The following is a 493,547-nucleotide window of genomic DNA, read 5'->3' on the forward strand; positions in this document are numbered from 1 at the left end:
AGAATGTTTCTCCCCTTGGAACACAGACTGTGTTTCATGCTCGTTGTTCTTTTAATATTGTAGTATCCTCTCTCCCCTGGTGTTGGACTGTACCACTTCCCTCTCAACCTTGATATTTACAGTATCTGTTTCCTCCTGTGTTACCCTATATAACAGGGTACCCCCATCTTCCCTTTCTGTTTTGCCATATGTCCTGCTACATGAGACTGTTGTCATCCTCTCTCTCTGCCTCCCCCCCCCCCCCCCCCTTCTCTCTCTCCCCTAGTGACTAGCACGCCCACAGTCAAGTATAAGGGGGCAATAAATCCCCTTTTGTTGGAAGTAAGCTCCTGTCTCCAGCCTGCTCTGTGCCACCATCCAGCTGTTGAAACCAGGGTGTAGGACCATTCACTGCAATATTTTGAAAAGGCTGTCAAAGAGATGAGGTCCTGCTTCCATTTGAGGTCGGGAGCTGTGTGTCTTGTCTGCTGTGCTTGTCATTTCTGTTGTGCCTGGAGAGCGTTTCAATAGGGAAGAGAAAGATGTTTAAAATATTACCCAATGCTCACACTTGGATTAGTGTAATTTCCAGCTTCTGCAACACCACAGCTGATGATCAATCACTGAATCAAGTGCCTAGTATGCCCGTTTCATTGGCAACACACCCGGGCATATAGTCAATACTACCGGCCCATAATTAAAATATCACTTACCTCATTACCAGCAGGGTATTTATTCCCAACATTACAGTGCTCAGTCTTAGGCTTTGGTCTGTGACCCAGTGTTTCATTCTCCCCTGCTTGTGTACTCTGTTCCAGATTGACTCTTTGGTTCATTCCCTAAATTCCTGGAACTCCCTCTGGCTTTGTCTAGTCTTACATTATTTGGACCTCTTGCCTGCCCAACCATTCTCTTTGGATTTTTCTTAGTGTACAGTGCAACTACCTTTCATCTCCTCCGCTCGTCTGCAGCTCTGCTACTGCTGCGTGGCTGCTCGACTGCACAGTGTCATGAAGCATTTTTCAGGACCCTATGCAGACAGCAGAATCTGGAAGGGAGAGAAACAAACACGGGGAAAGAAGACTAGGATCAGGGCTGGAAGAAGAACAGGGGGGTGTGTCCACGGTGCGCTGGTGCTCGGGGGGGCGTGGCCAAGGCAAACAAGTCCAAAGGGAGTCCACAGGAAAATCCATGGGTGATCAAAGGTCCAGAGCCGGGTAATCCATCCATGGCAGACAAGACAGGAGTTAAAAGCCGGAGTGGGATTCAGCGTAGGGTCGGGGGAATAAAAAGGGGTCACAAGGCCAGGCGCTCCAAGTCCCAGACCCAGATGGTCAGGACGCCGTTGTGAAGCCTATGCCGTCGAGCCTCCCCTGGACTCGCTGGTTGGCGGGCTTCCTGGTGTTCATCTTCCAAAGCTGAGCCTGGAATGGTGGGAGCATCTGGCTTTTTAAGAGAGGGGCTGGAACAGGAGGCAGGCGCAAAAAATTGAGAGAAACAAGAAAGAGCTGGAGCGCCCTTAATAGGAGGGGTTTACGATTGTGACACACAGTTGTGTCCTGCCTGCATCTTAGCCTGCCTGCTTGCTCCTGCAGCACCTCTGTCTGACATCCCCTCCCCTAAGATCTGCACCTGTCTTCTCCCTCTTCCAGCACAAGCCATGTCCCCTTCATGTGCATTCAGAGGTTCTTTACACTGAGATCTTGAAATGGTTTCCTTACAATAAAACCGATCCTAGCATATGTTATCATCTTGTAAATCATTCCAGTACCTTTTGAAAAGGTAGGTTTAGGTTAACAGAGTTGTGCTATGTAAACACAATCTTTACACTATACATTACCAGAGTTTCCCAAGGTGTGAATTAGCATACATCCCTGTCCTTTACCATTTACTTCTAGAGTGGTATACTACTGTATAGTAAAGTTTTACCAGTGAATATATAATTGTATGTTCTTCAGTATACTATAAACAACTGTGTGAGGTAATGAGAAGTGGATTTTTAAAAAAAACATCTATTAAGGAGATAGCCAAAGTACAAATGAGGCATACCTGATGTGCCCGTATAATTGGCACCCTGCGAGAGTGAGATACCACAGGAGAGAGAGGAGCAATTATGATAGGCTCTGATTGGAATTGGCCACTCCCTTGATTTTATAGGAATGTGTATAAAATGAGTCTGGAGGAATTTGACAGTCTGTATCTAGACTCCAACAAAGAAAGCAGAAGAGTCCTGATGAGAGCTCGGGTTGGACTCTTGTGCTTCCTTTGCTATAACATCAGCTGAGAGGTACAGTATGAGGTTTTAGAGTGAGAGGTTTGAGGTATTATCAAACCGGCTGCTGCTGTGTCAAGGACAGAAGTGTTTTTTGTTCTTAAGAAGTAAGAGAGATGTGTCCCTGGCTAAACAGGATCAGCTTGTATAACTAGAAAAGATGATTTTGAAGGGAAAGTAGTAGAGTTGGCAGCACAGTGTTTATCAGATTGAATGGTAAATGTCTCACTATGCAAAAAGATTTGTGCTTCTTAAAATGATTGAAAACTGGTCTTTAAAAGTTAAGAAAATTGAATGTACCTGGGCCTCTTTTTGAAAAAACGTGACAATTAAATGAACATTGTAGTGGGGGATATGGAGTAATAGGAATTCTCACATGCCTTTCAACTTAAGAATAACTGAGCTAGAGATTTGAGACTGAAAATCCTGAATGAAGAATTTCTGAACAAAGGACTTTGCAGACTGAATGAAGGAGGACCACAAAAAAAAACATGCATGCTTGTTTCTAAAGGTAAGTCTTTTTTCCCCAAATAGTAACTGACATTAAAAATAAATTTCCCTTATTAAATGAATGTTTTTGTAATAGTGCAGCCAGTACTGGATAACATTATTACGGATTCGGCCGTGAAACCGAAACCAAGTAGTGAACCTACTTGCGGGAGCCGATAGAGACAAGTTGTGATCCAAATACCGTAGCCGAAGGAGAGAGCCGAGAGTCCAGGGGAAGCCAGAGAACCAAACTAGGAGAAAGCAACCGAAGCCAAGCCGTAATCCAAAAGACGTAGTAAAAGGGGATAAACCAAAGTCGGAACCAGAACAGTACGAGGAGGTAGAAGGCGTAGCGCAACTAAGTAGCTCGAAATGGAAACCAATACTGAGTGAGGGGGTAGGGAAAGACTAATGCTTAAATACCAGATGAGACGGAGGTGTGGTGGTGAAAGCATACACTGATAGGTGGACTAATGAACTAAGGCTACGTCTTCTTCTGCCTCTTTCGTTGCCGAGAGGCAGGGATCGTAACAAACGTTATGGATCACTGGGACACAAGGGCTGGCCGGGCTGTTTGGATGCTGTTGGGCACAAGATTGCATGGTGAGAGGGTTAGAGGAAGCAAAGGCTTTCTCTCAGGTAGCACGAGTTTTGTTATCTAGCGTCCACCACCCCCTTGGGTTGCCTTTCGTTGCTCCTCTAGGAAGCTTGTTTGTGAAGGACACCCCTACACAAAACTGTTGTATTAGCAGTCTTGACAGGGTGACCTTCATCAATGTTCATCTCAGTTCAAGCACCTGTTGTACTGATTTACACACAGTATCTAGATCTAAGGATCTTACAATCTTAGCTTTAACTTGCTGCCCATGAGCTAATTGAAACTACTAGTTTCTTCGTGATATTGCAAGTAAATACGGAGAAATGTCGAGAAGAGCATTTCTAAAGCTGCTCGGTATACCTTAGAGCAGATCACCTAAGATGGAAAATGTCTCCTTGCTTGATCTAAAAGATCAATAAATAAAGAGAAGCAACATAAATGATTGAAAGATAATCACAGATGTATAATATATGCTTGGCTCAATGGTGCTTCAGCCCAATGACAAGTGTTTCAATGTTATTAAACCATTAGCTGGCAGAAGTGATTTGAGCTGGAGTGTGCAACATGTGAGCACACTCCAGGCTCATTACTGTACAACACAGCCTCTGGGACTAGAGGAGATTTGGTATGAAATAATGAAGTGCACTTTTTAATGAGGCCCAGTTTAAATTCCTTTTGAACTAATCCTGGCTCAGTCCAGGAACAGGAATTAGCTGTTAAAAAGCAAGCTTTTAGTGACTTTAATATGAGGAAGGTGGAGAAAGCAGAATACTAATTAAGCAGAATTAGAACATTAGAATGCAGGGGCAGCTGATTGAAGTAACACAAATGACTGAGAAAATGCATTTGAAGTACTTCACTCCCCAAACATTAAGGATTCTTATATGATTTGATACAACATATACTGTTAGTTTAAAAAAAAAACTTTTCAATTATTGATTCTAAACATAAGTACCAAAAAAGGGTATAGGATAAGCGTATCGGGCGGTCCCGTGGCTCTGTGGCTAAGGATCTGCGCCTGTGGCTGGGAGGTTGCCAGTTTGAGCAAGGCCCTTAACCCCAACTGCTCCAGGGGCGCTGTATAAATAGCTGACCCTGAGCTCTGACCACAAGCTTCTCTCCCTGTGTGTGTGCTTCATGGAGAGCAAGTTGGGGTAAGCAAAAAAAGACAAATTCCTAATACAAGAAATTGTAAATGGCCAATAAAGTGATCTTGTCTTAAGAAGTTTTTTTTTTTAATTCTCAGATCACGCACATCAAAACAATTTATTGATCAGAACATCATAAATCTCCACCTCAAACATAAGAATCAATAAGAAGTAAAATGATTATTGTAAGTGGTTTCTGATGAACATACGACATCCTACATGTTAAAAGTACAGTGCCTTGTACTGTAAAATTATTCACCCCCTTCCAATGATGTTCCGTTTTGCCAAGTTAAAAATTATGTATCCAGGTTTTCTGAAAGTCATGTTAATTCTATAAACCAAATCCCGAAAGTTCAAACTGAACATTTTTTGGCATGAAAGCAGTAAAATCTCAGAAAAACACTGCAATGAAAATCAAATATTAAAATATGTTGATTGCATGAATATTCACCCACATGCTCAAGTGGATATTCTGTGACTTTTGAAGTTTTTTTATACTCTTCTCTCTATCTTTGCCTTTCTGTAGCTTTATATCAGACATGGTTTGAAATTAGGTTTGATCAGGTTCCTTGATTATTGGTTGGACAGAGCTAAACATTTACTACCTGACTGAAAGACCTTACAGATACAGGTCTGAAATCATGTGAATATCACTATTATTGCACACACAGGTCACTCAACGTCTTTGACTTGTCAAAGCAATTTTGCACTCTTAAACTAAATGAGGTTTATCAGCATGTTTTAGTTTTTGATGTTTCTTTGCAGTTTTGGAAAACTTTCACCCTTATACTGTAAGTGATCAGTTTGAACATTCATGTTTTGATAAACAATATTCGCTGTTTTATATATATATTGCAGTTAGTGATTTGACAAACTGGGTATCATGGGAAAGGGATGGATACTTTGGCAAGGAGCTGTATACACCTCATAATTTTCAAAGCCATTTGATACTTCAAAGATGCACAGAAAATGGAAACCATGGGCAGAAGAGGGTAGGGTATAAAGACAGTTTTTAAGTTTTAGTATGATTAAACCATCACTGGATACGTTCTGGTTCTGGGCAGTAATTTATCCATACCACTGATGATTTAAACTGAAACATAAATGTTGCTTATTCTAAATTTTGGAGGTAATGAGAAGCATTGCTGGGGCTAAATGACTTTCTGGTACCACAATACCACAAGGGGAACGTGGCCAACGTTAGTGTGGAATCAACGTTACAGGGATCTCTCAACTTGCAGCAAATCCCACAACCTGTTGGCCACTTGCAGACAGGAAGTGCTGTGGACATCTCTCTCCACCAACTGGCACTGAGCTTCCAGTATGGGGCAGTGCTGCCTGTACTGTATTGAAACATGAGTGGTCTGCTGGTGGATAGGCGGGTCAGAAGAGTCTGCCTCCACTAATCCTAACCCTCAATCTCCACACTGCTTTATGTTTCTGGTGGGTTTAACATTTCAAAGTTTCTAAAATGGCTTTCTAATACTGTTTATCAAGCATCCTTACACAATAGCTTCCACTCTCAACCAGTCAACTGACTTCTGAAGGGCAAACTAGGCCACAAGCACTCATGCTCAACCTTGACCCATAGAATGGTTTAACTCTTGCTTCTCTCCAGGGGTGCCAGACACTAGACATGAAAGGGCAAATATACAGACAAGGAAAAACACACAACACAGTGAAAAAACAGCAGTGTTTGCATTTTCAGGACTTGTAGTCCTTCATAGTCTCAGGATCATGATACCCAGCCAGAATCCTGACTAATGTAATCTTCCCTCAGGAACAAAGGCTTCTGTTCCAGAGTACTACACCACACATCCAACGGAAGATGAAGCCAGAATTTTTAATCGTTAAGTGATATAAACCCTGGCAAAGATGTCCATTGACATTTATTTAGTTAATACAGCATGATAAGCCACTAAGAAGAAGGGAGCTCAGAGAGATATTTCACACATACAGTATATACACATAGTAATTAACTTTCACACTTTTTACATGACATGACATTAACTGTGAGGCTAGGCAGGTTTCTAGATTTGAAAAGCCCTGAGAAAGATTTTTTTTCCCAGCTGATTTTTTTTTGCTATGCTCTTGAGGATGTGTGCAGTGGAGCTATAGGATTTGGTCAGGGAACAATCTCATATCTCATATGTACTGTAGCTCATATCTGTCCTTCAGTGCAGACAGTAAAAGGAAATACAGACAACAAATATAGTATTTCAGCAGTGACTGGAGCCAACCTCATATGTACCACACAAAGAATGGGTTAGTTTTAGTACATGTGGCCAACTGTCCCACCAATTTCACTTTTTCTTTCTAGGCCTGGATAAAAACTGACCAGTTACTGAACTGAGTGAAGAGTAGCCTTTTTAGTGGCTATACACAATCCCTATAGGTATCCTTAAGAACTCTGTGGTTTGTCATGATACAGTACATGCATTGATCTTAGGCACACGATTACAGAGCTCAAAGTGTATTACAACACAAAGCCCAAATCTCCCTTACTGTAAAAAGCATAAAAACAAAAAAAAAACCAATAAAAAATTCCAGATATATTTTTTTATGAGCCTGTTTAGGTTCATGGCCTACAGGAATCATAATAATTAATATCTGGATATTTTGGGGGAACTCCAAGGCTAGTTTTATATTTCGAAGTTAGAATCGGCATTGATGAGTGCATTTCAAACCATAATGAAAGTAAAATGTACACAGTATCGTGTAAAACCTCCAATTTACATCGCAAAATAGACTAACATTCCAGGTATGCACAGTGTCATATTGCCATTATTGTTTGTGACATGAAGTGGTCTTATATTGTAAATAAGCAGGCTTGTGAATACATCCCTTTTAATCCAATAGAAATATTGCTCTCGACTTGTTTGCAGAAAAAGACCACTTATTTGTTAACTCTGCATGCAGATCACATTGGAACATTTCTGCAGTGAAATATCTGTTGCACAAACTGAATTTATTTGCTCATACAATCACATTACATTAGTCAATACAGTGACTAGTGAGCAGGAAGGGCAGCTTCACATCACAATGCTCGTAAACCCTCACTGTCACTCGTGTTGAGACAAGCAGTTTGCAACAACATGGCAGCCATACAGTACTTTTCAACTTTTCAAGTTCACAATTTTGTGCTTAATTTGGAATTCGTAAAATTTTGCAATACCATAAATTAATTTATTTTGTTACCAAGATTTAATAACTGGTCTGAGAGATTGGGACTGTAGTTCCCCTTTAAATCACAAAGCAACCCCCTGTATGCATTCACTCAAAGCCCCCGTTTGTCTTGAATTTTACGTCAACATATCTTTTATTTTCCTGTTCTATCTTTACGTCTTTTTCTCTCTTCCAGATGATCTTGCCTTCAGAGTGGGTAAATAAACACTGTCCTCAATAAGTATAGGGGCAGTGAAGTCAAAATAGCTATTTTTACTGTATACTCAAGCAATTCATATTTGAGATGAGAAGATGAATATCAGGCAAAATTATAAAATGTCACCTTTCTTCTGGGTATTTCTGTGCTTATATGTTGCAGTATTTTAGAATAATTGCATTTTTTGTGTGTTCAATTCCCATATTTCAGGTGAGCATTCGTGTTGAGGAAAATGAACTTAAAGTAGTATAACACTTAGTATTTAGTTGCAAATCCTTTGCAATAACTGCATCAAACCTGAGACCCACTGATATGACCAAACTCTTGGTTAATTTGGCTGTTAGTTTTTTTTATGGGGGTGGTCTGACTCTTTTCAGCAAGTGAAACGCCTGTTCGATTGGTCTTAATTCAGGAGATTGACTTGGCCAGTCTAAGACTTTTCACCCTCTAAAACATTAAAGCATATAAGCACAGAAATATTCAGCTATAAAATGTGACATTCTATACTTTTGCCTCATATTCATCTTTTCATTCAAATCTGAATCTGAATTAAGTATACAGCAAAAATAGCAATATTGACTTCATTGTCCCTGTACTTATGGAGGGCACTGTATTTCTCTATTAATACTGTTTAGTTTATAATTCAGAGATCACCACCTTACAATCAATAATAAAACTACAGGAAAGGCCTAGACGAATTGTGCTAGCTAATCACTTTATGCATCATTGATGGTTGAACTGTCACATCACATACCCTTGAATCAGTAATCCTGTCTACTCATACAGCAACATGGTACAAATTCAGTACTGGAAACAATTATTCTTCTGTTAATGCAATAAGCAACACTAAACTAAAGGCAACACATCAAGGTTGGTACAGACCTTTTCCATATTTAAGTGATTATAGCAGCCTGTAGTGACAGCAGGAAAGTGCCTATAAGTGACAGCATTTTTAAATTTTTTAACAGTGTGCAAATTCCAGGCAGCTTAGACTTGTTTGACCTTAAAACATAATCGCTTTGGACTGTACCAGAGCAAAATACCGTGCTACTTCGAATGAGTGTCCCGCAAATCAATTATGTAGCTGTTTTGTCAAATATCACCAAGCAGGAAAGTTAATTGCTTTAACTAGAGGAGTGAAAAACATGCAAAACCTCCAAAGTCATAAAAAGTTAAATGAATGTTCAGTCAATTTACTGAACGGTCTTGAGCAGTAGTGAGACAAAATAATGTGCACAAAATGCACTCATGAAGATCACAAAATGAACACAGTGTTAGCTATTTAAAATGAGCAACTTACAATATTTTCTTTTCTGTTCTACATTAGCTTGAATTGAATAATCTTCATTAGCTTCATTAACCCAGAGAACAAATATGGAAGGCAGCTCCTAGATGAGAGGTAAAGCTATTTATTTAAAGCTATTTATTGTGACTTTGTTTAAACGTTTGGTAAATTATTTTATTTACAAGTACTACTTACAGACTATTATTAAGGAAATAATTGAAGAATACTAAGACTTAAATGTTAAAGAAGATACTGTAGAAACCACCAAAGAAATAAAGGTAGGCAAGGGAAAAAATCTTATTAATAAATACAAATAAAACATTATTATCCATTCAACAAGTCAATACGGAAAGTATGGATACAAAGTGAAAAATAACATTCCAAGGCAGTTAAAATAGAAAAATTAATAAAGACAGGCAAGAAGAACAGTTGTTAATTAGTGACAAGAGACAGCTGAGAGTTGGGATGTTATACAGTATGTAAAAGAAATGTGCTTAAACTTGGTTACTAGAATTTTTATTTTTTGGTGGGAGTCAAGTGATCAGTGGATTAAGTCATTTAGACAGTATTTATCACACTGTAGCTAAATAATAGCAAATGTTGAACTGAACATGTTATTATAGTATAAATAGTACTACAACATTTTATTTTACTAAAAAAAAGTTTTGTAAAATAAAACAAAATACTTTCCACAGCCCATAGTGAACAGGCTACAGGTACAGTATGAGGTATCTATTGAAAAGTGAATGAATGTGGAGCCAGAGTGTATTCTGCAGAAATCTGCTTAAGTTCCTATATTCTTTACTTACATGCCTTTGCATCAGAAAATCAGAATAAGCACAGGGCAACCTGCAAATGTTCCTTTTTTTGGAATGCTGTACTCCCCTCAATCAACCTCACAGCCTTTCCTAATTTCTGATGACCCATTCTCCAAGTTATTTTTACAAAAAGGATTACAGTGGGATTTCACTTTGGGATTTCAAAGAAAAGCCAATGAGTTCTACTTCACAGTTGAGGAGAACACATTTATGTAACACTTACTGTGGAAATGAACCATGACTTTATGTTACAGAAGCTCTGGGCTCCAGCCTGGCAGAGACTACGGTAAATCTGGCATAGCTCTACAATAATGATAAGGTCAAGTGTAATGAGGTGGTGCAAGTTATATTCACAAGTACGGTTAAGCCAATTTTTCCCTTTAAAAAAAACTGATATGTTGGCAAGCCACAAGTCAAAAGGCAGACTTTCCTTAACAAAAATTAAATGATCAAAGGCACAGAAGGAGTCATGTGAATGTGACACTTTCATCTCCTTGATGCACCCATTAGGTGCTACTGTACGTGACCAATACTGACATTTGTTGAAAAAATGAACTCAAACAATCTCAGAATTTATTGCTCTTATTATTACCTAGGGGGCATTTGTTTTGTGTCCAACATAAAAATATAAGATAACAACCCTCACCAACCAATATTTCAGGAACTTCCATCCCTCCAACTGCCAATACAGGCTCAGATCCAAAGCCTATTTCAGCAAGCAACAGGGGCAAGACAGGATACACCTTGGATGGGATTCCAGTCCATAACAGATTCCAAGAACATTTTCCATGAAATCTACAGTATGATATCATTATTCAACCTTCCGTTTTCTAGCAGTAGTAACATAAATATTTTACCTTATTCAAAAGTGAAATTGCAGACAGGATAAACAATTTCTCATTACCACTAGAAGCAGAAAGGTGTCTACCAGAATGAGGATTCTTGATACCCTTTACGTCTGTGGAAATTTGACCAATGTGTGATAAGAACAGTTTAAGACAATTATTTTGACAAATTCTATCATTTTAGTCACATTTCTGTAAAACATTGAGGGTTACCAGGCTACTCGTGTTTTTGTTGTTGTTGTGATCGTGAAAATGGAGATATACTGATCCCTTTTGTCATGGGTAAAAAGGCAAATCCACTTTTTGGACTGTAGTGTAGAAAACATTACTACACCTTATACAGTATACTGCCATCTTGCAAAACTGTACACTTCAATCCAACGATTAGCTGAATTATCTTAGGTTCACAAAATTACTTTGCCAAGTCATAAAATTAGTGATGTTCATATAAATGTATGTCTTTGCAAAGATCGCTGAGGCATTTTCAAGCAAAGATTTCTATTTGATGATGATCAAGGAAAATTTCAAAACAACTCGGGATTAAAGGTAGGCCCAGATCAGGAGAAAAGTATAAAACAAGTCACAAACAATTTAAAACCCTTTGAGTGCAGTGAAATTGATCATTGAGAAGGGGAAGGTGTATCATGCACATTAAGCTGTTTTTTCATACCTAACAGTAAGAAGGAAACCAGACCAACAAGAACTTTGAAAGAATTACAGAGTCCCTTGGCTGAGATGAGAGACAATGTCCATATATAGAAAATATCCCAGTCACCCCTCAAAGGGGCTTGTATGAAACTGGAAAAAATATTTTAAATCCCACAAGGGATTGGCAAAAACAGCCCAAACTCCAAATAGTATGCATGGTAGTAGCAGCATCATGCAATTGTTCTGCTTCGCATCAACAGGGACTGGGGAGCTTCTCAAGACTGATGGGGTCATAGATGGAGAAAGTACTGACACATCTTAGGCGTACCTGCTGCAGATGTTAAATTGTGCCAAAACTTCATCTTTCATCTCGACAATGATCCAAAGCACAAGGTAGTGGTGTAGCTAGTTTAAGAATAAGAAAGAGAATGTCTTTAAATGGCCTAGTCAATGTTATTACAGTACTTGAATACTATTGAGAAACTCTGGAAAGACTTTACCTTCTGTCTATAAGCAATCCCCAAGCAATTTAAGGGAGTTTGAGCAAATTTGCCAAGAAGAATGGGCAAAAATGCTTATACAATCAGCATACAGTATTTAAAGCTTTCTCTTGAGGTTTTGATATTTGCTGTGACTTACTGTATCTCACTCTTAGAAAATCTATAAATTGAGCACAAGTGTTGAATAAAATCTGAAGATGAAAAAAAATGTGTATGTATCATTTGTAACTTCACAAAATAATATGCCATAGGAAGAGTCTGAATTCTTTTTCACTGTAAGAATTGTATGTCTCTTCGTTGTCAGTACCTCATTTCACCTTCCTGGCTCAATAAATTAAATAAAAAAAGTAGTTTGCTTTCAGTATATCAGAGAGATGATTCAAGCCCACATTGTGTTCCAGTTGCTAAGGAAACAATATGTGAATGCTTAGTCTTCACAGGGCTGTAGAAATAACTATGCAATACAAACATATTGATGAAGTTATCAATTGAAGATGTTCACTCTGGTATCTCAAGCAACCCCCAAAAAAAGCCAGTGTTGATTGCGGTTTTTTGTTGTCATTGCTTTACTTTATTGTTTTATTTTTAAGATGTTATGTAACATAAATAGTTATAATGGACTGCCTTTGCCTTCTGTATACTTAGTTTCTGCCAGACACATCTGATGGAAGACATGATGATTAACATTGACATGGTGATGAGCCTCCTGTTCTTTACAGCACCTCTCCTTCAGTGTATAACTGCCTGATCAGTATTATAAGTGGAGGATCCTTGTCTTCACATTCTAACTAATGTGAAGTTTATGTCAGCAAGAAAGAACTAAATGTATGAGACTCGTTGAGATGTTTTGTGGTGTTTTTTAGCTTTTATTATTTATTTAAAAGTCAGAATGTATGTATTAAAGAGATTTCTCATCTGCCATCTGGCTGGTTGGAAACTGTGCTGATGTGACGTAAAGCTGAAGTGAATCCCTCCGAACTCAAGTGCACAAAAACTGTTTTCTTCCCAGAGTTAAGCTGTGGTTTACTTTAGTACTGTTATTAAAACAAAATCATACCTTTATTCTTCTGTCAATTTGAGATGAGCAGAGATGTGATTTTCACATCATTAACTTTTGAAAAGGAGGTTATAGTATTGTTTTTTTATTTTCTTTTTAACAGACAACAGATAAACACAAAACTCAATCAAGCCAAACAAGTAAATCCTAAGAAAAAATAACTAAAAAACAAACCAAAAACAAGATCCAACAAACAATATAAAAGTCAAGAAGAAGATAAAATAAAATTGTGCATTCGTAATTTTTTTCAATCCTAAACAATTCCTAAAAATGACCAAAAATGACTCATTATGTCCCCCATCGCTAATGACATTTCAGTTTATTAGCAAACTCTCTTATATGATTATCACCTGTAATAGTCTTTTCTAACATACAACAATATTTTACTGTATGCTTTAAACCATTTAAACTTAACATATTTGAATTTTGTGAATTGTACAGTAAATGAAAGCTATAGCAAGTAGTATCAGTGTATTACACACAATATTACAATCAATCCTAAAATCCCCAAGCATTATGGTTGTGGTTTAACTGTAATCTACATTATTATGGGAAGTAGCCAGTCCTGTATTGATACCCAAAGTGAGACCAGTACTGGGCAATACAAAAATAGATGTAACAAAACCTCATCATCTTTACCACTAAAGTGACAAACATGAGATTCTGCAAGACCCCAAATGTTTAATATTTTTTTGTAGAAAGAAATGTATAGGTTATCTTAAACTGAAGTAGAGTCTACAGGAGGGTCTATAATATTATAAATCAAATTAAACACCTTTGTCCAGAGGAGGGGAACAAATCCTAAAGGATGTATATGGAAAAGAACAAAGATTCTTATTATGAAAAAAAACAAGTACATATATACTGTAGATCTCTCTTAATATTAATTTTACCTCACCATTTAAACATTTTAATTTGGTCTTCTTTTTATAGACCTAATCTTTTGTTTCCAGGCAAGAGAAATAGACTTCAAAACTATAAAAGTTGCCATTTATATCCAAAAAGTCATTTATAAAAATATTCTCATTAGAATGAAATTAAGCCAGAATAAAGGTTTTCCATTGACCAAAACATTTAAATTCAAACATATAATTCAACTATGAATCTCCGAAGCTTTGTTGGAAGAGTAATACTGAAAGTACAACCTTGTCATTAATGCTTCTTTAACAAAAGTTCAAGCGTTTTTCAAAAATACCTTTGAAAACCAAGATAAATGTATTATTTTCAGTTGAATCAAAGGAAAGTAATTTGTTTTAAAGAAGGGATGGATACCTCCTAAAGTATCCTTGGGTAGGCCAAGGGTTTACTTACTGTATATGAAATTCCTGAATCCTTGAAGGTTTAACTCAGTTTAAGGTTTAATTCAGTGGTTTGATGTTAACCAAGTTCTGCTCACCATTTTGAAAAGAACTGAAAATATATTGCCACTAACCTTTTATGGTTTTCTACTCCAAAGAAATTTAAATATTTTGGCCTAATATTGCCTAAAGAAAATATTATCTGGAGATGGAAGGCATTAAAAAAATATATTGTGATACAGTTAGAGAGATAGCTTTACCATAAAGGGACAGTGTTTTCCCCTGACATGACAAAAAATAATATCAATTTAAGCTAATTTTTAATAGAAATTAACTTTCATCAACTATGACATCTTATCAGGGATAATAATCATTAACATATTCAGAGGAATGTAGAAAGCAATAGTAAATAAATAAGGAGATCTAAAGCCATGTGTCAATTCAAAGCTTTCTGATAAATATCCATTATTTGCAGAGTTACTGAGGTACTGTTTTTGATACAGTACCTCAAGCCAAAGAACAAAATATCTACAAATATTAAAAGAAACAGACCTATCAAGATTTATCAAAAGCCTTTTAAAAATTTGCCATAAATAGTAACCCTGCTTTTCATTATTTTTTATAATTATCTGTAGTCTCAAGCACATGCAGAATATTATCACCAATATATCATCCCGATAGGCCTTTATGTATAATTTTATCAATCACATTTGTTCAATCTAGGAGCCAAACATTTAGATAATATATGATTTTCACAGCATAATAAAGTCAAAGGTCTCCAATTTTTAAGTGCTCAGGGTTCTTGTCTTTTCCATCTAAATCATGCTTTAATAATAATGAAATTAACCCCTCCCTCTGTGTTCATCTTTTTTTCGAAAGAATGGTTAAAACAGCCGAGAGTGCCTTTTGAAAGACTCTATTGCTTGAAGCAATTGTTCCTCATATATCAAGCCATCAGAAATAAACTTTTGTTCTTCAGATTCTTTTACTATATTGTTATCAGGTAGAAATCTTCATTCAATTCTGTCAAATTGGGAGCTTGTTAGGCAGAAAGAAAATATTTATTGAAATACTTAAATAACTTACAGTTGTCTTACAGGGATCACTGCTGGACAGGGATCAGTGCTGGGACCAATATTGTTCTCTCTCTACGTGCTGCCACTAGGTAGGATACGAAATACGAAAACATCATATTAACTTTCATTCATATGCCGATGACACGCAAATATACATTTTGTTCACACCAAATGACAACTCTTCTATTATCACTTTAGTTAATTGCATTAATGAAGTAAAGACTTGGATGTGTGAAAACATTTTGTTACTCAACTCTGAGGTTCTGTTGTTTGGAGGCAACAATACTGATAGGACTACTATAACTACAGCACTTAACTCAGAGGATTTAAAAATTTGTCTCAAAGACATGCATGTAACCTAGGCGTCATATTAGACACAAGGCTCTCATTTAACTCTCATGTTCAAACAGTATTTACAGTTAAGAAATATTGCAAAACTACGGCAGCTTCTCTCCACTCAAGACACAGAGAAATGAATACATGCTCTTGTATACAGCAGGTTAGACTACTGCAATGCCCTATTATCAGGGAGCACCCACCACTCTTTCAACACCTTACATTCAGAATACAGCAGCTAGAATTGTTACTAGGAGCAGAAAGTACGATCATATAACCACCATACTAAGCTCTCTTCATTGGCTTCCTGTCAGGTACAGGGCAGACTTCAAAATCCTTCTACTTACTTACAAAGCTCTCAGCGGTCAGGCACCGGTCTATCTGATGGAACTTATCAATGTTTACCATCCAAGTCTCCTGCTTAGATCACAGAATGCAGGTCTTCTTCATATTCCACGAATTAATAAAAAAACAGTTGGCGGTAAAGCCTTTAGTTACAGGGCCCCTAGCTTATGGAAGTCTCCCACCCCATATTCGGGATGCCGAGTCTCAGTACCCATGGCTGCCGGTGCTGCTGTACATGCCATTGTGTGTCTCCATGTTGGCCCACCAGGTAGATACATCTGTTCTGACCAAACTATCCTATTCTCCTCCCCACATGTCCAGATGGTGCCCTGGCTGGGCACCATCTGAGTTGGATGCTGCATCATTGCTATGGATCCAAGAGGGACATCATGGATATAGCTATCATTTCGGAGGACTTTACTGGTCTACAGAGATCTGCATGGAGTACTAACACACAGCAGACATGATGGATGGATTAATACCCTCATCGTTTCCTTTTTTAAATTATATAATGTTAGCATGCCCTAAGGGGTTGGGCAACCAGTTGACCTTGGTCCACTAGAGGTTTTTTCTCTCCTCACTAAGGAGTTTTTGGTTCCTCTCCTCCATTGTCTTCTGGTTTTCTGTTCTGTATTGACAAAATGTATCGTCAATTGTACTGTTTAGCGCCTTGGGGCAACCTTGTTGTGAAAGGCGCTATATATCTATGGAAAACCAAGGTTGCTGCTGGAAGAGGTGTTAGTGGGGGCAGCAGTGGGCGCTCACCCTGTGGTTTGTCTGGGTCCTAATGCCCCAGTATAGTGACGGGGACACTACACTGTAAACAGGCGCCGTCCTTCGGATGAGACGTAAAACCGAGGTCCTGACTCTCTGTGGTCATTAAAAATCACAGGGCGTTTCTCGAAAAGAGTAGGGGTGTAACCCCAGCATCCTGGCCACATTTCCCATTGGCCCTTACCAATCATGGCCTCCTAATAATCCCCCTCTATGAATTGGCTACATTACTCTGCTCTCCTCTCCACTGATAGCTGATGTGTGGTGAGCGTTATGGGGCACTATGGCTGCCGTCACATCATCCAGGTGGATGCTGCACATTGGTGGTGGTGGAGGGGGGTTCCCATTACCTGTAAAGTGCTTTGAGTGGAGTGTCCAGAAAAGCGTTATATAAGTGTAAGCAATTATTGTTATTATTATTATTATTATATAAAAATAAATTGAATTGAATTGAATTGTCTCTATCTTAGTTCACAATACTATCACTGATTTTAAAGAACATTAGACAAGCTACAAAAGAGATCATGAAGAAGTCAAGATGACCCATAGATATGATCATATTTCATGCTTTTTTAATTGTACTAAAAAGCACAGAATGACTGAAAATCGTACATTGCAGCTTGAAGTCTCACATAGCTTGTGGGAACCGACAGAAGCAGTTTCTGCATACACAAGAGTGGATTTTTGCAATATTGAGATCACCCCATGGCCAAGATGACCCAAGATGGCCACGCACAGACATGTACGGCTATGAAGACATTTTTCTTTTTAAGCCTCTGCAGTGTAGCTGTGCCCTTGTTCTTTGTTTTATTGCCCTGCTGAATGGTGAATATTCATCCGAGTTTAGCAGACTGAAGCAGGTTGTCTAAGATCTGTCTGCACTTTTCTTAATCTATTTTCCCTTCAATCTTGACAATTTTCCCAGTGACTGCTGATGGGAAGAAGTCCTATAACATAATGCTGTCACCATCATGCTGGACATTAGGGATGATGCTGACTGCGTGATGTGCTGTCCTGGGTTTGTGCCAGCTGCATCATTTTGCATTTAGATCACAATTGTTCCAATTTGGTCTCATCTGACCACAACATGTTTTGTCACGTTTGCAGTATCACTTAAATTTGTTGCAAAACTCTATGATGAGATGGATGTTTGAGATGGTCTGAGATTGTGATTTTTCAATGCATACAGACCACTTTGTAAAGTGATCAGAATATTATTGACACATGGACATTTTTTCAGCCATTGAACCCTGTAGTTATTTTAAAGTCACTGTTGGTCTCACAGTGGCATCCATGATTAATTTCCTCCTTAGCCGTCTGTTCAGCTTGGACAAGCAGCCTGATCTAGACAGTATCTGGATAGCACGATATACCTTCTGCCTCTTAATGATCAATTTTACCATGCTCAAACAGATATTCAGTGGCTCTAATATACTTTTAGACCCTTCTCTTGATCTTGTGTCTTTCTACTTTATCCCTGAGTTCTTTTGAAATCTCCTTAGTTGATTTTCCTCTTCATGAAATTCACAACCTGAATGAAAGACCTTCCAGACAGATTGACAGATAGACAGATTGTATTATTTCTGAAATCATGTGAATCACTAATATTGCATGCGGACCACTATTGCATAGAGGCCGTTCATCTAATTGCATTGTCAAAATTATCTGTCAAAGTAATTTTGTGTGCCTGAGCTTTGTCAAAGCAAAGGGAAGTGAGTACCTATGATATCAACATATTTTAATCTTCCCCTGTCAAATCCTGTTGACATTTATCATTTTACCTATACAAATGTTCAGTTTGAGCACTCAGGATTTGATTGGAAATATTATGAAACTGTGGATATATCTAGAAATTTCATTGGAAGGGAATGAATGTTTTGGCATTGGCACTGTTATGTTATATACGGCAGTGTGTGTACTGAAGGCAAATCTTCATTTGTTATATACATCATAGAAACTGCCTTACCCTGTTGAATTCCGCAATACCGTATCCTGTAGGAAACTGTTTAATTTATTAATGTTGTATGGGAAAAATAAGCCAGAGGTATCTGCAAGTGTGAACAATACAACCTGTTTTCTTCTGTTGCAAGGACTGAAGCGTCTCTGTAATCTGTCCTACTGTCACAGTCCCCTCCTTTCTGAGTGGTTATCTGGGGCTCTGTAACTGGCAGAAGTCATGCTCAGCCACTTCACAACAAAAAGGATAAAAATATGCCAATTTAGATACAATGCAACCTGTAGGATCACTAAAAGAACTATAAAAATGCAGTCATCTTCCTCTTTTAATGAAAGTCTTGACAGAGAACTTCTCAGCAGAGCTTAGTGTATGTCTTTTATTTTGATTCTATGCTTTTGTTACCACCTACCAGTCCCTTAAAAATAGTGTATGCTGCTCCTTTACGTACATAAAACCAAGTAACAATAACAGTAAACAAAAATGATCCTTCTCCACACAAATGTCTCTATACCTATATTTTGTATCTTAGATTTTTCTTAAAAATAATTATCTTGCACAAGGATATGGATAGTTTCTGTGAAAATTGTATTTTTAAATGGGTGGGGAGATCACCTCCCCTCCAATTCACAAGGTGGCGCTGTGGGAAAAGGTCAGTGGCTGTTCCTTTACTCTTTCCTAGGCTTTATCTTTGGCCATTACTCTGGATATGGTTTGGCCTTTGAACATACATGAATGAGATTAGCTATAGCTAACAAATACAAATGTATTTTCAACTATTTACAAGTCCCTTTTCTTTGTTTTTCTTTTCTGGCCTGATGCTATCATGGACAGTAGATATCTTTGAACAGGGAGGTTTTCAGTTTAATTTATCTTTATAGACCTGTAACAAACTCTGTAGGTCATGTGGCTGCCCTATCAGTGCAATGATGAATGATTTTACATCATTTAGATCAATGTTACCATTCATCCTTTTGCTGATCGTTTCTTTCAGTTCAGGGTCTGAAACCAGAGTCTGTCCCAGTTAGCTATGAGCTCACGGCAGGATACATGTACACTCTGAATAGGATACCAGTCCATCACAGGGCACAAACGCAGATACACACGCTCACACATAGGGTCAAGTTTTCCAGAAGGCAATGAATTTACCTGTATGTTTTTGGATTGTGGGAGAAAACATACATGCATACATACAAAATACAGTACATAAAAAGTACACATATCCACATGACTCAGTTATGCTCCCATGTGTTTTTGGCAGTTCTCTTCATTTTCCACACTGTCCATAAAACCATGTTCCAAAATTCTCTTTGTACATCCAAGCAAATCCTGCAGCCTATCAGAAGTAATGGGAAGTCATGGGTGTCCCTGAAAATACATTAATGATATACTGTAACTAATGTTGGCAGCAGCAGAAAGAATTCTGCAGTTTACAGAAACTTTTTGTCAGCTTTCATAGAGGAAAACACTTCCATATTTACTGGGTAGCACTTGACCATGCAGTATGACACTGACCCAAAAAAATTACCAAGGCAACCAAAGAGTTTATCAAAAGAAAATAACAGAAAATTGTTGACTGGCCAAGCCAGGCTCCCGGTATATATTTAACTGAGCATATATTTTTCGTTTTGTAGAAAAAAAATGAAGTCAGGACATTCCAAAAATAGGCAAGGACTCAGTGACCAAAGCACATTTTTGACAAAGCTTCTGTAATGATTACACAAAGGGCAATTTCAATGGGTTACAGACTTTATGCAGTTATTGGCTCAAACTGATTTGCACCAAAATTATGCTCTTAAAGTAAATGTGTCATTAATGATTTAATCACAAAATTTTTGTTTAATATGCCAAATATATAGATGGAATTATCCACAAGTAAAATAGTATATTATATTATACAGTACATAGCTATTGTACTTACCATTTATTCTCATGATCACAAATGCTTATTGCTTGGCTGCAAAGCCAAGAAATAGACGTTTTGACTTTGGTATCCCAATACTATTGGAGGATGACTGTACTGTATATACTCATAAGTATATGAGATTACAATTTTTACATGAAAATAATAGTAATGAAAAAAATCTACACATTTATAAGAGCGTGTTCATTTATGTTTGCATCTGTCTACCCTGCAAGGAACTGGCATCCCATCCAGGATGTATCCTGCCTTGTGCCCGTTGCTTGCTAGGACATTCCCTGGCTTCCCCATGACTGTGAATTAGAAGGAGCACTTAGAAAAACGATAGATGGTATTACCTATAGGCAGTATAGTATTGTGTTTGGGCCCTTTGTTCAATTCGTTGGGGTGCTATCCGCAAGGAGTTTGTATGTTTTCCCGTTTTCACATGGGTTTCCTCTGGGTGCTCTATTTTCTTTCCACAATCCAAATACATACTTGTACTGTAGGTTAATTGGCATTTGGGAAAATTGGCCCTGTGTTTGAGTGTGTGTGTTTGTTTCTGAGCGTGCCCTGTGACCAACAGCTTGCCTGGATTAATTTCTGGCTCCCTGTGAACCTGTATTGGATAAAGCAGTTATAAAATGGATGGATGTTACTTACAGTACTATTTTCTACAATGTGTATTATATTGAATATACCATAATGCTCTAAACAGTATTTTTAAAAGTTATGCACTTGTCCACAAGAATAGTAGGTGTAAAGTTCCAGCACTCTTTCAGTTCTCATTTTGAAAACAAATTTACCTGAGCCTCATAATCAAAGAAATTAGGTAATGTATTATGTTACAATGGACACAAAAAACAGCGGAAAACTGCATAACTTTGTTGTATTGAATAATTATTCTATACAGTTGTAATCAATGAGTGTTTGAGCCAAAAGTGGCAAAGATTATGACTTCATTTTTAAAATATATAAAAAGTAAAGTACATTTTCTTGTCTGAGACTTTTCTAATTATGTTTAGGGTGTCACTGATTCACAATTAACATTTAAGAAATTATCTTTCCTCGAATAAAATAGATAACTATCAAATAAACGGTTGTTGTAGTCTTTTTATCCTGTTTGGATCTATCACTAAACTGAACACTGAGCTCAGATTTTCAGCTACTGCACTTGCAAGAATACACTTGGCCAGGCAGACACTGCCAGAGGATGCTGGGCTGACAATGTAAGCTGACACCCTCTCCAAGTGTCTCTTCAATGGCATATTATTGGAGCAAATAGCATTTGTCATTGAAAACTATATGTGAGCATATCTTGGAAAGAATGCCGCTTTCATTGGACTATCGTTAAAAATCCCTTTGGGTGCCAATAATGGCATGCCTACCATACTGTAGGTAGCTTGCCCTTGTACTACTCCATCAACAAGATCCATCAACAAGATGATTAACACTGCTTTTAATATGAACAATATATGATGATAATATTGTTATGAGGATTTAAGGAAGCAGCTGTCTCTCTGAGCTGCTGGAGGACAGCTTAATGACAACTTAGAGAGAAAATAAATCAGGACATTTGCACAAGTGGAACAGGATCTGATGCAACTGGTTACATTTAAGTTTTTCTTGAAATAGGTAGAGAGCACAGGTGAAGGTGTCGATTGGTGAGAACAGTTTTAAGCAATGAGAGTCAGCACCAAAATGAGGACTGGAGATTCAGTGCTTAGCTGTCGACCTAGAATTTACTAAAAACAATGATAAATAGTGACAGTATTTCCTGGTAGACAGAAGGACTGGGTTATTTATACAATCCAGTTTGGGCTTTAAATGTGTGATGGGAAAAATATGGTTTGCTCTCTGCAGTAATTTGTTAAGCTACCACCACTGAGCTCTCTCCCTGAGGAGCCACTTTGCTTCATTAGGAAAGGCGGTGGTAATTCTCAGTAGAAAGAGTGATGTCAGAGCTACTGTAGTTCAGGCTGAGGTAAGCCTTTTACAGTTTTGACAAAAAAGAAAACTGGGTAGGCAAAGTAGCAAGGGACCAAATTCTGCTGGAAAGTTGATTACATTACATCAGGGCTGGTCCAGCCTCAGTCCAGATACTCCCAGTACAGTTAAGCTCCGCCAAGGAATATACTGCAAACAGAGCAAAGACTTGACTATCAGGTAGCTTATGTGCATCCTTCTACACCATGGTATTGGTTACAGAGGATCTGCCAAAGAGGGCAAATTTAAAATGGTCTTTTTCTCAAATTAATTAAGCATCAATATTGATTGCAGCAAAGGTATAGTATTTCTTTCAGTTCTAAAGTTCAAATTTCATATCATAATCTGTCTAAAAGTTTCCTGGGTATTATGGAAAGGTAGTAGTTTCACAATGTCTGCATGGAATATTCAGACAATCGTATCTGTAATTGATTCTACAACTATCATCTCAATACACATTTCATTTCAGTAAAAGTTTTAAGAATTTAACAATTCGCTCAAGTGTTTTAGAGGAGAGGCAGGGCAAGGATCAAGTGTGGGCTTAGCTAAGAGTGATATAACACAGGGCTGTTTAAGAACAGAGGAAAAGTAGCCCAGGAGGAGTACAGAGATGTCAAGGAGATAGGAAATATAGGAAAGAGGATCTGAATAACTCTTGCCCTATTTAATTTTACTATCCCTTTTTGTGTTCCACCTTGAGAAACAAAGCATCTATTGGTGAGGTCACCACAGATCCCAATCTGTGTTTTCCAACGCTGGTTTCAGTGTGTCCTTTTGTTCCAGTTGAGTTTCAGTTTTCTCTTTGGGATGTGTTGTTTAAATTTGTTTTGAGCTCTTCAAAGGTGGGATGGGATTTGTAATTAGAGTTAACCCTGCACCAATTTTTGAGATTCTGAACTAAACGATACTGTGATTAACCTGAAATGTAACCAGCTGGACATCTGTAGAAGGAGTAAAAGTGAATTGCTGGTGTATCTGATACACTGTCATTCCATCCTTTGTCTGTTCACTATAATTTGAACATCTATTAAGATCCATTAACATTTGTTAAAGTTCAAATTCTGTGTGCTAAAGTTGTGTGTAACAGACCCCTAAAAAAGGGTATTTTTGAACCTCAGCACTAAGTGCAGAAACTAAAAAGCAGATCAATTAAAGTCATGAATTAGTACTGGAGATTTAGAGCTCCACTGCAAAAAAAAAATCCTCAGACAGTGATCTCCTAGAAGTAGGTTTGGGAACAACTGCTTTATGCAGTCTATTAGAGACATGTGTTACAGAGGCAGCGGGCAGTGTGCTTTTCATTAAATACATAGTTAAAGCAATGTCACAAACAGTCTGGAATGTCAAATCCCTTACAGACTGGAGCTTCTTTCATATTAAATCATTAATCAGCCCACACATGCCTGTCCCTGAGGGTATCTAATAGAACATTTTGCGAATTCACAGAGTGGCAAGCGTCCTTAAAGTGACAATAAAATTTCGTCTCTTTCTGATTCTGTAGAAAACAGAAAATCTCTGCAATCTTTAGAGATTTCATCTTCTAATGCTGTAGTATGACTTTGGTGAGTGGGATGTACACTTGATTATCCAGAATTATTTAATTCTTCATTAAACCTTAAATTTTAATACAACAAAAGTAAAAATGAAGCACACTTGCTTTTTCTCTGAAATGTTGTTAGGAAGCGTGCAGAGCTGCAATCTCTCTATGTACAGACTGGTTCCTTATCCCACGTATTGGAACTGGTGTTGGGTAACATAGATGCATGCAGTTGTTTCACCAATTCAAGCACTTTGGTCTTTGTGCTGTGCTCTAACATGCTTTTGGATAGAAGATAGAAATGGTTGTATCACCAAGCCACTTTATTTTTGTGAGCTCACCACAACCATGGAATGATCACACCTCCTTCAGCAGCCTGAATAAAGGACACTAGTGATCACTGCATTATAACTTCAATGCAGAACATTCCATTGCCCCATGTTTTCCAAAAAGTGCACTTCATTCTTTAAGGTGGTCTTTCCATGTGGTCCTCTAAATGATCCAATATTTGAAACATCATTGGTTGAAAGGTGTCCAGTGTTCCATCACAGTGACCAAATGCATGACACATGAAACAAGCCAAAAGGATGCAAAAACGCTGTCAGCATCTTGGCTTCCTGTTTCAAAGGCATTTGCCAACAGCCATTACTGCATTTCATGGTTTGTGATTTAATGAACACGCCAAAGGTTTTCTATCAAGTTGTTGATGCAGAGTGTTGGTCAAGGTTAAGAGGTGGTACTTAGACTGAGGCCAGCTTTCATTGACATTAGGACCACTAGATTGGGTAAGGCACTGACATACAGTTCAGTGATGTGTAAGCAAAGCATGGCATTCATTTATTCTCTCATAGTCTCCAGCTTACTCTTTGGTGTGTGATGCATTACGTGTTTTGTAGCAGGTTGTTCAATCAATTCAGTACTATGATGGATCATGTACGTCTAGCCTGGATTTTCAGTAATACGTTAGGGCAGAGAGTCTAATAACCCTTTTGCAATTGGTGCTGTTTGTATTGGCTGAGATGATAAATGTCTGCTAGTGGGTTGGTTGCCCCAGCTGTAAAGAACTGCTTCTCACTCTGTTCTTCCACTGCTCACCAGTTCCAGGCTTGCAGCAGACTAGCAGAGTTTGTTGTAGCCATGGGATTAAGAACTTTTTGCTGTACTATTTTGTGAAGTGTATTTGTATTGATGTCATACAATAGAAGACTGTATGCTTGATAGGACTTATGAATTAAAATTTTAAATATTTGTTAAAAAACGGACTCAGCAAACCTTTTACAGTCAGTTTGTACTTTGAGTTGTGTTATTATTTTTTGGGAGTCTCTCGGTTTATTTGAAATTGACTCTGGGTTTTGTCTGTTAAAGGCAGGTTTGATATGATTATTTTTTAAAGCCCCAAAACTATTGGACAGCAGTCTTCCCTTCACAAGACCAAATGGAGTTCTCAACAAAATCCATTAGTTTGTAAACAAAACACTGATATACATTGCAAAAAAATAAAGTCAACTGGTGCTAACATGTTAAATTTGCACAGTTTCATTTTACTGGACAACCCTTTGTTACTCCAATCCATGTGCTCGAACCACTGACAGTATTCAATGTTTTAACTAGGTAACATCAAAACAGCATTTTTAGTCTAAATAAAACAACAGAATGAAAATTTATCCAGCAGGATTTATTTAAAAGCACATTTAAATGAGGGGATAAGAACATTACGAGCAAACTTTACTAAGACTCAGAGAGATAACTCAAGGGTCTTCCCTTCACGACAAATGGAATTCTGACCACACTGAGACAGAACCACCGGTTGTGAAAGATTGTGATTACCATGACTAATACACAGCGACACCTTGTGATACTCGAGAATTAGTCCTCCACCCTACATTTGCATGAGTTTTTGCATAAATAACATGGTTTCATTCTAACTTTGAGTGATATGCTTGTCAATTTGTGTAAGTGTCCTGCAATGGACAGGTGTCCTTGGGCCAACCAGCAAATGCAGTCTGCTAGCAGTCCCATGCAAGCCAGTTTGCATTAAAAGAAAAAAAAGTTGCAGCAGATCCATGTTTTGGCAAGATTCATGGCAGTAGCAGACCATGAAACAGGAAGGAAGGAAAATGGGTTTATAAATATTTCTAAATAGGTGTATTTGTTTTATTGAATTTGCAGCTTTTAGTTACCAATACGGTAGGCCACAACCGAACTACATAATGGTTATTGAATGGCCACAAGCCTGCTTCCACAGGCCTCTCTTGTGGTCTGAAGAGGAGATTGTCTCCCCCTCCAGTTATTCACACCATTGTTTATTTGTGTGCCATAGCATCATAGTATTTCAGGATTTTTAACAAAATAAAAAATAAAAAAATGCTCTCTTGTTTTATTGGGAGGGTTACTGTGCTGTATTCTGTGTTGGAGGTTTTTCAAAAATGAGCTGTACACCTTTAAGAAGCACCAGGTGGGGTCATGAGGGACCGAAGCTTTCGATATAAAAGGAAGACACCCAGGCTGCTCTCCTGTAAAACACTAAGACGTCATGCATTCCTGCCTTGTATGTTGTCTGCTCACATAATTCAGAGTTGCTTTACTAGTCTTGCTCTTCTAAAAACTCCCTCTATAAGATATAGCTGAGTAATAAAACCGAATCTGATTTTTAAGGACAAACCTGTGTTCTTTGATTTTATCTGTGCACCGGCCTCAAAGGGGCCCAGTGACATCTTATATGCCTCCAGGATAGGCTAAGCTCCAGGGAAAAGGAGGTTTCTGTTAGCAGAAGGCTATCTCTATACTTCTCATCTACTGCCTCTCAATCATCCTTTAAGTCTCTGCAGGTCCTCAAGCACAACTGTGTTAAAGTGATGATCGTTTACTCTGTTAGAGTATTCAATATTGTAATCCATCCATCCATTTTCTAACTGGTTCATCTAATTCAAGGTCGCAGGGGAGCCAGAACCTCAAGCTACTGGTGCACAGCAGGATACCCCCTGGACAAGATGCCAGTCCATCGCAAGGCTCACACCAGGGCCAATTTTCCAGAAGCCAATGAATTTACCAGTAAATCTTTAGATTATTAGAGCAAATCAGAGCACCCAGCAATAACCCTCACGAACACGGAGGAAACATGCTGTACACACTCCAAACAGACAGCGCTGATCCCAGGGTTCTAGAACTGTGAGGCAACAACACTAAACCCTGCACTCCCGTACTGCCCCTCAACATTGTAACCCAACAAGCAATTAAAATGTGATTCTTTTCAGGTACATAATAAATGAGGACATTATCCTTCACACAATCTTAAAAAAAAATTCTTAATCACTACTTAAGTGAAAAAGATTCAAGGCTCTGCATGAAACTGAAGTGAAATAAGGTTTTTATGTACAGTAGGTTGGATTTGACTTTCGAGCACTTTCTTTTAATTAGAGCCGCTTGAGTGAATTTTATAATTTCAGGGAAGTTTAACTCAGATGCTGTTAAGAAAGCACATGCTGCAAATAATTGTCTCTGTTGCCTTCTGAATTTTAGTTCACAGGGATTTACTTAATGCAAGTCACCAAGCTGTGAAAACTAGACCCACTGAGCTGTTGCAAATTTCTTGTTCAAACAAGATCATTTTTGTTTTCGTATTATCTCCCACATGTCCTGGGTCATTCATCAGCCAAGGGATTACCATGAAATAAATAGCACCGTTCACAGTTTTGTCTATTTTAGGACTTTCACTGAAACATTCAGGCAATTTAAAACTATAATCTATAGCCTATATGTAAAGTATTTTAAGGGATACATTTCATTATTCATTAAAATTTTTTCAAAGTCTGATATTTGTCTTACCTTAATTATTCATTGTGAAGATATTTTCCAGTTTAAGACAGTTTAATTAGCTTCAGATGTATGGATGCATTAAAGCACACAAATGATGCTTTCAATTCTTTTAAAACTGACAGTTCTGTGAAACAGGTGGATCCTCAATTTTTTAGGTCCACTGAGACGGATTTAAAATTGCCCAGACATTGTATACTGGAAATACAAGCTGTAAACTCCTGAAATGTTAGAAAGTCTATTCAGATGGACGACTGTACAATCCCAGATAATTAATGTTCCCTTGGCTTTACCTCATTCTGAGAAGTGGATCTTCTTTTTCACCAATTTCAACCAACTAAGCAGCTTAGCTAATGTCTACACAAAACACTTGTTCAGTGATCACTGTATCTGATGAAAAGAAACATCTGCAAACAAGCATTCCCAACAGATACCCTGAATTGAAAAAGCATCATCATTGCAGTCCCTGTGAGTTACTAGGCAATATCAGGGAACAAGAGGTGTGAAAAACTCATCGACACCCTGTCGTACTATAAAGCTGAACTATATCAGTTACAAAAGGAAAGCTGGAAGCAGCCTTATCTATTAGTTGCAGAGATTTTATCATAGCCCAGATAAGTCTATGAAGAACATCTTCTCATTAACAGTGAAGGCCTGATGAGTACTGATTTATATAATATGACATTTACCAGTGTAATCTGAATGAAGTACTGCTCCTTGTCAAACAGCACTATCCCACACAGATTTTAAACCCACCACCTTCCATTTTGGAGCTGAGTGACCTAAATATTACCACATCTACACAAATCAACACTGCTGCCACTATCATAACCACCTTCACTTTCTGCTAACCCAAGCATCCCATACAATGTTTTCTGTTGATAATATACCTTTGCTCTTACATCAGTTTTTAAAGTGATATCATTAGTCTTTGCTGATTTGACATCAAGAAAATACTCCTTGGTTTCTAATATAGATATTATAATATTCTTCATTTTATCAGCAGACAGATGAATCCAAAAAAGAAGGCTTATTTTCCATGTTAACTCACAAAGAGTGTGTTTGTACCTGTCTTTGTTCAAGTCTATTTGACTGGCAAGTACATATGAAAAATAAAAATCTATTTTCATGAATAATCTAAAAATAGAATGTTTAACATACTGTATTGTTATATTACATTTGTTTCATTTACTAAAAATATATGATGTGTGCATATTAACTGGGTAATATTTAATCTACAATATGTCTGTATCTACAGTATTTGATACGTATTGTACAATAATTATTACATTAAACATGAATTTTAATATACAGTATAGTTTTTATATTTATTGCTAGACTGATTTTGAATTTGGTTGTAAATCTGAAAATCAAAATTTAAAATTTGAATGCCAACTGCTACACATCTTCAATCATCCTTATTTTAGAAAAATCAGTCATGATAAAAATAGCCATATAACAAATGAAACAAATTCTATTTTTTTACAAAAACAATATGTAATGTACAGTTCCTTCTTTACAACATGTTAAAGAAAACATGAAAAATACGTTTTGAAACAGTATGGTAGCCTGTCCAATAAAAAGTTTTGTTAAGAGTGCAAGGGATGTACAATATTTAGAGGTATCGAGATGGAGGGTCACACAAGATGTATTTGAAAAGTATTCTCACCCAGAGTGCTTCAGAAGTACTCATCCTTGCACAGTTTCCATGTTTTTGCTTTAAAGCTTGCAGTCGTTAAACTTTGAAATAGCAATTACTATTGTTATATACACAGCTAAATTGATGTATTGAAAGCAAAAACAAAAAAGAAAATAAAGAAGAAAACTGAAAGAAATGAAAATTAAATAAAAATTGGGAAGTCATGCATAAGTATTCAAACTCTTTTATTATGAACTTAATGTGAGTGCACAAAATGGGCTGAATGAGATACAAAATTAGTTAAGTGGCTTCTGTGTGCAATAATATTGGTTCTCAAGATTTCAGCATGAAAATGCCTGTCTCTGTGAGGTTCCTTGTTTGGGTAATGAATTTCAAGCAAAGTCCACGAAGACCAAAAAGCTTTCAAAACAACTCAGGGACAATGTAGTATAGAGACACAGATCAGGAAAAGAAAATTAAGAGTCACTGAATTCCCTTTGAATATGGTGAAGTCAATATTAAGAAGTGGAAGTCACACAAACATATCCTAGATTAGTCCATCCCTCCAAACTGAGCAGCCAGGCAAGGAGGAAACTTGTTAGGTATTCCAACTTGATGCCAATGGCAATTCAGAGGTTGAGACAGGCACCAGTGACATGAGCAACAGTATCCGTGTCACTCCACAAAGGGGGCTTATATGAAACAAAAGAAAATTCAAATCTAAATTTGCCAAGACTGATGGGAACATACTGTAGGTGGAGCAAATAACTGGTGAATCTTAGAAGAAAGTTTGCTTCAGACCCAAAACTGATAGAAAATTCAACTTTCTACGGTGAGTGGCCCAGTGAAAGTCCTGACTTTAATATTATTGAGAATCTGTGGAAAAACTTGAATACTACTGCCCAAACAAATTGAGACAACTTGAGCAAATCTACCAAGCAGAAAATTGCATCACACCAGAGTATAACGTTGGTAGAGGTTTACCCAAAATGATGTGTGGTTGTGCCAAAGATGCTTCCACCAAATATTGTTTCCACGGGTATGAACACTAGGCAATCACTAGTAGGCAATCAACATACAGTATTTCAGTTTTTCCTTTGTGTCATGATCCCTCATAATCAGTCATTTAACAGTCCTAAACGCCGGCACATTCGCACAACCTCAGATAATGAGACACCTGCCTGATTTAATTCTCGGAAAAGAAAGCAAACTTAATAATCATCCTATCAGGCTTCTTGCATTTCACCAGACCTGTTATTTATGCCTTCCTCAACCCGTACTTCATCGCTTGGAATTAAACAGCCTGCTGTTCTCCTAGCTCTCCACTGTTTCTAGATCTTTCGGATCTCGACTCGGCGTGCCTCACCAACGCCGACCTTGCCTAGTCCAATTGTTTTCTTTTGTACCTGCATACGGTTCTTTGGTTCGCATCTGTAACACTTTGTAGCTTTTGCTAACATTTACTAGAACTTATCCTTACAAGCCTTCAGTCTGAGTTTTCAGGTTCTGGGTAAAGCAGTTTACAAAATTATTAATTTTGCAATTTAACAAATGTGATAAGATAGGAAGAATCTAAATACTTTTGCAAGTCACTGTAAATAATTTATGTAGCTCCCATGCATTCTAGAAATCTGTAAGTATACTGTACTTAAAATTCATGCTTAATTTCATGTTCATATCGCCATCTGTAGATGACTAATGCCGTTCTGTTCTTCATGATGACATACAATCATGACATTTCTGAACAAGGGAGGATGCACTGCAAACAAATGTAAAGTATGTGTGCATAGATTCTGTTTTTAAGGAAGCTGTCTGTCATTATTCCGCAGTGACATACAGTAATGGGTGAAGGAGCTTAAGATTTGCAGACATGAGCCAGGTCTAGACAAATCTCAGATGCTACCAGCAAAAAACAACTTCTGCTGTCGAAAGCACATGTAATTGACTAATCAAAACTTCAGAAAGTGCAACGGTCATTGCTGTGTCTGTTGAAGGCTTTGAAATTTTTAGCTATGAACATCTATACATACCAAAAGATACTACCAAAAATGCCCTAAAATCTCAGCTTGCAAAATCATCATCATCAAATTAAGTCCAGTTATGAGTTGTGTGAGCTCTTGAACTCTCACTCAGAGAAATTTGTGCCTTGGTGTCACTTATACTCTTAGGCAAAAATCCAACTAGTGTGGCTGGAATACCAATTTCTAGCCCTGATGAAATTCTGCACCATACCTTCAGCTTTTGAATTTATCATCTGAAAACAAAGGGGTGCTACTAATTAATTACATGTGACACAGAACTTAAAATATCACTAATGTTTTGCTGACTTAGTGGTGCAGCTGTGAAGTACCATCTACTAAAAACAGAGGAGGATATGTACACAGGGTTCTGTTCTACTGCATGATAATTCACAAAGACAGGGTTGCACTGGTTACCATTCATCAGTGAGGGCTTTAAACAGCTGAATCATTTTCTCCACAGCCCAGACTCCAGTTGATTTATTTGTTCTGACATCTGAACATTGTGCTGTGTCATACAGAGCTTCGAGACAATGATGACAATGATAAAGATTATGATTCCTCGAGGTCTGCAATTGAGGCACACTTAAAAGTGCAATGAGAAGAGTTCTCTTATTCTGGGTTTACTAGTATGAAGAGTACATGGGCTAAATTAATTGAGATGAAATGTGATTACCTGAAAAAAAATTGAAAACATTATCTCATTTATATACAGCTGCACAATGTAAACATAGGAAGTCCTGGTTTTACATCAATACAATGTTTGATGTTTAAGTTAAATTAAATTTTCCAATATAAATTAAAATCTACATATACAGTAAATAGCAAATGTTTCTAATTGACACAAGAACAGCAAAAAAAATATGACCATATCCAGGTTGAGTATTGACGATTGTGTTGCTGCTATCGAAAGGCTGGAAGACGACCTGTGAGTCAGAGAAGCTGCCAAGAGAATTAAGTGCTCTGCTTAGAAAATTAGTCAAAAGAATCCAGGAAGCTGGCCGCGTGAAGGACAGGCGATGTCTTGGAAGGCAGAGGGTTATCACATTGGTCCAGAACTGTAACATTCATCAAAATCTTCTGCGTCATCATTTTTAAACAACAGTGGTTACAGCACAGTTCATTCCAGGAAGGAATAATCCATGCATCAGCAGAATTACTGTAGCTTGCCATATGCATGAAAATTTTCTGCATGCTCAGAGTCTATTCAGGGGTAACGTTGACAAGTGAGAGATAAAATCATTAGTTTATAAGGGCCAGAGAATATCTGAGTAATAGAGTGTTCATTCCACCAATGAATGTCATGCTGTCACTGACCTGCAGACCTGACTGGAGACAATGATGGCAGAGACAATGATGGTGATGATTTTACTGTTACATTGTTCAGAGCAACCAGTGGGTAAAGGGATGAGAGGAAGGATGTCTCTTTTAACACAAATATACTTTTAGTGTTGATTGAAAGCCAACTTATTACTCGGCAACCCATGGACAGTTTTTGAGCCAACAATTTTCTGCTGCTACAGAACAGAAAGTATTGTTTTTTCACTGAAAAAATCATCTAGTCTATTGGGAGGCTGATCAGCTGTATGTACAAAGACTTTCATGAGTGTGTTAATGCTCATTAAAATTTTACCTGACCTTATCTTTGTAAAGTTTTCATTTTAATAATGCCTCGTAATTCATCATGGGTCTTGAAACTTGAGGTTTAAAACTTGTTTGGTGGCTATATTTAAAATATTTAGTGAAAGCTAGTAGAGCAGAGTGTTGCAATTCTTTTGTACAGCAGTGACTATACTCCTCAGTTACAAAATGTTCTGGCCACTTCATCTATGTATCAATCTGGGATTAGTCAGATGTTTCCTCAATCACTAGAAAAAATGCTGCTGTCATGATTTTTAGAGCAGATAGCTTGTGTTTTGTTTCTTTGTTCCCACTAGTCCTTAATGATTCTTTAGTAAATGAACTTTAATTTCACTACAGATCTAAACCAGAGGATCATTTGTTAGGAAATAGGATCACAGGGAATAGGTGACAAAGTCTTACAAATAGTACTATAGGTCTTGTTTAACTAAGTTGCTGGAGTTCTTTGAACAAGCAACAACACCAATGGACACACATTTAATGAATATATTCATTTTTTCTAAACCTTTTGGTACACATACTCAGAGATTATTAACAGATGGAATGTATTCAGGAAAATGTATTATTGTTTGGATTGAGAACTAGTTAAAGGATATAAACCCAGAGAGTACAGATAAGAGGTGAAAGCTCCAGTTGGCTGATGGACTGTAATTTGTGGAGTACCATGGTGACACTGTACTTAGGCCACAGGTCTTCCTAATTTGTAGTAATTTAAACTACTGGTAAAAATGTAAACCACTGAACCTGAATCATTTATAAAAAAGATTGCAGTATTTATGTTTACGTCTTCTAGACTGCTTCACTTCTTTCAACAGAAGGCACTTCTTGTAGGTTGTAGTGTCCTGGAGCCAGCTACCAAGCTATGTTCTTGAAGCCTATGATCATAGGTTCATTTAAAAAGCACCTGGATGAGACCTTTGGCTCATTTGGCAACCAGCATCCAAATGGGCTAGATATGTTGAATGGGCCATCTGTAACCTCTTTTATTTTCTTATTGTCCAGCACCGGGATCAAGTTAAGCAATAAAGGTCCAGTTTAGAAATCACAACACTGTGTGGAGAAGAACTGCAGTAACATGGACTTGAGGATCCATGGTTGTTTATTTGTGTGTAAGAAAACACCAGTGTACTTCTCAGATTTCGACCTACCTTACTCCTTTCGACCACGACCTCGCCTCTTGTTTCGGATTGTTTGGTTCAATCGGACTTACTGGATACTGAGTCACCTTTTCCTTTGGACCACGAACTCGCCTTTCGCATTGGATTGTACGCCTACCGTGTCTTCTGCCTACTCCTGCTTCTGCACAGGATCCGTATCTCTTCATTAGGGAATCCTAACAGAATACCAAGCCAGAAAGATGGATCCCGCGGACGCTCAAACTTTTCGCTCCCTTCTCCAGCAGCATTCCCAAGCCCTCTCCCAGCATCTCGTACAGCATCTCACTAATCACGTCGCCTGGCTTTCATCCCCTCCTGTGTTCCCGGTTTCCACACAGTCTCCTGCGACATCTTTCTCCCAAGCCTCTGCCAAGCCTCTGCCCCTCCCACCACTCCCCTAACCTTACCATCTGTTCTCCCAGAGAAATATAACGGTAATCCTATGGGTTGCAGAGGCTTTATTGCTCAGTGCTATCTTGCATTTCAATTGCACCCTGAGCGTTTTCCTGCTTTGCGGGAGCAGATTGGATTTGCATTCTCCTTGCTCACAGGCAAGGCTTTGGATTGGGCAGCTGTCTTGCTGGCCAGGGGAGACTCAGAATTCTCGGATTTTCATATTCTTGCAGATCGCCTTCAGGCATGCTTTTCGCAAAACAACCTGGACTTGATTCACCTCTGGCTATCAGCGCTTCAACAGGGCAACAGACCACTACAGGATTAAGTGGCCGAATTTCAATCCCTCGCCACGGAATCTGCCTGGAACCCGGAGGCTCTCGTCTGCCTCTTCTGTAAGGGTCTTTCGGAGGAGTTGAAGGATCACCTGGTGCTCATGCCAATTCACTCCCAGTCCCTTGACGCGGCGATCTCTCAGGTGGTCGAATTGGACACCTGCATTAGGATTCAGAGAGCAGAGAGACACCCTGGAAGTAGACATGGGCGTCCGGAGGGGTCACTCCCTTCACTGCCAGCTCTGCCTCATGCCCCTCTTTCCTCTCAAGAAAAGGAAAGGCGCCGTCGAGAGGGACGATGCCTGTACTGCGCTTCTTCGGATCATCTGCTTGTTACTTGTCCTTCAAGACCACCATTTTCACCTCGTGCCCTCCCGCAGCATACAGCTAAGGTCAGTAACACTGTTTTTTCTCAAGTCTCTTTTGGCTCTCTTTTTCCGGTGGAGCTTTCCGGTGGTCTGAGACTCACCTTCCCCTGTTGGTCTTTGTTGACTCAGGCACAGAGGGGAACTTTGTAGACGCCTCTATCTTCCATCCCACCACAATATGTGCACTTGAGACAGGCCTTTGATAAACAGCAGGCTCTGTCGTTCCCCCCTCACCGGATCTGTGACTGCACAATAGAATTGCTGCCTGGAACCCTCCCACCCAAGGGTCGCATTTACCCTCTAACCCAGACTGAGAATCAGGCCCTGCAGGACTATATTAAGGAAGCTCTGGACTCAGGCATTATTCGCCCCTCCTCTTCCCCGGCCTGTGCCGTTTTTTTTGGGGAAGAAGGATGGCTCCTTGTGGCCGTGTATTGATAACAGGGGATTGAATTCCATTACGGTCAAACATCGCTACCCCCTGCCTCTAATTCCAGCGGCTTTAGAATCCTTACGGGGAGCATCCATCTTTTTGAAACTGGATCTGCGGGGAGCTTACAATGTAATCAGGATACGGGAAGGGGATGAGTGGAAGACGGCCTTTATGACCACGCACAGCAATTATGAATATCAAGTCATGCCCTTTGGCCTCATTAATGACCCAGCGGTCTTCCAGTCCTTTATGAATGACTTCTTTAGGGGACATTATTGGTAACTTTGTTTTGGTGTATCTGGACAACATTCTTATTTTTTTTCCACCGACCCTCAGGATCATGTCCGTCACGTCCAGGAGGTGTTGTCCAGATTGATCGACAATAAACTCTACGCTAAGCTGGAGAAGTGTGTGTTTCATGTCTCTAAGATACACTTCCTGGGCTACATCATTTCTCCCCTGGGGGTGGAAATGGACTCGACTAAGGTAGCGGCTATTAAAGACTGGCCAGTCCCGCACAATCTGAAACAGATCCAGCGTTTTCTTGGCTTTGCCAATTTTTACAGGCATTTCATTAGGAACTTTAGCTCCGTCATTGCGCCCATCACTGCCTTGACACGTAACAGACCTGGTCAGGGTAAGTGGAACCCAGAGGCTGATAAGGCATTCCTACGCCTGAAGCACCTCTTCGGCTCGGCTCCACTCCTCCGTCACCCGGATCCCTCCCAGCCTTTCGTGGTGGAGGTTGATGCCTCGGCCTATGGGGTTGGTGCGGTCCTATCCCAGCACCATGGTGAAGGACACATTCTACATCCATGTGCTTTCTTCTCTAAGAAGCTCTCTCCTGCTGAGGTTAATTACGACATGGGTAATCGTGAACTCCTCGCTATCAAGCTGGCCCTCGAGGAATGGAGACATTGGCTGGAGGGGGCTCAACAACCCTTTGTTATAATCACGGACCACAAGAACCTGGCCTACATCCAATCGGCCAAACGCCTCAACTGGCATCAGGCTCGCTGGTCTCTGTTTTTCTCCCGCTTCAATTTTGTAATTACCTATACGCCCGGATCTAAGAATGGGAGGGCTAACGCACTTTCCTGACTCCATGACCCCCTGGACCTGGACTACGCACCAGAACCTATAATCTCGACAAACCATGTTGTGGCAGCAGTTCGCTGCTCCATTAAAGATTAAGTCAGACGGGCCCTGGACAGAACTTCCGTCCCTCTCCGTTGTCCAGCAGATAAACGTTTTGTTGTGGATAACTTGCGTTCAGCAGTGTTGCAGTGGGGTCATGACTCCCGGTTCGCGGGCCACCCTGGTATCAGACATACTCCTTAACATCTACCTATTTTGGCCAAAAAGTTGCAGAATAAATTTCTCAAAGAATAAAATACTTCTCAAAGTGTTTTTCCAATCAAAAGCTGCCCCGTGAAACATCTTTATCACATTCCCACTACCTAAAGTCTGGTTAACCTTTCGTAAAGGAAAAATCAAGTATAATACTCATCCTGTTTTATAAAATCAGAAAAAAATAGAAATGCAATATAAAACACAAAGATGTGAAAGAACAGTTAAATGCAGACAAGGAAAATATATTTTGTACCCATGAGAGCATTTTGGTGTTTCAGTCTGATTGTTTGGTTCCTATAGCTCTAACTCTGTTAGGTCTATTTTCAAAAATAACTCAGCTGCAGTACAGTTTCTTTGTTTTAGATCTTTTCAAGCTTGTCCGACTTACCCCGTAAGCTAGCACAGTGTGGGAGAGAGAATGAATGTGTGGGGTAAGTTTTATGTGAAACAAAGGAGATGGGCATGCTGTTAGCATTAATGTCAGTACCTCACAGAAAACCTACAGAATAAGTGTTCTGTGTTCCACTAGATCCTAACTCCCCTGCCAGCAACACATCTGTAAACCTCTGGACAATGTCTATCAGTCTTCACTATTGCAGAGGGTTCACCACTATGTAATGTATTTGTTCTGACTGTGGCAGCTATTCCCATAATCAGCAATGGCCAAAACCATTATTAACACACTTTAGTTAGGATAAGCTCAGCAAACCTTCTTAAGCAAAGCTAAGCACAGAAAATACCTGCAGATGTTGAGTGCTCTTGGCTTAAATTTGTTCTATAAATTCAGAAGGAAGAAAACTCTGCCCCCACCTTATAGAACATTGGTTATGTATTGTACCACTTGTAATAAAAGGTATGTGCACATCCATAAGTTTTAGGTGTTTCTTTTCTCTTTGTATTTTAAGTCAACTGTATCTGTAATATTTTAAATTAAAATTATATGATTAACGATTTCCCTGTTTTGACAACTTTTCAAGACGTCCGGATTGCAGAGATTTCATTTGTATGACACATCAACAATAGAAGGGCAGCACAGAGGTGCAGTGGTTAGCCCATGCAGCACTGGGGACCTGGGATGGAATTTGCATGTTCTCCCCGTGTTCGCATGGGTTTTCACCAGGTGCTTGTTTCCACCAACCATCCAAAAACACACTGGCAGGGGCTTCTGAGAAAATTGGCCTTGAGTGTCAGTGTGTGTGTGCCCATGTCTGTATGTGCCCTGCGATAGAGTTGCGTCCTGTCCGCGGTTATGATGGATAAACAGTAGTAATTAGCGAACGGACATGTTTACTAAGTAAGCATTTGAGAATCAACTACAGAAGCATGCTGCTTCCCTCTGGAAAGGTCTCTGCTATAAGACAGTTACACCATCTTGATTGCCAGGTGATGCAAAGAGACTGCTGTGTACAGTACAGTGATTTTATAAAACTTTAAAAAACAAAAAAAAGTGTCCCTGTGGCCACTAGTGGATGCCTAATATGTCCTTGAAGTCATGCAACTAGTTCACCTGGGTTAAGCTCCCCAATTGTATTATTGAATAATTGACCAGTATGCATTCTCACTTAATTTGGGGGTATGCACATTTTTACATAGGTGGAATCAATGGACTTTTGCAGCTGTAGCAACTGAATGGCTCTTTTTGAGAAGTCTTTTGTGTTTTGAAGGTCCCTCTGAACCACACTACCGGGTGAAAAGGATCTTCCACAGGTCCTCTCTACATTTGGAGACCTGGCAATAGTATTCTGTTATTTGCCTCATCTTATCCCATCTCATTACCCAACATGTAATGAACCACTAATGACTGAGTAAAGGAAGAGCACATTCAGATTGCATGGTAGGTCAGAAAAATACTTTAAATTAAATTGCCATAACCTTCATTTGTCACAGTTCACACCTCCTACTCGGCACACAATTGCCACATTAAAAAAATAGCAGTGAAGCACTGCATGTACTGTAGCAACCACTTGAAAATGAAAAGAAGAGTAATCTCCCACAGACTGTCTGTGTCAATACAACTGACATTTGGATGTATTTTGGGAGGGTGCTTGACTACATTCTTTCACTCCATTCACAATACGTTCAGTATATAATGATCATGCCTTATGTAGGTGGAATGACCACAGTTTTCAAAGCCTTAGTCAATGGCTTCAGCTACAGGTTTTGAAGCCTTCCTTACTGCTGCACTTCATAAACAAATCAATGAACCTGTGACTCATTCAATGAATCTACTTTATTAAAATGTATTAAATTTACCAGAGATTAGATTGAGAAATGCAAATCCAAGAGAAGCTAGAGGTGAAATGATAAGAAAAGATAAATGTTCACAAGGATTTCATTTAAGAGAACCTGGAGCCCCAGGAGTCATGATAACCTAATCTTAACGGATATCTGAGGACTTAATTCCCCTCAGTTGGGAAAATCAGAAATTTTGCAATCTCCCTCACTCTGTTTTTCTGTTTAATCATTCAGATGTGTAGTCTTAAATCAGTTATGGAGTCATTTGTTGTTTCCAGGTTGGAATGATAAAAAAAATGTGAAATGAGATTAAAAAATGTAAATTATTCCGTTTTTTAATAATATGAAAATGTCTCTTTCCTGCAAAGAGGAAAAATATATGTAGCCAATATTGTTGTAAGTAGAGTAGCAGGCTCCTGTACTGTATATATTTCACAAGATAGAATCTTCTGCAAATGTCTCTGTGTTGATTTGTTTCCTGGATGCATCTTACCAGAGGGAGACAAGCTCAGTGATGCACAGATTGAAAAACAAAGATCGCTTACGAGCAATTATCCCTCACATGCTCAAGAAGAGCCAGCTTGTTTTTTAAAGCCTTGTTTTCCAATTTCTCTGTCTGACTGCCCCTGACGCATAGGGGCTTCTTTCCTGTCTGTGCTTGTGTTATGCAATGATAACAAACAGCAGCTTAGTAAAAAGAAACAAGAGTTGGTCTTAGATTTTGTTATTTTACTGTGAAGGCAGTAGTGTAGGGATTTCTTGAATCAGTCCTTGTAATGTATTGGTAGATGATTAATGTTATCAGAATTAAAAATGGCACTGTTTTTTAAAAGGACCCGACATCCATCAAATTTAATAAAGAAGCATATTTACTAGATAACACTCATGTGCTCAATATAAAAGTGAAGCAGATTTGAACATATGTTTTTATTTTCCACACATTTCCCATAGATTTTTAATACACTCAGCCCTGCATTCTGGCTACTATATTATTTCAACATGCCTTTGAGAGAAATGCACAAAAGATTATGTTATAAGCTATTCATCAGGTATAATATAATTTACAGGCTTAATGGTCCTTCAGCTACAGTATTCCAGCTTAGTGTGTGGAATATAATTAAATTCAGCATTATCAATTGCTTCGTATACACACAGTACAGGGTTAAGGAATAGGCAGCCTACAGGACTGGAAGAGCATAATGGACAGAGCATGACTTTAACAGACACCCTTTGAAAATCTTACTTCCTTAAACCTCAGCACCTGTGTTATGAAAGATCTGTTGAAACGCTCAATGAACAGTGCACGTCAACCTCATTGTCCTCAGAAACATGGCACCAGTTCAAAACAGTAATACAGCATTTATTACATTAATTTATGTTCATTCCAGAGCTCTTTACATATAAGAGAGCTCACTTATATGCATGTGTTATTATGTTTTGTAAAAATTAGTTTACCTTTCCCTGGTTCTTGTAGGCTATCTGCAATTGTCATTGTGCTTACATCTAAGGATTTTATTCCATTCTGTTGAGTGTAGACATTTTATCGCACTGACAATGCTGATGTACTTTTGGTGTACTTAATTGATTGAAAAGGTTCGTTTTCAGCGACAGCTTCACAGATAAAAATGTCAAAACTAGCAATCAATCACATTTGAAGTTCAAGTTCTGAATTCTTCAATGTCTAAAGGGAAGACAGGCTCTAACTAACTAAGTGCGCAGTTAATGAATTCAGTAAGGTAGGTAGTTCATAATAAAATGGAGATGCAAAAAGCTTTCTATATAAATTTGAGCAGAATTGTTCGCATGGCTTCTGTCACCCTAGTAATGAGACTGCAATGGGTTTGTTACTATTGGTACTTGCAGAAGATGTCTTTTTCTTTTTGCAAACAAGGCATTAACATGTAATTGTGCAATTGTCCTGCAAATGCTTCCCAAGGCAGATCTGAGGTAAAAATAGAGGTAAAAATAGAGCAGAGTTGATATGGACCTGTTTGCAGAAAGACATCACTACACAGAGCACATACTGTAGTGTTGATAATGAAATAAATCTGCTCCTGAACATCTCTAGATTGAATGTGGTCCCAACTATAGATAAATCCTGTGATGATGCACTTTTTTCTGTGAAGAAAGGAGGAACGCAAAGACTGAGAAGAATCAAAGGATGTGTGATGCCTGTTTTAAGTGAAGATACACACACGACAGAACACCTGGCATAAACCACTAACAATTTTTCTTCCTGTTGAGCAGCAGTGTATTGGTTGTTTGAAAAGTAAAATCGAGAAAAATAGAAATTTCAAAATGTCATTTCATCATAAAAATGGGAACAGATTAACTGTCCCGACCTCCTTTAAGACCGATGAATGTTACAAGGCTCATCTGCTGTTTGTCCTTGTCACACCCTTGAACTAAAGTAGTGTGTACTCTTCTGGCTATTAGACTCCTAACTAACTGAATAATATTTGATTTTTTGGATTTTTTGCTCATGTCCTGTAGGCAGAAGATGTTGAGACCCTTAGGTGTCACTTTTCCCAGCACATTCAAGTAAAAAGCCAGCAGCGGAAATTTAATATCTCACCTTGATTGCTTTAAAAACAATCCATACTTTTCTGTTCTTTTAATCTTGTGCCTTGTTTGAACAGTATCGTTATTTTTAGAAATCCATCCTTACAACCAAAAATGCTGCCAAGCTCTGCCTTCAAACCTAAGGATGTTATGTTGCACTGATGAAAGTTTAAATTTCACTTAATGCCATTAAACACTAAGGTTTATATTGACAACAGGCAGATCCATTTTATCTATTATATGTTACATCAGATGTTAGTAAATTAAGTGTATACTGCATGGACTTTGACCCAGTTACAACCTTGATGATGCGTACTGTATATCATGTAAAGATTAGCATTAACTAGACCCTAGAATGGGCTGTTTCTCACCCAGAGAAAAGAGAGGTTTAATACAATTGTATTCTCTATTTCTGACACTTCTGTTGCATGTTTGATAATACATTTGCTAAGCTTCACATCACACACAAAATTTTATATTTTCTTCTGTTGGGAATATAAATATTTAAAGGCCTGCTGGGCATGGTTTCAGAAAGCTAGAAAGAAAAATCTCAATAGTTTTTGTATTTGTATTAATAAACCGTGCCTATTGTTTAGTATATTATGGTATGGACATTAATTCTTAATGATAAAGAAAGATGTTGAATGCCTGAAGAGGGAGCATTCAAGTAATTCACGTTTCTTTCAACTGAATCTACTCTCTGGAGGTTGTGCATTTTACCTTACCCCAACTTCTAAAGAAATCCCTCTCTTACTTGCTGTACTCGGTATGCAAGAAGTGTGCTATCTAGAAGACACAATAAAAATAATAGCAATAACATTTAAGTATAATATTTATATTCTATGATTCAGGTATACAGTACTATTCAGTGCATTCAGTTTCTTGAAATGTTATCAGAAATCTATAAATGTATCTTAATTCAATTGGTGAAGCAATTTCTCACTTTTCTACCTGAGCTGCTGTGGTATTGCAGGGGTATAATGACTACTGTGCGTCACCAGGGTAAGTGCTGCACTTCAGTGGTGGGTGAAGTGGGTCCCCTCTTGTATGTGAAGCACTTAGATATCTTTTGGGATGAAAAGTGCTGTATGAATACATGGAATTATAATAACAATGCTAATCATCGTTGCAAAGCACAACCTTCATAGAGGCCCCAGCTTAAACTTTTTTTTGGACACAGGAAATAGATCACAAACTTGTTGCATATTGTCCTGAGAGCAGTGTGTGGAGCAAAGATTAAGGTTCTGGACCCAGGCGAGACACTTGAGTTGTAATGTAAAGGCACGCCATCCAAATTGCACTAGTTAAATATCCAACTGTATTCATGGGTACAACTGTAAGGGTTTGGGTAAATTTGTAACTACAGAGAAATGCTTGGATTGGGGGGTAGAACTGGACATTTCCTGTTAGTGAAAATCACCTGCCTTAAACAACTTGGCTTTCTCTACTCCAGACGCTGGCCATTTTCTGTACTGTAGATCCCAAAATCTTAAAGACTGAGTGCAGAATACAACAAATATAAAGAAGGCAATATTTGATGTTTTGTGTGATAGCAGCCTTTCAATTGATCATAATCCACTACAGTGTTTAAGTTGCAAGTTACTGGTGCTGAACATTTAGTAGAATTTAATTTCCTACAGGAAAAAAATGGTGCAAACTTTGGTCTGTTTGTAAAAGAGAATTGGGCTCTGTGAAACACCAGGAAGCTGGAGACACTGGGGATCTGTCTAACATCCCCTTACATCCCACTCCTCTCATGTGTAATGAAAAATCTTAATGGAACATAATGTTATTGGATAGAATGATTATTAGTAGTAAACAGCAATTAATTTCTCTTGCTATCATAGGTGTAGTACTTACATGCATGGAGTTTTAGCATTGACTAGTTCTCAAAGCACTGCAGCACTCGTACTCTGCTGATGCTTTTCAAAGGCGCATATGTTAAAGTCAAAAAGTTAGTATTATACTGTAGATGATTACTGAAAATAATTGGTTAGGAAATACAAATGATATGGCAGAAAGATGTAAGTATGAAAAGAAATACAGCATGTTTGAACTTCTGCAGCTTAAAGGTGTTTTTTTTCCAAAAAGCAGAAATATCTCTTTATTCTCTCTTGTTATACAACATTTTTCCCACATAAATAGTTCCTTGATTCTCTCCTTTGTTCTGTAATTAACATTCCTGATAGGAAATTCAAAATCAATTTGCTAAGTAATGATTTTGTTAGACTGATTACTTTAATCACTCGACTTCAAGGGGCATTCAAAACGTTTTGTAAGTCAAATACTCAGGTTGTCACTGCTGCCCATTTCCTTTTCATTATTGAAAGCTGAAATCATGCCTTGATTTCTGTTTGTTTTTCCATTTGTTGATGACTAAAGACATTCTGCTCTTTCTAGGGTCATTAAATGATGGCCTGTTCGAACCTTGAGCAATGGTCAACACGTTTTTATAAATGGAGAAATGTATTTTTTCTCACACAATTACTGGATTAAGGCAAGCTGTCCTTCATTTTTCTACAGTGATGTAAAGGGCAAAGAAGTTTAAAAGTGGCACAGAGCCAATCGAAAATGAAGCCAGGTCTGGATGACACCCAGACAAAGCCTTACTGTAGAAAGCATGATAATGTCTGATTGTTAAATGACTAGCACAATATGCAAGAAGTTTTTGCTTTTCTGTCATTGGCATTGACATACAGTACAGTACCCTGTCATGTTCAAACATTCTGCTAAATGTGTGTTGTGAAACTTCAGCTCACAAGACTGAAATACCTGAGTTTTATTTTTGTCTTGTACGGTTATTGGTGATGAGATTTGGATTCACCACTGGAACCCAGAGGACAAGGCTGAGTCAGTCCTATAGCTACTACATGACAGTGTATAGATTTACAAGACTAGGTCTGAACAATTTAAGAATTTACAGAAACGCCCAAATTCAGCTTTAAAAAGCGTTAAGACGGTGTTCAGTATTACTCTGACATTTGAAAACTTTGTCTTACACAAGATGATTCCTTGAAGTCTGCTGTGGATATGGCAGTCATTACGGTTTTAAGAGAATTTCTAGTGCGAATTACAAATATGCTATGTGGTTTGTAATTAACTGTGGTTACATTCAGAATTGAGGTCGAGAACTTGTATTCTTGCTTCGGTATACCCGAGTTGCAAAACATTTTAACCACCGTTCATCACTTCAATTCAATGTTTTGTAACTAGCCGAGTCCCTTGAAAACACATGTAAGTGTAAATATTAATAGAGTGCTACTTCGGCATTCTTTTCCTGCGTTCATCATTAATCATAGGAAGAAAGTATTCATTTTATTCTCCAGCAGATGCCGCTAGCTCAGAGACCTCTTTCCAATGAACGCTTTTTATATTGGTTTAACGCAGGCGCAAAGCAAGCTGTTTGTCCAGTTCCTCTGGTCGAGTTACCTGTGAGAGTCACAATCGGTTTCGGTGGAGAGAGAGAGGGGAAAAAAGAGGAAGGGAGAGAGAGCGAGGTTAAGTGACTGAGGCTGCGGAGTTCCCAGTGGCTTGGGCTTTCTCACTGTGAGGAGAGGCGGTCGGGGTAACTAGGTCCGCCACTCTGGAACTATCAATCACTGCAGCAGCAGCAGCAGCAGGTGACGAGAACTTGCGACAAGTAGCTGCTAAGGAAAATATAAACGGGTTACACATTTTTGGGGCATTGTTTTCCAGGTCAAGCAGAAGGAATATAAATTAACAGGAGACTGATTTGTGGGGGGGGAATTTTCGTTGTACGTATGGATTGCATTATTATTTACATCTGCATGGGAGTATCGCAACTATTGCATTCGGCTTAGGAAGTATCCGGATTTAAAAGAAGTAGTACTACAGTCTTTTTTTTCTTACTGTCGGTGGTGTACTTACAGTACGTTGTATTTGGAATTAAGGCATTGTACGTGTTTAAAATATACTAGTCTGGGGTTGGTTTGGTTGTCACAGTAACGCGGACCTTGGTCCTTGGAGAAGGAAAGGAAAGAAACGAAGATGATGGGTTTTCTGCGTCGGACCTTCGGCAGACGGTCATTGAGAAGGTACCAAACGCCGGATGAGCGAGACGGAAGGAGCAGAGTGGCCGGTGGAGGAGGAGGTGGGGGTATCGCCGCACTTCAAGCTCATCAACAGCAATTCATTCACACCCCGGTTGTGGTGAGCGGGGGAGCAGTCGTTCATATCCCCGCTGCGGGAAACAGCAAGTCGGTGATAACGTGCAGAGTACTGCTTCTGGATGGGACAGATGTGAACGTGGATCTGCCGGTGAGTTCCCTGTGGCTAACTATGAGTAGTACCATGCTGCATTCAGGAAGGTTGATGCAGAGTTTGAGTATTGATACGGTCTCCTGCCCCACCCCCAAAAACTTTGTAATATGTATTTCATTAACTGCATAATCTCACACTTTATGATTAGCCCATACAGTACTTACGCATGCATGGTTTTATAGACCTTATCTCTACGGGCAAATCCAAGCTTAATAACGAATTTCTGAACACATCTCGTACTTTTAAAGTAAAAATGGTTTGAATCTGTTTTTGTGTACCAAGAAGCCATGAGCTTATTTGAGACACTTAAGATAAATGCACACATGTGGCAATAAGATTAAGTAAATGTTCATTTTGTTTTCTTTCGGATTATATTTTAACTTTAAAATGTTCATTTTTCGGCGGCTGAGGAGAAGCGGCCACGATCGAGTGTTGCTTTGAGCGACGTAGTCAACCGTGTGATAATTCTTTAAAAGCAGGTTTAGTAATGACGTGTTATTGAGGAAGACGTGAGAGACAAATAAAAGCTATTGTATTGCTGTCATTTATCTATTCGTACACATTGCATTATGCTGCAACAGTGTAACTTCTCGAAAACACGTTGCTTGTTACGTCGTGCTTAGACTCGCGTCCAGCGTAGATCGTTCTCATAGAAAGGCTTTTCTGGTTGCAATTGAATCATTGCTACAAAGGACTGTGGGGGCAGCATAAGGTGTTTGATCTATGTAACTTCTGGTTCGATTATTGGACTTTCAGTATTATGAACAAATATGTGTATTACTTCTGTCTTAAATAATAAGGATTCTTATTTTGTATAGAGTGCGTATGTCAATCATTACCCCAAGAGTGAAAAGAATGCGACTGAACCGTGTGGTGTATGCTGTACTGTATATGTATTGTACGCCCTGTGAGTTTACCGTCTCTATACGCCTTGCAAAGAATCTGCACTTGTTCGCGTTGTTGCTCACGTATGGGTTTCCCAAATGTATAGCAGTTAATATACAAATAGCTGTATGATGGTATTCTGCAGGGCCACAGCTGTTGGGAACAACTTCATTTCTGTATGTATTCTAAATGATCGTAATTATTAAATGACCCAAGATTTTAAAGCAACTGCGGAGCCCAGTAATGGAAGGATCGTGTAAAAAAACTATCAACACTAGCTGGCATTATACAGACGTTTCAGTTTTATTAATGTATTAACTGAATCACTAATTGAAAATGGTAAATGACAGTATAGACTGCGTTGTTCATGTAAATACATTTCGCAACTTTCTGGGGGTAAGTCTGGACAGTAAATTGCTTTCTGCAGGTTGTCAGTGCCTCATATTGTGTTAGAATAACATTGACAAGTAGAGGTTTTTAATTTTGAGTTACATATATTCATAAGGGTCAAGAATTCCACCCTGACTGGCATTACTTCATTTCTGGTGCTGTTTGAACGCAACTGAAACTGTCAGCAGTAATTCAAGAGGATACGAAAGTTCGAGTTTAATTTCTTCTTACGCTGAAGGCCAGTGCCGTTTTGCCGTTTACTGTTTACAAATGTCAGTGTGACACAAATACTTCTATCGCGGAGTCCTTGAACAGCTATTGGGTCATTCCTTACCAGTAAGTTACTGTTTAAAGGCATACGTAACGCATAGAAACTATAAAGATTCATTCCTTAGGCAATTTACAATCAGAAATTCCAACTTTTTAAAGAAATCAGCCTTTTTTAAAAAGAAATTTGCTTCTCAAGCCAGTGGTAGTCAATTCCTAGATGTTAGAGTTTGAACGTAAGAGATTAAATGTAAAAGTTGTTTAGTCAAGAAGACAAATTAGTCAAAATGTACGTGTTAATCAGTCACTAATATAAAGTACTTCTAAAATCTATGAGACTCCAGACCTTCAGGACTACAATTGGTTGCCCCTGATCCTGATACAGTTTAAAGATCTGTGCATCCTTGTTAGCAAGAAACTGGAGGAAAATTCCCTCAGCTTTAACCTTCAATATAGCTCTTTATTGTGTTTGGAAAAGCAGTTTTGAAATTCTGAAGCTTTCTGAAGGTAGCGCAACTGGCAAAATCCTTTATAGCTACCATCAGACATCCCAAAGGGTTTTCATTTTCTGAACTCGCAAAAGATTATGTTTCAATTAGTAGTTTCTAACATTCTCAGTAGTCTCCATGCATAATGCTTCAACCGTGTTGTCTGTAGCTTTGTTTTGAAGGCTTGATGTCGTTGGTGTGTGTTGCCGACATGGCAGATGAAGACTCTCAGTACAATGTACAGAACCATCGCAACCAATGGCAAGCGCTGCCATCAGTTAGCATGAGCTGTCTGATACAGTCACATCGCATTATCTATCAAGTTGCTTTTCACTGCGAAACCAGCTGCACTCTTCTCTTGGTGTATTTTGACGAAAGTGGGAAATGAACGATGAGTCCACAGTGACGTGTGCTTCAGCAGGGCCTTCTGTAGGGTGCACTATGAGCTTTTTCCATCTTCTCACTGGGTGTAGCTGTGGCGGTACTTATGCATAGGATGAGGCAAGAGAATAGCACGGAAGCTATTGGTGTGGAATTATCTCATATGAACCCCTAATGCATTGCAATTAAACCCACAAGAGAAAACAGTAGTGTCTCACAACTAACTTAAAGCGTAAAAGATGCTGATTTGAATGTTTCTTGTTTACAGCGTGTCCTTACTGTAAACAGAAATGAAGGAGTACATGGCTTGCTTTTGAAAACAAAATGCTGTACCATAAGGAATGAGGGTGGAATTATAAAAATCAGCAGTAAGCTATCCAAGTCTCATGTTTCATGTGTCTCTGTCATTTTGTTCCTTATGTATTTTAAGGACATGCACCGATAAACTTGGAATCTCTCTCTCAATCCAGTGCGTGTGGGTGTAAATGCTATAAGGAGCCATGGCCATTGTTAAATACAACGTTTTCCTTGAAAAATGCAGTATTACTCAGAAAATACTCCATCCTTCATTTGTATCTAGATGTTTAAAAAAACAAATGGAGCTTGTGTGTGTTGTGTGCTTTGTAATCATGAGAAACCGATATTGAAGACCTGGAGGAAAAATATTGTGGCTTCCGAAAAATGTTTTACTTTTTTAAATGTTTTAATGTTTTTATGTTTTAATGTTTTAAATTTAAGAATACACTGGCTTTGAGATGCTACAGACATGAAGCACAGACGTGCAGGCAGTTGTTATAAGGCAGATTGTTATTCAAGTTGCATTTAGGAAATTGACTGTGTCTTGGAATATAAAATCTTTGGTTGACCCTGTCTCTGTGTGCTGAACTGTATGTATAAACATGTCACAAAGTGGATTAGAGTCAGATCATAATGCTGAATACAGCGTGACTGAGGTTGGGGAGAGCATTGATTCTTCAGATCATTTACATTCTGGCAAGCGCTCTTCTCTCACTGTTGGACTTGATTCAGCAGTCTGGGATTGTGCTGTGGGTAGGTTTGGATTGTAGATCAGGAATAGAAATGAGAGTTGCAAGCATAAGCATTTAAGACACTGCAGGTTCCATTACAGAGCTTCAAAAAACATCAGAATATCAGAAAATGATTATGGCGTACTAGATTTTCTACACAATAAAAAACCCTGAGAATGTAAGGGAGCTGTTTCTCACCAGCCTTATCACATGGCCTTACTTGGTTTGTTCTACATGTGTATTGTTTAGGGTATCACGTTATATTTAAGGGGAGTTTAAATGATGCATGTTTATTGAATTGTTCAGCTAGGTGTTTTAGTGATTGCAGATGGCATACGGTTTTATTAAGGACTAAATTAAAGCAAATCTTCAGTCTTCTTGCCAATCTGTTGAAAATAGAAAGAGTACTGGTAGTTGTAGTTTTATTGGTAAAAAGTGTTGACATTAATGCATAAACAGATTCTGATGTGGTCATTAAAATCCAGGAACAAGTAATAGGCCGAAATTTTTTTTTTCAGCATGGAATAAACCTATTATTTGTTCCTTTGCAGCCTAGGCATGCTGACGCAGCTACCCACCTGTACTATTAAAATCCAGGTACTATTAATTGTTGTACTGTCTTTGTGCAATGTGTTTTTAAGGTTTTCATGTACATTTTCCAATGATGTTCATCAAATAATTGCAAATTCTGCATGTGTAAGTGACATTTAAAAAAAAAGAAAAAACAACTAGTTTGACAATTAAGTGGATAGCTCAGAAGAATCCGAGAAGAAGGATGGATTTTGATAGCTTGAACAGATACCATCAACCAAGAGTTGGTTTTGAAAGGAATCTTATATAAAGAGGCTGTGTAATGTTTATCTTTGAAAAGAAAGTATAGTATATACATTTGTCATTTGTACAATGTCAGACTATGAGATTGCTGTAATAACTGCTTCTGCTTCCGCTCTGTACTGGAATACTCATAAAAAAAGAAGTTTTGCATTTTTTAATATTATAAGAGTCAATTTTAAAACCCCCCAGTCAATAAATCATCTCTCCAGTTTTTAGTTTTATGTTAGGCCCAGTGTACCAAAAGAGAACAATAATGAAAAAAAGACTAATAGAATTGCACTAGACTGTTTACATGCACAGAATGAACCTCTTTAATGATCGAATCCAGCCCCAATTCTTGTTCTGCTGTACACTGTGTACAATTCATTGCCCTACTCCCCTTGCAGCTTGTAATTTCTGTTAGAAAAATCTTAATGGTGAAAATTGGTTAGTAGCAATTGTTGAAAGCAGCAATTACATATGGAAGTTGTCTCCTCACATGGCCTAGGACTGGAGGAGAGAAGGAGGCATAGTGGTAGGGGGGACCTGTTCGCTGTTAGAAAATGGACTGCTTGCGTCATGCAGTATGAATACAATTGCTTTTTACGGCAACAGCTTTCGTCCTTTGAGGCTTTAAAGGGCAACCACACTGTTATTATTTCACCTGTATTTGAAGAGGCACTGATTGTTGCCAGCATTGTTCAGTAATTTGTTTATATCTTTCAAATCGACCTCCAAGATGGAACATGTGTTTTAATGAAAACCGCTGTGCGTTTTCAAAACTTCAGCTGTATTTAGTAGGTGACACATGCACATTTCACATGCGAACAGTCTTATCAGGCTCCTTTAAAGGAAGTGACTCATAATAAGTATATGAAGTAATATAAACATGTGGCCATTTAATGTTCTTTTGACAAGGGTTTTTGGTACAATAGTTCTACCTTATTTGTTCTTCTGCTGCAATCTGCTGCATTTGTACAATGAATTAATCCACAGCAGCATGATGGAGTGTACTGTGTTATGTCTCCTACATTCTGAACCAGGTCAGGTCTCAAGTGACTTGTATCTCGGGCACAATTATGACATGTTCTTGAGAGAACAATGCTCTGTGTCATCTTGAAAATCATGTGGTCTTTTAACACATTGGTCAGTTGTAAAAGGATTTATTTTCAATGCTTGCCTGGTTCTTATTCAGGCATATAAGAGCAAAGTAGTTTTAGACAACTTCCTGGTTTTTAAACTGTCACCTCACCAGTTGTCTCCTACTAACAAGTCAAGTGACCAAGGATGGCAGGTCAATCCCTACAGCTTTCTGGGAAGTGTAGTTCAGACAAGAACATTCATCGTCTCTGAACCTACTGCCTTCTTACAAGGCCAGTGAGCTAAATGTTATTAATTACTGTATTGTGTGCCCTCAAACACACAGAATGTAGGAAGAACAGGAGCACCAGGCATTCAGAATCACCTTTAAACTAAACCTTATATCCAAGTAAATTCTGAAATGTTTCTAGTGCATTTAGCTTTGAATTGTTTAAAATGAAATACTAAATATAGTACTAAAATACTACAATTATTTTGTCTGAAATGCAGTCAAAGCATTAGCAGGAATAATCTAAAATGTGTTTGCAATGGGATAGAACTGCTACAGGTCAGAAGTAGTGGCCAGGGTGTCAGTAGCTGGGAAGGGTGAAATGACAAGGAACTGCATTCTGTACACAGACTATGGGGTCATGGCTTTAATAGTTCTTTGGAGCACCTTCCCCAGTCTTTCATTTCCTGAAGTCTGAACTTCAATCCAAAACAGGTCAGGAGTAAAATAGATTCTCCAATCTAGACTGAAACCTTTTTTTCCTGGCAGGTACTACTAGAAACTCATTGAAGATTTCTGCATGCTGAAGTTTAGCCTAGTTCTACAGCCTGCCCCGATTACTCTTTTGGAAGAAGGTTCAGCAGTCAGGGCTGTGGTAATAATTTGTGAGTTAGAGCTAAAAAATGTGGTCTTATTGTGCTAGCTTGTGCTGTGGTTTGTATTGCTGTCCTTCCCTTTTTCCAACAACGTAGTTCATACACGGGTTCTAAAAGGAAGGGGAAACAAGCAGGGTCATTTTAAGGCCTCTCTGATGCTGGCGATTAAGAAGGCTTTTCGTTCGTGGTATGTTGGTGTCTGTATTGATTATTACATAAAGGCAAAAACGTTTCTTTTTTTTTTTAGGCTACGAGTTTGACCGTTGCCTGAGTTAGTAATGAAGACTGACTGTACCGATGAATTTCGTTGAGATCATGGTGTTAGGCTCATTAAGGCATTGAGCCTGTTACTAGCTGTTCCTGTGTTAAAATGAAGTTCCAGACACATGAAGTCTTCATATACAGCAGGAGTCTCAAACTCAATTTCGGGAGGACCTGGTGGCTTCTGGTTTTTATCTACCCTACAGTCTCAGTTATAATTTGTCTAATTGTTTAATTATCTGCATAATTGTCATACATCTGACCAGGCACTGTGGTGATTTATAGGTTACTGAACCTTTAATGAAGTAAATATATTAGATAATCAACTGTAAAAGACCTTAAGAAAATGTATATATATATATTTAATTAAGAAACTAATTAGATTCATTGTTTAAATGCCTAATTAGCTTGGAACAATATACATGAGAACCTAAAGGAACAGAGTTTGAGCTCACTGATATACAGTATACTTTGCGCTTCTAAAATCTTAGCAGCATATAGATTTAAAGGCATGGTGTACAGTGTAGCATTTTTATCTAGGCTTTGTATCTTGACAGCATTATTTCACATCCTTACATAAATTTATGATATATATATATTTACTCACATCAGTATATATCATGCTGTTTACTTTCTGTTTCATGGGAGAGATGCAAATTGTTTATATTTGTGCTTATTAACTTTGTCAAAATTACATTTATGAATAACTTGAGCCCTGATTTCCCAAAATCACTAAGGACTAAACTAAATGACTAACTAATGAGTCATTGATCATCAATCTTTAAAATTTATCAGATCTTTGAGGTATAAAAAAAGACGTATACTTAAATATAGATTAAAATATTGAATAATGTAAAAGTAAACTACAGTCAAATACGGTTTTATCTTGTTTTGGAATATAGTAAGGGGAATATAATATAGGGGAATTTGCTCAAAACTGATTTTAATTTTTCAAACAAATTTGTAGCTTACTGGCCTGTGTACAGTATATTGTACTGTCTTACTATTGTATGTTTTATAAAGTTTATTTTTTAAGTTATAAAGGAATTAGATTCACTTTTTACCATGGTTAGTTTTAGCTTGAACCTGAAAGCTTTATATTTTTGTAACATTGTGTAAGCAACATTTGATCATTTCAAGTTTTTGACTCAAAAATGTGATTTTCAAAAAAAAGATTTTTTCCTAGCCTGCTTTGTACTTTGTAACCCCTTCCTAAACTACAGCTTCTACATAGCACAGTTTTGAAATCTGTTTTTGTGCTTTTTGAAGCCATCCCTTAGAAAGTAGGAAAGTACAAAAAAAGCATACACGAAAAAGCAAAAACAGAGAAAAGCAAACATTTCAATGTATTGAATATACATGTGCATATTGATTTATATTCCAGCCTTTGTATTTGAAAGTAAGTTTATATTGATTAAATATGTACTAAGTGTTTATGATTTTATTATGCAATAGTAACTCTCAAAGCTTGGTCACTTCTCAGCTATTTAACATTACATTCCAGTTTCCTTTGGGGATGTGATTTAATTGTTATGCACTTGCTAATAAAACGCTCTACAGGCTTATTGAACTTAGTTTCCCAGAGGAGCCAGGATGCACCTCACAAGAAAATGTGCAGTGGATTTCCAACACCATCCGAGATTTTATTATTCTAGAGAGGAGGAATCGGCAGAATACCGCTGAATATGATTATGGCTCCCTTTAATCTCCCTGTCAGCAGGGGTGAAGGAAAGAAGTTGCAGGACTTCTTGTGTCAAAGACCTGGAGTGAAGACTGGCAGCAACATGGTAATATCCCACTGTTCTTTGACACTCAGTCTTTCTGCGAGAATATTGAATGAGGCAGTTGCTGGCTTTGCCCAGGCTTTATCCACTTACAGTTCATCAGTTACAATGATAAAACTCCTACCAATTATATTAAAAGATCTGATTCTACTTATAAGCTGTACTCCTCGCCACAACTCTTAAACATGTGCCCAGGTTCTAAATTGACCCAGTGACCAAAGATGTGGTCAGACAGCTCTGGATTTCTCTCTCACATTGTCGCGGCATTCCCCCTGACAGGCTGCTTTCAGACTGGGAGACTGTGGAAGCACACACACACATCTGTGAAAGAAAGTGCAACGCTTCTTTAAGCAATGTACTCTGATAAAAAGTGGCTTCCTCCAGATTGTCTTTGTTCCCCACTTTGGGTGCTCTGTGGAGGGATGTCTGTAGTGAAACCCTTCCTTTGAAGACCACAAGGTGTGGCAAACGAGGCTCCTGGTTTTCGTCCTGAGACTTTAGCGAGTGAGCTGACTATTATGCGCGGCTGTGTAACGAATCCTTCCTCTTGGAGGAGGAAGTCATTCAGCTTTGAAGTAACGAGATCAAGTAAAAAGCACAGACTCTGTACCAACACTGCAACCCAAACCTTCTGTATAACTTCATTCCAAGCTACATTGTGAATAGAGTTTGACAGTCTGTCTTCCAGTCAATTAACCAGTTGTTTATAATTTTCTGTACATTTCCTGTGTTGTGCAGTCACCCTGATTAGACTGCTGCTGTGTGTGTGGACTTGCTGTGTGTGTGTGTGTGAACTTGCTGAAAACTTCGCTCCCAAAACAGGTGTATAAGGAAAGAACTCCTGAAAGCTTACTGTGACAGTTTACACAGCCAATGGCACTAAAAAAGACAGTATCCAAATCTCTATCCACATGTTATAATAAGAAATGAGCTCTGTGGAGAACTGCAGAACCTAAGAGTGATTATAATGCTGCATTCTGGGAACTGCCATTGTTACAATTGTGATCCAGTCTGTCAGCACCTACTGTACATTTCAGGTGTTACGTAATTGATCCTGCTAATGAAAGTAACGTATGTAGTTAGCATTTAAAGTAAATTTAAAAAACAGATTTTGACATTTGCAATAATCACCCATTTTATTCACTTCTGCTCTTAATGGCCTATAGAGCAGATCAGTTATTTAACTGGGTTAATTTAATGGTTTGCAAAGTTGTTCAGCTGTTAGTTGATCTAGAAAATCTGCCTGTTCCTGACCTTTGAGGATTGGAGTTGCACCCATGGTTTAATATTACACTCAGCGGCACTACTGCATAGGGAATCCTGGTCACAGTCCACCAGTCAGGAATGGCCAGCTGTGACTCTTGAGAGTGACAGGGATGGTATTCTAATATATAAATTGTAATGTAGAGGGATCTCTCACCTACGTAAGTGATAAACACTTGCATCAATCTAGTTTTTTTTTAAAAGTGATGATTTAAGGATGACCCATAAAAGACTTTTGGATTGTAGGTTTTCAGGACCAGGGTTGGCCATGCCTGGACTAAAGATATGAGCCAGTCCTTAAACTGAAATATCTGCATCAAGGAGTTCAACCTGTGACCTTAACCCTTAGGACACTTGAGAGCTCATTCATTATTCATGAATGATTGTAACCCAACTACAGGAGGTCTGCAAACTGCAACAAAAATCTTTGAAATCTGTTTTTACTCTCGCAATCCATCAAGTTATTAATTGATGGCTATAGTGTATTTTGTTTTTAAAAAATCAAAGCATACTTAATTACTTAAATACTTAAAGTCTGTCAGGTTCAGATGATGTTACTATGGCTTATATAATATCTGATAATTCCTAACTGTTCTAAATAATAAACGAGTCCTTTAAATTCTCCAGTAAGATGCTCATCGTTTTAAAGAGGCTAATCATTTCCTCATAGAATAAATCAGACATACTCAACAAATATAGTTATTGGCCATGTGGAGTCTTTTATAAATACTACAAGAAAAGTATCAAGCCCTTTCTATCATTGAGCCCTTAAGGTGGTAAAATCGTTTTTAAAAATCCATAATGATTCTCTATGGATAAGCTTCAGTTGCTGTTTAAGACACCACTTATTTCCTCTTATTGCCATTTTATTGATATTGCCACATTTTATTATAACATTGTGACTCTAAGTTGAAACCTAGTGATATCCATCTGGAAAATGCCTTACAGCTGGTGAAGTTAATAAACCTGACTAGAGCTTCTGTGTTTACTTATTCTAGCCTTTACTTGGTGGATGGTTTTACCCACAACGCTCTACATGGAGAAATAAATTACATGACTAGTGTCGCATGATGTACAGGAAAGGAATTTATATTTGTTTCTGGGGGATAGAACAAGCAAAGCAGTTTGATTTGGCAAGATGTTTATAAGAAGCAAGCTGTTTTATTATCTTAGCAAATTCTTATTATGTGTTGATCTTTTACATATAACAGCATTGTAGTCATTTTGAGGTTAATGAGTTTGGTGGAGTGTATAAAAATGTTTCAGTTGTCTTCTCCTTATAATCAGGACTTTCACCTTTTTGCAGCTGTTAGAATCATTTATGCATAAAAAAGTTATTTAAATAAACTTCATTTATCACACTGCTAATTTAACAAACTCCTGCAATTGAAATGCCCTGGATGTTGATTGATTAGTGTAATTTCAGGAATCTTAATGTCATTTAAGGCAGAACATTTTTGTATTTAAGTTGAAGATGTGACCTGAGCTAAACTGCTCTGACAAAGGCATGAAATACGTCTGTTACTGCTAAAAAAGTTCAATCATCAAAGAAAGCAAATAACAAACAGCAGTTATTAGAAAAGGTTCTTGTGTAGACTAATCTAATTGTGTGTGTTGGGGAGGGAAGGGCAGGTTATTGGACCAGGATGCTTGAAGGGACTGAAACTGAGCATGATTGTAAACACTAAGTCTTGACATTGAAGAAACGTCAGACAGTTTATCATTCTCTGACTTCTTTTAGTTTAGTGTGCATGACTTTACAGCATAGTAAACATACAGTGCTATCCAAAAGTATTGGGACAGAAAAGTTTAAATTTATTTTTTATTTACAGTCAAGCAATTTGTATAAGTGAATATTATTGTACTAGAAATGATAAGTGCAGTATACAGTATATGTAACTAGGCGTGCATGGCTGTCTGTGAACTGGCTCACTTGTCTTTATTAATGGTGTAATGAATGATGGCAGCATTTGAATGAATTCTGACGTTAATGGAAAAATCCATTCATCCATTTCCTAACGGTTTCTTCCAATTTAGGGTTGCAGTGGAGCAGGAACCTATTTCGGTAAGCACCAGGTGCAAAGCAGGGTACACCCTGGATGGGACCCCAGTTCATTATAGGTCAAACAAAGAGACGCAAACACAGAGACGCACACACTCACACTAAGACGAATTTTCCCAGAGGCCAATTAACCTACCAGTATGTTGCTGGACTATGGGAGGGAACCAGAGCTGGAGGAAACCCATGCAAACATACAAACTCCACACAGGTAGCACCCAGGACCCCAGCACTGCGAGGCAGCAAGGCTAACCACTTCGCCTCCATGCTGTCCTTACAGCAATATGTCTGAATACATAGAAGACGAAAAGGTTTCCAGGCACTTATCAGGCAGTGCCTCACCATGCGACATTCCAGTGACCTAAAAACATACATCCAAAGAAAGCAAGGAGTTCATTAACAGGAGAAAAAAGTTGGAGTTCTTATGCTTGTCAAATCAGTGTCCAGATTTGAATGCAGGTGATCATGCATTTTGAATACTGAAGAAAAAATTAAGCTGGAACGCCCCACGAAGGCAAGAAGGCGGAGTGGCTTCATGATTTCCAAGCAGTTTATGATTTCAAGTGGTTGCAGATCAAAGGGAGTTGCAAGCAAATACTTACTCTGACCATAAATAATGAGACACGTTCACTTTCCATTAATGTCTTTTGAAATAAATTAATTCTAAAATGATCAAAGATACGCATGGAATTAACCAAAATACAGCATATGTTAGGTGCTTATTCATATTCATCTCATGATCACAAAGAGAATTACTTTTTGTTTAGAAGTTTTGTGTAGATTCTTTGCAGTCCCAGTACTTTTAGAGGGTATTGTAACATGTAGCCCCGAGTAAACATAGCTTATGTTTTTTTTTTCCTTTTACTTTTCGGTCTGTTTTGTATTAGCCATTTGGTGCAATTGTAAAGTGTTTTCATTTTTTGGGGAAAGTGTTGATAAGATTCTAAAATTTTAATAATAATCTAATTTTGGGAATTTGCAGGTTCCAGTCAATAGCCAACAATCACTTGTACTCAGAGCTGGGCTGTCCTGGGTATCCAATACTTCAATACAGATGAAATCCCTGTGGCTTTCCAGGCACCCCTGATCTTAAGATGGTGTCACTTACTCCTGTATCACTCTATGCTGAGGAGTTTAGTAGATGACTTTGATGATATGTTTTGGAGGAAAGGGTTAATGGTCCTCTTATCTCCTGTGCTGGTGAAGGGTTAGGATTCCTTTAGTGGTAAGGCTGCGATTGTAAGCGATTCCAGTTTGAACAGGGAGGGTCTGGGGCAGTACTTTTAAAAATAAGAACAGGAGGCATGATTTCACACAAAAGAGCCACAGGAGCTTGGAACAAGCTGCCTGGCCATGTTGTAGTAGCCGATACCCTGGCTTTTTTGAAGAAACAGCTTTATGAGATTCTCCAAACTATCAGTAGCTAGCAATCAAAGAAGCTTTACAGGTCGAATTACCTCCTCGGGTTTGTAACCTTTCTTATACAGGGTATGTTGTCCAAAAGTAATTGGTGATTAAAAGTGTCTAAAAGGCCGAGCAAAAAAAGAACATTTACTTGGACTCGAAAGCTTTTCAAAAGCTTACAGCCCTCTTTGTTGTACTGAATCAAATACTTCTAAAGGTTCTGATCAAACAATATTGAACTTGCATATTAGATAAGTCTATTTGGACTTATGGTGCTTGTCTGATGTCTGGTAGCTAAATGAACTCTTCAGGCAGACTTGTAATAGCAGCTGCTTTGCTGTGAATCAAGCCGATGGGAGTCATTTGTTGTAAGAGTAAGCTGTAAGCATTATTTCAGAATTTGTTTTGCACCTGTATTATTCAGAAACGATGCCAAGGCAGCGCTGTACGCTTAATGTCTTCGGCACTTTTCTGTCATAGACATAGTCACATAGACTTCTTTATTATTTTGGTTGTTCATTTAATCTGGCCTGTAAAAGCTGGTTTCAGGATCATTTGAGCAAGTATTTAATAGCTTTACACAAAAGCTTTCAAATAAAGATGGGGGTCCTGATTTCTTCAGTCCAAATCAAGGGCTCTTGTATATTACTGTATTAAGTAGCAGGGAGAGTTAATAAATGTTAAAGATGAAGAGAACTGAGAGGGGGAAAAGCAGTGAGGCCCAGGTGGAGTTTGTGTAATGTGGTCCAAAGAAGCTCCCTGTGCACAGCTGGACTGCACATTGAAGCCACAGTGGGATGAGAGGAAGCTGTAAGGCCTCACATGAATAGTCTCTCCCTGGATACCTCCAGTTAAATAAACAGCTGTCATCCAGGGACAGTCTTTGTCGCCATGCTTTCCTGGAGGAAAGGTTTATATTATTATACAATTAATATTTTAAAATCTTGTATGAGAAGTCGGCATCTGGAAGAGGGAAATTCCAGCCTTTATTTCTGAGAGTAAAGCTCTGCATTATTGCATTGCTCCTTATGCTTTGAGTTCTGCAGTGTTTATGTACAATTCTTTAAGACTGGTTTTATTGTGGTTTTACTGGGATTGCAGAAAGTGGCACAAAATCTGTGCAGAGATTGAGTGTTTGTTAACTGGTTTCTCTCGGCACTGCAGAAATTGCATGTGGTTTTGGTTTTCTAACAGCCTTGCTTTCAAAGTGACCTCTTGTTCCATATAATTCAGAATTATGTCCAAATTGTGCTATTCTTGGGACTAAACTCAAAAGGCAAACACCAGAGTTTTTTTTAAATGTGAAGTACTTAGTAAAATTGTACAGAAAGTAATCAGGATTGTTAGCTATTTACTCTCTTAATCAATGGAAACAATAGAGTCTTCCAGAGTGTGTGACCCACAGTTGTACTGAGATGTCATTGCCAGTGGACAGCATCATTATTAAGCAGGGAGGGTACATTCAGTCTTCCTGAGTTCACTAGATTACTTTTCCCATCATGCTTTCACTGTTGAGCTTACACTATGTCTAATTTGTTGTGGCTTGTAGTCTGTAGGGCATAAAGATTGGCCTACTGGCTAGCATGATCATTGGTTTTGAGTTTTATTGCTGAATTTGTGTGAATACAAATATATTCACTGCAAATGTGTATTCTATAACAAGCGTATATATGAGCAGTGAAAAGAGAAGATGTTTGTATTTTCTACAGTGATCGCTCCTCTGTGCCAGTGGAGTCCAAGAGCCATAAACGTATTATTTCATTATTATCCGTAATAACTAAATTATTATCCGTCTTTACTCATGACTGAGCTGAACAAATTGCTTTCACCTTTGCAGGCTGTTGTAGTCTGTCACTGCCATCTGCAGATTGTGGTTTCATGTGCTTTTTAGATTGGTGAAAATAGAGCATCTACAACTAATAACGTAGAATGTGTTTGACAACACCTCATATTGAAAATACTATCCTCCGTCCTGCCCCAGACCTATTTTGAGGTCAGAACATTTTCTTTTTAAGTTCTTACCCATTCAAGTTGTACTGCTATCTTTCAGGTTTAACAGAACAGAGGCGGATGAATGCATGTGACTTTCACAATGTGTGCAACAAACTCCAGCTTTTGCTGTCTAATGGTTGAATTCTTATTCTTAATGGGTCCTTTGGGTTGACTTTGTCATTTTCTTTAAAAATTTTGAATGCTTTGAATCAGGTTCCCTTGTAATCTTGTAAAAGTTCGCAATATTCTAAAGTCATTAAAGTTGTCTTTATTAAAACTGCATTATGCATTATTAACACATAATATCCCTAGATATTATCCCTACACTTTTAAATAAATATTTTAACACTCTCAGATCTTTTTTTATTTTTTCCACAATGCGTTGTCAACATAATCACTTAAGCCTTTTACATAACCAGTTTCTTCAAGCTCAGTGTTTCCCATTTTTTAATCTTTGCATTTGTTTTTTATTACCTGCACGTACTATTCTGCACTCATCTACATTTAAGTCATTTGTCAGGTGTTTTCCCAGTCTTGAATTTTATCTGAATTGTTTTGAATTTAAGTATCGTCTACAAGTGAATAAGTGGAAAACTTAACTAATTACTAATTATACCAGTTTTAAATTATACTATAATTTTAACCATGTTCTTGTGTATGAACGTCTTTGTTAGCTTCATGTAACAAGGTCACAGCTGGCCATCCACCCTGAATGGAGGATCCACTGAGATAAAGTGTCTGTGTTCATAGACGTAGTACTTGGCACAGTTAAGTATCTTTGTCAACCAGCTGACCTTGAAAGATAGGGAAGCTCTAAAACCTTTGGGACTGGGTCTTCAAAGACCCCACTTCACCTTTAGCAAAGCTGAGTATTATATTAGGGGAAGAGAACGAGAGAGATAAGGACTGTTGTGTAATTATGAGATATTGAAAATGTCCTCTTGATTTATGAGTTTGTCTTTTGCACATGCCATTGCATTTTCATGAAATATTAATTTAAAAGACCTTAAAAGCTCTTCAGCAAATTCAAAAGTTGTATTATTATAAAGGAAAAAACAACATTGAGCTTAAGACAAATTAGCCCAAATATCTTTTTAATGACTTTCATTGAGTTTTGCACATTCAGCTCTTTCTCTTTCCACTTGGACCAGTCTGACTGTTATTATCCTGCCAGAACAAGAACAAAAGTGAGGCATTGAAATTCTGCATCTACGTTCCTGCGACTTTTCCATTTAAGAGGGTTGAAAGGATGGTGTTTTTCAGAGCTACTCTGATTAAATAATCTTCAAGCACAGTTTAAAAATTGCAGTACTCTGTTGTTCCAATCCATGCTGCAGTGAAACCTGCAGGGAGCATTATTAACTAGTGAATTGTTTTCCCTATGCAAATAAGAACCAAATGTCTAGGTGGTGGTGTGGTCTATAAAGTCATAAAGTCAGTGGTTGAGATGTTTTGGGAATTCAGATTACAAAAGATCATGTGTTCAGAAATCTGTCCCTTCACTTCTTGAACCTGCTAGCAATTTGAGAGGGTGGGCCTGTATCAAATTATAGTATGTGTCTTTACTTGACAAACTTTGCTTGAGACATAGGTATTGGAACCTAGTGGCTGAGACAAGGTTGCTCACTAGTTTATGAAGAAAAATAATTATTCAGGGTGAGCTGAGCCTGTTCGTCAGTAATCCTTTGAATATTTTTTCATCTGTGTAAGTAGCAGTCAAGATATTTTAGAGAAGTGAGGTGATTAATTACTTACCTCCGAATTATCAGCAGTAATCAACAAAACGAAAACATCGGAAAGGCTTTGCATTGTGTTTCCTGAAAGTGAAGAATGATTATGAAGTGTTCAGCTTTTTCATGCTTTTGAAGAAATTCGTTCCCTGCCTGTTTTGAGTTTTATGTGTCGACTTCCTGTTGAAGGAAATATAAAACTGTTTCTCTCTCGCAGTGCTCTGTGCACATCTACCCTGTGCATGGGTTACAGGACAATGTAACCTAGCCTTATGTTAGTTAAGCTGCTGCACATACTGATTTCTGACAGTTCTCTGGAGCAAAATCAGCTATAACTTTAGTACTATATGAATGTATAGTTCATTTGTGTAAATGTCCTGCTTTTTATCATTTTTATTTTCTGAATGAAGAGCATAGTAAAAGACAGATCATAGGTCTTGCTTAGTATAACATTAAAGGACATGAGGATAATCATCAAGATGTTCCTATAGAACAGCATTAACACTGACTTCACTAGGTAAGGTCTTTGCTTTTACTATTGTTCCAGAGTCCCCTGCAAACAGCCTCATGGGTCCTAATGCATGTTCTTTTAAAATTAGCCAAGTAACACATGTTTCATGAAAGCTTCTGTTTCTTTTTATGATGGGAATCTGATTTCAGAAAGCAAACTGAAAGTTATTCGGACAATATATTAATGCTGTCTTTTTGCTCTTTGTGATGTTCATTTGCGGGTTTTACCTGCTTCTAGCCAGCTCGCTCATGTTTTTTCATTAACACTCTTCTGCCCTGTCCCTGCCTTGGGATTCAACTGTGAGAGATGTTTCATTTCAGAATGTCACAGTGCGCTCCAGGTGAATGTATTTGATAAACCTGCAGTTTAAGCACAAGATAGTCTGTATTGACACTTTTAAAGAAACACACCCTTGTGGGCTGTTGTTTATTAAAGATTACATTTTGTTAGCATTTTTACTGAATTTATTCCCAAACTTATCGTTAGGTGTTTTAGCAAGAAACATTTTGCATTTTTGCAGTCTGGTAGACTGTTTTGTTTGAGATGTTGTGTGGGTTTCTGTTCCAAGTTATGGCATTTTGCAATAACTGAGATTTCCTGGGCAAAAGCATCTTGAGAGTGCGTTTTACTGAACAGCTTGCTGAAAGAGAGGTTAAACTGGTTTTGTAAGTTTTGGTTCTGTATTAGTGTTAAAGCTGCACACACTGACAAGATTATTTATAAAGACTTAAGCATTAATGTATACATATAATGATAATTATATTTTGCAAGTATTGCTTTACCGAATTATCTACTGAAATATATTTAATAAATCTAAACATATGAAATGTAATTAGCTACTGATAGTGTTTGCTCTACATAATGACAATTCTGTATTGGTTGGCCAAGGCCTTGGTCACTTCACCAGAATGGTCATTGTCTGTAATTAGGGCCTTTTGTGACCATTTCTCATAATACCATGTTGCCCTTGAGTGTATTATGCTGAACCGTTTAAGAGAGCTGTGACAATACAGACTTGCTCTGTCACCACCATGTTGAATAACAATCTGGGTTGTGGACTCTGGTGTCACATTTTTACCGACATTATTAATGAACAGCTTTAACTTCATCATCCCGCATTAGCCGGGCATTTGCTTTCCATTATTCACTTTGTGCTGCAGAACACTCTCTTCGCATTATGAAAACAATCTGACTTCAGGAATAAAAAAAGTATTTCCACGATACACCAGGGTAGGAAGTGAGTTCAGAACAATTTAAACCAGGTCAGGTTCTCATTACATTCCACTGATTAAATGCTGAAATAGTACAAATTGGATATTTTAATTTAAATTTTAATTTGTACTGTAATTTGTATTTGTAAGAAATACAAAATTAGAAAGATAAAACAACATCTTGCTAAGCTTTCTTGAAAGAAGCCAAGGTATTGGCTTCAGCAGCACAGCTGAGTAGCTTGTTCTACTGCTAAAAACATAGAAGGGAATATACTGAGATACATAAGATAAGATGACTTTATTGGCCATATACAATTTCTTGTATTAGGAAATTGTCTTTTCACATACTCCAGCTTACTCTCCATGAGACACACAGACAGGGAGAGAAGCTTGGGGTCAGAGCGCAGGGTCAGCCATTTATACGGCGCCCGTGGAGCGGTTGGGGTTAAGGGCCTTGCTCAGGGGCCCAACAGAGTAGGATTCCTCTGCCGGCCGCGGGATTCGAACTGGCAACCTTCCAGCCACAGGCGCAAAATCCTTAGGCACAGACCCACCGCACCGAGCATGTTTATGGTATTGTGAAATCAGGCTTGTCTAAGTAAAATAGGGGCTTTATGTTTGTGATTATAATTTTGTGATTCCATAATTTTAGCAGGGGGTTTGGGAACTTGGGTATGCCTGACCAGAATGCCCTGGAAATAAATAATGTAATAAAAAATGGTCACAGGTTGTACTACATTGTTGAAGGATGATAGATTGATGTTATAGAGCTGCTATCTCACAGCTCTTGGGTCCTGAGTTGAGTTCTAGATGGGGACATGGTCACTCTGCGTTCATGTGGGCTTTCTGTGGGTCCCCCGATTTCCTCCCATTTCCAAAGACGTGCTAACTCAGCTAATAGATCTCTGGATTGTCCGGCCTTGTCCTGGCCTGTTCCAAAACCAGGCATAAGCATCTTTCTGATAATCAATGGGCAGATTGCTGAGGAGCAGTGTCCTGTTCCACAGTATCAAGGACTACTGTGTGTTTCCTTAGATTTCATTACAGGGTTCACTGTGAATTATTTGACACCAAAATATCACACTTAAATTCCTGTTATAAGTGAGTGTTATCTACAAAACTATTTTTTAAATACACTTAAGTATCCAAGTTAGTACCCAGGCAGAATGCAGCCTTGTGTTCTTAAACAATGTGTCCTTTATACCTGGCTCCTGTGAGCCCACATGTAACAGTTAACACACTTTGCAACGCAGGTGCTGAACAGCATTTAACCTTTGAACTACAATGTATAGGACCACAGAGAGAGAGCCAGCTCTTGATCTGGGCTTCCTCTACTGGGATAATCAAACAAATATAAAAATAATTCAGAAATATTTAAGTGTTTCGTTAATCATTCTAAGATGTTTAGTCACTTGAACTGATGTGTTGGAAGAGTGTAATAAATGACAAAGAGGCAGGAGATATCAAACACAAGACAGACCCGATACAATTGTGTACATTATACCATGATCATGCATTTCTTGCCGTTGGAGATTCGGAGGTCAAATAAAAAGCTGTATCTCTGCGGTCTGAAAACTGTGTTCATGATCTGAGTTTGTAAACATGTACTTTGACTTTATTTGCACTCTGAAGATAATGCCACATACAGTATACAAAGAAATCTAAATGACACTCCAGTTTACAGCGCATAAAAAAGACATTTGATATCAGTAAAGCATATAAGGAAATCTATAATTTAATTCATGCAACACCAAGAAAGACCTTGAAAATAAAAAATGCTTTGGAAGGTAAAATCAGAGATGTAACAAGAATGATCAAGTGAAGTCAATCATTTACTGTACTAAATTCTGTGTGTTTAACAGCAGCCGTGCAAAGTACTGAAAACTGGTATACTAAGGTTATCTTGATAGTAGATTAGAAAAAGTGAAAGTAATGCTTATAGGCATGGGGAATGAACACGAAAGCTAAACCTAAAAAACTTAATTCAAATAAAAAGAATTTCCTAGCTCTGGTTTTCAAAAGCTCTGTTCTTGTAATTCCCAGAGTGGTGCAGTTCTCTGTATGGTGCACAATATTCATGGCAATTAACATTGCCAATAATATTAAGTCTTTTATAATAACTAATGAACAGTGTATGATGTTTATAAGAAAAAACCTCAGATTTGTTGCTCCAAGAATAAGAGTTATTGTGGTTTCAGCTCTAGAGAATTAGGATCTGAGCTAGTAGGTATTCAAAATCTGTCCTATTCCTGTACTGAAAAAATGTGGCACCTTGAATTATGTAAGATATTTGTCCGATTGTAATTTCATCTTGTAACCCCCCCCTGTGTGAGTCAAAAGGACAGAACATAGATAGGATCCTGATTTCCACCATCTGAACACTTCGTTCACTGTATTGTCAGATGTTGCTGTGCTAAAGAGCCCAGGAGGATGGAGCCCAGCCCAGGCGATCTCCACCTGATCTCACTGGGTATCTGCATAGGTATGTGTCGCTTTAGCTTAATGAGGCAATTCTCAGTAAAGCAGTCAATATTAGTTCCCCTGAGCCCTTGGCATAAGGAGAAACCCCCTAATTTATTTCGATTCAGATATTGCCTGGCACATCACGCAATTTGTGACATGCCATATGGAACTCGCGTTACAAATGCACGTGCTGTAGGAATTGTAGAATATGAAATAATGAGCAGGAACACATTTCCTCTTTTTTCCTTTCATTGTACTTTGATACTCTCTGGAAATAGTGCTGTTACAGGTATAATCAAATATGACGATCTTCTTGGTTTGAAATGCTTAACCACAGGCTCATAAGTGTGTGCCGGGAGTAATTTTCAAATGTTTAGTGACTTGGCACCTTTGCTGTGTTTGTGTGACTTTTCCTGTGAATCAGCATACTTACTTGAAATGTTTTATTATGTACAGCAGCTCTTAATCCATCTGTTTTCTAGCCACTTCTTTCAATTTAGGGTTGTGGGATAGCCAGAGCTTATCCTGGCAAACAATGGGCGCAAAGCAGGGGACACCCTGGACAGGACGCCGTCCATCACAGGGCAGATGCACAGACATGCTCACACTCTCACCTAAGGCCAGACTTCACATAAGCCAGCTAACCTACCAGTATGTTTTTGGACTGTGGGAAGAAACTAGAGCACCCGGAGGAAACCCGTGAAAACGCATAGAGAGCATACTGCACGAGCTCCAAGCAGTTAGCACCCCAGGCCTCGAACTGAACTCTGTGCCCCAGCACTGCAAGGCAACAATGCAAACCACTGTGCCACCATGCTGGGCAAGTACAGAAATCATTTCAGATTAAACGCATAATACAGGCTACAAAAGAAAGAAGGCCATTTGATCCATTTGAGCTCGTTTTCCTTGAAAGAGTCCAGAGCATCTTTGATATCATGGCTGGGCCCCTTTCATTCTCAGTTCAAGCTTCTTTATAACCTGAAACTGTAATCATTAGTGTCACTTAGCACTTTATAATACCTAGCTTGAGCAATGACTAAAAACTATGAAATTTCTCATAAATGTGCATAAAGGCTTGTGCAGTGTTCTCGTAAAGAAGCATCCTGCTACAAGATTAAGGTATTTAGTTATGCTTTCATTATGCATTAGGTTTAAATGCCTTGCTTCAGATCTCTACTTTTATTTTTTAAAAAATCTGGAATTGCAAGATGCCATGACTCATTTGGAAAGCTCCAGTATTCTGGTTAAATCCAACTCTGGGCTAGTATAGTCCTCCCAACTTTTACCTTCATTAAGTTTTTGAAGCGATTTTTCACTTTATCTGATCTGCTGTCTAGTGGGGCTGCAGGCACACAGTGGCCACCATATGTGACCAATGTGGGTGCTGCACTTTACTAAGGGATGAAATGGGTCATCTCATCTATGAAAAGTGCTTTGAGATTTTTTGGAATCCTGTTTCATGCACTCACCTCAGATCTCTGATGAGAAACGAGTTGACAGTCCCTGGCCTCAGCCAAGGCGCACTGCTGACTGATTTTTGCCTTGTGGCCCAATGCACTTGGGGCCTCCAGATTAGGCCACTCAGCCTAAATCATTTAGAAGTAGTGTCTTGGTAAACTGAACCCTTTGTTACCTTGAAAGTGATGGATACTTAGTTTTTAAAACAAAGATTGCATAGTCTGTAATAATAATTAACAACAAATGACAAGACTTATAGCGTACTCCATTTAATTTTCTCTCTAGGTTGTCTTTTGTCATTGAGTGGATCCTTATTGATTAGGAATCACAAAAAGGAATCTTTTGTCTTGGAAGAGAATCTCTTTTTAAGAATATTGGTTTTTTTTTTCCACTGACGAAATGATTATTACTGTTAACTAGAATTGTCACCCAGCTTTTAAATATAGGACTGCCTTTTTGAAATGTGTCAGTGTGAAGGAAGTGTCTGGAAATTTAATTGTTGTTCTATAAACATTAATGCCACTCTTATTCTTTCTTTTCTTTGTTGTTTTTTTCCCTGTTGAGTTCCACTGGTCTTTAGTGCAACACTAATTCAATTCCTCTGTCTGCTGCACGGCATCTGGCTTTAATATGTGTTTTCTAACAGAAGAGTTAGTATAATAAAGAACCCTGACCACACTGGAAAGGCCCCATATGTCAAAACCAGAATGACAGGACTCTTTTAACTGTAGGGCATGAAGAAAGAGTTAGAGCAGGTGTGTCAAACATATGGTCCGTGGGTCAGTTATCAGTTGCAGGTCAGAGCCACTGAATTATATTTTGCTCTGTTTGTATATCTTATACATGATTAAGACACACGTAGGTAATGTCACTGTATCAGTCATGCAAACGCACTCCCTGTGGTTCTCTACCTTTGTCCAATCACAGTGCTGATCAAGTCTAGAGGGGTGTGCCTTTGCCGAAAAAGGGCAAGACCTGTGCACTCACTTGCTCCACATTCTGGAGCCAGTCCAGCAATGGATCCGTCATTGGTCTCAGTGTTTTAATTAAGATCTCAAACGGAGATTATTGACCACTGCAATAAGAGCTTTGTAATTATCGAAGAACAAGAAGAATAAACAATGAGATGTGGCTCATGAGAAGTGGAGACATTTATTTTTTGTTTGTAAAAGTGAATGCAAAGCTGATATTCTTGATTTGTACACATCACCTACTTTCCATAGCATAATAGCAATAAGGAGTGATGTTTTTTCTGTTTTATATCGCTAAAGATGTATATCTCTAATCCCATGTGAGCCTGTATAACTCACATTTCTTGCAGTTGTCAACTGATAAAAACGTGCCTTGGTTTATGAAGGTAATTCATTCTTCAAAAACTGACCTTAATGCTTAGGTTTGCATAAGAAAAATGTAATTCTCGTTACACACATAAAAGCTTAAAACTTGATCCAAAGGTCTAAAAATCCTCAGTTACTTGAGAGCACTGAAATGTCTAAATGAGAACGCTATCACGTTTATTATAACGATCACATTTTACTTTCTACTGTGGTTAAACAGACACACAATAAATAAAAAAATGGTAAACTCTAAAACATACGGGTAGCCAAAAACTGAAAACACCCAGGTAAATAAGGGACTCCCCGTGTATTAAAAGCAAGTTTTTCAATCCAGGTCCAAAGGCGGCCTCAGTGATGGTAGAACAGGGAGATTGTTGGGGCTCATGTGGCAGGAGCTTCAGTGACTCAAGACCGCTCAAGCTGCTGATGTTTCATGAACAACAGTGTTCAAGGTGATGTCTGCGTGGAGCACCAAGGGAAACACATTATCAGCAAAGGGCAACAGTGGGCAGAAGAGAGTCCTCCAGGGTCATGATATCCATGCATTAAATTGAAATGGGAGGCAAAATAAGTGAGCAACTGCAGAGATAATTTAATAAAAGATTACACACTTTGTTGTAGCAGACATTTGTAAATAGACCGGTTACAGTAAGGAATAGGTGTACTGTACTGTATATAATTTCACATTTTATTTCACCTGTTGTGGAGTGAGATGTCCCAATGATATTTTTGTTCAACGGAACTGAGGTTTACTTGGTGTACAGTAATGACAGCTATAATATTTTATATAATGATGGCTAATAATACAAAAACAAATCTTCCATATCCAGAGAGTAATCAATGCATTTGGCTAAATTGGTATCCAGTGAAGAAGCGATGACTGATTATTGCAGTTGTCAAAAAATGCGGAGCACTAGAAAGTATACAGTATGTAATGAATTTCTCTAGTATGTTGCTAATTTATTGTATGACAGGCCCAACTGAAGTACGTTTAAATCAAATCTGGCTCACCCTATCAAGTCAGTCTGATAGCCCTGGGTTAGAGAATGTCATGGGTTACAGAAAAATAAACTTTGCAGCAGCTTGATTAGAATTTAGTGGTGAGAACAGGTATCTCAACTTATGCAACACCACAATCCCCACTCCCTCCTACAGCCTCACTCTCCAACATCCTTCTGAAAATACACCTGACATGGAAGCTAGTGTAATACACCTGTGTATTGTAGTTGTCTAACAGCACAACAGTATTATCACTCATTCAATTTTTTCCTTTTGGTTTGTAGTCTTGGCTCCATTTCAGTTTCATTCTCATAACTTCTGGTACCCCAACAATATGTATCCATTTGATTTATATACATTGTATATTGATACCATTATCTTCTCACAGGTTTTAAGTTAACATGAAATCTGGAGTTTGAGTCTAGAAAGGGAATACAGTTCCTTCAATTGACGTTTCCAAGACTAATTAGTATGGGACTGGGGTAATACTGTGCAGTGTGGAGAATAATACAGCCTTTCTAGGCAGTCATGCATTTCACCAGCTTACTAGTCCTTATTAGTGTTCTCAGTGCAGCAGTGTAGCTTTAGAAATGAAATGGGCAGGTGGAGTTAACAAAAGAGTGAGAGCGCTTTACAGCAGAGGATACTGAATGAGTTTTTATTGAATTATGGCAATGTTAACTTGTCTCATCAAGTCCTAAAAGAATTTGCGTATTGCAAGCTGACCTAGTTGGAATAATGATATCGTTCAGAAGGCAAGCTCGTGACAACCCCAGCTCATTTCAGTCAGTGTTTCTCAAAGGAATACCTGTGGTAGAAATCAATAGCTGAGGTCTTGTCTTGGTAATTGTGAGCACAGCTTAAACTGCAGATCCTGTTTGTTGTGCAGTTCTCCCTAGTCTACATCTGTAGCCTGTGAAAGACAAATTGTGAGAAATATATTTTGATTTTTAATTTATATAGAATCAATTTGTTCATTATCATTGTCAGCATCCATATCACCCTGCAACTCACAACTGAAGCTCAGCAGGCGTGAGCCTGGCCTTTACCTGGATGGGAGACCTCCTGGGAAAGCTAAGGTTGCTGCTGGAAGAGGTGTTAGTGGGGTCTGTAGGGGGCGCTCCCCTTGTGGTCTATGTGGGTCCTAATGCCCCAGTATAGTGACAGAGACACTATACTGTAAAAAGGTGCTGTCCTTTGGATGAGACAGAGGTCCTGACTCTCTGTGGTCATTAAAAATCCCAGGGTGTTTCTCGAAAAGAGTAGGGGTGTTACTCCAGCATCCTGGCCAATTTTCCCAGTTGTTTTTATCAATCATGGCCTCCTAATAATCCCCTTCTATGAACTGGCTTCATTACTCTCCTCTCCTCCCTACTGATAGCTGGTGTGTGGTGAGTGTACTAGTGCACTATGGCTGCCGCCGCATCATCCAGGTGGGGGCTGTACATTGGTGTGGTGGGGGAGAGTCGCCATAAGGCAGCAGCACTATCTTCCATGTCACCATGCTCAGCTGGCTATATATGATTCACAGGAGTTCATCTGCCTGTAAATGAGCATTTTAAACTGAATTTATTTATATGGAGTGATTTTGATATTTAACCACTCTTGATTTTTTATTTTATATGCAAACATTGTAAAGACCTTGAAAACTCGCCCTTTGCGTTGAATAAGCGCAATCAAAACACTTTCAGTATTCACATGTTCCACCCCCTTCAGGATAAAGGTATGATTGGCAAAAATCCAAAAAATGAAACCTCAGTCTTCTACCCAAATATATTTCCATTTATTTTAGAATTTAAGTTTGCATTCCTCATGCTGTGCACTGTATACAAATAGTGTCAATGTGCAGAAAATCAGTCCCTTGCCGGGTCTCCATGCTGGACACCATTTGAACCAGTGCAGTCCTAGGTGTAGCTTGCTCTTTGACCTCTCAATTTCTTAAGAGATCAAAGCCATTGTAGTTGTAAGTAGAGTGTCAGGCGCACTGTCGACAAGTGCACTCATTTTCCACACTAGATCTGAAGTGATAACTGATATAAAAAAAGCTTAATCAAACACATTGTCAGTTCAGTGGCTGAAACTATAACCCTTGCAAGTTTTGAAAAGTAGAGTACTGCCTGTGCTGTAGTCTTAGTCTGAACCTGTTTCCCTGCTTTTACAACTTCAGTATTTTCCCTGGGTGCTCTATATATGTTCTATTATCTATTCTATTATCTATTTTCAGAAGACTACTCCTAGTCACATATTGCAAGTTTTTTTTGTGGTGCTTCAGTAAATATTAAAATTAGTATTATTCTAATGGACTGACAATCTAGTTTTTATTAAAAAACTAATTGGAAAATAGGGACCTATTTGAAAAGGCTCATATATTGTTTTTGTATATTGCTTTAAGACTGCATTGGATGCCCAATTTTCTTTATACTGTAGATATACAGCAGTTGTGAGAGAAAAGCTTGTGTTACTTGAGCTGAAATGCCAATTCTGTTCCACAAACCATGCATTTGATGATTAAAAGCTGTATAATTTGAGTTTTGTATCGCAAATGTTGGGTGATAAAGACAATTCAGCAGCCTTTTGGTCATTCAAGATTGATATGCTTATGAAAATACCTAGCCAACAGCAAAAGTGTAATTTAATTTTTTATCAAATTCCATTTTGAAGACTCCAGTCTTCATGCATTATCTTCAACACATTTACAGTAACAAAAGAGATGAGCTCCTTAAGACACTAATGCATTAGCTCCTACAGTACATACCATAATGTGACAATTAGCCTTCCTTCACAGAAGTAACATTATGTTACTTTTTAGTGTCACTTTAACAGCTTCCCTCAGGGTAGAACATGCAATGTGTCCTAATGTGATTTTGCTTCAGTCTTGGAAGGGTGTCTTGATTACCCCCTTCAGTCTTTCTGGATTGGAGAATATTGTAAGCTAGAACAAGTATGGTTAACGTGTCTGATAAGATGTTTCATCACGATTTAATTTTAAAAAAGCAAATTCCTGCTGGGATTGCATTGTTTCAGGTGTGTAGACAGCCAAAAAGCAGTGAGAATGTCATAACAATTGGGCACAAAGTAAAATCCGTTTTGCAGTACCCAGGCTTTTAAGAATTCATTTTGACCTCATCATGTTTTTATTGCTTTAGCCTTAACAAGGCCATCAGATAAAGTTATTAATTTTGGAGAATAAAGATATCGTTTCTTTCATTGTTTCAAGACAAATTTCAAACCTTACTGTTGCTGTTTCTCTAATCAGTAATCCTGAGCAATAGACAAGACTTCACCATGGAAACTATAGATTTTTTTTTGTTCTTCGGTTTCCTTATAATTCTTACAGCTTAAAAATAGAAATAATGCATCTGTTTTGGAATTATTCGTGCTAGTGTCTTTCCAAACATTCAGTTCTGTTTAATAAACCTAATCATTTTTTGAGCTATGTAATTAATATAGCAATTAGTTGTTTTAGTGATTTTAACTATTACTGAAGAATTCTACCTTCGTTACATGGCAGTACTAATATCCTTGAAGGTACTTAAAACTCCCTCTTTACAGTATCACTGCTGGCTCAAGTAAGAAAAGTTGAGTCATTATTAATTTTTAAGAGTAATTTAAAAGTTTTGTAATAACACTACAGTAGTTTTGTAACTAGTGGGGGAACTAGTGGAGAACAGGGAATTAATTAATTTGTCTAAGGTGAGGAATTCAAGGTTTCAGGTTATTTGAATTTGGTTCTCTGTGGTTAATACTAATTTCTAAAGAAAAACTATGGTGATATACAGTAGTTAAGAAAATAGGTAAAAACTTGTGGCCTTTTATCTCTCCATGTTTAATCTGTTTCCCTATTCTTTTTTTAACAATGTTAAAGCTATAATCATTAAGAAAAAAACATTGTTTTTATTTGAGTACACTTTGAGCTGTGATGGTGGTTTGTTATGTTCAACTGACTTATTTTTTTGACCTGATGGTTACAGAATGTAACATGAGTTATTGTGCTGCAACACAAGTCAGTGTTTTTAGGTGCAGCACACCTAGAAAGAGCTGTATACAACTTGGTGAGTTGGTGGCTCAATGGGGAAATGAAATTGGGTGAAAATTAGTACTGTGGAGTATAAAAGGTCCTAAATCCCTCTGTGAGCCTGATGCTGAATGTGTTCATTATAAGATCACTTTATTGGTTAAGGATCTGTGCCTGTGGCTGGAAGGTTGCCAGTTCAAATCCCGTGGCTGGCAGAGGAATCCTACTTCGTTAGGCTCCTGAGCAAGGCCCTTAACCCCAACTGCTCCAGGGGCACTGTACAATAGCTGACCCTGCGCTCTGACCCCAAGCTTCTCTCCCTGTTTGTGTGTCTCATGGAGAGCAAGCTGGGGTATGCAATAAAGATGAATTCCTAATGCAAGAAATTGTATATGGCTAATAAAGTGATCTTATCTTATATACAATTTATTGTATTAGGAATTTGTCTTTTTTCACATACCCCAGCTTGCAGCGCAGGGTCAGCCATTTATACAGCACTCCTGGAGCTATTGGAGTTAAGGGCCTTGCTCAGGGGCCCAACGGAGTAGGATTCCTCTGTCGGCCGCGGGATACGAGCTGTCAACTTTTCAGCCACAGGTGCAGAGCCTTAGCCACAAAGCCACTGCACCACCCCAAGGACTCTATAACTTCAGATAATGTTTGATGTTTAAAGGGTTACAACCTTTTGAGCTTTTATCTACTTTACGTAAAGTATCAGGAAGCCCTGTAAGGTGTGGTAGTACAAAGAGAACATTCTGGACTGAGGGATGACGCCTCAACAGCTCCTGCTGTTGCACCATTTCAACAGCTGAAACTGAAACAATCTGAATTCTACTTCACAAACATTTCTCAGTGCACTGGAACTCCAGGGTGTTATCTGCAGGAGCTGGCCCTGTCTGTGGAATAAGTTCTTGAATTCCTATTATACGGTGTGTGAGCTTCTAGTCTTTGATCAGATTTCTATTATTGAAAATGAATTGCGCTACACTGAACGATGGATTTGATCCCTATAAAAAATGCTTGGAGGCAGTTTTGTCTCAGTGCATTTCATCTGCTTGTTTTAAATATATATGCTATCTTATTCAGTGTCAGAGATTTCACCTTGATATTTCTGACACAAGTCAGTGTTTCATCACAGACCCATCTAGTTTACTGCAGATAATTTTATCAGTAAACCGCTTTTATTGTCATACGCTCTTGTCCTGTTTTTTTTTTATTAATTCCCTTTTTCCCCATCAAGCGAAAACTTTGATAAAACAGCTGGAGGGGTCTGCTTTTGTATGCCCTCTGATCTAGTTCCAGCTCGGTAGCAATGGTAAAGCTAGAAGATGCCTTGTGATCAAGGGTCTCAGAAGCCCTTTGCAGGCATGGAGAATGAAAGCACAGTTATACTAACTCTCCTGCCTGTGCTCCAGGATCACTAACCTCAATAACAGTAAAGAGATCAGCTCAGGGATGGGAAGTGTGTTTCTTTTCCTATGGGAATATGACCGTGCCAAATAGTTTTATTATAGTGAATTTGAAGCACAGCAGCTACTCTTTTTAGTTCGCATTTAGGAGGATGTTTGAATGTAGAATTTAAATGTTGATATGAGGGCTGTGGTTTGCTGTACTCCTAATGTTGAGTTATAAAAGAAACAGTAGGATTTGTTCTCTGTTAAATTGTCTAGAATAATGTTCAGGAAGATCTTTGGGGGTAAGACAGTTAAATTTATTTTGTACTGACCAAATTTAATAACATGCTGCCCGCCTCTGAAGGTAGTGCAAATTCAGAACTATATCATGCATAAACAGAACAGCTTATAATTAACTCAAGCCTCTTTGGAAAATAAAATATGCCCCTGATGGAGAAGGGACTTGATTTCACTAGTTCTCACAAGAATGAGAGGTAACTGTAATGAATTTTGTGCTTATGAAAACACACACAAACAATGTGTGTGATAATAGTGCAGAATTGCCTTGCAAGTGAATTAAGTGCCTGATAATACTGATAACAAGCAAACATGATATAGCAAAAAGTTGTTTTAAGCCTTCAATTTGTTGATTTGGAATACAGCCAAATAATTCTTAGGCTAACACACTGGAAAGAACAACAGGAACACTGGCTAGTGAACAGCAAGTTTGTAATCAGATTATCCTGCCACCACACCACTGTAACAAGAGCATTAACACCAAAAGCAAAACTAATGACCTACACATCGTTGATGGACAGGACTGAAGCAGTGTGCTAGTGCAGGGTGCTTTATCCAAACAGTATCAGGCCTATGCACATGTGTTTATATGAAGTGCTACTCTAGTGGACAGCCTGACCTCGCTGGTATTTTGGCCAGATGCAACCACATTCTACACAGCTGGGCATCACCCGCTATGTTCTGCAATATTACGGACTCTTCAGATACTAGAAGCTCTTCTTACCCAAGAGTGAAACATGATATTTCTCTTATTAGTTGCTACATCATGTTTGTCACCCAGATTACTGTATGTATCTATAACTAATGTCATATGCCATTGCACTGAAATGTTACCTTTGGTATTGCAAAAAATGGTCAAGCATAATTAAGGCTGGTCAGTATAAATTTATTTGGCATATTTGGCAGTTTAAGAGTATTTATTTGTGCTTACAGGTGATCAGCTGTGAGCTGTTCTTGGCAAACACTGCTGAAAATCAGAAGCATTTCAGTACCACAGCAACAGGGGCAGCATGACTTCATGAGCCCACAAGCCACTTTCACTCAGTCACTCTGCAGCAGTGCATGTGAAATGGTTACAAGAGGGAAGTCATCAAGTGACTACATTTCCCCCCCCCCCCATTATCTAATAGCAAAATCTGTGCTTTCTGGTCCAAAACTGAAATACACGAACGATATGTCAAAAGTTTTAAATGATTAGAGAAAAAAACGTGCATCTAGATTCTCTGGCAAGTGTATTACAAAGATAAGGAAACTCTCTCACTAGGGAGGAATTACTGATGTGCTTGTATGCAGGACTGTCATATCTGTGGTGTATGTACAGGAAGAAATAAGTTGTCCACAGGGGTCCTTCTGACTTCCATATGTTCTTTATCAGGGAGCTGATATTAATCCTTCTCTATGAGGCCTCTTCTCTGTCACTTATTGTAAGCACAGCAAAGCCAGACGACAGAGGAGAAATCAGGAGGAGTGTTCTTATTAAATCGTACAGCATTCACTGTGACCGCTTCCTGATAAAACACAAAAACCTCATGCTGTAGATCTTCCTCATGCACTCGACTTCATTTTCTGAGGAGTAGTTAGATGACTTCGCTATGGCAACCAGACGTGTTTGTCCTTTGTCGTTTTCTATCAATGTTGTGTGGTTTTGAAACCACGGTCACTTCAGCGTCTCTGTGTTCTTCTCTCCTGTGGACTCTGAATCATACAACATTGTATATATAATATTGTATATAATATGAAATATTGAATAATTTAATTATATATAATAATATTATAATTATGTATGCAATATGTGTATGTATATTACTGTGCAGTTTCATTAATTTACTTAAGACCTTTAGTATTTTTCTTTGTTAACTGTAATAATACAAAACTGACAGTAGTGTAATCCTTTCTGCAGGACATGTTCCTGGATCTTTGAATTGCCAAGATTTCAAAATCTACCCTCTCTTTCACCTTTACCAAGCATTGGTTGCAGTTTCAGTGTTATGGTTTCTATAAACATTGTCCTTTCCTTGTAGTCTGCTTGCAAGAGTGAGGTTTTGCCTCCTCTGTTCTTTTAGCTGCTATCAGATCTCCAAGCAGCTTTCACATTGCCATTTTGAGCTTCAGTCTGCATCACATGAGCACTACAGAACAGGGTACAAAGCACCTACCAGTGGATTAATCCTAGAATGAAACCATGTTTCATATCCTAGGATATTGATGCATGCCTGAAAGAATGTTTCAAGTTGTTTTTTACTTTAAATCCTTTTGGGATTAAATGAAGAGGCTCTTTGCAATAAGATGTTGGACTGGATTTCATATTGAAAGTCAAAATATATGAATTGTACTCCTGTAATGACAAAGTAACAACAGCTTTCACTGTTCTGTAAGAATACTCCTATTTAGAAAGCTTGTAATTTCATGCAAATTACATTTTCCATCTGGTCGTCATAATTTGTACTGTAAATATTCATCTGTAATTTTGCTTCTTAAGTAAATTGAATTTAATGATAACTTATAAACTCCTTTTTTTTCCTGATTATAACCAAGCCAATCCTGATTTCACTTAAACCAAGAAAGCTTCTGAGGAACAATCTGTTAGTAATTAAAGTACTGCTATGTTTTATATACAGTTTCAGCCCATTGTTTAACTGTAGTTCTGAACAATTTGTGACTAACCTAAGGTACAGTATATTCATAGTAGGATGCAAAAGAAAACACCTGAGAAAAACAGGTATTTGTATTTTGTGTTGACGTTGAAAAAGCCGAAACTGAAACATTTATCTTCTGCCTGTAGACGTATTTTAAAAATATGTATAGTATGTTTCCAGAAGTATGTACTGAGAGAGGCCCAGACCTGTTGCTGGCTGTTTGATCTAGTCTATACTCAATAAATCACTCCTAGCCACGTTTCTGCCCCAACTCTGAGATGCTTTCCGTGTCTGTCTTTCCTAAATGGGCTGTCAGGATGCAGTTGACAAAAGACATTCCAAAGTGATGCTTTCGCCATAACACAAGCAAACTTTACAAGAACAAAAACGCACCAAAAACAAAACTGGTGTTTGAGTTTAGCCATTTGAATTTTGTCTGAGCTGCTTTACCAGCTCAACGTTCAGGTTTGTGCAATTGAAATCAAATGGGTAAGGAAGTTATTTGAGATTGCCGTTTTTCATGTTGATCATACTGGTTCGGCACAGCAGAAGAGCAGAGTTGAATGCAAAGTCAGGTGTCCAGTTCCTTCCTTACGGACCTTTCTCAGAACTTCTTTCACCCAGTATTGTTACTACTCGTGATTCCATTTTTTTTACCATTCAAACTTAAAAAAAACAATTTTTAATAAGATTTTTAAATAAGCATTACCTCTTTTTAAATGCCTTTTCTTGGAGTATCTTGGATGATTACACGCTTCATTTGTGTGCAATCCAGTTTGGTGTTTGTTGGCTATAATCAATTTTGTCATGAAGGCCTTTTAAAAATGTTTTATTTATTCAACTGTTGAGTGAGTTGAACCTCAAACCAGTTATTATTTCCAGTAACTTGCTGGAATGCTCAGACAGTATGATTGGATTACTAATGACTTTTACTCCCTGACTTGAAGACTGTAAACTTGCTGATGATAAAAAAAATGCTGGAGTATATACCGATAGAGCTGTCTCAAAAGGCCTCAAATCCACTTTTTAAACTCCCATGCATTTTCTAAATATAGTCTTAAAGCTGGATTCCCCATATCTTAGCTGATTTTGCTGACTGGTTTGGCAACACATTTCTGTAGAGAGGGCTGATCTTTCCTGCCAGAACTAGACTGAGTGTGCATAGTACTTGTTTTTGTGTGGACGTGTCTTTTATTTGTGATTCAGAAACCCTTAGGGGTGTGCATGTTTGAAGGGTTTTGTTTGACAGGGCCATAACCTGTCACTTCAGTAAAAAAGCAATTGCTTGTTCACACTCCTTATGCTTTCATAATTGTGTGGTTAATATCAACACATGCACATAAAACATGAAAGGGGTTATAAAGGAGAGGAGGCCTTTCATGTCATCTTGCTTGTTTTTGCTTAGTTGCTTAGCTACTAGATTACCAATGTTTCTTGAAAGATCCCAGATCTTTCCAGTTTCACCTCAGCCACCTGGCTGAGAATTCTGTTCCAAATATCCATATATATATACTGTATGAGTTTAGAAAGCTAATTTCCTATTCTCCATCCTAAATAAATACCCTTTTAGTTTCCCACTCTGCCCTTTTGTCCTAGTTTCACTGTTGAGTATGACATAGTTTCCTGGGTTAACCGTGTATATATAGTCTTGTATACTTGAATCAAATCTACTTTCAATCTCCTTTGCTCTGTACCTGGGAGCTTAACTCCTGTAACCTGAACATTGGCCTCGAAAACAATCGCCTGAGACCAGGAATCGTTCCCGTTCCTGTTCCTCCTCTTTAACTTTTTTTAAGGCTGTCATATACTTCCTGTGGGATGGTGACACCGAACACAATATTGAACACAACACAAGTGAGAACTTACTGCTGTGTGGTTACGCTTAAGCATAACTTCCCTAGATTTAAATTTCGTTTTTTGCTGTACCCCCAGGTATTCAGTATGTTTCCTTCCTCACATTATCTAGCCGAGGACACTGAAGGATTTGCATAAATCCAGATCCCTTTTGTGTGTATCTTCCTGCAGCTCAGAATCACCCATGCAACATGTACGGTATACTGTATCACGTTTTATTTGCTGTGTGGCTGCACAGCCTGTGATTTTGTGTGTCTTTTTGCCTGCTACCCCCACCCCCATTTCTGTATCCTCTTCAGATGTATAGTAACTAGTCTTTTGACTATATCATTTGTTCTGTTTATTAGTTATAAATCAAGTGCATGTATCACCTTGGATTTAATCAACCTTTTATAACTAACCTTATCAAATATTTTCCAGAAACTCAATATATGATGCCACAAATTCTTGTGTTATCCATTATGGCCGTCTTTTAAAATGCCACTGTTTGGTTGTAAGCATTCCTCCAATTGAGCTCTAACTTTCATTTACCACAGACAGACCCAGTGGGGCTATACTTTTCCAATCATTTATTTATAAATCTCAAATCAAAAAGTTGAAATATCTTGTGGCTCTCAGAGTAAGAGTCATTGTTTCTTTGAATGTGAAATAGCTATGAATGGGAAAATCCCATCAACCCTTGGGAATCTGTTAGTTTTTAGGTGTAGTAGTAGTTTTGTAGAATCTCACTGTCAGTTATGTAAAATTACCTAATTTTCCTGGAGCTCATTCTGCACCAAGGTGCATTGTTGACATATTCTGTTGTAAAACCTTGCCTGAAATATTAATTTATCACATTTACTATTTATTTTGGTGTTAACACCCTGTTATCACAGGCCACTTTCAGTTGTAGTATGGAAGGGAAGAAAAAGCTTTGTATTTGTATTGCAAGGAGATATTTGTGGTGATTCAGCTTTATGCAGAAAGCCACATATTTCTACAGCCTTCAGGCAGCTGGCATACTGTTCCCCTCTCCACAGTAGCAGTAGCTTCTTGCATTTTTTACTTGAAACCTGCTTGACCAGTGTGTGCAATTTTTCAGAGTCTTGTATGTGCCACCGGGACTGGTAAATAGTTGTTTTATTTTCTTACCTGTGGAGCAAAGGCAGCTTTATGACAGATGGTTTGTTTGTTTTTTTGCTAACAGTTCAAATCTAGCTGGATGGTCATTTGTTTGGCAATGCTAATTACTAGATGTTGGAGAAAAAATACAAAACTGTTTCTAGCAACAGTGCAATTTTGAAATGTGCTAGTTTGGATAGGTCACAAACCAAGAAAAAATTACAGAGCCTTTAGTCATTGAAAGTGCCTCATATTAAGTGTGAGGTACATACTGTAAAACTAATTTGCTAAGATGAAGTGATTAGAATTTGTACTCCAAACTACTACAGTCAGGATCGTTAATATAACATGAGTTCTAATATGGTTGCTAAAGGTGAGAAGCCAATCTAACATTTTCCTGCTGAGTCTGGCCTCCAGAGACAAAATTGTTCCTGACAATGGGAAATACAAGTTGTTATAACAACATTATTTAGACAAAATGGATTTTACCATTCTTTGCTGTCGGCAGTGGAATTGGCTTCCCGTGTGCAGAATCCACTTGATCTTTTCAAGTTCGGTTTGCTTCAGTGCGATGGATTGGAAATTTCGACTTTTTTTGCCAAAGTTTTCAGAGAAATGGAAAAGCTCCCTTTACATAATAGCATCCAGGCTTTTTTTATATTTGGCCGCTGTCTAACAGTCAGCGAGACTTACCTGAGCTTGGTGGGTTAGATCTGAGTGTAGCTGGAGTATGCAAATGTACAGAGGTGTGATGATTACCTCCAAGGGAGCTGCTCTTTATTTCTTGACTGTATTTGTTACCATCACACACTCATTAACGAAAAACTTGTCCTGGTGAGGGTCGCTGCAAACCCGAGCACATGCTGGAAGCCTGATGCACTAGGTAGCGACTGAGAAAACATGACCCCGCTTGATCCCATCTAATCGGAGCGGTGGCTCCGATAAGTGGCGGAGCGATGGCTCAGTGGCTAAGGATCTGCGCCTGTGGCTGGAAGGTTGCCAGTTCAAATCCCGCAGCCAGCAGAGAAATCCTACTTCGTTGGGCCCCTGAGCAAGGCCCTTAACCCCAACTGCTCCAGGGGCGCTGTACAATGGCTGACCCTGCGCTCTGACCCCAAGCTTCTCTCCCTGTCTGTGTCTCATGGAGAGCAGGCTGAGGTATGCAAAAAGACAAATTCCTAATGCAAGAAATTGTATAGGGCTAATAAAGTGATGTTATGATGTTATGTTATCGCAGGGTCCCAGTCCATGATCAGTCTCTGATCCCAGTCACTTGTGATGGTGATGGATCCATCACACATCCCAGTGCATTGCATGGCCATGGTGAAATTTAGAATAGCCAATAAAAGGTGTCTGAATGAATATGAGTTCTCTGCACAGGAAAGAATTTGCTCTTCAAGCAGGAAACAGACCCAGGACCCAAAAGTGCTGTGAGGGCGCCAACGCTTACCACACCCCCATCCTGCCCCTTGGTGCAGTCAGTTTGCAGAAACATACACGTTCGCAATAGATGAGCCAGGGAGCTGTTAAATATCACTAGCTGTCAATCTGGCAGAGCGCCTGTGAAATGTAAGTGAAGTTCTGTAGTGTCCTCTTCGATCAAAGAACCTTTAATTCCCTGTGACAATATACTATATAGCAGTAAAAGAAAGTCTGAAGAGTGAAGCATCTGGATGCCTTTTGGGGGTCATTTCATCTTCTGCCAGAAGGGATTCAGGAGCAGGCTGAAATGTTTCTCTCTCCCTTGGCTTGATTTAAAGACAAAAAGTCAGATCTGTCTTAAGGGTTCTTATAACAGTAGAAAAAAGACTACAGGGAACCAGAGTCATAGTTAAGAAGTGCAATCCTTGGGATTGCATGATGTTTGTATGAGTGACTGTACTGTTAACTGATGCTTATTAACTGTGCAAAGGAACAAGGAACAAGAAAAAGGTTTATTCCATGCTGATAAGAGAAGAGAGGAAACAACGTTTCAGCTCCCTTTTGGGTGTGGGAAAAAAACAAAGTGAAGTGTGGGTCACACCAGAAGAAGGCTCCCCAGCCGAAATGTTGTTTCCTCTTTTCTCTTTTCAGCATGGAGTAAACCTTCTCTTGTTCCTTTGCAGCCTACGCATGCTGACACAGCTCCCTACTTCAACTTATTAGATGTGGGCTTGTAATAATGATTTCTTTTTTTTTGCTCATGCTGGATAATAAACCCGAACATTTTGGAAGCCTGTTCTGTTCCTCTTGCATGTTTCTTCTTGTTGGTTTGTAGAAATAGTTTTGAAAATAGCAAATTTGTGGGCAACATCGTGTTCCAATCAGCAGCAATGCCACTTCACAGCTCTGACTCCCTGGATTCGAATCTGTCTCCGTCTGTGCAGAGATTGCATGTACTCATTGTTTGCATAGGTTTTCATCAGGTATTCTGGTTTCCTCACACAATTCAAAGACAAACTGGCACCCTGCAGGTGTGTTTAACACGTGTGTAGATGGCTGGAAAGCCTGTGAATCCGGGGAGTACTGCCTGCTGGGTTACTCTCCAACTTACTGTCATCGTCTAAGGATAAAGCAGTTGCTTAAAATACATGGAAGTACTGTAGTCAGTTCCTGCAAAGTGAAGGGGTGTTTTTGCTGCAAGAGTACAGGCATATTTATTTTTGTGTTTGAGTGTTAGAGGATTAGTGATTAGAGCTAAATCTCAAGATTTGACCATAATACTATCTTGGAAATAATACAAGCCTTGTGTCAAAAAATATTTTCAGTCTGAAGTGAAAACCAAAGTTTTCCTCTCATTTTGGATGCAAAACCAATGCCAAGCACAGACAAAAAATGGAAGCTTACACTACAACTGTTTTATGGTAATGTTTTATTATACATTAGCTATGCTATTTTGGCTCTTGAAATTCGTGTTGCAGTGTGGACTTCTGTCTTTTCTGTCAGATCTTTGTTTGTCAAGCTAAAGTAAATGTTTATTTTATCCTACCTTTCAGTGTTCTTTAATGTAGAATCAGTTGGTAAACAGAACCCAATTCATTTTTCCCCCAGCTGCTTGTGGACAAAAAAATGTTAGAATTTGTGAATCAATATCCCTGTGTTTATAACACCGGCAAGCACAGCTTCCTAACAGTCTGTACAAATCCAGAGGAAAACAAAAGAAGAGCAAACGAGATAATATGGGCATTGTTTTTGGTGACAGATGCATTGCTTTTCTATTACTGAACTTTACTCCCTTACCAGCTCCCACGCAGTAGGTGTGGTTATGTTGTTACAGAATGATTCTTAATTGAACAGTCTAAGAAGTAAATGGGTTGTCAAACAGGCAAGAACAGATTCTTTTTACCGAGTTGCTTGTAGATGACATTTTTACATTGGCAGAATGAAAAAGAAACTATTAATGTTTTAATTTTATTTTTATTATGGCTCTAATTTGTGCTTTACAGGGAAAACCAGTTCTTAAATGTTAGATGCCTGAATTAAATTGCATTAGGAAATAACAATCATTTGCTCAATTGAAAAAATGAGGTCCTCTACTCAGATTCCTGCAGAGTCACTTGTCCTGCTCTTTGCCAGTTAATTTTTTCTGAGAGTTTTTCACATGAATGGTATCTTCCTTTTACGGTCAGAAAGAATGGTTTATAACTATGGGAGTGAATATGAGAGTTGAGAGTAAACTTAAGAGTTGTTTTGATCCGTTGAATACATTTTACAGTTGCATATCAATTTTTCTTCATATCTGTACTATATAGAGGCAGAACACTTGACACAGATAAATTACGATTGTGCATGCTATAGAAAACTAATGTTTGCATTAGTTTAGTTCAGTGAATCCAAGGTCTAATTGATTTCATTTTCGGAGGGGTTGGCGCAATCAACAAGACCATCTGCTGTAAGTGTTTAGTGTATGCTTTGTTGAAAAGTAAAATGACCTCTTTACTCTTCCTAGTCAATCTTTACTGTTGTTCAGCTGGTTCATTGGCTGAGGTGAGTCGTACTGGAGTGCTTGCAGGCTGCACCTCTGAAAACTAGGGCACAGGTCCTTCTTGAGCAGATAGAACGTTGCACATGAGAAAGCCCCCATTTTAATCACGGTGATAGTACAGCTGTAGACATAATACTATCCATCTGCAATGGCTTTAATATTTTGAATATGTTATTTCAGTTCTTCTTCATATCTTGAACATCCTTTAGGCAAATGACTTACTATAGAGTAGGTACTACAGGACTCACATTTTGCTGCTCCTAAGACTTTCCTGTGTCTTACACTGCACAAATTCCTCTAGAAATGAACATTTTGAAATTCACTTGCTAGTGTTCAGGAAAACTGGATGTCGTGCAACATAAGCTGTCACACAGCTGAAGAAGGCTCCACAGCCGAAACGTTGTTTTCTTTCTTCTCTTTTCAGCATGGAATAAACCTATTACTTGTTCCATTGCAGCCTATGCATGCTGACACAGCTGAACTACATAAGTTGTCAAAGTATAGTTTGACAAATTTATACGTAGTTATGCCAACATACAGTACTTATTTTTAGTTTAAGGAAGTTTCATTTAGTATCGTTGAAGAAATATTGTTAAACCTAAAAAATTAGATTGATGTTGTTGGAGATGGACAATAGCAATACATGTCTGTGACTGTAGGGGATAAGAGTGTGACAGCAATAACTCAGAAGTACATGTAAAGAAAATTGCATCATCCTTAACTAGGCGTCATCTTAGTTCCTCTTAAATGAGTCCTTTTTTGTTTCAATGTAAGAAATTTGTCACAGCACTTTCAATTTATTGGCCACCAACCCAACAATAGTTTCCTACAGTATGTATTGCCTAATACAAAACCGCTGCAGCTGGCCCCAGTCTGTCATTACAGATATGGGTAGAATGCAGATACTCTCTCCACATCTTCTAGGCCAATTCTGAATAGTCATACTGCTATACACAAAAGCCTCAAGAAACTTACCACGTCTTTCAGGGACCTTTTTGGTAGCTTACTTTCTAGCTGACTGACTGGGATTGCCTTCTGGGGCTGGTCAGTTTATGGGCCTGTGAGATTATTCATTAGCAGGGACAGAAATGTTCAACAAGTGCTTATAGTGTGCAAAGTCACCTGACAAGTGCAGTACAGCGCTGAATTTTTCAGAGGGATTTTTTCACTGCAGCTTTTTATTTCTTTTAGGTCAGAGGAAGCCTGTGAAAGAGATGTAGCGCAGTGAAAATTGATTCCTTTCTACCAGAAACAATGAAGAATAAAATTTGGTTAAGAGCAATAAATAATTATTGGACTCGGAGAATGACTAACGCATCCCCAGACACCTACTCTGAAATTCTACTCCTTTCTGAAACCCAAGCAACACGTCTGTGTATTTATATCAGATAGATCCCTGGGTCTCACTGTAGCTCATTGAAGTATTCCCTGTGGTGCTGAATGGAGGATTACAGAGAGAGATGCATGTATGAACTTGAGCGAGAGCTGCTGAAATTAGCACGAAGACGGCGTGTGGAGACGCATGTGATGCAGAAGCCAATGGCTGTGGGGCGCAAGCGAAGCACAGTGCCAGCCAGCAGGGCAGCACTCGGGGAGGAGCAGATGGGCTCAGTGTACCGAGTGAACAACCACACCACACCTCCCACCACGGGGAGAGAGAGCAGGAGCCCATTAAGAATGAAAAGGGGGGAAATTAGAAAAAAAAAACTGGCAGGAGAGAGAAAGAACCTTTCACCACAATCTCTCTGAACACCACTCTGTTGCTGCTCACATTTATATTCTTTTCACACCTCGCTATATGTTTAATGCATAACAAACTCTAAGGGCTGGCTATTGCAATATTGGAGGCTCAGCTTGCCATCATAATTTGGTGGTGCTTTGTGTGCACTCACTGTCTCTGGAATCATGTGGCGCAGTAGGAAGTGTCACAGAGTCTCGTTGAGCCCCTGAGCTGGACATCGCTGGAAGGGAGAGATTCTGTGTTACCTGTTCAGAATGTGGACGACTCCGGACCTGCAGTTTCAGGATGGGAAGATTGTGTTTTCAAATGAGGCAGACATGAACGAGTTGTGTGCTGTATCTGCGTGAAGGTGGGAGGCTTGGGGCACAGTCATAAAAACTGTAAGAAGGGGAAAAAAGAATCGATCTTTGGATCTTTTTGTCAAGAAATAAAAGGCAAGGATAGAAATGAATGAAAGTGACGAAAAGCGGAGTAGACAGTTGAAAAGAAAGCAGATAAAAGACAGAGAGCAGCTACTGTGGAAAGATGAAAGCCAAAGAACAAAGAGAAAGTAACTTAGCAACATGGCCCTGGGACCCACCCAGCTACGAGTCTTTGACTGGAGAATGATTGTACTTCCCTAAGATTCTGACCAAATTAGTTTGGTTGATTAGTCAGGCAAATAGACAGGAGAGTCCGTTTAGTGCCAGCAGCAGCAGTATAATGTAGTCTCTCGACTCCTGATTGGAAGGTTGTGGGTTCAGATCCTGTGATTGACATTTCTGTTGTACCCTAAAGCAAGGTACGTCACTCTGGATGGTCTGGTAAAAAGCCCAGCTATGTAAACGAGTACAGATACAAACTGTTTTCGTTAAAAGCACAAGCCAAATAAATCAATGTAAAACTTAGCTTGGACTGACGCTGATGTAGGGTACCTGCCTCATCCCTGTGTTCTTTTGTTTTATGTTCTAAATGTTAGTGTTAGCCAGGAGCCAGAGCAAAAATGAATGTTTGTAATACCTAGCAGAAAAGTGTGAACTCCCGCATTTATGAAAAGTGAAGTTTCCAATGCTTTTATATAATGCTTTTTACACAGTAGTTATGATTTTCAGTGCATCATTTAGATTATGATAATTCCAGTTGCCTTTAATATATTGATTAATGATCATCTAATTATGCTTGCTATTTAGTTTTTCTGATTTACCTTACAACTCTTGTTTGTCTTTATTGGTGCACAGTCAAATGAGTCCCTGGAAAACATACTTGATCTTTTTCAACTTGGGCCTCAGACAGCAACCCCTGTTGTTCTTAAGGAATGAGAATAGACATGCTTGTCACACACGCCACATGCAGAGCTGATTAGGAGAGTTGGTGCATCTCTACACTGTATTGCTGCAGACCGGCAGGCACCTGGCAAGTGGTAAGAGTTGGCAGTCTCTGAAAGAGCTAAGAAACCCAGTGCTCGATCCCATCTTTACCTCAACAGAGTTTAGATGATGATATGCCATCACTACTTGGGAGTCACAGTCGATTAGTGAAAAGAGCTGGGTTCAAACTTTCAGTGTCAGGATCACGGAGTTCCACCTGTTCTTCACCTTGCCCGAGCACCCCAAAATCCAGAGGTGTGAATAAAATCTGAAAAGGGCTCTGTGCTTTCCTGTGACTGCGTCTAGCTGTGGTCTCAAACTGGATGTGGTAGACCAGTAGTGTGAGCCCATGTTAATGCTCTTTAATGCTCTAGATGCAGTCAGACAGTGTAGGTTCTGGCAGCCCTCTCTGCTTTCAGACAAGATGCTGCTCCACCGCCTGTTCAGGCACAGAGCAGCCAGGCACTGTCCCTGCAGCGATCAGCGACGCACTGCTCATACTGAGCAGATAATTAAAAAAGACTCTGGCCAGCTCAGGGCTGGCCTACCACACTTAAGCCCACCCTGTGTTTCACTGTTACAAATATGTGTAACTAAGATGGAGTCCCAATCACCAGAGCGAGATCTGAGCTTCAGTAGTTTTCATGTTTTATGGATGGGTATGATGGAACAGATTACTGACTGTATTTGTAGTAAAGCACATTTTTGTGTTATACTACTGCAATCTCAATGTCTGATCTTGACCAACCCATTAATAACAACTTTGTTTGCTCAGAAGGTTTATTCCTCCTTGTATAGTTCTATCCCCTGGTCATGCCCTACTTATTGGTTATCTCATTTTGTCTCTATTTTTATTTCATTCTATATATTTAGGTCATGGGATCTGTATGCATTTTTTTTCCAGCTGAAAATATGTCATTTAAAATGTGCCAGAAGACAGATGGAGTAAGACACTATCTGTGAATGGTGATTCTGTTTCACCTTGGCCTTTTAATTCTACATCTGAAGACTGTTAAGATGTGACTGTACGTACATCTGCTTTAGTTCAATTCATCGAATGATCCTCGACTAATATGAGAAGCTGGTATTTATTCTGCATATACTCAGCTTCTTGCTATTAGGTATTTTCTTTCTTAAATGTTGATTTTCTATGTGGAAGCAGATTTAAAACTGAGAACAGGAGGCATGTCTTTACACATAGAGCTGTGAGAGCGTGGAACAAAGCACCCATGTTGTTAAAGCTGAAACCCCGGCTTCTCTCAAGAACCAATTGGATGAAATCCTCAAATCAATTAATTGTTAACTACCATGTGGGCTAGATGGGCCAAACGGTTCCCTCTTGTTTATAACTTTCCGTATGGCCTTATTTTATTCAGAATGTCCAATGAAGAATTCCATGAGGATCACCAAAGAGGGTTTTTCAATTAAGTACACCCAGACATACTTTAAGTCGGGAGACAGAACTGTCAGTTGGATTCTTCAAGATTTTACTGCTTACCTTTTTATTATGAGCACCGTCTCAAAGTGTATTCCAATGAGTCACCATTCAATCCAGTTTAATTTATTAGAGTGCTTTTCCTGACAAGTTACTTTGTGGAAAAGGGAATGCTTTACGTGGAATGTTCAATCTAGCGATCCGCAAGTTGGGAACGTGTGAACAGAAGTATGAAGGTCTTTAAAGTTCAAACATTTAGAGGAAGCTTAAAAATCATAAGGGAGCTATACATATTTATAAAATAAAATATAAAAACACAGTTCTGCAAAGTTAACAGTATTTAATTATTGTATTTTTTAAAGTTAAAAGTATTCTATTAAAACCTGGAATGCATCACCAGATTCAGCGAAAATGTTGGTTGGTTGGAGAGAACCAGATAGAAGTGCTGGAAAGCCCATGTGGGGTGTGGAGGATTCAGTGGTGCTTTCTCAGGGCTTTTCCTACAGTAAGTGTCTTCAGAATCCCATCCAGGTTTCTTCTTACGCCGCCTGCTGAGAAAGGATCACTCCCTGCCAAACTGTGGGGCTGGTTCTTAAGCTGCAGCATGAGATCTGATATCGGGAGCAGGGCAAAGGCACAGGAATGCCTGAATGCCTCCAGGAAGCATGCTGTTCAGCTGGTTCTCCTGTCGCGTCCGCAGTTCTGCTGCATTTTTCGGCTTTGATTGTCAAAAAGCCCTTCAGTGCATCCTACTGAATGGTACTTAGAGCAAAAAAGCAGGGTGGCGAGACCTGTCTTGAGAGGAAATTAAAAATACAGTAATGCCCTTAAGCAACAGAAGTGCAATGTGGTACAGTAGTTGCAAGTGTTATTTCATTGCATCTAACATGGTTAAACAAATGGTGGGGCAGATTCTAAAGTTGGTTTACGCTTGTAAGACTTTATAGAGACTCACGACTGGTATTGATGAGAGTTATTTTTCACTCACAGCTATCGCATGCTTCCGGAAGTGCATTTTACTGCGTACATCTGGATTCAGGTGTTTTTTATAAGAAAGCTGCTGTGGAGACCTTGTTGGAACTTAAATAAATTTAGAGTCACTGGTCATTTACAATTCAGACGTATCTAGGACATTTTCAGTTTGTATGTGTTATTTTCAGGCTTTCATTTTGACCAAGTAAGATAAGATCACTTTATTAGCCCTATACAACTTCTTGCATTAGGAATTCGTCTTTTCGCATACCCCAGCTTGCTCTCCATGACACACACAGACAGGGAAAGAAGCTTGGGGTTAGAGTGCAGGGTCAGCCATTGTACAGCGCCCCTGGAGCAGCTGGGGTTAAGGGCCTTGCTCAGGAGCCCAATAGAGTAGGATTTCTCTGCTGGCCGTGGGATTGGAACTGGCAACCTTCCAGCCACAGATCCTTAGCCACAGTGCCACCGCTCCACCCCAAGTACTGGCAGTAGGTCAAGAAGAAGTTCTCATGTGTTCTTGACTTTGAGTGAGGATGCTGGCGGATCTAGGCTAAGTATTGATAGGATAAGCCTCCATTCATACATCCCACACAAATTTCATTTAAACATTTCGGAGGATGAAAATGAGAGACAACAGAATTTTCCTGTCAATTTCATTCAAAATGACGTTTATCAAAGAACCTACTCTTGTTACATATCTGCCTATTGCAAAATTCTCATTTCTTTTTCTTTTCTTAATCTCATACAGTATATTAACCTGGGGTCTCTTCCATCAGTGAACTCCTAGTATCTGTTTTTAATAGCATGTTAATGAGTAGTTGTAGTGGTTTTTATATAGATATTACCATGAATACAGCATTTACTGTACTTTTACTGTTAACCGGATTTGTATACTTTCAATCAGTTATATTTTGCCTTTTTCAAAACTGGTTTTGAACATATTTTATATCTTATGTTGTGCTTTTGGCTTTTACCAGGACATAAACTGAGAACCTTGTAGAACAGAGGTTAAAAGATAACCTTTAAGAATCCAGGGAAAACCTGCTGTTTGGTTTTTAGTCAGATCCTTTATTGAGTCACTATTCTCTAATAAATCCCTCCATTTTTCTCCTGTTTGATTCTCTGGATTTCCACGGATTAGGCTTCTATATGCTAGGAAGGAACACCTCCCGCAATGTGAGAAAAGTCTGTCAGGAGTCCCCATGAAAACTGAGTAACTAAGAGCTTAAAGAAAATGACGCAATGGAGACACGTGACAGCATAATCATTTTAGAACAGTTATAAACGAGAGGAGGCCATTCAGCTCAACTCGTCCATTTGGTAGATTGTAACTAATTGATCCAAGGATCTCATCCAGCCATTTTTTGAAAGAAGCCAGAGTATCAGCTTTAACAATATGCCAGGGAACATTGTTCCAAACTTCTACAGCCCTTTGGGGCTGCCATCTGTCCTCATCCTGCTGTTTCTTCACAATACCCACTTGAATATGTTACGAGCTGTAGCCACTTGGGTCTTAACAGAGATTATGAAAATTTTGTGGAACAACATGCACAAAGCTCACCGACGCTAACGAGGCCAATCAGCTATTATTTAATATCAAAGATGGGGAATGAAGAATGAAGAGAAAAATGTTTCTCAGCACAGTACTCTAAGTCCCAGACACCACACTCTTATTACATGTGTTCTAGCTGTCCTGTGATTTTGTTTTAAAACAGACGCTTGTCCACATTCCAGTAGGTATCAACATCAATGTCTAGTTAAGACTGCTCAAGCAACAGTACTTTTGCAGCATTATGCTCCTAATGTTTAATTAAAGCAGCCACACTGTTAATTGGCAGGGAGGCAAGCAGCAGTACGAGGGGAAATGAAAGTGATGGAGCAGGTCACATTCTAGCCAAGCCGACGGACGGGCTGGCTGCATCTGTGTGCGAATCGCATGCTGTCCTTACTGCTCTGGGTGTGTATTACGTCCCACAGATATCAATACAGGGTGTTTTTTTTTTTTTGGCAGGAGTATTTTGTGTGAACTGCCTGTCTTTATATAATCATATGCGCCTGCTAAGTGGAGGCAATTAAGAATCTAACAGTTATTTGAGATAAACAGCAGAGGGGATTGCAGGCATTTGCAGAACAAAAAAAAATAGAGACAAATCCCTGGGCGCTTGTTTTCTCAAAGATGTATGCTGTTATGTATTTATTGGTTTTTAATTCCCACGCTCCTCGAGCAGATGTTATTTAGACCTCCAAAAGAGAAAGGCACCTTTTTTATTGCTGGTCCTGGACCAATGAGATAATATATGCATCTTTAATCTCTGTCTTTGCATGCTGTATTGTAATTTGTTGTTGTTTGTAGTTAGTGTCTCTGGTGTGTGTGATGAAACCATTTTCTACATGGTAACTGCGCTATTTCCCCAAACTGAGGAGACCAACGTTTGGACCTACTGGAAACCGATGTGAGTCGTACCGGAAAAGTGACTAGCACAGAAAGAAAATGTATTTTATTTATTTATTGTAGTTTTGTTAAGACATTATGACATTGTTATCTCCCTTTTCCATACTTATCCAAAAAGATGCACAAAAATAAAACAATGAGAATCTGCATTAAACTCTGCAGTAACAAACAAAAGCAGTGCAAATTGATGCACAGAAATTGTACACGCAATTCAGAACACAGAAACAGAAGCGCAAAATACAAAAAAGAAATTAGGTCATATAGAAAATCAAAATAACAGTTTTTACTTGTTATGCAAGTTCTAACTCTCGACTGCATCCCATTACCCAGAGAGAAATTCTGTATTGCTTGTTTGTATGAGGTGTTACACAGTGGCACAGTGGTTTGGATTGCTGCCACGCAGTGCTGGGGCCTTGGTTTCAAATTTGGACCTGGGTTGTATCTGTGTGGAATTTGTACTTTCTCCCCCCAGTTTGTATTAGTTGCTGCTAGGTGTTCTGGTTTCATCCTACTGTCCAGAGACATCCTGGTAGGTTAATAGGCTTCTGGGAAAATTAGCCCTGGTGTGAGTCTGTGTGTAACTGTCTGTGTGTGCCTTGCAATGGACTGGTGTGGTCCAGGGTGTACCCTGACTTGTGCCCGTTGCCTGCGGAGACAGGCTCCTGCTTCCCCTGCGACCATAAAATTGGATGCAGCATTCGAAAGTGGGTGCATAAGGGGTGTTCATACATGTGCAATACTAAAATTCAAACAAGTTGTTTTGTTCGTTGGATCAGAAAATGCTGAATGTACACCTGGATTTTAGGTAGATTACATAAATCATCTAATAAATCACCTTTTCATTTCAGTCTGTCCAGTTCTGCAGTGGCACAGGATGTGTTCGGATATAGAGGGATGCTGGGTTACTGCTTTGCTTTCACAGGAGTGATTTGGGGGGAGGGGGGTTGGTTGCCTACACATGCTCGATGTGGCTTTTTTTTCTCGTGACTGACAGGCCGTGGCAGAGATGTAATTTATGCATTACAGGAAGATATCTGATGGTAATCCCAAGTGTAGAATTCCAACGGCAAAAAGCTCATATTTGCAGTTTGTTTCCTGATTATTAGGTGCATTCCCTTTTACAGGTGAAGTCGGATACTGTTGCTGGTTTTATGGTACAGACATTTTGAAGTGTCAAAGAAAAAAGTTCACATTCATGCTATGGTGGTATGTGCAAGAGTCCGATCATAAGGATCTGCATTAGTCTGATCCTATGCTTTAGAACTGCAATGCAAACCAGACGGTTCATTTCTGTGGATGCAATACAATTGTGTGCCATGTTGTCTTGACACCATCTCGGGATAAGAATATTGTTGGCATGCTAGACAGAGCAATATTTTATCTGAAGATGGCACAAATGTCACCACATGTTGTGACAGTGAATTTTTCAAAACTAGCAAGTCTGTTTCTTTTAGGCCTTCAGTGTGTCTGTGTACACAGTACTGACAGTACATGGACAGTCAGGGGAGTTTCTTTCCTTTTTGCCCAAAATTTATGGGTGATTAAACTTCCAGAGTGCATTATGGGATGTGATTAAGATTCTAGTGTATTTGTGAAGACTACATGGACATGCCAGTGATCTCTTTATTGTAGTCAGAAAGCTGTGGGTTCCGAATACTGTAGAGTAGTTATTCTATATGTTTAAAACTGTAGTAATAAGTAAGAAAAGGAACTATGTCAGTGTAAGAGATGACTTTCAGAAGAGTAAAAAATACTTTTAGAAGAGTAAAAAACACATATAACAATGTTTCAATGGTGGAAGACTTGTCGATTCAGGAATTCATGTAACATCAGTGAGGGTCATAAGTTCTCCAGTCCCATACTGTAGCTCTCCATTTTACCTGGCCATTTTGTATCTGTTCATAGGGGTTATTCAGACACAACTTCTTCAGAAGACAAAATTGTTCTTAAACTAGGTTCACACTTTTTCAAAGCTCTCAAGTAATTGCTTTCTGAATCTCTCAATTCATTCCTACCTCCCAGACTTTACCAGGAAAATGTCTGCCAGATTTCAGTTGCTCATTTTCATTAATTCTCTTTTGTTCTCTCTTGTTCTCACCCTCATATTACCACCTTTTCCCAGGTTGACTCAATTAAAATCTATTATACACTTTTCCATCATGATTTTTTTCAAAAAGGTCTTTTTTTAAAAAAAATCTAATAATTAACCTACTGTATATTGTATAGGACAGAGCTGCTAAGGTGATAGTGTGTTTTTTTTTTACAATTGTTTGATAACTCAAAGGGAAGTTAAACCAGTGTTATGTGTCCTAAACTGCTTTCTGAAGTATCCAAATGTACATTTCTTGTTCTTCCAGTGGCTGTATTACTGATGTTTCTTCTCATTTTTGAGTTGACACTTTCTTTCTTTTATATGCAGACAATTCCTGCTGAAGGTGATTTCAATGTTTCTTTCTTTCAGAAAACTGCTAAAGGCCAAGATCTCTTTGACCAGATTCTTTATCACCTGGACCTTATAGAATCAGATTATTTTGGTTTACAATTCATGGACCCAGATCAAGTTTCAGTAAGTATATTTCCATTAATCATTGATTTGTTCTTATTTATGTGTGATAATCTTCAGATTCTATTAAGAGTCATGGTTGTGGTTTGTTAAGTTGATTGTGGCTGAAATTAAAAATAAAGATACAAAATTACTGTTTCCTGTGAAACTTTCAAAATGGTTCCAAACATTTTTTTAATTTATATGTCCTCTAAGAATCAAGCAGTCTGCACAGAGTTCCTTCAATAGGCTGTACACCATTACAAGATGCCAGTCACCTGCACTGCAATCACTTGTGTGTAATTACAGACATTTTCAATTAGCACATTTCAGCACTAATCTTGTGCGTTGTATAGAATGAGAAAAACCCCTCTAGCCTGTCCCATTTTCAATTTATAAAAACATCAGGTTGGAAATTGAGGACACAAATTAGTTTTCTCTAGTCTTTTGTTCTGTTTTTTTTAACTCAAAGGATTTCAGCACAATGTTTTTACTTTGTTCGTAGCTTCACACACCCAAAGAATCTGAATTAAAATCGTTTTTTTTCCCATTGACATTATAGAATGACAATGTAATTTAAAGGTAGACTGGTTTGTTTTAATCTGTTTGTGGCTAGATTCTCTTGTGAACGTGAGCTGTGCTTCCAGCCTGGGAAATGCACTGTTAAATTCCAACTAAGATCAAGATCAGCCAGGCATTGATGTGTTTGGGATGTCTTTGAAAAATCAAAACCCTTTGCCTTATAGGTTGTACTGCATAAACCATGTTCCGTTGATATTTGTTGTTAATCCTATTAAAGACACTTCACTTTAAACAAAGGGGCTATTTCTATTAAAGGGGAACTGCAACACTGTTTTTATTTTATGCTTAGAAACAGTCGACGTTGACAAATGCATTTTGAACCAGAAATAAAATGTACACAGTTACATGTAAAACTTCCCACTTACAAAATAGACTAAATTTAGTGCAGCCTCATATTCTGTGATTCAGAAAGAGACAACAAAACTTCTGGTAATGTGAAAAGGCCCTGTTAAATTCAGTAGAAATATTGCTCTCAGTCTCAAGACTTTGTTGTTGTTTTACCAACAAATACTACTTTCTTGATAGCACTGCATGCAGATCACGTTGGAACGTTTCTGGAGTGAAATGTCTGCTGCTCAACTTGTGTTTATTCGCTCGTTCATCACATTACATTAGTCATTACAGTGACTTGTGAGCAGGAAGGGATTCTTCACATCGTAATTCATACAGACTCTCGCTCTTACCTGTAGCGAGACTAGTGGTTTGTGACTTTAATGAAGTTCAGGATTGTGCGCTTAATTCGGAATTAGACAAATTTGACATAACTGTCAATTTGTTTTGTTACCAAGATCGTTAGATTTGTTACCAAGATTGACGAGAATTAATAAACTATCTGAGACGTTGGGACTGCAGTTCCCATTTAAGTGGGAATATTAATGACAATTATTGATTCTAACGTTTACTTGAAAAAATGGCTGTTCTGTGTCATTCAAGCAAAAACAATTGTGCATGATTTTCAATTTTTAATGTGAATGATGTGACCTCAATTAATTATTTACACTGCCTTGCAAAAGTATGCAGACCATCCCTAAGGTGTCCCATTCAGTGAAATGACAAAATAATGCATACAGTTTATTAAGCTTCATATTTTAAGCAAAACCCGAATGCTCAAACTGAAGATTTCCAAGGGTCTCGGAAAAAAACTAAAAAACGAAAATTGAAGAATGTTGATTGCAAAAGTATTCAGACGCAGTCAGTCAATACTTGGTGGTAGCAGTCTTTTTAGGCAAGTTTCTGTCAGCTTTGGATACAGTACCAGCTTGGTGTAGTTTTTGCCCTTGAGTTATTGGCAGATTTGCTCAAGATTTCTCAGGTTGCTAGGGGATCACATATGGGCAGCAGCTGTCAACTTCCACATGTTCTCAATACGATTCAAATCATAAATTTGACTGCACCACTTTCACTTTCTCATTCTTAAATATAGCTTTGAACTGGCATCCCTCAGTAATTTCCTTCTTGCTCAGTTGAGACAGCGTCGGGGTGGTACACTAAAACCTTTCATTTCTTGATGATTGAGTAGACTGTGCTCACAGGGATATTCAGATACTTCGTTATTTTATCCTTTCTCCTGTTCTGTGCTTTTCAATGACTCTATCCCCAACTTGCTTAGAAAGCTCCTTAGTCTTTGTGGTTGCATCTTTGCTTGAAATTCACTACCTGAACATGGAACCTCACAGAGATGGGCGTTTCTGTTCTGAAATCATTAAAATCACTATTACACACAGAAGCCACTCTACTTATTGTTTGACTGACAAAGGTAATTTTATGCACCTAAATTATAGTAATTTAAGATTACCATAGCATTATGTTTTGAATAGTTATGCATTTGTGACTTTTCCATTTTACTTTTATCATAATTATCGCTTTACTTTTTTATTTTGAATGTGTGGAGAAGGTGTATCCATAACTTTTACTTACTACTTTAGAGTCATGACTGCAAGGTTTAAAATCAACAAAATGAGAAAACTGGAGAAGTCTGAAAATGTTTTCAAAGCACTAGACATTGGTACAGAGTAAAGTTTATACATTACATATTATACTTTTCACTTTCCAGCAAAAAATTGTCTTTCATAACCTTGTCCTATTTTGGTTTTATAGCTATTGAAATTGCATCTGTCTTCCAATGTGTTGGTGGTAATTGAAAACAAGAACAACATACTGTAGAACTGCCTGTACCTTCACTTACAGAGCAGACATAATACACATTCTACACATAGAGCTTGAATTGGTTATACGCCTCACTGTATATAATTTGTATCTTTATTTTCATGTTGTTTTTAAAGCTAAACCCTATCATGGTCATTAGTGACGTATTGTTGTTTGGTTTCTGGTCTTGCTTGGCCTTGATTTTGACTTTACTCTTTCCAAGAGTGTGAAATAAAAGTGTGGGTGTTTTGCTAATAAGTTATCTTATAATTAGTATTACCTAAGTACTTCTTATGTACAGTATGTACCTTGCCTGTTGAAACCAAGCTATTTTCATGAAACGGCAGGATGTAATCTTCAGTCTAATTGCCTAGTAGCAAATAAACGTCAAGAAGGGACGAAAGGCCTCATCTTGTTTGCAACCTTTTCTATGTTAAAACGTTTGAACAAAAGTGACGCATTAATTTTCCAGGCTGCGTGTTCAGTTCAGTCTGCTCCCTTCAGAAATTCTTACACCTTGCTGTAGCTCATTACTGATTTATGGGTGCGAAAGGTATTGTTCCACAACGTGATACTCAGGATTTGAAAAAAAGATTACAAAGATGTCTGTGTAATTCAGCAGCCTTTGTTTAGAAATCACCCCCAGTCTTTTTTTTTTTACACCAAATAGGTGTTTTGAAGTTTTATGAAACAAAGCGGAGAGTGAATAATGCAAGGTGTTTTAAGTCTTTGAAAACAAAAGGATCACAGTTGTTCATTTTGTTGTCTCTAGTTCCCTTTGCAGCCACTGTGACTAATGCAGTGCTGCTTGTTTTCTCTCTGAAGCCCTGTGATGACACAAGATAGTGGAGATTGTGCTGTTAAAGGGGGGAATAAAAGAAATACTCTTGTTCTTGTTTAAGTGTGTGGACTGACTTTTTTTAAAAGTGTGTATGTACGAATAAGCGTGCAGTCCACCATGTTTTGATTTGTTTTTCCGGTATTGTAATATCTATACGCTGGGAAGTAAACACAGCTGATTGTTTAAACAGAAATTGCAGCGTAACACAGCCGTGAGCACTTTCAAATATTTATTAAATGTGAAGAATCTCATATTCACGGCCCATTAACGTTGGCGGTCCCTGCTGGAAGACCTCAAATGACTTTCTGTCATGCTGGGAGTTCCTTGGCAATGCATGGTAATCTGCGATAGTTGGTACATTTATCGCTCTTCATCTCGCCACATCAGTTCTGACACAGTCTCTTTTTTTAAATGATTGGTTCTGTTGTTTTCTTTTTACACTTTACTATGAGACACTTGGATTTCCCTTTACCCAAGACTGCAACCTGTGTCAATGTCTGTGAGGCTTAAAAGTAAGCACAAAATGACTGTGTTTGAGTAGAAGGAGTGTTTCTATTGCTCTTGTCAGTCTGAAAATGGATGACTGTTAATGTGGGTATAAAATGAGGGGGCAAAGTTTTCCTTGGCTTCTCTATAATCTGGGAATTCCATAATTATTCTTTTTCTGTAATCAGTTGGATAAGAAATCTTGCCTCTCACAAGGTCATAAAAATGTGTTAAGTTATTGTTCATTCAATCAAATGTAACTTTAAAGCCAGCAGCTACAAACATATGCAATTAGTAAAAAGTCTGAAATAAAGACCAGAAGATTTTGAAGCTCTTAAAGGCTGGAATCTAAAACCCCTGTGAATAGGAGACACGTGTTTACACAAAGGCTTGTAGGAGTCTGGAGCAAGTTACCCAACCACGTTATTGAAGGTGATACTTTGGGACCCATTAAGAAATAGCAGGATGAGTTCATTTAGCCCCTAGCATCTAAACAAGCTAAGTGGACCAAGCGATCTTCCCTCATTTGTACCTTTCCTGAGGTTTTTGCTTCTATTTTGTAGTGCAGGTCTAATTCATGTGTGATGACCCCTTTCTTTGTCTGTCCCTCAGTCACACCCAGAAGTAAGGCACAGGTAGGACAGGGGGAGAAAGAATAGAAACTCTTCTGGTCAAAGCAATGTGTTTCTACTCTGGGGCTATTATCATTTGGCTAAAAAAAGACAGCAGTTTTATAATACCATTCCTTCTTCTAAGGCTATAGCAGGGTACTGTGTTGTGGCCGGGAGTGCCCTGTGAAAAGCCCCAGGCTAAACGTCTTCCCCAGTACAGAACGTGCTTGACTTGTAAAACACTCAAGCAGCCCCATCTAACAGCTTATCACCTTAATTGTGGGTGGTTACATTCTTAGACTGTTCCTGAATTCTGCTCAAGCAGAAAAAAAACAGCCTTTCCACTACTTGCCTTATCTTGCACTACTACAGCCAGAAACCTGTTAGATCTCAAGTTGGGAACCTGTACATGTTTTTGATTTTGTTCCCAAGGTGAGAGCAAGAGCTGGAAATAAAACTGCAGTTATTCCTGCACAGTGGTCTCTGGTCAGTAGGTGATTGAGTGTTTTAATCCCTTTTCAAAAAGCCCTTAGTTTATGCTGAGAAATACAATGCGATTCAATTTTCTCTAATGCTGTACACTGTAGCATTCCACATGCCTAGGCATCATAGTGTACTGTTCTGTTAAATTCCCACTCAATTCTCATGGCAATAGTCCAAATGAAGCTATAAATAGGCTGTTTTCGATGTTTTAGTGCAATAGTGTAGGCATTTTTCTTACTAAGCAGAGGTGAATACAGTGGTCAGGTATAAAAGCTCAGTTGTGTGTGTTGTTTTGTGTAGTAGAGTTCCTTCCGTTTTAAATATTATCCTTTGAAATGTAATTAGTTAATTGCCCTAAGTTTTTTTTTTTAAAAATGCTATTTTATCTGTCTCTTTGATCGGACTGCCATCAAACTACGTCTATGAATTTCAATGGGAGCTGTCTGTTAGATGAAGACTGAACAAAAGCAAAAGCAAAAACCTGTATTCAAAGGCTACACACACCACATTATGAGCATCTGCTGTAGAATCTGTGCAATAAGGACTCCACAGCTGATTCGTTCAGACACAGGGACTCTGCACCAATATGGTTGCAAAGGAGCAAGTAATAGGTTTATTCCATGCTGTAAAAAAGAAGAAAGAAAACACAACGTTTCGGCCGTGGAGCCTTCTTCAGGTTTGACCGTCACTAGTCTGGGCCATTAGGACCCACACAGACCGTGGGGTGAGTGCTCCATACTGGCCCCTTTTCCAGCAGCAACCTTAGCTTTTCTCAGGAGGTCTCCCATCCAGGTACTGGCCTGGCTCACACCTGCTGAGCTTTAGAGGGCTGCCGGCTAAATTATACAATCAATATCAAGACGTTTCTGATCAGTTGAAGAAATTAGTGCTAACACTTCAGTATATCGTACCAATTCTTTCTCACAATTGGAGCTTTCTCACACCTGAAGAAGGCTCCACGGCCGAAACGTGTTTTCTTTCTTCCTTTTTTCAGCATGGAATAAACCTATTACTTGTTCCTTTGCAGCCTACACATGCTGACGCAGCTCCCCACCTGAACCAATATGGTTTCGCAGGTGTACAGAAGGTCCGAACTGCCCTGAGGGCATCCATTGACAGTCAACTCTTGTTTGTGCTTGGGTTTATAATGTGAAGGTGGAAAGTGAACTTCATCTCTTTAATTGTGGATAGAAAAAAGAGGATGGAAGCTACAAAAATCTAAACTGAAAAATGTCACTTCAAAAACAGGTCAGGAAAATGGCTTCCCCTCAGGAAAACAATTGGTACTATATATTGAAGTGCTAGCACTAATTTCTTCAACTGTTCAGAAACTTCTTTTGATATTGATTGTATGATTTAGCCAGCAGCCATATCACCCTGCAACTCACAACTGGCAGCCAACTGAAGCTCAGCAGGTGTGAGCTGGGCCAGTACCTGGATGGGAGACCTCCTGGGAAAAGCTAAGGTTGCTGCTGGAAAAGGGGCCAGTATGGAGCACTCACCCCACGGTCTGTGTGGGTCCTAATGGCCCAGTATAGTGACGGGGACACTGTACTATAAAAAGGCGCCGTCCTTCAAATGAGATGTAAAACCAAGGTCCTGATTCTCTGTGATCATTAAAAATCCCAGGGTGTTTCTCGAAAAGAGTAGAGGTGTAATGATTTTCTATGAACTGGCTTCATCACTCTGTTCTCCTCCCCACTGATAGCTGGTGTGTGGTGAGCATACTGATCCACTATGGCTGCTGTCGGATCATCCAGGTGGGGCTGCACATTGGTGGTGGTGGAGGGGAGTCCCCATTACCTGTAAATCACATTTGGTGGGGTGTCCAGAAAAGCACTATATAAGTGTAAGACATTATTATTATTTTTAAGTTCAGAAAAAGGAGTCCTTTGCAAAATGTTTCTTTTCCTTCTGTGGTAGCCATTTTGGTGAGGTCATGAGAGGGTCAGATTGGATAGGCTGCTTGGACAGCCCTGGGCTGACTTCCTCCTCTTCAGCTGTGAACTCTGTCATGAGAACAGCTGCATTTCCACGACCTCCAGTCTGTAAAAAGTAGTCAAACTAAGGACAGAGAATTATGTATTTTTCCACATTATAACTAATGACCTACAACAGTAAAACCTTCTGGTGACATCCTTAAGTATCAAAGTGATGGTGGAAACACAACTGAGCATGATAATGAGAACATTACCATGAAAGACATGATAAAAACTTGACAGCTTGAGAAAAAAATGCAAAACGTTCACACAGTTATTTGGTCATTTTTTTATCCACTTAATAATCTCTCGTATGTATCTAATCTCTTTCTTTAAAAAAATCAAGCAGCAACTCACAGCCTTAAATTCTGTTTGCTTAGATAAATATATGGATTAATTCGGATTTTTAAAAAAATTGGCATTTTTAATGAATACTTTTCTGCATCCGCATAGGACTATTTCTACTTCATATGAAAATGTTTGTGTTTTACTTTGCTTATTTGAAACATGGCTTGAGTCTTCAAAGCAGTGAAAGTTGTACGTGAGGTGGCTAGAAGCTGTGTATCAGCACACAATGATTATATTATTTTTATGTCCATTGGGTTCTTCAGTAGCATAATCATTTTACTACAAAATGAAATGTCTTTATTGGCTTGACTGAGTGTTTAGATTACACAGATTTAATTTACACTAAATTTATGGCAAAACAATCATAATTCAGATTGCCCTCAGACCTAAAGACAAAACTTTCCAGGCAGATGTCTGTTTCAAGGAGTAGTACTTTGATATGCTTACAGTTAAGAATATGTGCCTGTATACCTGCTACCTGAAACCTGTTACCCTGTTTATCATTTTGCCATCAGAGGTTGAACTGTATCATGCAATTCTGAGTTTTCATAGAGGACCAGTTCCTTCTTCGCCACTGTATCCTAGAGCTGACCCCCATGAAAGATATCACTCCTTCAGGTCACAGCTTTTAGTGGCTGTCTTGATGAGGTCCTTTCGCAACATGGTGCAATCAGACTATTCTGCTCAGGGTCATTGACCACTTCTGTCTGCTATTCCTATCCAGTCATTTAATTCTTTGTGTGAAATCTGTGTCCATTATCTTGGCATTGTTGAGTTCATCCAAGATGGGTGTTGTTCTCTGGCGAAGGTGTGTCTTGCCTCCACTTCTAATAGTGATTTTCCTGGATGGGATCTTAGTCTGCAGTACAAGGTGAAAACCTCAGCTGTGCGGGTGGGCCTCTGGAGTGGAGTCAGTATTCTATCTGGGATGCTCACCTATATTCTTCTGTTGGAGCTGTTCAGGGTACATCCTACTGAGCAACAGTCTTGAGTTTGACCCAGAGTACCCTGGAAGGATTCTTTCTCTTAGCTGGCCTGTGAGCACTTGAAATCCAAGTAGTACTTTATGGTAAAAAACTTTCAGTCACTTGCACTAAAATCTCTATAAACCATCTGGGATGCAAACTCCGCGGTAGGAATTCATAACACGTTCATGTCTTGAAACAGACCTACAGTATTCTCCTTTACTGTTCCTTTACAGTTCCTTTTCTGTTTTGACTTTATCTGATCTTTTCCTGTGGTATGCAGATCCATTTTATGGGATTAATGATTTAATGAATAAGTATTCCTTGCTCAACCTAGAGAGAAAGACACTGATATGTAAAGAGGAACTGGAGCTCTTTACATCATTAAAAATACAGCACGGTTCTATTTTTTTTTTCAATTATCGCGCAGCCGAAAGTCACCATGGAACTAATGGCATAAAGTTTCATTATGTTGCGCATAGCTCTAGGATGAAATGTGCAGTAACATTCAGAATTGCTATGAAATAGAGCCCTAATTCCTGCAATTGCAAGTCAAATCCTGAATTGTATTTCCTGGCCATGCTGTTGCAATACTAACTAATCATACAAAATCCTCCCTGGCATTCAGTGTTAAATGTCAGACAGGGGTATTTGAAAAAAGGAAAATTACCATTGAAGAAAAATCTCTGTTTCCATTAGCATTGATCGTATTGAGAGAGGAAGGTTTCGTAGGGGCATTCACATTACTGGATATGCATGAATTACATATGGAGTACAGTGGTCTTATTGCTGTAATAAGAGGTGCATTTCTCTGAGTGCCTGCTGTTTTCCAAGAAATCAATTTTTGTAATCAGGCTGTGCTCACACTCAAATTTTGGATCAACAAGTGAGGATTTGACATCAGCAGGTTGTACAGAGCCTTTATTTTTTGCTTCCAAATATAAGTTAATTACCCTGTCTTGATTTTGCTTTCTTTCCTTTTCTTTTCAGCACTGGTTAGACGTCACCAAGCTGATTAAGAAGCAAGTAAAGAGTAAGTTGAATCACTGTTCTTTATGTGGAGTGCTGGATGATGTTTCCTTTTCAAAGTATCCGTGAAATGTTATACAGAACTTTATTGTCTTTTGCAATAACATCTGAAATGTACTTGTTTTGGGGTTTTTTGTTAACCTTGTTCATTTTAATTTGATTTTTCTGCTGTGTTGGGTCGTGCCAGTGTGATCCCACTATTTGTCCAGTGAACAAAACTATATTGACCTGGGTTTAGTCAGTACTGCTACAGGATCCCAATATCATCTGTGTATAAATGTTTTTTTCAGCAGCTGAGTTCTGAAAATGTTGAGCACATGAAATACAAATGGAGATGTATGGAGATATAAGGGTGTATATCACTGAAGCACCTAAAGCAAGTGAAATATAGGTCTTATTCCTTTTATAACATTGCTTGAGTCATCAGGAAGATCTATTTTCTCATACTTCAAGAGGTCAAAATAAAATTACAGCAAAAGTTATTTTATTGCATTAAGAATAATTCACACTGTATTGTATTGAGTGTTTTCGTGTGTAGGTTTCCTAAACTTGTTTATTACTGACAATTCAAATGTGGCAAGGTAAAAGACTTTGCCTTGAATGGCTGAATTTTGCATTCATGTCCAAAAGCTGTATTCCGTGCAAAAAAAAATGAAAAACAGTTTTCCATTGAAACCAGATCTCCTCAGTTCCTCAAATTGAGAATGTGCTTTATTTTCTGCCACTCCTGAAAGGACAGAAAGTCAAAACATAGTTACAGTTGAATGGTTAACTGTTGTATATGGTGGTAAAAGCAGCAAAAATTATAATAAAGCAAATTAAATCTGAGAGATACAGTAAACCATGACACTATGTGAAATCAGAATTGTTAGTGTTAGTCCAGTAAGAATCCAGGGAAACCTGCATAGTGGATACAGATTTTCTGTAACAATTATGTGGTATAAGGTGATCTTATATAATAATATTTAAACTTGCTGTCTCCATTTGGCATGTTTACAGTTTAGCACTTGTGAAGATGTTTGGGTAAGGGAATAACAAAATACAATTAAGCACACCATTCTGAAAGCAGTAAAATGCAGGTAGTCGGCATGTTATATTCCTGATCTGCACTCATTAAATGTTCACACTTCAAAACGCAAACAATGGTATTTTCTCTTGATAATTCTTGGTATAGCCTTGGTCTAGGTTTCTGTTGTGTAATCCAGTTCCACAATACTGGGTGCGTGTTGAGGAGGGTTGAGGTGCACTGTCTGTGACTTGACTTTGGGAGAGTTGTATGAGACATTTGCGTGCATTCTTTGAGTTGAACTGCTGGAATCATCTACATTCCAGACTTTTCTTCTCATGTTGCAAAGATTAAAAAAATGTTTGGTCCATTAATGCTGTGTGAAGGTTTGAAAGATTTTAACAATTTAAAGAGGGGCTTGTTGGGATAGGCTCTGGCTCTCCCATGACCCTGTATTGGATAAAGCGGTAAGAAAATGGATGGATGGAATTTTAAGAGGCACCATGACTGCATTAAAATAATTTCTTCTTTCTTTATGACCTTTTACGTCTTCTGTAGTGAAAACAGCTCTCTGTCACTGCAGCTTTACTGACCTTTCATGTCGCCCCAGTGATGAAGGGCTGTTGTCTACCTTTGTCATATGACATTTTCTGAGATCTTTCCTGTTTGTTATTCACTGACCTGTTCACCTTTATCCCAGATCACATTTAATAGAAAGGACATGTGTCTAACATACTCATTTTTATTTATTATTATTAGTATTGTTATTCTCTTTTTGTGTGTTAGATGTTGTTTTTTTAATATATATATTTTTGTATTACCTGTTTCTGTAGCCCTACGTTTCGATCGTCCTTTGTCTGTCCTGCATTTTTGCTGTGTTGGGTAACAGACCCTGACTCACCTCTGGTTTAAATGGATCGTTATCAAGAGGAGCCGAGAGCAGAGCAGAGGGCAGATCTTAGGGTATTTTTCCTGTAGCAGCCTTTGTCTAGTCTGTGTAATTTTATCTGTTTGTTAACACAGCTGGGTTTGTTTAACACAGTTAAATGTAAAAACCTTAGATTCCCTGGAAAAATATAGTTGGATTTATTTTTCCATTTGTCAGTGTTGCCTTTGTCATTGTAAACAAATCTGTTGCATTAAATACACTTCAGTAAATGGGCACTGGTCTTGCACTTTTTGTTTCATGCTTATTTTTGGTGACTTCTTTAACTGCCCATGGATTTACTGATGTGATGGATGGAATTTAAAGAGGGACCATGACTGCATGAAATCGTGTTTCTTTCTTCCTATCGTATGAATTTCTGACTTCTGTAGTAGTTAGTCACTATTCCCATGAACCCCTGGATGCTGCGGTATACTGATGATAGAGGTAATGTGGGAGCAGAACTGAGGTTGACTGACTCGGTATGATATTAGGGGATGAAATTACAGACTCATATTTTTTAGTTTAACATTTAAGAAGATATTAATAGTTCAGTATTAAAGTTGTGTATGGCATTTACAAAAAAACATTTCAAATGGACACAACACTGATTTTAAGAATTTATCAAGGGGACTGTGACTACAGACTGTTAAATGAAATAAAAACTGATTAACTAATATTTATTAATATATAATATTAATATTAATGTTCATATTAACATTTAGAGTGAGTGTGACTTGTACAGATCACCAGTTGTCAGTGGTATCTCTGTCATCAGGACTAGTCTCAGCCAAAAGCCACACGGCTTTCTTCAGCAGCAGGGAATTCTGCTGCTCCCAAAGATCAGCCTCCTGCTGTAGGAGAATTTGGTGCTGTTGGGATTTTTAAGGGGTTATGTTGCTGTAACACATTTATCTCCCAATGCTAAGTTGAGCCAAGTTACATGAGAGATTTTACATAAGAGTCTCATAAGCCACAAGATTCTAGGCCAAAGAGACATTTTTTAATTGTAAAATGTAAATTTCTGCTTCTTATAAGGGTCCAAAAGCTGTTTTGCATCAATATTGCAGAATTAACAGTTAAATGTCCCAATTTTTTTTTCCTTTTGCATCTACAGTTTAAAAGGTGACAGAATTCAGATTAGCTCAATTTATTTTATTTTTTTCTTTCAGTTGGTCCTCCATACACGTTGCACTTCAGGATAAAGTTCTACTCCTCAGAGCCCAACAACCTGCATGAGGAGTTCACAAGGTCAGCAGCAATGCCCAGGTTCTTAGATGAGTAGATGAGTGCTTCAGGTTTTCTAATGCATTTTGAATGCTGTTTAAAATACAAAATATTTCAAAATTATTTTTTTTTAATTTAGTCTTGAATAACTAGCTGTTAATAAAAATGGTATATTAACATCAAATGTAACCAAACAATTTGGATTGGGATAACCCCAAGTTTGGTGTTTGTTAAAAAGTATCCTGAAATCAGCAATTTTGTTGACAACAAAAACATAAAGGAGCATTTGACTGTTATGTTGTTAATACAGACAAATTATCATTTCTGTATTAATTTATCTTCAAATGTTTTGAATTCTTCAACATAGAATGCCTTTTCATATTTTTGTTCACAAATACCTAGACTGCATTGTCTGACATTTTAGCAGTGGTCATGTGTTAAAGAATGAGTATGCCACATTTCTAGAACTCACATCCTGTAACGCCTGTGTACAATCATTAACTTTTATTACAGGGTATACTGTTCTAATGGGCATTTTCCCTTTTAAACTAGCTCTTACATTTGACGTTAAGTTAAAACAGGTGTACACAGGAGAAGCCGGTGGTATTTTAAGGTAGAGTAACTCGCTTTATAAGCCTTTCACCTTATGGGGAATGGATTCAGTTCTATCTCCATTTACAGCTATTTTGTTTAGGCGTTAGAAGAAACACTCTTCCAGGATGGGGTGGGAGATAAGAGTCGCACTGACAATTTTCTCTCCTGTAGGTCTGTGAATGGGATAATATGTATACCCATTCATTGCATACATCTCAATGTTTCAGTCCCCCTGCCTACCAGCTTTGTGTCGTAGAAGTCCCCCAAAAGCATTGATGGAAGGATTCTCTCATGTTTTCACACCGGGGGTGTCATTCTGAGAACAGAGCTTCCCACAGAGTCACATGGTTTATATACTGCAGTGAAGGCGAGAATATTAAACGGACAGTAAATTTAGCCCTGGTTGGCTGCTGGCAGTAATGCTGTCAAATCCTTAAATAAAAGCAATATGACACAGGTACTGTATCTGAGGCACATTTTGGCCGGAGGGTGAAAGCTTTTTTTTTTCATGTGAATGCTGATGCATACAGTGACATGGTCAGTGAGCTGATAATACCTCAGGTTCTGTTGACTTTAGGTACAATGTGTGTGTTTGTGGCTAATACTTAAATAAGCTTGACGTGATTTCAGTTTGACTTTATGAAAAGTCTTTCATTACTATATGGAATGAGAAATTGAATGCAAAGCTGCAGGCAAACAATATAGTACATAGCAGCTTTAGTAAAGTAAATATGCAATAAGGATATAATCTGTTTAAAACTGCTGCACTGATACTCTAATTGCTGGCACTGTCATTATAAGATTGTTGGCTTATGTAGGAGGTGCACCTCCCTTGTTAAATCAATGCTGTTGTCTTTTTCATTTTTCCACATTATCAGGTGCTCTTATCCACACTGTTTAATGGCCTGTGATATTCCTTTTTAGGTACCTCTTTGTACTGCAACTCAGACAAGACATTCTTTCTGGCAGGTAAGTATTTTACATGAACTGCTGCACAAAAGTTAAAAGGGAAACTAAAAAGAGAAAGGATTGTGGCAGTTTTGCAGAGACTCCATTCCTGAGCAAGAAATTGTGTGTGTGCTCGTTTGATTTTCAACAAGACAATTTAAGTTCCATTTAAGAAACCTTTCCTTCTACAACTATGTCTCGTTATGTGTCGTTGTCACACATAACATCAGTGAATGAATAATTAAGATATGGATTATTCCCTGCTGTAACCGGCCAAGATCATTCACTATGTTAGAAAAGTAGACTACAGTGTGCTCAAAAATTATCGGTCACTAATTTACCAATTTGTGGCGAAGACTCTAGAAAAGCGGTAGTTACAAGCTCGCTTAGTAGCGGAAAAGCTGTATGAATAATTTTAATATGGGGTCAGATCAATGCATAGTACAAACATAGCTCTTGTTAGGGTTACTAGTAATTTATACCCAGTTGTGTGCTGCTACTTGGGGAATCCCAATCGCAGGTGGATAGTGACATGATCTGTGCTCGAACTTATGACCATAAAGGACTAAGCTCTCCTCCAGGGCCCTCCTGAGTGGCTCATCCAGTAAAGAAGTATGGACGAGTGTCAGGAGGCCTGCTTGGCATTAAGGACCTGAACAGTTTAGTTCCTGACTAAACTTGTGAACTATTAGCTCCCTGTACGCTTACATGGGAATTTCAGTTCCAAGGAGAAGGTTTTGAACACTGGGTGACTGGGATTTTCCAACCCTTGTTAGATCTTGGAAATAAGTTTCATATCCTGCCTTAAATCTCACTTTTCTGCATTAGGGCATACATTATTGTATTCATATGTATGCAGGTCTGTTTCTGCTTTGTTTTATTGTTTAACACCCAATGAGTCATGAAAGAAGCTATATAACATTATCATTCAGGTGCTGTACTCTAATAAATAGTCATCTGAGTCATATAATTTGAAATACAGTATGTCTCCATTGCCATAATCAAATAATGTGGGCAAGGAAAATTTAAAAATCCCTCCAAAGGAATAAGTATTTGGCTCCAAAAGTTATACTTTATTAAAATGAGTTATAGCCTCTAGTTTTCTTGTATTCCTGTTTAATATATTATGCATACTATGCGTGTATTTAATGTCTGTTGCTCTTACTGGTTAGACTGCTATTTGGTATTCCAATAATTATTGCAGGGAAATATACTTCTGAAACAATGTCAAGGCCGAATAGCTTCTGTGTGAAAGTGTGATTTGTTTTCCTGTCATGGTTCCTTGCAGTAAGCTTTAGGAAATTTTATGTTCTATTGGCTGAAGTAATTAGCATGGAAAGGGATTTTAGCAGGAGCTTTTACAGAAAATGGCTTAACACAAATGCAGAACATTCGTTTAGAACCGTGTGGACTGACAGTAATCTAAGAGTATGTACTAATCATACCGTTTTTCCGATGTTATGCTGGAGACAGGAATGTTTGCTCAGTCATTTTCACCTGTTACACGTGGAAAATAAAATTCCCATGTTAACAAAATTATTTTGTAATGGTGTTGAATAAGGATGGTTGAAATGATGGGAAAAAAGTTATTTTTTCTGACTCTACTGCAGGTTTTGCCCAGAATGTTTTTTGTGCTCATGACGTACCTTGAGGTAAAATCTAGAATTTTTGATAAATCCAGATTAAGGTAAAGAAAACAAAATATTTTAAGGTTTAAGAATGGACTCCACAAGCACATTTTGAAGAACATTTAAGTCGTGTCAGATATAAATAACCCAGACATTTTAATTTCATCACTTTTTCTTTCCATACGTTTAATAGATTAAAGTGTCCTTATGATGTTGCTGTAGAGCTGGCGGCCTTCTGTCTACAATGTAAGTTAATCTGCATTTCATGTAATCTTGTTGGAACTGGCTGTATGTTTTTGTACTGTAGCTGTGCTAGTTCTGTAGTATGTTGCTTTTTCAAAATGCTGGGAAGACCTACTGCACATGTGAAAAACTAAAATATTTAGATCAATAAAAAGTCAATGCTTATAAAATGCCTGATTGCTTGAATGCTGCTGGTGAATATCAGAATATACCTCAGGATTCTGTGGAATAATAATGGGAAATGTGTACACCATGTGTCGAAAGCAGTATAGCATTTGTTTTCCTGTGCCATGAGCTAGTGTGCCTGACTAAAATAATCAATTAAATGTGATGGAAGTTTCGTGTACATGCTTGTGTCTTTGCAATTTAGGACATTCTTGGTAATATTTGTGTCATCCTATTCTAACATTTTTTAAATCTGAACTCTGAACAATCTGATAACCTTCCCAAAGCACTGTTGAACACAAAGTTTTTTTTAGTTCAGTGTCCTTTCTTTATTTTCTGTCAGCGTTTCTCATAACTCTTTGAACCTTTAATTTCTAATTGAATCAACTGTAGTTGATCTGTAATAGAAGGGTGCTGAAGGCAGATGGCTGATCTCTGATGTCATTGACTAATTGCAACCACTCCTCTTCCAGCGGAGAGTTCAATCTGAGTGACTCCTGCCTGGTTTTGCTGGGCACCAGCTCAGGAAGTGTTGCCATGGTGAATGTTCTCAGTAATGTTTTTTTTTCTTAGGGTGCCTGGGTGGCAGTTTGGCACTTTGGTCCCTTGCCAGACTGGCACCTCTTCTCAGATGGGTTTCAGTCCAGTGATTTCATGACAGGGGTCTCCCAAAATACACGTTTTTTTGCCTCAGGGAATTCCTTTCTGGACTGTGTTTTTGTATTTTTTTCTCCTTTTAGAAACACTTAAACCCCCAAAAACTTTTCTCCCTCTCCCTTATTCCTTGACTTTTTAATACCAGTTGCTAATGAAGACTGAAGATGTAAGGCTGTCTACAGAACTGAAGATCTAATGTGGAAGGTCAATAAAGATTGTGTTCAGACATCCATGTCAGCTGGTTTTATTCTCATTGAATCTTATACTGGTTGTCCTAACAAATGTGAAACATTCATTTCTCCCTTTCTTTATTACTCTTATTTCTATATAAAATAGAAATAAACTTGAATTTCTGTACCTTTCTCTGTTGAGACTGGTATAAATTTTAACACAGACCCAAATTAAGTGGTTGCACATAAGTAGTTCTTTTTCAGTCTCTTTAAAGCCTTCATGTTTTTGAAACCATGTGTGTCAGCCAATAGACCAATGGATAGCAACCTGCTTTCACTGTTTTCATTTTCTTGTCTCTCTGCTCTAATCACACAAGCAGCTCCCTCCCAACAGGAATTATCTTTCCTCTGGATTTGACTAAGAAGAATGTTATAGATACCTCAGTTCTTTTCCTGCTTTATTGCCCTACCTTTCTGGAAAGACTGAATGTTCAACTAGCCAACCTGCTTGCTGTTTCCTGGCAAAGACATAATACATTAACCAATGATAGATGTGATTATATATTTTCATTTCTTCTTCGTTTCAATGTAGAGGCCATTCACAGAGGTCATGTCTTAATGCTTAATGTATTCTTTATGATCTCCCATATGTCTGCTACAACACTGTGTCTGTTTCTATGAGGCTGGCACATTCTGTTAAAGTAAAGACTACCATTGTCAGCATTGATGATTATGACCTTGTGATTAACATTGCAGCAAGACTCTCTTGCTGACATTTCTTCTTCAATTCCAAGTGTTAATCTTAAGGATTCTTAAAAATTCTTGCAGTACATCTTTTTTCCCCTACAGCCCAGACGCACTCAAAGAGGAATGCCAGAAAGTATTCAGCTATTAAATAATACAATGCAGAATAAAATTATCCAACAATATTGGAATGCTAACATAAACACTGGGCTCAGGCACAAACATACAAGGACAAAGTGGTTAGACAGATCTTTTTCCTCAGAAAGCACTTTCTTTCCCCAGAAAGAAAGCAGATCCTGAAACATTCTTGATACATTTTCTTCTTTCAACTGCTGTGAAGCTGTGATAATGTCATTCCTTATGTGGTTCTGAAAAGGGAGCAAAAGGAATGAAGAATGAAATGATAGGACATCAATTTTCTCCCTCTCCCTCTCTCTCCCTTGTTGCTTCTTTTCCCGCCAGCGGAGCTAGGTGATTGTGACCCCTCAGAGCACTCCCCTGAGCTGGTGTCAGAGTTCAGGTTCACACCCAAACAGACCGAGGCAATGGAGGTGGACATCTTCCAGAAGTGGGCAGAGTGCAGGTACAGTGTGGACTGTTCTCTGGTCTACTACAGCTGCATGAGCTATAAAGGAGTTTTCAACTCTTGTATCATCTGGCTAAATCTGTGACTACTTCTTTCCTTTTCTCTTCACTTTACTGCATTTGCTGTAATGGAGCAGTTCCAGGAAGACTACAAAAAAAAGGTCCCATGAATTACAATGTATTACAATACGATACGATAGTACTTTGATGTCGCAGACATTTGTTTTGCATCCAGGCAGATATTTTACACATGCAGGGACTTAGGAAAAAAGTTACAAACAGTACATGCAGTTGTGAGAAAAATTTTGTGAACCCTTTGGAATCATCTGTCTTCTAGCATTAATTCTTCCAAAAGCTTGATCTGATCTTCATCTAAGTCATAATAATAGATAAACACAATGTGATTAAACTATTTAGTCTTGTTTTTTTAATGAGCTGTTTGTGTAATATTTTTTTCTAATTCTCCTCCCAAACTGATTAATTTCATACTGTGCTTTGCAGTGAAATAGTAAATTCATCCCAAAAGTTACTTGGTGTGGATTTCTTTAAGGATTTTTAATGATCGAGAACTGTCAGCAGAACCAACAGGTCTAGACTGCACACTCCATTCCCAAAGATTCTGTACAGGGATAGAAATGAGTCCCCTCTCTTGATTATTTAGTCCAGATCATGATCAAAGATCCTTGACTGTTTTGTACATTGACAATATGTAGCTTTACTACTTGAAAACTTCAATTTCTTTTGTGCTGAGAGAAGTGGTGTAGTTCTGTATTTTCTGAATCATTATGCCTCCCACCTTAGATTCGCTCGTGCAAACACATCTAACAGAAGCAAATTTTTGCTGTTGACCCCTCTGACACACTACATAAAGTTACTGAAGGCTGCTGACTGCAAACTGACATCTGCTATATTCGGTCTCTGCCTTGGTCTTTTTGTATGTGTATTTATGGCTATGAGTGCACTTTTAGTTCTTCTGCCAGAATGTAGGCAGTGTTGTACAGTATTTATTTGCACCTAGAAGTGTAGCTGGAAATGCTAGCTTCCCACAAGAATAGTGTTGGGTTTTCATCTGCTGAGGGTAGAAAGACAGATCTCATTGAGAATGATAGGCGACAGATTGTAATAAAATTGAATATTTTCCACCACACAAGCTCACGAGGAACACGGTCAGTAGGGAAACAAATAAGGGCTCTCGGTCTGTCACTTCTTGCTGGTCACTGCTTTTTTGGCAAAAGGAATGATATTGATAAGCTCCACGGCAGATCTCAGGAGCATCAGATGTTTTTCTGCACTAACAGTGTGGTACAGTTCCACTTAGGGGTGTGGAGTTCTAGTGCAATTTGCTGAAATAAGATGTAATTTGCTTTATTCAATTAAGTATACCGTATTATCTTAAAGATATTAATGAAAGCACTGAATATGAATAACACTGTAGGTGCATGTTAATTGGTACAATGCTTAGAGTCTTAAAAGAAAAAAAACCTTTCAACCAACAACTTTCTTTTTCTAGGCAGCTTTTGAAAGATACAGTTCTGCACATGTACTGTAAGTAGAGCTCAGAGGATACTGGTAGGAGGGAGAGGTCTGGGAGATTATCAGAAGCTTGGCGAGAATTGCCAGTTTCATGAAACCCAGACATTTCTTCAAGCTGAAAGAGTTTTCTTGATCCCGGCATCTCAGTGAATCAGAATCTGTTTATTTTTTAATATGGTGATGTATCATTAATCATCTTCTTTTAGGGTGTAGCTGACACTTTAAATTTCTGAATGAGGCTAGTTTTCATGCATGGGCACTGTTAGTGTACTTTATTCCATATATGATATCTCCCAAACAGTTGTGAATATTAATTCTTTAGTATTGCTTTGATTTTACACTGAAACATTACCCTACACTACAACTGAACCAAACTGAATTACACCAAAATTGGGCAAAATAAGCAGTGTTGTCCTATTTTCAGTGAGTTTCTAAAAAAGTGCTTGGATTCCTATCTGAATTTTTTTATTTTCACTTTATTGACACAGGTTGCCTCAACCTAGGTTCAATCATGACTACTGTGACATTCTACTGTATTTTTTTTGCTGCATACAATAATTAGCTGACTGTCACAAAATACTTTATCTCCGGATGAAATGGCAAAGAGCTGGAACTAATGTTTCTAAAAGTTTTAGGCTTCCCTACGTTTTCTGCCCAATATGAAGATGAGACAAGCAGCAAGAAAGCATTAAAAGGGAAACTCTTGTGTACTCAGAAAATTCATACAATGTCTTCAAACTGTATTCCAGTCCTATTCTAATTCCAGCAATAAGTTGCCCTAAATTTCTTTTAAAATATCTATAACTTTTCCATATTCAATGTTCAAAACTATTTTTTCCATTTATACTATTAGTACAGTTAATTAGGGTTTTTTTTTGCTGCTGTGGTACAAAAGCACACTGAACAGAGGGTAAAAACACTGTGGCCTCTGGCACTCATAATGTTTATCTTAGAGATCTAAGATATTTTTCCCAGTGAGAGAGAGGAATACATAGAAAATAAGATATACATCGTCATATCAAGGGGAGTGAACACTCTCCCCTGAATCTTTTTTTATTAAATGTCTCTTGGAAATAAAAAATGGTTACCCTTTTTTAAAAAAAACACTGTTGACATCGATAAAAGCAAGGTGTTGAAATAAACAATGTAACAATTTCTTAAATGTGCATGGTAGATAAAGTCCTGAATGAACTTCTTCAAAAACAGGTACTGTACATTAGGGGAATCTTTTAGTTGGTTAGTATGTTTAACAGCTGTTACCAGTGTACGTTACACTGATTAACAAAGGTTAGAAAGATGGTATAACATTCAGAAATACTTAATATCTCCAGTATGTTGGCCATATTTTCATACAATGCCTCATGAAAAATCAGTACGATGTATCATTATTGCATTGACTCATACAACGGATTGTCATACTGTGACACATGTAGTGTGGTACTGTTTTTATAACAAAGTTTAAAAGACCCCTCTGGACACACATCTCATTTCACTCACTCAGATTATCTCTAAGGATTATCCCAGGATAAACCCAGATGGATGGTTGGCGCAATCAAAGGGGATTCCCTTGTACTGTAATAAATTCCACTAGTGGTTCATTGCGATATATTCTGGTAAGTGTGTGTCTGATCAAGCAGGCCAGCCTCAGACACAAAAATGAGCACAATAGATCTACTACAGGTCATACCCACCTTGTCAGATCAAAAGGAAAATATAAAACAGACTAGGCACCAGAGATGTTTTTAAATGTAATATTATTTGTATTGTATTATAATTAAGATGATAAAAAGTGTATTGCACTGAAAATATGAATTTGTGGTATGCAGAATATCCATATTTGACAGACATTTCACTGAATTGAATTTGATCCAAATACTTATGTATTTGATGTCCCAACAATTGTTCGCCCATGTATTTGAACTAAGGAGACCTTTTTTTCATTAAACAGGACCTTTAAGTATTGTATTTAGTGCAGGACATGACTTAAACCTACCTATAATCTGCACTTTGTGTGGAAACATACTGCTGTGTTGAACTTAATGTGTGACAGTGCTGGGCCACAATACTCATCATATTATGCCATTTGCCATTTTAAGTATAAAATACGATAATAAACATATAACAGGCAATTAGGATTAGGATACGTCAGGATCAGAAACCAGAAAGTTGCTACATATAGCAAAACAACTTATGTACTGTAGGGTAATATATAAGAATAATGTAAACATGTAAAGTTTGGGACCATAAGAGTGTAAACTTTACTCTTTTGACTTGTATCTGTTTCACTTGTAGCTACCAGTAAATTGAGGATTCCCTTATAAGTACAAGTTATGTTACTAAATAATATCTTTTATAGTGAAATGACTAAAAAAGGGGAGTTAATATCCTTAAGGAATAATGTAATTAGATTTAGATACTTATCAACGTACAGTTCAGGAAGGGTATATACATGTAATGTACCTATTACCGATGAAAACGAATAAGTATAAATAGCATCACCAGCACCTTTCAAATTGGGGTCATTCGCTTCTTCAGGGCAGATTTTTTTTCTACGCACTTTTCATGTATTTAAAGTTAGCATTCAAACCTTAATTCACTGGTTGTATCAGTGACGTAGTTTGTATTGGCAAGACTTCAACTTTAATGCTGGGGTATAACAATTCATAATCTAAGTCAAATGTAACAGCATTGCTTACCAGAAGAACAGTTTTTGAGGTTTGATTTTGCTCTTCACAATATTTTTTATTTTCCGGAACATAGCAGTCCATGAGCCACTTACTGTATATTGCTATCTTGTAGTGCCTTGAAAAATGATGTAAGTGTGGAAAATGTTTACTTTTAGTTCCTCCTTTCATTAACGACACAAGTGCGAAACGATGTATGGTATAGGATGAGACTTTTCACAGTGATCACCTGTGTCATATTTTTTCAGTTGTGTTTTATATATATATACACTACATACAGTATATACTGTACATATAGATATATTTCCAAGTTTCAACTGACTAAAACCTAAGAGGGTGATATCATGTTTTGTAATTTCTGAACTGAATTTAGCAGCCTGTGCCTGTAACGTGTACTCCAGTCCTCTGTAACTTGCACTGGCCCCAAGTAAACTTTAGAATAGACTTGAAGGTATTTCTGTATGTGTGAGGCACTGAATGGATAGACTTCAGATTATCCAGATTACGGTCTTAAAGTCCTGTCTTTTTTTGCTTAGCCATGCATAATGGATCATTTATTCTTGCTCTTGATTTGCTGTACTTTTTTCTTTCGCTTTGTTTTTGGTTCTGTTGTGTATTGAATTGTGAGTGCTATGGGATTCTTCAACAGTGTTCATAGAACACAATCATATTATTATGAACTTTGTGTTTTCATTTGAAACCTACCTCAAGCTCCCTGCAATATTGTGTCTGAATTTGTCAAGTGTGGAGGACAGCAACAGGTTTTGGCAAAGTATGTGCCCCAGCTGTCACAGGCCTGTGAACAGACATTCCTGAGGAAATTTCCCCTCTTTTTTGATTGTCATTGTTTTCATTTACAGGGGGAAGAGTCCAGCTCAAGCAGAACTGTCTTTTCTTAATAAATGTAAATGGTTGGAAATGTATGGAGTAGATATGCACTTTGTAAAGGTATGTATGATAAAATAATTTTCCCCTTTTCAATTAGAGCGTGTTCATGCAGTCTGCTTCCCATGAATGTAATGTAGAATCTGGGGTGAACTTTTAGTTTTAGTACTATTTAAAAGTCAATTGTTTGTTTAGTGGACAGTAATTTTTTTTAAGAGAGTTTGCAGTTAGAACATTTAACCAATTTACGATAGCGGGAAAGAAGAAAAACATCAGAATTGGCCTGCTATGGTTTCATACACTAAAGTACTCTAGTTGTTATTCTTAGTTTCTGTTTTGTTGTGCATTTGCTGGAACTGTCCTGATCCCAGCTTGGACATGACATGTAATGGAGATCCTCAGTGAAATTGATTTTTTTCCGGACAAATTGCTTAAATAAACCGAATAGTAGGCTGTATAATTCACGTCTCCCTGTAAATTTGGATCATTGGATGGTGCGCATACAGTAAGTCAGATCTTTTAAAGCTCTGATCTTACTGTATTTACACTAACAACAAAAAACGTTCCGCATATCTTTCAGGTTGGTGAACTACAGTATGAGGAATTTTTTTCCTTTTGCTTCCCTCTGAATTGTTTTTTGACACCTGCAAAATCCTCGTACTAACCAGACACCACAAATATGATAACAGATAGATGCTTTGCAGTTCCTGATTCTGATCATACTGCTGTTTTATTGTTTGCAGTGTCAAAATTCATAACTTCAATAAACCGGTTTGCTCATTCATTCCTGTTGATCATGTATTTGTGATTCTGTAACCTTTTATTGAGTATGAATTGCTTGATTGTTTCATCTTTAAACACAAAAATTGTTTTGACACTTGAACAACGATATGATTGTGTTATATATACATAGATTACACAAGGTGACATCCTCCTTTGAAATGTTGTCATTCACAAATATGTTAACTTCAATAAATATTATTCAGCTGTTTTTTATCAGTCACTTTTGTTTTTAAAGTTTGATACTGGCTAACAAATGGCTAGGTGAAATAACTGAGGTAAGCTAGAGAACACAATTTTTGAATCCTCATACAGTGCACTTAAAATATGTAAGGTTGAACATTGGTAGGAGGTACATTACAATCTTGATTCTTTTTTCCTGTTTGGTAAATTTACAGGGGTTGCTGTGTTTGTGTTGTAAGAGCTGCATCACCTCTAGCATAATTAGCTTCATCATATCTATTCAGACTTTTCTAGACTGAGTACCATTCAGAGCTGGAGTATTTATTTTTTCAGAATTGTTAACATATGAGCTTTGGCCGGTGATGAGCAGATGTCTGCTCTGTGGATCTTAAAGCACAACTTTAATTAGCTTATTCGTTCAAACCAGCGATCTGAATTAAAAAATTGAATTAACTTACAGTGCAGCTCGGCTAAATTAGATATGTCAAGGTTTTTTTTTTTAAATATCAACTCTGACAGGCCAGAGAAAAGTGGAGTGGACTGGTGAATGGTTTTGAAAATGTCTCCTTTGATCAGTGTTTTGCATTGTCTTTTTCCATCAAATTACAAGTGAAGTCAGGGTATGTTGTTGATGTTTTCTCTTCATATTGCCATGGTGATAACAGCATGTCCCTGTTTTTTGTGGTCCACGTGTTAGATGCTTTGCACTGGTGGACAAAATTCCATTTGTCTGTGCCTGTGTGTTTGTATAAAAGTGATGAGCAGACTGCTATCACCTACTTCTACAAGATAGATATTCAGAACATTATAGCTATCATTAAACATTAAATCATCTAAATGTTCACAAAGGTCTGTAATTTGATAGAGTTCTCTAATGTATTATCTGTGGTCTTGTAGAAATTTTAGGTATTATATAGAGAAATCACAGCAAGATGTTTCTGTCTGGTGCTTCAAAGGCTAATTGAAACAATTCCATTTCCAGCTCCACAGTACACTGCCTAGCACTAATGTTGACCTTTCTCAAATTGAGATGATGTACAGTTAAAGGTGCTACAGTATATACAGTAATGGTTGTGATTATCATTATCATTAGAAACTCTTTGCACTTCTGATTTCAGCAGAAAATCTTACAGGCAGCAGTCCTCTCCTCTCTGGAAGTCCTGCCCAGATGATTACTAACATACCTCCTTAGATCAGCATTCTCCGATGCTATACAGCTTAGGAAAGCTTAGCGAGACTATCTTTAATGGATATATAGTATAATGACTTCATAAAATGGGTGTCTTCTTCATTTATTGTAACTTCACATTAATAGAAATATTGCGCACATGTAAAGTGTTTTTGTGTTAGTTTTACTGATAGATATCCATGTTAGGTCAGATTTCATGTATTATCCATTAGACTTTTCAGAGTTGCAGGACTTAACGGCAACAGCTTCTGATTTCCACATGGACACAACTAAACCGTTAGACAAAGCTTGAAGTGAACCTAAAAGTTCTTAGCAAATGTATCTGACTGAAGACTACTCAATAGCCTGTGCCGTATATTAAGCTTCATGGAGGGTGTCTTGATACTTTAAATTGCTCTCAGTTGTATACAGTACATACTTATTTACCCATTTATTTATTGACATTGTGTATTTAATATGTTGAAAACATATATATGTGTACATTTTGCTGGGAAGCATATTTACAATGGCTCCACTTGGTATTTGTACACCTGATTTAGGCAAATGTACAGCAGGGAGGGTCACAGCACTATAAACAGACTTGATGCACAGCCCTGAATGATGACTGTTGAATATTGCACAGTGCTTGCCAAAGCAGCTGCTACCATGACCTCCAGATGTCTGTGACTTTTCCCAGGGCAGAGACGGCTGTGAATATGCACTGGGACTGACTCCAACTGGAATCCTTGTTTTCGAAGGGTCCAACAAGATAGGCCTGTTCTTCTGGTAACTGTTATTTTTGTCCATTGTTATACAGCAGTAGTGGGAGTGGCGATAAAAAATAAAATAATCTAATTTTAGATGTTGCAACTGGTAGGAGTCTTGCAGTGAACAAAGGCACATTGCTCTGAATTACTAGAGCCCTGTGTGTAACGCACACCATCGTACTTGTGCAAAGATCCTGAAAACCTTTGCGTTGCTCCCTATGCATATGTATGACGCATGTTTCTGTTTGTTTTGGTTTTTACTTGCCATTGGCCAGGTCTGGAGGCAAAGAAAATAATGCTGTTTGATCTCAATAGGAGAGAGATAAGCAGTCACAGATCACTGAATGCTTGTTGACAGTAGGTTTTGCAGGGCTGTCTTTACAGTCATTAGGCTGGGTTCTGCATTTGTAGACACTTAGCACATCACCCCAGGAAGTGTACGTTGTTAATTAATCTTTCGGGGGTGCTTAGGTCCAACATTTCTGCTGCACCAGTCTGTTGCTTCCCTTAATTTAACTATTGTTGTGTACAATATGTTTCCATATTTATTTTCTTCTGATAAATAGTCTGGAGCTGCCTAGTTACTACTTGTCATTTTTCATCTAGAAAAAAAAACTATACACACCTTTGACCTATGTAATTATGTACACTTAGGTCTGACCTTAACCGTATACTCACAATGAAAGGAGCGATTCCAGTCAGGGGTGTCGGTATGGAGTTTGCATGTTCTTCCTGTGTTTGTGTGTATTTCCTCCCATCTCCCAAAGTCATACTAATGGCTTTTCTAAATTATCCTTTTCTAAGAGGGTGGATATGAAAGGGATTAATACTTGGATGGGTTATTTATTAATATTCCCTGGGTTATTCTTAGTCTGCACTGTCTGTGTGCTTATAGAGAAACAGAACCACATGAACTGAATGTCCTTCTCTAATTTCTGAGGTTCTGAAAGTTTTTATGATGATTAAGGTCAGGGCAATTTCATATAGATGATATAAAATACAAAAGCATGATGTATGCACCTAGAAGATAGTATCACTTTTTATATTTTGAATTGTAAATATCTTCATAAAAAATATATTTTAGGGTTTACCCAAAAACAGATAGTATAATGAACTTACGTCCATCCATTATAAAACTGCAGGGGAGCCAGAACCCATCCTGGCAAGCAATGGGCACAAGGCAGGGTACACCCTGGATGGGACGCCAGTCAATCACAGAGTACACTCAGACACAAACCACTCACACCAGGGCCAGTTGTCCCAGAAACCAGTTAACCTACCAGTATGTCTCTGGATTGTGGGAGGAAACTGGATCACTGGGAGGAAACCCATAGGGAGAACATACAAACTTCTCACAGATAGCACTCCAATAATTCAACCCAGGGCCCCAGAGATGTGGCAGCAATGCTAACCACCGCCCAACTGTGCCACCTTCAGTATAATGAACTTTTAGAGCAAAACGTATCTCAACTTGAAGGGTGCTTCTTTCCACTTAGACACAGTTCAGATCCATAAACGGAGTTCATATTTAATTCATCTTTTAAAAATATCAATCGATCTAGAGAAGGAATCACATAATTATTGAAATGTGATGGTGTCTGGTAACTTCAGACAATAACTACTTTTTATTCCATGTTTTATGGTTTTAGGCCGAAAATCACCAGGATGGATTTCAAGAAAAGCAAACTAACTCTAGTTGTTGTAGAAGATGATGATAAGGTGAGAGATGTTTCATGATTAGAAGTAATTGTAAGTTGTCTGGTGTCCATTTTTCAGAAATGTGGTATGCAAAAGGTTGAAACATGATGATGTCTTAGAACAATGCAAAGTGGTTTCTATGAGTAGAGGTGTGTATTGCCATTGGTACATGTACATTGGAATTCTTATTCCCGCTGATCTCTCGGGACATACACAGTACAGCAGACAACACCACACATTGTAGACAGTACATTACAAACATAATAATAACAACAGGAACAATAAATATGCAGTAGTGAGGAAATAAATATGGTGGACCATACAAAAAGTGTATAGTGCAGATGTGTATTGAATCTGAGGAATTGCAGTTAGCTGTTGAGGATGCATACTACTGTAGGGTAGACGCAGTATGTTGAAAGCAAACCTGCATTTAAGATTTCTCCCTTAAACCATTTGCTTGTAGGAAATCAGAGTAAAGTCAAATTGTCTGTGGTTATCACAGTAGATGATAAATGTAAAGTAACAATGAGCAAGATAGATTTACCTAGTGGCACACTGAGATTCACACTAGTGTGTACTGTAAGTGTATTTGATGGGGTTGGTTTCACTCTCTGAGCTAAACATTTAGCTGGTTTCAGTATTGTCTCTTTGTATCAGGGTCGGGAACAGGAGCACACTTTTGTGTTTCGGCTGGACAGCGCCAAGGCCTGCAAGCACTTGTGGAAGTGTGCAGTGGAGCATCACGCCTTCTTCAGGCTGCGGCAGCCAACACATGACAAGAGTGGCAGAAATGACTTTGTCCGTCTGGGCTCCCGGTTCAGGTTCAGGTGAGGGGCATGCAGTTGGGTAGTTTTTTCTGTGCCATATTGGAATCTCCCATTAGTTTTCATTCTTTTGTCCAGATTTGGAAATGACTAATTCTTGATCAGCTGAATAATACCATGACCCTTGTACCAAGGAGGGAGTGTGAGGACCACATGTACTTTTTTGTTCGAGCTTCCTGCCAGTTTGTAAAGGGAAGAGTTTGCTTTGATTGGAAGAGCGATACGTCTCAGAAATAATAAAAATGGACTATAGGCTAACAACAGGATAGCAGAAAAAGGGTTTGTTTACCAGACTGCTTTTGTGAAATATAGAAAATGTTATACAAAAATAATCAACTTTAACGTCTCCTAGGAACCCAAGAAAACCGTACTAGAAGTTGTCAAAAATAGGCTGCCACTTACTCTAGCTAAGAACACACAGAGGGTTACAGTACAAAGATCAAGATTGCTTGCTACACCATAAGAGCCAGGTTAAATACGCTAAGCTCCACCCCTGGCTCCTATTGATAGAGAGTTAAGTCTCCATGTAAACTAGAGGTGAATCAGGCTCTGTAACGAAAATGGTGGAACAAATGTACAAGGACAACACTGTGGATCCATAAAAGGGTTTGACAAATACATACAGCCAGTACATTAATTGAATTAACTATATTTAAACTTGTATCCACAAACCCAAATTATTAAACTATAATGGCCTTTGTTCCAAGATGACAAAGTTGACTGATGAATAAATAAAAAGAGTCTGAGAGTCTCTTGATAGAGATCAGTGGACAAGGGTGTGAAATAGCCCTTGTGCTGCTCAACAAATCGTGTGCCACAACTTGGGGAAATTAAGTCAAGGGCAGAACATGGCATAGTCCATGATGCCAGCGATGGCTTGACTGCACAGTTCTGGCTGCATGCCACGTGTTTGCCTTTACTGGCTCTGCCATTCAGGAGCTTCCTGTTTGTCTTTTTGATGTGTGGCGTTTATTAACAGAAAGAACCAGGTCATGCTCAAATGTTAGGACATTTTGGAAATTGTATGAAAATTGTATCCTCAAATTAAAATCAACAAAAGCACTTGCATATGATGCTGAAATCATGATAGACAACTTTGCTTTGCAAAAAGTTTGTTTTGCCCACTGCAAAACATTACAATAAATACCAATATCGTATGGTGTGATTTGTTAAAAAGGCAAGCTATCAGTTCAAGTATAATAAAATAATTTATTCACTGTTAAAACCGTAGACTTTTTGCAGATAATGGTCATTGTCCTCTAGTTTTTTTTAAGAATCTGTTCTCTTCCACAAAAGCATGTCATTTGGTCCAACTTTTTGTTATCCAAAAACATCATGCATCAGCTCACACAGCATGGCTTATTTTTCGTATGCTTTTAGGTGTGTGTGTGGCGAAGTGCTTTTCTTTTATTCAGCCCTGATAGCAACAGCTTAATTCACCCTGTCATGTGGGTTTGCTCTCTGTGCTGAGTGTGAAGTGGAAGGTTGGTTTAACCTGACTGGTCCTGTTAGACTGTAACAGTAATATTTACTGGGTACATGTGTTGCATGTTACAGTGGAAGAACAGAGTACCAGGCAACTCACGGCGGCAGACTGAGACGCAGAAGTACCTTCGAGAGAAGGCCTAGCAAACGTTATCCCTCAAGAAGGCAGTCCATGGTGAAAGGTACTTTGAATGTAAACGCCTCCCTTTTTTGTATTAATGACCACTGTCAGATATAAGGTGTTGACCTGGTGCTGCCCTGGGTGCTGTTGAAGGGTATTATAGACAGTGATGGCGTTTGTAGAATCATAATGGAGTGTAAGGCCATTCTCTTCTTCTGATGTACGAAGCTAAGACACTGAGCAGCACAGTGATTAGCTGGAATATGATCATTGCAGTTCAAGGCTGCAAACCCTTATAACTTAAAATTGACATAAATGTTAAAGGAGTACAAAAATTGAGTTACACTTACTGGAATCTCAGAAGATATGAAGTCATATTTCTTTCACCTCACAGATGTCAAATCTCTAATACTTTTATTTCGTTAACAGGACTTTTTGCTTTTTTTAACATATTCCCTCCTTTGTGTCAGAAAGTGTGATTTTGAATCAGATTGGTTAAAAACCCATCCTTCTTTTTCAGGACTCAACCCTGTGAAAACTGTACACCTAAGGTAAGATGTACACAGAAATGCTTTGCTGCAGAAAACATAATTTGTTTTAGACCATTAAAATGGGGAAAACAAATGGAAAAGGTTACATTTTGCCCAGAGTGTCTTTATGTTAAACATGTAATTACATAAAACACTACTAAATCAAACAAGGAAGCAAGGAAATGTACTGAATGTTAAAATAATAGAGCTGTGATGAAAGCATATATGTGCATTTGTTGTTCATTTCTGGTAATTTAGGATGTCCAGTGCAACTGTCAGATTTATTCCTTTTGTTCAGATTGTTTTAGATAAGCACAGTGCATTGCTAAAGTAAACCTAAAATGAATATTATCAGAGATTTACTGTGTAAACACATCTTGACCACTACATAGTGCAGTTTCTGTAATCCCTATTATTAAGGTTTCACAGTCTTTTCTTAATCATACTTCTGTATCTCATCCTTATTAAAACGATTGCACCTAACCAGTTATTAATTTATTATAGGTCATTGTGATGAGTACAATTACATAAGTTCCAGAGCCATAGCCTTTAGCTAGTTCCTTTCCCCTTACATATGCTATTTGTTCTGCATATTTGCAAGTTGTTCTTTAAGAATCCACATTGAATTTCTAGAGCATTCCACATTTTTTATTTTTTTTCCCTATTCATCGCTTGCTTTTCTTTAGGCCCCAGTCCTTCCAAATTACAGCATCTCCAAATCAATGCAACATTAAGGAGATTAATAGTTGTGGAAAGTTACACTCGTGTCGGGCGTTACGATTATTGATGAGCTGGATTAATGGGCACTTTTAACACGTTGTTCTGCCACTGATAAGTCATTTACTCAGTGAGACATATTCTTTTCTAATGCAGGGTAGTCAGTGTTTCCAGGCGTGATGATACACTGCATTCAGAGTAGTATTCTTATCTAAATTAGTGGGTGCTACATTCTGCTAAACAGATATAAAAAGCTGGGCTCCTAATGGTAAAGACAAGGGCTTTTTAAATATATGCATAATTTTAACCCTTCAAGGAAGAAACAGTAATTTACTAATAAAACCTTTAATAACCTTATAAGAAACGCACACAAAACATTATTGTTGCAGTGGAAACATATCAGCTGGATTATATTAGAAAGTACTGTAATTGCTTAGAAACTTCAAATGTAATAGAAATGAGTGTATTTCTGTTCTAGTGTCCATCTGTGTAGAAGGGTAATAAAATTAATATCAGTCTGACGTCTATTGCATGTAAGGTTATGGAACTTTAATTACAACTACACTAGAGAATCACTTATATCAGATTAGGATCCTAGAGGAAGCATGGATTTTGAAAAGATACAGTAGTTCTTGCATAACCATAACTGTAGTGGATATATATCGAGCATATGATATGGTTTATTTAAATTTTCAGACAGCTTTTGATAAAGTTCTCCATAAAAGACCACTATATTTGGTAGTCATTTTGGGAAATATGCGTCCTTAGATTGAGAATTGATTAATGGATTGAAAATGCTGAGAATAGATGAGGGGTGAATGCTCAGATGGAGCAATGTAATTATTAAATTACCAATGGGATCTGTATGAACATCACTGCTACTCTTAATTTGTATCAGTAATCTAGATTCTTGTATAGTTACTAAATTAATTAGTCAAGTTTGGCACATAATACCAAATTAGGAGAATTATTAAACTGACAACGCACATAAAGTACAGCAAGATTTAGATAAAAATTCAAAACTGGACAGACACCTGTCAGATGCAGGTAGCAAAAGAGCATAAACTATGTATACAAGATAAAAAAAGTTGAGCTAGAAGAAGCAACTTAAGGAAAAGACTTTCTTGTTTATGTTGACACATCATTTACAAATTTCTAGATTTTTTTTTTTGTCTATGCAAAAGAATTAAGCACTTTTAATGGTTACTGGAATTGTGTAATAAAAGTTAAATTTAAGGTTATACTCAGATATAACAAGAAAAATTAGGTTTGCATGTACCATGAGACTAGTGCTTCTTCCTACCAGAACATGTCTTCACACACATTACAACTCAATTTCCAATACAGTTTTAACTTCATCAGTTTTAGGGGTATATATGTTCAATAAGACAAATCTGTTTGTCTGTTTTGTTTTTGTGATGAAGAGGGATTGTGTATGCCACACTGGGGCACAAGTGCACAATCAGTAGGGCCATACACTCACAGATCCAGGGTGCCAAGTTTGAATCTGGCCTTGGGCATCTGTGAAATTTGCATGTTCTCTCCCAGAGACATACTGGCTGGGTTTGATTAGTCGTTGATAATTGGAATTTCCTCCATGATCCTGCCAGGGCCTGGTGTTTTTTCTAGGGGAAGAGCGGTCCTGCTTTGTGCCTTCTGCCTCGTGGATAAGTGGTATGGGGACGCAGTTCACTGTGAACTTTTACTGCAGCACCATAGAAAGTTTCCTCACTAGTGGCATCACTGTGTGGTACAGCAATACTACAATGCATGACAGAGATGCATTACGAAGGGTTGTGGCAACGGCACAGGGGATTATAAGATGTGATTTACCATCAATTGGCGAGATTTATACCATCCACTGTCGCAATAAAGCCCAATCCATTATTCAGGATCCCTACCATCATAGCCACAAACTGTTCTCCTCCCTGTACTCTGGCAAGCCGTACCACACTATTAAAGCAAGGACCACTAGACTCAAGAACAGTTTCTGTCCCACTGCAGTACACATCCTCAACAGCTAACTGCAGGGCCTCAGACTCAATACACATCTGCACTAGGCACTTTTTGCATGGTCTACCATGATTTTTTCTCACTTCTACATATTCAGTATCCTACACAATATTTATTGTTCCTTTTGTTACTATTACATTTGTAAGGTAAGGTAAGGTATCAACATTGTGTGGTATTGTCTGTTGTGCTGTGTATGTCCCTAGAGATCAACATGATTAAGAATTCCAATGAACTGTACATATGGCAATAAACTACTCTACTACTCTCTTTACTCTGCTCTACCTTGGCATAACCATAAGATAAGCAGCTTTCTGATAATGGAAAGATGGATGATTAAATTGAAGTTTTTTAAGTTAGAAATTCTATTTTCAATCTGCATTGTTTCTTTAAAAAATACTTAAAAACGTATCCAGTGAACAGAAGCTCGGTTTATCTGGATGCTGTACAAGGCATTTTTCAATGACCTAGAATCAGCATCCCGAGTGTAATCTGAATTATATAGCTCTGAAGAGTATTTAAAAATATAATGGGTCCGACTTCAAATGTGTAAATTGTCAAAAGGTGGAACTGTTGAAATACGTATTTGAATGGTCATTCTTCTAAACACTATGCTTTTATGTTAATTATAGAAGAATAGTACTATATAAATATTGTTTTATATAAGTGGGCAAAATAATGGGAACACCAGGCAATATAAGAATTTTTATTAACTAATAAGGAGTTGGGCTACCCTTTGCCAACAATTTAAGTCTTTCTTGGAATACTGTTATAGATGTTTTGATCTGTTTCTGGTGGGATATTGGACCACACTTTTTGAGTTGTTTGAGATGTGAAGGCATGGAAACGTACTCTGCACTCCTAAATTCCAAAATTTCCAGTTAAGATCTGGTGATTAGGGAGGTCACGAAGGTGTTTTACTTCATGCAGATGTTCATGAAACTTTCTTGAATAGTTTAGCAGTGTGTTTAGGGATGCTATCTTGGAATTTGGGAATATCTTGAGGAAACAATGTTTGCACCATAGAGTGCACCTGGTCACCTAAAATGGCTTCCTTCTAGGTACGTCTTCCATGCAGAGTAAAAATTGGACCCGCTGACTCCCACAAGATGGCTGCCCACAGCATAACAGATCCAACACCGTGTTTAAAAGTAGGGTACATTGTGGGTTGAAGGAATCTTTAGCTTTCACCAAACATGAACCCATCCAGATGTGGGAAAATGAGTGAAAGACAGCCCATTAAACCATATTAATTTCTTCCTCTGTTCAAAAGTCAAGCTTTTGTGCTCATTACACCAGATTATGCATTGCTGTACATTTTTTCCAAATGGCAGCCCTACCATTAATATCAGCTTTGTTAAGTTCAAGATATAAAGTTTTTGTTGTGTGTAAGTTCAGTTCTGTGGTTATTTTTGAGGCTTTTGTTTTGTTGTCTTTAGCAACTATCCTGTCTGTCTATCCCTGTCTGTGAACTTCAACTTACAACCACTGTTTATTTTTCTTGATGCTGTTTTCCCTTGTTTGGCATATGCCATCATGATTTTTGACACTGTTCCCCCTAACACATTAAATCATTTTGCTATTTCTGTGACTGATGCACCGGCAATTTGGGCACGGACTATTTGACCTCTTTCTAAGTCTGTTATTATCTCTCATGTTGCCTTAGAAACTCGCATATTAAAGTGTTGATATTAAGTTGACTTTTTTAGCAGAAACATATTGGTAATTAGTATTGAAATGAATATGAAACGTGTAGAATCCTTTTTAAGTGCGATTTAGTTACTTCAAACTATGTGTCCCATTCCGTTAGGAGTTTCCATTGTTTTGTCTACCCACTGTATGTATCTTCAGGTACAAGCTGGAGGAGCATTTTCTTCACTTTAGTTTTTTGTTATCTTCTGTTTAAATTTTCCTCTGAAGTTATTTCCTTTCACTCGGTTTAATTCTGTGTACTGTCCCCTTTTTTGAGCCGAATTCAGTGTTTCGTTACTTCTGTTGAGGCGATTTGCTACTCTCTCTGAAAGAAACAGCTTGAGCCCTCCTCTCCATTCACTTCCATGTGGTGTTTTTCTTTTCTCCTTCTGTTCGTTTACAGACAGGCCCACAGTGCTCAGTGTAAACTCATCCCCGCGGGAACTTAGCATAATTATTCTAGAATGAGTACTGGTAGACATTAGATATCAGTCTCGTTATTGTTTAGGAAGGACACGCCCAACAGCCCACATTCTCTCCACTTTTGAGATTTGTAGGCTAAAAAAGTCATTTGCTTTTTGCTTTCTGCAGTTTACTGAAATAATCTTAAAAATGACAATTAAAACCTTTTTTTTCTTTTTTTTTTCCAGTGCTCAGACAAGTCCCGACCCCACCCTTTATCCGGTGAGAACTTCGACCCAGATTTTATTGTTGGTGGCAAATGATTTACCTCTTGTGCTTGTTGTCGTGTTTTCTTTTCTAATTTTAATTTTCTGAGTCATGAAAGCTAAATAGAGGTGTCATAACAAATTCACATTGTTCTGAGGAATCTGAGCATCAGAATTAGAGTTTGATTAAATTATTATATTACACAATCCTGAATGTGTTCTTCATTGTTTAGATGAAAACCCTAAATATGAGGTTTGTTCAGTCTTTTAAGGGAGGAAGAACCCTTTGCTTTCTTTTCTGTGTGAGGCTCAGGCAAACACTGTGCATAACCATCTGTAGTTCTCAACGTGTTCTTCTTTTTCCTTCAGTACAAACAGAACATCCCCACAAGCCATGAGCAGTGGCACCCAACCCACACCCCTTTACCAACACACCTGCAGCATCCTGGGCACACAGGCAGCATGAGGTAAGGCCCCTGAAACTGGGCGACAGGGCAGATATCCCAGTCCAGCCCCCAGGTACCTCTTTTTCTTCATTTAAAGGTCTTGGTCTCTTCTGAGACCTTTTGCTATAAGACATACTTTAGCTCAGGGTTCTCCAGCCCTTTTCCTGGAGAGCCCCATCCAGCAAGTGTTGTAGGTCATCATAAAACCTCCAACTTTCCAAGACATTGTGCAGTTTAATTCTGACCAGTTCAGTAGATAATTTAAGTAATTTTGAGATCATTAGCCCTAACGACCATAAGCCCTAAAGGACCAGTTCTTTTAATGTAAACATATTTCATGTTTGATTGATAATTTACAAGTCTTCCTAAATGTTAGGAAAAGGTGGCCTATAAGACTAACTGTGCTGGAGCTTTCTAGGATCAGGGTTGGTGGTCCCTGCTTTATATTGACTCCACGCTTTCTGGTGCCAGACCTACTCAGTACATGTGCTTCTAATCAGTAGAGGGTGGTGGGTGCTTTAAAGGGCTGCTGTTTAAACAGTTTTTGTACTGTGCAATCAAGCTCACTGTTTTCCTTGAGCGGGGTAGTATTTTGGTTATTCAATCACCATGATTGCAGGTCTGCCAGGCTAAAGGGAAACCATAAAGGCGGCTCACTGGTTTTTCGATGAATCCCATTGTCATCATGACTTAGCAAGACGAAGATGTGCAAAATATAAACAGAAATGTTTTAAAATTCTGAAAAAGCAAATGAGCCAGCGGCTATATTGCATGTGTGGAATTTACACCTTGTAAAGATAATGTATAATGTGAAAATAGTGCAAAGTGGAACTATGGGACTTTAGGTATTGTGAATACATACCTTATTATAAAGGGCACAGATGAAGTCACTGGGGGTGTTTAGTCACACTGTGCTACAAATGAAAGCAGATATGTAGAGAGCAGGGGACTCAGTAATTTTACCTCAGACAACACAGGAAATATAAACAATTTCTTTGCTTTCTATTTTTCTAGAACAATCCATCCAGCTAACAGTCCATTTGGCGAAACACTTCTTATCACAAAGGCAGTCTCTTATAGAGTTACATACAGAATGAGTGAATTCAGTCATTCTCATAGATAAAAACCACATGGTGCACACATGTGGGTGCCATGAGGCATGAGGCATTTTCTGTCCTATATTTTCTGGAGGAATACCTATTATATTAATGACAGGTCTGTACATGGGAATTTCATCGACTGAGACTGCTGGTTGTGCTGAACCTAAGGACTTTGGTGATATGGCTTTTACCCACATAGGAATCCAGCCTGCTAATATCTTACCAGCAGAAAACCGTAAAACCACCAAAGTCTTGTCTCGTCTCAAAGGATTGAGAGCTCGTTACTGAATAGAACGATGTGTTTACAGTAATCCGGTCTATAAATGAGGATCCCTGAAATGTCTGCTTATGGACTGAGGTGAATAGTGCAGACTGATAGTGCTAAGCTGTGAGGACTGATGTACAGTTGAAAAATAAAACGGGTGTTCTGGGAAGCTGGTCTTTTATTTGGTGAAGCATAGTAGTTGCCTTTCTCTGTTCAATAAAATCCCAGTGATGGTGCTTGTTTAGGTGTTGGTGTTGTTGGTGGTTGGGTACCTCTTCAAGTAAAATGGTCTAAATTTGTTGGCTTCAGACACTGGGCATTGGAGTGGGTAAAGGTAGTTGTTCAGGTTTGTGTATCAGTGATGGTTTGGTTTGAATGTGCTCTTCTTGGTGATGTCTTTCCTAATGTCTTGCCAACACCCTGGAGTTCCACAAAAAATACCTCTCACATTAAGATCAGCTGAGACCTACTGTATTTGCCCTGACATCTTACCTCTGCCATACAGTGACCTGTTGACATGGAAAACTGCACTGTAACTGCCAAGGAGTAAAATGTAACAATATGTAGTATATAGGTGTTTTTATATTCTGGTCATATAAAGATAGTCAGAATTCACAGACATATGGTGCTGAAAATAGATGAGCTTACTGCTCATAAACATTAGATATTGGGCCTTTGGGGAGAAATCTCCTTTGTTTCATCTCATTGCACAATTTCATTCCTCCAACACCTCTTCTTTCACTGGGGCTCAGCAGGTGCAGCTTTTTGTTCTTCTTAAAATATGATTTCTGCATGATCTTTGCCTATGTGCCTTTTGGTTCTTGGTGCATAAATGCATCCTCAGCAAATTTCAACAGCATAACAGAAGGAATCTGCTTGCCTTGGTCCTCACCTCCTCTGCTTCTTTTTGCTCTTTCATTGCATTCTTTTCACTGCATGGCCAACGTGATCACAGCCCTCCTCGGACCCCGCTTGCCTTAGACTTCCGCAGCCTTTGTTAATCTAATACTAACTGCTGACTGTGCGTACGGTACAGGCAGCCCCAACCGGATGAGCAGAGAGCATGCATGTCCCCCAGCAAAAGTGAGCAGGACCACAGATACATCCTGGAGCAGAACCGCAAGAACTCTGGAGGGGCGACCAGCGTGATTTTCCACGACAACGTCATGACAACACTGTGATCGCCTGCGTGCTTGAAGGGTTGCAAGCACAATCGGCCACTCCAAACTATAAAGCTGCTCTGCGCATGCGTCTCATCACACACCATGCCATGCCACACCAAGTCCTGTTACAGCCACTCATACCTGCTAGAAAATAGAAGAAATAACAGGACGGGGACATTACAAGAACAGGAAACGCCTCTGAGTGCTCAGTGTTTGCAGATATGTTTTTATAGTTCTTATCAGTATTTTTATGAAAACTACAAACATGAATGTTTTAATAAGAGATTTTACTGTTTTCTAATGCTATGTGGGTTCTAGAGGAGGTTATTTGGAAATGTCTAGGTGTTTTACTGATTGTATGCTTGAACTTCAATGTGATGGTCTGGTGTTTCCCACTGAATACATTTTAAATTAAAATAAGGTGTGTTGTGTTCCTAAATAAGGCTTGTTGTTTTACAGTACTGACTTGTTTTTGATTTTTGATCAAAATGTTGCATTTTCTGGAAAATGTTACCCCTTTTTAGCGCAAGATGCCTTACAAATAGAAACTTCGTATATATTTCCTGAAAAAAAGGCTTCATGATCAAACTGATTTTAACATTTATATATGGTTTTATAAAAACAAACACTAGTTTACAAACTGCTGTATGAAGCAGGTACACGATGTATTGTCCTGCTTGACGGGTTCAGATTGTCATTCTCATTGAACTTCTCTTACATTAAATGAAAAGGAAGATTTTTAGAAACAAATTGCAGTGTTGTAAGAAAAAATCACTTCACAGGAAACATGGTGAAAGCAGAAATGTATTTTGTTTGCAGAATCTAATAATTGTTTAGGTACTATTTAAGCTCAGTACAGTTTTGACAGGTTTGATGGTTATGGGCACATAGGTGGTTTTCCTCTGGTGGCTGTTTTCTGTTCTGTTAGGTGAATTTTATTATTTTTGTTTTTTTTCAATGTACTGTAGCTCTTACTTGTGCATTGATTTATATAATACAAAAAATCATGTCATGTTCAAAATTAATGTTATTTGGTCGCATATAAATTAGAATCTTTAACTGCACTAATAATAATTCATATTACTATAAAGTCATATAGTGCTGTTTGTCAGAATGCACCCACCAATGTTTTTTTTGTAGGAGTGGCCCCAATTCATCCACCACTGAAAGCCCATCTATCTGGGAGACACTTGGTACAGTAGTTACTTATGCGCCAGCTGTTCCACTACACAGCAGATCAGGTAGGGAAGTGTGAAAGAGGGAAGTTTAGGTATGCCTAGGTTTGTCTTTGAAGACCAAGTAGTAAGGACTCTGGTTTAACATCTCATCTAGTAGGTGGTATCATCCTACATAGTATCCCCAATCACCAGTCACTGGGCCACTGGTTTCTGGATATTCTGAGGTCTAGAGGAAGAGTGCCATCTGCTGGGTAACTTGGCCACAATGTAGTTCTCCTTGGAAGTCTCCCAGCCTAGCACTGGCCAGACTCAGCCTTGCTTAACTTAATCGGCCAGATCAGGCTACAAGATGGCAACCCTGCTGTTGTAAGAAACTAAGCTCTGATAAGTATAGAGCACCTTTTTCTTATCCAGCAAATTTAGTCTGAATTTTAATTAATGCCTTCATCCTCGATTGAGGGGCACAACAGAATGTTTATTGCTGCTCAGAAGTCTACGTGGTGTTCAGAACTAGCTATTGAAAGACACAGGCTTTGTTGATTGTATAGCCAGGTACATCTTCAATGTTTTGCTTTTATAGTACAAATAAGTCTGTGTGAAACAGAAATATCAATTGTATAAAGTCTTTGTATCTTAAATTGTTTAAGTCTCTTTAGAATTTTAAATATTTTTCAATAAAGTGAATAGCTGCTACAGTCCATAATTGCCTATATAATAAATGTTTAAAATGATTTCTTGCATGTGAACAGAATATACAAAGATCATTGGCTTCACTGTTGAGCAGCTCAAGCTGTTTTTTATTTTTTTGATAAAACAGTTTACAAGTTAAATATACATAAAATGTTCAGCCTATTTTCTTTCATCTTTTAAGTTTACTATTGCATTTTTTAATTATTAACATCATGTCAGCAAAGATGTGAAGTTAAATTCAGAAATATATCTGCATTTGTTTGGTTATTACAAAAAATGAAGTAACAGTGCTTAAGCTCGATATTTTTATCAAGACTTGGGGGTGTGTACAGCTGACTTCATTCAGTCCCTTCCATACAGTGTGGTGCATTGAGATTTTATGGTTTAATGTATTCACACATATTTGACCTTCATCTAGTCCTCACCGTGAGCTTCATACAATCAGGTCTTGAAGAGAGTTTCTTACGACAGCCACTCTTGGGAAGATTGACATTGGTCTTGAATTTTGGAGATTATCTGTTTTACCAAGGAATGATGGAATGCGTATTTTTGAAAATGGCTTTGTAACACTTCCCAGACTGATAAATCAGCAGCAATGATTTCTCTAAGATTTCCTTTGATCTGGACTTAATGTGTTACTACCAGACTGACAAACTTTCTGATTTGACAGATGAAATCACTTCCTGATTGCTGATTTGCACATGTTTAAGTGCACCTGATTCTACACTACTCTCTTAACTGAGATGGTGAAACTAAGGATGCACTTACCTTTTCACAAAAGATATTGAATGCTACCTGATTTTTTAAAATAATGACAAAATAGAATTTTTGTGTATTATTTGTCAAATGATGTTACTTTTTATCTGCTATTAGGTCTTGGTGAGGATAGGGTGAAGTAAAACACTGTCAAGCTGCAACTTAGCAAGGGTTAGGGATTTTGAATAATGCGTAAAGCCAAATTTACGTGGTTCACTTTTACCCTATAACCCTTACAAAAACATCCTACTAACCTCTTACAGTAATTCAGGATATTAAATATAACTATAAAATCATTAATAAAACTAAATAAAAAACAGCTTCACAAATTTGACTCATGCGCTTTTTGTCGCACAAATTTAGGATTGATTTTGGACATATTTCTGAGTGAAGCTGGCCACTGATATGCCACCTCTGACCTTTTCTGATATTTCAATTTTTTCATTCATTGAAGGCGCTAATCATTGTTTCTTCTTTTCACCACTTGATTCACTACTTGACTTTCCCTATAGTTTAGGTTTCACATTTAGGAGCCATAGTTTAGGGTTCACATCAGAGTTTTCTCACAAAAAGAAGAAAAATGTAGACACTGATCACCACAATTCTATTCTACGACAGAACACAAAAGTACTGGTGCTGGGTCACTGAGTGGGAGAGATGAGGAGAGAAGACTCACTTCATGGGAGACAACTGTATAGGCTCTCTAACCAGCTCTCTGGTAAATGTTTCAGAGAATAAAGCATTTTTTCAATCATTTTTATTTTCCGGAGCAGACTGCATAAAGCTGCGAGCATGTAAGTTGTGAGTTGACTGTATGCATCATACTGTATGTATAATCATAAAATATTATTTACTTTTCCACTGCTAAATTTACACGGTGCCTTGCAAAAGTGTTCAAAACCTGAATGCTCAACCAGAAGACTTCTAAAATAAGTTACAGTAAAAGTCAGCAAAAAGTAATGAGAAAAAACTGAAATATGCTGATTGCATAGGTATTCAGTCCCATGAACAATGGTGGAAGCACTTTTGGCAGCATTAAATGCCACAGATCTCTTTGGGTAAGTCTTCCAACTTTGCACACTGGCTTGGTGCAATTTTCTGCCAGTTATTCTTTGCAGGCTCTCTCATGTTTCTTGGGGGTCACTTTAGTCTTTCCACAGCATCTCAATATGATTCAACCCAAAACTTTGACTGGCAACTCAAGGACATTCAGCTTTGTGTCATTGTCCTGCTGAAAGGTGATTTTTTTCCTCAGTTTTTGGTCTGAACAGGTACATGTTCCCATTAGTGTTGACAAGTTTCTCAGTCCCTGCTGATGAGAAGCAGAACTATAACACAGTGCTGTAACCACCATGCTTGACAGTAGGGATGCTTTTCACTGAGTAATGCACTCTGTTGGTTTTGTGTCAGATGTTGACCTTCGGCTTTCAATTTTGTTTTGTCTGAGCACAAAACCATGCGTGCATCATCACTTGACTACAATGTGGGATTTAAGAAACTGTTTGTCAGTGCCATACAAGCCCTCTTTATGGATTGACCGGGATATCGATGACCCTTATACATTTTCTCCCATCTCATCCACTGATCTCTGTAGCTCTTTCAAAGTTGCTACTGGCCTCACAGTGGGATCCTTAAACATCCTTCTTGCCCAACTGCTCAGTTTGGAGTGACAGCCTAATTGAAACAGTGTCTGGGTGCTGACAGCTTCTTAATTATCAGCAGCACCATGCACAAAGATATAATAAGCATCTTTGAAATGTTTTTATAGCCTTCTACTGATCTGTGCCGTTATACAGCTTTATGCTCAAGTTGTTCTTGGGGCTTTTCCAGGTTGTCTCCATGGTTAAATCTTTTTTAAATCTGAAATTCGCTATCTGTCTGAGGGACCCTACAGCTTATTCTGAAACCATGTGATCAACTATTATTGCACGACGAAAGGGGCCATTCGACTAATTTTGTGGCACATTTAAGGAAATGCACCTTAATTAATTTAGGTTTTCCACAGCAAAGGGTTTGAATATTTATGCTATCGTGGCTTTTCACTTTTTCTTTCATATTAATTTCTCCTAATATCCTTTTTTTGCTCTGAATGTGTAGAATAGGTTGTTACATTAATATTGGTACTTTAGAGTGTTATGGCTGAAAAACGTAAAGCAACAAAATATAAGAATAGTGCAAATGTCTGAATACAAATATAGTTTGCAAGGCAGTATATAAGTATATAAGCAGTATACATAATTTTTTGCAAGTTACTATTAAAGGAAACCAACAGAAGCACATCTTTGCCTTTGGTGGTACACTAGAAGTTGTCACGTTAGTTTGGTTTCTGACGTGACGCCTTCAGTGTAAATGGAACAGGTAAAGGTTTATTAGATGGCTGTGGAGACTTAACCTATTCCTTTGTAGCCTATGATTGTTGACACAGCTACCTACTTGAACTTCAGTGTAAATGACTCTTCAAATTTAGTTTAGATATAGGGTTTCTTCAGTTTGTAAGTGTATTTCACTCAGACCTTTGGAGGATTTCAGTTCAGATTGTGACTGGAAAAATGCTAGTTTCAGCAGATATTTCTAAAGTTGTCTAAAGTTGTTGACCACTGGAATCAGACAGTCGAGGAAATTGGTGATCTCATGGAAAAACATCCCCTAGAAAGACGAGGAACATCTGACATCCCCTTCTTCAGCACTAAATATTTTACTTATTTTTGAAGACATTTTAGAAAATGTCTTCTGTTGCCCAGAATAATGTTAAACCTAGACACACTAGACACACCCTTGTACTGAAAGCTTTTATAATGATATTTGAAAAAAAAAACTCAGGTAATCTTTTTTGTACATTTTCAGAAGAGAATATTTTTCTTTGCTTGAGAAAGTAAGGAACAAATAAGATACATTCAGATTTCTTTAGGAATTAATTAGCAATGAATATCTGGGAGTTTTTTAGTGTAATAATTTTAAAATGTCATTGTGTGACTCCATCAATATATTAGTATGATTTACAAATTGGGGAAAAAAAGAACATATGTCACTAACTCCACACTGACAAAGACTCTGATAATGTATCTTAATGATGTTAAAGAACACACAGCCTGAAGCTCCCGAAGAATTCACTCCCTCTCTGTTTCAAGAACTTGCTGAATTTCATTGCTTCACATTAGTTTGTGTGAAAGTGACATTGCTTTTTCATCTGTCCTTCGGATGAGACGTAAAACCGAGGTCCTGACTCTCTGTGGTCATTAAAAAATCCCAGGGCGTTTCTCGAAAAGAGTAGGGGTGTAACCCCGGCGTCCTGGCCAAATTTCCCATTGGCCCTTACCAATCATGGCCTCCTAATAATCCCCGTCTATGAGTTGGCTTCATTACTCTGCTCTCCTCCCCACTGATAGCTGGTGTGTGGTGAGCGTTCTGGCGCACTATGGCTGCCGTTGCATCATCCAGGTGGATGCTGCACATTGGTGGTGGTGGAGGGGAGTCCCCATTACCTGTAAAGCGCTTTGAGTGGAGTGTCCAGAAAAACGCTATATAAGTGTAAGCAATTATTATTATTATAACATCTAAGTAAGGTTTCCTAATCATTCCTAAATGCATCAAAGGATATTCACAGCACATTGACAATAGAACCATAAACTCACAATCACAGTAAACAGGCTTGGAGGAGCAGGCTGGCTGGATACAACCTCTTGTCATTCCATCTAGGCTCCAGTAAACTATTCATGCTGCTTGACTGAACTGAATTGTAGTAAAGAGTGTACATTCTGTGGTTTGCAATTTCCTTTCAAATGAACATTTGTATTAAAATAAATTATATTTAAGCTAAAGAAATATATAACCTAAAACCAATACATAGGATAAAATATGACAGAGAAAATTGTCACTCTGAACATGAGGTCTGTGTTGATCTCCATCACCACTTGAGAATTATCTGAAGGCTTCCAGACTTCCTGACAAGATTTTGTCTTGTGCTTTGTCAGAAAATTCTAAATCAGTAGCTGCTGTCATCTGCCCATCCCCAAGGTTAATTAGTGTGCTTGTTATTTCTTGATTATCTTGACAGATAACACTGGCATTCTGTCTTCTTTTTTTTTTGTGTGTGAATTTAGTCACACGCCTGAAATATCGCACTCGACAACTGTTCAAGGATTAAACCCAGAATGGCAAACAAATCACACCGATGTTTAAAAAGGCTGAATTCTAGCAATGAGATGCTTTGATCTGGTAAGATATGGAGTGAAAAAGTAAGGTTATCTGAAGTAAATCATTCCTTAAAATCATTTGAGGGGGAAAATACATTTTCTAAATCTTCTACGGTTGTGGCAGTGTGTTTAGATTTTTCTCTCACATCATGAAATCATTTCAGCTGTCTGTCTCTTCCCTCCATGCCTTCTTCCTGGCATGGTTGTAAGCTGGTGTAGAACAAACTCAGCCTCCGCCTGTTACCTTGTGAACATGCCAATATTCCCTCAGAGACAGACCTCCGCCCCCTCAAAAACCCACATGCCCGAAATGTTTTCTGCAGTAAGGAGGATTTGCACCTGTTATGTGTTTTGCGGCAAAATTAGTTTCCGTAAGAGGTTAAGAGATACTATACTTACAATCAAATGGTCTTAAATATGTGAAAGTGTTTTAAAATCTTAAAATGGTAGTTTTTTTGATAATTACAGATGCCTCAATTGCTGTGAAGGCTTTCAAATGTGAATTCTGCCACTCAAAAATAAAATCAAGTGTTCTTGGGCTTCATCTATATAATATACAGTATATAGGGTAGTAATTAATGGTATAATGACTGTGATAAAAGAAATTTGTTTACATCTGATGCAGTTGAGTGCAGTGCCATTTAGTCCCTGTAATTCTAACTCTTCTTTCTTTTCTGGAAACCATTTTTATGTAAAACTTTAAGATACTTAAGTAAAAGGCCAAGGGTCAAAGGTTAGCCTTTAAGGAATCAAATTGGACACTGATGATTCATCTCAAGGTTATGAGTTTTACTCTGATTGCTAAGAGCAGAAGCAGTAGTAGTAACAGCACAGCAATTATGCATAAAAGAACTAATTTTTTTTACTGTATGTTGTGTTATCAGAAACAGTCATACACCTTTTATTTAAACAGTACTTCAGATAAGTAGTATATGCGGTTTATACATTTTTAAAGGGAGTGTTTTTTAGTATCGTTGTTAAAGTGTGCATTTAAAAAGGTGGCCCTGTAGGAAGATTTCTTGTCCTTGGGCTGTGTTGTTATCATTGTATTTCCTGAAATAAACTGTCAGTGCAAAAGGTGCACAGGTGCACCTCCGGAAAGCAGAATGAAAGAACTTTAAATGCCTAAAGGCCTTTTTATTTGTTTATATATTTTTCATTCACTGTGAAGACACCCACAGTGCTCTATGTTCTCCTTCAGTAAATTTATACTTTAAACTTTAAATGCTACTAAAAGATGTTTAAAAATACAGTGTTTAGGCTGGTATCCTGCAAGCACTGGTTGTATTAAAGTAGTTAAAAAATTATTGAGGGACACAGATTACAAACAAATTGTGTTTAATCTTAGACTTATTAAGGTAAGAATATATATTTTTAAATAGTAGTAAAACATATAGAATTTTAAAAAACGTTAACAAACGAGAGGAGGTAGTTTAGCCCATCTAGCCCATTTGGTAGTTAGTAACTAATTAATCCAAAGATTAATTTCTTGTTTCTTGAAGGAAGCCACAGTAATGGCTTCAACATCGCCGGGTAGCCTGTTCCACACTCCCACAACCCTATAGCTAAAAAGTGCTCCCTGTTCTCAGTTTTAAATGCACTTCCACATCGTTTCCACTTATGTACTTTGGTTCATGTCTTCTTACTCATTCTGAAGAACTCTATTGGGTTGACTTTGAGGAATTTTAATATTTGGTGCAGTTCCCATGTTATTAATTATTAAATATATTGTTTTTTTTTATTTACCCCATTTTTCCCCATTTTAAATCAGAGCCTTTTGTGTTGTGTTCTTGTATATGCTTTGAATGTTATGTTTCCCAGAGGAGACCACAACTTGTTAATATTTCTGAATATAGAGGTAACAATTCGAAGCCTCCTTTGCTAGCATTTTCATTCAGATCAGCCAGGCAATAATACGGCTTATTTAGGAGCTGCCTTAAATGTTTGCCCATAATGTGGGTTCTTAAGGAAAGGTCTACACATGCCCTAATAATCACTACTCCCAGACAACTTAATTTAATTAAAGAAAGTCAAGGGCTGTTATTAGTTAGGGTACTTACTATCCCGTCGGTATCACAGTATTTAAGTGTCTGATGTTGGTGAACTCTCTCAGAAAAGTGCCAGTGCGAAGACCTGTCATGTGTAGTTAATGCTTTCCTAGATTAATTTTGATTTCGTAGACAGTACAGTATTATTTAGTGACGTCAAAATGCAAAACATCCCTAATTCAAAGGGCATATGTCATTAGCTTATGGAGCACAATGAGATCTACATCTTTGGTGTATGGAAAATTTACAAGGTATAGATGACTGGTGAATAGGGCTCCGTTTGAAAATAATTTGTAGCCTCGGCAGAATGTGAATGCTGTCCTGTAAAAACTACCGTAAGGTAATAAAAAAAAAGTTATTTCCCTAAAGAGAAAAGGCCGTGGACTACGCAAAAGGTATTGTTGGACATGGATCCTGAGAAGGCTGTCAATGGTGCAATAAGCGAATGGAAGCAGTACATGCCGGTCTGATATAATATTGATTGAGCTCTGTTATAGAGAGGGTAACGAGGGGGGTTCTTTATTGCATTGTCAGAGATGAATAAATTAATTGGGACATCCCATTATGTGGTGATAAACAAAGGGCAGGAGATGGCAGCACAGAAGCAGCTTCAGTGACAGCTCACTAATGCCACATGCCAACGCGTGAAGACATCCTTAGTGTCTGAACATAATGTGTTCTAATAGCCTTGAAGGGGGCAGAGATTACAGTGGCTGACAGGCAATTTTACTACTCATAGACCTTAGAGAGTTTCATCCATGGAAGGAGTGGGGGGAGAGTATTCAACAGGAGAATGTGCTTAACGGGTGTTAGGTAAATTGTGTTCTCAAGGTTAAATAGAATGTTAATTAAATAGTTAATGAAGCTTCTTTATGTAAAATATATAAAATAAGCAGTCTATTCTGTTGATTGATTGCAATGCGATTTACACAGAATTTAAAAAGATGAACTGGAAACTGGCTGTTGAAGGAAGCTCACAGAGAAAGTGTAAGGCCGTAGACTTGAACAGTGATTGTCCTACTGCCATTCTCATATTGTCTTACTTATATTCCTTTCCTGTTGGATTAATAAGGACGCTTGTTTGTTATACTGCAGAACCTTAGAGCATAAGAGCAGACCCTTTTAGGACTGATGAGACATTTAACACTGAAGGGGAAAAGAGAAAAATGTGAAACTATTCATTCAACATCTTACAGTAGCTTAGCCTGTTTTGCTTTAGAATTACGGACATCAGTTGCTACAGACAGTGTTGGTTTTTAAAAGTGAAAAAGGAAGAAATATTTTCTGTTACCTGTAGGCTTTCTTTTTTTTCCCAATTTGCTTTCCTCCTACAATTTGTCTCTTTCCACCTTTAATTTCTGTGAGGACTCTTGCAAGCACTTGTGTGACTGGCAGTGTAACTGCTTCGTTTGCAGCTACCCTTTGACAGCAGTGTCCCCGCTGAACAACACAGAGCTGCAGCAGTACAGCATAGAGGAGAACGGTGGGACGCCCTACAGTGGGAAGGTGAGCGGGCGATGTCACCACCACCACCATCACCACCATCACCATGGATACGGGATGGTCACCACGGACAGCAAAGAGGCACTGGCAGCTGTACAGTGTGGAAGCAGTGAGTCTCTCCTGGTTTTTATCACCCTTTCTTATAACTCCAAAACAAACTTCACCCCATCCCAATAACCTTCAGAGCAGTGATGCGTACCACAGGTAGCTAAATGTGCTACCTCCTACTGTATCTTTGCATCCGGTCAAGTCCTTTCCTCCTCATAATTTTATTGGTGGGTGGTGCCAAGCTAGAGGATCCTAGAGACGTCTCCTGGTCTATTTCTGCTGTGCAATGACCTTTTACTCTCTTAGCAAATGTTGTCTCTCTGGGTCTCTAGCCATGTTATGGAATGCATGCTCTTGTACATATACAGGGTCCTATTAATGTGCAGCATACTCACTTCTTACCATTTGTTGATTATTGAAACTCCCAGTATGAATTAAAATCATCCATTCTTAGGACCATACTTGTTCCTGGTAAGGGTTGTAGCAACCTATAGTTTATCAGGAAGCACAGGGTACAAGAAAGGTCTATGCCCTGGACAGAACACACACAGCCGTAAACATAGGTGTGACTTAGAGATGCCAGTTAACTCAGCTTTAATGTCTTTGAAAGGTGGTAAGAAAACAGAGCGTCCGGCAAAAGGTCATGCAATCGTATGTAGAACATGCAGACTCCTGACAGAAGGGTATTCAGGCTGGAATCAAACCCAGGACCCTAGAGTTGTGAGGCAGCAATGCTAACCTTGCTATAGAAACCTTGGGTTAATGCAAACCAGTGAAATTCAGAAATAGTAGTCAGAACCTAAAAATTGCCTTGGGTTCACATTTGTAAAGAGCATTTCTTTGGTATTTTAAGCCACTTTCTTTATTTATGTGCTTCAGTATGAAAATTACAGTGCTTTGCTCTTGTAAGAGCATTTGAATTGCTTGTGTCTGATGCTTCGTGGTTATGTGGATTTTAACCAGGAACTCTTCATTCAATTCCTGTAGCCTTTGACTGTGCAACATCGATTAGACGATTAATTAATTTTCTTTGCGCCCGTAATGCCCTGAGAAAAGAGCAGAAAGGCTTCTTTTTGGCAAATTGAGACACAACAGAGCTAGCAGTCACAACCTGAAAGAAAAATGTCTCTACACCTCTACAGAGAAATTACTCTTTAATATTAGGAGAACTTGTACTGAGTGAGTTGGTGTAGCATAACATTCCCAACTACAGACACTGCTGTTGTACCTTGAATGAGGTACTTTACCCCAGTTGCTACAGTCCACCCAGAAAATGAGAAAAATATATATATATTTGTTTATATTGGCACATTGTCCAAATTTTCTAGATAATATGGGAAAGCAAGACAAAGGGCAACAGTAAGTTAGGGCCCATATTGTAGTTTAAATTGTGTAATTTAAGCCAAGAGAGGTTGTGTTACAAATTGTACAATGCAATAATGTGAATGTTGCATTGTACAATGTTTAACCTCTCTTGATTTAAATTCTCTTTATATTAATCTATCTCTTGATCAGCTGGATGAGATCAATTAGCAACTAACTATTAAAGAACTTAGATGATTTGAGGTTTGTAACCTTTCTTAAGTTCTAAAACAAACTGTACATTGTCATTGTGTTAGTGTTTTTTTTCTTTGTGTGCACAAATGAAGTCTTAAATACATTTTTATTTCAAGGAAAAATGGTGATTATATTTCCTTGTAAAAAAGCATTATTTGTACCACACAACAAGAAGAAATGGGAATCTGCAATACTGTAGCGTTGTATAAACATTTTCAGACCTGTGTTAAAAAGAGATGTGGATTGCACAGAAAAGCGTGAAAGCAAAATACATTGTACAGCATGTGATACAGCTTGTGATTAAATCCAAATTAATGGCAAATACAGAGTGTGGTTGCGAATATTGGTGTTGAGTTGAAATTTGGCTATTGGATCCAAACAGTAGTGTTTGTACAGTACATTGCTCATTTAACTTTCTGTCAGATTCACCAGCTTTTTTCCATATGAATTTCTAAAGAAGCTAAAGAACTATGTACTGAATAACTGAGTGGGAGTAAGGACAGGTCAATATAGGTTCATCACACAGTATTTTAAAACATCAGATATGTTGTCTTTCACATAAGGCATAATCCCACTATTCATGTGTCTTTTCTTTTAGATATTGTAACTGCTAAAAACCTTTTAATTTTTCAATTTAAATGAAACATCATATCAGTAAAATGTAAAATTAGGATTTCAAATTAAACATACCTCAATACTGTAACAGGGAATGATCTTTTAAAATCTTATTGAAGGATAAGTCATATTGTTTCTGAAATTTACATCAGTGTGTTTCAGGGATGGCACAGAAGTTGAAATTAACCAATGCTAATGTGTCATTTAAGCTTCTTAGCTCAAATTCCAAATTAAATGAGATCGTCTTGCTGTTGTGCTCGAGGTTTGTCTTCTGACATAAATTGTTTAACTAACTTTGGGTAAACTGGAGTGGGGTCAGAATACAAACAACAACATGCCAATTGAACAGCATAATTCTGGTTCCATGAAAAGAAATAAAGTCATTATTTCTAAGGAAGGGGCTTCTGTCAGTGTCTCTCTGCTGAGTAAAGAATTACAAAGGTAGCCATTCAGTCCCTCTCACATTACCCAGTACCCTTTTTTTTTTCGAGGGAGGATGAGCTCCCGAAAAGTATCCAAGCTGTCATACTATAAATCAGGAGAGCAAGATGCCAGGGGTCAAAGTGATGTAGGGTAACAAAGGGACTCAGAGGCAGACCTCAGGACCCTAGATCCAACAGAAGATAGTAGCATTAATATTGCCGGACAAACCTGGAGGAAATTAAATGAATTATATGGAAGGAGATTCCCATGTTGCCACCAGACAGTGGTCCGCAATGAAAGCCCTATCTTAGAAGACCCTGCTGGCCATTGGAAGATGAAGGCAGGGGCTCTTGTGGGCCACACAGACAGTCTCTGTGAACCACCCAAAGAACTGCTGCTTAGAGAGGTTGATCTCACATGGTCACATGGATGAAACGGAGCTGGGCAGATTTCAGACAAAAGAAAGAGAGAAAGAAAGAACGTTGCCTGGTGTTGCCTAAAAGCTTGCGTTGGCCTCAGGCAGCTCTGCCAAGTCCTCTTGTTGACTTTGGTCTATGCACCGTGTGTCAACTTGAGGTCCAGCCATTAAGCAGGCAAGGGAACTCAGTTTGTTCTGGCAATAGCTTTTCAGAATATACTGGGATTTTCTGGATGTCGACAAAAAAAAAAAGAATCCAACTGTCTAATTTCTTTAATCAAATGAAAATAACAGCGGATTTGCAAACACAACATTTCTTCTGTTTCAGAGTAAATATCTTGAGTAGAATTCTATACTTTACTGACTCTCTCTCTTGGTCTGGCTTCTTAGAGAGGTTTAAGGCCTAACCTGGTCTGCTTGCTGACCTTTACAACAACCAGTTGTTGTAAAAGTCAGTTTGTCAGCTTAGATGGAAAGAGATTTCAAGTCAGTGGGTTTACGGGCAAAAGTGTGTTTGTTAGGTTACAGGTTATATGGGGCAACATCACCAGTTGATGATTGGTTGAAAGGCCATCAGGTATAGTTCTGGTACCCACCCTACAGATCACTCATTGATGGATCTTATTTTGGGTGATTGACCATACCCTGTGACTTTTAAGATCATATCTAGATGTGCCTATGGCTCTCTGCTACACATCCAGGCACCAGCTGTACATCATCATGGGAGTTTAGACCATTACTGTACCAGGGAAGACCATTATCCCAAAGTCAGACTCATCTCCCTTAATTTCCCACCTGCAAAGACTACTAGGTCATTCCGTGGCTGAGATCACACAGAGGGGATATCTTTAGCTAAATTCCTGTGCTTTCACACAGACAGGCACCAGGCTGCTTTGTCTTAGAAATACTTAATAAACCTTCATTCTAAGTTAAATAATAGGCCTTGTGCTACAGTTCAGTATACATACCCTACTACATACCCTACATACCCTAATGGAGCACGTTTGATGGAAAAGCTGCTGGAACTCGGAATTTGAAAGTACTTCAAGGCCTACAGTATCACCAATAGGCAGATGTGAAAGATAGCTGGGATCTGAAACGCAAAGTTTCCGAAGAGCTATCAGGGTTTATGAAGACTAAGTACTGACTCTCAGGGCCTTGAGTTTTCCCACTATTAGACCTATGAAAAGGCCAGGAAGAAGGCCTGTATTCATTGGGAAGGAACACAAACGATAGGCTCAAAGCAGACCATAAGAATACTGGGAGATCCCACCCGAGGTGAATGTGGTTTCAGGACTTATGATCCTGCAGTAGGATTGTGAAGCCAAGTTGTGTAAAATTACATTTTGTCAGGGCAACCTGATTTGGTTTCTATGTATAATGAGCTGGCAGGAAAAAGGGTCCCAGCTATGTCAGCTATGGCTCCCACCTTTTAGTTCTATATGGCATAGAAATATGTTTCACCAGTCCTTGAGGGCTGGACTGCATTGCAAAATCTAGGAACCTTAGCAAACCCTCAGAGTACAGGTGCCACATCTAATGATCCTCTACCACAACAGACATGATAATATCTACACCTCAAGGAGTAGATAACTAATGTTGTGTTCAAACCCTTACCATACCTTCAGTATTTACTGTAGTCTTATCTTTTTCTCTAAACCAGTATTTGACATGAAGTAGATATGTATCAACACTAAGGTTCAAGTTCGAGACCCAGAGTCTCAGTAATTTATGAAGAAATTCAAGGTGTTATTAACACCTCATTAGGTGAGGTCTTACCATTTTAGGGCACTGTGGAGATCCTGAAGAAAACCTACTTTCCAAGTGGGTGCCCCCCCCCACTTGGGATTCAAGAATTCTAACGTCTGCACCTGAAACATTCAGACATTCAGCTAGAGTGAAAGAAAAGGGGAAACAGAGGACAGGAATAAAAAAGGAGATCAAGCTGGTTCTCCATAGAAACATTCTTCATTGGGACTAACAAAATTATTAATTATTTTGACACAAGCTGAATAATTTGAATGTTTTGTACATTACCTGTTACCTGTTGTTGTTTTGCACATTGCCTGTTGTCTCTGTCTTTCTTTTCTTATACAATCGTATTGTTGTTGTTTTTTGTACTGCTTACTGTCTGAGAGCTAGCTAAATAGCATTTTGTCATACCATATACTGTACCTGTATATGAGTATAATGACAATAAACTTGAACTTGAATAAAGCTAGAGAGGTTGTGTCTGGCCATCAGTGAGGCAAATAAATAGTGATGAGCTATCATGTTGGCCCAGTCTCATAAAAGGGCAGGGATGGGTAACATGGTAGGGGTTGGTCACTTGAGTGTGATACATACTGTACCTACTCAGCAGCATGACAATGATGAAGACACTTCCCCAGAAGGAACTACATTTTTTCTTAAAAAGGAACAATAATTATAGAACAAGAAGTTGATCATTGCATGCCTCCCTGTACTAACCAACTGTATATTGCATCACATTGAAGGTTTTGATCGTAATAATCAGAAGTTGAAGATTGCACCTGGAGTGTTCAGAAAGAACAAATGGTCTATGACAGATTCTCATCAAGTCGCACCAATTTCTGCCGGTAGCAATATCTACTAGAGGAGGGACACTGAAATTTCCTTTGCTCATGTGGGTTTGAACAGGGATCCGCCACTTGAGAGAACGAACATATAGAAAAAATAAAAATAAATAAAAATGTGTCTTTCCAAAATAGCCATTGCTGTCTATCACTTCAATTTGCACCCTTTTGCTTATTCTTGTTAGACTTTTATCTTGCTCTAAATTAACTTTGAGAAGGAGAATTGTCTTGTCTGACCTTTTTTTTCAGCAAACCCCTGTCAGCTCTGTAGTAAGTACTGCATTCTGCGCTAAGTGTTATTAAGTGATTTGTTGAGAATCCGGTTAATTGCATAATCAGGTTTAATTTTACTGCCTCTCACTGATGGAGAAAGCCAGGTGCTCTAAAGGAGAAAAATTCTGATCACTTCTCTTCCATCTCTCATTTTTATGGCTTCAGCATTTGGATGAAAACACACCTCCTTCAATCTTGGCAAAAAGAACTGCATTTTGGAAATCCTGACACTGCACACTTATTGTCTGGCTTTGAGCAGTTGCAGCACAATCAGTGAAGGTTCTGAAAAGTGAGCAAAAGCCGTGAGAAGTTATTAAAGTTTTATGAGGATGCTCTTCAATTTCAAAATGCAGACTGCTGATGTGTTCACTTCAGACCTCTTCAGAATCGCCTATGACTCCCTCAATCACCCTCAGATTTCTAAAAGTCTTTTTCTTTTTTAAAAACCCTTCAGCATGTTGTTACCCAAAGACATAAGTAAGCTAAAGTCAGTATGCTCATGCAGATGTTCGCTTCAGATCCTTAAAGGGCTTCCGGTTATAAATATAAAACACCACCTGCTCTCAAAAGTATTGCAATTAGAACAGATCTGAAAGACATTGACACTGCAGGAAAATGTTAGAACCCGAGGCTGTTGGATTGGAGAGTAGTTACAATGTCGAAATGAAGGATCAGCATTTTGCTTGCTGTTGGATGTATGAGACAAAGTGAAGTAATCTTGCCTTTAAATTTCTTTGTTCCCTTTAAGGAACCAGGTGGAAACAGGCAGTCATAGTGAAATCGGACCCCGGGATCTCAGGGATGCTTTTATCCACAATTAGAATTCTATATGTAGTAGTTCAGGTGGGTAGCTGCGTCAGCATGCGTAGGCTGCAAAGGAACAAGTAATAGGTTTATTCCATGCTGAAAAAAAGAAGAAAGAGAACACAACGTTTCGGCCGTGGAGCCTTCTTCAGGTGTCACACCTGAAAAAGGCTCCACGGCCAAAACGTTGTGTTCTCTTTCTTCTTTTTTTCAGCATGGAATAAACCTATTACTTGTTCTTCTATATATAGTGATTGAAATCTACAAATCTGATACTTTTAAAACCCACGTGGTTGGCTTGGTGGAACCCGACAGGCAGGTAGAGACTTCATGACAGCCGGTCAGGCCTTGTCGTTTGGGATATCCCAGTGGCATCAGATGTTTTAACATAGGTAGCAATGCTTGGGGCAGAGATGAACTTACAGGGAGCACTCTGTTTATTAAATCACAAATAAGCTCTTTATTTTTTCAGTATTATTTTTGTATTTTTTCCCTGTTAATGATGAACATCACGTAATCATAAAGGGAACCAAGTCAGAAAATAGGCATCTGTTTTCGTAGACACGCCTTGAAGTACCAACCCTGCTCCCTTATCAGTATTACAGTTGAACTACAGAACAAAGTGACAGAAGAAGGCTCCACGGCCGAAACGTTGTGTTTTCTTTCTTCTCTTTTAAGCTTGGAATAAACCTATTACTTGCTCCAAAGTGACAGCATGTTGCTTGGGCATTACAGAAATGATTAAGACCTTCACTAACCATCTATGAATTACAGTAGTTTGTAGCATAAACTATAAATTATCTAACTTTGATTGTAAGCTTTGGCTAGGGTGCTACCTGCATGGAGTTTGTATGTTCTCCCCATGTTTGTGTGGATTTCCTCTGGGTGCTCCTATTTCCTCCCACAGTCCAAAGATACTAATTACTAATTGTACTAACTGTACTAATTAACTGTAGGTACTGTAAATTGGCTGCTGGGTTAATCGGACCTGGTGTGAGTGTGTGTGTGTTTGTACTGTATATGCGCTGCGATGGACTAGTGTTTGGTTGAGAGTGTACCTTGTGCCCATTGCTTGCTGTTATAGGCTTTGGCTCCCAGGTGACCCTGATTTGGATGAAGGGTTAGAATATGAATAGTTGGATTGGTGACTAAGTTTATAATTTTTTTAGTCTTGCATGGAAAAGTTCTTGCTCTCTTCATATTCCATTGTAAACCAGTGATGTAACATTAAGATTCTAATTAAGGTAAAATTTTGAAGATATTTGTTTTTACTTATTTTGTGTTGTCCTTCCTGTGATTTTTTTAAACAGAAAATTTCAAGACCATTACCATTTAGAGTTTTCTTTTTATATTAGTCACAGATATACCCGTAATGCACTTTTGTAAAGGTTAATTGATACTAAAGGACCCATTAAAAGCTGCTTTCAGAGTGCTGCAAATGTGGTTTTTAATGAAGAAATACTGAATGCTCTCTAGGTGCTTGGAAGGAACATTTGTATTCTGTATTATTGGATGTCAGTTTAGCGTTGAATGTAGGCCTGAACTAAAAGATGTAGATGTATATAAGGCTGATTCTTTGTACTAATTGACTTTTTCCTCTTGAGTATCTTGAAGTTCATTTGCAAGCAATCAGATCATATGCAAGCTAATTGTATTTTAATACCTTCTCCCAATTATGAGCTCTCATCCTATGCCTCTGTGCTATCAGGAGTTTAAAGATCATGGGAATTATTTATAAAATCTGCTCTGTTGTAACATGGTGATAAAGGCTGTTACTGTCTCATTGGTATATTTTTACAATTCCTAAATAGGATTTTCAGGTATGGTAGTTGCATTACCTTGTCTGAAGGCAATAATGTCAAAACACCCCTTCTTCCTCATTCTCATATAATGAAAGTGATTCAGCATGGCTTTTGATGGTCATCAACGCCTTTAACTGACACAAAAAATGTCACAGTCAGTTGCAGACAGTAACAATGTAGGCTTGCCTGTTGGAATAGTTTATTGTTATTTTATTCCATTTCAAAACATGTCACATGATACTGATATGTGGGTGTTTCACACAATCAATGTTAATTTATTGTACATATGTGTTGTTGCATCAGCCAAGCACTGTGGTGAAATCTGCTAGCAGTTTTCATTTCTGATCTGAAAAGGGACTTCCAACTAGGTTTTGCCAGCCTTTGAGCTACAAAATAATTATTTCTTCTTCAGAACTTGCCACAAGACAAAGCCGTTGAACAGAAGAAAACAAAGAATTTAAAGCAACAAAGAATGCATCATAGCATAACTGTGTGGTTCCTGCGCTTACAAAACGACCATGTACAGTATTTTCTTGCTACTAGATCATAATGGTAGATTATGATTACAGATTATATTCTGCTGGTAAATCATTGGTGTTTATACAAGTTTTCAATTGCTATGGTCTATCCATTTGTTATTGATTTTACAGTCCGTTTAATCCATTTTCCATATTATTAACAAATTTTTATAGCACTGTCTATAACTGAAACTACTGTATGAATGGTGCTATTCATTACATTTTAGCACAAGAGGCAAGTGTTGCTTTTCAAAAGCATTTAAGTAAATATTTTTAATGGATTGCCCGTTGTATTGGTTAGTTTCCACCACAGCGTCCCTTTTAGTTCCACAGGCAGTGCCTGACGATTATGAATCTGCTCCCTGTCCCCCTTCAGCATCATCAGATATTGCCCTTATGTGGTGTTGGAAAGATTCCTGATACAGGGCAGCTGTATGTCTGTGTTGCTCTATAAGTTCATTTTTTTCTTATCTACTCAGCCAGCTGGATGAGACCCTTGGGTCAATTGCTGTAGCTACTAGCACCTGAAGTAAGCTAGATGGCCTCTGCTCACTTGTGACCTTTTTATGTTTTTACTTTCTAATTGAAATATGCAATTGTTGGAAAAAAAATGCACTTGGCTTCTTATTGACCAAACTAAAATTTGAATGTATGGTTCAAAAATACTCCCAATGCCATTTTTTAACACAATGAGAGTATAGTGGAACAAGAAAAGCACCTCTCCTTCTGTTTTAGAATGGACAATACTACTGCATTACTATAATGTGCTGTTAAATAATGGGATTTCTTTCATACTAACAATTTTGACATAATCAATTTGTGATGGTATTGCCCCATATGCCACTAGAGTGATCCCTGGTATAAACACCAAGTTCACTCAGATTTTTCAGGTCAAGTGAAGATGGGTAGCCATGACCATCTCAATACTTATCATGCCAAATGTATTCTCTCTTGTATTAATGTTCCAGATAATTTATCTGTCTTTTCCTTCTCCCTTAGTATAATGAGAGCATAGCAAGTAATTGAGTGGAGAATTGAGGTTTTCTTAACCTTTCTGCCATTACTGTCATATTAATTTGAATTCCACAAGGTGTTACCACATTCAAGTGCACTTTACCTTCAGATCAGCAGTCTGACTTGGATGCTTCCTTGATCACTGACCTCTGGTGGTTCCTAATACTTTGCTAGGTGGATTTCTAACACTTTTAGCTTGCCAGTAAGCTGGCCGTCATTTATCTTCAGGGTTTTAAGAATGAGATATAAAAGATGTCAGTGTATAAAAAACGTTCCTCGTCTACTTGGCCAAGACGGTGCGTATTGCCCTTCAGCGATCAAAGGTCTTTCAATAGGCAGGTCTCCATAGAACAGGTGCCTGATAAAGCAGACAGAAATGCAGCGAGAAGGTAAAATATAGTGGTCTTTATTTTACATTGTAAGAACACCTTACAGGCTTTAACTGCACTTCTGTTACACTCTCTGTAAGTATCCATGCAGCCCCGTTGCTTCCCAGCATAAAATTATATTCCTTGTGAAGCTCCTTAAAACAACTCACAATGATATCCACAGGTCCATCCCAAGAAAAAAGCACATCTGAGCACTCATCGGTCAGTTGCTTCTCAGTCCCATCTCCCTTTGGTGCAGTACAGAGCACAGGCCCTGCTAGTTAATTAGCTAGCAGCTTCAGCCTCCGGGTTTTAATAGTTACTCAACCAATTGTCTTCCTTCAACTGGTCAGATGACAATGGACAACTCAGCATTTCCCATTGCTTCCTGGGGTATGTGGTTCAGGCTTATATTGTCTTCAACTGTCGCCCTCTTACACATTGCACTATTGTAAACGTATCAACATTTTAATAAAGGAAACAAAACTTCTTTCTGTCATTTGTAACACCACTTGTTATGATTACAAAAAATTTTTTTTGTAATTTTTGATCACAAAATAGGAGCAGACTGTAGTCTCATACCAACAACATTTCCCTTGAAGAGAAAACAGGTTGACAGTCTTGTTCATCTCTATCTGCCTCTAATTCATATTTCTGTCTCTGTGATAAATCTGGCAAAAGACAATTCCTATGAGAAACACTGACCTTTAAGATTTCCACATCACTATGCTTCTTGTCGTTAAAAAATAATTTGTGTTTCCTTCATCCCCTCGCAGTGCTTAACATTGGCCTTATCTGTTAATCACTTTAATGGATGGTACAAAAAGTGAATTGATCTGTGGGACTAAAAGTATTGTGTTTTCTCAATTACTCCAAACAAATTGCTGTGTATGTCTTGAATGATTTATGATAAAAGGATATACTTCCCTTTATAGTAGACCACATTTATTAATTTTAACTCGCAGGGGCCTAATTTTTCTTTTGAATCAATTCCAACTACAGAACTACTTTATACGCACATCTCACATCTGCTTTTAAGACCTGTTCTTGTTTGTTGATTAATTATATGTTAAGTCCCACATCCTGTGATAATACCAATTATCTGGTTTCCTCTTGGAGTGTAATACTTGCCATGGACAACTGTAGGTTTTTTTAAATAATAAATTTCTTAAAGGCATTTCCCCTTTCTCGCTTTCACATTGGAGTGACAATTCACACTGCAACAAATTTTTAATTAGGATGTTCTTTTCTTGTTCCATAATTCATATTTTTTTATATCTGTGTCCATTCTGATATGCATGCCTCTGTCACCTCCAGGGACAGGGGACAAGGGGGTGAATTCTTCTGGGCAATATTGTCTATACACCCAATGAATGATCCATTTGACCTCTTAGGAAAAACAAAGGGGTTGTCTTCCTCTGTGTTTGTCTTTTTACTGCATAAAATCCTTTAGCAGTGGTTTCTATCTGGTGGAGACCCTGATTACTTTTCTACATGAGGCCATTTTCTTGGACAGTATTTGGGAAAATAAAAATTCAGCCATTAAGTGCTGCACCTTTGGCAATTTTTTGCAGGTTTATGGACCCTCTAGAGGTGCTTCAGTTCTAGAAACAAGTCTATTCCCATTTGTCCATTATTCTAAATAGGGATATTCCCAGTTCACACTAAAAACCCTTCCTAGATGGCTGCAATTTGGGCCTTTCACAGCAGCAGAACTGCTGACACATTAAAAGTGTGGTTGCAGTGGGGATCTTCTGTAGCTGTTTGTCCACATTTATGGGGTCTCTAGTTAGAAACATGGAAAGGAGTGTCACAGAGGGGGATGGATGAGGGGAGTTTGTATGGAGTAGATCTTTGTGGTTCTTGTTTTTAATGTTATTTGTTGGGTTATGTTTGAAAAAAACAAAATTAAAAAATAAAAAGCAAGTTACTTCAATGTTGAAAAGTGTAAAGGAAGTAAAATATACATTTCTTTTACAGTGCCATTGCACAATATAACAAAATTATCGGCACATTTGGTGGCAGACTTTGTGATATAATTTGCATCTGTGTCCTGTGTAAGTTGTAGGGACAGAATAATTCCAATGGAGAAATAATTGGAGAGTAAAGGAAGGTAAGTAGTTGGGTGAACAGGTGGCAATGAAGTGTGGGTTTTTAGAAACATAACATAAATATAGTTTGTTTTCACCATATTGTGAGGCTTTTCATGATATTTTGACTTCCTGTTCTATTTCCTTTTTACTGTTTCACTATCATCATGACACTGTTGGACTAGCTTAATTAGTATTTAGCTATTAATTGTGGACGAGCTGCTCATGGCAGCTTATGGAAATGTAAGGAAAATGCACTGTGATTTCAGGTACTTAATTTAAAACTGTAAAGCCATGAAGAAAGCTGTCATGAGAAGTTGAGACAAAATATTTTGTTCTTCCCAAAGGTAAAGAGGATTAGTGATAATTTCTGGAAGAAACTGCCTATGCGTGATTGTAATTGAATTTCAAGACCACACTCCCAAAAAAAGACACTTTCGTATTAAAACACAGAGGCCTAAGAGAAGACATACTGTATACTGTGGGTTTCGTGTCAGAGCTCTGCATTGTCTTTGGATCATCAGTCCATAAGGTACAGTCCTTGTGTACAGCCAGTGTTGGATGCTGAAAAAACAACAAGAAATCGGGACTACTGCCCACTCCTACTTTGAAAGGAAAAACAATGTGCAGTAACTAGAAGACTAAAGCAAAAAAAAAAAGACTTGAGGAAAAAAGTGCCAAACTCAAAACTTTTCCAGATGGGCTACCCACAGAAAAATTAATTCTTAAGCCCTTGCCTTTGATTTTGCTTAAGAGAAGCTGTTCGCACTTGAACCCCTGCCACGGACACACAGCTCACATGTGCTTGTCTGTTGTCCGCAGAGCTGAGCGCTGGTATTCCCTGCCAGTACGAGGAGACGACTGCACATCTGAAACAGGTGGAAGGGAGCAAAGTTTCTGGGCCCTGGCCAGCACTGCACATCAATATCAACAACAAGGTAATTCATTACAGCAGTACACACTATTGTTTGTGCAACTTTTATTACGTTATTGCTGTTGCCTGATGTATAACACTGCTGTAATGCAGTGATGTGAAAAAGAAGGTATGCCCTCTTAAGATTCAATGGTTTATACATATTACGACATATCTGACCTTCATCTGAAGTCCTAACAGTAGATAAATCTAACCTTGTGTGACAGATAACATACACAAATTGTACTTTGTCATTATTTATTAAACAAAATACTTAGCCAACATTCAATAGCCTTATGTGACGTCTCAGTATCTAAAACCATAGAAACATAAGGGGGTGTGCTTTCTTTTTCACATCACTGTATATGGCAGTTATTGCTTCAAATGACGTTAAAGCAACAGCTCTAAACAATAGATTCCAGGCCCTCTGACTACACTCTGCTGTAGTTTGTTCAAGCAACTCATTCTGTTTCCTGTTTCTTTTGCTAGGCTTGTCTTACAGGGAGGGTTTTTATGTCAAGCACATTTCATTGTGTTTTAATTGCTAACTGATTGCTGTTCCCATTGTGATTGTCACTCAGTGTTCCAACCAAAACACATTTTTAAAAGATGTCCAAAAAGTCAATTTGTGGTACATCTGTAGGGAGAAGTATAAGCGTGACAGAGTTCAAGTAGCAAGACTACAGGAGTGGGCTTCACTAACCCTCTTCCACAGAAAACAACCTATTACAGTCTGACTTGTCAACTCTTCAGAAGCAGCGCCAGCTTTCTATAGTCACGTGTTCTGTGATTTTGAATCAGTGGTGAAGACCTGCTCTTCAGCAGATTTTATTTCATAATCTGTCAGGACTTGTGAGCCATTGGTGTTAAAACATTAAATTAGTCCAATTAAGCAAATCATTAATTCAATTAAGTAATCTATAGCAAAGAAGAGCTTAAAATCCTTGGCAGTACTGCAGCACTTAGAAGTAAATTAGGCCTGTTTTTTGTGAGCACAGATTCTCAGTGCTTGCTGAATGCTAATGAGCGCTTTGGTTTTTTAAAACCAGGTATTTGTCAGGGATTATTAATTGGACTTTAGGGGGTTGTTATTTAATTTTTTTCTTCCTTGTGTTGTATACAGATATTTTGTTGCTACTTCTTCTTCTGTAATTGCCAAGTGTGCATGCTGCCTGGTGTGATTGCTGTGGGAATATGACAGTGAAATTTCAGGGATTTCATTTTACTGACTGTGAAAGCCTTTGCTGTAGGGCTGGCTCAAAACTGATTCATTTTCCCATGTGCTTTTGAGAAGATTTTTGACAGTGTTTTGGATTTTCTGAAATGTTTGAGCAGCAAATTGTTAATGTGATAAAAAAAAACTAACAAAAAACTAGTCATTTAAAACTGGCAATAAGATAACCAAAACTTAAAAATGCATGTGGCAAACAGGGTACTGGGTCAGTGATGTCAGGAAGTCGGTTTGGGTGGACAAAGTTGTCCTTTGTTCATGTGAGATGTGCGGTTCATTGTTAACTAACCACATATTAGTTGGGCTCCCATGACTGACCTGTTTTCACTGAAAGGAATAATTATGCCAGTGTTTTGTTATCTGTGTTAACTGTTTCCTTTCGTGCCTGTTGAAGTTGAGATGTGTCTGCTATTGTCTTTAAGAACAAACAGTTTTATTGAGCAAATTAAAGGAAAAAGATTAGATTTCAATAAAAATGAAATTCATATACAGTTTATCCAAACATCTGAAGAGATGGTCTGTCTCCGTTATCCACCCACCCATCCATTTTCAAACCACTTTATTATTTAAGGGTCACAGGGGTGCCAGAGCCTATCCTGGAAAGCAACTAGTGCAAGGCTGGATACACGCTGGATAGGGTCCCAGTCTATTGCAGGGAATACAAAGACACAAACATGCTCACACTCACATCAGGCCCTTTTTTTTTCAAAAGCCAATTGTATGTACCAGTATGTCTTAGGAAACCGGAGCACCCAGAGGAAACCCACATGAACATGGGAAGAACATTCAAACTCCACACAGATAGTACCACAGCAATTAAGCTCATGGCTCCAGGGTTGTGAGGTTATGCCTTCCTAACTCCATAATTTCATGTCAAAATGTGTTTGACTGATATTTATAAGTTATATTTGTTATATAGACTGTGGTGTTGAGTTATTGTTAGGCCAATGAAAAATGTGGTCCATTGAAACAATCCTGTACATGTTAACTGAGAGAATGTCACAGTGAGCTGGGGTGGAGAAGTTGCACAGGATGAGGATCTCTGTGTGACAATATGAACTGTCCTCAGCAGTCAGGGGAGCGGACCTCTTCAATACAAGATTCAAGACACAGGATTTTCCATATCGTTGCTAAAAAACAGAGCATTACTACAATATTGTTCTGTTATTATTTCTTATTTAATTCTGATTAAGTCTAGGATAAATCAACCAAATGAGATAGATAATAATTATACTGTATTTTATTTAAAATGCATTTGCCATCAATCAATCTTAAAGTGCGGTGTGATACAATTAAATATGTACAACACATTTAATAAACCAAATAAAATACAGAATAAAATAAGGCAACATCATCTCCAAAACAATACAGCAGCTAATATCAAATACCACCAAAAGCTTTCTGATTAAGATAAAACCTGCCAGTGGCTGCCCTGATATACTGGGCTAGGTCATTCCATAGATGGGGAGCAATGAAACAAAGAGTACTGCTTAGTCCTTGGGACACAAAGTTTAAGCTGTGAAGTAGACCTTGAGCTCTAGGAGGAAGTCTTGGAAAGAAGCAGTCCTTTAAAATAAGACAGTTCCATGTACACATTTAAAGGTCAACAGCAAAATCTTAAACTCACAGGCAGCCAATGCAATGATGCCAACACAGGTGTAATTTGTTGTTGCTTTGTTGAATGTACTTAGCTGGAACTCCTACAAAGAGTGCATTACAATAGCCCAGCCTCGAGGAAACAAAAGCATGGACAAAACAAAAGTATCAGGTTGAGAGATCTTGGCAATATTTCAGAGATAAAAATCCATTCTAACACCAAGATTAGTGGCAGAAGCTGTTACTGGAATATTATGACAATAGTGAGACAGGAAATATTGGTGTGCTGGACCTGATGAGGGTGCCTTCCAACAATACTTCCATTTTGCTACTATTTAATTTTAATTACACATTATCTGTGCCCCAACACCCTCAAGACAGATACTAAAATACTGTGCCTGTATAAACCTGGGTGTCATCAGTATGGCAATGAAAAACTAATACCATGCTTTCTGATAACTTGACCTAATGATAAATGCGGAATTGCAAAGAGGAAACTAAGCAGGCCATAAATAACTCTGAATTATTTGCAAGACTTATATGCAAGATGGTGTTGGAGCTGAATAACAACCATCCTTTCTAGGACTTTAGAATGCAAAGTGAGATTAAATATAGTGAGGTCTATAGTTAGCCAACACATCATTGATTAAGTTCCTTAAGAAGAGGCTTGATAAATACTATATTTAACACTGAAGGAACAAATCAGACAAATGGGAAGCATTTGCTACCTGTGTGATGAGGGAACACAGAGCAAAGAAGCATGCTACAGAAAATTTGCAAAACGACTGAGTGGGTAAAGGCAGTACATCAATAATGGATGGTTCCTAAGAAAATTGTAGATTTTGAGTAATCTCAGCTCTTATGTTATCAAACTTTGCTCTGAAAGTCCTGGCAAAATTATGACTCTGTTCCATAGTAGCCTTGATAGTTAACTGAGCTTGGGGCTGAAGGAGATGATTAATAGTGAACAGATACCTTGAATTACCAATGTCATTATTGATGAGATTGGGATAAAAAATAGACTTTGCTTCTTTCAATGCTTAAGAATATGAATCATGTTTTTTTCTGCCACTCCCAGATCTTCAATTCCTACATTACTTACCAAGGGCTGATTAGTTAGTACAGTACACGATCAAGTGTATGTCCATGTGAAGGGGTAGGAGGCATTGCTTTAGATCATAGCAGTAAATAGCATTAAGAAACTCAGCAACACACGGTGAAGCAGGGGAATCAACATGTATATTAAAATCTCCCAAAATAACAGTATTATCAGAAACAGAGGACAGAAATGTGACCAGCTATAAAAACTGAGACAAAACGTGAATTGATCTTGGGATATTGCCAAGTTTCAGTAATATACAAAATATCATGTTTTGTATGAATAATACAATCATACAGGAGCATGGATTTAGAACTCAGGGACTGAGCATTAAAAAGTTCCAGCTTGATACCAGAAGACAATTGACATGTATTCCTGATAGGCTCATATTTCTCCAGCGCTTGCAAAGCATTGAAGTCCACTCTGTGTTACTTTCAATCTTATGCCATAGAATCTCGCATTATTGGCAACAATAACAGGAAGAGTCGATTTGATGCTGCAATGCAGTTTAAAACAGAATTACGATCCCTTCCAAAGAATCGGCAGCTCACAACAAAGTTCAGTAACTTCTTTATGCACCCAGAATGGATGATTTTGAATCTTCAAGAGTTTGGTAATTGTATATAAAACCGTAATAACACCAAATAAAACCACAGCTGAGAACGTAGTAAGAACAACTACATCGTCTTTCAGTTCACCAAAACCCAGCAGGGGTTCACTTCAGCTACACTGCAAGCGATTGTACTCTTTCACAGAGCACACTGCCAGCAACCAGGCCTTCCTGACAGAGACTGCTGAAGTACCAATGCCAAAAGACAGGTACAGAAACAAGGTCAAAGAGGCAGCATCAACCACAGTGGCCAGTAAGCGTGGTTGGATCCAATAGCCCAGTTGTTCAAAATAATCCACAATCACAAAATAATAAGATGAGGCTCATTACATCCTCTTTTGCTTAAAATAAGGAGAATAATTGTATTTGTGTAGTGTTTTTCAACATTAAGGATCCTGAAATAGCTTTATGTATGAGGAAGAACCCACTTCCTTCACTCTGAAGTGCACTCACCTCAGTGAGGTATGGTAGCCATAAGGCAGCCAGCCGATCAGGTGGGGAAGTAAGAAATTGCTTCACCTGTGCAATGAGTAATGTACAGTATTGGAACATGAGAAATCGTGCTAACAGGAAATTGAGATGAACCTAGAAGAGGGTAAATCTTAAACCCCAAGCATCAATTAATAATAATTTCCACTGGACATGGCTGAATTTAAGGCACTGATTGGGCCTGCAAGTACCTTTTGTACAAGTCCACGAAGTGGAGGGAAGAGGGGTGGGGAGCGTTCACTGGGGGCTTGAGGAGTTGTCAAGAGCCTGAGGAAGAGATGAACACTGATTACACCCCTGCGCTTGTGCGCATATGGACGACTTCATTTGCATCAAATACAACACTGAAGCTTCAGCACAGTGTCATCAACACTGCACTCAGAATCATTATCTGTAGCAAATAATAAGACAAAAAAGTCATCAAAATGGAAAAGCAGAACAATCACAGTGTGCAGCTTGCACAAGAACTCTCTCTAATATTTAAGCATCATGAAATGTCGGCATGGGAGCATCTAGCATGTGGACTTTAATGCAGTACATTAACTGAAGTGCTCTACAAGAGGGGGTAGGAACAATGAAACACAGATGAATGTTTCACTGAAGAAATCTGGAATTTGAATAGGACTGCAGTACCCACAGGGGCAAGCTCAACTGCATCGCTCCAGCTTTTATGTGGAGTATAAATAACTTAAGTTTGAATACAATCTTGTCCTTCATTCATCCTCTATTTTGTTATGTAAATCATAATTGAAAAAAAAACTAATTACAGGGTAGTATGTTAAAAAATCAGATACTTCTTTTCATGTATAGAATCTCTTAATAGTAAATAGAACCATGTTGTTCTGATTTCTAGATACAAAAAGATAGAAGGATGGATCACTGACAGAGACATCTACTGTGAAGTGCTATATTTATTATTGCAATATCTGATTTTTTTCAGCATTTTTTTAAAGTTTCATGTTTTTAGACTTTGCTAAACCACCAACCACTCTATTATTCACAAACCATTCTATCCCAAGCTGGTTGATTCCAATAAAATTATAATCGCCTGCTAATTATGTAGTTTATATCTGATTTAATTTGCTTATGATACTCTAATCATTTACCGCATCTAATTACCTGATCATTCTTGTTTTCATTTTGGTTGTCAGTTGTTCTTTGTTCTCCATGTAACTTTCTTTTTGAAGGAAATCTTTGCTTCTTTCACCTTCTATTCTAGTTTAAATGATTGTGGGTTTTTTGTGGATTCTTATGCTACATATTCTGAAACTTTCTACACCTCGCACTCAAACTGCATGAAGTGACAACAAGAGACTCCCTTCACATATTGCATTATCTTACATAATCCTGTTTCATAGTGGCCTAAAAACAGGAGACTGACAGCACTGGTAACTCTACAGTAGCGCAAAGCCAATAGAAAATAAGCTGTATGTTTTTTTCATTGAATCTTAAATTGTGTTTAGGAATTCTGGCAACATATATTTTTTTAATTTGATTTGAAAATATATTCAAAGGTTATACTTACTGTAGTATGTAATTCATTTGCAGTTTATTTTGGCCTCCATCTCAGCTATATGGGCAGTATATTACAGTGTAATTAAGAATGGTTGATGAGTGAAAATGTTTTATGCAGGTTTTCATTTGAAGATTTTTAGCTACAGCCCTACCAGTGTATTTTAGAATTTGCATTACTTATCATTCTCATAAAAGATGTTTAAACAGTTTTTAAAAAAAATAAGGTTCTCGTCCATCTGAAATAGAGCTCCATCCCTAGAGATGAGGTAATGTGGTAATGTGAGATGAGAAAGTGAAGAAAAGACATTGTGTGAGGAAAGTGAAGAAAGATATGAGATGTGAAAAAAGGGTCTTTCTGCACAAAGACTTCTTTTGGTACAACACACTCCATGCTTCAGCACTTTGGAGTTATAGCAAGGACGGGTGTTAACTGATAAGAGATTCCAAGTGTGAGCTACAGACTCCCTCACTATGGGAAGATGAGACCAGCCATTCAAAGTGTTCAAGGTCTTGAGAATGTCCAAACACAGGTGGCCTCCCCCCATTACCATGGTAACAGTTAGCGGCAGAAACGGCTGAAGTTTGTTATATAAACTGGACATCTGCACCAATAATCTTTGAACAATTTCCGATTGTATTGTTCCTTGCATCCAAATAAACTCACTTGTTCAGCTTCATCTCGGGGTCCAGAACTTATTTGTTTGTTACAACAAACGGCATGGACTGGGAGTGTAAAATGTGTTCACTCCTAAGTGAAAGCAATTCCCTGTTCATTACCCTACAGGCTGAGGAGAAACATCTGTCAGAGAAGAGCCTCCACTCTCCCTCCTCTCCATCTGTCATTCCAGACCATCTCAAGTGCAACATCCTCAAGGCTCAGATGGACGCTGCCTTCAGAGTGGGGACTCAGGTAGAAATCCGCAAACACGAGATGGTAGACGATTGAGGTTACTCAAGTATTTTTACAATTAACCAGGAGATTCCTCAATGTGTTAACTGCCCAATTTTGCATTTTGTGCAGGTTGTGGCATTAACCTTATGCTGATCTTTTCTAACAGTTTTACCTTCATCATCAGAGTTTTAAACAGAAAAAACAGTCCAATACCAATATAAGACTAATTTTTGGAATGCAATGTTTACAAGTTAGTAGACATTGCCCATAAGGAATTGAAATGAAACGGAATAATGCTTGTGTTTTATTTTTGTGCCTTAGAAGACGACTTTATAGTTTCATCTGTCAGATTATGCATAAAAACCCTTATATGCAGCTATTCAACACATTCAACAGGATTTTCTGCCCAAAGTGTATAATCACACTAGGCAAAGTCTAATTTTCATCATCTCTGTGTCACTAGGAGATCTCAGCAGTAAACACTTAGAATGCACTTGAGTCAAGACATTGCTTCTGTTCATTTTATAAGCCTCTTGTACCATACCTCCTTTTTGTGTCTTAATTACAAAATTATTTTTCTGTTTCTCTCAGCACAATCTGAAAGTAAAGAGCTGTATTTCTTGATCAAACACATTGTGTCATTCTGGCACACAATCTGCAGTAGTATTATTTAAATGGGCTAGATACACAACGAAGGGATTTTGTTAATCAAGGCAAAAGTTAGTCTTTCTCAGTGAGTGAATTTATTGAATCATTTACGCAACATACAGCATGATACACCATGGCTGACACCTAACACACAAAATTGGTGTATGCCTCATAAGTAGTGCTCCTTACAAGTACAGACCAGGATTCTAAGCCAATAAGTGGAGCAAGAATTGGGCTCGGTTCTTTTTATTAAGTGCATAATGTGTTAAGTAGTAGTTTTCAGGCAGCCTGCCAGGAAAAATCAGCCTTAGGTATTCCCATATACTGTACCTCTCACTACACTCGAGCTGCTTTTACAGTGCACCCCGCTGATAAAAAACAGACTGGTGCTATGCTAGGCTCAAATGCGATTTTTCCACATCCTAGGAGGAGAATGATCCTTGAAACAGTATTGATTCTGAATTACTACCACCTGGCTCTAATTTGTTAACTCCATTGCACAAACCCTAAAAGCCAAAATAATGAATGAAATGCACTGCACTGCTGCAGAGGATAATCTCTTTGATTTGTATTGTCAAGGCATTGATGTAGAGAGCTCTTTTGTGCATTTTAAATAATTGAATTGTCATGTAAGTCTCCAGGTTTTGTTTATTTTTTTGCCACACAGTAGATGCTACATTACATTGTGACCTGTCCAGCTGATAACATTCCTATACTCAGCACATCTCTCACATCCAGAACTCATACCTGAGACACCTGTCGGGGAGAAACTGACATACACCTCCTGGTGCTCAGAACTTGCTTTTCTGTTAATTTACTTCAAATGTCTATCTTGAGCCTTTGTCTTCATCATTTTTAATGTTATAAAACTGCAGTTACATACCACACTCACCATTTAACTCAGTAGTCGTCACTTATTGTCGCAATCCTTGCCCGTGTTATGTGTTATGGCCTTTGAGCCTTTGAGAGCTTAATTAAATTAACAGTTTGCATTTTCAACCCAAGTCTTGAGCTAGAATAGAAACAATAAGAAACAAAAAGCCACTTTACCCCTTCATAATTATCCCTTAGTCTCTGTAGGTTTCTACAATTCTCTGCAACTTTGCATTCAGACACCTAAAGAGCAAAGTAGTGAAGATCAGTTTATTTCTTTTCTTTTTCTGAATGCATTTGGAGTGGAGAGGAAGAATTGATAGGATTGCATAATAGTTTCTTCTCCATTTATTGAGTGTCTGCTTATTGTAGTGGCAAGGGGCACAATGAGCCTTTATCTTTTTTTTCCCCAGAGATGAATCTCTCCACACTCTGTCCAAAGTAAGATAAAAGCTCACTGGCCTTCTTTTTCCTTTTTAGGCTCTGAAAGAAGAGGGAAGCCCAGACCCCTGGAGAAACTCTGCAGGACAGGAGCACAACGGCAGGTCAGTATAGGAGTTCACCACACTTACACTCCATTGACATTTTTGAGAAAGCAGCTAACATTTTCTCACATTGTCCTTACATTTCTAGAAGTAATGCACTACACCACAAGGTTTCTATTTATCTGGTGAAAACAGTTCCAGGGATACACTCCCCTAAATAAAACATGCATTACGTTTTCTATCACTAAGCTATACTTTGAAATTTTCTAAGAACATGAATGATAGTCCTTGTTTGGGTGACAATCAAATTCATCCTGCCCTCACCACTTAAGTTCCAAATAGCTTTTATTAAGTGTGATAATAGCTGGTTTAATTTTGAAAATGCTACTTTGAAAACCTAGTGGTATAGTTATAATTTTAAATTGGTCTAATTGTTTGGATGAATGAGGGTGAAAATAATCTTGTTAAAAATTATTATATATAATGTTATACTGTATATACACTAAATATCCATGTATTGATCAGTTTCACCAAATTGATCAAGCATTCATGAAGATCTAAAGACATTTGCAGACCAATCCCTTTGCATTCTTCCAGCAGGGTGAACTCCAGTTATGATTTTGACAGAATGTGCGATTGAACCATTCCATGAATTCCTGTAGGTTTGTTACAATTGAGTGTTTAGTAGATTTGTGTAGATTAAATAAGATACATTTTAAATGGGTATATACTGTATACAAAAATTCACCAGCTCTAATATTGTTTTCTTTTGTTATGATTTTGTATTGACTGATAAGTACAATTCCTATGTATTTTGCTTTTAAGTTCATACCTATTTTTTCAGTCATTTAAACAAGTGTTAAGTGGTAGTGTTTAATCTCTTTATTTCAAAAGAGAAGAAGTACTGAGGCAATTGTATGACAGATGTCTCTTGCAGGTACAGTATTTGTTCTTGGTAAATAGGTTAATAAAAGAGCTGTCCCACTTTGACTTTAGTTTTTGGAGTCAAAATAAAAAAAAACTTTCTGTTAAAAAAGCAGGCAAAATTAAAACTAAAAGAAAAGCTCAGTATCAGAATCAACTATTTAGAATATACTGAAGAAGAAAGAAACCACAGATATAATTGCCAATTAGCCAAGATGAAGTTGACCACGAAAAACTCCTGCAGTTGATGACACAAATATCAGAGCTGTCAAGGAATATCCTAAAATAACAGTCCGTGAAATCACCAGCAACCTCCAGAGTGCAGGGGTGAAGGTATCAAAATGCACAGGTCACAGGAGATTGGGTATTAAAATCCACAGTTCACAGAAGATTGAGACGGCAGAATTAGATGGCTGCATTGCAAGATGTAAAACTCTCATCAGCACCTAGAACAAAAAAGCGAAGGTTTTTGCTACAAAACATGCACCACGAGGAAGGTGGAAGAAAGTTTTATGGAGAGATAAACCTTTTTTTAAATGATGAAAAAGGTAAGGTATAGGAAAAAAAATACCTAAGATGCTTCAAAGAAAGTCACCTCTTCTGTGAAGCCAGGTAGAGGTCATGTCACAGGCTGTCACTGACTCACATGTCAAAAGGGGAATTGTAGTCCCAATTTCTCAGACCAGTTATTAAATCTTGGTAACAAAATTAATTTATGGTATCACAAAATTTTACAAATTCAGAATTATGCACAAAATCGCGAGCTTTATGAAAATGCTGTACAGTCCTCATTTTGTCACAAATCCCTGGTCTCACCACAGGTGAGAGCAAAATTTTGAACAAATTGTAGCATGAAATGGCCCTTCCTGCTCACTAATCACCGTAATGCCTAATGTAATGTGATGTACGAGCAAATTAAGTTCAGGTTGTACAGCAGACATTTCACCACAGAAATTTAATTGTGGTTTTCAATGCACTCATCATTATGCATTGTAAATCTGAAATACTGTATAAAAATAGCATTGCAGTTCCATTTTAATTCGCGATGTAAATGATTATAACATCAACTGAACAAATTTGGACATTTACAGAAACATTTTGTTTACTAAAAATACATGAAAATGCTTCTATAGTTATTGGGCAACACTTCACCAAGCAACGTGACAGTTAAGTAAAATATACAGCCAATGCAGCCCAGGATTTTATCGGAAAAAAACGTGGAAAATCTTAGACTGGCCATGTCAGTATCTAGATTTAAATCCAATTGGCAAAAAAGTCTCAGATGATTACGGGTTTTTTTTTAGGTCATTGAGTCATAGACAACAGTTTTATTACTGTACTTCAAAGGCATACAACCAAATGCTGTCTTTTGCACTTCTGACATTACTTAGAATAATTGTTCCCCAATATTTAAGATCACTTCAAATTGAACATAAAATATTTTTGGTTCAAGTGTGATCAAATATACATTTGATAATATTAGAACAAAAACATGCTTTGTGTTCAATTTAAATGGAATGGAATTACCCAAAAATCAAATGTACTTAACATTCATATTGCTCTCATGATCATAAATGTACAGTAACTTGTATGACTGGAAAGCAGTAACAGGCAGCTTTGCCGTCTCAACACTTTTGGAGGGCACTGTACAGCTCAAAAACAGCCCAGGTGTTATTGGGTTTTTTAACCTTCATATACACAAAAAGCATAAATAGACTTGTTTAGATGCTTCTACTTCTCAGCATTATGAAATAGAGTTCATTTATATTGTCATTGTCATAAATATTTGCAAACCCTTGACCGCCCTCCCATTGCTAAAAGGAATATTACTACAGCACTCTGCATGGGGCACATACTTTAGATTGCAGAGTGTCTCTTGGCAGAGTCCCAGGCCTGTACAACCGAGGCTGTTCAGGTCAGAGCTGAGGATCTGTATGTTTAAAGGACTCTGAGAGAAAGCTGAGCACAGCACTAAACTGACAGTGGAATCTAAAACACTTTCTTTTGATGATTAAAAGCATGTCATCCCAAGACTTTCCTGGTTAGTTTCTAGTAACAATCATATTGTTTTGGATCTAATAAAGATGTTACATCTTTTGCTGGATAAACTATAATGATTTGTGTCATTTCTTGCTAGCAATACCTCTGAAGAACAGAGCTGTTAAACCTTTATTGGCATTTCACTATGGAGGAATATTTTTGAAGCACCAGCCTTGTTTTAAATAAGGTCATTCACATTATTCACTTATTTCATGGTTTGTAGACTGTTTGTAGCCTACATGAGACAGCAGAAGGTCTGAGTGAGTTCTAACACTTGCCATGTCAAGCTGAAAATCAAACTTAAAGCCTTAAGCTCCTTGTAGCATAATTTATTGTAGGGATGACTTGAGCAGTGAAGGTTTTTAGTATATTTTGTCTTGTATCTACCTACTGCAAATACCAGTCTGAATTAATTCTCTCTAGTCCTGCTTACAAACACTAAGACAGAATATTTTTAGTTCAGTTTACAGGTGGTAATTTGCTGGAGAAATTCAATGGAGGATGGCATGAAAACAAGAGATTTCATTTTTTTTAGTTAAAAAGCAGAAACAAACACACTGAAATGACTGCTGCTGTCTGTGGCTCTGTACAGTATGTAGAGGGAGGGTTTTCTTTTTTCACTTTTTTTTTTATTTTGAGTTCTGGCAACAGCCGAGACTGCTGTGTATTGTGTATTTTAAAAAATAGTGATCCCCTCTGGTTTAAATGATTTGGAACATGGTGAAAACAGCCTTCTTTAAAATATTGATCACACAACCTTTTGTTAGTCCCTGTCTCAGTGTCTTAGAGTGTCGAGGTGGTGATTAAAAATTTACTTTTAACTATGTGTGAAGGAGCTGTGTTATTTGTTGTCATGGAAACTGTAAGAAAGAATTCTGTTGAAGTTGGATTAGGCCTTTTTAAAGGCTTCAGCTGCCTCTGACACCCATGCACTCAAAAGATGGAGCATGTTCATGTACAGTATGTATAAAAAATATTAATTGAAAATATGATTACATTTAATGTTATGAAATTAAGGAGCATGAACAGAAATGTGGTGATGTACTTTTTTCTCATCCAGTCCTATTTCAGTCATTAATATAACAAACCCAGCTTATTAATTTATGCTTTACAATATATTAAGAATAAATAAGTCATTTCTTAACAACTTGATATTCAAATACTGTGTTTACATCCAGAAAGCTATTATTAAAGAGGAATCAGGAGATACATATTTGCACAAAGGGCTGTAGGAGTATGGAACAGCCTATCCAGGCATGTTGTTGATGCAGGTTTCCTGGAATCCTAAATTTATGCATGAGATCCTTCGATCAAAAAGTACTAGAAACCCAAAAATAGAATACTGCTCAAATAGTTTTCTATCCCTTTTTAACTTTATGTTCTTCTGTTGTCAGTTACAGTGGTGTGAAAAAGTGTTTGCCCCCTTCCTGATTTCTTATTTTTTTGCACGTTTGTCACACTGAAATGTTTCAGATCATCAAACAAATTGAAATATTAGACAAAGATAACACAAGTAAACACAAAATGCAGTTTTTAAATGAAGGTTTTTATTATTAAGGGAAAAAAAAATCCAAACCTACATGGCCCTGTGTGAAAAGTGATTGCCCCCCCTGTTAAAACATAAATCAACTGTGGTTTATCACATCTTTGGAAAGCTGAGTTCAATTTCTCTAGCCACACCCAGGCCTGATTACTGCCACACCTGTTCTCAATCAAGAAATCACTTAAACAGGACCTGCCTGACAAAGTGAAGTAGACCAAAAGATCCTCAAAAGCTAGACATCATGCTGCGATCCAAAGAAATTCAGGAACAAATGAGAAACAGAGTAATTGAGATTTATCAGTCTGGAAAAGGTTATAAAGCCATTTCTAAAGCTTTGGGACTCCAGCGAACCACAGTGAGAGCCATTATCCACAAATGGCGAAAACATAGAACAGTGGTGAACCTTCCCAGGAGTGGCCGGCCGACCAAAATTACCCCAAGAGCTCAGCGACGACTCATCCAAGAGGTCACAAAAAACCCCACAACAACATCCAAAGAACTGCAGGCTTCAATTGCCTCAGTTAAGGTCAGTGTTCATGACTCCACCATAAGAAAGAGACTGGGCAAAAATGGCCTGCATGGCAGAGTTCCAAGACGAAAACCACTGCTGAGCAAAAAAAACATAAAGGCTCGTCTCAGTTTTGCCAGAAAACATCTTGATGATCCCCAAGACTTTTGGGAAAATACTCTGTGGACTGACGAGACAAAAGTTGAACTTTTTGGAAGGTGTGTGTCCCATTACATCTGGCGTAAAAGTAACACAGCATTTCAGAAAAGGAACATCATACCAACAGTAAAATATGGTGGTGGTAGTGTGATGGTCTGGGGCTGTTTTGCTGCTTCAGGACCTGGAAGACTTGCTGTGGTAAATGGAACCATGAATTCTGCTGTCTACCAAATAATCCTGAAGGAGAATGTCCGGCCATCTGTTCGTGACCTCAAGCTGAAGCGCACTTGGGTTCTGCAGCAGGACAATGATCCAAAACACACTAGCAAGTCCACCTCTGAATGGCTAAAGAAAAACAAAATGAAGACTTTGGAGTGGCCTAGTCAAAGTCCTGACCTGAATCCGATTGAGATGTTGTGGGACGACCTTAAAAAAGCGGTTAAGGCTCGAAAACCCTCCAATGTGACTGAATTACAACAATTCTGCAAAGATGAGTGGGCCAAAATTCCTCCACAGCGCTGTAAAAGACTCATTGCCAGTTATCACAAACGCTTGATTGCAGTTGTTGCTGCTAAGGGTGGCCCAACCAGTTATTAGGTTTAGGGGGCAATCACTTTTTCACACAGGGCCATGTAGGTTTGGATTTTTTTTTCCCTTAATAATAAAAATCTTCATTTAAAAACTGCATTTTGTGTTTACTTGTGTTATCTTTGTCTAATATTTCAATTTGTTTGATGATCTGAAACATTTCAGTGTGACAAACATGCAAAAAATAAGAAATCAGGAAGGGGGCAAACACTTTTTCACACCACTGTATGTCACGTTTGCATTGAGTAACATTTTCTGTTTTATGTTTTGATCCCATCAGTCTGTGTTCTAAATTTCACATTTTAATAAAAAAAAATGTTAAATATCATAATCAGAGCAAAGAAATTTAATGAAATTTAAATACAATGTCTGAAGGACTTAAATTGTAAAAAGATGTATTATCTTGGAAAAGCTTGGAAAATGTACATAAATCTGGGAGATTAGGATAAGAACAGCAGGTCAGGAGAGTCTTGTCTTACACTGTTGTGTATAATGAGTACATTTAGAGACAAGAGGAGAGGAAAGATGTGGGGGGAATTGGTAGGATAGTCTGGGGATTCAGATATGGAAAAAATTAATCATTAAAACACTTTACAATTAAAAAGAGAAACCCTTCTTTGAAAAAAGTTAAGAAATTTATGTGCATGTATCAATGCTTTCAGTGGTGTGTCTGATTAATTATGTCAAAGATCACACAATCAGATGGAATAAAATTGTCATGCTTATTAATTAACTTGCCTTTGAATCAGCCCCCTAGATGTGCAATTGGTAACTTCTTGTTACCTGCAGAGTTTGTGCCAGATCCCTTAATTACAGCAGATTCCTGGACATGTCACTGCTCAGCCTGAGCCTGTGCTAAATTGATTGTTATCAGCTTCTAAAGAGGGCTGTAAGGACTTTGCTAAATTAACTTAATTATTTAATTGCCATGGAAATGCAGTTGTACGACCGTTCTGACATAATTAATTAAGACGGCGATGATGGTATGCCTCCTTGTTTCTGTGTGCATACAGTATCTGTGTGCTTGTGCATCTGTCTGTATGTAATGTTCCATTTAGAAACAATGCAGTTATTGATACAGTATTGACTTAAGGCAGCCATTCCAGTCTTAGTAGTCTGTTCTTATTTTATCAAAACATAATCTTTCATTCTCCATTTCCTTATTTTTTTATGTATAATGTTATCCTTATGAGTGTCTTGTGTGAAGTTCCTGACTCTCTGAGGTCATTAAGAATCCCAGGATGGTTTTCAAAAAGAGTAGGGGTGTCCTGTCCAAATTTCCCCCTGGCCTTTACCAATCATGGCCTCCTAATAATCCCCATCTCTGAACTGGCTTCATCACTCTGTTCTCCTCTCCACTGATAGCAGGTGTGTGTTGTGCGTTGTGGTGCACTAAGGCTGCTGTTGGATCATCCAGGTGGGGCTGCACACTGGTGGTGGTTGAGGGAAGTCCCCATTACCTGTAAAGTGCTTTAGGTGACTAGAAAAGCGCTATAATAAAATAATACAATTATTATTGTATTTGTGTTAGAGTGCGCTCCAAGAAGGTCAAGAACCCTTCCACAATTGGGAAGGACTCTGAGCTAGTCTTGGGTGAAAAACAATGGAATAGGTACTGAATATTTCCACAGTGAAGCTGGAGAGTTGCTACAATGCTCACATAATGTGTTTGCCAGAGGGAACAGATCAGCATGATCCAGCCCACTTCTTAAAAAAAAACCCTGTGTGATGTGTATTAATGTATTTATGACAGCGGAATCACTGAGTGAAGCTGTAATCTAGTACTGCAGTGCTCCAAGTTCTAGTGTTAACTTCTGTGGAGGAAGCAGAAGTTTGTGAGATTTAAAGAGCTTGCTTTGTTAGGTAGAATAATTGTAAACTTACTTTCAAGGATACTGATATTCTCTGTGGCATTCCTTGTACAGCTCTGAATTAGGCTCAGATAAGACCTACATAACCACCTTATTTTGCTCTGCATTCCCTTGTTTAGGTTGCCTTTTAACTGTAAAAAAGTTTGGTGGTGTCAAATTAGATTTTTTTCAATAATTCTCATTTGGTACTGAGATCTCACTCACCTTTTACCAAATCTATTGTTTACCTCATAAATTGTGGGGTTTTGGGACCATTCGACCCCTCTAGTTCATTTGTTTGCCCAAAGCTAGGTTTTCTGAGGATTTCAGTCAGCCATTTCTTCAAAGAAGTCAGGAAATGTAGCTTTGACAACAGACAAGCTCCCACAATCGTTTTTGTAAAGAAAGGCCTTGATTTCCTTTTGTGTCCTCTGGTTCATGTTTTACTGTTAATTCTGAAGAGGTCCATTGAGTTGACTGACTGTCAGTGCCTTTGAAGATTTTGAATATTTGAATCAGGTTTCCTTGTAGTATTCTCTATCCAGAACTAATAAGGTTTAGTTTTATAACATGATGGAGTACATATAGCCTTTGAGTACAGGAGTGTGCCTGGTTGATCTGTGAACTGATAATACAGCAGTAATATCTTTTTTATAGCACTGATGCCCTAAATTAATACATTGTACAATACAATAACATCCCTTGTTTGCCTTTTTATTGCTTCCTCACATTGTCTTGAAGATGTAAATGATGACTGACATTGTGGTGACAAGGTTTTTTGACATAAGCACCTAAGTCTTCCTCATTTTGTATTCATAGTTTTTTTTTTGCTACCTGCAGATAGTATTTTGCACTTGCCTACATTAAATGCCATCTGCCAAATGTTTGCCCAGTATTGAATTCTAGCTAAATATTTTTGAATTTCCTTTGGAGCTTCTGCATTTTTGCTAACTCTTCTATTTTGGCATGATCTGCGTACTTTACTGGTGTGTTTACCCGCTAGACTGGAATTTAGATCCTTGATAGAAATGAGAAAGAGCAATAGTCCTAATACATATCTCTGTGGTACTCCGCCAATTACATTACCAAATTTGAACATTCTTTATCTATACTCTCTGTTCTGTGTTTCCTATCTGCATTTTGAGAATTAAGCTTTTATGAGGGACTTCATCATCTAAATATTCTATATTATATTGTTCAGTTTTTATCTTACATGGTTGTTGTTTATTAAATAAAACTCTCAAGTTAAGCAAGACATACCATTTGAAAATCCGTGTTGACTATATCCAAGAATCCAATTGCCATAGAGTTATCCTCTAGTTTGGTTTCTGATTAGTTTGCCTATACAGTACTTTTACATTGATAGAATTAGTTACCATGTTCAGTTTTGTCATCATTTTCTGGATAGGTGGTGTTTGGTGAGTGTACTGGTGTACCTCAGGGGTTCTGTGGTTCTATATACAGTATGTGACTTTTTTCTTTTTCCAGAGAAAAATTATCAAGGGGTCGAGGGCCTTGGTGCTTTGACTTAATGTCATGGTAGTTTAAGTGTCCCAGATTTGGTACAGGGAACTTATTAGGAAGATAGAGGCACTGCCTTGGGCATCCCCTCCTCCTCTGGGGTCTTTTCTTGCTGTTGTCAGAAATGGTGGCGTACCCAGTTCAATACTTACAGTACTTAAGTGGGTGCGTTCTTCATATGTCTGAACTTTCCAAATTCTTGTATTTTACTGTGGAACATGGTGTTGAATTATTACCTACTGCATGTCAGTATTTAATCACCGTGCACTATTTCTGCATATTTGAACTCACTACTAAATTGCATGCATCCCCTCCTGGCATAGTATTACCATTCTTTAACAAACTGAGACATTTCAAATGACATTTAAAGCTAAATTTGATCCTGGATTCTGACCGTGGTTTGGTTGAAAACTCCTAACGTGTTCTACTGAACAGGAGTAGCAAATCCTGATCCAGCAGACCTGCTCATTTTTGTTCCAGCCAGGATCTGTTACACCGTTGAACCCTTGACTTAATAGTGGGATTAATGTAAAACTTTTGACTGTTCTTAAACATGTTGGAGGTTGCCTTTTAACTATTACTTGAGTAACATAAAATACCTTCAGTTAGGTAATTAATCTCAGCTGGAAATAAAGCCTGCTGGTGTTTGCCCTCCAGGATCAGGATTTGGAACACCTGCTGTCAAGGTCTCCATCAAAAATAATTCTACAATATTTGCCTCATTACTTTTCGCAAATCTCATCTTTGTAAAAGAACGCAGTCTGAAATCATGTCTTTTCTAAAGTATGCGCAACAGCTCACTCTTTCTGATGATACCACACTGGAATTTAAGCTTTATTTAAAAAGAATTAAAGCTGCTGTTTTTATATTGTAATATTTTCGGGTTCGGCAAGGACTGACACAGTGATTCAGGCTCTCGTTTGAATGAGAAACTGCGCTTTTATTTTTCGGATGAGAGTCCAGCACAGCAAGCACAACCACCACTCCCGTGCACGCACAGAGGAAGAGAACACGAGAGCCATAGAGAGAGAGAGAGCACAACACACTGGGGTCTATTCGGGTACAGTTACACAGGGGTAGGGTGGCTATTGGGTACAAGTATTAAAAAAGGGGTGTGAAACCAGGGAACTATTTACATGAATCTGGGCGATCTCATCACTCTGTACACCCGTTGTGCAGTGGGTCAGCTGCACTAGTCAGCCGCTTTCCTAGTCCCCACCCTGGCCACTACTACTCCCGCCCTTTTATATATAAATATAAAATAAATATTTTATATTTATTGCCAAGTATGTTGTATGTAGATCAGGACAGAATCATTACTTAAATGACATTTAACCTAGCCATTTACCAGCTTTTAATGCTTTGAGATAGTAAATATTCCTGCTTTTAGATATTCACATTTTAGCTGATACTGTCTCCCATGAAGACTAACTTAATATTTTGCCTTATTTGTTCTAACGTATATAATTAGGGAACCTTTTTCCAGTATTCTCATTTATCTAGTCTTTCTTCTACAGAGGCAGCTGCACGTGAGGCATCTTTATCCCTGTCTGAGCTAAAAGAGACAATTCAGAACATGACAACCTAAATGTCCTGGCATTGATGGCATCCTCCATGAAATTGTTCTGACTTTCTTTGACCCTTGTTATGCCCCCTTCTGATTGAAGATATAGATACTGTCATTTAAAAGGATTAGTTTTTGAGGAGTGTTTTGTTTTTTGTTTTTCATTTAACTGCTGTTATACCTTCTGTATGAGCCCCCGCTCTGTTGGTAGAGCATGAGACTCATAATCTCAGAGCAGTGGGTTTGTGTCCCACGTCGTGCACCAGGTTCTCCATATTGGAGGTTGGGCACAAGGCTAACAACCCTGTCCCGTAAAACTTATGTTACAGAAACAGCAACAGCATGTTGCTGCCCCTAAGTGCTGGAAGTCATAACAGGCAAACATCCATCCATACCTTCTGCATATGACTGAAAAAACAAAGATTCTGTGGTACTATCCTGGATGTTGTTGCACTGTCTCTCTGACGAATGTTGTAGTTTTTGACAATTCAAATTTATTGTGGGAAATGAGTTGCTGTACTGTCACCTGACCAGTTACTGGAAGATGGAATATATGCAGCTTGCACTAGAGGGTAGCCCTTAATGCACATCCTACTGTATGTAGTGTTTGGCCACAATGTACAAGCTTACATTTATGAGGAAGAGCAAAGGTCAAAGAGGTGATGCATTTGGGAACAGGAGAGCTTCACTTTGTGAATGAGGTTCTGATGAAGGTAATGCCTGAGTTCCAGGAAGTTGCTGAAAAAGGTAAGAAACACAAGAAAAAGCAAAAGTAAACATAATCTGTGCTTAACAAAGAGAAGAATTTGGGTTCCAGTTTAGAGAATAAGAACAAGGAGGAAAATAAGAGAATGGGGGAAGGAGCCATTTTTGTGAGAGCTACAGGAGGGAAAGACAATTGGAATAGAGCTGCTGTGTTCACGAGTACTGAGAGGAGAAGAGAGACAGTGTGATTCCCACACTGTTGATTGGGCCATCAGCCAGTTTGAGAGCAAGCAGAAGGCTAATTTGAAGAAACTGCTCTGAGAATACAGTACATGGAGTACTGAAGGAGAAGGAGAAGGAGTTGAAGGAGAAGAGGGAGGCCCTGAAGTCGGAACTGCAGCAGATGGAAAGCCGGTAAGGCACAGCAGTATGAGGATGAAGGCAAACTAAAAAGGCATCTGAACAAAGGGAGTGAAGAGCTGAGGAAACCCAAGAGCAACACCAGCAACCTCCAGAGGGATCAGGAGAAGGCCAGGCAGGAGATGAGACTGCCCCCACTGCATAGAATGTTAAGGAGCAGCCGCTGAAATGGTGGCAGATGGAAACGAGGGAGGCATCTCACATATGTATATGATATAAACTCATAGATATGTTATTATTGTATAACATATTAGTAAGACCTCATTTTGAATGTTTTGTACAGTTTTACTCACCATGTTCCAAAAAAGATATTGCTGCTCTGGAATCTAGAGAAGACTACGAAGGAGATGTCCTACATTGACCGGATAAGGAACTGAACCTTTTTAATCTTGAAAAGAGGAGACTATGAGGCGACCTGATAGAAGTTTGCAAAGTCTGAGCCATTAACAAGGTCAGCCCAGTGGACGTCTTCTGAATGAACAGTGAAAACACAAACCAGAAAACACTAGATGAAACTCTGTGGAAGTACATTTAGAACTGAGAACAGCAATTTACCTAGCCATGTTATACGCTGGCTTCTCTCAGGAAACAGCTAGAAGTATCAATTCACTGCTGAAATGAGCTAGATGGTCTAAATGGTCTTTTCTCATTTTAAACTTTCTTATGTTTGCATGCTTCATTCAGTGGCTCCAGTAAGTGTTGATGTATATTTTCCAATATACAGAAACCAGAAGTAAGTACATTAATTCTTATGGCTGAAAACTAGGTTATCTAAAACCAAAAGTAAGGTATATGGCGAGACACCTGCACATAGTATTGAAATTGTGTGAAGGCATTTGGATTCATTATGTCATTATGTTCATTGTGATGGGAGTTACTGATCTCTGCAATACTTTGTGGGGGTATTATGCTCTGCACTGTGTGAGAGGGTCTGCGCTTACCTGTTTCCAAAACTCAAAATAATAAAAATCTCTTTAAATGGGCCAGGATTCTGAACTCAGTTATATTATCTTCTGTAATTTGCATATTTTTAAATGTTAAGTATGTAATTAGCAGTTTCCCTGACTGTCGAGGCACATTTTGATACAACTGAGGGAAGGAACTGAATTAGTGTACATTAAATGTTTTGCATTATTAGTCTTTTTATAATACGAGGAACAAACTAATGGTAAACCTGATGAGAAACTAGAAATAGAATAGTAAATAAAAAATAGAAGTGTACATTGCCCTTCAGATGTGTTAATACCCCAAATTCACTAAGAATAAAAAACACTATAAAAGAATGAGTTACAGTATGATTAGGTCATGTGTCTTGTTTTAAACATTTCTATGTTATACTGTAATCGCTTTACGCCGCACAAAGTCAAATCTGCCAAAATTAAAGAAAAATAAGAAGAATGAAGAATTTCTGTAAGATATATTTATATTGGAAAATAGAATTGTTTCATAATGAAAAAATTGGATGTACTTTTGCCTTTCATTTGAACTGTCCCTTGTAAGCCATCTAGTTTGCTGCTTAAACTTTTTCTTTTCTCAATGTGGTTTTACCTTGAAGCTGCAAGGATGGCTTTCAGGAGAAACACACTTGAAGTGTCTGGAATGCTTCATTACACAGTCTCAGCATCATTAATCAGGCTGGTAGATGGTTTCACTTGGCTGAGCTCTGATCCCACAAGAACACCAGCAGCAATCAGCTTCCTCAGTTCCTGCCAGTCTACACAGAAATTGCACTCTCTAGAAGGATCAGATGTGAACTAAAGGTTACAGTCCAGTTGTTGAGATGCTTTTTCAAAGTTTTGTGTCAGAGCAGATGGATATTTTGGAGCACCAAAGGCTCTGTCGGACTCACATTTTCTTGTACAAGAGCGCTTGTCTCTTCCTCTTGAAGATCAAACAGGTTACAAAATTTGACCAAAATTTGTAACAAAAACAGCAAAACTGCTTTTTCTTCCACATCTTCCAATGTGTGCTATTTTATTATAGTGTAATTACAACTTGTGATGTAAAGTTCCTGTTTTCACATTAATATTCGGCCACCTGATCCTGGTCCCCTGACACGTCTTCTAACTAAAGCCATAAGCACGGCTACTGTACCCTTGATTGGATTTCTGAGAAAAACTTGTAAAACTAACTTCAGAAAGCAACTTTGAGACAGTTGCCTACCTCAGCTTTTGCAGTGGTTGACTCTACCCTGGTTGTTTGTTTACTAAATCCCTCTTCATTTTTGTGGTTGATTTTCAAAACAGGTGTCCAGTGTCGCCACAGGAGACAGCCCCATCGAGTACAGCAACAGAGAAGCAGGGCGTTCGTCCAGCTCGCACAAAGAAACTGATAAGGCAGTACAGCTTGTGAGTGATTCTGTTCAACCAGGACTTCACTCACTGCTCACAATAATAATAATAAACTTTATTTGATATAGTGCCTTTAAAGGTGGCTTCTCAAAGCGCTTTACAGAATGACAACAACGATAAATAAAAAGAATACACAAGATTAAACACAATTACAATACACAGAGGAGACCGTGGATGGTGATACTACAGTAAGTATAGTAGGACTAGAGGGATAAAGAATGGAACCAGTTAAGTAAAGGCTCTTCTAAAGAAGAAGGTTTTGAGTCTGGATTTGAAGGAGTTTAGAGAAGGTGACTCTCTGATATCCTTGGGCAGAGAGTTCCAGAGCTTGGGGGCATAACAGGAGAAGGCCCTGTCACCCATAGAATGAAGACGGGCTTTTGGGGACAGATAGGAGACCAGAATTAGAAGAGCGAAGGAAACAGACATTACAGTAGAAACACAAAGGGGGGCTAGAGAACCACATTCATTTTCCCACCTTCACTGAGCTTGGTGAAATTAGTACAGTGCTAGCCAGTTACCTTATATGCCATCTGACACTTGCAAAAGTCAGCATATAAAGAGGTCATTATTAAATGGGGAGAAAACTGAAGAGAAAGGTGAAAAGTAATATGTTGAGGAATTTGCCTGGAAGTAATCACTTTTAATGCGGCTTAATTATTTGTGCTTCTGCAGACTTGTGGCATGCCTGCTCCTGGAAGCTATGCCACTCACATTAAGAAAAGACCACAGTGCCCCCTAGTGTGTGGTGATGGAAATGACACCCAAGTTTTTACCATTTTGAAGGATTGGAAATGGTTTAGAAATCATCTGTTTATCAGTATATATTCTGACTCCTTGCTATTTTTCTTACTTTTTTCACATTTCAATATTTTCTGATTACTGAATATGTAAAGATCTGTCTCCAGAAGCACGTTTGTGACTTTTTGGTCAAGTATGGATAGTCATTGTGGTCATGTTTAGTCACTTCCATAACACACTTCAGAAAATTACAGGGGAAAAACTCTTTGACAGTGATTGTTGGAAAGCATTATGTGAGCCATGCGCTTACCATACATATTTAGCTATGTCCATCTTTTTACAACTTAATGGATTTCCCTATGTGAACATTTTTTCAGTGTCTTAATTTTACTAAAATAAGTGTTGGGATGAAAGTCACAAATGTTTTTTAACAGAAATCTATAGAAAACTAAAACATTAGAGTCTCAAACACATTTCAGATCCTCATAAAAATGGACAACATCATATCGTCTTCGCAAATCTGGGAGCCCTGTTCGGTGCTTTCCGTTTTATGACCTGTACAGTAGATTGTGCGGCTCCAATGATAGCACTGTGTTTTCTGTCCCCTAGCAACCATGAGGATGAGGATGATCTACCGGCTGCCCTAGCAGCGATTTCCTCCCAGAGCAGCACAGGCAAAACAGCCTCTGAGAGCTCCTTCGAGGTGCAGGTCCAGCCACCCATCTGTGTCAAGGTATCCATTTCCTCCCCAGTGTTTGCTCCACTATTGTTTTACCTACCAAGGTTTGCTGTGAAGACTTTCAGAGTTATTTCCAAGAACAAAATAAGTTTGTAAAGAAGCAGTCACAGAAGAGAGTGAGCACCAAACACACTGCTTCTTGTGTTGACACTGCTGCTTACCCATATCCTACTCTCGGCTCTTGGCTCCAGTGTCATGGAGTCTGCCTTTTGGCTCAGATGAGTCCATATGGTGTCCTCCTGGGGAAGCCTGTCAGGGTCAATCAGAATGAGCTTTGTATTTAGGGAATGTAGAGTCCATCACATCCTGTATTGGAAAGCTGAATTGACAGGTTTTTAATTATTGTTGCGTTGCCCTGCTCTATCAGACAAAAATAAGTCTATAAAATTCAGGTACATAAAATGAGTCAATGAATAAAAAAACCCTATTTTTGCCACATAAGCCTTATCAAGATAATAAAATGTTGACCTTATATTGTTGCCATTTATAAGTGTATGACAAATGTTGTCTTGCAACAAGTGAGGTATTGTTTTATTCAGTACGGGACAGTGTGGTGGCTCTGTGGCTAAGGATCTGCGCCTGTGGCTGGAAGGTTGCCGGTTCGTATCCCGCGGCCGGCAGAGGAATCCTACTCCGTTGGGCCCCTGATCAAGGCCCTTAACCCCAACTGCTCCAGGGGTGCTGTATAAATGGCTGACCCTGCGCTCTGACCCCAAGGTTCTCTCCCTGTCTGTGTGTCTCTTGAAGAGCAAGTTGGGGTATGCAAAAAGACAAATCCCTAATACAAGAAATTGTGTATGGCCAATAAAGTGATCTTATCTTATCTTCAATGCCCAAGCCCTCTGTTCCAGCTATTCAATCCTTTAGTAATCCGTAATAATTTAAATCACCCAGAAGTATGTGACCACATTTTATTTCCTATGAAATGGTCTCATCTTGGGTGGCACAGTGATGCAGTAGTTAGTATTGCTGCCGCACAAGGCTGGGGCTTAGGGTTCAATCCTGGACCTGAGGTGCTATCTGCATGAAGCTTGTATGTTCTCCTCATGTTTGCATGGGTTTTCTCCCACAGTCCAAAGACAACGGCTAGGTTCATTGTCTTCTGGGATAGCTGGTCCAATATTTGAGTCTGTGAGTGCCCTGCAATGCAATGGACTGGCTTCCCATCCAGGGTGTATACTGCCTTGTGCCCATTGCTTGCTGGGATAGGGGCTCTGGCTCCCTTACGATCCTACATTGGAGGGTGGTTAGAAAATGGTTGGATGGGTTCACATCTCTCCTTTTTTCGAAATGTGGGCCTGCGTATTGTGAAATAACAGATTCTAGAGAAAAAACTAGTGGAAGGGCAAACTGAAGAGGTTAATTAGCTGTAGGTTATACATGAAAGATTAAATAATTCATACAGTATATTTTGCTGGCAACATTTTACACGACTAACAGCTTAACATGTTATAGACCTCACTGTGCTCTCTGAGAAGTGTGTGAAAATGCATTCTTGTAGTGTAAGAAAATCCTAAAACAAGTTAAAAACCATAATCTTGATTAAAGTGCTGTCTGGAGACTATTTTCTAATTTTATCTTCATCTTATTCCATATGAATCATTTCAAAATAAAAAATAATTTTTAGATGCTCTTAAACATTATACAGTAAGTCTATGGAGTAACATTCCTAAAAAGAGTTGCATTACCGAATACTTAATTTGTTCAGTAAATAAGAATTTTAATCAAACTAGCAGACATCAAACTAATTTTTTTGTTCTTAATGCAAATCGTGGATGCAAGCGTCTATGGTCTAAGAAAAACGTGACTTAAAAGGAGCATCTCATTTAATCATTTTACATCACCAAAACCACAAAACCTTTACAGAAAACCTTTTATCAATCGAAAAAGGTTCAACTAGAGCTTCACAAAACCATTTTCAGACCCGAAAAAAAAACCATTCATTTAATCAAACCAAGCCCGTGCGTGGCGTAGTCGCAAGCAACCGTGGTGTAAATAAATATTTACTTTTGATTCCTGCGTCATATTTAATCGTTTTTTACCAACAAAACCACAAAACCTTTACAAAACCTGTTATGAAAAAGGACAACCGGAGCTTTAAAAAAATGTTTGTTTGTTTTTAAAAACCAAGACAATCAATCACAAAGACACTTTTTATCTGATGCACTTCCAAACTTCCAAAGTGCATTGCAAGGTAATCAATAAGCCAGCAAAACAAGACCACAAAAGCATAAACCAGCAAAATATATATATATCCCATGTTTTTACCTTATTCTGAAGCACGATATATATCCACAAAAGGCTGGACTAACCCACCTCCAGACCTGGAGGAAACTTAACATTATTGGCTTTGGAATATATATTTGAAGCAGGACCGCCAGAAATAAGGCGATCTGATTGGTAAAAAATGCTGTCATTGTATTTTCAGCCATTCAGAACCCTAAGGGGGTGAGACTTCCTCTAGAAGCCTCAGGCTACATACCGCCTGTCTTCTAGCTGTCAATCATTGACTCAGAAGGGATAATCAATCAGTTTCTTATCAGTGCTCCTTTTTTTCACACCAGAAGGCAACTCTGAGGTTTTTTTTCAATGCCTAACAGCAGAAAAAGGCTCTCTAGCAGTGTCTAAAAGTTTTTATAGCAATTGCAGTGTTTTTTATTATTGCTTTCAATATATTTTATAATTTATTCATTCATTTATTCATTATATGCCAGAAATTTCATTCCAGGTCCAGTCTTCACAAAATATTATGTCAATTTTTTTTCAAATTGATAAATTTTTCCCAGATTTTTATCCAAGCTAGTAGACACCTATGACAAGGCCTAAAAAGCATTTCCTGACAGGCCTAGAATTGAAAATTCTTACCTCTGAAGACCAAAACTAAATTTCCGCCTGCTGTTTTTTGAGGTTTTTTTCATATGTTTGTCTGCTTAGTGGACACATTAAGAAATAAAATAAATTTGACTGTTCACACTCAAAGCCAAGGGGGTTAGCTTCAATTAAAGACCTGAACCAAGCTCCTGCTACTGTATGTTCTGCTGCAGAGATATAACAAAATGTTTAAGGGGAGGAAATTCCAGGCGGACATTGGCTAAAAGGGTCTTTGACAGTAATAGTTAAAGAAGAGGATGTTTGTTCGTTCAATTCATGCATGTAGAGATATGGATTTTAAAAATACTGTTCCTACAAATATTCATAATGTCATTTTTTTTTACTGTAGTTATTCTTCTTACCCAGCAGTTGGTGCACCTCGCCTTTCATTCAAGTTAAGGTGCTGTTCTTGTCTGTAGAAAATGCAATTCATCTGAATTTAGACTGGCTCCAGCCTGGCACAACCAGTAAAGTTCTCAGTCAGAGCACTGGCTGAGATGTATGATACCTGCGTTATGAGTTTGAGCCTTGGTCGTGAGACCAGTCGATTAAGACTATGGTTCCCCTAGCAGTGGCGCTCTAGATTAGTCAGCCAGAGCTTTCCCAGCTTTCTGGCTAACAGAGATTGCTGTGAATTGCCATTTGGCTGTTGTTCTCCTGTAATGTCAGCGAGACACATGCCACTCTGCTGTTTGGCACTACATCTTGCCAGCAGCCGTATCACCCTGTAACTCACAACTGGCAGCCCACTGAAGCTCAGCAGGTGTGAGCCTGGTCAGTACCTGGATGGGAGACCTCCTGGGAGTTGTTGCTGTTGGAAGAGGTGTTAGTGGGGCCAGCGACCTGTGTGGGTCCTAATGCCCCAGTATAGTGATGGGGACAGTATACTGTAAAAAGGTGCCGTCCTTCGGATGAGACGTAAAACTGAGGTTCTGACTCTCTGTGGTCATTAAAAATCCCAGGGTGTTTCTCGAAAAGAATAGGGATGTTACCCTGGAGTCCTGGCCAATTTTCCCATTGGCCAATTTTCCCATTGGCCTTTACCAGTCATGGCCAAATCCCCATGGGGAAATAATCCCCATCTATGAATTGGCTTCATTACTCTGTTCTCCTCCTCACTGATAGCTGGTACTGATAGTGTACTGGTACACTATGGCAGCCGTCACATCATCCAGGTGGAGGCTGTACATTGGTGGTGGTGGAGGGGAGTCCCCATCACCTGTAAAGCGCGTTGAGTGGAGTGTCCAGAAAAGCGCTATATAAGTGTAAACAATTATTATTAATTATTAATCTTCTGTCACCCATGTCAAATTAAAAATGGTCCAACAGGTTCCAGGGTCGAATCCCGGCAGGGCTGGGAAATCTGCACTTGTGCTGTAACTCGTGTTTCTCAGGCTGAAGTCTGTCAGTGGCGGAGGTTGCTGCTGAGGAGAGAAGGAGGAATTTTGAAGGGAAAAATGTAACAGGACTCATGCATGAGCCAGTTACAGAAGGAATATCCCTCTGAAAGTTAAAAAGCTCTGTCAGGTCAGAGGACCGGGCTTCAGCTTAGCGGAGATATCCGCTGTCAGGAAGTGGTGCTGTGTGTGTTCGGAGCCCACGCTCAGCTGGGATCAAATTCCTGAAGGGGCAGTGCAAGCCCACAGATCACTGAGTCTTTCCCAAATGGAGAGTCAAGCCTTGAAACAGCTGGTGATCTGCAATTAGTCTGGCGTACCTTAGTCAGTCTGACTGGCATCCCGTCCAGGGCGTTCCTGTCTTGCTCCCCTCGTTTGCCGGGTTAGTCCCCCAGGACCCTGTATCGTGGTTAGAAAAAAGATGGATGATTCTTAATCCCTGTCAGAAATCGCGTTGGTATGGTAGATCTTATTTTTTTTTTACTTTTTTATTTAGCGATGAAAAGATTTACAAACAGAACATGTCCAAAACAGCAAAATAAACATTTGCCTTCATCTGTCATTTTTGTTACAATATGTTCATACATACTTACCAGGAGGTATGGGGGGTTATACAAGAAAATACAACTGTCTGATGAGAAACACAACAAACAACAAAATAGTCCACACAGAAACATTACTGTATATTCTCTCATAAACTGAAATCAGGTCTCAGTGGGGAGATTAATTAATTAATCCATGTTTCCCAGTATTTCCTAAACCTCTCTGCCTGTAACCTGAGAGAAAAAATCTTTTCCATTATATAGATTTCATTCACAACAGTAACCCATTGTTCACGTGTTGGAGATTCTTTTATAAGCCATTTTCTTGTGATTGCTTTTTTACTGGCTGCTAGAAGAATTCCTACTATGTACTGTATCTATCCTTTACTTCAATTTGATCAAAGTCAAAATTGCCCAGATACATAACAGAAAATTCAAATGGTTTGTTCACATTTACTAATTTTGTTAAGGGTTATATAGAGAGATTTCCAGTATTGTTGTATTTCTGGGCATGACCAGAATATGTGTGAGTGAGTCGCAACTTGCTCTCCACATAACCTCCAACACTGTCAACTGCTGCCTTTTTGTTTAGCTTGAATTTTAGGGCTGATAAAAAAAAACTGGTCAGATTCTTCCAACAGAAGTTTCTCCCAAGTCCGTGAACTTGTAGAGCCTTGTTGAACTCTACATATGTAATTCCACTGATCTACAGAAATTGTTGTATTGATTTCTTTTTCCCATTTTATTTTAATATATTCTGTTGAGTCTTTTTTCATATATTCGACTGTTGTACAGCTTTGATATTATTTTTCTCAGGTTACCCTGCTGATAAACAGCTATAAAATTATCAGGCAGTTTATTGCCTTCCTTTATATGTGGTTGCTTTCTCCAGCTGTTTAGATAATGTCTGATTTGAAGATATCTGTAAAAATCTTTTTTTTCCAGATTGTATTGTTGTGATAGATCTTCAGAGTTTTTCAAATGATCCTGTTTCACTAAAGTACATATTGCTGTAATCCCTTTCGTTGCCCAATTCCTAAATCGTGTGTCAGATTTCCCAGAAGGGAAATCTGAATCGAAAACTATCCACCTTAATATCTTAACCTCTCTCACTAAGTCATAGGCTTTTATTATCTTAAACCAAATTTTAATTGGTAAAGTTATCCTGGGTATAGCTGTTTTACATATAGTTTCTGCCAATGATCGATCTCCCAGGACCGTCTGTATTGGAAATTCACCTACAGTATAATCAAAGACTCCATCTCCTTCCATTTTGCACTATAATATCTATCACACCAGCAAATTAGTGTTCTAAGCTGAGCTGCTTGGTAGTATGACTTTAGGCAAGGCAGGGATAAACCACCTTTCTCTTTGGTCAGTGTTTTTAATTTAATTCTAGGCTTCCTTCCATTCCAAATGAATCTTGAAATCATTTTATCCCATTCATTAAATTGTTCTGATGAGATTTCCACTGGAAGAGACTAAAAAAGATATAGTAATTATGGCAGAATATTCATTTTAATAACTTCCACTCTAGATCCCAGTGAGAGAGGCAATAAACTCCAGCCAGCCAGGTCATCTTTTATTTTACATATTAAAGGGCTGAAATTTAAATTAAATAATTTTAATAAATCTTTTGCTAAACATACTCCCAAATATGTAATAGATGGTGATAGTCAATTTAACTTAATTTTTTCTTTTACTTGATCTGTGGGATTATAATTAAAACATAAAACATCTGTTTTTTCTATATTTAATTTGTACCCTGATACCTGACCATATTTTTCCAAAAGATCCATAATTCTGATAAACAATTCATTGGGGTCATCCAAATATAGCAGGACATCGTCTGCATACAATGCGATCTTATGTTCTTGTCCTTTAATTTCTATCCCTTTAATTTTTGAGTCTTGTCTGATCCATTCTGCTAAAGGTTCTATATACAGAGAAAACAGAAGAGGTTACAGGGGACAACCCTGTCTTGTACCTCTTTTCAAACACAATCTCTTGGAGAGATGTCCATTGATCTAAATTTGTGCTGTAGGATTTAAATTGTTTTTATTATATAGATAAATTCATCAGCAAATCCAAATCTCTCTAATGTCCGATATAAAAATTCCCAATTGACCCGGTCAAAGGCTTTTTCTGCATCTAGACTAACTAAAATCACCTCCTTCCCTTGATCATCCATATGCTTCATAATATGAAGGGTGCTTCTAATATTGTCTTGTGTTTGTTCTGAATAAAACCGGTTTGATCTAAATTTATTATCTGAGGTAATATTTTTCTCTCATGTTTTGACCATTATTGAAGCATAAATCTTGTAATCTACATTAAGTATGGAGATTGGGCGAAAAGACCCACATCTAGTTTGATCTTTTCCTTCTTTTGGGATACGCCTCGGTTTGCTCAATTCGTTCCTCCTCTTCGTTTACCCTTTTATTCGTTCTGTTTATTTCTTCAGTAAAGTCCATTACTTTTTTGTTAATATCCCTTCTGAAATCCTTCAGTTCGTTAAAGATTTTCTCGAGGCTCACAGGGGATTCGGGGTCTCCAGATTCTACGGGCTGGCTCCTTACGCCCTGCTGGGCAGGGGGTGGACTATTTCGATCTCCCTGTCGGATCGGGACAATCCTTTGTCGGGTAGTTTTGAGTGTTTTTACGTCCTCTTCCTCGTTTTTCCATTGTCACCCAACACTTAGTGTTAGTTTTAAATTATTTAAATTACGATTTTGAAGAGGTTGTTGGGGTTTTTTTTAAACAACCAAGAGAGCGAAAGAACTAAGCAGCCATTGCTAACATGGCGTCACTGGAGGCCCCCCAGTAGTTCAATTTTTATAAACTAAATAAATGTACATTTCAGTGTTTATTCTCTATGTGTGTATAGTGTCCTGAGCACTAATTCAGAAAATGAGTTCTAAGAAGAATGCAGAGACACAAAAATCAAATGCAAAACTATTGTTGTGTAGTAAATAGAGTAAAATAAAGATATCTTTTCAGCCAAAGCAAAGATATACTACCATCAAGAGTTATCTTTCGTGATATCTTCAGTCTCTTTCCTGTAAATAACATGTAAGGAACAGCAACATGTGGAAAGGTTGTGGTAGTACAGTACATCTCCAGAACTAGTACTTCAGCTTTGTTTCCTCTGCAAAATAATTTTGCTCACACCTGGCCTGCTTTCACCTTCTTTTTCTTCTTTTACATCTACTGTATTTTATTCTCCTAGAGTCCCACCGAGGGGTCTGGTAAGATGCCTTTGGAGCCAGGGGATCTGTTAATGGACTTCACTGAAGCCACGCCTCTGGTAAAAGCAGCTTTAATGGCAACAGAGACATTTTTTACACTGCCGTTTAGCTGCCTGGCATCAGGAAAATGCCATGGATGCTTGAGTTGTTATGGTGGGGTTTATTGAAGGCACTTTCAGCAGTTGAAGCACTTCCCCTGAATTCCCGACCCCTTCTGATGCGAGCGATCCAGGTTCACATCAAGATGTGATTACCCCTCGTCAGAGCAGAATGCACTATGCACAATACATCACTCACACTGCGTGGCCGTTGTCTGTGAGGTGCTGTGCTGTGTTTTGTGTCTGCTGGGGTTTTTTGTGCACTCTTGATCCTTGTCCTTTACAGGTTGATGTAAGAAAAAACCTATACATTACCAACAATTACCACAACAGAGATTTACTGGCTAAAACTCATGATAAAGTCACAGCAGTGGTAAAAGATTGGTTATCCCTTCATGTCTACTGTATATACTGTTGTATGTACATACGTGATATGTTTATACATACAGTCAGAGTAACACACACATTAATGTTCTTTCTACACATAAATGTTTCTTTTTGTTGTGTTTGTCTGTGTTGATTTTATGTGCACATTATTTTACTCTTGCATGTATGTTCTGCACATTTGTGCATAAAAAGTAGTGTTGAAGGTTGAAAATGCCGTCGATGTGTTTTAACAACTGCGGATGTAATGAAATAACAATCATCCATTTAAAATATAGCTGCCTCTTCTGTGCTAGCCAGTACTGTCAGGTAGATCTTTAATAGGCCAGGAAAATAACTAGATGCTTTTAACAATGACGCAGCACTGCTGTACTTTTCAAGACGTTATGAAATTAAGTTTCACACTAAAACAACTACTCCACAGGCCTGCAAAATCCTCTAGGTCAGTTCAGTGTTAGGGCTTAACTATTACAAATAATTGAGCATAGTTTTTCACTTGTAACTTGTTCTTGGACAGAGTTTAGCCATAAGTGTGTCAATTCTACTAAATAATAATGAAGTGTTGTATAGTAAAATACTACTTATACTATTGTTTATTATATATAAGTATCATAATATGTTATTATTTAATATAGCTAATGATATTATTGCTAGAAAAGTTGTAATTGTATTTTAGAAACTCAAAGCACTGTATAATAGAACACAATCACACAATGAACTACAGAACAGAAGTTAAACAAAACTGAAAGACTATTGAAACTAAGAGTAAGACTAAATCGCCTTTTCAAAGCTTTACTAAAAACAGGTTTTTAAGTGAATATTGGAATTGTCTAATACAAATGCCTAAAAACATTATTTCAGTCTGCATTAATAAAAGCTGTAACAAAAGTTGCTGCACCTAAACATTTTCTGCTCTGTTCCCTGTGTTTTTTTTTTAAATAAGCTCAGCAGACAGCAGAAGTCTCAAGTTTGTTGACATCAACGGTATTTTCAAGTATTTCAACACTTACTGATCTGTTTGGAATTCTAGAAGCTTTGTAAGCTTGAGAGAAGAAAAAGGAAAAGAATAATTTCAAACACTGTTGGCCTTGAGTTCTGCACTGATTTGTCTCAGGTGCATTAATTCAGTGTAATCTCTGAAGCAAAGTCTTATGTTAAACTGTGTACCAGTCAAGAGACTGTGGTGTTTACTGCTTTTTAAAACAAGAAAAGAAAAAAAAACTCCCAATGTGATTTAATCAAGAAGATGCATTTAAACAGCCTATAGTCAGCAATTAAATTGGGTCTAGGGAAACATTAAATGACAGCTTTCAAGTTTATTGCTTTATGTTCTTGTGAGAACAAACGGGCAAACATAACATACAGTACAAGCGTTTTTCTTAATATGGCCCTGTTGGTCTTTCAATGTAGTTTTTTTATTTTGAAAATGTTATTTATAAATGTTCTTGTGCTACATTTGTGGGAGGGTTTCTCTATAATTTAGAGCACAGTTTCAAGAGAAATTTGTTCCCCAATGCCACATGTGCACAGGGAACAGAGGAGTAATGGGTGTCTTTGGTCCCTGCCCATTCTTTTGTCCAGGTAATGTGTGAGACTGAGGGCCAGGACTCTGCTCGGCTGCTTGCTTGTTGGCCTTCTGTCAGCCTGCCTGCCACAGTGGGCTGTGAGCGGTTCAGTTTGAAGTACTGAACCAAACGGTGTGGTAGCTTATTGAGAATCTCTCTATGTAGAACATACAATAACTTCATTACAGCAGGCACTGAGGTAGCACAGACTGGAATATGTTTTTGGAACAGTGGCCACATCAGAATGAATAGCCATGATAATTATAATTCTGATCACCAGTCAGTGCCGAGAGAATTCCCTTGGATGGGATAGAAAAATAATGTGATTCTTAAGGTGTAACATTTCCGTAATTTCAAATCTCAATAAGGCAGGCAGAGATCTGCTCAGAGACCCAGAGAATTAATACGTTCTTTGCTGGGAGCTAAATACACACTGAAATCTCAAGGCAAACTGTTTGGGGATTTAGGTTTTTTTTCTCTTTTCTTCTTCAAACTTACAAGTGATGTTTTCTGTTTGCCGTTGTCAAATGCAATATAGAGGCATTTGCACTGCGGAGAAGCCAGAAGGTTACTGAGTTACTATTCTCTTCTTCAATCCCTTTAGATAAAAACAGTACCTTCTGACCCAGCAGACACCTTTTATGATCCATTTTCACCTGTGCCACAATTCTCATTCAGCCAGGTAATGAGTCCACACACCTGCACTTCTCTGCTGAGGTATCAGTACCAACAAACAAACTTCTCCTTGTGTCCCCAATTACTCCCTCAACTTCCCCAGTTGACAATATTCACAACACTTTACTTCCGCCTGCTAGGTAATTAGCATTATGGAGCATAATGTTTTAATAGTTGTATAGTATAATGTATATTGTTATTAAAAATATAACAAGAAAAGTTATACATAGTTCTAAATGCAAAACTATTGCACATCTGTCTGTGAGTGGAAGAATAGATCTCTCCTCCTGATTATTAAACATCTTAACTCTATATAATCTTGGTTTCTTCCATATTAAGCCCCATTTCATTGGTCAAGGTGCAGCTACATCATGCCCTAATAAGGAAGATACAGATATCCATGGCTGCTGATCTTGACTTCTTGGAGTCTGTCTGGATTGTTCTTCTTTCTATCATTATGAGCAGGTCATGGATAATGATTATACACGTATCCAGTAGACAGATGAAGTGTGTACAGGTCATATAGACATGATCAACAGGTGGTATTTGCCTATGGAAATCAAGCCCTGGGTCATTGAACATTATGTAATGAGGGTGGAGTCTTTCTGCTGCAATATCTAAAAACATAAAAGAACAGGAAATGCTGAGCAGGGTGTGATGTGGCTGTGTACAGTTTTCATTAGATTTCAAGATGAAAAAGTAAGCAATAAAGAGAGAGAACATCTATTCATCTAACTTGATTTAAGTTAATCTAAATTGAACTAATTTAGCTTGCTGTGTTTTGCAGTGCCATGTAATCGCTCTGTGGAACACGTCAGTGGGATATGTAGTATATCCAGAAGTAAGGAGTTCAGAGTGACTTGTAACAATGACCAATTTGCTGCTACTTCAGATGAAGAAAAACAAGATGAGAAAAAGAAAATAAAAGTACCGACGGGGGGAATGCAGATATAATTACAAAACAATAATGAGAGCTGTGTTTGTGGCATTTGTTTGCAGGCAGAGCTGCCAGTTCTAGATGTGCGGCCGCAGTGCTGTGACCACCCTTTGTCACCAGCCAAGCCTCTGCAGGGGCCTCATGGTCACGCTGGTCGCTCTGTGATGGAGCTGGGCCCAGGCCTGCGGCCTCTCCACCGAAACACAGTCCTGATGGGCAGGTAACCACCAGCGTGCATCCTCTCCACCGGCAGATCTTCCCGATGCGGAGTCGCCTCAGTCCTTCTTCAAGCGCCTGGACAAATGCCCTCGAGGCTCTCCCTCCAGTGCGGGGGTGTCTGATAATCCGAATGTTGCTGATGCTCTGTTTCGCGCTAGCTGCACAGCTTAGTCTGAGAATTGGCTGGGATTCTCGAGTACCGGCGCTTGGGTGGCTAGATTCAGCACAAACCAGCAGGGTGATTTCCAAAGAGCTCTGCTCCAGCAAATTCTGCCACAGGACCAAAAACCGTTGAGAGATATCCTATTAAACAAATGTCTTGAAGCATTTCCTGGCTGACTGAAAAAAGTAAACATTTTTGTGATGCACACAGTGGGGGATGCATCATGCTTCACTTTACTGAGATGGGGAACTGAAACAACTCCAGACTTCACAGTCCTCGTGCAGTGTGGATTTGTTTCTCCTGTAAAATTCCTGGATATCTGACCGGAGAAGAAAATTTGGAATAGTGGGAGAAGGATCAAAACAGAAAAGGGGAATCAAATAAACATAGTGTGATTCAAAATGGGAAAAATCGTATCACAGTAAAATACAGGTATAAAGTAATCAGGATTCTCAGATTGATACTAACAAGATCAGGTCTAATAAGTTCAAATAGGTAGCTGCGTCAGCAAGTGCAGGCTGCAAAGGAATAAGTAACGGTTTATTCCAAAAGAATAGAAAAGAAGCACAATGTTTTGACTGTGGAGCGTTCTTCGGGTGTCACTCGGAGAAGGCTCCACAGCCAAAACGTTGTGGTTCTTTTCTTCTATATATATGGACTACATATGGAATAAACCTTATTTTTTCATTTACAGATAAGGTTTACTTTAACTTAAATAACATAAAAAAGAATATTTTTCATTTCAAAATTATGCTTCTAACATATTACACATCAGCCTGGAATGCAAAAATAAAGGATCTGTGACTTTATAAAGCATCTTCCATGTAACATAAAATAATTTTATCATAATTTAGAGTGGCTTAATAAGCATAGTAAAGAAACTAGTTAGTATCAATCTATCATCTTCAGCAAAGAAATGCTTTTATTATGTGGTTATGTGTTTACTATACTCTTTAACACTGAGCATAATATTCACATAATGAATTCATATTGAATTAAGGAGTTAAAATTGCCCATTAGTATACATTTACAGGATTATTCTTTCTTGTTGTAACTGAGGCCTTACCAATTCAACAAGAAGAAATCTATGTTGTGCTAGATAGTGTGCCTTTTAATTCCTTGTTATGTCAACAGGAAACCATGCTATTATGGTTTCCAAAAGTGAATTCCCTTTTTGTGTTTTGTGTACATTTTATATTTTTCTCGACAGAGGCACAGTAATTTAGCATTATGCCAAGATGCTGTGTCCAGCACTGAAATTACTCATTGCAATACATTGCAGTAACAACATTATGTCCCTGAGATGTGAACTATTCTCTAGCAGCATCATACAGATGTGTTAGTGGCTACCTACAGTATGTTGCAAGCCTTTTAAACAGTCTGTATTTGTTGCTGTTGTGAGCATTTATAGCATTTTCTCCTTTTATAACCATCTTTCATTTAAAGATGTTCTGCAATTTGATATTATATTAACACTTCTATTAATATAACAGAGACTACAGTACAGTAGAACTATACCTCTTTTAATGACTATAAACATGTTACTACCCACATTGTGAATGTTATAGTCTGTGGTTCATCAGATCACACCACTAGGTAAACCTTTTAAAAGTAAAACAAAAAACTAACTATATATAAAGTAAATAGATAGTATACTATTATACTATTAGATAAATAGTACAAAACTGGCACTATTTATGGTGTTCTTCAGCTAAAGTGACACTCAACCATTTGTTTTTAACACATAAGAGAGTAGCTGCCATTCCTAATGAAGGACACAGTACCAACAATATCCCTGTCAAAATGTGTTTATGTTTTATACCTTTCAGTGTTTTCAGTACTTTGTACTGATGAGCCCCTGTCAGGAAAAGACTAGAGTGCAGTCACTAAATTATTTGAATTCTTGTTAATTGTGATGCTACTGAAAAAGACAGTGGAGTTCCATTTTGTGATTTGATTTAGTATAATGTATACAGTGGCTCTCATCACTATTCAGAGCTTTGCTATGGTGACCCATTTCTGCTTATGCATTCTTCATAAGTATTCAGACCTGTAAAATCAATGTTCAATTGAAGCACCTTTGGCAGCAATTACAGGTGTAAGTCTCCACCAGCTTTATACAAAGTTGTGGTGAATATTTTGTCTATTCTTCTGCTTGGGGATCACTTTTGGACAGCAGTTTTCAAGCCTTTCTACTGATTCTCAATAGGATTTAAGTCAGGACTCAATGACATTTACTTTGTTATTCTAAGCCCCTCCTTGTAGCTCTGACCTTGTGCTTTGGATTTTTGTGCTGATGAAACCTGAAACTTTGTCCTTTTTTATGTCTGAAGAATGTTTCGCCAGGCCTTTTTTCCATCTATGTTCCCACATACAACACAATGCTGCCCTAACCATACTTGACAGTAGTAAAGGTCTGAATAATGCATTATGCTGGGTTTGTGTCAGATGTAATAATTTGCATTTAGACTAAAAAGTTCCCATTTTGTCTTGTCTGACCACAAAACCTTTTGCCCTGTTTTTGCAGTGTCACTTACGTGCTTTGTCGCAAACCCCATACAGGATTTGTGTCTTTCTTTCAGTCCCATACAAATGCTTTTAAGTGGAGTAACAACGATATTCTTGAATGACTTTTCTTTTCCCTTCTCAGTCAGTGAACTCTTTGAAAGTTGCCATTGACTTGCCTGGCTACTCAATTTGGGGGAACAGCCTTTTTTTCATCTTTATCCCCGAGTTGTTTTGAAGGCTCATTGTTCGTGATGGTTGAGTCTTTGCTTGAAATTCACTTCCTGACTGAGTGACCTTACAGAGACAGGTGTATTTAACGTGAAGTGATGTGAACCACTACCGTTGTGCACAGACAGAAGCCACTCAACTGTGTGGCTTGATAAGGTATTTTTGGTTTACTAGAGCAAAGTAAACTTACAGTTCTCAATCATCTTTTCCATTTTTCTTTCAAATTAATTATCTGTTTACTTCTTTCTTTTTGCTTTGAATGTGTGGAGTAGGTTAAATACACAACCAATATTCATTGCTGCTTCCACTTGTCATGCCTGCCAGCTTTTAAAGGAAACGGAAAGTATGCAGGGGTCTGAATACTTTTGCAGAGTGCTGTGCCTATCTGCATGTCAGGAGGAAGGTGAGGGGGGGCTCTTGCTTCCTGTACTGAGTGTCATTTTCTGGCCCCCCTTGCAGTTCCGAAGCTCTGAGGCGGGAGCTGGACCGAGAGAAGCTGCTGAAGAGGCTCCTGATGACTGAACTGTGACCCCGAATCAGAGAGGAGAGTGCCCTCCTGTGTGCCTTCAGAGCGTTTACATTCCTAAGCCCCCTTCTCAAAGAGCTGCGCCCGTAATGGAGCTCCTGTTTACATCCTCCGTGCGTTACATCTGTTTTTCCTAAGCCCACATATGCTCATGCATATACATACACACACGTAACATGTAGTGTCACACAGGGATGTGCACATGCAAATATACTGTACAGTATACAGTATAACACATGCACATACACATTGCAAATGGTTAACGTTTGCTGGGCATTTGTGCCAATGCTGAAGGTGTATTCACCCAGCACTGGCACCAAAAACAGAAGTGACAAGAGCCTATATAAGAAGCTGTACTTCATTCCTAGAAACTCCCGGGAGCCTCTCCTGTACATAGTGTAACACCACAGCACCCTACTTTAATGGTAGAGATGGTTGCTAAGCAGGAGATTTACGGGGCAAACAACAGTTGGATACACAAAGTGACTTTTGATGAATAATTCGATTTGTTCATGTTTTTATGCAGAATTCCACATATGTATATAATTCCAGCACAATCTTGATTTTCTTATCTTTACAGTGTTTGCAGAAAGCTTTAATATAAAGAAAAGCAGTGCAATGATGTTAAATTAAAAGGCTTGTTCCTGTGAATCAGACAGTTTAAAATGTCAGAAAACTGGCTTTAACTTTTGTGGGGTCCCTTTTTTTCATTTTGCTTTTTCTTGTCTGTGCTTTCTATTTGAAATTGTAAAAGTAATAGTAACAGTAAGCCTTACGATTTCATTACTATAGCTGCATTTTGACTTCTGCCTTCTATGCAAGGTTTAGGATAATGCTTTTTTGCAGATTAATTAATGTTCTAAATGAAAGCATCTCTGTCTGTTGCCTTGTGTAGCTTGGATTTCACTTTATGACTTCTCTCTCAGTTCCTAAGGTTAACTAAGGACCCGCTGATGAATTCACAGTGAAAGGGCTGATCAGACCCACTACTGTAGTGACTCTTTCACACTGACTGCCCTTGTTTGCCAGTGTTGCCATCTTTTGGTTGTGCCAGTTAAAGCTAGGATTTTCTGGACTTTCCATTCATGATTAGTCTGATAGTTTTGCTTATCAAAACCTAGTAAGAAGGGATACAGTCTCAGAGTAATTTATAAATTTAGAGAATGAGTTCAATTTGTTTAGGGGCCATAACATCAAAGATGTTTTTAGCTTCATGCCAAATTATTTAAAACTTCTTAAAACTGTATTTAGTGGTTGTGTGTTGTGCTTAATTTTCCCTGTACAACAAGTCATACTTGCAGATGAAGACCCAGACTTCAGCTGAAAGGTTACTATATTCTTAAAAACTGAAGAACAGTTATAAATGAGAAGAGGCCATTTAGCCCATGCAGCTTGTTGGGTAATTGACTCAAGAATCTCATCCAGCCGTCTCTCGAAACAAACCAGGGTATCGCTTTCAACAACATGGATAAGAAGCTTGTTCCACTCTCCCACAACTCTGTGAGTAAGGAAATGCCACCTGTTTCCAGTCTTAAATGCTCTTCCACATTGTTTGCACGTGTGTGTGTCTTAACACACAGCAGGCTACATTCGTAGATGTGCAAAAATACTGGGGCCTCTGGACAGAGGATTTGAAGAGGGTGAACCCTAAGATAGTGATGCAGGGAATAAACCAAAGTCCTCTGAATAAACACAGGGAAAACACAATAGAGAAGTGGAAATGACATAGTGATTCTTCAGTGGAGAGCACAGAATTCACACAAGGCCTCTGTCATAATTACAGGTGGAGCATAAAGTGTTTATTATACCAACTGCATTTCTTCAGACACTAAGTTTCTAGACACGTTTCTCTTCATTTCTGCAAGCACTCGTCTGGTTGTACTTACGTTCTCAACATTAGACCGATATTACTCAAACTTTTCACAGTGCTTGTGAAACTTTCTGACGGTCTTGATCTTTCCTAATGTTGATTATACAGTTACCTGAAGATTTGGACAGCACTTTTGGTTCAAAAATAAAAACGCACAATTCATGTGTAGAAATGAAATAAATGGGAATCAAAAACTTTTTTGGGTTTAGTGCCGGTATAATTGTCAAAATGATCATCTCCTTCATCAGGAAAAAAATGATTCAGTTTAAAGTTGGAGAATAAAAATGGTGAATTGTTCTGGAGCCTTGGAGAACACCTGAATGGCACACATCCCCACAGCTCAAAAACTGCTGGTTTAGACTATGTAGGGGAAGAAGCTGGAATAAGGGAAAAGGCCTCAGTCTAAGGAATGGGGCCTCAGAAAAGGGTTCATAGCATAATCAACGAGAATCTCGGCGAGCCTTTTTATAGCCCTGAACATAGGAATTGAAATATATGTATTTATCATCATTTTAAATTTACAAAACACAGTATTGGTTACCATGTGCATTTGTACCACAGAGTCTGATAAACTAAAAGTATTTATAATATATAATATTTAAAACTACTGTATTTACTTTTACAAAATGTAGTGTTGGATACTATTGTGAGCTCATACCAGGCTGCGACGCTGAATTGGATGAAGTGATTAGAAAATAGAAGGTTGAATAGATAAAGTGTAGCATCATGAGAGGGTAATTCCCTCTTTCTCATTGTTTTACTTGGGTTTTTTTTTAAAGCATAAAGCTGTATTTCTAAATGGCATTAGAACAGGGTTGCTTTCAGACAGAAGTTCAAATTTGCTGGTCCATGTATTTTTTTAGAAGAAAAAGAAAATCTTTAATATTGTATTTTCCCTGTATAAAGAAACATGAGGTGCAAAAGCATGCTTTTTATATGACACTGTTGTTTAATCTTTTTAGGCATTTTTTCCAAAAATCCTATCATCAATTACTTAATCTGATTTTTAAAGTTCTTAAATATCTACATTTGATATCAACATAGTGTCCATTTCGCCTATTTACTATACACTGTTCTAAAATGAATGTAAATAGTTTGTAAATATTTAAAGTAGTACCACTCAAATACAGCTTTCTTTCACACAACACATTTTCCTAATTGAATTGTATATGTAATGGGGAGGCGATTTTAATACGCAAAATGTATTCTGTGCATTTTCATGACAGAGTGCATGGTACACTGAACAAAGTATTTTCTATTGCTGCCGTTTATGAATTTCTACTAAAGAAACGTCAACTTTTATGAATAAAGTGGCGTTTATGTGTCTACTTGTGTTAATTATTTGGAATGTTAATTTCTGCATGAGCAGATTGTCCTGTAAATGATGAATCTGTCTTGTCCTAAGTTGGAGCTTCTCTGTTTCTTTTAACAACTTAAAAAAAAGATGAGAAAAAGACGTGTGTCTGGATTATATCAAAACTTTAGCCCCATCTGCTGAATGGAAATGATGAACCTGGTACCTGCTACAAGTAGGTTCTACCTTGAAACCTGGATTCTTTAAGGGGTGTGTTTTTTGTGACAGGTAGAACCTTAAGCTTAAGCCAAATAAAAGGTAAATATGCTTTTAGTTTTCCAAGTAATTTTTATTACTAAAATAGGCTTAGTTTTACCCAAAATAAATGCAACAAAATTCCTTTTTGCTTTAATGGACAACATGCTGCATTTAAACAGCAGTGTTAAGGGCTCTGAACCAGAAGGGTGTTGGTTCAGGTCCTAGGCCGAACACTACTATTGTACAGTAAGTGGCCTATATAAGTGGATCTCTGCATCATAATTAGAAATGAGAACTTTTTCCCGGTTGACTAACCTGATAACTGGAACCTGGAATTATTCAAACATGATGTCTTTGTATTAAATGCCAAAATGAAAATGCTGCAAACAAAAACAAAACAGAGAAACTGAAGCATGCAGTTGTACAAAGTCTGCATACAGTATTGTGATAGAAAAACTGAAAAAAATGCTTTGAAGCCAAGGTTAGTTTTGCCGTTCTGCTTGTCCAGCAATGTTGTGGCCTATATTCTTTATGCATTGTCTCTTCTTATTGTAAAACCTGTGGCAAAGTAAAATCATGTTACGGTAAAGTAAAAAAGCACCCTGTGATAAAGAAGAGCTTTTAAAGTGGGATTCAGGAGATATTGATCTTTCCCAATCACGCTCGGCCTGTTAGCTTTTGTGCTACAATTTGGAATAAACATTTTTTTCCTGTGTTCAAAACACAATTTCTCAGGAAATGTGCAAAGAAATTGGCATTGGATCTCTGCCATAAAACCCCCCCCAGAAGCTGACCTTCAATATAACAAAAGGTCTGAATTTCGTAAACTGTGAGTATCAATAAATGAATATTTAGAAACATCTAATGTCTCTTTTAAAGTGTTTCATATATACAGGTATGTGTGTATGCATTCACACATAAACTCTGTATTCATGGACTATATATGTAAACATGCAAACTGCCTTATTAGTACAGTATTTTGTTACTCATCAAGAGTGTAAATATACAGTATGATGCACATTTAACCAAACATACACATGTATGTTTCATGCGATTTAAAGGAAAAAGTACATGATGGTAATTGTAAATAATTTTGTGTTCCTTTTTTGCATTTTTTTCAGTTTTCCTCATTTTAACACATTTCATGTTGTTTTTGTTTTTTTTTTGCTTTTAAAGATGTATATACTGGGGAAGATGTATAGAATTCATATTTATATATTTTAGCTGGGTGGAAAATTGTCATCCACTGTATCAGTATTATTCAAAAATACAGCATGAGTTTTGTTGAGTCCTGAAAAATAATAAAACAGTTTTGAAGATTAAATTTTGATTGTCTTTTTTCATTTTGTTTCACATTCTTCACATTATAAAGCATGCCCAAAAGCAATTTAAATCAGAAATGTGAAGATTATTAATACGAGTATTGATATCTGTTGTATACTTAATATTTTCAAAGACAGTAACACTAAAATGTTATAACATGGTTTTAAATGGTATTTGGATGGAAATTTTAATAGACTAAATCTAAAATGATTATTAATTCATGTACTGTTCTCAACGTGAAAACTAGGATGTGCATCATATGCAACATAATACAAAATGTGTTACAGAACTATGATGTATCACTTTCCAGCCAAATTTCATTGCAAATACTAATCATCTTAAACAAAATACTACAATGTTTTACACTGCAGTGCTGTAGTATCAGAGCAATCCCAGATAAGTGCAGGAGCAATCCTGACTTTTAATACTCCCAGCAAATCTGTCTACAACAAGTATAAGGCTTGGTGACATAGCAAAAGTGATTAAAACATTGAATTATCAGTTAATGTAGGGGAAAATATTTGTGTTGGTAAAAAGTTTCTTTCAGATATATTTCCACACATTTGATTAATTAGAAGAAATACAATTCCTACGTGAGTGGCATTGTGGTGCTGCTGTCTCACAATTCTTGGGTTCCGGTCCAGGGTGGGACACCTTTGTGTGAGTCTTGCATGCTCTCCCAAGATTCACATGGGTTGTACTCCAAAGTGGATGGATTCTCATTTTTAATGTCAATGCTGTGTAATACAGCCTTGTCTTATTAATTATTGCAAGATTAGCCACACATAGTAGAAAATCACACAGGAGAGTCCGTACATTGAAAGTGGCTGTAAGATGCTGAAATTATGGTTCACTGTAGGCTACTGCAATTTAAAAAAACATATCATTATCTGTTTAATACAAAAACCCTGATGAGAGGAATGAAGTGCTTAGATTATGGGTTTCCTTAGCACAGTTATACGATCTGGGGGGTGAAAAAGAACAGAGCTACTATAATCTTGTATTTGTCATTGACACTCTGTGGCTCCCAACCAAATTTACCAGCTGAGAGTTTCTTCATCAATGATCAAAATATAGGGTGTCCACTATGCATTATTCAGGAATCTCTTCACTCATCAGCTTACCTACAATGCCAGGAAGTATTCTAACTAAATGTTCTGCAAAACGTTATATACTGTACATATTATAGTATAAACCAAAAGTAAAAACAAGCAATCTGTAAATTTGAACAAATGCATTACTAAGATGCACTTTTGTTACAGTTACAGTACTGTAAACACCAGAGCATCTATTCCAGTATCATGACTGGACTATCCCCTTGTGGCAGAATGGCGCAATGCAGCTGTGCTTTCATAATTATCCGTTTTCTTACCCCTTTTCCCAGTAAAGGTTTGTTGGGGAGCCAAAGCCTATCCCAGCAAGCAACGGATGAAAGGTGGGATACTCCCTAGATGGGACACCAGTCCATTGCAGGGTACACAGAAACACAAACTCCCACATTCGCCCAAGGACCAGTTTTCCAAGGAACAATTAACCTAACAATGTTTTAGAACTGTGGAAGGAACCTGGAGCACCCAGGGGAAACCCACCCAAACATGGGAGGACTATACAGACCACACATATATAGCAGCTCTGTGAGGTAGCAATGCTATCCATTATACCACTGTGCTGCCCTTGCATTAAGATATTCATCCTAATTCTCTAGTTTTCCACTACACCCTGCTAAGATCAAGGTTTTAATAGTTATATACCGCCATGAAATGTCATGTCATTTGCCAAACCGCTTTATACCTTACGGTGTCACGGGAAGCTGGGGCCTTCCAAGCAAGCAACGAGCGCAAGGCAGAGTACACCCTGAACCAGGCACCAGTCCATCGCAGGGCAAGTGCAAGACAATCATACATGGGGACAATTTGGAGGCCACGGTAAAAGCCAAGGGGGGAAATTTGGCCCAGACACCAAGCTAACTCCCTACTCTTATTGAGAAATGCCCGGGGATCTTTAATGACCACTTAGAGTCAAGACCTCAGTTTAACGTCTCATCCGAAAGACAGCGCCCACTACGGTATAGTGTCCCCACCCCTATACCAGGGCATTAAGACCCACACGCAGCCACAGCCACTGGTCCCACTAACACCACTTCCAGCAGGAACCATAGCTTCCCAGAAGGTCTCCCATCCAGGCTCACACCTGCTTAGCTTTAGTGGGCTGCCAGTTAAGAGCTGCAGGGTGATATGGCTGAACATGAAATATGTTACTGCATTATCTAAAAGATGCAAAAGCTTAAAGACAAACTACTTGTAACATTTGCTTCTAAGCTGGAATTTAATATCCATCTGGTTAGTTCACAATAGTCAAATTAAAAAAAATTTAAAAAAAAATAGTCAAAAAAAATTCAAAACATCAGTAGCAGTTTTTAAATCAGGTGTTATACTTTGCCCTGAAACTTAGCTACATAAAAATGTCAATATTCACATACTTGAACAAATATGAAAAAGCAAAAACCTTTAAGGAGATAACATTTTGAATGTTTCATAAAGTACATTTTTGTTATTTGTAATTATCTGTTGTATCTGTAACAGCTGTTTATCTTCTTAAAAGAAAAACCTTAGCAGAAACAGAAAGGTGGAAAATGTGTTTATTTTGAAGCGTTCAGTAATTTTTTAAAGCAACAGGAAAACAATAAATGATGATGCACTACTTAAGAATAATATTGGTAGAGATAACTGTAATGTTGTGCAAATCTAATTTAATTATATTGGCTATAATACCCATTGTATTTCCTATTAAAATGATCATTTTCCATGGTTAATACTGATTGGCAATAAAACACCAGTAGGATAAAAAATATTATGATGAAGAAAAACAGCATGCCTCCTAGACATTTTTTCTTTATATTCTTTTTGTTTTCATCCCTTTCATTCAGATTCTTTCCACAGAGTGACTGCTGGACAATGTTGAGTTCAGTCTCACCGACACTGTTTGAATACTGGATGCTCTGGCTAGGCTCTCCACTGTGAATTCTAATGGGGGTGCTCCAACATTCTTCATGGTAATGGGCATTCTCTCCAGTTAAATATTCACAATCTTTACAGAAATGCTGAAATTCAGAGTTTGCAGGCGCAACAGAATTACTACTCTCTAATTGTGCAGAGCTTGTGCAATCAGGAAACTGGGGTCTATATTTTAATGGAGTTGGTGCCTGCTTTCTCCATTTCTCTGGGATCTCTTCCGGATATGTCCTTTGAGAATTGGGGTAGAATTCATTGTTTTGCACCAGATTGTCTAGAAGGAAGATGGAAAGAGTTGACATGGAATGAGTGGAAGAAACTTTGAATCTCTTTACATACAGATAATGAATTATAATGGGTGTTAACTGATGCATGTATCTTTTAATACTGAACTTAAGCATGCACCTCTTATACTTACAGCTATATCAATTGATCTACTTTATTTGTCTGAATGCCTGAACTATATACTGTATGTTAAATTAATAACTACTGTATAATATAATTACATGACTAATTAGTAAGTAATGACTGTTTAAAGGTCACAAATGATGATTACACTGGGATTGACCAAACCTTAATGTGAGTTTTTATAGCTACAAGAGCTAAGTAACTGTGAGACAGATGATAAATCTTGCTTGCAGTAAGGTTTACAAACCCTAACTCCTGTGTAAGGAGATAATCAGATAATCATCTTTAAATAGACATTGTAATTTGTAAAAATGTAAGCTTATTCATGAAGTTAATTAATAGGATGAAGTGATTTAGATCATTGTGTTTACCATGTAGGTAGTAATTGATACAAATATCAAAGGTGCTTTTAGATTGGTGATTAAGTAATGAACCTAAAATAATAGGACTGTCTAAATAATAGTCAAACATTTAGAAGATAACAATATTCAATATCTTGCACTTCTCTGTTAATGGTGCATCTTAGTTCTGGGATTTTTCTTCATTGGCTTTTATAAAGAGAAGTTATTAACTGAAGGGGAGGAGGGATAACACTTCAATCTCACACAGCTGTACTTAATCACCATCATTACAAAATGAGCTATATACAGTATATCAAACACAAACAACTCCCTTCACATTTGTGGCTTGCAGCCACTCTGTTTCACCCCTTCCTCATTCTGTGGCCAGGAGGTTACCCGTTAACCAAGCAGGTTAAGCCAAACCTATCCCAAGAAATATTCCAAACATTCACAAAGCAGTTCTTTCATGTTGTTGTCCCTAGTGAATCTTTCCTCATAATGTACTTTTAATGTAGTGACCTTAGGTTGACACAATGTTTTAAAGGAGCAATTAAAACAGGATTTTGTAACTCTGTATTGTCTTCCTTGATTTCAACATATCCAAATTATATTCTATTAAAATATTTGAGAGTTTATTGCCATCTCAGATTCCAATCATGGCACCTTCAAACAGGACATTAATGTAACAATCGACTCAATCTGTTCCAAAATGATAAAACCAAAAACTAATGATCCTAATAGGACAGCAGTTATTGCAGTTAAAGGTGTTGAGGGTTGTTTGGATGAGAATTGCCTTGATGGGCCAATGACATCTTAGCTATGATTGCATTTGAGGCTCCAAAGATCATTGAAGCCTCCCTCCCTTCCATTTCTGTCACCTATCACAAACGCTGCTTACATAGGGCCTCCAGTATAGTAGATGACCCCTCCCACCCCTCCCATAAACTCTTTGCCCTCCTACCATCTGGGAAAAGATATCGCAGTGTACGGGCTAGCTCCACCAGACTCTGTAACAGCTTCTTCCCACAGGCTGTCAGGCTCCTCAACACCCTGGAATCTACTCGCACCCACTCCAATTCCAGAAACAGGGTTTAAATCCCCCCAGTGTGTTGTGTAAATTGTATTATGTATTTTCCTTGTAATTTGCACTTTGCACTATGTATATCCTGTCTACAATGTCTATGTCAGTGTCCTGTCTGTCCTGTCTGTACTTGCACCGTGGACCAGGAGGAACAATATTTCGTTCCACTGTATACTTGTACTGTATATGGCTGGAATGACAAATAAACATGACCTTGAATTTCCTGCCCTGATCAATGTCACTCTTAACATACAGTAAGCACCATTCATTGCCACACCATTCAGGGATAATGTGTGGGGCTGCAAGCAGGTTTGACTGGAGCCGTGATTGAAAGGGGGCCTGAGAGCCCGGGATAGTTGACTCTGCCCCTGCACAAAGCTTCCGTCCGGGGGGGGAGAGTCAAGAGCCTTTGTCAAGAAGACTTAAAAGACCCCAGTGAAGACTGAACTGGGACATTTGGAAAAAGGAGCTTTTGCGGGACAGACTGCAGCAGTTGGGACCCAGGAGAGGATGCTTCTTGGCTTTTTGGCAAAGATCAGATGTAGTTGTACCCAGGAGAGGACACACACAGCAGAGTCTCCCAGAGTCTGGGAGCAGTGGAGGAAGACCCCACTATCATGTTTCTCCCCCCTCTATCCCAAACTGGACTCTGGGACAAACAGGGTAGAGGGAGGGAACACTGGAGACACATTGTTTGGGACAGCCAGGACCAGAGAAGATACCTAAGGAAATTCATAGAGGACAGAACTGGAGGACTAAATAATTTTGGGACATTTGTTGAGGGTCCAATGGGATGCTTGCAGCCAGTCTGAAATGGATGTCTTTTAGAGTTGGTTTTGTATTATAATGAACTACAATGAATGTGTGTTGAGTGGACACATCGTCAAATGCTGTTACCCACTAGAAAATAAAAAGGGCACTTTAGGCTGCCAGTGTCTGTTGCTGGTGCATGCACTGGTAATTCTGGGAGATGAACAGATCACCCTTTATAATTGCTATGAATAATTCTTGTTTGAAGGGACAAGTACTGACTTAGGGGAGCTGAATACTTATGAGAAGTACATTTTATATATCTTTTCAGAAGTTTCTGCCACTCAACCTCCTTTTCTATATTATTAGTATATATATTTTTGTAAGTGCTGAGTTTGATCATTACAGTTATAATTAAAGCCACTTAATTTGAATACGTACACCTTACTTCTAATTAATCAAATATTGGCATGAGGTGAATACTTTCAAAAAGAACTACATATACTGTACATACTGTAATTTCTGATAAATGGTTATTGTTCCATTGCATGGCCTTAATTGCAGAGTTAATATAAATACCTTGGCTATTTTCATTGCATGTCTGCTTCACTTTAGCAATAATTATATTCCTGTGATATGGAGTTTTGTTTCCCATATGGAGTATTTTGCACTTACACTCACCTAGGTAGTCATTATTTAACCACTTTTTCTCCATGTTGTCCGAAACCTTTCTTCTCAAATTGTAACTCGTTCTTCTGCGTGGTCTCAAGATACGATCGGGCAGTGTATCTTTTTTTAAAAAAAAATTAAAGTCAAGTGTTATATTGCCTGGGTAAAGCTCTTACAGTTCTTATGGTCATGTAATAAACTGAAAGACTAAAGGGAATAAAAGGAGAACATCACAAGGTTCATTCTGTTAAACTTTTGTTCTTTCCAACTATATTGTACCTTGTTTAAAGTCAGCAAGATTATTTTTGACAGTCTTCAGGATTTTGGATCCTCTGCGTTCCTGACATTGGCTTTCTCCCTCATGCTTAAGAACTTTCAAAACCTGTTGTTGAAAATCTTCAAAAGTTTCAACTGTATCATCACAGATGTGACTGGAAGCACAAGAGCCCTCTTTGCGCTGAGCAGCATGAGAAACACTGCATTCTGGAACTTCACTGAGTTTCTTGCAAGCCTAAGCGTGTAAAAATATTTTATTCAAATAAATATTGTGCACACTATTGCATGTGTTAATACAGTAAAGTATCTTACATATTCCTTATGAGAAGCTGTTGAACGTTTTCTTCTTTGCTTTGTGTTAATGGCAGGAAATCAGAGCAAACTGCAACTGTCGAACTCTGACCAACAAGCATTTCCCAAGCTTTTGCTCAACTAATATATAATTAACTAATGATATAATATCCTCATCAATGCATTTAACTTTAAGTGTTTAATGCATTTAACTTAAATCTCTACAATTATATTCCTGTGTATTTATTCAGTGTATTTAACTCTAAGAAAACCGTACAACTGAGAAGGCCATATTAGAGATAAAGAAACAAGTAATAGGTTTATTCCATGCTGAAAAAAAGAAGAAAGAAAACAACGTTCTGGCCGAAACATTGTGTTTTCTTTCTTCTTTTTTTCAGCATGGAATAAACCTATTACTTGTTCCTTTGCAGCGTACGCATACTGACGCAGCTACCCACCTGAACTACTACATATTAGGGGTAGGTGAATATTGGAAAAATTAGTTGTTTTTTCTCTCCATGCGAGGATATCATCGATCTCTGCATAAAACATAAGAAGTCTAAAAACTAATTTAACATATACTGTTACACAAAATACAATGGAAGCTAAAACAAATAAAAAATTGTTAGTACACAAACCACACAACATTTGTGATATTATGCGTATAAACTATTACCTGAATGGCAGTCCCTGTTCTAGAGGAAGCTATCCTGGTAACTGGCCTTTTAACAGGTGCCTTACAGATTTTCTTTGCTATACAAGAAGAAGAAAAAAAATAACTGCAAAGCAATTCTGCTTTTTTCTAAGGATTGACTTATTTGAATCAGTATTCATTGCTTTCTACAGGAGCATTACCCAGTACCCATTTTTTTTCCCACTTAAAATAGAGAAAGCAAAAGGATGCATTTTCCCAATACATCCTCGATAAAGCCCTCTGCTGGCTCAATGAGATTACAGTTTTTCAGAACAGGTCTGTTTTTTAGATCCCACCAATAAACAACTTCAAGTAGGCATGGAGAAATTATAAATGAATTCTGATGCAATTTGAATATTTTCAAAAACTGTCACCCTTTTTGGGGACAGACAAAACTGTACGTAAAAATAAACTAATCTTAATCATGAGTTTTTATGGTTTGAGGAAGAAATGATAAAATATGAATTTGTAAATGTTCGAATTGTTCATTGTTTCTCTATAATTCGGTATTCCTGGTTTATCATTCCATTGGAAAGAACCGACATTCTTTGGCCTTACACTTTTATTTTGTAAAATAGGATATTTACTAGAAACAGAATGTTTGGTTTTAAGATTTGAGTGAGGGATCATAATCTTTGAGCTGCTTTTCTTTCTGTTCAATTATACTCTACAGGCATCCATTTTGTCATTGGTTTTAGTCTGTCCCCATTTTGTGTTCTTTCTTACCAGGTTTGCTGTCATGTGTGTCCCGAGTCCAGCCGGACAAGCTGACAGTGGAATGCCTTCTCTGAGTGCGACAATGAGCGATAGACGGTCTTGGGGAACTCAGCCCTGTCATGTTGTGGCAATTCAAAAACATGGATTATTGCAAACTATTCTTGTGACCACTGTAAAAAACAAAAGCTAAAATAAAACAAGCATTAACCTCAAGTTAATCGAGTTTTCAGACTGCTATAATACACACTGATATAGTTAATGCACTGAAAGCAAGCCGTGGCTTTAAATTAAAAAAATAAAATTTAAAAAATAATTAACCATACCATTGATAATGAATTACAGGTATAGAACAGTCTAAATCTTTTAGCAAGAGCAGGCTGATGTACATTACTATATTTCTGTGTATTGTTACTGTGGGAATTGGAAAATCAAGAATAATAAAAATTCCGAATAACTCAACACAAGATAAATGACAACATTTGTACTGAAAATACTGTACAATAGCACTTTACAACTGTAAAGACATTTCTGAATTATAATCAAACAGATTTCAGCAATGTTAAGATAAAAAAAATTACCTGTTGTAGTCGAGTCAAAACGCTGTTTCGCCTTGGGACGCACTTTCTCGGTTTTTGACAGCGTTTCCCCTACTTTATTGGGAATTTGAACTTTAAGGTTGCCGTAGTTTTCCTAAAACCACACGATTAATAAGTACCTTGCATATTTAAAAATTAAAAATCCCCTTTAAAAACAGAGAGGTTTCAGACACAATAGAGAATACAATACAACTGTATTTAAAAATGCGAATTATGATAAAATCCACGACCACTAATACAGTACCTTTGTGGATTTCATGTCTTGGAACTTCAGAGTCACCTTCGGGGTTATCTTCCGAGCGCAGCAGCCCCTACACTGAATTCAACAGACAAGAACGTCGTTTTTGTATAATGCGCTCAATAAGAAATCGCGTTTTTTAAGACAACAACTGCTAGATTAGCTAAAACCAAACATATACCCGGTCGTATATAATAAGCTTATATTTATTGCTTTAATTTAATTTTATTTCAAATTCAAATGTAAATTACTACCAGTAATTAGAATTCCGTTCTTTAGAGGCCTATATTTTTCCTCGGTTCAGTTCGCATCCACGGTATTGCATTCCGCTTTTTAAAAAAAAAAAAGTTATTTAAACAACTTGTTTTTTTGTAAAGTCGAAAATTACAAACAGCCATTAAATCAATCGCCTATTCTCGAGCACACCGCTTGCGTTTGAAAATAAACAGCCTGTGAGTGCCGCGAGGTGCGGGTAAAATGACATCACTGGGACTGTTCGTAAAGTGGAGAAAGAAATCTAAACTGATTTCAACACTGCGTTGAAATCCCTATAGTTAAACAATCATCAGACCTCCACTGGTTATAGCCTACCCGTTATAGCACCGCAGACAATTTGATAATGTCACCCAATATAGCAAAGAATTACAGAATTATAAAGCACCCCATTCCTTGATAATTATATAAATCTGAATGCTAAAAGATATTTTAAGACATGTTTTATAATATTCAGGTACCATGGGTGAAAGAATCTCTCAAATCATTTCTCTTGTATTGTTCTTGCATCTTGTTTGTGACCACGTACTGTATGTCACGGGAGCCGGTCCTGACTCCTGTGTAGTATTTAGGACCCTGTGCAGCCGGTATAATCCGGAACTCACTGGAAAAACACGGTGAGGAATGGAAGGGATGGCAAACAGGGGGCGGTGCGACAGGGATCCAGGTGCAAGGGGGGAGCGCAGGCAAACAAGTCCAAAGCAGTCCAAGGGGGAAATCCGGACACAGTCCAAAATCCAAAGCGGGGTGATCCATCCAAGATGAGACAAGAGTAAAATCCGGAACAGGAACAGGAAGTTAAAAACAGAATGCCGAGGCCAGGCACTCCGAGCCCCGGACTCAGCTTGGTCAAGACGCCAATCGGAAGCCTATGCCTGTCAGGGAGAGTTCTTTCCGGACCCTATGCAGACGACGTGTCCATGGAGTGCTGGTGGTCGGGGGAAGTGAGGCCGAGGCAAACGATCCAGGGATGAGACAAACGGGAAATCCAAAAACAGGGCAGAAGTCCAAGGCCAGGCGATCTATCCGAGACAGACGATTAAAATCAATCTGGTCGGGACCGGCAGGGGGCACTGGAACGGGAACAAGAAACAGAAACTAAAACCATAACGGAGCCAGGTGCATCCAGGTCCCAGGCTCGCATGATGAGGGAACCAATGCAGAGCTGGGATTAGCGTCAGCGTCTGGCTTTTAAGGGGGAACTGAAAAGGGGCTGGAACAGGGAACAGGTGCGGGAGATGAAACTAACAAGGTAGGGCTGGAGCGCCCTTAAGAGGAGGATCGTGACAATGCCTTTAAGGTCTATCACTTCAGGGTCCCAGAAAAGCTTCATAGTATCCAAGGTGATACCAAAGGATGAACTTTGGGCGGCGTAACTTTGGGGTGAAGATTGTTTGGCTGGTGGAGAGATTTAACAGAATGGGCTCCACACAGCTGACCATACCCTCCACAAACACTAGGAAAAGTGTTGGGAGCATCAATGGAACAGCAGCACAACTTCACAAATGATCAGCCTGAAGTCTTCAATATCCTTGCCTAAGTATCTACAGCAGACCTACTGTAGAGTGCCAACTGGAGTACCTTGACTTACTTGCGGCACATTGTGGGATTGACAATTTCAGTCCTAGCTAAGGCCAGTGAACCAAGGCAATAATTCAAAACTAACTAGAATTTAAATAATCATATATAAAAAAATAAGTTAAATTAAATATACATTATTAAATAAGTCAGACATGCCACCAGAGGGTGTTAAAGGTGGCTGTGCAAGTGTGTTGAGGATGTAAATAGACTGGATACTGTAGGCCAAGTGGACACTGGCACTGTGATTTACAGTACTGTGCTTAGCTGTTTGTTGCCTCACATGTTTTGTTCATATTCAAGCTCTATGTTTGTGTTCTGCTCTGTAGGTCCTCTGTACTGCCTGCGTGTTCTGCTTTTCCAGTTCTGCAGACCAGTACCCCTGTCTGGCATGTCTTGAGTTTAGTATTAGTTGCCAGTTACCTTTCTGTATTCAGCGAGTCTACTGCCAGTATGCCAGGTTGTATTATAGAGCATGTTGGGGTTTCCAAAAAGCAGAACCATAAAGTAAGGGAAGGAGGTTTATGTTCAGGGATAAAAATGTGGATCAAAAATGTAAAAAAACAACATATGACATAAATATTCTTAGCAAATGAGCTAGATAATCTGAATAGCCTTTTCTGAGTTGTAACCATTTTTATACTCTCAGGTATATTTTACCTAAGATTACAGGTAGATCCTAATCTCACACACTTCCTCTACCTACTGTATGTACTGTATGTAAGTTTCACACCCGGGACTTCCCATAGTGCATCTCTCTTGTACTTTTTCCTCCCTATCTACACCCCTGCAGCAACTCCCTACCTCAGTATATTTATCAACTAGTCATTTGTAATATCATTTAATCTGTGTTTTTTAACTACTAAAGAAACAACCTGTGAAACAACTATCTTAAGGACAATGCTTAACAGAAAATACAGTTTCTCTCATTAAAATAACCTGAAAACATTTTCTTAAAGGCCTTATCACAAGGAATTTCCAGACATTTCCGTGAAGCTCTGACCATCATACTATATGAATAATTTGATCTCCTTTTTCCTGTAAATAAAGTTGCAAAGTTTCATATACTTTTGTCAGAATTCTATTTTCTGCATCCTTTGATATTATTTTAACATTCCTCTCTCATTCCGCACCATTGAAATTGCTTTTTTTTTAAGTCAGGTTTGGTGCAAAATATGGAAAAATGAATGCAGCTCAGTCATTATTTTTTATTTTATTTTGTATGTATTGATGCTTCTGGTGGGTGGTACAGTGAACCATTGTTGCCTCACTGCCTCTGTTCATGTGGGTTTCCTCCTACAGTCCTACAGTCCACAAACTGTTACGGGAGCCAGTCCTGACTCCATAGAATCCATAGTTTAAGACCCTGTGCAGACAGTATAATCTGGAAGTGACTGGAAAAGGGCTATGGGAAAAACACGGTTAGGAATGAAAGGGATGGCGAACAGGGGGAGGTGCCAATGGTGATCAGGTGCAAGGGGGGGAGCGCAGGCAAACAAGTCCAAAAACAGTCCAATGTAGGAAATCCGGGGCGCAGTCCAAAATCCAAAACCAGGTGATCCATTCAAGACAAGACAATTAAAAAACAGGAGCAGGGACAAGGAACTAGGAAATTAAAAACGGAGTGACGAGGCCAGGCGCTCCAAGCCCTGGACTCAGCTGGTCAGGACGCTGTTCGGAAGCCTATACCTTCAAGCTGCAGACATGGGGCGACTTGAAGCTAGGCGGGCCTCCAGGCGTCCGTCTTCCAATGCAGAGCCCCGAGCTTTCGGAGCACCGGGTTTAAATAATACTGGTGAATCCAGGGACAGGTGTACATGATGATGAAACAAAAACACAAAAGGGTCGGAGCGCCCTCTAGAGGAGGGATGACAATAGTGACAAAAAGATGTGGGTACTGTAGGTTAATTGACTTCTGGGAAAACTGGCCCTGGTTTGAGTGAGTGTGTTTGTATCTGTGTGTGCCCTGCGATTGACTGGCATCCTATCTAGGGGTGTATCACACTTTGTGCCCATTGCTGGCCATGTTAGGCTCTTACCCTGCATTGAATAAAGCGGTTAGAAAATGGAAGGACAGAATCTCATGCTAATCTGTGAAGTCAATCATTAGAGTAGCTGTTATGTTATGACCATGACTGCTTATTTTAAATACATTCCCAAAAATCAAGTCACAATGATTTAATTACAGTACCATTACAAGGCTTAACATCATCACTGATTAGGGGATCAGATTGAAATTGTTTGTATCATGTTATCTGGGCACAAAGATGAATGTTGGAGTATATCTCCATATGTATATATGTTCATAAACTAAACTAATGTGTAGACTTACTGTACCAAGAGAGACTAATTTAGTACTTTAGTAATACTGTAATAGTACATTTTTTATTTTTGAGGATAATTTAAACCTTTTGACTTCCATAAAAGCTTTGTGACAAATATTTGTGTTAAATATCAGCAACAACCTAATGGTACACATATTCTTACATATGGAAGGCAATGAATACCATAAAATAAATAAAATATTGCATAAATAAAGCCTTATAAAAAGTAGACCTTATATTTGGGATCGAGTGGAGAAACTGGTACTGTATATAAGCAAAATTCAAAGAAAAACACATCAGAAATATGTCGTGTCGTTTGGAAAAATGGGTTCGTACCTCTGTGATATCAGAGTCTGGTCTTTATAGAGAACAATTTTATAAATGTGATGTACTACATTGTACTTAGCCCAATTATTGTTGATTCTGAACTTATAAAAACGGTCAAATAACCCATACCTGAAAATGTCTGATATGGTTTTACGGTAACATTGCTACAACATTTCGTTTCAGTGCTCAGTGCCACTGCATACTGTAGCTATTATTTATCACACTAGCCTCCAATAACACTGCACTATTGCTATGTAATATTAAGATTTTACTTAATCAATTACAAAGAATAGTTTATTATAAATATCACCTTGGGTTTCTAAAGGTTTTGGCGGAATTTATACTGTAGTTACTTTTTTATAGATCATATAATCATAGCACTGGCATTTTTTCCAACTACGGCTTTATTTCAAATACACTGCGTACAGTAGGTTGTAATGTACAGTATACAGTACCTTTCTGACAAACTTAAAGCCAGATGTACAAAATCTACCCAACATACACGATATAATTACTGTTTTCATCACTTTGGGGTACAAAGAAGCGACATGTTCTTTGTACAGTATGTTAATTTTTAAAAAAATATCCAGCGTTTAATGTTAGCACTTATTACGTAGATTACCTGTGAGGGAAGAATCATAATTTGTCATATTTTTCCAATTTTGTTATTTCAGTACCACATCGTTGCTTTCTCTGATGTGTTTAATTTTGGATATTGTCCAGAAATCTGGGAGCTGTATCTCAGTCTGTAGTCGTTCTAAATCCAATATTGCTGAAATGCAGAATAAATCGGTTAAATAAAGACAATCTGTAGGTTACTGTTTTCTGGACACACTAGACTACCGAAGTACCACAGAAATTTCAGCAGACATGATTCACTTGCCGGCTGAACCCCTTTTAGTTAATAAAGGTACAAATCTGTATTTTTGAGAGGGGGGTGGGATGATGAAACGGATGAAAAAATACCCCTTTGCTTTCTAATGATACCTTACACATTTCAAAATGTACCGAAGGCTGTATTCAACTGAACCAATAAATGGTCTTTTTTTCTCACGGCTCTTAAGCGCTCTATTAAACCAGGCTGTTTCTATAACTAATCCCCCTAATTCTGCATTGGTTTTGACTCATTTATTCCTGCGTACACTGTGCCCCCTACCCTTACGCAGAATCGGAGTGGCTTATTGTACAGGCAATTACTGGTTGACTAAATCACTCAAAATGAAATTCGTTGTCTTGTGGGGTTGCCATGTAAGAAAGACCTGATGCACTTTTTTTTTTTAAACAAAACATCTCTTAGATGAATTCTTGAGCTTTCGTGCCACCTAGTATTTTTATATTAGAATCGGTTCCATCTGTGTCATGTTTGCCCTGTGGATGCTGCTGCAACTGCTTCTCCTCCTGTACCCGAGCTGCCGGCGGGGCGTGATTTCTAGCCCCACCGATGACAGTGCAGCTCGGAGCGGCCGCGGAGACCACGGGGAGCCGGGCCACGAAGAAACGCACCAGGATTCCTACAGCACCTTTGCGTCCGAGTTTTTCGAGTCCAGATACTTGACGGATGAAGGTATTCGTTTTCTGTTGCTCCGCGAAGTACTCCTTTCATTCAAGAAATATTTGTCGAGTGCATTCATCGGTTTATCATTAGCAGAACAGTTCTGATGAATATCTTAAGTGTCATTAAGATGTTTTAATTAAGAGCCGGTGGGGTTCAATAAGGTCTACTTGTTTATCATTAATTATCTCTGTGCAAAAACGTCGCTTATTTGTTTTTTTGCAGTTGAGGCAGTCTTAATGTTAAATCAGAACCGCGGTTGGATAAGCTTCATCTTGTTCAGTTCACGGCCTGCTCGGTAATTGTAGATTTATTGACAGTTATCAAATTTACTTGAAGGAATACATATACAGAACATAAGGACTAGCATGAGACATTTACACTTTAACTGCCCTCTGCTGATTTACAGTATCAGCACCCTGGTCAGCAACTCGCATAGCTTTCTACTCTCCATAGCCCATTGGGAGCTCTGCGAAGTTGGCCTCCCTACGAACAGCATTATTAGTCTAGTATCTCCTTCCTATTGCTCTTCAGCAGATATATTAATGTATTAATGCAGGTGTACTTAATTTACAAATTGCGTTTCGTTTCGGTCTAACTGTACAAAACCAAGGTACAGTAACACAACCCGTGCCTCTTTGATTTGCTATTGCGTTTACGCTTTTTACGTTACGTTATACGTTTACGTTATAAAAATATGAAGGTGTTCATAGGACTTATTATCCACATCCTGCGTGTTATATACTATACATATACACTACGTAAAGAAAAAAATATCTTGGGGTATAAATAGTATGGGATGTTTGTTTCTATCAAATAGAATAAGTAAAAAAAACATAACACCTTCTGTACTTGTATGATTTCATAAATAAAACTACAGGAATAATTTTATCTTTTCAGTTGTGTTCTGTATAATAAACGTTAGTTTATATGCATAATATCATGTTACTACAGTCCTGAAATAAGCAGGGAAACACAGCAATAGTAAATAGACACTTTGCCGTCATATTGAATATGTAGTACTGTACTCCATTCTTATTAGATTTAAACAGATTTGTTTTCATGCCAGATTAAACACTTTAAATATTTAATAATTACACTGTGATATGCTGATCAAGTACCCATACGTGTCTGCCATGTGAATCCTAGGTGTACAATAAAATAATTTTTAAAGATCAGTTTCTTCTTCTGTATCCCAGGGATAAGCCATGCTAAATCTTTCCAGTGTTTCTGTGAAACTCCTCTTCTGTTTTTTCTCTATGTACTTTCTTTCGGTCTCTCTGTTTTAATGGTGGCTGGTGACCCTGTAAGAAGAGCCTGTTTTTAAATTCAGTGCTCTAAACTCATTTGGACAGAGAATTCTCTCCAGATTGCATGGATGCAGGGGGTCATGTTCCCAGAGGACTGCTGATCTGGCGGTCCAAGAGAGTCTGTTAAAAATTGTGGCACAGTGTAATGTATTTTTCTTTCCGGCTTTGTGGGTTTAACTGTTTTTGGGGGGATGAGAGAGATGAATGGTGTTACCAAAGGGTGTTTTTGTAAAAAACAAATCTGCATTACAGATTTCTGCAGGTGGCTGATGTAGGGGTATCGCTGACAAAATCAGTTTATTTTTTGCTCTGTTTTGCAGTTGGACTCGATATTTTGTTAGTATATATGCTAATAGAAAATAAAAGTATACAGTAGATATTACCATAAATGGAAAAATATTCCACTTTTCAGCTCCCTGTGTCTGAGAGGAGCTTATTGATCCAAGAATCTCATCCAGTCTTTTTTCTGAAGGATCCTTCGGGAGTCATCTTCAAATCACACACGCTTTAGTGGTAATGAGAAGCTTTATTCATTGTGAAAATAAGGCCTTGTCAGCATTGGTGTACACTTCCCACCAACACTCATCCATCCAATTCATTTTCTAACCACTTCATCCAATTCAGGGCTAGGGGGGGAGCTGGAGCCTATCCCAGCACACAATGAGCACAGGATAAGGTACACCCTGAATGGGATCCCAGTCCATCACAGGGTGCACACTCACACCAGGTTCAGTTTTCCCAGAAGCCAGTTAATGTACCAGTATGTCTTTGGGCTGTGGGAAGAAACTGGTGCACCCAGAGGAAACCCACACAAACCTACAAACTCCACATAGATAGATCCCAGGTGTGGAACTGAACCCAGGGAGTTATGCTAACCACTGCGCCACCATGCCTCCTATAAATAATATTGATCATATTTGAATTAATTACTGTTAACTAGAATAAATGCCACTGTGGTGCTTGAAATGTTACGAGAGACTAAAACCATCTATCCACTTCAGAGTTCTGTTGTTTTCCTCTGCAGTTGCTGAGGAAATTACTATTCGTCTGCTATAACAGATCTGCCTTTTTGTCAGTTTTCACTGAATCGGTTTCCATTTCCTCTCAAAGAACGTCTGTCTTGTTAACGTGTTAATGTTCAAACATTTGGGGACACAGCGGTTGTTACAGAATAACGATATCCTACAAGTTGGTGCTTTTTGTTTTTGTAGGTTACCCCTTTCCTACTGCCCCACCAGTAGATCCATTTGCCAAAATCAAAGTGAGTGACTGTGGGATAACTAAAGGATGCTTCAGGTAGGACTTTTAAGCTTTTAAATGACCTTTTCCATTTGATAACGTTTGTGCAAGTGAAATATATTTGTATGCATTCTGTTGGAATTACACATGCTAGTTTTCAAATGCAATCTTTATATAATCTTGTACAAAAAAACTCATAAAGTAATATAATGCAAAATCTCTCTGTCTCTGTAGACCTAAAACCGTTTACTGTATATACTGTATATAAGTTAGTCAGACAAGCAGGATCGTAGTAGAAGTATTGCATATTGTTACAAACAGGGGTTTTACTAAAGTAGTGAATAGCAGAAAATAACCAAGCAGATTAATTGAAAATTAAATTAAATATTTTTAATCCCCAATTTGTAAAGATTTTGTCAAAAATTTACCCAAGCAGGTGCTATTATTTATTGTTCTCTAGCATAGCTTTGCTGACAGGAGTAATAATTCAGGCACACTGGGTTAAACAACTACTTATTAATACTGACAAAACAAACATTGATTAATACTGACAATACACACACTAAACAACACACAACATAAACATGACAATACACAGGTTATACTACGGCATGTACAAATTTGTTAACAAGGAGTTTCAAAGGCCTATGTCCTTACCGCCCAGAAGAAACAGAAAACCTGTTACAAAGTATTCAACTCTTATAAAACGCCTACAAAGGATCAAGATCAAGCTACCTCTAAGCTAAACAGAACACGACCTACAGTTAACCTACAGTTAAATCTCTCTCTCCGTATACCCGGATGCTACAAAACGAATAGGAACCTATCCCCTTATTCTAAAAATCAACTAATCAGCGGACGCTGTTTTTAACTGAGAAATAAATTAAAGTTTAGTAAAAAAACAACAGAATGCAAAGCTTTATTAAGAAGGTTCAAATACTGAACTCAATCTATTTTTCTGGATGATTGGGACAGGGAGCTCTTGTATTACGTCTTTCTGTCCCATATCATTCCACCTGTCTCTTACTGTTGGCCCTCTCCCTGCTTCTCTGTGCCTGCTTGTTTTATGCGGTGTTCCTTGACTGTTGATGACACTGTTACTCATTTACCAAGAACTTAATTAAGGTAATCCAAGGACAGCTTTATAATTGCTTAGATCATGGAACTGGAAATGTTGACACTCGCTAGGTGTTACCTGTTGTATTTAGATTCTGAAAGACATTTTAACAGTCACAAGAGTTGTAACAGTATGTTCATGGAATGTTTTCTAATATATACTTATGTCATATGAAGGAATAATGTGCACAAAATAAGCACTCCAAGAATGATTGAAACTTGTGATGCCTGTAATAATTTGTGAGACTCTTAAATTGTGACATGATAATTGTGACCATTATTTTTTTACATGATTTTACACAACTTGGTTACTTTTTCAGAAGAAAACCATGACTTTTAACACTTTTCTGATAGGAACTGCTGTTTTTTTTTTCATGCAGCCTTTCTATATTGCTAAAATAAGAAAAGCTTGCAGGAGAAATAGCTAAATGTTACATGGTTGTTTTGCAGTGATAAAATGGAGAAGTATTTATCTCCATTCACATTCACTAGCAGCAGCACAGGAATTCCCTTTACTCAATAAAACTGAAAAAAAAAAGAGAAAATTACTGGTGTTTTCCCCTCTTCAAAGTGTTACTACTTTTGAAAAACCCAAGTGCATTGCCCTGTGTGGCATTATTGTGAATCCTGGGACCATGTTGGGACAAAATAGTAAAACTCTGGGACCTTACGCTATGAAAACAGAATCATAAATCAAAATCGCTCTTGTTGTTTCACTCTAAAGGTATGGCAAACCAGGTTGCGACGCGGAGACGTGTGATTACTTCCTCAGCTACCGCAGAATTGGCGCAGACGTGGAATTTGAGCTGAGTGCCGACACTGATGGGTGGGTAGCGGTGGGGTTTTCGTCAGACAAGAAGATGGTAAGCATCAAAAACTCTGTGATGGGTGTCTTCATTAAAAAGCTATTGGCGCACCCTAGCTAAAAAAACAAGCCGAGCTACAGCAGTTTCGAGGCTTGCATAGCAAGGAGTGACGTGCTGTTTCTCCTGCAGGGTGGGGATGATGTCATGGCCTGCGTCCATGACGACAACGGACGGGTTCGCATCCACCACTTCTACAACGTGGGCCAGTGGGCTAAGGAGATCAAGAGGAACCCAGCGCGGGATGAAGAGGGCATCTTCGAGAACAACAGGGTGACGTGCCGCTTCAAGAGGCCAGTTTACGTCCCTCGTGAGGAGACTCTCGTTGACCTGCACCTGAGCTGGTACTATCTGTTTGCCTGGGGCCCAGCGATTCAAGGTGAGCTGGGGGCTTTCCTCCATCTGTTCCCCCACTGCACAGTACAGGCTCAGCATTCACTCAGCACACAGAGACTTCACAGAGACTCGGCGTAGAGTCATGGCCTCAGATCCTCCACACACATCCACAACAGCCTCCCTAATAACCCTTCCAAATTTCATTTTCAAGAAACCGTCTCATTTGGGAATTTGGATTTGCGTTCCAGTGATTTCGCATTTGCTCTATGTCACCGCCCTTCCTTTCGCCCCCTCTCTCCTGATGCAGGGTCCATCACGCGGCACGACATTGACTCTCCGCCCGTGTCGGATCACATGATCAGCATTTACAACTACGAGGACGTCTTCATGCCCTCGGCTGCGTACCAGACGTTCTCCTCCCCCTTCTGTCTGCTGCTCATCGTTGCGCTCACGTTCTATCTGCTGATGGGGACGCCATAGCCTGGCCGCTACGAAAGGGGAGGGGCCGAGCAATAATACGCAGGACTGGGAACAACTGTGCGCCACAGCCCAGGGGTGGTTCTGGGAAGGCGCCATGTAATAATAAGCTGGAGAAGAGGAAGGGCACTGATTAGGAAGCAAATGATTGTAGTTTCACCATCATCTAACCAAACCATTAACTGATAATGCACAATGAACTCTTCGTTCTCTGGGCCATTCTCTGAGGCAGGCGATACGTTTACATTGGTGTTGGATTTAGTGACCTTGGCCTTACTTCATGGTACGCTGCAGCACTGGCTTTTGTATTTATTATTTATATTGATGCTGTGATTGCCAGTTCCATCCTTTCCACGTTTCTCCTCTGTTCTACGATGGGTCCAAACAGGGTGCGACCACAGCTGAGAAAATCTGATCAACGACAGCAGTGAATCTGGGTGGTTTCAGCAGGTACAGGAACATGGTGTGAAACAGTTTTCAGCCTTGCTCATATTTGTAATCTGTTTTGTTTTTTTCTGTGCACGCTCTTTGCACTATTCCTGACGATAAAGTAGTCTGTAAACCTGTGCAGAGTCAACTGGTTGGTTTCTAATACATTTGTGATATCTGTGCCCACATTCACAGGCACACATGGTCCTTGGTTTCATGTTGTGAAGAAAAATCTACTCTAGCATTATATATTACCACAACGTAAACTGCCAAAGGCGTGGGATGAAGGACAGCCAGAATAACATTCCATTTCAAGATTTAGGAATCCAACATTTAAAATTAAATATATATATATATTATATATTACCATGGCTTCACTGTTCAGTTCATTGTTGACCTTTATTGATGGGCTGGATCCTGAGAAGAGTCTCAGTTCTGATGTTGGAAGATATAAGGAGCATGCAAAGCGTTTGATATTATTATGACAGCTGCTGCTCTCTATCCAGGCCTAAACAATGCCGAGGGCTGCCTTAAGTCCCCGACCTGCAGGGACACTGAACACCCTAAACAAGCAGCTGACAAGATGAATTGTTAACGTTCTTAAAAACGTTTGATGGCTAAAATTTTTGAGAACCTTATTAGAGAAATATTTTTATTTTTTGGCATTTCAGGTTACCCCGTCATTGACCCCATGCCTGCTTTGCAAATTACTTTCCTTTAAAAAAATAACAGAAAATGCAGAATGTATCGCGAATACTTAAATATTGAAAATAAAGTCAAATAACTTTACTTTTTACTTTAATAAATAACTTATTACACTGTACCTTTATCATACTTCACATGAATAGTAGCTTCCTTGCGGCTACTGTATATACAGTAAAGCTGATGAACGACTCCTTACATGTGTTATTTTAAAGGGAAAATAGAAGTTATTTACAATGTTTATTTTGCCCATCATGGTTCTCTTGAATATGCCTCTCTAGTCAGTGAACTAAGGTGTATTGTCAGACCATTGGTCTTCAGGAATATTGCACTTTTGTCATAACTGTTCAATCTAGGATCCATAAAGAAAATAACATGGTAATGTTGAGATAGCAGTGAGCATGTCGTTAGTGTTAATAACGCCCATCATTGAGATTTTTACTGAGTGACAAGACAGGGTTGTGTTTTCTTCCTGACAAAATATTCATTTTATCTGGGTTACTGCTTTATTTACTGCATTTATATGCCAGTTAATTTGCTGAAAATCAAGTCAAATGAAAAGATTAGTTTTGCATAATAAAATCTGTTGTATGTTGCTGGTAATGGTACCAAGCATGGGTACAGCTGTTGCAGAACTGAAGAATTCTGTCTTAAAAAGATAATCAGTTCACTGTCTCCCCTTTATATTCGGTGACATAGAAAGTGAATTTTCGTGATTTTTTTTTATCAGTTCAGGAATACGGATCAGAACATTCTGTCCGTTGAAACAATCTATAGTAGAGTTGGATTCAGAAAAGTAATTGCTTGACAGGAAGAAGCTTACTTGGCTCTTACAGTGTGTGTAGACTGTTAATCTGATAATTAAGATTTGTACTGTATGACTGAATCACGCGTGCCCTCTATTTTTCCTTTTGGGTGAAACTTAAATAGGTTTTGCTGTCCCATTATTGAGATGTATGTACAGTTACAGTACGTCTTGAGTCCGAATGTGCTTGGAGAGGATGGGAGAGATTATATGTGTGCGTATTAGTTTCTCTGTGAATTCAGTATGAAAAATAAAAGGTTATGCAATAATGCTTTCAGACAGAGCTCGAATACGTAAAACCTTGAAGTGTAAAAGTACATTGAGGAGAGTCAGAAAATAATAGGATATCAAATAATTCTAGGAAATTGCAGTACAGATGAAGAGGATTTACTTTTTTGTGCCCGTGTCTGTGGGAGTTCTGGTCATTTAATGTACATCAACATGAAATTGTTTAATCCATTCAATAATAGGGAGTAAAAGTGCTTCACTGTAGCTCTAGAACTGACAGGTACATTATGGCTACAGCTCTCAACAGACGGAGAGTGGGCGGCCAGTGACACTGAGGTTTTGTCAAGAGTAAGCCTGCCAGTTTGGTTGTGCTGTAAGGCTTGACTGATACTGCATCCATGTATTAATGTTTTTATTTTCACTTGCAGCATTTCTTCCTAATAAACCCCATGTTAAAAAAAAGTTACAACATTTTTGCTTTTGTTGTTTATTTTTTTGTCCATGCTCGCTATTTTGCTCCTTTAATTTCTTGTCTTGTTTTTTAATTATATGTCATTTCCAACGCTTTCAAGATGATTTCAGACTGTATTGTGGGTCTTCATCAATAAAAGTCTTCATTATTGTCCAGTAATTTGGTAAAACCCTATTAAAAATGGAGTACAGCCAGGATTGAATTTACTTGGCATTACTGGCTTACAGTAGCTACCCTGGCTGAGAGATCGACAAGTTGTGTCGGAAACTCCCATTTTTATGAGAAATGAGCTAGGAAGCTGCCGCAAAAGCGAAGATGGGACGGAGGGAGCAATAACAAAGGAAATGCGCATGTCTGAAACATGATATTTACAGGTATGTGCTCAACCTTCACCTAAACCTTTGTTTAAAGATGCACTTTATGGAGTTCTTATGTAAAATTCCACCTGAACAGATTTTTTTTTCTTTTCTTAAGCTTTGGCTCATTGTGTACTTTTCACAGGAGGCCTTCTCACAGCTGCTACTATGCTCTAGTCCTGGGGTTCTTAACCGGGGGGTCGCAACGTAGCCCGAGGGCAGTCGCGCAATAAGTAACAGAGACAGAATCAACCAAAGATTAACATGCACTCTAGGGCGGTAAACGGGACACTTACGCAGCTTCAGGGTGGTTACACATTAAAGAACAATAACAGAGGTAAACAATTAACTATTGTATACACCTGCACAGTTGAGACTACATTAGCAGGGTGACTTAGTGGTCACTCTGCGAGTCCACAGACTGCTCTGCATTAATTTCTATTGGGTGGGCCACGATTGCATTTATATTTGTAGCATTTTTTTTCTTTTCCGCAAGGTAGTCGTGATTAGCCTAGCAATGGAGCATTTTTTCATAGGTGGCACTGAAAGAGTGAGAGCTAAAGAAAATGTGGAGTAACACACAGCGGAAAACTCCGAACAGAAAAAAAAAACAAAGCAAATGAGAAAATACGACGAAAAGTACCTAAAGTACGGATTTACATAGACAATTGATGGAGAGAATGTACGACCGCTATGTGTGGTTTGTGGCGAAGTGTTGGCTAAGGAAACCCTCAAGCCCCCTAAACTGCTACGCCTGAGTTTCTTGAACGAAAAAACTACAGGGCTACAGTAAGAGGCCAACAATCTACCCTTCAAAAAGCCACCACTGTGAACCAGAAGGCACTTACAGTAAGTCGTCTTTCGTCATAGCTAACTGGATTGCCAAAACATGGAATCCACACACGTTAGGTGAGACTTTTTTCTTACCTTGCGCTAAGGAAACGGTTTCAATCATGTGTGGGAAAAGCGCCGCAGAGGAGCTAGCATTGATACCAGTGGCAAGAGACGTGGAAGAGGAAGTGATGCTTAGATAAAATCTAGTGTGCAGTTTTCTTTACAACTTGACCAGACCACTGATGTCTGCGGAGATGCACAAATGCTTGTTTACGCCAGATTTGGTGAAGAGGGAGAAATTAATGAGGTTTTTGTGTTCCGTCGTCCACTTCCCGAGCGTGCCACTGGCGATCAACATTTTGTTTTGCTGGACACAGATGTACGTGAGCATGACATTGACTGGAAGAAGCGTGTGGGAATCTGCTCGGACGGTGCATGAGCTATGACTGGCAAACACAGTGGGCTAGTCACGAAAGTACAGGCCGTTGCTCCGTTCGCTTTGTGGACGCGTCGTATGATTCGTAGACAAGGCCTCGCGGCTAAGAAAATGCCCCCCCCCCCCGAACTCAAACAAGTAATCGATGAAGCTGTTCGTACTCTAAATTCCATCAAGGCCAGTGCAACAAGCGCACGACTTTTAAAGGTAATTCCAAACATTAAGCATAAGATGACTGGAGAGGCAGCCTTTTGCTACTACGCACCCAAAACTGTGGAATAGTACTCCTAAAATATCAGAGGCTGCCCCTGTGGCTATTTTTAAACGGCAGCTTAAAATATTTTTTACTCTGGATTTTTTTCAATATAATTTAAGTGCTATTTGTATTGTTTGTGCATGGTTCTTTTAAATTAAAATAAGCAAAAATAAGTTAAAACACTTTAAGTAACTTGTTTCTAACAAGCACTTTGAGTTACAAAACATTGTATGAAAGGTGCTTTATAAATAAAAATTATTAAGTGAGTAGGCTTACAATTTATACAAGGTGACGATTTTTAAATCTGTGTGAAGGGGGCGGGTCGCGAAATATTTTTAACCCCAAAAAAGGGTCATACTCTCAAAAAGGTTAAGAACCTCTGTCTTGTCTCACGAAAGGACAGCGAGATATGCAGAAATCTACCAGCTTTAAGTAGTAAAGACTGTTTTCCCATGACATCTCTCCTCACTGAGGTCAACGGAAAATTAGCTATAAAAAAAAGCAGGAAAAAATAAACTCTTGTTTACAATTAAGCACCAAAGAGACACTGGTGTTAAGAGATTACACTGCTTTTATTAAGAGCATATGGAAGTGCCGCCTTTCATCGACCAGGGGGTTTTCACGTGAACCGTAGACTTATCTTCCCATGGCCTCTAACCATCTCAACCCCGATAGCAGTGGCAAATAACCTCTCGGTCGAGTCCGGTTGGCCAGGGGCGCTTATTAACCGCCTTCTTCCCGGCGTGCCAACCCGGAAAACGACCGAGACTGCTATCAATGTTTTCCCGCTATGTTCGATGTTTCCTAAAACCTCGAGAGTTTATGGAAAGACCGTCTTGCCTCCCTCAGGAACTGCTTATATAGGGAGCTAAAGTCACCAGGTGCAGCCAATTCGGTGATTTCCCTGTGAGAATCCGAAGAATGTGGCTCTCCTGATGAAAATGTCTCCGTCCCTTAATAACTCACCATGCTCCCAACCGCAGCTTCGCTACGCGGCAGTATCAATTAGTCATGGAGATCATTATGGACTGATTTTATCCATGGATCGTCTGTGTTCTACTGATAAATAACTGGATCTAACTATTGTTTTTTCAGCTGGTTTTGCTATTACATGACTATCCAGTACACGTTACATGGCAGTAACTTTACTTATAGCTTGGCTTCTGTTACAAAATAAGAAGCTTCTTATAGATAACTATATATTAATTTTTGTGCAAACCAGTAAAATAGTGTAATGTGGCATATATATCTTCTCGTTATGACTATCACATAATTTAATGGGTGGGAATAGCGCCTGAGGGGCGGGACTTGGGGGAGCCCGACTGTATATAACGGGGCGGGGGGCCGTGAGATGGCTTTTTGCCTTCCAGGTCAGTGTAGCGCTGTAACCCCTGTCCCTGTACGCCTTTCCCGGGTTCTGGTTAATAAATGTGTTGTTTTAACCCCTTTTCCTGAGAGCTACGCCTGCTCCATTCCGTGCCGAAACCCGCGGTCGTTACAGTATTATTTCTGCTTGTAGAATTTTAGTTCAGACTACATGCCAACAGAACTTAAGTGTATGGTTGCAAAGAAGATGAGTAATAGGGTTTCTTCTGACAATAACATTCTAGTTTTGAAGAGCTGCACTGGTACTTGGCCACTAGGTGGGACTATAGACTTGAGGTACTCCAACAATGTATTTCTGAAGTTACTCTGTCGAGATGTTCCAGAATCCTTTTGTGCAACCATTTTAAAAGAGAATTACAAAATGTTACACATTTTGAATGGTACTAGCATGGTGCCTTGCTAGGGCCAGGACCAATTCCTGTGGTGCTAACGGTGTGGATTTTAAATGCTCTCCCTCTGTTTGTGTGCATTTCCTCCAAACGTTCAAAGACAAACTGGTAGGTAAATTGGCTTCTGGGGAAATTGGCCCTGGTGTGAGAGTGTGCACGTCTGTGTGAGCTCTGCAATGGGCTGGAGTGGTCACCAAATTAATGAATGATACAAATTTCATCTTGCATATGTCTTCCAACAGATGCTTGAAACTACAGTTTTTTGGGGGGGGGCACTGATGTAGTTCAATAATTTTATTAGTGTCACTGTAAGTGCAATATACTGAACTACTTATCACTTCAAAAAAAATCTTAAAGTGTACGTAAAATCAGTCATTTTGGTAGCAGGTGCACAGACGGGGAAATTCATTATGCTGATGAATATTTGTTGGCAGTGCAGGTGATAAATTGGCTAGTCACAAGCTAGCATGTGGTGTTATGATTGTTGGAAGCATTACAAGTGGTACATTTGACGTGCATGACTTGCACCAGGTTGAAGATTCTGTCTTGAGTGCAAAAAAATCAATAATAAAGATTTGGTCTAAAGTATCGCGCTTTAATCCTTTTAATTATGTTCCAGTACTTTTTTTCCCCAATGCATTTTGGCCAAGAAAAAAAAAACACTACACTTCCCATCCTGCTTTGTGCCAACTACATCCTGTTACAACCGCCTGAAAGTGGTGGTATCCACGGATACCACAGCAGTTGGGAAAATGGCAGAAAAGGAAGAGCCGGGGCCGGGCTGTGAGCCGCCCGCAGCCCAGGAGCCAGAGCCCGCGAGCCCGCACGGCTTTCTCTCCCCTTCCGTGACCTTCAGCGAGCCGGTGCAGCCGGCGGTGACAGGAATGGTGTCACAGCTGTTCATGCAGCCGCCGCAGCTGAAATTTGACAAAAATATCAAGCAGGCCTTCTATAACACCGGGGCAATGATCTTCGTAGCGATCTGCTGTGGGGCTGCCGTGTTGGTGTACTTTATACTGGAGGCCTTCCTGCGACCACTGCTGTGGGCTGTCCTCTGCGGCACTTTCCTGCACCCTTTTAAGTACTCGCTCGCCCGAATCGGTCGGTCGTGGCTGTCCAGTTTGCAGGACACCGGCACGCCGATCGTGCTGGGCACTCTGCTCCTGCCGGTGTGGTTCTTTAACTACGTGGTGGAGATGCTGGGGGCTTTGGTGCTGGAGAAGCTCAAGATCCTGCTGGTGATCGGGGCTGGTCTCCCCCTCGTTTGCTTCTTTTACTACTTTGGGAGCGTGATTGGGATACAGGTTATAATCGGACACACCTGCGAGATCATCTGCGGCGCTCTGGATTACTTCAAGGCGACCTGGGTAGGTACAGCGAGCGCCACACCCCCGTCCGTAGTGAACACGCAATTCCTTTCAGGCAGGCGAAGGGGCCGTCCTGATTTTCCAAAACACTTCCAGCCACGTGGAGAGAATTGGCCGTCTTCGTTAAAGCAACAATTCCATATTTAGTGTGGTTCGCATCTTTTACTCAAAATCGTTCTTTGAGTCTATTAAAAGTATTTATTTGTGCGTTCTCTGGGCTGGCCTCTTCTTTTATTCCTTTGCATGAGGTTCGTGTGACTGTGCCGCTCTAGCATTTCACAATCTGTTGGTTTTTATATATGGTTTTTAAGATAGGATGTATATCTTGCTGATTCTACTTAGTGCGATTGTGGTCTGAAATTCTCGTTTTCCAAGTGCCGTTTGGCATGTTGAAAATTAAACTTTTGCAGTGTTAATGGAGCTACCGAGAGCAGCATAGAATATGTATTGAAAAAGCTCTTCTTTTTCTAATTATATCATACCATTATTTTTTCTGCAAGTCTCGGAAACGCTTAAATACGGAAAAAAAACCTTCTATACGCTAAGGGTCTGTTTGACTCTTGCAGACTTCAAGTATAAATAGATCAGACCGTCAGTGGGTTTGCTATACTTGTATTGTATCCTCAAGGATGACTTTACATTGTGAGGAATTTGTCTGCTACTGTCACTCCAAAGGGATTAGCCCAAGGGCAGTCGATCCTGCTCTCTAAAAGCCACGATCCTCCTGGTTTTGCAGATCACCCTTAAATCGCCAGTTTGTAAAGCCTTGGAATACTGGACTTTTGATTAACTAAGTCTGTTAATTAGTTCAGTTAATTAAGAATCTTCCATGCTCTGGATAAACTGAAAGCGTTGGTATTTTATCATTTCAAATGATGGCAAACGTACGTATTTAAATAAGTTGTCCACATACAGTAAGTCAAAACTAAGTTGTTCCCAGGGTTTACAAATAAACGCTTTAAGGGTGAGAGAGTTACCTACACTTGCATATAAAGTGTCCCTCTCTCCCCTGCAAGCATTTCTTCTGAGGTGGCACTGAGGTTGACTTTAGTCCTTTTGCCTGAATAATGGTTTGCAAATGCAATTAATAATTATTATATTACCATAGTTCTGCCAGTTCAGCTGCATGTGTACCATCATGCCTAAATGGCTTCAGACATGTTAACTAGCCATAGAAGTTCAGGTAGGTAGCTGCATGCGTAGACTGCAAGGAACAGGTAAAAAGAAAAGAGAAATAAAAAGAAAAGAGACAACGTTTTGGCTGAAGACCCTTTTTCAGGTGCTGCCTCATAGATGATGTCGCCTCACCTCAAAGAAGGCTCTATAGCTGATAGGTTGTGTCTCTTTTCTTTTCCTTTCAGCATGGATTAAACCTTTATCTGTTCCTTTACTAGACGTGTACTTTTTCCGGTGACATCTGTGTAAAGACACTAATAACATTCGTAACCTTTTTTTTTTCATTTAACACACAGTATTGAAAAGACCAGTTGCCTAGCATTTCCCTCTTTTGCAGCTTGAAATCATGAATGGCTACTTTCAGAAAATGACTGGAACACTTTGTTCTGAGTTTTAAAAAAAACCAAACAACTCCTTACTTGAACGAGCAGTTTTCAGGTTGCTTGACTTCGGTTCCCCCCATAATTAGGGTCGGACGTCATTGACAAAACTTCACATTATAGCGTTTCTCTCGGTCCCCGGAGAGCACGTTTCCAGCCCTGCACAGCGGCAGGTGGAAATGTGAGCGGTCTGGGCAATTCACAATGTGTGACCCACTTGGAGATGTCGGGGTTTCTCCTGATTCAGTTCGTCGTGGTGAAATGTGAATGTTTCCATCCTGCTGAGGAGTCCCTGGACAGTGGGCTCATGTCTGTGCTCCCCCAGGTGTGCACGTTGGTGGCCGGGTATGTGCTGGCTGTGATTTTTAAATGGAGCCCCAGCACAGAGCGGTATCTGAGGGCCATCTCGGTGCCTGTGTGGACCGTGCTGCTCTTCTACCTGGGTGAGTTCACATCATCTCCTATCGCAGCTTCTCCAAGTTAGGTTTTTAAAAAATGTCTTTTGGCCGAACCTTGTATGTTCCTCTTCCAACTCCCGGCAGCGTTTTCTGTGTTTTTACTGTCCACCGTCGTGCATTCACAGCATTTTTGTAGTAGTTTTACAGCACTTTCATTGTGCATTTGATTTGCCATGGTTTTCCATGGTATGCATGATGCTTTATAATAACTCGTAGTGTGCTACCTGTTATGCTTTTACAGATTATCTCATGGTGCTAAATATGGTGTAGTAGAGCAAAATGACATAAGCGAAATCAATTTTATTATATGAGTGATGTACACTGCTACTTTAAATTTTTCCAGATAAATAGGCAAGCACCATATTTATTATTTTCTTATCTATGATATTTTGAATATTGGGTTTTTGGCACTAGTTTGATTCTTCTTGGCAGACTTCATATTAGTAGTTGTGGTCTAGTAGTGTATATGTCTGAATGGCCCCTTCTTTTTTGCTGACTGTTCTTAGGTTTCAGCGGTGGATATGGCAGAGTGGTGGTCCCTCTTAGTAAGGGTGTAAAAGCTGTTATGTAGTGGTGGAGCTGTCATCGAGACCCTCAGGGTGGTAGTTGCGATAGTTGTGTCTCACGAGGCTCCTCTCTGTCTCTCCAGCTTCTGTAACTGGCTCCTGGAGAATCCCTGTGTTTGTCATCGTCTTGTCTCTCCTCCTTGTGGGCAGCCTGCATGAGAAACAGCAGGTCCAGGGCAAGTGTAAGTGCATCCCTTTTCCACCGAATAGGTCTTTCTGTATTTATTGTGTACCAGCTAAAAGTCTCATTGAGAAGATTGAATGTTTAAATATTCAGTTGCCATGTTTCAGAGCGGGCTGGAATGTGAGCTTTGGCATTGAAATTCCTTTGTTTTTTTTGCAATCTCTGAGCCAGCACCATCACAGTTTGTATAAAAGTGAGCATGCAACTGAAGTTTCAAGATTTAAAATGAGTGTAGTTTTACATTACTAGTGGTAGTGGAGAATTAATGAAACAATACACTCAACACAACTTGTTTTCCAGCTCTATTATTTTAATTACACAGACTACATCACAAGGTTAATGATGTTTTAATGATCACCTCTCATGAATCATGAATGCTGCAAGTTGTTTGTCTTGAAATCTTTGAGAAGCCACAGGGTGCATATAAAAGTGGAAATGATTGAATGCATTCTGGAGAGCAATGTGTGTGTTGGGCAAACAATTGGAGATTTTACAGGGACACCTTAACCCTCTTGTTTGTGTTTATCCAGCTGGGGAGCTGTCGGGCAAAGTCCTGTCCATTGCTGCTAACACCATCTTCATGGCCATCTCCTGTACTGGCTTCACAGAGCAGGAGCCGGAGGAGGAGGCCTCCAGTTCACAGCCTGAGGGTGAGTGGGGGGCCTTGTTGATGCAGTGCAGCCACCAAACTGGGAAAATAGCAACAGGCGTAATAAGTTTTAATAAACCATTCAGAACCAAGAGTTGGTATGTGAGTAGGACCTTGTAGATCAGGTGTTTTCACAAGCAATTTGTTTCTCTTCCTTTTAAAAAAACGAGTAGTAGAAACCAAGAAATGGTATTGTTGTCTTCACACTCTAGAGAATATTGTTAAGTACATTATACAATGTTTAAAAATCAGTTTTCTTATTTTAGTGTTTTAAGTGGTCTGTCCTGGTCTTCGTAATTCTCCTTTCTTGTAGACCTCTTCTCACTTGGTTTTACTCACACACATGTCCTCTAAACTCATTAGACCTTCTCAGCAGCTCGTCACTTTGTCTGAGTTAATCACCAGGCACTGGGGTATTCCGCTTGATTAACTCTGTGTTGCCCAATTCTCAGTCTTCACTTTCACTCATGAATTGGATCTTTAGTAATCTTTACTAACCACCACCAACTTTTTCTGTCTGATCCCGTTTGGCCAGGGGCACTTCTGTATAACCAACACTTTTGCCCCTACCAAAGCAGCAGTTGGTTTGCTCTCATTTCACCCTCTATAAGACTGCCCCACAAGACTGCCTATCTGTCTGTGAATGTTAAGGCACAGGGAGAATTTGTGGCTCGAGCTGTGCCGTCTTGACTCCTCCCTCTGCACCGATATGCTGCTGTCTTGATAAACGATGCTCTACTCCTCCAGTTAACAACGTGACCAGTCAGCCCCAGTTTAGCTGGCCAGCCCTGTTCCTTGGCAGCACTCTTCAATACCATTGAGACTGGCAAACATACTACTGCGTGTGCTGCCTGGCCAGCACCTGTGACACCCTTCAGTACAGCCTAAGCTGTATTTACTACTGTTACAAGCCTATTGATTGATTCAGAGGACTGGATCATACCACACAAACCCTATGCTAACAGCTTCTTTTCCCCTATGTGGAATTTCACTCCCTCTGAGTGCAAGTTACTCATTCAGACCAACTGTGTCTCATTCTGCAGCTCACCCATTTAACAGGTGGGCATTTGATTTCTGGTATATTTTCATTAGTATAGTTCTTAAATCATTTATTCTGGACTCAATGCTGAATTTACAGCAGACTTTAAAGTACATTTTAAATGTGCCTCCTAGTGACACCATATGGAGAAAAAATACTGCAGTGGATTCACCCCCTTAAATTGCTGTCTTATTTAGTTTTTTAAAGTGAATATATTTTAATGGGTCAAAGAAATATCAGCAAAAAGTGCCCATAAAGATCAAAAGTTAGATTTCACAGATTTATCCACTATGACCCAATGAGATCACAAGCTTCATTTTGTTATTTCTTATTCGTATAATCTGTCTACTGAGGGGTTGCTCATTGATTCCTACAGCTTCATTGCTAAGCAGACTTTACTATGTATTCATAGGACAGTGAAAGCAGCGGCATTGCAGAATTGGAGGTTGTACTTAGAAACAGGTGGAATCTAAGCTTTCTGTCTTTTGCTGTACATTTATTCATTTTTTTTTCTGACTAGATAATGGGGTCGGACTTCTGGCTTGTCTCCTGCAGATTCCTCCAGTAGTGGGAGCCCCGGCTCGGGCTCTGCTTCCCCCAGCCGGGCGGCTAGACGACCACGCCCAGAGCTGCGCTCGCTGCTGAAGCGGAAGAAGGCCAGCGACATCTACTTCGTGCTGCTGGTGTGGGCAATCATCATGGTGCAGATCTGGCTCAACCTCTGGATCCTGCAGCTGCTGCCCGTCCCCGTGGCTGGTAAACCTGTCCAGTCCCTCACGCTGTTTCCTGCTGATCCACCATTTCATTTGGCTTTATATTTAAACTATGCACTGCTGATGGGGAAAAAGTCACTCATTGTACTGTAGCTTTGGGTTCGTTCATTGTACTGTAGCTTTGTTTGGTTTTTTTTGTGAGTGATTGTCTCAAGATCCTCAAATTTTTTAATTGTGTTACTGAAAATGACAGCTGTGAAGAATGTGGTTGACTGCAACTACAACTTGCCAGGTCAGCAGTGTTAATGATTTCATTGCCTGCAGGTCCAGTTAAGATACAGAGGTTTAAGTCAGGTTAGGTTTTTGTTAGTCTACTAGTAGGAAATCAGCTTCACTCTTGGAATTTTTTATTAACTATTAAGAATTTTCATCAAGTAACCTATTTCTTACAGTTCTGTACACGGTATTGAAATGTGAATGCATGCATGGACTCAGGGTGGGTGCTTATGACATTAATCCCAATTTGTATGCTCTTCACAGTGTGGGTGCTGAAGAAGTTGGTGGTGCACTTTGGCCTGATGGACTTTGCAGAGAGGAGCTTGGCGTCTTGGTGGGCAGTGATAGCAAAGTTTATGCAGGAGCGCCAGGACGCCTTGGCTCCAGGACCCATTAAGGGCCTGGCACACTTCCTCCTAAAGGTGGACACAAAGGTAATGTCACACACCCTCTGTACTGTCTGTGCTGAGAGTTCAGGACTGTACAACAGTGTACCTGCTGAGAACACCGAATAGTGCAGAGCAACACAGCCAGGAACCACAACAGCCATGGCAGCACTGTTCAGCTGCCTTTCATTGTGCAAGTTCAAAATCAAAATAATAAGCCTGTATATCACAAATTTCACTGAAAATATTTCACCAATTTTCAGAAATACTTGACATCTTGTATTGCTTATTAATTCCAAACGCAGCATGAGTCTGTGTGCAAGTCGGAGTCTGACTCTCCAAGAGAATTCTTCACATGTGCCACCCAGTGTTCCACCAAGGCTGTCTGAGCATGTGAGTCTGACAGGCTTGTAAGCACTGTGGTGGACTCATCTGTGACTTATGTTGAAAGCAGAATAGAAAATATTTCGTCCATCAAACATTATAACTATGATAAACACCAGCGCCAATCAAGTGTTCGACTCAATTGTTTACAAAAAATGCAATTTTAACAAAAAAAGTCAGTATTACCCTTAACATGGATTCATAAAAAAGATCGATAATCAGGCATTTCTTCATGCTTGTTTCCTATGGTCAGTTTCTCAGGTTTCTATAAACTGGAGAAGTCTTTTGTTATGCGCATAAATGAAGTACACCGGAGATGGCTGGCGCTGACTTGTTAGGAAACCAGAACGTGCTGGGGTAAACGTAAAGCTGTATAACAAAATATCATAGTGAGCGTTCACTTCTAAATTCCAGTAATCTAAATGCTTTCAGATCTCGGATTCTTTTCCTTGAATCTATCTGCCCCAGAGGACTTTTTCTTGGCTCCTCGTTTTCACTCCTCCTGCGGTCAGAGCCCCCTCTCCCGAGCTGCGCAGCGCTCTTATGACGCGTTGAAATTATGTGATGCATGCCTGTCACCTGTGCCCATGTCTGATCTCTCCAATAATCCCCCCCATGTCTTCTTGTCTTCTTCCTGAAAGCTGTGGCATTGGCTTAACAAGCAGGTAATAATCTGATGGTTGTAATCTGCAGTACGAGAGAGAGAGAAAGTGAGTGAGAGTGTGATTTTGCACACCCATTAGAAGCCTGGACTTAAGCTTTGTTCCATTCACTCTGTTAGCCTTTGCATTCCTCCTGATTTGCTGCTTAAGTCATGGGCTTTCAGTTTTTTTAGTCCTGTTGCTATCTAATGCAGCAAGCTATGGAAGGTTGATATTTTTTTCTCTGAAGTATACCCTAGAGTTCCAGCTGTGTAGCTGACATTTATGAATGCAAATTAGGTTTTTGAATAAGGTACAGGAAGGATCAATTCTAAATTAAGCTCTTCTGGTTATTAAGAGAATGCTGTTTTTTAATCAAGATGATGCAACAACTGTTTTTTTTGCCTAAATGTGGCCTAATTCACTTTCATCCTCACAGATATGACATGACAACTTAAGAAAACAAACTAATGCTCAAAATGTAGACTTGCTGGTATCATGAGGAGTTTTAGGTTATGATTTTTGTCCCTCACGTCAAAATCATTTTGAAAAAGGCATGCCTGTGATATGTAAGAGAAGTACAACATCATCTTTTTTGATAATTCAAATTTATCTTTGATTAGTGTCATTTTTGTATCTTGTCTGGAGGACATGACTGCTTATTAGTAGAGACATCAATAAAATGTGTGCTCCTGTGTTGCCTAAAATAAAACTACAAAATAAATTCTTTTTAAGAAAATAGATTCTCATCAGATAATTGTTATGGTTACACAAGCAATCTGAAGACCTGTAGAATGGTTACAAATGAGAGGAGGCCTTTCATATATTTTATTTTTTCGGAAGCTAATTGATCTAAGGAACATTTCTTTAATCTTTAGAACAAGCAGCAAACATGAATTAAATTAGTACATGGTTTATATACATAATAACAAGTACTTGTTCCCTGGAGTATCCTCTCATACCTCCCTTGAGCTGCTTAAATAAGCAATGAGTTTTGTAGCTTTATTTGCTAAGATGTGTATTTCAGTTTTAGCTGTGTTTGAAAATATAATTTCCTGAGGTGGACCAGAAGTGAGCTTTCTTGTTATTTAGGCTCCAGCCTACAGAAAATAAAACCTTCCATAGCTTATGCTTCTGTTAAACTGGTTGGCTTGAGTGGTTCTGATGCATGAAGAGCAAACACACCCTTTTAGACTGTTGTGGGCTTAATCTCAGGTCTCTGGCCATAACTAGAGTTGGTTCTTGGTGTCATTTCATAATGCTGAAAGTGTGCTGTTTTCCTGTATAAAACCATTTCAAGCTGTGGTCCTGACATCTGGAAGGTCCTGTTCTGGGCTCCTGTGGCTCAAGAGTCAGTGTGTCAGAATGTCAGATTAAAGGGAGGCTGTTCTTCCGAGGAATCCATCTAAGAAAGGTCTGCTGAGAGCCGCCTTCTCAGGTATTTGATCTTATCTGACACAGGCTGGAAGATCTCTGGCTCTTTGTTAGTAATGCAGCACACATGAAAATGCTCTTTCTTTGCTGGGTCTCTTTGTAAGCACTGCCCCAGGAGGACTTCAGTTCAGAGCTTGATTTTGGCATTTATTTTACTTGGAGGTCAGTTAACATTCTATTACATTTTCCGATGCTAGGAGGCCCATGGAGAGTTGTCCTACAAATTCAAGGTATTAGCTATTTGCATATTTTTATCGCTGCGCCTATGATCAATGAACTCTATAACAATGAACAAAAGCTTGAAAATAATGAGGACATCTCACACAAATGCAAAATAGTAATCTCGTTCATAAAAATGAACACTTGTGAGACTTCAATGAAATATCAACTTAAAATAAAAGGATTTTTAAACAAATAGGGAGTCAAATGAAGAGCAGGTGCTGTTGTTGAGGGCAAGATGTCGTACTTGTGTTTATTTGCACTTGGAACAGGAAGTGGAGCTTGCATAAAATATTCCTGTGCTCTGTTGCTTTGGCTGCAGTATTCTGTTTGCATACTTAGGGCCTCTTAAACAGAAGATCATGCTCACCAAACTGTACTATCATTCTGGGGGTAATTACTATGACAGTGAGTCACACAGATGTTTTGTTGATCTCAAGCAGTGAATATATTAGTTCTTTAATACCAGTTATTTAATTCCTCATTTATTGCCAACATCCTTGCATGTTTTCATTTTTGATCTCTTTGACTATTTGCGGCTTCAACAAACTATTCCAACAAATACTCATCTGAAACATGATTCATTGGAAAGAATTATGCTTGGCAGGATTGGGAGGCAACAACATTCTGAACTCTCTCTGTTCAGCATGGAGGCACTCAGTTAACAGTACCTCCTCATTGTCTACTGTTGCTGGAATAGTTAATATGGCATAAAGATGCTAAACTGGTAATAATAAAGAATCACGTGTGACAAAATATTAAAGGACAAGTCAAAACATATAATAGGATACCAAGGATCCTATCCCAGTCATTAAGTCAGATTATCAAGAGACTGGGTGTTTCTTTTTAGTGAAACTGACCTATAATGCTTTGTTTTTCAAGGTAAATGTGCGCTTGTTCCGAGTTTAATCTGTGTACTCTAAATTAACTCCACATAAAATTTTAATTCCCAAGGCGTGCTGTTCCGTTTAATAGATCAGTGTAGCATGAGAAAGCGACATTCATGTCTTTAATCATCACAGGACAGCAGGGTATGTGTGACCTAAGGAGGGGTGGAGTACAGAACTCTCCTCTCAGTCTCCATTAACTTCACAGTAGGGGGTTAGGTTATTGTGCACATTAACATAGAGAATCGATGGAATAGACACTTGGAAAGTCATGCGATATAAACAACAAAAAACATTTAATAAAGTGTGTTAGAGACAATGATTCAGAATGCAGTAAGTATTAAAACAGGCAGGGGGGTCTTTCTGATGCCCCTGTCAGTGGGCATCAGATATATGGCAGTTCCATAGCACGTGTTTTTGCAAATGTTTCTGAAAGGGATACATACAGGAAAACAACATGAATTTAAAACTATGACTAACACCTGTGGCATTCTTACAAAAAATAAGACAGTAATCCACTTACACAGTCCAAAATGGTCTTTTGGTGACTTCTCCTGATTTAATGTGTAAGTGTGACAGGATAATATAGCTGGAGAAACCTGGGACTCATAGCTTTCAAGTTTTGACTAGTGTCTGTGTATTTATTTTCCAGAGCACCTTTTACTGGCTCAACTGCTGAAATGTTTTAGAGCCAAACGAAGAAAGACCGCTCACTGCTCACTGGATGCCATTTTGGAATAGCCCAGAGGGCAGAGTGGGAGTGTGAAAAAGAGATGAGAATCGGCGGCACTCGTTCCCATTTTAAATCATCTTATGTCATTTATTGTTCATTGCGAATACTATCACTAGTTGAGAGTTAATCAGACTTTATTAACTCGTCTGTTTAGACTTCTGATTTCTGTGGGTGGTGGGGTCTATGTGTTAGAGCTATGTTGATCTTCAGAAAACATGGATGCTGGTCACACTTTTTGAGCAGACAGAATTGGTCCATGCCACTAGCATTAGAGAACTATAGACACAGGTTTCTCCCGGTATCCAGTCACTCTTGCCTGTCAGAGCCCTATTCCCCTGAGAGACAGCCCCTGACAACCCCTTTTTCTCTTTCTTTATCTCTCTCTTCAGATGATTGTGTGGCTTGAACGCTCCCTGGACAAGCTCATCAGCATTTTCATCATCTTCCTCCTGGTCATGGGCACCTTGTTACTGGCTCTGCTGCTTACTGCCAAGGTATTGAGTGGGCAGCGGTGGGGGTCCATGAGGGTAGAGGTGCATTCAGGCACAGGCTAAAATTTGAACTCTGAAATAGAGGAGAATGCTATAGAAATCAAGCTGTAGGGGCAGTGTCAGATCAATCCCGAAGATTGATCAAAATCAAAATTTGTCCAAAATTCATTATGATTTTTCAAGTTGGAAAGAAACTCTTTATAGGTTGATGTGAGCGAATGGAGCAGCACTTGTGGCTGCATTTTCAATATTATTTGAATCTGCCTGAAAAATTTTGCATAGTCAAATGCCACCTCTCCATCTATCCATTTTCTAACCCCTTTATCCAATACAGAGCAGAAACATATCCTATCACGCAACAGGTGCAAGGCAGGAGCATAGTTAATGGACTAACTGAATTAAGGTTTAAAAGATGGTACCTTTTAATTTCATTGAGACATATTTGGGTATCAAAAGTTTCCATTTCCATTATGTACACTAAAGTTTATATTACAGTAATATATAGTATAGTAAATATGATAGTCATAATGGTAGTTTAGTTTATGGTGGTGGTAGACCCTGACTCTAGCCCAGGGTGTAAACAGGAGTAGGGATTGGCAGGGAGGCGTGGCGATTAGAGCCATGTGTTTCAGTGCAGCGTTCCAGGAAGGTATCAGGATACCTGTAATCTTCTCCCTTTCTGCAGGTTCATCATGAGAGCGTGCACATCATTGAAGTCACCAGCAACCTCATCAACGAGACCGTGTCCAATCATCCAGAGTGGGCCAAGTAAGAAACACACTCTCCAGCTGTCTCGCTGCCAAGAGAACAGCTGGTATCCAGTATACAGGCACTCTGTCGGGTACCACACCTGACACAACTGATGTCTCTAGATTGAAAATATGAAGTGATATTAATTGGGTACAAATTTCTACTGCAAATGGCAGAATGCAGTGGCAGCTTGTATCTCATGACTTCCTATGATAAATGAACACATGACAGCGTGGTGGCTGGCTGTGTTTGTTGATTGCAATGCTGACATGAGGTGAATTATGGAGCAGGCTGAAATCACTTTGTGTTTAGGCTGCCTGGCTCATGTAAACCAGGTCTCGGTGGGTTTCACAAGCTTATGCATGAACCATAAGTCACTGAATACCAACCCTTTAAATCCGAGGAGAAGCCCTGAATCTGTAATGCTGTATAAAACTTTCCCTATACTGAGTTATAGCCCACACAAAGAGAAAATATGTAGTGGTCAGTGTTTTCACTTTCTTTGTAGATTAGGTGCTGTCAAACACTGGACCTTTCAATGCGTATTACTTGGATTTTGGCACAATCAGAGCAATGATTCTCATGATGAGTTTGATTTGATTATCTCTTACAAAATGAAGGAGATTATTGTAACAAGACAGGCAGTTGTGTAGTTAGTGTGATGTTGTATTTAGACTCCCATTGATCTTGATTATATTCACGCTAGATTAAAGCAGGGTTTGTCCAGAGAACAAATGAGCTGGCTGAGGTTGGTGTGGCCCAGTTGGGAGGATTACCCTAGTGGGTTCTTCTGTGGGAAAGACAAATCAGTACTTTTTCCTGTTTCCTGTCTAAGAATTGAATTCACAACACCGCAGAAAGTAACTTGTGTTTTAATTGTTTTAGGTGCTCCTGAAAAATATAGAACAGCCTCCTTTGTCAGACATTATTCTCACATTCATTTCCCAGAGAGCCTAGTGTCTTCTGGTTTTAGTTCTAACATGAGTGACTATTGTCTCAATTATGAAGCTCTTTTACACTTGCTATCTCAAAACATTTCTGTCATTAAAGGAACATTCATGGATGAAGCACCTTGAAAGTAAAGTGATCTGTAAAACTAACCAGATTAACCCTCTCCAGGACTAGGAGCTGTAAAATGATAAACGGGAGCATTGATGTGTCCACATGTGAGGCTGGCTCTCGAACTTTTTTAACACAGTCATTCAACGCCGTCCTTCGGATGAGACGTAAAACCGAGGTCCTGACTCTCTGTGGTCATTAAAAATCCCAGGGTGTTTCTTGAAAAGAGTAGGGGTGTAACCCCGGCGTCCTGGCCAAATTTCCCATGCCTCCTAATAATCCCCCTCTATGAATTGACTACATTACTTTGTTCTCCTCCCCACCTCACCCCCCCACTCCAACGGCATGCGGAGCGACGCGCCGCTTGGAGTATTTCTCGGTCGCAGTTAATGGCAACGTCAGCTCAAAGATTTGGTTCAAACTACCAAATGGAGACTGGTGTTCCGACAAGCGGACCCTTAGGTTAACGCTAAGAAAGAGAGAGATTCAACAGTAATTCTGCATCTATGGTGGCAGTCTTCACATTAACTGCCACTGGAGCCTGTAAGCTGGGATGGTTCAGCTAAAGGGTTAACAAGTTCTCTTAAGTGCATTAGATCCGTCCTTGATTTCCATTCTAACCTCATAAAATTAAGTGATTATGTGCTGTAGTTCTGTCACAAGATTCTCTGAACCCTGCTTTGTAGATCTTGCTCGCTTTACAAAAAGAAATGCTGTTTCATCTTGTTTATACTCAAAATAATTCCCACTGGTACATGATGATCTGTCCTGAAATACCTCCGGTGCTGGGACATAAGAGTATAATTTAGCAAATGATTTTTCATATAAATTCCAGTATGTGCTTAGAGGCTACCATAGGCATACCCTATACCATAGGTCCTTAATAGGCACTTATGGATTGTAAGTTATGAGCAGAATTGTTATAAATCAGCATTAATGGAAACCTTGTAAGAACTAACCCCTGGTTAGGACTGGTTTGTGTCTGGTATCTCGATGTCCTGACTGATTGTACTATTATTTTTTTGAACTGGGTTTCTTGAATCAGAAAATATTTTGTCTCTTTGATCCACAGTTGGCTCCCAGAGGCTCAGGTGGTGCAGAAGGCTCTGAATTCTGCTGCTACTAATGTGTACCAGTATGGCAGAGAGTGGATAACCCAGAAGGTATGAAGATGATACTATTCCAGTCCAGTATTCCTCTAGGCCACACTAGGTCTGTTCCAATTCTGATCAGGTTAAACAACAAGAACAATCAGAGAAAAAGTAATACAGTATTAAACAAGTTACAGCTGAGATGTGGGTGACCTGTGAGAAACGGAGAACACCAAAGAGAAAATGGGGTTTTGATTTGGAGCTGAAACCCTTGACCTTTTCTTTTGTGTGTCATCTAGCTTCACAAGATGCTGGGTGAGAAGGTGAACAACACAGCTGTGATTGAGAAGCAGGTGCTGGAGCTGTGGGACAGACTGTATCACTCCTGGTTTGTGAAGGTATAATCAGCAGAAGCAATGATCCCCTGCTATCAAAAGAATAATTTTTAAACAAAGGGGCTTAAAACATGGTGCCTGAAAGTAGAAAACATTTACAATACCATTTCTACCCTCCCCACACACAATAATAAAGTGAAGTTTGAAGGTGTAACTTTCAGGTGCAATTGTGTATTTTTTTCTCTTTTTACGATACTTAATGAGCAGGTCCCTGACATTTCATATTTTGTGCTTTCTGCATAGCAAGTCTCTCTCACTTGGCAGCCACTGGTTTCTAAACAGTCACAGCTGCAGCTGAACAAAACAAGAATGGGATGTGGCATTATGCTTGTGGCAGTATGTTTATGGATGTTAGACTACTTTGTGTTTAGCTGTAATGGTACACCAGAGAAGTTTTATCACAAGCCATGATCATTAACCTTACTATCGTTTCCTCACTGAAAGTGTAATTGCAACAGAATTGATAGAAAAGGCAGATTCTCTGATTTACCAAGTAGTAAGTTTATTAGTGATACATTTTGAGATCTGTTTGGAGACAAGTGTCCTCCTTAAGCTCAACATTTCAGTTTCCGTTTGTTTTGACATGGTTCTTTGACGAAAAAAGGAGAGTTCCATTGGACGCTGTCCTTGTCTTATGCTTTTTTTGTCTTTTAGAATGTTACCCTCTCAGGACGACACCGAGGCACCAAGATGCACATTCACCGTCAGCACAGCTGGTTGGGTGATATCTTGGACTGGCAGGACATTGCGTCCTTTGTGCAGGAGAACATCGAGACCTTGCTCTCTGTGAGTGTTTGAGGGATGCAGAACACGGCACAGGCACTTTTCATTGTTCAGAAACCAGTAGGTCTGTAGCCTGTTGAGCCCTGGTTTGGTTAGGGTACATTTTTAGAATATGCCAGTTCACTTCATGTCAGAATTGAATAAAAAAAAAGATGCATCTAAAGGTTCCAAGTGGGTACATTTCCGATAAAATCTAGGGTATATATTAGACAAAATCAAATACCTTTTATACTGCAGGATTTTGGCCCTGACCTCTTGTAAATCATTTACTTAGTTGGGAAATCAGTTTCATGATTTTACAGTTATTATTTTGTCATTGTATTGTTCAAATACTTTGTTTAATGTGCATTTTTATGTTTTTATAAATAATTTTAAATATGCAGCTTTCAGCTAGTATTACACGAGGTTCACAGTATGCTCATGGTTTTATGAAGATGCTGATGAAATCAACCAGCAGTTCTATGCCTGCTGATTTGCTGTCTGATTACATGTTACATATTCTGTATGGGTTATACAAAGACTGTGAGCTATGACAGACATCTATCCATCCATTTTCCAACTGCCCCATCTAGTACAGGGTCATGGGAGAGTCGGAGCCCATCCTGGCAAGCAGTGGGCACAAGGCAGGATACTCTAGCCCATCACAGGGCACACGCACACACATGCTCACACCAGGGCCAGTTTTCCTAGAAGCCAATCAACCTACCAGTTCTGTCAATTGTGGGAGGAAACTGGAACACCTGGAGGTAACCCATGCAAACCCAGGGAGAACATAAAAACTCCACACAGATAGCTCCCCAGATCTGGAATTGAACCCAGTGACCCTAACCACTGCACCACTGTGCTTCCCACTGACATTTAATAAAATTACTCAGTCACACATGCCGTGGAATGCGTTTGCATAAAACACAGGATGCCCATTAAAATCTGAAATTTGGGGTTATAATGGAATAGTTTGGCCTATTAGATAACCATGGCTTGAAGCACCGATGCTAGAGATAAGTGATTTCCTACTCTAATCCCAGAGAGCCCTTATTCTTGATCTTTTATAGGTGTCTTTAAACAGTGGCTAAGGGTAGCTACTGCTGTATTGTCAGTAATGGAGAGCTTGGCAGGCAAGAACACTGGAAAGACCCGTAGTTCTCCAGGTCAGGTGAAGGCCTCTGTATTAGATCACTGGGTTCCATTGGCTATATCTGTAAGCTGTGAGAAAGAGCGGAGTTTGTGCTTTTCAGTAAATGATGGTGCTGCTTGCATTTGCATCTTCTGCTCAGATGTTTGCAAAGTGGTGACTTTGCCATCTGATGACAAGAAATGAATAGACCCACAGAATCACTGTACATGCTGTTGAGAATGGTATGTGTGATGACCGGATCCCTCTGTGACTGCAGATCCTGGAGTCCCTGTGGATTGTGATGAGCCGCAACGTCAGCCTGCTCTTCTCCACTGCCACCACCCTCCTCACCATCCTGTTCCACAGCGGCACAGCCCTGCTCAACTTCGTACTGTCCCTGGTAGGACCCATTTGTGCCACCTCTCTTCCGCTTGCTATCCTGAAAAAAATCTCACATGAAGAGTGTTTTTTTCTTCTTCGTTTTCCAATCTTGTCCTTACTTTCCTCCCTGCCGAAAAATGACCGACCCTGTTCACGCCAAGTGTGTCACACCACTTGTTCTATCAGGGAGACCCCTTGTCATTGAGATGGACAGTGAACTTTATCCTCAGAGCTGCACTGTGCCCCTTTGAGTGATTATTTTTTTTAACTCCTCTGTCCTTCAAATCTCTGTGAAGTGCCATGTTAAAATATAGCAAACATAATAACTTTAACATGTTAGCTGTTAAATAGGATTTAGGTTTTTATTGTGTCTATATTACTAATGCTATACTACTACTAATGCTATAAAGTCTTTGCATTTATACAACACTTTTCCTTCAAAAGAATGTCACTGGGCTTTACATACAGGCAGGGCCCCACTTAATCTGTCACTGACGTGCAACCCCTGCCTGGTTTTCTGCTGTCGCGTGGCATGGTGCTGTAACCAGCAGCTCTGGCTGTGTGTTGCGCTCCCTGTCCTGCTCCAGGTGATCTTCCTGACCACACTGTTCTACCTGCTGAGCTCCAGTGGAGAGTACTACAAGCCTGTCAAGTGGGTGATCAGTCTGACTCCCCTCTCTCAACCTGGACCCTCCTCCAACATCGTGGGCCAGTCTGTGGAGGAAGCCATCCGGTCAGTGTCCATTCTGGAACTCACGCATGCATAAGCCAATTTCAGGGCCTCCCTTGTTTGACGTTCTTTTTTAGAAGTTCAAGTAGGGAGCTGCGTCAGCATGCGTAGGCTGCAAAGGAACAAGTAAAGGTTTATTCCATGCTGAAAAGAGAAGAAAGGAAACACAATGTTTCGGCTGTGGAGCCTTCTCCAAACACCCAGCTAAGGCTCCACAGCATTGTTTCTCCTTTCTTCTCTTTTCAACAATTTTATTTTTTGTTCAGCTTACCTTGTTTCTCCTAAAAAAAATTGAAAACATTTGTTAGCCACCCACGCAGCTTGTGCAATGTGAGATTTTATAAAGATGTATACTGGGGTGTTATACTGGCTGAGACCCTCCTGGGGGTGTTCTTTGATTTTTGGTTAGAGCGCCTTTCCTATGCAGGCTCGCCACAGGAGAGATATTTCTTGTGCTGTTTCCAGTTCACTGGGAGCATCCCCTGGGCTTCGTTCCTCAGTGTGTCTCATCAGCACTGATTACAATCAACAGGATCAAGTCGGGAATCATTAGCTTAAAGTTCACCTTTAATAGGAGAAGCTTTTAATCAAGGCTAGAGCAACCGAGCACAAGTTTAATTAAAATGTTCTCCACATGATCAGCTTGCGATGTGCTTAGAGGGGAACTGCAACAGTCTTGTTGAATAATATTTTGTGTGCATGCTTCTAACGCCTATTCAGCTTTTTTCCAAGTTAATTAAATTTTTACGTATTTATTCTGAAGGATCAGCATACAATAAAAGTATGAGGCACTTGACTGCACCCTTGAGAAATTTATTGAAGAGAGTTTATTAAATGTTGTCAAGGAGCAGGGCTGAGTTGGTAGAAGAATAGGATGGTTCTTTCAGCTAGCCGCCTGACAGTCCTGATTAAGGCTGTGCTACAGGTCAGAGTGGGCTGTGATTTCTCTGTGCTGGCCAAGTTTCTCATGGGGCTGGGCTTGTGTAAGATTGAGCTGTATTTATAAGAGAGGAGGCCATTTCTCTTCATAACAAAGTCCTCTTCCTTGGAATCTTGGCTACCAGTGTGGAAAGAAATCCTGTTTATTTGTAATACTTAAAACGTTTAGGACATTTGAGTTGTCAAATGGGGGATGGGTTGAATTGATAGTTTCTTTCTCCAGAAGAAGGTATGTAAATAATAGAGAATATATTTAGTAATTGCAGGTTTACAAACTGGATATTGCTAAGCTGTTTCCTTACTTGTGGAAGTGCACAGTAGATCTGACTTCCCACAGATCTGGCTGAGGTGCTTTTGTGAGGAAAACAGTTTTATATGTCTTCTGAGGATATCAACAATGGAGAGATCACGTTGATTCTAGTTCATGTACTGAGGCTTTAGTCCACTCCTTGCTTGAAATGCAAATGGACTTATTATTACTGACTGTACGAAGAGGGAGAGCTCGAGACTTCTTCAGAAGAATTATTCCCAGGGCGTTGCAGTGCCGTTTCCATTACCCTGCTGTTCGTCTTGGCCAGGCTCGATCTAATTGTTGTTCAGAGAAACATGTTTAATGTATAACGTATTCAGCTGGGATCCACATTTCATGCTGGATATGAGAACCACAGAGGAGCTGTGAGGCAGCGATAAAGTCTAAGCAGATTAGGATGAGCAGCTAAGAAACAGACTGCTCTTAAAGCATGCAGATCTTTTGCAGAAACACAAATGGCAATTTGTTCTGACTTGTGATTGACATTCCACAGTTATGCACTGCAGTGAAAGAAGAGAAGGGCCTCTTACAACCATTAATAATAAGAATTAACATGCTTGAGCATTTTTCGTTGTCTTTGAATTGCTCTGAAATGAACATTTCACATGTTTTTTTTAGTAGAAATAGGTACAATTATGCAATTATTAATTGCTTTTTACAGCAGTGTAGAGCAGAGGTCAATTTCACTTTCTGTTGGCACAGTGTGGAGCAGTGGATAGAGTTCCGGACTCGTTCCAGTAGGTTGTGGGCTCAAATCCTAGCTGTGGTTGTCTTGACAAGGTTCAGGGTGTTCACCTGGGTTGGTCCAGTAAAATATGCGGCTTAATAAATGGGTGCAAATATTAGAATTTATCAGCCAAATAAATTCACTAATATGGACTATAGAGCTTAAGAGGCGAGTGATAACAATCACGAACTTTTACATAAAATAACATCTGAGAAATTAATTCACAAATGTGGAATTCTGATTCACAGGGACATACAGGGGGTGGACAAAGTAATGCAAACACCAAGCAGTATAAGAATATTCATTAATAAGTAGGTGGGCCACCCTTTGCCTTCAGAACAGCTTCAGTCCTTCTTGGAGTACTGTTGTTAAAATTCTGAACTGTTTCTAGTGGGATATTAGACCATTCGTCTTTGAGTTCTTTGAGAGATGAAGGAGGTGGAAATCCAATATTTCCCATTAAGTCACAGAAAACATTGTGAGTTGAGGGCTTCTTTTGGCTTTCTCCAGCCATTAACCTGTCCAGATGTTTAGGAAAAAGAGTGAAAGACGACTCATCAGGCGTTATTACTTTCTTTCACTGCTCCGGAGCCCAAGTTTTGTGCTCATAACACCAGGTTATGCATTCCTGGGCATTGACCTTAGTTACAGGTGGTTTCAGAATGGCTGCCCCACCTTAAATACAGTAACAGCTTTGTGACGCTCACAATGTACAGTTATTGTTGCGACTATGTCAGTTGTCTGGTCATTTTTGAGGCCGGTGTTTTGTGGGTATTGGCAACTTCCCTATTAAATGTTCATCTATCCCTGTCAATGAACTTCCACATGTGATCACAGTTCCTCTTTCCTGATGCTCTTTTTCCTTGTTTGCCTTATTTCTTCATTATTTTTGACACTGTTCTCCTTGACATGAAATAATTTTGCTGTTTCTGTGACTGACTCACCTGCCACTCGGGCACCACCTATATGACCTTTTTCAAAATCTTGCAATCTTGTCTTGCTTTAGAAACTCCCATATCAATGTGATTATTTAAATTTGTCTTTTTGTAACAGAAACATATTGGTAATTAGTATTGAAATGAATGTGAAATACGTGTATATTCCTTTTTTAATTGTGATTTAGTTACTTCTAAAGCCTTTTTTGTTAGGTTTTTCTATTATTTTGTCCACCCCCTGTAAATGTACACTAGGTATCCTTTATCCCTCTGAAACAAGAATTATACTCTAGTCTGATGTGATGCCATGTTGCCTGTGACATTAAAATAAACTCTTTGTGAGCTGCGTGGAATGACCTGTGCTATCAGAAGGGATTTGCCTTGTGGCCTGATAAGTGACCAAAGAAATGAGAAACAACTGTGTGTGACATTCCCAAGTGCCAGGAATGTGGAATGGGACACAGTAGATAACAAAAGGAGTCTGTGCTGACAGCTTATTTTTCGGAAAATTCATTTTGAATAATTAGGACTCGCAGAAAATGTGCCACACAATATACACTGGAGTGTATAAAGAGTCAGTCTGTTCTAGTTGTTTAATTTAGGAACACAAACATGCTCTGAAGCACAATAATAAAATACAGTTCACACATTGCTCCAGATGGAGTCACGTTCAGGTTGACAGCCAGTTTTGCGCAGTGATCACATTATGTGTGCACTTCAGGCAGGGTCCCTTGGTAGCGGACCGTGTAATAAAAATGGCGAAGAAGACAGGGGCCAGTGGGTTAACAGACAGGAGTGTAATTAAGCAGGTTTGATTTGCAGCATCTTGTTAATGAGATGGTCCCAGTGGGAGCTGGCATCAGTCATGCTCAGGCCGAATCAAGTCAGCTACAGTATTTGTTTCAAAGAAAATTGGGTGATTGTGAGGTACAAGTCATTTGCAATTGAAAAGTCAAAGTTAATGACACACATTTAAAAAATTAAAGCAGCAACCTTAAACTCCTAGTCTCTTTGCTTGTTTTTTAATCAACCCCTGCATAATCGCAGATATAACAAGAAACAAGGATAGCCTTAAAGAAGCCAATTTAGAAGTGCTCAACATTTCTATTATCATCTCCTTTTTTTAATTGCACCTAGGACTTCTCTCAAACTGTTTCAGCTACTTCGCATTATCCGGTTTTGTGTGACTGTATTCAATTCTAAAAATGCCTCGCCATCCCTGAGAAGATAGTTTCCCAGTCTCTTCACACCATCGACCAACGTACTGGAAATACAGGAAACACTGATGATGTCATTGCTCACTGCCTCCATGTTTTTCTCCACTCAGAGGTGTGTTTGATGCTTCCCTGAAGATGGCAGGATTCTATGGACTCTACACGTGGCTCACACACACCATCTTTGGAATCAACATAGTCTTCATTCCCGCAGGTGAGCAACTATCAACCCAAGGTTTGAGACTTACTGTACATTTCAAGTTTGGCCATCTTTCTTGATCAGTTTGTAGGGCATGGTCCATGTCTAGAGTCACTCCTTTTCCTTCCACTCTTTGAACTTCACGCAGAAGCTACATTACCAGATTAAGACGATAGCTACCTGCAATCCATGCAATTCATTGTCATGGGAGAACTGGAGCCTATCCCGGCGAGCAATGAGCGAAAGGCCGGATACAGACAGAGACAGGCACACATTCAGGGCCAGTTTTCTCAGAATCCAGTCAACTTCCACTATGTCTTTGGACAGTGGGAGGAAACCAGAGCATCAATTGGAACATGGAGAGGACATACAACGCCACACAGATAACACCACAGCTCCGGAACTGAACCAAGCGACTCAGCGCTGTGAGAGAGCAATTCTAATCACTGCCTGCCCCCCTTAAAAGTACCCAATCATTAGAAATACAGTATAACATTTTTTTAAACTCATTACATAATGGACTAAAAAGAAACTTGGGAAGCTTGTTCAAGCTTGTATTTTATCAAGAATTGATTACTGTTATTCTATACTTGCTGGTGCATCACCTAATACCTTTGACTGCAAAACTTTGATCCCAGGGTATTATTATATCTGCCTCTGGCAAGCATGTAACACCTGTCTTGGCATCTTTGCATTGGCTGCCAATCAAACACGGAATTTATGACAGGGCTCTACTGCTGACGTAAAAGGTGCTGAATGCTTTAGTTCCTAGTTTTTTGAGAAAATTTCTGATCTTCTACATTTCTCCACTCAACTTGAGGTTCACACAGATTCTCATTTGTCTTGCTCTCCAAGGATTGAATTGAAATCAGTGGGTAATCGGGTCTCTGGCATCATGTCTCCATAGTCAAAGACTGATACAATAAATGAGTTTTTAGTCTTCTTGAAAAAGTTTCTTTGATCTTGGGATTTTTATGTTTGTTCACATTCATTTTATCTTTGTTCCTCTTGCATTATGAAGAGTGTTTTATAAACAAAATGTATTATTGAGAGACGTTTGAGACATTTATTTTAGCAACAGAGGATGCAGTCTAGTTTGCCCTTAAAATGATTAAGGAAAACATTGACTGATTTTAGGTGTTTTTTTTGCCCTGAGTTGTTGTTTTTTTATTTTCTTCTGTATATTTGCTGAAGACTGCATATGCTGATGGGGTTTTGTGTTGATTTATTCTCTTTTGCTTTCTGATTCTGTCTAGTGTTTTATATTACCTTACCTCCTGTTACATTGTTTCTGTACTAGATTTTCTCTTCCAGTTTCTGCTCAGAGCTGTTTATTCAGTTGCAACATGTTCTTTCTCAGAAGCCACATTCTGCTAATGAGACATTTTTTGCCGACAGAGGCAGTGACAGATAACGGGGGAGATAAACACTTATAAAGCACGGGACAGGATGAGTGCTACTGAGCACCAGTGGAGATGAGAAAGAGAACTGAAAGGAAGGTTATCTGATGAGGAGTGTGTGAATTATTCAGCCAGCTCTCTCAGTTTGTGAAAAATGTCTGCTTATTCGTGTGACCCTCTACAGTACAGAATACATCATATTCAAACCAGAAGAGAAGGATAGTAAATGTTCTGTAGAGCCATTTCATTACAAAAAAGAAAAGGTGGTATATGAATATTTTTTGCTGAGTAGAACTGCAGAAAGAAGAACTCTAGCAAGATAAAATCTGTTTTTTTTAAAGAAGGCAAGATTGGCAATGTGATGAATTATAGGGATTTAAACTGAAATGATTGGAATTTCAACTGGAAGTAAGTGATTCCAGACTGGTTCCAGGTTTTCGGGGGGTTCTTGTGGATTGACTTTAAACTCCCCAGTTCTGAGGAAATGCATACAATGGTTAATAGTTTCTCCTCTGGGATTGAAAAGACATATATTAGGAAGGGTGTTAAAATTTGTCCACATCTATCAAACCTGGTCTAAGTATTTAAAATACAGTGGCATACACCATTCTATCATGATCGCTTTCTTTCAGAAAATCTGAGTAAAAGTAACAAGAAAGATCTTTATCATACAAATTATGTGGCCTCTCTTTCTCATAAGAGGCCCACTAACGTCCTGTTTTCATGTCTCAGGATATCTTTTAAGTACTCCTATGTATGCCTCTCAGGCTATAGTAGAGTTTTACTCATGTAAGATGTAAAATAAAAGATTTCCAAGGTACAAAATCTGGTAATAACATTAATCCAGTAAATTAGCTAGTTATACCACTTGCACTTTATATCCCTGCAATGTGGAAGCATAGACTTTTAATGTAACTGAATAACTCTGTATTCCTGAGGTTTAAAGCTCTATTGAGCAGTTTGCACTTGCCTGGAGCTACAAATTAATTTCATATTCCTGCAGGGGATTTGGAAGCCTGCTAACACCTGAGTCCATCTGATTTTGACTACAATCCCATTATAAACTGATGACCATGAAACAAATAGAAACTTATTTTATGGTGAAACATATTTCAACATTCCTTTGAAATAAAGCAACCCATGAAATGAAAGAAAAAATATAACACTTATTAATGCCTCTCTGTGCTCACTTGTAATTAGGCATAGTCTTTTTTTTTAAAAAAAAAGCATTTTCCCTGCATAAACAGTAAACTTTGATTTACAGTGCAAATTTCTGCTTGACCAAAACTAAGGAATAAAACAAAAAATATCAATCAGTAGAGAAGATTCAGCATAACCATTGCCATCTTATTCTTGATAACAGAAAATCAAATGTTCAAATTTAGCAAAAATCAATTACCTTGCAGCTACAGGATGACCTAGCAATGCCTTCTTTACCACAGCCGGCTTTTTTCTGTGCTAATTCTTTTTTCAGGTGGTTTCCAAAATGCACATTCTGTATCTTGGCTTATACTCAATTTGGAAACATTTCCATGATGAGTATAACGAAGGACATGTAAGGTCTGAAAGACCCCGCTTTTTACAGTGGTATTCTGATTTAGATATAGGTGACACAGATGGATGCGCAAGCACTTTACCTGAGTTTGCCGGATTTCGGTGCTGTCCTGCCCCTGGCCTTGGAAGTGTGTGATTTGTATTGTAGCCCTCTTGGCAGAGACATTTATGCTCAGATGGTGGCGCATTAGGTGGCATATGAATCTTTTAGCTGCAAGGACATCAGCTTTGTATGTTTGAGGGCTTTCCTGGGGCATCTCCCTCTGTTGGCCATTATTTCCTCCCATTTATTTCTTCTACTTTAAAGCACAGACAGTGGTTTGAGGCTTAACAGGGCAGATTTTCGTTCAAAATATGGTAGTCTTCAGATGTATCCTCAAATCCACAGTCTGTGCTTTGGATTGGGGAAATCTGGATCTTTACACTTTGTCCTGCTGAAGATACAACCATCTGGCATCCCCAGGAGGAGTTGTGTTGCGGAGTAACAGTCTTTTTGGTTAGGCCTGTGGCCATGAGGTGCCAGCTGCTCCGGGGACTGTGTATACCCATAGGGGCTGCAGAAGAAGAGACGATGTCCAGACCGAAGTGCCAGTCCCTGCTGGATACTAGGTATCCTGTCCGCAAGTCACAGGGAAAAGCCTCTGTAAGTGAAAGGCCCAGTAATGACAGCTTGCATTCTGTGTGCCCTGACTGCCTCCCACCGTTTGTCTTGACATGTGTTCATGGTCTTCAGGAGGCTGACACTTTGATGTAATGGAAGCTTAAAAGTTCTTGAATCCGAGAAAATTGTTTAGTGGAATTTTTTCCATTTTCACTAGAGGACCGGCAGCTTTTTTCTACATGGAAAGTATTCATTTGATGTCAATACACTCCCTAAGTAAGCCACTGTTATGTATGGAATTAACAGTAGCTAAATAGGCAGCCGTCTGACCTGTGTCCTCTGTGAACACTGATGAATATTATTTACCAAGCTTTAGCAAGGAGTGTCTAGTCCTAGCAGGATATACTGATGCCCGCTCCCTGTGGTGTATGTCCTGCAGCTCTTGCTGCCATCCTGGGGGCTGTTCCCTTCCTGGGCACGTACTGGGCGGCTCTGCCTGCAGTCCTGGACCTGTGGCTGGCACAGGGTGAGAGTGTCAAAGCTCTGCTGCTGCTCATCTGCCACCTCCTGCCAACCTACTTTGTGGACACGGCCATCTACTCTGACATCTCTGGGTAAGAGGCTCAGACTGGCGATCGGCTGACACTGGCCACTCTTGTCTTACTGTGTGCATCTCTGTGTGTCCTTGTGTGCCGCTTTCTACTGTATATACAGTATATGAGGCTATCTGAGAGTGTGTTGGGCTTTTTTGGAGGGCATGTCTGAGCACGGGTGAGTCCCTGTTCTCTACCAAAGTGACAATTGGGTTTAGGGATTAGCTGCGTGTTTTGGAGGTGTATGTGAAGAAGAAGGATGTTCTGCCTGTCTATTTAAATACATTTTTTTAATAGACCTAATGCATATTAAAAGGCACGAAAGAAGGGAACGGAAAGACCGCGTGAATTCTTATTAAGTGCACTAAGGTAAACAGCCAAAGGATATTATAAATTAAATATCATCTATGAAGATCCTTCTAATGCAAAGTCGCTTTCCTGCATTATGAATCAGTACTGCACCTCTTAAGTCACTTAAAATCAAAGCTCTACTTGGGGAATCCATGTCATAGTCCGCTAGTGACATCACTCAGGCTTGAATTCAGGATCTCTGCACCCTAGAGCTCAACCTGTTGTAGGCATGCAGGAAGTCACAGTGCAGCTCAGTGAAGATTTGAAATGAATTGAATTAGGAAGGGTCCTTTTCAGAGAGCAAAAAACCAGCGATGCAAAAAATGTCTTTTACTGCTGAGCCCTGAACACCAGCATTTCCAAGCAGTTTTTATTCCTCAGAAGTCAGAACATCCTCAGGCTCACCCTAATGATTACCATCAGTGGTGCATAATAAATGAGTATTTTTGACACATTTCACATAACAGGTGTTTGCCTCTCTTGTTAAGCATGCACATAACATAACCAAACATCAGATGGATCCCTTCACACATGCAGATCAAACCCTGCACTGTGCTTAGAGTGAGCATCATTAACAGGAGCCCCCGGTTAAATAAGCTTTGAAGGCCTGCGAGTTGGTTTGATTGTGTGTTTCCTGACAGAGGTGGACACCCCTACCTGACGGGCCTGGCGGTCGCAGGAGGCGCATACTACCTGGGCCTAGAGGGGGCGATCATCGGGCCGATTCTGCTGTGCATCCTGGTGGTGGCCTCTAACATCTACAGTGCCATGCTAATGAGCCCCAGCAGTGCCCAGCCCACTCCTCTGCAGCCCCACTGGCCCTCACACGTGACCAGGTGAGCGAAACACGCGGACCCTCCCCGATTTCGGCACTCTCACCAGCACTGCGAGGCTTTTAAATTAGCACTCTGCGCCATGAGAGTCCTTTCAAGTGAACGATGAAGATAAAAATGTCCCACCTGCAGGGTTTAACAATTTTCACTTGCCATGTGCCTGTTTATAATAACAGTAATAATAATAATTCCCTAGACTTATATAGCGCTTTTCTGGACACTCCACTCCAAGCGGTTTACAGGTAATGGGGACTCCCCTCCACCACCACCAATGTGCAGCATCCACCTGCGACGGCAGCCATAGTGCACCAGTACACTCCCCAGCTATCAGTGAAGAGGAGGCCAAAGGCCAATAAAGGCCAATGGGAAATTTGGCCAGGACACTGGGGTAACACCTCTACTCTTTTCAAGAGACACCCTGGGATTTTTAATGACCACAGAGAGTCAGGACCTCGGTTTTACGTCTCATCCGAAGGACAGTGCCTGTTTACAGTATAGTGTCCCCGTCGCTATACTGGGGCATTAGGACCCAAACAGACCATGGGGTGAGCGCCCCCTGCTGGCTCCACTAACGCCTCTTCTAGCAGCAACCTTAGTTTATCCCAGGAGGTCTCCCATCCAGGTACTGACCAGGCTCACACCTGCTGAGCTTCAGTGGGCTGCCAGTTGTTAGCTGCTGGGTGATATGGCTGCTGGCTTTGTTTGACACTGGATCTCTCTTATTTACCACATTTATATTCTCTGGTAATGTGTTCCTGCTTGACTGCTAGTTATTTAGCTTAGAAAGATTGTGCAAGTGTAACAATAGAAAATTAAGATCAGCTATAAAAGCATACACCCGCAGCAGGTAAAAGCCTCCAGGGTAGCCTTGCATCTTGGTGACTGGCAGTTTGAAATCCACGACCGTGGCATGTGGTCCGCAGACAGTACTGCTGGATTCCACGGGATGCTAGAATTTTGTGTTGTGTTGAACAGCAGGTCCCTTATCTGTGACTGGCGAGGTGCTTATCAGACTGGACAGTGCAGGTGTGAGCAGTGCCTGTCTTCCAGTTGATAGTTTTTTTTTCTTAGCTGCCTGATCTTGTTTACAGGATGAAATAAGGCAAATCAGCCTTATAATGGCCTCTCCATACAGTTTTTTTTTAATCCTTTGGTGAATTTAGAGGACAGGCTAAAAAACAATTGGTTTTACTGAATTGTAGCATAAATGCAGACAAACGTTCAACTAATAATCATTTGGTTAATCTACTTGGGCAATTTAAAGAGAGTGGGCAATACCCAGTGTATTGTGTAGGTTTTTAAAGGGCACTTGAGCGAATGATTATCTTCTTTTGAGAACATGAGCTTCCTGTTTGCAACACCACTACACACCATCAAGTCCCACACTGCATCTTACCCCACCTGTTTCATTTCTGTTTCACAGCAGACATGGTTTTGTTGGAGCCCTAGCGTAAGTGTTAGGGATATTATAATCATCCATAACCTTATATAACATGAGTCCAAGGGATAATTAAAACCTTGGAAATCATTTTATAACCATCTCCTTTCCACAGCTTTATCCTGGAGGTCTTTTGATAGCTCTTTGTTGCCATAGTTGACTCTTTAATTTAACATGCACCTGGCAGTGGAGGCCTCCAGGAACATGTGACTCTATTCTGAAATTATCAGAATCGCTACAGTTGATCACAGGAGGAGGCTAATTAGCTTTTTGTGTGATGTGGAAGGCAATTGGTTATCCAGAGCTAATTTACAATTGCTGTTATTAAAGGGGAACTCTAATGCTCTTGTCATATTTTGGGATCAGAAAGAACCAGCATTGATCAGTGCATTTCAAACCACAATAAAAGTAAAATGCACACAGTAACGTGTAAAACCTCCAATTTATACCACAAGGTAGACAAAATTTCCATGTATGCACCGTGCCAAGTTCTGCAATTCAGAACGAGGCAACAAAACGTCCAGTGAATACTACTTGTTAACTCTGCATGCAGATCACATTGGGACATTTCTGCGGTGCAATGCCTGCTGTGCAACCTGTTTGTATTCGCTCATACATCACATGACATTAGTCATGATGGAGACTAGTGAAGTGGAAGGGCTGAATCATGTCGTAATTCGTGGGAACATGAATGCGTTTTTGCGACAACATGGCGACTTACAGTACTCTCACAAAGTTCACAATTTTGTGCTTAATTCGAAATTTGTTAATTTTTTCTGTAACATCAGTGAATTTATTTTGTTACTGAGGTCTGAGAAATTGGGCCTGCAGTGCCCCTTTAAGGGGGTGTGTACACATATCTCATCCTTTTTTCTAGGTTTTCATTTGTAATTTCCTTTGAATGTTTGAGCATTTGTTTCTCACTTGGAGGTAATGTGTTACAGTGTATAAATGAAGGTAAAATCAGTTATGGTTAATTGTGTCTTGATTTTAGGCTGTTACACCACAAAATGTGTACTTTGGAAAGAGTGTATAGACTTTTTGTAGGCACTGTGTGTGTATATTTTATCTTATGTGAGACCTTAAAAAGTTTATCTGAAATTCCTGAAACCATTTAACCATTTCCTTATCTAGGAAATAAAAGAAAATGTTTTGAACATTTTCGACAACCTTCAGCAACTTATTCAACATGTATTGGTGGCTCTGGATATGGTATTTATAAAATCTGAGTTCTGTTTATGTATTTGTTAATGAAACTGTTGAATGTGTTTAATGTTATGAATCTGTGTCAAATGTGCCTGAGAGATTAATAAAAACAAAACCCTCGCTCAAATGCAGAAGCCCTTCTAGGTGTTAAATGCTGAGTCTACTTTGAAGTGCACTGAAGAGACAATTAATTAATAAGAATGCAGTGACGAACTTGTCTTGGGTGGGCTCTCAGTTGGACATAAGAGGCAGGAATAAGAGAGTGCGATGCCCACCGACAATTACTTGATAAAGGCAGAAGAGGAGATTGTGCCTAGAAACACAGTTGGAAGGCTTCCACTTGTCTTCTTTTATTGTTTTGGGTTTCAGAGCATCAGTGAAAAATGACTTAAGTCCGTTAATAAACACTGCCCAATGCACATATTTTCAGACTCTCTAAGCTGACAGGTCATGCAGTAGTAGTGCGTACAGGGAGCTCCTATGACCTGGCTTTTTATCACACTTACTGTAGGACTCACAACAGTGTAAATGTTGTGACATTTACACTTTTTACATTGTACCGAATACTCTACTACCTCTGAAAGGCTAATACCACACTCGAAACACTTTTTCACTTTTGCAATTCTTTTTCTTCCTGTTTCAGATCTTTCATGGACAGTCCCAGCCTGCTGAAGAGGGAGACAGAGTGAGGGCAGAGTCAGTGTGACACTGGGCAAGAAATGGCTGCTCCTGATGTACTGGTTATTGTGAGCTGCCTGCTAAGGCCTCATGTGACCTGCGTGCCAAAGGGAGGCTAGCAGCCAAACACTGTTCTCTTCATTTCCTTACAGCTGCTGGCCTTTCACCGGTGTCCTGTGTGACTTGGGTGGATGACTGCTGCCCACCCTGCACAAAAACCCTTGTCCCTTCTCCCAGTGTGTGAAGGCTAGGGGAACACGCTGGTTTTTAGCACTTTAACTGCCATCTCAGCTGCAGGCAGTCATACTGTAGGTCTCAAAAAGAAACTTATTTTACTTGTTTTGCTATGAAACGCCATACGTTGGACGGTTTGTAAGACCGAATGAAACTAACCTTCTAATGCCTTTTATCTATTATTTGCAGAGCTTAGGAAGTATGTAAATATGTGCTTTTGGCATCCATGACTGGGGATGTGATTGCTGGGAAATGTTGTGATTCCTGTCTTCTTTCAAGAAGACAGGGCTGGAAACATCTGCCATCAGACCAAGTTTGTTTTCAAACTTCTGTGCAATGTCATGATCGAGTGAGGAGTGAATAATGCCATAGAATCCCCTGGTACTACATCATTAAATACTCACACACTCTCTCTCAAGCACACACAGTGCTTGTGTTTTATAACTTAATTAAGAGCAGACCTGTGAAGAGAAGCTGTGTTGTGTGATAGCGGGTGTGTGCTCTCTGTACATTCCATATAGAGTGCACTTCAGATTCTGAAAGTTTAAACCTCTACTTTTCTTCTTTCTGAATGGCTAAAATTATTTTATTGGAAAGTGACGATCTGTTACTCCCTACTCAGTGAGTGGTCATGATGTGGTCATATTTAGTGTACCTTCTGTTCAGGTTTTGGGGCATAGTTCCTCTTTGGTTTGTATGGATGTGTAAAGTGTGCATTGCTGCTTGGGTTGTACATTATTGTACCCCTGAAAGAATGTTTGAGTTAATTCTTAGTGTGTACTGTCCCAAGGATCTTCATTTTTTACACATTTAGCAGGTCTGGTTCTGTTCCTTTCTGAAAATCTTTATTTTGACACTCCAAAGCTCTCTTTTTATTAATTAAAATTGTGTTCTGTGTTTTTCTAATTCCAGTTCATGGGGAAGAACTTGCCTTGTAATAAGCAGTGCTGTCAAAGGCATTTTTCCTTTTGAAAGTATTTATTGGCACTACAGATCTGTGTTATGGGATTTAGTTTCACATGTTTGAAACATTTCACATTTTTTCACCAGTTTAAGAAGTACAAATTCACTGGTAAGAGTTTCTGATGTGCACTGTTGAAGTAAGAAATACTAAGTTTTCTTAAGGGTGTGTGACTTTGGTAGAGAATATTATTGTGAAAGGGGAGACTTTTGTTTTCACATCTGTGTTGCACGCTGTTCAGTATTATTAACCATTGTTTGTAAATTCTAGTTAATTTTGGGCTGCACATTGATAGTGCATGTATCAAAGCCTTGAACAGAGAGCGTTTAAGAGGCATTCAGATAAAAACATGTTTATTCTACTAGCTAAATCCCTGCAGCCCTTGCATGTTTCACAGACTAAGATAAGTGGTATTCCCAGACTTGTTCATGTGAAATAAGATTGTGTAGCCTAAGATTAGTGCTAATCGGGTTCTGTGAAACACCCCTTTCCTTCTGTTCTGTATAAAATCTAAATGCACTTGCCATACACTGAAGATGACACAGACATGTTCACAGGATGCTAGATTACTTCAGGCTTTCTAAAAGACATTCTGAAATCCATGAGATTGCAATAACATTACACTGAATTCTTATGTAGCATACAGCCCAGTTATGCTTTTAGGATTTTCACACAGAACATATACAATTAATAGGAGGAACCACTTTAAATTTATCGTGATGACAAGCACTATGGCTGACCCTTTTCAATGTAATAGCCATCTGCTTCTTGTGATCTTAAAAGAGATTCACTGTCTCTGATGGTAGGATCCATGTCCAAATGCTGTAATTCAGTAATATTACCTGAAAAATATTCTTTGGACTTCTTTTTAAAAAAAAACACTATAAGACGTGAAAAAAGAATTCTTCAAAAGCAATAAACCTTTCATTGCACATATTTTTTTTCCCTGAATTACAGAAACCTGTGGCACTCATAAGTAATAGCTGATGTTCAACCATACTGTTGTGTTCACTTTAACAGATAGCAGTATGATCAATGATCTTTGGATTTCCATGTACTGATTTGTGTGTTAAAAGAAGCTTTTGTCTTACTTCTATACTTTGTAATATAGAGCACCTGCATTGTAAACTCTGAAATGCAGGAGAAGACCATTGTTTTTGGGATTTCCCACTGCTCAGTTTTCTCATGCAGTCACAGCTATGTCAGGTTAGACATGTAGCTGCATTCCTGCCAGCGTGACTGTGAGCAGACTGAACTCAACCAAGTTGCCAGAAAGGGCAAAATGGTGGAATTTGAAACTGAAACCCTAGCTCAATATATTCTGCATTGGCAGACATTGGATTCCCCTTTGAATACTGTGTGAAAAGAAAGACCAGCTGTGATCAGTCAAGGGAAAATGTCAAAGCCTTCCTAGGCAGTGCATCACAGTACAGCACTGTAGAGCTGTGTTATGTGTATGTGTGCAGCCTGGAGTACAGTAAATCATTAGAGGCTCACAAATTAACAACAGCATCTGGCTGTGAACGTTTAAGGTGTAAGCTAGCAGTACAGATAGGCACTAGTGTAAATGAATGATTTTCTTCAGGCATAATAAATTCTTATTGCACCTTAAGGTGTAATGATGGTACTCATGCATGCCATTTTGTAGTTTTTTTGTCATGTGGAGATAGATTTTGTTTTCATCTGGCTTGTGCAAAGATTAAGGGTTGCTTCATGTTGGGAGATACATTAGATGGATCTACTTCCTGAGCAGTCTTCTGTGGCCATTATGGTACCCTATAATGATAGGCACTGCTGAAGTATGCTGACAGCATTTAGTGATGTAGTACCATTTTTGTAGATGGATCACTTAAAACATTTTGGAATTCCCCTGTGCTGGAGGGAATTTGTGCCTTTCCTTTGTTTCTAGAGTAGCTGCCACAAAAATACAACTAAGATAAATACCGCAAAGTGCAAAGTACAGCCCACTTTTGGTGACAGTCCTAATGAATATCATGACTTTATTTGATATGTGGTATGTATGTTGCATATACTGTAGGGAACAAGTCGAGACTCCTTCGGGCATGTGTGCAGGAGAGAGGAGAGGCATGAGAGACAGAGGTGGGGGTGGAGAAAACACATGAAAGAGTGGCAGTAAAAAGAGGAAAAGTGGGAAAGAAGAGTCAAAGTCATGAGGGAGATATGAAAGGCAGCAGTTTGTACATCAAAAGATTTCTGTTAAAAGAGATTAGTCATTTATGATGTATTTCATTTTTTTGATTAAGGAATTAATCTCTTATTTGCTCCTTTTTCAGCCTGCACTCTGACACAACTCCACGCTGTAATGTTTAAATATGTAATTTCTGTTTCCTGGTTGAAGGAAATGTCCTGGGAATGTGATAGTGAAAAAATAAGGGTACATCGATGGCAGAGCTCGATGACTGTTAGCATATACCATACAAAATGGTTACCAGAGTGCAGCAAGATTCGTTGGAGGGGCTGAGGGCAGTTTCAACCTCTAACAACATGAATATACAAGTATTTAATTGTTCCCTGCCATGTTCATTGTGTCATATCTGTAGCCTAGATGTTAGACTTCTGGGTATCTGCAACAGTAGGAGAGAGTTGGGTAGATTAATTCCATCATTCAATTTGTTCCATTATTCAACTGGAGAATGCTACACGGTCTTTTAAGAGCTAGTTTAATTTGTTTTCTTCCAGTTCTAATTTTGCACAATTTCATTTTACGGCTGAGGCTGTGGAATAGCTGGGGGATCAGGATCTTGTGTTTGCTGCACTAATTCACAATGACCAGCGGGTCTATTCTGATCATCTGAACTCGGTTGCTTCCATGGAATTATTAATTCCTGTATGGTAGATTAGACCAGTGAAAATATCATTGAGTGGTTCAAGGAAGTACTTGAGGATAACATTCTCCTGCTCAGCCAGGCAAACTTTGCCCCAGGGTACCATATGGAATTTCTGAGCGGCATAAATAGGCTGCTTTTGTTTTGCAAACTATAATTTCGTGAAAATCTGAAAGTGCAAGAATTTATACCACAGTTTAGATCATTGAAGTGGCATAATGTGATGACACTGAATTGTGTCAGGCATTGCAAACGCACAAACACAAACACACAACCAGAAATAGATTCAACAGGTGACCTGGAAGCCTCTATTCCTATTCTTTCTGGCTTTGAAAATGCACTCCAAGCATAGCCATGCTATCAGCACTTTTTACAGTAGTCATTCTTAAAAGAAACATGCATGTCGGTGGCAGAGCAGGCCATTTGAGAAATGAAGTGAAGATGAGTTGTTGCTTCTGGTACAGTTGGCCTCCTTGGTTTTCTGTACTCATTGCAAAGCTCAGATATTAAATGGAAAGACAGTTTATTGCCAAGAGAATGGTTTGGCTACACTGTAGCATAAATTAAAAAGTACATCTAGGCAGGTGATTCTGTATCGTATTTATTGCTGTTTTACTACACGTAAGAACTGAAAGGTGGCTGCGTTATACTTTCCAGTTAAAATATATATGCTTTGAAGTCCACCTTCTAAAATGTAAAAAGTGTTAAAGTATGTGAAAGTGAGACAGAACTTATATCCATAAAATACATAGTTTTTGTTGCTTATGTTTTATGTACTCTATATTAACACAAACTTCTGGTGCATTGGTAGTGTTGTCTAAATCTTGTTTAATTTCGTGCAAAGGTACCAGCTGAGATGGTGGTATATCCATGCTGAAATGGTAAAGCATTAGAATGGGGCTGTGATCACCAAAAAAGTGTTATGTCTTTTTTACTGACAACGTGCTGAACAAATAAAACTTTGCAATTAAAATGTGGTCTCCTGTTTTCATGACGGTCTTTATGTGAATTGTGTAAAGTGCATGCCTGGGGATTTTAGAATGTGCTGTAGGATCTAAACTGGGTGTTGGAAACCTGGTGGGGCTGCAAGTTTGCAGTTCCAGTTCATTTCTTCCATTTACATTTATCCATTTGGCAGACACTTTTATCTAAAGCGATTTGCAGTCTCAAGCAGTCAAACTGCAAAGAGTGCAGATAACAGCAACTTTAAACAACAATAAAACCACGGAGAACAATGAAGGGCAGTGTTACTTAAGTGCGAGGATGCTGCACAGTGTTGAGGAGTTTCAGTGCTGCTTGGCAGGCATAGAGTTACATCCCAAAAAGATGATGTTTCAGTTTCTTATGGAAGATGGAACACAAGACAGAGGTTCCAACTATGAGCCCTCACTTAAATCAAGTTCAAGTTCAAGTTTATTGTCATTACACTCATATACATGGTACTGTATATGGTATAACGAAATGCTATTTAGCTAGCTCTCGGACATAAGTAGTACAAATCAGCTCATTATTTGCATAGTTGGACTATAATTTACCATATTCTCCCAGTGCCTCTTGTGCTGCTGTTTTAAAGAGACCTAGAAGCCTTGGGTATCCCTGTACGGCAGTGCAGAATGGATCTGCCCATGGAGATTAATATGACTGTGCAGCAACACTGAGATTCTGTATGTTCTAGCTCAGTGTGACGCAAAGTATGGACCTGCTAGCTTGTGGTCATTTTGAACAGCTCTATCTGGTTCCCTGTGTTCAGGGTTGGCTGTTCTTACTTGAGGCTTTGATTGCTCAATGGTCGTGTGCTTTTCATTACATTTTAATGATGAATTTAACTGGTTCTGCTCTCGGTAGTGAAAGAAGTGGGCCATCTACTATATATATATATGCAAACTCTTGTACATAAAACTCTTTGATGATGTACTTATTTGGAGCAGTTTATAATTTCTCTTTTCCATATAGTTCCCCTGTTGTTTTAAAGATAACACTGAAATAAGCTTGTCCAGCAATGCTATGCATTGTGCCCAAAGCCATGTTTATATAGATAAGCACATGTCTTCATTGCTACACTGAATCACAAGCTTAATAGTGTTCACAGGAATTGGATGAAACAGTGTGGGCAGCATATGGCCCAGGATTTCTGCAAGTCATCTCATCAGCAGAGTTTTTTTTAAGCTGGTTTTGGCCATGTCCTGTGGAAAATAGGCAAGTTTAATTGAAATCAATAAGTATTCACTTTCTCAATTATCATCTGCTATGAGGTATTGACATCTCTTTTTATATATGCCAGATTATCTCCATTAGCCAAAGAGCAGGCAGTTAGTGATGAGAACACACAAGCCAGTCTCTTTCACTTTCACTCCAACAGACAGAGAATGCACAGATGAATTGCTTGCCTTTGGGAATTGATTGAAATGTATTATTTCTTTAATGCCTGAGATTGTTTTTAAGCTATAAGGTGTCAAGAAGGCCACCTCTGCAGTAGTGCGTAACCAGTAGGTGGCGTGAATTTCACACTGAAACAGCCTCGGCTACACCTCTGAGCCGCACTCTGGCATTCCCGGATTTTTAATCTCACGAGTGCTACATTGCAAAATGTATGATAAACCTTTAATTATCACTAGTCACCGTCGTCAGCAGGTCTTATTAACAGTAGACACTGCAAATCAAACTTGTGCGAAGGGGCAGGGTGTAAAACTAAATTAAGAAAAATAACACACCCCTGACTAATATAGTCCATAAAGGTAAATTGATCATGCCCCCCCCCAGGTACAGCGGTGCAGTGAGATTAGAGTTCAGGGATGAGTGTGGCCTGCAGAGCTGTCTGAAATAAAACACCTTCAAGCCAAGTTCTCCCTTGTTACTTATGCAAAGCTAAAGCATTGATTATATTATGCACAGTGCAATCAGAAAGTGATCTGAGTTGCGGCAGAGTGACGAATCGATCCAGGGATTTCAGTAAATGTTAAATAAATCAAGGAGTGGAGACTCCTAACAACTGCCTGTGTCTGTCCATCTTTCACTCAGTGTGTGTGTCTCAAGAATGCAAACTACTGTACACAGCTCTCCCCTTTGTGTCTATGTTTCAGTTTGTTGTGGTCCCTGGACTTTCGCTTCATTGGCACTTATTGCACGGCACTTGTACTGTTTACAACCCCCTTCATGAATCGGTGTGTTTGTGCTGATTCGTTTTGTCCTTAAAGCTGCAGTTTATAGCACTGCTGCTCTGCCTGTGCCTTTGACTACCTCATTTACTTATTAAATCAGTGTCTGTGATTCTCCAGTGAAGTGCTTTCGGGTGGATGCTTCTTCCGCATCTGTTCACTTCAGTAGAAAGCTCTTGTGGACAGAGCTGACCACAAACAGCTAGTTTATTCTCATTTTCACCACTAGGGGGCATATTAAGAAAAGGCTGGAAGTATGAGGAAGGGAATTAAAAGTGAGCCAAATACAGTCATCATACTGGTGGGTCTGCTTCTGCAGCTGGTTTTCTCTAATCCATGCCACTCGATGGTAATTGATTTCTATAGACAATAATTTGAAAGATTTGGGTCTCTGAAATCGCCGCATAGAAGATCTCTGCTTTAACTCCATAGGCCTCTAAAATTCTAAATTCCAAACAGCTAGCAACAACTGGAAAAAAATGATTTTCACATCTCTTGAGCACACTTCTTCACTGCTTTATTGTACACACTCCCTGCTCTCTCCCACCACCCACAGCCTACGCAGGCACCTTCAACTATGTTGTCCCTTGAGCGTTTCTCAGCTGGAGAGATGAAGGAGTGGTGTGCTGTCAGGCAGTCACCTCGCCAGCTGCTTTCCACAGATAGAGCCTGCTGCAGGCAGGCGATCTCTCATCCCCATCCCACAAAGCTGACATACAGATTCCAGGCAGGAGTCGGCCAGCTTTCTTTCCATAAGAATACACACAGAAACGGCTGCTGCGCCCTACTCATACTATTGCTGAACGGGACCATGTGGAGACTAGTGCAAGACAATGGATGCAAAGATTTTTTTTTGCACCAAGAAAATTACTTCTGACTTCAGTTGTTAGCGTTTATCCCTACAGTATATTATCAGGAATTCTTCTGAAATCAGGAATGCTTATTCATGGGAAGGGTGTCTCAGTGCTTACTATCTCGAAGCTTATCGTGTAGACACAGAGCTGAATGCACACACTCAAACCAGCACACAGGGACATTAGGGACACTAACGCAGCTGGCATTGTCTTTGGAAGGTGGAGGGGAATCCAGAAAACCCTGAGAAACCTTATTGGGAACACACTGAAACTCCAGGCTTCTTTGTCTGAAATCAAACCCGGGACCTGTGAGCTGTGACGCAGGAGTGCTGCCTGCCTCTGAAACGAGAAAGAAACAGAAATGTACTCGAACCGCTCCCCCTGCTCCTCCTCGGTAAACTCTCACTGCCAAAAGGTAAAAGGACAGAGGAAAAAACACACCAACAGGTATATAAACACTTTATATTATCGCCATTTTCCTGTTATGTCAGTCTTTTCCTGTGTCATATCCTGCTGTCTGTGTTTGTTTGCCATTATCAGTTGCCGTTTCTGGCAGCTCGGCTTTGTGTTACTGTTCCATCAGGGCAAACACGTGTTTTTAATACATTCTTCCAGGCTAAAGAGGAAGTGAAGTGAATGTGGCATGTAGGGTTGGATTTCCCCCATGCTGTCCAATAGTCATCACATGTCCTCACAAGCACACTGTCCTGTCATTGGGCTGTATGTGTAAGCATCCTGAACAGTAATGACCAATCTATCACTTAAAATAGACCCATCCATCCATTTTCTAAACACTTAATCCACTACAGGGTTGGAGGCGAGTCCCAAACAACAGGCAATCAGGTGGGTACACCTTGGACAGGACACCAGCCCATTGCAGGACAGACAAACACACACACTCACACCAGGGCCCCATTCTTCCCAGATGCCAATTAACCTATTATCTTTGGACTGTAGGAGGAAACCTATGCAAACACAGGGAGGACGCACAGTACAAACTCCACACAGATGGCACCCCAGGTCCAGAAAAGAACTCGGGGCAGCAATGCTAACCACTGTGCCACCACTTACGATACAGTACAACAAATTACACCGGTGGAAAAAAAGGAGGCATTCCTTTAAGACATGGAACTCCAAAGCATTTCCTCCAGGGCACAAGCCCATTAAAGTCACTTAAGTCGGAAATCTGAAAAACAACCCTCATCGTGACCTTTTGGCCAAAAGCTACAGAGAGGTCAAGAGAGAAGGAATTTTTTAAATTAAGATTTTATTAGAAAAAAAAGCAATTTGATCAACATTACATTACAGAGCATTTGACAGGGTTCTGATCGCTTACATCCTCAGGAGGTCACGTCTTAGATGGGGAGTAGGGACCGAGCGAGGCGAGGCTGACTTGGGAGACTCATACAACAGAGGGGCCACAATCGTACTGAGCACCAGTGTTGGCAACAGAGGGCTTCAGAGGAAAGTAAACCCATTATTTTGAAAACATCAGAAGAGAATTATAAACCCAGCTGAAGTTTCCACAGAAAATGCTGGAGATGTGGGTGAACCTGGATCGTGTCAGTCAAGTTACCATGCTCTTTTTTTTTTTTATAAGTGGCCTTCTTGAAGTATACATTCTTGCAGGTTTACAGTACCTGTATTCTGATTCCGAGCTCCTACTCTTTGCCTAGCAACATGATAATCACTATAACAACACCTTCCAAAAAGTGCCATACAATTAAGCAATCTGTACTTGTGATCATGAGAATAATATGAATGATAAGTACGATAAATATTTTTGGGTAATTAGATTCACAAATTTAATCACATAAAACAAAAACATAATGTGTTTAATCTAGAGATTTCAAGTTACCGTAAGCATTGACATATTCACTGAAAGTCAGTATTTGATCTTGTTTAAGACAACAAGTGAAGGCAATAAACTGTGTAATCATTTGAGGTATTTTTGCCTGCTCTTGGGGTGTTGGTTTCTTTTTGTTTTCTCAGCATGTAAAACGCATGCTCAATTGAATTGAAATCTGGAAACTGATTTGCCAGTCTAAGATTTTCTACTTATTTCTCCTGAAAATCTCATTGATTGCATGGAGATGGCTGTATGTTTTTGGTCACTGTCGTGCTATGGAAGCATTTTATTACTACACAAGCTAAAGCCAAAAGGGATATGGATCTCATTTCTTTCAAAAAATCTCATTATCACAAATATGGATTTCTTGACTGTAAAACAAAAATAAAAGATTGGGCTGTTGTACCAATACTTTTGGAGGGCACTGTTAAACATAATACAGGGAGAAGCAAACTTTGTAAAAAAAAAAAACCCTTCTGTACAAGTACGACTGCAACTTGTTAATGAAGGATTTCAAGCATTTCATTTTTGGTTAGCATGATTCCAACTGTACTGTAAAGTATCCACAGCTTGAGTTTTTGTTATACGGCATAGAACTAGTATTGTACCAACTAATCTGCTGTGAGAGCTAACTTTCTTTCAAATCAGCACATTTTATTGGCATGATATACAGTTAAAACGCTTTTCTTAAAAGCAAAGTAAAACACCTTCAATGTGTATTCCCAAAACACCTCTGCAAATGAGACAATTAACATTGTGATAATTGTAAGACTTATTATTGCTGCTCATGTCATGATCTTAAACTGCACTCTGCATGGATGTTCTTGTGCATGTAGTATCTATCATTTACCAAAATTCTTCTTCTCAAAATATGTTTGACAAATGAACAGACCTCAGGAGAGCCCATTCAATAAAGTGTTCTAACACTGGCATACCGTGGCTGTCAAAATCAATTACACAGATATCAAGTGCTCTAGTGACCTACCTGGGGGTATGAGCATCTGGTCAGGATGCTATGATCAACACCAGCACTTCAAGTGTGACAATGACTGGCTGGCCGTATTCAGGCCAACTTGATGAAAGAAACACAACAAAGGCTCTTTTGTGGAGGGTGGGTGGTGACTTTAGGATTTAGAAGGAAGACAAATGAATCTCTAGTGGCTTGTCTTTCATTTTGCAGCATCAACCTCAGAATAAAAAGAAATAGGAAATGAAACTGAAAGCTACACATATTAGATCGTTTTCATTCAGTTTTAATACGGAGGCAGCCAGATATGGAACTACATCATTAGGATGATCGACATCAACTTTAGGAAAACAAAAGGAAAGTGAGGTGGCAAACCTCAATTTCTCTTCCTTGTGGGTGCACATCAAAACTCAATATTCTGGTATAAAACTGAATAATTCTGAAATGAATAGTACCTGGAATAAGGCTTTGTGGTTGGTGATATGATACAAGGACAAACTGCCTGCATTAAAAAGAAAAAAATGTGTGGTGTCAACTGCTTAATTATGAGCTGGTCATGGATAACATATTTGGTCAGATATGCGTCTTGGTACTGTACTTCTAACTCTGGATATGACTTTTTACATAGCAGATACTCTTTTGAAAATCAGCAGAGTAAATCAAAAATCAAATTGCACTGTCAGTGCTACAGCAAAATCATTCATTACAAATTAATATCCTTTTTTGGCCAGTGACCAAACCATGATATGACAAAGTACGCATTTATAGTAAACAGAGATACTAAGCTACAGACTTTTCTACTTTGCATTCATAATGTCACAGAGGACTTCTTCATATCCACTACAAGTGCTTATACAGCAGGTATTTCCAGAGTCAGGTCAGGTACAGTAGTGACCAAACTCACACATAAATCTGTACACTTAAGACACCCAGTGAAACAAGTGACTGACCAAGCAGATTGACACAAGACAGCCTGTCAGCACCTGATGGCCGCTGGGATACTAAGAAAGGCTGCTTTAGAGTATGTGATGTCTTGGTGTGACCAGCAGGATACTCCGTAAGAACTGCAGAAGCACGTACTGTACACACACACACAGAGGAAAGAGCCCTTGGAGTTTTACACGGTGACCAGCTGAGGGTGATATGACAGCAGTTAGTTCAACAGGACATCTCGCAGTAGTGGTACTGAAAAAATGTAGATAGATATCAATGACATCACAGAACCATAATGAAACAATGAAATAGAAATTCAAGAAGGCAACAAGCCTGGGATATACAGACACCTAGGTGTATACTGGTTAGCTCTATATGGACATAATTGTAAAACTGAAAGATGGAAAAACAGACAAAAAAAAACAACTAAATCATTTGTGGCACTCACCAAAATGTTAAAAAAAAATGAATTGATACTTTTACAATTGATGTATAAAATCTACATAAAAAGTGAAGATATCACAAACTTGTATTTCTTTAATATTCTAGGAAGTCGTTTCAACCCTGTTTAATCACCTTTGTTGAGTTCAACAAACACACCTCTATGTGTCTCATGGTATACCGTCTTGTTAACAAACATGAAACCATCTGCCAGTCAGCCTCAGGTTCCACCATGATCTCCCCTTCAAGAAATGTGAGCCTTCAAGGCAAGCGTGAGAGTGATGAAATATTCCGGAAAGTGCCTGGTGGAAGAAGGCCGGGCCTGCCCAGACGAGAGAGGAAGGACGTGCCTGCGCACGGCCATGATAGAGGGCTCTCGCTCAACAAAACCGCAGCGCTGAACACGTCCTCGAGATCTGACCCTTCAAGATGAATCACTGCAGCGGCCCGCTTGAGGACTCCTTTCTCCTTCCCAAAAAACCAAAACCAAAACGGGGGAAAAAACACCCAAAACAAATCAAAAACGAAGAAATCTTGAAAAAATAAAAGAGGCAGTCACGTAAACATAACGGATGTGCAGCTGCACTAGGACAACGGCCTCGTCACAAGGAAGGCAAATGCACACTGAACAAGTTTCGTTCCTTCATGCCCGAGTGTCTCTCACTTCGTGCTCTCTCGTGGAGTTGGGAGATCCGTCTGGCCATCATTTTTCCTTCCCGCTGCCGAAACAGGGGTAGCAGAAAGGTCTGCGCCGAGGTAGCCCAAAAACATTTCCCTCTGTATTTCTCTGGCTCCTTTTTTTCTCATCATTTAGTGAATGGCGTGTCCACTGTCGTTGGCGGTCTGTCCTAGAATATCTCGGGAAGTGTGACGTTCCTCAGCAGCCACTGCTGGGAGCGGCTTCCGTTACAGTCCTTCACGCTGGGCACTTGGCTGTCCTCCTCGGTGGCCTTGTCTAGACACTGGTTACTGTTCACATGCACCAGCGTCAGTTTCTAGGAGAGAACACGCGAGAATATTCAGAGTTTAGACAAAGAGTTTGCTGGCACCCTATTCCGTGCTGGCAAACTGTCTGCATATTTCACAACGGGTCAGTAAAGGCAAGCCATTGGCTCGCATAAACAAATCCACAAAGTGTATTTAATCCAACAAATTAATTCCTTGTTGCAATGAAGACAATTTCAACACAACCTTAATTTGCCAAGCCCTGTGGGACACTATTCAACATATTATTAAACTTCAGTGGCTAACGATGGATTCTGCCAGGGGTGGTCAAGCATGGGTTCTGGAGAGTCAGGATCCAATCTTGCAGGTCCACGGCCCTTATACATCAACACAAGCACCAGCTTGAGAGTGGACAGAAGACACCATTTTGACAAAGCAACAGTTAGAGGTTCCAAAACTGTTTTCTTCTTCTTGCTTTTTACTGTTCAATCTCAAATTAACTTCTACTGGTTCCTTTTCAACTCAATTTTGTTTTTCTTTTCTCGCACTGCTTGTCTGACTTGTTCTTTAAGTTGTCTGCCATTTAACTTGTTATTGTTCCTGCTGCTGTTCTGTGTTTATGTTTCGGTGTCTCCTTAATGTCCTTTGTATTGGGGGCATATATGCAAATAAGTATTTCATTGCACTTGTACATATGACAAATAAACTCAACTGAACTGAACTGCTGACATACAGTAGTTCCCTGATCAAACCTCTTCAGACGAGTTGCTCAAAAACCGGTCAAGAAGCAATTCATTTACAATGTGTCTGTCATGCTGCAATTTGGAGTAACGTCAGCAACTATAAAAGGCTTAACAATAACAGATGCATTTAAAGCACAGAGAAAAATGAAAGCTGTTAAAAAAAGTAAACGAGCTAAAAACGATTCTCTGTGTACCAAGAGCGACAAAAAAATTAAAAATAAAAAAAACTCAAAAAAGGAAAAAATGTGACTTGAGTCTTCATTTAAAAATGGAAAGAGTGTAACACTAATAAAACATGGCAAGAATTCCACAGGCACAGTTCACAAAATTATAACAAAAAGTTTCCCTTTTCTTCAGCGTATGTCTCTTGATATATACAGTACAAAGTAAACAACTGTCCTCAAGGAGTGTGCATTGCTGGCATGGAGTTAAGAGCCTGGTTAAATAAATGTACTGTAGGTATATAAAACTAGATGAGATCCTTGGATCAATGAGCTACTAGGTACCATAAGAGGAAATTGGGTTGAATGACTTTCTCCATCTTAATACTTTTCTTCATGCTCTTCTGCTTTTGTTATTTCTGTAATGCTTAGTGCAATACTAGAGCGAATTTCGACACACATCATCCTTGTCTGTAAATGCTCTAACTGCATTACCAGAGACATTTTTTTTATCCCCGCTGGCACTGACTTTTCACACCCTAATCCCCTCAGCCCAAGAGAAGATGACTAGTTAAGGCCTTCAGCAGCCTGCAAGTCCATGCGGATTCGATAGAGCTGGTTTCAGGTATCAATCTTTCTTAATTTAATGAACCTTCTTAGCTTGACCTCTACAAAACCCTGGCTCTGCAATCAGATCTCCTTCCTTGCCCATTTAGCTCTACCTTCTCCATTAGCACAGCGTGCTTCATTGAAATCCCTGGGCAGAGAATTACCGCTGCTGCCTGTCAGAACTAACAACATCGGCCTGTTGGTTGAGAACTGGGGGAGTTACAGATACACAAAGATAGAAAGACAGAAAAAATAGATGACATGCTTATAAATGAGTGAATGAACAAAAAACTGAAAGAAAGATTAAAGACAAAACAAGAACTGTCTGTCTTTTGTAAGCCAGGTGGGACTGGAGATGGGTAGATGACAACGTCACAGTTGTTTTGGACTGAATTTTGAGGTGAAAGTCTGGGGTAGAAGGCAGCATAAATTGAAAGCACTCTACTTGTAAAATAAAACTCTTCCATTTGGAAAAAGAACAAGCACACTCAAGGTTTTACATGTAAAATAATACAGCTATATTAGGGTCGAGATGGAGGTTGAAAGTGACTGTAAGATACAATTACAGCCTGAGAGATAAATGGTAATTAGGAGTACACTACCAGTACTCTTTGTGACTTACAGTATACGGTTAAATAATCATTCTAGATTCTTACAAACCTGTTAAATATACAGTACAAATTATACAAACATAAGATTTGTCTCTTGTGACACGTTAGTGGTAGCTCAGGAAACACAAAACCACTATGACTCTATCCAAGACTTCATTGTGTATCATGATTTGTGAAATTAGTTTTTTTGGGAAACTGCTCAAAAGGTCAACAGATTACAGCTCAATCTGTCAAACTGACATCAAGAGAATGATTCGAGAACTTTAAATGCAATAGTAAGACAAATGCAAATGGTGTTCTTAGTTTTGGTGAACAAGGCCCAAAGGCGATACTACTATGGTTGGAATAGTTAATCTCATTTATCATACATAAACAGGCCAAAGGAACCAGATAACCTTAGCCCTGATCAGAGGAGATCTGATTCAATTCCAGTTCAAATTTCTCAAAGGTACTGAAGAAGTCAACTTAAGGATTTACTTCAATAACGAACATCAGACACAAGGTTATTAGCAGAAATTATATATATATGGATTTTGGATATTGATCATTGTTTTTGGAGTCATTTTGATTAGTTGATCATTCATAGCTGACCATGATTTATTCAAGTGACTTTGGTGCTTAAGCACTAAACCACTACATTAGTGTGAGAGGAAGGTGACAGGGAAAGAGATTGAACTTTGAGAAAGTCAAGAAAGAAAAACACACAGAGGAACCAGCATGCCTTGTTTATCAAGGCCACCACCTTTGTGCCACTGTTATGTGGAGGCTGGACTAAACCAATGCACTGTTGCTTGCCATCTAGGGCATTTACAATCAGCAATTTCTACACTGCCAAGACATTATGACCAACCCAGTTCATCAATGACAGGATCGTGACACCACGCCAAGATGGATGTCATCACCTTCATGGTCTAGACAGGAGTGTCTAGCTGCAACAGAGCTCCTCTTGTATTGATGCTGTGACCTGATTGCAAGGTGCTACATTGCTCTCATTTTGACCTCAATTGCTGTCCCTCCTGTGGGCTCATCCTAATGTGACAACATTCCAGCAAGACAGCAAAGTCCTCCTGGTGCTTGCGGAACAATGGCTTCCTTGTGAGATGAGAACATGACAGTTATGATGACTTACTCGCCACTTCAGCCCCACCGAGCGTCTGTGGGATGAGCTGGGACAACACATGGTTCCTAGTGTCACGATTGTCATCCCTCCTCTAGAGGGCGCTCCGACCCTTTTGTGTTTTTCATTATCACGTTCACCTTTCCCCTGTTCCGTCCTTTATTTAAATCCGGTGCTCTGGAAGCTAGGGGCTCTGCATTGGAATACGGACGCCCGGAGGCCCGCCTAGCTTCAAGTCGCCCTACGTCTGCGGCTTAAAGGCATAGGCTTCCAATCGGCATCCTGACCAAGCTCTGTATAGGGCTTGGAGCGCCTGGCCTCGTCACTCCATTTTAACTCCTGTGTCCCTGTTCGAGATTTTAATCGTCCTCGTCTTGGATGGACCTCCCGGCTTTGGATTATGGACTGCGCCCCAGTTTCCCTTTTGGACTTCCTTGGACTTGTTTGCCACTGTTCCCCTCCTTGCTCCTGGATTCCCTGTTGATACCTCCCCCTGTTCGCCATCCTTTCCATTCCTCTCCTAACCATGTTTTCCCCATAGCCCCCTTTCCAGTCACTTCCAGATTATACCGTCTGCACAGGGTCCTAAATGACGCATCGTAACACCTAGGGCATGTGCAAACCATGCAGCACAGAGGTACAGCTTGTATACCTTATAATAGTGGCCTCATATGCTACTTAGCTAAGACTTTCAAGTAGACCTTGCATGATCAACCCTCTTGATCACATTTGTCTAATGAATTGATCTTCGTTATCTCTGTTCAAACAAAGTTTGTGCACTTGCACAACTCTGTGTGGTTGCAGTTATAAGTGGTAAGATTATTTTGATGCTAAAATATACATATTTTGTAATTATACAACATACCTACTGTAGTAAGTCAATTTGGGCTCAGGAATATCTTTTAAGAATATAATGTAGATTAATGTTTGTAGGATGGTGATGCAGTTTCTGTTTTTAGAAGTAATCATTATTTATGACTACAACTATAGTAAATTTACAAACGCAGAAATCAGCCAATTCAAGCAGATAACAGTTAAAAGAAGCTTTAAAAAAGCAAAAAAAAATCTGTATGTGTTGTTTATGAATATTCAGAAGGCAAATGGGTAAAAGAAAGCTGCTGGACGTTCTGGCTCAAAATGAACAAAGTATGTGAAAGAATGAAAGGATGCAGTGCCATTTCAACAAAACTGGAAAGCAAAGCCATGAACCACAGTGGCACTCGACACCTCACAGCAGATGGATGACAGCTGGGAATGCTGACAGTGGATGGCAAAAATTAAAACCATTTGTGACCTGAGCATAATCCAGTTATTACCTTACTGGGCTAATTTCGGGACACATTGCAAACATGGCTTCTGTGTTCTGTTTTTACATGTAACGTGGGTAGGGCACAGCATCCACTACACTGGATTGATGAAGCTTTCTGTGTGAAAACACATTTGGAAATGAACTTCGAGCAATATAGCACTGCTGCCGTTATAACCAGAACACATTCACCAACTCTTGGCACCAATGTGTAACATAGCACCATCTGTGTAGGTTAGTGGTCACTTGAAATAATAATTTTATCATTCTCAACAGATCTCAAAGCACGTTAGATATGAGGGAGACCTACATCATCCACCATTGAAGTTCAGCACCCAGAATGGAGACACGCAGCTGTCATTTTGCACCAGCAACTCGACTGCACATCAGTTCAGGCAGAGAGGGGTAACTTTAAGAAGGCCAGTGGGAACGACAAAAAGCTCTCTGAAGTATACTGTATATTTACAGAAATCAGGAAGTTGCTACAATGTGCTCTTCCATGAAGCTCCAAAGCTTTAAATGTTGCATTGATTTAAATGTATTTAAATTATTATTTGCAGATTTTTTGTCAAAAAGACTTGAAAGCAGTCTTTCCTCGTTGACATGATGTGGTTATGTTTTAACAGCAGTAAGTTATAAAATACACTGCACATAATACACTTGAGCCAGTGCTGTACACCACCAGCATGGCCAAGTCAGAATAACATTCTTCTTGAACCGCTGTTTAAGGAAATTCATTCTAAAAGGGTCACTGACTGCATGAACCGCTGAGAGCACTTTGTGCTGGATCTGAAGGAAGAATAACAGTATGCTTTCAATTTAGCAGGGCCATAAGTTTTGCTGAGAGAATCAAGGGCCCAAAATGCACCTCTTTGGAAATTGAAACAAGCTTCCATAATTTATCCCCAATGTAGTACTTTTAAACTCTGATTTTGTGCCTTTTTTGACTTTATGAGACACTACTTGATTTCTCTAGCAGTTTCTGGTAACTTTGCCCAGCACGTTTGGTTTGCCAATTTCAAGTGCTAATAGAAGTGCTAATTTCAGAAAGCAGCTGTGTGATTGACTGTCCCTGGAAATTATCTGCTGAAATTGACAAAAAAAATGGGCTAGAAATACATTGCACATAGCCCAGTTACCATTGCTGTCTTAAAAGGGAATCTGTCGTGTGGGAAATGTGTTCATTATCCTGCCCCTGCCTTTATTTAACTTTTCTTTCAGTCTATAGTGAAAATTCACTTCCCAGAATGCGACACCCAGCACCTTCAATCACACTTCCTCCTTGAAATAGCTTGTGGCTTCATGAAGAATGGCACAAGTTAAATAGAGATTCTTTTAATTGAAGTTTTCTACAAGATATGGGCTATCTTTAGTCTTTAAAATACCATTGATGGCCTTCAAATTCTAGGGAACAGAACCATCAAACATCTTTAGCAGGAAATATCAGGAAGTAGTGAAAATTGTAAAATATCTAGTAAAACAGAATTCATTGTAATCTGAGATTGAGCTTCCCATTTATACTATTCCACCAAGAACTGTTTCTGAAAATATTACTGACAATAAAGAGCAAAATAGCCAAAAGGATTCCTCTTGCTTGAAAATCTCAAATTCTGATTCTTAGGAGACAGAAAATGCTGACCTTTTTAATACATGTGGCAACTCAAAGCCACTTTAACATGCAGAAAATTCTTGCTAAATATTAATATTTTCTGTGAGGTAGGATTTAACAACAGTTCTCACATGTAAATGTGTTTCACAATATTTGCTCATGAGTGAGCTGCCAATAAGAGCCTAGAGAATGAATCGGATTACCGGCTGGGTGGAGACCAGGCACTTGGTTATGATTTGAAGAAATTAGTCTTCTGGAGAGAAGTGGCTGGATTACATTTTGTCAGCGCAAGAACACAGCCTGGACAGATGCTTTCTGCTATCTTCAAAATCTGTTTAATTAGCACCTTTTTTTTTTAGTTGGCAAGCCAGCATTTTCCGTATGTTTTTTTCCCCCGACTGAAACTTACTGAAGAGGCAAGTTCTTCTTCACTGCATAACACAACAAGTTTAAAAAATAATCAGAAGATGTACTCATAAACAATAAAGAGCGTGATAAATGAACTGCTGTGGTTAGCATCCACACACTGCAAGAACACCTGGGGAGAACTTGCTTCACCCCAATTTTAAAAACAATGAGCACATTGTCTTGCTTCAGGCTGAATCTGGATTAGTGTGCAACAGACATACGGTATTTGACTGGCACAACAGTTATGAGCTTCCTCACATTGTATTCAAGGGCACTCTCGTGTAGTCTACAAAACACCCTGACGTATCACCTTCACAGTGGCTACAACAACATTCATACTTGCTCAGGACTGTCGTCACACAAAACATAACAGTACTTTTACAATACATAATACTGGGCGCGGCTTAGTTCACAGTTTTAACATGTCTTATGGTTAGAGCTGGAGTAAGGAGTAAGGTTAGGACTTTGAAAGCCAAACGAACCTAAAAAAATCACTCCTTCAGACTACCTGCCTAATAAAACAGTTATGAAAGGAAAAAGAAAACTCATTCAAGAGAGCAATATGGAGAGCACTCACTGCAATCTGTAACCTGTCCCAGAGTGGTATCCTTTAATATTACAGATGGGAATGAAAAGTATTAGAGCTATAGTAGTTTTTTTAAACTACTGCCAGATCAGCAGAAAAGGCCATTCAGACAAAATCCTATTTTCTTCCATTTTCTTCATTGCTTCACTTGACAGTGGCTCAGTAAAGTAAGCGCTTTCTTTGAGGTGTGCCTTTGCAAAGTTTCTGCTGAGCTGTCACTGTCCCTGCGCCTCACTCACGGAGACAATGTCTGGCACAGCAGACAATTGGGCTGCAGCTCAGCAATTACCAGGGGAAGACTGAGGACTCCGAACCAGCTCTCACACTCTTGTAAAAACAAAATGGTGATATTAAGAATGAGAAAGGGGAGAGAAAGAGAGGGGTAGGTGTTTTAGTGCTCTGTTACAAGAAAACACATCAACAAGGACACAATCTTTCTCAGAAAACAACCCTTCTGTTAGCAGTTTTAGAGGTAACAGCAATCAGTTTTTGTGTTTGAGCACAGTAACAGCGGGCAATTCACAGCCTCATAGCCAGCAGACTGTGTAACTGCCTTAATAGTTAAAAAAGTTGCTGTTGAGAGCACATTGTTATCGAACAGAAACATGATGAAAACTCCATAAAGCAGCGCCTGTAAAGAATAAATCTAGAGAGAGCGATACCGCCGGTTTATAGCCTGGCTTGTATAGAGTCATTGGATGCAGTTCAGTCTCCTCAATGTGAGTGTCTGTGAAAGGAGGGGAGAAATGAGTCACTGACCACTGTGCGCTTCACGAACTGCACCCAGACAAAACTCTGCCAGGGGACAGATCAGGGCGAATGAAATTCTCCATGACATCTGGACCAAATCTCTTCCCATGTGCCCTGGGAAGTCATTGCCTTTGGTAGCTATGTTACTAGCATGTCGTTTTTTTGTTCTTCTTCATTTTGGTTGCTGCGGTTCAGATGGTGGTGATGTGGCTGAACAGAGCAGAATGCACTGTATTGGAGAGATGCTTAAGGATTCTTCCCTCACTTCCAGTCGTCCCATACAGGCCAGCTGTCCTGCTAGTATTTCAACCTCTCTGCTTTTCAGTACAAAACACTGTTCACCTTTACCTGTGAGTTTCTACTTTTATTTATTTTGTGTACTCTTCCTTTATTCCTAAAAAGGAATGGTGGCTGGTCTTGTCTTGAAGATATTTTGCCATTGGTGGAGGTGTTGAGCTGGTAGACTACTGTACCACTCCTAATATCTTCAAGACACCCTGTTAACCTGGTGCGTCCCAAACTCATCACACATTGCATGTAAAATAAATATGTATACATAGATATTAGGTTTCAAGAAGACAACAAATGAAACTCTCACCACATCGTCAAGTCTCTCTAGTGTGTCCCAGCTCCTCCGGAGCTCACAGCACCAGTGGAAAGCCCAGCCCTGCCCTTTGCCCTGCAGGACAGCTCAGTCCCTACAGTATGTTGTTGCTGAAGCAGCCCTCTGTGGTTTGACTCTTTTGGTTAAATTAAAACACTAACCAGAAACAAAATCCACCAAACCTGCAACAGCCTTTCTTTCCAGACATACCAAGATCTTCTAGCTTCTCACAGTGTTGTGAACGTAGTACCCAAGGCAATTCTTTTCTTAATAAAAAATAATTTGGGAAAATGAACAGGAGATTCTTTAGATGCAGAAAAGGTGAGTATTTTTGCAGGGGATCAAAACAATTTTGAAAGCTGCCTTGTTAATGGTATTGGGGAAAGATATTTTCATAAAGGAATGCACTAGAGTTTCAGGTTGCTTCTTCTTGCAGCTAAAAATATATTTTTTAACCTAAGAAGAAGATGGGAGGAAGTATTTTTAATAACCTGTTTCCTCTTGGTTGTGTGATTAAGATTTTACTGCTCTCCCAATCTCTTTTTAATTCTCAAAAGCTTTCTTTTGCACAAGTAACTTGTAACTGTAATGGATTACTTCTTCACGGTAACTTTCCCCAGCCCTGCTGGCGGATCAGCACACACCCCTGTTGGCTTGCAGTGGAGCACTAGGGCCGAACTTACCACAGGGTCGTAGTCCCACAACTGGTTGCCCTTCAAGTGATGGCACTTGAGCATCATGACAGGGCCATTCAGCTTTGACACATCCAGACAGAGGTCGTCGGTCCGGATCTCTTTGTTGGCAGTGTACGAGAACACCTGCATAGGAAAGGATGAATGAAAAAAAAACAAGTGGCACTGAACTCTGTTCTTCCCAGTAGCGACGATATCACACACAAAACCCCCCCACTAATTTACTAGAAACATTTAGTTTCACTGTTTCATGGCACGTACTGCAAAACATTTAATTCCCCTGTGTAGTACACCATGACTCTCACGCAAATTCTTGCAAGATTTATTGATCTCTTTAAATCACCAATAGTTTAATAATTGGTTAAACAATCTCATGAAGCCAGTCATTACAGTAATCAGGTTATTTACACTTAGCAGGTCGATTGAAAATCAAAGTACTCAGCTGTTCTCGAGTACCACAGTAGAATGCTGTCATGGATTCTGTGCAAATATGCAAACCTCTGGTTGTCCTATCTGGTTTCATTAAAACCATTCCATCTGTCTCACAGAAAAAAGGCAAATTGCTAGTTGTTGTTTCTCAGGCAAGGAATGTCAAGGACACTCTGCACATTGATGTAGCACAGCACTGCTTTGCTCTAATCGTTGAAGATACATTTTCACCTTTGCCAATTTCAGGGACACACAAAACAAAATACACATCTCCTGCAGAGGTTACCCCATCCAATTACTGGTCTGCCTCAATCCTGCTGAACTCTAGAGACCTGAAAGAGGCTCAAAATGGGGTAGCACTGCTTTCACAAAATAAAACACTGCTGAGAACAACTCGATTACAGTGTGGCAGGAAGACAGGAATTCAAAAACACAAAAATGTAGAACATTAGATTTTTTTGATGACGCTTTACTTAAATGAGGCTACATAACACTATCATACCTCCTTCATAAACACTACACAAAGAGATTTAACAACATGCCTGACCTTTAACAAGCATTTTTACATGACATGTACAGGGACATTACAATGACTGTGATTATGATTATTATTCGGTATGGTTCATAACATAACATGGGACAGCTTCAGTTAAGAGCAGACCTCCAGGTAGAGAGAAGTCCAGTGAAAGTGAATGAAGACACCATGAAGGACTAGAGAATTAATAAGGACTTTCTGCAAACGCATCTCAGTAACAATGTATTACAGAAAACGTTGCTTTATGGTTTTGGGGCATGTTGTTATCTCATGTGATGTTTGTTTTTCAATTACGGCACTGTTATGTAGTCCCAATTAAGTAAACAATAACTTTTTTTAAAAAATTCCCTATTAGAAAAGCACGGGGCACTTTTTTCCCTAAACTTCAATGCCTGATTTTTACACACTTTTTTTGGCTTAAACTACAAAGCTTTGTGCCCTGGGAGAGCAAAGAGCTCTGTTCCATTCAAATTTCAGCTGGAAAGTCAAACACAAAAGTGAATAAATGGAAGATAATTCGAACATGGCTGTGTATGAGAAGTCCTATGCAGTGTAGCTGAATGTAAAACAGAAACAGGACGATTATCAAAGCTTTCTGCTCCACAGCAAAATTTGCTGCCAATTTTCTGACTTCAACAATAAATGCTGAAAGGTACAAATCTAGCAGCAGACAATGTGGGTCAGGAAAGATGAAAAAGATCCTTATCTTGTCTCTTATTTTATGGTTTTTGAACAGTCATCAGATTTTGTGTGGAGACTGTTACAACAGAATAAATTTCCACACTGGAGTGAAAAGTTTTGAGTGCTGTCCAGGAAGTCTCTTAAAATGTTTAGATAATTCATTTAAAACAAAACCATGCCGAACACAATATGGATCAGGCTGACTCCAGAAGTCAGGGTGAAAGAGAAGAGGACCATGGGACTCACCTGGTTACCCCCCATGCCATGGCAGTTAAAGATCCCCACTTTCTCATTCTCCTTCCTGGCCATGTTATCCAGACACTGATTTGTTTCCACATTGCGGATCTGAAAAGGGGAAAAGGCTTCTTTTACTGTAGTCCCAAATAAACCTTATTATTATTAGCTCATCCTTTTCTCAAAATATAGGACCTATTCACCTATACTGGGGACAAAACATGTAGAAATTTGCTGCGGTAAGGTTTTTATTACTCTTCTATCAATTGAGCAATAATTTGATGGCCTGGTCACCTGTTAATACGTCTTATCAAAGGAGGCTGCAGAGTTCATAAACACAATGAGAAGGGCCTTGGCTCTGGTGAGCACAACACCCATCCCAATCCCACCAGGAAACCAACTGTAGACAGAGCACACCGACTGTGACTTGTTAAAGGCAAACACAAACACAGACACAGACACGCACACACGCACAACTACTGCCAATTTTCTCAGAAGCCCATTGACCTAACTTTATGTTTTTGTAGATTGTAAACATTCACCTGCCAACAGAGATGGTGGTAGCAAAACTACAAAGTCTTACATAAGTCCATAAGAAGAAGGCCACCTTAAAGTTGCTTTCTGACTCACCCCAATCTTTTTTTAATTCCAGAGTTCTTAGACATGTTTTATCTTTTTGTTATAGGGAGTATGGCAAACACTAATTTTATTATCATCCTAAAAAAGGTAGTCTGCATTGCAAATTCAGATCCGTGGTTACAATAATCATGATTTGACTTTTATCTTTACAGTCTAACAGTGATAAATAGCAAGAGCTTTTACAAGGCTCTTTGTAACTTCATGTCTAAGTAGGCCAGCCAGACTCACAACTTCTCTGTTGAAGAGTTTGTCAGGACACACATCTTTCACCAATACTATTCTCTTGACTAAACCCACCTGATGAGGCGCCATAAAATGAAGCACCCCAGCATGGCATGTACCCAAACTGGGGCTCCCCCAGACACGGGGCTCAATTCATCCTGCAAAGTAACTTCTACCGACAAATCTCCACAGCAACATCATGGTATTAAAGATGGCATGGACTGCTGCTTGATGTGGAAATCCACACATTAACAGATGTATTCTTATTCAGCAGACTAAAAAGCAGGTCTCAACACTCTGCAAATGATGCCCCCTGAGACTATCTCTGACACAGACCTTTTTCAGGTCTTCATCACACTTAACATCTTTCTTTTTTTCCCTAATCAAAAGCAAACTGGGACCTGGGCCTAGGTCTTGTTTGGTTAATGGTGTTTCGTGGTTCATATAAATACCCGTGGCATTTTGGTCCCTGTGGAGGGCAATGGCAGACTATTATTTGAATGTAAATGTGCCTACAAGCCGTTAAATCACACTGTTCGACTTCGCTTACATCTCGGCTCTCTGACATTTCTGAGCTGGGAGTTTGGCGATAGCCTCTGAAGCAGTACCTGTCATTCTGCAGAATAAATTATGCCTGTGAATTTACTTTCTTCCTCTTTTTCGATTAAGCTGTTACTGAGGCCTAGCTGTTGTGTGGGGTGGCATTCTGATACAGATGATTGTTGATAGAACTGTTGATAGCAGAAATTCATACATATACATGCAAACACATAAAAACTGTATATATATATAGACAACATTCGATTTACAGTACGTAATAGTTCATTTCGAGGCACTGTTGTGCAATTCACATTTTATGCCAGTCAGATTTGACTTTTGAGCAACTCTGACATACACGTTTTGTAATATAATGAATACATTGTATTCTACAATAAAATGGGGAAAAAAACATTTATGGATTAAATAGACTCTGAAGAAATAAAAATGTAAATGGATAGATTAAATAGTTAATGGAAGCTACTTAAGGAAGCACTATACAGTCATACTGTGCAAGGGGACTACTTGAAAATTAGGAAACAATACACTACATATTTTGTGGTGCTTTTATGAAAAGTTAAATTTCATTAAGTCAATTGTTACATAACCTGGGTAGTGCCTGTCTATGTAAATGTACAATGTGTCTGTTTGTACATACCCCACTGGAATTACTGTTAATGGTGACATAACTTACTTTTCTTTTTAGAATTATGTTTTAAGTTAGTGTACATTTCACAGTTTTTTTCAGGCAAAAGATCTACATTGCATACATCTCGGCATGAAACACCAAGAAACTAAGCAGCCATATCACTCTGCAACTCACAACTGGCAACCCACTGAAGCTCAGCAGGTGTGAGCCTGGTCAGTACCTGAATAGGAGAGCTCCTGGTAAAAACTAAGGTTGCTGCTGGAAGAGGTGTTAGTGGGGTCAGCAGGGGACGCTCACCCTGCAGTCCATGTGGGTCCTAATGCCCCAGTATAGTGACGGGGACACTATACTGTAAGCAGGGGCCGTCCTTCGGATGAGATGTAAAACCGAGGTCCTGACTCTCTGTGGTCATTAAAAATCCCAGGGCGTTTCTCGAAAAGAGTAGGGGTGTAACCCCGGCATCCTGGCCAAATTTCCCATTGGCCCTTACCAATCATGCCCTCCTAATACTCCCATCTATGAACTGGCTTCATTACTCTGCTCTCCTCCCCACTGATAGCTGATGTGTGGTGAGCGTTCTGGAGCATTGTGGCTGCTGTCGCATCATCTAGGTGGAGCTGCACATTGGTGGTGGTGGAGGGGAGTCCCCATTACCTGTAAAGCACTTTGAGTGGAGTGTCCAGAAAAGCACTATATAAGTGTAAGCAATTATTAATTATTATTATTAACTCAAAGCTGTCCCTTTGATCCCAAAAAGAGTCTTCTCAGGGACAGGTCAGCAATAAAATACATGTGCCCTGGTGCACGTTATTTTACTACTGTTTCTACTTGTATCATACTTGATCACGATTACTCCCTGAATCATTCAAAACTTCGAGACTTCAGTGACATCAGTGCTGCATTCCCACCCTGCCTCTATGGGAGTAGACAATTACATCAAAGCTCAGGATGATTCAAAGACAGTACGTGCAATCATCGGAGAAAACGCCTCAATATATTTTAGGACAAACACTTGATGAACACAGTATGAACACTGTGCTGTGGTACGGGCAGCTCTGCAAGCAACAATAATCATTACAGCCCTGAAGTCTTTCAATAAAACATCTCAACTAAATACCCACCAAGTTGCTGCTGCACTGTAATATTTCTGCCAGAATACATATCGACTGCTGTGGAAAGGAGCCAGTTGGAGTCTGAGTTTATTTGAATGATATACAGGTCCTTTGTGGGTTAATTAATTGTGAGTAACACTGCAGGTTCCCTCTCACTGCATTAAAATGCTCTTTTCATCTACTATTCAGACTCTGCCTCAGGCAGAACGGGTAATTAAATTGTACTACACTAGATTTAAAAGTTTTCACTGTAGGCTATCTGCCTACTTGACTAAACTTGCTGACATTTGCTTCACGTGTTTTTTTTGCCTATCATAATATGTTCTTATATTGAAAAAACATCAAGTATTGTGGGACCCATCAGTGAGGCTATTTTACTACATTTACCAAAGAGCCAAAATCACCTGTGAACATATTTTGTGAAAAGTAAAATTCTCACATAATAATAAAAGAGAAAACCATGCGTGTCTGTAATCCTTATTACACAGAGAACAATATTCCTCTACTGCATTTTAAATGGCTTCATGTAATGACTAGGGCAATTAAAGAGAGAAATATCAAGATATTTCAATCTGAAAGCAGCATCACTTTGAATATGCTTTATGTTGCCATTAAAGCAACACTGAGAATATATTTCATGTATGGTATCCTCAGGAACTGCTGGAATGTAATTACAATGTGTACAAGGCTGATAGAGAAACCGAGGAGAGGGTAATTAATGAGATTTACCGATTTCTACACTGAATAAAAATGAAAGCCCTGTTCAATTGCTGTCTTCTAAAAAATCTATTAAAATTAAAAAAAAAAGATTTCCTAATGCTTTTACAGCAGTCACTGAATGCTCGGTCTGACTTAAATTAGGCATTGAAGAGTGCTGCCCCTCTGAATACCAATGGGCACACTCTGCAGGGACTGACGTACACTTTCAGACTATGGCAGGTTTACTACAGTTATGTAGGATGAGAGTAAATCAGCATAAAAGTAGGAGTAGAAAAAAAACTACATTTAAACCCAAAGCTGTAATGACACCAGGGTCTGCCATTTAACAGCTGGAGTAGTCCAGACTCCACAAGGCAAAGATTATCAATCTAAGATGCCACATGTACTTCAAAGATAATTAACAAGGCTGATTAACACGGACATCAACATGCCAACTATTCTGAATAAACTAGTTTTCCTATAATTTACCCAGCACTGTCTTGAATCCGCACTGTCAGATGATGGTGAAGAACTGTTGAAGTGTAGAAAGGATCAGACGGGCCCGAGTTACAGTGGGCGTCTTCGTCTTGCCTGGCATCTATGAACCTAATCTGCCATTATTGAGGAGACCTGTATCTGTCCTTCTGCTGTTACCCAAGGTCTCATCAGTGCCTTGGGCTCACGATGTGAATAAGAGGCAGTGACAAGTGAATGTCCAGGTGGACACACATTGAGTCTTCTGCCATCCAGCACAATACAAGTGCTGTTCCAGAAGGTCCTTCTATTGTCTCAACTCTGCCAGACTGAGGCCAATAGCTTTGTAATCAGCAGGGGACCAAACCAGTTATTCATGCTGCCACAGCTTCAATTTCCCCTGAGAACGTCAAGGCCCTTTTACCCTGCCTCTGATCTCATGACATGTGATCAAACACCCAGCTGTGGGCCACGAGGTGTTTCATTATACTGTAAGGAACCGGACTCAAACTAGAAACCAAAACCACTGACCACAACATTTCAACTGTCATTCAGGTGAGTCTTACACCATGCAGAATTATTGCATGAGCGATCAATAATACCATCAACCAATCATCAATAATACCAATCAATCATATCATTATATACTGCACAAATAACATGGACATTTTTGATTATTGATTAATATTCAAAATGAAATCTATGTCTTTTCCTCTATCACCTGTCTCTTACTCTACACTTGTATCACTGTTTGTCGACAGCGTCATCTCTTCACCATCAGCTTTACTTCAGTGCTGGACAGAAGGCGTGCCCATGTGTCTGTGTGTGGGGGGACTGTCTGGGGGCCTCACCTCTCCCAGGGAATAGTAGTGCCGGGGGATCTGCGAATCAGGGTAGACATTTTCCAGGTACCAGGAGAAGGGCTTGCACTGCAGCTTCTGCCTCAGGATGACTCTGTTGGAGATGTCTCCATAGTCTACTTTGGTGACACCTGTCAGAGACAAGCAGGAGAACATGAGAAATCATAAATTTAGGAACTTAACACTCCAGAACCCCACCCAGAAAAAGAAGAATAAACTAGTACAACAGCCATATAAACACCTCAGTTGTTGCAGGATGATTCTGAACATCTGTTTGATTATGTTAACTGTACCAAGTACTGTACTTCCTTGCTCCTCTTTACAAAAAATGAAATTGCAATTTCAATGCTTACCATGTTGATATGCATTTGAAATTTTACTAGGATAACAATCAACTCACATGAAATCACCATACAAAATCAATACCATCTGGAAAGGATGCTCCATGCTCTTTATTTATTTGAAAAACTAGGTATTTCCTAAAAAAATCAAACAATATAAGCTTTGCTTTTTTAAACTAAGGAGTACAGGCTCAAGTACATTTCAAAAACAATACACAGGAGACTGGCTGCATTGCGTTCTGGTGACTTACTTCAAGGACTTCAAACACATCTCCCATACACACACACACAAAAAATGGAATCCAGATGTCAATTCATTGGCACACAAAAACTATACACACATCCATTTTTATCCTACTGTCCTCATGAAGGATTGAAATTTGAAGATCTGAATTACTCCAAAGACAAATTCTTAAAGATTACAAATCACAAAAAGCCCACCACAGGGAACTGAAACATCCTATTCAGTAGAAGTACAGTCCTTGTACACAACAGGGCAACTCTTCCATTTCCATGTTCTAGTAGATATTTTACGCAACACTACAGCCCCAGCAATGTTAAGTGATGACAAACTTAAACAAGCCTGGCAGTCTCTTATAGCTGCTGCATTCAAACACTCCTGTGGGAGGGTTTATATCCTCCTGAATAGCTTCATTCTTACTTAAATAGGGTGTACTGAGTGAGGTCTGAGCTTCTCCCACAGCTCTTCATCCACTTCCATACCCACTTAACAGATTCCCTCACCCCTCTCTCCCTCTCGCACAAGGCAGAGCACAAAGTTTCAGGGAAGTCTGCAGTACCCCCCCACCAGCCTGCCCTGCTGAGAAAAAAGTCATTATCTGCACAACAGGACACTGGAGATCAATACACCAAATACACAGCGTGGTCAGGCAGGCCCTAGGACTGTCAGGCTTCACCTATTTGAAGACAATTTTAGTAGTCAGGAATTCACAGAGGTGCAAATAACCCTACACCCTCACAACCGTGTTTTAAAGAGGAAGGCACAACATTAAAACAAAACAAATTCAAACTTTGCAATAAAGTCATCACAAAGAGTTTTAAATAAATAAGAATATAGGTTAAAAATACGCTCTTACAGCACCCTGGGGGACGGGTCAGTAAAACCATCTGATGAAATAATAACAGTATCTTTTGTATTGGTGGGGTTGCTGTATTATTATACATCCAACATATAATGTATAGACAACTGTGTCAAAACAGTTCAAGGTCTGATCGGAATTCTACACGTGACAATAATTCTAACTCAAGCTAACTCGATTAACAAATTAAATATGTAAACAAGCATGAAGAATTGTGCCTAGAGAAGGCAACTGATGTTGCCAATCAAGCCATATAAATCTAAAAAAAGCTGTTTTGAGACAAATGCAGTATATCAACATTGCTTTTTAGCTTATCAATCACAACTTATGAACCATCCATTCTGCAAATCTTTCATGTGAGACAAGCTTTAGAACCTGTCTTTTCATCACCGGGAATATATGATATTTAATAGATCGATAATGCCAGTGGAGTCAAAACAACAGTCCAACAGTCCAGTCCAACAGCAGTCCTACGAGTCCAAACCATATCTTGAGGTGCTTGCATGGCTAAGATCCGTCTGTAACAATGAAGTTGTCAAATTTGAAAGAGGTCAGATGCACTGGCTATCTATTAGATCCGTGACATTTTTAGGAATACTGATATAACTAAATCTGAAGCAGTGAATTTATATACTGAACAACATCCCTAGAGAGACCCAAGATAAAAGCTTTTCAAGCCAGGCCTCCCGATATTTTTGAAAAGAAAAGCCATGCTGTTGGTCATACAAGAACTCGACAGCCTGTGAATGATCAAACACTTCCTTGAAATAATGAGAGGGTAGAGACTGAACTACTGAGGATCAGATAGTGCAACTCAAAAGCCATGGTCTTAATGTCAAACATCCTGTATAAAAAGTGTAATTGTTTTTATTTACAGGGCTCTTTTCAACCTAAAAGATGCCCAAGTGCTACACAGCACATCAGGTGGAGATCTGAGAATTCATTTTACTAATTGGATTTAGGGGGACAGTTAGGGAGGATTGATTGTGCAAGCCTAGAGTGCAATTTATACCCCTGCTTTTCTGAACAAAGTCACGAGAGCTTTAACATTTTATGGACCGCCAGCAGTCCCACTTGTAAAAAATGTCTATGAACTCTGAATCGGAAGAAAGAAGAGTTACAAATGAGAAGAGGCCATTCAGCTCATCTATCCTGTTTTGTTGTCAGCAGTTAATTAATTCAAGGATCTTATCCAGCCACTTCGTGGAAGAAACCAGGATATCGGCTTCAACAACATGGCAGGGTATCTTATTTCATATTTCCCCAAACCCCTTTGTACGTTTTCAGGGAGCGATGACATTTGACTGCAGAATCGAGGTGGGTGTCAGCCAGACTTTGTCTCCTAAAGAGCCAGATATGAAATATGTACCACTAAAATAACAATCACAATATATTCAATCAGCAAATTATAAAATGTTCTCTTTCTTGGAATAAAAAACTTTTTCATTACACAATATTTTTTTCATAGAACTTTCTGTGGCTGAATCATTAATCTATAAATTTACGTTATTATGTACAGTATCTTGCATAAAGCCAATAATGTTAGGCATCTAATTGAATAATATATGTACACCTTTCATGAAACAATTTCACAACCTAATAACCGCTTGCATATATTATTGTATAAGAATTAAAACTTTGAGATCTTTTTCTAACAATGAAAGCATTCCTACAACATATGAGCACTTCTTACTTTTTTTTTATTAAAACCAAAAATATAGGCCATGGAGGGTTCATGGCCAAGCAGTCAAACTCTGTTTCATATTTCTTTCGAATGACATCACAAAATCTACCCACGTTCTCAAAAATCAAGAATTTAGAGAGACGTACTGTGCCTCTGACATAACACAGACAAAGGCAGTTCATTCAAGTTCAATGTGCTTGTTCTGGTGCTAGTGGGTTATTGATCCAAACCCCAAAAAGCAGCTTCTTCAAAGACTGTAGTGCTCCACAACACGGCTTGGTATATTGTTCATTATAACCACACCTTCCTGTGAAAGGAACTGCATCCTGTACTTCGTCCTGAATTCAGGACAGATTTTTCATTAAAGTCTCCGTTCACCGGCTTAATTCCTAAGGTTCAACACAAGGCCTCTGATTGTGAAAACAGCTAACAAAACTGCCTGTGTTAGGAAAGCGCAGAGTTAAGTCTGACTGGACATAGTGGACTCGCTCACACAAAAGTTCCGTTCAAGATAAACTGTGGGCTGGCAGGTTGCGGCAATCAATTTCTTTTCCAGCACCGAACACATTCATGGATCCAGCATCCCTATGGGACATTATAATTAGTTCTGGCTAACAAGAAAATTTCAGATCTCCTTAAATCATTGAAAACATCTCCAACTTCCTCAATATTACAACTATTTACTAACTTCTTTCACTTCACTAATTTGCACGACACACCACAAGGATTGTACTGTAGACAGTCTAGCGATGGCCATACTAGCTGCTTTTAAGTGTGGCGTGCAGTCCAGTTTTTAGTGGGATACAAGGAACCTTTCAGTATGCAAGACTGAGTCAAATGGAGTAATTTCTGATCTACAGTATGTAACATGCAGTGTGTGAAAAATGTTCTGCCATATATTCCTCAGGACAAAACATTATTGTGTCACTGGCAACATGTGAAAAAAAATTATCTGCAAAAAATAAACACCTCACACTAGGCCAGCTAACAGCAACAACCCCTGTAGCCAGTAAACGTGATTGTATCCAATAAATCAATAATCCAGTAGTTCCAAATAGCCCAGTACAGTAGTTCTGTCTAAAAAACTGCAAGATTTTTTGAGGCACAGTATAGAATCTCAATTAAAAAAAAAAATAGGTGAGATGATTTATTGTCAACATTATTTCAGATATGAAGAATTAGAGTACGTAGATATTTCATAATCTACACAGCTGATTTCAGCTGTGAGACAGCAAATCCTGGAAGAGCGGTTATCGTGAGTTCATTAGCAAACAAAACACTCTAAAGAATACCAAATAATACTTCATTCTGTAGGCATAATCTTTTTGTTTAACGTGATCATAAAGTTAAAATTCAGGGCACAGCACATACAACATATACTTAAGGGGCCAAACATAAATGTTAAATAGATTTACTTATTCATTTAAGATAAATATTCATGGTTACTTGCTCTACATTTTAATTTATGCCCGTAGCCAGTCCTGACAGGATTTTAAACAGAAACTCTCTGCTATTCCATTTCTTTTCTAAATGTGAAAGAGGCAGTAAGTAGAAAGTAACTGCAAGAGACTCCTCTTAGCTGTTAAATGTGAAGACTGAGAGAACACAACCCATGAAACCCTGACTCCAACAGAGAAAGGCATTTTCAGGCTGAATGGGTTTCTATTGGCATATAATTGATGGAGGAGTGAAGGGCCCTAATGAAAAGGCAATGATAAGCTCTTATTGATCAGGTGATGTCCAGAGAATGAGGGAAAGGAAAATGGCACCAGTCTTCTATATTGTAGATCAGCAACACTCAAGGGAGCCCTCCATACACTCCTCTCCAATCATGCAAGATGAGCTCCATGTGAGCTTCATGTCAATATTCTTTCTTCCATGAAGTGTAGGAGTTGCACGTCTGTCGTCAGGGCATATTAAGGTCTAATATTGTTTGGAAGTAGTTAATGCAGTTCAATAGATCACAGGCATATTTGCAGCTTTAATGTTATCCTGACACTATGGGTGTCTGTCTGAGCACAAAAATATAATTACATTATTTTATATATACAATAATATATATATATTATTATCACATCTCAATAGCTGCAAAGCATGTTACTCCTCCATCCATTTCCTAACTGTTTTATCTAATACAACGGCATGGGAGAGCCGGGGCCTCACATGACCAGCAACAGGCGCAAGGCAAGATACACCCCGCATGGGAAGCCAGTCCATTGCAGGCCAGACACAGACCAACACTCAGACCAGGGCCAATTTTTCCAGAACCCCATTAACCTACCAGCATGTCTTTGGAGTGTGGGAGGAAACCCACACAAACACAGGGAGAACATAAAAATTCCAATGCTAACCACTGTGCCAATGTGTCACCCAAAACATGTTATTTTTGTGGTCATTAGGTTAAGATTTCACTGGTGACACTGACACTTTGACCTGTGAAACATTCTTAATAAACTGATATTTATGTCTTAACTTAAAACTTGCCTACTATGACCAGCTGGCATTGTAAATTCACAATTGTTTATCTCTGATCTGGCCTACCAACAACACTTTGAAAAATCCCGAAGGATCTATATTTCCCCTTAAAGCTGCCTGATGCCTCACTGATGTGGTAATAGAGTAATACAGTAATATTTCTTCCGGCTCAGTTTCTACAGTATGTGACTTAATTCTAACCTAACACATCTAATCTGTGTTACTCAAGATAAACAGGATATACATTCATTTTTGTTCTCATTTACTTGAGCCTGAGGAATTTTGGTTACCTTAAAAAAAACGTCCATGAAGAACAGATGACTGTAAGGTTTTTCTTTCACCTCACAAGTAATACAGTACAGCCTTGTTAAATTGAAACCTGCCTGAAAATGAATGCAGTGGAAAATGGACAGGGCAGGCAGGAAAGACAACAAGTGGTTGGGAAGCAAGCTACACATCTATTGTTTAATTTCCGTGCTAGTGTCATCTCCCCAACCACGACATGACACGTCTGGAATATCACAAAGGTGACTACAACTGAAATGCTCGCCTCAGAGGCATCCCAAGATTCCTTCATTATTTGAACACCTGAAGGCAGTGGCACGCAGAGGTAACTCTTCCACATTGGCAAGGTTAATAGAGGCTCTGTACCATGAAATTACTATCACTCCACTGGGCAGGCTTTGTGCAGTCGCCAGGGCTGCTACTCCTCTCCTTAAGGTCACTGCAGTAACATACTGTCACACAGCTAATGGGTTTCTTACATCTGTCACTGAGAAACAGTGTCCTCTTGTACCTACTGTAATATATGGAATAAGAATGTGAAAATCCTGTATCTGTATTCAATCTATACATTAAAGACGTTTGATTAAAGAAGCCTCTTAACAAAATAGTTGGTTTATTTTTAAACAAGAAGCTCAAAATCTATGCTCAGAAAGGCTTGTACAGATATTACAGAGAAAAGCAGATTCGTTCAACAGGAGGCTTCATGTCGTTCCAACACTGAAGCGACTCCCAGCTGCAGTGGTCCTGCCCAGTCAGGGAAGACCACAGCACAGTGCTCGTTGGTCAGCAACCTGCTCCACCTGACAATGGATGGTTCAAGGAGCTCCGATTTGTGTTTGCAACTCCAAAGAAAATCATCTTGATTACTGCCCAGAGAGTTTTATACAGACTGTACAACGGCCTTCACCCTCTCATGCCATTGTTGTTCCTATACACACCTCAGGAAAAAGTGAACTTTTTACTGACACTTTTGGATTAAGCCGCACAGTTTGGGAATGTGTTCCTATTGGTTTTGTTATCCGCTACAATACAGCAGCAGGCTGAGCAGTGCAGCAGACTGTGTAGGCCCTGAGGGCAGTTTACAAATCAAGCAGCTTTGCTGTCCTGTCATAACTCCACACTACTGTTATAACCCAAATGGCAGGCGTATCTGCCTGTATGAACTTATACATGACAGGGAAATTTCTTTTCGCAGAGCTTCTCTCCCAATCAAAGATAAGAATGCCTTTACAATAATGCCACAGCCAAAACACGCCTCACAGCAGCTGCCTTAAACTAACACACAGCTACACTACATGGAAAGATAAAGTTTGGCAAAGTTTGTTCTCAAGTTGTACAAATTTTGTTTGGAAAAAAAAAAACTAGAGCTGGCCTGAAATGATGACAACTGTTTTTTGCTTAAAAAGACCACAGGGTATTTTTTCATGCAAAATACCTGTTTCTGTTTCTGATTTGTAATTGAAGCACGTTCAATTAAGGAATCAAACCTTGCACATCAATCTCAGCCAAGAACTTGTATTTATGCCTCCATTTTAATAAATAAAATATTGGCTGGCCTGGGTTCTATGGTATCTCCTCCTCATGTCCACAAGGGGTGTATCACTCATCTCAAATACCCATTTGTTTTAATTCAGTTTGCTCCCAGGAGCACAGGATCAACTCCTGCAGTACTTTATTGGAAGCTTTTGGGTTTCATTCCAAAAATATTTATAAGTTTTCATGGTGAAAGTGGAAACAGATGAAGACAAATAGACAGCAATGGATCAAATGCTTTTTCATGTTTTCTAAAGTACACGCCAAAATTGTAAATTGTGAAGTCAAGCAAAAAGATGTGTTTTCCATATCATTGCACCATGTATTGGTTCACCAACCAACAAAACATTAACTTGAATGATTCCAAACTTCTGGTGTGAACATTTGTTTTCATCAAAGCTGTCTCCTTTAATAACATATCCAAGGTCTTAGACCAGTATGTGTTTTGAAGGTATGGAGTTTCAGGCACTGCTAGACTATTCCCACAGCTGCTTTTCAGTTTTTCTGACATCGGTTTTTTAACTTATCGATGACATTTATCCTATGAGATCTCAGGGGTCCCCATTTCACCATATTTTCCACAGTGTTTAGACACGTGATTAGGGTCACACGCTTTTAAAAGTCTGTCTTCAAACCTTTTGACTTTTTTTTTTACTGCAATTATAACAATCAAACTTTAAAAACACAGCCGAGCACTTCCGCACTGAGCTTGGGACCAACAACAGGACCATGTTAAAAAAAGGGGATTGCTGCTGTGGAGCTGGTCTGGAGATCAGCCTGATACATGCCAAGCTTAGAGGTATGAACTACACTGACAGGCTGAAAGGAATGAGTCTTTTAAGTTCTGAGCAAAGACGAGTAAGAGGGGTCCTGATCAAAGCATTCTCAAATCCTCAATGGCATTGACAACCCCATGGAAGTCTTCAGAATCAACAGTGAAACGTGAACAAGTGGACAAGTAGAACCACATGAAAACATCTATATGCAAAGGGTTGTGGCAGCATGGAATGAGCTCACTAGCCTTGTTATTGAAGCCAATACTTTACTACTAAGCTACTAAGATCCAAATGGATTAGATGGGTCGAATGGCCTCCTGTTTGCTACTGTTCTTATCTGCCTGTCAATTAATTTCTTTATCAGCCTGCAGACTACAGAGACAGAATACACATTAGGCATCATCTGAAGTCTCCCTTTAATAGCCTAGTAGATTATTCATTCATTTTTGCATATATGTCTGAATGAAATAGGCCATTTCTCTGATAATGCTCAGTATTATGAATTGGCTTCATTACTCTGCTCTCCTCCCCACTGATAGATGATGTGTGATAATAATCTGAGAATTATTATTATTATTATTATTATTATTAGAGCTATACATGTAATAGATAAAATATAATATAGAACTGGGAAAAAGTATTAAATATTAAAATATTAAAATAAGTAAAATGCTGTGCATAGCTGCAGACTAATCAAAGGACTTAAAGACATGGTTTTCTACAGTAAGTCTGAATTAGAAGAAATTAAGGTAACAAGATGTATGATACAGAACGAGGACAAAAAGCGGTACAGTGCTTTGCTTCTGTGATTTCTAGGGAATAATGAGTGATCATGAGGTGGTTAGAAACTTTAAGTATTGGTTTCTCAAGCAAAAATATTTTAAAAACTCCAAAGTAATATGTCCACTTTTGGAAGCCCCCTCACTCTATGCACGAGATAATGTCTTACGTTTAACTGTGATGGACTGTTCTGGATCCCTGGCAGGTATGTGACCTAGGTCAGCTTCCCAGTGTGTACCCTGTCTGCTCAGCAGTGGGGTACGAAGGAGGCTGGCTGCCACAGAGCATGGAATCTGACACTGCTGTTTATTTCAGGCTTTCTGCATTATTCATTCCTTAGATGAGGCGCTGCCTAGGTCAACGCCCGATAACGATAAGTATTATTGGCAGAGATATTAATACCCATTATCCAAAGTGTACAGCTCAAAGCCAGCTTCCTTCTGGAGCTCAGGCCTTCAGAATTCTTAATGATCCCATTTTATTGCTGAGAGGGCACTCTTGTCATGTGACTAACAATTATAATAAAAAACAAAACAGTACTTCAGATAAACACAGATACCACTCTCTGAAGGACTCAATGGAGCTATCAGATATCATAATTATAGCATGACTGATGGGCTGTTGGGATGGTGAGCTCGGCCTATATAATAGATGGAAAGGTCAGATGTCAAAAGCAGCTCCCTCATTATCTAAAGGTGACTTGTGTCACAATTACAACTATCCGGTGTTTGTGGTACTTCTTACAGCTGTTAAGGTAGAAGATGCAGTTCCTTAAAGAGGCCTTTCCCTTTTATACTCTGTAACTTACATTTCTAAAATGCTTCTTGTTAAATTTTGTATAGGATTCTATTGATTTCACAGCTATGAAACACTTGACATGGAACATGAAACCCAGTCCCCTTGGGGTAGTTTTATCTGACATTACAACGAAATAATCCCATGTCTGTACACAAAGTATACTACTAACTTTGGATACGATTATTTTGTTGGTTTCAAACTCCAAAAAAAGGCTCAGCATGAACCAGACAGGATTATTTAAATGACCCTAACAGCTGTAGAGACTCAACGATTGCCAAGCTCATGGAAAATTAATTTAATATACGGATGCTAAATTATACGAATTGTACCACCTGTTACATGTTTTCTTGAATCTCATGTGGTGGGCACTAATTTAGCTCCACTGGGCTTAGATGCCCATCAGATCCTAAAGAAGACTGCAGGTTCTGCGCATTGACAAAATGAAAAGGCAACAAGAGTAAATAGCTGGTAACATAATTTACTCAAGAGGCTTTGACATACCCCAGGTTCCAATCTGCGACCAAGGAGCTCGACCTGCACTTAAGTGATTGAAACACTCCGGAGGCCCAGATCTAGTTTTTTTTAAAGAAAGATAATCTCCAGACTAACTCTCTGGATCTCAATTTAAAAAATAAGAGATACACAAATGAAATGTCTTCATTTCTTTTGCCAAAAAGCAGATCTGTTTCTTGCTATACTTGATACAGCCATTCCACTGGCTCTGCAAGCAACACTGAAGGAGAGCAGTGGGACCTTACCCGGCGAGATGATGTAGAAGAAGTTCTTGAACTCGTCCATCCAGACCTCGGCCAGCCGCCGGTTGTTCTTGTTGATGATCTGGCCCGTGCCGCCAGGAAAGGTGTAGGGCGTGGCCTTGCGGAAGACGTGGCCCACGTGGGAACAGGTCACGATCTCCAGAGTACCCCCACACTGCCAGATCTGCACAGATGCAAGCATACACACACACACACCGGTGGATACGTGTAGACAGGTCTAGTCGTCATCAAGAAGTCATCAGCAACATACACTGGGTCAGACACAGGCTGGGAGACGCAGAACTGAATTACAATGGATGAAAATCAATATCTTAAACATTTCTAAACTTGGTACATTGTCTCAAAATTAATACAAAAAGGTCCTCAGCATTGGCAATTCACCAATAAGATAAAGGGCTGTCAGATATCCAAAATGACGCCATTTTTGAAGAGATTGCTAGGACAGGCACAGATGTTTAAGTGCTCCAGTGTTCGCAGGCCATTTCACAAGCACCCAGATGAAGCTCCATCAGTAGCTCACTCGTCTGCACACTCATATGAAATCTGTGGCAGACAGCTGTGCAGTACAGATGGGGACAAATGCCTGCACAATGCCTTCAGAGAACATGTGGTGCTCAAAACCTCATCCTTTCTGAAGAATTATGAAGTGTGACTTTGATGTTTGTTGGTTCCAGTAAACTAATAAAGCACTTTGTCACCAATTCCCGTAATGTAAAAATAGGAAAATTAAGACCATGGATATTCTACATCAAAAGCAATACAATGAAACATTAATTTGATAAAGTATATAGTTAGGACCTTCAACCATAAACCTGACAGCATACAAGTACAGACAAGTGTAACTATTCTCATTCAGACTTCAAGGAGATGCCTTCAACTATACCAAGACTCCAGGAGATTTTTCTAACTTCTCAGATGTCTGAGGAATCTCATTTTGCTGGCACAATTCTGCGATCACACCAAACATGCAGGTTCATTTACTTACTGACAGTGCTGACAGTCATGATGAAGAAGACAAGAAGAGAAAGAGACTCATACACTATGCATTCACCCTCTGCCTGAAGTAATAATAAGCTCCTGAACAAGTCCTACCCTAAAAGAGATCTCCAGGTTCTCCCCTCCCCAGATGTCCATGCCTGCATCGTAGGTGCCAATCTCCTGGAAGTAGTCCCTGTCGATGGAGAAGAGGCCTCCTGCCATTGTGGGTGTCCTGATGGCACAAATAATATAAGGGGTCAGAGCCAGGGCACAGAACCACTGGCTAAATACAGCATAAAGCTTGCCTGGCTCAGAGCTGCACTGCACCACTCATCACACACACAGACCTCTCTCTTGGAACGAAGCAGACCTTGCCAAAAATGGCTACAAACCATCGTTGGTTTAAGCGTAATCTTAGTCGCCTCGTCTGCACAGCAGCTTCGCAAAATCAAGCACTCAAACTCCACACAAAGAGACACATTGATTCTGGTTAAATAGCAGCCTTACAAAACACAGTGTATTCATGGAAGAAGCATGAAAAAGTTTTTAAAAGGTAAGTTGCGGTATGACAATGTTAAAAGAAAGGTAAATATGACAGGAAATTACAACAAGAAGCCTGCATAAGGGTAGAGGCATTTACAAAATCCTTCATGTTATGTTCTGTCAGTTTGTCAGTTTTGTGCAGATTTGAAACGTATACAGTATATGTACCCAAGAAAACTCCTCTAAAATTATTCAGGCTGTCTAGTGCATAGAACAGGGTGTAATATGATGTAACTTTTGTGATAAAAACAATTATTTGACATGAATATTACCAATAATGCCCCTAATGAGGTTAATGATTAGTAGGCAGAACAAAAACATACACTGTCTTAGAGGAGCACAATTCAAATCGCATGGATCCTGGTTTAGATTTACTGGATTAGACAAAGCAGCTGCTGATCCATATCCTGTATCAAATGATTGCACCCCACTATACACTGATTCACAAATACCCTGCCAGTTTCACCATTCCAAAATTCAGTTACCGTTGCCTGATGTTTTGCAAGAAAATGGCTTCAATGATCAGGTCAGAAGAAAGCAGACACCAAACTCATGAAACTACTTTACATCGTTACTGTACAACTAACATTCAATGTGCTGTATATGTTCTGCTTATAGCATGTGAATAGTGTTTTATAGTTTAATTCCAAATTCGTTCTATATTATACAGTTTGTATGAAACAAGAATGGAAAGTGTCAGCGTATACAAAGCAGAGCTTCGGGAAAGTCATACATGCATAGTTAAAAAAATATGTAAGATTAGTGTTTTGAAAAGAAAGACTGAGCATAAAGGATACTGAAAGCTAGAAAACTTTCTTCCTTAGAAATCCAGGCTTGTGAAGTCAGCAGCTACTGTACCTGCAACTTCATGTCTCCTACAAGATGATCACAATTGTCATTGACAAAGCATTGCTTAGCTGCAGATACAGACTGGTCATTATATCTGATTAATTCCTTCGGAAGTGACTGACTCTGTCAGTGCAGTCAACACATCACTGATGAATACAGGGAGTGATTGCAGTATGAGGAGCTTTCAGGGTGCATTAACATCTACCTAATTAATGAATACCTAATGGAGAACCAAGTTCTTTAATGAAATCAGATACCAGGATCATCGCTGTCATTAAGAGCCATTCATATCGGACATGGAACAGCATGGTAAGGTGACAAGTGACAAGCAGATTCTCTCCATTCACGTTGAAGGTGGCAGGAGTATTGGCACTAAGGTGGCTCATTGTTGTCACTGCAGTTGTGATGTAAACTGGCGTGACAAGATAACAATATATTTCAGATAATGAGCTTTTCCACTCCGATTACACCGTCAACAACAGAAAAAAAGATGGAACAGCCATCGGAAACTGAGAAATCCTAAAACAAGACTGTAAATCATGAAAACTATAAGCGTTACTTCCAGATGTTCTCTCGCTGTTCACTATATTTATTTAAATTCACTATCTTTCATCCATCCATGGATTTTCTAAGTGCTTTATCCAATTCAGGGGCATGGGGGAGCTGAAACCTATCCTAGCAAGCAATGGGAGCAAGGCAGGATACCCCTTGGATGGGACGCCAGCCCATCAGAGCTAAAGTTTTAATTCTAAGCTTTAATTCTGGATTATTTAATTCTAAGTATTAAGCTATTTTGACTGCTCAGCAAATTTTGGTTATCGTGTGTGTTGGAGGGGGTGAAGAAACAAGTAAACCTTGGTTCTTCCTAGCTGATGACAAGGCAAATGAAAAAATTCACTCTGGCAGAGGAAATAATTCCCCAAGCCGCCCATGTAGCTTCTGTACTGCATCCTGTGTAAAAACTGAGGTAGACTATAAAACAGAAAAGAAAACCCTGGGCAGCAAACCGCATGATCCATGGCAGTTTCTAGAAGACATCTAAAGTGGGCCCACAGGTTCCACAGTCGTTACACTTCACAACATTAAAATAAGCAAGTAAACCCCAAAGGACCATTCACCTACAGTTTTAGTCCATTTTCCAGTACTTCTCTCACATATACAGTAGGAAATGTGAAGCCATCAGTGCTAGAACTGAATTGTGTTAATGTACATTTTTCTCTGTGAAAATTGTGTAGCAGTACACAGGTGCACCCCTTCAGTGGCAAGAGGTGAGATGCTGATTAGGTATTCATGGTAGGATATTGACCATCAAGAAAGAGCAAGCCCTGAGTCTCAGTCCGAACTAGGAACGTTTTATTCACTAATACAAAACATCCAGTTGGAAGTACTGCTTCAACTAGAGATCATCAGTTCAGTCAAGTTATAAAAATATCCTCCACAGCTGCAATTACTGACCCCTTGAATAAACGAATGGTAGGCCGAGTTTGAATCCTTCTTGATTTTCTGATGGTCAATCTGACCAACAAAGCAGTGAAATGACACAGAAGCAGCCAATCTTAGGGGAAAAACATTGAAAACTGGATTTTGGAGACAGCAGGGTTAGTGCAGTTCTTTTGCAGCCACAATGCCCAGTTACTGATTACAGTACGCCTTCTCCTCATCACAATTGCGTATTTCATTTGGGAATTGTGCGCCACACTGGGAGCCAATGTTAACTAAAGTAGTCCGAGCCGTGGTCATTAAAGCACCAGCTAACAAATTTCCAACCCAGTGCAATGCTGCAACACAAAAATAATTTCATACTACACAAAGAATCAGAAAAACTACAAATGTGATGATAATGTTTTTTTAGTGAAAGATCCCAGGTTCTTTGGCCTCTCTTTGGTTGAGAACAGTCTAATGGCTGTTATCAACGGTTATTTTTTCTATGAACAAAACCAGGCATACAGTATATTTCATGAGGAGGAAGGCTGGATTTGTTTGGGAAGACTGGGGCAGAGTGCTTAAGGCACATTACCGTCGTTAATGCCCTGAAGACCCAAACACACAATATTTAGCATTCAGAACTACCTACTACTAACTTTGTTCAGCTCCAGTTGGGTGAGACAGAAAGTTGTACTGTCAAAGCACTTTAAACAGGTAAATTAACCCTTGGAAAACTAAAAACATTAGTGCAATATAGTGTAAGATTCACAGAAGCATGTGGTTGAGACCTATGAGATTACATGTTGTTTAAATAGGTGCTGGGATGAATCAGTTATAAAATAATCCGGAAGTCTTCAAGGTTTGATTAAATAAATAAACATCCTCTGCTTAGCCAGGGTTTACAATGACACACAAGTCCATATAGTTTTACATGTGTATGAGAGTCTTAAAAAATTTAGCTGTTTTCCTACCTTTTCATTCAAGCTTTTCATTAATACAATTAAACAAACTGTGAATAAATACTATATAATATATAATAATGTATAACAGTATAAAATAGTAGTAATAGTCTTTAGATTCTTTTATGGTCAATTCTTAGTAAATGGATTTGAGAATCCTTTTGATGGGATTGAATCATGACATACTGTAGAATGACAGACACAGTATAGTAAAAATAGCAGTGGAGACTAACGCAGAATATGTAAGACCAATGTCTGGCCTAATCACTGGAGCCTGTTATGTGCTCTAGAAGGGTCAAATACAGCTGTTGCTTCAACCAGCTAACAGGAAGGCAGACAAATTTTGGAAGCAAAATGGAAGCAGATATAGAAAAGTGTTTATAGATGATGTTATGAGATCATCTACGTATGTGAGGTGGATTGACTTTGATGTTACTAGAACAGAACACAGGGCCCTGTAATCAATTAACTACAACAAGCCAGATGCGCTCATGGTCTTTTGATAATATGCCACACTGGTGTCTCGCCACAAGAGAGTATATGCTAATAGACCAAAATCAAATTGAGACACCAGAATCAAACCAAGTAATTACTACTTCAGAGCTGCACTACTTCAAACAAGGATGAATTCCATTTTTTCAAGTTCATATCACAGAATTCTGTTTCATATAAAAAGATATTTCTTTTGTGCTGCATCCATAATGAAATCTATTTATCTCTGTGATAGACAGTGTTTGCTATTGTTTTAGTGAGTGTTGTCCAGAGGAAATCAGGTCTTCTGGAGAATGCTTCTATCTGAATGTGTTCTGGTTATATTAATAAAAGGAGACAAAAAAGTAAATAAAGATGTACATATAGTAGGTATAAATTCTAAACGTGAGATGCGACTCAAATTTACATGACTGTTCCCTTCAATGGAATCCACATGCTGAAGCTGTTGGTCAGAAATTCCATTTACTGCATTATTGTGTCCTGAAGAAGAGTTATTAAGATGAAAGGAAACTGAGATCATTATAATAAAAGACACTCTTAGCTGTAGCCTGCTATTGCATTTCTGCTCTGCCTCATGAAGACACAGCCAGAGGCCAGCTGTCCTGATTTAGAGGCCTCGTAGGTTTACACTCCTGCCCCGGCCTTGCATCATTGACCTTTTCAACTTTCATCCCCTTCGTCTCTTTTGGTGGATGGTTTCCAGCTGTCACCTTGCAGTACAGTCACACTAGCATCCCCTCTCTCGCTCCTGCTCCTGCTCCTCTCCTCCCTCTCTGCATTTTGTTTTCAGCCTTATTTTGTGTGGAATAAATAGAGCAGACTAAGGCAGTCCAAAGGAAAGCTGCAGCTCTCCATGGGAGGACTCCACAGGGAGGAAAGGTCACTGTCCCATTAACAGAAGTGTGTAGAGAACAATGTGGCTGTCAGTGCTCCTTACAGCCTGTGTAAGACTGAACTGCTCCTAATCCATGTGCTCAACAGGACTGCAGTCTTGCCATCTTGCTAAAGCTATGCCTCCAAAGCATATACAGTATAATTCCCCTTATCCAGAATGGGGTTACAGGTTCAAGTCCCACTTGCAGCTATATTCTGTCTCTATGTACTTTACCCCAATCACTCTATTAGACACATCTGTGTTTACTTCTTCTCTAATATAGGCTGCATCACTGGCTACGTACTGTATTGTAATCAATTCAACAAATACTTAAACCCCATTAAAATAACTAGATGTGTATATAGAACAATAGTTTTCCATTTTGTAAGTTTTAAATTACCTTTAAATTGTTGGTATGTTTTTCTAATAATGGCAAGTGTGTTATCAACATTAACATTTTGTACTGTATAATTAAAATTAAACTTTCTTTTTCAGAAAACCAAGAAAAGGTAGCATTCTTTCGAAAAGCTCTGCTTTCTACTTGGTTTGCTTAAGCGGCAGCATGTTTAGAACATCCTCAGTGGTACAAGAGCAGACGTAACTGACTTTGAGAATAATACTGCGCATTTTTAATTATCCAATTTCAATAGTCTGATTACACCAGTCCAATCTAGGACTGTGTTGAACAAATATGAAATTCGGGTTCTTTTTAATTGCAACAGAAGAACTCCAAGCTATAAAAATGACAGGACCAAAAACAGTAACACTCATTGTTTCAGAATACAGCAGCAAAGCATAGTACCTCCCAATCACCAACAAAATTTCAAGGCAGTTTGCCACTGGCGTTCCTGCTCAGAATACACGTCTCTGTACAGAAAATGTTATTTCTTCTGCTGCTGTAACTATTTTTAAATATGTATACAAAAGCGGCAGTGTCTGTGCATGGAAGGTGAAATGAGGAGAGATCTCTGGTTTGAAATCAATAGCAATAACTCTGCTTTTGTTGATTACCAAACACATCATATCATGTTTTTTTCTACAATTAGTATATTATTCCATCACAAATCTGCATTAACATTTGCTGTCAATGTTAGTGTATAGAGCTTAACCTTCCTTTTCTTATTTCTTTCACTTACAGTCCCTGGATAAACACTCTCAGACAGAACAATTCAATATGAGAACAACATTGCTTTGTACAAGTGTCAGCTGTGAATATAATATGAGCCTTATGGTTTGGTCAGTATGGTGAAAAAATACCAAAGTATAAAACAGCACTAAAACACAAACAAATTAAACAAATACAGATCACAAAAAACAATTAGTTGATGAATGACCTTCATTTTCAAAAATGCTTTCATTTTCTGTTGTGCAAAATGGCACACAGCACTCTGTAGTCCCAATAGTGTGGAGCAGTGGTTTGGGTTCTGGACTCTTGGGAGGTTCAAATCCTAAGAGCCACTGCTGCTACAGTATATCCTTGAGCAACATGTTTCACCCAGACTGTTCCAGTAAAACACCCAACTGTAGAAACGAGAGCAAATGTAAATTGCTTTGTATTCCATTTAAATGCCTAAATATAAAAAGTGGCGTAAGTTACATGAACCCATTATTTTTTAGATTTTATATACAGCACTGTGTTCATACAGAAGCGGTGTCTGCGGGAGAAATCCACACATCAAGGTCATCATGTTCTAAAAGGTTAGGAACCGCTGCTGCGCCAGTTCACCAAGCTAAATACAGTAATTGAGCATCTGAGGGGAGCTAACAATCAGTATACTAGTATCCCATTCTAAGGAAGCTTTGTAATGGCTGTCTGCTTAATACTATCTGGGAGAAATTCCAGGTCTATTAGCCTCATAGGCTTAGAAAGGAACTGAAATATCCCATTACACAGCGCTCACAATTCCATAGTCAGACTGATCTGGAAATAAGACATGCAATCTGTTTGAAACACTGAGGGGGAAACAAGTTTATCACACAAAAAGCAAGTGTTACACAATTCAGTTTTTGGAAGGCAACAGCATACTGTATGTTCAATATGTTCCATTTGGTTAGTACTGTTTTGTTTAAAATCTCAATGCAAACTCTTGATTTCAATATCCAAATGCTCCATATTCAAGCAGCAAGGATGCACATAGCTTTAAGCTGTGTAATTCAGAGCTGTAAAACAAATTAAAATGGGACTTCAAAAGAATCCTGAAGGAAAAGGACCATCCTGAAAACATACAGTACCACTGCAATAATATCCCAGCATTTAGGTGAGAAACACTTTACGCAGATGTTTATAAAAAAGGGCAGAGTGCTTAAGACTAGCTCTGACAGAAAAGCAGACATTTTAAAATGATGGGAGCTTTCTGCAAGCTATATTGAGGTTCATATTAATCACCAGATAGGTGTTCCTGGGGTATGACAAAAGAACAACAGATTTATTTTGATTTAAAAGAAACCCTGCAGGGAGGCAGGCATCACCTCCAATTTTGCTTTAATAGAGACTGACACACAAAATGCACGGCATCCGAAAGCATTATGGTATTACACATCTCACAGCAAAAGGCTTTTTTTTAAAGGCACTGCAATCTGAGTCACAAAAAACCAGTAATTCAGATTTTGCAGAACATAAGCTGCCTGTCTAGTGCTGAGGCTTTGCCGTTCTTACGCTATTTCACCCCCTTTTCTAAAAAGCAAGTCTGGAGATGCACATGTCTGACTGCAGAGGAGGAAAACAAGAGGCAGCTACCGAACACTAGACCTTGTCCTTCACTGCAGTCCCTCAGCTCCCATCTCACTTGCTATACCGCATACTCTGTCTCGGTGTCATGACTTTGCACTGACTTTCTGAGGCTCAGCCATAACTTAGCTGCTGGTACACATCACCCTCCTGACTTACACTGCAGCCCCATGGGAGGGACTGAAAGAGCCCTGGAGTTGTCATGGTTACCTGACGGGCAGAGTCCTGTCTCCTTTCCTGCGGTCCATCTCCCTCTGGGGCACGGGGTACCAGCGGAAATTCAGCTTCCAGTTGAACCCCCCATACGTCATGTCCGATCCTGCCATATACTCGAAGGTGTCGTCGCTGATGACGTCGATTATGGGGCACACCACTGTCTTCCTGCAACACGGCCACACAGACGCACAACGTCATTTGACTTCATCCGTCACAGAGACAAACACCCCTTGACACTGCACTGTCATACATTCGCCCTCTCATAACTACCTTTTTTTCTTCTGACTGAATCTGAAGTAAAACACTTTGACAGATGACATTGCAAACACAGAGACAACATTTCTGTATAAGAGAGGCGATAAACCAAAAAAGCCTGAAAACAGGCAGATGCTGGCAGTTAAATTAAATGTTGTACATTTTAGCTTTACAAGCTTGAGAATGTTTAAAAGTAGCTTTTGCCTGCAAGACTGCTTTTTCACTTGCAAAATATAAAACAACACACTGTACTACATTAGGACCTAACTCCTTTTTGCTCCCTTACAGTAACATCAAATTATACAGACATCATAATAACAGACAATAAAACCTAGGATAACTCTGAAAATTAGCCTAAATACACTTTCCTAACATAACCTTTTTATTTTAAGCCTTCTCATCAAGGCTTGCCTTAGCCTAGGCAGCTCACAGTTCTGTGTTATTTTCACCTAGAGTACACATACAGCACCAGAGGCAGCAGTCACACTCTGTTCTTCAGCGGGTGTGTTGATGAATGCACACACTGTACTCCAAATGTTCCTACATGCTTCAGAGACATTAAAAAATGGATATCAAGCCTGCAGTCATTCTAGACCAAGCTGGGTTTTTTCTAGTTTTTTTCTAGAAATGCATCTACTGTAAAGAGATGAGCTGTATTATGACCTGTGTTTTGGTATCTACACACGTGAGAAATAGAAGGTGCAGAATAATTGAAAGCATGTAGAAATACATAGTCTATCCTTTTTCCTTATTGGTAAAAGGGAAAATTATATTCTGTATCCTATGTCTAACAAAAACAGTATATACAGGGTGCTGAAAAAGCCACAGTATCTCATCTTCAGGAATAGTGCACCCTGTATTTTAACAAGATTCATACTGTACAGACAGATGCTGAAAGAAACCAACAGAGAGGGTCATACAGAAATGACTAAAAACAAAGTAAAGGAAAACAGCATAAACTTTTTACATTGTTAAAAGAGAAATAAGGTTAAATGTTGCTGCATGAAATAGTGATGATTCTTTGGTGAAGAACGTCATGAGAACATAAGACAGGTTAAAATAAAGAGAGGCTTTTTGGACCACCTAGCCCATTTTGTAGTCAGCAATTAATAAATCTAAGGCCTACATCCACTCTTTAAAGGAGCCAGTGTATTGGCTTCAACAACATGGCTGGGCTGTTTGTTCCTCACTCCCAACACACTTTAGGTAAACAAGTGCTACTTTTTCTTGGTTTTAAATGCACGTCCCCAGAGTTTCCAGTGGTGTTCTCTGGTTCGTGTTTTACTGCCCTTTCTGAAGAAACCTGCTAGGCTGACTTTGTAAACTCCTATCAGTTTCCCTCATAGTGCTCTCTGTTCAAGACTCAGGGGTCTGGTTCCTACAGCCTGCCAGTGCAGGACATTCCCTTAAAACCCCGCAAGATATCTAGTTGGAAGAGCAGAACTTCCAGAGCAGCTATATCTTTTCTATATCATGGTAACCAAAATTGTACGATTTTGCAGGGACTCAAGCAACATCAACGGCAGTACAGGCAGGAACCTCATCTCCCATAATGTGCATTGTGCCAATTTAATCATGCAAGCTTGTGGAGGAATAGGAAGTTCACCTATAATGACTGCAATCTAAACAGACTGATACCTTATTGCTCTACTATGTGCAAATCACACATCCGAGATACAGAATGAATATGAGGGACCCACCGGAGCGCAGCGGGTACACAGGGTGACTCAGGTCAATGCCAGAGCACTTGATCACCTCTTTTCCATCTCTCACAACAAGTAAAAACTGACAGGCTGCAAGTTAAGATGGAAAAAAAAAAACGTTTGCTGTACATCAAAGTAAAAACCACCGGTTGATAAAATGCTTTTTATCACTACGACTTCTTCTTCCTGAGGTATAATAATTTATATTAAGGAACAAAAGACAGGAACTTTTGTACGAACTATTTTCTTTACTGATGACTAATCTGAAGATGGGAAGGAGTTTCGACGCGGTTGTTTATGCACAATATCAACAGATATCCCTGATCAGGCAGAGAGTCCCAGGCGGTAGAGACTGAAGGAAAAACGATCTGAGTGTCTGAAACAGTATAATCCCTGAAGGTTTACTACAAAATGAAGCAGGAAATGGACACCAAGGAATTAGTTTTATAGAAGGAAAATGAACAGGGAAGAGGAAAACTACTTTCTATTCTGGTTCTCTGTGTTTTAAGGCCTAATGATGCAGAGGGGAATTGGGTTTTTGTGTCACACCATAATGGAAGCCCTTTGAATGAATTTTTCTCTTTCAATTCAGACTTTAAGGTCCATGTTTCCCCAGAGATGTCCAGCTTCAGCCAAACTGCTGTAATAAGTGAAATTGCAAGTGTGTCACAAGACAAAATGCCAGACCTACTGATTAAAATATGAGTAGCTCTGGGCAGAGGAAATTGTCTTAATTGTTCTTTTTAATTAATGTCATAAATCAAAATTCCCTGCAGGAAATGCATTCATATACTTCTAAGAGGCCTAAGACACATTCTACACACAATCGTTCAAGCGAAAGCTAGAAGAATTTAATAGCCTAACTTTTAAATGGGGAAAAAAGCACCCAAAGATTTTATTTGGTCACAGTGTATGCATTTTATGCATAAATTTAACAATGTGACCTTAAGGTTCATATCTTACTACTTAAAGGAAGAGGCCTTTGATCGGTAAGTTTGTCTTCAGAGTCTGAGCTAGGTCCTGAGTATTAAGTATGAGAGATATCATTACAGAAGTGCTTTTTACGTCACAAAACAGGCTTTCATTTCACAGAAAAAACTAAATGCGGAACATAATACAAAAAAACCCCAAAAATGCAGGAACACAGTTCACAGTTGGGTAATTGGTTAGCTGTATTTCACAGAAATGCATGACCAAAATACAAAACACTTCCTAAGCAAAGTTAGAAGGGATTTTATACCAAGTGTAATATGTGTAATTTTTTTACTGTGTGGAAAACAATATACAACCATTTGGTATTGAAAACAAAGAATAATTTTTTTCACCGCACCACTTAATTTACCACTGTTTTTTGAAAGAAGGCTTGTGTTAGAAATGGCTCACTCCTGTCAAAAATCATATTTTTATGGCACATTGTGGAATACGAATGTCTTTAAGAACTCTCTGGCAGGGTTGAGCAATCGCAGGCAAGCTGACTACATTCATTATTATTTGGAAAAACTGGTTCTAGTCAATTACTTTACTGTGTATACCAGGCCCCTTGGCAACTGATCACTCCCATACTTAAAAAAAAACAGGGCAGTTATTTTGTAATTAAATACATCCTCTTATCCAGGGTTATTTTGTCACCCAAGATACAGAACGCTGCATTTATCCCCCACTGAACGTGTAGAGAACTTAGTCCTGAAACCTACAGTAGAATGCAGCAGACCCAGTATCTGAGACTCACCCCCCTTTGGGGTGATTGATGTCCCAGCACTGCCAGACGCTGAGCTGAGAAACACACAGCCACTCTCTCACCGGCTGAGGGGGCTGACACTTAAGTAATTACATGCCCACCCTCTACTCTTCTCTCCCAGCCTTTCTCTAATGGCAGCTCATTGGACTTTAATTCCATTTTTTCCCCTCAGAATTAATTACCACTCTGACTGCAAACCTTGGCACCTATTATTTAAAAAAAAAACACAGATACCTGAAATATTTGTAGAAAATATTTTGTCTAAAATGCAAATAAATACCTTCAATTGTGACTGCATCTAATGTAGCCGAATATTCATGGATGGTTATAAGGGTGAAACTTCATATGGTGGACAAATTAACAGCTTATTAATCCAAAGCATGACAGAAAGAGAATCTAAAGAATGTAATCAGACCACTTTAACGAATTGGCCAGGTTACGGTTTTCATTGTTTTGTGGTCGTGGGTGGAAATGAGGGCGGCACAGGGGTGTTTTGGTTAGCACTGCTCCAACTGCTCCAGGGGCGCCGTATAAATGGCTGACCCTGCTCTCTGACCCCCAGCTTCTCTCCCTGTCCGTGTGTCTCATGGAGAGCAAGTTGGGGTATGCGAAAAGACAAATTCTTAATACAAGAAATCGTATATGGCCAATAAAGTGATCTTATGTTTGTGTCTGTGTGCCCTGTGATGGACTGGCATCCTGTTCAGGGGTGTACCCTGCTTTGTGCCCATTACTTGTTGGGATAGGCTCTAGCTCCCCTACAATACTGAATCGGAAGAAACGGTTAGAAGACGGACGGAAATGAGCTCAAACACACCTGTGAAATGGGGCCTCTCTAGAAGCTCATCTGGTAACGGGGCTCATGCGAATGCAGGCTGAACTCTACGATTACGGGTTCAAGCCTAGGAGATGTCACTAGCCAACTGTGACAGGGATAACCCAGGAGGGTAGAGGGGAGCTGGTTGGTCAGGGCTCTCTCGGCTCATCTTCCAATCAGCACTTAAACCTCCAGCACGGGGCTGTGGTGCCTGGGACAAGCCAAAAGACGAGCTACGCAAAGGTGGGCAAGTCGGAGAAGTCTGTCTGCACCTCCTCATTCTCCCGTGTGCAGTTGAAGGGTTTGTAGGGGCAGGCTGACACGTGGAAAATTTGTCAAAAATAACTGGAGATTCTGATTTTGTAAAACAACAACAGTTGTGGAATAAAAGGCTTTGAGCATCCGATCTGTACTTACAATTCTTCCACTCAGTAACTGAGGTCAGAGTTTTAATGTTGCTGCTGGTACACACAGTGCATTGTTATACAGGTAGTAATATGACTGAGTGGGGACCGAACTGGGATTTTCTGCCAGTGTAGGCAGCTGAGGGTCTATAAGCAGGGCTACAAACATGTCTATGCATCACTCAACTACCTGACAGTGCACTTAAAATCACAATCTGTCTAAGAAGACCAAACATTACAGTGAGCTCTTCAGGCTCCAGGACAGCTACAACCTTAAACATACACTTTCACTTTTTTTTTGTGCATCAAAAAACAGGGTTTTGCCTGTCTCCATAATCAGAGAGCTGTGCAGAGCCATTGAGCTCGGCAACTAACTAGGCTTTTTGAGGAAAAAGGAAATAAGGTGAGGTAGATACAGTAAATGTTCTGAAGCCTTTGCCGGATTGTTACACCGGTGCTATTGAGCTGTGATTGTCCAGCCCAGAGTCAATCTAACAGGAAGACACGAGGCTCCATAATACAGGTGACTGAGACATTCATATATATAACTTCAGTTATTGCAGAGTTCATGGCAGTCTATTCATTGTACGGATGTGTAAGCTGGAGTTGTTATAATGGAGAGAGAGTGTTGACTCTGAATTCTTTGTATTGCTTTCTCTCCATCCAGAGGCAACTTGTAATTGCTCTATGGTTAAGGCAAAGCCCCACATTATATTTTTTTTTAAATTGAACACAAAAATGTATTGATTAGTTAGGAGTAAGAGTTAATGTGCTCAAATAATTCTGATTTTAAAAAAGCTAGGGTAATGCTGATTGTTTACACTTACATGCTTTATTTTTAGGTCTTCCAAAAAGAAAAAAACTGTATCAATAATCTAAGCTTATTAAAGGTTAGAAAATAAAAAACTGCTACACTTGAAACTGTTTACTAATGTAAGCTTACTGTATGTTTTACATCATACAGTACAACTGAAATAACAATAATGATTCTCTATTACAAGCAGAGTGAGACAAAAAGGATAACAGTGGGAAGCTTTAGGCTCAGAGAAAATGCTATTTTTCCAGCTATTAGTTGAGAGAACATGCTTGTTCCATACTCTGTGCAAACAAACAACAACAAAGAAATTAAACCCTATGACTTTTTGACCCGCTATTTTCTTTCTCCGGCATGTCTCTTTGAGTGAGCGGATTTCTGTGACTAATTTCCAACACTTGGCCTACCAGACTAGACCCCAGACTAGAGCTCTTCCAACATAACCATCTGATTCATTAGCATGACAAGCATTTATTGCATAAATAACACATCTCTTTAGGCACATTATTACATTTATGCTGTGGTCCAGGGGTCCTAGATTTATATTCCTCCTAGGAAAAAAAGTAGCTTTATAAGTAGCACTCAGGAACCCCAAATCTCCTCTTCATCAAGTGTGCTACTGGGGTCAGAACACTGCATTCTCCAGCACCATACAGTTGAGTTAGTGCAGTGCCACTCTGTCTGAGCACACAAAGGGCATGGATAAGGCTGCTTTCAAGCATGGATTTACTGCCCCTTCTACATTAACCAGCTCTTTCGAAGGAGGAAAGTGCAATCACACTCAGCCTTAGGATGAGACCTTGAAACAAAAAATACAGAGACCTACCCTGGAGGTTCAATTAAGATACCTTCCTTCTACAGCATAACCTAGCCTCAGTCCCTCCAGCTCTAAACTGAACTTTCTAAACAGAAACAAAACAGGCTTTCCACTATTTACTCACATGACAATCAGCTAAACTTATGGAAAGAATAAGACTTTTCTGTGACCTTAGAAGGTTGAGATTAACCCATGAGCACTTAAAACGGGGGAATATGTCAGAGAGGCCAGTTCATGTCATATTAATTTGCGTTTTAATTTTGCAAAAAGGTTTTCAATAATGAATAGAGCTGTTGTATATTGCACTTCTGTAAATGTGAGAAGAAAGTCACACAGAAGCCAGTTTCGACAGCCCTAGCAATAGAATCCTAGAGGAAATACAGTGTGAACTTCATGTAAAATTTATGTGCAATTTCCATGAAAGTACAATCAATTTTACTCAATAACTCTTTGATGAGAGACCCACTTACTCTCCACCTTATTACATTAAGGTCACAAAAAGAAGACAATTTCAAAGTGCCTTCTGTTAGAACTACAGTAGTTGGCTTAGCTTAATACACTGATAGAGGCATGATCCTAGAAATTGTTTAAGGTTATTTGAGATTATTTAGGGAAAACCAAAATTACATGTCCACATGCAGATACCATGCAGCTTTAGGACTGTATGGGATTTTACAAGGTGGGATTTAATTTAAATGAATCCTGTTTTTTTCTGACCTGAAAATTACACAATGATAGCAGAACACCTACAGTACACAATCAGCATTTTTTAATTCATGAACTTGCTTTGTTCATCACAACTGTCCATCCTGAATTCTGTTTACCATACAAAAAAAAAAGATTTTCCATGCAGTATAGTCTACAGACACCTGATTAAGTTTGACCAATAAATACCTGAATAAAATTAATATATATTCTATGACATTGCATTTATAGTGATTATGAGAATAGTTATTTGTAATCAATTGCAGGCCCTTGATTGAACTAACATCCTCAAATATTAAGTCTTAAAGAAAGTTGAAAACTAGATCTGTTTACAGTAAGTATAGAAAAACAACATTCTTTATCAACTAAATCACTGAGAATTTCAGAACTGCACTGGATGAATGTTCACAAGACCCAGCTGCTTCTGAAGACTGTGTGCTAAAGGAGTCTGAAATGATCAGTCCACTAACAAAACACATGTACTAAAAAAACTTTAAAGAAGAAATAAAAATAATAAGCATTCTAACCAAAGAAACCAGTGGTTCTCAATCCTAGTCCTAGAATACTCCTCTCTCTGCTGGTTTTTGTTCCAGCTGGGCCTTTAATCACCAGTTGTAACTGCTACCAGTAACTGATCTGCTTGCGTTCTGCTTTTCTATGCACTCAGGGCTTGGTTTAAAAATACATTAAGTTACATTAATGGACAACTTCAGCATGCAGACATGTACCCTTTATGCAGGCTTTTCTCAACTTGGTAATTAAGACTCTGCTCCCTTTTTTCTGACGAAACAGCTCTTAACAGGTAATCATTTGATATCATCTGATGATGAACACGTACAGGTTGGAACGACACTATATGGTCCTTAATATAAAATATTCTCATGCTGACTCGTGAAGTACCGTAGACACCGTTTTCTCTACACTCTGTTTTGGCTTTGATACACTTAAAAGGATAGGTCATATTTCACATTCCAAGACCTTCTGGTTAGTGTGAGCCCAAGAGTATAAGAAAATCAAAATGCCACCCTGGTTAAGTTATTGCTGACATGTCAGTACAGAGGACGGCAGGTTGTGGTTTACTAGCTATAAGCCTGACAGCTATTGAGTGGTTTTTGTTTTTGTTAGAATGACTAATGGTGGGGAGCCGAACAAGGTCGCCCGAGCAGTCCCTCTCAGATATGATAAGCAAACACGGAAACTGGAGAGCACGGCTTTCCGAATACAGTATTGGAACAGGATATCATAGCAGGATACAAGACACTTTGGCGGACTGTGGTGTTGACACTGAAGAGGAATTCCCAGGTGCGTCTTCACATCCGCAGCCCAGAGTGTGGCCATGTGTGCTTCACGGCTTCGCGGCTAAAGTAGCCTTTCACTTTCCAATCCTCCACAAAGGAAAAAGACAAGAATTCAAATGGCGTCAACTGCTCTCTCTGACAAATAGGAAGGTTGACACCTTCTAAGTTTCAAATACAATAACGCTAATGCAAAAACAAGGTTAAAAATAGAACTACAAGTAAATTTGTACATAAAACTTCACCTTTCCCACTCTGAGGACAGCTCTCAGAATGGAGACAGCTACCTGCGTAAGATTATTACCTTCAATTTCAGATTAATTAATTACAGGGTATCCATGCGTCTTCTAGTTTGGTACTACAAACGCTTTGCGGTAAACAGCCAGTTAGTCGATTTCCTTTGTCATTGAGCAACCAGGTCAGGAGAAATCTACCCTGTTCTAAACCTAGTTTGATGGTATTAAAAACGAGGGATGGCAGGTCAACCCACCCACCCCCAGAAAAAACAAATATAACTGCAAACAGTGATCAATGGTCGCCAAGCTGATACTGTATATCCCTTTTCATGGGCAAGGATGTTTTTAGACACATATGGCTTCCTATGTGACTTCCAAAACAACCATGACATGTGCACTTTGTAAGCAGTTAAAAAGATTTTGACTCAGAAGTTGAAAAAAAAGATATAAAGTAGGTCAAAGGGAAGACCATAATGTCCCTTTGTGTTCTGCAGTAACCATGAACCTATCTGCACTCTTTATGGAGTTGAAAGCTGATTTTTCATTTGATTAGAAGTTGGGGGCAGTATTTAAGGCTGATAAAATCACGTGACCAGTCAGCTGTATTTATTTGTGAACTATAATTCCAATAACCTACTACTTATCTGTGTTATTTCACGAGTGTAAAACAATCTAATATCATTTTACTGCATTACATGCATTACATTTAATGGGCATGAGGCAACCTGTTACATAGCAATTTGTTTGGATCAAAAAAGACATCCTTAGTCTATGTCTATTGCCTACCAGGTTTTGATCCAGTCAGCTACAGGTAAGTGCATTCAGAATGTTAAGGAAAATGAACACCATTTGAATGTTAAGGAAAAGGTAAAAGTTAATTCCCCACTGAGAAGCAGGAAGAAGAAACAGCTGTTGAGCCATCTGCAGGTAAGAGGGAGAGAGTGAAAGAGATATAAAAGCACAAGAGATCAAAAGATAGAGCAGGTGAAAATGGGTACAGAAAGGGACCAAAAATGAAGAGGCAGCATTCAACATCCTGTTCCAGCAGTGTATTCTGAAAGCTGTGTTCTCCAGTGTCTGTGTTTTCTTAGAGATGTTCAGTAGCCAGTCAGAGCTATAGCCATATTTTTTAAGTTAACCTCAAATGTTTTTCTTCTCATCCTGGCACAGAACATCAACCCCCAACGTCTCGCCATTGGACGATCCTTCTCCTGTCGATGTCGAAGTCCACCACATCTTCATTTTCGGCTTCTTTGACCTTTATGCTGTGCGTTTTAATTAGTACCATTCACTGTAATAAATCCACACGTGTGTTATATATTGACACTATCGGTAACAGATGCGTTAACACAAAAGAGTTATCATGAGACGCGTTGGAGCTCGTCAGCGGTCAGCGGCATGGCAGCCAGCTGAAGGCTCCTACAGGTACGTGAGCCACAGTTTGTGCCGCACAGCCAGATGGGTTTCAAACGCCACCTGTGGCAAAATGTCACGAGGCAAAAAAAAAAACAAAACATCACATCAGCTGCGTGAAGTGGCTTCCCGAAACTCCCCAAAAATATTAAATGCATAAAGTCCTGGAGAATACTTACATAAATAACAAGGAAATTCTGAAAAACCTCTCGATTTAAATAGAAGTGCTTAAATCCCAGTTATATTTTTGCCACATATGGAATACAATCTAGAGTTCAAATAAAAAAATGAAAGACATTTTAATTTGGCTAATATTTAATATTTCTTTTTCCTATGAATGGCTAGGCAGCTCTATATAAGCGTCACTTGCAGACAGGTGTCCCAGGTGGCAATAAATCATTTTGCAGACGCCTTTACCCAAGATGACTCAAAGGATCACATAGCGATTCAAATGACATAAAAATGATGCTGTACAAGACCACAGATTCAAAATTCAGAAATTAAACAGTAATTTACAATAAAATACATACAGAATGGAAGGCAAACAATATTCAAACTGCAAAATACAGTAAGATCTAACAAAGACATTGGACGTGCAGATCTGACAATGTAATGAACCCAATACTGGTCACCCATCTTGATGAACCTACCTTGTCTTCAAAACTTCGCAACATAGAAACCAAATTAAACCCTCACACAATGTTGGGCTTTTTGTTAAATCCAGAAACAGAGCTGCACTCTACCTGTCCAGTTTGATGCGGGCGAGCAGGGGCTCCAGCCAGCCCACAGTGCACTCGCAGTGGGCGTCCAGGAAGGTGATGACCTGCCCAGTGGAGATGGAGGCCCCCTTGAGCCGAGCTCTGATGAGGCCTGACCGCTGCTCCATCCGCACCACGCGCACCGGCACCTCCAGCTTCCGCACGTACTGTTCCAGCGGCCTCTTCAGGAAATCTGATGGACAGGCAGGTCAAGAAAAGAGAGTGGCTAACAGGGCCGGGCCATTTGCACTTCCACCCTTCCCTTGCACGGACGCTGAGCTTGGACGGCGCCCCCCTGGAGATGCGCTGCAGCAACACAGCTTTGCTTCATCAGTGAGACACGCCATGGCCTACATGCCAGGCTGCTCTACAGAGAGCAGATCAAACATGGACTCTGATGCTCCGCTGTTTGCTGGAAGGACTGCTAGACTTCTTAAAAAGGGTACAAGTCCAGCCAAACCGTCCAATAGAGTTGCCTCATCTTATTTGCTACATAAGGAAAGAAATTCAATATTTCTTTGTATTTTATCACTTGGCTGTCCAAATGCCAGAGCTGATATTCCACTTTGGCCAGTGTCTGAATCATTGCACAGAACAATACAGTATGTTCATATAACAATAACCACATACAGTGTGTTGCACAACCTACCTATAAGCACAGAACATTGTGAAGACACCAGTGTTGCCCATTGTCAGAGGCTAACATGAGTCTCGCATGCTTCTACCATAAGAAGCAAGATTTGCGCTGTTATTGAGCATTAGACCAGAAACAACTATCATTGGCCTTACTTGGTCCCTGCAAGACAAGGGTTACTGGGGTACAAAGTTATGAAACAACCCAACACCTTACCCTGAGAAACAGGACTGCCAGTGCAGATGCTGTAAACACGACAAATTAGATATCAGAAAACTCTGGTCAGCTTAGGAGAGTCAAAAAACCACAAAGTGAAAATAACACTTACCCTCATAAAATCATTAGGACATGACTGGAAAAACTAAAAAGCCTCACCGGTGTGCACAGCCTGAAAGGCTTTTTATTTTAGGAAAGAAATCAGAGAAGAAACAAGACAAACAAGGCTGTCGGAGACCCACATCTGCAGACAAGAGAGCTTGAATTTGATTTTACAGAGAATAATCTCTTTATGTCCAGAGAACAAGAAAAGAGTTATTAACATTAAACAATAGAAGTCTAGAATAATGCCTACAAGCTCTTTTTTTAACTTGATCCTAAGTGAACTTGGGAATCCCCCGATATTTCTGTAAGACATCAAGAATAAAAATCTTGTGCAATTGTACTAATGGGAGAAAAAAGTATTTTGTGTTTAGCTTCTGATTGCTAGCTACAGATAAACCTATAAAAAACATTCCGACATTGCAGGCTGGGACTTCCAGAAGTCAGTGTTATCTGAGCTGCAGCCTCCACACCTTTCTAAGAACAGAGGAACAATTCCTCTCAGTCTAACGCTCTTCATTAAGAAAACAAATCAGCCCAGACCAGAGGGATTTTCATTCTTTCTTTCTCTTTCATCATTTGGCTATCCAAACGTCGGGGACGATATGCCTTTTCTGCCACCTCAGCAGCGTCTGAACCACGGCGCGGAAACGAGGAGCACTTTGTCGGCCAAGTGCCCTTTTCGCCGAATGTGCAAGCAAAGCTCGATGTCTTTAAGAAGAGAGATAAACTGCAAGGACCTCAAAAAAAACCCCAACAAAACAGGAAAATAAGCAGGGAGTGGCTGTCGGTCTGTTAGAACGGCCCAGCTGTGAGGTGTGAGAATGGCGTTGATGTTACACATGAGTCTAAGAGCCCCTACAGTATATCTCTGGCCTCTGCCTGGCATTATTTCATTAAGTGAAATAGCAGGGGGACTGCAGTCTACTGGGTTGGCTGGATGGTAGACCAAAAAAACACAACTGAAACAGCTGACACTGATGAGAAGCATGGTGTGGTAACGGACGCACGCCTTTTACAACGCTGTTCCTCTAAGCGAACGGCAAATACATTTTCTGATAGCTGGCGGTTGCTTCATTCCATCAGCTTCTGCAGGGAACCACCACAGTCAGAGGCCGGCTAGCAAGCTGGCAGGCCGGCTCAGCGCAGCTCAGCCAGGAAAGATGACCCAAGGCATGTGAAGGAAACAAACTTCACAGATGGGGGTCCTAACGCGAGGCGTTCATGTGGTCCCCCGTTTTCCTCTGGAGACCCACAGCAAGAGGAATCTGGTGTCCTCTGACAAGCGAAACTGTGAGAAAAGTGACACAACGAGGTGACAATGCCTGCCTTGGGAGGCATTTTCAGTTAGAGGTCAGGGTCTGGCAGGCAGAGGGTTCAGTTTTCCACTGCGGGCAAAGCTGCTCTCTCCTTACTAAGATAATTAAATGGGCTGCAAGCCAACACGCCAACACATCTTGCCTACAATGAAATAAAAGAGCCAAGTCTTTAATACAGAACCTATTGATCCCAAAGTGCAGAGCACCTCATAGCCTCAGCACGACAGGCATAGAAACTCATATTAAGCCATTTGGGGGACTTTTGGCATATTTTTCATTTGTACAGAGCAATTTTTAACCTCTTGCAAAAGACAACCTTTGAAATGAATGGGCATATCTACTGAATACAGATTTAGTTACCCAGTACATCAAGATAAGTTTAAAAGTGAGATTTACACAGTAACATTTTGGTTACTGTTGTCCAGTACTCAGGTCTCAAGTCCTTCAACTTCCTTCTTTAGAAAGACTGCTTTCAAATGAGTTTTTATTAACCTTGGGCTCTGCTTCTTTTTGGCTGAGATTTAAAACTGCTTGCATTTTCAAACTTTAGATCCCAGAAACAGAACATGGTAAAAAATACAATTCACAGGCCAAGTAATTGAGATTTGCTCAGACGACAGGTGATGAGATGCTCATTTTCCTAATGTACAGCCTGCTACTAGTGCCATAATTTTATCTGGTTTTCCAACTTCCATTTCATGTTTTTAACCTTCTTTTACTTAATTACTAGCAGTAATCCCCAACACTTATTTCACTAAATAAGGTTTCATTTAAGTTAAAAAAGACAGACAATCTGAACACTATTAAAAAAGGTTTTCAGAATTAATGAATCAACAGGAGATCTCTGCACTGCATGATCCTGAAGCTCTTTGATTTGTCTTGTCCTTGATGCTTGAAACACCACATCGCACGAGAGCTTTCAGACATTTGTGTCACAGCCTCAGCTAATCTTGTATCTCATCAATAATAGACGAGACGAACTCAGAGATGATTTGCTCAGATCAACCATGGCTTTCAGAATAATCTCTCTTTCAATTTCTGTGTCTGAAGCAGAAACTCTGCAGACTGCAGTGAATGGACAGCAGCTTCTCTTGTGCATTCAAATGGGTGATCGGAAAGCACTGATTCCTGGAAGAGAAATCAATAGGAATTAAAGTACTAAGCCAGATGGTAAAGTTTGCAGGACCAGTAATACCAGCTTTCTTTTGCACTGTATAGGATGTCTATTTAAAACCTAGAAGCTCATAAGCCTGAGGACAGTCATCTTTCCTGTGTCCTCCTGTAGTGAGTCATTTCCTGTGGGTATCAGGACCTGTGCCAGCAACAGGTTTCTGAACAATAAACTTTTCATGTTTACACAAAAAATATCTGGGCAATTACATTCTAAAGCGTTACAAAATAAAATGTAATTCCCTCCAAACAGCTAACCAAAATCCTGCAAAATCCAAGTGCCTGAAGAATTAATTGCTTTGTTAAAAAATCATCTTTAATCCCATTACAAAAAGTGCAGATATATTTTTTAATTATCTTATCGTCTTTGATTTTTGTCTCGAGCAAAAGAGAGAGCAACACACTTAAAGGAATCTGAGAGAGGCAGGGTGGGAGATGAAAACTGCAATATAAAAGACAAGATGCTTTACATTTAAAAGGAAAAGGACCAGGAATAAGACAGCAGTTTGTGAGGATTCTCCACCACTTCCATCCCTCTCCCTGGACTAAGGGAAAAGAGATACCCAGCTTACTCTCACTCTGAGGGGACACTCATCCTGCGTTAGCAAAACAACCAGACCATCTATTAATAACGCCATTATTAAATGTATACAGAAATGAATTTTGGACAGAAAACAGAGGTGCTTCTATCACATATACGCTCAAAAAGGGTGTTCAAAAAATCCACCTAACTTAGCTCAGGATGGCCATTGACTGAGGTTTTTGGGAAAGAAGATTCATGAGGATTTTGATTACTTTTAATATCTCCTATTCGTACGTGTTAAATCTGAACCCTCGGGCATCATATGCGTCTTTGTCAATTTTCCCGTTTGCAATTTGTAAATGTGTGCTCTGAAAGATCATTACTGTACAATAGCAAATGTACATTTTTAGCTCTATCCAGTGTGAATCTGCGAGGGTCTGAAACCAAGAGGGTTTCTCCCCCTGCACAAGATGGCGGCGCCTGGATCACAGGGGATTTGACAGGACCCCAGCGATCACTGGAGCAGGATCAGCTGCTAGAATCTGTGCCTCTTTTGTGGACCTGCACAAAGCCGCATCACAACAGTTATCCCTTGCTATGTGCCGATTTACTTTACGAGATTTCCTTACTGAATTTTCTCTTTCTCATCCTACTTTGCGCACCTCCCAGTTTTCAGCATCTGCCAGCTCAAGAAGAACCCGTGGGCTGTGAGCGTGCCGACTCGAGATGTGTCCGCAATTTCTCTCACATTCTTAAGTGTTCTGCGAGTATTAGTGTAGATGATCTCATTGGGATTTGATAGTTCTTCACATCTAACTGTGGAAAGAAGTTCTAGTGACAGGGGCAAAAAAGTGACAGTCATTGGTTAAATAATCATAAATTAATTCAAATGTGCCCTAAGCATTTGACAAAAGATTAATAGTAATAGCGCTGTTGATTGTTTGGCATGAATGAACATTTATTACAATGTACAAAAGAAAGGAAGCTATCAGAGTGAGTATAAGCAGTGGAACAGAGACGCCACTTAAGGTTTTGTACCTGCCACTTGACCTGACCTGGACGGCATCACCACTTTAAAGGTATGAAACGCATTTAAAAAACTGTCTATACAATATTATTTCTAAAATGTTTTTCTTTACTCTGACACTAATTCATTTATTATTGGTGTAAAATATGTTTAATGAATTTTAATAGTTGAATTGCAACTAAAGTTCCCCTAACCTTTCTCTGAAAGGTTTTAACTTGTGCAGATGGCAAGGGATTACTGTACTAAAGGACCTTCGTCGTTTACTGTATAAAATAAAACATCCTGTAGTAATATATTAACAAAGCTGTACAGAACACTGTATATAGAAGGTATAAAAACACGTGATTGGATCACATGGGGCGAGCTTGGTCCGCAGGGGCAAGAACTCGACGAACATCAGGCAAAGATAGACGGCGAGGAAGGAGTTGTAACGGAGATGTTCCTGGGCACCAAAATGCTAAAGGAAAGCCTCAGAGGTCTTTCAGGCACTCTCAGACAGCGACTCTGGATATCGCGCACGGCACAGGGGAGGAGGGATTAACGCTGTGCGGCTTCACCGTACACGAACAGCTGCTTTCTGAAGGAAGAGACCGGTGAGGCCTGCTCACTGACAAAGAAGCTGCTGCTGCCCCCGGGGAGGACTGAGCCCAAGCCAGGTCTGTCTTCCCAGCGGCAGGTCCCCCCCCCCTTGTATGCCGCCCCCTGCTGGAATGAGGGAAACGCAGCACCAGCGGCGGCTCTCGCTGGCGAGAGTCGGTCACTTCAATGGAGGATTTACCTGGATTTACTCGGGGGCGGCATCAGCATTGCTACCTCACACTGCTGGGGCCCTGGTTCAATTCCTGGGGTGCTATCGGCGTAGAGTTTTTATTTGTTCCCTGTGTTTGTGTGGGTTTCCACCAGATGCTCCTGTTTCCTCCCACAGTCCTAAGACATACTGGTTAAGTTCACTGACTTATGGGAACACAGGCCACGGCGTGAGTGTGTGTGCAGTCTGGCTCTGTCCTGTAATGGACTGGTGTCCCATCCAGGGCATATGGCTCCGAGTGAGGCTTCCCCCTCAACCCTGTATTGGATAAAACTGTTAGAAAATGGATGGATGCAACTGTACTTCTATCGCACTGTGTTGAATAATGATACCCAAGGAAGCGTTCGTACAGTAAGTAACCCCAATAGGAATGCTTTCCATATAAGTAATGTTATACTGTAAGTGCTCTAGTTAACTCTGTTTTTGAATCTCTGGAATCAGTTAACAGTGCTAATTGAGGTACCGTGGCATACAACGTTTTCAGTTCTTAAGTGTTAAATCATTATTTTTCACCCTTCCAGCATTCCAATACAAGCCAAAAGTTTAATCACTGATGTTTCCTAGCCCTGAGAGGGATTAGTGTTTGAAAGCAACATAATGCTGTTTGGCTGCAATCTACCATGTAATCACATTTTACGTGTTTTTATTTAGTATAAATAAAAGTTTCCGTATTTATAATAGAACCATCAATCATTGCAGTCTCTTTGAATTTTTGAAAAAGAAAACATCCAATCAAACCTCTCATCAGAGAAACTCTCATCTGTGAGTCATGGTTGCAGGTAAATGACAAAGTGCGTCAAACACAAATCAGCAGGGAGATTAAGTTCAAAGGAAGCAGTGAAACCAATTTGAAATGCAGCTTTTCTTTTCTTTCATTTCAAATCCACATTTTTATTTTCAAAATTAACACAATTCAGATCAGTCTCTAAAGCTCTCTGTCAGACACAGGGGTGTGGATACAGAGGAATCTCATTACGGTTTCCTTCCAAAACGGATGACAACACAGCCATGAGTTGACGAGCAAACCGCGATTATTCTTCCGAGAAAACTATGCTCTTTGAATGTTATAGATAATGACTTTATTCTATAAAACTTTTATTGAATCTCTTCTAACATTCACTGTAGTAGCCTGGTTTTATAACCTGAATATATGAAATAAAACAGACTGAGCAGAACAGTGAAAGTACTGTAGCAAAAGTATCGTCAAACAACAGATACAGCTGTTAGACATGTATACCAAACTAATAGTGTTGAAGGCCAATATCAGGACTGACTGCCATGACCACCCATAGTACAGTGAATGTGAGCCCCTTCCATTACGGCATCAATTTAAACTACGAAGATTTAAAAATAAAACAGAACTAAGTTATCCTTTATTCCCACAGGTATTAACCTCCTTAATATTGGCAACTGATTGTATGTCAACTTATTTGTGTTTTTTTTTTTAATTGTGAAGATTACTTAAGATGCTAACTTGCTCTTCTCGTCTTACGCATTTACTTTACTGTATGTTTCTTATTGGTTAAGGGGTTTAAGTTGTGTTAATTGCATAGTGTATTGTGTTGTGTCTTTCACCTGCCTGCAAAAAAAAAAATTCCCATCTGGGACAATAAAGTAAGTCAGTCCAGTAAACATGGGCTCAGAGTTGAGCCAGTCCACCAGTCTCAATAATACATTTTCATTTTAAGAGCATCCCTGTAGTAACGTTATTTGTGACCTCTTCCTATCTTCCTCATCAATTCCATGGCAAGATTATTTTCCCACTTATTCAGGCCTGGAATTGAAGCTTGTGCGCCATCCCACCATTGGTGAGTAAAAATCACTCACAAGGCAAGCAGGTCTTTCGTCAAAGTCCACCCAGGAGGCCGATTCAAAAGGCTCAGTTCCTGAAATGGTATTAACTGACCACATCATCAATCTGTCACCTGCTGCACAGCTGGCACAATACCACTAATCAATCTGATTTGGAAAGTGAGGTTAACATGACTTAATTGTGTGTCTGCTTAGCTGGTTCCCTTTTAAGAAAATTCCAGATCTGGAAATAAGAGGCAATCACAACTGCAGTTTTTATTTTAAAATATTTTTTTAACTGCTTATTATTGGGGAATCTACATTTATTTGTGCTAACCTCCATGAATGCGAAGGTAACAATATCTCCCTTACCACTCAAGACACAAAAAACAAATCAATTCACTGTGCTCTTTTGATTTTGAAGAACTCAATACATTTACCCTTTCCACATTATCCTTGAAAAAGACAATAACCTTTTCTTCTCAACCCTTCCTACTGCAGAGATTGGAGATATCGCGTGAACCCTGCGATAATAGCTTTGTTAAATCTCAGGCAAGCAATGTGGTATTTTCTTTTCAACCTTTGCATTAAAAGAAGAAAATGCCTCCTGTCAAGACCACAGTAATTAAAAAGAAAACTTTCCGAAGTCTCATAAAGGTTAACATAGAAGATTTATTCATTCTAATTATGCAACTACAGATCTGCTAAGGCTATAGGTATGCTTTTCAGAGTTCAAAAGATTCACCTTGAAACTATACATAAAGATGTGTGCTGCAGAGAGAGATGGTTGAGAACAGTCTCTTTAACAGTCAAAAACTGTACTTCCCACATCTTACCTTGTGTTCTTAATATTATTTCTTGATGTTGTGCTTAAGTCACCAGAAATATCTTCTAAAACAGCCACTTCCAGGATGAAAGCCGGGCATTAAGAGGGGGATATGACCCCTGTTTTACAAAGCCTTCAGTGCAGTATACTTCACTAGCGGGCTTTGGAGTACTGTGCAGCACTAACTCACTCCTCTGAATTTATGAAAGCAGGTCCTGGAGAAAACTGAGCATTGCCAGGAAAGAGGTTCTCTCAGCATAACTACTGAGCAAAAGGCAGACAGTAAAACATACGACTGAGAAGATAAAGCACTTTCAATGGTTTGGAGGATTAAAATAAATATGGAACTTTTGTCAAGGAGACAAGTACCACACCTGGTGTGCATTCTTAACAAAGAGGGCTCTCTACTGTTTCTGTCCATTTGGTGACTGAAAAGCAGACAGATGATAAACAACACTCACTGATAAAAAGTGGAAAACCCAGTCAGAGAAGGTTTATGGGTCGTTCTTGATGTATAGGAGTCTCATTCACTGAGCTGTCCCACAGGATGAATAGTCCTGTAACAATTCCTTTCAACACAGTAAGTTCATATTTTAATACTGACCTGAAAAGCTCTGAGCCAAACCGTTTGACAGTAGCGAGTCATCAATCAAACACCCTGCCAGCTTCCACTTGACAGGAAAAGAGAGCTTATCAAATCTTTGATTCAAAAGCAGGCACAGAGCCTCTCCTGCCTCTCATCTCAAGAGGGTTTCTGACATGTCTGAGAAGGAAAAACTGCACTGCGGTTTATAAACCAACAACATCAGATCAGGACATTAGCGTCAGCAGCCAAGGAACAAGAAAGTCGGGGCTGTTTAGAAAACAATTTGTCAAGAAAATATACTTTGAATTGCCCCCACAGAATGCATACATCCCTGACAGCCCTTGAACTGGCAGGAACTGGGGACAAACGTACACCGACTGACTTGAGGGCAGCTGCTTGAGTGTAGAGATTGTGTGCTGTACCAGGCAACGACACTGAATTTAAGAGTCAAATGGACAGTAATGAATTGGTACAAACCACTGCCTTAAAAAAACAATTACATACCGGACCCGGAAATGCAATCGTTTTGAATGAATCATGTCAATGGAAAAAGGCTGGGTCTTGCATAGGTGCACTTATAGCTGACAGCTTACGAGTGGAGATTACATCACACTCCTTACTGTGTTACACCCAGGGCAACCCCTGGAGAGTCGGCATACACCTTAATCTGCCTTGGTGGGCATTCAAAAACAAGCAGCCACTACCCTGAGGTACTGTATGACTCACTAATACACATGACACTGTGGATGCTCAAAACAAAATAAATCCATAAAATAAATCTTTCTGATTTCAGTCTGCACCACCAAACTGATTAGTCTAGAAAGTTCTTTACCATCAAAAACTATGCATGGATTGCCTGTTTTGAACATTCAACTAGAGCATCACACCCATTCTTCTGTACTCTCAGCTACACACTTGCTATATGTTTTAATGAGAGAACAATATTTTCTATTTTGGCCAAAAATGACAAACAGGGTGATTGCTGTAGAAAGAGATTTTGTTCAAAAGGTTACTCGAAAGATTGGCTGCATACAGTACAAATGATAAACTAGCTCTTCTCTTTCCTAATTCTTACGAACGCTGAGAAAAACTACAAAACACTGTTGGGACTGGATAATAGAGTCCACCATCAACAAAACTAAACAAAGAGAATAATTTGAGTGATATAAATTCTTGTTCATGATCCACCCTGAGCCAGTTAATTTAGTTTAAGAAAGATGATAAAGGCTCTTTGAAGGCAGAAACAAAGAAGCGTGGCTATGATTTTAACAGTCGCTCTTCTGTCCTACACCTCCACATGCTTATCAAGCTAAGATAAGAGGATAAGAGAGAGTCCAACATCACTGTTTAAAATGTTAATACGGTCCCACTTGAACACCGAGAGCCCTTCCAGCATTTCCAGTCACTTTGATCCCTGAATGTAGAAAGAAATCTGACAGCCGACCCTGATGAGAGCACCTTCACTCAGGACAGCTATTTCTGAGCTGCGACAATGGTTCTGAATTCCTAATGAGGGTCAGCACGGTGAATCACTGCTCACTTCTCCTTCGACACAGGACACTGCACGCCGGGCTGATTCTGTTTATCTCACTGAACATCAGCCTACTCTATGTCAGCTTAACTCATGCAAACTCATGATGCAGAAATTCTTACCAGACATCCAACTCCCTGGACCACAAGATGCAAACTTTGTTTTTCCTTCTTCCTACTGTAAAACCAGAGGCGGCCAACCACCTCTGATGTTGGTAAAATCGCCATCCTTTATTCTACTAAATATTGAATAATGCAGGAGGAAGTGGGGTTCAATGCCATCAAGTGATGTAAGAATATGGACCTCAGGATTCAAGGTCTGGACATGGAAGACTGTTATCTGCCTAAAATCATCACCCGCTCTGTGGTGTTTAATTGTTTAAACTAAAAAACAACAGCTTTAATCAGGCAATAAAGAGATCATCTGGAACAACATGCAGAAGATCTTAGGCTTTTAAGACCCTAAACCGTCTGCTTACAGCCAGTGATAAAAAAGAAGATTGTGTGCTCTTATTCCAGCTGTCATTTCTGAGTGGTCAGTGTTGGCTTTTCTCTCGGGCCCTTAGAGTATCTCCTGTGAGAGGTTTCTCCTGAGAGACCCGCATCAGACAATCTGCTTCAGTTCTGATGGCTTTTAGTGGTGCGCATCAAGATACTAGTTTTATAGGTCAAGAAAAAATGAAAAAAGTAAACTGCAGTGCGCTGTAAGAATGACAATTAAAAGCCTTTTTAAAGCCATAAAAATTGTAAAAATGAGAAAGCAGACAATTCTGGAAGACACGAGCAACAACTGAAGCGAGACAACTGAAGAGAGTGTCCCAGCAGAACCTTGTGATCCCAGCTTTATTGTTTAAGCCCAGTTTTTCCCTTTTTGTCTCTTATCATGCCCAGACTAATCCAGTTGGAGCTGCTCTTTCCAAAAGCTGTGGAATTCTCATTAACCTCTTTTCCTCCCTGTCACAATCTCCCAGCGCAGCTCTCTGCACACCAGGCTGACAGGCAGAAGGGCTCAGGCTCGGAGACATCAACTACAGTTCAGCCTCCTAACATGAAGGGCACATATCACTTGATTTGCTTAATTGTTTGATGTCTATATGCACTTCACACATCAGTAAAATCCCTACAAACTATCTGAAGTTGAACAACAGACCCGTGCCTAATACAGTGCAATTGTCTAAGTAAGCACACATAAACTCCTACACTTAAACACTAAATTTCCCCTGAAAGATACTCAGGCTTTGGCATTACCTGTCAGTAAATGCACACATAAGTTAACTAGCAAACAAGACGCTGCCCTAAAACACAAATTACTGTACATGCAGACTTGTAGCTATAAACTCTGAAAATGTGTGGGAAGAATTGTCTTCGTTTTCATTTGCTTGAAGCTGCCTTAGCAACAGGACGTCAATGGAGAGGCAAGGTGTCATTCACAAGGACATTTTACAGGAAGTAATTAACATGAATTTACACACATTGCTCCCAATAGAATGGCTGACAAGCACTATGCCGGCTATGTTCCTACTGCATCTGTCCTGCAAACAGCAACTGCCCTCACTCAACTCACTAGTGATCACGAGTTATTTTTGCCAGCAAATTATCTTTTTTAATTCAAAAACGTGGATTAAAGCTACACATCCAATGCTACACTTGAAAGATCATACTGCTGACATTCTATGCCGGTCTGTCCCTTTGTTTATCAAAAATTTCCTACAGTAGCAATGGTATATAAATTCAGAAATCACAAACTCTATCAGCATGTCCAATACAAAAAAAACATAACTATACAGACGACTACAAATTAACATACTCAGAATAATAAATATTTTACGTATCATTTTAATTCAATGCCCTGTATTTCCTAAAATATTAGCTGAATTTATATTTAAAAAGGACAGTTGGCCATTTATTGTGCACCATGAATAAATGTGATTTATAGCTGTTATGATTACATGATCTGCTGACTTAATTTAAATAGTCTCTGAATGTCAAGACCAACATATTGCCTCATCTCACTATACATCACGAGAGAGCAACCCAGCAGGGCCATAATATTTATTATGCCACATAATGTAACAAGACTCATGTTCTATAACTTTAAATGATCATTATATATCTATCAGGAAGCACTCTCCTCTGAGGGAGAGAGCCAGAGAAAGGCTCAGACATTCTGCTCTTCGGCTTTCAAGTCCAATCAGATTGCAGATGGGGCTCACGTGAAATGAGCAGACTGGCACGACGCCAAATCAATCCGTAATAAAAACCATAACGAGTGACCTATCTAACACAGAAAGAGAGCGGGGGCAGACTTTTTTGGCTCCGCTGCTAATGAGGTACAGGGAGGTTAATGTTTCAGCATTTTCAATATTTACCCTCCAAAAAGCAAATAAGTACTTCAGATAAGAAGCTGATATGAAACACTATCTGTGCCCACCAATCTGCATGGTGTGCCCTTGACTTCTCTCCTGCCTCTGCTGTGAACACTTCGGTGCCGATAGCCCAGAAGGGCATTCTTCAGATACCAGAAAGCTCCAGTGGACGCCAGCTGGAAGACATCCAGTTTCGAGCAATCAGCCAAAACATTATTAGAAAAATAACAAAATAGTTACAAAGAAACTCTGTCTTTCTCTAAATAAACTGCACCACAGCTGAAAGGCATTTAACTTCTGAACCCAAACTGCATTTAGTTCAATCGTGTACTTTGTGTTAAATCCCTATTCACTTGCTTGAGTTTTTTGCTCCCTCAATCACCTTAAACATCTGTGTGTGTTTACACTAGAAGCCGACAACACAATAACAAATTTATCGCAAAGGTTCTGTGTGTCCCCAAGCACCAAATGATACAGAATGTTTTCAGCACAAACAGAATTATGGTCTTCGGTTTTAACCTCTTCTAAGGTACAGTATGGAGCTTAACCTGTTCTCAACCATGAAAGATTTTTTTTTTTAATGCTGTTGGTGTTAGATTTGCAAACATATGCAGTCCTTAAAATTTATGTGAAGAATGCTTAATTTTGTAACCGCAACAGTTAATTTTGGAGACACGGGTCACCGAGGGTAAAGTTCATCGGCCAGAGCTGTCATATGACAGGATCACCCGATGAAAAAACACCCGTACAGTGCAAAACTGTCTAATCATTCCTCGAAGATGAGCAGGAATCCTCAGCTTCCACTCTGGCCCCAGTACTGTTAAGAGAAGGACTTCCTGAAGTACACACAAGAGTATGTGCAATAAATGTACCGGATATGAACTGGACAGGGACACCTATGACAGACACTACCCATCCCCACCTTCACGCTGAGGAGTAGTAAGAAGAAAACCGATTTGTAGGAGAAAATGACATCCAAAATAAAGAGGAAGCAGCTATCCCGCCAAAATTTCAGACAAGATCAAGGAAATATTTTACCTATTTTATAAATGTCACAAGCAAGGATATATATGGTTTATATTTTTTTATTAAAAACATAAGTAACAAGGGGGAAAAGGTCAGTAAGGGTTCTGTTGGTTGGCTCCCTTCATTCAGTGTTTGGCAAGCTGAGCCCTGTCACACTACAGTATGTGAAGAGACTCTATTAAACAAAATGGTACAAACCTCAGTTTGTTTCTGGAGCACAATCTTTCAGCTAAATTATTATACTTAAACATAAAGTGAAGTTCTGTACTGAGTGTTTTGTTTTCCAAAACATTCAAAATTTCTAATTCATTTTTAATCGTATGCCCACCCAGTTTGCAATCGCCAATTGTGTGTCTGCGTCTCGGCTCTTGGCAACGATTTTTTTACGCATGTGGGGAGCATGAGGAAGAGCAGGCAAGACGCCTCTGACCCATCTACTCATTTAGCGACAAGAAAGGTCAACAGCAACTTCCAGGGGCTCGGTGCCAACTGGAGGAGAGGTGCATCTTTCATTGACACTACCACAACCTGGGAGTACCACAGAACTGCAGGCTTATCTGTTTTGCCAAGACTAAGTAGGTCAGTCCGCTTTTCAGGCCATAAAGACCCATGGGGAATGGGGGGCAAGGGCAACCATTTTCCTTGACCATCCGACGCTAGGGGTAGAGGTGATGTGGTCAGCATCACGCTCCGGGCGGCCTATTACCCCTGGAAGGATTAACACCCAGTACTCATTTGGAAAGCAGGCTGAGTGGACCTGGGAGCCGTCTGGAAGGAATTAGAGCAAGCTACATCACTTGCCTCTATCTGGGATTGGACGCGGGACCTTCCGGTCAGGAGCTAGACGCCCTTGCTGTCTGAGCTACCACGACTCCCTGTTTTGCCAAGAGTAGAACCAATATCAAGACTATAACAATAATAATACCAGCTCTGCCCCTGACGGCACCGAGCTAATTGAAAACCCGAGAGTGGTGCGGCACTCGTGCCCTGGATCACAGAGCTCAATCTGCACTCAGAACCAGAGTCTTCATCAGCTGAGCAAAGTGCTTTTTAAGCCCCTGAGAAGTTAAACCAGTGGACTTGCTGAGAGAACACTCAGGCCCAGTGCGATCTCTTCACCTCGCACATGGCTAAGCAACAAAAAAATGCATTCACAACACTGTGTTTAAGGCATTCAACACAAAATTATGATTATTTTCCTAGGCAATATGCACAAAAATAAGGGATTAGTGTTCTGTGCAAAAAGGCTCCCTTGCAGCTTTCAGCAGTACGTAGTATGTAGTACATAGTAGCCAGGTCTCTGCTTTTTTAACACGCTCCTGAGGACGTTCAGCTGGGAACAGCACAGTGCTGCCACAGATTCCTGATGACAGAGGTCTACAGGGAGCACAAGTCTGCCAGTGATGAAATCCTCAAAAACAGCACAGTCTTATTTTATACAGAGGTGTAATGCACATCAATTAATCATAGTAGGAACACCCTATTATGAAATTGTTTGAAGTATAGCAGCCTATTTTTTAAAGAATTAACATCTTGGCAATCTCTTGCTAGGATGAATAAGAACATAAACTTTGAAGATGAAAAAATAGAATTAAGTTAACAAGATATTATTAATGAATGGATGATTTTTTAAAATAACATCTTGGCAATCTCTTGCTAGGATGGATAAGTACATAAACTTTGAAGATGAAAAAATAGAAATAAGTTAACAAGATATTATTAATGAATGGATGATCATGTTTCAAATGTACAATATATATTTATCTGCAACAGATCCAAATCAAGTTTTCAGACAAAATGATTGTATCCTGTGTCTCTGAGGAGAAGGGAAGACTCCCTGTCACTAACAGACAAGATAATTATAAGGTGTAATTCTTACAAGAGGTATTTTAAGTCATTTAATCTTTCAGCTGCAGAGCCTGTAATTTCACTGTGCAAGGAGTGACAGTGCTCACCAGGAGTCTCTCTTGTTTTCACAATTCACTGCAGCGACTGATCACAGTGGTGTTAGGAAAAATTTCACTGGCTGAATAATGTAGTTTGATTCCAATACAGGAAATAAAGATGCTGGGAACAGGTATTTTGGTGTGTTGTTACATTTGAACCCACAGAGGACCAAGCGAGTGTCCTACTGTATATTCTTTCAAGATGTAATCATAAACCTTCAAAAGCTCAAGAAGTCAAAAGCTAAATGGTACCTCCAAAGTATCAGTCTATTTTAATGCTCTTTAGCATCTGTTCAAATTTTTCAAAACATTAAGAATACTTTCAGTAAGTAAATAAAAAATGAGTCACCTCAAAGCTGAACAGCTTTTCTATAAGGGATCTTTTAACAGGGCCCTCTATGACAGCCTAAATTGTAAAGCTCACCCTAAATTACAGCCCATCTCTCTTCTAAAATATGAGTTTAAAATATTTGAAAGTAGGCTTGGTTGTATGATATTGTATAAAAGAAAAAACTGTTAATCCTTCATCTTTGTCCAAGAATACATAACTGCTCCCACCAGTTCTGGTACTTCCCATATACAGATTTTTTTATTCATGTGAGCTTTTTAATAACATTTTACACGTTGTAATGTTTGCAGCCCTGAAACCAAGACAATGAAATTTGTTTAGTTGGGGATTCACTCATGCTTTGGTATTGACTACTGTCTGCTTAGAAACTCTCCTATGGTACTGCCACATGGCTGCACCTAAACCTTTTCTGATGGCATGTACTCACAGTACTTTTTATTGATTGATGCTTTTTTTAAAACTGTCTCAATTAAAAGCATTAGTTAGACAAGGAATCCCTAGACTGCAGTATATAACCCTGCAGACCTGGGTCTCGCAGTACACTAACCATGCCTTTGACTTTCATGGGGTGCCAGAGAGCACAAGCTCACCTCTCTCGCTGGCATCGTCCACGAGCACCACTTCCTCCAGCAGGTGGCGAGGTGAGCGGTTGATGACGCTGCGGACGGTGCGCAGCAGGGTGCTCCAGGCCTCGTTGTGAAACACGATCACCACACTCGTGCGAGGAAGGTCATCTGGGTACAGCTTGTTCTTACAACTGTGGAGAAAAGACACGGCAGGGTCACGAGCTTGCACCACTTCACAATACATCCATCCCTCAATTTACACGTGCAATTCGCGCCTCAAAAACCATGCTTATGTGGAAAATGTGTAACCTTAAAATGAATCCCAAACAACTTTACAAGAGAATCCTCCGTTTCGTATCAGAGATTTAGAAAATCACCCAGCACTACTTAGTTTTTACCATAACACAGCCCTGAATCGTCAACATAAGAACACTAACTCATTCCCCTATTTATAGTACAGTAGTTCACAAAGTAATAATTATACCGGATGAAGTACACTTAATCATATTTAGACAGAATCAATTGTGTAAATATTCCAAGATCACAGACACACTGATGATCTGGGAGGTCACACTATGAGGATGGTGTTTTCCTTTCAGCTATGGAGGAACCTGCCTTCGTTGTGGCAAAAATCTATTTGTAAGTATGAAAAACAGGCATGAAAATGCCCACTTTATAAATAGCGCAGAGGGGTGGACCGCACAGATAGGAACAAAAACTAGACTTTGTCAACATGTCTGTCCAGATCAGAAAACACAAGGCTTTAAGCTTAACCTATCTTTGATATCTGACACTAAATCAAAGAGAGTTTATGATATTTTATAGCTATGCCATGTACACATTAATGTTACTGGAGATGGTGATGTGAGAGTAGTGGTTTGGACTTTGAACTCCTTAACTAAGGAGCTATGGGGTCAAATCCCAATTGAGACCACTGCTGCTGTACTTTTGAGCAAAGTACTTCACTGAGATTGCTTCAGTAAAATGCTCAACTGCATAAATGCAAGTCTCAATGCCTGAATTAATACATTTAAAAACTGTGTTCTTTCACTCTATATTGACAGTATATTTTCAATGACAACTGCATTCACATACTGTATTCAACTTGACCCTTATTTGAAGAGGTTTTTAAGGTTTCCAGGGCCTTTAAAGGCCTTCCGTGCTCTTCGGACAGGGCTCCTTCCGGTATCTGTCACACTGCTGTAGCAATGTTTGAAATTGTTAGACAGATATTCCAGCGAGCAGAAAAAGTGCTAACAAGAGATTACTCTTGTCTATTTCCACAGCTAATAACGGCTGGAGACCACAATCATTATCTCTACCTACTCTGTGCGACAGACTAAAGAACAGACATTGTCTGGCAGGCTTGCTTTGTCTGGGTCACTTACTCCCTGCACACTAGCATGAATTCGTCACTCAAACCCCGAACACAGCTGTGTCCAGCTGTAAGACTAGTGCAGAACCTTGTGGCAAGAAGGGCCCATTAGCTGGCAACAAGGAGGAAGGCAAGAGCTGGCCTGCTTCAAACACCGTGTTCAGCTGTTCCTTACAGAGCGCATTCAAGCTGTTTTAGAAAATAAGAAATGATTAAGTTAAATACTGTATTCATATAAAAACTCTACACCCGAAGTAGCAATAAAGAAGGTAACACTCAGAAATGTGCAGGGTTCCGCCACTTTTTTTAACCATCAGAATTGCTGACATAAGTCAGAAAGGGAATTGCATGTCATCTGATGAAGACCTTTATATTAGCTCATTTAATGCCTGGTAATCAGAGGCAATTCAAGGCCAAACTAAGCTAATAGAAATTTGACTACATCATATCTGTTGCTGATTTTTCACACTAATTATCCTGGGAAAGGTACAGTATTTAAAGGCTGCTGAAGAACTCGCTCACTGTAACACACTGTACTGAACACCCAGAAAAGCGTTCTCTTTAAAAAACAGAAACAGACTTCCTTTACATATGTTCATATATTTTTAGAAGACAGAACAGTCAAGACTGAGTGTCACAATGTTGTTTTTATGTTTTAAAGTACTTATAGTGTGTTCTATGCTGGTAATAATTGGATAGTTGCACAGTTTAACTTACTTCTAAAAGTTTTAAGTGACCTCAGTCCCACCTGTTCTACTCTGCTGGCTGAGACTGATCACATGGGTGCCTGAGAGTGCTTAATTCACGTTGATGTGCATCAATACCCAGATGGGAATAAGACAGCGCAACCAAAAAGAAAACTTTCAGATACAACCTGAGCTGGATTTGATCCCAGCCATGTTAAAGATCTGGAGGTTTCAGAGTGTTCGACAGCTCAACTGATCACTGCAGCCTGGGGCTTCCTCAAAGCTTCCTCCCATACTGCACCACGAGAGAGAGAGACACAGAGCCCCATGGGTGACTTACAATCCCCAGCCATGAAGAGACGTCCTTGACTGACCATGTTCTGCAGGCAGATTAGTGAAAAGGCCCTTCAGATGTGTTAATCTGACAGGCTCAGACCCCCGCCTCAGCACATATCTGCTCTTAATTAATTAAAAACTGCCTGTGTCTCAGTCCCAGCTGTGCCTGGCTGCAGATTGAGAAAAAACTTAATTTCTGTAATTAATGAAGCATGACCGCGCGACTCACTATCTATCCACACCTGTCAAGAGCTTCCACTGCATTTGAAAGACGGTATTTCCACACCTTCCGAGAGGCACAGGCAGTCTAGACCTAGGGAACTCGATTATGGCACAGTCTTATTAAAACTCAGTGAGAGCAGAGCTCTTCAAAAAAAGAGGGAGACGTGTTCAGGAACAGGCCCTCCAACAGCCTCATTTCTGAGAATGCCACTCACTGTTCCAGGTTCTTGTACTGCAGGAGAGAAAGGCAGGCGAGCAGCCTGTTTCTCAAAGCTGATGAAGCAGAAACGCTGCTAACGAGCCGTCATGAGAAGTTCTGAATTCTAAACATGACCGTCTCTTTTCTCTGAGCTTTTCAGCGGTGGTCACCCACTCTGTTTCCACAGCCTGGTTTTGTGTGTGCTGCAATTCATATGTCACATTTTAACTCTTTATTGTTGCTAAAGGGATGGAAAGCCTCTTCAAATGGTATCATGATGAGGAGAAAAACAAATCTCATTACTATATCTGGAGAATTTTAAAACAATATAGTCAGCAATTAATGTGGTATGAAGAGCACAGAATTCCTAATACTGATTACTTTTGCAAGAAAAGGGCAACAGAAAGCTGTTCCTTTGCTTTGATATTTAAAATTGAAAGTAAAAATATGTAACTGTTTCAACTTTTTATGATTTGTCCCACATTCACATTTATGGACTCCATTCTACCCACACTGACCTACATCCTACATTGACGTCAGTCAGAGAACTACATTTTGTTTAACAAGACTGTATGCCAAATAAAATGCTCAGGAATCCCTGTCACGTAAATATTTTGCGAGTTAGGCCATGAATCACACCCGTATTTCCTGATAAACAAAGCATTTCCAGGAACTGAGTTCAAGACTTAATTTACTTCGGATACAGGCTGTGATGTAGGAGTCTCCTTAAAAACAACAATGACAAAATTTCACCTGTGTTTCATAAAAAGAATGGATGTTTTTCAGCTCTTAGAAACATGAATATATTTCTAGTTATACTTGAAATACCGTCATCCAACTAGCAAGAAAAATTGAGATAACTGGAGGAGTCGCACACAAAGACCAGTTCACCTGCTGTGTTCTGCCCTAGTTTACTAGCTCTGCTGGATTTTCATAAGGAGGCAAAGGTGAGGCCAACCCCTGGGCTGAAAGAGACAGAGATTCCTATACATGACAAACAAGGCCAAGCACAGCTCACCACCAAAACGCAGAGAGGCCCAAGCTCACAGCAGGTACCTCAGTAGCTTATGACTGACATCTTCTAACCAGTATATCATCAAGATATCCTGCAAAAAACAGCATCAGGGCTTTAATGCTAATCTGAACTAAATGAACATGTTCTTAGATAAAGTATAGCAGAGTGAGGCACGTCCGACAGAGATCTACAGTACCTGAGCACCAGCCATTAGTTAATGGAGTATAAAAGTAACACATTAACAGAAGTCGCAAAACAAGAGGGCATGTGGCCCATCCAGCCCATTTGGTAGCAAATTGACCTAAGGATCTTATCTAGCTGTTTCTTGAAAGAGGACACAATTATCTGTACTGTTTTCTATTTATTAACTCATTTGCAACATCCAAACATACATATTTTCCTGAACGCCCACATCTGTAAATTGAGAATGAATCTTGTACAAGGACTTCATCAAAAAGCTTTCTTAAAAACGAAGTACCCAATATCATGTGTTCTGTGTTTGCATGACATATGCATTACTGTTGCTCCTTGTTCAGAAAACAACATGATTAGGCAAGACCTACGTTTCTGAATCCATGCTGAGTATTCCCTAGTATCTAGTTTTCACATAGCTGGTCCTCTAAATTAGTTCTAATAATTGTTTCCATAACTTCACATCTAACAGCAGTCAGACTTAGCTTATGCAAACGGCTATACAGCATATCGGTTAAGATAACAATGGGCTATTCCTGGAGTAATCCTGGATATGAATGGATTTCAATGGCTTCAAATCCTGTTGTTAAATGAGTTCACACTGCTACATGGTGTTCAGTGTACCTAAGAAACAGCATATGGAAACGCAGGGGAAACTTTCTTTCTTCCTGATATTACACAGCAATTGGTCATTTTTTGAAGCCTGTCAACCATTAAGACCCCTTTGCAGTCAGTGTGACGGAGATTCATTAACAGAATGCTGCACAGAAAACCTAGTGATTGTTACAGTATATCTGGAACAAGGCATTTCAGAAAATAGGACACATGCTAATATTTCCTCAGCACTTCCTGTTTGCGGCGCTGAGCCTGGCGGATCAGGACACAGTGCCGTTTGATCTGTGGAATTGTTTTCCCTTTCATTTTATTGACAAACAAAGCCCAGGGACTTCTTTTCTGAGAGCTCTGGATAAATTATTAAAAAGGTGGTTCTTGAGAGCTCTTCCTTCTCTCTTCCTTGGAAAAAAAGATTTCTTACTCTTGACATTGCTCGTCGTTAAACGTGGTAATTGGCATAAATGGATTCCAGGATAATTTATTAGCTTACTTTTTCGCATTAATCAAATTTTTGTATTCAGTTCCTCTACTGCACTCCCGTCACGTCTGTACACCCCTCATAAAATCTTTTTTGGCAACTGCAAATGCAAAATTCCAATAAAATGTGTTGTAGCCTGAGACATCGGCAGAAATGCAGGACTATGCTATTCAGTACGCACAGTGAGCTGGCAGGTGTGTAACCTTTAGTAACACACATTGCCTTGGGGTTGTATTTTTGATTGAAACTCAATAAAATTCAGTTTCCCAACATCAACAGGCTTTGCGGTTTCGGAGGGGTCAGAGCAATCTTTAACGTGAAGAAGTGCTGTCTCATTACAACATCTATAAAATATGGTGAAATGACTACAGCTGGAAAGTGCAGGCTGAAACTAATCAGACTTGAGGCTAATTATCTAAAAATCTTGATTTAATTTTATTTTTAGAATAGAATATCTCGGGTGGAAAAATATTTTTTCTTCTTCTTACTTCCAGCGGCTAAGGTAATGCTTTTTAAGCTACAGAGCTGGTGAAGAACACATGCCTTCAGATGGAAAAGTCTTTCAATGAAAAAAACCCTTCATTTAACTGACATATGGAGACTTCATGAACCCCACACATTTCTACAGAGGATTATGTTAAACAGATGATTTAGAAGAAGAAAAAAAAGCACTTTTGTTGTTCATTGCATTTTCCCTAAACATTATTTAACTTGCATTGACTGGTCTTAAAACTTCTCACTTGAAAATCCGATATTAGAACACATACTGCAAGGAAGAGTACAGTTACCCATATCTTACCCATATCTTGGAGTGCCTCTAATTGCCCACTCAGAGGATTGTGATTGAACCTGAGTACACAGATAACAGCACTCTAGTCAAGCAGAAGTTATCAAAGCAAAAGAAGTTTGTTCGGCATTCCTAGAGTCCCTGTTTAAGTGTGCTCCAGTAGTTGTCACAATAAACTAGCCTAGAGTCACCTACAGCCAGACCCACAATTTTAGTCATGGCTTTAAAAATAGAAGTTCTTATACAGTACTTTACAAAACCTTGCATTACCTATTGTATCTGATTTGAATGGTAATGTGCTGTTTTTCAACACAGGAAACTTCATTAAGAATCAGACCTTGAGCTATAACAATAGCAACACTTTATCACTGTCTGCTGAAGTATCTTGAACAGAACATTAAAAAGAAGGACTCCCATGGGATGCTGCAGTAATGCTGTGGATGATCTACTGTATTCAAAGTTGTGTTGCAGTTGCATGCACTGCTTGCTCCCTGTTAAGTGTTTTCCTGAGTTCTAGTATAAAAACAAAATGCAGCCAAGAGGAACGCAGTTCCACAGCAGTATAACTGGGGCAGTGTTCCCAAACACGCTGACTAAAGGACATGGCATGAGGTTTTTTCACTTTCTGGGATTGTTAAGGCCTACTGAAGAAACACACCACTTAGGAATGTGTGCTTTTCTTCAATACATTCATATTTCCAAATACACTGTGTTCAGCCTTGGTAATACAAGTAGAACACCATTTATTAAGAGATTCTTATATCTTTATCCTGCTTGGAGGGCTGCATGGGGCTTTAGGTAAACTGCTTTAAACTAGTGCTCTGCTTTATGGATGCTCTCTGGACAACAGGAACAGACTATTATCCCTGAGATTGAATCACAAAATAACACACAATCTACCAGGAGAAAACTCACTCTGATCTCTGGACCACCACGAAATAAGGATACAGACAGAAGAATGACGTCTTATTAAGTAAATATTTGGGAGAGAAATGTCAGGTTTAGAGCAAGATTGTATACTTCAGAAAGAAAAAAACTAATGAAGAAGAGCTCAGGCTGGTTCTAAGTGGTTGCCAGGCAGTAGGATGTGGAAGATGTCTAGATACAGTGAGAACTGACCACATCCACAGTGTCAACAATTCGCTCTCCTCTGCCAAACTCCACCTTTACAAACAGTTCACCTTCCATTGTAATCCTGAATAGCCACATGCTATGCAAAGATTGAGCTGCTTTAAACTCCACAGAAAAGCATTATCTTATTTTAACTGTAATGATCATACAGGCACTTTACAGATGCGCCCAAAGGCGATTTCTTAATGTCCAAAAATCACTCTGAAAATGTGCAGATGCCTATTCCCATTAAAAATATTATTTTAGTGCGTGTCTAAACACATTATGATAGATTTAATCAATGATAGCTGCCTGCATTGCAGCTAAATATACTCACTAAAAGCAATCCTTCACCAAACTTTCCAATGAATGTCTGCATTTTACAGAATAAGCCTTTGGAGAACACGAGTCGCGTTCAAAAGCAAATGGAGCAGTTGAAAGCGCCTTTTTGCTACCCAAAATGGCGTTGTATTTGAATAAACAGTCTTAGGACTACATTTAATTTGGCCGCACTTTAATAAAGGCAAGCAGTTACATTTGTACACCATGTTTTTCCCCGTTCATGGACTTGTCTGGACAGGGAGTATCATCTTCCCATGGGACTGTGGTTCATGTCCTTCCACTGGCAGCACCAACTGGCCCACTCAAACCGACTGAACTGGCACCAGAAGTTTTGCTGGGAAGTGCGCTTTTGACTTAGTTCTCTGGCAGGGATTTTGTGAGTGAAGTGCACTTCAAAAAATAATTAAAAATATGTTTCTCTGGCAGGAGAATTAAGGACAATGAGAGCCCTGTCACACACAAGGCCGTTTCCCTTCTCCTTCCTGTTTGTCGGTGCTTGTCCGCAGGACCGAACGCTGGAAAGGAAAGACTCCTCTTTCCCCAGGGTCAGCGAGAGGCGGAATATGAATATTTCCAGTCTCTGACCGATACCTACATTCACTCGGTCGTGAACGCACGACACTTCATCTGGAAATGCAGGCTCGTGCTGCGCTAATACGGGCCGCCTTTGCTCTTACAGGAGCAAAAACATCATAAGAAAATGTCAGCGGTAAAACCTTTGAAAGCAGAAATATAACAGGTTGTACTTGCATGGCCAAATTATACTTCTCATCTGCATTCAGTTGCAACTAAAAAGTCTAAGCAGTTCGGAAGTCTGATGGGTTTAATTTCCATTGAATATCAATCAGCATGAGAAAGAAAGGATGATATAGACCTTTACCCAGATGATTATCTGTTTTGGCCCATTCCCAGGACTGAATGGCAGATATGAATGGGGGTATTAAGGTAGGGGTTTAATAAAGCTGTGAGAAGAAGCTATTTTGGTGTCTGTTGCCAGTAGCACTCTCAATATTTCAGTAACATAAAAAACACAACTGCTACACGTTAAGGAGCGGAGGGAAAAACAAGAGAAAAAGAGGATGGCAGACAAATCCAGATGGTGCCTTTCACCGCAGTGACTGAATTTTTAATTTCACAGCTGTCCGCATATGTGCTTGGCCACCTCCGACAGCGACTCTCTGATCGTGTTCAGGAGATTAAACAAGCGAACCAGGGACTGATAGACTCCAGGTCCCCAGTGACACACCTCTCATCCACACCGGCACACGGCTCACCAGAGCGCCAAGATAAACACACAGGTCTCCTCTCCTCCTGGATTATGTCTTCTCAGTCCATCTGTGTCTGACAGCCTGACAGATTCTGTTACAGTACATCGAGAGTTTTTGTGGTGAATCGCAAAGGTAAATTAAGATGGCACATTGTATTTATAACGACTGGATTTGTGAAAGGGACAATCTATAACACTCCTAGAGTGATATACCCTATTATTTCTGCTTCTGCTCTGTAGAATATTCTTGAATGTAACAATTGATAAAAATGAGAGGAGGCCATTTAGAGCCATATCTAACCTGTTAGGCCGTTAATTGATCCGAGGAGCTGATCCAGCTGATTCTTGTACGAAATCATCAACATGGCTGGGTAGGTTATTTACCCAAATCAATCTTTGAGTATGGAATAAGGGTATCCTGTTTCCTGTTTTACATGCTTTCCGACTTCGTTTCCACTTGCGTCCTCTGGTTCGTACGTCTGTGTTGATTCTGAAGAAGTCCAGAGTGTTGACTTTGTGGATTTGCCTTGGAGGATCTTGAGTAGGCAGATCAGGTATGCTCACAGTCGTCTCTGTCCTCGGAGCAAAGCAGGAACTCCTCGAGACTGGGATTCCTCTCTGAGGCAGAGCTCTCGGCTGTGCCTGTGCTGCACTGCTCAGCAGACTTCACTGGAATGCGCGAAGAGCACTTTGTCTTCCCCTTGTGGGGTTGGAGAGCAGCATCCTGTGGTCCTTTCTCCAGGGGGTGGTGCAGCGGATGAGCATGGCAGGCAATGAAGTGAGTGATGCTGGGTGGAAATGTGTTAGAAGAGTGCACGAGTGAGCAAGCGTGTGGGCGAGGTGGGCACAGACAGGATGAGAGAGTGAGGGCCAGTCTGCCTATAAGAAATTATTACAGTATAAGGAAGGATGTGATTCACCTTGCTTCAAATGCAGTTCAAGTGAAGGACACCAATAAACCTTCACATTTCCATTGGTTTGTAAGCTATACATACTGTAGAGTGAAATTAGGATGTGACTTTACAAGCTCGACTTGAGGAGCAAAATGGGAACACAAATGTGATGCAAAAACAGTCTATTGCAAGGCTATAACATAACCGCACTGTGAGCTGCAGGCTTCTTTCATCTCCCCTCAGTGTAGCGCACAATAATCCCTCCAATACATTACAAACTGGGCTGCGTGAACTGAATAGCTCTTGACCAGGACAAAAACAATGTTAAAGCAGTGAGACTGACATTACGGAGCTGCTGAAAAGGAGACAGGGTGCATAACCAGAGAGTGAATTTTGATTCACTGCACATCTCAGATCCACTTTGCCAAGCATTAAAAGCCTAATTCTGCATCTTGTTCTGTTCAGCCTATTAGTGAAGGCTGTATACCTTCTCAAATGACACTGGTATCAGGAAGTGTGCAGGCTGATTATGGTAATAGGATATTGGGACAACAAAGATGCCCTTTAGGAAAAGCTAAAGCACAAAAGCACAGTGACAAAGCAACATACTTTGTTTATATAACATCAGGCTTTTTTCTAGACTTGGGAGCCACAAATGCTAAGTAGCGAGTCAAACATCAGAAAGATGAAACAATCGATTTGTGAGCAGGAATAATCTCTCCCTACTTCTGATCTGCAGGCACCACAAGGAAAAGATACCCAAGGCAAACTTCAAGGAGCGAGAAAATAAAAAAAAATCCAATTAGGAACTAATTGAAAACCAAATGGAAATATCTAATTACACAGGGACATGCTTAATCTTCAATGCATTCCTGATAGCCAGCACTTGTCACTTTCAGTGTTTGCTATGCAGGATTTGTCAGTCTTCAAACATATTGGTATGGAGGCCGCATCTGCTGTCTGCTCTTTAGCTAATGATCAGACAGAAGATTGTTTCTTTCACCTTGTTTAATTAAAAAAAGAAAACAAACAGGAAATGTTTACATGCCTCGCTGATAAGCCCATTTGAACTAATATTTCAAATTCCCAAGTCAACATTTCATTACTACTCAGTGATTAAATCTACAGTCACCTTTAGAATTGTATTTGAAGTACGGAAAAAGGACTTATAAAAGCAATGAAAAAGACCCCCCAAGATCACAAGCTCAGTTTCAAGATGTGCCACTAGTAGGCTTCGCACTGCAGCTTAGCAAACCTTCAGTAAGTGATGTGTGGGAACTGCATGGTCCATGTCTGTAGGGGGAGCTGCCTAGCCTACAGTGCTATATGGGTTGTGCAAGGTGGCTGGGCTGTTCTTAAAGGGTCCTTTCACCACTTCATATTAAGTGACAGGCCATTACCATAAAACAACAGCTTAGTTTAGAACTGTTTTTCATTTCCTTGTGCCACAAGAGACCTTTTTGGCACAAGGCTTAAACCCTTCTTGTTGAGGTAATGGGAAATGGTTTGGTTTTTCATCTTTTAAAGGTCCCAGAAACTGAGCACGACGGTCAACTCTGAGGATGCTCAGAAAGGAAGAGAATGATCGATGAACTCTGGAAATGTTTTAAATGTATTAAAGTGGCAGTAGGGACACTGGGAGGTTTCTTTATACTCCAAGCATAAACATGTGTATTTATGCAATTCCATACAAGAACACTGATGCCAAAGTGACAGCTTGCTTGCAGAAATGGTGTCTGCTATAAGTATGCACATATCAAAACATTAAGCAGCTGAATCATTTCATTACTGTGTATAGGATTTTTTTACAATGTAGTTTTTCAGAAGATACAAGAAAACACCTATCGCCTAACTGAATTTTTTCTCAAAAAGCCATTAAATATCAATACAATCAGAACACTTTTCAAAAAGGTCTCCATCTTTGATGAAAAATAATGCTTCTGTGGTGACTACAGTAGAAACAGCAACATATCTCTCCAGCATAAATACATTATACTGTCAACTCACCTGACCTCTTAAGGCTTCTGTATGCAATGCTGTGCTTCAGGGTTTCAGGCCGGAACAGTTAAGCACACTGACTGACATCTGAAATTCAAAGGTTCAGACCGCAGGCCTGCAGTACTGTTCAAATGTCCCCTGACAAAACAGTCTTTAAAAGTAAACATTAAATAAAAATAAGGGTACAAGACTGATGTTAGAAATTCAGTCAAAAACAACTGCATCTTAACAAGCTTGTTATTATTTAATGAGAGCACTGTGACTGATGTGAAAAACATTACACCTTGCAAATGTTTTTAACTGGCTTAAAAAGGAAAGTTTTACATAGACTAGGCTTCTTGTGGTTTATGTATTCACCAGCATATCAAAGCTATTTTCATTCACTTATCAGTAATTCAGTCACACTTTAGAATAAGACCTTGTGGAGTTTTACAGAAGACAGTGCAATACAGCAGGCTGACATTCATTAGATAAAGGCTGACAGGTTTACAAAGCTGACCTCGGCACACAAAACAGCTATGCCTGGAAATGCATAGGCTCCAATACATATTTAATATGGCAACTTTATTGCAACTATTCTGCATCTCCATAACTAGCAGAAATTATCTTTCTACATTATATGGGGAAGGTTAAAGGAAAGGAATAAATAATATGAAACTAAGTCAAGGACCTAGAAACATGATGGCACATCTTTATTTTATGGAAATATTCTTGTAGATTTGTTTTCTCCCAATTGCTGCCATTTTGAATATTTATATGCCAGAGCAACTTAAAAGGCACAATATCTCAGATAACTAAACTGAACAATATTCTAGCATGTGTGTGGGTCACAGATTATGAGCAATATGACTAATGTTGTAAATGACAATATTTCCATTTGATCACCGTTGCAATTAATCGTCACTGCAATATTGTCATTTCTATCGAGGCAATGAATAACCAACTTAAGGGATGTACTGAAAATTAAAATGTTGCAATTTGCTTCAACCAATAAAAAATATACTATAGGTCAAACTTTTTTTGTTTTGTGGTTAAAACTTGTTCATCGGTTAAACAATTATTATTATTATTTTTAAAAATTGGATCACAGACCAACCAAATGTAACCAAATATATGAGCTTTTCTGCAACAGAGATACAGTAAGAACAGTGCCCACAGACTGACTGTTTTAAGATTTTTTTTTCCAGCAGAAATTTTGGACTCTACTGCTATATACACTTAATATTTTAATTCTGCAGGCTATAAATAAGAGCTGAATACTAATATTACCTGTGTCGTAGATTATTGTGGTATCTGACACATTGACAGAGCTGGATTATAAGAAAGCTGAAACATGTTGGAGCTGAGAGGTGAGAAGAGGCCGTACAGTGTCAGGGTAAACAGCTCACATCACAGGTTTAGTCTAGTACAGTGCACACTACACTATAGGCTTCAAGTCTGACCACCTTGATTTGGATTTCCAGGAGGAGCAGTGTTAAAGCTTGTGCTTTATCACTCCATCACTATTACTAATCCAAACCAAGGTGCCTGCATTGGCTTATCTTCCCCTTGGCACTCCCTATCATCCCAGAAACAGTTCACCAATTGATTAATGTGCTTACTCAACATGAAGAATTTGTATATTCACTTCAATGCTATGTTCTCTGAGGAACACCGCTAGTGCAAATCCAAATGCATGGAGTACATACACACTGTGTATGTCTGCATACTGGCACGCACAGTCACCATGATGATAGTACCAAAAGATTTTGGGGGAAAAAAAGGTAAGAGGTTAAATATTGATACAGTAAAACCCAGTGCTTCACAGAAGAAACCACACGCTTGGGGCCAGCTACAGTACATTGCTGACAGTGGCTGATGATGTGTGTCTTCTGGGAAAATAGCAAGACTACACTTCCACACTGCCTGAGTGCTTTATCATGAAGACACGATCCGGAGGTCAGACTGGGCTGTCACTGTTCTTATCAGAGCCTTTACTGAGCAGGTCTTTCTCAAGACTTCGTAAAGGTGTCTCAGGGGATCTTAATGTATTCAGCTGTTATTATATCCTGCGACTAGTGCTGTCCAAACGACATCCTCAACACACTGTAGATCAGCCCTCAGGACAATGCACAATGTGTAGCAAGGACCAAAGGTCTCTGTCTCTTTTGCTGGTACTTGTACAATGCTATCATCATCACTAATAATCTTGTTCAGACGTTTAAGATTCACCTTACACATGTTCAAGTTGTATACATACAGTATCATTTCTCACCGGAATGTGTCTCAACAAACAGAAATTCACAGACTTTCCTGGTATTCCAGTACCACATATGGGAATACAAAGTAAACAGCAGCTTTAGATTCTAACTATACAGCTTTATAGTGCCACCTAAGCTGGCAATTCTGCATTGCAGAGAAATATTTTCTCATGAAAACTATTCAGTTTTACTTAACTACTGTACCAGTGTCTTGATATCTCTACTTCATGATGTCATGGCTGTAAAGACATTTCAATGGAGTCAATAAGATATGCTGAAGAAAAGGAAAAGGGGAATAATGAAAACCCGACTCTCATCACTGGCTATTTTTGATGATTTTTCATGGAATGGAAAATCCTGTCATTAAAGTAACTGCACACTAAAGGGTTTTAAGCCACATGAGAAGAAATACCTGTACATACGGCTTACTGAACAGATATCAACACTTCACTTTGAACGTACTGTAACTGTTTGTTGGGCTCTACTTACAATTCAATTTAAGCCATTTACAGTATGCTCGTTTTTTTAACAAGATTCCAGCTAATTAAACCCTGGAAATTGTAATTTGTTGTATACTCTTTTTATCTCCAACTAAGCAAAGTGGGAAGCTGTTTACCACAGTGAGAGGAGAACACAAAGGCTGGTGACAGTCATTTAACCAGCCGGTCCCGACCAGATCCCTCTTCCTACAACCTCATTGGATTTGCTTTTTAAAATTGCATTTCACAATTATTTTTTCTTCTGTAAGTCACAACAAGGAATTGTTAACTATCCATCAGCTCAGTATACAACCACCACTCTTGTATTAGTAGGGCAGAGCTGAGAAATGTGCAGGCCATCCAATGGAATATGCCATTTGCCATTTTCCACACTGCGAGGCCCACTGCCTATATTGCAGTGATGCCCCTCTTGGCGACTCTCAGGTGCAGGCTCTACGGCAAATGGGAGGCCCCAAGGCATCCCTCTTGCATAAAGAGCAGAGGCTGCCCAGTGTGATGTTTTTAGCCCTACCCCGCTGTTAGCCCTCAGCCGATTGAGTGAAGCACTGCTTGTACAATATCGGTAGCAATCAGCTAAATCCCCATCCAGCATCGACCATTGATCAGAGCCTGCACTCAAGTCCCTTTTATACACTAAGAAATACATTCCACATAACCACCCCTCTGTGAGTGGAGGAAGCTACAGTAAATCCCCAAAAGTGCGACAAACAGATTTGTATTTTCACTTGAGAGCATTATGCAAAAATTGGTAAATACTGTACCACAAGAGACAAATGTTCTTATCCACACTTTCATTAGAGTTTAACTAGAAATGTGCACATCTCTACATCTACAATATCTGCACATTTTTATTATCAAATGCTTCATTACCTCATTAATTAGAAAACACCTTTTACCTGATGAATGAAAACAGCCTGATTGTGTGCAGAGTCCTAGAAGAAAAAGGATGTGGTTTTCTGCCTCACGAGTTTCAGCCTCTCCAGCTTGGTTATTGTTATTTTCTTTTTTAAAAAAAGCTATGACTAGCTTAAAATAGAAATGATACTGTAGATTTTTATATGCACAAGCCCTGGATGTTTTTGTGACAATCTGCCTTTTAAATTTCACATTGGAAGATGCTTCATTTTTTTTTGCTATTCTCACATTTTACCAGAATGCTTCTTTTCCTATTTCTGCAAGACCAGAAGGTTACATGTCCTCTGAGTCCTGTCTCCATAACATTACCCAAAAAAACACCCACATTAAACAGAACACAATGGATCTTAGTTTTCCAGACCAGGGGAGTTTTCCAGACATGATCTGGGCTTGTGACGTAAATCTGTACAGCCCTGGTCTGATCCTGCCAGAAAGCTGTATCATTTCAGGGCGATCAAGCCACCCTTAGTGCGAGGAGAAAACATGCCTCTAGAGCAGGGGTGGGGAACCTTTTTTCTGCCAAGGGCCATTTGGATATTTATAACATCATTCGCGGGCCATACAATATTATCAATTTAAAATTAGCCTGCTATATTTGGTCAAACATTTAATTAACTCACCCCTAATGTGATGGCTAGAACTGCTTCTCTTTGGTGAGGCGTGTGATGTTAGCTGGTATTGATGATGTTGCTACTTGCAACTGCTTTTCCAGGTTTGCGTCGGTCAGTCTAGAGCGCAGTCGATCAAACATCATTGAGTTCCCCGACAGGTTTTCCCTTCATCTCCATGAACTGCTTGACTTCATCCCGCAGTTCGTAAAACACAGTGTGTTAACACTTTCACAACGTATACACTCCCAGCCTGCCTGGCACTGACTGTCCTCTGAGTCACCACAATACAGGCAGACGGGCCGCGGGCAGCCGACGAGAAGCATGCGTGTCTGTCCCGTCACGTTATTACGATATCACGATAAAAAATTTTATATTAGTCGATATCGATAATTAGCACGATAAATGTCAAATCATTATTTCTTTCAAGTTTAAAGGCAGATTTTTTCTCCTGAGTGAAAGTTGAAGAAACCAGACAGTTAATTGGTAAATTAAACACCTCTTTATTTTAAGAACACAACACTCGCCAAACAGCAGAAACATTAAACGAATCTGTTAGCTGCCCGGTCTGCAACACACACGCGCACTCGCGCAGTATTTTGTGCGCATGCGCAAACAAAAGTATATATTGAACTTTTGTTAAAATCATATAGAGGAAAATTATATCGCGATAATTATCGTTATCGAATTATCGCCCATCTCTACGCCTGCGGTTGCCTTGGCAGGGCCAGACCAAATGATTTCGCGGGCCTTATACGGCCCGCGGCCGGACGTTCCCCACCCCTGCTCTAGAGCAACAAATAAAAATGTCAGTAGTGCTTCTGCACATATCTTTCTTTTTACTGGTCCATCTTAGTTCCTACAAAACACATAGTGTCCAGATGTGGATTTTCAATGGGAGAGCTGACATTATCTTAGCTTTGTCTGACTGAGTTGGACTCTTACTGTTCTACCATATAACTTCTTTTCTCAAGCCCCCAGAACTGCTAGCACCCAGTCTTCTCAATGGGCTATTAATAATGACGTACTAATAAGTCACTGTCCACGAAAGCCACAGAATCACAGCTCCTCCTGGCAGTTATCTGTGGACAGTACTGACCGGACTCAGACCATGTGGATAGCTAATTGGTTCTGCCTTCCTCGCTGCTCACTGTCTTATTCCCAGTAGTTCCTCTCCCTTATGGGGAGAAAGGATGGGATAAAAGATACATGATCAAAACAAGTGACATTTGTTCACATGCCTCACCACTAAGATTTTTATTCCTTTCAAATGCAGGTCTTTTCCTGTGGTTGAAGCTATACTTTTTGCCCTCTCTGCTGCATCACTTCCATTGCACCCAGCTGCTCTATTACTATAACTACCTCTCACAACAATACTACCAGCAATATTCAGGGAGCTGTGTGATTGTTTTCCTGTTATAATGCAAAACGCAAATTGGAAAGCACCTGTGCAGAATTTGGAAGACTTGTCTTAGAAAATGTACCCATATAAAATATTGTGAGGTAACTAAGCACAACATAATTACCAGAAACTACCTGTCCATTTGTAAAATCTCACTCTTGGCAGTGAATCTAAAATCTTACTTTTTCACAGAACCGTCTTTCCACTGACTGCTTGACTACTAAGGAGAAATTATTATTCGACACAGGAGGCAGACAAGTAGAAGCAGTAAGAGTTACCAGCCTTGCAAGTATTGCACAATAATTAGCTAAGTGGAACCTCTGCATTAAAACTGAAGAGCTCACTCCTTAACACTTTGACAGGTGCTTTTCTCTTATCAGAGGATATCACTGCTAATCTGTGTGAAAGAGTAAGAATTTCTGGGCTGTTAATCTATTTTAGTGTCACTTTAGCCTCCCGGCAAAAGCTTTAGCATCTGAGCTTATTATCCCTGGGACAGAAAGACTGACGTTAATTTAAAATCCTGTGCTACTTCCACTCTCCCTTAATCAATTGCTGTGTTGGATTCAACAATCTTCTTCACTAACAGGGACAGTTTACACAACAAGACTGCCACGTGGTTCTTTAAAAACAGGGCCAACCAGAGCTAGGCTCTCTCATCTTGCCTTGGGAACCTTGATCACCACTCAATCTAGCTTTTCTGCAGGAGTATCTGGCTGAGAAGGGCCACTTCGTAACACACACCCCCGTTAGCAAGCCGTAAATATTGGCACAGATCCCAAAGCTCCGGGAGTATGATGACATCCATGCTCAGGCTGGTTCAGTCTAGAATACATTATGTCTTGAGGGGAAAACCTACAGTTATTAATATGAAATGCGTTGTCTCAAACTGTGTTCATCTGCATAAAACAGTGTTTTCTCCAGAATCCTCTTGGAAATCAGACTCTCTAGTGTTTTCCTCAACTGTATGGTACTTTGATAAATGGCATTACATAAGACTGGCTGGATTTTAGTCCCATTTACATCTGTCTCTAGGATGACAAACCATGTCTTCACTGTCCCTGCTCTTAACATCAGAAGAAGTGCTGATGATGATACTAGGTAATGGTGAGTCACTTCCTCCCTCTCCAACTGGAGAGATTATCACATGCACCCCTCCCCCAGCTGGGACAGCCGGTGACACTGGGGTTAAAATGCAGCTATTAATCTTCGTTGGAAGCTGCCAGCAGAGTGAATGCATTTGCTGGTGGTCTGTGGAGAGAGATGGAAATCCTTGTCTCTTCTGAGCCAATTACAAAGGTGGTGATGAATTTGCAGTGACAGAACAAGGGATGCTGGGCGGGGAAGGGGGGGTGGCCACTGTGTTGGCCAGAACTCCTTGGTGCATATTACCAGGAGTAATACCAGCTTCATCTGAGAGCAACACTAACTCAACACAAATTTATCATCTAGAAATCGCAAGGCTAATGTGCTGTACCCGAAAACCCCAGTTGTAAACATCTATAAGAAGACCTATGCCAACGAGGCAATTGGAATTTTCTCAAAGGCTTAGAGGTATTTAAAATGGTTTACTTCTTCTTCAATGAATGCTGAAGAATTGAACAATAAAGAGTATGACACAGTGTGGATTCAGGTGGAAAGACCCCCTACAATAAAAATATAAAACTAGCAACAACTGATCAGTCCGATGCTCTCTATGCACTCTCCATGCTGCAAGTACAGAATGTACCCATTCTACTACTGGAGCCCCGAAGACATACAGTACAGCATTTCAACAAGAGACGCATTACCACAGGCAGTGGAATCGGACCAGTGGTCTAGCAGAATATTCTGCCCAAGGGCACATCTGTCATAGACTACAGCAGGGTAAAGACCTTTCGTCCAATAATGACACAAAGAGAAATACAAGAACTGACAGCATAAGAATATCCATGTTAGTAATAAGACAAAGAGACCCCTTGAAGGAATACTACTGGTGACAAGTTCTATTGTTCAGTCAGCAGAAAATTACTGCAAACCCACCTAAAAAGTAAAACATACTAAGGGCAAAAGGTATGCTATTCTGTTGGAGAAGACCAAATTCCTTTAATTGCACCATTATTAAATTGCAATTAAATTCACCAACTGCACCAGGCCAGCAGCCATATCACCCTGCAACTCACAACTGGCAGCCCACTGAAGCTAAGCAGGTGTGAGCCTGGTCAGTACCTGGATGGGAGACCTCCTGGGAAAAACTAAGGTTGCTCCTGGAAGAGGTGTTAGTGGGGTCAGCAGGGGGTGCTCACCCTACAGTCCATGTGGGTCCTAATGCCCCAGTATAGTGACGGGGACACAATACTGTAAACAGGCGCTGTCCTTTCGATGAGACGTAAAACCGAGGTCCTGACTCTCTGTGGTCATTAAAAATCCCAGGGCGCTTCTCGAAAAGAGTAGGGGTGTAGAGTGGTGAGCGTTCTGGCGCACTATGGCTGCTGTCGCATCATCCAGGTGGGACTGCACATTGGTGGTGGTGGAGGGGAGTCCCCATTACCTGTAAAGCGCTTTGAGTGGAGTGTCCAGAAAAGCGCTATATAAGTGTAGGCAATTATTATTATTATTATTATTATTATTAACAGTGAGTTGGCCTTCAACAGCATAACACTACTGGATTGCCTCTGCCTTCATGTGGTGTCAAATAAGATTTTGTCCAAAGAGGACAGAGCAGGGATTAGCCTTTTCTTTTTTCTCTGCCAGGGATACACATCTCTTTTTTTTTTTGCTTAAATGCACTCTTACTCTAATGATAAGAAAGTGATGTTGTCATGCAATAATGCCAAATTACACTGACTGCACTCTCGAAGCTTGAAATACCAAAAGCACTGTTACAGTGCTGCGCTATATGGTCACATCAGGTTAATCCATCTTGTTCCTGATTAATTCATCTTAAGAAAGGTTCAAAATTCTCTTTAAGAAGTTTACTTTCGAAAAGTACAATTTACAGCATTTGTTCAAGCAAGCAATGGTCAAAATCAATTATACAGTAGCAGCTGGAAAACAGCTGTCTCTCCGTGCAGAAATAGCAAAAGTTAAAAGTTTTCATTTGATTTGCTTTCTCTCCAGACTCCTCCCACCTTTCCCCTGCGAGTCAGCAGCAGTTATAAAATTGCAGTTCCTCACCCAGGGTGGAAAACCCAATCTATTCAAGAGTATGTCTGATCAGATTTAAAGCTCCTTTTTATTGCTATTCATGGCATTAATTGGCAAAATACAGTAGGGTCTTAACCACTGTGAGGGTTCAGTGCACAGAGCTGGCTTGAAGAGTCTAGTTTGCATATAACTAACTCCACCACCATACATGCACAATGTACAACAGTATATAGTATGTCTGGCTAAAAAATATAAGTAACCCTTCCTTATATGATAATTAAAGTACTGTACTAATGCATTGGCTTAAATTAATTAAAATAACTTTGACCAACTATAACAAAACAGTAATCAGCTAAAATAAACATGAATCCCTCCTCTGTGTCCAGCGGATGCCTGCACTTTCTGTGCTTTTATAATTATAATTGCTTACACTTATACAGCGCTTTTCTGGACATTCCACTCAAAACGCTTTACATGTAATGGGGACTCCCCTCCACCACCAGCAGCAGCCATAGTGCGCCAGAATGCTCATCACACACCAGCTATTAGTGGGGAGGAGAGCAGAGTAATGAAGCCAATTCATAGATAGGGATTATTAGGAGGCCATGATTGGTAAAGGCCAATGGGAAATTTGGCCAGGACGCCGGGGTTACACCCCTACTCTTTTTGAGAAACGCCCTGGGATTTTTAATGACCACAGAGAGTCAGGACCTCGGTTTTTACGTCTCATCCGAAGGACGGCGCCTGTGTACAGTATAGTGTCCCCGTCACTATACTGGGGCATTAGGAGCCACATGGACCGCAGGGTGAGTGCCCCCTGCTGGCCCCACTAACACCTCTTCCAGCAGCAACCTTAGTTTTTCCCAGGAGGTCTCCCATCCAGGTACTGACCAGGCTCACACCTGCTGAGCTTCAGTGTATTGCCAGTTGTGAGTTGCAGAGTGATATGGCTTTTCCAGCTATTTCCCTGCTCTGTGATTTGCACTGTAATGAAAAAAGCAATAATAAATGACAGTGAGCCTGTCATTCCGCATACTGCCGACACAGCACCAGGAATGTTTGTTACAACACCAAAGACCATGTTGAGATGCTGATGCTGGGTAGGGGGTACTTGGGCAAGGAGAGGCCCACTTCAACTAGCTACTGTAGGTTAATTTAAAGCTGCCCTTAATAGCCTTTGGTTTGATCTCATCCTGCTCTGCTCTTCTTCCATTCAAGACTCTGCTGGCCAGACAGAATTACAAATTCACTTCTTTTTTGTTAAATTTGCGGATGTCGAGACTACTGTAGTTTTAACATGTTTAAAGGCTGTTCAATGACTAGATCTGCCTCTTAATTAATAAAATCTAAATACTGAGCACACAATCAGGTCTAAAGCTGAGAAAAATATTTTAGCTTATTTTAATCGAAAGCCACTTACTCATCTTCTCCTATGTTAGCGTGGTTCTCAGGAGAACACAACACTGTGCTACCACAAGCTAGGTGACAAATGGCAACTCCAAACAGGGAACAGCAGGAGAGGGAATGGGATTTAAAACTTTAAGCATGAAAAAAGGTCTACCGACCAAAGTGGATGTCATGCTGCTGTAAAAAAAAAAGCGATTAATGCCATTTGACGTTTTCCTTGATGCAGATCTCTGCAACAGAAATGGATGTCGCTGATTTTATTTCTGATAATCTTATCTGGATATTTGCTTACGATCGTAAGAAGCACTGTGGCAATACTGAACGCACAAGCTGCTGGGAGATTTTATTCAAGGAAATGCTTTCTGAGACAAGTGGCGCCAGAGCCAGGTTTTATAATGATATAAAATAGGAATCTGCAGAAAATTATAGAGCTCAGCCGGTCTACCTCTTTGCTCATTTGTCTCATGAAAATACCCAGGACCTTCTGTTCCTAGAAGCCTTATCACATCTTTAAACCTGCAAGTTTCCGAGATGGAGAGTGAGAGTTCTTTAATTGCTCTGCGTTGCTTCACACAGACTCTCACTGTAACATTAACAGCTCTCAAGACTGTGATTCTTAAATACAGCTAATACAGATTCTTTAATACATGAATGCAAAAACCAAACCTCATCTGCTGAATGACTTTAGGTACCTTCCTGGCAAGAGTGTCCCTGTATTCCACTGTAAGGCAGGGGAGCACAGCCTCCTCTGAAATCTTTCACAATGCTCAACAAGTAGGTCTGCCAAGGGCCGGTTAACCCTCAAAAGGTTTTTCCTGTCATAAACCACAGACAGCCCTGAAGTGAAGGTACTTAAATAGCCAGATGCCCAGCCACTTCAACACTGCTACATTTTTCTTTTGCTTACCTTTTGTCTTAACGGAAAATTACTTTTCAGAAATTTAAGTTTAGGTCAAAAATGTTTTGAATTAAAAAGGTTGACACTTTAAAACTTGTTTCAGATCTAAACTCTCCACCATCTGTATTGCTTTCTCTCTTCCACTTCCTCCTCCATTTGCTCAGTGATGGGGCTGTCACATAGCGTGCCCATCTCTCATTCTTTTTTCCTTGTTTTCATGGGTGTATTCAATCCATGAAAACTCTACCAAATGTAACACTGTTCTGATAGAGTTATACATGAGAACTAATGGAAATATACAAAATTGTACAGAAAAAATTGTGTTTTCTACACATCTTCCCCTAACACTAACAGAAAAGTAGAAGAAATGCAGTTTCTTCTCTGTAAAAAACCTCTTTCACATAAAGCAAACGACGAGACCTTGTATTGGACAAATCCGCTAATATTAGTAAAGAAAGAAGCCTTTATATGTAAATGCAAAGGGAACAAACAGATCTTTGGCTTGGTTTCATGATTAGTACAAACATTGTTTTTCTTAAGACGCTGGTCTAAAAACACATCCCTTGAACGAGAACTGCAGATGGTCTATGGGAAAAGTCCTCTCGTCCACTGCATACTAACATATCCTGACTTGCATATCCCAATACACTGCTGCCTAGTGAAAAGTTCAGGAAGTAAATGCATCACAAAATCTTTACACTGACAGACCAGGGAAAGCCGCCAATATGCCAACATGGGTTTATGGCTTTATCGTTCTGAGCAATGGGTATTTTTTCCCCTTACTTTCCCCTGTTAGACAATCATTACCAGACACTCCTGCTGGAGCATAGCCTTAAGCTGAAGAATGACATCTCAATTCATAATCAAGCCATTTATATTCATCTACTTTCTGATCTGATTTTTTTTCTTCTTTTTATTTAATATTTGATGCTCTGTGGTCTTTGATGGTTTAATTTATGGAAACAGAATTATTAAAGGCCTACTTAGCATGGACATACTAATTCAGCTCTCATCCCCCTCGTAAAACGTGCAATGGAAAAAACAGGGAGAACTGTATTTTTATATTTGTCTTTAAAAGATGAAAATGGTTTCTAAGTTACTAAAAAGTATCACCAGACAGCACGAATCGGTCGTTATCTGGGGCACACATTTACATTAAACTGTGTAATTACCATTAATAGACACTAATGAGCGTTCTGTGATACTCGCCACCCCACACATACACTTCCTTTGACAAATTACATATTCTCATTTTGCTCATTTTATCACTTTTTTCACGCCTCAGCCTCCCAGCCATAATTCTTATTTCCCAGGAAAGGAAGTAAAGAATGAAACAGTAATACAATATCTTGTAGACCTGCAGGATTTACGACAAGTCAGGGGGTGTAACTTACATGGGCAACCACTGCAAAATCAGTTTAGATCTAGGTTATTGATACTTTACCCAAGTATATGATCCAGCATACACTACAGAACATGCACAACAGTACAATTAGTCAGATAAGAAAGTATTGGAGTCTAGGGTTTAGTAAACTCACATTTAGATAAAAAGATTAACTTATATTCACCAGGCTGAGTTACATTAACTTATGTTTAGTCTTCACTGAAGGGTATTGTGCTCCTAAAGCTCTCGCCACTTCATAACTTTACACATTTGTAATTCTGTGGATGATCGAAAGAGTATGTGCTCACTGTTGGGGAAAAAGAAGAAGGCTGCACAGGCGACAACTATGGGCTTTGTAACACTAACTGTAATTGACAAATTGACCGGGTCACTTCAACAAAAGCTGTTTGGACAAGACTGTTGAGAATAGTTTTGCTAGCACAGTCAGTCAGGGAAGATTATGAATAGAAAGCACAGAACACATTTGAGTGGAGCTCAACCAATCTCTTATGACCCGCTTATACCACATTGACAACATTTAGTTTCTTTCCACCAGCTATCATCAAGCAAGGGCTTATCATAATTTCCTGCAGCACAAACGTGAACCCACAACCAACCTGCTATGAGGCCAGAGACCTATTCCGCTATGCTACCCCCCCCCCGCCTTCCAGATATGCAGTGATCACACATGACAGGAGACAGGATCTTACTTAAAATACATTAATTTTTACACATTATAATGATAAAGAAATGTGTGTAAGAGGAAGACACCTGAACTACATTACCCAGAAGGCACTGACTTCCCATCCTCCACCACCTGACTAATTGTCTGGTGATATTTTAAACCGGGGAGTGGTGGCTTCTAGCAAAGAAGACATACAATACAAATGTATAGCATAAAGCCGATAACGAGAATACTCAACACATTCACAAACCATCCTAAACGCACACCAGCAATAAAATAAATAACAGTGGAGCTTGACATAATATGAAACTATTGTGCAAAAATGTCAACATTGAAGTGCAGAGTTTATGCACCTCACAGACTCCAGGTAGGTGCTGGTATGAAAGTTGGTAGCGCTTATCTTGACAGACCTACAGTAAGCCACTTACCAGAGGGGAGGAAAGTACACAAAGGTTGGGCAGGATCAGCAAGGATCTTCAGAGCTTTGTGTTTCAGTCTAGATACGTAGAGTTACTCCACAGAGGACAGGTGGCTTCCTACAATATTGGAGGTGTTATACACTACTGTCTTCAGCTGTTTCTTGTCCTGGACAGAAGTCTTGCCATACCACACAATGATGGAGAATGATTTCCAGGAAAACCGATCTGCAGATTTTTGCTTCCTGTGACACTCCACACCTGTTTAACAGTCTCAGAAAGTACAGCCTCTGATTAGTTTTCCTGGCCATAATGGATGTGTTGGCCTCCCATTTTAGAGTGTTATAGATGGTGGTGGCCCAGCAATGTAAAATTCTCTACCACCTCTACCACCTGATCATTTATATACAGTAGCGAGAATGCTCACTTGTTTCATCTAAAGTCTGTCACAACTTCTTTTGTTTTGCTGACATTTAGTTCCAGGTTGTTTAGGCTACACCACTAAACTAATTCACCTACTTCATTCCTGTACACTATCATTGCTCATGATGAGCCCCATGAGCACTGTCATCAGTGAACTTTTTGACTGAATATGAATGTGAAATACATTGATTTCCTGTACAGAGAGTACAGGAGAGGTGATAAGACACAACCCTGAGGAGCTCCTGCTCTTAGAGGCTTAGAGATGGCATCCTTCAGCTTCACCACCTGATCCTAGCACAAAGGAAATCCAGTAGCCAATAACACACAACTTTATGGCCGGCTGTCTGTTTCCCATGAACTGCCCTGGTGGTATCATATGTGCCCCAGCAATCTCAGATCTAGAAAATGACACTTTCAAATCCTTTTTCTGCAGAATAACTACAGTATATCCTCAAGAACACAGATATGTGCAAGAGAAAAATGTCTCTCAGAAAACCTAAAGCATGGCTTCACATACTGTATTATGCCTTCTTGTTTTCATTTCAAACAAACCAGAAAAACTAGCAATTTTAACCACTTTTTTCTTCTTTAGTTTACAAACACTTCAGACAGGCAAAACTGTGGCATCATCAAAAGTTAAAATAATAAATTTGAGCTAGAATTTTCAAATGTAGTCACGTCCTTGCCAATTTTTATTACCTGCTGCTTTGAAGTTCAACAATTCGACATACAGTATCTGTAATTCCTGAGCAATTTTCTATTGGCTTTTAATGTTTAGATATTCAATCAAATGTACAATGCTCAAAATGCTATTTGATTTGATGCTTTTTTTATAGAAGCTAACATGTTTTTCTGTTGTCTTCTTTCATTCAAGGACACACAAGATCTCCGCAATACCACAAAGCCTAAGATAGCAAGCACTGCAAAGGAAGGATCACTGAAAAAATATCCCAGGTCTCCAAGCTCTGGGGAACTGCTTTCTTCATTTCTTTCCACCCCCCAAAAAACTCTATTCCATATGTTTTTCTGCCGATTAATAATTTTTCCAGGCAGCACGAAACCCGTCACAATCTTTTCTTGCTGTGTTTCACTTTAGAACCCCTTCTGATCAGTTTTGACAACAGGCCCCGTCGACTCCTTCCCTCCTGTCCCCGAGCCTTGAGATTAAGAAGGGCAGAACCACAAATGCCCTGCTACCCCCTGGTGCACTAGCACTCCCCCTGGGATTCCTCAGACTGCAACCCCCACTCCCCTTTGTTTTTACCCCAGGAACAATTACCCACAGAGACTTCAAGTCTGCTGGACCGCCTGGACAAAAGAAACTAACAGCAACTCCCTACCTTACTTTCCAGCTGCATTAAAGCAGTACTGTATCTCCATTAAATCTCACTGCAAAGGATAAAGCCCTGAAATGATGGGATTTAGATTCAATAACTTACATTATTTTTTAACAGGGATTACTCCTTTACGGGTTTATTAGACACATTATACAGCAAGCAAAGATCTTTTTCTCATTTCCATATTAGCCACAGTCAATCTGCTGAGCTCATGGCCCACAACTTTTACGCTATTGAAAACACTTCGCAAGACTGATCTTAGACGGGCACGACGACTTCAGCACAACTCTCCACTCAGTTTAGATACCGTATGTACACCCCTCACATCATGATTAAAACATCTTGGGCTTAATTCTGCCCTGTCCATCACACTCTCCTCATCTTCATTCCACCTGACACATCTTTAATTTCTACTCAGTAGTGCTAAGTGATCAATGTTACATTGATTTCAAAGGGGAGAGAATGAGCACAATTCTGGTGTCATCAACCTCTGTCACCAAGCAGATTCCTGACAAAACACAAACAGCACAGTGTCTCAGCCCCCATATTTATTATGTACTTGTGTACTCAGAAGGATTTTTAAAATTGTCAGTAGCATGAAATCCGAGTATATGTTGGACTTCATAGGAAACAAAAATAGATTCTGCTCACAATCAACGTTTCTGGGAAAACATACTATATGGGAGATGTTTTTGAAAGAAAAGATGCTTTGTTCACACAGAAAATATCGGCCTCTTATAGAGTAAAACCTTTTCCAATTTTCTTGTTACATTGTTAAAGAATAATATTATGAAGAAGGCACTCAGTCCAGCCCATCTTGTTTGTCTGCCATGGCAGCAATTATCTGCTTTGTGCTTTGATATGATCCTTATTAAGCCATCTGATTAAGGATTCTACTAAATCAGCATCCATTGCATGCCTCATGCAGTTTATTTCACACACTGTTCTGTAGTCAGAATGCCATCCATCTTCAGTTCTGTATCAAATATGACAGCTCTAGGAATGCTTTCACCTCCTTTGCTCTAGACACAGCTGTGGATTAAAAGAGCTGCTCTGCTGCTTGTAAGAAAGCAGTAAATGATAAATAATGAATCAAGTTCTAAACTGGATGTGACCTCAATGATGTTTTACATTAACTGTAGCATCTGCATCTCAGGAGAACAAGAATGAACACTACTATACAGAGAGATACAGGATACAGTATGAAACGCAGACAATTTCAACCTGTTAAGGAATCGCATTTACTTATTTAAAACTTAATATACTTATTTCATTTTTTGTCTGGACTTTTTTGTTTTAAAGTGTATGTGGTTACAACTGGTAAAAGATTTTGGGATAACATGAGGGACGCTATATAAATGGACTACCTACAGTAAGTCCAGTGGTCCAATAATAAAAAATTCTCATTTGCACCTATGACCTGCTCACTGGTGTGTTGTGGCTTCCATGTTCCTTGTTTTTAAGGGCCAAAATGAATAAAAAGGGTTGAAATAAAACACTGCATATATCTGAAGTAATAAGTCTAACATCCCCAGTAAGAGAGAGCAGTGGTTTTCATCGGCTCATATATACAGTATGCCTACACCAGCCTGGGAGAAACGCAGGCGCCCATGTCATATAAGATGTGCTGTCGAGGTTTTCATAAGGCAAACCATACCAAAAACAGCAGCTCCCAAAAGCAAATGCAGGGTTAGCTCCCTCTGACCTCTATATTTCCCCCTTCTTTAGGAAGGAGTATGTTGGTGTGCCTTCTTTCTCCTGTTCAGTCCTAACTGAGCTGACCTCAGGGCAAAGTTAAAACAATGCCGTAAAACTGAGAGATAGACATGGAAACTAGCTGCCATAAATCTGCCAGCGTGTACATTTTACTTTAGAAAGCCAAGCCGCTTCTGTAGTTTACCTCCTCCGCCTTCCAAAGGGCAGCTTGGCAGTCAGTTTCCTGAGTGAATGTGTCATTTCACTTACCATGCCTGACTCCTGTGCGCACACAGCTACACAGGCCAAAGGCTGCAACCTTTTAGAACGCTCTTCTTCGCTCAAGTCGTTCTAGTATTGCTAATTTATTTGGCTGACTCTTTTACGTAAAGCGACTAACATTTGCATCACCAATACAGCTGGGTATTTTACTAGAACAATTCAGGTGGGGTACCGTGCTCAAGGCTACAAAAGCACTCACTGTCTCACTTGGGATTTGAAGCCACAATCTTCCAGTTATCAGTTCAGAATACTGACGACTGTCCACTATGTTCTATGTTGCCATGCATTCAGTAAGTTATTTTTCAAAACCCAGACCTGTACCTCTATAGTATATATGCCATTTCTGAGACTTTACTGCCAAAAGGACACCCATGGATGTAAAAAAAGATGATTTAGCAATTATCACCACCTGAGCCTGAAATGTTGGAATACAGACAGTAATGACTCATAATAAGACCATTTTAAATGGGAATATAAAAAAAATTTAGCGTCGGTCTTCAATTTCAATGTCCTGCTAAATATCACATCGCATGACTTTCAACCACAAGCACCTACCCAATAGTAGGGATACTGAGACTATCCCGGGAAGCACTGGGCATGAGGCACGAGACACCCTGGACCGGATGCCAGTCAACTGCAGAGCAGACACAGACATACACAAGCTCATACCAGGGCCACTTTTCTCAGAAGCCAATAAACCTAGTAATACGTCTTTGGACTGTGGGAGGAAAACAGAGTACCTGGAGGAAACCCACACCAACATTACGAGACCATGCAAACTCAAAACAGACAGCGCCTGAGGAATTCAAACCCAGGGCCCCAGCACCGAGAGGCAGCAATGCGAACCACTAGTGCCACTGGATAGCCTCATGCTTAATATAAAAAATAAAATAAAACTAGAACAGGCTAACTATTGTCTTTACCCTATGGCAGAATTGAGCTCCTTACCCACACTTTAACTGCCTGAGTGACATTCCTAACATCCTTTAAATTTATCTCGCTGAGCTTTAGGCTCGTGCAGCGCCACATAAGAACATTTAATCAGCTGGGTTCTGTTCTCGTGGTTTAGATCTCTACAAAAACAGGGAAAAAATCATTATAATAATAATAATGGCAGTAATAAATCATGCAGTGGTCACAGTGAGTCCTGACAGTGGTTATTTTAAAACGAAGGGCTTGTAAAAAGCTCCCTGAATTTATTGGGTAGTGTCGGGGTTAAAGGAATTATCAGTAAAAGGCGTATTGAGATGCCTAATCGTATTAACAACAACTCCCTAGAGATGAGAACACAGGCAATGCATTACAAGTGCCCAGTTTCACAATATCTAATTCAATCGCGCACGGTCACTTTATGAATACTAAAAGCAGCTAGTATGGTTGTAGAGTTGAGAGCAAGAAAAGATTTACAGCTTCCTAAAGGCACAACCAAACTGCAGCCTACCTACCTATAAAGGAACGAAACTGCATACCTATAAAGGAACAAAACTTTCCCGTCATCACTGCAAGTAGAGTTGTGCATACTGAAAAAGACTGCAAAAGAAAAAAAAAGTAATATCTCAGCTTATTGCCGGTTAACTATGAAAGCCCAGCACACTATGGGCCGTGGGTTTGTAAAAGATGTTTATGTGGTCAGGCAGCCTGTGCTACTCATCTCTCAGTCCTCCACAAGCATCTTGGAGCAGTTTTATAACAGATGTCTTACAGGGCCCTACTTAGAGGCTCCCCCAAAAAATGAGGATCTAGCAGTCCTTTTCCAGATCTCATTCCAAACAGAGTGTCGCCTTCAAACACACATACTGTAACATTTTAAATTGCAAGATAGCAAAATGTTTACTACTGCACTGAAACAGGTTCACATGCTAAGATTCCCTTAGCTATGTGCATGTACAGCATTCAGTTTCTATTCGAAATGCATGGGAACTGTATCAGTTCAAAGGGGTGGGCGCAGAGGACATATCATATGAAGAAATAACACCAACAACACTTGATCTCAATACTGTGACATATAGAATATAAAACTATAAACTTTTGTCTTGCCTCGTTTCCAGCACCATCTGCTACTTATATCCACTTCATATCATAACCTTAAACGCCCCAGTTTCATATAAACCCGAGACACTGACGGCACCGGAGAGCTGGCTTGAGCCCTTGTCTTGACTGACACGAAGTCCAGACATTTACAAGGCTCGCAGTTGTTCTCCACATCAGGGACTGCAGCAGCAGCAGCAGCAGCAGCGGCGGCGGCGGCGGCTCCTTGTCAGCTCTCAGACTGAGATGCAGACAAAGGTTCCTGCGCAGAAACATGGCCTGAATCTTCCCAGTCTGTCTTTGCACACAGCCCTTCTGTACTGGGAGAGGAAAAGAAGGGCAGTCGCGTTTCCAATCACGGAAGCTATAGGAAGAAGTCACAGCACAGTATTTCACATAAAACAATAATAATGCCATACATTTGTAAAGCATCTTTTATCATAAAGGATCCCAAAGCATTTTTACGTATAAGAGAGGAACAGCTTCATCCACCACTGAAGTGAAGAGCTTGATGACCTTGATGGCAAGTGTTATACACCAGCAGCCCCACCAAACACCAGATCAGGCAGAGAAGGGAGTAACTGCTTCACCAACTGAATTAAAGGGAAACCCTAGGAAGGTCAGACTGTATAAAACCAGAATAGAATTTAGTCAGGGCATTGGGCTTAGCACCCCTGCTCAGAACGTGCAGTGGGATCTCTAACCATCAAGTAGTCAGGACCTCTGTTTAACATCAAATCCGAAGGGCTGTATCTCCTACAGCACTGTGCCCCAGGTCACCACGATAGGATAGAGTTTTGGAAATTCTAGCCCAGAAAGACAAATGCCACCTTATGCACCAATCTGAATTTTCTTGGAGGTCTTCCATCCAAGAACTGATCAGGCCCAGACTTGCTTGGCTTCTAAGATGTAATATGATGAGGCTGAAAGGTGATAACACTGCTGCCTACAACATACTCAGAAATAGAGTATTCCATTTGCACAAGAGCTGCATGACGGAACACGTGGTTGTGTGATTTACTTCAATTTGCTTGTGTGGGGCACAGTGCCTTGATTACTAAGTGTGTCTTAACCTCTGGCCACTTTTTGGTATAATGTTCACCTTAGGCACATTTTTTAAAAAGGATACTTGAACATAATAACTGTTTTTGTCTGGCCACTTAAAAACGCTCCATTATTCTGAAACCTTCACCTTTTGCAAACACTACCTAACACTGGCCCGAGACGTTTCTGTGTCTATATATTACAGGTCAATAAATAAAATGATTCTAAAATAGTGAATGGAAACATTTAAAAAGATTGAAAAGTCAAGTCGTTGACGCTGACAACATATGAAGAGCATTAGTTTGGAGGTACTGTGTGCTTCCCCAGTAGGATAAGGCTAGGACAAGAACTCTTTGTTATTGCCACTGAAATGTAATACGCTTCGTATTACAAATCTTAAACAGACTTAAAAAGGCTTGGAACAAAACAACAAAGGAAAAGGATTGCCTGTTTTTCTTTAACATTAATGGCTTCAGTTTTCAAGTACATTTGTTTTCTCTTTATTAAAAATAGTTTCAAGACCGTGTGGGGATCAGACATAAGTACTCAAAATCCTCAAAGACACTGACAATGTCAAAACGGTGGATTTCTGCAGAACAGTGCAGCACAAACTGGAGGGCAGACGTAGAAACTACACTGAACTGCATTTAAAACAAGATATTTTACCCAAAGGGTTGTGGGAGTATGGAACAAGCTACCCAACCATTCTGTTGAAGCCGATACCCCTGTCTTCTTCCAAGACCCACAGATCCATTAGCCACAAACAGATGAACTAGACTGACCAAATGGCTTCCTTGTTTGTAACCTTCCTTATGTTCTTAATCATTTTCGAACTCTTTAGAAGCTGCAACATTGATTTCTCCAGCATGCGTATGCTCCCTTGTTAAGATTAAGGAAGTGTAAGGAGACAAAAGCAACTCAGTCCTAAAGCAATTCCTCAAAGTCTTATGAGCATTACTGAAATTTGACATCACAGTCACCGTACCCTTTAAAAGAAATGTCACATGAGTAAAAGTAAAGTCTTTTTATTTTGTTCTCTTTTCTTCCCCTTTTCCCCTCTCTCTGTTCCAAGGCCCTCAGCCCTGATCAACCCAACCAATCACAGATGTGCTTTTTACTACATGAACCTGAAACAAGCAGAGGTTTCTAACACTTAAGACTCACATTTCCCTGATCGGGGCTTATACCAGTTAGATGAGACAGGATGGGGATAAGGTTGTGTATGTGTGTCAGTTTTGACTGTATTTGTTATTCATTTTAAGCCTTTGTCCCTTCACCACATGTCATCTGCCAGCAATCAATCGTATCACTTCTCCATGGGACTCAGGAGAGCATTTGTTTCTCCAGTCCTCCCTAGTCCGTTATCACACTGACAATTCAAAAACCAAAAGGAGAAAACACTGGGCTGGTGTAAAATTTCTGAAAGACTCATGTGTTCACTTGAAAAACCGATTAAGCTGCGAGGAAAGGGAGAATTGTTCTATTTCACACACCAAATCGTTTTAAAAAGACAACAATTCTAGCTTGGAAGACAGAATGCTTAGGAGAGGGATCTGATCCAGGGATTTCAAAACCCTAAAAGAACAAAATTAAGTCATACAACTCAACAAGATTAAAGGACAAAAACAGAAGTTACAGTAAGCTTACATATGTCAAAATCTAAAGTAGTTCAGGTAGGGAGCTGCGTCAGCATGCGTAGGCTGCAAAGGAACAAGTAAAGGTTTATTCCAGGCTGGAAAGAGAAGAAAGAAAACAATGTTTTGGTTGTGGAGCCTTCTTCACACCTGAAGAAGGCTCCGCAGCCGAAACATTGTTTCCTTTCTTCTCTTTTCAGCATGGAATAAACCTTTCACTTGTCCCTTTGTCAAAATCTCAGCTTGATAGCATTTTTCTTAACTTAGCCCCTGCCACACTCAGACATGGGTTTTGGTCTCGTCCTAGGCTCGGAGTCCTGCCTTTTTGGTACATTCTCGTTGCTCATCTCGAGATCGGACCCAATCCCGTTACAGTTTGATTTTGGTGTGCCCACCATTAATCTCACCATATCAAAAATACAACCGGATAGCAAGCTGCCCCACTCACATTTGTTCAAGGGGTCAGAGATATGATGCAGTTTCTTAAGTCGGAGAAAATTAGATGCACGCTTTGCAGGTCCACCATTATTTTTTACAGCTTGGCAACTCTTCCCCAACTACTTTGAGACTTTGAGCCTCTCCTCTACACCCTAGACCTCAATCTGTTACCCACTGGCTATTCCAATAAAACCTAACCGGACTACCGTTGTTGCTTCCTAAAGACTGTTCAGAGTAATAAGTATTTTTCTATACACCTTGTGTCTTCTGTCTCTTTTTCCTATAGTTTTACTCTTTGTGAGGAATGATTCAGGAGGGAACGAGAGTGGAAATTCAGTATTCTCCTTTTCATAAATCCCAGATGAAACACTGTACTAATAATTTACATGACCTGTAACATTACTTTAATACGTAAACTATACATTACATATTTCTGTTGGTGTAAAATGCCATAAATGTCAGAAAATCTTACATTAGGATTACACATAGGAGACACTTCTTCCTTTAAAGATCTGTGGGTATTAGGAACAAGATACCTAACCCTTTTCTACAGGTAGTCTTAATGAGATTCTTCAAGAAGCACGTTCTTAGATCAATAAGTGACTATCCCCTGAGCAAGAAAGATGGCCTGAATGACCTCTAACTTTGTTACCATTCTTATGGTAGATTGCAATGAAGACACTGCCCAATGGAAAACCAAAATCTACAGTATGTCACATACAGTATGTGTTCTTTAACACTCAACAATTTTTATTCCCATCCACACTTTTCTCTTGGGGCAAAGCTCTTTACCCTGACATCTTTCTATCAATAATATACCCCCCCCTCCGTTATTCACTATACTTCCATCTACGACTGCTGTCTAGAATTTCACCTTTGTGCAGAAAAACACTGCATTGCAAAATTAGCCCGATTCCAATCTTGCCTCTCCCTTTTACAGGAAACCAATGCCACACGGCAACTGCACCTCAACTCACCTCTTCCATTTCTACTTTTTTTATTTCCAATGCCTGAACAAGAAATAAAGCCGTGGGAACACGGACAAGAGCAAATATAACTTCCATTTGCGTCACCCGCTGAAATACTGCTGATCTAACAAACTCCCTGCCACTCAAGGGCTTTTAATACAAATCAAACAAGCTGAGCTATTGCTTACAGAGACAACAAGCAAAGCGCCCGGCGAAGTCGTCTCCCGAAAAGAAATACAGCTTTTCGGTATCACCGGTTTTCTCAAGGGCAGAGATGACGGCTGTAAACCACCAGCTGGAAAAACAAACCAAATTGGTTTCTCCTTAAGTTTATTAGTCAATATTTTAAACAAACAATGGATTAGACCATAAAAGCCTTGTGTTCTTCATGATGCCCACATCACAGGGGCGTTCATGACGTGCTTCTGAAAGTCATGATTGTAGAGTATAGAAGTTTTTTTATGATAAACCCCTCAAAAACAAATGGAAGAAGAATGACAGCAGGCCTCAATGTACAGAGAGGCATGGGGCCCATGTGTCTCGGCAAGACACTGGCAGCTCCAGTGGATGCACTCACCCTTCCAACCGGACATCAGGTAACGACCTGTTGAGCGCGATCATCTCACTGGCCATGAGGTTGAACTGATTGATCTTGAACATCTCCTTCATCTTCTCCTGGTTCTCCTTGGGGATCACTACCGGCTTGCCCATCTCTCCTGGCCCCTCCTGGGGCTTCTGCACCACCTCTGGAGGGAGAAAGGAGAGCAGACGTGTAGGTTATTTCTTGTCAGGATGCAGGATGTTCAGTTCACCATGCTGATCGGAAGTTAATCAAAGAGCCAAATACTCAGTCCCAGCAAAACAATTTAAACCCTCGTTCTGTGAAATTCGTTCAGCTCTGTGGTACCCGGAAGCGAACTAAGGACAGCAGCATTTTGGGGGAGCTGAGCATCTGGGAAATTGGGCTGGAAGAATAACGTCCATGCTTTTCTTCCAAGAGCTTATTGAATGTTGAAGTGATAAGCTTCACAGATCTGTCTTTAAATCGGCAATCTCTGCAGGACAGACACGGCCCTTTTTTTTTCCGTGCCTGTAAACATGTGTCAAGTCTCCTCACACCCACACTTTCAGATTGGATTAGAACTTGTTATTTATTTCTGGTGACAAGAGATCGGCTAAGTGCTGGGGCCACTAGACTGAAGAAGCTCTTATCGCCTGTGACCTGAACAAATCTTGAACACTGTCCTCCAGAGGTGAAAATGCACTGATTTATGGCCACTTTACATCTCAGTTCAGCATGCCATGACTATTATTGTGGATTAACGCTGATTGGAGCTTGTCCCCTCAAACTAGTACAAACCTGCAGCGGAACCTATATACACAAAAAAAACACTTAAAAAATCAATAAACAGCTTTTTATAAACAATGAAACTAGTGTAGTATCACAAAAAAGGGCAATGTATTTCTTGCTCATAGGGAGAAAATGTGTAACAGTGTGAGCAGCCAGGATCACAAATTCAAACATTACTATAGTTGTGTTCCTTTCAAAAAGTGTGTACACTGCAATCACATGTTCTAAAAATGAGGATTTCTATGCTCATGTGAGCCCTAATCGGGAAAGGTGTGGTACTTTCAAAAATGTTTCTGTCCTTCACAACTATAGCCTAGGAAACAGAAGGCTTAAACTAGGTACTCAGTCAACACTAACTGGTTCTCACTGATCCCACAGTTCAACACTGCAGCAGCTGCTACACTGCACTGCAACTGCTTTGGTCAGTTTCCAGATTCATCATGCACCACAGGGTTTCGAGAGGACTAGTGCTTGATAGCTAAACTTCGATGTGAAGCTTCGATATGGCCAATTACACTTCCAGTAAAGCTGTACAGCTCTTTACCCTAATCCAAGGAGAGAAGGTTTGTGTTTGCCAGCAAGACACTGGCAAAGTCCAGCAAAATTGGATCCTGAACATCTCGTTTCATTTTCAGCTTAACCAAGATGGCCAGAGCCGTTTCACTTGCCTCAGGAGGGACAAGGCCTTCTAGGCCAAAGGTCAGGGCAGAAGCAAAAAAAAGAGAGCCTTGTGCTGCAAGTACGAGCGAAAACGGAAATTAAACCATCATAAAAGGAACAGATTCCAAATGAAGGTGTGGAACCAAGCCAGCAATACTGAAAAATGAGCCACGGGGAATTGGAGACAACCAGGCTCCTTATTCTTAGCTGCACTGCTAATGAAGTGGAAGGGAAAAACAGCTGTTTCTGCTCTGCAGGGTCTCTCTGCTCTCTACACCTGTCTGGAGCACGAGCTTTAAAATATCACACACCCTCTCTCTTCCCCCATTCATCTCCGTCCTGCATTTAACAATGCTGAGGACATGGCAGAGAAGGACTCTTCTGCTGTCAGAGGAGAAAGAAATAAGTCACAGGATCCAGACTGCTGCCATTTCCTAGTTACCACAGTATCCCAAGAAAGTCAATGAACTCCCTCTCAATAGTTTAAAAAAAAACTCTTCAAATTTATATTCCAGAAATGGCTTACTGATTTGCCTTCAGCGATATCTTTTCTAGATTAGTTTCAAATGGATGCTGTACTCCCTTACTGTACTTTATCTTTATTTGATTTTAGTTTGATTTTATCTCAGTTACTGCTTTATTTTTGTTTTCTGTTTTATTATTTAACTTGATTACACCACCTGTACTTTTATTACCTTTGGTGTACTTCTAAAGCTGGATGTTGGATGAGGAGGAGGGGGATCTCGGGTCAGTAATTTAGGAGATTTTTAACTAGGAAACTTGTTTGGTTGTTTATCTTCTCCAATAAACAAAAAATGGATGCTGAAAACTGAAGAAAGCAGGTGAAAATCAGTTTTGATGTCAAATAATTTTCACAACTTCCAAAACCTTGCTTGAATTTTTGTAGTTCTGTAGTAATATTTTAGAACTATATTGCTTTCTGAATGTTTTCCAGAATCACTATGCTTTATAAACATTGTGAGCATTGCACTGAACCTTGCACATTCTAAACAGGAGCACAGCATTCAAAATACAGCAAACAAAGTTTAAACATCTAAAGTGCAGAGTATCACCTGCCAGTATTAATAATATAAACTACACCTATAAAATGGGAAGCTGCCTTCAAGAAGATACAAAAATGGCTTAGGTGTTAACAGACACATCATTTTGTGATCTAGATGGTGTGGATAAGCTACAAAAATGGCAAATACAAGGACATACAGTTAAGTATGAATGAAGATCAATATATATGATTGTAAACTTGAACAATGCATATTTAATATATCATGGTCAACACATAACAAAAAAAAATATTTCTGCTCTGGAATCAGTCCACTGAAGAGTAACCAGAAAGATTCTCAGGTGTAAAAAGATCTAACAAGATAAAAGAACTGATTTCTTTTTAGCCTTGACCAGAGAATATTATGATTGGAGCATTTAAAATTCTCAAAGACAATGACAAAGTCATCCAACTGGACTTCTCTAGAATCACAACATACAAAAGGGACAAGTACAGGAACTACAGAAGACAACTCAGAAGATGTAATGGGTCGGTCGAAGGGGCCTGCTCTCATGTTTAACCTTTCTCATACTGTTGTAGTTGAGGCAAAAAAACTGTCCACTGGTGTCCCCTGCTTTGAGGGAAAAAAATATTTTTGAAGAAAAAAACATTTCATTCTTACGATGAAAGTATCTAATTTGGAGCAATGTAGGTAAGCTTGTCACTGGAAAAGAAGCTTAAACTTGCTTTATTAAACCAACAGCTGGGTTTCAATAAGCTTTCAACTGTGCATGAAAAGCTCCATGGTTGTGATTTTCCACTTGCAGGACATTATGAAACTGCTCAGCTCTAGATTCTCCAGCAAATGAGCCACCTGTGTAGAAAATAAATTACAGTAACAGCTGATAATGTGACTAATTTCATAATAATAAAGCCTTATTAAACCAATTATTTATACTGTTATGAAGTGAATCTAGATACAATAGGTAACACCCAACTTGTGCCAACATTTCCAGGTAGGGGTAGTGGTCCCAGATTCATAAATCTTACCTTGGTTTACCTTAATTAAGTTCTGTTTAAATGATTTAGAGTCAATCAGAAGTCCAACACAACATAAAGTAAAAACAAGCAAGGAGACATGGAGAAAACAAGACAACAAATGATAAAGGAAGAGAAAAGGCAAGAGTGGAAAAAGCGAGAGCTTCTTGTTCTAGATCACCCCGAAAGACTATACTGGAACTAAATAAATCACTATAACTCCAGTAGTTCAGGTGGGGAGCTGCGTCAGCATGCGTAGGCTGCAAAGGAACAAGTAATAGGTTTATTCCACGCTGAAAAAAAGAAGAAAGGAAACACAACGTTTCGGCCATGGAGCCTTCTTCGGGTGACACCCTGAAGAAGGCTCCACGGCCGAAACATTGTGTTTTCTTTCTTCTTTTTTTCAGCATGGAATAAACCTATTACTTGTTTCTATAACTCTAATCTTGTTAAGAGAGCTGGCTATTCTATTGTTTTTAGGAAAGTCTTATTTCCTGTGTAAAGAATCCCTTGGTTAAAAATAGCCTCTCCTGGCTGGTGGGTGCATTTTAGAATATCATTAATATTCATTTTGTGGCATCTGGATTTGCAGAGAGCGGGATTTAACCACAAGTCGTATTCCGCTTGGTTTAGAAGGCAGCTTTCTCTTATTTTGACTTTTGCAGGCAGAATATAAGAGTCAAATACTTGGTAACAGTCATTTTTTTTTCTGGATGGTTAGGATGCTAGGCCTCTAGGATGCCTTATTTGAAAGTCTGTACATAATGTAACTTGTGTGTTGTATGTTTGTGTTGTTTAGCATGTGTACTGTCATCGTCAATAATTCAGTGTGCCAGAGAACACTCAGGTGCCTCTAACAATACCAGTAACTTTGGTACATTCTTGGCAAAATCTTTACAACTTGGGGGGAGGGGGCATATGATGATTTAATGTATTTATTGATTTAACTACTTGATTATTCCTGATATTTCTCTAGTTTCTTAACTTGTAACAATACAATAACAATTTCACGTGTGCTTTCCTATTAAATATTTCTCCCAAAATAGTGTCCACTAATTTTTGTTTCACATTTTCTTCAAACATGCTGAAACGGTTACTACTAAGGTGCTGCTGTTTTCCAGAAATGGTACTGTACGTTAATCATCTCAGAGGACTCATTCCACATCCTCAAAGCCTCTGACAAATCCAACCCTATGGAATTCTTCCTAGTCAGCAGTGAAACACAAACCAGAGCACCTGAATTGAAACAAAGGGGAAATGCTTTCAGAACAGAAAGCAAAGGATTTCTTTACCCAAGGAGTTGACGGATAATGGAACAAGTGTCCCAGCCACGTTGCCGAAGCTGATACCCTGGGTTTGTTCAAGAAACAGCAGGATGAGAGACTCTATTTAATCAGCTACCAACAATGGGCAAGGTGGCCTCCTCTCATCTGCAAACTTTGTTTTTCCCACAACAAAAGGCACCATCCTTGTGTACTTGACCCAAGGTTTTAACCTGCATCAAATGAAGTACAGTGCCTTTCATAAGCATTCACCCGTTTCCAGTGATGTCCTGTTCTACTGAATTACAAATGTATACACAGCTACTTAAAGTTAGTCTATTTAATCAAAACCGGAATGCTTAAACTGAACACTTATGGGTGAAATAAGTTACATGTCAGTAAAAACCTTACTCTTTCAGCTGTATCTACGATGGAGACTGAAATCCAGTATCCAAAGGCATATGCTACAGCTTGTTAGTGCCATGCTCTGGATGAAATGTTGATGCCTATATCAATCACTGAAGCAGTCGTGGAAGAACAGAGTGTAATAGTGATGATCTTGGCATAACAGCGTTGTGTACAATATAGCTTTTAGAGTAATGTCATACCTGTTGGTACTATAGTGGGTTCATAGTGCATTTGAGCTTTGTGCATTACATGTCCACAGGAGTGATCCAAGTACATATGCAACAAAAGACTGCTGCTATTCTACCATCACTGGTTCCAACTACAGTACATCTCTGACAACTGCATACAGTACTCAACACAGTGCTTCAACTGCCATCAACCTGGCTGACACAGACACACACTGAAACGTCAGCTCGTGCTTTAAGCTTTCTTAAGGATCTACCCCTGTGCGTTTGCATTTCTACAGAAAAGCAGAGCGGAGGCAGAGCAGAAAAGAATTCTTAGCGGTGGGACAGTAAGCCGAATAGACGTCAAATCATCAGAGGGGTGGATGTGTGGAATTCGCTAATGAGTCAGTATCAATTTAGAGCCTTTGAGATTATCCAAAACTTCAAACGCTGCAGCACAGACCTGCCAAGTTGCTGAAATAAAACCGACACAACACTCAGAGAACTCTGCTCTAGAGAATTGGTAAAGTCATATTAACATTAAATGAACACCAAGAACAGCTGACAGGGCAGGTAAAATGTTTTTTAGGTACCTGGCTGGACTGCACAAAATTCTATTACAACTAGGGTATCAGCAGTACCGAACGCAGCTAACCCGATTCATGTTTTATTCCAAACATTTTCGGGTACTATCTTGAGATGAATACTAATCTACCACAGTTAATCTAAGCAAAAAGTAGCCTGCTTAATCTTCGATGTGCTGGTGTTTTAGATAAGAAAAACATCTGGAAAACCCTTGAGGCACACTGCCCTGCACTGCTGACAGTGCAACACTTTTCATGGGACCGCATTCACTATGAGTCCACTGAGACTCCTCAGTAGAGAGCCCGTCCCTGTTTCCTTATCCCAGCAGCTCTTCAAAACGGACGCACAGCTCGGATCACTGCTTTCACTTTCACACCCCTTTCAGCATCAGGATTTCCCTCAATGCTCTGGCCTCAGACCCTGCCCACATTACATTTCAAACTCAGCAGATGATTCAGGACTATGTAATCGTGCACTCATTTCCGCCAAAGCAAAAAAAAAAAGGAGCTCATGTCCAACCTCTTAGCCACCTGAAATAATCGACTGCCACCAATTTGCCATTTTTGTTGAAGGTCTTAACTCGTGGCTTTCAAAAGTCTATGCAAGCTTTAGCATGAGGTCATGAGGTAAACCGCAGGAGTAATGAAGTTTCCAGGGAACAGATCTCCTGAGCCTAGCCTACTGAAAGCACTGACGCTGACCAACATGATGGAATTACATGGTGTGTGAACATATCGAGACATGCCTTGGCTAAGTGTAATGATCTTGTGTTTGATATATGATCTTCACCTATTCTGCAGTCAAAGCTGTCCACTGGCTGTTTTGTTGAGCAAGTCTAAAGCAAAGCCGTAATACATTAGCCCCACAAGCTGTATGGTATGGGCTCAGTTGCCTAGTAGGGCTGGGGGCAGGATTAACACATCAGCCTCTCGTAGGACACTTGAAAGGGTCACTGGAGAACTCTTCTTGAGTTCCTAAAAAAAAGTACAGAAACATTTAAAAAAAAAATGATTTTTTAATCAGGACGGGGATTTTGCAGAAACAGAAATGTAAGAACCACAGCAGAAAATGATGCAACTTTTACAATTTTAGACACTTTAAACACGCAAATAAAAATTTAAGCAAAGATCACTGCATGTTGAACAAGAATAATACATGGTGTTGGAAAAAAACCTTTTTTTTTTAGCTCTTTAGAGATGAGAAAATTAAGAAAATAGAAAAGAGATGAGCCTCTCTGGGCAAGCACAGCAAGGGTCTGCCTCTCAACCTTATTCAGATGATAAAGATGGGGGAATTTTGAAGCTGCCCAAGACTAAATTTTGCAAAACGATACAGAAAACCAAGCACAAAACCACAAGAACTCATTTTACAGATAAGCAAAGTGGAAATTTTACAAAGTGTTACTACTGTAGATATTTGTAGAGTGGGAGACCATTTTAGGCCTTTTCTAACCATAGTGTCTTTTAAGAGGGGGAAAAAAAGAACAAATTTTTATTAGAATGAACTTTTTCTCAGTCAGTAGATCCAGCATACCACCTAGCTGCTGAGCAACAGGAAAATCCGGGGAAGGGAAAGGAAAAGGAATAATGAAGCAGATCGATACAGTGTCAACTCTCTCCATCACCCAGACTCACGGCTCAAACACTGCTTTAGATAAGGGTTCTCATGCCCAGAAATATCACAGACAGGCAAAACTGGCAGCTGGCAATGCATACGGAAACATGTCCATTTTTACATCCTGATGACGTTTTATTACTCTGTGACTGTGTCCTCCAGGATTAGTTTGCATTTCTCAATATGAGAGATAGGATGAGGTTTTTTTTTTTAAAAGACACTCCATTTCCTTACATGAAAGCCAGTATTTGTCTTTAACCACCACTAAAGTCAAAATACCAGATGGTATAAAGCAAGCGTTCACATCTATATGCATGTAATATACTGTAGAGGCATTACCAATGGGTTTAGCTTCACATTTTACTAAACATAAACTAAATAGGCAATGATTAATGTCCTAAGCACTGCACATAAGAGCAGATTACTGTTCAAACCCATTATGAAATCAAAGGAGTTCAGATACTGAGAGGGTCCATCACGGTGAACAATTTTTTGAATATCCTCTGTTTGCTGCTAGAAATACTCATATCCTCGGCCTAAACCTTACAAGAACGTTTATTTCTCTCTGGGATACCAAATTCTGCTCGACTGAGAAGTGTGACTCGCAACATAGCAAGAGAACATGACCGTGGATCACAACAGCGGCCCTCTGCTGATCTCTGCTGAATTTGCTAGCTAGTCCATTACAATCATGCTACAGTACGCCTGTGACGATCTGACAAATGCGTGAAACTTGTGGCTGTGCATTGTTATAAAAGGGCAAAGTGTTGCACAAAGAAAAATTGAACATGTGGGGCAAGGATATTGTCTACAGAGGGAAGCACACTCAAGGAGCCATGAATAAGCTCGATTAAATGTGATCTGCTGTAAATTCAGACTGTATTGCAGCACAAAATCACTCCTCCGCCTCTGAATTAGCCTGCTTGTACAAAACAGTATGGCACTGCTCCCTGCACAACATGACTTGAAGAGTGCATCGATTAGCGTTCAGTTTCTGGTGAAAGGTACCCGTGGCAAGGCAGAGCGTGTTGCTCGACGCCAGTTATTCAGCAACACATGAAAAGCACGTGCTGATGTCCAACCCCTTCTTCCTGAAGCTGCAGCCTTGCAGTACGAGAGCTGATCTGGCCACAGTGATATCCGGGGGTCTCTGCTCCAATTTGAGATGTTGGAAATTACAGTCTTACTGTACACAAGCTGAACTGGCCACCGTGATGTCCAGGTGTCCCTGGTTTCAGTCTGAGACGCTAAACAATGTGACCTTTCTCTACAGGACCTCATCTGGCAACAATGATGTCCAGGTGTCTATGGTGCAGTTTGAGATGCTGGACAATGTTGATCCTGGAGATGCCTCAATCAGACAATTCACAAAAATGGCAAACTTGTGGCTGCATTGGCAGCTCTCAGTAACAAGTGCAATCCATTTAGATGTAATTTAGATATAATACAACTACATAAATGATACTGTAGTCTAGTGCACACCAAAGAGTTTGGCCTCTCAAGAAGAATCTGATTTACCTGTTTTTAACACTCTTAGGGCCTCATGCCTTCTGCCTTGTAGCAGTCATAGAATTTTGTTTCAGCCAAGATTAGTGTAGTTTTCCCTCACTTAATCACCCTAATCACATCCACTTATACAAACCATTATACAATACTGTATATGATGTGTTACAAATACAGTAACAAGATGGATCATTTTAACTTGGTTAACTGATGTCAATATATACTGCTGGGAAATTATTGGAACCAAGGTAGCTTGGTGAGATTTTAACATTTTAATATGTCTGTATATAAAGTGTAAAATAAGGCATTGTGTGTATTGTGACACCAAACACAAGACACAAAAATTAACGGGTCAGCCACTGTGCTGGTTTGTTAAAATTTGACAAATGTTCTTCGTAAAGAAAAAAAATTTCACCATCGGCTGGGAAAAACTATTGTGTGCTCTGCCTGTTGTGACTCACTTCTTGTTTATGGCTTTTCTCTCATTCCTGACTCCTTCCCTCCTTTTAACTTCCTGACCATATTTTTTACTGCTCTGAATTCTGTTGGCAGCAGTATCCTGTACTGTATCCCTGCTCTTTAACTTTGTACAGTGTAAACATAAAATGTATCAAAGTACTGATTAATCAGAGAGCCATACAGTATATACAGTATCATATCTATCAAAGGAAGAGATAATGCTAAATAAATGGAAAGCAATGTTAGTTATGTTTAACTTGCTAAACTCCATTTCCATGTAAGCTTTCAATTCTCTACCACTCAGCTGTTAATAACCCAAAAGGGAAGTTCCTGTGACCTTATTCTTCTTTTTAGCAATATAACAGGCAAAATACGTCAATGTTCCTTCCAAAACAACACAAGGAATTCAGAGCTTAGAGTCTCCAAGGACTCCAAATTACACACTCATTCAGAGCCCGGAATGCCAGGATCTTAAAGACATAGGGAAATAAAAACCTGAAGTAGTATTTTTTTGAGTTTGGCTATTTCATACATATTTCTTACATCTGAGGTGAGGAAATCTCCTTTACGACCAAGTGAACAACATGGTATTTCATATCCAAGTTGAAAATTCATTTCAAGAAACCCCAGCAGTGTATGCGTGTCTTTGTTTGCTCAGAGTGCCTCACTTGGAAGGAATGTTAATAGACTAATAGGTGGAAATGTTCCATTTTGACCAGAATTTTTAACCCCATGTTCCAATATCTGCCTTCAGTACTCGTGTTCTTCAAAGATTCCATAACACCACAAACAAAGGCAGGAAAAATAGTCTTACCCAAACTGGCTAAAGTCCAAGCGAGCTTTCTTAATCTGGTTCCACCTACATTGGTCTCGGTTTTAAGTGGAATAAATTTTCACTTCTCGAGCTTGTCTGTGGCACCGTGACTTGCTGTCAAAAAAGGCAGTGCTGTGCTACAATGGCAGATGACATTGCTGCGTGTAGAATGTTCTGGCACCCTTCGGGATTACAAAAATCATTATACCACACTCAACATGTGGCAGCCATACAGAATCGGTATCGCCACTCACACAGGTAGCTTTGCTGGGTTCTCTTGAACAACCTCACAAGGTGGCCGAGAGCCGAGATTTATACACAGCTTCAGAGTTTGCGCTGAATCGTCACAACCGTTCGTTGTGAAAAGAACCCCTTCAAAGTCAATTGCAATCCAAAAATACATATGGTTTTTACAATTATTCAAAGGGGAGCACCAATTTGTGCAGTATTTTTATGTGTTAGATACACCTGCACATGCGCGCAAAATAAAACTAGTGAACTCCAGATCTTACACCCATGAAGACAGCAGGATTTACTTTCCTGCTGTTATAGTGAAATGGGAAAGAAATCGGTATATTACCGTCTCGGCCAGGCAGGCCTCTCTCCTTCTTATCCTCGCATTTGTTGCATTCGCTGAAGTAGAGCAGGATGAACATGTCCAGCATCACCCACACCAGGGAGGTGGCCAGCACCACCTTGCAGTAGGCAAACTTCCTCATGGCGGGCACTGCCAGCCAGTGCTCCTGGAATAGGGCAGGACCCGCACAGCTGCAGGAGAGAGACAGCACAAAGACTCTCAGGGCACATTCGTACAGGTTGGCAAACGAAGAACACACCGTTAACAGGAGACTAAGCAGAGCACTATCCTAGATGATGGCCTGGCCTTAGGACTAGCCTAAAGACGTCACCAACGCGCTGCCACAGAACAACACTGAACTGAATGGAACACAGGTATGCAGGCATTGATGGAAAGTTTCAGGCCTCCGTCAGCCCATGGTGACTGTAAACCATGTGTGTCGGAAAACTGGTTGAGCATTCAAAAGAAATATGTTATTGTATCAAAAGAAAATGTATCTTGCTGCTGTTCATTTTATATAAGTAGTCCAAGACTTTCTGGAAAAAAAAAACTGACAAATGGTGAAAAATAAAATATACAAATTTTACAGTCTATTCCTCTGTTTATAGTGGATAATACTGCCAGTTTAACAAGCCTTAAAGCTACTGCTGTCAAGATCCAGCGTTTGCTGACAGCCTGAAAAACCCCTCTATGGAGAAACTCTCACCTGAGTAGTCTGAATTGGCAGCTCCCAAAGTCCCCAATTTCCTAACCCACTCTAAATTTCTAAATAATACAGGATTTAAACAATCCAAACCTGCAGGAGGCCAGAAATTAAGTGACCATGAAATAGATAATATCATATACCTTACAATATGATACTACAACATTGAACTCTCTTCTGATCTATTACTTAAAATAGTAGATATTTTTTAATGAAAGAGTGTTCCAAAAGTTAATGAAAAAGGCGGAGTGTTGTCATGATTCAGTTACTGAGACCAAGCCCACAGAAAAGGAAGCAATGGGCCCAGTATTTCGGTATTCTGTAACTAAGGCAAGATTTTATTAAGATGTCAAAGCTAATTAGGGTAGTTGAACAACCACACATGCCAGTCAGTTTCTTGTTTTCTCTAACACTCAATTAGCACTTTCCTTAAAATGCTGTTCCCGAAAATAGAGCTCTTCAATGCTTGTGTGGCCAGTAATAGCAGGCCACTATGCTGTCCTCTGAAAGACTAATGTGTATCACAAGCTCTACTGGCAACAGAGCACTGTCCAAGGATACAGGACAGAACAGAGTTTACCACTTAAACATTGCACAACTAAAAGCACAGCATCCACAAACCCAACAACAAATATTTTTTTCCTCAGTAATGAAAAATATGAGGATGAAAAGGGAATTTTGATAGTCTTACAGTTTTTTTTTTAAATCATTAACATTGCTTCAGAGAATGGCAATAATACCAGAGATCTAAATTCTGACATAATAAGCTTGTTAGGCTGTCTGTGACAGAGCAAATGCAAGATGTGTGCTGTGATCTGCACCAGGGGGTCCCACTGATCTCTCTCATTAACTTTTAAATTTTAAAAAAGAATTCATTACACTATTTACAATGGTTACGTAGAAACCCATTTAAGTTGTTTCCCCCTTTTCATGAATACATTAAAACAAAACTTCTAAACAAAATGTTTAAATAATTGCTTGATCTCCTATTGTATGTTTGATTGCTCAGTCTCCTTTGTTATTTTTTTAGCTCTTTGAAAACCGTTGCCAGATTAAAATAATTATAATTCTTCTTGAACTAGAATGTCTGGCAGAATACAAAGTAGCGGGATAAGAGGTTTTCTGCTTTCTCTCGCTCTTAAACCATTATTCCTGGGACTTTTTAATCTCTTGTGGTCATATTAGCAAGCCTGACTCAGATGTAAGGCTTGTGAAAAGGAGTCCTACTTGGATTTCCAACGGTCTCTGTGAACATTTCTAGGAGGGACTGTGCTCACTAGCGACAACTGAAGGAGAACTAACTGTCCTCCAAGTCTTTTCAAACAAAGGGGAAAGTCTCATTCACAACAGTTCCCAGCTATCTCCACTGAGCAGAAACATTAGAATATTGTGTACTCAGCCTGCATTCGCCCATGGGGTTGGCACTGGTACAATATACTATCAAGTATCACACATAAGATTTGGAGAACAAAACAGAGAAACATAAACCAGAGGACACAAGCAGAAACTATGTGGAAATATGTTTAAAACCAAGAACAGGAAGGACGTCTTTACACAAAGGGTTGTGGGAGCATGGAACATGCTGCCCAGCCATGTTGATATCAAAACCCTGGCTTCTTTCAATAAACAGTTAGAGGAGATCCTTGGATCAATTAACTATTAACTATCAATCAGGTTTTGGGTAAGTCAAATGGCCTCGTCTCACTTATAACATTTCTTATACTCTTAAAAACTAGACATAAAAAAAACTAAATTTTAAGATATTTTAAAGACTATTTGAAAATGTCTAAAGAATGCATATCCATAAAGGTACTGTATGTACTTTAATGTAATATACAGAGAAACTACTGTAGCAGTTGCTGCAGTTCCGCCTCATATCTGGAATTAAGATATCCTGGGGCTTGAGTGACTTGACCCCAGAAGTGGATGTCGCAGTCTGTTCCGGACAGTGCAGGCCTATTAAGAAGTTCTTTAATTTATTCCAAACACTGGCGTCATCACCTGACCCTATTCTCCACTTACCTGCTGTACTACACCACAAGGGGGCAAACATATACTTACAAGGAGTTGCCCTGTTTGTATTCTGACTAAGAGAACAACATAAAAACAAGCCAAAAAAAGAATATTCACCAAACCCAATGAACCAGCATGGAACATGCTCGATTCTCAAAAGCACTCTCGTGGTTCTCAAGAGCGGCTCAGTGAATACCACTCCGTCAACAGTGTAACTAAGAAGAAAAATCAACACATACCCAATTAGGCCACATCTGGGAGCTGGCTAATATAGACACAGCTGAGAAATACAGACTTCTACAAACGCGAATATGGTGGGAGACACACCAACTGCACTTCTGGATCACCTGTACTGGGTTAGCAGGCATGAGGGCAGACAGGAAGGAAGATTCCCCAAAATTCTGATTCAACACAGGGTATTTTATGGTTTAATTTTGTTCAGGGTCACTGTTTAAAAGTAACAGTAACATGTTTGCGGACATAAACTCAAGCTATAGAGACCACCAGGGAGATGAGGGTGGAGGTGAGTAAGAGGATGGAAGGACCAATAAACATTTATTTAAATACATTTATTTTTACACATTGTTTTACACTCCCCTACATATATAAATCAAACTGGATGGGGATGGAAAGGAGACTGGTGGTCATAAAACATAAGAAAGATTACCAAAAAGAGGAGGCCTTCCAGTCTATCTAGCCTGTTGGATAATTGGTAAATGATCCCAGGATCTCTTTGAATGAAGCCAAAAGATCAGCCGGGTATCCTGTTCTACAAACCCACAGCCCTTCGGGTAAAAAAGTGCCTTGTGTTCTCCTTCTTAAATGTACTTCAATGTACTATAGATTCCATTTGTGTTTTCTGGTTTGTGTTGCACTGTTCAAGAAATCTCTGTGTTGACTCTGTCAATCAAAACCTTTGAGGGTTTTGAATGCTTGCATCAGGGTCCCCTTGTAGTCCTCGCTGCTCAACAATAAAAAGGTTCTGTCCGTTCAGCTCAGTTCCATTATTAAAATTTACAAAGTGTCATTCTGAATTTGGAGTGCAAGCTCTGGAGGCACTGTGCTATAAGTTGGGGTGCCTGTTGTGTTCTAACCACAGGAGAGCTCATTTTAGTGAAGTGCTTTCATCAGTGAAATGCACAAAAGCCCCAGTAAGAACATGCGCATCTACTGCACTGGAAAACCCAGATACAGGCTATAGTGCTCAAGTGTTACTTTATCAGGAGCTTCATGATTTTCAAAGCAACTGACATACAGTACTCATTACAGTGGCTCCCATCTGTGTACTGGCACGGAGCAAAACCAAGGCAAAGACCTACTAAGTGGACTGTAAATATTTTATTTTTTCCCATTGCTGCTCACTCATCAAACCCATGAAGATCACAGTTAAAGAGAGCTGTCCGCTGCCAGCCCACAATTTCAGAACTTTGTATTAAGCAAAGATTAATTCTGTTCAAACTAACCTTTACTGAGATTCGTGCAAATGTCACCGTGCAGCAAGCACTAAAACCCATCCCTTCTCTCCTCGGTTTAATTGTGTGGGACTATTCAATTACTCTCCTGCAGAAGGGAAGCCGACACACAGGCAAACACGGTAGGAAACTTCACTGAAGGTCCACTGGTGACAACAGATTCTCTTCTTCTTCTTGTTTTTCGTTGGTCGTTGCTGTATTCTTTGATAAGCCCTTTCCACAAACTCTCAGATACTGGCATGCAACAGAACTGGAGCCACGAGGGCAGTTCAATCATTTCAATCACGCAAGAGTCAAGGCTTTTTTACTTTGGTTACAGAGAGCACTTTCCCTGCCAGGATGGAGCTTTGCTGTGTTTATATTGTTGCTGGCGATTAATTTAGGGGGGTCTGAATTGTGATGGATGAGCTAGGAGCTGCTGGGTGACAGAGGGACAGGAATATGGAGCCACGCTGTGCAAAACTGGTATCAGATGACTGTTAGAGTGCGACTCCATTGCTTTAAATCGGTCAACCAACAGGATGAGGTTCCGATGACCTGCGCCAGGCCCTCTCACAGCTCCGGCTCTCAACAGAACATTCCAGAACACTGTATGCTGGGGAACACCTCTAAAGGGGTCGGCTTCTCAGGCATTAGAGCAAAAACCTTACAAATCGTGCTACACCTTCTATTCTGCTTATGTGGATGTGTCCCTAGGACAGAATTAACCCCGTTCGTTTGACTAAATGCCTAATGTGCTAACAGTCAGTTCCTCTCACCTGTGTGTTCAGTCACAATGTTGCTCCAGCCACGTGCTTCTCCACTTCAAGAAACCGCTGTATGAGATCCTTGCATCAATAAGCTTGTAGCTACCTGACCAGATAAAATCACCTCCTCTCGTTTCTTACTGTGTGTCATGCAGGATGAGATGAAGTTTGAAAGAGGAAGAAGTGGCAGTGGCGCATGACTGGCCTTCAGGTTGTGTAGCACTGCACTTTTCCACAGCTCACCAATTTGCAGATAGACTTCATCAGAAGGATTAGAACAGATGTTTAGCACAGCGCGGTAGCAGAAGTCATCAGTATGTGCGTGCAAGGCAAGATACAGTAGCTGGTTTAAGTAAATTATAGAGAGCACCAACTCTGGGCCTACAGTAGAGAGGATTGCTGGCAAAGTCCAAGACTCACAAATCACAAAAGGAAACCGAACACGTAAGAACTGAGCTAACTTTTTACGAGAAATAAACCTCTAAACTTTTCATTAGTGTGCATCTAAAAAAAAACACAGACCTCTACAGAGAAACTTGCAAACAAAGTGCACTAAAAAAATCCTTATTCAAGACATGGCTTCACGAGACGGTGTCCTTCTGTGCCCAGCTATGACTGTTTGCTCCAACAGTATTGCTATCACTCTGCAAGGTCCATCTCAGTGACACATACCCCCTCTACCTTCCCACCACCAGGTTTTCATCCCTCCGATTCTCAAACTGTTCTCACTGTAGCTTTTACACCTGCAGGAAGCACAGAAGCAGTGTCATTACCCTTGATCTCCCTGCTGCTCAGAAGACCTCCAATGACACACTAAGCTACACAGAGCTCCCAGCAATTAAGAGACACACTACAAATCACCCACTGATTTAGAGTTCAGTGAATGGTTAGAAACAAAATACCTTTAGTCTGTTTCCTAATAAGCTATTCCTTTTCTAGGAGATCCAACTGGTCTGTTCAGAAGCTTATTAACAGCAAAGAATGAGCTGACAACAGCATTACTGAAAAAACTTCATTCTTTCAGCTGATGATTTTGTATTTTCAGTTCCTGATTACAAAGAAATATTACGCCAGGTTATGTCCTTCTCACCAAAAAGTCTTGAAAACATTTGTAAATAAAATACATTAAAAAGCTGAAAGTAATTTTGAAAGCTGAAAGTTTTTACTAGTTTCACTTAGTAAAAACAGTGCTGCTTTGTGCAAACATTATTCTTTTATTTTCAGAAACAAACACAGAAAGAGAAAAAGACCAATGAAAAAGATCAGGAACAAGGTTATTACACAATTTCTCTTCTTGTTTTCTTATTCTTTACTTACATTGTGGCAAAAGTAACTTTTTATCTCTGTTGAGACTCATGATCATAAAAACATGTGTAAACCAGGAATCTACATGCTAAAGCACAAGAATTGTTATGACTTTTTAAGAGTTTTTTGTTTTGCCATTGTTAGAGCAAATGTGCACAGAGTCTAAATGGAGGAGAGCGCAATTCCCAACCATTCCCAACTGTTTGCAATGAAATAACATGCATCTTAATTAAGTCAATCATATCCTCCATCACATCACCACGCAGTCTCTAGCGTCTATGCAACAACACATATGGCCCATTATTTCACAACACATCAGCAACTGTGAAAAGCAAAGAAAAAAACTGTTTGCGACAAGCAAATGAATTACATTTTAGCAGAGCACTCACTGTAAATCTCTGCAGTTTTCTTTTTTGAGGTTTTAAACTCAGTGCTTAACAAGACTTAGACAAGTGACAAATCTAGCTTCCTGGCCTGAATCAACAAACATTGCGGTTTCCTTCAACCACACAATTTCGGGTGAGCATCACTAAAACAGTGGAAGCCTCACGAAAAAACAAAACAATGTCCGTGGGGAAACCAAATTCTTATCTGTTAGTATTTGCAGTTGAGTTTTAGCACTGCAATTGTTTTGCGCTATTGTGCAGGAGTGAACAACCTGACTGACGTGTGCCGAGTCATGTCATGGAGAGCCCTGACACCAACCAAGTTTCGGTGAGAAGGGATTTAACGAAATGTAACGTCTTTACTGTGCATAATTTACTCCAAGTCCCAGCAAGCAGATTCACTCTGCTGAATCCTCTACCTGAGGTAATATTTACTTGTCTTGAACTGTGTGAGCGTTCAGTTTCTCTCAAGGCAGTATAATCCAGCCCGGGCTAGGATGTTCTTTTTATTGTCTGGAAAGAGCCGCAGGGATTCATACACCACTCTGACACCCTAGGGAGATTATTACTGTTATTACTGCATTTGACTGGTACCTCTTTCCAAAGCAATGGGGCAATTAGTACCCATTTACACAACTGGGCATTTTACTGGAGCAGTCTGAGTAATGGGCCGTGCTCAGGGATCAGTAGCAGCTGGCCATTCGGGATTTTAACCCACAGCCTTCCAGTTCCAAGGCCAGAGCCCTGACCTCACCACTGATTTGAAAAGAAATGACTAGCACCACTGAAAGGGTCAATAAAAACCCAAAACAGCCTCTTTACTTGTTTTACTATATATGGCTTGGAATAAAATAAAAAACGCACAAGATCAGATGATATAACACATTCTGAGATACAAGCATATTTGACCAATTAAAATAAGTATGCATGCCACACCAGCAACTTTTAGGGCTTAAAAGCCTTGACTTTGTGGTTTACAATCAAACCGGTTCCATCTCTATATTCCCAAAGTGAACATGACTCCCGTGTTGTTGAAGAACTCTGATTACTGCACTGATGCTCTGTCTGGGCATCTGCCTCGTACAGGACCACAGACCACTGACTTGGGCAAATGTTGGCTCACGGCATCAGAGCAGGAAAGCAAGTCGGTCTGAGGAAGCCAAAAAAAACCTGTGAATTTGTTTTTTTTTAAATCAATACAGCTTCATTTAAAATGGGCAACTTTTCCTACTGGAGTAGGGTACATGGTAACACTACGACACCATTCACCAACAAAAGGGAGGGTGAGGGTTTGAACCGGGAGTCAGCTGAGGCCCTGTTTCACTCCTGCAGCTGCACCCCAGGGACACTGGCTTCACGCCGCTCGACCAAAAGGGCATCACAGAGAGCCACCACGTCGCCCACAGTAACACAATGAGATAAGGAAAGCAAACAGGAAGGCTGTGCAGTAAGCGTCTTTCCAAAGAGGCCTTTTCTCGCTGCAGACAGCTTTGCTCTCGGCAGTGGGCAAAAACATGCCGTGGCCTGGAGCCAAGCATCCCAATGGCTCTGTAAATATGAACACAGAGGAGGCATCAACCACAGCCGAGCTGGAATGCAGAGAGCACAGCGGCAGAGGCTGGCAGGGAGCCATGTGCCCGAAATGGCACAGCTACACTCCCCCTGCTGGCTTACCGAGAAGCAGGACTCGGTGTTGGGCACAACCCCACCCCTGGGCGCCTCTTCATCTACGCTGCCATGCTCCTGAAGAGTACCACACACCACACACAAACGCACTTAACTGGCATTAATGCGACAAACACGCACCACTTCTGGATGTACCTGAAGATCAATGAAATATAAGTAGTCTGTGTATAGTTACTATGCTACGTCTTAAAACCAATTTCCTCCAATATTTAATATATTTAAAACCATAATGCCTTACACAAATAACTTATAATTTACTAAAAGTAACATTCCCCAGTGCCACTTAGGACAACATTCAAATAACTCAAGTTTATATTCATAGTCTTCATGGATACAGCCTGTGCTGTGAAAACAAACAAAAAACTAAATAAAATGCCTTTTTTTAAAGCGATCAACCCAGAATATTACCCTTTGAAATGTAGAATTTATGATGTCCTAATGAGCATGAGGAATTGGATACACAGATGTTCTGCAGCAAATTCCTACACTGGCCATCACAGTGTGCTGCACTGACTTTACTTTGACATATGGGCCTTTAGAAGAATATTCAGTTATTTCAGCCCTTTGCTTTGCAAGAGCAGAGAATTTATTCTGCTAACAGCATGAAGATGACTAGAAAGCTCACAGGAAAGAAATATACTGTAAATGTTTTTCTGGCTGTCACCTTTTTGACCATAACTCATTACCGCCCTCCATTTGCAGGAATCTTTCTGTGTCTATTTAAACCGGCAAAATCTCTAAGCATCCCCTCCAGTGTCAACAGCTCAATGGAAAGAGAAAAATGCAGCAGGATCCCTCCCCTTGCAAAGAAAGATGGCCCACATCTATCTTGCTGTTTAAAATAATTATTCTTCCTGGGCAGAGCAGTGGCTGCAAGCCAAGGGCAGCTTTTCATTATACTTAATCTAAAGACAAGGAAATCTTAACAGTGTCAGGAGCTGTTAACGTTAGAGAGCAGACTGCCTGGACAAACACAGGCCAGCTCCTACCTTAAAACAGACTCAGAGGATGAATCTGAACGTGTGGGTTCAGAAAAAAAGACCAAAAGCAATTAAATAACCCAAAAGTAGTAGTGTGTTAACACCTGCTCGGTTTTCCAAGTGACAGTGATAAACTTTGAAGTGAACTGATAAAGACATCTGTATCATTGAGCCAACCCTACTCAAGCACCTCTGAAGTCATTAGAATGCAGCCTGCCTGGCTTTGTCAGGCTAAGAAATCAAATTATCTTCTTACTGTAGTGTTTTCCCCAGGGGAGAAACACAGTAAAGTGTATGCCATTTCACATTTCCAAGAAATCTACATTTCCGTGCACTATGTGAGGCACCCCACACTTTCTTTTCAACTGAAGAGCTCACAGAAAGAGCCATGCCGTTTGTGCATACTTGTCTGCACAGATTACATGAAGCTTGACCAAAGACTAGTTCACTGAAAGGCTTTCTAGACCGTAAACAGAGCACAAAGCCGCTTGCTTCCAAACTGAGCTCTGTGTTTGTACAATACTGGCCAGAACTGTTTTCACACACAGCGGTAACATTGGAGATACTTCAAAATCAATCGACACATTATACACAAGTAACACTACTGCTATACACACTTCCTACTTTATCTGAGACTCAAAAGTAAAATTCTGAAATGAGACATCTGCAGATTCAGAGTCTAACCACTTACATTGCTACTATTAGGCAACAATTTGGCAAATGCAGGTCAGGCTACAGTCAAGGATGTCACAGGCCCAGATATTTCCAATTCTAACTCCATATTTGACTGAACTCTTTTCCCTTATGTGTGTATGAAAAGGGGGCTTGTGAAAAACATTATGATGAAACACATTAGTAAAGGCCCCACCAGAAACCCAACATATGATTTAATTGCCTCGATACCTTACTAACACAGGATCTGGCTTGGCTCTATCCGTAGAACCCCGGCTCTGTGGAATGTTGTGGTGTGGCAAAATCGCTAATGTTATCAAAACAGCGGTATTTTGTTTTCTACTGGATTAAATACAAATAAGTTGCTTTGTGGCAACTTTGTAGCCAACAGAAGCCATCCCTGCGGCCGTTCCTCAAATAGCTCGAGGTTATAATCCCAACACGTGAAAGCAGAGAATTTTCAATAATAAATGAAGGCGCAGCGGGGGTCTGTTCCAGAGGGCCTGGCGACAGTGTGCCGAGGCCAGTCTCCCAGAGCGCACAGGCCTGTGTGTGCAGGCACCCGGGGAGGAAGGACAGCACAGCGAGGGGATTCTTCTTCCTGTAATTCAATCTTTAGACAGTCTCTCGGGAATGGAAACAGTCAATATTGATTGATTGTGATGACTGTTTTGGCACAACGTCTCAATAAAATGATGCAACATAAATCTCAAAGCACTTTCAAGCACTGATATTCAATCCTTTGTTTAAATCCTGAAAAGACACTAAAACCAAATGTTAACTCAGGGCTGAATAAGCACTGTTCCCATAATGGAGCACATTATTTCTCATAAATTCTGGTTTCTACGCTTTACAATATATTTTTTTCCAAAATGCACACTAGAACTAAAGTTCAATTTGTATTCTGATTTCTCTTCTTTATGAATTAAAAGACAGCGAATCCACTTTGCTACATTGTTTCTAGGTTATGCCGCATTGTACAGTATATACGAATCAATTTCAAAGTGTTTTTTTTTAATTAAACAAGACCACCTTGTCTGCACTGTGACTGCTTAATCCTTGAAATCTCAAACAGCATTGCAAACAAAAAGTTCCTGTTCTTACATTTCAAAACCTCTCAGCTGCATTTCCAGAACAAAATGCTTGTTTGCTGTGAAATACGTAACCAGCTGTAGCTGGAACTGATGGAGTGCTCAGAATTTCCCCATGCAGAACATGACATATTTGACTGCTGTAGGCTCATCGGATGTGCTGCACATTATATGAAGACTGTACAGCATAACACAGACGCTAAAAAAAGATATGCCTTTCATGTCAGGGAATCTCAGCATTTCTTCTTACAATCAAGAGAACCAGGAGGTATTCTGTGGTCATGCTAAAAGCTAATTGCCATCCTCATTCATCAGCATCACTGTGCCTTATGGTAGGTTCAAATCCTACAAAGAAGCCATCTACAGTAGCACAAAGACAAGAGAGACCGGTGGAGATGCAGGAAAGGATGTATACATAAGGAGGTGTCTTTTAAAACCAGACATCAATATCTACAGACCTCGCTCGTCCAGTACATGATCATGAAGCTGGAAACAACACATACAAAAGCACAAAAACGAGCATGAAAGATACAGGTCTTTCCAACACTCCTAAAAGCAGCAGGCGTCAAAATCAGATCAAACAATTAAGAGTTAATTACATGTGGCTGGAATTTTCCATGATTCACACAGGCTTTCTGTACATTCCAAATCATTACAATTTCTCTATTTTATACCCTCTGTTCCAGCTATGAACTCACATCTATTTATTTTTCCAGCTCCAGGTAACCTCCTAATTACCCAGACTGGAAGAGATTGCTATGCTTCTCGTCCTTATTTCAGCATGCAAGGGGGAGGGAAACACTGAGGAATTCTAAACATTTTAGATCCTAAATGGACAGGATTACAAACTCTTTCATTGTCTCTCCTGTTCACACGGCGCCATGGGCATTTACAGTATGTACAACAAGATCTTTAGTACAGATGTGATACATTCCCTCATTTCACCTGCGACCAGACATTACCTATTTCTATGCTTTGCCACAAACCCATTCTGAGCCCGTATGAAAGATCATTACTGTCACTGAGAGAAGACCTGAGAGGTCAGAACTCTGAACTGCCATCTAGGCCCCCTGGAGCCTGGCCATTTAACACAACCTCACAGGCATTTAAAAACCAGCTGCCTCAGTTTGGCAGCCTTTGTGGACAAAAAAAGACACAGAAGCCGACAGCACTGACTTCATTACTAGCCTCAATTGTCTAGGTGCTGCTCTGACCCAATGCGCAATACCCCTGACAGACAATTGTTTTGCTATTTTCAGGAAAGACACCAGCTGTAGCTCCTAGCATAGCAACATGCTGACTTGATCCAAGGTTCAAATAATGTGAACAAGAAACTAACCAGGAAGAGATGAAAATGTGCAAAACATCAGGATGTGATAAAGTTGTAGGAAGAAACCCTCCCACTATCTATAAAAGCTAAGGTATCTGGTGGTCAGTAAACAAAGATATGCTAAAAATAAATAAATAGTTTCAGGTCCTCATTGCTAAAATGTGAAAAGGTGTGATCTGAGCTCCAGGGGACACCTTGTGCATGTATTAGCCATGATCAATTAATTAAGAATTCAGTCTCCCACATTTGTTGTACATGATTGCATGTTCATCTATGCTAATGATTTCCTATTATATTAAAAGAGACCTTTAATGCTATCACACTGAAAGGTCAGCAGATATCAAGAGTGAAATCCTGCCGGCAATAAAGCAGCAAAAGGTCACCTTTCTGCTGAATGATGTCGGGCTCCTTGGCAAACTGCTGGAGCGCTATGGAAAGTCTCTGGAGTTTTCTGCGAAACTCTTGATTCCAGGAGCTGATATACAGCTGCCCTCCAGTGCAGAACCCCAGCACCTCCATTTGTTTGGAGGAATTCCAAACAGAATAGGTCAATCGGTAAAAGAATGAATCCTCCCAATGATTCGGCACAGCAACGCATGGAATTGATAGCTTCAGACCTGATCCGGGAGTATTAACTACCAGAATACCAGTATGTTTGAATCAACTGGATTTTGTGTTAACAGCTGTGATGTTGAGGCTGCTCATTTTCACATAGCAAAATACAAGATGATACAATTTGTTTTTGTAGCTCACAGACACAAAAATGGACAGGGAAAATAAAAGCTACATCCTGCCTGGAAGCTGCAGCATTCACAACACGCACTGTCATCAGTGCCTTCGGTAATGCCGCCTCAGAACACTATGGTTCAGCGTTAGTGTGCAATGAACAGTTTAGCCCATTAAAAAACAATCACATATGCTGAGGCTCCAGTGCTGTCTTGCGCAGTGAAACTCTGGGGACCAGCCAGGAGAACTGGCATTTCAGCCAGCTGTGATGAAAAGCACGCAGAGTTACGAGTCTAGTCAATGCACTTAGCTACTTCCTGAACTGAAACCCAGATAAGAAAAATAGGGAGAATATATATATACAGTACAGAGTATTGGGTCACCTCTCTCATCTTGACACTCTGATATATCACAGCCACTCACCTGTTTATATCAGAGCTCAGATAGCTGATTCACCTCCTGCTGCAGAAAGACTTCAATTTCTTCTTTGAGGAACTTGTCAAAAAGAGCCACAGGCCAACTTGTTAAATCTGATGACCTCCTTGTAATACAGCACTGTACTGATTTTCAACACAGACCAAAGGTTCTTATTCCCTTTCTCTGATACTTAAACCTGAGCTACTCTCTCCGATATGGTATAGTGAACAGAAGCATCTCTCAACCCAGGGAATCAAATAAAAAAAACAGGAAAAACTGAATTACAAACAGTGGTGTCATATAATAAGAGGTTTTACATAAAATGTTATTAGCTGAATTAGCTTGCTATTACAAAATGCTTAAAATATATTACACAATGCTTACAAATATTTAAAAACAGACCTGCATTTTTTAAAAACATTCAAACCTCCAATGCATTCAGATCACTCAGATACTTTTCAAGCACTATAAAACTGAATCACTTCTATATGTTGGGGTTTATATAAGTGCATCTGTCAGCACTCTAAACATAGAGCTCGGTACTCATCTCTAATGGAAGAAATCATATATATAGGAATGGAAATAAAAAATAATATACAACAAATAGCTGTGGCCAGTTACAATTCAAAACAGATGGTCGTTTTAATTCAATTATATATTTTGTAAAATGGCTGTGCATTTTAAGTTACACATGTGTAAGTGGGAAATAAGTCCAATTCATTCACTCAAGCCCTTGCAATTCAATTTTGTCTTCAGAAGAATCCAGATTTATCTAGGCCATTTCCGCTTTATCAGCTGCAAAGTAGTTTAAGAGATTACCGGTGTGATTCTACTAGTAATGTACAGTTTTTTTTTTGTACTTTCCATTTAGTTTTCTTGGCATACAGAAAATGTTTCATTTACTCATCTGTTTGAAAGCATCCAGAAAGCAGCTGGGAATGCAGCCTTAATAAAATCATGTCCCTTTTATTCTAGAAGTCACAAAAAAATCCCCCTGACATCGCTATGTTCTTGCCAGCTGCAGTGGCTTTCAGTTGTCATCCGCGCACGGGACACAAAAGGACAGTCATCACATGTAACGCTTTTTCAGGCCTCAACGCAGCCACTTGGGACTGTCCTTCCCCCTTGGAATCTGACCGACGGCACATATTACCTCACCGAGTGTCTAACAAGCGCTGGCACTAATTCAGGAAAGCCAGATCTACCGTGTTTATCCCCTTGACTAAAGAGGGAACATAAGAATGTCTCCGACATGCAGTTTGGAAGGACTTGTAGCAGAGCACACACGTACAGTGTTCAAATCCACTGTGTGTCTTAACTAAAACAAAGAAAAAGGATCATATGATCCCAAGACCACAAAAAAAAATGCTCACAACAAAAATATCTACAAACATCATGTTCAACCTGTCATTATGGCCACAGAATGCACTAAACTGCCAGGAGGGTAGAGTGAGCACAGGGGCCACTCCTGTGTATTCCAGGGGAGTGAATATCAATTAACAAACAAGTGTCAGAGCCATGTAAATTGCCAGCTGCGCTCAGGGCAGCCACAAGATGAACAACATGCGCGTGCGCAGGCAGAGGGCAGACGGCAATTATATTTCTTTGGCGGGGACGGGAGTACGGAACAACAAAATTAAAATTCCACAGCTCCCCTCACTTTCCTTTCCAATTCCGAGAAGGTGCTCTCCACTCCTCAGGAGGGGGGTCGAGGGGGGAAGAGGATTCTATTAATTTCGATGGAACCGGCTATTGTTGAATCCTGCTTTGTATTTCTGGCTCAGCTCTATCTCAGGAATGCTATTCCCAAAGCCACAGACTTCAATGGCCCAGGTCTTACCCTGCTGCTTTCAGTGCCTGCTAATGCATCTGTCCAACAGGCTTGAGCAGAAACAGAATGACAGAAGGAAGTCATCTTGAAAGGCTGAAAAAACACATTGCTCGCTATGCCGTATTACATAATGGCTTAGCGCCGATATGGTCCCTGGTCATGGGTACTTCAGTGCATTCCGTTTTTTGTTCCAGCTGAGTTGGTACATTACAGGGTAATTAACTTCAATTTTCTATTTGATACATAATTTTTACTTTGCTTTCAGCAAATCGGGAATTTGGAACTGGTATTCACTGCATACTAATTTCCGAGTTTCAGAAGTTCCCTCATTGTCCTCCTAAGTGGCTCAACCAGTAAAGGCTGAGCTCATTCATCTAGGGCTTAAGAGTTAGACAGAATTCCCAAGCAGTGGCAGTCTTGAGGCGAGGTTGGGATTCATCAATCAGGGCTCTTTCAGCTCTCCCCGGACACCAGAAGCATCCCGTGGTGCAATTAGGGAAGGAGGTGCTGAACCTCCAGCACAGGGCTGAGGTGTTGAGTCTGTGTTGAGACACGAGCGACTCGGAAGTGGACGCATCAGAAATGACTGGCTACACTTCACAATCACGGTCGTGAGCTGGAACACAAAAAGCACTCAATTGGCCATTCAAAATCGTATAGGCCTACCAAGAAATAATTCTATATTTAAAAAAAAAAGAACTGCCCTCATTCAAATGCTATCTGAAATATTACAGAACCAATCAGTCCCCTTAAGAAACTAAAAGAAAATGGCCAATAGAGGAACGTTTAATGCATTTTCATTTTTTTAGGTTTCCACTCATAAACGGATCACTTATTAAGAGCAGTTTAGAGAAAAGTAAGGAAGAAAACTCTTAAAGTCGAGCTGAGCTGGTAAAGGGAAATGAACTCTATTTGAAGTCTGGAAATGATTCGCTGGATTGGGTAATTTAGAAACCAAGGACTCGATAACAAAACAAGATGTCTAAAAAAGCAAAAAAATTCAATTAAAATAAAAAGGAACACTGGTGACTGACAGCTTAGTTGGAACAAAATAATGGTTGGATCATCAGATTTAGAGCAACCAAAACCTCAGACTTGTATGTCATTTTACTGGAGTTGGGGTGCATCTTATAAAGCAGTAGGCACTTTTGGCACTGAATTGGAAAGTGTCAAATACAGTACAACCCATCATATGTAAAATGAGGTCGAGAAAAATGTAACAAAGGCAAGTGAAGAGGACCTGTGGGCAAGTACTCCAATAAATGCTTCCACACAAAAAAAGTACCTCGACAAAGAAGCCCAGTTTGGCACTCACAGGACAGAATCTCACCATTTCCAGAAATTAGAAAACTACTATAAGGCAGTATGAAAAGCATTTTTCTATAATCATTTATCTATTCCACTTAATGGTCACAACTTGTGATCCTGAAATAAACAGCACTGAATAAATAGTGCTGGTATCATGACTCCAATTGGGAGATTTTTCGCTAACCCAGACAGCAATGACAGCCTTCTTCACCTTGGATTAGTCAGGCTGCCTGATTAGCAAATGTATCATTCATCTGAAACAGGAGCATGTTTAAGACTGCAACTATAGCAGAACTAAGGAATAAATCCCTTGCAATTTTCCAGTCTCCTGTCCTCAGAAACTCCATCACTAATTGCAGTTGAAATGTGCCCTTTTCACAATGGATGCCAATGCTGTAGGCAACTGAGCACATGTACAGTACCAGGACTAATGCTCCCCTTAGCTTCTGCAAGAGCAAGATCTACAGCAGCTGCTGTGGACACAATGATTTTACATAGAACGTAATGAACAAATCACTTAGAACTTCAAACCAAATACTGCATTCATCCTCAATGCTGACATACGTTTTTATCTACTGATTTAGCTTTTAATATGTTCTTTAATGTCGTAAGATTAAGACTGTCGTGTGAGAAGTAACATATAATGGCATTTTATGCACAGGGGAATGAAAGGACAGGATCGATATAAGATTATAGCTGTTCAATATCTGAAGTACAAGGAGATAAATGCTGATTTAACACATGGTTTTCAAACATCAAAGCCAAACAGTTATACAGCACCCCTGCAGCCGAGGCAGATGAAAAAAAAACAGCCATTAAGAATTAACATGACTCCATACCGAAGCTGAAACGGCTAGCAGCCCATATATACCCTGCACATTTCTGAAACATTTGTTGCAAAAGAGCATTATCTTTCAGCACTGGGATGGGAGACCTCCTGGGAAAAACACCAGCAAGTGAGCCACAACGGGTACCCCGTGTCACCAAGGGTCACGTCAGTGGAGAACGAAGTGCTCTCCCTTCTATGATCTGTAAAAGCCATTTGGGATCATTCATAATGAAAGCTATAAAAATGAGAGGAATTATCTCACTGATTATGTGAAAAAGGCCAGATGCTCCAGCACCACATATAACAATGAAACATGAAATGAAACGCAAAGCCTGCCTTTTACAATAGGCTAATGAAGGACACCCAGCTGAAGAGTCAAGGCACTTCACCAATTCTTCCCACTGTTGTTGATTCCATGAGATGTACCCGTCAGTCCTGCCAGTTTAATCCCTCTCACCTCACCCTCTTCCAGGATCTACCTTCAGCCAACCATTTATTAGCTATACTTATGCAAATAGGCAGGTGAATCTGACATGATGAGAGTCTGCATTAGGGAATACACAGCATAAAGAAAAACCTGCATGAAAACAAAGAAGAAAAGCTACCAAGTCCATTACTGTGACATGCGGAGTGTTCTTTAATTGAATGTCAAACAAGCTACAGGGTGGCTGAGCTGAGCTCTCCTCAGAGGCTCAACTGGTAAAGGTGCTCGCCTGATCCCCAGTGTGGAGCAGTCATCAGGGATCCGGAACTGCAACTGAAAGGTTGTAGGTTCAAATCCCAGGTGAGACGCTGCCGTTCTACTCTTCAGCAATGTCAGACTGATCCAGTGTTTTCTTCCAGCTGTATAAATGGGTGTAAACACATGGGTAGTGGACAAAAACATGGAAACGCACAGCCTGGAAGGAACATTTTGATTAAATTTGCTGCTCGTATCCCAGGTTGAAATTTACAACTGATCTGAAGCCCCCTGCCTGTTTTGCCTTTCACTTCAAGTTAATGCACTATCCCAGATTAGGTACTTCCACGTTTCCCTTTGGTGATGATGTCTTTCCCTCGGAGTTCCATTTCAGACACTGTTGCTCATGAAACCAGCAGGCTGAGCTGTCTTGGTCACTAAAGCTCCTGCCAAACGAGCCCCAGAAATCCCCCCGTTCACCAAAGCCTCCCCTTGCGGCCACAATAATTGGCAAGCGGACATGCGCAGTCCTTTCATACACGATGCTAAGCATGCTGGGATTTAACTTGCTTCATTAACAGATGAGTCACACCTGTGTTGAAGCACTTGTTGTACTTCTCCTGGGTGTTTTCGTTTTTTTTGCCAACTGACTGTAGGTTGCTCTAGATAAAAGCATCACCCAAACAATCGAGTCGTGGGTTCGAGCCTGGATCACTAGCTGCCTGTCACCAGGATTCCTCAAGCAGTGGAGCTCAGCTGGCTGAGTTCCACCGAAGACAAGGTGGGATTAATCAGTCAGAGCACGTTAGGCCCCTTTAAACAGGGACCACTGATGTCTCCCCCTGAGTCGTGATGTGAAATTGACTGATCAAAGTAACATGGGTAGAACAAACAAAAACTGAACTTGTTTCTAAACTCGTTCAAATAAAATAACTCCTGAAAAGAGAATGTGCACTGCTCAGAACTACACACAGCAGCTCATTAAAACAACAAATGTAACTTGAGCATGTGTGCTGGGATACAGGGCTTTTGTGTGAGATCAGTCAAACAGCTCCAGAGACTGGATTCTGACAATCTGTGTGTTCCTTACTGCCCTACAGATAATCTCACTCCATTACCGGGAGCAGAGAGCACTTACCAAAAACACTCTGTTGTAAAAGAGGAGATTGGAGAAGCAGTCAACCCAGACATGTGAAGCTGTATGGAGTTAATTAATGATAATAGGCGAAAGGGGTCACTCCATGCTACACAGGCATCTGCTAACAGCAATCAGAGAGCCAGCAATAAAACAACCATTGTGTGAAAACATTCTCCTTTGCAGCTGTCAGGAACAGTGAAGGTTACGATGAAGACTAAGTGCAGGATTATCAGAATGGAAAGAATTTGCCGTGTCTTACTGTGGTAAAAGTCAGGTAAAATTGAAAAGATGCTGTGCTCTCCGTTAGCACGTCTTCAGAGGTCCCATAGCCCAAATGTAGTGGAATATAGTGGGGGAAAAAGTGCCTTTTCCTTACTGCTGTGCTCTGGATAGTGTCCAAAATCGGCTCAAAGGAATTATGTCATTGGCTGCATTTAGTGCTGATGAGGCTTAATTCTCAGTTCTTGCTTCCTTCAAGTCTGCACAGTGAACAGCAAAAGCACAAGCTCCCTCACTCTCAGCCTCTCACACACCTCTGCCTACATCTTCGGACAAGAGCTGACAACCTGCGGTGCCTCTCTCCAGGTATCGGCTTGAGAGACGTGTTGCCAGCGGTGCACCCCTGGGCTTCTGTACCTTTCCCTTGTATTCTAACTCCAACAAATTATTTATGCAGAAGAAAGTAAAGCAGCTCGATCCATATTTTTACACACAACCTTCGCTAAATCTTCAGGAATGCAATTTAAAAACGCGAGTTCTGTTCCAAACCAAAAGAATGTTTTCTTCTTCTAAAGCAACCGGAAACAATGAAAACAAATTCTCAAAAGGCCAAATTCCTATTTACTCTAATTTAACTTTTTACTTTGTTGATGAAAGTTCTCGAAAGACTCGAAAATCCTTATTTTATTGGAATTATCCGTAAAGTACTGTGTCACTCGTTTAACAGGCCAGTTTTAATTATCTTTAATTCAGCTCATCGTGATGAATTTAGTTCACTTTATGCCACAGCCTCCATTAGCCAGGTTAGTAGTCTGGCCTGTTCGGTGTGCCTCTAGGCTTCACCGAGCTCTCAGGAGGCATGGCGAAGCCTTTTCCCACACTAGCACTTGGGAGAGACGTGGAGAAGGCAGAGGTCAGTCGGGTGCCGGAAAAGCTGATTCAGTTGTCCCCATGTTCACACCTACTTGTAAAATTTGCCAATTTGGCGCCTTCTAGACCACACAGCTGTGAAGCGTGCAAGTTCAGGAAACTAGCAAGGCCACAGCAAGTCTTTAACAGCCATCCGCCCAGCTCAACCCCCCCGTACCCATGATGTTGAACTCCCTGGGTCAAATGCAACACCAGACAACAGCTGGCTGACTCGCAGCAGGAGGAGGAGACTCCATCTTACAGAATGCACGTTCAAGCTTTGACAGCTCAATGGGCTAAGCAATTGTCTTGGAAGCCCAAATGCTACCAAAAACACAGGTTCAAAACCCACCTCCAGCTTTGTTATAGGTCTGGCCAATCCTGCCACAGGGTTTCAAGTCTTTAACTCAGTGAAAAGGTAACTGGGAAAAAAAAAAATTGACTTCTCTTCTTGAATGTTCAGTTTCTATCTTAGTAGACTTGCACTGCTGCATCAAATAAAAATAAATATAAAATTAAAAAAAGACACTCAGTGCCTCAAAGTACACTAATAGGTTACTTTATGAGACCTTCAAAACTATTTTGCTGTGGAACTGCAACAGCTAAGCGAACTACGGGCTGGCATGAGATTTTGAGCAGTGTTCATGTCTCACGTCCCACACACATGCTCGAAACTGTCTGTTTTGGGAAAACTGTTATTTCTGGCAGAGCTCTAACCAGAACTTCACAGTAACAGAAGCTTTAATCTCTGCTGATCCCCTGTTAAGCCAGCTTCACTTCTCTTCCATAGTGAAAATGCTTATAGTGGCATTAAGCATGTCTGTGTGTGCATGCATTTTATTGCATGAATGTATTTTCCATTTCACATACTGTACAAAGTGCAATGCTTCACAATTTATATAATCGAATAATGCTAGAAAATAGTACTTTATTCCACCAGCCCCAGTAGGCTTCACCACTGATTTAAGTCACAGTGGGACTGAGTTCTGAACAATAAAGATAACCATGAGTAAGAAGATCCCTCACACTACTGCTCAGTAGTTTTAGCTCTGTGCACAGCCGTGCAGGGAGTAAAAGGCAAAATCAGTTATAGCCCTCATACAGAAACGATCAATGGCAATGTGTTAATACACTCCCTGCAGAACAAACTTTGGAGGCACAGCCAGCACTGTTTCCTGTCTGAAAAGTCCGTTTTTTAAGTTGGTGTTGCAGAATATGGAAATCTAATTAGTCCAAAATGAGAGCACTCAGCGGAAGACACCACAGTGAACACGCAGCAGCTGCTTGACCATTTACAGGATTTATGAGCTGAGGGATTCTTAAACAAACCGGGCTCTTAAATCCCAAACACATTTTACACTTAATGTAGCTTTAACATGTTTGATGGTGCTGGTTGAGTGGTGATGCAAGTTTATCAAAAGTATGAAATGGTGAGCCCCTGGTTCTGGCTTATATAACAGAGCCTGTATTTTGTACAGCCTGACTGACTGCACAAAAACAGGTCTCTGCCCTGTTTAGGACTTCTTTTTTTGGAAAAACCACAACACCCAGTACCTACTGTTCCATAATGACACCAAATGAAAATGTACTAAACCAGGCTTTAAATAAAACTTCATCCTGTTCATACTGTATACCAGATCATGACAACAATGACAACACTCATCACCTACTGAACAGCAGCACATTTTTAGATGCAATCCATGTATAATCACAAAACACATTTTTTTTTGGAAATTACAATATTTTGGAGATAAATGTGATACCACGGTTTCTTTTTTTAACACATGCTTAATATTGTCATATTAAATCAGTTTGATTGCCTTTTTCCAGCCTTATGTCCAAAACTAGACTCGGACAAATTCTGCAATTACAATAAAGCGCTCATGAATTGGTGTCTTGCCCTGGATGGCATCCTATAATGATTGTTTTATTTCACACGACGATGCGAAGCTGCCACAGCAGATTCTTTGTGAAACCAGATTCCACAGGGAAAGGGGTGGGGGTGGGGGTGGGGGGTTGAAGATGCTTGTTTTAATTGCGAGGAAAGAAAATCTCAACTAACAGCCTCAGTATCGTGGGTGGATAGTACTTCGCAGTACAGCAGCTGCTCGGAGAAAGCGAAAAAAAATCGCAAGGTCCCCTAATGAGAAGGCAGAGCAGACTCTGGGAGGGCAACACGCTGGCGCTGGCGATGAGGAATTGTCACAAGCCGAGTAACAGTTCGCAGCTTACACTGTGCAATTAAGGAAACCTAAACTAGACTGTGCCAAAAGTCTAAATCAAAGCATCTTTCTTACTGAAATACGAAATTTCAATAATGTGGCCTGCCAAGGGAAGCTGCCTCGCTCTTTCAGGAGCTGCAAATTAAACCAAACATTATTTATTTGTTCAACAAACAGGGGGCTGCATGTAAAGGCACACTAGCCTCAAGCCTTGAAGCCGACAAGTGAATCCCTTGTGAGATACGGCTGTTTGTAGTGAGGCCCTAGTAACAGAAATCCATGCTCGTTCCAACTGACTGCTTTTATCTTCAAACGTTTTCTATTACACAAGTTGAGCAGCTTGAAAAACTGTATTACTTTCTTGGTGTTGTACTGAACAATGTAAAAGAAATGTGCAGAGGCACCAGAGAACACTCACAAAATCACAAAATGGCTCTTTTCTTTAACTGTTCGATTTGACAAACCCCCTATATCGACAGGCTTATCTCCTTAGTGCCGTGTTCCTCGCAGAGCAGAGACAGGGAGCCTCGGATGTGAGCTCGTAACAACAGAGTTAGTTAATGGAAGATACACCTGTGCTCTGCTAATATGTCTAAGCATTCGCTGGTCTAGCCTTGAGCAAGTGAGCTGTGGCTCAATTTGTGAAGTTGCTCAATCTGTTAGATGGTTCGTCTGAAGAAAAGGTTGAGCCCTACCGTCTAGACATCACCCCGACTATCTCATTAGACCCCTGGGGCCAGGATTCCCCAAATGGCAGCACGCAAATGCCAGTCAGTCAGGACGTCTTTGTCTTGATGTTCCATAGGAATTCCTTTGGCCTTTTGGGCAGCTGTTAGGCTGCAGTGACATTAGCGACAGTAATTGATTGATTGCCAATTCTTCTACCAGAAAGCGTGAATTCAGAAAAGGCCTCCACCCCTGCTGAGCTTGTGCAAGGTACGCGGCAGTAGGCTAAGGCGGTCAGCATCTGGCAATTGCAAAATAAACAGATCAAAAGAAATTTAATTCCAATTTTAAAACAAGTGTGCCCGCAAGACAAGCGTGGATTACTGGATTACTAGCACTGCGCTTTCAATTGTCGTCACAATCAAAGTAGATGGCATTACAAGGAAGGCCTTGAAGAAAATTCAAGTACAGTAATCAAAGTGAACCTGCAATGTATTTTAGCTAATTTTTCACTAAAAGGCGCCTGCAAGTGGTACGTTTAATGCTATGTAAAGAAACTGCAGAGATCTGACATCATTAATCACAGTGAGGTTTTAAGGATTTTCTCCAAGCTGTAAGCTCAGGCTAGCCCCAGGCAACCTGTTTAAAGAGCTCTCAGGATGCCACTGCGCACAATTCTCTTCTTCCTTCTGAAATCCTGGCGCTGATCTCCCGCCGCATGATAAAGAGAAGGAGAAAAGAAAAAGACTCACTGTCAGAACCCTCCAAGTTCAGAAATAACTGGTACACCCTGACACGTACTCTAGGGCAGGGATGATCACTAAACTGTAATGCAATACCCTTCTGGTTCGCCACTGACTTGGTTTCCAGGGCAGGGTTTTATTAAACAATCCAGAACTTTGTTGAAAGAGGATTAAAGGTTTTCATCATATGTTTTCCTTGTACAGACTGTGAATTAGATTTCCCCTTAAAAGCAGAAAACGGCATGATTCCACCCTCGACCCCTCCCAGCCCCACCTCATTCTCTCAGGTTTCTTCCGTTTTATGTTTCTTTTCCCCTGCAACAGGTTTTTGAGCATCTTTTGATCAAATCCCAGTTCCAGAACCGCAGACTCAATGAATTGTGAAAGGCATAACAGATCTGCTGTCTGCTTAGCTGTCACTCGTTTAGATATCCAGCACATTTTCAGCAGCCCCATGTCCTCGGCACCCCCCCACCCACACTACCGAAGCACTGCATCAGCCCCTGAATAGCATAACTAGGAGCTCAACAATCTTTCAAAATCACTGCAGGTGCTGCTTGATATGTACTTAAATCAGTGCAACTTAAATGCCTGCTGCTATTTTTTTGGGTTAAGTTTATCTTCCTCATTTCTGAAAACTGCTTAAAGATATTTCTATGGATTAGCGCTGGCCAAGCGGAACAACGGAGCAGAGACATGCAGCTTATCGCAGTGGGAGAGGGTTGTCACTGAGCCAAGAACACAGAGACTGCTACAGGGCAGCAAGGGCACTCAAACTGAATTTGCTTTACCCTAGGAACCCTCAGATGCCATGCCAGGGCAAGACTGGGAGCAGTAACAAGGTCTCTTAGCTTCTCTCCAATCTCACAGAACATTCGTCTGAAGCACTGTCATGTGTTTTCACCGTCATGCCCAGCAGGTTTTGGCCAGTGCTGGGTGGCTCAAGGACACTGGAGGAAAGAATTATTTTACGGTAACTTTCCGAAAACACTGCCTGATCTGCACTTTTTCATGGTTCCAAACTCTCGAAAAATTGAAAATTCAGGCACACTGACTCATTGGCTCAGGAAAAACTGTGGTTCGTGACATTATCTGGTACAAGGTCCTTTCCAAGAGCTCCAGGTGCAAACTCTGCTGTAGATACAGCAGCCAAATCCACAACTGGAAGAGTGACACACAAGAGTAAGATCCAGCGCAAATGCTGATACATTTGGTAATGAAAGCTTTTTGGAAATGTGTATGACCAGTTCCACACCACGAGGACATCAACTGTTTCAGATTGCTTCAACATGTGCGGCTCAAAATCCCCAGAACAGGCTATAGTATAGTATAAGTAAAAAGAAATGATTAATAGCACTAATATGATCATTAATAAACATGTGCACCACAAAGCAAAGAGTGCAAGTGTGCTGGGTTCTCTTCCTGGCACAACAGGGAGAGCCAGGTGCCACCCTGACACTTAATGAAGAGGGTGAAGTCTTCCCCAGCTGTCACAGGACTGTCCTCATCATAGGAGGAGATGAGCTGGTCACAAACAGAATGCCAGAGATTGCCTACTGTCACTACAGATGAATGTGAACCCATGTTTCCTTCACTACATTAACATAAATATCCCCATGTGAGAAGCACGGAGTACACTGTAATCAAAACAACTAAAACTCAAAACAACTTTATTTTACACAGATACACTAACCCTTTGTGATCAGTGCCCAAAGGCAAGAGGATTACAGCATAAAAATATCTGAGGTTCTGTGTTTTTATGAGACTTTTTAGACAGGCTTGTCCTGAATACATTAAAATGACATAAGAAGCATGATACACAACTATTTGGAAGAAAACACTGGCATTTTAATTTTCCCTGCTGTTAGCACAGGCAGGACTTGTCATCTACATTCCATTGGGGTTTGATCACAGTGACAGATGCAAAGACACTTCATGCAAGACTAAACTGCTTTTGGTACACCAGACATTTTAGGATCTATGGCTAAAATGAATACTAAAACAAAAGGGAAATAAAAAAAAGACTTCTCGAGGCCTGTAACCTTCCAGATTTGCCACCTATTGTATCATCGAATGCAGAAGCATTCAGATCCTGGGGCAATACTTCTTCTCCAAAACCAATTACAGCACTGGCCGCAGCACTCAGCACTCATGCTATAATCAGGTTACCCATGAGGCAGCGCTTCCTTCAGACCTCTTGGTAATGAGCCAGAGTGCATGCTGGGCTTAAGACGATGGAGACTGTGTAAACACTTCTCATCTTCTTCATCCTCCAGATTCATGCAAAAACTATCCATGGAGTTTAGAGCTGAATGCCAGCACTTCAGCCAAGAACCAGCATCCCTATTTAAGCACAAGCTGAACACTACAGATTACCCATAGGGGTAAAAATCCATCCATTTTCTAACCTTTTCTGCCAATTCAGGGCTGCGGGAGAACCGGAGTCTAGCCCGGCCAGCAATGGGAGCAAGGCAGGATACACCCTGGGCAGAACGCCAGTCCATTGCAGGGCAGACAAACAGGCAAACACCTATGGCCAATTTTCCCAGAAGCCAATTAGCCTGTCAGCATGGTTTTGGACTGTGGTACAAAACCAGAGCACCTGGAGGAAACAAAATTCAACATGGGGAGAACATACAAACTCCACACAGACAGCAACCCTGGTTCAGAATTGAACACAAGGCCCCGGCTCTGCAAGGCAGTTATGCTAACCACTGTGCCACTATGCTGTGCAGGGTAAATATTCATTTGATAAATAGGAAAGGAATAAAAAGCATATAAAAATGGAGACAATACAACGTTCACCAAAACTTCTTTCAGTGATGCACTAAACACAAATCGTACCCAAGACTCATTTTTTTACCTTGTCTTTACCCAGACTTCACCTTGAAGGACCAGCTGAAATTAGGCACCTAAGAGCACCATTTCTTCAATCCCATTCTGCATCGAGAAATCATTCAGCCTCAGTCTCATATTGGCAGTTTCCCCTTACAAGGCCTCTAAATGGAAAAAAGGGGGTGTGCCAGAGAATGTGGCCAAAGTTTAGATTAATGCCTGCTTTAAGGCCAGGTTCAGAACACCTAAATGCATTCACTTGATCCATGACCTCGACTCAATCACAAAGCGCTGCAGCAGAAAAGCAGAGTAATGCAATAACTAACTCTTGGCAAAACATTCCTTTAAAAAAAACTAAAATGTCACCTACTGTACTTCACAAACAATGCCTTCCAACCTGGAAAAGTATGAAAGAGACCAGCAGCGACCCTCTGGAGTCCCACAATAATATCTGCGTAGCAGCCATCCTTATCCAAGGTGACATTCAGAGAAGTGTTTACTTAAATGAGTGCTTTTATTTTAAATGCAGCACTTGATTGCACACATTAAGCAAATTCCTACACAGCTCAAGTTTTTTTTAGATGAAGTTTTCTTATGAAAGAATAGGTTTGCAAATCTTGTGCTAATAACGGTACATCTACATAACTGCCTACCAATGTTTTAAATCATTTCATTTGCTGAGGAATGGTGGTGTTGATAAGAGTGCGCTTAATAAATCCACACTTTTGGCAATGAAGAAAAATAAAAAAAAGACCAAAGGCAAAAGCTTTTCAAAAGCAAAGCAATTTAATTTTACTCCTTTTGATGTTTAGCCTGGTTCTTAAAGATTTGCCAGTGTTAAGAAGGCTTATAAATTAGCATTCCAGCAGCCTGTGCCTCCAGCTTTTGAAATTATAGGCATGATGTCCTGGTTCCCTCTGCCAGGGTATACCTGCCTCGTAGCAGGGAGGGCCCATCACAAAATTAAACAACATTAGCTACAGTAAACTAAAAGCCTATGTATGGATCACCAATTGGCACTAGATAACTACACTTTTCACCAATTGAATGCAGAAGACTTGAGGCTTGCATGACCATGCAAAAGTCAACTGATCAGGTCAACCTGAAACAGACTTCCTGGGACTCAAGCTAGAAATTCTGGGAGTAAAATGTTAAGTTTTTTTTCCACTCCCTTAACCAGATTTTCTTGCTGCCTACGTGTGATCTATCCAGTTACATAAGAGCATCTATGAATATATTCTATATCATATATTTCATTTTTACACATGCCAGGCCTCAAGGCAAGATGCAGAGCATTACTTTCAACATATTTTGGATAAACAACACTCCTTCTGTAGCCCATCACTCAGCTGCTGTTCATGAACATAAGATTTCATTGGCAATTACAAATTGTTGCCAGCTATTCAGATCAAAGCTGGCCTCAAAACATGGGGTTTAGCGAAATAACAGTAAAATAACTTTCAACCACCCAACTTAAAAACCTGTAAAATCCCAACCCGTGAAAGGCAGGTAAGATGTATCTTAGATCCTTTTATGAGGAGACCTTTAAATGTTTTACTTGTCTGGTGTTGGGAGACCTTGGACTGTTGGCAGCTCGAAAAGCACGTTCTCACCAGTACAGGAGTTATCCCACAGTTCTGAGTTTTCCCTGCCCCTCAGTAAACAATCACCTTTCTTATCAGTCACCTCTGGGTTCATGGAAGACAATCCTCCTGGAGCAAGAGAAACAGCCAATGGATGATGAGTGATTACCTGCTGGCAGGGGGTCTGGGTATCTCTGGCAAATCACAATTGCTCCTCTGCAGAGTTTACTGCAGAGTCTACAGGTTTTCAGAACCCCTGAACTTAGCTCAAGCAGATCAGCCACTGGGAGACTGGAGTTACTCATAAAAGAAGTCTTTTAAGTTAACCTGTACTGCTTTTGCAACACTTTCTATAATGGGTTGTTGCAGGCTACCAGGAGTAGGTGGGGGACGTGCAGAATTGAGTGAAAATCTGTATGTTTATCCACACAACAGCACTCACACCTGACACTCAGTCCCCTGCTCTGTCTACTGGCAAAACCACTCTTTATCACTTCCCACTGTGTGTTTCAAGTTATAAGTTCCCGTTTACACACTACTTGACTGACAAAGCAGTTCCCACCTCTAAACGCCACAAAACACAAAACAACTCTGTATACACACATATAGTATACACACACTACAGTAATGCCTTTCAGTACGAGGCAGGCAGGCTGAACTTTGACACAGTTCCATGTTTTTTACAACCCCCCCAGGAGAGGTAATGTGAGTGATTCAGTCATTACTGGTTACATAAATCTCCCAGCAAGCACTTCCCCTTCCTTACTGCCCCAGCAGGCTTGGTCCCACACAGCAGAGATGCAGGTGAGCATGGAAACTCCAGCTCCAGGCCCAGTCGCCTGCCCCCACCGAGTGGTAGGCCGAACCCAGTGCTTAGGCTGTACAGTACTCGTCAGGATAATGTATAAACACTGAAACCAGTTATATATTTATATTTTAAATAATTCTAGAGCAGGAGGTTTTACATTAGTTTGGGCCCGTAATGAACTAAATCTGTTCATCATTTAGGGAACAGAGCAACTAACTGTACTGACTAAACTTGAAACATTTCAAGGCGACATACAATTGGACAGCGGAAAATAATACCTACAAAAACCTATATCATACTTAAAATATATTTTACAGATATTTCCTTTAGTTTTGAAATGACATACTGTACGCCTGTCCTTCACACCACAGGCTAGGTTTCAGCATTTTGACTGCCTGCCTTTGGTTACAGAGTGAAAGGTCTAGCTGTGTCACCCCAGTTTCTCCCCTGTTTAATGAGATCGCTCACTGTTCGGACACAGAAGTCCTTTTGTTACCACTATTCTTCTTTCCTGAAGAACCTGTCATCGCACCTATCTGTTTCTTCCGTTTTCAAACGGAAGGCTAGCCACTGCAACTCTGTCACAGACCTGAGGCATGACAAGTCACTGCTGTTCTGCTGGACAACACCAGCACAATTTTCTGATCACATTAAGAGGAGGTTTATGGGTTGTTTCTCTCAGCAGTGTCATTTCGTGCAGGTTCTAGATCAGGCTTGCTGCACTAGTCTTACGGCTGCACTCAGCCAGATTGTTGCATTAATTACAGCAGCGAACCCGGCTCTGAAACGGCCCTGTCCGGGGCTGAATGTGAAGCGAGTGGGTAAAGAAAAGCAGCAAGGCCAGAGGGTAACTGGGCTCGCGCACTCCAAACAAAAAAATAAGCTCTAAAGCAGGAATAAAAAGGAAAATGGGGGGGGGGGACACAGGCATTATTTTCTCCACTAATTTAATGAATGGTGGGAAGAAAGGTACAAAACTAGGAAAGATTTAAAGAAATGCCCATTCACAATAGGAAGACCTCCTTTCCAAACCATCAAGATGCTTTTATAAGGCAACCAAACCGGAGAATGCAGCCTTTCCCTAATTGTACAGATGCAATCAATCATCACCCAGAATAATTAGTCCAGTCCCATCAGGCAATGCGCAAAACCCATTCCCAGTGAACAGATGCACGAAAATACACTGTGGACATGCCCCTCATTAAAACGATTTTAAAACTTTTTCCCAACCATCGCCACAAAACCCCCATTGGAACAGCCTATGAATAAACAGGGAAACCGCGCTCCAACTCCTCCCCAGCACGTTTCACAATGAAAAGTCATTCATTCCTGGGTGGCTGATTGGGAAACCTGGAGAGGGATCACCCTCGCAGTGTGTTATGAGCCCGTTATGGAGATGTACAGTCCTGCCGATCCCGAGGAGCAACAAATCCCTGTGGCGTGTATCTGTTGCTCCGTGGGGTCCAGCTGCTTATTGACCTGTCTTACACAGCACCAGCTGTCCAGGGTATGACCACATATGAACAGAAATGAACAATGCGTTGCCTGCACCACTAACCAAACCACCTTCCCTGGACAATTCTAGGACAAAATTGAAATGCGGTTTCTGGGTGAAGCATAAATGGGGATGAGAACGAACATGTTTCATAGTATAACAAAAAAGCCGACAATAAGAGTTTCTAATCCATTCCGACGCAGAACTGAAAAAGGGTTCAGTGTGTGGTCTCCAAAGGTTTAAACACCAGTGAGAAGAGGCTGACCTAGAGGGAGGGAGCATGGGCATTTTCAACTGCCTGGCAACATTTCTGAAACAATGGAAATACACTTGGACATCTGTTTTCGCCCCTGTTGAGCGACAGTAATGGCAGACTGTCACTTTCAGCAAGCGGCACAGTGCTTAAATCTATCTGCCCATCGAGAGAGGGGGCGGTGAGTCCTGTGCCACGCAGTTAGAAAAAGGCGGGGATGTGAAGCAAGAAGAGGATGCTTTAAGACCAAGTGTGAAATCACTGGCAGGTTCTCAACTGTGGCCACCCAGGTTAATCTAAAAGAGTCACCCCCCTCAGATCCCTCAATGTGCTGAACTGGCACCAGTATAAGAGCCTTTTCTACTCCTGGAGCAACGGCCAATGGGATTCAAGAAAATGAAGGACATACAGATTCTTAGGCTTCAGGAACATGAAATGATGTTATAAAGTGTCTCCATTTTGTTAAATTGCTTAAAAACTCAAACTGACTGACAGGAAGCACGGGTTCGTCTTATTTCACAGATTAGATATTAGTGGAAGGAAGGGAGCTGCGGTACGGAAGTAAATTGTGGCTGTGGCAGGCAGCTCATATGAAGGACACCAAAACTTCTTGCAACACAGACAGATAAGAGACTGACATGAAAGGGTCATCATTCGGTTAATAACTCTGTAACACGCACTGGGTTGTCAATCTACTGACGGCCTGCATTTCGGCTCTCCAAACTTTTGTCAAATCAATAACTGTCAAAATGGAGTCTTTTTGACCTCACGAGTAGTAGATCCTCTTATCTACTGTTCTGCAGATTTGCAACGAAATGGGACACTTACTTAAAAAGATTATTTTCCTTTAGTATCTACATTTAATGTGCCCATCCCTCCCAGTATTATAGTATATCTACTGACATTCGTGTTTCTCAGTCCTGGTCTCTTGCGCCTGTGGCAGGCAGGTGTCATCTTGTGGGTCACCGATCTCACGCCCCAGGAGTTTCTGCAGTTCCCTTTAATTTGTTGGCTTGTCATCTCCTTCCCCACAGATGAAAGAAATAAAGCTGGGATCGAAGAATTATTATTAATTGGGGAAGAGAGTGTCTGGAGTTCACCAGAAACTCTAAAGAGGAGAACACAGCCCTGGAGAATGTCAGAATAACAAACATGCAATTTTTTATTTTTTAACAAGGGACCACATACCAAGATTTAAGTTCCACCACAGAGGGGTCAACCAGTAACCACAAGGCCATCTATCTGAGGAAAGGCCAGCAAACAGCCCATTACTGTTGTACAATGTGTCTGAATCACAATGGTTGGTCTTCGAATGAGAAATGTCTACCACAGTGGTTCCCAACCTTTTTGAGCACAAAACTCCCTTTTCCAGTTGCAAAACATACAGACCATGTACTACTGGGTGTTTTGACACCCTTTATATATGGAAATCTAAGGCTAGCAAAGAAATTACCTGCACTCGGTAAACATTCAGAATGCCCGCACCTTAAATTATGTGAAATACTTCTTCATTTGTATTTGAAAACCACAGCAGTGCCTGTGCGTGAGCCTGTGTATATTGAGTAACTTAACGCAATGGCTGCTGTGATAGCACAGACTTCAGAGTCAGGATGTCAGGTCAGAGTGAATTCTCAGCATAAATCCGATTCCGCATCACATTTTTCTTTTCCAAGGACCCACTGTAGTGTAGCTGACCCCCTACTGGGGGTCCATGGTTGGACATCCAGTTTGGAAAACCCTGGTCTAGCCTGATGTTGCACAACATTTCCACAGAACACATATGTAATTATAAAAAGTTTGTGACACACCGCCTCCCTCCTCACACAAGTCCCTTGACTGGGCACGATAGAGTAGGCTAAACAAAACTTGTAAAATCTGGTCTTTAATCTGAGTTTTTGTGGCAGAAATTGAGGACTGTGAAACACAGAACTCTTGCTCAACCGCACTTAGATGGTTTTTACGTCTGTATGTGCTACCAGACAGGAATATACATTTCTTTTTCATTTTCTATTGTAAAGGGATCCTGGGGATATTTTTCCCCTCTTGGTTTGACAGATCCAAGATAACATGATACATTTTGCCATGACTGGCTAAAGATCATGAATGGGCTGTGTGAAGGCAGAACCCCAAAGGCTACCTCCTTAATTACACTATGCCATGTGACACTCATTTCCTTCAGCGTGACTCAGTTTCACTACCTCTATGTCCAGTTCACATTTAAACCTGAAGGCATTAGATCACACAGGAAATACACGATAATTCTAAATGCTATACCTATAAAAATAAACCAAAGTTTCAACATACCATGCTCAGAGTCCAGAAGTTAATTTTCACTGCCACTATTCCCATGCTGTTGCACTCTTCTGTAACCTCTCTTGAATCTTGTGTAGCACCCTACTGAATTCTGTTCCGCATTCTTTCCTCATGATGGTCTCACGTTTGAGAGAGAGACACTTTTTTCATACAAATCCTTCGTCAAAGAAAACAGAAAATTGCAACGCAAAAGACAGGAAACCAAAATCCTGTACAAACAGGGAAACGAATCAGCAGTAAAGCACAGGGTACGGAAGATGGAGCAGGCCGTAGAGTCTTTGCTCGGACAAGGTATGTCGTCACCTCTTGCAGTGCAAGCTGGACTCAACTTCTAGCTCGTTATCGTCTTAGTACTGGCCCCCGGCCAGGAACAAAGACAGTGAAAACCAGCGCCCAGCCCCTTCAGCCCTGTGCCAGGAGAGGTGAGGCAGTAAACAATAGCTGTTCACAGCCACAGGCACCTGGGGGCCATCAGGAGACCCCGCCGGGACAGTGAGGTCGGCAAACATCCACTCCTCCATCGATTTCACCATCACCTTAATTACGATCACGCAGCGCACAGCAGATGGGAATACAAAACGCTGTCCTATAACTCTGGTTGGAGCCGATTTGGGGGGCGAAGCATTGAAACAGAGGTTAGAAAAACAGAGCCCTTGAGGGTGGCATGTTAAACAGGCACAATTTAATTACCGGGCATGTTTGCGTGTTGCACACCCACCACCAGGAATACAAATGAGACATTAAAAGAAGGCAATTCCACGACAAACCCGCCTAACGCTGACAGCCACGGCCTGCTCCACAGGGCTGAGAGTGTGAATGCCCAGGCTGACTGGTACAAGATGAGTGCAGCACTGTTTCACTAATGGGCCTACAGTTTTGTCATGTTCTACTCCAGCTGTACCACGTGGGCCATAAACAACTGTTATATAATGATGTTTTAATCGTGAGTAAAATCTGCTTGTGGGCAATGCTGCACTGGTTTCTGCTTAATGAAGTACTATTCTATTTCTGAGGAAGCACTTATTGTTGGAGGGTCACAAAAACCAAACAGCCTGGTGAATCATTTCGCAAGGAGGCCACGGGAGGTCACCTGATATAGCTGAACATCGTGTACATCTCATGCATTTCATTTAGGCAAATCTTTAATAAAACAGCCTCATCAAAAACCTTTTTACTTCTGCGACCTTAGAAACCCATTTGCTGTGGACTTGATCAGATTAGCTGGGCTGATACAGCACATGCAGGCAGTTTGAATATCTGTTTCCAGACTAGGTTTATTCCCATTCTCTGTAGATTTTTGGATTACTGGTCTCAATATTTAGCTGTCTGTAGCAAGAACTTAGCTCCAGATTCTGTAACGCCCCTACAAGACTCAAGCGTGTGATAGGTATTTTCAAACTAGTGGACTCGGTAGTTTCCAAACCCAGACTGCATGTTAGAATTGCTGCTGACGTAGTTTCATTTCTCACACGACGCATGTATTTCCCCAATATCTTACCTACACCTGACTAAAGAAATTAGTCACTCTAAACACTCAGCACTCTAAACCCCACAGCTTTTATATAATAGCATGTATTACCTGCAGCCTGTAGCACTTGGGTTATTAGCACAGTTAGGACACATTAAATATATTTTAACAGAAAACACTTATTATGGTAACTTTATCTATGCATCTTACTTGTCATCTAGAGATACTGAATTCACACTGATCAGAGCCTTGCAAATGACACATGAGCAGCCCATACCAAGTGCTGTTGTAGTTAACCCATAACGCTTATCTCTTTCACCTGATTGACAAATTTGCAAGTATTACTATATGTTTTCTCTTTACATGTCCCTAAAGTTAACAGATTAATCAGTTTACATGAAACACAATGGCTAAACACAGAACACTGCCTCGCCTTTTCACAGTTACTCTCTACTTCCTGTGCTGGAGCCTGTTCTAAGCTCATCTACATGGTGAACCTTTCATTCAAACAGCTTTAAGAAAGGGCTACTCATAGGGGAACCATGTCAATATTTTTTTTAAAGAAATGATGGAATAAGTTTATTTTTCTGTGAACCTATTTAATATAAGCCATGAAACACAAACTATCCATCCATGGTGTTGAAGCCTATTCCCTTGTTTCTTTCAACAAACGTCTGGAAGAGATCCTTGGATCAATTAGCCACTATCAAATGGGCTAGATAGGCTGAAAGGCCTCCTTTTGTTTTTAACTTTCACAGTTGCAGCCAGCTAGAATGCGCAAGGTGTCAGATGGCAATCCACTGAAGGCACCTTGATATTCCAGACAGCATCGCATCACAACGTCTTTATCTTCTGAAACAATCTGATGCCGGACTGCCCTAATCTGTAAAAACTGCCAGGTGGCACAGTGAATACTTAAAGTACCAGAGCTGTGTGGTTGCTAGACAAATCAGTACAGGAGCAAATACGCATGAATCAAATAGTGCTTTCCTGCACTAAGCATACCGTATGCATACTGTACTAGTGACAATTTCACTAAATACAATGATTGCGTTGTTGAGACAGGATGTTGTTACCACATTACTACCAAACTCCAAGTGAGATACTGTATTGCACAATACTGCATAAGACCAAACTTGTTTTTTTAATTACAGTATACAGAATTATTAGAAATTGTGTATACATAGTAACTGTATGAATAGTAATTAGAAATGATATATTTTTAAGATTTTGATTATAAAAAAACTACATAGTGGGTTTAAAAAAATATTTAAAAGAATACGGTAAAAAAATAAAAAGGTCAGATTAAAACCAATTTTACGTAGTGATGGGAATGACTGGTCTCGTACTGTAAATTGCATTGCAACTGAAGTCTGCACTGTATTTACATCAATATATTTAAATTGTTAACATTGCTTTTGACACTGCGGTACAGTATGCACTGCTCAAAAATTATATTATAGGTAATTGCATTTAGGTGAAGACTGCAAGAAGAACACTAATACTCTACTGTAGTTGATATCTTAGTAGTTAGTACCTTAGTACCTTTTTTGTTTTACAAACTAACATTTAAAATGAAAAATTTCAGCAGTTTAAGCAAATTAGATAATTGTCCTCTTTTTTGTGTAATAAAATATCAAAATAGATGTAATTTTAAAAATATACTGATGGGGAAAAAAGAAATGCAACAGTTTAGGCGAAGAAGTCCCTCCTGTTTTCAGTATCTTAAATACTTCCCCCATAGTTTCTTTTGATGATTTATTCCATGTTATATACACTGATGGAAAAAGAAACGCAACATTTTTTGGAACGAGAATACTCCAAATTAGTTATAGGTTATGTACTTTCACAAAAAGTTGTCAATTTGTTTTAAGCCCTCTGACCAGCAATACAGCTGGTGCAGTGAGGCATTGCAACTTGCCAATCACACGAAAGCTCGTTAGGTGCACTTTTACCCAACGAGTTCCAGGTGGAACAAGCCTGATCAGGCTTGAAAAGGCCTTAATTCAAAGCTTAGGTCACTCCAAGAAAAAGGCCACACTTAGTCAGTTTTCTGTGCATTCAATAATGCCTCGAATGTTACCAGAAGCAAGGGAGAGGGCCATTGGCATGCTGTAGGCAGGCATGTCATGTGCCAGCGTTCCCAGACACTATGGAGTAAGCCGCTCCACTGTGTCCCAACTGCAGAGACGGTTTCAGCAGACCGGCAGGACAGATGACCATCCAAGATCCAGTCGCCCTCGAGTGACAACACCAGAGCAGGAACGACACATCAGACCATCTATCCATCAGGTCCATCTGAGAGATCGTTTCAAATCCGCCATGCGTACTGCTATTGAAACTGCTGGCAGACAATGCCCAAGTCAGTGACAGGACAGTGAGGCTCCATGCTGCTGGCCATAGAGCAAGGCAACCTGTAAGAGGCCCTCTGCTCACACCTCCTAGACGTCACACCCAACTGGCTTGGGCCAGACAGAGGCTGCGATGGACTCGTCAGCAGTGGCATCCGGTCCTCTTCATGGATGAGTCACTCTTCAGCATTTTCCACGCAGACGGGAGGGCCAGAATGTGGAGGAGGAGGTGTTGCATTTCTTTTTTCCATTAGTATATTTTAGACATTTGTAAGTAACAGATAATTCCAAAATAAGACAGGAGAAAGCCAAGTAGAAGAAAGTTGATTGGGAAGCCGCCTACAGAAACTACATATCCCAGAAATCCACAGCTGTGCTTCTGTGGGTCTGGAGGTCTCATGCAGCCTTAGGTCGTTTATAAGGACAGGTACAGTACTTTTATAACTAATGCTTGCTGAAGTATATGTTGTTTTTGTTTTAATTTGCACCTTGCAAATGTTCATGGGAAACGTAGTTAAAATGAGCATGTCAAAACTTTCCCAAAATAATCACAAGAAATTGAGTAAAATTTTCTATATAGTTGATACAGAAAATGAAATATTGCAGAAGATGAAATATTGTGTTTTACCTTTTTTATTTTCAGCTACCTCAACCAGCTGTAAGGTATTATATTAAAAAATGGAAGTATAATAACGTTTCCAAATGTTATTAACAATAGTAATTTTTATTTTCAGATACCAACATTTCCCTTTATTTACATGATTCCATATTAAGTGGATTTAAAGAAATAAGCTTCCAGTATATGAATGTTACAGTACTGTAGGTCAAAGTACTGTACCATACATAGTGGTCTAATGCAAGAGCTCTCAATCTAATGGATCCTGGCTCCATTCATGACATGTAATCCCCTTAAAAAAAAACTATACAGCCACAATACATTTTAAAATACAAGCTAGGCTATGTATTTTATGTTTACATGACATACAAAATATATTTAAAAAAATATGATTATTAAATTAAGAGAACAGTTTAAATGAAGCTACTGTTTCACTAATGTCTAACACAACACAAGTGCACTCTATCGTTCTTCGTCAGGTGTGTAGCACTAAGCACTAAACTCCGTATGCCAAAACAGAGTGCAGTACAGCACAGGTAAGGAAACTGGCTGCATTTGTATGTTCTTTACAAATGCACAATAATAAGTAGGCTCTGTGGAAACTGAGGATTTCCCCCATTAAATAGCACAAATGTGCAGATCTGATTCTAGCTTATCCTTAAATACATTTGAGGTAATTTACATGTTAAACTGTTTCTGTACATTCCAGTATTTTATACACTGATATTGTGCTGGCATTCTAACGCACATCACCGTCACCACATTTCCTTATGTTACACCCAGCACTGTAATCTATTGCACACAGCAATAACTTATTCGTTAAACATCTGCATTGTAGCAGGCAGAACAGATAAATATACAAATACATACAGTAATTCCAGTGTTCCATGAGTGAAATTTGATATAGGCCATTATCAAGCCATAATATTATAAGTCTTTTTGTACCGTTTGGTTACAATGAGAATGCACAAAGTAAATTAATTACTTTTATTCGGGTTCCTGGGGTAAAGCAATTATGCAGCAGATCTGAAGACAAAGAAAACACTGTTCTTGTCTGTCAAGTAAGACCAGCAGGAAATACTCGGCGTGTGTCGAGAGTCTGGGGGGGCGAGGGGGGGGGGGGGGTTACGGACTCATTTCCTGTTCCGCATTTACTCATCAAAACCACCTTTCAGAAAGTGACCCAAAAAACATTCTCATCTAATGCCACTGAGCAGACAGTCTACTCCGCCACCTCAGGAATGATAACACTGAGTTCTTTGCTGTCCGCAACTCTGTAATCTTATCCCATAAATGGCCAACATTTACCGGATAAGATTACAGAGATGAGGACATCATGATGGTGCAGTAGTTAGCATGACTGCCTCTCAGTGCCGATGTCCTGGGATGCCATCTATATTCCCCCTGTGTTCATGTGGGTTTTCCTTTAGGTGCTCCAGTTTCCTCCCACAGTCCAACAACATGCTGGTAAGGTTGACTGGCTTCTGAAAAAACTGGCCCTGGTGTGAGTCTGTGCACGTTTGTGAGTCTATGTGTGCCTTCCGACGGACTGGTGTCCCTTCCAGGGTGTAAAACCCACTCCGGTGCTTTGCCAGGACAGACTCCAGCTTCCCCGCGACCTTGAATTGGATCAAGCAGATCCAGGTCCAGAAATGTACTGCTATCAAAAGGAAAACAAAATTGGACAAAATAATAGGGAAGTAATTAGGACTTAACACTGTATGAAAGCGATCAGACTCAAAACGAGCCCCGCTTTGTTCTCCTCTTGCATGTTAAAAGTCACAGCTGGGCTCCTGTGGTCTCCGGGCTCTGACCACTTCCCATTCATTTCCTCAACACCATTGATTTTACGCTAGGGATTCGGGCTGCCCAAGCTAGCAATCTCAACACCGGAGGGGAAGCCTGTCATGCAGACTGGACTAAGTACAAGCTGCAGACTACATTGATATTTGGAGCCACACGCTGTGATCCTTGACATTCACACTTTGCGAGAATTATGAGAGGAAAAGATGGAAACTGCAGGCAAAAGCAAAAAAAAAAAAACATTGATTACCTATGCCATGCTTGGCACGGATGTGAATTGAAATTAAAAACTTCAATTTACAATCATCCAAGCGTTCTACAGTATAATTCTAATCAATATCCATTACTGTCAATTTATACAATGTACTTGCAAAGCAATGGGTTTGACTTCATAAATAAAAACAAGTGCACTGGTTTTATTTTTAGGGCAATTTTCCTCCTTATTATAGCATTTTAAGTACATGTCTGGCCAAGACTCACACATGGCTTACTGTAAATGCTATTAAAAAGCTAATTTAAAAAGTCCACTTTTAAACTGGAAGCTTGGAAATGTGATCAGTTTCACCAGACACAGGAGGCAGAAGAGAGAGGATTTGGATTTGAGCCTGACGGGAAGAAAGACCTGAACTTTCTTTATTCTTGAAAACAGAAGATCATGATGGTAATCTAAGTAATCAAAACCCTCAAAAGCACTGACAAATTCAACCCAGTGGACTTTTTCAGAATCAACACTAAACACAAATGAGAGGGCAGAACAAGGAGAAGCTGCATGGAAGTTCATTTCAAACAAGAACACAAAGCACTTCATTACCCAAAGGGTTGTGGGAGTGTGGAACAACCTTCACAGTCACGTGGCTGAAGTCAATATCCTGGTTTCTTTCAAAACATAACCATCCTGTTGTGAGGGTTGTTTGATAAAAGCGACCCAAAGGGAATGGGATGGGAAAAGTGGGAAGAGTAAAATTCCCTGACCTTCAAAAAACCCTGATGCATCCTACAGGAAGGATAAAAGCCCTTGATCACTTTCATGAAATTACACCCTAAGGGACAAATTTAAATTAGCTGAAAAAACACAAAATCTGACATTTAACATCTCAGACTTTGGGGAAGATTTGCACACACCTACTGTAGCAGGCCTTAGGGTCAGACCCCTTGCTAGAGGAAATGCAGTCCCACATTCCAGAACATTCCACAATCACAATGATGAAACCCTAAAGAATTCCTAACCCTGACACAGAACAACCATATCCAGTACCTTCTCTTATTAATCTGACTCAATTGGTTCACATCCCAGTATAAAAAGGAATCCAGCAGAGATAATCCTCAACCCCATCCTCAATTAGTCCTTGTGGACTCAACAAGACAAGGCCTCTTGGTGCTGGGAGCTGTAGAACAGTCCTGGACTAACGCCAGGAGCTCTGCCTGCGTGTGTGAGAACAGCCAACAGAGCATGTCGAAGAAAAACAGACTTTTTTTAAGACGGTCATTCAAAATCCTCACTCCAGTACCAGGGAAACAAGACTATTTGCGCCTCCTGAAGTTCAACAGCTTATGCGAGTGATCACATTATAGTAACAAGTTTCTCATCCATATGCTTTCTTTGGAAAAAAAATGTTTATATGTATTGTATTTTTAAACAGCCTTACAGGAGGTTCTGCCTGAAACAAGGCCACGCGAATGAACTTGACCTGAAAGTCTAATTTCAAAAGCTTTGTTAGATAGCACAGAATTTGTTTCGTCTTTTTTCAGGCAACCAAAGCCTCTGCTATGAAAACCTGTTCTTTTCTCGTTCTGTACCTTACTCTTATTCTTTGATCGAGCTTTTTCAGCAAAAATTGAAATACAGAGTACAGACACAGAAGGAAGACTGCTTGTTTTACCATGCAATCTTGAATATATCCTGTATATATAATCTCATGCTATATTGTTATTTTCCACCTTTGCTTATATTGGTGGCTGTTACTGTCACCATGAACAAAAAATAGACGCATTTAAATTGCATTTACATGGGACTGATTTATATTTAAAATGCACAGTTTCAGTTCTTTACTCAAGTGCATAGCTTGCCTAAAAATAGGCTGCATGACAATAAGCCAACAAGACAGGCTTTGCATAATTGGTCCCTTCTACCAGTAAGGACACCACAGTAACAGAATAGAGGTGAATGTATAAAAGCACAGGCAGGAGGAATGGTGTCAGAACCACCAGCCCTAGAGATCCACTCAGTATTTACTGTACGGTGAAGGCTGGGATTCTCATTTTCACCCGAGTCACAAAGGAGCATCACAGCAAGCATGTGTCAGCCTATGCAGGCCAGACATCCAGAGGTTTAGACCCTTTCTTTTGGACAGAAACCCGCCAGGAATTAAGTTGCTTTATATATAGCAAATTGAACGATTGATTTTGATGTAAAAATAATTCCTTTTGTCACATATGCCAGCAAAAGAAACTTGCACCCTTATTTTATGGTGGTGTCTTATTTAGTGTAGGGAGAAAGGTTCCATCCTGTTTAGCATCAGTTTCAAGAGCTGTCGTGCCCTGAGCAGGGTCATATTTTGTAAGAAATGGTTTTACTTTCCCTTAATCGCATTTATGTTTCATCCTGAATGTGTTACAATCTATCTTAAGGTCCCATGAGTTTTGTTCTATAAAAGGCTGAACCAAGGTACTGACACTTACTGTAAATAACCAGTGTTCTGTGCCTACTGTTAGTTTTGTACTGAATTTTGTCCTTTACGATGTTGATTTTTATTTACTCTGTAACCATGCTGTGCTAAACATATACTGTATATCATATTGCTATATATAAACATATATTGCAATATACTGTATAAGGTGGTGTCAGGACGGACTCTAATTTGACCCAAATCACAACACCCTGCAACACTTCTTACATTTTTTTTAATTACATGATATTTATTATGATTTAGATTTTGGAATATACATTTTAGTCAAAGTAATTATGTAAATGTTAATGGAGTTCACTTCATTTTTGTATTTTAAACATTTTAATTACAGATCATTATTTTTTAAGGTATTAAGGAAATGTTTATACATAATATTAATAAACAAGAAATATAGAAAGGTACTGTAGTACAATTATCTGGGAGAAAACCACAAAAATCCATTAAACCAATATCCATAAACACTTCATCCTATCAAAGGTTGCATCGAGCCAAAAACTAACCTGTGTCTCACCCCAGACAGGACACTAGTCCGTCACAGACCATGCGCACACAGAAACAATTCACAGACACTAAATCCAGCCAAAATGTGAAGTAAGACAGCAATATTGGAAATAATTATAAAACATATACTTCTCCATTTCAGGGTTCAGTAGAAAAACCAGAATAATGTATTGGTCAGTATATGAGTATTTAGTAGGGAAGCTTTCTTATTTCTACAGAGCTTAACATTTTGCTATCAGGCTCCCATATAGATGAACTATTTTGTTGGATTTACATTGAATCCAAATATCCTGAAACATTTCTCACAATTTGTATCAGGATTCTGTGTAGGGGTGTTTTGTTTCTTCAGCTTCTACATTCCTAATATATATATTTTCACCACAGGGCCTGTATATTAGGAATCATTGTCATTCGGAAGGATTAATCTCTGCTCAATTCCTGAGGGGATGGTGAAGTGCATCAGAACCTTTTGTACCTGTTGGCAAACTCAGTATACCTTAATATGTATAATATACATTACATCCACAACTGCATTAAACTACCCCTGAGCCTCACTGTAGCTTTTGTACACTGATGTACTACTTTCTACTCCACCTTTGAAAAAACAGCCATTTCATAACAAACTATTCAGATTTGGACAATGCTGTAAAAAGTACCTACAATATATCCAAGTTTCGATAATCCTGCTTCATTGCTGTTGCCCATTTCAGTTTGTTGATTTGCTGCTTGTCCTCAGCCAAGATTTCAAAGTAGCTACAAGACTATTGTTCACTAATGTGTCTGTTATTGAAGAAGCCTTAACTATTGTACTTTCAGCAAGGTCATTCACAAGATCTCTAACTGATCATCACAGAAAGGAATTGACTCAGAGGACCTTGGCATTATTTTAAGAATTTTCTCTCAACCACTGTCACCTGAGCATGGTTCATGAATATTATAGTCTCAGATGAGTGAGCTGGAGATTAAAATTAAACATGAATTTGCCTACCTTCAAAAACCTCAACATCTGTGAAGGACAGCTTTCTACCGCAGTCTCACATTTTCAGCAGCTCAATAATAAATTCTCTCAAGCCAGAAAAAAAATCAATAAATTAGTGTTGATAGTTCTTGTTACTGTTTGAATGTTTGAATACTTGCACTGCATTTTGGAATCTAATGTCTTGTACAGTACACATTAGGGTTCATTAGGAAAGGGTTGACATCCCCATAGGTCATTCTACTTGATCCTTCTCCAAATGGATTTCTCCAAAGAACTAATTGCAGCTTTTCTTCCCAAACGACTCCTGCTAATACAATGCGACAGCAAAAAAGGTCATGCCTTTTCCAAGTAAAGATTTCTAAGCTTTAAATGCAGTTAAAAAAAAGTTCCGCTTAAAATAAGCAAGAGTAAAAAAGAAGAAAACTCCACAGGTACAAAGCAGACTGCACCAAGAATTGGAAAGCACCCAGCCTCATTTTCAACTGGATGTGTAGATTAAGCATTGGTATTAGTACTGTTGTTGTTAGAACAAGAAATTCCCTTTTTGCAGGACTGAAACTTCTTAAATGAAGATCAGTAATTGACCATACCTGTACTGCAGAAGCCTGTAGAGTGGTGAATGTATGGACTGCAAGGGTGGAGCTCGATAAATCCCACCGCTGACACCTTTCACACAAGCATGCCTCCTGGAAAAAAGAAACATGGTTTTCAAAGAATACACTCCAATCACCATAACAACACACTTCAGAAGACATCTATCATCCAACGGATTCATGAGAGCCCTCAAAGTGCAATCATGACAGTTGTTAGCTTTAAAAAGCTATCATATTAAGCCACATGGATTGTTCCAAAACAATTATTAACAAACAGATCTATGATGGTGTATTCTTGTACTGAACGTTTAATATGCTATTTTTCAGGATACTGGGTTTCGTTTTTACCTCAAGGTTAAACTCTGAACTCAGCTACATCCAGCAGAAATCAAAGATGAACCTAAAGCTCTTATTCATAACTGCGACATTTCATTTTTTCCAATATCTACCATCCAACCAATGAAATAAATTTACATTCAGGGCAACTGAACATGTCTTTATACTACATTACCTGTATTCATCTCTTCTTTCCTGCAATTCTGGATGCCTTGCCTAAGTAATGTGCCAATTATTGATTTTTATTTTTCTTCATTATTAACATGCATTTGTTTAGAAATAAGCAGGTCTGATTGCCAGACAATTATACAAACAAAGGTCCTGCTGACTTTCCTTTGAAAACTGTGATAGGAAACAGTCTGCTTCCTTGTTAGGCCACGTGCCAAGATCAAACATATGGCTTACTACTTGCAAATCTTTCACAATTCCTTCAATCCTTAATATGAAATTCAAAGATATCACACACTACAAATTATTCATACAGGCATTACTCAAGGCCACATAATTTAGTCAAATTATTTATAATTTTGGACTTTCAGAATGAGAAACCCATTTAGTATATTTTTTAAATCCTAGAGTAGCTTGAAATTTTCTCGGTTAATTGATTTTCTGCTCATGTTTCTCTAATATTCCCATAGTGGGTAAGTGTCCAAGGGGTTCAAGTTCGATTCCACCGTAGTTAATGGAACAGCACAAATAACTACAAAAAAAAAGTAGAAAGACATTTTCAAAGCCCCAGTGCAAACTTTGCTCTAGTTTTTCTCGATCAAAACAGATCCCAGTTTAAACACCAAACTTGTAAAATCTAAAAGAAGAGAAAAACTATTTTGATTCATTTTGTTTTCCATGTCTTATTATTCCCACATTTGACTTTTATGAAAATGTTCAGTGAATTAAGAGCATTTTGCACCCTGGTGCAAAAAGCTTTGAAAACTTAGCTGAAGGCAACACTGTGCTCAAGTGGCCTTCTGTGCTCAAGTTTCAGGACAAACACTGAAAGGCTAGACCTAGACCCGTGCAAAAACAGAGTAAGAAGAGAGGACACTGAACAGGTCATAGATTAGTCCAAATCAACCCCAGTGAAGTGTTACAGAACGATAAGGGCAGAATGTGAGATGTGTCAGGCAAACAGAGAGAGAAAAGAGGTCTTAACTCACATCTCCAGGATAAAAGCTGACCCACAGCAAGTCAGATGATCTTCGGCAGGGCCCAAATCCCCCAATCAGTGTAACTGATATAATTATCTCAAAGGACTTCCTCAAAAGCACAATTACAGGGTGTGATATTTAAAATTTTATAAATTTAATAAACTAATACCCCCTCCTTGGCAAGAGAATGCTCCTCTATTCTATAACAAACTATAATTCACAATATAGAAATGAACCAAACTAGGAACTACAATAGGCACCTTTAAACAGCATCACAATTTTCACATGCCTGCCTCCATTTTCAGCTTGTTCTTCTCTCTATCTCTGCACCACACATCTTCCCCTTGGGCCTGATTACCCTTACCAGCAGAGGAGAGCACACGCCACATTCCCATTCTCCAAACAATTCACTGAAAAACAGATCCACACACCATCATTTCAGTTTTTTCCCTAAAATATAAACAGCACAGCTCTGGACGTATACTAATGCTAGTCTTTCCAAGTTCATGGAAATGCACCGAAGTGGACTAAACACCAATTAAATGCAATTTGTTATACTTGGCAGGTTGTTCAGAAAGAAGCACCACCTTCCTTCCCATACGTATTTCAAAAGGCTCTCCCGAGCCACTGTCAGTGCTGATCAAGCAGAAAACCCTAGCAGCCTGCTTTCTTTACGACAGAAGGTCTGGATGCTTTGAAAAGGTTAGATATACTACATGCACACTTAGAAGCATGCATTACAAATTCGACAAATTAGTACTGAAACCAAAAACCGTTGCAGTTTTAATGCCTCTCAATATTTTTACCCAACTCAGCATTCTACCTGAGGTATGCATTTCACAACTGAAGCACACTAAATAAAGACAGATTTTTCTCCCGGAAACCACATCCTTGCTAAAATGAAGTTGATCACGTACTGTATGTGAGTAATGCAAGACCCTGAGGTATTGTACGTACGGTACGGGAAGCGTCAGTCACCTTTTTCCCTTTTCATGGAAGAAAATGTCAAGCTGCCCGGAGCACTGGTTTGTCTGTCTGCTCCCCTAATGAAGGCAATAAAAGCTTTAAGCCTCGCCTTAGTCAACCCTGTTACACAGCACTGCAGGGGTCCTTTACACTGCCCTGTGACAGCTGGTTTCACTTCATCCATGTGAAGATGAATTATAGGGTGATGGATGATGAAATGACCATCTGCACTTTGTGTGGACTTTACTGCATCAATACTGATTATGTTGCTCCTTAATAAATATAAAACAAGTCTGTAGTGTATAAACCAAGACCCCTACAGTTCCTATTGAAAACTGACTCTGTTCGGTAGAGGAATGACTGGAATCTGCATGTGGTTAACAGGTCCTAAGAGACATTTTTGGGATAGACTGCCTTCAAGCTAAAGACATGCCCCTGGCGGAAATTACTCAAAAGACTCAAACTACATACATGCAAGTGGAGGCATTAGGAACCACATGAAATCATGAAATAACGCATTACAAACATCTGAGGACATTTTCATTACTTCGAACTAATTCCCAATGCATAAATAAAGAACCTAAGAAAAGATTTAACGTGAAAGCCAACGTGAAAGTGTTAAGGAACAGGCTTGATACAAACGGTAAACACTAAATAAGAGAAAAAAGATTTCCTCCATCGTTCCTCCAAGACGGAACACAGCCACAACACCATTGTTGAAGGTGTTTTAATACAAAAATACTGGGGTGTCACAGGTGGCCATTAATTCATTTTCAAGTAAAATGAGTAGAAGTGAGCCCTATATCTTTAAAACCATGTGTTTTGCTAGATAAGGCAAATGTAGGGACTTGATTTCACAGCATCAACAGGATTAATTTGAATGAAAGTTCTAAACAAAGACTGATTTCACTGAAATGCAAGAGCAAAACTGCAAAATCCTTTGATTTTGTGGACTAATTTAAATTTACAATAAAAGCTACATTAACTACCTGTTAAATACTTCACTAGCTTTTAATGTGGTCACCCTATCTATCTAACATCTATTAAAGAAGCCCTGAAGCAACATTTAGCCTACATACTATGCATTTCTGGATTTCAATTAACATATGGTCTATATACAGTGTTTTAATAAGATAATAATAGTTATGAACTAGATTGTCTCAGTTATTAACTATTTGACCCAAAGATTTCATCCAGATATTTTCTGAAGGAAACCAGGGTATCAGTTTAAACAACATGACTGGGTACAGTAGCTCGATCCCTACTTCCACAATCCTTTTTGTAAAGAGTCTCCAGGTTTAAATGCTCTTTCAATGCAAATTCTGAAGAAGGCCACTGGCCTTCCCTTTTCGACTGCCTTTTGGATTTAAAGTACTTGAATCAGATCTTCCTTTAGTCTTAAAACACTAAAAATATACCCTTTTACCCTCACACACGTGTAGGACATCGTTTTAAATCCTGTAATGTCTTACTGTTCTTCTATGTGTTGATTCCAGGGTAGCAATTATTTTTTTTTGTAATGCGGTGACCACAACATTTAAAATGAGGCCTTTCTAGTGCAGTAGAGAAAATTAACATCCATTGATTTAAATTCCTTCCAATATTTGCAAGATGGAGGGGGGGGGGGTTGTCATAGGTCAAAGTCTTGCCCTGGAGCAAGGAGCACAAGGCCATGGATAAAGAACTAACTCAGAAGAACCAATTAAACCTCGCCAGCATGTTTCTGGGAAGCAGACAGAAACCAGATGACCGTCCACTAATTGCTGTAAACATGCAAACTCCCCACAGACAGAAGCCTGGAGCTGGAACGCAACCTAGAACCTGGGAGCTAAAAATCAGCAAAGACCTTAAAACACGATGACTCTGAACCAAAATCAAAATATAACTCACTAGTGTGCTGCCATTAAAACTGTTAAATATAGACAACAATACTGAACCTAAAGCAGCAGAGTTAGTGAAGACACATCCATCTGTTGTTTACAAATCATGAAAGAAACACAAACTTCAAAACAATTTCTTGAAAGAACTGTCAAGAGCCACCAAAATGGACTTCATAATACTAAATGCTTCTCTCTTACATCAACAGCAATATGATCAAACTAAAGCTACTGTAGAGAACCTACGATTATGTCCAGACGTTTTCAACAGTTAAATTGAGAATGAACAGGACAGCACGAGCTAGGTGGAGCAACTGGAAACAATGTGGAAGTACATTTAAAACTGCAAACGTGAGGCAGTTCTTTACACTGCTGTTGGAATATGGAGCCACCCGCCCATGTTGTTGAAGCCAGTAATCTTGTTTCTTTTAAGAATAGGCAGGATGTGATCCTTGGATAAATTAAGTACTAATTACCAAACGGGCTGAACAGGCCAAATCGCCTCCTCTCATTCGTAACTTGTCTTCTGTTCTAAATGTTCTAAATGCAAACACAGCTTCTACGTTTTGTAAATAAAGCTCAAAGAGGAGAAGGAAAAGGTCCGATTTTCCTTTCAGAAGCATTTCTCAGTTCTGAGGACAGTCCAGCTCTATGTTACACAAACTGAGAACTGGAAGGAGGGCTGAGGAGATGACCAGTGATGAAGTGTGATCAGTAAGGGGGGAAAAATATGGACAGAAAGGCAAGACAGAGAAGGATCATGCCTACACTGACTGGAAGGGAGGCAATCGGACAAAGCTGAAGAAGCCAAGATCGATCGCAGATGGATACTGGAAGACAATTAGTCTATTGTCCTGCCCTGAGGCGCTTTACAGAGAGTTGTGTGACTGTGGCGAAAAAGTAAATGCACAGGGAGCACAATTCCCTTTCAAATCTAACTTTAACAAAATTTTAATGATCTCATTTAAAGAAAAACAGCAACACGAGATGAGATGAGACAAATTTATCGGCAACATACAATTTCTTGCATTAGGAATTTGTCTTTCCGCATACCCCCAACTTGCTCTCCATGAGACACACAGACAGGGCGAGAAGCTTGGGGTCAGAGCGCAGGGTCGGCAATTTATACAGCGCCCCTGGAGCAGCTGGAGTTAAGGGCCTTGCACAGGGCCCCAAAGGAGTAGGATTCCTCTGCCGGCCGCGGGATACAAGCCGGCAACCTTCCAGCCACAGGCGCAGACCCTTAGCCACAGAGCACCCACAGCGCCACATGAACGTATGATTACAGATGATTCTATTTCAGTATTTAAAACACTTATATTTCACTTAATCAGTGCATGGGACAGAAAGTGGGTTTGCGCGCAGTCATGAACTTAAGTACTTGAATTTTTACTTTTTGCTGATGGGTAAAAATGTGTTATTAAGGAGTGATACAATATTAATAGTGGTCATTAAACACCAGTGACCTTCTGCAAGTGGCTTTGCTCTTCATTAAAAGTAAGAGTCCTATGCATAAACAAGATAATTTCCTAGTGAAAGAACAGGCAACAAGGCAGATTGATGAACCACCTTAAAAACAAGTATTCTCTTATTTACGCGCTTTATAGCACTACACTAACTCACTCTGCGTCTGCTAAAGGAAAAACATTTTAAGCACCATATGGGCTGAGCAAGCTGTGTTATTCTGCGATGCAGTGTGTCAATCGCACTTTATTGCATTACATGGCACACCATATTAAATGTGATTTGACAAAGTGGGATTCAATTATAATGTTGTTGAAACAATAAATTATGATGGATGAGAAAGCAAGCCATGGGGATTCCATTACTCAAGCCTTTCAGTTCTCTCAAGCAGATCCTTACAATACCAATGCATTTCGAATAATAGCTACTTCCATCTCCAATTTGTAACTGAAGGGGCCACTTCATTTTCATTCATCTGATTTGCCCTTTTCTGTTCCTAGTTAAACAGCAGCCCCAAGAGAACTCTTAATACTTATCAGTTTCTGCCAAATTGTTCAGCATATGTGTGTTTTTTGGGCAGGATCTAGCTTCCCACGGTTAATGCAGTGGTGGTGGGGAAAATAAGGTGTGTGTGTATATATATATATTTCTCTTTGGGACATCCTTTCTGACTGGGTACTGACAGCAGGAGCAGAGGACATATTTCGAAATGAAATGGATAAAGATGACGGACAGGAAAACTAAATCTCTCTATCAAAGGAGCATAGCCAGGGAAATCGAAAAGAGACGGACTTGAGTTGTGGCTGATGATTCACCAGAATCCCTCAAGGTCTGAATAGAGGGGAGCCCAGGAGTAACCGCAACACGCCAAACGAACACTCTAATCATATGTAGAATGTGGCTGCCTGAATTTAGGTTTCTTTTTCAAAAGGGGAAGAAACCTTGGCTATGGAAAAGAATGGCACGTTTTTCATCAGATGTGATTGGATTAAAATTCCATCTGAATTTTGCAGTGCTGGCAAAACCCGTCTGTCAAGATCCATCCCAGAGTTGGTAGCAATTCAGCGACGTGAATCACTCTGTTAGCAAGCACTTCTGGATATGTGGTTGTGTTGGGAAGGTACTATATATGTATAAGTTTATGCCGTTTTCAAAATCTTCCACCCCCCACAAGAAAACTGGTGCAAAAAAATAATTTATTTTGGTCTTTCTTAGATAACTGAAATGAGCCAGTTAACATGTCAGCTGTTCTTCTAAATTAGGCACCAATAGTCGCAAGTTTATCAGGCATGTGTCCAGTTAGCCTTTGGGACCAGAGGGGATTGTGAAATAGTGATGCAAGATCTGTGATGGAAAACTGCTTCTAACAGGAAATACCAAGGAAAAGATTTCCTGGAATAGATAATTCCCAGCGGCAGGTTGGTACAATGATTAGCACTGCTGCCTTGCAGCTCTGAGGCCCTGGGTTGAGCTGCAATCTGTGTGGAGTTTGTATGTTCTTCTCATGTTCACATGGGTTTCCTCTGGCTGCTCTGGCTTCCTCTTACAGTGCAAATACATAGTGGTTGGTTAACTGGCTTTTGGGAGAATTGGCCCTGATGGAGCCTCTATGGCAGACAGGTGTCCCGGTCCAGGGCGTATCCTGCCAAGATAGGATCTCCTGCGACCCTGTATTAGATAAAGCAGTTAGAAAATGGCTGGATGGATGGATCATTCCCAGCTATCTGACATGCTTGTTCTTCATGAGGGAAAGAAGCCCAAGTTGAAACAAAACAGAAAGCCAGTTCTCAGAATGCGTATAGGATGAAAAATCCCCCAAAAAGAGAGCAAGGATGGAAAGTGTAAACAGATGCCAAGGAAGACAGGTTTAATATGATAAACTGAACTTGATTGAGGCTTTTAATAAAGCTGCCCCTGGCACCTCACTTTGAAATACATTGCTCTCGGTTTGCGTTATCCGCAGCAGGGAGAGGCAAAGCTCCCTCAGTCTGACACAATCGCGGCTCATAACTCACGCGCCGCGTCTGACAGGGAGAGCTGGCCTGTGGAATTGAGGAGATTTCTCAAACCAGCATGCAGCTGACAAACCTCTCAAGAAAAATTATTTTGCAGCCTCCTCCTATTGTTTTATCGTTCGGGTTTTGTTCAGGTTGCGTTCTGGCACATCAACGTAATTCTTCAAGAAAAAAATAGCAATTAATCAGAACCACAAATCTATGTTGTGCTACAAAAGCCTGATGAAGGCTAAAGGAAAAAGACAGGATGCAGAACTGAAGTTGTCTAGGTGATGAGTGAAACCCAACCAAAACACTGAGGACCGTTGGAAGAACGTGTCAAAATACCACATAGCGACAAGGCATATTATTCCACTAAGTTATTAAAGATTTAATTTTTATTGACTTAACCAGACAATAACCCTAGCACCTTAGGCCTCTATGTAAGGCACTAGGAATGCCGAAAGGGTCCTCCCTGATAAGCAGCAGCCTAGTTTTTAACACAAAGCAGGCCATCATAAAGGGAGTCAAGGCAGCTAATAAGAAAAAATGTCCAACATCTGCATCTCTCCAACCGCCACCAAGGGAGACCATCTTGACTGAGACTCTGGGTCTGACAACCAATTAAAAACCTGCAGGGTGCGGAAAGACACTACACCTGATGATGTGACAACCAATGATGTACTGTGATTTCAAGGGTTAAAGAGTACCGTCTCCGCTGTTCTCTCTCAACCAAACTGTCAATCTAACATCACCAATCGCATGACTGCAACCAGTGTCCAAGTCAGGACTTTAACTTTAGCTCAAGTCACCAGGCCAAGGTACAATGCCTATAGGTTAACACAATTCTGCCCAAGACTTTCTCTGCAACAGAAGAAATCTTGTATCTTGGAAACCAATTGCACCTTTTGCCTGATCAATAAAATTCACTGGACCTGTTTAGCGACCTGAATATCATAGTAGTTCAGCAAAAGCGCTACAGCCACCACCAAACCAAGTTCTCCTCCACCTGTCTCAAATGGCCGGACCCGAGTCCCCTGCTGTGTAGAGATGGGTTTTAAAAAGCAAGCTTTCGCACAACATTACGTTCCCTGAGGAGCTCATTTCAGGACGAAGCTAAGCGGCGCTCTTCCTCAAACTGTGCCATGGGACCTCCTTGCACTTGAGACAGCTGAGACGAACCAGCCCAGAACAGCTCCGTGGGAAGTTGTTAATCTCTCCATCAGACGGACCTGTCCAGCGTGTCCATCTGATGAGTAAAACTTCAATATTCACAACTTTGATCGTTTACTGATAAGGTTTACATTAATATGATTATATGAGATTAACTTACAAGGTAGACAATAATGACTGTAATTGGTGATGTATTTTAAACCCTGATGTTATTAAAATATTTCTTTGTATCACTTAGCGATTTGCCCTCGAGCCAATTGTATAAAAGCCGATTCACATATTTACTATTACTCTCATTGGTTTGTGATGTATGTTTTGGTATTGTATATTGCATATTTTGAATCCATGCGCAGAGATTGCTCGTTATTTTGACCGGTTGATTCCCAATGGTCACAAAGACGCAACTGCGCAATTTACAGTACCATAAAAAACCCTTGCTCCAAAACCACAGAATTAAACTACAACTACAGCAGCGTCTCAGCACTCACAAGGGTCCAGTGCAGAGAACCATCGTCATTTGCCGAGAATAGCCCAATTCACATATAACCATGTCCACCCCTATACCTTCACATAATGCACTCCAATATATAGTATGGATGGATAAAAGACATACAGTAAGTAACCCTCCTCATACAATAATTAAAGTACTAATGCATCGGCTTTATGTTAATTGACACTGATCAGCAAAACGAAACAACGGTAACCACAACGGTAACCACAAACGACAGGTAAAATAAACAGCTTGAATTCCTCCTCTGCATCCAGCCTACACTTTTGCTAACGCAATTAATGAACACTGGAAAACTGGCATAACTGCATCCCTGAAATGTCTGAAAATTCAACAGGTCAGACCAGGAATCAATCCACAACAAACTCAGAAGGTTCCCTTAGCTCTTGTTCCCAGTGATGGAATAAAAACAGAGCTTAGACATCTAGCCGAAAGTGGCGACGTATTGGCACTCTCATTGGTGAAAGGTCTTGTCTACCTCCTGGAGCTCCCACATGGCAGGAGTGCAATTCTGCTTCCTGATACAGGAGACAGGACAGCTGACTGGTTCTATCTCCAACCCCCACACACACAAAACACACCCTGAGCAAAGTCTCAAAACAAAACACGGCATAAAACACTAAAGAACGTTCAACTAACAACCTTGAAGATAGTTTCTTTTGAGAGACAACTGAATAAAGGACATTAAGAGAAAAGCAAATATTATCAGCTGTCATTTTTTTCCCAGTTTGTCTTGCACTCTTATACAGTAAGTTTTTTTTTGGCGGGGAGGGGTTTCTGTTAAAAACAACTCTGTCCCGAAGGAAGTCCAGTCACTGGACTGAAACCAAGGCCTATAGTAATTCCTTCTGAATAAAGCAGAAAATTATCTTTTTCAATATTAAAACTTAATTTAGAAATGAGGCCTTTGCCTAACATGTTCTTTTTAATTTGAAAACGCCTTTTAGCTGCAAATAATCCTCTTGCCTGCTTATGGGCTTTTTTTGGGGGAAAAGGCTGCCTAAACGCCTGTTGTGGTTGTCATGATTAAGACCAGCTTTGGCTTTTATAATTCAGTGAGCAGAACAAGATTTTCAGATTTTATTTCCGATTTATAGAGCTTTTAACCCTCCACTCCTAGGGCTTTTTCAAATAAGGAAAACAGTTACAGATCTGCCAAAAGATTCTTTCTAACAGCCCCACAATTACCATTCCAATTTCCATCATGGATTATGCTTACTTAGAAATACAATCATTACATTATACTGTGAGGTTCTTGAGTGGTTAAAGTGCACTCCATTAATTATCTCATACTTAGACTTGTGGTCTCAGAGATATCTTAAGATCAGCTGTGACACTCAAGGGTTTGTGTGCTTCACTTGGGGTTTTGTAGAAAAAACAGAACATCCTGTATTTAAGTGTAAACAAGGCCTTTTGAGAAGATTCAAGGCTGTTGTTTAATAATAAACATGCATCCAGTTAACTCTTCAGACACATTTATTATCTTATTCATCTGCATCCAAAAAATCAGCTATTACCAGAGTTGTCTACACATTAAGGCTTACAATAAAAGTTATACCAACCATAATTCTAAATATGAAATATCAGAGAATTCATCGAGAATGCAAAGTATGTGCTACAAAAAATACAGAAAATCAAGATAAAATCATGACAATCAGGTTAGAAAGCAGATTTCACGCGATTCAAGGTTCAGACAACCAATAGTGTGCAACATCACATACTATTTCTTGCTTTAAAATGTTATTGTTTATTGAACAGGGATGAAACAAGTGATAAATTCTGTCTAGTTGAGAACAGTGCACACAAGAGCACAGAGAATGGGTACAGGAATTGTTTCGGTTTTTTTACCTCCCAGCGTTTACACGGGTGCCCTAGATGTTAGAAAAGTGAAGAAGATACAGTTCTCCTCCTGTCAGTAGCATCTGATTGGAACATTTAGTCCTTACTGATAAAGGCAGCACTGCATAATTTACAGTTTTAATTTAAAGGTTAGTCATGCTGCTTCATGACCTCAATATGAACATCAGCTTCCCAAAATTACTTCTGTCACAGTTCAGTATTGTGCGCAATTTCTAAGGATTGTGTGAAGAAAAAGATTAAGACCAAAAATGCTGAACTTAAAATTGACCCATCGTCCAGAAGCACTATTTTTTTACCGTACAGTTTAGTCAAGTTAAATGCATTTTGTTACATTTGAACTGCGTTAAAATTCTACATGCCCCGTCTTAATCAGATCAGCTTTAATAAGCCTTCCGAACTATCTTCTACGTTTCTGTTAGCATAGCCTTTATATACAAGATAGCTTATAGGTGCTTTAAGGTTCCAGTTAACACTCTCAAATATAGCACACTGGTTAGGAAGTGGTTCAGCTACTCTTCAGATTCATCTTCTATTTCAACCAGGTGTTTGATGTGTTTGACCTTGTAAGGGAAAGTCTCAAAACAAGAGACCCAAGATTAACTTTTTCAATTAAGATAAGAAACAGGAAGAGGCCATTGTGCCAGAACTGACAGCTCACTTTTTAAAATTTAAGCAAAATCACTCAAGAGGGGTTTTGGTAATGGCATCTGTACTGTACACACACCTCCCTCACTGTGTGGAAAGACCCCAGTCACCCTGTCAGACAGTCTACACTGTAAGCACCTTAGAAACACCTACAGAGTGCTCCTTGTCCTGACGAAGGAAAAGCAGACTGCTGAAATGGCCAGCTCATGCCGTGGTTTTGTGAATCATGTTCAGTCTTCAGCCTGTTGAACACACAGGAAGGAGGTACCGAGATGCAGAAAGTGCGTTTTGTGCCACAATCTTAGCACTGAGGTGAGCCCACACAAGGTTTTAAAAAGCAAACCACGCAGGGCACAGAACAAACCCCCTGTAATGCTGCATTCATCCACTAGTAAAATTGTGCTGTTCGGATGTAAAGACAAAAGAGGGTTTTCATTGTAACTGAGAGCAAAAAGTGATTGATCTCCTTAACAAGAACATACAGTACAACTGCACATTTCACTCCATTACCAGCACATACACATGTCCTGCTTCATAATGATATGTACATCTAAAGCTGGTGGCACTGTGTGGAAAGCTAGGTGTTACTGTATCATCGTGCCAATATTTAAAAAGCACTTAAATATCTGACAAACAGACATATCAATGCTTATGTAATGTGAGCCATCACCACCTAAAGGCAGGATTAAACTCACTTAATTGATGAAGGTCAGAGACCAGAAATATTATGGGATGACTCTGATCTGGCTTCTTTTTTACTAAGAACTTACCAGGGTTTCCTCTTTCTTAAAAAGTACAGGGCATTGGAGTTGGAGATACAACAGAGGTTAACACCCTCAAGCAAACCTCTTTCATTTTTATTTCAAATTAACGGAGGCTCTTACATCCCTTTAAAATGCGACAATTAAAAAAACCAGCAGGCTTTTAGCACAGATCGTCTCGTACACACATTCCAAACATCATGGCCAACAATACTGCGTGGTTTAAGGTTTTTTTTTTCCACTGGACAGAAACAGTTTCCTCCCTCCCATGTTTACAGGCTCTGAACACATTTCATCGTTGGGTCCACTGCTGAAATTTCCCATTTAAAAATACACAAAACAATAATGTTGGGGCTGTCATTTGTGTGACACAAGGGGAAAAAAATGTTTCCAATCTTGCATGTTCTGGCAGCCTCTTCCCTGAAGGTAAGGAGCAAAACCACTTGCTAGACATTACATTACAGGTCTGGACTGTGACTTCTTGCGTCTCACAAAATGGTTCTAGCATTAACGGGAAACATTTATTCTTCAGCAGTGAGCAACAAAGTGGGCAATCTATATTTTGTTTTCTTCTCCGAGCAGAAGTTTGCAGGCTGCCCATTTTGAAATGGCCAACCCACAACCAAAGCACAGCGTACCTGCAGAATAAACCTGTCCCTGCTGTACTAGAAGAGATGTTTCTCAGTCCTCGCTGCTTCATCTCCAAACAATTTCCTTTGCAAAGCACCAAGGCAATGACACCGTTCGCCGCAGCAGTCTTTTAATCAAAAGCAACACAGACGCCATTAAACGTAATGTCTTGAACTATCCTAACCGACAATGACACAAACCACCAGAGGGAAGAGTCCTGCCCGGCTGAGGAGAAACGGGTTTACAAAAACTTCAGAGGTGTGTGTGGGTGGAATGCAGCATGAACTCTTAAGCATACGGTCTTGTTATGAAAGAACAAGCAAAATGCTCTTACAAAAATTACAGAAGACAAATACTAAAAGACAAAACAGAACTTAAATTAAACTGGAGAAATCCAAGACAAACCTGTAATTGACATTAATGTTAATTACACTATCATATAATACTTCTTAAACAATAGCCCACTGTACCTTCCTGAAACTGCAAAACAGGTGGGTTCTCGCAGCCCAGGCAATTGTTTTAATCAAACTATCTTCCACACAGTTTGACAATTTACCAGAAATTCACTATCACCTATAGTTCTGGATGACCACTCTTTCAAGACCATAACTCAGCTGTGCTCAACTACAGTCCTAGAGAGCCAGAAGATTTAGGGTTCTCGGTCCACTTCAGCCTTTAACTAACATATTTGCATAAGTGGGCAAACTGAACCCCTTCCATGTTCAGAGGAACGTGGAGATTTAAAGACATCTATAAAACCACCTGGACAGTGGCCCTTGAGGACCAGAGATGGGCTTCCTGACCATAAGGAAATATGCAGAAAAATCTAAAGAGAAAGAGAAGAAAAGGTTTCTAAGAAATCTGCTTCATTCGATTCTCTCTGTGGAAGGTGTATCTCAAGGCCTACAAAACTAAATAATCAGAATTAAACAATACTACCAGTCCACTCTGCGACTGCATCTTTAAAGACCACATCCCCTCGATTTCCAGAAGGACCAAGACTTCTGCAGCTTTCAAGAGTTTATGAAATGCAGATTAAGAACACAAACGTAGCAGATGTTACAAGGACTGATCTGAGCATTTCACCTTTTCACTGCTGATGCACTTTAAGACATAAAACCACATACTCCTGGCTTCAATTCATTCATTAACTGTAACTGACAGCATGTTAAAACAAAGGTTGCATGAACCGGTCATAAAAATCAGAAACACTTCAACTCTGAGAGCACTGTAATTTACTGCAATTTACTGTAATTTAGCCTCACAGCTAGGACATCCTTGTAAAGGATGCTGAGCTCTGTGCTTGAAGGAAGAGGAACTGATATTGTTAATCCCACACATACTGTACAGTGCTGTCTGAACTCGTGCTCGGGAATAGGCCCAACAAGGAGATATACACAATGCATTTTCTATGGAAAATCCCTTGGGATTGGCGCTTGGCATGAAAATGCAATCTGCAAAATAAACAGCTTGACTGATTTGAGCGGCTGACCTCTCGCTCATCCCACTAAATTGCGGATTCCTTGAGCAAAATGGAATCCAGAAGCGGGCCATATGGACCCTAAGAGCGAAAACCCCGCATCCAGGAAAAAATCATCAACACATTACTGACAATGCGCTTGTTGGCACTTCTTATCCAGCCGAATTTTATTTTGTCAATTAGCGCGTGGTAAACAAATTTCGATTTTCGGCATTCATTTGTTCGATTCAAATTAGTATGTGCCCGAGAAATGTTTAGAAAACATGCACAAGTGTGTTCCTGCCTTCAATTTCTTAGATGTTCTGTGCCAACAACATACGTAGACTTTTATATATCAGCTGCCAACAACAAAAAGATAAACAGGGAGTTTATTTCACAAAAATCAGAAGCATAGAAGTACTATAGGCAACAACAGGGAGAAAAGTCTGGCTTTCTTAATGTACAGTACTTAAAGGGAGGAATCTCTATACCTAGAACCTCTATTAATAAAAAAAAATGAAGATTTGATGTGATTGATTTCTCTATAATGGTGGTTGGCACCTGTGCTAAAATGTCCCACTCATGAGGTAAAATTTTCCATTTTTCTAGTCATGTACCTTCAAACAGGCATTTTGATTATTTTGGGGTTTATTTTATTCCCCTAGAAACAGGGGAATAACAGCAAAAAAAACAAGAGGCACGGATTTTTCCCTGATGACACAGGGTTGTAGACACCAAAATAAAATGAGCAGACGTTCAGCAGGAATTTGAGGGCGTCAGGGGGAAAGGTTAGTTAGGTGAATTAAGCCAAGGAAAACTTGGCTGACGCTGCAGTTCATTACATCTAAGCATTGCGTCTGTGTGGGTGTCCACCCCTGTCCCCCGCTGTCTGACATGGCATTTCAACCTATTCCACTGCAACGCCCTGCAAGCAGGGGTACGAGTAGCAGGCTGCTCTGTAGGCCAAACCCCAGATCAGACTGCAGGTGCTGCCCCAGCCCGACCGCGAGCAGCTCAAGAGAAAGGAGCAGGTTTATAGTGTACATAAATCTATTCTATTTTCATTCCAATTTACTCCTTGCAGCCTTTTAAGCAGTAAATCTGAAATTCCATCCAAGTCTCTTCAAATGGAGACCGTAATCTGAACGCACACAAACTTCTTTATCACTATAACACTTTTAAAATACTGGCACCATTTGTATTATTTACTGTACACATACATCTCTGTAAGCATTTCCTTTCAGGAAATATTTTAGACTGTTTTAGATATGTCAACATATATAACAAATAGCAAAAGACAATAGCCCTCTATTCTATCTTGTCATTCTCAAACATTACATGCTTTTAATGTAAATACTGATTCTTCCAAAACACAAAAATGTGTGTTTACAAGGAAACAAGGTAGATCTTATTCTTTAATTTATACATTTTTAATTTAAATATTTAATCATAAGTCAGAGTTTTTCTTCTCTAGTTCTTTCCAGGGAGACATATGATCTTAATTTAGAACTGGGATTAACGGACAGTTAATGACTACTGTGCCGCCCTAAAACCCATCATAATTAAAATGACAGAAAAAGAAACGGTGAAGGACGTCTCCGAGGCACAGTAGACACCTCCTGATCCGGGGCTTTGTTTCGGATCAAGGCCTTAGCTCAGTCACACGATAAAATGAAGCTAAACAAAGTTTTTGAAGCCCTTCACAAACCGTAAAGCCCTCAAGTCTGCAGGCTAGTAGAGAGAACCCATTTCCACGGCTTCTTTTCACACGGGCAGTGCAGGGACACAGAGGTGGTGTGAACAACATTACTGGGCACCCCCTAAAGCCTGGCGTTAATCATAGTGTTAGTCACACCAAGCGCAGTGGGGGACTTACATGGTTTTCACCAGGCAACAGATAAAAATACTGAGCAGGTAAAATCCCAAAATCCTCCACCGAACCTCTTCTCTGAGCTTAATACACGAAAAAATATTTTATTAAAAAGTTCTTGTATGCTTTCAATTAATTCCCACCCCCTTTAGAATTGTCAATTGTTTCCATCTCTGGTTAAAGCAAAATCTTGTACTGTTTCTCCCTGTACTGCATAGGGAGAGAGAGAGGCTGGGCTGACATACTCCCACAATCTACCACCCTGAAGGTTATTCATCTCTAGACTTGCAGCAAACTCCACAACACCTTCGAGCAGCGCCAGTATCACTCAAGCCTGCATTAATCCCACCAAGGTGCCATTTCTTCCAGATGTTACAGGAAGAAACATTAAGCCTCCTTTTCAGGACTTTAATGCATTGAAATAACACTTAAGAGAAGCTGTAATGACTCAGTACCAAATTCCTTTGCGAGCAGACTTCAAGAAGTTTAAAAAGGCATGGACATATGCTTTTCCCCCCCCCCATCCTATGAAGTCGTAAGAGAGGAAATTTACCTGTGTAAACTGTACCAAATCAATTTGTTCCAGCAGAGCACAAGGAAAAAAGATCCCTCACCCTCTGTCTGCACTGCACAGCAGTCCCACAGACAGCCCACAAAATCCTCCTTGCCAGTTACTTAACATGGTCATGCTTTCTCTGAAAGTGCATTGCAAGCCAAACCAAACCCTTTTACCAGATCCACCTCTGATGTGAAATAAGCCATTTCACGATTTGTCATGTAGTGGGTACAGCTTGCAAGAAAGCCAACACTTCCCTGCGTCTTTACCAATGCTGCAAAAGGCAGGATTTTATTTCACGTATTTATTCACGTTGCTAGGATGCATTTCTACGGCTTTTAAAAATACAAAGCACGGTATGCTACCTGTCCAGGAATGAACTTACAGAATACATTTTTTCTGACTTAGAATTCAGATCAGATGTAATGACCACAACCCAGTTGGTTCAATGTAAAAAATTTTAAAAACATCACATTGTACAGACCGTAGTGATTTTCATCTATCAGTATGAAGAGTACAAATGAGCTCCCCAGTGTCTGGACCAGTAAGGGTAGTTGCTCAGAGTGCATGTGGAGATCTGTGGTCCAGATGTAAGTCATGTGAGCAGATGACAGTGGCTAGGATTCACCAAGCAGCAGGCTGCCATTGTCTGAGCACCATCGGGGAGCAGGGTGGGATCTTCACTTACAGAACAGGAACATCTGCAAGGTTGTGGTTATGTCAGCGAGAGATGCTATGTTCCTTCAACTACCACCAACCATCTTCTTGGGCACGGTGCTGTTCATCAGAAGAGCAAAGGCTCTGACTGGTGGGTGTGTTAGAGGAAAATGTTCGCAGGTTCTCCTTGACAGTACAAGAGTTACTGCTAGAAATCTGGGCCTTAAACAATTGGCAATTCCCAACTGGGTAGGTGTATAATAGATTTAATTTCAGCAGTTGTAACAAATGTTTTCTATTTAATTTCCACAATTATTCGATTTTATTCTTGACATAATTCATATGACGACAACAGTACAAAACGCCTATGAGCAGGCTTGATTTAATCTTCAGGGTGTATAAGTAAGCCGACCAACAAACTTAAATGGAAGGACTCCACTTCAGAAGAGATGTTTGGTCCTAAGGACCCATGGTCAGGAAAAGACACCATATCACTGTTGGTTAGGGATACGCTTCTACAATCTGGCCTCCCTAAAGCTCCCCCTTTACTCAAATGACGAAGCAGTCTCTTACTTGTCCAATCTGATATGCTGCGCAGAGGGGCTGTAGGTGCAGAATGGTTGTAGCACTTCAGTGGCAGATGAAATAAAGCGTTTTTGGATCTTCTGGGATGAAGAACGTTATATAAAATAACCGACTGAAGGAATGAAACCTGTCCTCGATCTAGCGACCTTGACGGAACAAGCAGTAAATGGATCAACTGAGGCAGATCCATGCTAAGCTAATTCTGTGTTCCACAGACACTACAAGCCAACAGAAAAGGGATTCACCAGCTATCTGTCCTCTCTGTCAGTTTTTATGGCATATCCAAATTGGGCTTTAAAACAAAACATTATTTCTCTGGAGGCAACAGATTTACGGCAACTGCTCTACTCTTAGTGCAACCAACAATTTATGAATTCTGGACAGCTGTTGACAAAGCTGGCCGTCTGCCTTGTCTACATCGATTGTTTTCCCCATCTCAAACGGACAAAGGCGCTCAACCCCCCTGTCAAAGCTCTACCCCCGTCAAATAGCCAGGCCTTTCACGAATTCTCACAGAAAAGGTAACAAAATGTCAAATTACATCACCACACCTGTGAGGTTCAACTAAACCCACTCAGTCGCGGAGCCGGCCCTTCCCTGCAGTCTGGAGGAATTCCCGGCAGGATGTTTAAAAGCCAAGTTTCAGTCCAGGTTTCTCAAAACGAGATGCTGGAGAAAGCGACGCTAATGGAGGGTAAGCGACAGAAAGGTAGGAGAGGGCAAAAGGGCGACAGAAATGCTATAGGGAAAGAATGGGCACGAGGAGGGAAAGTTATCAGAATGCTGCTCTCGGAACAATTTTTGGAAACTGCCAGCCAAGTGACACTAACTCCTCGCTGTTCAAAGACTCCCTGTTCTTCCTCCTCAATACAGTCTATTTTTAAATGCGCAGTGCCAGCCTTAGGCCTCAGTGTTTGACTAATGAGGCTTGTCAGGATTCAAAACAACCACACAACACATTACCAAGCCCCCCCACGCTCCTCACACCACCATTCAAAAGCCACTGGACCTGTACTCATTAATATTCCCCCATAGCTGGCCCAGAACACAGGCTAGAGAGGCCAGATCGTAAGGGGGAATGCAGGAGATGTGAAAAAACATGCCTGGGCCACTAGCAGAGTATCACTATCACTCGCACTACAATACAGAGCAATAAAGAGCTTGAAGTTAAAAAAATTGGGCTGCCTTAAATGAAGATCTTCAGGATAGCTGAAAACATCAGAAAGAAACGCTGCATGCATGTAATGTTCTCAGCTTTATTGGGTGGCAAGAAAGTGATTTTCCAGTCTTCAAGTTTTCAAGAAGGGACCAATGGTAATTAAAAATACATACAGTTATGGACTTCGAAAATGACAAAACGAAAACAGTACTATCTCCCGAAGAAATGGTATGAACTGCACAGGACATGAGGAAATTTGAAGTTTGAAAATTAGCGATTTTATGCCGCTATTGACTTTTCCACAAATCAAAAAGCACAAGTCAAAAGGGCTTCTGCCCCCTTTCCAGCTTAACCTGGAGCACAACAGCAATGCAATCAACACATCTGAATAGCCTTCAAGGATGAATACAGTACGAAAAAGACTAATGAGAAACTTTTACCAAAACCTACTGGGAATTACACATACCATGCCATACTTTTTATTTGTATCTATTACTGCTGTTGCTTGTTAATGTTAGTACTTTTCTAAATGCATGTGGACGATCCCATTGCACATATGTTCCTCCAACTCAGTTCTAATTATCGTTTGCTTGACTTCGCATGTCACAGACGCAAGGCACAGTGGTCTTTAATTATTTGGTTCAGTCTTGTCACCCATATTCATTTTCTGAATATGTACAGCATTAGCAATTTTCCAGTCAGTGGGTTTTTCCTCTGTCTCTTGAGATTGTTGGAGGAGGTTTGTTAATGGTGTATGAATAAGATGTCTTGTGTCTTTAAATACAATTGGCAGACTACAATCAGGCCCTGCAGATTTGTTTATCTTAAGTATATCGAGACTGGGAAAATGCTATTCAGACAAGTTTTGAGCAACATATCCATTATATCGCCCCAACCCTACTGGGTACAGATGTGATTTCCTGTCTATAATATGCTTTGTTTATGCTCCTACATCTATATCCCACAATAACAACATGCTTGAGAAAAGATTCATTCCCTTTGGTCTCATTCTTCTCTTAACTCTCTCTAAAATGTAGCTTTTTGTAGCATGGGACCTATAATGCAGCACGATCTACTGGGCCTTCAGAACTATACTAAGAGGCGTTCAGAAGCACTGAATATCATCCTGGATAGTCACTGAACTTAAAGCAGCCCCAGATGGCACTTTTCCAGTCTTGGAAGAAATAAGTGAAGCACACAGCTCTCACTTTTTTTCATGCTAATCTAACACAACAGAGATTGATTCCACTTCAGTAATGGAAACATTACAATACAGGATGCATTTTGCTTTGGGACTAAGTCTACTCACAATCAGAAATCAAACTATTTCATGTCAAAGTGCTTCACTCCATCATGTGATATCAGGGCAGAGGAAGTCTGCAGCAGAGCTTTTGAATCAAATCTAATCAAGGGCAAATATGAAATAGGAAAAGCTAAAATGCTTGTTAAGGTTGTTTTAATTCTTCTATGAGATAAGGATGCAGCTGGGAGTTTGTGTTATTCTGGCAAAGTCTTCATGAGTTCCCAGGCAGTTAATTTATACAATGATGCGACAGTTACTTGGTTCACTTAAGATTTGGCGCTTTCACCTATAGTACATTAAGAGCTTCCACTGCAAGCTTAATTCCAAAACCTCCATCTTTAGTACACAGATGAGGTACCAAAGTACTTTCACTTTTCCAGTAGCTTCTTCCAGCAGTAACTGGGGTGTAACACTGTAGAGCAGTTCTCTCAGTCCTGGTCCTGGTCCTGGTGTACCTCTGTGTCTGCTGATTTTTTGTTCCAAGTGGGCCCTCAATCACCAGTGCTAACTGCTGTCGATAACCAGTCTGCCAGTTTTCTCTTCTGTTTCGAAAACACCTCCAACTGTGGTTCTCCATCCCGTTCCTAAGAAATCTCCATCTTCTGGGTTTTGCTCCAGCTGAATTCTTTATCACAAGCTAATTTCATTTTAGTTTCCTATAAGAGGCTCTTGTTTTGTTTTGTTTTTTTAACTTGCTTTCAGCTCTTAAAGCTGAATGAGATTTGTAATCGGTATGAGTCCTGTGCTCATTAGCGAGTTTCAGAATGCCTCTGCAATATAACCAACTGGACCTCCGCAGAAAAAAAGGGGGATTCGTCTGATACAGCGTCATGCCCACATGAGTCTGTTCATCATCAGCTGGTAACTTTTTAAAGCCGTTTAGTCAGAAACAAGGGAGCAAATTCTTAATTAGCAAATTCAGGGGAGACTGTATTGTGTAAAGTTTTGTGTTAAAGTTGATGGACATTCTGTATACACTGTAACTATCTGTGAAATCAATGACTGAGTGCAGGGATAGCCTAAACCAGCAAGCAGATCAGTTACAAGCACCAGTCAGCACTGGGGATTAAGGGCCCAATCAGAACAAAAGCCAGCCAAAACAGGGGTCTCTCAGGAACAGGACTGAGAGCCGCTACTGTAAGGCATCAATGGACAGGTACGCAAGTGCGAGTTCTGATTACAATTCCCAGAGCTTCGTTTTACTCTAGCAGCCCAGTTTATTACTACAGGGCTCCGCACTGTGTGATAACTCTGTTGGGACTGTTGTCTGGACAAAACATTCTCCTGCTGACTATTCCAGAAAACAGGAAACAAAAACAAGGCTCAGAAAGCTTACTGACAGGATGTGTCCTTGGGAAGCATCATGTTCTGTCCCAGTTGCATCATGGTGTTAAAGCAGTCTTTCTCTGACTGAAAGACTGGGGTTTTGGCAAGCATGGTAAAGCTAAAGACAGAAATTTCTAGAAAAAGATTTGATTTTAATTACTGCAGCAGACAGTGTGAAGGAAGCTTGCATCCTCGTGGTGGCAAATGCATGTTCTTTGGTGCCACCTGTGATGTGTCATTCATACTAATAGCAATTTGATGAAAAAGAATGTTACAATTTTCCATGTTTAGTTTCTGAAGACTTCGGAAACGGGAATTCGCCACCTTATCGATGCTGAAAGCAGTACAGAGAAATACAGCCAGCGGGTATTTTGACACCAGAGACTGGGAATACTGAATTCAGACAGCCAGGTAATTGATAACTGAGAGCTGTAGGATTTCGAACCAATATTTCCAGATATTGCCATAAATTAATAAAATGAGCTATAAGCCACACTGCTTTTGTCAATGTCGGCTTGTTTGAAATGCATTTGGTCATTTTTAAACACATGCATGGTTTGTGTCTCACGTGAAGCACAAAGTTGAACTATTCTTTAATGTTCAAATGGTGAAAGCGAAACCCTCAGCCACGCCGGTTAAGCCACATCTCACTATACTCCAACATTTTCAAACACTTAATTTATGGGAGTCCTTGTATTAACATGTATTAACCTGGCTGAACCCTAGCCATGTCAATTGGATTACCTAATGCAGCCTTCCAATGACAAATAACTCCCACTCTTAGTGTTTGCTGGGATCTTTTCTCTGAGATTCAAGTCAATTTTTCTTTTAACAGTAATAATATTGACTAATTTTGAGTGCCAAGATGGAAATACGGAAAGACATTCAGACAGCCAGGTGTTTTATTATTATTTAATAATAATTATTATTATTATTATAATGCCATTTTGCACTTTTACATATTATATCAGTAAATGTAATTAAACGATTCATTTATAGGCTGTTGTGCATATGTGTTTGCATTTGTTGCTGAGTGTTATGAGATAATACGCTGTTGCACAGGGAATGTTTATACTTTTGTATGACATTTTTACATTGAAACAGCTGTCAAATAAGATGCATTATGCTCTGTATTAATATGCCTGGCAAGGAATCTATTTGTCAAAAATATTTCCACTGCCAGCATTTCCAACAATAACTGAAACTGGTGTGATTTTATTGCCCTATGCAGAATATTAAAATATTGTGAGCAGAATTTTTAACGTTTTCATTCAGAATCCCCCCATACCTCCGTGTCTAAAAGCCAAATTGCCTTACAACACACTACATCATGTTCAAAGCTATAACACGTGCTGTACAATGTGTACTGATAAAAATGCTCTCGCATCTCCACCTTCCTGAGCACAGATGTTCATGAAATACAGCACTCTCTGACATAAGAGCAACCCTTACTACACACACTGTTAATTCATAGGATTGTATTATTAATATTGCAGAGCTCCACCCCCTGGGGTTAGGAAAGCTATATAACATTATAAACTAAACATGTCTTTTTATTCAAGTTGGCTTTGAAGTGCAAAGTTGCCTTATCCTGGCAGGAACTGACAAAGCTAAAACATTCCGAGACATTCTCCCTTTTCGTGTTTTTTGTGCACGTCACAAATGTAATAATTCCTTACACTAAAAGATAAACTTTTCTGGACACTCCACTGAAAGCGCTTTACTGATAATGCGGACTCTCCTCCACAGAGGTGATGAAGCCAGTTCATCGATGATTGGTAAAGGCCAGGAGGAAACTTGGCCAGGACACCAGGGTAACACCTCTATTCTTTCTGAGAAACGACCTGGGATTTTTAATGACCACAGACAGTCAGGGCCTTCATTTTATGTCTCTTCTGAAGCACAGAGCCTTTTTTAACAGTATAGTGTTCCCATAGCTATAATGGTATCCCTACTGGTCCCACTAACACCTCTTCCATCAGCAACCATAGCTTTCCCAGGAGGTCTCCCATCCCGGTACTGGCCAGGCTCACACCTGATTAACTTCAGAAGGCTGACCGTTGCGAGTTGCAGGATGATATAGCTGCTGTCTTAAAACATGCATGCAGGGAACTTTCTTAGGGCTCATGCATATATTGATTAGCCACAAAAACCCATAGATTTAAACAATAATCATATTGTAGAATGATCAAAAGCTTACACAGCCATGCAATGTGCTATGGTTATAAAAAGTCAAAACCCTTAGACTGTGTACAGCACTTCTAGTCATCTGCATGAAATATGCAGAACTGACACAGCTTTCTCCAGTGGATCGGAGCACTCAAGGGCCCCATCAAAGTGTCAGCTTGCTGGTATGTCAAGATCAGAATGAATTATCTAGGACATCAGCTGCTGTTAGATTATTTCATCTGAGGAACTCTACCTCCACTGCCTGCTCTCCATTTTCTGGTTGCTTTTTTTTTATTTTTCACAAAGAAACAAGCAATTCGCACCTGTCCAAATGCAAAACTATTTTAACAACACAAAAATAAAACCTCACCAGTGCTAGTTCTTAACCTGACCTCTTCTTCAAAGGGAAATCATGTCCCAGTCCACAGGTGCTTAAATCCTATTTCTCTGCCCAGGGGGTTACGGCTCACAAGCTGTAAAGACCAGAATTGACTAAGCAGCAGTTTGAGTACAGTTTGGTCAGTAGTATAAAGAGATTGAAAGTGAGCTGACATTCGTCTGGACAAGATACAAAAATGCAAAACCCCTGTACTAGATACACCAGGCCAGCCCAGCACATACTGATACAGTAGCCCTGGGAACTACTGCAATCTCACCTACCAAACTGGGCACATGACATCAGTACAACACCTCTATTATCAGCCTTACTGAGAGGGGCAATATTCTAGTGCAACAATTCTATTACCTACTTGACAGACTTTTATTACTTGAAAACTGCAAGCACTTCTAAAGCCCTCCAAGCAAGATGCTGTTGGAAGAAACACTACAATAAAACAGCACAGCAGAAAGTTATAGAGTAAACGGGGAAAGAAAAAATGTTATAGTGAAATGTCTTCACAAATATGAAAACTATAAAGCAGCAATAAATACTTCCATTCTGAAAAACAGTAGTATAGCAACGTGACAGTTAGATTTCAACATTGCTAGTTTTAATTAGGAAGTGACCAGGATGATACCTGCCAGTTTTGATCAGTTACACAGTGTTAAACTATAAGCAGTCTGGATGCTCAGAATACGATAGCTTGAATAATAAAGTCAGGCAGCTACACTGGTTTACCTAATATACACAGATAGCACTCAAAAGAACAAACCTAATTTTGCTGATTCTGAGCCAAAGACAGCCGTGACAAAAGGAGACAGATTTCTAGAAAGATTATGCATGTATTGTATAAAGAAGGCATACTGTATATAGTCAGCAGTTTAACAAATGAATCCAATGCAATCACAAGAACAGCCAATACCCAGAAAAAAAAAACAATGATAATATAGGACCCTCAATTACAATTACAAAAACATACTAAAGTGAAGCATTTTTGACATACTGAAGTAAAGTTCAAACATTTTAATTGTACAAAAGTGAAAAAAGCATTTATTTGCTAGTAGAGTATAACTATGGCCCAAAAACCAAATACTTATTCCTGAATGCTATAATTAACAGAGTAGAATGCTCCGAAATTGCCTGTATCATGTAGCAACCTATGAAACCACATGCTAGAGAAGAAAAGATCATAGAGCCAGTAAATCCAGGAAATACATTGTTCACAACCAATATGGCACTATGTAAAAAACAAGTAGCGACAATGTAGTTTGTATCATTAACTAGTCTTGAGCCCTATCTGCAAACTCATGCTCAACTATTCTAGCCTGGAAAGGCTTTTTTTAAAAAGGTATCTCACGCAGATGTAACAGGACAGTATGCCTTTTCATGTGGACGTATTGATCAGAAGCTCTGAAATCGCTATCACAGCATGTACAATTAAATCAAAGAGGATTGCTACCCGTCTGGTGACAATTACAAGAATCTTGTTGTGGTACATCGGAAAAAGCTGTAAGCGATATTGGAAATTATTACCCATCTTCTAAAAATACAACCCCAACTGCTTACCCAAATAATTTTGTTTGGAATACATACCAGTGTCCTTGTACTGTATTTGTAAATTCAACAGACAAAGAGCACACAGAGGGGAGTACAGAAAAATGTTTAGTGACTTTTTTTTTGTGAGTAGAGCTACTCCCTATTCTTATGCAATGCCTTGCCATAAGCAAAATGATTTCATTTAATAGGGTAACCTCCCTCTTTTTGTGTTCATTTCAGAAATATTTAGGAAGTACCAAGGTTTGTCTGAATGCTCAGAAACTGACGCACAGGAAAACACTGACGTAGTAGGAAAACTAGGGCTATCTGCTTTCAATAACACATTTCTGTCATTACCGTGTCAAATAAAGGGAGATGAGCAAAAATGTTTTGAGTAACTACATTCTGACAGTTAACAAGTTGCATCAATTGAGAGAAAATCTCATGATTAGTTCACATACAATCATCTGGGACGTTGGAGTACACCGTTGAAAACTAGATCCATTGTAACCAGCAGCTTCCACTACATTTTGCAATAAATTCCAGATCCAAATTGGCTTTGGATTTAAAGGAAGGATACTGTATGTACAAGAGAATTACAAGTCAACAAAAATAGGAAGAGATTCAGTCCAAGATCCTAATCCAGATGCAATAGGTATACTTGATTTTGAAACAAATTCCGAATTCTGGAAAGACAGAAACCATCAATTTGCCTTCAGATAACCCCTTCAACATCTTTTCGAAATTTCACAGTAGGGGCAAAGACATTTTTCAAAGAAAAATATGGTCAAAGGCTTGTATGTCATTTTCATTTTTTCAACTGGGATGATCCATCAACTACTGCACCACTTTACCGGCCAGTTTAAGATCAACCACTGCAGAGAGGCAAACACGATGAAGCAAGTGTTTCCAAGTAGCTGCACACCCACTGAGATCATTTTGTGCAACATGTATCTTACTGTTCCTGAAGAAACAAATTCCTGTCCGTGCAGCAGGATTATCATGACGATCTTCACTGGATCATCAGCTATTGCAGGCTTGTGTCAAGGTGCTATATTCGCACCAGTACTGGTTTCACACATACGTACCCCCTCATTCCCCACACACAGAGTATTTCATACAGCCCTACATGAAATGTCATGTTGGCGCCTATGACATCTGCTCACAGGCGTTCCCTTCACTAGCTTCCATTTTAATTTCTATGCTTTTGTCATTTGAGAGTTCATTGCCAGGAGCCACAGTATTCAGCATATAAAAGTCAATAATGGGATCACTGCCTGTAGTGATATAGGCCATGAGGGGGTGTGGCACTTTCTGATTGGCTGCCCGACAACCTATTACATTGCAGCTTGACACTATAGAAAGGACGTACTAATGTAATACACACCTAGGAAAGACACCACAGTCAAATCACTGTGTATTCCACTCCTGACTTTTCAGTGTACAGCTATGTCAAATCTCACAAAGACGCAACTTTCCCCTGTCATATAAAGTCATTATTATATTCATTGAAGTTAACTTTTCATTTTTACACAAAGCTTTTGATATATGAAGCCTATTTTGTATTCTACAGCTAACTTTTCCAAATTTTTCCCATCGTAATAAACGTTACAGATATTTGTGAGGAATTAGGGAATACGCTTCAAATACAAACTCTTTGGACTACGGCAATACACAAATTCGTGAAGCAAACAATCCACTACTAAGGCCGAAAAACTGCTGATGATAGAGAGCATCCCCCACATTGAGCTTGCAAAGCTTTTTATGTGAACCTCCATTGAGTCATTAATTAGCATCTTTTGCCATATCCATTTCATTAAGTTCAAATGTGATCTGAGCAGTGAAGAATACCGTTCATAGACAGGGTCTTCAGTATAATGAGGAGGGTCAAGACACATGAAAACACAAAGGGATAATATGAAGTCAGTCTGCTGAAGTCTTGCGTTCAAGCAGAGACCTGAAATGAGGAATGGATAGCATTCTAAAAAGTCTGTGTTGCTGTGCTTTTTGCTAATGATTTAACTGCTTATAAAGGGCAGGTATCCTGCTGTCAGAACTAGCATTTACTCATCGCACACAGCAACCTCACCTGGGTGCTTTTATCACTAAAAATAGGACACATGCATGAAAAGTCAAAACTTAGTAGGATCTGCAAAAAATAGTCTATCCAGTGTCTAGCCTATCTAGTCTAGTGTCTTTCAGCAGAGACGTTCTCTTGTAGCAGAGCTGGAAGCAAGCTGGGTCTCCACTACTATATGGGACTAGTGAATCTCATTTTTATAGGAACTGTCATCCACTTGCTCAAACAGCTAGAATCCTGAAGGAGGTGGGCCACTTTCCAAACAGAAGAAAGAGAAGAAGTATTCCAGCACCAAATGTCTTCAAAGACAATGCAACAAAACAATTAAGATTTCACTTAGTACAGTGAGAGCAAGAGTATTCACTCTTCCAATGAAGTCCCATTTAGTTGAATTACAAATGTACAAATGGGAAAATACTTAATCAACATTTTATTTGCAGTTCTTTGCCCAGATTTAATGTACTTCACCCATAAAAGCGTTCAGATGGAGCCATCGGGTTTTGATTAGCCACATTCTCTCCAAAAACAGTGAACGTCAATATAAGCATATAAGTCAACATTCAATCACAACTTAGGCAATTCAACAAAATGGGATGTCATTGTAAGGGGACGAATGCGTGTGCAAGAGACAGTACATATGAATGGCACCAGTTACTTCAGATAAAAAAAAAGATACATCCGCTCCAGAAAACAGACCAAGTGACCTGGCATGACCCGAGGCAGGGAAGGTTTTTCCAAGCAGTGCAGAGTGTCGCTTGGCCTCCAGAAGCATAATCTCAAGGGGCCAAAGCAAACTCATAGTGAGGCATGCAATGACTTATCGCTTGGAAGCTGTGCCATGACGGTCAGGCAACGGCTTTCCTTGGAGAGTCAACCCTCTGAGAAATCTGGCTTATTTTCTCATCCAGATCTTTCTTGGCGAGCCACTGACCACTACACCTACTGCCAATTACACTTGCTGCACAGAACACTACTGTACTGTAAGAACAGGCCTAAGAAGGTTTTTAGAAGAGTTTCCCATTATTCAATGGAGCAGATGTACAGTTCAACTTCACCTTCTCTGTATTGGATTTTTCTGTGCGGCTCGTTGGCATTCCCAGCACAAACCCGGCTTAAAAAGGTCAATGTAAAACTTCATTTCATAAATGGTGCCTTCAGTCTATCGGCAACAATCACAGCAAAAATCCTTTGAAGTGAGATTTGCATAAAGAGAATATAATTGACCTGCACAACTCAAAAAGCCTGAAATTATCAGCATGCCGATCGATCCCTTCCTCCTTGCATCCATCCATTTTCTCCTGTTGTCAGGTATTTAATCATGTCCGAGTGTGGAAAAAAAAAAACAAGACGGGAGTGCTTCTACCTTTGCAATAACAAAAAAACAACAGTACAGTAGTCCCAGGGTGCTAAACATAGCTGTAAATCACATGACAAAGGGCTTTACAAAATTCCATTAATGTCCCGGAATTCAGGCTTCAACAGGTGTACACCCAGTTACTTATATTACAGGATAACATCTACAATGTCCTCACGGACTGAGTGAAACCAGGATACCCGTTTACAAGGAAATAGGGCGACATCAAGGCCTACGTGAAGATAAATGCTCACATAAAAGGGTCTTTTATGGAAAAACCGTCACTTGGGCATTTTAAAATCTCTTGGGACTACAAAATGAAAACTTACTGTAGCTCTCACTAGTTTAGCTTAAGAGCTTTTGAGTAAGAAACTAAGCTTCCGACCATTTTCCCAGCCACTGGAGGCAATTTCTCCTAGGAAATCTAGGAAGAGAATACTTACTGTATGGTTCGTCAACTTGCCAGGGGAAGCTTCAGCAGCAGCAAACTTGCCAAACCTCTCAGCATAGGGCCGATCTGAAATTCAACAGCACAACAGGACACAGACTGTTAGACAAATTTGCTGCTTGTGACACAGAAATAAATGACAGGGACTATAACATGAATTAATAACGCCATTTTAAAACAATGGTTAGAGAGCGTTAATGCTGTGGCACACACTGATCTGGAGTTGTACAGCCCCCTTCTACTCTGTGTTTTTGACCTGAATAGAGGTCTCTCGAACACTGCTGGTGCACTGAGCCCCACTGACCGCAGAACAGGACCTCACTGGGACACAAACATTTCCTGATGGCCTGTTTCACCACCGTGGGCAAATTACTCTTGATTTCGCTTACTTTGGAGATGGTAGCTAGCCTTAAGTGAAAAAACAGTTATATCTCCACAACAGCAACAACACTGACCCAGAGTGAAGGCCAGATGGATTTTGAAACTGTATGCTTTCAGAATGACCATCACACACACCGACTTATCACAACCCAAGCCCCACCGCCCGGACCAAATGTCAAATTTCATTACACAATTCATTGTAACCACGAACACAAATGATAAGATAAGATCACTTTATTGGCCATATACAATTTCATGCATTAGGAATTTGTCTTCTCACATACCCCAGCTTGCTCTCCATGAGACACACAGACAGGGAGAGAAGCTTGGGGTCAGAGCGCAGGGTCAGCCATTTATATGGTGCCCCTGGAGCAGTTGGGGGTTAAGGGCCTTGCTCAGAGACCCAGCGGAGTAGGATTTCTCTGCCAGCCACGGGATACGAACCAGCAACCTTCCAGCCACAGGCGCAGATCCTTAGCCACAGAGCCACTGCACTGCCGCCACAGAGGCGACATGTGCCTGAAAACACCCTGAAGGTCTCAGCCAGCTCCTCATGTGGTCAGAACAAACACTCATCCCATAGGGCATTTCAAGACTCCAGAAAAAACAGCACCTTCTTACAGTTCTGTTTATAATACACACAACAACTTCAGGCCTCATCAGTAGGTGAGGAACAGTGTGGGAGCCACAGTGCTCATGCAACACAACAGCTTTGTTTTCACATGCGTGCTAAAAGTCAAATACCCCTGAGCTATTTAGTCCTGCCAGACAAGATGACCAGACTGTGTTACACTTTGTGATGTAACACAGTGGTTTTGTATTCCTAGGTTTAAGAAATACATTCAGCAGTGCTGTATTGTAACTTTTAAAAGCTTACACAATCACAGATCACTTTCACCAAGATGTACACTGGAGTTCAATGTAGTTATACCGTGATCAGTCTGGGCTCAGATAAATTCGTTCTGGAATTGAGCACTGCTTCTGCACACAGCTGAAATAACATCACTGAAGCAGCTGGATGTTATCTGATCACCTGCTGGCAGAGAGTCAGTGAGCCCTGCAGTGCTAAACAAGAGGCCCATTGCTAGAGTCCATCACTTCCAGAACGTAGACCAACACGAAAGTCAAGAAAAAGAAAAGAACTGAGTGTAGCCAGTGTGAATTTCATGATTCCTGAAATCTGAAAAGAAAACCTGTGCATTCAAAACCACACCTACAATTTTACACAGCACAGAGTTTCTCTTAACCATTGAGAAAAACATGCCTGTAGTAGGTTTTTAAAAGCCTGAACTTAAACATCAGCTATTAACATTAAATTTCCAGAACTGAATATATTTTTTAATGTAACCTACTTCCGTGTTGGGAATCCGAAAATTGACAATCCTGGCTTGTAGAGTAAAAACCTAGGCGGAGTACACTGTACTCATCAGTCAAGAACATTTTTTTTTTATTTCCAATAGCAGCACAATACTCTGCTTGTTCTAAAGGATTGACAGGGAACATGTAAGCAGAAATTCGACTGGGTCCACAAAGTACCAAAATAAATGACAGAGACTGTGGCCGGCCAAGTAAAAAAAAATGTTTCTGGCTTTTAAAGACATTCCGTGTAAATACAACAGGGTTTTATTTACTTAAATTCCTGGAAAAAGTCATGTCTCTCAAGACCAGAAGATCCTTCCTGCGACGATGCTGCCTCTCCTGCCTCCTCTGAAAAATAAATCACTATTTTCCAGTCAGGACCTTTCTTCCTGTGGTTATGGAAACCAGGATTATTTTTTTTTTATCACCAGTGGGCTGTAAATAGCCAAGGTGACTAAGAATGTATGTAAAGGAGAAAGCCAACATGAAGCAGCAATGATAAAAGGGGAGTTATCAAAACCTCACCCAACTGGTGCCATCCAATACAGCGTCTTAGCTTCAAACTGTGTGACATGATTTCTAAATCCTACCGAGCGAAATATCGCTTTGTTTCGAGAATTTCCTTCAATGCCCAAACCTGCCCGAGTCACTTAATATGCAGACTCCACTCTTGTATCATGCGTATGGAGAGTGCAGCTGTTTGTGTTTTCAAGTCAGCACTGACACATCGTGACCAGCTCTACAATTTGGTGCGTGACAACAGAAGTGAGAATAAGAGACGATGATAACGGCCTTGTCCTTTCAACAACAGGCAGAACCTCCAATCGGTATTTTTCTGCACTTTTTTTTAGCGTGGTGCGGTTCTCATCACTCGACTCACAGCGACTGGCCCATGATGTACCCACTGTGGACCAATCCCAAACTTGTGCCTAGTAGACCAGCTAAACATCAATATCTTCTGTTTCCGGCCCTTTGTCTTTTTATCGGGAATTTTATTTGCAATAATGCACCACACTGAACATATGCGCCCATTAAGAAGGGTTTACAGGAGTAGTTGATGGGAATGTGAAATCATCTAAGCAGAAAGAGCAACAGTGAATTAGGCAGAGCATGTAATGAGACATGAAACAAGTAAATTAAATGACAGGAAAAGGGAATTATATAAATTGCTCCTATAACTCCTTAAGATACACAATGGAACTTTGAAGGAGAAAAGCATGAATGAAACATAAGCATCGACAAGTCAGCGCAAGTCAGCCCTCATGAACAGTACCAGTCCTTCAGAAGTGGTAAATGACACATTGGTACTCTCATAGTTGTGGGTTCAAAAGGCCAGTTCAACAAAATTGCACATAAGCTGAGCTGGACTTGAGTATGGCCACACAATGACAGAATAATAACTTCCACATACACAGCACATGGCACGCAATAGAAAAATCAACACCTCAGGCTTATACAATATACATGTCCTGCGTGAGCCAAAGGCATCCCATGCACAGAAATACATATTTTTCCTTTATCGTCTCTCTTAGAATAGAAACTGGAACAAAAGAGTATGGTGCTTCCTCTTAAATGTATAATTGATGCCCAGCTTTCACATCAGCTCTACTGCAGAGCTCATATGAGAGTGAAGACGGATGAGTCCCAAGGGAACACGTTCTACTAAGACACTGAAAACGATTTTTCAGTTGGCTTTGTCAAACAAGCTCAGAGGTGGCTGGGAAGAAAGTTGAAGACGAATCAAGTCGAAGGCAAATCACACCTAACACAAACTTCTTATTTGTTGCCAGATCTTTATGCCCAGAAATGCTAGACAGGCCAGCTTCCCATAAAACTGGAACACCTCTTGATTAACGTTTTCACAGTTTCAACTCTGGAGAGTAAAGCAACTTGAGCGCGTCCCATGCTTTAACCCACTGCTTATTATGTTAGTATCTTTTAGATCACTACTACATTCAAAATTCTATTAATGCTAAAAAACACTGTCAAAGCTAATTGGATACAAATTAGAAACTAGCTGAGCTATCTAAATGTTCCAAAATGAAGTGTGATCTGGCTTTTGACTGGGCAGCTGGTGAACTGCACGTATAGCCTTATGCTAAATGGCACAGCTACTGTAGCTATTCCGCTATAGATGTCTATGTTATCAATATCAAATGATACAGATGGAATTCACACAGAAGAAGGTAGTGATATAAGCTAAAGTTTCCTCTCTTACACCTTACACTTTCTGTAATGTTTGCCTGAATAGCTCTTGACTGCCATTTCTCCTTGTCATGCTGAACCACAGCAGAGATATTAAATTCTATTTCGAAATTACCTCTCACGGCTGCTGAGAGGGAATTCAAGAAACTGCCAACTTCTGAAAAAAAAAATGTGCTGTGGAAGAAATAAAGCAATTGTGATTTGGAACAGTCGTCTTTTTTACCCGACTCAAATTTAACATCATCATTTGTTAATCCACCCAGTTCTCTGTTGCAGCCCTCCTATAATGCTTACTAGCACGCACTGAAGATGGGGGCACGCGTGCTCTCCAATGTCAGAATCATTCTCCACCATTCACTCCATGAGTATCCAAGCGGCTGTGCAGGACATCACCTGGAGAAGAGCTGGAGCTGTCCCGGACAGGACCCAAAGCTCAAAGACAGTTCTGCAGGTCCCCAGTGTCAACTCTGCAGAGCCGCAGTGACCCCTGAACTCACTCCACTAACTCAAACCTCAGAGGGACTCAATCAACTGGACAAATCTGTGCGGGAAATTCCAGCCACAGTTGGATAATGACACATCCCCAGTAAAATCTGTGGTTTAAGGTAAAAAAAAGTGCTTGTCTGCCTATGCAAATGTGCTGAAAATAAGCCAGAACGTCTGGCTCACATACAAGAATCTAAAATGCCCAATGTTTTCCGTGCAAATGGGAGTCTTGCCCCTGAAGTGCATTGGGCAGGCGGGCTGGTGTCAGACTGAGCTGCTCTGTAGTGAGGGAGTAGGAATGGAGAAATTAAACAATCCTCCAGGCTCGTACCATCATGGTCAGTCATCAGAAACCCTTTCTCCTCACCACAAACCAATGATACAGGAGATATCAAGAAAAATGAGCAAAGGAAAACTGCACAGCAAGCCACAGCACAACAAATTACACGGCTCACCCTTTAAAGTATGGTGCTAATCCAATACAGACCATAAATCAGAATTATATTGGAGCACATTTTCTATTTTTCTCCCTGTGTGACTCGAGCATTATTCCATTTAGATTTTATTTGCATATAATTTACATTAATACACATATGCAAACAAAACAGCGCATGCTGAAAATGTTGTGAATTAGATCAATCCTGCATACATACATTTTCCTGGCCTAATCCAAGAAATTAAGAACCAAACCTCCAGGTCTTGGCAAAGGGCCACTGGTTGCTAAGCAACCTTAAAAGTCAGATCTGCACAATAATTCCTAGGTTATGGATTTTTTAACCTTCTACCACTATCAGAGCTTAACATCTATCGCTACCTCCCAGGGACTCGTGCAGCGGGAGACTTTCTGATGCTCTGGTCACACTGACGGTGTGTTCAAATACACGGGTCAATAGAGGCAGAAACAAAAAAAACCTTCCACCACTACAGCTTTCATACAGACTTCTCCGAGTCCAAAAAAGTCTAATTTAAAAAATTCAATACCGGCTTTATAGCTCCAGAGTCAGGGTCAACATTAGGGATCGCTGAACCCCTGATCCTAGAAAGCCACCGTGTCCAAAACGTTTCATTTCTGCATAGTCCTGAATGACAACACTAATTGTGTAATTAGCACTGCTTCACAGATCTTTATAGTCTCTGTGCTCAAGCTAGTCAAAGTCATCCATAAAGCCAGCAAGACAAGCTCACTGATATTTCCTCTTAATACTGGGGAAAGGGCTGCTATGTCTTCAGGTCTTTGTTCCACCCTGGACTCTCAGTGACGTCATTCGAAGCAGGTGTTCCCTTAACTGGCCTTTCTCGGCATTATTTCCGGGTCTGCACTGATTGAGGTTCCCTATAAAACTTGGTGGGCTGCACCCCTCCAGGATGTGCAGTGCATATCGCTGCTCTAGGTCTCCACAAGCCAAACTGAAGAGCTTTCAACCCAGTCTTGTTCGCCACCAGTTTTCAGTGCCCATTATGGACAGCCCTCTCTTTCTGAGAGTCCTTACTGTTCATCTGCACTGCTTCTTGGTGAGAAAACCTTCATGTTTCGCAGAGTCATCCCACCTTCAGAAAAGACAAACTCAAGGCAGAGGCTGTGCAAAACATGGCAGCTATCACTTGCTTTCTGAGGTTTGCGCCTCTAATGTACAAGAGCTGGTATTCACCCGCAGTGCCTAAGCCTGCCTTTTCAAAAGCTGGAATGTATACAATGAGCTGGCTGCTTGCTCAGCTGTTTCCACTGTCGAAAGCATTACTGCTTTTGCTCCTAAACATTTAACCTGGCAGTAATTCCCATTTAAATACCGTTTCAGTCATTTCTCGGACAATTCAGGTTTTTGTATGATGTTTTTAGTTACTTGCTACACTACATGAATGAATACAAAACAGACAGAATTGACAAACTCCCCATTTAACCCTTCCAACCCACCTTCTCGGCAAGGAATCTGTTCCCCAGTTGTTGTTTTTTTCTGGAACGTTTGGTTAAAATGGCCAAAAAATAACTTCAAGCAGATACGCCCTTTCTTCAGGATGGTCTGTTTGCTTATGGAATAAATGAATTTCCTTTTGCTGAGCAACACAAAGGATAAATGACATACCACGCACATTGCTTTGCCTTTTCAAACTGCAGAAAATAATCGACATAAACTGAGCTCCTCTAAGGAAATTACTCCTCGTCAGTAAGGCGTGCAGAAACGTGGGTCTCTGAAGAGAAAGACCCAGTGGCAAAAAGCTCACAGCGGATGTCCCACTCATCAGATCTCAAATTCGACGGTGTTTCTATTGATGCCACCACAGAGCCCGATCCCTTCCAGCGCGCAGGGAGCCCTGACGCGCTGCGAGGACTGCCAGCAGCGCTTGTACCATATGTGGCGTGGGTGTCTGGGACCTGGCAGCGAGAGGATGAGAATTAATCAGAATTGCCACTGTTAACAAACAGTCTCCTTAGGTGGCACAGCGTTTCTGAACCCACAGTACCAACTGAGAACCTCAACAACAGCCCCTTCCGAATGTTTTTCTCACAGAAACCATAGGCCAGGTTTGAAAGTGGAAGCTGCATTTTTTAGAAGTACAATTCTGAAACAGCAGGAGGTTGTGTGTTTTTTTTAGTTATTGCTGTTTGTTCTTTTTACAGGGAGGAGGTATTTGCAAGCATCAGCGCTGGTTACGCTCAGTTTGCAGCTTGTACGATTGGATGATCTCGCTGACCACAAATCAACAACGCAAAACTGCTTGGGCTGTTTTACTCTACAACCCTGCTCTTCGAATCTAAGCAGCCTCGCAACAGACGACACGCTCCAAGACAGAAACGCTGCTGCCCTTATCAATGATTTGGCAAAACGCAGCCAACAAGCTAAAGAAGTGGAATATGAAAATGACTGAAGCTGAAGCCACTGCGATGCACAGTCTGGTTCAAAAGATGTCACTCAGCTGTATGCAAATAGTATTATTGATTGCTGCACAAGTCCCTCAATTAAAAGAAGGAAATTAAGACCAGAACCTGATCTCTGACATCTTGCGTAGTAATTCCTAAAAACAGTTCAGAAAAAGAACTTCATGAGAACGAAAAAGTTAAATCTCCCCCCCGCCAAAAAAAGTACCTTTCATTCAACGCTGTCATCAGAAAAAAACAGGGCGCTGATGAATTGCACACGCTGGCAGATGATCAGCAGATTAGCACTGATCTTATCGCCTCCGAGGATATATATAGTAGAAATATATTTATATAAAAAAACTTCAAGGGTGTCTTAGCCATAAAAATCCTCATGTACAATTGCCAAAAAAGGTTTTGCAAATACGACTGTAGAACAGGACAGTGGAGTGATAGGCATCACACAATGTGAAGCCTTCCCCCCCCCCGCCACACAAGGGAAACACTGAACATGCCTCAAGCTCCCTTCACAACACTTTTCCGTCCTGGGATTTAGCGAGATCTGAGAAGCAAGCCATTTTAACAAACTGTAGAGAAACAAAGTCAGGTTTTTTCCAGAGGGGACGAGAGGAGGGAGATAATGCGTCTCAATCGAGTACTGAGGACTGGAGGATCCAGTCAGTTTTGGGCTTGACTCCAACCTGAGCAGTCATGTAAATTATTGCCCTGATTATTTCCTTAGAAATACAGCACATAAATAAAGCACATTCTTTAGGTCCTTTTGCAGCTGATTAGTCAAAATTTTCATTCATTAAAAGGTACAGTTATGTGAAAAAAAACTTCAGAGTCTGACCTTCTTACTTTTTGCAGTCAAATTATTCATTAATTAGATCATCATTGTTACCAAGGGCAATAATAGAAGACAGACTTATTGGTCAATAATGACTTGGTTCGGTTTTGCCATTCTTCTTGTGAATGGGATTCCAGCCCCTGGGTACTAACCCTGCCTTGAGCAACTGTTGGAAGAGTTGCATTGGTGGCTCCCAAACAACATCTTGTTTTCTTGAGTACACCACTGGGCCTTGGGGATTTAATAATCTTGAGTGCTTATTAATACTAAAGCCAACTATTTCAAAAGATCAGGAGCACTTGTAAGTTATTGATCAATTAAGTAATCAATGCACTCAACTAGGGCAGCGCTGGTCCCTGAGGGAGGAAAGGTGTTAAGATTTAGTTATAAAAGAACCCAATTTCAATAACAAATCACATGTTTAAGGGATCACAAGCAAATTATTCCAAGTTTCCTCAACGTGATATTTTAATGTCCGCCAGTTTTTATTCCAACTGATCTGATAATCACTGAAGCTAATCAATGCCTTTAATTGATCATCTAGCGTGTACAAACTCTTAGTAGATTCTTCACTCCTGAGTTTCAGAAATAGCCAATTTCAAGTCTACAAAACTATATATAGCATCGCCTCAACCCGCAAATGAAGAATGTGCTCCCCTTTGTTAGACTGAAAGACTTTATAGGCAATAAATTAAAGATGAACGGGTACCAGTGGGCATGAAGTAGGAAACACTCCCTCCACCGAGTGGTCCAATTGGTTACATTATGGCTAACACAGCTATGAGGGGACTTTAACACTCAGAAATTGGCACAGGGTTGGTACAAACCCCCATTCAACTTTAAGAGCGGAAAGCAAATTTAGAGATGTACCTTAAAAAGAAATGGTAAACCAGACACAATGCATTTACAGTAAGAACTCAGAACAAAACTGGAAGACACAAGGGTCTCCCAGGAACAGAGTTAAAGAACAAGTGCTCTACAGGACCAGGGTTAGTGACCCCTGCTATAACCAGTCTCTCCACAATGAAGTTTTCAATGGTGACTAAAACTCTGAATAACAGTAGTCACGAAAAACACATCAATATACCCTAAGATAGAAGCCTGACCGAGACTGACTCCCCATGACGCACTGTATAACCCAGCAGAAGCACTTTCTCTGCTGAATAATAATGCCTCTAGCTTCTGGAAATTTAATTTTGGGAGTTCCATAATTATTCATAATTTAATTGTGCTCCCAATATTGATTTTCTCTTCCAAGTTCACTGTGCCCTCCTGTAACACGACACTTTGTCAAATGATTGGAGGTTATGATGACAGCCATTAAAAAGTTCTGTACAAAATAAAAAATATATATATTTCCTCCTTATACCTTCATCTGTACTTTAACTATTTCACTGCTATCAGTCTATTAACTTCTGAGATGGGGCTCACATCTCATCAATGGGCACAGGCTTCATAATTGTTTACAAGTGATCAGATTTCCCTCAGAGGGACTGTAACGAAGGAAGGTGTGCAACATTATTTTAAATCATTTCCCCCAAACTTCTAAATACATTTCATCTTTCCATCTTGGAAAAACGTGACTCCACACCATCAGCTATAGAACATTTCTCCATTGTGGGAGAAAGTTTAAATAAGGAGCAACCCCTATTAGATCACGACAAATCTTGCTTGCAGAGCACTACGGCCATCTTGTTGTACAAGCTTATTCATTTCTGTTTTGATGATCCAGCAATAACTTGTGCACACAGTCGCCCTACCAACAGACAAGTTTACACAACTTAAAATTCTCGGCTTAAATGTGGCCGTGTGGGGGGTACATCTGAATTAAAACATACATTATCCTACTTTGCTCTTAGACTGGTTGCTCATTGTATACTAACTGTCTGTATAATGGCACACTGCCCAACTCCACCAGCACATCCACTTCAGCCCTCAATCACCCCTTTTGTTCCACCTCAAAATGTACCGACACGCACGGGCTCCTGCCCAGTCGGACGGCTCTGTCTCTGCACCACGAAAATCCTGCAGAAAGGCGTGCTTGCAGGCACATGGTTTGCTGGAGCTGTGGGAGGGGTGGCGAGGGGGAGGCAGAAGAGAGTGGTTTACATTGAAACCTCCATGGGGGAAAAGGTTTGTGAGAGTGCAAAATCCAGGGTTTTGTCTAAAAGCAATATCGGTGATATGCAAACGCCTGCTTTGAAAGCAAAGGTCCCTGCAAAAGGTCATACACATACATACTTATGCGTGTGACTGCAAGATAATTAGCCCAGGGACTTCATGAAATTCTTAAATATTTAAGTTAATATGTTAAATCCATGGTTAAATATTTATGGATTGAATTAAATCTCTGGTTTCAAAATGCTGTACTATATAGGCACAAAATGTACTGGTTACGTTGGAACTTCTTTTTTAAATTAAGATTGTTTTCTGTCATAGGGTAAGAAATAGATGCCAACCCCGTGATCCAGATGTAAGTGTGTGCAGCCCCCAGTAAGTAATCAAATATTCGATTCTGACCCGGACAACTGCTTGTACTTCAACAGCATGCCTACAAGATGCTGTTTTCTTTTGCATTGCAGCTGAGGAAAAGTTTATTTCTTTTTTAATTGGAATTTTAGCCACACATCTACAAACCCTCAAAAAATGGATGAGATCCTCAGACCCATTAACAGCTAACAAGGGCAGAATCGTCTCCTCTCAGTTGGAACTGATCTTATGTTAATGCATTAGGTTTTTGATAATTACCTAGTTTATTTCATTTCAAATTTTAAGCAGATGGTTTGTGTAACAAATTCTATAATTTAGCAGCTGACTTTTATTATGACAATGGATCACCGCCACTGACAAGACTACTATAAACATTCCCCCTCTCCACATTGTATTACAGTCTCTTATTGCCTTTACAAGCTAAACCTTCATTCTTACCACAGACAGGACACATTTCTGTGGTCTGATAATCTCAACCATTGACTGGCACATAGAATAAGGGATATTGTTGAATCGTGAGAGCTTCCAACAAACCAAATCAAGAGCAACATTCTCTACTATACAAAGAATTGTTTTTATTTTACGGGTTCCAAGTAATCTGCCCTTGAAATGGTCCTTTCATTCTGAAACTGACAAAAACCGAGCAAATATTGCACACCTGTAAGTCACACTTGACCAAACACTTCTGTACACCAAGCACAAAAGCAGTCACTGTAATTTAATCACAAGATAATAGAACAGCATCACGACTGACACCAAAACTGTCATTTCACCTCACTCATTACTTCTGGGAGTTACTACATACAACAATGATCTTGAAGATCAGTAAAATCTTAACAGTAACCTAACAAAAAGATCCAGAAAAAAGGCTTTGCTCCTATACTACAAAGAAGACTCACTGCCAATTCATTTTTATGGAATTTCTTTCCATACAACATGCAAATGTAACAGTTATTTTGTTATATTTATTCATATAGCTAGAAGACTTTGGACATCTAATCCCCCATTCTGAAAGTTTCTTTAACACTGCAATGCACCCAGATAATTAAATTAAAACGGGAACCAGCAGCTCCAACATGCAAGCATAATAGGTGCAATCACCTGTTAACAGCATGAAGTCGTGATCAGTAATTTACGGCTACAGTACGCTTATTACAGTAGGGGTAAGAAGATTTGTATGCAATTTCATGTCCAATTGCATTGGCTGGCTTATTTCTCAGTCACTAAAAAAATAAAAGAATCATTGCAAATGAGATTAAATTCATTAAGGCATTTCCTGAATGAGACTGGAAGGACGTGAGCTATTTCACTGTCAAATCCTATTGTAGCTTATGCAAATTGGTACTTGAGTTTTTTTTGCCATGCGTTATCATGTCATTAAAGAACCTCACACAAAAAAGTTCTAGATATATCTAATTATCCATACAGTACATGCAGATACAGTACTGCTTGGAAAGTTTCGAGGGAGTGAAGGATAAAAATAACATTTTTATTCTAGCGTTCAAGCCACTAAACGAGGTCCATAGCTCTGGGGGTGGGGGGGCTGGGTATACTCTGATCAAACAGCCTGTCTTCTCCAGGAGGGTGGTTTCATATCTCATTAAGACTGACAGCCGTAGAGATTTGGCTAGACTTGACACAAGCCCCATATGGGGCATGTGGTATCAAAAAACTGCTACATAAAACATGAACGATGAAAGCCAATTCTGGATAGAGCCCTGTTTTTTTTGTCTTTTTCAGTGTTTTACAATTTTTTTATGATTAAAGGTTGGAGGCAACGTGCTTGCTGTCATCTTGATACAGCAGAGCTCTGCAGAAGTGAACAGCACATGGGGGAGGGGGGAACACCAGGGTCAGGAGCTATCCCAGATAACTCACAGGATGCCTGCAGGCACAAGACCAGTGATATCATCATCCACATTCCAAAAGACATGTGAGCATGAGATGAGTGGTTTGGAATAAAACAAATATTATGACATTTTATAGACAAGGTAGAATCCTAAACTTAACTTTAACAGCATAAAGGGAACATAAAAACTCAACCAGGCGTACTAAATGCAAAACACAAATAGCCAGAGCTTGAGGTTACAAGCCTACACAGTATTTTTAAATAATAAAAACAAAAATTGACAATATACTATGTTTAATATTAGGTTTGATCAATGAAGATAGGACTCTGAATCAATCCATATACAATGCGATGTATCCGCTTGCAGAAACTCTAAAAATTTAAATATATAGACTTTATTAAATATCTTTAAAATCATATTAAGGGTGGTTTTCAACACCTTTTGGCCAGCACGCCTTATACAATATATTAAAACAACTGTGGCTGGCGCTTTTATCCAAGGAGACCTACAATGGCTAAAACTAGCAAAGTAACCTAGTAGCGAAGTTTCGCACAAGGGTGACAGTTTTGACCAAGCTTAAATGATTCTGGGCTCCACAGCTAATCAAGGTGAGGTCGCGGCCGGTGTAGGGGACGCGTAGGCTATAGGGGTTCAGGGACAGCGGTCTGTTCCCAGAACGGCCAGGTGACAGGAACACAACCCCCGCACGCCGCAGCCTCCACACTCTCTGCGACTGCATTGTGTGATCCGCAAAATAACGCATTGTTTCTGGGCACTTGGGATAACAAACAAAACCGCTCGCTTTTCATCTACGGGGAAGCACAGCTGCTGTTTACAGCACTCCGAAAAAAGAGAGGAAACAACGCGATCAGACCAGTGGTTGTTTTTTTTTTATCAATATCCGATTATAATGCTACTCCAACAAAAACAAGGTGAAAATGACAACATTATTGGGAAACACAAACGCACGTGTTGTGGGGAAAATTAAAGCGGTATGATAACTCTCACCCCTTCCGTCTGTATTTTTTAGAGTTTCTGTGACTATCGCTGAAAGATTAGCTTCTGCACAACCCCACCTTTTTACTTCAAGCGGGGTTTTCAAGTAGCGTGTGAAGAGCAGCATGCGGCTAAATTCAGTCATTAATAAATGACCGCATGTAACCGTCGCTTGAGTAGTGTAAACTTGCCTAGGAAACCGCAGGCTGCTAAGAAATGTTTGTGGGGATACAGCTTCCAGTCTCAGACTGTCCCCCCAAGACTTCGGGCAGACGTACAGTACCTACGGGGCTGGACATTGTTCTGCAACATCTGAGCCAAAAAGATTAAGCCGTCACAAGAATTAAAACGTGGGAGACGATTATGCCTACCTCCTTTGCCCCCTAGAGACCTGAAAGATTAATTCCTCTTACGCTTTACATCTTAACACTGAGAAAACACACTCCGCTTCTGCATATTGATCTTCGATTCGCCCTCGCTCCTCTCCGTTTCTTTTAAATCATCTGTTGTAGGAGACGACCGGCACATACCCAGCAGAAACGCACTGTTCTTGCACGGCCCAAGACGACAGCATAAAAATCGATCCCACCTAATAAACCGCAGTACTTCGCTTTAATAACGGCAGCAAATAAGCAGATATATTAGCTACCCAGCGAGTACGTTGTTTTCTGAGCCAGAAGCAATCGCAACGGAAACCCCATAACCTGTTAAATGCAAACTATTGACTTTTTTGTCAGTATGAGGAACTGTGCATTATAAAACCGCTACCGGTGTATGTCAAGGCAGCTAGGATCAAAAATCGCCAACACGTGAATTAGCCCTGTTGAATTCACCGAGTTGCCTTTTTTTTAATTTGACATTGATTAGTTACTGAACTTGTCCAATTATCCAAACACGGCTACTACCTACTGCATTATTTAACAAGTCGTCAAAAATGCTAATAGTTTAGGATTTCCTTACTATAAGAGTCTATACCTTATATGACCCGAGGGGCTAAATATTATTAAAATAGCGAAAAGAAAACTTTTACTTCAAAACGCTAATATTTTAAATTATCTTACGCTGTAGATTAGGCATAGTTGAAAATGTCCCGTTAACCAAGACTATCCAGATATCCGAAGATTAGAAATGAAGTATATCCCTTTTGGTAAAATAAGAATAAACTGTTTAGGTCAATTATCTGGGAGAAAAATGCAGATCAAAGAGCAAAAAAAATGTAAAACACAGTAGCCCACAAATAAAATAGCGACACTTTTCGCTCGAGTTTAGTTAAATCTAAATGCAAGTTGGCTATCTCAGCCCTTAAGTATAGCATATCTGTCATCGTCGTGTAGGCCTGTACACATTCATTTCACTTACCTTTCTGGATAAAGTCGGAATTCAGCTATATAAATTTGTTTTTGCTTCTTCTTTTTATTCTTCGCAGCGCTCTTACAGAAGCCAATATCGTCTCATTCCAGTGTTTCGCTGACTCGCGTTACTCCAGTGCCAGTCTGAGATAGCGGAATGAGAGGGGAAAACGACTTGTTAAAAAAAATTCCGCTGAGAAACAGGAGGCAGTGCTAAACGGAGTCCCAGGATGAAACCGTTCATTAAACAAGCACGGCTAACGGGCACAAGGAGCGACAAGCCGAGCCGTTACATCAATGCAAAAACCGAGTGAACAAAATACAAGCGAGATCTCTTTTTTTAACGAGGTCCGATGCCTCGTCTCAGAACTCCTCTTTTCCCCCCAAAAAAGGAATACCGCTATACCTTTACAAATTAATCCGAAAAAAAAGAGGCAGCGGGAGACCTGACGGATGCAATGCAGCCTAGCTCATCTTATTGAACCGCGGTGTCCTGCGTGCTTCTTGGCGCAGCTCTTCCTCCTTTCGGTGGAAACTGAACAGTAGTTCAGCCGCGGATCGCGCTGCTCAGCCCCTGCGCGACGCTGCCCGCTCGCTCGCCGCTCTCTGCTCTCCGGTGTGTGCGGGGCTGGTTGCGGGGCAGCGAGCCCTCCCACTGCAGCTCCCACCCGGAAGCAATCCTGCCTCCCTCACGCACGTCACCCTCCTCCTCTCCGCCGAGGTAGCTCACCGCGCTGCAAGAGCAGCGCAAGCGGCGTGCGGCTTGTACTGCTGTGGCTCGGGGTTTAGCAGGGAAGAGATAGCCAGTGCCCGCTTGTCACATTATAAATCACCTATTACCCACCTAATGCAAAAAAACAAACAAAATAAAATCCCAGGTATGCTGTAGACACAGCGTGTATTGTCTAAGGAAAATTCAGATGCCCCTTGAGCATTTTGGTACGGAAATGCTAGTCGGTAAACGTTTTGTATTAATATGTAGTGTTAAATGAAACTCAGGAGTGTTTAATTGCATTGAATCATTTAGTTTGCAAAACAGTGCAACGGCCAGAGGGTGTAAACTTGTAAACATTATTTTGGTGATTTATATACTGGAATGAATTCCCGGAGCGTCGCAGTTCCCGTAGGTCTGCATTGACAGTCTGTGTGGCGCGCAAGAGGCAAAAGAACGACTGTCGAGAAAAGTTTTTCATTCAGCTTTTGTCGTTATACTTAAGGTGATTTATTTGGTCCAGAAAACGCATGATATCATCTCCTGGTGAAAACATCATGTATCAGAATGTCCTGCCCATGGCGGGAAGTGAGTTAGAGACAAATATGCTGGTCCTAACATCTCTTAACACAACCCTCCCCGCCTCACATTACAGAATACTTCATTTACAATTTTTTTCCATGGCTAGGAAAGTGGACGGTCTCTATAAAGTCTCCGAGCAGTGTACGGAAAACGCTCGCTGTATGACTTGGGCATTTAAAATACATTAATCGGCAAAACAGGAATTAGAGACCCCATACACTGTTGTTCATGTCGTTTAAGTTTGTTATGCTTTCATCGATTCATTCTATACATTCCAGAACTACAAATACATAATCTCAGCATTTTTATCTTTTAGATTCATTTATCTTATATATATATTATTTATCAATTTAAATTAATAAAGTTTACAAATGATATGAGGCCATTTTAGGGAGCTAACCTGTGTACCAGTAGCTCATTGATCTAGGGATCAATGTCTTTTCATGGCTAAGGGTTTTGTTTCATACTTCCACAGCCCTTTATGTAAGACTTTAATTTCACCTTGTGTTAGTTTGGTTTTCATCTGTTCATGATTATCTTTAATTGTAGTTCATGGTCTGGCTCTTTAAAGTTTGGTTAAATACAGTAGAAATAAATATAGGATAATTGAAATGGAAGTTTGTTAGCTTTGTATATAAGATTCAGATGAGTGTGGGTTGACGCAGCAGTGCAGTGGATAGTATTGCGATCTTGCAGTGCTGAGGCCTTGGGTTCAATTCCTGGGGTGCAATCTACTTGGAGTTTATATGTTTTTTCCTGTGTTTGTGTGGGTTTCCTCCCACAGACCAAAGACATACTGGTCGGTTAATTGTCTTTTGGGATAACTGGCTCTGGTGTGAGTGTGTGTTCTGCTATGTACTGGCATCCTGTCTAGCAGCCATGTCACCCTGCAACTTAAAACTGGTAGTCCACTGACGCTCAGCAGGTGTGAGCCAGGTCAGTATGTGGATGGGAGACCTCCTGGGAAAAACTAAGGTTACTGCTGGAAGTGGTATTAATGGGGCCAGTAGGTGGTGCCAGATGTCTGGGTTCTAATACCCCACTATAGTGATGGGGACACTACATTATAAAAAAAGGCACCATCCTTTGGATGAGATGTAAAACTGAGGTCCTGAATCTCTCTGGTCATTAAAAATCCCAGGTTGTTTCTCAAAAAGAGTAGGGGTCTTACCCTGGCATCCTGGCATTTCCCATTGGCCTTTACCCATCATGGCCTCCTAAAAATCTCCATCTATGAATTAGCTTCATCACTCTGTTCTCCTCCCCACTGAGTGTACTGGTGTACTATGGCTGCTGTCGCATCATCCAGGTGGGGCTACACATTGGTGGAGGGGAGTCCCCATTAACTCTCAAGTGCTCTGGGTGGAGTGGCCAGAAAAGTGCTATATACAGTAAGTGTAAGAAACTATTATTATTATTATTAACCCTGTATTACATAAAGCACTTAGAAAGTGGATTTAAGGTATATTAGCACGCACTGAAAAAAGACGCAAAAAAGTTGGCCTATTTAGTCCTTGTGGTACTCCAAATGGGATGAAAGGGAAAAAAGTCCAGGTATCGTTGTCCTCTGTTTGTCTTGAAGCCTTAATTTACATTTTATTGCATTGCCTTTAGAACATCTCACCTTAATTGGCATGTTCAGACTGCAGCTGAGCTCTGGAAAATAACAGAAGGACTTGTTGCCCTTCATCTTCCTGAAGAATTAATTTTTACATTAGTTATTGTTAACTGACTCATTAATTGATTTAATATGCTTCCCTTATAATTTACACTATTGAGTGTGTCCACAGGGGTCAGTAACCTGAAAATGATGGTATGAAGCAACATAATGCTTTGATCAGATTTCATTGTTGTGCAATTTGCTTTATTCTGTTCAGTATGTCACCATGACACAAACTGATATTGTCTTCATCTATAACTAGCAAAAAGAAATGTTACATGAGGAAGATCTCATTTGCAATACATTCCTGCTCAGCACATTACAAAAATAATTGCTGCATTGAAGAAAAGTTCAAAGATGAGTGACCATAATAATTCCTGTTTAACAAGACATGTCATACATTATGTTAAAGCAAGCCAATCTCTAGACCTGAACAGAGATGATTATAAGGAAAACTGATAGAAATGTTTAAAAAACTGACTTTCATTACTGTCAGCAGAAAGTCTGTAGAAAGTTTTCTCCTTTGCTTTGTATTAAATCTTGTATAATATTCCTTGACTTCAAAGTTTTCATTCTGATCGGTATCATTTCACGCAGTGAGTGTTAAGATGCATTACATCAAACAGAGTGCAGTTATCATGGCTAACTGGAGCTTGCATATCAGATAAAAATCACAGCTATACAGCAGTTCACCACTTAAGAGGTCTTGCTGTATGTGTCAGGCAATAATAAATGTTAATTGGAGCTTATTATAGATGTAAATGAATTTCCTGTCAAGACATCCAGCATTAGAAGCCTGAGGCGAGTTTCGAAATTTTTGCCATTTTTAACTGAAATGCAAAGTGGTAGAGTGTTGTGCATAGCTTATTGGTCTTCAACGTTAAAGCCTGCTGTCTTAATTTACACTCTGTCTATGTTTCTGTGTGTGGGGAGGGGGTGGACAGCTGTAAAAACTAACCTGTGAATTACATTTTCAAAATCCTTCACATGAGTGTGAAACATACACTTAGAACGAGAAGGACAAACAGCTGCTCCCTTTTAATACCTTACCTTACCTCAAGGCAAGGGTATTTCAAGGTAGATCAGATTTGAATACCACTGCTGTGGATGAGGTGCCTCACTGTGTGCTTTGGCCTCTGTTACCCTTTGCACCTCTGTCAAGCTAGGTGAGCACAGCCTGGGCACTGGCTGCCTCTGGCATTTGGGCTGATCTACCGCAGTCCTCCGAAAGAGTCTGCACACCTGAGTCTTCAAAATATAGGAACGGTCAAAGAATAAGGTGAGGCCATTTATAATCTGCAAGCTGTGTCTTATGGGATGAGAGAAGTGAACCAATCACATATCACGATGTACTGGTACAGTATATGCCTGCCCTGTTATCTGACATTAGGAAGCCACAGCGAATTGACATCATCTCCATAACTGGACACCGCAGTAGACTCTGGAACTAGAGCCTGGCTTATAATGCCATGGTAAAACAAGGTTGAACCTTTTATTATGTCAGCAGACATAGGTTCAGCTCTTGGCAGTCAACTTAAAAATATTCAGATTGCTAACCTCTTTTGAAATAGGTGAAGTCTACCACCTGCTAACGTGTAACCTGCTGCAGTTACACGTAATCTGCCAAGAGGGGTCGCAATTCAGCCTCTAATAGCACGTCAATAGCTACACCAGGTGTGATTGATATAATTATTGTTTAATTGGTTAAGGACTTAGATTTTCACTTTCTCACATGGGTGTAATAAGGCATTTATATATTTAAATGGCATGTACAGTGCTAGGGGAGGTTGCGTTTTTGATAGATGGATTCAAGGATTCATTCGTGTTACTGGAAAAGGCCATCAATAGAATTTGGACTGCTTGTCTCTTGGCTGCTGTGAAAATATGATCGTGTAGAGTCTTGGGACCACCCTGTTTGAGAGCAGGATATGTCACAGATCCCTAAGGAGGGTTTACTAAAACTGGTCTACAGCTATTCTGCAGTATGATTACTTGTGTTGACTTTAATTAGGGCTGTATGTTTTCACTCTCTGTTGTAAGTCATCTGCATTTGTAAGAAAGCCATGCGGCTACAATTTAAAAAAGCATTAAAATAGATGTTTTGGGAATAAATGCTTATGGCAGACTTCCTTCTCTCTGAATAGAGCCTATTCTGCGTCCCCTGTCACCTTTGCTACTACCCAAGAATATATTACTGCAATAAGGGAGAGAAGTGTCTGCAAATCTGTTCAGCCCATTAGCAAATCTAGAAAGTGACAAGCAGTTTAATTTAATGAGTGAGTTTTCTTTAATTAGTAAAACAGGAGTAGATTACACTCAATTTGCATGCACTGTTATATGAAGATTAAGTGAAAGAAACGTGCACAATGTGGAAGTAGATAATAGGACAAGAATAGTTTGTATCTGTCTGATGTGACATGCTGATATACTGCACAGTAAAAAAAATGCATTACTATTAAGACTGAGGCAGATTGAGTAATACACTTCTTATATTGCAAAAGAAGCCTAATTAGTTTACACTGTGCCACAAGCTGTATGTAACATACATGGGAGGTTGTGGGAACTTTTGTTTGGATGGAACATCTTTATTAAAAAAGCTTAAGTACTATATGAGTTAAAATGACTGAAAACTAAATCATATAGATAGTAGAAAGTTTCCAGATGAGAGAATGTCTGTTTAATTCATCTTGCTCTTCTAATGCCAAATGTTTTAAAATTGTTAGGGCATTGCAACAGAATGACACCGTAAATTTATTCTCAAGCTTCCACCTTGAATAACTGGGCTGTGAGAGTGTGGAAAATAACCCTTTCATCCATTTTCAAACCGCTTTATCCAATTCAGGTCACAGGAGAGCCCAGCAATCATCTGGGCACAAGGCAGAATACACCCTAGACAGAATGCCAGTCCATAGCTGGGCAGTCACACAGACACGCACACACTCTCGCCAAGGCCAGTTTTCTAAATAGTCAATTAACCCACATGGCTTTGGACTGTGGGAGGAAACTGGAGCACCCCCGGAGGAAACCCACGCAAACTCAGGGAGAACATGCAAACTGCATACTGTTAGCACCCCAGGAACTAAACCCAGGGCCCCAGCGCTGCAAGGCAGCAATGCTAACTGCTGTTGCCATGGAAAATTATCATTAAAGAAAAAAGCTTTATATTTAATTGCATTTCTCCTTATGCTTTAAAGCTACACTTATAATAAATGGCTGATCGCAAATAGGATCACACAAAACAATTTTTACACCTCCTCCTGAAGGCACGTCTCATGTGTGGTACTGGCACTGCGGTGAGTCTACTCAATGCTATAGAATCAACCATCTCATCACTCTTATGAAAGTCAGGAAGGGGCAGCTCCACAATTGACTATTAAGGGTGGGTTCGCATGTGAGGAGAGGACTGAATATTTTCGTTAAATAGTCTGCAGTTTGTGCTCTTGCAGCAGTTACAGTTTCTCTGAAGCCACAAATGCACCTGATCCAGCATAACAAACCTGTAAGTGTTTTATGGCTATTAACCAACACAGACTGTCACATGTATCTTTTTCATTCACAGAATTGATTTTTGAAAGCGTGTTTCCTTAAGTATCCCCCCCAAGTTCAATGGTAGTACCCCTTGAAGGTTAGTGTGACATCTCTCTAGGTGAAAGCAACAGGGGCCTTCATCTACAGTATATCTAAAAGTCTGTAGGTAGTTCCACGCAAATACATTCTTAAACATTTGGTGAACTCCACTCCACAAAAGGAGTGAGGTTGTAATTATGTGATTCCATTTTAGAGGTCTTCACTCCATATTATATCAGGTGTTTTCGTAATTAGGTTGGTGTTTTTGGCACTTAAGGCGCAAGGTGCCTGCATTCACATTTTTGATGCCTCAACCTGGCCCTTTGAGTTCATTGTGTTTTCCTTATGTACAGTACGATCCAGTGTTGACATAATACCTGTGCTGCTTTCCTCTGTCTGCTGACAATGATCACAAAACAGAGACTTTAACAAGCGGTACCTCTGGCTGAAAAATACATCCCCACCACTAAGTGAAAATTAAACGAAATCAATGGCCTTTATTTGACACAGATCGATAAAATACATGCTGCTGATTTACAGATCTTTGACCTTTGTTGCTGCTATAGGATTTGTTACTGAACTATCACATCATAACTATTGATTCCACTTTCTTTTGTAAAAGAGCTTCTGGGTATAACCACAATATTTGTAAAGCACAAGCTAAGGGGTGATTCCTCTGGCATTACAGCTTCCTTTATTATTCTATCAGCCTAAAAAAAAATCGTTCAAGTCACTTTGATCTTTAATGTCATTTCCTTTTGGTTTAAATTTCAGAGTGGCCCATTTTAGAAAACAGTAACACCTATTGCTCTGTTTGAAAAAGGCACTTCTACCACTGCAGTAGAGAAACTGGCAGTGAGGGATAGCGGCATTCTTAACCAAGTTGCATTTATTTTCTTAAAACTGTCTTTGGTCAGTGTTATGCCACAGACACAGATTATCCAGAAAACTGGCAATTGGAATATTTCGTACACCCATCTTCTAACCACTTTAACCAATTCAGGCTCTCAGGGAGCTGTAGGATACACTCTGGATGGGACACCAGTCCATTGCAGGGCACACACAGACACACCAGGGCTAAGTTTCGCAAAAGCCAATAAACCTACAGTATAAGAACATGCAAACTGCACACAGATAGCAACCCAGGCCGCCGGCACTGCAAGACAGCAATGCTAACCATTGCGCCACCCTGCCACCTGGAATAGTTCATTGTTAGTGAATTTGAAAAGTATGAATGAAGTCAAGGCAACTACAGCTCTCCTGCCAAGGCCAGAAATGAGAAAAGAGCTGGTGCCCCTTCCTCTGTGGCTGACACGACCAGAACCTTTTAGTTAGACTTGAAGAGAAAGAGTTCATAAGGTCAATTAAACCCCTAAGAAAGTTAGTGGGACTTGCAGATGTCTCATGAATTTAAATCCCACAGTCCAGTACAGCCTTCACCTCTAATGCAAGTGGAGTGCCACTTCCAGGAGGGACTACGGGGGAGATCCTCCTCCTGGAGTTGTCAGATGTTCCAGGAGCCTCACTGTTCTGGTAAGTTCCCAATGGGCCTGTGTGTCATCAATAGAAGTTGCATACACCCGTTATTTGTCCCAAAGTCTCATTCATTACCTTCCAGGTTAGCACATGACTGTATGATACCTGTTTCGTCAAGGCTGTGTATGGGTCCAAGATTCTGGAATTGCACATTACTCTCTGGGAATCTCAGTGGGGAAAAAGGGTGACTAGAAAGTTATGTTCCTTAGTATTCAGTTTATTTTACTTATTTTACCATTGCCTGACTGAAAGGAGAATAGAGGGATGAGAAATGGGTTTCTTTTCCCCACGGCATAGATTTTTACTCTGTGGCCCTGATTAAAACTGGCCTGTACTTTATCTTTATAGACAGTGTCATTATAATGCTCAGGTTCCTGTTGGAGAGCAATAGATTTTCTAGCAGCTAATAAGATCCACACTTCTGATCTGAACTGACTGTCCTTAGTGAGTGTCTGGCACCACATCCTGTCCTCATATTAACTCATCAGGATCCTTTGCACATGCTGAAAATCTCCCTGTACTTATCAGGCATCTCAGATTTTCAACAGAAAACTAATTACTTAATGTAATAACTTATTAGCATAGCCGATAGATAAGACATTCTATGTATTTAATGTATTGTACTACAGATGCATCAAGGTTTCCGGAGCTAAAATTGAAAAAAGAGATCAGGTTCGTTTTTTTATCTCACTGGGTTAAACTGAGTTTCACTGGAAAAGAGCCCATTAAAAGAACTAATGACATATCAGTGATAGCAGATATTTTTCTCAAGTTAAAACTATTCTAGATGGTGATAGGAGATAACGCAACACTGCATTGCCACCATAATACCCCAAAGGGCATCAAGACTTTACATTTGCATGCCTGAGTGAAAGACAAAGCACTGACTATCCAAACCTTCATTCTAGCCATCTTTTAGAAAATAAGACCATAACACAGGGTACAAAAAATGAAGTTCATTTATCCCATATAGCACATTTGGTAGTAAATAATTGATATCATCCTGCCATTTCTTAAAAGAAACGAGAGTACTGGCTTCAACAGCATGACTGGATAGCTTGTCCCATATTCACATAACCTAAGTTGTAAAGAACAGTTCCAGCTATTCTTTAAAAACATGACTGCAGTTTCTGTTCATAAACTAAAATAGAGGCTGTTTGTGAGGGTCTCTGTGAACTTTGTACATACTTGTTCTGCTGATGCTGCTGTATTTTATAAGGTGGACATACAGAACTGGATTGAACTGGAATGGAAGAATGCTGGACACAAGGGCTACTATGCAATTCTATACCATGTTATATACAGTAGGAACACTTGCTACAAAACTTAGTAACTAATTATATCAAAAGAAGTTATCTGTGGCAAATAGGGAAGAGGAAGATGTGTGTGGTTCTGGAACGCTGCCAATCTGAAAAGCACAGGGAAGTGTGATAGATAACAGAAAAATATTTAAGGACTGTTATATTTTAATCATTTGAGAAAAATGCACTGAGCATCTCTGTGTGTTTCACTCCCATGAAATAAATAATCCAAATAAAAAGTACCTTTAACTTCTGAGAGGGACTCCAGACTGTCTTTTTTGGGGAAGCAGAACAATTTCTCTGACACCACCATGTCTAAAATTGTATGAAATCCTGTCTGTTGTCTTACTGAAATCATAAGTACATTAGAAAGGTTACAAATGAGAGGAGGCCATTGGTCCCATCTCCCCCATGGGTAGTTAGAAGAAACTGATGCGAGGATCTCACCCAGTCATTTCTTGAATCACGCTTCTTGAATCAAGTACTCCAACTGCTTCATCCACATGAATGTTCCACTTTCCCATGAACCTCTGGGTAAAGAAGTGCCTCCTGTTCTTGCTTTGAAATGATCCATCCATTTTCTAACCACTATCTAATACAAGGACGCAAGGGAGCCGAAGCCTTCCCCAGCAAGCAACAGATGCAAACTGGATGGAAGACCAGTCAAATGATCTTCCAGTGGATGGTAGTGGCTTTTTTGTGTATTTACATTTAAGGAAAAAATGATTTTATTTATAGACCATCCATCCATTTTAATATTCAGCAGCTATGATTTTCAGCTCTTTCTAACCAGAAACAAAAAACGAAGAGATGGGTTTAGTCTCTTTTTTGCTCTTCGAAGGCTGTGAATATTAAAATATGATTCAGTTCCAATGGGTGGCTCATACAGTAAGGTTTAATATTGTTGTAAGGGCTGCTCAAATTCTTTGTGCCAGATTAGAAACTGGATTAGATAAGACAGTTAATAGCCTTCAGATGGCACTCATTTCAGAAAATAACTCACAGCCTTGTTTATTTTCTGCCCATGTATTATGAGCAGATCCATGAAGTGGGAATGAAAGAAACCAAATCTTGCTGACTAAGAAAAACAGGGTCAAATGTACAGAACCCTTAGGGTAAAACTCACTGAGCTTTCCATACCACAATATTTGAAAGAGCTCCTCAGCCAGGCAAGATAATGCACTGAATCAAGCTAAAAGGCAGGAAGATGTATAATCAAAACATATGTTTCATACTTTCAATATATTTTCATAGCATACTCCCCTAACAAATGACTTCTTGAGGGTTTCAAGACCACATGGTTTACCCATCTAATAAAATGAAAAAAGTACAATAATTGGGGTTAAATTATAAACGATAACGCTGTGAATGTGCAGCTTAATCAGTCAGAATGTTTCAACTGCACACTCCAAACAGAACTGAAGGCTCCAACAGACTATTGCTAAACGTATTGCTAACATTCTCAGTCTCTCAGGCAGGCATCCTCTTAAGAAGTGAGGGACTGATAGAGGAAACTCTATCCATTATACTTGGTAAAATAACGACACACAACCATTTCAAATATGTTTAATACACGTCAAAGAGGACAAAAAAGTTCCATTGATAATGAACAGACACTTCCAGGTTTTAAATCTGTTTTGATTAACTTTGGGCATTTTTTCTCCTGTATATGAATTCCATCTGGGCCAGATGAACAAATGGAAGAAAACAAAAAAAGGCTTCCGTAACTAAAAACACTAGTCCAAGTGATGCACAGTGAGGCAGAATCTCTGACAGATCAGTCCATTGATGATAATGTTCCAATTTAAACAGAACAGGAGGCACTTCTTCAACCAAAGGGTTGTGGGATGGCAATACTATCCAGCCAGGTTAATTCCCTCGTTTCTTTCAAAAAATGGCTAGCTGAGTTCCTGGGAAATTATAACCACTAACTATCAAACAGGCTAGCTGGGTCTAATGGCCTCCTTTCATCTGTAAAATGTCTTATGTTCTTATGTTATTATAATCTTGTTATATTCAAATCAGCTGTAATGTACACAAGACCTTGGATAACTATTCAAATCGAATGTTGAGAACAACATTTTTACTACTTACAGTTGTATAAGTACTATACCTATAATCTATTTTTAGATACCTTTATTTCTCCCAAAGAATTCATCAAAGATGGAAAATATATATCAGGTAACAACATTATTGACACTAAAGGTTTGATATATTCTGTTTCTGTCTGTTTACACAACAATACTAACATGTAAAATGTGTATTCTGAGTACTGTTAAATTCTATTAATCGAGCAGAACTATATGAAGAAAAGAAAAGGTAGACATTTTTGAACAAATCAAATATGATGACAACTTCTGTCATTCTGAAAAATGTTGAAATATTGATCATTTAATTAAGAACAACATTTCATTGAGTTTTATTAAGAGTTTTTAACAGCATTTCTTTAAGAGAAAAATAGAACATATATACTGTAGGTGTGTGTGTTGCCTGTTTTTTCATCAATATATAAGCTATATATAAATATATTACATTTAATATAATGTACATATCATAGTATATATTATATGTATAGTACAGGTGTATGTGCAAAACTATACACAATTCTAGTTTTGATCCACATAAGTTAGAAATATATACAGTACAACAAAACTAAAATTTTAAACTAAAATTACTATATAGTTCAGCTACAGTAGTTTTATATGGGCCTATTACTGCCTTCTCTTTTTATTAATAAAGTACTTCTGTTCTAAAGAAATTAAATTTGATTATGTTCACATTACTCTTACCTTAACTGACCACTTTAGAGCTGTCAAATGTAGTCTGTATAATAAGGCATCTCGATCTGAGGGCCCATACTGGATCAATATGAATAACATTAACACAGACACAACGTTTCAGCTTTTAAATAATCAGAGATCATGTTTCATACCATACCCTAACCCTTACTAAATGCCCCAAAATTTGATGAATATCTACAAATGATTTTCCCTTGGGGGCAGCACAGTGGAGCTGTGGTTAGCATTGCTGCTTCTTTGCTCTGGGGCTCTTGGTTCAATTACGGATCTGGGGTGTATCTGCGTGGAGTTTGTATGTTCTCCTTGTGTTTGCATGGGTTTCCTGCAGGTTCCCTATGATGACTGGCATTCCGTCCAGGGTATAGCCAGCATTGCACCCATTGCTTGCTGGGAAAGGTTCCAACTCCTCTGCAATCCTGAATTGAATGAAGCAATTAGAAAATGAATGGATGAATTCTCAATTAGACATTACACCGACAAGGTAGCAATTCTGTTATTTAAAAGAGAAGGTTCAGCTTCTGTAGTTACCAGGATCAGAGCTTTCTACAGTTCTCAAAGATCTTCAGTTCAATGCGATGTCACCTTATGAATTTGAAATATGGATGGAGACTCTAGTAGCTGGTTTTGGCATTTGATTTTTATCAATTAGACAATTCATGATTAAATTCTACACTGAAATACAAATGAAGGAAAATCAGAAGAAAAGCAATGTCTCCTGACAAGTTCTATCTCTCTGGTTTTATTGTTCATGATGATGTTAATTCATTAATTTATAAAATATTGATGCAGGTAAGAGAATTTAGATGCAACATCTCAGTTACAATTGATGCCCTATTTATGGTACATATTGTATTACTTGTGGCAACCAGCTTGAAGTAAAAAATCAATGATATGTCAGGAACCATTGAAATGAGTTGCATTCCCTTCATTGTATTTAAGCCACCTGGTGTCACAGGACATTTTCTTCCATTTTTGAACGGTGCGCTGTTTTTACACACTGTGCCTTTTTACAAATTGAAACAAAAATTAAACTGAAGATCTCAACAGAGCTAGATAGAGCACAGACGCTCCATTTTAACTGTGGTGTGTTCTGTCTATGCAAACTGGCAAAAAAAAGCCCACGACAGCTTGGGTTCTTGCTCTCAGACAGATGTGCCAAGATGACAGACATTTCAAAGTCACCTTCAAATGCTTCCACAGGAGCATCTCTGTTCTGTGTGGCAGATGTGGGTCACCATTAACGCTTCGCTATCAAACTTACAATATGTACATTAGATATTTTTATATATTAAAAGGCTGTGCTGCTTTTTGGGTGAAGAATGCCTTGCCAAAAAAATGTTTCTTTTTTTTAGTTATTTCTCCTCCTCTGTGTACTTTAGTTCCTCTGTATGAAAGGATCATGGTAAGACATTGTACAGAGAGTCATTAAGGAGGCAAAAACATGTGATGATTTATTGAAGTTTTAGTTACAGAACTTGCATGAGCATTTAGCTGGTGGTTGTCCAGTCCTGATCCTGGAGGTTTTGTCCGGGTTTTCATTCCAGCCTAGACTTTCCTGGGCTTGACCAATTTAGTTTCTCCCATTTCTGCTGCATTAAAGAGAACTTGAAATCCAGCAGGCATACTGGTCTTCAAGAGCCAGCATCCAACAGCCCTGATATAGCTCTTTCAGAATCCTTTATGGATCTAACCCTGTTTCTAGGTTCTTATTTCTTTCATCCATCCATCCATTTCCTAACTCCTCAATCCAATACAGGTTTGCAATGCAGGATACACCTTGGACAGGATGTCAGTCTATCGTAGGTCTCATTCAGACACAGACATAACACAGCCCTGCACACATTCATACCAGGCCAATTTTCCCAGAAGAAAATGAACCTACCACTATGTCTTTGGACTTTAGGATATAACCAGAGTACCTAGATGAAACCCATGCAAATACATGGAGAACATACAAGCTCCACACAGATAGCACCTCAGGAATTGAACCCGGGGCCCCAGCACAACTGTGCCACTTATCTCTTTCATAAGATCATCAATTTCATCAATGTAGTCCCACCGTGTCACAAGGTTTTTTCATTTCTGATCTATGCTTTTGATTAAATATGTGTGGTAATTAGACAAATTGGAATGTTCACTTTAATTTGCATATACTGTTGATTTGCATTAGGTTTTTTTGGGTATGTAGACTACACAGCATCATATAACACCTGAACAAAAGGCGTATAAGGCATAGAGATAGTCAGATTTTCTATTATGTCTTAATTAAAATTAATTATAAAATGTAGTCATGTTACAGGATTATGGTGGACAAAGGGTAGTATTTTTAGTAATTCAGTATATAAAAACAGCTGTAAAGAATATTGTTTCTAATATTAGTATTAGTATTTAGTATTCTCCAGCAGTTCCCCCAATATCGTGTGCTATTGAGCTATCTTGGGATCATTTAATGTATTGGAGAATCTGTTGTATGTTAATAAATTGATAGCCACCTTTAAAAATTCACAAGTGGTTTCTTCATAACTAGGAATATTGACCAATCTCGGGATAATTCAATTTATTACTGAATCATTTTTTATGTTGATGAAACAATATTGTTGGAATAAGTGACTATTGACTTTAGGCTCTGAAGCATTGCAAATCTGTTTTCAATTCCAGTTGCTTCAACCACTTACAGCAATGCAGTGGACGGTATATGAAATTAAATTCAGAATTTTGTTAATCCTGGTCCAATGTATTTATATATATGTTTTCAATTGTCTTGAGGCTACCATTTTTTCAGTCTGATGTAATAGGTTTTTCCTCTTAGAAAATAGTTTTGGAATGAAAGTTGCTTTTCGTGTTTCTCGCAATAGCATTTTTTCCTGCAGTCTATATTTCTTCCTCTTGTTTTTATTTGGTTCTCGTTCTGCTTTTTCACATGCATTATTAAAAGTGCTTTATAGTTTCAGTGAACAAAAAATGTCATTCAAACAAAGAGAAAATAATTCTTCCAGAAGTTTTACTGTAAATAAGGGTATTTCAAAAGTCAAGAGTACTCTGTGATCATAATTCATAGTAGAGATAAAGATATTAGCTTGTGCAGTGGTCGCACTAACTAACATGATCTATATCTTACAAAAGTATAGAAATGTATAAAAGTATGGCTCACAAGAAGTTGATAGCAAAGAAAGAATGAAATGCAAAAACCTACAGGAGGTCATGAATTTCCTAATAATTATTAGGAACATTACAAATGACCTATTTCCTATCAAAAATAAGTATAAAGGGTGAGACATTTTGAAGGGGAAAACCTCAGAAAAGGATTGTAGAACCCACACTGATCACAGGACACAGTATTTGAAGTATTACCGTAGCCGGTACCACTTCAAATACTACAAAAAGGTGTCAGATAATTGGAGAGAGGGTGTGACATCACAAGCCCCACCCTAATCCTCCTCAGCTCCTGGGCACAGGGCCACATTATTGGGCCAGGGTTTTGAACCAAGATGGTGGCTTCCTCTCAGAGCCAACTCACTACAGCGCAAGCAAATGTACTGGCAAAACTTTGCTTGCAGTCTGGTTGTTTCTTTAAGAAATTGAGAATCATGTCTGAATCCTCTGGTGTTTTCCCATGCAGGAACATGAACTCTTACAGTGAATTCAGAATGCAGCAGCTAGAATTGTTACTAGGAGCGGAAAGTACGACCATATAACCCCCATACTTAGCTCTCTTCATTGGCTTCTTGTCAGGTACAGGGCAGACTTCAAAATCCTTCTACTTACTTACAAAGCTCTCAGAGGTCAGGCACCTGTCTATCTAATGGAACTTATTAATGTTTACCATCCAAGCCACCTGCTTAGATCACAGAATGCAGGTCTTCTTCATATTCCAGGAATTAATAAAATAACAGTTGGCGGTAAAGCCTTTAGTTACAGGGCCTCTAGCTTATGTAACAGTCTCCCACCCCATATTCGGGATGCCGAGTCTCAGTATTCAAATCCAGACTGAAGATCTATTACTTCAGCCTAGCCTACTCACACCTTACATTATAGCCTGCTGCAACCATGGCCGCTGGTGCTGCTGTACATGCCATTGTGTGTCTCTATGTTGGCCCACCAGGTAGATACATCTGTTCTGACCAAACTATCCTATTCTCCTCCCCACATGTCCAGATGGTGCCCTGGCTGGGGACCATCTGAGTTGGATGCTGCATCACTGCCATGGATCCAAGAGGGACATCATGGATATAGCTATCGTTTAGGAGGACTTTACTGGTCTACAGAGATCTGCATGGAGTACTAACACACAGAAGACATGATGGATGGATGGATTAATAATCCTCCTTATAATTTCCTTTTTTAAAAGTATATGATGTTAGCATGCCCAAAGGGGTTGGGCAACCAGTTGACCTTGGACCCCTAGAGGTTTTTTTCTCCTTACTAAAGAGATTTTGGTTCCTCTCCTCTGTTGTCTTCTGGTCTTCTGTTCTGTATTGACAAAATGTATGGTCACTTGCATTGTTAAGCACCTTGAGGCAACCTTGTTGTGAAAGGCGCTATACAGTATAAAAATATATTGAATTGAATTGAACAATTTAATGACTGAGGTCTGAGTATAATATAAATTTGCAGTTGGAAAAAATATGGCTTTTTCATGTATTTGTGTGGATTTCTAGTGGAATTTTAGATACAAAGTTCTTTTAATTGACATTCTTATTAGTAGCTTGCTAAAATTGGGGACAAGTTGTTGTTCAGATACTGTAACCTATCTCGATTATAAACAGTTTTATTTTGTCAGATTTTTCTTGTATGTCTTAATTATTATAACATGCACTGGGAAGAGACAGGATTATGGTGGACAAAGTGTAGTACTTAATCACATACACATTTTACACTGATAATTTGAGAAGACTTAACATTTAAAATGGCACGCATACGTCCATCCATCTACCCATTTTCTAACTGCTGCTTCTAATTCAGGGTCGTGAGAGAGCTGGAGTCTATCCCAGCTAGCAATGGGCACAAGCAAAAATACACCCTGGATGGGATGTTACCAAACACAGATTCCACACACTCCACACACTCACACCTGGGTCATTTTTTTCTGAAGCTAGTTAACCTACCAGTATATTTTTGGACTGTGGAGGAAACCAGGGCTTGATGCTATTCTGGAAGGCAGCATAAACTGTCACCTGTGTGATGATTTGATTTAGAAAGTGGGATTTACAACCTTAGAAGATTTTCAGAAGAATTTTGTTTCATTTTTGTTTTCTGAGGGAATAAATTGTTTCAGTTTTCCTTTTGTGTAATAAACTTTGCATTTAAAAAAGAAACCAGGTGGCTATGTTTGGAATATTATTTCACTGCATAGCACATATTATTAATTTTATTTATTATATTTATCCAAATTGGGGTTAGGATTTCTGCTCTGAAAACACACTGTTTATAAGATTTGGTGTCACGGTGGATAATATAATAATATCATAGAATTAATCAATAATATTATTATTAAATAATATAATAAACAAAATATCACTTAAATATATAGTAACTTACTGTATACAAGTTTAATTCACGATGAAGTCTTACATTCATGCAGTATTTCCTAAATTCCTGTGCTGTTCAATTCTGTTGCAAAAAAATAAAACCTCGTTCAAGTTGTTCACTTCCATTTGCTAATGATTCCAATGCATTCTGCAATTTGAAGCAGGTGTTGAGAAGCATACTATTAGTACTTTTTAGTGGCAGGAATACAAACAAAATTGAAGAATGGAACTACGGAATTATATTGGAGTTATTAT

The 493,547-nt window shown here is 39.6% G+C and overlaps 5 protein-coding genes across 10 annotated transcripts; 3 read left to right on the top strand and 2 right to left on the bottom strand.

Annotated features, from left to right (window-relative positions):
• The first annotated feature begins 45,712 nt into the window (after positions 1-45,712).
• On the top strand, positions 45,713-200,333 carry epb41l4b (erythrocyte membrane protein band 4.1 like 4B). Of its 3 annotated transcripts, XM_088929223.1 has the most exons (26): positions 45,713-45,794; positions 46,138-46,452; positions 96,816-96,920; positions 106,327-106,369; positions 109,469-109,547; positions 111,042-111,086; positions 112,887-112,939; positions 115,135-115,255; positions 120,335-120,422; positions 123,188-123,276; positions 124,907-124,976; positions 125,613-125,782; positions 127,337-127,446; positions 127,906-127,936; positions 132,985-133,018; positions 133,372-133,469; positions 146,257-146,453; positions 159,691-159,806; positions 167,106-167,231; positions 169,215-169,279; positions 183,288-183,389; positions 184,743-184,866; positions 192,912-192,989; positions 195,582-195,659; positions 196,652-196,809; positions 200,167-200,333. In XM_088929223.1, exons 2-26 carry the CDS (start codon positions 46,183-46,185, stop codon positions 200,234-200,236), a joined length of 2,520 nt encoding a protein of 839 aa, XP_088785349.1. In that variant the 5' UTR covers positions 45,713-45,794; positions 46,138-46,182; the 3' UTR covers positions 200,237-200,333. The 3 variants fall into 3 exon arrangements, with proteins under 3 accessions (XP_088785349.1, XP_088785350.1, XP_088785351.1); XM_088929225.1 differs by lacking the exon at positions 45,713-45,794 and having other exon boundaries at positions 46,168-46,285; XM_088929224.1 differs by lacking the exon at positions 195,582-195,659 and having other exon boundaries at positions 45,773-46,452.
• Positions 200,334-207,727: 7,394 nt separating this feature from the next.
• Positions 207,728-214,071, bottom strand: LOC148822774 (uncharacterized). Its single transcript, XM_088929508.1, has 7 exons — positions 214,057-214,071; positions 213,795-213,906; positions 213,226-213,330; positions 212,482-212,558; positions 211,518-211,749; positions 211,251-211,358; positions 207,728-208,263 (listed from the first exon to the last, which is right to left on the bottom strand). Exons 1-7 carry the CDS (start codon positions 214,069-214,071, stop codon positions 207,728-207,730), a joined length of 1,185 nt encoding a protein of 394 aa, XP_088785634.1.
• Positions 214,072-219,712: 5,641 nt separating this feature from the next.
• Positions 219,713-228,077, top strand: frrs1l (ferric-chelate reductase 1-like). Its single transcript, XM_088928673.1, has 5 exons — positions 219,713-220,116; positions 222,626-222,710; positions 224,494-224,632; positions 224,765-225,011; positions 225,276-228,077. The coding sequence occupies exons 1-5, from the start codon at positions 219,912-219,914 to the stop codon at positions 225,446-225,448; spliced, it is 849 nt and encodes a 282-aa protein (XP_088784799.1). The 5' UTR covers positions 219,713-219,911; the 3' UTR covers positions 225,449-228,077.
• A 4,386-nt stretch (positions 228,078-232,463) lies between these two features.
• tmem245 (transmembrane protein 245) lies at positions 232,464-268,016 on the top strand. The gene is made up of 17 exons (XM_088928674.1): positions 232,464-233,105; positions 234,987-235,104; positions 235,769-235,867; positions 236,400-236,519; positions 238,113-238,313; positions 238,811-238,980; positions 243,620-243,724; positions 244,407-244,489; positions 246,603-246,693; positions 246,921-247,019; positions 247,671-247,802; positions 249,191-249,313; positions 249,882-250,027; positions 254,263-254,363; positions 258,343-258,517; positions 259,489-259,683; positions 262,968-268,016. The coding sequence occupies exons 1-17, from the start codon at positions 232,491-232,493 to the stop codon at positions 263,011-263,013; spliced, it is 2,619 nt and encodes an 872-aa protein (XP_088784800.1). The 5' UTR covers positions 232,464-232,490; the 3' UTR covers positions 263,014-268,016.
• Positions 268,017-270,698: 2,682 nt separating this feature from the next.
• On the bottom strand, positions 270,699-476,228 carry galnt1 (UDP-N-acetyl-alpha-D-galactosamine:polypeptide N-acetylgalactosaminyltransferase 1). 4 transcript variants are annotated; one of them, XM_088928676.1, is made up of 15 exons: positions 476,055-476,206; positions 475,619-475,752; positions 460,784-460,857; positions 430,543-430,638; positions 386,193-386,380; positions 375,329-375,497; positions 339,831-339,997; positions 323,007-323,214; positions 312,061-312,231; positions 304,095-304,212; positions 302,985-303,165; positions 292,446-292,585; positions 287,275-287,373; positions 285,375-285,509; positions 270,699-271,391 (listed from the first exon to the last, which is right to left on the bottom strand). In XM_088928676.1, the coding sequence occupies exons 5-15, from the start codon at positions 386,329-386,331 to the stop codon at positions 271,143-271,145; spliced, it is 1,776 nt and encodes a 591-aa protein (XP_088784802.1). In that variant the 5' UTR covers positions 386,332-386,380; positions 430,543-430,638; positions 460,784-460,857; positions 475,619-475,752; positions 476,055-476,206; the 3' UTR covers positions 270,699-271,142. The 4 variants fall into 4 exon arrangements, with proteins under 4 accessions (XP_088784802.1, XP_088784801.1, XP_088784803.1 ...); XM_088928675.1 differs by having other exon boundaries at positions 476,015-476,206; XM_088928677.1 differs by lacking the exon at positions 475,619-475,752 and having other exon boundaries at positions 476,015-476,206.
• Positions 476,229-493,547: the final 17,319 nt, after the last annotated feature.

The sequence above is a fragment of the Atractosteus spatula genome, chromosome 12 (assembly GCF_055471065.1).
Source record: "Atractosteus spatula isolate fAtrSpa1 chromosome 12, fAtrSpa1.hap1, whole genome shotgun sequence".
NCBI lineage: Eukaryota > Metazoa > Chordata > Actinopteri > Semionotiformes > Lepisosteidae > Atractosteus > Atractosteus spatula.

Coding starts and splice junctions, on each gene's coding strand:
- epb41l4b (XM_088929223.1), top strand. CDS start 46,183: ATGATGGGTTTTCTGCGTCGGACCTTCGGCAGACGGTCATTGAGAAGG. Junction 192,990..195,581: donor TCACTGAAGCCACGCCTCTG/GTAAAAGCAGCT, acceptor CAATCCCTTTAG/ATAAAAACAGTACCTTCTGA. Junction 195,660..196,651: donor CACAATTCTCATTCAGCCAG/GTAATGAGTCCA, acceptor ATTTGTTTGCAG/GCAGAGCTGCCAGTTCTAGA.
- LOC148822774 (XM_088929508.1), bottom strand. Junction 213,331..213,794: donor TTTTGACTCGACTACAACAG/GTAATTTTTTTT, acceptor ACAACATGACAG/GGCTGAGTTCCCCAAGACCG. Junction 212,559..213,225: donor CACACATGACAGCAAACCTG/GTAAGAAAGAAC, acceptor CTTCTTGTATAG/CAAAGAAAATCTGTAAGGCA.
- frrs1l (XM_088928673.1), top strand. CDS start 219,912: ATGTTTGCCCTGTGGATGCTGCTGCAACTGCTTCTCCTCCTGTACCCG. Junction 220,117..222,625: donor CAGATACTTGACGGATGAAG/GTATTCGTTTTC, acceptor TTGTTTTTGTAG/GTTACCCCTTTCCTACTGCC. Junction 224,633..224,764: donor TTTCGTCAGACAAGAAGATG/GTAAGCATCAAA, acceptor TTTCTCCTGCAG/GGTGGGGATGATGTCATGGC.
- tmem245 (XM_088928674.1), top strand. CDS start 232,491: ATGGCAGAAAAGGAAGAGCCGGGGCCGGGCTGTGAGCCGCCCGCAGCC. Junction 235,868..236,399: donor ACAGCAGGTCCAGGGCAAGT/GTAAGTGCATCC, acceptor GTGTTTATCCAG/CTGGGGAGCTGTCGGGCAAA. Junction 244,490..246,602: donor AATCATCCAGAGTGGGCCAA/GTAAGAAACACA, acceptor TTTGATCCACAG/TTGGCTCCCAGAGGCTCAGG.
- galnt1 (XM_088928676.1), bottom strand. CDS start 386,331: ATGAGGAAGTTTGCCTACTGCAAGGTGGTGCTGGCCACCTCCCTGGTG. Junction 339,998..375,328: donor CCTGATGTCCGGTTGGAAGG/GTGAGTGCATCC, acceptor TTTTCTCCACAG/TTGTAAGAACAAGCTGTACC. Junction 303,166..304,094: donor ACCTGGAGATCTCTTTTAGG/GTAGGACTTGTT, acceptor GCATCTGTGCAG/ATCTGGCAGTGTGGGGGTAC.